At 42.7% G+C, this 576716-nt stretch overlaps 2 protein-coding genes and 1 long non-coding RNA gene across 10 annotated transcripts; 1 reads left to right on the top strand and 2 right to left on the bottom strand.

Moving 5' to 3' along the window:
• The first annotated feature begins 36341 nt into the window (after positions 1–36341).
• Positions 36342–49892, top strand: LOC137333318 (uncharacterized). Of its 2 annotated transcripts, none has more exons than XR_010965852.1 (4): positions 36342–36587; positions 36818–36891; positions 39858–39985; positions 48174–49892. It is a non-coding gene; the product is annotated as an uncharacterized lncRNA (long non-coding RNA). The 2 variants fall into 2 exon arrangements; XR_010965853.1 differs by lacking the exon at positions 48174–49892 and adding an exon at positions 46933–48141.
• A 48875-nt stretch (positions 49893–98767) lies between these two features.
• On the bottom strand, positions 98768–529125 carry LOC137333656 (uncharacterized). Of its 7 annotated transcripts, XR_010965955.1 has the most exons (15): positions 528758–529125; positions 390986–391036; positions 254344–254413; positions 228272–228341; positions 227091–227230; positions 213507–213631; positions 207719–207901; positions 173148–173294; positions 163667–163761; positions 134630–134657; positions 133496–133685; positions 129094–129221; positions 110686–110757; positions 103314–105370; positions 98768–98901 (listed from the first exon to the last, which is right to left on the bottom strand). XR_010965955.1 is itself a non-coding variant. In XM_067997916.1 (14 exons), the coding sequence occupies exons 6-13, from the start codon at positions 213609–213611 to the stop codon at positions 110695–110697; spliced, it is 939 nt and encodes a 312-aa protein (XP_067854017.1). In that variant the 5' UTR covers positions 213612–213631; positions 227091–227230; positions 228272–228341; positions 254344–254413; positions 390986–391036; positions 528758–529125; the 3' UTR covers positions 103036–105370; positions 110686–110694. The 7 variants fall into 7 exon arrangements, 6 of the variants coding, with proteins under 6 accessions (XP_067854017.1, XP_067854018.1, XP_067854021.1 ...); XM_067997916.1 differs by lacking the exon at positions 98768–98901 and having other exon boundaries at positions 103036–105370; XM_067997917.1 differs by lacking the exons at positions 98768–98901; positions 528758–529125 and adding an exon at positions 483192–483273 and having other exon boundaries at positions 103036–105370.
• Positions 529126–533936: 4811 nt separating this feature from the next.
• cbln1 (cerebellin 1 precursor) lies at positions 533937–538298 on the bottom strand. Its single transcript, XM_067997477.1, has 3 exons — positions 537738–538298; positions 536928–537047; positions 533937–535053 (listed from the first exon to the last, which is right to left on the bottom strand). The coding sequence occupies exons 1-3, from the start codon at positions 537987–537989 to the stop codon at positions 534856–534858; spliced, it is 570 nt and encodes a 189-aa protein (XP_067853578.1). The 5' UTR covers positions 537990–538298; the 3' UTR covers positions 533937–534855.
• Between the last annotated feature and the right edge of the window lie 38418 nt (positions 538299–576716).

Here is a 576716-nt window from a genome sequence, read left to right as displayed (position 1 = left end):
TCAAAAACCCGTGAGCACAACAGTCCACCTCAAAACCCGTGAGCACAACAGTCCACCTCAAAAACCCGTGAGCACAACAGTCCACCTCAAAAACCCGTGAGCACAACAGTCCACCTCAAAAACCCGTGAGCACAACAGTCCACCTCAAAACCCGTGAGCACAACAGTCCACCTCAAAAACCCGTGAGCACAACAGTCCACCTCAAAAACCCGTGAGCACAACAGTCCACCTCAAAACCCGTGAGCACAACAGTCCACCTCAAAAACCCGTGAGCACAACAGTCCACCTCAAAACCCGTGAGCACAACAGTCCACCTCAAAACCCGTGAGCACAACAGTCCACCTCAAAACCCGTGAGCACAACAGTCCACCTCAAAAACCGTGAGCACAACAGTCCACCTCAAAAACCGTGAGCACAACAGTCCACCTCAAAACCCGTGAGCATAACAGTCCACCTCAAAAACCGTGAGCACAACAGTCCACCTCAAAACCCGTGAGCACAACAGTCCACCTCAAAACCCGTGAGCACAACAGTCCACCTCAAAAACCCGTGAGCATAACAGTCCACCTCAAAAACCCGTGAGCACAACAGTCCACCTCAAAACCCGTGAGCACAACAGTCCACCTCAAAACCCGTGAGCACAACAGTCCACCTCAAAAACCCGTGAGCATAACAGTCCACCTCAAAACCCGTGAGCACAACAGTCCACCTCAAAAACCCGTGAGCACAACAGTCCACCTCAAAAACCGTGAGCACAACAGTCCACCTCAAAACCCGTGAGCACAACAGTCCACCTCAAAAACCTGTGAGCACAACAGTCCACCTCAAAAACCCATTAGCGCAACAGCCCAACGTGAGTCTGAGCGATCGGCACGTCAACAACTCACAACCCTGGGTAAACAACCCACCCCGGTACCACAGCTGGAAAACGGGTCTCCCTTGACCCCAAAACATGTGACCCAACTTTGCCCATTTATCAACCACAGAAACCCAAATACTCAAACAACAACGCAAATCAAATATTTACGCTTTGTCCCAACAACACCTCATGCTCCACATTGGGCACCAATATGTAAGTAAAAATATATATATTCCAATGTGCCTTTTACTTATATTGTTCTCGTCCTTGAATAAAGGCTGCGAGGCTGTTGGTGCCAAAGTATAATAGCTTTATTAAGAAGTTATAACAAGTAGCAGAGATGTTTAAAATACAATGGTACAATTAAGTATGCTGGTTAGATTGATACAACCTGGCTAATTGTTCATGAAACAGCAGACCCCAAAATGCATCTTTGGCAGCCTGATCTATGGGCCCCGAGAACATCCTGGCAAGTTACCGAGAAACATCTCACTTATATGTGTTTTAAAGACAAACAATTCTGCGGGCTCGATTTTCCCAGGAAAGTGCGGGTGCGTTGGGCGCGGGGGGACTCCGAAAATCGGGGAAATCCCGTTCTGGTTCGGAGCCCGGCTCCAACCCGCCGATGTCTGAGTTCCCCACGGACGCACCTGTGTACGTGCGGGCGTCCCGAATCCGGAAGTCGCGCCGACAATTAAAGCTGGCGGGATGATAGTTAAAGAGCCAAATGTAACTCATTGAGGTACTTAAGGCACTTTACCTGTGACAGATTACATGGTTAGAACGATTTTTAACTTACCTGGGCTTCTGATTCACACATGGGGAAACCAGGGGTGAAGGGTCGGATCAGGCAAAAAGAAACAAAATAAATTATATAAAAAACCATTGCACGATTTTAAAACACAAAATCAACCTACCTTTCCACCCTGCTCCGATGGTCCAATGCCTCCCTCTCCGATCTCCCTTTCTTCACCTCCCCCTATTTACCCCCCGATCTTCCCCTCTCCTCCCCCCCGATCTTCCCCTCTACCCCCACCCTGATCTTCTACCCTCCCCCCCGCCACCAATCTTCGGCTCCAGCACTGGATGACGTCTCGCCCTCTCTCTTTCTCTCCACCCACCCCTCGCGTTGCAGCTCCCGACGGCAGCCAGCCTGTCAATCAGGCTGGCTGCCAGGTGCAAAACCCAGAGAGCACGTTAATCACCATCAATTACGATGCGATCGCGTCGGAAACGGTAAGGTTTGTTTATTCGGGTTTGCCACGTGCACCTTCACCCCCCACCGCTGCCAACCCGCCACCATTTCAAAATTGAGCTCTGTATGTCCGAGCTTCCCATCAATCGTCTCCTCTGTCTCAAAAGGTAGGCTTTCAGTCCCACTCCCTTACTTCCAACATTAATTCTCACAGTCCTATAAACTCCCTTTTGCATTCCTTCAATGATGCCATTAAGATGGCTCAGATGCTAGTTAACCAAAAGGGCTTTCTCTCTCACAAGGTCGTGAGCAGCTCGTTTTGATACAAACAGCTGAGTTAATATGTATTTTACTTTCACATATGATTTATAATAATGTAGCTTAGGTTTATAATAATATAGAAAGCTTGTTTGGTGCTTTTCTTACACACTGCTACAGAATACGGGCAGAATTTTGACTTCGAGCCGGGAAGGGAGTGGGGGTGAAGATTTTCGGGTGCAAAGCCTGGAAGGTAAGTTGGCAGGTTGCGATCATGACGTTAATGAGGCCAATAAATTTTACTTCCAGGCTGGCTGGCTGTTGGCAGGGGGGCCTGCGGTACCAGGCCGCAGCCAAGGATTGGAGGGAGAGATCATGGGCCAGGAAGAAGATCAGGGGGCCAGGACATAGGGATCGGGGATCAGGTGAAGAGTCGGGTGTAGGTGGGGGTCCACCATCGGGGGAGAGAGGCGGCTGATCACGGGGGTTCCTGTCGGCCTGGTGAGCTTGTTGGGCCTGGATGAAGCACTTCCTCCGGGCCCACAAGCAGCGCAATAAAGGCACTCCCCTCATGGATCCGGCCCTACCCGCCTGTATTCACCTGACGTGAATCGGAAGCAATGGGAAACCCGAACAGGTAAAGTTAAATTCATTTTAATTTTCAAATACACAAAATAGTAAGTATCTCAAGTATCTCAATGAGGTACATTGCCCTTTTAAGTATCGAACTGCCAGCTTTAAGTGGGGGTGGGACTTCCTGGTATCTGCTGTGAACACGCGTACAAACTTGCCTGGGTTAAACCCAGAAGTGGGTGAGTTGGAGCCTGGATGCAGTCCCGCTCCGAAAAGCTGTTATTTGAACCTTCACCCGCTCTGAGTCCACCCATTCCTGAGATTAAAATTACCCCATGATGTCACATTCAAGCAATCATTAGTATACATTAATATATGTTAGGCCATCAATTTGAATTATTACAACTAACTTGTCATTGGTTATTTTACCTTTGTTCAGTGGTAATTTCAGTAGCTAGTTTTCAGAGTGTGGGTGGTAAGTAAAGGGATTTACTACAAAATAATAGTTAAAGATGCTTAATGCTCACAAGTCAGAAAATCACCCCAGTGTTAATACAGTTAATGATGATTAAATCTGAGTTAATTTTGCTTCAAACAAAAAGAGCTTGCAAAAGAGCTTGAAAACATCACACCTAGAAAAATAATTCATTACATCAATTAAACTATATTTCTACTGCTAGACCAGGAGGCTGATATAGCTGAAATCAATCAAAAGCTGCCTTTCATCTGCTCCATTATTAGAAAAAATATTTAAATGTATAATGCTATCTTACTTAATTGGTCCAAATTAAATTCAGATTGCATGAATACGCTAGAGTTCTTCAAATTTATTGTCCCATACTCAATTATGACTATATGATTAATATGCTCACTCAGGATTCTCAGTTTGTGGATTGAGCCCTGGACCACCTCCGATGTCTCATGGGAGGCCATGGGAATACTTGGTGTTCCCTTACAAAACTACAAGGACAATTGCTGATTGATCAATGCAAACAGGAACAGGGTGTTTGTGCTGTATTAAAGGCAAAGGAACAGAACAGAAGATAGAGATAAATATAAGAAAGGCAGCTGTTACAAGTACAAACTTGTGCAACAGGGAGAGACAACACCAAGGAATATTTAGCAACCTATGTTACGTTGTAGGGTGGTATTGGAGTACTTTTTTGAAAAACATTATTATATGTGACAAGCACGCTCTTGTGCTGTTGATGCCTGAATGCTCTTTTGATTTTAGGATTAAATTTGATCAAACCCAATAATTACCTACCAAAAGGTGAATTTTAAACAACATTAAACCAGTACTGCCGTTTCAATGTGACACACAGTCACTTTGCCTGGGGGGGGGGGGAGGGGCACGGAATTGCAGCACGATCCCAAAGGGAGGGGTACAATTTAGGGCAGAACCCAGATTTCCACTCCGTGCATCTGCCCCACTAGGGGCAGATGCACGGAGTGGAAATCTGGGAAGATCACTTCTTACATCGGAGGATAACTCGGAGAGGTGTGCCTACAACAACAACTTGCATTAATATAGTACCTTTAGAGTAGTAAACCTTCTTAAGGTGCTTCATAGGAGCGTTAAGAGACAAAATTTGACACTGAATCGCATAAAGAGACATTAGGACAGGTGACCAAAAGCTTGGTCAAAGAGGTAGGTTTTAAAGAGCGACTTAAAGGAGGAGATTGAGGTAGAGAGGTGCAGAGGTTTAGGGTGAGAATTCCAGAGCTTAGGGCCTAAGCAACTGAAGGCACAGCTAACAATGGTGGAGCAAAGGAAATTGAGGATAAGCAAGAAGCCAGAATTGGAGGAGTGCAGAAACCTCAGAGGTTTGTAGGGCTGGAGGAGGTTACAGAGATAGAGAGGGGTGAGGTCATGGATGGATTTGAGCACAAGGATGAGAATTTTAAAATCACGGCATTGTCGGACCGGGAGTCAATGCAGGTCAGCGAGCACAGTGGTGGGTGGGTGATTGGGACTTGGTGCGAGTTAGGTGAGTTCTGGGCTTCTCTGGAAATTTCATCCAGCTTATCCCTGCTACGTGCAGTGGGATCAGGCATAAATTCCATTCTGAGCCCAGTGAAAGGCCCTAACAGTCAAGAGGAGAATGGCAACTGGTTAGTTCAATGGGAATCAGTGGTTTTGCCCTTATAGGTGGTGGTGCAATTTTGGAAATTAATTTTGAATGGTTCTTTTTCGGCTTGATTTGGGCCTCTGGTGACCACTTTGGAATGGCGGGATGCCATTCCGACTTCCACCTCATCAGTGCGATGGGTACCTCTGTTGCACCACTACAGGTGGGGGACATCTGTTCCTAATATTTGAATCACTCTGTTCCTGGTATTTGGGATGGGGTCACTGGCAGGTCAAAGCAGTGATTGGAAGTCCCGCCCCAGCGCACTTTTATCCCCTCAATATGGTGTATGGAATTTTTAAGCCATTTTCTTTATTTTTGACCTGAAAAGGGCACAAATTTGCTGACATCAGCTGATTTCATCTAATTCTTTCACCTGCACTTAGAAAAAATCAGAAGGCATAAGTATGGCTCAGCAACCCGTAGTCTAATTTGGGTGCAAAGTCAGCAGATTGCACCTAGACAAGAGAATACTTCGACAAGGTTGCTTCCAGCACTCGGGCTTCTCACCAACTGCACTATAACTACAGCCCAGTGGGAAGTCAAGTTTAAAAAGTTCCACTGGACCATCTGGGACTATTCAAATTTTACTTCTGGCTCTTCCCCAACATTAAAATCTAAATGGCATACATTGTCCCTGAGTTTAGAGTAATACAGAAGCCGGCAACGTAGCTTGTGTCTGTGAGGTCTGTGTTACTCTATTCAGGTAATGGTTTGGTTCTGATTCTGAGTTTAATTTGCTTAGTTTTGTTTGGATTGAACCAAACTCAAATTTCAACTGGTTCACATATTCCCATGTTCTTATCCTACTACTTACTTTGAGTTGTAAGGAACATAAATAGTGACAGTAGTGTTGTAATGCAGAAAGCACCAAAGAGAAACTTCAAAATATCTAAAGCAAGGAAAGGAAAAACTTGCATTCATATAGCATCATTCATGTCCTCAGGACATCACAAAACACTTACAGCCAATGAATCACATCTAACCTTTTGTTGTTGCATTACTGAATGTCAGGTTAACTGAAAGAAGTCAACTTTAAAAGTTAATATTTTCATTTGATAATAAAAAAATGTTATCATCTTCCATTACATATACAGCAAGGAAGACTAAAGTCCAGAGGAAAGCTATCCTCTAGGTTGATTAACATGTATATATATGCTTCCTGCCACCTTCCTACCTTTGATTGGGATGCATCTCCAGCAAAGGTGGATTTCAGTCCACCCCGGAGATGCATTGTTGCATTTCCAGTTCCGGGGTCAGTTACATAAGGGAGGTTGGCTGCAGGCCTCCCCCAGGGAGTTGCACCAGTTTGGGGATGGAGATTTGCTTCCAAAGGCCTCGGAGCCTGTAGCAGTGGGAGATCCGATCAGGTAGTTTCCCGACCAGACGGTCAATGCCATTTGGCAGAACATCTCGTCGCCAGAACTGGTCAACAAGCACCATGATGTAGCCTGGATGGTGGTGAGAAGGGCCCTCCCAGTGCAGTCTTTCCAACATGCACGGAATCTCAGCACCACCAGCAGCTGCCCTCGAGGCTGCGGCGGGGATGACACCGTTGTCCACCTCCTGATGGACTGCCCCTTTGCGCAGAAGGTGTGGAGAGAGATGCATGGTATCTGTCCCAGTACATCCCAAACAGTTCGGTAACACAGGACGCTGTGCTCTACAGGCTGTTCCCCGGGACACACACCGAGACAGATATCAACTGCTGCTGGAAGACCATCAACTCGGTGAAGAAGCCCCTTAGTCCGTCCAAGGAAACATTGGCCTATGCGATTCACTGTTTTGTTTGTATATTTGTTAAATATCATCAACCACCCTACTAGGGGAACTGTTGATTTTTGGTATTTGGAGATGTACTTGAAACTGCTTGAGAAGGCTCCCTCATTTGTATTTTGGCTGTTAATATGCCTAAGTAAAGTGATTGTGGGAAGTTTCCATATAATTCATAGTAGGTAAAAGTCCACTGACAAAAAACTGAACGTAATTAAAAGATTTCACTCATGAAGACCATAACAATTAAACAGTGGGAAAACTGAAAATGTAGAGTAGTAAGGATTGCTTATCTGTGCATGGATTTGAGTCAAACAATTGATGAAGTGTAGGAGGAAACTTATCTTACATGGCCAGAGAGTGTTTAATTCCCTTACCCATGTAAAAAGGAAAATCTTTTAAAGCTTCCTTCACTGCCAATTCACCAAAAAGAGCACTAAGAAATATTCTAATATATAAGAACATAAAATAATGAAACAGTTATGTTCTATCCGTAAAACTGAAATGTTTTAGCAGTTGCAAAATGTACATATGTAAAATTACAGACAGCAGAGGGACCATTCAACAGAAATAATGTCCATCATTGTAAATCAAAACTCAATTAATAAGTCCTGAAATGAAACAATGCTGTACAACTTTCACCAGCATCAACTGTCATAATTTGTGTTCTTAAAATTAACAAGAAATGATATCCATCAGCAACTTATTATCTGGCTCAGTCCTGCAGTATTTAGAATGAGAAAAGTCATACATAGAAGGGTTAGGTTTTATCAGGATAAATAAAATACCTTTTGCAGCCTTTTTATTATAATGTGTTAGTAATCACAATCAAGTTATCATAATGACTAGATGGTTGGAACGCGAATTCCTCATACTACAATATTATTAATTTTTGGGAGACTGTATACTTCAGCACATTTTGGAAATCATCATAGTTTTATATTTGGTCACTGAGATTTTAAATTATTGCAAACAATCACCAGTAATTTATGATGTGGAGTAATTTCTATCATCTCAAATTGTTTTTTAATTGCATCTTAATTTTTTAGACCCGATTTCAAATGTAGTTGTGCAACACCCACTGAACCAGCAGAGGGCAATGGTACATCTAGAAAGATAGAAGTAGCTGAAAATTTGTCATGTTTTTGGTGGTAATATTACAAAACTATCCTTAAAAATAAGTGAAAAAAAGACGCAGAGGGAGTGTCAGGATTTAAAGGAGAGCCTGTCCTTAAAATATTGGCAGTTTGTGAACGATTCTTAAATAGATTTAATATTTTTAGTAATATACTAAAACTATTAAAAGATTTCAGTTTCACTTTGAGAATGTTGTTTTTGTTTTTGTCTCTCTTCCTTTGGTAAGTTTTGTCCCTGCCTCTCTTATCTTTCCTGATGACGTGCACCATTTCCAGAGGACAGGCGATCTGAGTCTGCTTTTTTGACAGAGCTGCTCCTGAGCTGGAACTCTGTGGATTGACTGAATCTCTAATTTCCACTTCCTACTTTTGCAGAAATACTTTATTTGCTTGAGGGTGCGGCTATACTTTACCTTCATATGAATGCAAAGTGGTTTTGGATGAACGTAAATATGAAAAGTAGCAGTATAGCTCAGGTCTCATTCCCTGGTCTGTCACCTCCCCCCCAAGTCATGAAAACCTCCCCCCAAGTCATTTGGAGGTCACACTGGCTGCAGTAGAACTGCAGACGGGTACAAAGCTGCATCCCAAAAATGTTATGGTGATCGTTGGATCTCCTGCTTGTGCACTGCGGCTGGCAGATGCTGGTCGCTGGAACATAACTGCGGCTTTAGATGGCCTGATTTACATGGAGACCATGTGAGCATATCTGTTTCTGATATTTTTACATGAAGAGAATATTGCTGCTTATATAGTCTACTGTTAATTCAAAGGTTTTTTTTGCTCAAAAAATTGAGTTTTGCTCAAAAAATAGTACGAATTAAGCAATTTTAATAAAAGGCTTTTTTTTGCTCAATTTCATTTTGAATTAACAAATAATTCAAATGAAGCAACTTCAAATTAAGAGGAGTTGACTGTATGCAAACATTCTGAACTGTATCTATGGGAGATGCTCCCCAAATGCAGGTACTGCCATTGATTGCCATTCAAATAATAGGCCCTCACCCTGACCCCACAAAATTTGGCAGTGTCAGCGGCAGAGGAATTCCCCCATGGAGTTTCTGCCCAATAACATTTCCTCCCAGTACATTTATAGTTAAATTCTTTCTTTTCTGCATCAATGTGTGTGCAATGTAGAGTACCAGACTAACAGGCAGATATGGGCTGGATGTATACTGTGTAACATTTTTATTATTCCATTGACTGAAGTGAAACAAAAATGCATGCAACAATCGGGTGTGCGATGTAATTAGAATGGAAATGAGATTGAAATATGTTATTGGTGCTCACAGTACAGTAAGAGAACTGGAGTTAGCACTGGAAATCTTAGGATATTACATGAATTTGAAACGTCAAACCAGAGCAGCATTGGCAGAAAAAATGGTTCCTAATGAAGATGTACTTGAATTTATTGTACCGCATGTGTTACAATTAAGACTAAATTATTTGGCATTGCTAATAAGAGACCTAGGACAATGCGATCTTAAAAGGAATCCCACTCACTCACCTGACGAAGGAGATAATCTCCGAAAGCTTGTGATTTTCAAATAAAACTGTTGGACTATAACCTGGTGTTGTAAGATTCTTTACATCTTAAAATTTGTCTAATTTACTAGAAGGTACTAGAAAGTCTGGCTGTACTTAAAGTAGATAAGTCACCCGATCCGGATGGGATGCATCCTAGGTTGCTGAGGAAAGTAAGGGGAGAAATTGCAGAGGTGCTGGCCATAAAGCTTCCAATCCTCCTTGGATTCGGAGGTGGTGCCAGAGGACTGGAGAATTGCAAATGTTACACCCTGGTTTAAAAAAGGGTATAAGGATAAACCCAGCAAATACAGGCCAGTCAGTTTAACCTCGGTGTTGGGCAGGCTTTTAGAAATGATAATCTGGGACAAAATTAATACACATTGGACAAGTATGGATTAATAAAGGAAAGCCAGCACAGATTTGTTAAAGGCAAATCGTGTTTAACTAACTTGGTTGAGTTTTTTGACGAGGTAACAGAGAGGGTTGATGAGAGCAATGTGGTTGATGTTGTGTATATGGACTTTCAAAAGGTGTTTGATAAAGTGCCACATAATAGGCTTGTCAGCAAAATTGAAGCCCATGGAATAAAAGGGGCAGTGGCAGCATGAATACGAAATTGGCTAAGTGACAGGAAACAGAGAGTAATGGTGAACGGTTGTTTTTCAGACTGGAGGAAGGTGTGTAGTGGGGTTTCCCAGGGGTCGGTACTAGGACCACTGCATTTCTTGATATATATTAATGACTTAGACTTGGTTGTACAGGGCACAATTTCAAAATTTGCAGATGACACAAAACCTGGAAGTGTAGAAAACCTGTGAGGAGGATAGTAATAGACTTTAAGTGGACATAGACAGGCTGGTGGAATGGGCGGACACATGGCAGATGAAATTTAATGCAGAGAAGTGCGAAGTGATACATTTTGGCAGGAAGAACGAGTAAAGGCAATATAAATTAAATGGTACAATTCTGAAGGGGGTGCAGGAACAGAGAGACCTGGGGGTAAATGTGAACAAATCTTTGAAGGTGGAAAGACAGGTTGAGAAAGCAGTTGAAAAAGCATAGGGGATCCGGGGCTTTATAAATAGAGGCATACAGTACAAAAGCAAGGAAGTTATGTTGAACCTTTATAAAACACTGGTTCGGCCACAACTGGAGTATTGCATCCAATTCTGGGCACTGCACTTTAGGGAGGATTGAAGGCCTTAGAAAGGGTGCAGAAAAGATTTACTAGAATGGTTCCAGGGATGAGGGAATTCAGTTACGTGAATAGAATGGAGAAACTGGGGTTTTTCTCCTTGGAGCAGAGAAGGTTGAGAGGGGATTTGATAGAATTGTTCAAAATCATGAAGGGTTTAGATAATGTAAATAAAGAGAAACTGTTCCCATTGGCGGAAGGCGCGAGAGCCAGAGGACACAGATTTAAGGTGATCGGCAAAAGAACCAAATGAGACATGAGGAAAATCTTTTTTATGCAGTGAGTAGTTATGATCTAGAATGCGCTGCCTGAAAGGGTGGTGGAAGCAGATTCAATCGTGGCTTTCAAAAAGGAATTAGATAAATACTTGAAAAAATTTGTAGGACTACGGGGAAAAAGCGGGGGAATGGGACTAACTGGTTTGCTCTTACAAAGACCCGGCATGGGCTCGATGGGCTGAATGGCAATATGATTCTATGATAATGCCCAATCTCAGAACAGCATCCCTTACTACATCTATATGACATTACAAGTTCACACAGCAATCCAACAATTTCTTTGAATAAGTTTGCCCCTTTAGTGCCCATTTGTGCTGAATTATGGGCTCTTTAGTGTTATAATATTATGTATGTGCACCCACTAACTGGATTGAGACTGGCCATTTCACATAAAACCTTGATCACTGACAGAGAAACAAGAATTTATACCATCAATCTGTTCTGGATATGAACTAAATGGGGATGGGGGGGGGGGTTTAACTGGGAGCAGGTTTCAGGTCAGGCAGGGGTGAGGTGAGCGTCAAAGCCTCCCAATGGCATCAATTTGCGGCCCAGGCTATTTTAACTGTTGAGCCTCATTTATATCTCACTGGCCAGCTGTCCGGGCTGAAAGAGCAGCTAGTTGGTAGTTGTTAAAATCACTCAGCCCAGAGGCCACCTGCCACCTGGTAGGTAAGTGGCAGGAAGGAGGTTTTGGCAGGGTCTCGCAGGAGGGAATGTGAGAGGGTGAGCTTTGGGGCAGCAGAGGCTGAGACATTCCTTGTAGAGCCCAGAGGATAAAAGGCTATCAGGGTCCTATTGACATAGTAGGACCTCAATTTATGTACATGTATGAAACTCCTGCTTGATTTAGGTGCGCGACTCATCCATCACCAAAACAGCGGCGTTAAAATCTCTGTGGAGTGGGATTGGAGAGGGTAATTGATCTGCTTGTGTTTCACTGCCCTCCCACCTGATTTCTGCCAAGCAGGGAGAGTTAAAATTGCCCCTAAGGTCTCAGAAGGAAGGGACATTGCATCAATATGCTGCTTCACCAAATCCCTGGCACAATACCGTTAGGATCTGTAGTCACTTTCTACAATGTGGAGCTAATTGGGGTTATCCAGGTATGAGCTCACATAAAGCCAGGAGGGAGGAATTTGTTAAAATGCAGCTTAAGAGAGACAAAGTTTGGAGCTGTAGTCTCTGTGCCAGGAATGAGAGTTCTAGATGCAGAGTCTTTTGCTTATAGATCCATTAGAGGAAGTGATACTCACAGACCACACATATGATGATGCGAAGGCTGTGGGAGACCTCACGGTACAGTTGCTGAGCTCAGTCGCAGAATGATTAGCTTCTGGGAACTTTACCCTTAATTTACATTAACTTATATCAGCTCATCATTACACAGATTTGGAATCAACGAGCGAAAGTTCCATAATAGGTCTCAGGACATAAAAAGCTGTCTTGACTCCTTATATGTACAGAAAAGGTAAACATATAGTCAGTAAATAGATACATTTATCTACCAGAAGGTCAGAACTACGCAAAGAACAAAAACAACTATCTTCAAGATGAAAATGGTACCAACCTGACAAGGGAGCTTGGCGATTTCGACTGATTTTTGGACATTTTCCCAAATGCTGTTGCCAGCAGATTCTGTAAAAGCTGTCTGTTTGTTACACAATGGAGTCTTTAACATAAAATGGATTCTTTGATACAACCTTTCCTACTTGTATTCCTAACCCCCTCCCCCTCTCTTTTTCTTCTTGCAGAATACACCTACAGGGGTATTATGCCTTTTCTTAGTAATATCCCCTGCACTTGTTCAAAGACAATAATTAATTTCTTGCTTAGGCTTATCATTGAAACAAATTTATTATGACTACAGTGCAACGTTTACCAGCTTATCATGTTGAAATGTCTCATTTCAACAAGTAATTACTTTGAAGTGCTGTGTCTGTTATGGAGGCAAATGCAATAGCCATTCTGCACCAATAACATCACACAAAAAGCAAGGAGCTGAATGATCAGTTCACATGTTTTTGGTGGTGTCGGTTGGAGGAGTTATGCTGCACAGGACACTGGGACAACTCCCTACACATCTTCAAATAGTGCCATAGGATCTTTAACATGACCTGAAACACTCGAATAGGCAGATGGTGTCTCCGTTTAACATCTCATCTGAAGGACAGCAGCTCCAACAATATAGAAATCCCTCAGTAGTGCACTGCAGCATCAGTCTAGATTATGAGTTCATGTCCTGCTGCAGGGCTTGAACCCATAGCCTTCTGTCCCAGAGGTATGAGTCCTATCAACTGAGTCAAGCTAACAAACTATAGGTTAAACTAAGCAATTAATATTACACTCTGTATGGAATCTGTCACATAAATTACAGACATTATAACTTGGCTCATGTACCATACTACCTGGGTGTGAGCATAACATTAAATTTAGGAAGACTCTTAATCTAAAATGAAACAGTAATTTGTGTATGCTGAAAACAAATGTCCTTAAACCAAGCCGCTGAATGATTACAGGAGTTAATATCTTGTCCCAGACCATTAGCACATTTGTTGAAACCTACAACTCATCTCAAACTGAGGTTTGACCAAGGAAGCTTGTAGCGGAATTCTGATGATTATGATCTAAGATATCATTACTGAGAGCTGCAGCTGTATTAACCAGGGAGATGTGCACGGAGACTCGCTCATTTAGCAGCATTATTTATCCTGACTGTCAATATTTCCTTTCATCATCTGTTTACACTTTGTTTCCATATGGCTCACCACCACCTTCTCAAGGGCAATTAGGGATGGGCAATAAATGCTGGCCTTGCCAGCTACGCCCACATCCCATGAACGAATATAAAAAAATGAAGGCACCTTCATTTGCAAAACCATTTCTGTACATTTCCAATTTATTCACCAATCTTTTAAATCTTTAATTATGCAGCAGCTCTGTCCTCTACCTACCACAGAACAAACAAAGTGCTTTTCTTCAGAAAACAGTAGCTCATCCACACCAAGAAATGGAAATAATAACCCCAAATTTCCTTCACCGTTGCGCTTTAAAACTGATGCAATCTGGGCAGGCAGGGATGTGGATGGTCCAGGAAGCTGTTATGCCGGATCCCCACCCCTTTTTTGCATCTGTCACAAATTATGCTTTATTTAATTGTGTTAATATAATTATTTTTGGTTAGTTTTGTTTTGTTTGAGAATTCACTGTTATTTTAATGGTGTCGCCCATTGAGGGGAGCATTTGAAGCATCCCAGTGAGGTTTAGCTTAACCCAATCTCACAGTTGCCACTGGTCTACTGATTTGCTGGATGCCTTCCAGAAACAGTGGGCACCACATGGAATTTTTGTCTTGATTTCACCTGATTTGATGCTTTCAATTTAATTTTGTTATTTTAATTACATTTTTTTGTAAAAATCAGTTTGACCCTGAACATTTTAGTGACGTCACCGTTAGGGGAGGCATTTGCATGAATCCCACTGGGGTCTGCCCAAGAATTCCACTAGCCTACCTAAAATAGGAGCCATAACGTGCAACCCTAATGAGGATGGTACATTTCCACTGGCTTACTTAAAATAGAACTCTTTTAAGTTATCGACCTGAAAGTTTAGACATATCACCCTGTGAAGAGAAGCACTTGATGTGCTCCAGTGTCGTTGGGCTTTGCCCAATTCCACAGTCCCTCTAGCCTATCTAAAACAGGACCCATGACATGTAACCTTTAGTGGTGTCTCCTCTTTAAGTGAAGCACTTTGTGTATATCATTTTAATTTAATTTTTACCATTTTAATTTAATCTTTTTATTCTCGTTACTTTTGTTAGTTTGTTTTATTTTAACATCAGTTTGGGCAGGTCACCCCTCCTCGAATTTCTCATGGTGCTCTCACTTTAAGGGGAGCCACTTGATATATTCCCACAAATTGGAGCTTTACCAAATCACACCACTCCATTGACCTACTGCAAAATAGTATGCACGAGACACAAGTTTCTGAAGTGTTCTATAATTTTGCTGAAGAAATAACACTCATTCATTTTGTACACATATTTCATGTTCCAAAGTGCATTATCTTAGATTGACAAATGCTAGCTAAAGACTCTAAAAGCACTTCAGTTGCAATGGAACAATTTATTCAGCAGTCAATACTAATTACTTTTACTTGAGAATCAAAAATAATTAATATTTTTAAAATCCCCTCAGTCCTCCCTTGATTACAAATTTGAATCACTAAGTTAGAAGAACCCTAAAGCACATAAGAAATAGTCATCATCACAGCCTAGCCCAACTAAGTAACTCCCCGATGATTGCCTCCAGAGCCTGGAAATTGCTGTCAGCATAAAGTGTTATGCTGGTGAGTCACATAGTGCACATTTCCTAACACAAACAGTGCTAGAGACCAAAAATGATGTGTGAGCATTGAAGCACTCAACACATGCAATACAGTAATTAAAGCACTTCACAGCTCATTCTATTTCTTTTCCTGTTTGTGTGTGATTGTGTTTTTGATTTGTCGTCCCCCTTTCCCATGTTATGCTCCCTTTAAATTCTATTTATCTGTAATATCTTCCAGTTTTAAGGAAGGGTCCATGCCTGAAATGTCTTGTCTATTCTCTCCCCAGATGCTGCCTGACCTGCTGATTGTTTGTTTTCTGCTTTTGTTTCAAATTTCCAGCATCTGCAGTATTTTACTTTATGTTCACAGTAATTAAAGACACAGATTGTGTATTTAAGGGGGACGTGGAAAGCTAGTGCAATGTGTTATCTTGTCCACATGGAAGAGGTGTTAAGGGAAAGCCTGCTGGGATAAAGTGGAGCCTTTTTGCCAAAAAGGATCTGAATAGTTAGAAGCAGAGTTTAGACAGGTTCCAATGGAAGAGTGCTGTTTGCAACCAATTTTCTGAGGTCAATTTATTAACATAGCCCCGATATAGATTTGAATGAGTACACTACTGGTGGGAGCAGAAAATTGCATGTAATTTAAAGGGATTGCAACAATTAAAGGGAAAGTGCAGAATAGAGTCTTTGGAAATGCTCAGAAGGCATCTAAACCCATGAGCAGTCTTTGCCAAGACTTGTAAACAATTTTACAACACCAAGTTGGGAAGTACTTCCACACTGCTTGAGGAAGGGGAAAGCCCCCGAAAGCTTGTGGGATTAAAAATAAAATCGTTGGACTATAACTTGGTGTTGTAAAATTGTTTACAATTGTTAACCCCAGTCCATCACCGGCATCTCCACATCTTTGCCAAGACTGAAAGGGGAGAGGATTAAGAAATAACCAACAAAAATCATGAGGAAGTAATCGTAAAATGCAGGCATGAGTCTGCAGGCAAGTGATGATGCAGCCCAGTACCTGACCCCCTAATGGCTGCTAAAGTTGAACAGGTGCTGCAGGAGGTGGCTGTGAGGAGGGTGATCCTCTTTGCCTCTCTGCAGCACCATCCCTATACCACAACAGACTGGGACTGTCATTTGCTGTGTCAGATCTATGTGCATGGGAGCTGCAAGTGTCCTTGCAAAAGATGGCACAACTCTGAGAGTTCTGGCAACTAGAGGCACTGGTGGTCGATCTTGCTCCTGCTCTTCCTCTATTTTGTGCTCCTATTCCTTCTCTTCCTATATGTCTGGCTGTCCAGGTGGTGGTATGGGCTGGACCCCCAATATCGCAAGTTATGCAGCATGCAGCACACAACTGCAAATCTGGAAACATGGACAGGGGTGTACTGCAGAGCACTTCCCGATTGGTCTAGGCAGCGGAAGCATTGCTTGAGCAATGCTGTTCAATGATATTTCTGGTGCCGGCATGGCTCTCGTTGTAGGCCAGGTTCCCGACAGGAGTCATAAGCTATGTCCGGAGGGGATATCCCTTGTCGCCAAGTAGCCAGCCTATGGCTTGGCAGACTCATTGGAATAAAGGCAGCACAAAGGACTATTGCATGATGAATGAATCATGACGGCTGCCCGGAAGCCGGACACAGACCTGCGTGATACACTGCCTCTGGTCTGGTGATGGGGAGGACGCAAGGGAATGTGGGTGCTGTCTATGGCACCTTGGACTATAGGGAAACCTGCAATGAGGCGAAGCCTTGTGATCTCTTGTCCTGCTTTGCTATGTCCATAAGGAAAGTGATGTACGTATTCCTCCTGGTGTGGAGAGCCTCGGTCACCTCCCTGATACAGCGGTGCACAGCAAACCTGGAGATGTTGCTGATGTTACCTGCTGCAGCCTGCAATGACCCTGTGGTGAAAAAAGTTAAGGGCCATGGTGACCTTGACAGCCACAGGCAGTGCTGTCTGTATGTTGGTTTGGGGCTCGATTTGTGGCTCCAGCAGGTGACAAGCTTCCTTAGTAAAATGCAGGCGCCTCACACATTGCTTCTCAGTGAAATTGAGGTATGAGAACTGGCCCCTGACGACCCGCTGTGGGTATAGCCCCCTGCGCAGTGCCCTCAACCTCCCTCTTCTTCCAGCTGCCCCTGCTCTCTCCTGTCTTCTTCTCTGCTCCCCCTCCTCCTCCAGCTCCAAACACAGACCTACCAGACCACCCATGACTGGAATAAATTGTTTCAAAAGCAGTCAAAAATTGTCCAGCACCAGCCCAAAATTGTTCGCAGAAGTTAGAATCACTTGAATGGAGAAAATAGCCAAAAACAGGCTTAGGTGTTAACTAACAGCCTAAGCGGACAAACCAGCAACTAACCTGTATGGAGTGGATGAGCCCTTTAAATAGCGGTCCTGCAGGGTCCTAGCTAACTGTTAGCACCATAAATTGCTGGGCGAGTTTATAAAGCAAGCACAGGACCCTTATTTTAATATTATAATGAAGCTTTTCAATATTTCTGGCATGCTTTGGATGCCTACAAGAACATAAGAAAGAAATAGGAGCAGGAGTAGGCCATACGGCCCCTCGAGCCCGCTCCGCCATTCAATCAGATCATGGCTGATCTTCAACCTCAACTCCACTTCCTGCCTGATCCCCATATCCCTTGATTCCCCTAGAGTCCAAAAATTTGTCTATCTCAGCCTTGAATATACTCAACGACTCAGCATCCACTGCCCTCTGGATTAGAGAATTCCAAAGATTCACAGCCCTCTGAATGAAGAAGTGCCTCCTCATCTCAGTCTTAAATGGCCAACCCCTTATCCTGCGACTATGCCCTCTACTTCTGGACTCTCCAGCCAGGGGAAATCAACCTCTCAGCATCTAACCTGTCAAGCTCCCTCAGAATCTTATATGTTTCAATGAGATCACCTCTCATTCTTCTAAACTCCAGAGAGTATAGGCCCATTCTACTCAATCTCTCCTCTTAGGACAACCCTCTCATCCCAGGAATTAATCTAGTGAACCTTTGTTGCACCACCTCTAAGGCAAGTACATCCTTCCTTTGATAAGGAGACCAAAACTGTATGCAATACTCCAGGTGAGGTCTCACCAAAGCCCATTAGCCCCTTGGTGCCCCGTTATTTCTGGTATGCTTTTTGTGTCTTCTGAAGACAGATACAAAATATTTTTTAAAGCATCTGCCATTTCCTTATACCCCATTATAATTTCTCCTGTCTCAGCTTCTAGGGGACCAACATTTACTTTTGCTACTCTCTTCCTTTTTACATACTTGTAGAAGCCCTTAGAATCCATTTTTATACTTAGGTTTACTTTCATATTCTATTTTCTCCCTCTTTAATTTGATTTGCCCAGTATATATGAAGATTAAAGTCCTCCATGATTACTGGATTACCTTTGTTACAAGCTCCTATTATTTCATGATTAATACTCTGTCCAATGGTATAGCTACTATTAGGGGACCTTTAAATTACTCCCACCAGTATTTTCTACCATTTGTTATTTCTTCTTTCCAGCCACACTGATTCTACTTCCTGATCTTCTGAGCCAAGATCCTTTCTCATCACTGTCCTTATGTCATCCTCTATTATTATGGCTGCACCCCCTACTTTTCCATTCTGCTTATCTTTTCTAAACGTCATGTACCCTGGAATATTTAGTTCCCAATCTTGGCCACTTTGCAACCATGGGCCCGCTATTAGGAGAGCGGCGGGTTCGCAGCGGGGGGTCGCTGGGCACGTGGGTAACACACCCAGTGAAATCGGGGTGCTCCGCACAGAATCGCAGGCTAATTGGAGCCACTTACCTGTGCTTCCGGGTTTCGCGCTGGAAAACTGCGCAGCGGTCGGACTACGCATGCGCAGCATAGGCTGTCAGCTGGACAAGCCCTATTTAAAGGGGCAGTCCTCCACTGACTGATGCTGCATGGAGCAGCCCAGGGGGAAGGCTGCTCCCAGGTTTAATGATGCCTCACTCCAGGTACAATTGGATGGGGTGAGGAGGAGGGGGAGGACAGAGATCGTCCCCCCAGCAGGCGAGAGGAAGCGGCCTGCCTCTGCCACCAAGAAGGCGTGGCTCGAGGTGGCAGAGGAGGTCACCTGCATCATCAACATATCGCGCACCTGCATACAGTGCAGGAGGCGCTTCAATCACCTAAGTAGGTCAGCCGAAGTGAATACACTTACTCATTCCCCTACACTCCGTCTGCCACATCACCGCCCCCATCCCACATTTCCTTCTGCACTGCCAACACTACTCTGTCACATCACCCCTCACACCCACTCAAACCTCATCCTCATCTTACCTGCACTTACTCACCTCGCCAGTACTCATCCCCCCACTACCACTCAACCCAATCCTCATACAATCTCATGGCTCTATCTCATACTCACCCTCTCATGCATCTCTTTCACGGTCAGCCTCACTCAACCTGCCACTACCTGTGCTGCAGCCACAGGGCATGCATCACATATGTGCGGTAGGCAGCATAAGGCAAACGTGTCATGAGCATGAAGGGGATGCACAAGGGTGTTTGAGGGTTTGTCATGGTTTTTAACCTATATTTAATTTCTGATCAACTCACATAACATATTATATTGTCACCACTACTGCCACGTCTTTGCAAGTCTTGTCTGGTTTGTGCAATAATGCCCTTTCCTGAGGATCACAATGAAGACCCAAAACTGATGCCACCCATCGTGTCACTGCAGAGTGGGTGTAGGTGTATTTGCAGGGCTCTTTTGTGCAGACGACTGAGAGACGTCGGCGATGTCCCCGGTGGCACCCTGGAAGGATGCGGAGGAGAAGTTGTTGAGGGCAGTGATGACTTTGACAGCGACAGGTAAGCAGATGGTGCTCGGGCCAGCCGGGAGCAGCTCAGTATGAAGGAGGCTGCAGATGTCTATGACTACATGTCGAGTGACTCTGAGCCTCCGTGTGCACTGCTGCTCAGAGAGGACAAGGAAGCTGAGCCTCTGTCTATAAACCCTCTGGCAAGGGTAGTGCCTTCTGCGACGCATCTCTCTCTGCGGTTGCCCTCCCTCCTGCTGTGCAGGTGGATGTGTCACAGCACTGTGTTGTGGAGCTCCACGTATCAGAGGTGTTCGGTGTGGCCGGCGAGGCTGGTGATGCTGTTCATCCTCCGAGGAGGTCATGACTGCAGCTACGGTGGCCCCCATCTGGAAGATGTACATTTGAGGGGGTCCGCAAGGTAGGTACATGTGTCTGGACACCGGGGTAAGTGTGCATGTTGGTGAATTTTATTGTTAAGTGGAGGGTGGTGGAGCCCAAACTTTGTCCATATTGACAGAGTGGCCTCCTGCAATGAGTGAGGGTCTCCCCCCACACCTGTCAAATGGACCTTTGTAGCTGCCACAGGCTGATGGCTGCAATACATCCATTTGAACTGGGAGTGTTTCGCCCAGTACGGGAAACAGTCCCAGTTGTTTGCAAAATCCCACCCCTCCTAAAATGTCATGTTAATCAGGTCTCCAAACGACCTGAAATACCTTAATGATTACTTTAAGTGGCACCCCGCTGGCTTTAATTGCTGGCGGGAGTCCCACACGCGGGGGCTGCATGTCAGCGCGTCACTGGGGAACCCAGAAAAGGGTGGGTTGGAGCCGGGCTCCGGACCCGCCCCGGGAATCTCCGATTTTCACAGACCCCCCGCCACGAACGCACCCGCTTGGGGGTGCAAAGATCGAGCCCCATGTCTCTGTAATGGCGGTTAGATCAAACTCCTTTATCACTATTTGTGCAACTAATTCATCTATCTTGTTACAAATGCTCCATGCATTCAGATAAAGGGCACGATTTTAAAAGGGCGGTGGGATGGCAGCGAGGGGGGGGGGTTAATGGGCTCACTGCAAACGTGAATAATAAAACCTTACCGTTCCCCACGCAATCGCAACTTTAATTGGTGGCCATTAATCTTGTTTCCGGGTTTGCCATCCAAAAGCTGCGCAGTGGCCAGACTGCGCACCTGCATGACAGACTAGATTTAAAGAGCCATTGCTCCAATGGATTTTGCTGGAGCAAGGAGTAAGAAGGCCCAATGGAGCAGCACAGGGACAAAGCTGCTCCAAGATTCAGCGATGTCTCATTCAGGTGCTGCTAGCCAGGGTGAGGAGGAGGAGGGAACTATTTTACCCGGCCGACAGGAGGAAGCGACCTGCCTCGGCCAACAAGAAGGCCTGGCTCGAGGTGGCAGAGGAGGTCACCAGTAGGAGCAACATATCCCGCACTTGGGTCCAGTGCAGGAAGCGTTTCAATGATCTAACTAGGTCAGCAAAAGTGAGTACACTTATTGATTCTCCTGCATTCCGTGTCGCACATCTTCCCCTTCCCCTCACATCATTCTGCACTGCCAAGACTACTCCATCACATCACTCCTCACACCCTCTTAATGCTCATCCTCAAGTTACCTTCACTTCCTGAGCACTTCCTCACCTCCTTATTTGTGACACCACCACTACCACACACCCCAATCCTGATCCAATGTGATGTCTCTGTCTGATGCTCACCCTCTGATGCACCTCTTTCATGGGCAACCTCACCCAAAGCAATGCATTCTTTGGCTGACCACTTCACCATCACTCACTCACACGTCTGTACTTTCTCCCCTTCTAGGAGAAGAGAGCGCAAAATGCACGTGAGAGGGAGAGGACTGGAGGGGGGCCACAACAAATAGTGGTCCTCACAGACATGGAGGAGGAGGCCCTGGAGATCAGCCGCACCCCCAAGTGCTTGTCCGTCAGGGATGCCGAGACTGGCACCCCACAAACATCTGGTGACACAACTTTAACATTCATCATACACAACATGAATTGATGTTAACAATGATTGGCATGTTGAACACCTCAGTATGCTCATTGCAATATGACACATCTGTGATGATGCTTAATATTGCCTTCTGTTCTTTTACAGGCCGTTCAAAGACCGCAGTGACGGGAGAGGGCGATTCCTCAGAGGAGCTCCCGGCCTCTGAGGGCGCACGGTCACATCTTAGTGAGCCATCCACCAGCACAAATACTCATACTTAGGGGTGGGTTCTAGTCGTCAGTTAGTTGGGTTGGCACCTGGTGAGTCACCACACACGTGAGCACGAGCAGACACCGAGGGCAGGGGCAGCTGTGGAGAGTCCGCGTCGGTGGGCGCACTCCTCTCCAGGCTCTGCTCAGCCGGACGCAGGTGCTGAACCCCGGGAGCCATCTTTTAAAAGGAGAATAATCAAGGGACAGCAGCACATTTGCGAGAAATTGGAACAGGTGCCTCGTGCACTCTCCACAATAGCGCAGAGGATGGAGAAGTCCAACTCTTGCATTAGTGGAATGGTGGCACAGATATGGGAGGGAATCTCTAATATAGTGTCACAGGGACGTGAGGGAATCTCTGAGATAGTGTCACAGGGACGTGAGGAACTTTCTGAGATAGTGTGGCACGTAACTGCGGAAATGTCTGAAATAGTGTCGCAGGTAAGTGCGGGAATGTCTGTGATGGAGAGAAGGCTAGCCTCCGTTGAGTTTCAAGCACGGCTCACAAATGAGTCCATTCAGGCCCCGACAATGGCCATTTGGACTCATGGTGAATAACATTCTGCCACCTTAAACAGGCAGACAGAAACTTTACAACTGGGCTTCCAAGGCATCATACATGTCCTTCAAACTGTTGTCCAACAGGGTGGTAGGAGTGATGTGGGCCTGGTCCAGGAGAGGGATGATGGAGAAAGGGAACATGGAAGTGGGCACGCCACTCAAAGTGCTCCCATGTCTCACCCGTTGCCCCCCTCTCAACCAGTACCCGCAGTGCTGCCTCCTCTCCAGGTGGCCGAATCTGCCCCTGCACAGGTGCAGGTGGAGCAGTCTTTGGAGGGGCCCTCATGGGCTCCAAAACCCAGAGGGCATAGGCCGAAAGCATCTAAGCAGTCCGTCAATGGAAATGAGCAACCTGCCACTACCTCTGCTGCAGCCACAGGGGATGCACCACGTAGAAGTAGTAGGAAGAGAAAGAATAAGGATTTGTGATCATGAAGGGTTTGCACAAGGGTGTCTGACAGAGTGTCATGTTTTTCATTTATATTTGGTTTTTGTTAAAGTCACATTAAATGTTATCATTCTCACCACTACTGTCACGTCTTGCCCATTCTTGACTGACTTTTGTGATAGCACCCTTTCATGTGCTTCATCGTGAACGATGACACTTAATGCCACCCAATGGGTGACTTTACAATGGTTGTATGTGTAGTTGCAGGACTGTTTTGTGCAGGGGGTGTGGGTGCTGCACTTTCCAGGTGGTGTGAGGACTGGACTATTCTCACTCTGTGATCTTATGAGAACCGTTCACATGTGAGTGACTGCCTGGCCTCACGAGCAGCCAAGTGAGCTGCTGCTCTGCTCATGGGTTCCTCCTCCTCCTCCTGCTGCTCCTCCTCAATGTTGATTGCAGTTGTGGATGCTGGATGAGGACATGGGGCCTCATCAAGCGGTACCCCTCTCTGTTGCGCAATGTTATGCAGGACACAACTCACTACTATAATGCGACCCACTCTTGCTGGTGCCTATTGAAGTGCTCCCCCAGAACGATCGAGGCACCGAGGTTATTTGGTGCGTGGAAGTGATCTGGGATGTTGGATTCCCTCAGAATGAACGAATCGTGGCAGTGGGAATCTGGCGCACACGTGAAGAAATTTTTTTGTGGTGGTCACAAACGAGCTGAGCATTGATGGAGTGATACCCCTTTCTGTTGATGAACAGTCTTGGCTCATGTGGAGGTGCTCGGATTGCTATATGCGTGCAATTGATTGCACCCTGTACACTTGGGAAGCCAGCCACAGAGTGGAATCCCACAGCCCTCTCTGTCTGGGTAAGGTCATTCATGGGGAAGTTGACGTATTGCAAAGCTCTGCAAAACAAACCTTCGGTGACCTGCCTTATGCACTTGTGTGCAGACAACTAAGAGATCCTGGCGATGTAACCGGTGGCACCCTGGAATAATCCAGAGGCAAAGAAGTTGAGGGCAGTGGTGACTTTAACAGCATCGGGTAATGAGATGCCGCTAGGCCCAGCTGGGAGCAGCTCGGCATGAAGGAGGCTGCAGATGTCTGCGACCACCTGGCAACTCACTCGCAGCCTCCGTATGCATTGCTCCTCAGAGAGGTCCAGGAAGCTGAGCCTGGGTCTGTAGATCCTTTGACGAGGGTAGGGCCTCCTGCAATGTTGGTCCCTCTGTTGTTCCCCTCTCTGCTATTGTGCAGGTGCCTGTGGTGCAGCACTGTGTTGTGGAGCTACAAATGGCGGAAGTGCACGCCGTGCTTGGCGAGGATGGTGATATTCCTCGTCTTCGGATGTACTGGTAAATGCAACCTTCGTGCCTCCCATCCTGATAGTTCAGTTTAAGGAGGTCCGAAAAGTTGGTAAATATGTGTAAACAGAACAACTCTGAGTGTGAACCAAGAATTTTCAGTCTTACCACATATCTCCCAGCCAAAAGTTTGTCTGAGAGAACTGAGTGCCTTGCTGCAACAACTGACCTTTTATCCCCATCTGTCAAACAGGGATTTAAATGGCCTAATGACTGCCGGCTGAAACCCGACGACTTCCCAATGCCGTCTTTCACACAACACGTGAAACACGTTGAGGCAGCATTGAAATCACTTGCCTTCATTGTAAATTACATTTATTCATTTTTTAACGACTTCAACTAGGTGATTTAGTACTTTAAATATCGATAAAGCCGGCGGGACTTCTGGGTTCGGAAATGGTGCGCGCACCCAGATAGCTCTGGGTTGTGCGCGTTCTTTGGCGTCTTGGAGACAGGATTTCTGCCTGCTCCTCGAAAAGCTGATTTTCATTGCTCCCCGCCCCCAACGCACCCGAACTTTTGTTTTAAAATTCAGCGCAAGGTCTTTAATTTTGACGTTTTACCATTTTTTCCTGCTTTGACCTTATTTGTTGATGCTCTATTATTGGTAAATTCTTTGTCCTTTCCTGCCACACTCTGCTTATCTTTACCCAAATCACTACACTGCTCTATTGGCTTGACTTTTCTCATTAAATTTCTAAATTTCCCCTCTCCTGACCACCACCCCCCCCCACCTCACTTTTTTAGTTTAAAGCCCTATCTACAGCCCTTGTTATTCGATTCACCAGGATGCTGGTCACAACCTGGTTTAACAGGAACACGTCCCAACGGAACAGCTCCCTCTTTCCCCAGTACTGGTGCCAGTGCCCCATGAATCGAAAGAGGTACTGCATCTTATAGAATGCCATTTGAAAATCCACTACATCCACTGGTTCCCCTTTATCTACCCTGCTAGTTACATCCTCAAAAAACTCTAATAGATTTGTCAAACATGATTTCCCTTTCACAAAACCATGTTGACTCTGCCTAATCATATTGTGATTTTCTAAGTGCCCTGTTACCACTTCCTTAATAATGGATTCCAGCATTTTCCTGATGTCTGATGTCAGGCTAACTGGCATGTACTCTCTCCCTACTTTCTTGAAAAGCAGGGTTACATTTGCTACCTTCCAATCTACTGGGACTGTTATAGAATCTAGGGAATTTTGGAAGATCACAACCAATGCATCCACTATCTCTGCAGCCACCTCTTTTAGAACCCTAGGATGTAGCCCATCAGGCCCAGCGGATTTGTTGGCTTTTAGTCGGATTAATTTCTCCAGTACTTTGTCCTTACTAATATTAATTACTTTAAGTTCCTCACTCTCATTAGACCCTTGGTTCCCCATTATTTCTGGTCTGCTTTTTGTGTCTTCTACCGTGAAAACAGATACAAAATATTTGTTTAATGTCTCTGCCACTTCCTAATTCCCCATTATAATTTCTCCCGTCTCAGCTTCTAAGGGACCCATGTTTACTTTCAATACTCTCTTCCTTTTTACATTCTTGTAGAAGCTCTTGCAATCAGTTTTGCTATTTTTTGCTAGTTTACTCTCATTCTATTTTCTCCCTCTTTATCAATTGGTCATCCTTTGCTGGTTTCTTAAACTCTCCCAATCTTCAGGCTTACTACTTTTCTTGGCAACATTGTGAGCCTCTTCTTTTAATCAAATACTATCCTTAATTTCTTTAGTTAGCCACGGATGGATCACTTTTCCCCTGGAGTTTTTATTTCTCAATGGAATGTATGTTCGTTGAGAATTATGAAATATTTCTTTAAATGTTTGCCATTGCTTATCTACTGTCATACCTTTTAATCTAATTTCCCTATCTACCTTAGCCCTCAGACCTACATAATTGGCTTTATTTAAGTTTAGGACTCTAATTTCTGATTTAAGTATGTCACTCTTGAACTCGATGTGAAATTCTATAATATTATGATCACTCTTCCCCAGAGGATCCCTTACTATGAGGTTACTAATTAACCCTGTCTCATTGCACAAGACAAATTCTAAAATTGCCTGTTCCCTGGTTGGTTCCACAATGTATTGTTCTAGGAAACTGTCTTGAATGCATTCCATGAACTCATCCTCCAAATTACCTTCGCCAATTTGATTTGTCCAGTCTATATGAAGATTAAAGCCCCCATGATTATTGCATTACCCTTGATTAATACACTGTCCAACAGTATAACTACTATTAGGGAGCGTATAGACTACTCTCACCAGTCTTTTCTGTCCCTTGTTATTTCTTATCTCCACCCATACTGACTCTACTTCCTGATCTTCCAAGCCAAGATCCTTCCTCACTACTGTCCTTATGTTATCCTTTATTATCAGGGCTACACCCCCTCCTTTTCCATTTTGTCTGTCTTTTTGAAATGCCAAGTACTCTAGAATATTTAGTTCCCAACCTTGATCAGAGCAGTCTGATCCAATATGATGGGCAGCCACCTCAGGTACAGAATGGGCATGTGTGTGCCACCTGCCATATTGGACCTTCAGACGCCCGTTTTATGCTTGTAAAACAGGTGCAGTGTGATCCAATTTCTAGACTCTAAAATCATCAGTTTTGCAAAAAAAAAATCTTGCTGTATTTGTTAATGTCACTGTCAGCTTTGGCTCAGTGGTACTGATCTCACCTCTGAGTCAGAAGGTTGTGGGTGCAAGCCCTACTCCAGATATTGGAGCATATAATCAAGGCTGACACTTCAGTGCAGTACTGAGGGAGCGCTGTACTATTGGATGTGCAGTCTTTTGGTGAGTTGTTAAACTGAGGCCCTCTCTGCCATCCCAGGTGGACGTAAAAAATCCCGGGGGAATATTCAAAGAAGAACAGGAGAGTTCTCCTGGTGTCCTGACTAACATTTATCCCTCAACCAACAGCTAAAACAAATGACCTGGTCATTTATTTCATTGCTGTTTGTTGGACCTTGCTGTGCACAAAATGGCTGTTGTGTTTCCTACATTGAAGTGACTACACTTCAAAGTTCTTCACTGGCTGTAAAACACTTTGGGACATCCTGAGGTCATGAAAGGCATTATATAAATGCAAGTTCTTTTTTTGATGCGTCTCTTGGGACAAATGGAAACAGATATCATGGCTTGCTTGATTGACCAATTGAAAAGTAACCTGACAAATCCAATTACACATGGTGGACTGGCTATTGCCTAGCACATCACCAACAGGGAATTGGAAAGAATCAGCATACAAGTTAAGGGCAGCTGGTGGCAAGGGTGTACTCATGTGTGACTCACTCTCTAAATTTGTCTGAAATTTAGCACATTAATCTACAAGAGGTTTACTGAGGCAAAAGTACTTCTGGCATTGATCATTGCAAAAGGCTGTAAAGCCGAAACATACAGTAAAGATGTCCACTACTGGGTCTTCTGTCTACTTCCAAGAATATCACTGCAAATCTCTCACCCATGCTGCTGTTATATTGCCCTCTGTCTTTCTTCAAAACTGTTTATCTGAGTTGATACCAGATAATTACTTCTAATTAATGTGCCAAGTTCCCTACTGCACTGTCACTGACATATTCAGAGGTGAAAAGTATTTGTGGAACAAAACTTTAAAACAAATTCAAAATTGCAAATTCAGTGCCAAGCAATCCCCCTCACATTTGCAGGTCACACCCACTAACTGGCTGTGGAATTTCACAGCTGCATTTTACCATCAGTAATTTCCCCCCTCCATCTCTCCAATTTTCTCCCCTCCTGAAGGTGCCATCTCATGCTGGGTCATGGCTCCTGCAAGTGCTGGTTGCTCTCCTGTACCTCGTTCGAGTGGCAGTTCTTCATGTGTGAGCCTCGAGCTTGCGAGCTTATTTGATCATGGACAGGATCACACCTGGTTCTGTCCAAATCCAATGTTCACATATTCTCATATTCCAGCAGGGATTACTGGAAAGTGATTAAGTGTAGGAATCCTGCCCAATTCTCTCCTCCCCAACCCAGGGCTGCTGTGACCAACTGTAGCTCCCCTGCTGCTATGCTGGCTGAGATCAGATAACTGACCACTGACAGGGGGTTTAAATCTTGGACCTTCCCAGTCTATATGGCTCAGTTCCACACTAAGTGCTTATCAATTTCAGTTTGCATCAGCATCTTGCAATGCTTAATTTGATTGTTTTGAACTTTACAGCAAGGCTGAAAAAGTAAAAGAAATCTTTGACAGTTTCATTTCAGGTAGTTGTGAAAATACTAAATAATTGTTACAGACATAGAAATAAAAGCATAGCTAATTTCAACATTTCCAAAATACTTTTGAATTCTACAAGGCTGAAAGCTGTGATGGTCTGATATTGAACGGTTCTAAAATCCATAGGGGCGTTCATCTCAATATCAAAGTGCAGGAAAACATCTAATTAATAGAACTATTTTGTCTAACTTTCTTCCTTCCCTGATTCTCTGAAGACAAAGTTCCAGGTATATTTAATTGAACGTGGATGTTTAAAAAAAATTAGGACAAACATTGCTGTTTTCATAGGATGAAAAATCAAGTCTAACTCAATAAATCTGCAGCATTTCCCCTGATCCCCCTGTCCTTTCCATGTTGTTAGTGATACACTGCTGGTAACTGATTATAACCAGCTCAGATGTCAGCAGGAAAATTCCACTGTGCAATAATATACCATCCACTGCAAATTGCGACCTCTTGCCACATGTTTGGCTGGTCCGTTGTGATTTATTTTTGGCACAAGCCACTTTTGCAGCTGCATTCAAAACTTCACAGGATAGAAAGATTTCAATTTGGTCCTGACTGCTAAATAATTCACGTTGTGGAATCAGGAGGAATAGATGGACAATTTTGCCAGTTGCAGACTCTGAACAAATTACTGGACAAAATCCATCAATTCAAAATGGATTTTGTCCAGTAATTTGTTCAGAGTCTGCAACTGGCACATACTTTTGTTTCCCACATTTATTTCTCTTCCCTGTTCTCCTTACTCTTTTTCCATTTCTACTGCCCCTTTTTACTCATTCTCCATGTCGTTTCTCCTATTTTCTCTCAAATTCTCACTCTCTTACCTTCTACCCTCCAGTACCTGCAGCTTTCTTTCTTGACTGTCCTCTGCTTACTAAAGACCCTTGAACTCTCTCATGGCTCACTTCTACCTTGTCGTGCCTAACTTTGTACTTACTCCCATTTGAGATTTTTACACATGCTGTTGTTGGAAGTTAATGTTGTGGCATGTGAGGGGTGAACACACCTTATTTTCACTCTGTCTTCCTTTTATCACTTGTCTTACTGTTCCTTGCTCATTTCTTACCAGAGTGTTTCTCTTTTCTGTTTGGTGCTCTTCTCTTACTGCATCTCTAGCATTTATTGCTGATCTACCCATTAACCTAGCTCTGGTTTTTGAGTCTGCCTGGAAAAATACCCCTGACTTCAGGTGGTACAAAGGCAGTGTGTGTGAGGGAAGACAGAGTGGGAGGTCTTTCGTTAAAACCTTGCCATCACAATTTCCTCTGATTGATAATGAGGACATGGAGGAGGAGAGGATGGAAGCCAGAAGAGCCGGCAACACCCAATCCGTAGGTATGCACGCCAGAGGGTCTACAGACAAGGAAGTTATATGTGGATTTTTTTTGACATGCAGTGTATAATAAAGCAGTGTTTTTGTTCGGATGGACTAAGTGAGCTATGCAAGCTGTTGGCACCAGACCTGCAGCCTCTTTCTACCAGGGAGTCTGCCATGTCAGTGGTTGTAAAGGTAACAACAGTTCTACATTTTGATGCTGCCAGATGTTTCCAGGCACCTCAGGTGACACAAGTCACATAAGTTGATCAGCACTGCATCACTCCATTAAACAGGGTCATGGCTGGCCATGGAACCAAATCAGAGACACCCAGCACTCAAATTTTATTGGGTGGCAGGATTTCCCCAAGTCCAGGGTATCATTGACGTCACCCACGTAGCATTAAAGGCCCCTTCTGAACTTGCCCTAAATTTCAACAACAAGGAGGGTTTTCATTCTGTGAATGTGCAGCTTGTGAGTGATGCCAGCCACATGGTTATGCATGTGGACGCATACTACTCTAGAAGCGACCATGAATCTTTTGTTCTCTGGCAATCAAAGATACCTGCATTGTTCAGCCAGAGCAATTCATTGGGATGGTTGCTTGGAGACCAGAGCTACCCGCTTCAACCATGGCTGATGACACCATTCTGTCATGAGGACAATGAATAACAATAGGTTCTCCGCATGGTTTGTTCTTAAATGAACCTACCATCAGTATCCTGAAATCCTGCTTCCATTACCTAGATAGGTTGAGGGGTGAACTCCACAAAGAATGTAACGGCATCAAGAATTATAGTGTCATGCTGTATGCTGCATAATTTTGTAGTTAGGAAGGGATTGGACCATCCATGCACAGAAGAGAAAAATAGTGGAGGCCATCATTTCCCTGCTTATGACGAAGGCACAGGACAACCTTTGAAGACTGGCTCCTCAGCTGAAGGCAGTTGTTTCTGCACCCCCTCCAAAGACAGACAACTGATTTCTCATTATTACCCACCAGCTCCTCCTGCTCACCAGTGTGCGGTGCTTCACCCTTTGATATACCCTCTGTCTCATTATTTGCACCTTCCTGAGTGGGTGTATCTGGGCTGGTATTTGAATTAATAAGATGCCATTATGGAGTCGGTAAATCAGGTGCAGAAATGAGCACTTTGGAACTGCCAGGCAGCTTGCCAGTTCCTTCTTTCACTAAATGTCCAGCATCTGTGAGGGACACAAGGATGGTGCACTCTCACTTATGATTTAGAAGAACTGACTGAGCAATGATAGGATGCCTTACAGTTAATCAGAGTATCTGAAGTCTCTAACCACACAGTACTGTAGGTGACCCATTCCATTACCATAAGAGATAAGAGCATGAGTAGGCCATTCGGCCCCTCGAGCCTGCTCTGCCATTTAATGAGATCATGGCTGATCTCATTTTTACCTCAACTCCACTTTCCCACCCTTTCCCCATATCCTTTGACTCCCTTGCTGATTAAAAATTTGTCTAACTCAGCCTTGAATGTATTCAATGACTCAGCCTCCACAGCTTTTTGGGGTAAAGAATTCCAAAGATTCACAACCCTCTGGGAGAAGAAATTCCTCCTCATTTCCATCTTAAATGGGTGACCCCTTATTCTGAGACTATGCCCCCGAGTTTTAGATTCCCCCATGAGGGATAAGATCCTCTCAGCATCTACCCTATCGAGTACCCTCAGAATCTTGTATGTTTCAATAAGATCTCCTCTCATTCTTCTACACTCCAATGAGTATAGACCCAACTTGTTCAATCTTTCCTCATAAGACAACCCTTCCATACCCGGAATCAACCTAGTGAACCTTCTCTGAACTGCCTCCAATGCAAGTATGTCCTTCCTTAAATAAGGGCACCAGAGCTGTATGCAGTACTCCAGGTGTGGTCTCACCAGCACCCTGCACAGTTGTAGCATGACTTCCCTGTTTTTATACTCCATCCCCCTAGAAATAAAGGCCAATATTTCGTTTGCCTTTCAGATTACCTGCTGCACCTGTATGTTGACTTTTTGTGTTTCACGTACGAGGACACCCAGATCCCACTATACCGCAGCATTTTGTAGTATTTCTCCATTCAAATAATATTTTGCTTTTTTATTTTTCCTCCCAAAGTGGATGACTTCATATTTTCTCACATTATATTCAATCTGCCAAATTTTTGCCCATTCGCTTAACCTGTCAATATCCCTTTGCAGACACTTTGGGCTCGATTTTCGCACCCGCGATCGGGTGCGTTCGTGGCGGGGGGGCTGCGAAAATCGGGGATTCCCGGGGCGGGTCGGGAGCCCGGCTCCAACCCGCCCCATTTCCGGGTTCCCCACTGACATGCGCACGCAGCCCCCGCATGTGGGACTCCCGCTGGCAATTAAAGCCAGCGGGGTGCCACTTGAGGTAATTGAACAGGTACTTCAGATTGTTTACAGACCTGATTGACCTGTTATTTTAGCAGGGATGGGATTTTGCAACTGACTGGGACTGTATCCCGTACTGGGGGAAACACTCCCTGTTCAAATAGACGTGTTGCAGCCATCAGCCTGTGGCAGCTACAAAGGTCCATTTGACAGGTGGGGGGGGACCCTCACGCATTGCAGGAGGCCACTCTGTCACTTTGGACAAAGTTTGGTATCCACCACCCTCCTCCTAACAATAAAATTCACTAACTTGCACACTTACCCCGGGGTCCAGACACATGTACCTACCTTGCGGACCCCCTCAGATGTACATCTTCCGGATGGGGGCCGCCGAAGCTGCAGTCATGACCTCCTCGGAGGACGAACAGCATCACCAGCCTCGCTGGCCACGCCGTCCACCTCTGACACGTGGAGCTCCACAACACAGTGCTGTGACACATCCACCTGCACAGCAGGAGGGAGGGCAACCGCAGAGAGAGATGCGTCGCAGAGGGCACCACCCTCGCCACAGGGTCCACAGACCGAGGCTCAGCTTCCTGGACTTCTCTGAGCAGCAGTGCACACGGAGGCTCGGAGTCACTCGACATGTAGTCGTGGACATCTGCAGCCTCCTTCATGCCAAGCTGCTCCTGGCTGGCCCGAGCACCATCTTCTTACCTGTCGCTGTCAAAGTCACCACTGCCCTCAACAACTTCTCCTCCGCATCCTTCCAGGGTGCCACCGGGGACATCGCCGACGTCTCTCAGTCGTCTGCACAAAAGAGCCCTGCAAATACACCTACACCCACTCTGCAGTGACACGATGGGTGGCATCAGTTGTGGGTCTTCATTGTGATCCTCAGGAAAGGGCATTATTGCACAAACCAGACAAGATTCACAAAGACGTGGCAGTAGTGGTGCCAATATAATATGTAATGTGAGTTGATCAGAAATTAAATATAAGTAAAAACCATGACAAACCCTCAAACACCCTTGTGCATCCCCTTCATGCTCACGACACGTTTGCCTTACACTTCCTACTGCACATATGTGATGCATGCCCTGTGGCTGCAGCACAGGTAGTGGCAGGTTGAGTGATGCTGACTGTGAAAGAGATTCATGAGAGGGTGAGTATGAGATTGTATGAGGATTGGGTTGAGTGGTAGTGGTGGGATGAGTACTGGCGAGGTGAGTAAGTGCAGGTAAGATGAGGATGAGGTTTGAGTGGGTGTGAGGAGTGATGTGACAGAGTAGTGATGGCTGTGCAGAAGGAGATGTGGGGTGGGGGCGGTGATGTGGCAGACGGAGTGTAGGGGAATGAGTAAGTGTACTCACTTTGGCTGACCTACTTAGGTCATTGCAGCGCCTCCTGCACTGTATGCAGGTGGGCGATATGTTGGTGCTGCAGGCCTTCTTGGTGGCAGAGGCAGGCCGCTTCCTCCCGCCCGTCAGGCGGAAGATCTCTGTCCTCCCCCTCCTCCTCACCCCATCCAATAAGAGCTGGAGTGAGGCATCATTAAACCTGGGAGCAGCCTTCCCCCTGGGCTGCTCCATGCTGTAATTTTTCCTATTTCTTGCAGCATTAGTCAGTGGAGGACTGCCCCTTTAAATAGAGCTCCTCCAACCGACAGACCTTACTGCGCATGTGCAGTCAGCCTGCTGCGCAGCTTAGCAGCGGGGAACCCAGAAGAACAGGTAAGTGGATCCAATCAGCCTGCGATCGCGCGCGGAGCAGACTGATTTCACCGGGCGCATTACCCACGCACCCAATCTACCCCCTCCGCGAACCCGCCGCCCTGGTAATATCAGACCCTTTGTGTCCTCATTGCAACTTGCTTTTCCACCTATCTTTGTATCATCAGCAAATTTGGCCACAAGTTCCTTCATCCAAGTCATTGATATATATTGTAAATAGTTGAGGCCCCAGCACTGAGCCCTGCGGCACCCCACTAGTTACAGATTGCCATTTTGAGAATGACCCTTCTATCCCGACTCTTTGTTTTCTGTTAGTTAGCCAATCCTCTATCCATGCCAGTATATTACCCCCAACACCATGAGCTCTTATCTTGTGCAGTAATCTTTTATGTGGCACCTTATCGAATGCCTTTTGGAAATCCAAATATACTGCATCCATTGGTTCCCCTTTATCCACCCTGTCCATTACTTCCTCAAAGAACTTTAATAAATTCATAAAACCACGTTGACTCTCCTTGATTGTGTTATGAGTCTCCAAATGTCCTGCTACTACTTCCTTAATAATGGATTCTAGCATTTTCCCAATGACAGATGTTAGGCTAACTGGTCTATAGTTACCTGCTTTCTGTCTCACTCCCTTCTTGAATAGGGGTGTTACATTTGCGGTTTTCCAATCCGCTGGGACTTTTCCAGAATCTAGTGAATTCTGGAAGATTACAACCAATGCATCCACTATCTCTGTAGCCACTTCCTTTAAGACCCTCGGATGCAATCCATCAGGTCCAGGGGACTTGTCAGCCTTTAGACCCATTAGTTTACCTGGTACTTTTTCTCTAGTGATAGTGATTGTTTTTAGTTCCTCCCTCCCCTTTGCCCCTTGATTTTCTACTGTTATTGATATGTTATTAGTGTCTTTTATTGTGAAGAGAGATACAAAATATCTCTGCCATTTCCTTGTTTTCCATTATTATTTCCCCAGTCTCATCCTCTAAGGGACCAATGTTTACTTTAGCTACCCTCTTCCTTTTTATATACTTGTAGAAGCTTACTAACCTAATCCTCCTCCAACTTTTCCATTTCCCACTGTCTCCCTCCTACACCTGCTGAGGAGATATAGGACTCCCTTCTCATGATTACTTAAGGGCCCAATGGCTCCCGTTCTCTACCGTGGTACGTCTTTGCTGCTGATTAAGGGCAACCTTTTCCTTTACGGACAATATTTTAAAAGGCTACTGATTAATTCAGAATTGAATTTCACCCAGTTCTATGTAGACATTTCATTATGATAATGCTTTCTGGTGTAGGCCATGCAGCAAACTCTTCACTTTACGCTCAAACGCTATCACCCTTGGTCTAAGAAATGGTATAAGGAACAGTGGAATGGTGACAGAGGAATTTGTGTTGGGGAGGAGGGTTGGTGAGGTATCTGATGCATACTAACTATCTGATTCATCTCTTCATTTACACTGTGTGGAGATGTGGTGAGTCTATTTCAGGATCTTCATGGGTACTCATGCCTTCACGTATCTTGGCCAACCTTGTGAGGTCAGTAAAATGTTTCTGACACTGCATTGCCTTTTGCGGGGTGGTGGAGGTGGTACTGACTCTATGAGCCACCTCCCTCCACATAATCTGCTCTTTTCTGGGGCTTCTTGTCTTGGGTACCAAAGAGTCTGTCTCTCTTTACCCTTGCCTCTGCCAACATTATCTCCACTGAAGCTTCTGAGAATCTTGGGGCTCTGACAACAGCAGACACATCCTTCCGCCATTTGAAGCCTCTTCTTGTGCTCTGACTCTCTCTCTCTCTCTCTCTCACACAATTTTCTGTGCTTCTCTGCCTGTAATCTACAGCAGCCTTTTAACATCTGCAGCTAAATTGCATATCTCTCCCTTCCAGTGGCAGATCGCCAGTATGGGGGAATCCTCCTTTAAATCTGCCCTACATATAAAATTAGGCCGCCCTCCCAGAAAAGTAGTGTTGGTTGCTGGAGGGGTCACATGGGTGGATTGAGGTCCCGCCCCATCATGTTTCTGGTTGGACCCGGGAAAGTCCATGCTTGATTTCTCTCTGTCCATCAAAATAAGAAAAAAGCCTGTGAAATGGGGGCCAGGATAGTAAATAACTGGAAATCTTGCAGTCTTGGATACTTGCAGTTTTTGCACTAGATCTTGACAATATTCCCTGATGTGAATTAAACCTGGAGGCTCTAATCAGAGAAGCACTGAACCCAAGCAAACGATTTACCCGAAACATTAATGTGACATCTATTCTACTTCTGCATAACTTAGCTCAGGTATTTTCTTCAAGTTCACTAATATTTATTTTAAAACTTGCGTGGTCAAAATAATATCCAAGATGGAGCTTGGTGATTTAACAATAAAACTACAAACACATATTGTAACGGCCAGTGTTACTGGCTTAGACTTTGGACTTGTGAATTCCGTGAGCTAATGTCTCATTATGGTTTATTTTACGTTAACATGGAATCCGACATTAATAATTTCTAGAATTTTCTTTTTGCAGATGTTTGGTGGAAAATATGAGCATAGTATGAATCGTGCAAAAAGAAATCCAGTAAGGTGCTCAAACTGCTGATGGTAAGCAGCTTATCTGCTGCGATATAGTGAAATTGTAAAACATGACTGTAGTGAAAGAAACATAAGGGGGTAATTTTAACCCCCAAGAACGTGTGGGTTGAGGGCGGGCGGGCAGTAAAAATTGTTGATTTTTGGAGCGGAACCACATTCCGGCGCCTACTTCCTGGTTTAACCCAGGCGCGTTTGGGTGCGTGCACACAACAGAAACTCGGAAGTACCCACTTAAAGCCGACGGGCCAATACTTAAAAGGGCAATGTACCTTATTGCGATAGGTGAAGCACTTAATTTTTTGCGTATTAGAAATGTCAAACAAATTTAACCTTACCTGTTTGGGTTTCCCATCACTTCTGATTCATGTCAGGTGAAAGCAGGCTGGAAGGGCCGGACCATGAGATGAGTGCCTTTATTGCACTGCTTGTGGGCCAGGAGGAGCAGGAGTGCTTCACCTGGCGTGATCGGTCGACCCCCCACCCCGTGCCTCCATGATGCTGCACCCCCCCCCCCCGCCGATGTTGGACCCCTACCGATGCTGGACCCTTCCCCGATGCTGGGGGAAGGTCCAAGGCCCACCCAATGTCGTCCACGTACCCCACCTCCGATTTCTTCCACGACCCATGATCTCTCTCTCCCTCCCTCCTCCCTCTCCGACTCACGGCTCCTTTCCCTCCCGACAAGCAGCCAGCCTGTCAATCTGGCTGCTTGGCGCGTGGGAAACCTGGAAGCACAAATGCTCTCAATTGAGTTGCGATCGCAGATTGTGACGCACTCATTTGGCTTCCGGGTTCCCCATGTGAATATTTACGGACGCGCTGGGTTCCCAGCTCCGAGCTAAAATCATGTCCAAGGTCATTGCTCCATTGAACTAGCCATGCACAAAGAACATAGGCCTTGAGGAAATCGTATAGCAGGGTGACTGGGAGGGTTTCTTACTATCATTAAAAACATTTGAAGAACATTTGACAGATACTGCCCTAATAAATATAGGCTATAGCACACTGGGGAGTTAATTACTGTAACCACAAGTGAAAATGGCTACACAGCCCATTGCTTACCAGACAACAGTTGCTGACATTAGGAAATTGTCATCTTGTCTTTCCCTAATCAGCATGAAGGATTCTGTTTATTTTATATATGCCACATATACTATAAAATATTCATTCATTAGAAGGATAACGAACAGCAATAAAATAAAACAGGGACCTTTTGTTCGCTTATTATATGTAATTTGATATCATTTTTGGATTAGTTCAGTGAGGTGTTGAGATAGTTTGGAACTCAGATAATTTTATCATGAGCAAATTGCATTCTACGTGGTCCAATTGTCTCTTTGTTGTTTGAACCAACAGATTTACAACAGCGTGCTCCTGCTCAGAGCAGCAATCTGTCCAAATTATGATTGCATGTGTCAGACTAGAAAAGTTGTGATTGGACATCTTCATGTTGTTCAAATGTTGGTTAACTTACACCCCCACCCCACTTTCTCCCCTGACACTACTGCTCACTCACGCAAATGTGAAGGCGGAGCTCTCCACACTGCAATGGCCATCACCAACACTGCTCTCTGATGTATGTTGCAGCATCAGGCAACCAATGGAATGGTTTCTTCCCAGTAAGACATCAGCTGTGAGGAGGGTTCCAACTTCATATGATTTCTTGTCCAATCAGCAGAAAAAATTGTATCTACCTCAGAGGAAGACAAAATGCGTTTGATAAAGTACCACATAATAGGCTTGTCAGCAAAGTTGAAGCCGATGGAATAAAAGGGGCAGTGGCAGCATGGATACGAAATTGGCTAAGTGACAGGAAATAGAGAGTAGTGGTGAACGGTTGTTTTTTGGACTGGAGGAAGGTATACAGTAGGGTTCCCTAGGGGTCGGTACTAGGACCACTGCATTTCTTGATATATACTAATGACTTGGACTTGGGTGTACAGGACACAATTTCAAAATTTGCAGATGCCACAAAACTTGGAAGTGTAGTGAACAGTGAGGAGGATAGTGATAGACTTCAAGAGGACATAGACAGGCTGGTGTAATGGGCGGACACATGGCAGATGAAATTTAACGCAGAGAAGTGCGAAGTGATACATTTTGGTAGGAAGAACGAGGAGAGACAATATAACCTAAAGGGTATAATTCTAAAGGGGTGCAGGAACCGAGAGACCTGGGGGTATATGTGCACAGATTGTTGAAGGTGTCAGGGCAGGTTGAGAAAGTGGTTAAAAAAGCAGACGGGATCCTGGGCTTTATAAATAGAGGCATAGAGTACAAAAGCAAGGAGGTTATGATGAACCTTTATAAAACACTGGTTCGGCCACAACTGGAGTGTTAGGGGTGATTTTAGGAGGCAATTGTGGGTGCGTTGGGGGCGGGGCTCTGAAAATTGCAGAAATCCCGTTCGGGTTCGGAAGCCAGCTCCAACCCGCCGACTTCCGAGTTTCCCAGGGGCCCACCTGTGTACTCGCGGGCGACCCGAAAATGGAAGTCCCGCCGGCAATTAAAGCCGGCGGGATGACAGTTAAAGAGCCAAATGTACCTCATTGAGATACTTAAGGCACTTTACCTGTGACAGAATAAGTCATTAGAACGATTTTTAGCTTACCTGAGCGGCTTGCCCACCGCCTCTGAATCACGCTTGGTGAAACCACACGTGAAGGGCTGGATGAGGGAACAAGAAACTAGATAAATTAAATAAAAAACCATGGAAGGAAGTGAAAACACTAAATAAACCTATCTTTGCACCCTGCTCCGATGTCCGATGTCTCCCACTCTGATGTCCCCCTCTTCACCGCCCCAATGTCTCCCCGATGTCCCCCGCTTCACCCCCCCGATGTCCCCCTCTCCCCCCCAATCTTCCCCTCTCCCCCCCTCCCCCCAGTCTTCTAGTCCATCGGTGGATCTTGCATTCTCCCCCCGTCTTCCGTTCCAGCACCAGATGACGTCTCTCTCTCTCTCTCTCTTTCTAGCCCCCCCCACCTCGCGTTGCAGCTCCTGACGACAGCCAGCCTGTTTATTAGGCTGGGCTGGCTGCCGGGCGCGAAACCTGGAGAGGATGTTAATCATCATTAATCACCATGCGATCGCGTCGGAAATGGTAAGTTTTGTTCATGCGGGTTTGCACTTTCACCACCATCCCCACCGCCCCGCTGCCAACCCACCGCCATTGTAAAATCGAGCCCATTGTGTCCAATTCTGGGCACCGCACTTTAGGAAGAATGTGAAGGCCTTAGAGGGTGCAGAAAAGATTTACTAGAATGGTTCCAGGGATGAGGGACTTCAGTTATGTGGATAGACTGGAGAAGCTGGGGTTGTTCTCCTTAGAGCAGAAAAGATTGAGTAGAGATTTGATAGAAGTATTCAAAATCATGAGGGGACTAGACAGAGTAGATAGAAAGAAACTGTTCCCATTGGCGAAAGGGTCAAGGACCAGTGGACACAGATTTAAGGTGATTGGCAAAAGAACCAAAAGCAACATGAGGAAAACTTTTTTTACACAGCAAGTAGTTATGATCTGGAATGCGTTGCCTGAAAGGGTGGTGAAAGCAGATTCAATCGTGGCTTTCAAAAAGGAATTGGATAAATACTTGAAGGGAAAAAATTTGCAGAGCTATGGGGAAAGAGCGGGGGACTGGGACTAGTGGGATTGCTCTTGCAGAGAGCCGGCTCGGGATTGATGGGCCGAATGGCCTCCTTCTGTGCTGTAATTATTCTATGAGTCTATGAAAACAAAATAACAAAGGAAGCAGCTACTTGTAACATTTTATTTGGAGATCTTTGGGGAAAATGTTAGAATATATTTTCTAACAACCTTTCTGAACAACTCTTTGCAGAAAACAAACTATTATCCACCAGAAACCACCAAATATATGCGAAGTATAAGCACAAAGAATTAAGATACAAGGTGAACTATCGGTGGGACCAATTAATTTGTAGAGGGAAATTTTAACCTTCTAATAAAAATATGAGAAACCAGAAATCATAAAATGTCACAGCAGTTTGATTGAAATATGATGAATATAATTTGAAAACATTTGATACAAACTCATTTGCCTAGACAGCAAGCGCATTTACCCAATGAATCATTTCAGTCTTCCACATCTTCTGATGATTAAAATAGAAGAGAATGCCATTGTTTGTAACACCATCTGGCAAGTGCTAGGTCTGAAAAGTCAAAAGTGGTGTTTTTGCCTTGGAATCTGTTAAATTCCTTATTTCGTGGCTCAGTTCTTCCCATAAATGTTTCCCACTTTTTCCCTCAGTTGATTTTTACTTTCATTAATCTTCCTTCAATTCAAAGGTTCAGTGAGCAAATTGCTCCAGAACAACAATGCCAATGCTACAGTTTACCTAGCCAACAAGAAGCATACTCACTGAGAGCTAAAACACACTAGCCCAGAAATGACTGCTGCCAATGTTGGTATATGAATGCTTAATGCTTTCATACAACATTCCTCTGTCCACTATATTAACACAGGTATTATTAACCTGTTTATTTTAATGCATTAATGACATTGTTAGACGAGTGGGCAAACAAATGCATTAAGCAGTCATCTGCTAATATCTGCACAGTAATTTCTAGGTTACTAAATTGGACAGCTATATCTCCCCAAGGTGAGATGTTTTAGTTAGACATCATGAACCACCTAACAATCTTAATAGTTGCAAATTAATTATGAAGTACATCACATGTATAACAAGCAGGCACATACCTCAGCCACACTAGCAACGTGAGTAATGTGAACAAAATGGGGGAAAAATTCGATAGGGGCCGTTTTTGGACGCGAGTGCGCTAGTACCCCATTCCCAATGGCCCCTGCACAGGTAGGATGCAAGTTTGGACCCACCAGAGCACTCACCTGCAATCAGCATTCCTTTCTGGGCCTTGCATGTGGAATCAATGCAATTTGCAGTTCCACCACCAGAGGGAGCGTAATATCTTAAAGGGAGGATGTTTCTTAGAAATCTCTTAAAGGTAGCTAGTACCTATTATTGACTGAAAATAACTGTCTACTGAGTCTGAATGGAGATCAGACATCGCACACGTAAAACACAGATGCAGGTCCCATCCCTATGTTTACACACTGATGAGTTATGTTAAAACATTGAATAAAGGTTGCGCACTACGAAATCCCACATCCTCCAATCTGCACGCCAGACCTCACCAATCTGCTGACCTGAGTTGGTACCAGGCCTGCGAGAGTGCATGCACCAAGGTTCTCTGCTGATGCACTAAAGACCTTGGGTGCAAGAGATGGGCAGAAGGAGGGACATCCTATATCTGCGGGGGTGGGGGGGGGGGGAAACAATAGGCCCTCCAGACGTATACTCAAAAGGCAGTGGGAGGCAGCGGGGGACGAATTCAATGCCAGGCGCACAGCACCATGAACACGGATGCAGTGCAGGAAGAAGTTCAATGATTTGACATGAGCGGTCAAGGTGAGTGAGGTTAACTGTCAGGTGGCGTCTCCTACCAACTGCACCATGCACTACACCCCCCATCCCCCACATACCAATAAACTTTCTCGCAGGCCTGGTACCAACTCAGATCGGCAGATTGGTGAGGTCTGGCATGCAGATTGGAGGATGTGGGATTTAGTTGGGTGCAACCTTTAGTCAATGTTTTAATATAACTCAACAGTTTGTAAACATAGGGACAGGACCTGCATCTGTGTTTTACACGTGCGATGTCTGATCTCCGTGCAGACCCATATCTTAATTTTTGCAAATAACAGGTACAGGCTACCTTTTAAGAGGTGCAGGCTGCCTGTCAGAGAGACAGCCTGCCTTTGAGATTTGGGCTCCCCCTGAAGGTGGAAAGTGCAAATGTCCTTGAATCGTCCTGCCTGCGACGAAAGCATCGGGTGCGGGTTAATCACGGACCACGATGCCCGAGCCCGGTTTCGGGGGTTATCGAATATAATCCCCATGTTTTCCGCTTTGCACATATCTTAGCATGAATCTAAGTGCAAGTTTTGAATGAGACTTTCAACCAAAGTTGTGAAATGGGATTACCATCAGAGCGTAGATGTACAAGTAGAATTAATATTAGGGTCTGGTTTTTCTGTCATAATTCTGTTATATTGCGGAGGAAGGTGAAATTTTCTTTTATCCTTTTCAAAATATATCCCTGGACATGGTGGAGGAAATCCTTTCAGATTGAAATGCAGTATCTTGGTTCCATTACAGTGAAGCACCAGGGAGCTCTTTGACCTCCATTATTATATTTGATGTAAGGAACTAATTTCAGGGGTATCAGTGGGGACTCAGATAGATTCCTTTTGTCTGGTTTCTCTTGGCAGTGTCCAGCAAACTGATTACTGTCCTCTGTTACAATGTTCAAATTTGGTTTCTAGCCATAAAGATGAAATGTGTTAGCACTTCTCACAAGTTGGTTATTAAGAGCAAACAATCCCATAAATACTGACAGCCGTGTCATCCATGGCTCAGTCGCTAGCACTCTCGCCTTTGAGCCCAGAAGGTTGTGGGTTCAAGTCCCACTCCAGAGAATTCATAGAATCATGCAGTACAGAAGGAGCCCGTTTGGCCCATCGTTTGGCCAGCTACTGATTGGTCCTGCTCTTTCCCCATAGCCCTGCAAAATTTTTCTTTTTAAGTAGAGATCAAATTCGCTTTTGAAAGTTATTATTGAATATGCTTCCATCACCCTTTCAGGCAATTTATTCCAGATCATAACAACTCGCTGAGTTAAAACAAATTCTCCTCATCTACTCCCCCCCCAACCCTGGCGTTTTTGCCAATTATTTTAAATCTGTGTTCTCTGGTTACTTTGGGACATCCCGAGGGTCCTGAAATATAGTGCCAGAATATGGCACTATATTTCACTATATTTCACATCATGGCCAGAATATGGGGCAGAAGAATCCAGTGATGCTGGGATTCTGGCCCATTTGCTTGCCTTTTTAAATTCTGGTGGGTGAGCTGTGATTGGATCTTCTGTGCGCACCCCCCGCCTTCCACCCCCCCCCTGCCCCCAATGTCAAGGGGGCGTGCTTGGGAGTTCCCAGACTTCTCCAGAAAGTCTACCATTTGAGGCTCTTGGAGTCCTTTTGAGGACACCAGATCTTCACTAGAATAAACTGAGTGATCCTATGGGGAATCAATTATCATACTAGGTACAACCCAGGAGGAGGCCATTCGGCCCATTGTGCCTGTGTCGGCTCTGACAGCTATCCAATTGGACCCATTCCCCTGCTCTTTTCCTTCAAGTATTTATCCAATTCCCTTTTGATAGTTGCTATGGAATCTGCTTCCACCATCCTTTCAGGCAGTGCATTCCAGACCATTACAATTCGCTGCATTAAACAAAATGTTTCCTCATGTCGCCTCTGGCTCTTTTTTGCTGATCACCTTCAATCTGTATCCTTTGGTTACCGACCCTTCTGCCATTGGAAACAGTGGGGGAAAAATTGGTTAAGGGTCCGTTCTGGGCGATTTTAGCACGATGCGCTAACACCCCGTGCCCGACGGACCCTGGACAGGCAAGACGCAAGTTTGGTCCCAAGGGGAGCACTTACCTGCAATCGGGGTTCCTTTCCAGGCCTTGCACGTGGAATGAATGCAATTTGCACTTTCCACCACCAGAGGGAGCTCCATCTCTTAAAGGGAAGATATTTCTTAGAAATCTCTTAAAGGTAGCTTGTACCTGTTATTTGCTGAAAATAACAGTCTACTGTCTGCATGGAGTCTGAACAGAGATCAGACATTGCACACGTAAAATACAGATGCAGATCCCATCCCTATGTTTAAACACTGATGAGTTATGTTCAAACATTGAATAAAGGTTGCGCACTACTAAATCCCACATCCTCCAATCTGCACACCAGACCTCACCAATGCCGATCTGAGTTGGTACCAGGCCTGTGAGAGCGCATGCACCAAGGTTCTCAGCTGATGCACCAGAGACGTTGGGTGCAAGAGGTGGACAGAAAGAGGGACATCCTATATCCGCAGTGTTGGCGGGGGGGGGGGGGGGGGCAAGAGGCCCTCCAGACATATACTCAAATGACAGTGGGAGGCAGCGGGGGACGAAGTCAATGCTGGGCACACAGCATCATGAACATGGATGCAGTCCAGGAAGTTGTTCAATGCTTTGACATGAGTGGGCAAGGTGAGTGAGGTCAACTGTCAAGTGGCGTCTCCTACCAACTGCACCACGCACTACACCCCCCATCACCCACATACCAATAAACTCTTTCCATCGGTACTCAACTCTTCCAATCAGATGCTTCCTCTCACCCTTACACATTACCACTGTTTCAAGCCACCCACCCACAACTCACAGGCCACACACACTGGCAGTTATTCAACCATGACAGGCACATCACCTAGACACACGTCCCGCTTTCTTGCAGGAGAAGGTGGCGCATATCAAGAGGCAGCAAGTGGCAGTGGCATTTAGCCCTCGAGCCTGTTCCGCCATTCAATGAGATCATGGCGGACCTGTAACCTAACTCCATATACCTGCCTTAGCCACATATCCCTTGGTTCACAGAAATCTATCAATCTCAGATTTAACATTCACAAGTGAGCTAGCATCAACTGCCGTTTGCAGAGGAGCGTTCCAAACGTCTCCCACCCTTTGCGTGTAGAAGCATTTCCTAACTTCACTCCGGCACATCCTGGCTCTAAATGTTAGGCTATGTCCCCGCGTCCTAGTATTGAAGTCTAGGAGACCTCCAAAAACAGTTACAAATATCTCGGCAGCCAGAAGCAATAATCCAGCCACTAACCTGTAAATCCTGCATGGTTCCTTTAAATAGCGCTGGTGGGGGGGTCCTCCAGGCACTCTAAGACACGTTCAGCTGGTCGGGGTTAAGACTGTGAGTTGAGTTGAGATGGTGTCTATCACTTTAAATCAGCATTGCACACTGATTGAAGCCATTTTCTCTCTACTTTACATGATTCCAGAGTTCATTATCTGCGTCTGCGCTAACTCATATACCAAAATGGCGTCTGGCGCACGTCACGCAGGAAACGTGCGTGTGCATCCAAGACGCCATCTTGGATGTCGGAGAGGCCGTGTAGCGCCGAAACAACGGGCGCTACAAGGCCCAATTTGGCGCCCAATGTCTTCAAGCTTAACAATGTTCATTTTAAGAAAGCTTATAGCAAAATCTGGACAACAGATGGAAGGATAGCAGACTGATGCACAATCCCACATGAATTGCATTGCCATTCCATGAATGTCAACCAACAATTTCAAAAGCTTGAAAATTCATTCAATTTGGCAAACGTTTTTCTCTAAGTTTCTGCCTTGATGTCCTTTTAAAATTTCATTTATGTGTCAGTTGTGATTTTTTTTTTCACAATCTCTTATTTTCCAAAGTGGAAGCTTTCTGTTTATTGGTTTCCTGAATCAGAAGTGAATTAAAGCAGCTGAGTGCTAAGATTCTCAAACGCCCCACAGCTGAATCACCAAAAAATAAATTTAACCCAGCTCCAGATTGTGACCATAAACTTCACAGAATTAGTCTGAATAAATGGAGTCCATCATTTATTTATTTTTCTAAATGGACCACAAGTGGAATTCCCAGTACTAAAGGTGCTTCCAGGCTTCACAATAATTCTGCAGCATCGTAAAGGTATTTCTGCTGTCAATATTAATGCTTAACGCTTTCGTATGACATTCCTCTGCTTGCTATTTTAATTGTAAACAATTTTACAACACCAAGTTATAGTCCAGCAATTTTATTTTAAATTCACAAGCTTTCGGAGATTTGCTATTTTAATACAGGGGTTAAACTGCTTTATGAAATGGGTTAATGTCTCTGTTAAAATAACAAAGGAATATCATATCATCACATTTTTGTTTGCTAAAGCTGCTAAACAATCATTTCTGGGCACTGCCAGCCCAACTCCCTCTGCTATCTCTCTGATCAGCTTTCCTACTTTAAGCCAAGTTTTCTTTCTTATAATAAAATGCAGTGAGGAAATGTTTGGCAAAGTACATACATATACAATGCACACCTTATAGGCAGTTTTTTATGACTTTTCCCTCCTAACTTTTATTTTGTTTAACAGCATTTTAATATGGCAAAGAGACTATCCTTACTCAAAGTTAATACAATGAAAACCACAGAGAGAAGGTGCCAAGACAGTTGCAGCAGGCTACTAAAAGAAAGACTTGAAAGATTTGCATTTATATAGTGCCTTTCACATCCTCAGGACGTCCCCAGGCACTTTACAGCCAATGAAGTACTTTTGAAATGTAGCCACCGTTATAATGCATCTGGCTCAGTGATGCTTAAATTTCTATGTTCAGAACAAGAAGAGGTCATGTGTGCTCGCCCCCATCTTTATTCTGATTTCATCTCCATGCAGTCATAAATGACTCCGAAGTTTCTGGATGACACTGGAGATAGTTCCAAATTCTTTGTTTTTTTCTCTGCTGGCAATAACCCAAAACTAAAATGGAAAATCTGTGTGTGGAGTGATGGCGACAGTTTCGTTGATAAACCACTTTGATGACTAGCTTGCATCTTGCTGTAAGTTCAATAATGCCAGCACTCAGAGATGAGAAGAAATTATAAACAAGTGGTAATACTGTACAGATGCTATCACCCAGAGGAAAATTGTACCCCTGGTATCAACAAAGTCATAAAAAAGAAGGTTGATGCATTGCACTTGTCATGTAACAATCTGCACAAGTCTGAAAGGCTCTCAGCCTCCCAGTGAAAAGTGCTGAGGCTAGAATTATTCACAGACAACTGGAGTTCTCTCAACTGGAGGATAACCATATTTTTTTAAATACTAGTTCTAAAGGGTATCTTCATAATGATTTCTTCCAGTCATATTGCCATTGAAATTTTTTAATATTTCTTTCTCTCATTTAATTTGTACCCTTTTTTTTTCTTCTCCTTGCCATGCAACACAACATTCTCAGAGTGTGGCCAAGCAACCATGTTTTATTCTAATAAAGTTAACAACTCTAAGCGCTACGTGCTAAGTGTGATATTGTAGTAGAGCCATTTGGCCTCCAGCATGTTTGTTATCCAGAGCAGACTTTGTTGCTAGGTTCAAATAAAAGTGCTGGACACAACTGAATGAAAACAAAGCAGTTCACAGAGCATGAGAAAGCATTCCGTGTAGCCCTGGCCATTTGCATTCTACAGATGAATCTGATACCCCATACTGAAAGCAAACTGACCAATACTCATTATTAGACCTGTTTCAGCAGTCTTCATAGTTAGCAATGCCATTTGAATTGAATAAATACTTTGGTTTTTCATACAGCTTATCCTAAGTCATTGCTTTTTTTGCAGAAACTACATGTTATTGAACCTGGTATCCAAACACCCTGAAATGTCAGGCTTCAAACCATTGCGTTCCTTTCATACCTGGTAAAGCTATACAGAGAGAGAGAGAAGAAAGGTGCCAGAGCATAGAGAGAAAGAAGATGATACTTCAAAATCCAACCCAATAACACATTCTTTCCCACAACACCGTTCTTGAGGCTGTGAATCAACTTCACCAGAGCAGACCCTCCAATGATTTTCCCTTCCCCTTACAACTAGTGATCCCCAAATCCATCACCACGGTAATGGACGGGATTGTTAGGAATAATAGAACCAGCTATGTGTTCAGACATATTATTGCCTCCAACAATAGATCCAATTAGATTTTAACCTCCCACTGCTGGCTAAAAATATCCCCCCTTTCTCTTTAGAAGAAAACACTGTTCCAAAAGTGGACAGACCATATATAAATCATACATCAGTGGATGTTTTAGAAGAACCTAAACAGCGGATAGGTATTTTCATTTTCAAGTTTGTGATTTTTGGGCTGAGGGAAGGGAGGAGAGCGAAGGTATCCAAAAATACATGGAGAAATGATTTTAGGATAAATTACCTCCCATAACATGGATGAATGCATTATTTGTTACATATCCTAAGAAACACAAAAATTCTCATTGAAATTGTTCCACTTACAGTTGGAGGAAAACTGGAAGGCACAAATGCCATTGTGCAGGCACATGTGTTTTTAAAATCACTCCACTGCAGCTTGCTTTCATGGTAAATACTGATAATTAACATTATAATTTGCAATTCCAGAAATGCAAAAAGCAAAGAAAGACTTGGGTTTATAATTTACAAAAGATCATTACCAGACTTCTCAAAGTGCTTCACATACAAAGAACATTTTTGAAGGACTGTGACTATTGATATGTTGGCAAACATGGTGGCCATTTTGTGCATAGTAGGATGTCACAAAAAGCCATGACATAAATGACCAGTTAATCTATTTTGATTCAGGGAGGAATGTTAGCCAAGATACTAGGAGAATTTGTTGCTTTTTTTTTAAATAGTGCTAGCAGATCTTTAACACCCACTTGAACCATCAGATCAGGCAGACAATCTCATCTGAAGGGTAGCACCTCTGAGAATGCAGCACTTCCTCAGTACTGCAGTGGGCTGTCAGCCCATATTATGTGTTCAGGTCCCTGGAGTGAGGCTTGAACTCATAGCCCTCTGACTCAGAGGTGAAAGTGCCACTACGGAACATTTAATATAATATTCTTGGAATAACGTGTATCATTTTAATCATCAACTTTTGACGTCTGCCTTAAAGTGTTACTGCAAGGATTAGAGGACTAAGAATAAAATGGACAGGTCACAGTTACCTCGGTTTTAGTTCCTGGGGTTTGCTTGAATTGAGGACTTTAAAGCAGTATCTGTGAGAAGTTTGAGCCTTCCCGCCATTGTAAAGCGAGGGGCTGCAATCAGGGAAAAAACCCCTCGGGCAGAATGTAAAATTCAAATTGCTGTAATGTACCTGTAATGAATCTGAAATGGACCAGAAATGAATCTGCAAGCAATAATCTGTGTTGAGTATGATGCAATGAGACACCCTAGAGTGTCATGAACTGTAATTATGTCCAATGTGTTCATTGTACTGCACTTAACGTAACCTGCAAATTGTATAATCTGTATTGTGTACGTTTGGAAAGTGATATGACAACTATATTGCATGTACTGCTGCAAATTTTATGAATAAAGTATATTTTTTGAAAAAAAAAAATCTGTGAGAAGTTTGTTTAATGCAGAAGGTGGTTAAAATTTTCAAGAACCTCCCTTTCCCCCATATAATCTCCAAACTTCAAGGTTGGACATCTTCAGGCTCTTCTCCTTTTGGATATAAGTAAATAAAATGCTAGGAATGAGAAAAGATAATTTATCTAACCTTTCTTGTCATTTGGGGGGGTTCATGTTCAAGACACACATACCCTTTTAATTTCTTTTCTGTCTCATCTGGGAACCTGTATCTCTCTATTCCCTATAGAATTATGAATTCGACCATTATATTTAGCAGTGGAACACTTCAAATGAGTCCGCATCCATTACGTTAGAGGTGTCTATTTCTTAAATTAACAGATGTAAATGTGAAATAATTATTTCATAAATGAATTTCATAAATTAGAGTGACAATTTTCTTAGCTAATAACCATGTCCCTAATTCTCTTCTCCTGGTTCAGGACAAAGACTTTCATAACAGTTCTGCCACGGGATCTTTAACATCCACCTTAACTACTGGAACAGGCAGACAGGGCCTCGGTTCAATGCCTTATCCATTAATTTCCTTCATGATTTTGAAACTTCAGATCATGTTCCCCAGCCTGAATTATTATTCCTTTCTCATTGAGAACAGAATTAATGACCTGAGTCTCTCTCCGCATCTCATTGTTGTAGTGCCGTTCTGGCTGCCCTTTTTTTGAAATCTTTTCTGTGCAGAAAACTCTTACTGATACAGGAATTAACTCGTCTTCAGACCAGGATTATTTGTGCAGTTTCCTGAGAGGTTTGTCCACAATACAGTGAGAGTTGAAAAGAGTAAAACTATATAAATAATGCAAGACTGAGATACAATTTGACAGATGGAGAAAGACTGAGTGACACAAGTCTTCAAGATAAAATGAGAGAGAAATACAGAGCAGAGAGGATTGGATACTAGAAGTAGATTGAAGAGAAAGCCACAAATCATAGAGATAACATTTTTGGGGGAAGAGAGACGTTTAGAAAGGATCATAAAAAGAGATCTTTGCTACTGGAGCATTTCAATAAAATTAATGAATAAGGGAGATAGGTAAATCATTAAAGAAAGGCACTCAGAAACTAAAAGGTGCTCCAATGGTTCAGTTAGTTAAGACAGTGAATAACTGAGCCATAAAGACCATGAAAGTTCCAGGCTTGATCCTCAGTTATTGTTGAGTTTGTTGATCTCAGCAGGAAAGACTTTGGTGATGCTACAACTGGCCTCAGTGCTCCAGGTTAGAGAAAATAAAATTAGGCAGATCCCCACATTTTGTTGCTCTCCAGTGATCTCATCTGCAACTGCATGTATATGAACACTGGGTAAAGACAGAATCAGCTGTGATATTCTCTGGAATAGCTTTTTGACCCTCACTCGCTGAAGCTGGTCTTTGCCAATTGCGCAAAACATGCTCAAAGTGAATTGACAGCCCGTTTTTCACCGTGCTTGATCGTCTTTCCCATGGAAGCAGGCTGCCAATTCACTTAGAGCCCGCTTTGCATTGCTGGTGAAGGCCGATTTCACCTCTGACTGGCTAGGTTCCACCACAAACAATGGTAATTTGAGCAAGGGACCAGAGGATTCCTCTCGAATCATACCTCAGCAAGGAATCAACATCTTGAGAGAAAAAGCGTGGGAATCCCCACCAGCGGCCCGGTATAAAGAAGCAGCGGAGAGAGAGAGAGCAGTCCAGAGAAAGCCCGGGAAACCCGCCCAGCGGCCCAGTATGAAGGCGCAGTGGAGAGAGAGACACAGTGCATCCCAGAGAAAGCGTGGGAATCCCAACCCCTCCTCCCCTGCCCCCCCACCTCCCTCCCCATAGTGCGGTATAAAGGAGTAGCGGGGAAGTGAGTCTGAAACAGACAGTTACAAATAAATATTTTGTTTTTTGGTTAAGTGTTGTTGGTGGTTAGTGTTAAGTTGGTGTAAGTATTTACTTTACTGGTTAAGTGTTGTTGGTGGTTAGTGTAAGTGGCTGCAGAGATAGTGGAGCGCCAAGGGTAAGTCAGTAAGTATTTAGTTCATTGGTTAGTGTTATTTATGGTTATTGGGGATAAAAGGAACAGGAGTGGAGGCCTGAGAGCAGAAGGAGCGGGCCCAGTGACTGAGAGCAGAGCGGGGACATAAAGGAGTGGGACCAGAGACCGAGAGCAGGACGGGGATGTAAAGGAGAGGGACCAGTGACCGAGAGCAGGACGGGGATATAAAGGAATGGGACCAGAGACCGAGAGCAGGACGGGGATGTAAAGGAGTGGGCCCAGTGACCGAGAGCAGGACGGGGATATAAAGGAGTGGGACCAGTGATCAAGAGCAGAGCGGGGATATAAAGGAGTGGGACCAGAGACCGAGAGCAGAGCGGGGATATAAAGGAATGGGACCAGAGACCGAGAGCAGGACGGGGATATAAAGGAGAGGGACCAGTGACCGAGAGCAGAGCGGGGATATAAAGGAGAGGGACCAGTGACCGAGAGCAGAGCGGGGATATAAAGGAGAGGGACAAGTGACCGAGAGCAGAGCGGGGATATAAAGGAGTGGGACCAGTGACCGAGAGCAGGACGGGGATATAAAGGAATGGGACCAGTGACCGAGACCAGAGCGGGGATATAAAGGAGTGGGCCCAGTGACCGAGAGCAGAGCGGGGATATAAAGGAGAGGGACCAGTGACCGAGAGCAGGACGGGGATATAAAGGAGTGGGACCAGTGACCGAGAGCAGAGCGGGGATATAAAGGAGAGGGACCAGTGACCGAGAGCAGGACGGGGATATAAAGGAGTGGGCCCAGTGATCGAGAGGAGGACGAGGATATAAAGGAGTGGGACCAGTGACCGAGAGGAGGACGGGGATATAAAGGAGTGGGACCAGTGACCGAGAGCAGAGCGGGGATATAAAGGAGAGGGACCAGTGACCGAGAGGAGGACGGGGATATAAAGGAGAGGGACCAGTGACCGAGAGCAGAGCGGGGATATAAAGGAGTGGGACCAGTGACCGAGAGGAGGACGGGGATATAAAGGAGAGGGACCAGTGACCGAGAGCAGAACGGGGATGTAAAGGAGTGGGCCCAGTGACCGAGAGCAGAGCGGGGATATAAAGGAGAGGGACCAGTGACCGAGAGCAGAACGGGGATATAAAGGAGAGGGACCAGTGACCGAGAGCAGAGCGGGGATATAAAGGAGAGGGCCCAGTGACCGAGAGGAGGACGGGGATATAAAGCTGAGACCGACTGAAACAGGGACAGAAATTTGAAAGAGTGACATCAGAGGACAGCAGTATGGTGACTGGTTGGTGAATAATACATTTTTCTGCTCTCTAAGCTCGGGGAGTGGTTTAAACTAGGAACCTATAACTTACTTATACTTTATTAAATTAATAACTTAAACTTGGTAAATTAATTAGTTTAAAGAAAATTAAAAATTAACCGATTGGAGTAATTACATAAAAATGTAATTAAATGAACAAATAAAACAAAGTTAGATAAGGATGGCAGTACAGGTGGTAGGCCGTAACTGCAGCCTGTGGGAGTTTGTGGAGAGCAGTGTGATCCCAGGCAAACACATCTGCAGTAAGTGTCTGCAATTCAAGGAACTTTGGCTCAGAGTTTTTGAGCTGAAGTCCGAGGTGCAGACATTGCGATGCATCGGGGGAGAGTTACCTGGACACTTTGACCCAGGAGGCAGTCATACCGCTTAGGTTTGATAGTGGTTTAGATTTGGTCAGTGGTCAGGAACAGGACGACGTAACTGTGAGTCAGGCAGGTAAGGAGACCCCAGATGCAGTGGTGGAGGAGCTCCAGCCTTTGACCTTATTCAACAGGTACGAGGTACTTGCAGCCTGTGTGGATGAGAACAAAAACTGCAGGGAGGATGAGCAAATTGACCATGGAACCGTGGTACAGGAGGTCATTCAAGTTGGGGAAGTGAAAAGGAATTTGGTAGTGTAAGGAGATAGTATAGTCAGGTGGGTAGGTATTGTTCTCTGAAGCCACGACCAGGAGTCCCGAAGGCTGTGTTGCCTGCCCGGTGCCAGGGTTAAGGACATCTCCTCGTGGATGGAGAAGAAACTGGAGAAGGAGGGGGAGGATCAAGTTGTCGTGGTCCATGTAGGAACCAAAGACATAGGTAGAACTAGGAATGAGATTCTGCTGAGGGAGTTTGAGAAGCTAGGGAGCAAATTAAAAAACTGAACCTCAAAGGGAATAATCTCTGGATTACTACCTGAGCCACATACAAATTAGCTTAGGGACAAACAGATTAGATGGTTAAATGCATGGCTGAAAGAGTGGTGTAGCAAGGAAGGGTTTCAATTCATGGGGCACTGGCGCCTGTACTGGGGAAAGAGGAAGATGTTCCATTGGGACAGGCTGCACATAAACCAGGCTGGGACCAGTGTCCTGGCGAATTGAATAACTAGGGTGGCAGACAGGGCTTTAAACTAATAAATGGGGGGGCGGCTTCAGGTAAGAGTAAATTTGTAAGTCTAAAGAGAAAAGTCAAGTTTGTACAGCAGAGTAGTGATTTGCGTAAAAACAAGCAGAGTGTGTCAGGAAGGGACAGAGAGTTTAACAAAGGTAATGGGGCATTAGTGACTAAGGTCACATTAGGGGAAAAATAGTAAAAAAAAATTAAAATTAAAGGCGCTATATCTGAATGCACGAAGTACTCGTAACAAGATAGGTGAATTAATGGCACAAATAGAGATAAATGGGTTTGATCTCGTCGTCATTACTGAGACATGGTTGCAGGGTGACCAAGGTTGGTAACTAAATATTCTAGGATACTTGACTTTTAGAAAAGACAGGCAAAATGGAAAAGGAGGTGGGGTGGACCTGATAATAAAGGATGAGATAAAGACAGTAGTGAGAAAGGATCTTAGCTCAGAAAATCAGGATGTAGAATCAGTATGGGTGAAGCTAACAAATAACAAGGGCAGAAAACACTGGTGGAAATAGTCTATAGGCCCCCTAACAGTAGTTATAGTGTTGGACAGAGTATAAATCAGGAAATTAGAGGAGCTTGTAACAAGGATAATGTAATAATCGTGGGGGTCTTTAAGCTTCATGTAGGCTGGGCAAACCAAATTGGCAAAAGTAGTTTGGAGGACGAGTTCATGGAATGCAGTCGAGACAGTTTTCTAGAACAATATGTCGAGGAACCAACTAGGGACCAGGCTATTTTAGATCTAGTATTGTGTAATGAGACAGGGTCAATTAGCAATCTTATAGTTAAGGATCCTCTGGGGAGGAGTGATCATAATATGATAGAATTTCATATTGAGTTTGAGAGTGATGTAGTTAAGTCCGAAACTAGGGTCTTAAATTTAAGCAAAGCCAATTACGTAGGTATGAGGGCCGAGTGGCTAAGGTACATTGGGAAATTAGATTAAAAGATATGCAATGGCGAACATTTAAAGAATTCATAATTCTCAACGAATATACATTCCCCTGAGGAATAAAAACTCCACAGGAAAAGTGATCCAACCGTGGCTAGCTAGAGAAGTTAAGGGTAGTATTAGATTAAAAGAAGAGGCTTACAATGTTGCCAAAAAGAGTAGTAAGCCTGAGGATTGGGAGGGTTTTACAAATCAGCAAAGGGTAACCAAGAAATTGATAAAGAAGGAGAAAATTGAATATGAGGGTAAACTAGCACGAAATATAAAAACAGATTGTAAGAGCTTCTACAAGTACGTAAAAAGGAAGAGATTAGCGAAAGTAAATGTGGGTCCCCTAGAGGCAGAGACAGGAGAAGTTATAATGAGGAATAAGAAAATGGCAGAGACGTTAAACAAATATTTTGTATCTGTTTTCACTGTAGAAGACACAAAAAACATACCGGAAGTAGTGGGGAACCAAGGGTCTAATGAGAGTGAGGAACATAAAGTAATTAATATTAGTAAAGAAAAAGTACTGGAGAAATTAATGAGACTAAAAGCCAACAAATCCCTTGGACCTGATGGCCTACATCTTAGGGTTTTAAAAGAGGTGGCTGCAGAGATAGTGGATGCATTGGTTTTGGTCTTTCAGAATTCCCTAGATTCTAGAACGGTCCCCGTGGATTGAAAGGTAGCAAATGTAACCCCGCTATTCAAGAAAGGAGGGAAAGAGAAAACAGGGAACTATTGGCCAGTTAGCCTGATATCAATAGTAGGGGAAATGCTAGAATCCATTACGGAGGACGTAGTAACAGGGCACTTAGAAAATCATAATACGATTAGGCAGAGTCAACACAGTTTTATGAAAGGGAAATCGTGTTTGACAAATATATTAGAGTTTTTTTTAGGGTGTAACTAGCAGGATAGATAAGGGGAACCAGTGGATGTAGTATATTTGGATTTTCAAAAGGCATTTGATAAGGTGCCACACAAGAGGTTGTTACACAAGATTAGGGATCATGGGATTGGGGGTAATATATTAGCATGGATTGAGGCTTGGTTAACGGACAGAAAGCAGAGAGTAGGAATAAACGGGTCATTTTTGGGTTGGCAGGTTGTAACTAGTGGGGTGCCGCAAGGATCAGTGTTTGGGCCTCAGCTGTTTACAATATATATCAATGACTCAGAGGAGGGGACCGAGTGTAATGTATCCAAGTTTGCTGATGATACAAAGCTAGGTGAGAAAGTAAGTTGTGAGGAGGATGCAAAGAGGCTGCAAAGGTATACAGACAGGTTAAGTGAGTGGGCGAAAAGATGACAGATGGAGTATAATGTGGGAAAATGTGACATTATCCACTTTGGTAGGAAGAGTAGAAAAGCAAAATATTTTTTAAAAGGTGAGCCACTAAGAAATGTTGCTATTCAGAGGGATTTGGGTGTCCTTGTACATGAATCACAGGAAGTTAACATGCAGGTTCAGCAACTAATTAGGAAGGCAAATGGTATGTCAGCCTTTATTGCAAGCGGGTTGGAATATAAGAGTCAGGAGGTCTTGCTGCAATTATATAGGGCTCTGGTGAGACCACACCTGCAGTTTTGTGTACAGTTTTGGTCTCCTTACTTAGGGAATTATATATTTGCTTGGGGGGGTGGGGGGTGGTGGGTGCAACGAAGGTTCACTAGAATGATTCCTGGGATGAGAGGGTTGTCCTATGAGGAGAGATTGAGTAGAATGGACCCAGGTTCTCTGGAGTTTAGAAGAATGAGAGGTGATCTCATTGAAACGTATAAAATTCTGAGAGGTCTTGACAGGGTAGATGCTGAGAGGCTGTTTCCACTGGCTGGAGAGTTTAGAACTAGGGGTCATAGTCTCAAGATAAGAGGTTGGCGATTTGGGACTGAGATGAGGGAAAATGTCTTCACTCAGAGGGTTGTGAATCTTTGGAATTCTGTACCTCAGAGGGCTGTTGAGTGTATTCAAGATTGAGATCGATAGATTTTTGGACACTAAGAGAATCAAGGGATATGGGCATAAGTTGGGAAAGTGCAGTTGAGGTAGACGATCAGCCATGATCTGTTGAATGGCGGAGTAGGCTTGAGGGGTCGTACGTCCTACTCCTGCTCCTATTTCTTATGTTCTAAGTGGAAAGAAGAGAATTGTTGATGAAAAGACAGGAAAAGACTAAAAAGTTAAAGGCTGAAAACAAGATTACAAATATGTCTTGAAAGAAAATAAATTGTGAATATTTTGAAAACAATTAATTTATGACCAAAAGAACTGCTGTCACTCACAAACTAAGATAGTTCACCCTATAAAACAGACTTCATTTGAATTTGTGGAATTAATGGAATACATACTTCACTAAATATATTCCACATATATAATGATTAGGTTAAGACATAGATAACAAGTCAGTTGGATCATTTAGTTGAAAAATTGTCCAATTCAGTACCTCATTTTAAGAACATTTTGAGATGAACATTAAGCTGAAGGAAGTATTGGTATTTAAATATATTTAAATATAATTTACAGTAGTGGTAATGTGAAAGTTGAAATGCTACTTTCTTGTTTTCTCCAAGCTCACAAAAGTTACAAGCTAATTAGTTTTGTTATCCTGTTTTAGTTTCTTCTCAGACTAATTAACAATGCAAGATTCAATGAAGGAAGAAAATGTTATAAATAATGTTTGTTATTATTTCACAACAGCTTCTTTGGAGAATATTATCTCTGTAATTATTGAAATTTTCTGTGTATTCTGACAGTATGCAGGTTTATGCTCTCTAGACTCCTTTATGTGCAAACTAAGAAATTAATGATGTTAGTCCTGGGAAAATGACAATAGACAGCTGGAGATAGGCACCACATTTTGTAATTAAGCAGTGATCAGCAACCTTTACATATTAATTAGTGAGCCATTGTAATGAAGCTGTACCACATTTACACATAGCTTGCAATGCTGAAGGGTCCCTACTTCTAATTGGTTATTTAGAAAGTTAATCATGTCCTTTATGTACAGATATCAAGCTGATACTCTTCGTCAGCCTTGTTGATTTTTCCTAATGACCTCTAATAATTTAAAAGATACATTCGATGAGCAAATCCCCAACAGTTTCCAGTTCCTGTCTACCTTTAATCAATATAATTTTTTTTCATAAACTAAGTATTAATACTTGCTAATAGGCACTGACATACTGTTACTGCCTGGCTTCTCATTTGCTCCAGTTCATACCTGATCACAGCAATTACTTGTCAGACACTTCACTTGCCTAATTACCAGTAGAAGCTTCTTCACAGATGAGATGTTTGAAGCAGCATTAATTAGTGCAACAATGTCTCTGTATTTATGGGAAACACATCAATGAGGTGTGACTTGTTTTGAGCTAAGACTTTAATGATTAATTCATGAATTATAGTTTTAAGAATGGCAAGACCTCAAAAATAATAAACCACCGCAGCTTTTTTACCGTTTCAAATTCCAGATAATTGTGCACTTCTGACTGCAATGCTGTGTGTAGTCAATGGCAACATCAAACATTTTATTGGGAACACATGAACACTTTGACATATTCGGGAATGTATTTACATCATTTGTACTCGCTACAACCTCTAGAGGGACTCGTCACCATTGCATTTATAATCTTTGTGGTTTTGAAAAAAATATGCCAAGGCTGTCATATATGTTCAAAAACTACTGCAATGACAGCAGTTAGCTTACAAATTCGTAATTCTGTAACCAAGCTCAAGCTATTTTTTTAATTCCTTAGAACGTTTTTAGATGTTCTCCCCTTTTTTCTCCCAAGTAGCCCAGCAAAAACATTCTGAAGTGCCTTTTCATTATTTTATAAAGGGATGAACATTTGGGTTACACTTCTGTTGCAGAAGGAAATAATTTGAATGTTTTCAAAGCTCCAATGCACCATATTGGCATCATTAGGCATCAGAGGGCGAGTATGGATAAAATGAACCAGCTTAAAAGAAAAACAGGAGATGGTTCAATCTTTGCATTAGGCAATGGAAGGAAGCATTAAAGAATTAAAAACATTGGGAAAAAAAGTGAATAGTTAAGGCAATAAGAGGCACGATAAGTAAGAAATGAGGAAAAGGGAAGACATTGAAAGGTTGCAGATCAGATCTGATCACGAAATGTTAATAAAACATGTTGAGGTCTGCTAGCCCTGAAAGAGAAAATAAGCAGGCCAACACCAAGAGTACAGATTCTCTGCCCAGACACTTACCGACCCCCATCACCAGCACCTTCCTCCTTGCAACCACCACCCCCCCTCCCCAACACCCCACCCCACGAAGAATATGGAATCTATAGTTAAGATCTGAAGTTACTAAAACCAATTTTCAGGCAAGGGGGCTGCAGAGTGCCCAGGATAAAGATTAGGTGCTGTTTGTGGAGCTAGTATTGAGCTTCATTGTAACAGCATGGAAAGCAAAAGAAGAGAGGCCAGAGTGGGATTGGGACAGAAAATTAAAATGGTGAACCGCAGGGAGGTTCAGGTCATACATATGGACAGAATGGAGGTGTTTGGCAAAGTGGTAACTTAATTTGCATTTGGTTTCCCCAACATAGAAGAGACAGTGCTAAAGCAGTGAGTTCAGTGTGTTAGATTAGAGAAAGTACACATAAATTATTACTTCACATGGAAGGAGTGTTTGGGGTCCTGGGCAGTGGTATGGGAAGAGGTGAATGAACAGATGTTGCATCTCCTGCACTTGCATGGGAAGGTGCAGGGGAAGGACAGCTGGAGGCAGGTGTGTTGTGGAGGGAATGGTTCTTTTAGAAAACAGAGAAGCCCAGAGAGAGGAGGGGAAGATGTGTTTTGAACTCTCCAGTACTGTGTTTCAAGATGAGATAATAATGCCTAGCTGTGCAGGTAGAAAACTGGCTGACTTTTGTACTGAAATATAGAGAATAGAGGTGAGCTATAGGGGAAACTGTATAGAGAATAGAGAAAATGTTTGTGCTTCTCAGACAAAATATCTGTTGAAAACATCTGAAACATCATCTTCAAATTCAGTATAGTTAGTGAATTTAAGCCAGTGCTCCATTGTGCAATTTGGCAAGTATGCCAAATTTTAAAAATATGAGATCAAATCTTTTCTGCAGATTAACCAGTTGAATAGCAGCAATAGCATCTTTCTAAAAAGGTTTTATTTCCCTGCTGTTTAACTTCCTTGGCAAACAGGTTATGTTGTTACGTGCGTAGAAGTTTGCCATTTGCTTCTCAATGCAGGTGCCACAGACTTGAGCACTAAGACTCAAGGCTGCCACAGTAATTGAGTTACCTTTGATTTTTGGCTGGGCTATGCACTGCAGTGTCTCCATACAGCAGAATATCCTACTTTGGAGGGAGTGGAAGAAGAGAAGAAAGAAAAAGTATTGTTGTCTTGTCCTTTTGCAAGGATAGTTCTTCTCAGGTATACTGGTATTGGTGGCAGTGATTTGGCAACCTGTAGCCTTGAATTTCAACTTTCCATACGGAGGAGATAATGGGGGCTAAATTGGATAACCCATGAAAACCAGCATGGGGAGTGCAGTACACAATTAACCCTCAGTCGGTCGTTATGATGCAGGCAGTATGTTACATTCGTACTGTTTTCTGTTTTAAATGATTGCTGGTGGTAGCAGCCAGCACTACCTGCGCTGTTGATTGGCTGCACGCATCAGCAGGGAGCCCCAATATCGTGAGTGGCTTGCGCTTCTTAAAGTTGCCTGCACCTCTTCAAGGGAAGATGAATTGTGGCGGCAAGAAGTGGTGGGAGTCATTTCAAAACTGAATCGGTGCTATGATACTTTGAAGAATGACTGCGCCTGGGAGAGAGTGTGTGCCAAGGTTCTCTGATGATGCATTGGAGGCCTTGGTGGAAGAGGTGGACAGAAGGAGGGACGTCAGGGAAGGCAGGGAGGCAGGGGGCCCTCCAGACATATGCTCAGAAGGCAGTGGGAGGAAGTAGTGGAGGAGGTCAATGCCAGGACCATAGCTCCAAGAATATGGATGCGGTGCATGATGAAGTTCGATGATTTAACACGAGTTGTCAAGGTGAGTGAGTTCAAGCTTCAAGTGGTATATCCTACCAACTGCACCACTACCCTCATCCACTGCTCAATTCACTACACCCACATCACCCACCTACCAACAATCTCTATCAATCAGTACTCAACCATTCAAATCATAAGCTTTACCTTATCCACACACACTTAGCAGTGTTACAAGTCTCACACCCACAACTCACAATTCACATACACTGGTAGCTATTCAACCTGGACAGCCACACCAACCAAACATCTTGCAGGACACTCACTGACACACTTCCCTCTTTCTTGACGTAGAAGTGGTGCATAACTGGAGGCAGCAAGCGGTAGTGGCTCCGTGGAACATGAACCTGCTGTCCTCTCTCAGGATGACGGCATTCCTGCTCCCACCCCTGCCACTCCGCCAGTGCCCTTGCTGTTGCCTGCCTAGTAGCCAGCCTACTCCCTGTGCAGTATTGAAACTTTACCAAGTATAAGAAACCTCCAAAAACATGTACAAATGCATCAGCAGCCAGTGTAAATAATCTAGCAACTAACCTGTAACTCCTGCATGATCCCATCAAATACCGCTGGTGTGGGGTCCTTCATGCCCTTTAAGCCATGTTCAGCTGTGCGAGGTTACGACAGTGAGTTGGATGGAGTGTGGAATTCCAAAATAGCAGTGGTCCCTTTAAAGCAGCGTTGCATACTGATTTGCGTCATAATCTCCCTACTCTGCATGCTGCCCGCGGACGTTAGGTGCGCGTGCGCGCAATCCCCTTTACCAAGATGGCGTCCTGTGCACTTCCCATCGGAATCTTGGACCCCATTTTCGAGGCTTAGTTGGCCGTGTAGCGCCTAAAAAACGGGCGCTAAGCCGCCCAATTTCACCCCCAATGTAGTCACATTGGGAAAGGTGAGGAAATCATAAAATCAAAGAAAAATGGCCATTATTTTACATCATCTGCAGCCCTTTTGCTTTCCTGTCGACTATTTTATGAGGATCTGTTGCCACTTTAATATCCTACAAAAAAAATTGGTTGACTTTTTAATCCTTTGTCCATTCAAGAATAATGTTTATGTTTTTACACAATCATGCAAGAAAATTCTTCCATTCAAACTACGCGGGAAGAAGTCTAATAAAAGCAAATGTAAAATGTGGTACCACGTAACAATGTGGTAAACAGATTAAGTAATGTACAGAAACTAAAGATTTACCACAATTTTAAAGCCAATTTCAAAGAATATACAAAACAATGAATGCCCATTGAATAGACATGCCGTAGCTTTATTGTCTAATATATTCCTGATTTAGTAAAATTGCTGTCATTTAATAGTGAAATGTACTGTTTTCACATGCTCAGTATGTGCTTTATTTAGATGTATTTCTGATTTTGTTTCTTTGGCGAGAATATAGTATAGAAAACAGGCCTGTTGGAGTGAGGTTTTTTTTTGTAAGAAGCTATTTGTATTTTGCACTGAGGGGAGGTTTGGGAAAGTGACATGGTCCAGGTCACCCTATTTAAAGTCACACCTTCTGACAGAAATTGAAATAATACCAATGTCCACAGTCCACACTGTGCTGCTCTGTCCTTATTAGAGGAGTAAGTGTGATGGGAAAGAAAAAAAACAGAGTGAACGAACAAGAATGTGACGAGATCTGATGCTGCGTGGTTTTGGTGGAACCCAAACTGGGTGTCAGCAAGCAGCTTATTGGTGAGTATACGTCACTTGATGGCACTATTGACCGCTTCTTCCATCACTCTGCTGATGATTGGGAAGATGCTGATAGGGCGGTAATGGACCAGGTTAGATTTATTTTGTTTTTTGTGGATAGGACAAACCTGGGCAATTTTCCAGGAAAATGCCAGTGTCATATCTGGAATACCTTGGCTGGGGAACTGGCTAGTCCTGGTTTGCAGTTCTTCAGCACTACAGCCAGAATTTTTATGATTCCAACTAATCCATCAGCTACAGCAAAACACTTTTCCAGAAAAAAAAAGGAATAATCAGAGAACAAGTCACCTCACACTGCTTTTATTTATTGGGAATATTTAAAATTAAAGATTACCAGAAGCCTGGGGAAAGGTCACTCAACTACCTCTCAACCACTGATGGAAAAACTAAGAGCGCAGTTATGCTACGATATACTAATCGGAGACTGTTACATGTTTCAATGTGCGCTGGTTGGATAAGTATCCCTCCTAGGTTGTTTTCACTGGTTGTTGAGATGACAACGAGAGGGCACAAATTTAAAATAATCTCAAAAAGAATTATTGGGTACATTAGAAAAGATTTCTTTATGGAGGGTGGTTAAAATGTGGAATTCTGTCACATACTATTGTTGAAGCAGAATCTTTTTAAATATTGTTAGATGGATGCCTGAAAAAGAAGAATATTAAAGGGTATCAGGAGCAAGCAGGAGATTGGAATTAGACTGGGCTCATGTGGAGAAAAATACCTGTGCAGATGATAGGCTGGATGACTTGTTTCTGTGCTTTAATATTCTATGATTTGCAGATGAATTTGTTGCACTCTGAGAGAAACCACTGGCTTCCTGGACATGGACATAATATTGACATAAGTGTTTGCTATACACAAGCAAAGCACAATGCAAGATAGAGTGGATGGCAGTCACAGTTTACAATAAAAATGTTGGACCCTTTGGAGAAAATATTTTTCCCGCAATACCCTTTGCTGACATGGCCCTTGCTGTCATGACAGCAGAGTGGTGGTATCACACCAGCCAATGAGAGAGAGTGGAAATAAAATACATTAAAAACACCTACAGAAGATGAACAATAGCATATATAGTAATACATTCTCTAAGTGTGGCATTTTAGATTTTAGGGTGATGGGGTTATGGCTTTAAAAGGTGGTTACTGATATCTTTCATTAACTTTAGAAATTCTACACAAGAGAAATATAATAAGGCCCATTACTTAACCAGACCAGGCATCAAATGAGTAGGTTTCCTTTCTTGTACAAATCTAGTGGCTCATTACAACACAGCCCAGAAAAATATGTCAATATCATATTAGCATATTGCGTTAAACACATTGCATTAAACCATGGGGGTCACAACTGAAAAGCTATAGTGGAACGCAGCTTGGAAAATGTATTAAAGTAAAACACTAAAAGAAGAACAATTAGAGACAGTGAGCAAGATTTTATTTTATTGTAGCTTTCAGCATTGGTGCTAGTGTTGTTTCATTCCACAGTGGAACATATAATTCTGTGATACGGGATGAATATTGAAATCCTAATTTAAATGTTCTTCTGATGTGCTTCCATTCTGCCACTGCTGTAATTGTGCTAGACTGCTGGCAAAAAATGGCCTCATATGGTGCCAACAATTAAAGGAACGACTCCCCTGAATGAGCAACATTCTGGAAAAAAAAATGGAAATTGCTCTAGTGCATTTTGGGATGCTGGCCCTGGTGATAATTTTTTTTTAAAAATGGCTATGGAACATAAAATCAGCACTGCTTCTAACATACTGTTATCACTGGGCCACAGCATGTGAAATGGTACAAAAACCAAAGAATATCATTTGTATATATACACCACACTATATTATAAGGAGTATGCCTGTAAATTCTGCATGGTGGTCACGGGGTAGGGGGTGGGGGCAAGACGAGCAGATAAAATAAATTGGAGATAAATACTTTAAGTGTAATACATTGTAATGCAGCAATGCTGCAAAATAAAATTTAATGCAGTCTTTTTTTGTCCTCATCTTTCAATTCCAAACACAGAGGTTACCGTTTATTTATTTGGAGCAATAATCAAATTTGAAATAGGAAGGCAATACAGCTTTGTAAATAATATCAGGAATAAATGTCAGAAAATAAATCTGCTCATATTGCTATACACAATGACAAGGACAAGTACAAACCTTGTCCTTTTGTGAAATCCTGTTGAAAGAACTATTGTTCCCATTTCTTTTGGATACTGCAGCCATTTTGAAGTTGGCTGTCATTATAATAAATCTGTATATCTTGTAGCTTCAAAATTTAGTGAAGATCAGGACGTGAAGGATACAGGCCTAAGTTTGCTTCCTTGAAGCTGAGTATAGTACAAGCATTTTCTGTTGCATAACATGAAAGTAAAGCTCAAGGAACAGCACCTCATCTTTCGATTAGGCACTTTACAACCTTTCGGATTCAGCATTGATTTCAATAACGTCAGATCATAACCACTGCTCCCATTTTTTCATGATGTGGAGATGCCGGTGATGGACTGGGGTTGACAATTGTAAACAGGTAGGAGGAAGCCTCCGAAAGCTTGTAGATTTCAAATAAAATCGTTGGACTATAACTTGGTGTTGTAAAATTGTTTACAATTGTCAACCCCAGTCCATCACCGGCATCTCCACATCATGGCTACCATCGACACCACAAACTGCCGGCTCACAGTGGAAAGGATACCCATTTTTTCAGACAGCAGGTGCAGGTATTGGTTCTGCTGTTGCCAATTACAGCTCCTCTCGACCCATTATTTGTTTCTTTACTTGTCCCATTACCACCTTCCTTGCCTTGCACCATCATTTGACTTATGTCATTTAATCACTTCTGCCCTGCACCCTCTCACAGACCTTCCCTTTTGTTCTTTCCCCCCTCCCCTTCACCCTCCCCCCCCCCCCCCCCCACCCATCCACTATCACCCCCTACCCTGGCCTGGCTCTGTACTTGCTCAAAAAATGTTATATCTTTAAATTCTTCCAGTTCTGACAAAAAGTCATCAACCTGAAACATTAATTCTCTTACTTTTTCCACAGATACTGCCTGACTTACTGAGTATTTGCAGCATTTTCTGTTTTTAGTTCAGATTTCCAGCATCCATAGTATTTTGCTTTTGATGAAAGTATGAACTGAATTGTGAATTTGAAAGGATTTTGCTGTTAAATATTATTGCTGTTACTCAGAATATTTTGTGACTGTATCTTTCATTATCGTGTTTTCACTCTGTATATATAAAATGAAAGAAAATATCTTAAAGCGATTCCCCCCCTCAAAAAAAATACATATATGAGTGCATCTAAACCCATAAAACAGCTGCACTAAGTAGAATACAACTAAACTAGTGGCCATGGTGGAATGGAGTGGGGCCAACATTAAAATATCTATCGTGTTGATCCAATGGACTAGATTACTGAGAAATGGGCTAGCTGTGTGACTATGTTATCTCATTAAGTACTGCCTGGTTATTTTGGTAATATTCTACTTTGGGCCCGAACAAAGTCTAATCGGTACAATTAACTTATGAGCTCATTTTGATTAGTGTAGTTTTAAGTGCAATTATGAAATCAAGTTGCAATGTGCTGAATACAACTTGTTTGTATCAAACGTTTAATAACTGCAGTAAAAATGTCTCAATATGTTTTATCTGCAACACTAGAAGCCGTAATAATAAGAATCATCCTGCAGCTATTCAAATGATTGAAAAGTGGAATAGTGCGGAAGGGACTTGATAGTCTTGAATTGTACATTTAGCACTCTTTTCTGAAGTTGAAGTGGAGTGCAGGACACAGCTGCAGGAATCACAGCAGTCTATTAATGCAAACACACAGGCCCTGAAATTATGCTTGGGATATTAGTATCCGAATGCTATTTTAGCAAAGTCATTAACCCATTTATTTTAAATGGGGTGATGAGGCAATATTAAATAGTGAAATTTGTGACATTATCATTACATGCCACTGCTGCCGAGGGAACCTCTCCACTATACTTGCTGTCTCATTTCACGTTAATCACATAAACTGATGCCATATATATTTATACATACATGACTGCTGGGGACAATTTCATTAAACTGTAAACCAATGAAAAAATACCTTTTATGGAAACATTCCAATGAAGCAAATGCACAAAATTATGCATCAAATCATTTAGCACAACATTTGACTGAGATTAGACTAAAAGTAATCCAGAGCCGATTTTCACGGCCTCCATCTGGAGGCAACAGGGCAGTAACGGGCCGAAAATAGCAGTGCACCAATTAGTGCCCCGTTCCTGCTCTCGGTATGGCTGCTGCCATTTTCGTTGGGGCCTTCATACGGGTGGCCCACGCACCTGCCTGTTTCAGCGGGAGCCTATCTTCAAAATGCTAATCGGGGCCCTATGATGTGCAGAGGAATCCAACGCAATTTTGAGGTACCAATGGGTGAAGCGTGCGTTGTGCAGCTTTTGCCAACTGATATGAAGCGTAGAGCGGCCTAACCAGCAGTCCTTAAGGGGCTTGCCACAAGCCCCTCAGAGAAAGACAAGTACAAATTTTCTTTCTTAGAGATTTTTGTGGGGCCAGAAGGAGCATGAATCTTCTGTTCCACTGCCGGCCCAGCCAGATACACCCCACCCCCCACCATCATTGCCTTTTGCACTTTAAACTTACTTATCTTTTAGCAGCCTGCAGTGGTGCCTTTAAGGACCGCTGGTTAGGTTGCTCAGTGCTTGGTACCACACTAGGCGGCGTGTGCACTGCACCACATCCCCGCCCATTAGTACTGAAAATTGTAAACGGGGTCCCACAACTGTGTCAAACCTCGATTTGCATAGTCAGTTAGGTTCCCATCTGCTTCAGGTGAGAGCGCAGGCCGCCCACCTGAAAATCGAGTTGGGTCAGCCTCGGGCGGCCAATGGGCGGGGGATTATTTTCCAATCTGCTGGCCACTCCATTTATACTGGAAAACAGGGCAGGCGGTCGTTGAAAATCAGCCCCACTATATCAAATTAGGAAAAATATATAATTTGTAATATTTTGCTGTCATATTGGCAATTATGATTTTGCGATATGTTAAACAGTGGTATTTACACAGGGAAAATTCTGAGTTTTTGAAGTGGAAGCTTTCACCTCAGCTTCTGCAACCATTTTCAAATATTCAAAACTGGAAGACCGAGCAATCTAAATCAACTTTTATGAGCTTCTTTAGATCGTGATGTCATCCTCCATTTGATCTTTGGCTTGGTGGTGAAATGTCATCTGTTCTTTGGTGCTTTTCCTAACATCACTGATCTTGTTCTGACCTCATATAAAGTTACTTTAGTCTTTCATATTGCATTCAGCTATCAAGTAATCTCCTCCTTCCTGCTTCATGGGATTCAGAAATTCATTTGAATTCTGAATATTGTGGAAATATTCTGCAATCAGACCTGTCTTTTGTTCAGAATATATTGTTTCAATGCATTGCATTTCCTGACCAGCTCTTCTTGGAGCTATTGTACCAGTTGGTAGCTTATACAGGTCAAGGGCCTCATTCCTAGCATGTACTTCACACTGATTACTGCTTTGGTCCATTGCTAGCAGTAGGTTACATTGCAGTGGCTTGGACTATTCGGTGTTAATGGCTTGATGGTAAATGTATCAACTTAATGTAGCAAAACTGCCTAACGTACCTTTACGTTTGATACTCTGAATATCTGCCCCCGGTCACTGATGCTTAGTGTAGTTCCACTCTCTGACCACCTGATGGCACAGTTCATTATTATAGGAAGAAGGTTCCAATTGTTTGTGCCCAGTATTCTGTAACCAGCTCTAACTTTTGATCTGGTGAGACAGATCGGGTTGCATGACATAGAGAGATAAAAGTTGCTGCCCCAGTCTCACGGTCTGAGTAACTGGTTAATATATTATAACCACAAATTCACTATTAATTGGATTTTGAAAAATAGTCTATCACTGGAACAGTAACTGGAAAAAATTATTCAATGAATGTATGTTCAGGAAGTTTGGAACTTAATTTTGGTAAATGCATAGAATATCAGGTGGCTTACTTACTACATATTAATTCTCTGTACTTGGCAGACATATATATGCATTGTGCTCACACTTTAAGGATCAAATACTCCTTATTGCCTTACGGAACAACATTTTTTTTTCTACGTGTAATTTATGTCTACATAATTTCAACTTGTGCTCTTTTTTGGATTTTTTTTCTGCTAGTTTTTTCCCTCCTCTCTCCTTAAAATTCCTTTTTTGAGACTAGTTTCACAGGTTCTGGTTGGCTCCCAGTGCCTCGTCCATGTTGCTTTTCTTCATGTATGAGCCTGGACAATGAGTGGCAGCTGGCTATTTTACCGTGAAGGCATCATGGCTGAGCCGAACCATGTCCTCACCCAATCTCCATACATGAGCACTTTCAGGAGGGATCACTGGATAGCTGAGGCAGACTGTAGCACAGACCAGGGATCAAAGCTGGGGTCTTCCTGGTCTGTGTGGCTCAGCTACTCACTGAGTAAACCCACTGAGCTATTGGAAGAGCTATCAGTTATACTGTTCTGAAATGAACATATTTAAGATGATACCACCTGTGATTCAGCGATACTTAGGTGTTGATTTATTTAAAATGAAGTTATGAATCATAGTACTTTCTCCTCAAATTTCCTAATCTTCCCAGGCCACAGACCACCACCAGCTAAAAGAGCAGGCATGTTACCTGCTCCCAGGCTGCCATCAATGGTGCTCTGGCCGGGCACATAACTGTGGCCTGGGGACAACTCTCCCTCTGATGGCCCCTTTAAGAGGAGGCCCTTGCCTCCTCCCTGTAGCACCCCAGAACATGTCAGATTAGGAACTCATCAGCACAGGCGATGGAACACGTAGACCATTGCCATTGTACCTCACGCTGGTGTTCCAATATATGAATGGCTTTTATGTAACATTTTGCTCAGATTAATGGTGCAACCAACAACAGTGAATAAAGATAGCTGGATAGGAGAGAATAAAACATTTGGATAGCTTGTCAACATTCTCATTGTGTTCTGAACAGCTGATGACACTATGGCTGTACCATGGACTGACACAGGAACTGTGTTAGTATACACAGTGAATCAACTGTGCACTTTTTTGTTTTCCGTGCATGAATGAAAGAATAAACAACTTTCAATATTTTTTATACTGTAACTAATCTATAAACTCAATATGATGGCTGATTAAATTGAAGTGTAACTATTGATGGTAGCTGTGGGAAAAATTACTATATTGCTGCTATAATACAAGAAACTCCTAATGATAGTAGAAGTTCCCAATTATGTTGTCAGCAACACTATCTTCTTACCTCATCAGCTAAAGCACAATCCTTTGAGATAAGTAACTATAAAAAAAGAGAAAACACAATAACTAAATCAAAAATATATAAGCTAAGATTTGTATTCGCTAAGATTTTGACAATATGGTGTGATGAAATTATTTCACAAAAGGTATTTTTTTCAGTTGAACATCTGCAAATGACCAATTCCAATTGTGGAAAAGCACATTTTGACTGATTGGCAAAAACTCTGTGAATATGTCATAGGCTGGTTGATCAGTCATTATCATTCAAAAACGCATTGCCGATGCAGAAAGATTGAGTCAAATCCATTTATGCAGGATGCAAACTGAATAAACAAAGGCAAACGGAAAATATAATTTGGTCCACAGCATGTTTTTTTTACTGCAGCCTGTGGAATGGCTACTTGTCAGTTTGTTTCTGTCCTTTGACATCATTTTCCAGTCACTAGCAGATCTATTGGTTGGTTTTACAAGTTTTCAATATTATACAACTAGTTGAACATGCTGCACTATTAACTTCACAGATTTAAGCTTCAGATTCTGACTGTGCTTTAATTAATGGTGACCATAGTCAGAGCACAGTGGAACAAGCAAACTTGATCCAAAAATCAAACATGTGTGACTGGGAGACATTTCTTCTAATTCTCTTCATTTAGCCTAGTGATCACAAATAGGGTCATAAACTACAGGGTGGCTCAAGCAGACATGAAACACCCTTCTCATCAATCAAACAAAAAATAAAGTGTGAGAATCAATATCTGGCACAAACCCATAGGCCTCCTCCACTCAATCAATTGCATATTTTTCACAGTTTTGTTCTCTCTTGTTTTTACCGTCACTGTCCTCTCCAGTGAGACTTAACAGCAGTGGCAATGAAGCAATCAATATCTTCCACTGAGCAAAGCATCTAAAGGACATTATGGCAGGCTGATAATTCAGAGACCAAATGATTTTGTCAAACTCTGTACCCTGAGCTCCCTTCAAGAAGAAAGACTCAACTGTAATAATCTGTACCTTCATGCTGATAAAATTATACACACACATTGAATATATTCTTCATTGGAAATAGTCCAAGATTTTTCCTAAGGCTATGTTGTATAAGGTTTATTAAGAACAGTGATGTGGGTATGAATGGGTGAGAAGATGATGCTGTTGTCATTGTGTCACCACAGAAACATGTATCAATCACCTGCCATTCTCCTTTAAACAGCTGAAGCGTTCCTGCTTCTTTTAGTTATTTAATATTTCAGACTGTACAATTTACTGTTCTGAATTTGAATCTTTAGCCTGAGTAACTCAAATTCACTTTTATTTCCTTTAATTTAACACAGCTAATTAAATAAAATATTTGAAAAATTTCCAATTTTTTTTATTAGTAGAGGTGAACTATGAATTTCCAAATGAAATATGGGAATTGAAGTATACTGTGTGTAAGTTGCTCCAAGTTGTTTTTTTGAGTATCCAAACATATTAAAGTATTTAAATCCCAGCAGAATACTAAAGATTCTGTAATATTAAATACACGTTTATTGGTTTGTATATATGCACTTAAGTAAATACTAGAAATATGTATTCAAAATAATTTTAATAACAATGTAGAAGAATGTTAATTTATTCTAAACTGCTGGCTGATCTCCTGTGGCATTATTCATGGATAGTCTGGAATTAGGAGCATGGTTGTGATGCTTGGATATCCAACCATTGTTCAGATACTTCTCTGGAAAATTGATCTAAATAGGTGCACTCTGGTGTCATTTACTGGTGTGTTCTGTAGTTTGAAGTTACTCTAGATTAGCAGCTACTTTGCTTCTACCCATAGGGAGATTGCAAAGAATCTTAAGGTCACAAAACCAACAGGAAATTACTGGCTTTCTTTCTCTTGTATGCTTTTTGGTGTTTCATACAAAGTGTGACATCTAAACTGTGATGAAGATATGGCCCTCTTTGACTCAGAATGTTTTATGTATATATACACACATATGTATATTTACATTAACTAACAATGTTTAAAAGATATGAGAATACCACGGTATGCTATTCATTTCATCAAACTATTTTAGGATTTGGTAAGATCAAAGTATGAAACTGTTAAAATTATGATTTATTTGTAAGCTGTTTACTGCTTTAACCTTTTTACGATAAAGGTACAGTTTTAAATATATACATAAAAAGATTTGGGCTGATATTCAGCTAAAAAGCTAAGGTGGAATAAAAAAAGGTCTGAACTGATTATCAGTTGACCACTGCTTGCTCTAGCTCTATTGTTAACTGTCAAAAGAAATGTCAGCCTCCACAGGATGAAACAGATGAGTTCTGGCATACCGTCTTAACTGACTTCTTTTGAAATACCATACAAAATGCCCTGGACTGTTGAAGGGAAGTGATCTATTCCAAGGTAACTGCTGAATGTCTTCATGCCCCTGCATTTCCTCAGAAAACCTTTGAAGGCAGAAAATATTGTATCCAATTAACTGAAATGTTACAGTCAGTGCACTCTAGGCTTGATAGGCTCATTAAGCATTAGAAAAACTGTGACATTTTCTCCTTCGCACAGGAAAAATAGACAGTGAATTTTTTTGTTGTTGCTTAAAACGCTGCCCTTTCTCCTTTTCTATGTAATTCTTAAATTCATTATAAAGTCTAAAGAAAATGAAAAAAATTGTAAGGAGGTCTGCTAAGAATACTGCATACAAACCTGAATTTGCCTTAATTGGCATTCTACAATTGCAGCTATCTAGGAATAGTCAGCTTTTGTAGACAGCTAGCACTAGACATGCTTTTTCTCCACCTAAAAGTAATGTTATTGTTACCCAAAGCGAGGCACATCAGTTAACTGATTGGCTGAGAATAAAGCTCGGGAAATATTTACAAGCAACTTTAAATGCCTGACAATAAAGACGGGGAGATTGTTCATTGCAAATCTGTCATGAATTAGATTAAATCGTTGCATTTCAACTAAATACGTATTAGCTGATCTCCATGGTATTGCTCATAGGTAGCTCACAGCTGGAGCATAGTTGTGAATATTAACTGCCCACCTTTAAGGTTATTACTCAGGTGAGTCAGAAAAGAGGCAGTTTTAATGACAGATGTCTTTTACCGTTCAATAAAGCATATATCACAATATATTAGAATTGGGATTTGTTTTTCTTTGGGGGGGAAGGAAAGTTATCACAAATATGGAATTAATGGTTATTTTCGTTTTACAGTAAAAGTACAGTTACTCATCATAACATGTCCAAATGAGGAGAAGCCTGTAAAAGCACTGAAATCAGCAGAAGTGTGGATAAAATATAGAACAGAAGTGTCCAGGAAAGATACAGTAAAAATTCTTGTAGAAAAATTGTTGACTAAAGCGACTTTTGGCAGATTGTTATAGCCGTATAATGTTATAATTAATTAAATGTTACGCAAATTTGAAGTCACGATTAACAAAAGATTGACTAATATACTGTATTTCAACCAACAACAACAACTTGCATGGTGGAGATTAGGAGACATGTCCTGTTTGTAAACAGAGGACCTTCCCCCTTACTCCAGGTGCCTTGTATCGAATGGATCAAATAATTGTTATACTCAGTACCCAAATCTTACAATAAAATTTTACAATACCTAACTAACCAACTGTCAGTTACTGGTGCAGACTTCATTAGATCAACATCACCACCAAACATTAAAGCACTCCTCAAAACAAGGCCCACAAACCCAACAAGTGCCTTTTTTAAAAAATGAGTCTTCCTCGGTAAGTTCAGTGGGTAAAGGCACACTTAGTAAAAGAATATGGTGTCACTCAGGCAGCCATTAGCAAGATCTGCAAAGAACAATGAGATTCTCATGTGAAATAGGTGAGAAGCGGAGATTTCAGAGGTGACGTGAAATGGTGGCGCACGTCTAAACTTGATGATGCAGTAGAACTTCTTGAGTGGTTCAAGACAATAAAAATCTCCCTGGAATTTCAGAACAAATTTTATTGGAGAAAGCCAACAAAATTACAGAGGAAATCTAGTTAAGAAATCTCTCAAGTCAACTTGGAATGGATCAGGAGATGGAAAAAATTCATACCATAATTCATAAGAAATTGGTTGGAGATATCAATGAAGTGACCCATGAAATGACAAATGAATTGCTTATATCAATTCTGCCAGCATTACTTCAGAAGTCCTGGCCTTGTGATGTGTTGAACTTGATGAAGCGGGAATTTACTGGAAACTTTTTTCAGTAAGGACTCACGCTTTTTGCAACCGGAAGTATGTTGGTGGGAAATGGAACAAGGTGCACATGATTCTACTGGGTGCCAATACAGACAGGTCGGAGAAGCTTCCTATTCTATCCATCAGTAAAAGTGAGTGCTTAGATGATTCAAGAATGTTCTACACTTCCCTGAAGGTGTGATTTATCATTTTAATTGGTGATCTGGAATGACTTCTACGAATTTTGAGGAGTACGTTTGATCTTTGAACAGAAAATTTCAAGCTCAGGGTAGAAATGTGTTAATCATAATGGATAACTGCCTTGCACATCCTGAAATTTCTGGCTTAACGAATGTGGAACTTGTCCATCTTCCAAAGAATACAACTTCTCAGCTTCAGCCGATGGGTGCTGCAGTTATTAAACTTTCCAAGATTGGTTATCAGAAGTTGCCGGAAGTAGAAAAAAATCTCGCTGTTTATGAAGCCGAGATGCAATTCTCTATTAAGTTTGCTGGATGTCATGAATTTTGTTGCTAGAAATTGGGATCTTGTTACAACAAGATGCAACATTGCAAATCTCTTTTGCGACGTCGGCACGGCTGGTAAAGAAGAGACGAATATGACGGAGCTCAAAGAAATTGAAGCCAACTCTGAGCTGCAGAGCTTTTGGGAACGCCTTCAGCAAGCAGGACTGATCCCTACTGATATTCTTCAGTCTGACGATATCGCAGTTGATGACTCTTTAATCACCTGAACCTCCATTGAAGCTTAGAGCCGACCTCAGCCGCAAATAAACAATGAAATTCGTGAGGATAGCAAGAATTTTGAAGATGATGACGTTGTTCCTGATCCTTTGACTCTGTCTCAAGATGCTCTTTGACATTTGATAGTATATGCAATGTTAATCTAGCGACTTATTTGGCTCAGAAATGTTGGCTAGTCTAGCAAACATTGAAGAAGCAATCGCTCATGATTCAATTTTGAAGATAAGACAGTCTAAAATAACTGATTTTATAAAAAAATTATTCTTATGCCTGTGAAATTAAGGTAAAATATTGGATTTTTTTTTTAACATGTTTTTCTTGTCTTTGAAATTGTAAATGCCTCCAAAACAATCTGGAAGCGTGTACAAATATTTAAAAGGATAGTCCACCTATTGTTATACCATGTATAATGTTATAATTTTGTCTGGTCCGAAAGACTCGACTGTACATCTATGCTGCAATAGAAACTTCCAAATAATCTGCACACTGTCAAAAATAGGAATTTATTAAATTTAACCAGTTGACCTATGGTTTAGCCCGCTTTTTGATCCATTAAAAACGTAGGCAAACTGAAACCCTTTGGGGGTTAAATTGGTTAACCCCCGAAAACGGCCATTGGGATCGAAATGAGCAATTAACCTGTGCTCGGTCGTTGATATGCAGGCAGCACGTAACATTCACGCTGCCTGGTGATTTCAGTGATTGCTGCGTGCAGCCACTACCTGCGTTGTTGATTGGCTGCACGCACCAGCAGGGGGTCCAGATATCGGGAGCAGCCAGCATCACTTAAAGGCAGCCTGCATCTCTTAAAGGGGAGGTGCACTGTGGCTGCAGGAAGTGGTGGAAATCAGTTGTGGGGTGAATCTGTGCTGCGATATAGTGAAGCATGGTGACGATAGGAACTCTGAAATTTTTACTGAGCAACAATTTGGCTGCTCAAAGTTTGCAGGACTCTTACATTTTCAAAATATAAGATACAGGTCTGAAATCGCACTACGTAAAACACAGATGCAGGTCCTGTCCTTATGTTTAAAAACTGTTGTTTAATGTTAAAACATTGAATAAAGGTTGCTCACGACTACATCCTATGTCCTCCAATCTGCATGCCAGACCTCACCATTCTGTCAATCTGAGTTTGTACCAGGCCTGTGAGAGTGCGGCACCAAGGTTCTCTGATGATGCACTAGAGGCCTTGGTTCAAGAGGTGGACAGAGGGAGAGGCATCCTATATCCACAGGGGTGGGTGGGGGGCAAGAAGCACTCCAGACATATGCTCCTGAGGCAGTGGGAGGCAGTAAGGGACGAGGTCAATGCCAGGAGCACAGTGCCAAGAACATGGATGCAGTGCAGGAAGAAGTTCAATGATCTGACACAAGTGGTCAAGGTGCGTGAGTTCAACTGTCAAGTGACATATCCTATCAACTGCACCACTAGCCGATCCACTGCTCCACGCACTACACCCCCCAAACAACAGACTCTTTCAATCAATGCTCAACTCTTCCAATTAGATGCTTCATTTCACCTTCACACATTACCACTGTTGCAAGCCACACACCCACAACTCACAGGTCACACACACTGGCAGCTATTCCACCATGACAGCCACATTACCCAAACATCTTGCAGGACACTCACTGACACACTTCCCGCTTTCTTGCAGGAGAAGGTGGTGCATAACAGAAGGCCGCAAATGGCAGTGGCTCCATGGAACATGAACCTGCTGTCCTCTCTCAGGATGACAGCATTCCTGTTCCACCCCTGCCACTTCACCAGTGCCCTTGCTGTTGCCTGTCGGCTAGCCAGCCCACTCCCTGAAGAGTATTGAAATTTTATTATAGGAACATAGGCAGATAGGAACAGGAATAGGCCATCCATCCCCTCGAGCCCGTTCCGCCATTCAATGAGATCATGACTGATCTGTGACCTAACTCCATATATCCGCCTTAGCCCATATCCCATAATACCTTTGGTTACCAAAAATCTATCAATCTCAGATTTAAAACTAACAATTGAGCTAGCATCAACAGCCATTTACGGAAGAGTGTTCCAAACTTCTACCACCCTTTGCGTGTAGAAGTGTTTCCTAACTTCGCTCCTGAAAGTCCTGGCTCTAATTTTTAGACTATGTCACCCAGTCCTAGTATTCAAGTATAGGACACCTCCAAAAACAGGTGCAAATGCATCAGCAGCCAGAAGCAATAATCCAGCAATGAACCTGTAACTTCTGCATGATCCCTTTAAATAGCGCCGGCGGGGGGTCCTCCATGCTGTTTAAGATCTGTTCAGCTGTGCGAGGTTAAGACAGCGCATTGGCTGGAGCGTGGAGTTCCAATATAGAAACGGTCCCTTTAAATCAGTGTTGCACATTGATCTACGTCATTTTCTCCCCACTTTATATGCTGCTGGTGTTCGTTGGTGTGCGTGCGCTAACACCTTTACCAAAATGATGTCCTGCGCACGTTGCACCGGAAGGGTGTGCACGCATCTCGGACGTCCTTCTCGGGGCTTTGGAGTCCACTTAGCGCCTACATAATGGGCGCTGTGCAGCCCAATTTAGCCCTCATCCTGTCTGACTCGTTTCTCCTGATACACTCCAGACTTTAGTGTTTTCTGTGATTGTAGATATCATACCATGTGCAAATTAGTTGCCTTTTTTACACAGTTAGTGCATCATAATATTTGGCACAGCATATCCAAGCTTGTCCCCAATACATGGTGAAGCAGACTTGAAAGTCAGGAGATAACTACCTGTACTTTCATTAAGCACATTGATAATTCAGTAACAGCTCCAAAATGGAAAGTTTCACTGAAAAATTGTGAAGGTTACTAAGCTAACTGAGTACAGAATATCCAATTCTTTATTCTTAGCTCTTATGAAAGTAAATTTCGATTTTTTTTTTAAAATAGTGAATCTCAATTTCGTAATTGTTTATACCTCTTTCCTGCAAAATGTAGATTAGACATTAGCACATGTGGGAATCAAAGTTTAGATTCACAATTCATTCAGCTCAACCAAAAAAGTTACGACTTTTGCACACTTAGGATTTTTTGGGTGCATCAGTCAAACACAAGTTTTCAATGTATTTACCTGATTTCCACTTAGTATCCCAGCTTCCACAGCAATGGCTTTTACTGATATATGTATTATATTATGGAGGAATCTTGATTATTTGCCATAACAGGGAGGACTTGCCCAACAGATAATGGAAATTGGTGGTTAATCAAAGATCTTTCCATGCATAGTCTGATCCAGTGAGTTCTTAGCTTCTGTTTGGTCTATTTAAATTACCTAATCAGGTTCCAAAAATGTGTTGATAAGATCCATGGTTTTCCATTTTAAAAACGAGATATATTCTTGAAAGAATTGCTTACAGTCCAGCTTCTGCTGGTCTCTCGACTCCTAGGAAAATTCTTGCAGATAATCAAGAGCATGGATTACTGAGGTTCCAACATACGTTAACTGGGGATGGCCCCTCTCAATTTTTCCATTTAAATCCTGCTGATAAGAACCAAAGAGAAAATCATCAACATTACATTGTCCAAAATATATATATTTTTTAATAGTTGTGCCCATTAAATCAGCTGAAGTCATGTCCTTATCAGGACAGGATTACAGCTGCACAAATTCTCTGCAATCAGCAGCAGTTTCACTATTATTTCTTTTAAATTTGTTTTTGATGTAGAATTCACTTGTGTGTGTTAGGTCACTTCTGCAACTGTTTACCAGTGAAGTCGTGCATTTCAACTGTAAGTAGTACCAAATGGAAAATACTTTAATAATTCTGTTGCTGAGACCATTGCAGAACACAGTATTTGAAACCATAGCTTAAATTTCCTGGAGCATGTGCCCATATTTGCCCCCCCATCATTATTTCCTGCAGCCAATAAATCTCACTGTTGTCAACAGAACCTTCTTCTCCTTCTCCTAGTTGCACGTGAGGCAACCCATTTCTTACACTACTTGACATCCAGCAGATCATGCTCTGGGTTTTTCCTTAACAATGGCCCTTTTTACGTGGACAGGTGCTTTGCCTGACTCTCAACTCCCTATCAGGAGGATGAGGTTGATGCAATGGGGGTGGGGTCACCACTCCTCTCCCATTGGACATGAATATTCTGCTGGATGTCAACCCAGTATTCAAAGGCTGGTGCTCTGGTCTCTTGCTCGTTGGAGCAGCCAGCAGAATAATTCAGTAATATTTTGAGTTCAAATAAACTTGATATCATAATTACTGTGATGACTGAACATTTATGACCATAGTTGAATAATAACAGCAGCTAAAAATTTGTTGTAAAACAATTTGCTTAAGAGAAAAAAGAAAAATAGAATTGGTACCTTTCTCTTCCTATAACTGTCCTCTTTCTCGTCCCCCACTCTAATTCTTTCTGTCTCCCTCTCATGTCTTTCCATATATTTTCCATGTTTTCTGTCTCTCCTGGTGTGGCTTTGTCACACGTTAATTGTTTCTGTTTATCTATGCCTCTTCTTATTCTTTCTGTATCCTGTTTCTGTCAGTCTGTCCTTCTATCTATCTTCTAATTTCTGTATATCCCCCAATGGGATAGATTGACACTGCCTTCGCCTGGTGTTAACGGAACGGCAACTACCTCAAAATAGGGTCAGTAGCCTTCCTGCAGGCGATGCAACCGGCTCCATTTTGAAAGGGACCTACCGCCAGGTGTACAAAGCGCTTGCCTGTTTCAGGTGATAGGTCCCTTTCAATATGGAAATTGGAGTCTTGTGAATACTGACTGAATCACAGCTGAATCAAGCACAGCTCTGATTTTACCAGATTCTACTGAACCAGATGGGCAGGTCTCATTGCTAACAGATAGTACAAAAAAGACCACTTGTACAACAATAAATCAAGATGGAGAGAGGGAATTCACTGACTTCATGCTGAAACAAGATATTTCACCTCTACCTTGAATGATGGGTGCTTAAATCGATTAGAATGTGTGTGGTAAGTTTTGCAACCCTTCCCCTCTTTTCTCACAATTATCTCATCTCTTCTCCTAAAATTATTCTTGCTTGTCCAAGACGTCTATTCTGAGTTCTTGAAAAATCCGTCTGCTTATTCTACCTTCTCTTTTGTTCGTTGTTGCAGTTTAATACATTACTTTCAGACATTGCTTTGGTAGATTTGACATTCTTTTCACAACAATTAGGAGCATATGTCCTTGGATCTCTCCGAAAATCCTCTCTCATCCTTCTTTCATTTTGTGTTCTTTTGAATCTTCCAACCTATCAGCTGTGCTACTATTCATGACTGTTACAAGGAACATATACAAATTGAAAATCAAAAGCAAAATACTGCAGATGCTGGAAATCTGAAATAAAAATGGAAAATGCTGGAAAAGCTCAGCAAGTGAGGCAGCATCTGTGGAGAAAGAAACAGAGTTAACGGGCCCGATATTACCAGGGCGGCGGGTTCGCGGCGGGGGGGCGATTGGGCGGGTGGGTAACGCGCCCGGTGAAATCAGTCTTCCCCGAACGCAATCGCAGGCGAATTGGATCCACTTACCTCTTGTTCCGGGTTCCCCGCTGCTAAGCTGCGCAGCGGGCGGACTGTGCATGCGCTGTAAGGTCTGTCAGCTGGAGGAGCTCTATTTAAAGGGGCAGTCCTCCACTGACTGATGTTGCAAGAAATAGGAACAATTACAGCATGGAGCAGCCCTGGGGGAAGGCTGCTCCCAGGTTTAATGATGCCTCACTCCAGGTATCATTGGATGGGGTGAGGAGAAGCGGGAGGACAGAGATCATCCCCCCGGCGGGCGGGAGGAAGCAGCCTATCTCTGCCACCACGAAGGCCTGGCTCGAGATGGCAGAGGAGGTCACCTGCACCACCAACATATCGCACACCTGCATACAGTGCAGGAGGCGCTGCAATGACCTAAGTAGGTCAGCCAAAGTGAGTACACTTACTCATTCCCCTACACTCCGTCTGCCACATCACCTCCCCCACCCCACATCTCCTTCTGCACAGCCAACACTACTCTGTCACATCACTCCTCACACCCACTCAAAGCTCATCCTCATCTTACCTGCACTTACTCACCTCGCCAGTACTCATCCCGCCACTACCACTCAACCCAATCCTCATACAATCTCATGGCTCTATCTCATACTCACCCTCTCATGCATCTCTTTCACAGTCAGTCTCACTCAACCTGTCACTACCTGTGCTGCAGCCACAGGGCATGCATCACATATGTGCAGTAGGCAGCATAAGGCAAACGTGTCATGAGCATGAAGGGGACGCACAATGGTGTTTGAGGGTTTGTCATGGTTTTTACTTATATTTAATTTCTGAGCAACTCACATCACGTATTATATTGGCACCACTACTGCCACGTCTTTGCGAATCTTGTCTGGTTTGTGCAATAATGCCCTTTCCTGAGGATCACAATGAAGACCCACACCTGATGCCACCCATTGTGTCACTGCAGAGTGGGTGTAGGTGTATTTGCAGGGCTCTTTTGTGCAGACGACTGAGAGACGTCGGCGATGTCCCCGGTGGCACCCTGGAAGGATGCGGAGGAGAAGTTGTTGAGGGCAGTGGTGACTTTGACAGCGACAGGTAAGAAGATGGTGCTCGGGCCAGCCGGGAGCAGCTCGGCATGAAGGAGGCTGCAGATGTCCACGACTACATGTCGAGTGACTCTGCGCCTCCGTGTGCACTGCTGCTCAGAGAGGTCCACGAAGCTGAGCCCTGTGGCGAGGGTAGTGCCCTCTCTGACGCATCTCTCTCTGCGGTTGCCCTCCCTCCTGCTGTGCAGGTGGATGTGTCACAGCACTGTGTTGTGGAGCTCCACGAGTCAGAGGTGTTCGGTGAGGCCGACGAGGCTGGTGATGCTGTTTGCCCTCCGAGGAGGTCATGACTGCAGCTACGGCGGCCCCCATCCGGAAGATGTACATCTGAGGGGGTCTGCAAGGTAGGTACATGTGTCTGGACCCCGGGTTAAGTGTGCAAGTTGGTGAATGTTGTTGTTAGGAGGAGGGTGGTGGAGGCCAAACTTTGTCCAAAGTGACAGAGTGGCCTTCTGCAATGAGTGAGGGTCTCCCCCCACCACCTGTCAAATGGACCTTTGCAGCTGCCACAGGCTGATAGCTGCAACACGTCCATTTCAACTGGGAGTGTTTCCCCCAGTACGGGAAACAGTCCCAGTTGTTTGTAAATTCCCAACCCTCCTAAAATATCTCGTTAATCAGGTCTGTAAATGACCTGAAATACCAAGATAAATAGCTTAAGTGGCACCCCGCTGGCTTTAATTGCCTGCGGGAGTCCCACATGCAGGCGCTGCGCGCACACGTCAGCGCGTCTGTGGGAAATCCGGAAGTGGGCGGGTTGGAGCCAGGCTCCCGACCCGCCCCGGGAATCCCCGATTTTCAGAGCCCCCACGCCAGAAACGCACCTGATTGCGGGTGCTAAAATCATGCCCAACATTTCAGGTCGATGACCTTTCTTCAGAACTGGAAGATATTAAAGGGTTTTTAAGCATGTACAGAGGTGGGGAAGGGGAGGACAGAACAAAAGGGATGGTCTATGATAGAGTGGAGGGCAGGTGTGATTAAGTGACAAAAGGGATGATGATGCAAGGCAAGGAGGGTGGTAATGGGACAGGTTAAGAAACAAAAGATGGGTCTAGAGTAGCTGTAAATGGCAGCAGCAGAACCATTACCAGCACCTGCAGTCCCACACACACCAAAAAAATTGGGAGCAGTGGTTATGGTCTGAAGTTATTGAAATCAGTGTTAAGTGCCGAATCAAAAGATAAGATGTTCCTCAAGCTTCCGTTGAGCAAGGGGAACAATTAAAGAGGCCGAGGACAGAGAGGTCAGAGTGGGAAGGGGAATTAAAATGGCAGGCGACCAGCAGGTCAGGGTCACGCTTACGGACAGAGCGGAGGTATTCAGCAAAGCGATCACCCAATCTGCATTTTGTCTCCCCAATGTAAAGGAGACCGCATTATGTGCAGCAGATACAGTATACTAAATTGAAAGAAATACAAGTAAACCGCTGTTTCATCTGGAAGGAGTGTTTGGAGCCCTGGATGGTGGGAAGGAAGGAGGTGAAGGGGCAGGTGTTGCATCTCCTGTGCTCGCACGGGAAGGTGCAGAGGGGAGGAGAGCGGGTGTTGGGGGTGATGGAAGAGTGGATTAGGGTGTCGCGGAGGGAGCGGTCCCTTTGGAATGCTGAGAGGGGAGGGGAAGGGAAGATGTGTTTGGTGGTGGGATCGCGCTGGAGGTGTCAGAAATGGCGGAGGATGATACATTGAATGTGAAGGCCAGTGGGGTGGAAGGTGAGGACAAGGGGGACCCTATCGTGGTTCTGGGAGGGAGGGGAAGGGGTGAGGGCAGAAGTATGGGAAATAGGACAGACATGGTCGAGGACCCTGTCAATTGCAGTGGAGGGGAATCCTCGGTTGAAGAAAAAGGAAGACATATCAGAAGCACTGGTGCAGAAAGTGGTATCGTCAGAACAGATGTGACAGAGACGGAGAAACTGGGAGAAGGGAATAGAGTCCTTACAGGAAGGGAGGTGGGAGGAAGTGTAATCAAGGTAGCTGTGGGAGTCAGTGGACTTATAATGGATATTGGTTGACAGCCTATCCCCAGAAATGGAGATAGAGAAGACGAGGAAGGGAAGGGAAGAGTCAGAGATGGACTATGTGAAGGCGAAGGAAGGGTGGAAATTGGAAGCAAAGTTGCTGAAATTTTCCAGTTCGGGGCGAGAGCTGGAAGTGGCACTGATACAGTCATCAATGTACCGGAAAGAGAGGTGAGGGAGGGGACCTGAGTAGGACTGGAACAAAGAATGTTCCACGTATCCCACAAAAAGGCAGGCATAGCTGGAACCCATATGGGTTCCCATAGTGACACCTTTTATTTGGAGGAAGTGAGTGGAGTCAAAGGAGAAGTTGTTCAACATAAGGACAAGTTCAGCCAGGCAGAGGAGGGTGGTGGTGGATGGGGACTGGTTGGGCCTCCATTCAAGGAAGAAGCAGAAGGCCTGCAGGCCGTCCTGGTGGGGAATGGAAGTGTAGAGGGACTGGACGTCCATGGTGAAAAGGAGACGATTAGGGCTGGGGAACTGGAAACTGTTAAAGTGGCGGAGGGCGTCGGAAAAGTTTTGGGTGTAGGTTGGAAGAGTCTGGACAAGGAGAGAAAAAAGAATTGAGATAGGAGGAAATAAGTTCCACGGGGCAGGAACAGATAGACTGTGCAAAGCCCCTTCTACCTCCTTCTCAAGATCCACAAACAGGACCGCTCTGGGAGACCCATCATTTCAGTCTGTTCTTGCCCCAGGAACTTATTTCCTCCTATCGTTTAGGCACTTTACAACCTTCTGGACTCAACATTGATTTCAATAACTTCAGACCGTAATCACTGCTCCCAAATTTTTTTTGGTAATGATTCTGCTGTTGCCATTTACAGCTCCTCTAGACCCATCTTTTGTTTCTTTACTTGTCCCATTACCACTCTCCTTGACTTGCACTATCATCCCTTTTGTCATTTAATCTCTCTTGCCCTCTACCCTATCACAGATATTCTCCTTTGTTCTTTCCTCCCCTCCCCTCCCCTCCCCTCCCTTTCCCTGGCTCTGTACTTGCTTAAAAACTGTTAACTTTTTAACATCTTCCAGTCCTGACAAGAGATCTTCGACCTGAAACGTTAACTCTGTTTCTTTCTCCACAGATGCTACCTCCCTTGCTGAGCTTTTCCAGCATTTTCTGTTTCTATATACAAATAGAAGATGCTGTTCAATTCAGACTAGTGATGGCCATTAATTCATATCTTTAGTAGTAATGGCCAAAAGATTGGATTTCAATGTGAGACGATTAAGCTTGCTCCTCAATGAATTCTTCAGCCAATTCTCTTTTTCATTTTTTGGGTGTAGTTAATTTTCTGAAGAATGTCAGTGCCAGGCATACAATACTTTCAGCACAGGTTAAATGGAGGGTGAAGCTCATTTCATGCTGCCCAACAATGTATCTCAACTGCAACCTGAGGAAAAAAAACCCTCCACACACATCATCAGTGTGAGAGCGGTGGGGCAGTTTTACTTCTTACACCATTGATCCTTGTGACCTCCCTAAATGATACTGCAAATTTAGTGCACCTTTTCTGATACGGACTCTTGACCAATAGAAATTAGGTTCCGACCGCTCAAACCGCTTTCACTACAGCTTTTACATTGACAGAGAGATAACACTTTCATCCAATCATTCCGGGCCCGGGGAAACCCAGATTATAAAGATAAAAGGCACTACTCTAATGAATGACACCATCTAATCTCCTCTCACCTGTCTTTCTAGTTTCCAAAGCTACAAAAATGTCTTGCTTAAGTCCTGTGCATTATGGACTCCAAGTGAATAATACATTTGTCAATCCAATACAAGGTGAAAGCAATGTAGGTGAAGCTATATTAGTTGAGGACAGGTGTCGAAGATGTGCAGAGGACTTTTCATGCAAAGAGTGGAGCAAATAATTAGTAGGTGTGTCAAATGAGCCTGTTCAGCAGCTCTAATGGCTGTCAAGTGTGGATCAACAGCTGCAGCTTCAGCCTCACCATCTCCTCTAGGTTGTCTCTTTGCTATTGTTCATTGCTTTACTCCTCCAGGTAATCCATATTGCTACCTTGTTGTATTGTGAAGTTGTGTAACATGCTAGAGTGTTGCAGGAAACTTTGGTTGAGCTGTATTGCAATATGCCCCATGATCTGTCTAGGCATCTGAATCTCTGCTTTAACATGCCTATGGCATATTCGGTGATGATTCTGGTAGATGCACAGGGTATGATTTTCAAAGAAAAGTGCGGGTGTGTTGGGAGCGGGCAAAGAAAATCGGGTTTTGAGGAGCGGGCATAAATCCGGCTCCAACAGGCGAAGAACGCACACGACCCAGAGCCATCTGGGTGAGCGCACTGTTCCCAAACCCAGAAGTGCTGCCAGCAATTAAAGCTGGCGGGATGATATTTAAAGCAGTTAAAATACTTGAAATGTACATAAATCTAATTAAGAATGAAGGCAAGGATTTAAACACTGCCTCAACGTGGTTCCCGTGCTGTGTGGAACACGCCATGGGAAAGTATTCGGGTTTCAGCCGGCAACTATTTGGACATTTAAATCCCTGTTTGACAGATGAGGATAAAAGGTGAGTTATTGCAGCAGGACACTCAGCTCTCTCAGACAAACTTGAGATCTTTGTGTTTAGACTGAAAATTCTTCGTTTCCACTCAGAATTGTTCTGTTTACACATATTTACCAACGTTTCGGACCCTGTCAAACTGACACCATCAGGATGGGGGACGCGATGGCTGCATTCATCAGTACATCCGAGGACGAGCAACATCACCATCCTCACCAGGCACGGCATGCACTTCAGCCACTTGTAGCTCCACAACACAGTGCTGTGCCACAGCACCTGTATTGGAGCAGACAGCGGAACAGAGGGATCGATGTTGCAGGAGGTACTACCCTCGTCAGAGGGTCTACAGACCGAGGTTCAGCTTCCTGGACCTCTCCGAGGAGCAGTGCCTACGGAGGCTGAGAATGAGTCGCCAGGTGGTCGCAGACGTCTACAGCCTCCTTCATGCCGAGCTGCTCCCAGCTGGGCCTGGTGGCATCTCATTACCCGTCACTGTTAAAGTGACCACTGCCCTCAACTTCTTGGCCTCCAGATTATTCTGGGGACATCGCCGGGGTCTCTCAGTCGTCTACCCACGAGTGCATAAGGCAGGTGACTGACGGTTTGTTTCGCAGGGCCTCGTACCACGTCAAGTTCCCCATGGATGACCTCAGCCAGACGGAGAGGGCAGTGGGATTCCACTCTGTGGCTGGCTTCCCACGTGTACAGGGTGCAATCAATTGCACACATATAGCAATCCGAGCACCTCCACATGAGCCAGGACTGTTCGTCAACAGAAAGGGGTATCACTCCATCAACGCTCAGCTCATTTGTGACCACCCCAAAAGATTTCTTCACAAGTGCGCCAGATTCCCTGGCAGCTGCCACAATTCGTTCATTCTGAGGTAATCCAATATCCCGGACATCTTCCACGCACCGAACACCCATAAGGGCTGGCTCCTCGGGGACAAGGGATACCCCCTGCACATGTGGCTGATGTCACCTCTGAGGAACCCCGTCAGCGAGAAACAGCATCGATACAACAACAGCCACATTGCCACCAGGTCTGTCACTGAACATGCTACAGGACTGCTCAAGATATAGTATTGGTGCCTTGATCGTTCTGGGGAAACGCTTCAATACACACCTGCGAGAGTAGTAGTGTTGTGTCCTGCACAGCATGGTGCAACAGAGAGGGGTACCGATTGATGAGGCCTTATGCCCTCATCCAGCATCCAAATCTGCAATCAACATTGAAGAGGAGCAGCAGCAGCAGCAGCAGGAGGAGGAGGAGGAGGAGGAGGAGGAGGAGGAGGAGGAGGAGGAGGAGGAGGAGAGGAGGACGAACCCATGGGCAGAGCAGCGGCTCACCTGGCTGCTCGTGAGGCTAGGGAGTCACTCATCTGTGAACGGTTCTCATAAGATCACAAAGTGAGAATAGCCCAGTCCTCACACCACCTGGTAAGAGCAGCGCCCCCCCGACCCCGCACAAAACACTCCTGCAATTACACATACACCCACTGTAACACACCCATTGGGTGGCATTAAGTGTCGCCGTTCACAATGAAGCACACAAAAGCCAGTCAAGAATGGGCAAGACATGACAGTAGTGGTGAGAATGATAACATTTAATGTGATTTTAACAAAAAACAAATATAAATGAAAATCATGACAGTCTGTCAGACACCCTTGTGCAAACCCTTTGTGATCACAAATCCTTAGCCTGTATCTTCCTACTACTTCTATGTGGTGCACCCCCTGTGCCTGCAGCAGAGGTAGTGGCAGGTTGTTCAAATCCATGCCCGGACTGCATCGATGCTTTCGGCCTACGTCCTCTGGGGTTTGGAGTCCACGAGGGCCCCTCCAAAGACTGTTCCACCTGCACCTGTGCAGGGGCAGACTCGGCCACCTGGAGAGGAGACAGCTTTGTGGGTAGTGATTGAGAGGGGGACAACGGGTGAGACGTGGGAGCGCTTTGAGTGGCGTCCCAACCTCCATGTCCCCTTTCTCCATCATCCCTCTGCTGGACCAGGCCCATATCACTCCTACCACCCCTCTGGAGAACAGTTTGGAGGACATGTATGATGCCTTGTAAACACAGTTATAAAGTTCCTGTCTGCCTGTTTAAGGTGGCAGAATGTTGTTCACCATGAGTCCGAATGGCCATTGTCAGGGCCTGAATGGACTCATTTGTGAGCCGTGCTTGAAGCTCAATGGAGGCTAGCCTTCTCTCTATCGCAGATATTCCCACACTTACCTGTGACACTATCTCAGACATTTCCGCAGTTATCTGTGACACTATCTCAGAGATTCCCTCAAGTATCTGTGCCACCATTCCATGAATGCAGAAGTTGGACTCCTCCATCACCTGCGTTATTGTGGAGGATGTGCTTGGCACCTGTTCCAGTACCTCACAAATGTGCTGCTGTCCCTCGATCATTCTCCTTTTAAAGGATGGTCCCCGAGGTTCAGCATCTGCATCCAGCTGAGCAGAGCCTGGAGAGGAGTGCGCCCACCGACGTGGACTCTCCACAGCTGTCCCTGCCACCAGTGTCTGCTCGTGCTCACTTGTGTGTGGTGACTCACCAGGTGCCAACCCAGCTGACTGGCTACTAGGACCCACTGAGGTGTGAGTATCTGCGCTGGTGGATGGCTCACTAAGATGTGACCGTGCGCCCTCAGAGGCCCCGAGCTCCTCTGAGGAATTGCCCTCTTCCATCACTGGTTGTTGAATGGCCTGTAAGAGAACAGAAGGCAATATTAAGCATCAACACAGATATGTCATGTTGCGATGAGAATACTGAGGTGTTCAACATGCCAATCATTGTTAACATCAATTCGTGTTGTGTGTGATGAATCTTAAAGTTGTGTCACCAGATGTTTGTGGGGTGCCAGTCTCAGCGTCCCCAACGGACAGGCACCCAAGGGTGCGGCTGATCTCCAGGGCCTCCTCCTCCGCCTCTGTGAGGACCACTATTTGTTGTGGCCCCCCTCCAGTCCTCGCCCTCTCACGTGCATTTTGCGCTCTCTTCTAGAAGGGGAGAAAGTACAGACGTGTGAGTGAGTGATGGTGAAGTGGTCAGCCGATGAATGCATTGCTTTGGGAAAGGCTGACCGTGAAAGAGGTGCATCAGAGGGTGAGCATCAGACAGAGATATCACAGTGGATCAGGATTGGGGTGAGTGGTAGTGGTGGGATCACAAATGAGGTGGTGAGGAAATGCTCAGGAAGTGAAGGTAAGTTGAGGCTGAGCTTTAAGTGTGTGTAAGGAGTGATGTGATGGAATAGTCTTGACAGTGCAGAATGACATGAGTTGTGGTGGGGGGGGGGTCTTGGGTGGGGTGATGTGTGACACGGAATGCAGGAGAATCAATAAGTGTACTCACTTTTGCTGACCTAGTTAGATCATTGAAGCGCTTCCTGCACTGGACCCAAGTGCGGGATATGTTGCTCCTACTGGTGACCTCCTCTGCCACCTCGAGCCAGGCCTTCTTGGTGGCAGAGGCAGGGTGTTTCCTCTTGTTGGCCGGGTAAAATAGTTCCCTCCTCCTCCTCCTCCTCACCCCGGCCGTCATCACCTCAAGTGAGGCATTGCTGAATCTTGGAGCAGCCTTGCCCCTGTACTGCTCCATTGGCTCTCCTTGTTCCTTGCTTCAGCAAAATCCATTGGAGCAATGGCCCTTTAAATCTAGACACTGCAGCTGACAGCCTGTCACGCGGGTGTGCAGTCCACCCACTGCGCAGCTTTCGGAAGGCAAACCCGGAAACAAGATTAATGGCCGCCAATTAAGTTGCAATCGCGTGGGGAACGGTAAGTTTTTATTATTTAGATTACCCGCGTGCACGTTAACCGCCCCCTCCCCCAGCTGCCATCCCGCCGCCCTTTTAAAATCATGCCCATGAACCTTATAATGCGTTTGATGCCATTTTTCTCAGGGTTTCTGCCAATCTTTAGCCGAAGTTATGATGATAGCTCTACAGAACCATTATAACTGCTGCCTGGGAAGTGAGCATTCATCTGCACTATCTGGTTTAGATGGTCACAGACCAGCTGCACTTTGATGGACTGATAGTACTTCTAGTTTATGAATGCAGTTATTCACCTGGGATTTCTGTGGGCGTTCTTCTGATCTCTCACCATAACTTTGGTGGGAGATTGGGGTACCCCACGATAATTCTACCTTATTGCGAACAGAAGCATGGAGGCTACAAGGGTGCATTAATGATGCCCTGGACTTGGGGAATCTTACAATTTGGAAAAACTGCATTGCCCTGAAATCTTGTTAACAGATGGCCATGAAGCAGCTAGCTGTATTAAACAATGCATCAGTCACCCATTTGATATATCTGTGCACTCAAGATTGACTGATGTTGCTGATTTTTCCTGTGGCAACCTGAATTAAGCATGAGGCATAAAAGTTCAGGGCTGAAATGACCTTGACAACCAGTGACAGTGCCATGGCTATCCTAAAGTTTGGCAACTAGTGCAGAAGTGACAAGTTCCAATTTTTAAAGTGACATGCATAAATACACAAGTGTCAGCATGCAACCCATAGTTCTTGGGAAGAGATGTCCATGCAACATTAGATGGGAGAATTCTAATGGGCTGAACATATGTAGGGATGTGAGACAAGGAATACCTCAAGGTATGGAGTGGGGATACAAAGTGCGCTCTGCTGCATAACGGGCATTTATTGTAAGGTTTGAAGGTACATTAAGATAGCGTGAAGGAAGCTAATTGTAAATGCCATACATGCTTAGCACACAGCAACCTGGTAAGGTTATTAAACTTCTTCTAGTGCTGTTTCCAGATGCATTGTATGGTGAAGGTGGCAGTGACACTAGTTGCCATCTGCTTCCATTCTTCCTGGACTGCTCTTCTTCAGGTCCTGTGGCCTTACTGTTAACAAGGGCTTACTTCCTTCAGGAGAGTTTTAATGGCCCTTACATCTGAGAAACAGAGGCCTGCATTCTTTACATGCATCATTTTTTAAAAATGTTTGCCACCTTGCAAATCTGCAATCACCATGCCTGCCCCTTTAAACACAAGCAAGCCTTTAAATCCTGCAACAACACCATATATCTCCCTCCATCAGCTCATAAGCCTTTTCCATAACCGAAGTTCACCCCACATTATGCTAATAAGGCTGACACCAGAAGTACATATAGGTTAGTGCACTACAAGCCGGGCAGGTGTTCTTCCTGACCAGCTGACATCTGGTTCAGCATATGCTCAACTGGAAAATCTACTCTAATGTTAGTTGGTCAGACTGAGCTAAATAGATTTGGTCAAAACTCCCCTGTGATTTCCAGGAATATATAGATTTAAGGGTTGGTACAACTTCATTATTTATGTGTATTCTCTTTTGTGCACTGGTTTTTGTCAATCTGATTAACATACTACTTCCAGAGTGATGGCACCACATTGAATACAAAGAGTTAGCTAATCAGATTCTAAGGCTTGGATTCTCCTCTCTAATTCTGCCCAAAATCAGGCGAGATAGTTAGACGGAGAAAGACAGCAAATGTGGGCACTTCTGCCTCACTGCCCCAGCCTGGATTTCCCTTCTCCTGCCTCCACCACGGCCGCCGCTGGCCATCCTGCCCATGGCATGCAAATGATGGCCGGGGAGTGGGCCGGGATCCCCAACAGATTTCCCCCCAGTCTCCTCCACTTACCACCACTTCCTGGGGCTGCCATTGGGAAGATGGCGTTAGGTCCTGGGATGTGGCAGAAATGGGCCTAGGTTTCCCCAACAGATGGAGAGAGCTTTGTAGAGGCCTCCATTCTGGCGACAACCTACCTTGTTTTGTAACCCTCAGTCTCTGCTCATGCCAACAAAACAGTTGATTGTCTCATCTTCAGGCCTCTTCTGCTCTTTTAACCATCCAGTAGCCTCTTGCGGTGCAGTGGTCCCTCTACAGCACCACTGGGACTTCATGGCCTGACAATGGTGGGCTCTCTCTTGGTGGCGGGAAACCTGGCGGGAGACTGCCGTGATATGGGACGTAACTCTCACCCATGATACGGGACGTTACCCTCACTCATGAAGTTGGTCTGCAGTATCAGATGGGTATGTGGAAGTCCCACCCCTCCGGATCACCACTGCTGGAAGGATAATCCTGGCCTAAATCTCCACCAGCAGGTGACACCATTCCGCTACAGACAGTGTGGTACAGGGTAAGAAATGGCAATACACTTTATCACGGAACATCAAAAGCTAGAGGCACAGCAATAATTGGATAATAAGCTGTGCCTTTCTCAAATGCAGAAGACAATGAGGATAGACAAAATAAATTATGCAGATCTGTTCCAGGTTATATTATTTGAATCTCACACATTATTAAAGTTACTAAAATTAGAAATGGATATTGGTCTCTTTAAACAATCTTGAACTGACCAAAAGCACATTTAATTAAATATCACATTCTTCTGTTGGAGGCTACTCGATTAATCCTATTCAATATCAAAGATGAATATGACTTGTCATTAACTATCATATGAGAATCAAGCACTTTCAGCTAGATCAGCCAAACTGGTTTGGCTAGCCACAGAACCTCTATTCTGGTTTATACAATATTATTACAGGTATTCAGAAATTAGGGTTTTTATATATTAGGTGCCAAATTACCCACAACTTGCATTTATTTAACAGAAAAAATGTCCCAAAGTGCTTTATAGAAAGGCATGTGGAAAACAGATGATTAGCCAGGGAAAAGGAGATTAGGAGTGCTGACCAAAAGCTTGGTTGAAGAGATGGGTTTTGAGGAAAATTTAAAAATAAAAAAGAAGTTGCATTTATATTGTGCCTTTTATGTCTTCAGGACATCCCAAAGTGCTCCACAGCCAATAAATTACTTTTGAAATATTGTTAACGTAGGCAAATGCAGCAGCTAATTTGCACACAGCAAGGTCCCACAAACAGCAGTGAGATAAATGACCAGATAATCTGTCTTTGTGGTATTGGTTGAAGGATAAATGTTGATGGGAGAACTGCACGTCCTTCAAATAGCGTCATGGGATTTTTTACATCCACCTGAGCAGGCAAATCGAGCTTCCGTTCAACATCTCATCCAAAAGATAGTACCTCCAGTAATGCAGCACTCCCTCAGAACTGAACTGAAGTGCCAGCCTAGATTATGTGCCATCCTGGCCCATTCTAATTTTCCATTATTTTCAATGGCATTCTTGAAATGTCAATTCTAAAAAGGTTAAATCACTGTCTCACTGTAAATCTTTTTAATGTGAAAGAAACCAATTGAAGACATTTATATTGATTTGAAGATAGAAAGTTACCAGGTTACTGGAGCCACACTTCAACAGCTTATGTCTAGAGTGAATAAAGTTCATAGCAGATGGAGTAATTTGTTTTCATAAGGTTCTAAAGGGCAGCAAAACTTAAGTTATAACTATGGTTGAGCTGAATGGATAGGAGCCATTATGGTTCATTTTCATTTGTGTCCAGATGAGTGATGTTGGTGATGTCATCTCAGCCAGGCTTTTTAAACTGGGCTTTCAACGCTGGGCCCTTATTTCGTGAAATGATGAAACAAACTTAGGATGAGATATTCCCGTTGTAATATTTCTTTGAAATATATCTCTTTCTAACTTTCAATCATTAGTTGCTGGACAAAATAATTGCACTGAGGCTTCTTAAACATTGCAGGCAGTGCTTGTGCTGAAAACTTTCTGTCCTTAGTCAAATCACCTCTGAAGAAGGGGTAGTGGTTTTGCAAGCTTTATTTAAAAGGCCTAATTTTGCCACCTGTGGTTTCTGCAACTACTAACGCTGCTGTGGTTGACAAAAAACAAAATCTTAATTCCTAATGATCTTTCATCATGTACCTATTTCAGTAAATTGGGCCTGGCTGATTTATAATTGTGGTGTTTTTTTCTTTAATTTAGAAACCAAGGTAACAGGCCAAGGCCTAGAGTGCAGGACCCTACCAGGATTGAAAAGAATGAAGGAAAAGATGGATTAAATCAGGAACTAGTGACAAGAAGATACCAAACTTGGGTATTAAAACCCTAAAAATTGTGGGAGGAAGGAAGACCAATGGAGGTAAGAAATTGAGATCCTGAGAAAGTATGAATTAGAGTAGGACACACGAGGGGCTGAATTTCCTTGGCTGTTCCACTGGATTCACATTGTAATATTGGCAGAAGTCTGTCAGAACAGCTCACAAAAAGGCCAGGATCCAGATATACCAGATCCCAAACTCAGTTTGGAAATTCCACTTGGCCCTGTAAGGCCTCTGCTTGGTGCCAAAAGTTTTTACCAAATGCCTTTCTGTAATTCAGGTTTTGGCACCTATATCAGTATCCTTATCGCAATGATTGTTTGCTCAGAACTCCCTGCAAGAAGTCGGCTACACAAGCTGTACAACAAATCCTCTGCTTGATGCAGGAGATGGGATATCTAGTCAACATCAAGAAATCCCAGTTATCTCTGTCTCAGGATTAGATATTTTTGGTCCACATGTCCCTTTAAAAAGACTCCCTTGCAACAGAATGTTTTGAGGTTTTGAGTGATAAGATATCTCCTTTTCATTAGTATTCCAAAACCACAGTTTCCTTTTATCTACACATCTGGGACTAATGTCCACAGGCACGTTTGTGGTACCAGACTCATGAATGCTTATGAGTTCCCTTCAACACAACTTCCTGTGCCAATGGTCCTCTCAATGGACAGCCTTGTCCTCTCTAGTAAAGACTGTTCAAACATCTGCCAGCTGCATGCCCATTTCTCCTGAAAATCTCTGTTCAAATCCCATCAGTCTGGTTTCCACCCTTTCACAGCATCAAAATGGGCATAGCAGAAGTTATGAATGACATCCATTATCCTTCCTTGTGCTCTTTGATATTTCTGCACCATTTAATATGGTCGATCATGCCATCCTCCTCCAATGCCAGTCCGTTGTTCTGCTCCATGGGATTTCCCTTGTATGATTCTGTTCCCACTGATCCAAACACAGTCAGTGCATCTCCAACAGGAGTTTCTTTTGCCTCACTTGCAGCATCACCTTGTGGTCCCTGAGGATCTATACTTGGCCCCTTCCTCTTTCTTACTTACATACTTCCTCCCAGTGACACCATCTGCAGGCACAGAGTCTGCTTTCACATGTATGCCGATAATACCAGTTTTCTTGACTGTCTCCATGTCAGCAAGTCCTGGATGAGTCACAGCTTCCTCAAACCCAACTTTGGGAGAACCAAAGGCATTGTGCTTTGGTCCTCACCACAAATTCTGCTCCCATAGCATCCTGTTTGACTCTATTGAGCTTTAAACCCCACAACCTATCCATCACTGACTACTTACTTTCACTCCACAACATTTCCTGTCCCCACCTCTACCTCAGGTCCCCGACTACTACATCCTTTTGCAACTGCCTAATTTGACTGCTCTAATTCTCTCTGCGTTGGCTTCCAATACTCCGTAAACACCAATTTGTCCAAACCTGTGCTACACATAACCTGTCTCACACTAAGCCCTGCTCACCCATCTCCCCTCTCCTCACTGACTTATGTTGGCTCCCACTCCTCCAATGCATTCAGTTCAAATTCTTTGTCCTCATTTATAAATTCCTCAATGACCACACTCCACTCTATTTCTGCAATTTCCTCCAGCCTTATATTCTCTCAAATATCCCATTCCTCTGATTCCAGCCTGGTGTGCATCCTCTCCTCCTTCTTCTAACCAATGGTGACAGAGCCATAAGTTGCTTGGTCCAACTCTCGGAACTCAGTGCCTACAATGCTGCCTCGACACTATTTTCACTTCCTTTAAAAGCTTGCCAAAACCCATCTCTTTAGGCTCAATTTTGAAATGATGGTGGGTTGGCAGTGGTGGTGGGGGGGGGGGGGGGGGGGGGTGGAGGGGAGAGTGGGGTGGAGGGGAGAGTGGGGTGAAGGTGCCCGTGGCAAACCCGAATAAAAAAAAAACTTACCTTTTCCGACGCGATCACGATGTAATTGATGGTGATTAAAGCTGTTTACGGGTTTCGCGCCCGGCAGCCAGCCTGATTGACAGGCTGGCTGCCGACAGGAGCTGCAACGCCAAGGAGGAGTGGGGTGAGAGAAAGAGAAAGAGAGAGACGTCATCAGAGAGTGGAGGGTGCTGAAGATCTGGGGGCGCGCGAGGGGAAGATCGGGGGGCGCGCGAGGGGAAGATCGGGGGGGGGGCGCGAGGGGAAGATCGGGGGGGAGAGGGGAAGATTGGGGGGGCAGGGGATGATCGGGGGGGATCAGAGAGGGACATCGGACAGGGAAACATCGGCGCAGGGTAGAAAGGTAGGTTTATTTCGTTTTTTAATTTTGTGCAACGGTTTTTTTTAAATTTAATTTAATTTATTTTGTTTATTTTTGCCTGATCCGGCCCCTCACTCCTGTTTCACCAGACATGAATCGGAAGCCGTGGGAAATCCGCACAGGTAAGTTTAAAATCGGTTTAACTAACTACAATGCCAGAAATAAAGTACCTTAAGTACCTGAATGAGGTACATTTGGTTCTTTAACTATCATCCCGCTGGCTTTAATTGCCGGCGGGACTTCCGGATTCGTAAAGCGGGCGCACACACAGGTGCGTCTGTGGCAACCCGTAATTTGATTTTAAAATTGAACCCTTTGACTTAGATTTTGGTCACCCCTCCTGATTCCTTCATTCCTGGTTTGGTGTCAGTTTTCATTAAGCCTTTTTGTGACATGCCTTGAAATAGTTATTTTGTGTTTAAGATGCTATATGAATGCAAGTTGTTGTTGCTATTAGTATTAAAATGTGTCCCCTTTTCCTAGTGTCACAGTTTAATTTAAAATTGTTTCTTTGATTAACCTTTTCTGTACTGTCTGCTAACTTATAAACCTTTATGAGGTCACCTCTCAGTCACTTCCTTTCAAAGCTGAAAAACCCAAGTTTCTACAATCTTTCCCAGTAACATAGTCCACTGATGTTGAGGATCAGTTGTGGCCCTTTTCTGAACTGGCTCCAAGATTTGAACTTTTCCCATGAGTCTTTCAAATTAGGTCTCATGCTGAATTTCCCAACTTTGGGCGAGGGTCTGCACAAAACACGCACCTCGCCATATACAATGGGCACATTTGGGCAACAGGGGCTTGGCCTGCTCAAGTAGGCTTCTTAAAGGTAGGTTAATGTTGCACAGTTGTTATGAAGAATGCTTTTTCTTTGTCTTTTCTATAAAATTTGCTCCATGCATTAATTAGTTTAGCTGGGTATTCCACCATTTTTGCATTTTTTTGTCTCTTTTCCTGGCACTACTTTCCTTCATTAATACTTGATTGCTGTTGCCGTTTATATAAAGTGGTGATGGGAATTCCTTTTGGGGTTTCTGATAGCACTGTAGGATTCGGGTGAGGAAGACGAGTTAATAAAGTGCCAACAAATGGAAGTGACAAACATCTGAGGTTTTTTGTCCGCGGTCAACCCCACCCTGGGATCCTTAGTTATAACTTTTCCCATGGAAAGAATGCATAAACTGGAGAGGTTGCAGAGCTTTCACCAGGTGGCAGAGTTCCCTCGAAGGCAAGTCATTGTAAGTGGCACCCATATGAACATTAAAAATTCTTTGAACTAACTTCATGGTCCAAATGAACAGAAAGGGTCAGCACTCTATTAATGTTCAGGTGGTATCTGATGACAGAAACATCATTATACACTCTATCAGTGGTTGTTATGCAAGAAGCACCACAATACCGTTATTGTGCATCAGTCCATATTATTTGGAAGGACAAGAAACACTGGGTAAATGGCTCTTAGGAGAACAGAACAATCCTCTGTTGACTCCACTGAGAAAACAGGTCTCATGTTGAGGGGAGTCGAGGAGAATTTTTTTCACCCAGAGGGTGGTGGGGGTCTGGAACCCACTGCCTGAAAGAGTGGTGGAGGCAGAATCACTCATCGCATTTAAAAAGTACTTGGATATGCACTTGAAGTGCCGTAACCTACAAGGCTACGGACCAAGAGCTGGAAAGTGGGATTAGGCTGGATAGCTCTTTTTCGGCCGGCACAGACACGATGGGCCGAATGGCCTCCTTCTGTGCCGTAAATTTCTATGATTCTATGAAAACCCTTAATAGCAGAGGACCACTTCAGTCTGGACACCTAAGCATCTGTTTGCTGTTCCTCTGCTGCCAGATTCACCTTCACAATGAAAAAATTGCGTGCAAAGAGTAATGGTTGTGTACAATGCTTCAAATGGTACCTCACAAGGGGTAGGCAGTTTCCAATTTAGGTTTGTGCCATGGTTAACGGAGCCCATAAAAAATGAGTAAAATTCAGGAGTACAATTACCTTCATCTTGCTCCTGATACCAGCAAATTTCTTCTTCATTTTCAGGCAGGTCTGATGAATCTGAATGGTTGTAAAGACTGTTGATAATCTCACTCCATGCAACTGGCACCTGTGCTTTTATTGGAAAGTGACCGTCAGCCCTAAATAGAACCATAGAAGTTTGTAACACAGAAGGAAACCAAGCTGCCCATTGTGTCTGTGTTGGATCGTGGCTAGAGCAATTCAAAACAAATTCCACTGCCATGCTCTCTCCCCAGAGCCCAGTATAGTCTTCTGCTTAAATAGAGGTTTACAAGAGCAAAGAGGTTATGCTAAATTTGTACAAGGAAATGGTTAGGCCACAGCTAAAATACTGTATGTAGTTTTGGGTGCCTTATTATAAAAAGGACATCAAAGCCATAGAGAGCACGAGTGCAGATTCACCAGGACAATGCCAGGGATGAAAAACTACAGTTATGAGGAGGGACTTGAGATACTGGGATACTGGTGAAGAGAGAGCCAAGAGGAGATTTCACACTTGTCCACTTTTCCCTAAAAAGATGCAATGGTTTTTGCTTCAACTATTCCTAGCGGAAAGAATTCTGTGCTGAAACAACTCTCTGCGTAAAGAAATGTCTCCTAGCCTCCATCCTCTCTCTTAGTGACAATTTTAAATTGATGACCTCTCATCACTGATTCGCCAACCAGAGGAAAAATTCCTTCCTATTCACCCTATCAAAATCCTTAATTTTAAAAACTTCTGTGAAATCTCCTCTACACTCGTGCTCTCTATGGCTTTGATGTCCTTTTTATAATAAGGCACCCAAAACTACATACAGTATTTTAGCTGTGGCCTAACCATTTCCTTGTACAAATTTAGCATAACCTCTTTGCTCTTGTAAACCTCGATTTCTCAAAACCCAAAATGCTATTGACCTTTTTATGACTGTATTTACCTAAGAACATATGAAAATGACAGGCAGGAAAAGACCAGCTGGTCCATCAAGCCTGCCCCACACTCATGATGCCTAGAACATCATGACAAGACACTTCCCACCCCCTCCGCAGCCACGTAATGTCCTGGGAAAGACAAAGAAACAGAAAAAAAAACCTAGGACAATAAGGGGGGGGACAAACTATGGAAAATTCCTCTTCAACTCCCTCAGGCGATCAAAACTAGTCCAGGAGATCACATTGACCATGCATACATTAACTGTTAATCCACTTACTTTTTATATGATGCAATCTCTGCCACAGATCTCTCTGAAGGCATGCAGAGAGTCAGCACACACCGCACAAGCTGGCAACACGTTGCAGAGGATCACTACTCTCTGGGAAAAGAAGAACTGCCTAACATCCACTCTATTCCTACTCTTGCATAATTTAAATGCATGTCCCCTGGCCCTCCCCAATCTGTCAAACTGAAATAATCTATCAAAAGGCACTCAAAACAGCCCTTTCATTATTTTATATATCTCCATCAGGTCGCCTCTAAGTCTACGCTGCTCCAAAGTAAATAGACCCATCTCTTGAAGCCTTTCTGAGTAACTAAAATTCTTTAAGCTAGGAATCAATCTTGTAGCTTTCCTTTGAACCTTTTCATAGATCACTATATCACCCACCACGTGAGGGCACCAAAACTCATGCAGTACTCCAGATGTAATCTAACCAATGACCTGTTTAATGACAGAATGGTGTCCTTTGATTTGTACTGAATGGTTCTATTAATACAACCCAATACCCTGCTTGCTTTGGCTATGCCTTCTCTGCATTGGTCATGAGCCTTCAGTGATCTGTGCACAATAACATCTAGATCCTTTTCTCTCTTAACCACTCCCTGTAAATAAGTATATTCTGTGTTGGTCCTACCTGTACTCGTACTTTCAAGGAATTACATATTTTGACCAAGTCGCTCTGTTCTTCCATAGGCTGCATTGTCTTTTCAATGAGTGTATACTCCCATTTCAATCTTTTCCTTCCCTAAATGTAATACCACACTCTTCTTCGCATTAAGTTGCATCTGCCACTTCTCTTTCCAGTCCGCTAGCCTGTCTATTTCTTCCTGAGGTCTTTTACAGTCCTCCTCGCACTTTGCCAAATCTTCTACTTGTGTATCGTCAGCAAATGTTGATGCTCTGATCTCTGTGCCTGTCCAAATTATGTATTGAGAAGAAAAGTGGACGTAGCAATGAATCCTGGGGGCCACCACTTCCAACTCTTCTCCAACCAAGTTTGACAAAAATGTATTTTTGTTTGTCTAGGTTTCGCTAGGTGGCTGTCCCTCTAAAATCAGTTACAGTTCATAAGAGCCCAGAAATTGTGCTCCTTTTGGGACATAATTCAGATATAGAGACAGGAGAGGCACCGGAAGTTGGAGCGAAAACTATCTCTAATGGGTTTCTGGACTATTTGATGCTCCATCAACAAATTCTGATTGGGGGTGGAGGGAAAGATCTTCATTTGCCTATGCCCCTCCATCCAGATTTCAGTTTGGGTGTGTGTCGGTGGGCATTCCCAGGTTCCCTCAGGAAATCCACCAGATAAACCTACATAAGGTGCAGTGGTACCTATGCATGTAGAAAGCAACATAGTTGCCATTCTGGACCTAAAGTGGACCTGAAGTCAAATGGCAATCAATCTGAGAGAGGGAGCAACTGCGCAGGTTTTTGAACTGCAAGATTGAGAGGGGAAACCAAGCTACTTTTGAACAATCTGTAATCAAAGGGCTCAATTGGCAGTGGGCTCCAATTTTACTTAGTTGAAGGTCTTCCTTATGAGCTGTGCCCATAGCTGTCTGGCAGCTGCCACTTACTGCATCATGAGGGAGACGCAGCTTTCTTAAGCATTGCTGAGGGTTCACGGTAAAGTAGCTACCACTGGATCTGCAGAAAGGGAGCTGTGGATGTCAGCTGGTAGGGGCAGAGGCCACCTAGTGTACCTGTTCAGCCCAGCATCTCCATGGTGCTCCCCCTGCTCTTCCTCTCTAAAGCAGAGGAATCGGGGTGGCCTAAGGTAGACTCCACTGATTCCTATGGTCCCAAATGGCTTTTAGCTGTGGAATTCCTCTGGCCTACCATAAGCAGGCTGCAACATCTCTTTCCCTGAGGTGTTGTTTTCTGCTGGTGGCCTGTGGGGATGGAGGAAAATTGTTCAGGCAGCTTTAAGAGGCGGAGTTTAGGTGTTAGGCCTCCTGACCCCACCCAAAATGTCTGCCAAATGATGTGCTCCTCAGTGAAATTTGCTTCCACTCTAATATTCAAATGATGAAAAATAAGTTTGAAAAACCTTTGATAACTATTGTTGTTTCTTTGTTTCCTTAATAATGGTGAAAATCTGCCAAATAACTCAGAAAAAAATAAACATTTTAAATTGGGATTATTTACATCTGCTTTGACAACTTTAAAAGCTTTCAATGTTCGTTTGTTTAAGAAAGTTATTCCCATTCAAACAGTTACAATTACGAGAAGCACAATAGCAATTTCAGGAAGAGTAATTGATATGGTTCTGATTTAAAATGAATAATCTATTTCATCCACATTCCAATGTGTATATATTACTTAACATGCACTTTGCTGGAAGCTCCTAAGGCATGGTTGTATGCCTGTTGCAGATGCTTTATGAACGATGCTCTATGTTACCTCTATGGTAATCTGGCTGATATTGGATGATGATCAGATGACAGCTTCAGGCAATTTTGCTATATATGAAAAAGTTTATGACTGGGATGATGTAATTGATATGGTCGCACTAAGATGTTGCATTCCCAACGTAGTTCCTGGGAGAAAAATAGCATTATATATATAAGCATGTAAAATATGACTAAAGGATGAATTGTGACTTGTGCAATGAAAATTATTTGACAAGACTGTCCCTCAAAATAGCAGCAAAGATTATTGGGTAGATGGTCATATTCCTGAGATGTATGTGATTAAAATATGCTTCAAGTTCAGATCTGGAATTTTCTTAATATGCGAACATTTTGTTGCGTTTTGATCAAAAGTTAAAACATTTTTATGATATATGTATATATTTGATTTTGTTTCTTTATACAACTGTAAATGTAAAAGAAAATTGCCTGATGCTGCAGCTGCTGCTTTGATATTTCTACTTATAAGACAACATTTCCTGTAAACTCTGTATTTGAATTTATGGTTGCTGTTGCTATTTTTCCCTTGTGATAGTGCCATTTTAAATAGTTAGACAGGTGTATGAAAAATCTCATTAAATGGGGGATTTTAGGAATCCCTTTCTGTATCCTATTTGTGTCGCCAATCCCATGAAATATGAGAATTCCCTTTTCGAAAGAAGCACTGCTTTTATTAATAATTTTTGAAAATGCAGGCAGCTACATCACATTCGATGAAGTAAACTACAGCAAAACGATTTTATAGCTCGTATAAAAATGGTGTGTAGTTCATTTTCCAGACTTTATACATGCACAGCTGGCCACATGACACACTGGGGAATGGAGTTATCCTCAGCAAGCACATTCTTTGTGGACTGTCTCCACACATTCCTTAATCCTGTTCAATCGGCCCAGTACATACATGCCTGTCAAGATGCAGTGCTGTACCGTGTTTTGGAGGATGAAACATGTGCAGTCTGCAAAATCTGCCCTTCGAACTGAGTCAATGTTAGTCAATGCCCGAAAATGCAGGTCCACCAGTATCTGTAATGGGAAAAAAACACAGACTAACATCTTGAATGAGAACTCTCAATTCTGATGAAAGGTCTGCACCTGAAATGTTAACCGGGAACAGAACATCCGCAGGCCACTGATCCTGGCTTGTGTTGGGATCCACTTGCCAGTGATCTGCAGCAGTGACTTCACCAAAAGTATGCAAGCTGAGAAGGTGGTCACCTAATTTAAATAATGCTAGTGCGTGCTTGCATCACCAGGGGTATATCTTGACTGTCCATCAGAGGTGCTGCAGTTACCTCTGAAACGATCCTGGCATCGTGCCCATTGGCTCTAAAATGTTTAAAATCTTTGGGGAAGGTCCAAACCATGTCCCAGGTCCAGACCCCCAGGTGAGCCCCACACCTGCAGGTATGCTGTTATGCCTGCTTTCACTTGGGTTACTAATCTGCAGATGTTCCACCAGATTGGGGAGAAGACGACTCCTGGCCTAGGAGTTCCCTCTCCTGGCCACACTCCCTCAAACGCAGGTGTCCTTATTTCGGGTGTGTAAACACTGCACCCCAAACAAGGTCATGTGGAAACTGCTGGGGAGGCCAAGAGGTAGCATATCCTGATCCCAGCCTAATTCCTGACCCTTCTTCCAGACGTAAGGTGGGGGTGTGCCAGAAGGGCTGTGGGTTTCCCCCCCCCCCACCACACCCCTTCTTTTACGTTTGCAGATGTTCTGGACCTGCTGTATATTACTAGCATCTTGCGTTTTCATTTCAAAATTTTAGCATTTGCAGTTTTAATAGCTATTCAATGCCACTCACTTATGCTGTCAAGTTAAGCACAAGAGAGGCAGAGAGTTGTAGAATTGTTTATTTGCTCAATATGCAGAAATTATCTATTTAACAACTTCAGTTTAAATGTTGCTTTACAAAATATTGTATTAATGAGGAAAATAAACAGGATTATTGATCAGGTCAAAATCAGGTGATTTTGCAAAGAAACAAAAAGAAGCAGTTCGGAAAAAAATCATTTTATCCTAAATTCTGCACCTTGGTTTGTGAAAATCATTTTGTTTTTTTGGTGTTTCTAAGGTTGTAATGAAATCTGGAGAACCATAAAATTGCTCCTCTATCAAATTTAGTAGCCCTATTAACATAGTAAACTGTATAATAAAATTACATACTTGATTCAAGTATGTAAATAATGAGGAAAAGATAGTTTATACATATCCAAATATATGAACCACTACAGGAAGCTGCCTCGATTGGCCACAGAGCACTCAAGGGATGCTGGTTATTTCATTATAGTTCCTGAATTTTCATAGTGATCCGTGCAGTTAGGCTGGTAATGGATTCAGATATTTTGCCTAAAAGCTCAGGTAAAATCATAAAGAATTTTTTTTCCCATGAATTCCCATCTCTTATTACACAAAAAAAGGTCTAATTAAAACCAAGATTCAACATTTCGGAGATAAATTAAAACATGGGTGAAGAGTTGGTATTTTTAGGAGAATTAAAATACCAGCTAGTAAGACACTATTAAAACTCAGAAGTGTAGGTAATTGTAATTGAGTAAAGGCTTGATTTCAGTAATAAACCATAATAAAAAATATATTTCTCTACTGCTTAGTGGCCAGCTAAAAGGCAAACAAGAAACCGCTCTCATTTTAATGCCCCTGCAGTGCACCACGGGAAGCCAATAATTCATTCTCTAATTAGTATCCCTTCTGTTGCTGTTGGCTAAAGGACAGACAAAGAGATATCCGTCTCATTACAAATTTGCCTCAGTAATCTTTAAATGTCTTTTCTCTCTGCAGGGTGAAAGCACTAAACAGGGACAGATAGAATGAGCAATTAAAGAAGGTCTGCTGGCATTGTGAATGTGGCTATACTTTTGCAGTCTAATGAGAAGGCCACAAATCAGAGGTCTGGTAGATGGAACAGCTGTAACTCTGCAGGAATTTCTTCAGTTTTTCTTCATATTCCATTTCTCAGACCCTACATCATCAAACAGAGAAAGAAGAAAAAAAAGAGTAAGTGCTCCCATTGCCACATGAAAACTGTGTTTTAATTAACAAACCATTACAGCTCACATTTCCTTTTCAGCATGAAAAACTTAATTAAAAGTGCCAAGGTCATATCTCTGCTTCTTTAATCATACACCTGAATGGCACCTACAGTTTAAATCTTCCTTTACAAAGAAGGTCACGGCATTATAAAGGAATTGTTAGAAAATCTATTGTGTAAACATTTCTCCTTGGCTCACTCCAGTGTAGAAAAAAGCAGAGGACATCTTGTCCAACAGTACTGTTCCTTCTTTGAAATCTTGGAAGAGACAACAAATGTCCGTTTAAAAAAAATTCAAGTTTCATTCAAAACTAGAAATCTATCCATCTATATTAAAAATCTTACATCTGCACTATTGTCTGTTGCCACGCTTTTGGCACAAGTTTTGTGTCAACAGTTTACCATTATAAATTCCACTGTCCACATTTAACATGAATTTTGCCTATGTGAGCGTGTCACACTGCAGGTGGTTGTGCAGCAGCTTTCTGAGCTGTCTGTGCCAGCTCGGCTGCCATCTTGATTTCCCCCCCGCCCCGATGTTTGGAAAGTGGAATTAGGCTGGTGGCTCATTTACGGCCGGCACAGGCACGATGGGCCAAATGGCCTCCTTCTATGCCGTAAATTTTCTACGATTCCCCCAAAAATGCCAGTACGCTTGAAATACACATAGAACTCAGTGCAAAATGATTGCAAATTCAGTGCCTCCATGTTATTCTCACCTTTCCTCATAACTCAGTCCTCAGATACTAGGGGTCAGCCTCATGGACCTTTCTCTGCGCTGCTACCAGGGCTTGATGTTTCCTTTGTGCATCGGTGAGCAGAAGTAAACACAGAGTTCAAGATGCGGCCTGACGGGAACATTATATAGCTTCAGTGTGATCCCAGCCTTATATTCTATTGATTTGGCCATACTGCTCAGCATTCTATTGCTTTGTTAATTGCTGCTCTGCAATGACTGAAAATGGTCATTGATGAGTCTCCTATCATTCCCAGATCTCTTTCAGCCACTTCCCTACCAAGTTTGATACCATTATTTAAGTACTTACGTTGCCTATTTCTTCTAATGTTCAAGGCCTTGCACATATCTGTATTCAATTCCATCTGCCATAGTTGTGCCTACTGCCTAGATTCTTCTTTGACTCCTTAGCTGCTTCATAAAACTCTATTGACCCTCCCCACAGTGTAGCAGCATCTGTGAACTTGACCAACTTATTTTGCATTTCTGAATCCAAATCGTTTAGGTAGATCAGAAATAGCATGGCCCGAGCATCAGTGCCTAGTACATTTCCCCAATTCAATATTACTTCCCTAACTAATACCTGTTGCTTTTCTTTTCTTTCAGCCAATTCCTTATGCACTTCTTGAGTTTTACTGAGGATACTCATTGCCTTAAGTTTGTATGGCAGCCTTTCATATGGAACTTTATTAAAAGCTTCCTAAAGGTCTAGGAAAGTCAGGCAAGATTTTCCTCTTGTTATTTGCTGGTTTTGAGCCAATACTGGAGCCGTTGATAGTTCAAAATTGCCAGAGCCCCACTCATTTTTGCACTCATCATATTTTCTGCTGTAAGGGACGGTAAACAATGGAAACACCTGTCCAAGTATAGGGGCATGTTCTAATGCAGCAGCAATGAGAAGGACATCACCCATCACGTCATTACTGCCTTGGCAATGCTGGAAGTTAGGAATACCTGCACACAACAGGCATTCAGCATTGATAAGCAAGATGAAATATCAGGAAAAATTTAAATGGCTAAATCAGGACATCAAATCAGTAGCAAGAATATGTGCAGATCCATATAACTTTATTATCGTTGGTAATGCAGCAACAATTCCTTTTCCTTGAGGGCCTATGGCACTTTAAGCGGCTGCAGTATCTAAGTTCTGCAGCAGCAATCATTTCTGCACCCCCTCCTCACCCATGCACAGTAATGCTACCAGTAGCCCACCAAAACAATTTAAAATGTGGCTGATTCCAGAAACTTTGCTTAGGTCTAAAGGGGTCATTTGGGTGAGCAGAGGTCCTGCTCTGCCGCACTTCCAGTAGCATTGCCACTGGGGCAGAAAATCTCGGCTACTGTGTCATACAATATCATGTCCTCTGTGTTGGCTACTGCTTATTAGGTTATATTCATATAGCTGCTCCTCAACTTTGTTCCTAATGATTTATCCCATTATTTTGTAAGACTGGGTCTGTAGTTATCCAGGTTTGTTTTATCACCTTGAAAATATGTACCACGCCAGTTTATTTCCAATGCAGTTGCACCAACCCTAAATATTGATTTGTCCGTGCATCAGAAAAGCAAAGGGTGAACTTTAACCCCCCACGATGGGTGGAAAAGAGGCATGAGGGGGGTTAAATTCTTAACAATGTGAAACCCGACTGCAACCCGCTGTGAACGTGCCTACTTCCGGTTTAACCAAGGCGGGCTGGAGGGCGGGCGAGTAACCTGCTTTCGAGAGGTGGGTCAGTAATTTATATGTTACTGACTCTGCATGCCTCAGATTTTAGCAGCCATTTAGATTTAACGGCTGTGGGCTGAGTTTCCCAGGGCTCGGGAAACCCAACACCTAAAGGGAGGCGAGAACTGCCGGATTCAGCAGTTAAGTGCTTTTCCAGCACTGCTAGTGGGCCAAGAGGAGCAGGGGTGCTTCCCCCCGGACCCCCCAAGCAAACATGTCACTACCGGTCTCCCACCCCGCCAAATGCCGACCTCCTCCCCGCGATCTCCAGGCTGAACCCCCCCCCACCCCCCGTGATCCGATACCAACCCGTGATCTCCCCCGCGATCCGCTTCCCCCCATTGATCTCATCCCCCCTGCAATCTCCTTCCCCCCACCACCGCAATCTCCTTTCTCCCCCACTGCGATCTCTTTTCACCTCCCCCACCGTGATCTCCTTTCATCTCCCCTCCCCCCCCAAGATCTCCACCGACCACCCCCCCCCACCCCGCCCGCAATCCTTCTCTCCCGCCCTTCTCTCCGGTCCCGGCTGTGGGCTTCTACTGCAGCCCTTCCCACCCAGCAGCCAGCCACCCTTTCAATCTGGCTGGCTGCCGGGTGGGAAACGTAGAAAAAAACTTCAAATGAGGTCCTGCTGTTAAATTCGGCAGGACCTCTGCGTTCCCCGGCCGCTAAAAGTCGCCCCACCTCCTCCCCGTAAATAGCGGGGCTGCTGCTTCAAGATGCATTTAGAATACTTAAGTGACTCTAGTGCGTGCATGTTGCAAGGGTCTCACGAGTGAGGGCTGAAGAGGTTAGTCTTTGTCCCCTAGAAGCCATCGTTCCAATCTGGCATCTCCTTCATATAATATAAGCATAGAGGATTCCCTTAAAATAAAGGAATTATGACTGCTGCCCAGGAAGCTGGCATTTACCCCCCAGAATTTTCTGTTCATGGTCACTGACCACGTGGACATTGAATGCAGTGATATTATCTGTAGAGGCCCTGATGGTTACATCGGTGCCATTAATGACGTCCTTGAATTAGAAAAAATTGCAATGCTCTCTTACTCTACTGCCTGTTTTCTATAGGGAACGTGAAGAAGGTTTTTGCCCCTGTGAAAATGCATCAGCAGCCTGCTTGATACATTAGTGCCCTGCAAATTGACTCATGTTGTAATGAAGTAGCTTGGAAGGAGCCTGAGATATTAAAGTTCAGTGATGAGGTCAATTCCACAGACAACGGCAGTAATGTTCCACCTGTTTGTACTGTCTGCAGGTCAGGTTCCAGCAGATGGCAAAAAGTAAGCTCCTGTCTCCATGGTGAAATGGAGTCTGCACAGGCATTTGCCCTTAAGTGTTCCCAGGTAGGTGTGCCTGGATCTGTACAAACAGCAGTGGGGTGACGGTCAGGAAAGAACATTCCATTCCTGAAGTAAGCAAACTTGACTCACATTCACCCTTTCATTCTCCTCTCCCATGTCCGGAATATGCAAAAAGAGAGGTCATAGAGACCATAGAGTCATAGAGTCATACAGCATGGATAGAGGCCCTTCGGCCCATCGTGTCCGCGCCGGCCATCAGCCAATATTCATTTTAAGAATTTAGTTTGCAACAATGAAAATTCCAGTAATGCAGCTTTAAGCACTCACTCCTGAGAGGCCAGAACATGCCTGCCTTTTATTGAACTTTTTCTACGGGTGAGTTGAGCACAGAACGCATTCCTGGAGAGAAAAGTAAGAACACTCATCTTCAGATAATTGCCCTTTATTTGAAAGAATGTGTGTCTTTAATGAAACTCTTAACACATATTGTGTGAGAGCACTTTAGGAAGACCTAATATTCTAGTCAGTATATTTTAATTTATCTGGCTCGCGTACATATGCTCCAAATCTCACTAGTGCAAAAATCTACCCTGTTCTTAGTACAAAGATGATAGCAGGCTTGCAAATGTTTACGATGTTTGATTGTGTTGCTCTCATTATATTAACAGGTAAAGAGTTTCTAAGCTATTATTGTAATTGTGTTGTCTCTTCCTTTCTCTTCACAATAGCAGCACACACAACCCTGAAGGCTCACTGGGGTAGATTTTATGTCTTTACTGCCTATGCGTTAAGCATCGCCTGGGCTGAGGGCAGAAAGGAAAATCTGGCAGGGAGGATCACATGTTGGTAATAGAATCGGCCTGATTTTCCTTCCATTGAAATTAACAGAAGGAAAATCCGGTGGGTTGTGGAAGGGGAGTGCGATCCTCCCTGCCAAATTTTCTTTCAGCACTCCGCCCAGGACATGTTCAACTCAGGTGGTAAAGATGAAAATCTAGCCCACAGTATATTACGAAACCTACTGTATAAAAGGTTAGGAATTTCCTCAGAGCTGTTCCTGTTCCTCCGCTGTCACTTCACCAGAAGTGTGGCGGAAAACCTGTTTACTCGTGTAAATGGATCAGTTCAGAGGAAATTCCTGGCCATAGCTTATAGGACTGGGTGACTGATGGATTTATTTTAAGATGATTGCTTCTTTTTCTTTGCCTATATTGTCTGTGAAGCCTTGAAATGCTTTGTGTGAATCAGTTGACATCTCACACCTCCAAAACCTATTTTCTAAAACATATATTGATGTAACAATGTGCTAGCAAGTGTAAATAAAGCAGATGGCCTTGAGTGCAAAAGAAATACACATTACCTATTGCAGACAGCATGTTCTTTCATTTTCTGGATTGGTATCACTATGATCAGCTCACTCCACAGTGTTCCACAAACAGAAAGCAGCCATTAATTATTTTGTTTCTATTCTTTTCCTTACCATTGCACCTTAAGCACATTTAAAAGAAGGTTCTTTCCTTTCAGCATTCTGCACCTCATTGGAAAGCCAAGTCTGACAATAAAACAAATAGAATTGAAATTTAACCGAGTCAGAGGTCTTTTGCAGCTTTTAAAATATACATAGTCAGTGTTACGCAGTATTGGGTAGATTAATTTCTCCCAACTTTTCAATGCTTAGTGTTAAATAAAGTCAAATACAAGTGAATCAAACTAGAGAAACTTTATTAAATTGGACCATTGCTTCATCAACAAAAAAAAATGAAAATGCAATCCGTAATCCTTTCTGGTAAATTGACCAGGCATGTGGCATTGCCAGAATCTACATATGGGGCCCATCCAAAGAGTTGCCAAAGCAACTGAGATTATGGGCTGGATTTTCTTGAGATTTTCTGTAAAATGGCAGGATGGGACTTCCAACGCCCATGTGATCCTGAGCACGTTTTCCTTGGAGGGCCCTCATTGAGTATGCAGGGTGGAATTTCAGTGAGAAGCCCGCAGCTGACTGGGTCTCTACCATTGGGAAAGAGGGAGATTAGGGCAGGCTGCAGTGGTTAAAAGACTGCAGCAGCTGAAATGGCCACTGGCACAGCAGGGCACTCAGAAGGGGAAGAGTGAAATAGAGAGAGCTAGAGCTGTACTTCAACATTCAAAAGTGATAGCAGAAAGAGAAGCACCATTCGGGGGTCTGCAATGACTAAGACCCCAAGATTCTCAGAAGCTGTGGGGGAGATAATGCTGACAGAGATAAGGGCCAGAAGACAATGGTTCTTTGGCACCCAAGGAGTTAATCCTCAAAAAAAGGATGTGCAAACAGTCTGGAGGGAGATGACACTGGTGGTCAGTGCCAACTCTACCTCTCACAAACAGGTATTCAGTCCCAGAAATATTTTAATGACCTCACCAGGCTGGTAAGTGAAGGCATGAGTGCCCATGAAGTCGCTGAGATACTACTGGAACCATGATTCACCTCCACACTGTCCAGTTCGGCATAGTGTTTAAGGTGAAATGAATGAGACCCCCACAATCCCTTTATGGATACACCTCATCACCTACTATCCCAGTGTCCCATATGACATTTCCTGCAATGTTTGACTGAGAAAGCAAGAGACTGCTGTATTACCTACACCAGATCACATATTCACAAGGGAATGTGGGAATGTCTGCAAACACTTGGGTGTAAACATATTTTGGTCAGGTACAGGTAAGAGCCCAGGTCAGATGCAGGTAAGAGTCCAGGTACAACTACTTCCATTCTGCCTCAACACTGTACCTTGACCCAAACCCCAGAAGAGCATTGTTAATTGGAACAGTGCAACATTATCCGGATCCTACACCAGCCATCTTTGTCCTCTTTCAATTAAACTGTCAATTTAAAGAAAAGTTGTGCCAAATTAAGAGGATTTTTGTGCATAAACATACACTCAATAGGAACTGGGCTGAGACTGTTCAAATTAATTAATGGCCCTTATTGTTGCCAGAGAATGGAGATCTTCATCCTATTAATCTGAGCTGGCTTCAAGCTTAGGTCTCAGAAGTGAGAGGACTGCCTTTAAACTCACCACACCCACCCAGTCCCTTGGGTGTCAGTGCCTTTAGTTTTTTATTGTTATGAACCTATATGTAAGTGAGCAATATGCACTCTGGGTAGTACTAACCTACACATGGACTTGAAAACCAAATACGCAGTATATCAGCACAAGTATCTGCCATAACATCAATAGGTCATTAACCTGGTGAATAGTTTAAACTAAATTCCCTGACCAAAACATTTCCAATAACTCCTTAAAAAATTTTGTAAATCTTATTTTAATAATTTTTAAGTACTGTCATGTTTTAATTCCTAATTTAAAAAACTTTAGTTATTAACCCTCCCTTCTTCCGGCCTAGTTAGATAGAATCAAACACTGTCCATTTAAATGCACAGTGGGTAAGAATTATGGAGGTTGATTTTGTCTTCAGATGGACATTGGGCGGGTGTAACGCCCGATGTCCTCAGTGAGAGGCCGGAGCCGTTTTGATGGCCGAGCATCATTTGCCTAACGTCAGTGAGCTGCGAGCACCAAACCAGCGCTCACAGCTAGCTCAACGGTCGCAGCTGAGGCGGAAGTTCAATGTTAAGGTGGGGGGCGTGTGGGTGGGCCGGCAGCAGGTCAGAAGGTTTTTCATGCTCCTCCTGGCACCACAACAATCTGTAAAAAAACAGAATAGTACCTGGTTTTGAAGTGGCCTGCAGCCCCGTCAAGGACTGCTGTTAGGGCGCTCTACATGTAGTACCAATGGGCGGAGCATGCACAGTATATGCTGTGCCCCTTGGTACTTCACCATTGCGCCAGCGTCCTATGTACATCATAGGACCCCAATTTACATATTACAAGTAGGCTTCCACCTGAAACAGGCAGGCACTTGAGCCACCAGTGTAAAATGCCCTAACAAAAATGGCAGTGCAAGGATCAGGAGTGGGAACAGAACAGTAAGTTCAGCCCTGCAATTATCAGAACACTACTGCCCCATTCTGGCCCAGTGGAGGCTGTGAAAATCAGCCCTGCATTGTCTAAATTAATTATCATATTAAAAATAAATCTGCAATGTAATTGAAATTGATTTTTTGACCTGCAAATTACTATTTGAAATACAGCTGCAACTTGATGTCAGTGATGGCTTCATGTGGCACCATTTACACAGGAAGTGATAACAAAATATCACTCAGTACTAGAATTCAGTTCTTTGCAAAACATTATAGCCTGGTCAGAATTGCAATAAAGATCAAGTCTAGTGAGGCAGTGCCACTCTTAAATAATATATATTTACACCTAGGTCTTTGCTAAAATAAAATATACACATTAAATAATATTAGATGATATGGATGGAATGTTAATTAAGATTAATTTCAACCCTAAAGTGTCTGGGGACTGCAAGGCTTTCGTCCATCAAAGGGTTCAAGTGGTCTCATAAGCAGTATATTACCATCCAAAACCTTTCATGCGATGACTATTTTGAGACTCGTAGTCTAGGTATGTTGGTACCTTGGTAACTGACTTCAGTGAAAATTGCAAATGGTGAGCGCCATTTGCCCGATGTAGGTGGCTCCCCGTGCTAAGTGTGGCCAGTATAAGTGGTGGGGACTGTATCTTTCTAACATAATCTAGCTACATGATGCATGTTCACTTCCTGTCACACATGATGGGCAGTGTAAGTACTTGTGTGCCAATTTTTGCACTGTTTAAACTTGCAACACCTCAATAATTATTTTCTATTTGCAGGACAAGATGGCACATAAGTGAAGGGAACAGACCAAGCTAAAGGAGAGCTCAGAAATGTTAAGCCTCAACTCCCTTTGAAGAGGCCACACTGACATCATTATAACATACTCTTGTTCTGTTTCTGTAGGCTTTGGAAGTACAGGCTGCCAGCACTGCAAATGAGCTGAAGCATGCCAGCAGCCTACATCATTGTTGTAAGCACCAGAACAGCTACATAAACAGAGGATATAGATAATAAACTTTAGGAGGTAGCACTGGCTATGACATTGTGCATGAGTGAGGAGGAGCAAGTTAGTGCAGTGGAGAGGCAGAATTCTGTTGGCCACAAGGCCTGTTGTCAGGTCTACTCCCTTGCAGATCAGTAATCGTACTGATCAAGTGCCCAGCAGTAGGGACATGGCTAGAGAAGACAGGAATAAGGCTGCTGTCTCTCAAAGTGATGCAACTTAAGTTTTTGGGTTTTTACTCTCTATATTGTTCTTGGGTTCAGCATCTCTGACCACTCCTGTAGGCGAGCCCTCATTCCCTATGGCCCAGAGCATGCCTTTACCTTGTGAACTTAGGATCAGTTGACACTGATTTTCTACTGGGGCTGCGCTGGCTCCCTGGTGTAACTCCAGAGGACGGGGGTGGGAAATGAGTTGGAAAGCTATCCCATTGGCTCCCATATGATGGGGAACATGGGAAAGGTTCTCCCTACTATGATTAAGGATATGTCACACTACACAGTTCAGTGTCATTTGATCTTTCCTTGATTGGATAAAACAAATATTGCACCATTAAGCTTTTTGAGCATATTCTGCAGTTCCACAAACCATGACAGCCTGATTCCAGTGGGATATATACAAAAAAATTCCTCCCCCTTCCCTTCCCACATAGTTGCAGATATTGGATTCGAAACCAGGTTGTTGTCCTTTCCAAGGATCATAGAATCATAGAATTGTTACAGCACAGAAGGAGGCCATTCGGCCCATCGAGCCTGTGTTGGCAATTAGAAACATAGAAAAATTTACGGCACAGAAGGAGGCCACTCAGCCCATCGAAAAAGAGCTAGTCGAAAAAGAGCTACCCAACCTAATCCCACTTTCCAGCACTTGGTCCGTAGCCTTGTAGGTTATGGCACTTCAAGTGCATATCCAAGTATCCAATTGTTTGACTATTGCAATGTAACACAATCTAAGTATGAGCGATATGATTTAAGTTCTAAATCTTAAACCTACTTGTGCCTTCAATTCTCCCTATCCATTCCATGCCTATGCCTGTAATACCCCTAAAAGTAACTGCCTCTGATTTGTAGCCAATTCTCCAAAAGTTTCTGACTTTCATTTTTCCCAATACATGTGCTTTTGATCCCCCTCCACCATGTGTTTGCTTCTCTCATCTAAACCAACTAGGCAAGACTGGTAATAGCATCCTGACACAATATGGAGGTTGGGATAACCCACCTTCTAACAATGAAAGGGAGAAGTGCCGAGTTCCAGTTGGATGGGCTGGGAATAAAGGCTGATATAGATGCTTGGAGCAAGCCAAGTAGGAAGAAAACACACACTTACTTGACTCATTGGTAGCACGCTCACCTGAGTCAGGTGGTCATGGGTTCAAGCTCAATTGACTTGAGCACAAATCTAGGTTGGCAATTTGTTGCAGTACTGAGGGAATACTGCACTACTGGAGATGCCGTCTTTTGGATGAGATGTTAAACTGAGGCCCATATACCCTTTCAGGTGGATGTAAAAGATCCTGCGGCACTATTTGAAGAGGAGCAGGGGACTTTTCCAACATTTATCCCTCAGCAAACCACTAAAATAGATTATCTAGTCATTTATCTCATTATATTTGTGGAACCTTTCTGTGCGTAATTTGACTATCGCATTTCCCCATATCACAATAGTGACTATTACTTCAAAAGTACTTCATTAGCTGTGAAGCGCTTTTGGACATCCTGAGGTTGTGAAAGGTGCTATATAAATGCAAGTTCTTTCTTTCATGATGTAGACTGGGTATGATGGGAATGAAGTGTGCAGGACAGCAGGAAAACAAATTACATCTGCTTTTGAACAATTGCTTTAAGCATTCCAAGTAGCTCCAAAAACTGTGTGGTCATATGAGACCACTAATATCAAACCCTGGTTCCATGATTCAGTTCCTATCAATTCTTTGTTTAGTTATAGATGAATGGCTCTTAGATTTTGCTGGTAAAGCATTTACAATCTATTAATTTTTATCTCCAGGTCAAGATTTCTTTTCACTCTTTGCAATCAAGAGGTTCATCCTGAAGCAGACCTGATTATAAGCCAAGAAAAACCAGCACTGTGATGCAGGCAGTCAGCAAGATCTACTGCAGCCAAATAAGCAATCAGTGGCAGGTTTCAAATTCACGATATAGCAAATTTACTGTATTAAAGACTTCCTGCTGAATAAAGTGAAGCCTGAATGATTGGCTAATCACAAGACGTGCCTTTGTCAGTGTCTAAATATTTCAAGTTGCTCATGATACATAAAAAGTAAAGAAACCAAAGAGGATTAATTGCATCTGTTGAGAATTGATTGAGGGAACCACAAAAAAAATGTAGAACAGCACAAAAATATGAATGTGGCACTGGACCAATAATACACTATGTTTAAGTGAAGACAATTCAAGCACAATAGAGTTATGGGGTTAAAGGTTCATTAGTCATGGTGAAAGGAGCTTGAAGAAATGCTCACAGCCAGCTTTGGTTTCATTAGCAACCATTCCATAAAGACTCATTAAGATCTTGTTTATCTGTCAGCTTTAGGATTTAGCTCTTAATCTTAAAACAGGTTTATCGAGCTGCTGTAGAAATGAATGTCTACACAGAAAAGAAACTGAGTAATCCAATTTTGAGATGCAACACTATAGATGATGTTGAAATTAAAATGTTTAGTCCACATTTGCAAACATACATTGATAAACTAGGCCTTTGGGTCATGCTATTTTATAGTACATAGTTTAATACTGAAAATTGCTTTTGTTACCATAAAATTTCAATAAAATTTTGTCGTTAATTTCCAGGCAAATAGCAAATATATAAACAATAATAAAACAGGCCATCAGGTAACATTTTGTTCCCCAAAAAAGCTTCCTATTTAAGAAAGAAGCATTAATCATGAATTTAGTGTCTGCTTTAGAATGAGTAATGATCAGTTACAAAAATAACTGTTCAGTATCTCCTGATGCATGTCCATCTGGTAGAAGTAGATGCATAACAGTGAGAAACTAAAGAGGTTGTTAATATTGTTTATGTCATACAACATCAAGTATGTGAAGCTGACAATGCAAAACACTGTAGGTCTAGCCTGATCATCTTGTTGCTTATTGTTGCAGAATGTACACTCCAGCTAGCCTATATGATAGGAGTCTAAGGGATAATTTCAAGTAGGAACTCTCATAGTTGTAAAGTACAGCAGCTTCTTTCAGTGGCACTTTTAATACAAGATCACAAAATAGGTATGGATAAGGAAAATATTTGGTCCATTTAGACAGAGCCAGCATTCCCCATAGAAAGACAGACTTGCATTTATATAGCGCTTTTCACGACTTCGGGACTTTCCAAAGCGCTTTAGTCACCGTTGTAATGTAGGAAACGCGGCATTCACTTGTGCACAGCAAGGTCCCACAAACAGCAATGCGACAATGACCACATAATCAGTTTTACTGATGTTGGTTGAGGAATAAATATTGACCAGGAACTCCCTGCTCTTCTTTGAAATAGTGCCATGGGATCCTTTACGTCCACCTGAGAGTTTAATGTCTCATCCGAAAGACGTCACCTCTGACAGTGCAGTACTGCACTGGACTGCTGGCCTAGACTGTGTGCTCAAGTCTTTGGAGTGGGACTTGAACCTACAACCTTCTGATTCAGAGGCGTGAGTGCGGCTGCTGAGCCACGGCTAACACTTCACAGCATCTAATCATTTTTTCAATGGTCCCAGAATTTTCATCTCCACTACCCGATCTAAAGTCCATTCCATTTGTTGATCAATCTTTTTGTGAAGAAGAATTTCCTAAGACTAGTCCTAAATTTGCCTTTCACTAATTTGAACCTGTGCTCCCTTGTCCAACATTTTTTGTGCCATTTACCATCACTATAATGTCATCTCTTCATCACCTCCTTTCAAAGCTGAAATTTTATTATAATATATTCATTTCATGGCTGGGACTGTCAAGGGATGGTTTTCTATGGCTCTCCAAGGTTTTCTTTTCCAACTGACTTTTGGCTAACATAAAGGACCAGCGACTGGTGCTGCCAGTCCCTTTCCCTGAGGCAAGCTATTTCCAGAGTCTAAACTTTCTGAACCTATTTTTTCAGTAAATGTGTAATTATACTTAGAGAACCCCGAGGCTAACAGGCAGAATATTAATACAACATCTGGACCTGAGCACACTACACATTGATAATGAAATTGCAATATGTCTGGTCCTTGTGTTGTGTAAATATTATCTCACACTAGAGCACGCATTACAATATACTGGTTATGCATTGAAAATAAAGCACTGAGAAATATCAATGCTTTTAAAGGAGATCTTTTAAAATTAATATATAGATTTTTTTTTAAAGTTCAGTTCCGATGTAGTTAGTTACTTTTCCTGGGGCACTCTGATTTGTGGCATTGCTACAGTAAGTTCTTTGTGGCCCAATGAAGGTGTGTTGTGGCCCCAATGATGGGGCTACTTTGTGGTAGAAAATGTGACCAACATCACACACTTTGAAATTAGGCTCTTCAAATATTAGTGTATGAATGCTTAATGTGCTCATACAAAATTCCTTTGCCTGCTATTTTGAAGAAAGCATTAACCAGTTTTAAATAAATGGGTTAAAATAGTAGACAAAGGAATTTCATATGAATGCTTTTAAGTGTTTGTACACCAATATTCAGGGCCTAATTCTGTGTCAATCTGCACTGCTGCAAAAACTGCACAAAGAAAGAAATGAGCAATGTTTAAGATGATCTATTGCTTCCATTAAATAACAATGCATGGGCCTGACCTTAATGAAGATGCAGGAGGTGTGCCAGTATGCAGTCACAACCACCAAATGATTTGGGCTTGGTGCTGCATGGACTAAAATCACTGATTCACTGAGAGTAGCTAATATATGCTGTATTAACTTTAATGAGATGCTCCAGAAAATCCAGCTTATTCCACAATTAACATTAAGCTCCAGATAAGGTTGCCCTATGCAACCCATGGTGGCATTGAGTGAAATTCTTTGCTGAAAGCATCTGAGCGTAAGGGAAATACAAATGTCCTTATGTGTTCTTAGACCTCAGCTGTCTGCTACTTTATTTATTCTTTTGAATAATTTATTCTGGTTTAATTCTGTGATGTATTGTAAACAGTGACAGAAACGGCATGGAACCAAAACCACAGTGTAGCTTTTTACTATTCAATGTGACATTTTATATAAACTAAGTGCTTAGTAGCACATAAACCAGCAAACCACTGTCCTAAATGTCCTTATGGTACCTGTTGTGCTATTATTCTGGGAAATAAGAATGTAGGATAAGTATGGAATGAGAAAAGACCACTCAAGCATTAGGAAACATAAAAAGTTGCATTTAATTCCCACCTTTGACCTCCCAAGGTGCTTTTCAGAGAGAGAAATAAAAAGGAACGGTGCTGAGCCATAGTGGGAGAGTTAGGAGAGGTAACCAAAAGCTTGGTTGAAAGGATGCATTTTAAGAAGTTATTTTAAAGGTAATAAAGAGAAGTGGAGAAGTGAAGGGTTTTACCAAGGGAGGTCCAGATATAGAAACGGGCTGCTGAATCCGTTGCCACCAATGGTCGAGCGAAGGGAGGATTGGAAGTGCACAGTAGGCCAGAGATGGAAGACCAAAGGATGCAGGAAGGAATGTAAGGCTGGAGAAGGTTGCAGAGTAGGATGGGGTAAGGCCATAGAGGGATTTGAACATGAGAATGGGTATTTTAAATTCAATTCATTGGGGACAGAGTGTGGGAGAAGATACAGGCAGCTGAATTTTTTGGACAAGTTGGAGGATGGAGATGGGAGGCTGGCAAGAAGTAATAGGGCAGATTTTCTGGTTATTGTGCTGGGCATATTGGAGTGATTTAGGAGCAGCACATAGAGGAATATCAGGCAGGAAGTTATAGAGGGATATTACTGTCATGTGACCCTGTCCTCCTCATTTTCCTCCATGGACTGTGCTCAGGTGATCCAATATGCCCAAGTTCAACAGAGCTCCCATCCCCATGCTAGTCATAGCAACTCTCAGCATGCTCCTACTGAGAAGGCTCCTTGAGACAGCCGTTGAAAGAGGCTTCGATAATGTTAATATTCTCATAGGGTCTGTTCACATATAGATTAGTAGGCGTGTGAGACGGAATCTCATTACAGGGGCAGGCATGGGATGGGGATTGATGACATCACGGTCTCTCTGGATACCAACATATCTGCACTCTTCCATCAAATTACTGCACACACGCCAAAAAGTATGTAGAGCGAGGCCACTACTCAGGCTGCTGCTTATAGAGGTGCAGCACCACTACCATCTCAACACACTTTGACAGGTCTCTTTAGGTCTCATCTGATGAAATAAAGTAAAATACGATTTTAAAAAGTTAAAAAAATTAAAATGCTCTTACTTTTGTTACCATGACTTCAGTTAGGAATACCATCCAATTTCTACCAGCTTAACTGTAAACTCTTTAATTCAGCAATTACATCAAAATTTGCATCGATGGACTAGAAAGTAGTATGACTGTAAAACTGGCAGAAGTATGCAAGATAAACTAAAACAGTAAGTCCATGGAGTAGGTTTAGCTACAGCTGAAATGTGAAGTTAACCATAAGAAAAAGAATCATATCTTTAAGCCTGTTTGGTATTAATCTGCTGTCCATACCTGGAAAGCTAATGCTCAGTCCAACTGACAGGTCCTACATTAACTAAATATTTACTTTGCATTAAATGAATGAAATCTTCTAGCTGCCAACAGTGACGAACTTGGTTGAACTCCACGCAGCATTTGATTTTTTTTGAATTAGTAATATCTGAAGATACTACAGCCTAGCAATTCTCCAGAGAGTTTGTCTGCATCATCTAAAATCTTTAATATCATGGACTAGGCATGTTGGTAGATGGTGAACTGGGTTTATAATGTTCAATTAATAGTGGAATACTATAGAACTGGGCTCTTTCTCTTCTTTCCTGCATTGTTATGATGATCTACCAATATCTGAAAGCTACCAGGTTAGGATTCACTGCAGTTATCTTCTTACACATACAGTTTGCCAATTATACTGTCATTCTGGACAATTATATTGATCCCTGTATAGAGTTAATGGCAACTGGCACACAGGGTGTTGACCTGGAACATGTTTCAAAGGATTAAACAATCTATGAAGCTTTTCAAGACTCAACTTGTGTATATTGGAACAAGCCAGCAAGTATGAACCTTAAGCACTTTGATCTTTTGCAGTGTGGTATTCAATGTTCTGTAGAATTGACACTGAAGACTACTGACCATGTATTGCTGGATACCTTTGATCAGAAGTATCTTCAGAGAACTTTAGGAAACGTGTGTGCTCTGTTTCCTAATATCAATATATCCAACAAGCCATCCGTGACACCAGTCAGCCATTTGACTGACAAGTAGAAGCTGAGATAGATTTTCTCTGCACGAGAAATGGATTTTATACAATTAGCAAAATGAAGTACAGGAAAGAGTGAAAGAGATGCTGAATTGATAATACAAGAAAACTAATGGTAGTTCTGTAAATCATCCTTGAGGAGACCTTTTAGAAGGCAAATAACCAAAGCTTTCATAGGGCAGCCACAATGCGGTGGAAGGGCTTACTGTTCAAAACATTAAATGATAAACTATTGCAATGCATGCAATCTAAAGAACATTTTGGGCATGATTTTGACTCTGAGCCAGGAACATAAGAACATAAGAAATAGGAGCAGGAGTAGGCCAATCGGCCCCTCGAGCCTGCTCCGCCATTCAATAAGATCATGGCTGATCTGGTCCTAACCTCAAATCTAAAATCATGTCCAATTTCCTACCCGCTCCCCGTAACCCCTAATTCCCTTTACTTCTAGGAAACTGTCTATTTCTGGGGCGGGGGGTCAAATTGCGGACGCGAAACCCGGAAGTACGGGTTTCCCGAACGTCCTTATGATTTTGATGTAAGGAAGTCTTTTTTTTGTCGGTTTGCCATCCAACTGACCAGCCTGATTGACAGGTTGATCTCAGTCAGACAGGAGACCAGCCAGGGAGAGGACATCTTCAGGTAAGTCTTTGTTTGTATGGATGGGGGGGGGAGGCATGGGTTGGCACAGGGGGGATTCAGTCATGGGGGGAGGGATCGGGGGTTCAGTCACCTGGGGGGAGGGAAGGGGGGGCAGGGTCGGGCATCATCGCAGGGGTCTGCGATCGTTGGGAGGGGGGGTGGAAATTGGGGGCGGGGTGGGTGTCGCTGCAGGTAGGCTTGTTGGGTCTGGGGGATGTAGTCCTGCTCCACCGGGCCCACGAGTTGTGCCAGAAAGCCACCCACCTGTTAGTCTCAGGCTTTCTCGCCTCCTTCCTTATCTAAGAAAGGATATATTTGCCATAGAGGAAGTGCAGCGAAGGTTCCTGGGATGGCAGGACTGTCGTATGAGGAGAGATTGGGTCGACTCGGCCTGTATTCACTCGAGTTTAGAAGAATGAGAGGGGATCTCATTGAAACATATAAAATTCTGAAAGGACTAGACAGACTGGATGCAGGGAGGATGTTTCTCCTGGCTAGGGGTCCAGAACGAGGGGTCACAGTCTCAGGATATGGGGTAGGACATTTAGGGTGGTGAGCCTGTGGAATTCTCTACCACAGAAGGCTGTGGAGGCCAAGTCACTGAAAATATTTAAGAAGGAGATAGATAGATAGATTTCTAGACACAAAAGGCATCAAGGGGTAAGGGGAGAAAGCGGGAATATTGTATTGAGATAGAGGATCAGTCATGATCATACTGAATGGCGGAGCAGGCTCGAAGGGCCAAATGGCCTACTCCTGCTCCTATTTTCTATGTTTTCTTTCACATGGCGTGAGAGAGAAGGCCCGGGAATCCCAGCCCCCCGGGTTTGAAATCGGAAACTCTGCAAAAATGGAGGCCCGCAGCCTTCTTGAAAGGTTTTAATCACCAACTCGCAACCCACCCTTTTTCCCTTTTAAAATCGTGCCATTTAACTGAAAAATAGACTTATGAAATAGTTGATAACTGAATTCAGAAAGTACAAATATGGTCCAGACACCTTTCCATTGTCCAGGAAAAAAAACTCAAAATGTTTCAGAAGGGAAATATATCTTGTGTACATAGGTACAAGTACATCCTTACAAGATCAACATACCCAACCAAATTTAAATAGCACAGTAATGAGTAGATTTGATACATTAACATGCTTTTCCTACATACAACAGTGACTACACTTCAAAAGTACTTAATTGGCTGTAAAGCGCTTTGGGATGTCCTGAGGTTATGAAAAGCGCTATTTAAATGCAAGTTTTTTCCTTTCCTTTTTATTCTACAACATTAATTTCTTAGAAACACTACTAATACTCATTTAATTTGTCCATTGACTTTCCCCAAGATCATTAATATGTATTAAGAATCTCCCTCCTCTCCTCCCCAACATTCAAAATCACAGTTCCTAACTTTTCGGTCTGGTCAGCATTAGGTGACTCAGATGTAATACGTTTCTCACTCCTTGAAATAGACTTGCACTTTAATACCCAATACATAACACTTTAAAATTATTTCCACTTCATAAACCAGCTTCTGTTTGTGATTCAGATTTGGTTGGCAGCAATCTTCCATGCTTGCTATAAAATCTCACACCAGATAATGGTTTGGCCTGTGCCTCTTCATGATGTGGTGGAACTGACATGATTTGTACAGCAGTGACTTTGGTCATGTGATTTAATGTGTCAACAAGGATCAAGTTCACAAATGTGTCCAGGAATGAATGCTAATCTACTGAGTGGGATCTATTGTGCTTCAGCATTATACTCTTAGTACTGTAAATTAATTTTCACTATTTTGTACAACTAGAAGTATTATCTTGTTGCTTTAAGTATCACGGTTGGTCCAAGCTCTGAAACCTCTAAGCCTGGAAATTGCTGTTTATGCTATTAGTATACAAACATTTAAAGTATTTGCATAATATCCCACCTTCTGCTATTTTAACAGAAGCATTACCAATTTATTTTTAATCATCCTTTGGATGAGGTGTTAAACCGAAGCACTGACTGTCTTTTAAGTGGACACCAAAGGACCCCTGGCACTATCCGAAGAAGAACAGGAAGTTCTCCTGGTATCCTCGCCAACATTCTTCTCTCACCCAACATCACCAAAACTAGGCTAACTGGCAATTAATTTCACTACGGTTTGTGGAATCTTGCTAAGTGTGAAATGACTGCCACGCTTTCCTACACAGAAATAGTGATTGCATTTCACAGCAACTATGCTTTGGGATGTCCCAGGTGAGGTGGAGCTAACAAGTCATCCTGGGCGGGAGCACAAAGTAGGGGGTATGGAGTCGGTGGCCCATTTTAAGTCCCGCTCGATATTGACCTCAATAGAAAAGATTGAGCGGGGCACACAACAGGAGGACGCTGCAATGCCACCTGTTTCATGCTTACCGCTCAAGACAGATCTTTACCCCATGATATAAATGCAAGATCTTTTTCTTTCTTACTAATTTCTAGGCTTCCGACTTTCCACAGTATAGGAGCACAGCATGAAGAATCTCCTTGGGCATAAGTTTGTCCTTTGTTATGACAAATATTTTTGTGGTAAAATATGTCTCCCTAGATTTGGTTTACAAAGCCATCTAAATGCTCACCAAAGATGTGGCCAATCTTGGAACTCAAATCTCTATTTTTTATGCTGAGAAACAATCTTACTCAATTATCAAGGGATTACCAAGAGAGAGAGAAAGTTATCACACAATTAGACACAAATTGTAGTTGGTGATACTATTAGTACTATTCATATAAATACAATACAATATGTAATTTGAGAACAGGTTAAGTAGCATGTTTTTACAAAGAATACCACATGAAAAATTAATGGTCTTCATCGTTCAAGTTTTTACGTTTCAACTTTTTGCTTATGGGAGGTTAGGGAGGAAATTGCGGGTCCCCTAGCAGAGATATTTGAATCATCCACCGCTACAGGTGAGGTGCCTGAAGATTGGAGGGTAGCAAATGTTGTGCCTTTGTTTAAGAAGGGCGGCAGGGAAAAGCCTGGGAACTACAGACCAGTGAGCCTGACATCTGTAGTGGGTAAGTTGTTAGAGGGTATTCTGAGGGACAGAATCTACAGGCATTTGGAGAGGCAGGGACTAATTAGGAACAGTCAGCATGGTTTTGTGAGAGGAAAATCATGTCTCACGAATTTGATTGAGTTTTTTGAAGAGGTAACCAAGAAGATAGACGTGGTCTACATGGACTTCAGCAAAGCATTTGACAAGGTACCGCATGGTAGGTTGTTACATAAGGTTAAATCTCATGGGATCCAAGGTGAGGTAGCCAATTGGATACAAAATTGGCTTGACGACAGAAGACAGAGGGTGGTTGTCGAGGGTTGTTTTTCAAACTGGATGCCTGTGTCCAGCGGTGTGCCTCAGGGATCGGTGCTGGGTCCGCTGTTATTTGTTATTTATATTAATGATTTGGATGAGAATTTAGGAGGCATGGTTAGTAAGTTTGCAGATGACACCAAGATTGGTGGCATTGTGGACAGTGAAGAAGGTTATCTAGGATTGCAACGGGATCTTGATAAATTGGGCCAGTGGGCCGATGAATGGCAGATGGAGTTTAATTTAGATAAATGTGAGGTGATGCATTTTGGTAGATCGAATCGGGCCAGGACCTACTCCGTTAATGGTAGGGCGTTGGGGAGAGTTATAGAACAAAGAGATCTAGGAGTACAGGTTCATAGCTCCTTGAAAGTGGAGTCACAGGTGGATAGGGTGGTGAAGAAGGCATTCAGCATGCTTGGTTTCATTGGTCAGAACATTGAATACAGGAGCTGGGATGTCTTGTTGAAGTTGTACAAGACATTAGTTAGGCCACACTTGGAATACTGTGTGCAGTTCTGGTCACCCTATTATAGAAAGGATATTGTTAAACTAGAAAGAGTGCAGAAAAGATTTACTAGGATGCTACCGGGACTTGATGGTTTGACTTACAGGGAGAGGTTAGACAGACTGGGACTTTATTCCCTGGAGAGTAGGAGGTTAAGGGGTGATCTTATAGAAGTCTATAAAATAATGAGGGGCATAGATAAGGTCGATAGTCAAAATCTTTTCCCAAAGGTAGGGGAGTCTATAACGAGGGGGCACAGATTTAAGGTGAGAGGGGAGAGATACAAAAGGATCCAGAGGGGCAATTTTTTCACTCAAAGGGTGGTGAGTGTCTGGAACGAGCTGCCAGAGGCAGTAGTAGAGGCGGGTACAATTTTGTCTTTTAAAAAGCATTTGGACAGTTACATGGGGAAGATGGGTATCGAGGGATATGGGCCAAGTGCAGGCAATTGGGACTAGCTTAGTGGTATAAACTGGGCGACATGGACATGTTGGGCCGAAGGGCCTGTTTCCATGTTGTAACTTCTATGATTCTATAATATTTTTGCAGAAAAATAAAAAGTCACTGGCAACTTTTTTTTCCAAAGGGACACCGTAAAAGAATGAACATTCCACAGTTTCTTACGTTTCTCTAATTCTATGTATAATACGTCATAAGAAGTTAAGATGCAATGTTAAAGTATTAGAGGGGAAATTCTGTAAGGCAAGACTGCTGGTGGGGAGCCTCGCTAGACGAGATCACAGGGCACATTTGGGTCATTTAACACCATAAGACTGATTCTGTGACCTGCCCTTTCATCTAGCAAGGCTCTGCACCAGGTACGAAGCCTCATAAAATTTACCCATAATTCTTATAGGCTACAAAGGACAGCCAGGAACCAGATACTATCCATGTCTTCAGAGTAGTTCCTTTTAAAATTTCAAAGACTGTTTTTCCATTATTTCCAGTTAACATGCATTGAAATCACTATTTGTTTTTCTATATCCCATTTGTAAAGTGATTTTATAACTGATGGAATGACTGGAGGCCATACCTGCTGTTCAGGGATTAATAGCCAAAATAAAGCAGTTGTATTCAAATAATTGGTTTCTTTAAGGTTTAATTGTCTGAAAATGGTTTGGGCCTCCCACTGAAGGGTTTGGGCAGGCGTAGCAGACTGCTCGCCTGTTTTGGACATATGTTTAAAATCGCTCCCTATACATTTTAAAATCTGAGGGTATTTTATACCTCTTAATAGTATGTAAATATTTAGGTGAAGCTAAAATAGCCCACTTGTCTGCTAATTCACCGGAAAGCATTTACAAGACTTCAGCAGAACAGGAAGAGCTGAAAAAAAGACAGGCCTGAAATACAAACTTTCAAAGGAGTGACGAGACTATGTGAATAGGAGTTCAGTCACGATTAGAACCACAGGACAGTTTATATACTTTATCTATGAGATGTGAGTGGTCACTTTAACCTTTTATATAGCTCCTTTCATGACTTCAAGACATCCCATAGCGCTTCACGGTTAATGAAGTGCTTCTGAATAGTAGTCACTGCTGTATTGTAGGGAAACACAGTTTGTGAACAGCAAGGTCCCACAAACAGCAATCAATGATTTCTCCGTGCTTTGTAATCAAAATATATTTGTTTAGGAATAATGCTTTTAGAATGACCAGTTGCATACCAAAGAGTAATGTTGTTAATTCTGTTAACTATATTGTTTTTTCTATTGAAAAAGTATTGAAATTGTTGGATGTGGAATTTGCCTATCAAAATTACCACGATTACTTACTGGCAAATGCCAAACACTAATCACAAAATAGCTAATGGATGCATCGGGATCAATGAAACACCACTACAATATAGAGCTAAATTACAGGTGACAAAGAGCATGACTTCTTAAAATTTCTATTTACTTTTTCCTCTTCTGAAGTTTTTTTCTTTGCCACAAATTACTTGCTTGCTGCTCCTAGACCCTACCAATGTCACTCTTGGCACAGTCACTAGGAGGTGCAGAAAGTAGTCCAGGGACACAAACTGTCTAATTTTCCCTCCCTGTGGAGAGGTTGCCTTGTAAGGAAACTTAGCAAGATTAGGGTTAGATGACACTATTTTTAAACCATTTACAGGTGAAATTAGCCTTGATGAAAAATATATTCAAGCAGTCTATTGTCACGAAAATTCCAGCAGAAGGTTAAAATGGTTCAAATGAGATTCTGGAAACACCCTCATGATGAAACATGCAGGCTTACAGCATTCGTAAAATTATGCTAGTGACAATCTGTACTGTACTACCGTCAAGTCTTTCTTCCTGTCATCTCAAACAAGAATAATTTTAAATGAGATGGCACTATAATTGTGCCAACAACAGTCCATTATACTTGATGGAATAATTGGTACCTAACAACACAACACTGCTGCTGTCACATAATACAATCACTCAGCTGTAGGCCGTTTAACTGACAAACTCATTTCTGCTCCACTTTTTTTCTTTTACCATACTATTAATACCAAACATCAATAAACATGGACTGCCAAGTTCATATACTTACGACTTTTAAAATTCCACTAACAAAACATAAATGCAATGTGTCAGTGCACAAAAGGGCAAAGAGAACCTGTTGCATTTTAAAGTAACTATCAAAAAGACCCAAGTTAACATTATAATAACTCTTGTCTGTTTTGAAATTGAAACACAAAAAGTGTAATAAGGTTTCTAATAACAAGGCTAATGCACAATATAAACCTGACCTTGGTTACCCTGTGGAAACATCTCACTTATGTTGTATGTGTCATCTGTCCTTACAATACGTGTATTGTGCAATAACTTATCATTACTGGATGCAGCCAAGGGAGAAAAATCTTGATCATTTTTTTCTAAGATTGGCAATGTCAATGCCATGTAACAAAAATATTGTTTTATTTTGTACTGTAATACTCACAGGGGAAATTTTTGTTTATTGGTTATATGTCACTATAAATCAAGAGAATTTCCTCTGTTTCGGATGTGATGTTTACCATCTAATGAAAGGATACCTGATTCTGGCATTCCGGGCTCATTGCAGCTACTGGTGACTCTTCTCCCACAGATGACAGATACTCTACAGTCTTGTCATCTTCCTGAACACTCCCGAGACTCCCTCCATTGGATTGCTGGATATTTCCTGCAAAATTGAGATGTGTGCATATGACAATCACTTTTCATGAAGACTGATCACTCACTCCACAAGGTCAAATCTCTTTTAAGTCCATGATTTTGGCAGGCAGATCAGTCACAAAGCAGACAACTGACCATCAGTGCAGAGTTTCATGGCTGTCTGGCCTGTCAAATTCTTTGGGAATAATTATACTCTGAACATTTTGAAATGTTGATTGATACATTAGTTTGCAATTGATCTGCATGATATCAATATTGCGTTTCTTGACATTTTCTATCATATCAACGACGATGTGCGAACTGTATGTGGTTAAAACAATTATAAATTGGCAGACATTCAATCAGAAAGCCAGATGATGGTTTTCTAGCAGTTAAAAAAATCAATCTTTTTCAATACTGTCATCTAGTTTTAAACCAAAAGTAGCTCTTTTTCTGCTCTTTCCAGTCAAAATGACATCTACCACTATATTATTAACATTACACCTTACAAATGGCTGGTGACTTCTGCCAGTGATCATAAAAAAATCTACAAAATGTATTATTATTGGGGTTATTGTTCTTTTTAATCTTATGGTTCAACAGATAATTTATTGTACCTTTAACTGATAAAAGGTGCGGCAAAAATATAACTTTAATATATTTTACACTATCTGAAAAATGGCAGATGCACTGGATTATTGTCTTAAATACGTATTGAGAGTTAAATTTAATTATTACATGCAGTCTATTTCTCAATAGTAGTAACCACATCACACATATTAAACACCTTGCGTGAATGTTATCTTGCATCGAGGGCAGAGAGCACACTGACAGTTAATGTCTTTACAGCTAGCCATTCTTAGTATACTAAGCCAAAAACTGAATTAACAACCCCCCATATAAAACTGAAGCAGCATATACCAGGCAGTGATTTCAAGGCTGTAATCTAATCTTGGTGTTCACATAGATTCATAAATCCCTCTCACCTTGTTTGTACAACTCATATTACCTCAACCCTTGATCAGATTATATTCTTGCAACTTATATTATGTTTTGCATTATTCCATATAAAAAATACACAGTAAGAAATAATACGCTATTATAATTGCAAAATATAGTATCATAAGGCACTGCTAAGTTTCTCATCTGTACAGCCCTGGAATTTACCATCAATCTGTATATACAGATCAAGCACAGGTGATAGGATTTAACATAACAGGGTCATAATACATAAAAAAGCAGGTTTAGAATTGACAAGCTGATCACAGATGTGAACAAGGTGTGCTACAGTTTCCACACAATGGAAGCTGTTCCACAACTGATGCATTTACTTGCTCAGTGTTTGATGTATCAGTAGTAACCCACATACACTGACATGTAGTAATGATCTGTAACAAAATACCCTAATCTGGATCATAAAGAAGTGTTGTGCTCCACTGGGGAATTCAGTATACCGTCAGTTGGAAAATATCCATTGAAGCCTAATATGGTAAGTGTTAAACTTAATCATTATGTTCTATTTCTTTTTAAGAAAGGAACAACAATTGCGGGATTTGCCTTGGGACAACGTATTACTACTTTTGTCAGAAGAGGGAGTGCTGCATTTTTCGAGAAGCCCTACTTTGGATGAGATGCTAAACTGAGGTCCTGTTGTCTGTTTTAATGGTTTCAGGTGGATGTTAAAGATCCAATGGCACAATTTGAAAAAGAGCAGGTAGTTTTCTAGCTGTACTGGCCAAACTTCTTCCCTCAGTCGATACTACTAAGGCCAGACTAATTGGTCATTTATTTATTGCAATGCTTTTGTTTGGAATCTTACTGACGCAGAATGGCTGCCACATTTTCCTACATAACAACAGTCACTGCATTCTAAAAAGTAATTCATTGTGTGCTGCACTTTGAGACTTTCAATGTGATAAAGCGTTATATCAATGCAGGTAATCTATTTTATTCATTTAATAAACATGAAAAGAGGCAGAATTGTTGTGCTTGTGTCAGCCGAAGCTACCTGGCTGGTAAATAAGTGTTAATCACCTGGACTTGCGGTCCCTGCTGCTTATAGCAGGCGCATTGGTGTTAACGCGATTTGCCCGTTATACGAGATGGCCATAAAACTAAAAAGGTAAGTAACCCAACATATTTAAACAAATCAGGAAATCTCACTTAGCAACTGCCGATCCTAATTATTAGCAGTTGCATCCTGAATCTCACCACTAACGTAATCGCACTTTAATGAGGTGTGAACAGCTGATTGAAACTGCTCGAGGACCTGACTTTGGCTGAAATCAGCAGAGCCTTTTAAATGGGTAAGTATTTATTGAACTGCCCGAAACAGTCAGCACGCTTAATACATTATAAGCGCTGCCTTTGTAATTGACTCCTATGGTTAGCACTATTTGCCTGATATTGGCAGCGGCCCGTGATAAGCATGGACAGAGTAAATGGTGGGCACTCTGCCTGAGTATCAACATGATACTTGCAATTTTGGTTTACTTTTTAGTTTAACACTGGCAGTAAACTAGTAAACATGAAATGTAATCATGCAGATTAAACAGATTAAACAGTTTACCGAAGGGAAATGAGCCACCTGGCCTTTAGTAACAAGTCAGTCATGCACCGGGAATTTCCTCCTGAGTTCTCCCGATCGGCTACCATGACTTCAGTGAAAGATCGGTGCAAACCGGGGGATTAAAGTGTAAACAGGGCTTCTGCTGATCGTCTCCTGAAGTTACAGAGGCCGATTCGGGAGAATCCCCCTCCAAGTAAATTCCCGACGATTATCTCTAGTGAAGGCCACAGGAATGAAATGACATGCAAACAATGTTTTTGGGAGTATGAGATTGATATTTATAGAAATCAAACAGGCAATTCTAGGATCCAAATGTCAACTCCCTACAACAAATCGGCATTATAATGCCTGGGCAAAGATTTTCAATGAGGGATTGAGAGGACGATGGGATGCATCTAAATAGTGTGAAATGGGTGTTAAGGGAGAAGGTGGAGATAATGAAGAGTTGTAAAGAATGGGTATAGATGGAGCTGTGCCATCACCCAAAGATTTTGTTGATTTGTAAAGAAAAGTGACCACTTTGATACATCTGAGTCTGGTGAGTCATTTGCCTAGTGGCTGTGCTCAAAGCAACCTATTCGGTTCAGAAATAAAGCATCTTGCTTCATATTAGTTGCAACAAGTGCATCACCCAAAAGGTATTAGAATTCTGTGGCAGTGGTTCATTGGTAATACTACAGCCATCTCCATAGTAGAGTCCCTGAATTTAGGGTTGAAACAAGAGCTGGGGGAAAAGCACGATACAACACCCAACATGTGTGTACTGCCACAATGTATTGGTGGTGCATATTTTGGGTTGAACATATAAGGGGGTGAAATTGGACTGCAATGCGTTTGTTTTCCAGGTGGAAAATACAAAAAAAATAAAAGTGCAAGTTGTTGGTGGTTTTAAAAGATCCATCTAGACTACCTTAATACAATGCTGCAACCCAGAACTCAGAATAGCACCACAATTGCACCAACATATCATTTACTTTCCCATATCTATGACTGAAAATTTCCAAATCAAGATCCGTTTCTATGCTTGGACTCGTTTCCACCAGGACCCGAGTTAAGACTGGTCAAACTCATTTCACTGAGGACTCTTAGAACTGATAGAAAAAGATGACTCATATCCCATATTTCCAAGTTGGATTCAAGTTCAGGTGCCAGAAGGGTAAGGGCAATGACCTAACCCATTGCATCCCCACCAATACAGGTCATCTTCTGGCAGTGAGTATTTTTGTGAGATTACAATACTACTGAACTGAAGGATGCAGAACTAACCAGCACAGGAATGCCATTACAACCTCTGCTGTCCATAGCAACACAGCTCAAGGGGCAAATCTCTCAGCAGTCCATCACTGTAATCTCTATCCTTCACACAGATCGAGTGGGAAAGAATACTGCAATTTCTAATGACTGTTCTCTGGTGTTCTTTCTTAGATAACAGTAGGGATGACTTTGCAGTTTTGAAAACTGCAAATGAATTTCAGTACTCAAGAGGGCAATGTTGTAAACAAAGATTTTTTTCAGCTTATGTACCTGCTGAAGGTTTGTATTTGTTACCAGCATAAGTCAGAACAACATGCATTTTAGGTAGATGCACATTCAATTGTGTGGACACATAGAGACGAAGAAAAGGAAAAAGTCTATTCTGTAGTACAGAGGCATTTTATCTTTAACCTGGAACGTTTCTAGAAACCTTCAGTTTGAACTGGCACTGCCTGAGCTGCGACAAGCTTTGAGCTGACCTTTTAGATCCTCTGGGCTTTCTTCCGCAGATTCGGTCAGAAAAACCGGGGTGAGGCTGGGGCAACATTTCTTGTTAGGGTTGTCTTGACTGTCAGAGTCTACAGCTTGGGTCTTGAAGCTCCTGGTTGGCTCATTTTCCTCACTCTCTTTGCAGATCAACCCTTTGTGGCCTTCCTGAGCTGTGGTAGTCTTAGTGAGAAAGATTGGGTGCAATTACTGTACAGTCAGGTCACCACTGTAACAGAACAATAGTATGATTCTAAAGAAAAAAGTGAAGGTAACTGGTCATTAAATTGATAAGTACAGTTGTGCCAATTGAGAGAAGAAATGCTCTGGTTGTTATGCGTAACAGCACTGTAAACGCATTTAAAAGGATTTCACTGCACATAGCAATTACAGCAATTCTTCCTTCTAGATGTTTAAAATTCCACTAGATTTCCTTTTACAGTTTGACATCCAATTAAAAACATAAAAATAAGTGGCACATTTTTCATCAGATTACCGTTTACTCAGATTCAATGTCATTTTTTGTTCTGCTTACTTTCATAAATTGCAAGTGCCCATGTGCACATATTGTATCTGGATTTCTCCTATCTGTTTTATGCATGTGTGTATCTGATGTGCACATAACATTTAATTACATGCAAAAGGCGGCAAGACAGCCCCCTTTTGTTTGCCCATTTTTGTCTCTCAATTGAGGGAAAATTTAAATACAAACCTGTGTTCATTCGATTCTAATTTCACACAGTAGCTGGAATTGATGCCTTTGTAACAAGTGTAATAAATATTGGATGTCATTATGAGTAAACAAGAGGTGAGGTTTCAATTTTTACTCTTGGAGACACAATTCAAAATTTCAGCAATTGAAATCACATTTCTGTTACTGCAACATTAGCATGTTAAATCTGAAAAATTAAATTAATAAGGAAGATGAAACAACCGATCTCTTCCTCCTCATGCGCACGGGTGCTTCAACATATTGATTCCCTATTTGTTCAGGGGATAGAAAGACTGAAAACCCAGCAAATATGTAATTTAAACTCAAATCCAACTTCGAAGAACCCTGACAGAGATGTCAGAGGGTAGGATTAGGTGAGAGAAAATAAAGACAGATAGAGATGAGTCTGTCATACCTCCTGGCTGGATCTCTTCATCTGCAGTCTGCAAGGGGAAAAAAAAAGAGTTTTGGGGAAATATTCTAGGTAACAACAGAGTGAAAAAAATCAAAAAGAGTTTCATTTACTAAAGTGTTACTGAACTCTTTGGCTATATTTAGTACAAAATATTACTTAGGATCATAAGTTAACTGTTTTAATATTGATGAAAGTAGCTGTGTAGAAGTATCCTTACAATTCGCTAATCTGTTTTGCAAGGCACTGGAATTCTACACAACAACAAGACTGCTTTGTCCTCAGGCACCAGGTCTAATGGATTAGCTGTCAACAAGTGTCTTTTGTTATGAATATAGTGAATATATGAATGTAAAATTGTTGATTTTACACCGCTCCAATCTTGTGAATCCCTGACATCTTTATATTAACCTGGCTCAAAATATTTATCTGCTGTATCTTTGCATAGAGAAAATGGGGGAGGGCAAGGGAGAGACTGAGCTGGTTTCTCAGTCTTTTTACCTCTAGGACATGGGTTACACACTGATGGAATAAAAAAGCATGAAGAAACACCAAAGGCAACCATTTGGAATGTACAGATAAACTCCAGGAACTGAAAATGCTGGAGTTCGACTGCTGGCTCTTAATTGGCCTTACGAAATACAGTTAAAAAGACAAATAAAGCCAGAGTTCTTTCTGCTGCTTATACAGTAATTAAACTCAGAGTTAACTCACCCAGTGTTTAACGTAACAGTGATTCGACATTGTGGCCTGGAAATTGGATCGCGCCCCAGAGGCAGCAAGATTGGCTGGCTCAGATGCAGCACTACATTACATGGCACAATGCTTCTGCACTTACAAAATGGTGTATCATCTGACTTACCATGAGCAATGTAAATGATTTTCAGAGTATGCCTTTATCCCCTCTTGCATCCCTATGAACAATGACTGATTATTGCAAAGTCATTCTACTGTGCCATGAAATGATTGGTAAGGTTTCACATGTAACTAAAATACTGACCAGAAAACTAGAAACTCAACAACTTGTTGGTCAGCTAGTATTATATTTAATCAGTGCAAGTACATACACATGATTAACGCAACAACAAATAGTATTTGCCCCCATAAATACAGAATGCTGAAATTAAGTTTGACATATCAACAGAAGACAAGGTGAAAGACAACAGCACTTTTTTTATTCGTTCATGGGATGTGGGCATCGCTGGCGAGGCCAGCATTTATTGCCCATCCCTAATTGCCCTTGAGAAGGTGGTGGTGAGCCGCCTTCTTGAACCGCTGCAGTCCGTGTGGTGAAGGTTCTCCCACAGTGCTGTTAGGAAGGGTGTTCCAGGATTTTGACCCAGCGACGATGAAGGAACGGCGATATATTTCCAAGTCAGGATGGTGTGTGACTTGGAGGGGAACGTGCAGATGATGTTGTTCCCATGTACCTGCTGCTCTTGTCCTTCTAGGTGGTAGAGGTCGCGGGTTTGGGAGGTGCTGTCGAAGAAGCCTTGGCGAGTTGCTGCAGTGCATCCTGTGGATGGTACACACTGCAGCCACTGTGTGCTGGTGGTGGAGGGAGTGAATGTTTAGGGTGGTGGATGCGTGCCAATCAAGCGGGCTGCTTTGTCCTGGATGGTGTCAAGCTTCTTGAGTGTTGTTGGAGCTGCACTCATCCAGGCAAGTGGAGAGTATTCCATCACACTCCTGACTTGTGCAGAAAGGAAGGAGGCTTCCAATGCCAACAGTTATTTTTGTCAGAAATTTGAAGCAGCAAAAGACACAAATCTATTATTAAGATAGTATAAACCAATGCCCAGTACTTAATTTCAAATATTACATGGAAATGACATGAATATGAAACATGTTTATTCTCACAAAATAAATAAAAAGACAAAGGGCCCGAATTTAGCAGGCCTGCGGGTTCCCAGCGGGTGGTCCTCCGGGAGCGTGGTCAACACGCTCGGCGAAATTAGTGGGTTGCCCACGCGATCGTAGCAGGCAACCCACTAATAGGAATCAATTACCTGCTCCTCCGGGGTCCACGGCGCTGGCCTGCGCGTCGGTCGGGCTGCGCATGCGCAGTACGATCCGTCAGCTGGAGGCTCTCTAGTTAAAGGGGCAGTCCTCCACTGACAGATGCTGCAACCAATGGGACAAATTGCAGCATGGAGCAGCCCAGGGGGAAGGCTGCTCCCAGTTTAATGATGCCTCACCCCAGGTATCATCAGATGGGGTGAGGAGGAGGGGGAGGACACAGATCTTCCCCCCGGCGGGCGGGAGGAAGCGGCCTGCCTCTGCCACCAAGAAGGCCTGGCTCGAGGCGGCAGAGGGGGTCACCTGCGCCACCAACATATCGCCCACCTGCATACAGTGCAGGAGGCGCTGCAATGACCGCAGTAGGTCAGCCGCAGTGAGAACACAAAGTCTTTCCCCTACACTCCGTCTGCCACAACACTGCCCCCACCCCAAATCTCCTTCGGCACCGCCAACACTATTCTGTCACATCACCCTTCATACCCACTCACACCCCATCCTCATCTTACCTCCACCTACTCACCTCGCCAGTACTCACCCTGCCACTTACACGCAACCCACTCCTCATACAATCTCATTGCTCCATCCCATACTCACCCTCTCGTGCATCTCCCTCACGGCCAGCCTCACTCAACCTGCCACCACCTGTGCTGCAGCCACAGGGCATGCATCACATATGTGCAGTAGGCAGCGTAAGGCAAACGTCTCGTCAGCATGAAGGGGGTGCACAAGGGTGTGTGAGGGTTTGTCATGGGTGTTACCCATATTGAATTTCAGAGCAACAAACAGCACACATTATATTGACACCACCACTGCCATGTCTCCGCGAATCCTGTCCGTTGTGTCCAATAATGCCCGCTCCTGGGTATCACTATGAGGACCCACCACTGATGCCACCCATCGTGTTACTGCAGAGTAGGTGCAGGTGTATTTGCAGGGCTCGTCCGCGCAGACGACTGAGAGACATCGGCGGTGTAGCCGGCTGCACCCTGGAAGGATGCGGAGGAGAAGGTGTGGAGGGCAGTGGTGACTTTGCCAGCGACAGGTAAGCAGTTGGTGCTGGGGCCAGCCAGGAGCAGCTCGGCATGAAAGAGGCTGCAGATCTCCACGACTACATGTCGAGCGAATCTGCGCCTCCCTGTGCACTGCTGCTCGGAGAGGTCCGGGGAGCTGCGCCTCGGTCTGTGGACCCTGTGGCGAGGGTAGTGCCCTCTGCGACGCGTCTCTCTCTGCGGTAGCTCTCCCTCCTGCTGTGCAGGTGGGCGTGCAACAACACCGTGTTGGGGGGATCCACGTCTCTGCGGCGGACGGCGTGGACTGCGAGGCTGCTGGTGCTGGTCATGCTCTTCGTCCTCCGAGGGTCTCCACACACCACCCAACTGGCAGGTGTTGGTCTGAGGGGTTGTGCAGGGTAGGTGTGTGGTTCCTCGGACTGGGGCTGCGGTTTCGTGTCGGTCTGTCCTCTGGCTTGGCGGGGGGTGGTGGAGGGCAGGGGTTGCCCTATGTGACGCGGTGGCCTCCTGCGTGGGTAAGGGCTCTCCCCCGTGGAGCGCACCTTGGCACCTGCCACAGGCTGCTGGCTGCAACACGCCTGGTTGGAGGGAGACTGTTTCCCCCAGTGTGGGAAACTCACTGCCTTGAACCGAAAATCCCACACTTCCTCTTTTGACAGCTGCTTCAGCTCATTAACTGACCACAACGAGCAAGGTAAGTACTCTCAAGTGGAACCCCGCTGGCTTTAATTGCCTGCGGGATTCCCACCAGCGGGGCTTGCGCGCGCAGCCCCGCACGTCAGCGCGGTACCCGGAAGTGGCCGGGATTTCGTCGCGATCCGGTCACGTGACCGGAGATCGGGATTTTCGGGGCCACCCCGCTGGGAACCCGCCGGAAACACGATCCTAAAATCGAGCCCAAAATATTTGCTAAACAGTCTTAAAATGCCTTGAAGTAAGAAATAATCATCTTCAAGATCGACTGGAGAAAAAGAAGTTGAAGAGGACAATAAGTTCAAGAGCCACATATCCAAGTTTGTTGACGACACAAAGATAGGCAGCATTGTAAGCAGTGTATATGGAAGCATAAAATTACTGAGAGATATTAAAAGATTAAGTGAATGGGCAAAACTGTGGCAAATGGATTTCAATGTACGCAAGTGTGAGGTCATCCACTTTGGACCTAAAAAGGATAGATCAGAGTACTTTCTAAATGGTGAAAAGCTCGAAACAGTGGAGGTCCAAAGAGACGTGGGGTCCATGTACATAGATCATTAAAATGTCATGGATAGGTACAGAAAATAAATCAATAAGTCCAATAGAATGCTGACCTTTATAGCTAGAGGACTAGAATACAAGGGGGCAGAAGTTATGCTACAGCTATACAAGCCCCTGTTTAGACTACACCTGGAGTACTGTGTTCAGTTCTGGGCACCGCACCTTAGGAAGGATATAATGGCCTTGGACGGAGTGCAGCATAGATTTACTAGAATGATACTTGGACTCCAAGGGTTAAATTATGAGGAGAGATTACACAAACTAGTGTTGTATTCCTTCAAATTTAGAAGATTAAGGAATGATTTGATCAAAGTTTTCAAGATATTCAAGGGAGCTGATAGGGTAGATAGAGAGAAACTATTTCCGCTGGTTGAGGAATCTAGGACTAGGGGACATAGAATAAAAATTAGAGCCAGGACTTTCAGGAGTGAATTTAGGAAACACTTCTACACGCAAAGGGTGGGAGAAGTTTAGAACTCTCTTCCGTAAATGGCAGTTGATGCTAGCTCAATTGTTAATTTTAAACCTGAGATTGATAGATTTTTGTTAACCAAAGGTATTATAGGATATGGGGCTTAGGCGGGTATATGGAGTTAGGTCACAGATCAGCCATGATCTCATCGAATGGCGGAACAGGCTCGAGGGGTTAAATGGCCTACTCCTGTTCCTATGTTCCTAAGAGTTTAGGAGACAATTCACCTGCATTTATTCAACTCAACAATGACCAAATTCTGTAATTAAAATAAAGGTTTCAATGTTTTCCTGTCTATTTAGTACACAAATAATAATGTTTTTAAATCAATCAGTAGGCATACGCATGGAAAAGACACCACTGGAAAAGCTACTAAGTGTGCAATTACACTGATTAAATTATCTGCATCCTTTAATTTTTTAATCTCCTCTTTTGAGTTCCCCTTCCTCATTACCCAGCTAGGTAAGGTGTTCCCAGATCACTACAAATGCTGCTCTTAAACCAGGCACTGGGTTCAGCAGAGGAGCCTGAGGTGCCTTAACTTTTGATATTCTTTATTTCCCACTGATCACATTCTGTGCTTCCCTTTATGATCGCTCAGCTAAGATTGGGAAATGTACAACTTTTGCAGCAAACACCCTATCATCCTGCCCGAGTAAGCTAATGTTCTGATTCTGCACTCCATCCCACTGTGGCACTTGCTCGGAACATTAATGTTGATCCTTTAAATTATCTTTAAATTTAGTTATTGGTTGTAAATGTTTCAGCACTGTCAGGATTTCACGAGAAACCGTTTCTGCTGCTGATAATGAATGCAGCTGGTTTCTTTCTAGATATCTTAAAAGGTAATTAGGCTTGTGCAGTGCTGCTGACTAGCTTAAAACATCAGACTTGCTGTATGTCTTCACACTAATGTAGAAATACAAGTCCTGTTTATGAACAAAGTGATGCCCATTGGTTCTATTTTGTATCATGTTCACTGGCTGTGTGGCAGAAATTAGTAGGCTTAGTTTAATAGCGAATTCACAGATGTATATGCCAATTGTGTAACTTGACAAATGTTGCTTATCCACAGCCTAAATAATACATACATATATCATTTGCAAGAAAACCTGAAGTCGATTAGATGGGTAGGCATAACCAAAAATGATAAAAGCCTCATAAGTTAGATCTCCACCATATCATATCAAACACAACAGTTAAGCCGTTAAGCTCTAATAAGATCAATTAATTTCATTTCCTCCTCCCAAACAAAGGATCAGGGATGTAATTAGTTCAGTGCAATTAAAACAAATAATTAAGACATTTACACCAGAACTTTCCACTTTGGGGGAAGCGTGAGACAGGCGAGTCAGGAAAATCGGGTGGGGCCTATAACAGGCTGCCAATCAATCTCATCCATTTGACTCCCCCGCTGAAATTGAAAGTTCTGCCCGGGATATAGCTGATAGAGACGTTCGTAAGGCCTCAGGAAAAAGTGGGGCATACAAACCTCATCCCACCCCGCTGGTTGAACAATGTCCATTTTAGCTATTTAAAAATGACAATTGTATTTATGTGGCAATTCTTTATTATGCAAAAAAATACTTTTAAAGTGTGTCTGCACATTATTGAGCACTATATGACAGAGTGAGACAAAACAAACTACTGCAATCTGATGAGTGTCACCGGAGGCAAGATAAAGAATTTGAGAGTTCTTCAAGTGAGTTGCAAGGTGACAAAATTTGCACTGATGAATGCTGACATACTGAATAAAATCGCTACATGTCTGCACGTAGGTCAAGAAACTACATTGTTTTGCTGAGCCACAGTGACAGCCAGGTGACAAAGATTAATAGCTTTGTATTGACTGTGCACCTTCCAGTTCCTTATCTTTGTCAAGTCAAGGCTTTGTCCAAGAGCTGAAAGTGTTATTAGACTTATAATTGCAGAGACATTTTAAGGGTTGCCCCTTTAGGGACTGCAAAATCCAATAAACCTTTCATAAAACCTCAAGCATTCAAGTCCAAAACCATTGTCACAGAGACAGGCATGCTCTCAGCTATAAGATGCAGAAACATTGAAGTTGCCGACACCGAATAATGAGTGACTTATTAAGTCAACTTTGAATGTGGATCAGCTGTTTTATTAAAAATGTGAACTAATGTTTTATGAGTGAGTGGCAGTCTTCCTTGCTGTGATGAAACACTTTGTGCGCTTCAGTTGGAAATGTTTGTTTTTCATTCTATATTTCTGTTGCAGTGTAAAAATAATTTTTAATGCTCATTATTTAGCATTTTGATTCAATCCTCAATTTTTCCCAAGATGTTTCCTTTATCTGACTAAATTCTTGCAAAAGGTAAAAATTGAAATTTACTGACTTGATGGCCATTGATGAATTGAGGAAAAACATGTATTCCAGAAGCAATTTATCCTGTAGTATTTTTGTTTGTGCACTTCTTTTTAACAAATATTCATAAAGTACTAGTTTTAAACAATAGGTCCAATCATTTTATGAAATTTAACTAAAATCCATTGAGATGTTGTGCAATGTCACCCAGGAAACCAAAATTAACATGAATAAGAGCTTTTTCAAAACACAGCACCTGTCACATCTTATCTTCCCTTTATACCTTCAAAGATATGAAAGTCATAAAACTGGGGTGAGATAGGGTCAGGAGTCACAGATTTATTTGATGGATGCTTTGTCACTGATCGGTTTATTTCCTTTCACAGAATTTCCTGAACAGTATTTGAATAAATATGAGCATTATGTTCTCAAAGTTCTTCTCTCATTTTGGAAGATGGAAGGTTGAATGCAGAACCTCATTATTGCCATCAGGATTTCATTTTATTTAACTGAGCCAGTAACCCCACTCTGACTCTGGATAAAATATGGGCGATGATGTATTAGTGCAATTAGATAATATAGTACCACAAAATTATACTAAAACTATATCTGACTTTAGTTTATGAGCATTACAGTTCAATACTAGGCTCTAACACCACAAGAATTATATTTAAAAATTGAAATTATATCCATTCTTCACCATTTTATCTAATATGGTTAAGTTAGAATCTTTAGGAACATAGGAATAGGAGTAGGCCATTCAGCCCCTCAAACTTACTGCACTATTAATTAGATTATGGCTGATCTGTACAGCAACAAAATTTACTTGCCTTAGCTCCATATCCCTCAATACCCTTAACTAACAAAAATCTATTGTTCTCAGTCTTGAAAGCTCCAATTGTCCCAGCATCCACAGCCTTTTGGGGAGAGAGTTCAAGATTACTTCTACCTTTTGTGTGAAAAAGTGCTTCCTGGTTTCCCTCCTAAATGGCCTAACACTAATTTTAAGATTATGTCTCCTCATTCTTGATTCCCCCACCAGAGGAAATAGTTTCGCTGTATCTACCCTATCGAATCCTTTTAATACGTAAACAAAGATGATTCATGGTTTCACATTTATAGGCACAATTGATACGTGTTCACTTCCTGTGGGCTCCCCATAGCAATGGTGGAACACCATTCACAATGGGCAAAATGAGCAATGTTCCAACATAGACCAGCAATGCAAGCTTGAGGCCATCAAGACTGAATTGAAAACAGAGTACACTGAAATTCTATCACTAACATTGAGTGTTAGTTTTTTCCCCTATGTTTAATACACTCTACCAGAAATAAAGCTGGAAAAATATGGCCATTCTTTCAGGGCAAAAAAAACCAAGTATATACAGTATGAACAGAGAAGGGTCGAAAGCTGTCAAATTAAGTGAAAAATGGCAAGCAACCAAATTGAATAAAAGAAAGAGTGCTCATAGTTCAACATGCTGTGTGGTTGATTTTCCAAAGCTCAAAGTAAAGCCAAATTATGGAAAGGGTAATTTCCTCAGCGTCAGCAGTATGTACAGGCATTAACCACAAAGAAACTGTTGTTCAGTATAATAGCGAAGTGCATTTATATTTTATTGACGTATAACCTGTGTATGTTCAGTAGAAAAGTTAGTTTACCTTACTCTGGCTGAGCATTTCTTATTCATGGAATATAGTTTATTTTTTAAATACATTAGGAATTACGGTAGATCTTCATCAGTGACAGTGCGTCCAGTTTGCAAAGTAGAAGTAGACAGTAAATGATGCTCAGCTCTTCTATAACTAAGACTGGGTTTGACTTTTAAAAGGATCATCAGAATTGATGCTTCTCAGTCTGCCAGGCGTTTCTATAGAATTTGTGGAATGAGACAGTTTGAAGAGTATGTCCACAGGGACATTTCTGCTTGGAGAAAGACCATTGAGGATTACAGCTCAAGACAGTACAGACCCATCTCAGTAAGGAAGGTGGGAAAAGCCCCACCATGATTTCTAATGTCTTGTATGCAGGTGTGTTGCACACCAAAAGTACCATTTAATTGTGGTCTGAGTCTTGAAATATATCATCAGAGGGAGAGACAACGGAGTTATCAGAAAATTCAACCCAATTATAATATATCCTTCCTGCAGCCATTGGGCTGGCTATGCTTTCTGATGATAGATCTCTGTGTTTTGGGACAAGGGGTAGTACTGTGAGACTACTGAACAAGAAGGTTCAATGGTAATGTCCTCATTCGAGTTTAGGGTCAATCGTCCCAACTCCTTCCCAACCCCCAGCTCTGCCCTGGTGCTAGACAGGTGCAGTATGTCTGTCCGGGACAAGTTATAGCCGATTTTGGTGTATTCAGCCATTATGACCCAGTCATATCTCAGAGCAAACTTAATTTAGTTATAGTAAGTAGCGTTTTTTAGTGAATCAAGGTCCTAGTGTAGTTAACATTCTCTAAATTAAGAGTAATTTAAAGGAGTAAACTCCTTAAAGGGAGTAACTAACAAGCTTAATCTAAGGTAAGTCATGGCAGCAGAGCTCGGACCCAAGATATGCTCCTCCTGCACTATGTGGGAAGTCATGGACATTACCAGTGTCCCTGGCGACCATGTGTGCAGGAAGTGTATCCAGCTGCAGCTACTGGCTAACCACATTTCTGAGCTGGAGCTGCGGTTGATTCACTGTGGAGGATCCGCGATGCTGAGATTAACTGGCTAGCACCTTCAGTGAGGTGGTCACAGCGCAGGTAAAGTTTACGCAGGCAGAAAGGAAATGGGTGACCACCTGGCAGAGTAGAAGGACTAGGCAGGTAGAGGAGTCCCCTGGGGCAATCTCCCTCTCAAACAGATATTCCGCTTTGGATATTGTTGGGGGAGATGGCTTATCAGGGGAATGCAGCAAGAGCCAAGACCGTGGCACCACGAGTGACTCAGCTGCACAGCAGGGGAGGAAAAAGAATGGGAGAGCAATAGTGATAGGGGATTCCATCGTAAGGGGAACAGATAGGCGTTACTGCGACCGCAGACGTGACTCCAGGATGGTGTGTTGCCTCCCTGGTGCTAGGGTCAAGGATGTCATGGAGCGGCTGCAAGACATTCTGAAGGGGGAGGGTATATCGGTACCAACGACATCGGTAAAAAAAAGGGATGAGGTTCTGCAAGCAGAATATAGGGAGTTAGGAAGTAAATTAAAAAGCAGGATCTCTAAGGTAGTAATCTCAGGATTGCTCCCAGTGCCACATGCTAGTGAGAGCAGAAATAGGAGAATAGACCAGATGAATGCGTGGCTTGAAAGATGGTGAAGGAGGGAGGGGTTTAAATTCCTGAGGCATTGGGACCGATTCTGGGAAAGGCGGGACCTGTACAAGCTGGACGGGTTGCACCCAAGCAGAACCAGGACCAATATCCTCGTGGGGGCATTTGCTAGTTCTGTTGGGGTGGGTTTAAAATAGTATGGCAGGAGGATGGGAACCAAAGGGCAGGTACAGATAGGACAAATTCAGACCAGGAAACGGGAAGTAGAAAAGCAGTTAGTGACGTAGTTAGTGACTCAGAAAGGCAAAAGAAGCAAAGGTTAAATAGTGTTCAGCGCAGGAATTTGACGGGGTTAAAGGGTATATACTTCAATGCGAGGAGTATTACAAACAAAGCAGATGAGCTAAGGGCACAGATAGACACATGGCAGCATTATATCATTGCTATAACAGAAACCTGGCTTAAAGAGGGAGATAATTGGCAGCTCAATATCCCTGGATATAGAGTTTTCAGGCAGGATAGAGGGAGTGATAAAAAAGGAGGCGGGGTAGCATTATTGGTTAAAGAATCAATTACAGTTGTGAGAAGGGATGATATGCTAAATGGATCATCAAGTGGAGGCCATATGGGTTGAGCTAAGAAATAAAAAAGGGGCAGTCACTACTAGGAGTGTACTATTGATCCCCGAATAGCGAAAGGGAGATAGAAGAACAAATATGTCGGTAAATTTCTGAGTGCAAAAATAAGAGGGCAATAATAGTAGGGGACTTCAACTATCTTAACATCAACTGGGATTCAAACAGTGTGAGGGACACAGGGGGCGCAAAATTCTTGATCAGTGTCCAGGAGAACTTTTTTAGCCAGTACGTGACAAGCCCAACAAGAGGGGATGCAATTCTAGATTTAGTCCTGGGAAATGAAGATGGGCAAGTGGGTGAAGTGACAGTGGGTGACCATATTGGGGATAGTGACCACAATTCAGTTAGTTTTAGCATTATTATGGAAAAGGACAGAGTTAAATCAGGAATAAACGTTTTAAATTGGGGGAAGGCAAATTTTACAGAACTCAGAGGTGATTTGGAAGAAGTAGACTGGACACAACTACTTAAGGAGAAATCAGTGGTAAGCCAGCGGGAGGCACTAAAAAGTGAAATTCTACAGGTACAATGCAAACATGTCCCCTCAAAGAGAAAGGGTGGCACTGCTAAATTTAGAGCCCCCGGTTGTCTAGAAGTATACAGGGCAAGATAAAGCAGTAAAAGAAAGCTTATGACTGTCACAGAAAACTAAATACTGCAGAAAGCCTAGAGGAGTATAGAAAGTACAGGGATGACGTAAAAAAGGAAATAAGGAAAACAAAGACAGGGCATGAAAAAATATTAGCAAGTAAGATTGAAGAAAACCCAAAAGATGTTTTATCAGTACTTTAAGAACAAGAGGATAGCTAAGGAAAAGGTGGGACCTATCAGGGATGATAAGGGTAACTTGCGTGTAGAAGCAGAGGATGTGGGTAGGGTTTTAAATGAATATTTTGTCTCCGTATTCACAAGGGAAAGAGATGATCCGGATATAGTAGTTAAAGAGGAGAGGTGTGAAATATTGGATAAGGTAAACATAACGAGAGAGGAAGTACTAGAGGGACTGGAATCCTTGAAAGTTGATAAGTCACCAGGGCCGGATTGTTTCCTAGGCTATTGAATGAAGCCAGGGAGGAAATAGCGGATGCTCTGAGGATCATTTTCCAATCCTCACTAGATACAGGGGAGGTACTGGAGGACTGGAAGACTGCAAACGTAGTACCATTGTTTAAAAAGGGTACAAGGGAAAGGTCGAACAATTATAGGCCAGTCAGTCTTACCTCGGTGGTGGGCAAACTATTAGAATCAATACTGAGAGATAGGATAAACTGTCACTTGGAAAGGCATGGTTTAATCAGGGATAGTCAGCATGGATTTGTTCAGGGAAGGTCATGCCTTACAAATCTGATTCAATTATTTGAGGAAGTGACAAGGAGGATTGATGAGGGTAGTGTAGTGGATGTTGTCTACATGGATTTTAGTAAGGCATTTGACAAGGTCCCACATGGCAGACTGGTCAGAAAGGTAAAAGCCCAAGGGATACAGGGAAATGTGGTGAATTGGATCCAAAATTGGCTCAGTAACAGGAAACAAAGGGTAAAAATCGATGGATGTCTTTGCGAATGGGAATCCGTTTCCAGTGGTGTGCCACAGGGCTCAGTGTTGGGTCTCTTGCTGTTTGTGGTATATATTAATGATTTGGAGTTGAATGTAGGGGGCATGATTGGCAAATTTGCAGACGACACAAAAATTGGCCATGTAGTTGATAGTGAAGAGGATAGCTGTAGACTCCAAGAAGATATCAATGGGTTGGTGGAGTGGGCGGAAAAGTGGCAAATGGAGTTCAACCCGGAGAAGTGTGAGGTAATGCACTTAGGGAGGGCAAACAGTAAAAGGGAATATGCAGTAAACGGGAATATATTGAGAGGGGTAGAGGAAGTGAGAGACCTTGGAGTGCATGTGCACAGGTCCCTGAAGGTGGCAGTACAGGTAGATAAGGTTGTGAAGAAGGCATACGGAATGCTCTCCGTTATTTGCCAAGGTATAGAATACAAAAGCAGGGATGTAATGATGGAACTGTATAAAACACTGGTAAGGCCACAGCTGGAGTATTGTGCGCAGTTCTGGTCACCACATTACAGGAAGGACATAATTGCTCTGGAGTGAGTGCAGAGAAGATTTACAAGAATGTTGCCAGGGCTTGAAAATTGCAGCTTCGAGGAGAGATTGGATAGGCTGGGGTTGTTTTACTTGGAGCAGAGGAGGCTGAGGGGAGACTTGATTGAGGTGTACAAAATTATGAGGGGCCTAGATAGAGTAGACAGGAAGTACCTGTATCCCGTAGTGGAGAGTTCAAGAACTAGAGGACATAGATTTAAGCTGATTGGCGAAAGGATTAGAGGGGACATGAGGAAAAGCTTTTTTACCCAGAGGGTGGTGGGTGTATGGAATTCGCTGCCCGAATTGGTGGTAGAGGCAGGGACCATCAACTCTTTTAAAAAAATACCTGGACCTGCAGCTAAAGTGCTGTAAGGTGCCAGTACGGACCGGGTGCTAGAAGGTGGGATTATAATGGGCACCTGGTTGTTCTTTGAGCTGGCGTGGACACGATGGGCCGAATGGTCCCCTTCTGTGCTGTATCTTTTCTATGGTTCTTTGGTTCTAGCAGGCCCACCTCTTAGCAGGGCCTTGTGCTCGCAAACAGAGGAGGAAAGTGGTACACAGATGCAGGCCTGGCTGCCAGCCTTTGTGGTTTCTGGCTGCTGCTGGAAAACTGAACTGAATTTGTGACAGGCAATGAGAAGAAAACTAAATTTGGGAAACGCAGAGGACACAGGTTTGTTGCTAAGTCATAGTCTGTGATATTTGGGTACGGTAGCATAGTGGTTATGTTACTGGACTAGTAATCCAGAGGCCTGGACTAAAATCCGGAGTCATGAGTTCAAATCCCGCCACGGCAGCTGGCGAATTTAAATTCAATTAATTAAATTTTAAAAATCTGGAATTAAAATACTAGTATCAGTAATGGTGGCCATGAAACTACCGGATTGTCGTAAAAACCCATCTGGTTCACTAATGTCCTTCAGGGAAGGAAACCTGCCATTCTTACCCGGTCTGGCCTATATGTGACTCCAGACCCACAGCAATGTGGTTGATTCTTAATTGCCCTCTGAAATGGCCTAGCAAGCCACTCAGTTGTGTTCAAGAAGGCGGCTCACCACCACCTTCTCAAGGGCAATTAGGGATGGGCAATAAATGCCAGCGACGCCCACATCCCATGAACGAATTAATTAAAATATCAATAACGACAAACTAAAAATAAATACCATTTTAGCACTGAAAAATTAAGAGAATTGTCCGGGAGCTGTTGAGTGATGAATGGCAGAAGCTGTATTTCTATTTTCTGCATTTAATTCTCGTGTGTACATCAGACCTGACTCAACATCTACCTATAACAATACTTTAGGATAAGATTTAGAAAAGGACTTCTGTTTCTTGGAGAGCTTGATGCTTTCTCCCTGATGACATAAGTTGCTATGGTCCCTAGCCTCAAATTGGTGGCTCCAAGTTAGTGTAACTATGATTCCCTACATCCATCGCTGCTCAAATATTGTCAGTACTGCAGAGAAAGCTACAGTATAAATACAGCATAAGATGACACTTAACAGTCACAGAGCAATCTTGGTGGTAGTGAAAAGTCAGCATGGTTGATGAGGATTTGATTTTGTTTGGACTTCAGGCTCACATTTGGCTACAAAGGTCCAAAATTTCGATATCTGTGAAGTTTGATTTAAATGGAATACTCGCTGCCATTTTTGAGTTGCATTTCAGGTCAAGTCTAACCCCAAATGGTCTGAACTGTACAAAATCTGAAAATTTCAAGCCACTTTGTGTTTAGGCTATTGCGTTAACCTTCAATTTCTGCCAATAATACCACCACATCAGAAGTGGCAGCAGTAGTGTTATATTGTCATTATTAATAAATTAAGAACATTTTAATAAATCGATATGCACATTCCTAATCCCAATGTGCAGGGATTTCTCAAGGACTTTCCAGTCTTTTATCAGAGATCTTTTTGCTCTCTGCCTTCCTTTAATGGTGAAGGGCATGGCTTCTAGTGTGAACTGAGCCCATTTACTGATGAGCGCTTAGTTAGATTTCTGATGAGCTAGAAATGTATTCAAATTAGATTGGGAATATTAATTTGTTCCTAATAATTTGCAAGTAGTTCATCAAATTCAAATTATTGTGGATTTAAGAGGAACAGCCTCTCAATTATCTTACATCTTATTGGTGAAATAAAAATTGAGCAATGTTTCACCAACTGTGGATAATTCACCTTTATGGGGTAGCAGAATTAACTTTAGTATATTTCCACTCAAAGAACTTGATCTTTGTTTAAAAGATGAATTGATTGTATGAATTAATGATCTGCATGAGTAACTGCTGCAAATTAGAATAATGTGTGTGCATTTGATATGGATTATAACTACAAAGGATAAAAAAAAGGATGAAAGGTCCGTAACCTCCTGCACCACAAATTGATCAAAGGGCTAGTACTTAATTATGTCAAAGAAAGATGGAATGTGGATAGACTTAGTTGGGGAAGCCCTGGGATGTGACAGCCAAATGTAGCAGCTCCCTCTCCTCACTATCCTGGCCTATCTCAGAAAAGAGTAGAGATTAAACCTGAGATTTCCATGGTCTTTATGGAGCACTGGGAGAGTAGGCCAGAAACCATGGGGGTGATTTTAAACCCCATTACGGGTGGGTTGGAGTTGAAAATAGTTGGTTTTTGGGTCATGACCGCAACCTGGTTTAATGTCGGCGTGTAAAAGTACAGGCTTCCCACTGGGAATGCAAAGTCTGAAAATTTTGCGGTTGCGACCCAAAAAAACAACTATTTTCAACTCCCACTCGCCCCCAACCCACCCGTTCTTGGGGTTTACAATCACCCCCCACGTTAATCTGTGCAGTACTGTCACATATTTCTCAACTGCTTGTTGCATTTGTGATGAGAAAGCAAATAATGTCTTGTGCTGTAAAGTTTAAAGTGATGATTGACCAATTAACATTTACAGATCGTTTTGTTTTCATTCATTTGAATATTGTTTGAGTGACTGATGGGGATTTGGTAATAGGAGAGCATCAGAATAGGCGAGTCTGGAGGTGACAAAGTCACGGAAGAGAGTTCAGCAACAGAAGGGCTGAGGCAGGGGCAGGCGATGTTACGGAGCTGGAAGTAGGCATTCTTTATCATGAAGAGAATATAGGGTCAGAAACTCAGGTTGAGGTTGAATAGGACGCCAAGATTGCAAATAGTGTGGCTCAACCTGAGATAGTGGCTGGTGAGAGGGGTGGAACTGGTGGCAAGAGTATGAAATTTGTGGCAGGGCCAAAGACAGTCTGACAACACAGAGTCAGTGGAGGGGTCAAGAGGGGTGATGGAGAGTTAGAACTGGGTGCCCTCAGTGAAGTGCTACCTTCGAAATAGCGGCCCTGAGAAACTGAGGTGGAAAGTAAGGAAATTCACCAGGGGTCCAAGCCCTGTCCCCCCCTCCCCTGCACGCAGCAAGCAGGGAAGGAGCCGCCTGAATTTTCCAACATTCTCCACCATATGTCTGCTGAGAAATTAGGGCTATGTTGTTCGCTAAAGAAAATTCAGGTTATTCATGATAAAGTGTGTAGCTGGATTGAGAAGTGACGAGGCAAAAGATAGCAGATGATGGGAAATGGACATTTTTTTTTGCTGGGGAGTAGTAACTAATGGAATTCTCCATGGGTATAGGTTGAGTCGTTTACGGTTTACACGATTCACATACGACTGAAAGGGCCAGAAATTGCAGCGCAGCGAGGCAACACTCACTGCAGCTCTTGTGAATTAAACTCACAAAATTACTTACTACAGGCTCCGTGACGTTGAATTGTTCGATTTTGAACTTTAAAAAAATTGTGCATTATCAACCCAGCCTCTGGGCAACATGAGTTGACGCGTGTGGAACAGTCTATGAGAATAGAAGACACACACACAAAATCTGTCAGGAAGAGAAGTCACTCCCACAGATACAGGCTACATTGCTCAAGCAGGCAAGCAAAATTCATTCGTTTAAAGTTAGTATTCTGGATGTCACTTTAAATAAAAATTTTTAATCATTTTATAAAAAGCCAAAGAAATAATTGAATTAAAGAGACGGAAGGGAAAAATAAATAATTTTTAAAAAATTTTTTAATGTCCAAAAACTATTAAAATAAGAAGTAAGAGGAGACTCCACATTTTTAAAATTTAATTTTTAGTTGTTTGCAGTCATTAAGATTAACCGAGCTTTTAAAACTTAGTTTAGACCTGGTATTTTTTTAGTGTACCTGTTTGGTGGCGTAATTAGTTACTTTCCAGGTGGGCAGATGAGCAAGTTTGCGATTTTTCAATGATTTCTCTGATTGCAGCATGCGATGGCCTTTTAATTCGAAGCTGTCAAATCGTCGACGAACCACTAGGAGCAAGTTCACGATTTCTGTGTTTTAGTACGCATGTACAAACGCGGGAACTTGCTCTTTCAATTCACCATTTAAAAACTGAGCGTGCTGTTGAGCTCCTCTGTTATTTCGGGAGCAATTTCTGGCCAAAAGACTTCTAAGTATTGTCATAAATTTGCCTATGATACCAAGATATGTGGCTGTGACCAGAATTGGAGAGACACATTTGAAGGGTCCTAGACAAATTAAACGAGTGGACAAACAAATGACAAATTAAATTTAATGTTGAAAAAAAGTAAGGCCACACATATTGGTTCAGGATTCATAAAGCAGATGAACACAATGGATAGTGTCTACTGACGAGGGTTGGAAAAGAAGATTTGGATGTAATTTATCAACCATTCACTGGAAATAAAGAGTAAATTCAAGACTGTTGTCAATAAATCCTGTGCTGCATCTTAAAGGGTTTTGATTACAAACTGAAACAAACTATTTTAGCCCTTTATAATGGATTGGTAAGCAGTGTATTAGTCATGTTCATGGTTTCATTCTCCCAAGAACCCACCAAGTGTTTGGTATTTGATTATCTGTTCTTATATTTCATCTTCCAACCTTCAGTCACATTCTTAAACATGTATTTAAGAGAAAAGAAAGAAAAGGAGGAACGTTTTTTCATTTAAAAAAAAAGGGAGACACTAATGTGGAACTACAGGCCTCAATGTAAGCTGCCGCTGATCTAATCTGTTTTTCTGCATCAAAGAACTCAAGTCATAGTTAGTAATGCACATGTATAAACATTATCAAAATTTCCCAAACTTTTTGTTGAGGCAGTTAACATTAGTAATACAGATGTGAATAATTTTATTTGTAAGTGGCTGTACTCATGTATAAGTATAAATGGGCATATGGGAGCTGAGGGTAGCATATCTCACTTGTGCTGGTTTTTTTGTAGCACTGCTCACTTCTCAAGTAATACATCTCTTTAGAGAGTTTTGTTAGCAGTTATTGATTTCAATTAACTGTTACTAGTTAGTAGATATGTTTTACAATTAATTTAAATCCCTTGGCACTCATTTAGAATAATGCAGAAGATTCACGGGCTAATATTTTCCATCAGAATCCCTGTGTTTATGTGCTTTGCATTTAAATGCACCTTCTACCAGCAGTTTTTGTGTGATTGGAATTTCTTTGTTAGTGCATTCTTCACTGAGAAGGATTTGTACTGCTGCTAAAATATACTACGGCAAAAAGAGGCAGATTTAAATTAACATGAGTCATACAAGTTAATTATTGCTGAACAAAGCAAACTTTTGCTGACATAAACATCAGGGCCTGGAATTTCCTCGGTGGATGCAACCCAGGGGTTAGACCTAAAAATGTACCCATTCCCACGGCCATTCTGCTGATGTCAAGCTATGCTCAAATTTCCTGCCAATCTCATTAGAATATGCTCAAACGTAAAAATGAGCAGAAAGAATCGGGGCTCAAGGAAAGTGCCAAACTCTCACCATATAGTCCTTCTTTAAGTATGAAAATTAAAGTTTCATCTCAATCAACCATTCACTCAAATTAGGCACAGCATGTTTAAAAACCTGCAATCAGGGAAGCTTTCCAATTTTTAATGTGACTTATACCGATGCCATAAAAATGCATTCAAAGAAACAGAAAATACAGTGCAGGTCTCAGTGAGGATCATTTTTTAAAAAAACTCTCAAAAAATTGCAACAAAATACCAGAAAAATGATTTTGTTTCTGCTGCACCTGAAAGTCCACTCATAATTTGAAGAGAGCCTCTGAGCAATTGGAATTTGTCGGAAACTCGAATATCAGGCTCTGTAACTTGGGGTCGAGGCCAGTTTTATGGGTAGAGTTGTATTTAGGTGGAGGGATCGATTGACGGCCGTAAGAGATCGAGGAGATTTGGGAGTATTGTACATGTGCCCAAAATTCCGTGATCTTTTAGATCGAGTAATTGATCTGCCTTAATAATACTCCCCTGTATAGGGGAGTGGAGAATTGTGCAGAAAAGTGTGTGTAGCAAGTCAATGCCACAGGTATGCCAAAGGGTATAAAAGCTTTGCCAGAACATTATTGTCAGCCCTTGTTCTTTTCTTCATCCCCACCACAATATAAATATATGAACTAAAAGTTAAAGAAAGGAAACTGTGAATGCTTTCGCATATGTTTACCACTTTGAGCGAGCAAACATATCTGTGCAACCTTGCTGGTGGCATTTCAAAGGTTCCATTACTTTGATTTTCCTAATATGCACAATACAATATCCAGCAGAGCAATCGGCTTTAAATTGACAGTAGGAAAGAAAAAAGAAAGAATTTGCATTTCTATAGCACCTTTCACAACCTCAGCACGTCACAAAGTGCTTTATAGCCAATGAAGTAATTTTGAAGTGTAGCCACTTTTGTAATGTAGGAAATGCGGCAGCCAATTTGCACACAACAAGGTCATAGAATCATAGAATTATAGAATCATTAGAGCAGAGAAGGAGGCCATTCGGCCTATTGAACTGTGCTGGCTCTTTGTAAGAGCAATCAAGTTAGTCCCATTCCCCCACTCTTTCCCCATAGCCCTGCAAATTTTTTCTCTTCAAATATTTATCCAAATCCTTTTTGAAAGCCATGATTGAATCTGTATCCACCACCCTATCAGGCAGCGTATTCCAGATCATAACTAATCGCTGCGTAAAAAAGTTTTTCCTCACATCGCCTTTGGTTCTTTTGCTAATCAACTTAAATCTGTGTCCTCTGGTTCTCAACCCTTCCGCCAATGGGAATGGTTTCTCTTTACTTACTTTATCTAAACTCTTCATGATTTAAAACACATCTCTCAAATCTCCTCTCAACCTTCTCTGCTATATGTCAAACAATCCCAGCTTCTCCAGGCTATCCATGTAACTGAAGTCTCTCAACCCTGGAACCATTCTACTAAATCTTTTCCGCACCCTCTCTAAGGCCTTCACATCCTTCCTAAAGTGCGGTGCCCAGAATTGGAGACAATACTCTAGCTGTGGCCAAACCAGTGTTTTATAAAAGTTCAACATGACTTCCTTGCTTTTGTACTCTATGCCTCTATTTATAAAGCCCAGGATCCCAGATGCTTTTTTAACCGCTTTTTCAACCTGTCCTGCTACCTTCAAAGATTTGTACGCATATACTTCCAGGTCTCTCTGTTCCTGCACCCCCTTTAGAATTATACCATTTAGTTTACATTGCCCTGCTCGTTCTTCCTGCCAAAATGGATCACTTCGTACTTCTCTGCATTAAATTTCATCTGCCATGTGTTCGCCCATTCCACCAGCCTGTCTATGTCCTCTTGAAATCTATCACTATCCTCCTCACTGTTTACTGCACTTGCAAGTTTTGTGTTATCTGGCAAATTTTGAAATTGTGCCTTGTACACCCAAGTCCAAGTCATTAATACATATAAAAAAAAGCAGAGGTCCTAGTACCGACCCCTGGGGAACATCACTGTATACCTTCCTCCAGTCCGATAAACAACCGTTCACCACTACTCTCTGTTTCCTGTCACTTAGCCAATTTCGTATCCATGCTGCCACTTCCCTTTTATTCCATGGGCTTCAATTTTGCTGACGAGCCTATTATGTGGCACTTTATCAAACTCCTTTTGAAATCAATCAAGTTAGTTAAACACGATTTGCCTTTAACAAATCCATGCTGGCTTTCTTTTATTAATCCATACTCGTCCAAGTGACTATTAATTTTGTCCTGGATTGTCATTTCTAAATGCTTCCCCACCACCGAGGTTAAAGTGACTTGCCTGTAGTTGCCGGGTTTATCCTTACACCCTTTTTTGAACAAGTCTGTAACATTTGCAATCCTCCAGTTCTCTGGAACCACCCCCCTATCTAAGGAGGATTGGAAGATTATGGCCAGCATTTCTGCAATTTCCACCCTTACTTCCCTCAGCAACCTATAATGCGTCCCATCCAGACAGGGTGACTTATCTATTTTAAGCATGGCCAGCCTTTCTAGTACCTCCTCTTGATCAATTTTCACCCCATCCAATATCTCAACTACCTCCCCTTTTACTGTGACTTTGGTAGCATCTTCTTCCTTGGTAAAGACAGATGCAAAGTCCTCAGTTACACAAACAAACTGCAATGTGATAATGGCCAGATAATATTTTTTTTGAAGTGAAGTTGGTTGAGTGATAAATATTGGCCAGGCCACCCCGGAGAACTCCCTTGCTCGTTTTCAAAATAGTGCCACGGGATCTTTTATGTCCATCAGAGATGGCAGACTGGGCCTCGGTTTAATGTCTCCTCCGAAAGGGCAGCATTCCCTCAATACTGTACTGGAGTGTCAAGTTTCTGGGGTGGGACTTGATCACATGACCTTCTGACTCAGAGTCAAGTGTGTTACCAACTGAGCCACAACTGACTATGAACTCTGTGTAGTGAACAACCATCCTTCTCCCCACCAAAAACCTAAATGGTAAACTTCAACTTCATCCACACACACAATAGCATGTGCTGCTGTGCTGTGAAGTCCGGTCTATAAAGCTGTGGCTTCAGTTTACAAATAACATTGTAAATTATACAATTTATCTTTAGGTCATAGTAGTGCTCCCACATAAATGCACTATCTCCCATTCTGTACTTTAGAAATACTTCTGATAATTCAAAATTGTTTTCTGTATTGTCTCTAATAATTTGAATTAAGCAAAATGGAAATTTAGTGCTAAATGGGAACCATCTGAGCATTCACATTATAAGATAGTTTGAATTAAGAGTAGGCTGTATCAGCAAAATGCATTTTAGTGTTAGATTTTAATTTTCAGGTTTATCAATTATCCTAATGTAAAACTCTGAATAATTACAATAGTCTGAGTTTGGAATACAATAATATGTTAGCAGCATTCATCTAAACAGATTGCATTCAGACCTTCTTGATTTTGTTTTGTTTTAGGTGTTTATTTTTCTTGCAAATTAAACTAGAAGATATACATTAAGACATGGTGGGGTTTGCAAAAGAGCAAACTTGTATAAGGTTAGTCTGAATCTTGTTAACTATAATATTCCAATTCTGTGTTTTGAGGTGTGTAACTTAGGGCTTCATTGGAATTAGTTTTGCCATTGAATGGAAAGGCTTTAAAGATTTTATCACAGTGTAATCTAGTGTAATCCATGTTGGTAAAAATTCTGCTAAATGACAGAGGCCTGTTTTGCCTGTTGCTGTGTTGTTAAGCATCAGAACAGTGCTTTTTGCTGGATAGCATAAATGGAGCAATGACATACTTTGAAATGATTGGAATTGTTGTGGTATCCACGTGATTGACAAATTGTCTCGATGGAAAAATAGCTCATTGGGAATAAACCATCTGAGGTTCATTAGAATAAAACAAGGGAAATACAATTCATCGATTAACAAAGTTTGGAAGGGGGATCTGGTGCAATGATTTGTTCACTTCAGGAAAATTCGTTTGCCATAAGTGTAAGATTCTCAAAATTCACAGATCCCCCAAAACTCGGAGAAAAACCCTAAAGAAATTCACCTTTTCCCTGAGTGTGGAAAAACTTTGACCATTGACTGAAATCCTAAGATGGAAGGATAGGTGAGAGGTCACCAGACGAATCCACAACACACACATGGAATGTGGGAGAATTACTGCTTCAGACATGTCTCTGTTTTAATGCAAAACCGACAGCAGGTGGTCGACACTCAGCACTAATTCGAAAGGCAGTTGGCCATTGAAAGAGGCAACTGCTCCAGACATGGTGGGGCCATGCCTTTGTTTTAAAGCAAAACCCATCAACACCTAGGACGTTGGATACAAAAGGAAGCCTTGTGTGACAAGCTCTAAAAATCAGAATTAACAATGACCCATCGGGAGAAGCAATTGCAACATGATGAGGGACCATCAAAAAGCCATCAAAGATTCTTAAGGACTTTGTAAGAACTGTTTAAACAGACATGAAGTGTTTTTTTTAAAAAAGTGACGAAGACCATTGTAAGAGAGGGATATAGAAGTGGAAACTCGAAACCTCGCTCTCGCTCTCTCTCTCTGGTTCTTGCTGGCGCGTGTGTGCTGTTTGTTCTGCCTGTCTCTGGAAGGAAGAGCAGCTTCCAGCGAACAACAAGGCAAGGGGTTCGACAGGGAAGGTCAGCAGCTCTAGAAGCAGGCCGACACACAAGAAGAAACCAGAGCAACAGCCCCAGTGACCGTCAGACACCTCGCGGCAACAAGGGCCTTACGAAACAACCAACCGAATATTGCCACCAACCAACCGAGTAATATTGGGCCACCGCGACCAAAGAAAACCAACTCGGGAGAAAACCGAAGATCCGCAAAGTTTCTACTCTACAATCAATTTCTGACTTACCTCTGGGTGAATTACTGTCAAGGATTCGTTTGGTGAGCATTATCTCTGGCCCTTTAGCGTCCAACTTAGCTAGTACAGTGGGATTGGGAGGGGTGAGGTATCTTTCTATAGTAATTTCTCTTGTGTGTACCGAAGTGTTCCCCATTTTATTAGAGTGTTAAGATTGTTGTGTTGTATTTTCTCTCTTGAATAAAGGTTAAAGTTTCTTGCACCAAAACCAGTTGTCTGCTGCACTTTGTCACAACCCCCAAAAAGTCCAAGGTCTAGAACCCAGGGAGTGGGAGCGATTCGAACCGCTCAGAAGTTAGAGGCGAAGCTGACACTCACCACCACCCCCTACAAATGCAAATACAGTCTTTGATACATGCGATCAATAAACAGCATAGTTGACTATTGAATTTCTTAGCCTCTAGTTCCAGCATCACATTCAGTTTTTGAAAGTTTATGTCAAAAAGTAAAGTGAGAAGCCATGGCAAATCCTATATGCTTTCCCAAAATGAACAAGAGTACTTGAACTGCCATGGAATAAAAGAGGAGACGAAGTGCCATAAATTGATCATAGCTTCTCATCCACACACCCCACATCCCTCTATGAATTGAATTCATCGATTCTCTGCCACCATATGTTGCCAGAAATGATCTCCCGCATATTTACAACTTGTAATACTGTCGCAGCAAATGTAGTAAATTAATGTGAATAATTGTGTTTATATCATTACTCTTGTAAGCAATTTGAAATGTTGATAAATTTGTCCAATTAAAAAAAGTATGTGATCAAAGGCCAGTGCAGTAGTGAAGGTTTTTAAAGCCCCATCAATCTGAGCCGCACTTTAGTGGAACACGAGTGCACCAATGTGATTCCCCACATGGTCAGTTCCTAATCTCAGCTGTGCCACTGTGGAAATAGGCAAGCAAAGGCGGCACTCTTCTTCAAAGGGAGGGTGAAAAATTGAAGAACGCCTTTCCCTGGGTGTCTCTTGTGGGTTACAGAGCTGCACTGCTAGATGCACAAGGACGCACTGCTTCGCCACTCTAGCAGACCCAGAGGAAAAAACAATGGAGAAAATTAATAAAGTTAAAAATAATGATGCCAACGTGCTCCTCAAATCTTATGTAAAATATGTGGAGCAAAGAAATCTAAAAATTCTTATATTAAATTTGCACTAAAATAGCAAATGAGTTATTGCAAAGATGATAATCATCTAGTATTAAGTGGTGAGGGGAGTTTATGTATAAACTGTCAACTGCATAGTTTATGTCTGGCAATTTAACCTAACCAAAAATTGATTTATGCAACTCTTACGAATTGACTCAACAAAATAATAAAACAGTTAAGGCTTGGGGATTAGTTTCTTTTCACTGTCTTAACTCATCTCAGCAAGATTGTATAGGGGTAGGATTACTAGTCTGAATCCTTAAAAATAGAATATTAATTTACAACATTTTGCTAAAGGTAACAATACAAATACAACATGTCCAGAATCCAAACCCCGTGCGCTCCTTCCCCAGCACCAGCAATAAAAATCAAAGTACAGGCGCAACCAAATGCTATATAATTTTATCCAATTACCATGTACCTACTAGACACAGCAGTGGGGGAAAAAATACAAGTGTGCAGAACTATCACAAAAATGATTCTGCTCACTTCTGAGGGGAGACTGGATATCTAGGAAATGCACTGACCAAATAGATAAAAATTGCAAAAGACTATGAGATTGGTACATAACTGCAAAATAAAAGCATCAAGAAAAACTGAAGTGAACTTCAGTCATTTGTTCAAAACATGAAGGCTTGGATTTTCAAACTGAATACTGCCCGCTTTGGGGGCGGGGGAGGTTGGAGGCCTCCTTCTGAATTCCCGCCCCTAAAATTGGCTGCACAATGTTTTTCTGCCTGTGCTTGCATATGCTGCCATATGTTCATGATAATAAGAAGGTGGGGCTTCATGCAGCAATCTATTTTACTTAGTAACCGCCCCAGCTTTGCCTTCTGGGACCATCGCCTGCATAGAAGAGGTGTTTAAGCTCTTTTGGTGGCAGGAGCCAAGTGGTGAACATGATGTCAGGGCCCTTCTTCCACTTTCATCAGTTGGGGTGCACTTCTGCTGCGTCCCTCTCCTCCTTATGAATATTAATTGAAGCAGAGCAATGTTCAGGAGGAGTCTACATTTCGTTCCATTTCTGGCCTGCCCCTTCAACCAAAATACAACTTTTGAGCAAGTAGAGCTAGGGAAAAGGGAGGAGAGGGGGGCAGGGGAAGGAGCAAAAGGGAGAGGTCTGTTCATCTCTAACATCTCTCAGTTCTGAGGAGAGGTTATTGACCCGAAATGTCAACTCTGATTCTCTCTCCACAGATGCTGCCTGACTTGCTTAGTGTTTTGCACCATTTTCTGTTTTATTTCAGATTTCCAGCAACTGCAGTAATTTGCTTTTGTTTCCGTAATAGCTAAAAAAAGCTTTTACCATTGCTACTGCAATTGTCCACTATCCTCTTCTCCAATGGCCTTTTGCCTGCTCGAACAGCAGTTTTTGTTTCCTTTAATTGTGCATGATACATGTCACCTCTGCACCCTAAACACCATGGCCCCAATTTAGATTGTTTTGAGTCTGCAAGTATATTTGATGCCTGGAGCATAAATGATCATGGCTGAATCTGGATTGCTTGAGTTTATATCAGTTCAAGATCTGACTGCCTGTTACAGCAAATAACAGCGACTCTCATTCATAGAGAAAAAAAAACTTGGGTCAGCTGGTAATTATATAGCAATTAAAAACAAATCCACATTAAAAAAATCCTTAAATGATTTATTGCCCACTGAGGTTTGCTAAAGCATAATGAACGCCAATGCGCTATTTTATGCCCATGCTTCATAACTGTGCACTGTTCCATGTAATGAAAACTGCATGTGAGCACTGTATGTTCCTCACTTAATAAATATATCAACGGTCATTCTTTGGAATCAGGGCTAATTTTTATGGAGTGCTACGAGTGATAATGACTGTTCCATGGGATGCAGAGGCCCATAGTTCTCAAATAAAATACTGTATGATACAATTTCTCAAATAAGCATGCATCAAGCTTTAAAATGATTAAATATGCACATTGCTAAAGCAAAATGATTATATATATATCTAAATACAGGTGCTGTCGTTACTTATGCCTTTCGAACATCAGATGACTTTCACAGTGCATGTGACAATATGTACTGGAAGCAAATTCTCAGTCTACAAACTTCATAATAATTGTGTTTTAGCATATAATTAGATTAATCATTTTGTTTACTCCAGCACCATCTGACAAAGTTGTCCATCTAGCTGTAATTTTATTTAATCAGATGTAGTTGTCTATAAATAAAGTGTGCAAATCAATATAATTACATCGGAAGCTATCCAGTCATCAAGTTCCACATGACACACTGCTCAGCTGCCCTTCACTTTAAAATCCCAACAGTGTAAACAAATAAATTAGGGCTTGCCATCTCCAAGTGCATGGTATAGTAACCCTGTCAGGGGGTTGTAATTGAAGAAAATTAAATAAAATTCAATGCAGTGTATTAATTAAACAAGGTTAGGCCTGGTGCATGAATTAATTTAATAATGCACAGCACATTTATTTTTGGACATATGATACTGTGAAGGCCTTTACCATGATGAACTGAAGTGTTCGATATTTATTTTTTAACAAGGGAAAAAAAAATTTCCCCTTCTTACTAAATTTGAAAAATCTATTAGGCAGCATTTATCCACTGTTAATACTAAGTACTGTATTTTTCAATAATGTACAAATTTCAGTCATCTAACATTTTGGAGGCCTTTCTTGATGAAGTCAAAGGTTTTGTGTGTTATGACAACAATGAACAAATAATTTTTTAAAATATTTTTCCAATCATTTCCCCTAATATCTCAGCGACTTTATCCAGTGAGTGACTGAGCCATATATACCAAGGTGGCCCAGGTTTGATTGCCGTTCTGTGCTGAGATAGAAGATCTCAGCTGGAGCAGTGGTAGGCTGTACTCCAACTGGGCTCTGCAGCACTGCATTAATGAGCAGAAAACCACCCTGGTTTCTTGCTACTCATCATTATGCTGTAATCCCTGTTGAAAGTGTTCATGTCTGGAACGGATCGGTCTTGGCTGAAGATTGCTGATACCCAGTGCTTGATTTTAACTCCCCCTGCCAAGTAGAAACCAGGCCCAGGGTGGAGGGGCAGTTAAAATGAAATAGGGGTTTACCCACTCGTTCCCCTTCCCCCTCCACCTACACCTCCACCTCCACCTCGACCTCGATCCGGCCAACTGTAATTTTAAATTGCAGGTGGCAAGGACACCTGTCCCAAGCTGGCGGGGTCCTCTTTAAATATGCAAGTTGGGCTCTGATGATATCACCAGGGCCTGATCTGACATTTTAACCTGAGGCATGAGGGGGGAGCAGTGATGGCTTCCTCACCAGGCAAAACTGTCAGAAGCAGCAGCCAAGGCCATAAGAAGCCCAGCAAAGTAAGTTTAAAACGTTTTTTTTTAGTTTCCTCGTGGGTCAAGAGGAGCAGGAGTGTCCTGCAGGCCCCACAAGGAAACTTTGGGCCTCCCCTACCTTGGCCTCCCCATCTCCTGACCAGGATTCCTCTCCCAGGGCACTTACCTCTTGCCGCCCAATTTTAATGGCTGGGCATCCACTTCCCAAGAAGTCGGCAAGCAGCATTCTAATGAGGCCCAGCCATTAAAATCAGCTGAGCCTGCCTGTTGCCGCTTTGCTGCATTCCCGCCCAGGAGTTAAAATCAATCTCAATGGCAAGCCTTTTAACTGAATAATGAGCACTGGGTTGACCTGTGGGTGACTGCTGCTCATAGAACTGTATTTCACCAAGGAGTCAATGCATTAGGGGAATGGAAACTTTTCTTTTTACAAGTAATCAGGCAAAATCTTGAGATGGTGATGAAAGTTGCATTATCTATCAGGTTTTTTTTGAATGAAAATTTGACAAAACTGTATAATTAAAAGAAATAAAAATAGAAACTGGTCTGATCAAGGATATACACCTGAAACATCATATCCTATATTTTACTTTTACTGATGCTGACTGACCTGCTGTACATTTCCAGCATTTTCTGGTTTTATTTCTGATTTCCAGCAAGTGCAGTTTTTCCTTTTTTTTAATGCATCAAAAATATTATTCTGTAAAATTTTACTGCTTTTAATTTAATTGTACCATATTCAGTAGATTGTCCCTCACTTTTCAACCTCTTGACTAATGCCTTTCACAAAGTCTTGGTACCTTCTGAATGTCGCCATGTCCACTTCATACTTGGATCCAATTGGTATGTGGCTCCCACACAAGTAGTACAGTCGATCCACTCTGTGTGGCACTATCTTTCAAAGAATTAGACAATTAGTGATCCCCCCTACAACAATTACGCTCCCATATACTAATTCACGACAGCATCTGTGACTAAATGCAGAGCTGCCACAAATTTATTCACTTCATTAAAAAAGTTTGTGTCAAGCTCTTATCAGTTCCTCAGCCAGAACTATTTTGACTGTCACCGGTCAGTAACTGGCTTTTCATTTCTTTGAATCCCATTACATCACAGCACACAATTTCCTCCATTTCCACTGCATCTAAACAGAGCTCAGAATAGTAGGCAGATTAAAACCTCCATTAATAGTGTGTTAATTGCAAGTCAACCACCAATGCTTTTATCTGAGTAATAGCAACTTCTGCATCAACGACAGGATAACTCGGAATGCACTCAGTCATACTTTCTAATGCATAAAAAATACAATATTAGCAGCAGAATCATTTGAAACTTTCTAATCACTCCCCTATTTTGTTGTGGAAGATGTGTTTTCACTGAAATCTCCAGTGGCTACCAGGTGTAGCAGACAAAGTGTTCCTTCCCTAGTCACATTTGCTAATGTAGTTCGGTGGAGCATTTTTCATTCCTTGAGATCAATTTGAAGGGATTCTTAATCTTATGATTACCAAAGCTTTAATGATATTTTAATCTTTTTGTTATTTCATAATTATGTTTATGCACCATACATTCAATACATTCCCAGTATAATTACATGTGTAAACAGGATTTCCGTCTCACTTCCAGCGAAGTTACAGCAGTGGAACAGGAGCAGCTCTGAGGAATTTCCCAGCCTGCATAGCTAAGTTTCCTCATTGTCTCAACTTATTATACTGAAGGTTGCACAGTTCACTTTTGTTGTTTCGCAGAATGTCTTCTTGAGTTGAAATACATAATCCACTTAGACATTTATTGCAAACAACTATCTTTGGGCAGTTGCATAAGATACTTTAAAAAAAAATCTATAGAAATGATTTTCACAATCATGTAAGTCAGTCTCAACACGTTATATGTTCAGCATGCATTTGGCTGCAAGTGTAAATTTCACTGCAGTGGAATTTGCTAGAGTGAGGCATTTCGCGACGAGTGCCGTGAATTAGATTTTTTCCTCACCCTTCAGGTCGTATTATTTTTCTGGCACAAATTGCTGGAAGTGTGAGCTAGTAACGGCTTGGCAAGGTCAACGGGACATCATGAACATCGAGTCCAATGGTCTATCTCCTTAACCAATGAAACTCCATACTTTAGGTATGGAGTAAAAGGTAAAGTGTTAAAAAAGGAAAAAGCAGGAACTAAGTGTCACAAAACATATTTGAAAGTTCTTTATCTGAATGCAACTAGCATTCGTAACAAAATGGACAAGTTAATGGCACAAATAACTACGTATGGGTATGATCTTGTGGCCATTACAGAAACATGGCTGCAGGGTGACAACGTATGGGAATTAAATATGCCAGGGTATTTAACAATCAGGAAGGACAGGCAGGAAGGAAGGGGAGGTGGGGTGGCTATGTTAATAAAGGAAGGAATCACTAATACTGAGAAATAATATTGGGACAAAGGAGCAGGATAATGAAACAGTTTGGGTAGAGATAAGGAATAATAAAGGGGAAAAAACACTATTGGGTATAGTATATAGGCCTCCTAGTAGTTGCAACTCTGCTGGAAGAAGTATTAATCAGGAAATAGTCGGGGCATGTAATAAGGGAACAGCTACAATTATGGGGGATTTTAACTATCATATTAACTGGACAAATCAAATTGGGCAGGGCAGCCTTGAGGAAGAGTTTATTGAGTGTATTAGGGATGGATTTCTTGAGCAGTACGTAACTGATCCTACAAGGGGGCAAGCAATCTTGGACCTGGTCCTGTGTAATGAGCCAGGATTAATTAATAATGTCCTAGTTAAGGATCCCCTTGGAATGAGTGACCATAACATGGTTACATTCCATATCCAATCAGAGGGTGAGAAGGTTGGTTCTCAAACAAGCGCACTGAGCTTGAATAAAGGAGACTATGATGGTATGAGAGCGGAATTGATTAAAGTGGACTGGGAAAATAGATTAAAGGGTAAGACGGTACATGAGCAGTCGTGTTCATTTAAGGAGTTATTTTACAACTTTCAAAAAGAATATATTCCACTGAGGAAAAAAGGGTGTAAAAGAAATGACAGCCATTCGTGGCTAAGTAAAGAAATTAAGGATAGTTTCCGACTTAAAACAAGGACATATAAGGTAGCCAAACTTAGTGGGAGAATAGAAGATTCGGAAGTCTTCAAAAGACAGCAAAAAGTAACGAAAGGATTGATTAAGAAAGGGAAGATAGATTATGAAAATAAATTAGCAAAAAATATAAAAACAGATAGCAAGAGTTTCTATAGTTATATAAAAAGAAAAACGGTGGCTAAGGCAAACGTAGGTCCCTTAGAGGATGAGACCGGGAAATGAATGGTGGGAAACATGGAGATGGCAAAAATGCTGAACAAATATTTTGTTTCAGTCTTTACGGTAGAGGACACTAAGAATATCCCAACACTGGACAAACAGGGGGCTCGAGGGGGGGAGGAGCTAAATACGATTAAAATCACTAAGGAATTGGTACTCAGTAAATTAATGGGACTCAAGGCGGATAAATCCCCTGGACCTGATGGCTTACATCCGAGGGTCTTGAGGGAAGTGGCAGTAGGGATTGTGGATGCTTTGGTAATAATTTTCCAAAATTCTCTGGACTCGGTAAAGGTCCCGGCAGATTGGAAAACTGCTAATGTAACACCCTTATTTAAAAAGGGTAGTAGGCAGAAGGCTGGAAATTATAGACCAGTTAGCCTAACATCTGTGGTGGGTAAAATTTTGGAGTCTATTATTAAGGAGACAGTAGCAGAACATTTGGATAAACATAATTTAATAGTACAAAGTAATCCAGAGATTACAACCTCAAAGGTTGTAATCTCTGGATTACTCCCAGTGCCACGGGCTAGTGAGTATAGAAATAGGAGGATAGAACAGATGAATGCGTGGCTAAAGAGTTGGTGCAGGAGGGAGGGTTTCAGTTTCCTGGATCACTGGGCCTGCTTCTGGGGCAGGTGGGACTTGTACAAGTCGGACGGGTTGCACCTGAACCAGAGCGGGACAAATATCCTTGCGGGGAGGTTTGCTAGCACTGTTGGGGGGGGTTTAAACTAACTTGGCAGGGGGATGGGATACAGTAGAGCTACAATAGGGGGTGATGTGCAGCCAAATATAGAGAAAAAAACAAGTCAGCTTGGAAGACAGGGCAAATATGTAAGGGCAAGGCTGGATGGCATCTATTTTAATGCAAGGAGTCTTGCGAATAAGGTGGATGAACTGAAGGTGTTGATAAACACATGGGAGTATGATATTGTTGCTGTCACAGAGACATGGTTGAGGGAGGGGCAAGACTGGCAGCTCAATATTCCGGGGTACAGAATCTTCAGGCGAGACAGAGGGGGAGGTATAAGAGGAGGGGGGGTCGCAATATTAATTAAAGAATCAATTACTGCCATAAGGAGGGATGATATATTAGCAGGTTCCTCTAATGAGGCCATATGGGTGGAGCTTAAAAACAAAAAGGGGGCAAGCACTTTGATGGGAGTGTACTATAGGCCCCCAAACAGTCAGGGGGAGATCGAGGAACAGATATGTAGGCAAATCTCAGAAAATTGTGCAAATAATAGGGTAATAATCGTGGGGGATTTCAACTTCCCCAATATTAACTGGGATACTCAGAGTGTAAAAGGCTTAGAGGGTACAAAATTCTTAACGTGCATCCAGGAGAGCTTTTTGAGCCAGCATGTAGAAAGTCCTACAAGAGAGGGGGCGGTACTGGACCTAATTCTAGGGAATGTGACCGGCCAAGTGGAAGAAGTGCTAGTAGGTGAGCACTTTGGTGACAGTGACCATAATTCGGTGAGATTTAAGGTGGTCATGGAAAAGGACAGGGAGGGGCCGGAAATAAAGGTTCGAAATTGGGGGAAGGCCGATTTTAATAGGATAAGGCAGGATCTGGCCAAAATGGACTGGGATCAGCTGCTTGTAGGAAAATCCGCATCGGAGCAATGGGAGTCTTTCAGAAGGGAGATTGAGACCATACAATGGCAACATGTTCCCGTAAAGGTCAAGGGTGGTTCCAAGAACTCCAGGGAACCTTGGATGTCAGAGGATATACGAGAATGGATTAGGAAAAAAAGGAGGGCTTTTGGCAGATACAAAAGGCTAAAGACGGAGGAAGCCCTAGAGGAGTACAAAAAGTGCAGGGGGATACTTAAAAAAGAAATTAGGAGATCAAGGAGCGGCCATGAAATAACACTGGCGAGCAAAATAAAGGAAAATCCTAAGATGTTTTATAAGTATATTAAGGGTAAGAGGATGACTAGGGAAAAAATAGGGCCCATTAGGGACAAAAATGGCAATCTGTGTGTGGAGCCGGCAGATGTAGGAGGGGTTCTAAATGAATTTTTTGCATCTGTTTTCACTATGGAGAAGGACGATGTAGACATAGAAATACGGCAGGGGGACTGTGATATACTCGAACATATTAACATCGAGCGGGAGGAGGTATTGGCGGTTTTAGCAGGCCTAAAAATGGATAAATCCCCAGGCCCGGACGAAATGTATCCCAGGCTACTGTGTGAGGCAAAGGAGGAGATTGCAGGGGCTCTAACACATATATTCAGAACCTCTCTGGCCACAGGGGATGTGCCAGAGGACTGGAGAACCGCTAATGTAGTACCATTATTCAAGAAGGGGAGTAGGGAAAAACCGGGGAACTATAGGCCAGTGAGCCTAACATCAGTGGTAGGAAAATTATTGGAAAAAATTCTGAAGGACAAAATTAGTCTCCACTTGGAGAAGCAAGGATTAATCAGGGATAGTCAACATGGCTTTGTCAAGGGAAGATCATGTCTGACTAATTTGATTGAATTTTTTGAGGGGGTGACTAGGCGTGTGGATGAGGGTAATGCAGTGGATGTGGTATACATGGATTTCAGTAAGGCCTTCGATAAAGTCCCGCACAGGAGACTGGTCAAGAAGGTATGAGCCCATGGAATCCAGGGTGCCTTGGCACTTTGGATACAAAACTGGCTTAGTGGCAGAAGGCAGAGGGTGATGATCGAAGGTTGTTTTTGTGACTGGAAGCCTGTGGCCAGTGGGGTACCACAGGGATCAGTGCTGGGTCCCTTGCTGTTTGTGGTCTACATTAACGACTTGGATATGAACGTAAAAGGTATGATCAGTAAGTTCGCTGATGATACAAAGATTGGTAGGGTAGTAAATAGCGAGGAGGATAGCCTCAGTCTGCAGGACGATATAGATGGGTTGGTCAGATGGGCGGAACAGTGGCAAATGGAATTTAACCCGGAAAAGTGCGAGGTGATGCACTTTGGAGGGACTAACAAGGCAAGGGAATACACAATGAATGGGAGGACCCTAGGCAAGACAGAGGGTCAGAGGGATCTTGGTGTGCAAGTTCACAGATCCCTGAAGGCGGCGGAACAGGTAGATAAGGTGGTAAAGAAGGCATATGGGATACTTGCCTTTATTAGCCGAGGCATAGAATATAAGAGCAAGGAGGTTATGATGGAGCTGTATAAAACACTGGTTAGGCCACAGCTGGAGTACTGTGTGCAGTTCTGGTCGCCACATTACAGGAAGGATGTGATCGCTTTGGAGAGGGTGCAGAGGAGATTCACCAGGATGTTACCAGGGCTGGAGTGCTTCAGCTATGAGGAGAGACTGGGAAGATTGGGTTTGTTTTCCTTGGAGCAGAGGAGGCTGAGGGGGGACATGATTGAGGTGTACAAAATTATGAGGGGCACAGATAGGATGGATACTAAGGAGCTTTTTCCCTTCGTTGAGGGTTCTATAACAAGGGGGCATAGATTCAAGGTAAAAGGCGGGAGGTTTAGAGGGGATTTGAGAAATAACTTTTTCACCCAGAGGGTGGTTGGAGTCTGGAACTCACTGCCTGAAAGGGTTGTGGAGGCAGGAACCCTCACAACATTCAAGAAGCATTTGGATGAGCACTTGAAATGCCATAGCATACAAGGCTACGGACCAAATGCTGGAATATGGGATTAGATTAGACAGGGCTTGATGGCCGGCGCGGACATGATGGGCCGAAGGGCCTCTATCCGTGCTGTATAACTCTATGACTCTATGACTCTAAAGTCAGCATGGCTTTACGAAGGGGAAGTCATGTCTGACAAATTTGCTTGAGTTCTTTGAGGACATAACGTGCAGGGTGGATAAAGGGGAACCAGTGGACGTAGTGTATTTCGACTTCCAGAAGGCATTCGACAAGGTGCCACATAAAAGATTATTGCTCAAGATAAAGAATCACTGGATTGGGGGTAATATTCTGGCATGTGTGGAGGATTGGTTATCTAACAGGAAGCAAAGAGTTGGGATAAATGGTTCATTCTCGGACTGGCAACCAGTAGCCAGTGGTGTTCTGCAGGGGTCGGTGCTGGGTCCCCAACTCTTTACAATCTATATTAACGATTTGGAGGAGGGGACCGAGTGTAACATATCAAAGTTTGCAGATGATACAAAGATGGGAGGGAAAGTAGAGAGTGAGGAGGACATAAAAAACCTACAAGGGGATATAGACAGGCTGGGTGAGTGGGCGGAGATTTGGCAGATGCAATACAATATTGGAAAATGTGAGGTTATGCACTTTGGCAGGAAAAATCAGAGAGCAAGTTATTATCTTAATGGCAAGAAACTGGAAAGTACTGCAGTACAAAGGGATCTGGGGGTCCTCGTGCAAGAAAATCAAAAAGTTAGTATACAGGTGCAGCAGGTGATCAAGAAGGCCAACGGAATGTTGGCTTTTATTGCTCGGGGGATAGAATATAAAAACAGGGACGTATTGCTGCAGTTATATAAGGTATTGGTGAGACCGCACCTGGAATACTGCATACAGTTTTGGTGTCCATACTTAAGAAAAGACATACTTGCTCTCGTGGCAGTACAAAGAAGGTTCACTCGGTTAATCCCGGGGATGAGGGGGCGGACATATGAGGAGAGGTTGAGTAGATTGGGACTCTACTCATTGGAGTTCAGAAGAATGAGAGGCGATCTTATTGAAACATATAAGATTGTGAAGGGGCTTGATCGGGTGGATGCGGTAAGGATGTTCCCAAGAATGGGTGAAACTAGAACTAGGGGGCATAATCTTAGAATAAGGGGCTGCTCTTTCAAAACTGAGATGAGGAGAAACTTCTTCACTCAGAGGGTGGTGGGTCTGTGGAATTTGCTGCCCCAGGAAGCTGTGGAAGCTACATCATTAAATAAATTTAAAACAGAAATAGACAGTTTCCTAGAAGTAAAGGGAATTTGTGGTTACGGGGAGCGGGCAGGAAATTGGACATGAATTGAGATTTGAGGTTAGGATCAGATCAGCCATGATCTTATTGAATGGCGGAGCAGGCTCGAGGGGCCGATTGGCCTACTCCTGCTCCTATTTCTTATGTTCTTATGTTCTTATGAAACTTAAGGATAGAGAAAGAAACAGAGGGAACGACAGAGAAAGAAAAAGGGTGAATTAGAGTCAGAAATAAAGAGAGGGATGATAGTGGATTGAGAGAGAGAGAGAAAAAAAAGAGACAAAAGAAAAAAATGTAAAATTTAATTTTAAAATTTAAAACACCTCTAGGATCAATTGATGACCTGCAGGAGTGAGACTCCACGGCTCCCTTTCATTGTTCCCTTTCTAGACCTCCAAGGTTGAGTGACGTGCTGAGTTTTTTTTACACACTAATGATGGCGGGTGCCGTGAACTCGCAATTATTTTTCCAGCAATTTCTGGGCTATTGACCATACATAAATTATATTCACAGTTTTACATAAAGACTTCACATCTATTAATTACTTTTGTACAAATATGCCAATTGATTAACAGCTGAGTGCTATATATTCTGAGCTCAGACCAGAATTTCACTGAAGCATTTATTCGCAACTGTGAACAGAGTAGTGCTTGTATTAAACACAATAAAGCACTGCTGCTCATCATCAAAAGTGTTTGTGATCTAATTCTTCCCCTCCCTTTTTCTGTTAATTCATCCAGCCCGATAACTCCTCCAGAATTCTCCGTCACTCCGACTCTGGCCTCTTATGCATCCCCTCTTCCCCCCATTCAACTGTCTGGACACCATGTTCCAGAATTCCAACCCTAAACCCCTCTGCCTTTCCACTTTTAAGACCCTCCTTGAACCCACCTCTTTGACCAAGCTTTAGATCAGCCCCTCCTAATATTTCCTTCCTTGACTCATCATCCATTATGCCTCTGTGAAGTGGCTTGGGAAGTTTTTCTCCATTAAAGTCACTATATAAATGCAGCTACTTCTTATTATTCTAATTTATGTGCTGTGGATACTCTAATAGGCCAGTTATACTACACAGTTTTTCTCAACATGAAGTGATTTAGACAAACTAATTCGGATGTAACATCATCTGAATCTAATGTAAGCTCTGTATCAGTTGCAGGTTAACTGCAGCTTTTATGAAGTGAAGTTCAGAAAGTTCTTAACTCCTTAAAATTAATTTTTAAATTGTATTTATTTTAGTTTGGATGTATTGGTTGTCTCCAGCCTCCTTAGTGTATAGTGACAGCTCTATGCAGTGCACATTGAGTTTTCGTTCCGCCTGTTGGCTTCTGACAGCATAAAAGGGATGGCCAATTCCCTGTTAATTTTAAAATTTAATCCAGAGTCTGATCCCAGTAAGTAGAGGCAGTGGACAGCAGGTCCAAAGCTGTTTCAATTTGTGAATCCACAATGTTTAATGAAAATGAAATCAGAAATCTTGTATTTTCATAAAAGGCAGAAAAAAAAAACAAAGAATAAAATATTGCCAAACCTCTGGTTTGCTTCAAACTGGTGCAATGCTTTTTGCGTGTGTACATTGTAAAGAAAAATAAAGGTTGATTTTCCAATATTACACACCTGTATGAAACTTAAATCAATTTAACAATGTTAACAATGTATAGTAGTCAAACACACTGTGAAAGAAGATCAAGAAAAATACAATTGATTTCTCATAGTTTATAGTTTGTATATTTCAGAACAGGTTCTTCCAAAAACGAAGGTTCTTTACCAATACATACACACACATACATATTATATATAACCAAAATCAATATAAATATATAGTTTGCATTTTGGAAAAATGACAATGCCTTCCGCAAGGTTTTAAACCACACAAATCTGTCAGGAATTGGAGGTGAATTTTGCAAAGAGTCAGCTGTTATGTCCTCAGTGCTAAATGTACTAAAACATTTTCAAAAGCCTTGAAAGAAAAGTCCTTTGAAATTTTAATGAATAAGTGCATTTAAATTGAACACTGCTGTTCCGCGTTGAGGGGAATGAAGCTGTTTGTTTACCTGCGCTATTTGTTTGAGCGCCTTACATTGCTCCATGGCCCTTTGCTCCTCTTGTAACCGATTCATTTGCTGGCTGAAAGCAGATGGCTGGTCTGATGCGGCCTCATTTCTCCACCTCCTGAGAACAGTGGAGCTGTGTTTGGTGGCCTGGAAAACATCAAAGCCCAATGAAAATGCACATCTGCTCCATTTGATGTAAAGTTTTAAAAAATGCTGATCTATATATATGGCAAGCACATAAGAAAACCCCAGCAGAGGGAGAGGATGATGCCTCCAGATAGGAACAAGAATTACCTTGAAGACAATGTGCAAAATAGTGTATAAAAGCCTCAACAATGCAGCCATTTTTTTCCAGAAATTGTCATTCTTCCAGCAACTGTCAGCAGGCAACAGGTTGGAAGAGAAATTCCCAGCATCCTTTTTGCATGTTTTCAGATGTTCAAGTGGCATAAAACAAGTTGGACACACCCAAAGAGAAAATTCCTATTCTTACTATATAGTAGCAGATCTCCCGTGGCATTGCTCATTGTGAGTTGGAGGATACACTGCCTTATAACAGTGGGGGCATTTATGCCATGCAGGGGAGAACATCAGAACCATTAATTTATGGAAGTCAAATTCTATTTGGATTAAATGGTTTTCTGGGATTTTTGCAAGTCCTTTGGAGATCGAATTCCATCACTCTGTTAACTATTCTGTGAAAACTATAAAGGAGTCACCATACACAGTACTCAGTCTCCTATGACATTGCACATGGTAAGTTGGAGAATATTGTTTGTCTCTTTGTGTTGCTGGTTCTCTCTCCACCTCTGGTACCCTCTCTCTTTTATTTACTTCTTCTCTCCTTAAATCTTGTTTTTGCTTCTATCGTTTTCTTCTTTCCTTTAAGGTGGAGGGTGTGGCAGGGAAAGGAGCCATGACTATTCCTGTTACATTTTGTGTTATTTTATGAGACTCTCACTATAGTACGTCCTTCATTATTAAAGAGGCAAATGACAAATGTTCCAAGGTCTGTGTAAGTCATCATCTTTGTTAACTTCAGCTTTAAATTTGATAAGCTGGGTCCTCAGTTTCAACTGCAGATTTGATCAGTTTGCATGGAGCTTTTGGATCTATGTTGCTAATGTAAAAATTAGAAACAGTTAAGGTCCCAACATTGATACCCTACTCTGTACTCGCCCCAGTTGACATAACTCCTCTAACAAGTACAATCGGTAACAAGGAGGCATACATATGGGATCAGTAATAGAAGCACAAAGAGGCAAATTAGAAGAAATATTTGCAAACAGTTATTGGAATAAGCAATGCAATAGCACAAGTGAATTGAGGCTAAATCAATTATATTTAAAAAGCAATTAGATAAATACTTGAAGATTAATACTAAAGGACGTGAAGAAAGAGTAGATAACTCTAACATGGAGCTAGTGCTGGCACAGACACGATGGGGCAAGTGGTCTACCTCTGTGCTGAAATTTCTACAGTTCTACTTCTAATTTTAAAAAAATCAATAATTTGTTACTGATAATACTTCCATGTTTTTAAAGCTACACACTGCACTCTGACAACTCATTAGTGCAGATGAACGTTTCCGCAAAGAAAACCCTAACTGCAATTTTATTTGCCAAAGTTTGTATAGAATTAATACATGATAACAATGGAAACAGATCATTATGCCTTCCATAGAGTAGGCCACTTCATATAGCATATGTGGGTTATCCATCGGAGATATGTGTTTCATTTGTGACTTGATTGTTATAAACCACTTACACATAACACAGAAAAACTAAAAGAAAATCTTTCAACTGGGTTGCAGTAAGTTGGGTGCATGATTAGTTTTAAATCCCTTTACCAAACTCTGTCTCCATTGTGATTCCATTTCTGAGAGTGTCATAGGAAAATAGCATCATAAAATTCAATTAAAATGTTGGCAGACAGCATGTTTTGCTACACTTGTAAGCCTTGTAATTTAATTTCCAATTCATTTCTGCTGATATGTGCATAAAGCTAGGCAAGTGACTATTTTTCTAAATTAACCTTTCCTTGTACTCACCTGAGGGATCTCACAATGTGTGATTTACAAGCGTTTACTGGCATTTGATTCTATTACTGAAGAAGAGAATATAGAACCAGTTATCTGAGACTGACCCTTCGATTTTCCTCAATGCCAGAGGTCTTTGATTTAGCTTTGTTAAGAAGGGAAAAGTTAAATGCCACATACTGACGACAGAAAACGCATTTCATATTACACTTTCATAATTAAAAGTCGTGGGAGTGATTTGAGGCCTCCCCGTCTGACAGAAACAGGGTGGTAACACCCCAAAAATAGTGGGGAATAACACCCTATTGCTGCTAACGGGGTGGCCATCCCTAGCTTACCCAGGGACTACTGCTGGGTGGCCAGAGCACCTGCCTGTGTCACATGGGAGGGCCTTTTAATATGCAAATCGGGGCCGCATGACATACCCTGATTATCATTTTAGGACAGTACTGGGTGGAGCTTGGGCTGCTAAATGTGAATGAAACAAAAATAGTAAAAGGTACAAATATGTAACCGCCAGAAAGCTTGCCAAACAAGTCAATCATTTTTTTTGGCAAGGCTACAATATCTGAATGAGCAAGTAGCACAAGATTAACCAATCAAGTCACTCATATAATGACTCCACCTTGTTTTCAGCTGTTATTTTCACTCCAGTCAGTATAGAAACTAGAAATAATATTTCTAACATAAAACATAGAAGTACCTGCCAAAAGTTTCCTCCACTTAGATCTACACTTGTGCCTGGGGCTTGAGTTGGAAATTTCCAGCTGTGTGTGTTTGAGAGAAAGCGAGAGAACGAGAGAGAGAGAAAGAGAGAGAGATAGAATGCTAGAGAGGCAGAGAGAGAGAGAGAGACAGGGGGAGAGGGAGAAAGAGAGATGAGAGAAAGAAAGGTGAGAGAAAGAGAGAGAGAGAAAGAAAGAAAGAAAGGGAGAGAGAAAGAGAGAAAGGGAGTGAGAGAGAGAGAGAGAGAGTGTGCGTGTGTGTTTTTTTGCTCCTTTCGAATTCTAATATTTAAAGTGTATAGTGATGAACCAGTAGAAAATTGTTGCTGTTTATGCAATTTTATTGATTTAACTTCTGTCCGCCCCTCACAAGCCAAAGGTGGGTCAGGAAGGAGACTCCCTAAGCCACTAGTTTCCATTCCTGGCTCTGGATGGGGACCTGTTGTATCAGTAGCAGCCAATGTCCAAAGAAAGATGAGGCGCAACAGCCTCAACAAGGGTGCATGTGGGCCTCACCAGCGGTGTCCAGGCCTGGCAAACGGCATGAATTCCCCAGTGAGGACAATTTATTTTCTGGATTAGCCCCCAAAGAGGTGGTAGGGTTAGGGGCAGGAGGGGCCTGGCACTCTCTCCATCACCTCCCCCCACACCGTGCAGGGAGCCATCCCAGTTTCCAGGCTATGAGCCAGGCGGGTGACATAAGTAGCACTTGCACCTGCCTTTCCCATGCAAATGAGGTGCCCTCCCACTTGCCCAGCAAACTCCAGCGGAAGTGGGGGGCAATGTTGGAGGGCATCTGCAGACGTGATCCTGGCACAACCTCAGTGGTCTGTATCTTTTAGTATCAGTAAGGTCAATAGAAAATTTAAAAACTGAGATTGATAGATTTTTGTTAGGTGAGGGTATTAAGGGATATGGAACCAAGGCAGGTAAATGCAGTTAAGATACAGAGCAACAATGATCTAGTTGATTGGCGGAACAGGGTTGAGGGGCTGAATGGCCTATTGCTGTTCCTAGGTGTGTGATATTTTTGTATTGTGCCAGTAATGCAATGGATTGCTTCAGTAATTTTCCTGCATTTCAGCAATGGGTGCAGCTCTGTGTTAAGGCTCCAACAGCACCATGGTAAACATCCAAAGTCATTCTTTGGATCCTGGACCACCTGCACACAGTGCCACAAGAGATCTACTAGTTTCTATTCAATATATAAAACTTGCCTTTTAAAGAAGCTAAAAATCAAAACCAAAAAAAGATAAACTACCTTTCAGATTTCTCAGGTCAAATACTAGTCCCGCTGATTCAATTCTCACGTGGTTTTGTTGATTTAATATTACAGTTTTTTATTCCAGCAGATCTTTAGAAGCAATAATGCCAGAAAAGGTTGATGCTCTGAATTTTCTTGAACCAAGTCACAGATTGAACAATATGGCACATTTGAGACCACTCTGACGCAAAATCATTTATCACCACTGTCAAAAAAAAAGCGTTTTTGTCATATGGTTCAAATAAGAAACTATCAGTGTGTTATTGGTATCCATTGATACACTTGTCAATTTTGGGGACATCTTCAAAATACAGTTGTCAGAGTAGAGTATACTGCAACAAGAGCATGGGAAAATTAGGCAGTCACAGATGATGGGCGTACGTTTATTAGAGAGTTCAGCTGAAGGTGAGTGCTAAAACAGACATTGACATGCTAAGCCAAAGACAAGTTTTTTTCTTAATTCTTGGGGCTGGGGCAGGATGCTCTCGCCAAAGTGAGACATATCAGTGCTGGGGAATGAACCATCAGAATTTTGCACTCAGATGTGCAAGGATAATGTTCTGCCAATGTACTTCCCATTTCTTTGGGAATGACACACTCTTCAGTTCATTATTGTCATTAAATTATGGGTTTAGTGTGTGGTAGAAGGTAGAAACTTTTTATTTAAATACCAGACAAAGACTTAGGTTTTATTTGTAATATTTCATGTTTGACCTTGTCCAGTTAACAGTGCAACACCTTAGCAAGGAAGTGATTCTGCAAAGTATTTGAAATCAGTTTCAACAGTTAGGGAGTTAGGTTATGAACTATGTTTTCATGCTTGTGATAATAAGCATTTACATTTTTGGCAATGATGTGATGCAAAACAAGTTGCTGTTAAGTAAGATTTGCATTAGTGCTGAGGGACTACCTTATCTCATGCAGTGGGATTATTAACACCCATGGAATCAGCAGGAACAACCAAAGAAGAGCTGAGTGTGAACACATATCAGTGCAAGTACTTTAGCGATGAAAACAGTCAAGATATTGATATCATCCAAATAACAAACAGGGGAAAAAGTCTGGCCTAATTCAAATCTTGAATGGTAAATACTGCCTCCACATTGCATTGCAAAGAAAATTGGTGGATTTAGACAAGATTTTAATAATCATTTAATATATGATGATTTGAGATCATCTTGGTTGCACTAAATAAATTAATATCTTCTAAATCCTTATTTTGTTATAAATGTAGAAAAGCCTTTGCTTGGAAATGATTTGATATGGACATTTATCATGGCTTTTAGCACCTAGGATCTGTTAAGAAATGAAGCAAAGTAGACCCCAAACTACTCATACAGTTTATTATATTCATATAATATTAATTTTCATTATGTTCACAAATATGCCCCTTCAGTTTACTTCCCTTCATAATTTTTTTTGAATTTATTCTTCCCTTGTAAAACTAATTCAACATTTTTACCATTCAGTTTATCACCCATTTTAGAATTATTTTCTGGTCTCTCTCAGCTCCTTTCATATTATGTATTGTTCCCTGGTTGGGTGGGTGAGCAGGTTGTCTGTTCTGAATCCCACTTTTTAAACTGATCATTGGGTGAAGGACCAATGCGTGTGTCAGCCTTTGATCTTCCCTCCATTTTGATAAGTGCATTGAAGTTCACCTAGAATGAATGGGTTTATCCAGACTGAGTGGATGTTTTACTGCTTCAGTGCCTTTTTAGTTTCTGAATGTTTCTTACAAATACACAACATGAAGCACTGACTGTAGAACTTGTTCAAATTAGTTTGTACTAAATTACAGTAAGTGGACAAACTATTTAGCTGCCAGACTGTACATAACAATTCAAGAGTGCATTGATCTTTAGTCTGTATTTCCATGGCACTATTTCGAAGAGGAGCAAGGGAAGTTTCCCTTGTTTCCTGGCCAATATTTATCCCTCAACTAACGTAACAAACAGAATTATCTGGTCACTATCACATTATTGTTTGTGGGACCTTGCTGTGCGCAAATTGGCTGCCACATTTCCCACATTACAACAGTGACTGCACTTCAAAAGTACTTCATTGGCTGCACTTTGGGACATCCTGAGGTCATGAAAAATGCTATATAAACCCAAGTTCTTTCTTTCTTTCTCAATATTGTTACACTGAAAAAGCAGCCAGCCTCCACTCAGTGTCTCTCCATGTAGCCAAGTTTTAGACCTTGTAGGAAATCATACATGCAAGGGTTTCATTTATTATCCTGTGGCACAGGGAGTTGATACATTAAAATGTTGTGCCATTATGTTCTGATGAAGAGCACAAGCCTGAAACATCAAAACTTGTCTTTTTTCTTTACATGTGGTGGGTATTTCCAGCAGTTTCTGTTTTTATTTCAAATTTTCAACACTTGCAGTGTTTTCTTTATTCATGTTTTTACACCAGACTGCTTAGCTATTCAAAATTTCCCTAATGTAACCCTATTGGTATATTATTTATAAACAGGGCTCATTTCTCCAATTTTTATATTTTGAGCTCAGCAAGAAATTAGAGTTAGCAAAGTTTGATTTTGCTTGTATAATGGCAAAAATATATTTCTACTGCATTTCACAATATATATAACCTTTTTTTTCTGTGAAGCAAATAATAGAGGAGCCATTCCACACTTGTGGTGCACTTCTTTCATAGTGCATTGCAATAGATGGGACAGAAGGCACATTGATATGGTATCCAGGTAACACCAAATGGTATTATTTTACACCTGTAGTAACCATCACGCTGCATAATACTCCATGGAGTATTGGAGGTCCAGATGTTAAAAAAATATAAATTTTGAAAACATATGAGGATCGTCCAATGCATCAGCTGCCCAATTGTTTTAAAATCAATGTATTCCTATTGGACGCTATTGATGTAGAAAATGGTCTCAACATTTGTTCTCTACCACCTGATGTCTATGTGTCCTTGAAATCTATCCAGAATACTGTTGTAAACTTGGTAGTATTTACCTGTTGGCACAAATGACACTTCACACATAGAACAGAGTCAGAATGCAGTGCCAGTGTGTCAGAACTCACATCAATGTAATTCAAAGTAGAATTCAGCTCCGAGAGTATTATGGGTACATGTTTTTGGTTTCACATATGTTCGGGTGAATGATACTGATCAAATGAGCTGTGACAATGTTTGTCTTCCTTAATTAATAAAAAGAACATTATTGGATGTCTAAGTGCTCTGCTCTGGTTATTGTTTGGAACCTTTTTAGTAGCACACAGTACAGCAGCAAAAAAGAAAAGCCCCCGCCCCCTGCATTAACTAGGTTATTAGAAAACGGTTAAAGAGGAAAGTGGTAAAACATAAAATTAGACTAAAATGATAATAAAAAAAGGAAATGGATAATGTACAGAACACTTAAATAATTTTTTTCTGAATTCCTCCCTTTAACATATATACAGTTCAACATACATTTGGAACCTTATTAAAAGGTACTTTTTATAATAATTTGCTTTACTTAGAAAACAAATGTGTTTTCTTTATGAGCTAAAATGCTGTGGAAAATTATTCCATAATGTAGAAGTAAGAAATATACAACTGTACCCCACTTCACCCGAATATTCTGCAGCAAGGGGAGCCTGTTCGCAATATTACAAACGTATATTTCTAAAACACAATTATATTTGTGAGCCAACTAATGCTATTATTTTAGATTTACTCTTTAAACTGAATACTTTTTTTTTAAATGAGAATCTTGGGTGAACAGTCAAGGTCCATTGAATAGGAGACTAAACAAGACAAATCAGTGGTCAGACGACACCAAGCTCGTGTTTTAAAAGTCTGGAGATGATAGGAGCATGAGAAGCTGAAGGGAGGTGAGGAGTTCAATAAAAAGGAAAAAACTAGAAATATTGGAAATCTGAAATAAAAGCAGAAAATGCTGCAAGACACACAGAAATTGTTGGAAATACACAGCTCGACAGTCAGCACCTGTAAAGAGAAAAGACAGGGACACTTTATGCATATATAAATCTAAGTTGTTGATAATAGGTACACGCTTGAAACAGTATAACCCGCCTTTTCTTTTTACAGATGCTGACTAACCTGCTGCGTATTTCCAGCAATTTCTGTTCTTATTTAAAATGAGCAGTTCCGGAGCTTTGTCAATCCGAGTGTAAGATCTCCCGGGATAGTGATTATTTCATTCAGTCAGTGATGTAGTGCTTTCCACTAGAGCATTACACTACCTTGTGCGTGATCACAAATCTCTGTGACGCTGCGCACTACTGGTTCCTATGAAAACAGGGCATTTAACTTTTGGTGCAACTGTGTGATAACACAGCTAAATAAATCAAAGAGAATCTTGAACACTGGAAACTCTATCATCAACTGGATCTTCTGACTTAAATTTGAGCATGTTTATACTACATGCCCATAGCACAATTTAAAATACATGCAACTCTCCAGGTTTAAAGCCTGGGGAGATAGTATTAAATCAATCTGATAATTGAAAAAAATGGTTTTCCTTTGCTTCAGAAAATGAGAGCAGCTTTGTAATTGAAGTTGATGCTGTACTTGGAGATGTTTTGTATGTGTTTCACCCCTTCTCTAATTATAATTTATTTTGTGTGTGTCTCATTATGTTTACGTGCCAAATCTGTTGTGTTAAGATTATTCTCCCCGGATTTTTTTTTACTCTTGCCCTCTTTAGCTTTCTTATGCATCATGCACAGTTTACCTGATGTGAGCTCAGGGAGGAAGGGTGCTGTGTTAATGTATCAATGTGTTCTGCCTCATATCCTAAGTATTAAGATTATTAAATAATTCAACATAATACATACACATGCATATGTTTTCTCACATTCAGAAAGATCCAGCTGATTATAGTTTGACCAACTTGACCCCTGAGAGAGGGAGAATCTGATGCTTTATCATTCCATCCACCATTCCCATTTTACAATGCAGTAAATCACAAAACCCCTCTCACTAATTTTTCATTGCTCTCTCCATATTTTACAGCAAAGCATTTTACAACCAGAATTATCTCTCTCTTCAGTGAGCTAAAAAGAAATCCAAAGAGTGGCAGTCCAAGAGCTATGATTGTTAATGGGTGGAAGAGAGCCACCTACGCATCACTGAATTACAATTTATAACATCCTGTGAGGAATTTATATATAATACACATAAATATTCTAAAAGTGTTTTCTGATAAGCTATACTTACCATCAAAGCTACCAGCAGAAAGAAAGAAAGAAAAAAAAAGGAATTTGTATTTATATACTAGCTTTTATAACCTCAGGCCATCCCAAGGCGCTTCACAGCGAACAAAAGACTTTTGAAATGTAATCACCGTTGTAATGTAAACAAAAGCAGCAGTCAATTTACGCGCAGTAACGTCCACAAACAGCAATGAGATAAATGACCTGATAATTTATTTTTTAGTGATGTTGGTTAAGGGATAAATGTTGGTCAGGTTACGTGGAGAACTCCCGTGCTATTCTTCAAATAGTTCCATGGGATATTTTACATCCACCTGAGAGGATAGATGAGGCCTTGGTTTAACAACTCACCCAAAAGATGGCACCTCTGACAATGCAGCACTCCCTCAGTCAGCTTAGAAAATGAGTTCAAGTCTCTGCAGTAGAGCTTAACCCACAACCTTCTGACTGCTGATGGGGATGAGAAAGGTGGTAGGGAGATGAGGGAGGATAAAGAGGGGAGGCAGAGGAGGAAGGGGAGAAAAGGATGGGAGAAGGGGACTAGAGGAAGGGGATGAGGAAGTGAACAAGAGGAGAGGGAGAGAAGGGAGAGGGAAAAAGAGGAGAATAGGGGGAGACGGGTGGGTGGAGGATGTTTGGATGATTAGTGGTGTGTAAGAAAAAGTTTTTGCAGGAACCGTTTTGACGCTCAGTGGGGGGAGGAGGATTGGTGGGCAAAATGCTGCTCAATGGGGAGGGGGGAGAACCACTGAGTGTTTCAGGGAAGGCAAAAGAGTTCATTGATGATGGGGAGTGATGCGAAGAACTATGACACCACTGGTTACCCTCAGGAAAAGCAACAAATAATCTTCCTTTCGGCCCAGCAAGCTCAATGCAGAGGGACTTGTGTGATCAAAGGGGCTGCTTAGAAAGTTGATGGGCAGGTGGGCAAGCAGGTGCAGTAGGACATCAGAGAAATGAAGGCTTATGCAAATCGGGAGCCTAATACCTGTCAGCCTCCTTTGTGAAAATGGACCACTGCTGACTGCAGTGCGTGCTGCGGTCAGTTTTCTCAAGCACACAGCAGCCAAACCAATGGTCCTTAAAGGAACGGCTGGAGGCTACCACCCAGAAGGTAAGTTCAAAGTTTTTTTTTTTACTTAGCCAGATTGTGAAGTCAGATGGTCGACCTCGCTCCCCTCTACGACCTCTAGGGCTGTGACTGGCGTCCGCAGCTCGTCAATTACATGCAAATGAGGCCAATGTGCCGTGTCCTGTTGCCGGCCTCTTTAGGCGCTGGCAGTGTGCATCACACACGGATCATGCCCCACGTCGGCCGTTTTTCAATTTCTAGATCACTATGTCTGTCTGTCTGTTTCTCCTCTTTGTGGAAACTCCCAGTCTCGGATTAGTGGAAGTGGGAAGGGACGAGTACTCTCTCATACTAATCCCAAGTGTTCCACTCATCTTCCTACTCTGATCACGAGTATTCGACACACACTCTCAACACTGATATTGAACGTTCCACCCACCCTCCCAAGAGGACCAGTAACATTCCATACTGAGTTGGGATGCCTCACCCACCTTTTCATACCAATCCTGTTGCAGTTCCAAGATTGATGAACTTGATTGAATTTTTTGAAGAGGTGACTAAAATAGTGGCCGGGGAATGTCCATGGATGTTGTTTATATGGACTTCCAGAAGGCATTCGATAAAGTCCCTCATAAGAGACTGTTAGCTAAAGTTGAAGCTCATGGAATTGAAGGCAAATTATTGGCCTGGTTAGGAAATTAGCTGAGAGAGAGAGACAGAGAGTAGGGATAATGGGCAGGTACTCAAATTAGCAGGATGTGATGAGTGGTGTTTTTCAGGGATCTGTGTTGGGTCCTCAACTATTTACTGTATTTATTAACAATTTAGATGACAGGATAGAGAGCCACATATCCAAGTTTGCCGATGACACAAAGATAGGCAGCATTGTAAGCAATGTAGAGGGAAGCAAAAATTACATAGAGATATTAATAGATTAAGTGAATGGGCAAAACTGTGGCAAATGGATTTCAATGTAAGCAAGTGTGAGGTCATCCTAAAAAGGATAGATCAGAGTACTTTCTAAATGGTGAAAAACTCAAAATAATGGAGGTCCAAAGAGACTTAGGGGTCCGTGTACATAGATGATTAAATGTCATGGACGAGAACAGAAAATAATCAAAAAGGCTAATGGAATGCTGGCCTTTATTTCTAGAGGACAAGAATACAAGGGGGTAGAAGTTATAGTACAGCTATACAAAGCTCTGGTTAGATCACACCTGGAGTACTGTGTTCAGTTCTGGACACCACACCTTAGGGAGGATATATTGGCGTTGGAAGGAGTGCAGTGTAGATTTACTAGAATGATACTTGGACTCCAAGGGTTAAATTACAAGGAGAGGTTACACCAACCAGGGCTGAATTCCTTGGAATTTAGAAGATTAAGGGGTGATTTGATCAAAGTTTTCAAGATATTAAGGGGAACTGATAGGGTAGATAGAGAGAAAGTATTTCCACTGGTTGGGGAGCCTAGGACTAGGGGACATAGCCTAAAAATTAGAGCCAGGACTTTCAGGAGTTAAGTTAGCAAACACTTTGACACACAAAGGGTGGTAGAAGTTTGGAATTTTCTTCCATAAATGGCAGTTGACGCTAGCTCAATTGTTAATTTTAGATCTGTGTTTGATTGATTTTTTTTAATCAAAGGTATTAAGGGATATGGGGCTAAGGCAGATATATGGAGTCAGGTCACAGAGATCAGCCAAGATCCTATTGAATGGCAGAACAGGCTTGAGGGGCCAAATGTCCTACTCCTATTCCTATGTTCTTTTGTTCCGATAAGACTTAAAGAACGAAATGGCCAGACGCCTGGTGTGAATCCAGAAGCTGTCGCTCCATTATACAACATTGTGCTGATGCAATTCAATGGCATGGTCAATCACTCTTCAGTAATTTGTAAATAAAATAAGGAACCCCAGTCACAGATTCCAAGCATTACACCTAGGGGCCAATTTTCAGATGGGGGAACAGGTACGTTGGGGGCAGGGGGGCTCATAAAATGGCAGAAACCCGGAGTGGGTTCGGAGCCCGGCTCCAACCCGCTGACTTCTGGGTTCCCCAATGATGCATTCGGGTGTGTGCGCACCTCCCGCATGTGGGAGTCCCACCAGCAATTAAAACCAGCAGATTGATAATTTACATAGTTTGAGAGATAGTTCAGGTACTTGAGAGACCTCATTGAGTGGAGATTTTGGCAGGGGTGCAATTTTGAAGGATCCTCAGCATGTTTCCCGTGCTGTGGGAAACACTCCCTGTTATAGCAGACGTGTTTCAGCCAGCAGCCAGTGGGAGATGCAAATTATTTTTTTGACAGTTGGGGGGAATACCTCATTTATTGCAGCAGGGCACTCTGTCACTTCAGGCAAAGTTTTGGCTGCAACACCTTTGTCTTTCCACTCAAAATTCTGAATTTATACCCAAAACTCTGCTGTGCAAACACATTTACCTACTTTGCGGACCCCCTCAAACTCACACCATCAGGATGGGGCGCCATGGCTGCATTCATGACTTCATCCGAGAACAAGCAACATCATCAGCCTCGCCAGATGCGCTGTCCACCTCCGCTACGTGGAGCTCCACAACACAGTGGATACCTGCACAACAACACGGAGGGCAACAACAGAGAGAGCGGTGTCGCAGGAGGCACTACCCTTGCAACAGGGTCTACAGGCCGAGGTTCAGCTTCCTGGGCCTCTCTGAGGAGCAGAGCATACGGAGTCGCCAGGTAGTCGCAGACATCTGCAGCCTCCTTCATGCCGAGCTGCTCCTGGCTGGGCCAAACAACATCACTTCACCTGTCAAAGTCACCACTGCCCTCAACTTCTTTGCCTCTGGATTGTTCCCGGGTGCCACCAGGGACATTGCCGGGATCTCTCAGATGTCTGCACACAAAGTGCATAAGGCAGGTCACCGACAGCTTGTTTTGCAGGGCCTCGCACTACGTCAACTTCCCCATGGATGACCTCAGCCAGACGGAGAGGGCAGTGGGATGCCAGGCTATGGCTGGCTTCCCACAGGTGCAGGGTGTAAGCGACTGCACCCATATAGCAATACAAGCACCTCTACATGAGCCAGGACTGTTCATCAACAGGAAGGGCTATCACTCCATCGACACTCAGCTCATCTGTGACCACCACAAGAGACTCCTTCACATGTGCGCCAGATACCCTGGCAGCTGCCACGATTCCTTCATCCTCTGGGAATCCAACATCCCACCCCTCTTCCACGCACCGAACACCCAAAAGAGCTGGCTCCTCGGGGACAAGGGATACCCCCTAAACACGTGGCTCATGACACCTCCACCGAGCAACAGCATCGATATAACGACAGCCACATTGCTACTAGGTCTATAATTGAGCATGCTATAGGGCTCCTCAAGATGTGCTTCGGGTGCCTTGATCGTTCTAGGGGAGCGCTTCAATACACACCAGACAGAATGGGACGCATTATAGTCGTCTGTTGTGCCCTGCACAACATGGCGCAACAGAGAGGGGTGCCGCTGGAGGAGGCCCCATCTACATCTGCCACCCACATTGAGGAGGAGAAGGAAGTGGAGGAGGATGAGGACGAGGCTGAGGAGGAGGCAGAGGAGGAGAAGCAACACATGGGCAGAACAGCGGCTCACCTGGCTGCTCGTGAGGCCTCGGAGTCAATGATATGTGAACGGTTCTCCTAACATCAGACAGTGTGAAGAGTCCAATCCTCACCACCTGGACAAAGCAGCAGCCATACCAGCCCCCTGTCCCTCTCCCCCTGCACAAAACAGTCCTGCAACTACACATACACCCGCTGTAGAGTGACCCAATGGGTGGCATCAAGTGTGGGTGTTCATGGTGAACCTCATGAAAGGGCCTCATTACAGAAGCCAGTCAAGAATGGCCAAGACGTGGCAGTAGTGGTGACAATAATAATATTTAATGTGCGATTAACAAAAAGCAAATATAAATTTAAAAATGACAAACCGTCAAACACCCTTGTGCATCCCCTTTGTGCTCACAAAACCTTTGCCTTACACTTACGACTACTCCTACGTGGTGCATCCCCTGTGGCTGCAGCAGAGGTAGTTGCAGGTTGCTCGTGTTCATGCCCTGACCGATTAGATGCTTTGGGCCTGCGCCCTCTGGGTTTTGGTGCCGTGAGGGCCCCTACAAAGACTGCTCCACCTGCACCTGTGCAGGGGCAGACTCGGCCGCCTGGAGAGGAGGCAGCATTGCAGGTACTGGTTGAGAGGTGGGCAACGGGTAAGACGTGGGAGCGCCTAGAGTGGCGTCCCCACTTCCATGTCCCCTTTCGTCATCTTCCCTCCCCTGGGCGAGGCCCATACCACTCCTACCACTCTGCTGGACGACAGTTTGGAGGACATGTGTGAAGCCTTGTAAGGCCAGTGCCAGAGTATCTGCCTGCCTGTTTAAGGTGGCAGAATGTTGTTCACCCTGAAGGGCCGTTGACAGGGCCTCAATGGACTCATTGGTGAGCCGTGCTTGAAGCTCCATGGAGGCTAGCCTTCCCTCCATCGCAGACATTCCCGCACTTACCCGCGACACTTTCTCAGAGATGCCCTCACATCCCTGTGACAGTACCTCAGAGATGCCCTCCCTTACTTGTGCCACCATTCCACTCATGCAGGAGTTGGACTCCTCCATCCTCTGCGTGATTGTGGAGAGTGCATGTGGCACCTGTTCCAGCACCTCGCAAATGTGCTGCTGCCCCTCAATCATTCTCCTTTTCATGGATGGCCCCCAGGGTTCAGCATCTGTGTCCAGCTGAGAGAGCCTGGAGAAGAGTGCTCCCATCGACGCGGACTCTCCACAACTGCCCCTGCCACAAGTGTCTGCTCGTGCTCACGTGTGCGTGGTGACTCACCATGTGCAAGCCCAACTAACTGAGGACAGGAACCCACGGAGGTGTGTGTATCTGCGCTGGTGGATGGCTCGGTCAGATGTAACAGTGCCCCCTTAGAGGCCAGTAGGTCCTCTGAGGAATCGCCCTCCGCCGTCACGGCAGTCTTTGAAGGCCCTATAAGAGAAAAGAAGGCAATATTAACCATGATGACAGATGTCGAGGTGCTGAAGATGGCAAGGCATGTTACCATCAATTGCTATTGTGTGTGCTGAATGGTGAAGTACTGTCACCAGCCGTTTGTCGGGTGCCAGTCTTGGCGGCCCTGACAAACAGGCATTCGAGGGTGCGGCTCAGTTCCAGCGCCTCCTGCTCCGCGTCTGTGAGGACGACTAGATGCTGTGGCCACCCTGCGGTCCTCGCCCTCTCCTGTGCATTCTGGGCTCTCTTCTCCTATAAGGCAAGAACGTACAGACACGTGAGTGAGTGATGGTGACGTGGCTAACCGCTGAATGCATTGGTTTGGGTGAGACTGACCGTAAAAGAGATGCATCAGAGGGTGAGTATGAGACAGAGCCATGACATTGTATGAGGATTGGGTTGAGTGGTAGTGGTGGGATGAGTACTGGGGAGGTGAGGAAGTATTCAGTAAGTGCAGGTAAGTTGAGGATGAGCTTTGAGTGAGTGTGAGGAGTGATGTGAGGAGTGAGTAGTGTTGGCAGTGCAGAACAAGTTGTGGGGTGGGAGTGGTGATGTGGAAGATGGAATGTAGGAGAATGAGTAAGTGTACTCACTTTGGCTGATCTAGTTAGGTCATTGAAGCGCTTCCTGCACTGTATCCAGGTTCTGGCGACGTTGCTGCTGCTGCTGACCTCCTCTGCCACCTCGAGCCAGGCCTTCTTGGTGGCAGAGGCAGGCCACTTCCTCCCGTCCGCCGGGTAGAATATATCCTTCCTCCTCCTCACCCCATCCAGTAGCACCTGGAGTGAGGCATCACTGAATCTAGGAGCAGCCTTTCCCCTGGCCTGCTCCATTGTGTAATGTTGGGTGTTTGCTCCAGGAGCAACAGTGGAGGACTGCCCCTTTAATTAGAGCTCCTCCAGCTGATAGCCTGTGATGCGGGTGCGCAGTCCGCCCGCTGCGCAGGTTTCCGACGGGAAACCTGGAAGCCACGTTAAGTGGCTCTAATTTGCCCACGATCGCGTTGGGAACAGACAGATTTTACTGGGCGGGCTACCTACGCGGGCAGTCGCCCCCTCCCCCCCCACTGCCATCCCTCCTCCCTGGTAATATCAGGGCTCTACAGTGTGACGCTGATCCCAAGATTTCCACCCCCTCACTTCTACACTGATCTGGAACCTTCATTGCAGTCTGTTACACTGATCCGGGTTCCCATCCGCCCTCTCACACTGATCCTCATTCACCCATAAGTTAATGTCAAGATTCAAAGAAGGCAATGGCCAGTCACAATGGCCCTGGTATTTATGGGATGGCGGGGAAGGGCGCTTGTCAGCGGCCGGGAAACCCGGAAATACCAGGAAGGCGGACGTCCTGCCGAATTTAACGGCAGGGCCTCAATAGCATTGTTTCCCGCCTGGCAGCCAGCCAGATTGAGAGGCTGGCCCATTGCTGGGCGAGAAAGCCTACTGTAGAAGGCAGCAGCCGGGGATCGTTGTGGGGGGGGGGGGGGAGAAGAGAATGAGTCACGGGGTGGGAGGGGGAAGAGAATGGGTGGCAGGGTGGGGGGGGGGGGTAAGAGAACGGATCGCGAGAGGAGGAAGAGATCATATCACGATGGGTCTGGACATCATGGGAGGGAGGGGGGTTTGGCAGAACACAGCAGGTTTACTTGGGGGGCCAGGGGGAATCACTCCTGTTCGTCCTGGCCCACAAGTAGTACTGGAAAAGTACCAACCTGCTGAATCCAGCAGTTCTCGCATCCCTTCAACTGCCGGGATTCCCGAGCCCCGGGAAACCCATACTGGAGGTGTTAAATACAAATGGCTGACAAAATCTGAGGCACGGAGCCTCATTAACATATTATAATGATGGACCCGCCTCACGATAGTGGGTTGCTCGGCTGACCCCCAACTCGCCCTGGTTAAATCAGAAGTAGGCTTTCGCAGCAGGTTGGGGTCTGGTTTGTCATTTTTATCAATTGAATTACCCCCTACCACTGTCTCGTCCATCCTGAGGGAGTTAAAATTACTCCAAGTGTTCAAACTTTCCCTTTGTTGCCGTGGAAAATTAATTTCCCCAGAATGAAGCTGGAGTCCACGTTATCAGTGAGGCAATAGCTAAGCACAGGAGTTTAAAATGTAATTGTATTAATGGGCACCACTTGGTTCACACACCCAATGGAAAATGGCCACTTTAACACTGACTACACTTTATTCACTCATTAGAATACTTAAATTGAGCAATTCTACTGAAAAGGCAGTAACAGAGATCCCACCACTTCTAATTACACCAGCTCGCAGACACCCAACATTTCTGATATTTTAATTCTAATTCCTAACTGGTGCAAGCAGTTACTTAAACGTACTGATCTAATGATGCAACACCATCTGTTAGATTTAGACTGCAGCTTCACTTTTCAATTCCTCACCCAGACCCCTACACCAAGTGTGCTGGGTGCTGCGAGGCACACTGAAGCAAGGTGTGACCTACGTAAAGACTCCATGGGGAAAGGCCACTGTGTAAGGCCATCCCACCTTGTACTTTACAGAATGTATTAAAAGATATGCACTATGTTTTAAATTGTAATAATGAGATCATATTGTATACGACCTGCACTGAACCGCATTGCTTGAAATTGTGTCTTTTTAATTGAACTGTGTGTGTCTTTAAATTTTATGAAATAAAGTATATTTTGATTTTTTTTTCATTAAGTAATGTGAAACTGAGACAAAGAGTTATTTGGATTGTACTTTTGTTAACTTGTACTTGTCAGTTGCTTCATTAGTTCAGAGGATGGAGATCAATTCAATTGTTTCAAAGAATTGACATCTTTCCTTTATTACAGATGCAATGACAAATATTCAAGAGAGACAGGGCAGCTTGTTACTGATTCATGAAGAGAAATCCACTTGCAATTAAAAAAGTACAGAAACAACCAAAGAACTGCCTAATGCTAATAATCTGTATGGACAATTCATATATGTATTATTGCAAGTAATAGTCAATTGCTGTCTATATCATTGGGAAATGACATCAAACTGTAACTAATAGAAAGCCTAAGGAGCGAGGAGATACTGTTTAATACTGACCTGTGTGGTTTCCACGTAACTATTGGCTTTGACACAGTGAACGTTCTATGCATAACGATTTGTACTCTAGCAAGAAATCAATGCATTCAGCAAAAGGGGGAAGGGAAATTGGCACGAGAAAAAATGTCTAATCTGTCAGCTAAAGTGGTTTTAATCAGCAAAAGTGAAATTTGTGCTTGTTTAGTCCATTTAGATATATTAACGCAAATTTTAGTTAACAGAAAAGTTGTAGAAATGCTTGCTTATCTTGACATAGTACTTAAATCATGAAATGTGCCATTATCAATGTATACTTGAAAAAGAGGGTCGTTAACAGCTAATTACTTGGAAAACAAGATGGCATGAAGTCATCACCATTCACTGTCTCAAATGGTGCCTGTTCTCGTCTGTGAATACCCAATATATATATCCGCAATAAAATAGGGGGTTGTCAACAAATTCTGTTGTGATACATACTTTTGCAACAATTTGTGTTGATCAAAGTTTTAATTTTTGCAACTAGTTATCAAATAAATCTACTTATATTATTGCACTGCATTTCGATCTTCAAGTACTATAACTAGTACTAGTCTGTATCCCAGGCTATTAAGAGAAGCAGGGGAGGAAATAGCGGAGGCTCTACCATCATTTTCCAATCCTCCCTGGCTACAGGCATGGTACCAGAGGATTGGAGGACTGCTAACGTTGTACCGTTGTTTAAAAAGGAAGAGAGAGACCGAATAATTATAGGCCAGTCAGTCTAACCTCTGTGGTGGGCAAATTATTGTAATCAATTCTGAGGGACAGCATAAATCGTCATTTAGAAAAGCACGGGTTAAGCAAGGACAGTCAGCATGGATTTATTAATGGAAGGTCGTATCTGACTAACTTAATTGAATTTTTTGAGGAGGTAACAAGGAGGGTCAATGAGGGTAACACGTTTGATGTAGTGTACATGGATTTTAGCAAGGCTTTTGACAAGGTCCCACATGGCAGATTGGTCAAAAAAGTAAAAGCCCATGGGATCCAAGGGAAAGTGGCAAGTTGGATCCAAAATTGGCTCAGTGGCAGGAAGCAAAGGGTAATGGTCGACGGGTGTTTTTGCGACTGGAAGGTTATTTCCAATGGGGCCCCGTAAGGCTCAGTACTAGGTCCCTTGCTTTTTGTGGTAGATATTAATGATTTGGACTTGAATGTGTGGGGCTTGATGAAGAAATTTGCAGAGGATACAAAAATTAGCTGTGTGGTTGATAGTGAGGAGGAAAGCTGTAGACTGCAGGAAGATATCAATGGACTGGTCAGGTGGGCAGAAAAGTAGCAAATGGAATTCAATTCAGAGAAGTGTGGGATAATGCATTTGGGGAGGGCAAACAAGGCAGGGGAGTACACAATAAATGGGAGGATACTGAGAGGTGTAGAGGAACAAAGGGACCTTGGACTGCATGTCCACAGATCCCTAAAGGTGGCAGGACAGGTAGATAAAGTAGGTTAAAAAGGCATACAGGATACTTTCCTTTATTAGCCAAGGCATAGAATATAAGAGCAGGGAGGTTATGCTGGAACTGTATAAAACATTGGTTAGGCCACAGCTTGAGTATTGCGTACAGTTCTGGTGACCACATTACAAGAAAGATGTGATTGCACTAGAGAGGGTACAGAGGAGATTTACGAGGATGTTGCCAGGGCTGGAGAATTTTAGCTATGAGAAAAGATTGGCTAGGCTGGGGTTGTTTTCTTTGGAACAAAGGAGGCTGAGGGGAGATTTAAGTGAGGTGTATAAAATTATGACGGGATTAGATAGAGTGGATAGGGAGGACCTATTTCCTTTAGTAGAGGGGTCAGTGACCAGGGGGCATAAATTTAAAGTAATTGGTAGAAGGATTAGATTGGAGCTGAGGAGAAATTTTTTCATCTAGAGGACGGTGGGGGTCTGGGACTCACTGCCTAAATGGGTTTTAGAGGCAGAAACCCTCAACTCATTTATAATGTACTTGGATCAGCACTTGCAGTGCCATAACCTACAGGGCTACGGACCAAGTGCTGGAAAGTGGGATTAAGCTGGATAGCTCTTTTTCGTCCGGCATGGACATGGTGGGCCGAATAGCCTCCTTCTGTGCAGTAACTTTCTATGATTCTATGACTAGTCAACTGTTCACAAAACAGTTCACAGCTTTGAAATATTTTACTTGAGTTCAAAACACAATGGAAAAATAATAGATTAGACTTCGTATCCCAATAAGGCACTTGTACAAGTGATAGTTAATAATTAGCCATCATATTTTCCCTCTATTAAAGTTAGTGGCTGCTGTTAAATTGATCAAAGATGCTTCCAAAAATAATTGGGTAAAGACGAAAGTTTACAAGAACATTGGTTACACTTCTCAATTGTAAATGTAGTGGATTAGTATAGTTTTTAGCAGGTCTACAGTTGTAACTTTTCCATATCACCCTCTGGACTAATTTTATAAACAGAGCATATTGAAAGTATGCCTGCAGTAAATCTTCAGCTAAAGATCAATTATTTTCACATTTACTGTGTCAGCTTTTAGCCCACTACATGTGGCCTGACCGAGATAATTAACTGATCTTTTTCTAATTTGCACATTGTACATTCAGTTTCTTCAGGCCTGTATTTAAAATGCAGCACCCAGTCTAATTTTTCTGTCTTTTTTAATGTATCATTGAACCAATAATTATGCCTTTTCGAAATTACTTCCCTAATTGTTTCCCCACCAGCCCGATTGTTTCCATACATCCAGCTTTAGTTAGGAACTTGGGGATAAGAATGCTGCAAAGTGTGAACCTATCCACAAAAAAAAAATCACTAAAGCCTTTCTGTGATCAGCCAATGGAAAGTGCAGTTGTAGCAGGGGAAGATAAGCATGACAAATGAGACTACTAAATTTAAATGGCAAGTAGCTCCAGGTCTAGGGGCAAGCTCAAGGTAGGCCGGAAAATGAAATACATTCAAATTTGTTCAATTCAGCCAAACTCAAACAGAATCTCTTATTGAACTTGGTTTGAGGATCTCCTTAAAACTAAAATGTAGTATTAGAACCCAAAGAAAACATTTTTTTACTGTACAATAGTCTTACTACCCTTGGATATATTGGGTAAAACAACTTTATGTTGAAGTCAAAGTGCCTTCACAGGATTGGTCCCATTGACCAAAGTGATTCAAAGCTGCACACATAACAGTGTCACCACCGGATATATCTATCCTATCGAGGTAATTAAAAACAGTGAAGACGAGTTGCTGAGGTAAATTTAACAATGTATCAACATGTATAAATACATTAGGGCTGCTATTAGAACAGTGGGGCCTCACCTGAAAGTGGGTAAGTCCACCTCAGGTGTAAGGAGTAAGCACTCAGTATTTTCCCATCATTTAAGTAATTGTACAACGCTCCCAGCACAGATTGGACCGTGGATTAGGAATGTGTATGCTGGGTGGGCAGGATATCTGGTGCATCAGCACAAAAGAATTTTCCACAGGCTGGCAGCTTCTTCCCGCAGGAGATGAATGGCTATGCATGCATGGTGGGTGAGGGGGAGGCCAGCTCATAGTGGCAATAGATTTGAAGCATCAGTTCATTGAGAACATGATACAGGAATGTTCGTGCTGGGGGTACTTCAAAGTCTAAGTGAAACGGTTCTCCACTAAATGTTGTTGGATTTGTCTTCCTGGCTGTGGCTCCAGTGGACCTAGCAACTCCTCAACCTTGGCGTCATTCTTTCCGTCTTCTCCCTGACCCTTCTCTTGCACCTTCTGCATGGTGACTTCTCTTTTGATAGTATACAGCGCACTATTTTAATTTTGGAGAAAATAGGACACCCCAGATGTATCTTTGTTTCAGCATGCTGAAGGTTAAGCACCTGAATGACTGGAATGGATTTAACTGACTTCTCAAATCAAGTAATAGCATGTGTGAGTCTTCCTGATTGTTCATTCTAAGTTTACACATGTTTGTTTCTACAACAATCAATAGTAACAATTGATGTTACAGACATGTCCTGTTCTGAAAAATGTGTCTTTTGGGAACCCGGATACATTTTGAACTCTGAATTCTAGAAATTAAACCTACTGGGCCATAATTTGCTCTGGCAGGGCATTTAACGACATCTGCCATTTGTTAGACTTGCCCTTGCACGTTTAGGTTTTTAAGTTTTTTGCGTGGCAAGTTGCTGAAAGTGTGAGCTGATAACGTCGCAGTGAGGGAAACAGGGCATCTGGGACCTGAGTGAACAGGGCAAGCAACTGTGTATCTCCTTAACCAATCAGATTAAAGGATTGTGAAATTAACAGCACAAGGACTGAGAAGGAAGTGTAAATTAGAGTGGGTGAATTCAATGTCAAAGCAGGTACAGAAAGAGAAATGAAGAGGGAAAAAAGAAAAATAAGAGGCAGGAAGGACAAGTTTTTTAAAAATTTAAATTTAAAATTTTACATTTTTAAAATCTCCAACAATTAAACCTGAAGGAATGAGACTGCACATGTAATAGTTAATTTTCAGTGCCAGAGAGGTTGACTGGCAGTAACACTTAGCATTAATGGGGTAATTAGACTGAAATAGACAAGACTTAACTTTCTGTGACAAGTTTAGTTCGAATCTATCGCGCAAATACAGGAACTTTACGCCGTTCAATGTATTTCAATAGTAAGTCAGACGGTGAGATGCCGTTTTTGCAAAGCTAACCACAGAGCGGCGCATCTCGGACAGCAACTTTTGGATACCCGCGTTTAACCGCGTATCTGGCCCGCACCTGAAGTTGCTGTAGTATTTGCGCATATATAACGGTGCATGCCATTAGCCTCGCCGTTATTCTGACAGAAAATTCGAGCACACTCTTGATTAATGTTTCTGAAGTTGTTTGAAAACGTATTTTGAACATGTGAAAAGAGGCATGTAAGATTCCTGTTTTATTTGGCAGAAAGGCTTTTCCTTTGGTAACTATTCATGCTGTGACCGATTTTTTCAAATTATATTTGTCATTGTAAAGTATTTCTGATAGCTGAAAGTGCTTCTCAACATGCTTTGATCATATCTGTATTTAGACATGGCTTTATCTATAAAGGATCTGATAGTTTTTTTGTGAGTTGGTATGGGAGTTGAAATGTATTTCAAACATTACTCTGAGTAAGGGATTTCCTATCAATTTGAGTTTCCTTGGTTTTACTTAGCTTTCTAGTTTCAAAGAGCAGCTTATCAATTTTCTGCCCCACAATAAGATACTAGGATATTGGGGATGGATGGAGGAAATGTCCAGTTTATTCATTCACCTAATTGCAGGCCATTATGGTGATTTTTATTGTAACCTGAAGGTCGACATAAAATTACAGCATTAAAATATATCATGTTAAAAAAGTTATCATAATCAAAATCAATTCTAAAATCAATTATAATTATCCATACAAACATTCCTGTATCATGCCCTCACTTAGATCTAAGACAGCTTCAAAAATATAGAGCATCACTCTTTATAGTCACAGGCATTGTTTTTAAGACCAGTTTCTTGATCATTATCAAAGCAAATAAAATATCAACAGCATTTATAGCAAAATAATTGTCAGGAATTAGTTAATAATTCCTGATAGATTGCCTGAGTAACAACAATCATACCAGTTAATTGTGAAAGTAAATAATTAATATGTTCAGAGTAAAGTAAAGGGTCAGGTGTCATGTTACAGACTATAGGTGAGAGTATGCTCTGATGATCTTCTTCATGACTAAAAGAACACGGATTATGTGACAGCGCTGGAAGCTGTATTTTACTTATTCTATCATCATTTTTAGGCCTGGATTTAACAATGTGACTGAGGGTTGGAGGTGGCAGACAGGTTTTGTAGCAGGCTGATGTATAAATACACTGCATCATACAATCTTCAATCATGGTTTTACACCTGCAAATCCCCATACAGAGGAATTTATTATCCTGGCTAGATTGTCAGGTGAGGCAGAGAGTGAAGGCCAATGGAAGAGAAAATTGTTTGCAAAATCCCTAGTGGCAAGTTATAGAGTAGCATAGACAGAGGCCCCAAAGCACATTCGTCACTTGGCCTCGTGGCCAGAGATTAGCAGACGCACTTATACAATGTTAGGCACACCTTCCCGATGGCCAGTAACATCCATGCTATAGCACAGTTAACGGGATTTGAATTACAACTTAATTTTTTTCACTGTAATACAGCTTCTGCTAAAATTACTACCATTATATATTCTACCCTGCTTTGGAGCACTAGTGATTGGGAATTAGCATGGGGTGGGGGGAGGGGAGAGAGCCATAGACAGTAATACCATCTTTGATGAATAATTAGGCCAAAGTTGGTATAACAACAGCACATATAGGTCCACTGCAGGAAATCCCATTCTGAGGCCCTGTCTGTAGATAAAATTCAAAACATGCATGACAGAATGAAAAAAACATCCATTACTTCCGGGGTGAAAGGATCACTTGCTACTCCCCAGAGTATTCCTGACTAGCAGAAAGTTCACCTGATGAGTATTAAAATTTCCCTCCAAGGAAAATGGTAATTCACCTGACACATGAAAGGTAGATTCTTACTGTGAAGTACAGTTTTGGTGCAAGTACAACAAATGTTTCAGGGACGACTTACTATATGCCCTGCTAATAGTTTGAGTGTTGCATTAATAGGGGAAGTAGCTTTAAGGTATGGACTTTTCTGACAGATCTGTCTGTTCATCAGTTTCTCTACATATACATAAGCTCATCAGTATTGATACAAGTTTAATTGAATCTTCTTTGGGGAAGATGGAGAATCCCAAATCCCTAGTTGGCATAAAGGCTGCTTATAGGCAGTCTCTCTTCTAGACAAATTGTTTGATTGGTTAAGCATATGTCGTTTATGACTGAATTGATCATCTTGCTTAACAAATGATGGTAGATGCCAAGTCCACCCAGTTGATTGAGAAAGATTTTTAAGCTATCCATTAGCTGGTTTCTGATTGCAAGTGACAAGCCATTATTTGTATTGCTAGCTACCTGGGGAAGACTCACCCACTGTAGGAGTGTTGCCTTTTTCTAAATATATGAAAATTGAATTAGAAAACCTCACAGGCAATCTTTGTGTCTTTGAATTCTATTTTGATGGATAGCTTTAATTAATTCTGGAGGTACATTTTTTCATCTTCTATTCCAGCCTGGATCAAAGGGGAGAGAGATATATATAACTCCATCTAGAATGCTTGCTTGCCAGTTCCCTTCTCGCTGTAGGGCTGGAGTACTTCCCTCATGTAAAGCTTTTCATCATGGACACTGAAGAGAGCTGCTAAAAATTTTAAAGCCTTTATTGTTTTGAAATTGTTTAGGCGAGAAATCAGCGCCAGGAATTTCCACAGGGGTTCTTCCGATCTCCGGCCATAACTTCAGCAAACACCCCAGAGAAACGGCTAAACCATAACTGTGTAGATTACAGTATTCATTCTGCAGATTAATCCATTTTCCTTCTGTGTTATTTTTGTCTGTTAATAGAACGTAATGAGTAATTTTCAGCCTGAGTGGCCTGGTCTGTCCAAGTGGGAAAGGTGGGAAGTCGTGTTCCACAAGGATCGGTACAGGGACCACTATTTACATAAACGATTTGGACTCGGGAATCGGAAGCACAATTACAAAATTTGTGGACGACACCAAATTGGGGGGTATAGTTAATACAGAGGAGGACTGCGACAAAGTACAGGAAGACGTTAATAAACTTGCAGAATGGGCGTGTAATTGGCAAATGAATTTCATTATAGATAAGTGTGAGGTATTACATTTTGGTAGGAAGAATAAAGGGGCCACAGACTGCTTGGATAATAAGAGTATAAATGGGGGTGAGGAGCAGAGGAATCTGGGTGTTAATAAAGCCATAAAAAGCAGACCAAGCACTGGGGCTCATTTCTAGAGGGATAAAATTGTAAAAGCAGAGAAGTTATGTTAAACTTGTAAAGAACCTTGGTTAGATGACACTTGGAGCACTGTGAACAGTTCTGGTTTCCATATTATAAAAAGGATATAAAGGCACTGGAGAAGATGCAAAAAAGATTTACTAGGATGATACCAGAACTGAGAGGTTCTACCTATCAGGAAAGATTGAGCAGGCTGGGGCTCTTTTCTCTAGAAAAGAGAAGACAGAGGGTTGGCCTGATAGAGGTTTTTAAGATTATGGAAGGGTTTGATAGGGTAAACATGGAGAAGATGTTTTTACTTGCAGGGGAGACCGGAACTAGGGGCCATAAATATAAGATCGTCACTAATAAATCCAATAGGGAATTCAGGAGAAATTCCTTTACTCAGAATGGAACTTGCTACCACAGGAGTAGTTGAGGCGACTAGCATAGATGCATTTAAGAGGAAGCTAGATAAACACACAAGGGAGAAAGGAATAGAAGAATATGTTAATCAGCTTAGATGAAGTAGGGAGGGAGGAGGCTTGTGTGAAGCATAAACACCGGCATGGACCTGTTAGGCTGAATGGCCTGTTCCTGTACTGTATATTCTATGTAATTCTATGTAAGTGTTTAATTTCCACGAATTTCAGAGAGGTCAGGAAGAACCAGGGCAACCCATGCTGCTTCCAGTGTACATATTAAATGGTAAAAAGTGTTCATTGTTTGCCCTGGACACAATGGGGGTTAAATTGGATAAGGGCCGAATCCGCATACCACCACGAACATGGATGCAGTGCAGGAAGACGTTCAATGCTTTGACAAGAGTGGTCAAGGTGAGCGAGGTCAACTCTCAAGTGGCATCTCCTACCAACTGCACCACTACTCCACGCACTACAGCCCCACTCACCCACAGACCAACAATCTCTTTCAATCAGTGCTCAACTCTCCCAATCAGATTCACCCTCTTACCCTCACACATTACCACGTGTTTCAAGCCACACACCCACAACTCACAGGTCACACACACTGGCAGCTATTCAACCATGACAAGCACATCATCCAAACTTCCTGCAGGACCCTCACCGACACAAGTCCTGCTTTTTCGCAGGAGAAGGTGGCACATAACAGGAGGCAGCAAGTGACAATGGCATTTAGCCCCTCAAGCCTGTTCTGCCATTCAATGAGATCATGGTTGATTTGTGACCTAACCCCATATACCCTCCCTTAGCCTCATTTCCCTTAATACCCTAGGTTAACAAAAATCTATCAATCTCAGATTTAAAATTAACAATTTTAGCACCAATTTCCATTTGAGGAAAAGTGTTCCAAACTTTTCCAACCCTTTGCATGTAGAAGCGTTTCCTAACTTCACTCCTGCAAGTCCTGGCTCTAAATCTTAGGCTATGTCCCCTAGTCCTAGTATTCAAGTATAGGAGACCTCCAAAATCAGGTACAAATGCATCAGCAGCCAGGAGCAATAATCCAGAAACTAACCTGTCAATCCTGCATGGTCCCTTTAAATAGCACTGTTTGGGGGGGGGTCCTCCAGGCACTACAAGACATGTTCAGATGGTCATGGTTAAGACAGTATGTTGGCTGGAACATTGAGTGCCAAAATGGTATCTATCCTATCTAATGCATATTCTCCTTATTTTACATGCGGCCGGCATTCATTATCTGCGCCTGCGCGAACCCCTTTACCAAGATGGTGTCCGGCGCACGTCACGCTAGAAGCGTGCATGCGCATTCCGGGCACCATTTTGGAACTTCAGGAGGCCACGCAGCACCTATACAATGGGTGCCATGCGGCCGAATTTCTAGCCTAATATGTCTTAGGCAATCATCATAATTTCACATTTCAGGTCAAGGGTAGATAGGATTTGCTTGCTGGCTGAAAAGGATTTTTGCAATTAGCACGAGTTAAAAAAAAGTTCTGGGAGAGAGTCCGAAAGATAACAGACGTATCACACCTTAAAAGCACTCATCCTCAGCCAGTGAAAATCATCTCCACTGGAGAAATCAGTACTCTGTCGAGAACTCTGCTTTGCTCTGACGAAGGATCGGACACACGAGAGAGAACTCATAGGTTGCAAAGCAATTGGATTAAAAATGCATTGAAATTACTTGAAGGTTAGAAGCACTAGAAACATTCCAAAATTCTCTTGGCAACACTTTCAGCTTTAGGAGCAATTGAGCTTTTTTGAAAATGGGGAGAATATTTATGCTTTCTGTAACACTTGGAGAGTAAATAACTGATTTTTCTTTCACCATCCTCCACCCTCCATAAACACCTGCCATGGGCCAGAACGGCCCCATTAAGTGCATGGAATGGAATGGAAATGAGGAAGAGAATGGGAAAGGGAAAGGAAGGAAGGCCCTATGTAAAGGACAGGGCCAGCCAACAAGGTAAAACAACATTTTTATTGATTGGCTCTCCTCTTACAATTGGCGCTAAGCATCTGCTGCTGAGGTGCTCCAGCTGCTTATGGGAAGAACTCCCAATTAAATTAAATTTGGTAGGTGAGCTGGCTCTGAGTACCACTGGTGCTTTGGGGGCACTTTATAAGGTGTTATACGCAAAGCACATCAAACGTCAATGTCCCATAATGCAGGGAGCTGACGCCCAATGCATGGCTTTTTACTGGCAGAAAGCATCACATTATCCGCTCATGCAGTGCATTTGCGCAACTGTTGTTAAAAAATTTTATTTTCTGCTAGTTGCACGTAGTTAAAAGCAAATCAGAGAACTGTGAACTAACCACAGGAAAAAAAGAAGTGAGAGGAAGATGACAGCTGTGCTTTTCTCAGGAGTGAAATCCAGGTTCCCATTTAGCGAGATGTGAACTCTGAAACAAGAACTTGTTTCATATGTGAGACAAATCATTGAGGTGAGTCTTGGGCAGCTAGCCGAGTTCAGCTGGTTTAGTATTCCAAAAGGACATTAGATTCAGCACATTAGCATGCAAATCCAATGTTCTTCTGGAATACTAAACACAACATTAAAAAAAACAATGAAAAGAGTCTGAAATGTTTCAATTCTTGGTTCTGAGAATACTTGCTATATATGAATTCGCGATGAGCCGCATTAAACTTTTATACAAAATTAGGATAGAGAGAATTAATGTACCATATGTATTTAGTTATGGTAGCAGCTGCAGCACTGATCCATTCAACCTGTCGTCTTTCCTTTGGTGCTGCTCCGCCATGAATAGTAACAGCGATATATTCTCAGAATCAGGTTGATGTTGTTGTCCTGCTAAACTGCGTCCACTTCAAATTCTGTTAGAATTTTACAGTAAGACATTTTTCCGCTCAATGGAAGCCAAATATAATTTTAGATTCCACGGGTTGGATTTCTTGATATTTTCCCACCTAATTTTGGGCCAATTTGGAGAAGGCAAGGGGAGCAAAATGGAGAATGTAATATCACATTACCACCCATAAGAATGGCTGTTATTATTTTCCACCAGAATGATGGTGATGGCTGGGAGCACCAGACCAAATATGGGCAACTGCATGAAAATTTTATTGAAATTGCTGGCCAATTTTCTAACTGTAGTGTCTCTGGTATATACAACGTTGAGAACACCAGTAAATAAGAGGCAGCGAAGGTTGCTAGATATCAGCCAACAGAAGGAAGTTAATTTGAAGGACTACTGAAGTGAAACTTTGAAGTTCTAAATCTCCTGCTCTAACCTTCCTGCTTTATATTCAACCCCGAGCTGAACTTCCAACTCTTTATCCTTTCCATGACAAAGACAGCCTACTTCCACCTCTGTAACATCACCCACCTCTGCCCGTTCCTCAGCGCATCTGCTACTGAAGCCATCTTCCATGCTTTTGTCACCTCCAGACTTGACTATTCCAATACTTGCCTGGCCAGCCTCCCGTCCTCCACCTGGCGTAAACTTCAGCTCTGTCACCCATATCCTATCCCACACCAAGTCCTGCTTGCCAATCAGCACTGGCCTCAATGAGTTACATCAGCACCCGGTTCGACAACACCTCAAATTTAAAATTCTCATCATGATGTGTAAATTCCTCCCGATTGTAAACTTCTCCAGTCCTACTACTCCCCTGAACTTTTTGTTGCTCCGACTCTGGCTTTTTGTACACTCCCCCCTTCCCCTCCTCCCCCTCCTCCTTCCTCCTCCTCCCCCTCTCCTCCCTCCTCCACTCCTCCCCCCTCCCCGCCCCCCTCCCCCTCCCCCCCTCCCTCCTCCCTCCCCTCCCTCCTCCCTCCTCCCTCCTCCCTCCTCCCCCCCCTCCCTCCTCCCTCCTCCTCCTCTCCCCTCCTCCTCCTCTCCCCTCCTCCTCCTCCTCCTCTCCCCTCCTCCTCCTCTCCCCTCCTCCTCCTCTCCCCTCCTCCTCCTCTCCTCTCCCCTCCCCTCCTCCTCCTCCTCCTCTCCCCTCCTCCTCCTCTCCCCCCTCCTCTCCCCCGTCCCCCCCATACCATAGGTGGCTGTGCCTTCAGTTGCATAGACCACATGCACTGGAATTCTCTGCCTGAACCCCTCCACTTCTCCACCTCAATCTCCCCCTTCAGAGGCTAGATCCAATTATTTTGATAATTATTAAATATTAAAGCTCTCAATCATTAACTACAACCAAATAATTGATACCACTTTAGTTTAAACTCCACTACTAGCAGTTAAAATCTGATAATTGGGAGATTGCTGCTGAAAATTAGAATCTGATTTCCTCATTAATTCCACTTGAGTACTCAAAGACCTTTTCAGCTTTCTGACAGACATCTTTTCTGTTGCATAACCTCTGCAAAAATAAAGTGCTGTCAATGTTATGAAGTAGAACTAGAGGAATGTACAGACCCATCGAACATCAGTAAATTCAGAGTATGTTTGAATGAACCAAGAATGAACTAGTAATTGTTCCAAGTTTCCTTTTACTGCAGTCATGAACACATTAAACAAATTCCATGGGTTCTGATTTAAATCTATGGGGAATTTACTAGTGCCTGTTGTAATATTCCTCATAAAGGAATGTGGTCATTAATAGGCATCAACCATATTACCTGCTACTTCCAGTCAGTTGTAAATGACATAATATCAGAATGTCACATCAGCAACAACACACACACACTTTAAGAAGCCGTGAGATTACATCAGTATCTGTCCTCACATACGGCTGAAAACTCACATTATTTGTGATATTAAAATAATCTCCACAGGAGATAACATTGACTGATTGTCATCTTATTATTCTGTGGGCATTGGGGACCATTTCATTACTTAGTGATGTGATAACTCATAACATTGAAATTAAAACCAAAACTTCACTGCAGTGATTTGCTCCTTCCTAGGATTCATTCTACAATATCTGACCCTAGACTCAAACTAGAATTTTAATATCTATGGCAATATAATACACTTTTACTAATATGAAAAACATCCAGAACCCCTCTCTCTTTCTCTGCCTTTTTTTTCCATTCACCCACCGAGTCATAATAATAAATTGTGAATATATAAACCTACCACTTAATTTATCAGCACACTGCTTTCCTTGCCTGGGACCTGCTGAATGTGGCAGTCATCTCTCAAGGGAAGGAATATTTTGTACATTCTCCCTGCCTTGAGAGCCAAAACCATGTTTAAAACAAATCCTCCTACCCTCTTCAAAGCACCCCTAAAGTTCAGTAATCAAACATGTAAACACTAACCAGAAAAAGTCCCCACCCTCACACCTCCAATCCAGTTCCTACTATCACCACAATACATAGTGCACCATTTACATGACAAATTGTTCACAATTTATTGTTCCAGTGGTCCACATAGAATACTAAATTACAGGCAAGCTGTATTTTTTTTAAAATGCCAAAAATCATATCAACTCGTTGTACTGGCAAAATATGGTAATGAGAACAAGGGTGCTGCAATTTGTCTCAGTTACTGCCCAATCTTAACATTTGTACATTGACGTCTTAGTATATGGTATAGCTTGAATCTTTTGTGGCTAACAGACAGCACAGAGCCTCGCAGGCAGTGGTGGGTATTAGAAAATCAGGCACACAATGGGTGATATGGGTGTACATAAGGCAGTGCTACCAATATGTGCGACCTGAATTTAACACGTTAATCTTACTGAAAAGAGTTTCCTGTTTTTGGGTGAGGCTCCACCTACCATGCAAGCCTCGCCCATAAAAGGGAGAGACAGGGAAATCCTGCTCAATAGGCCTCTTAAAGGCAGATAGAGGTTTTTGCTCCAAGTAAAGTTTATTTTTGTGCATTTAATTACCTCTTGCTACATTTTGCTCCATGCATTAGTTGGCATTTGTCTCTTTTGGTGTTTTCCCTGGCAATGCTTTTCATAAATATTCTTGAGCCGAGAATTTCTTTGGTGTTGTCCCCGCTCTGTATAAATGGGATTGCCACCCCATTACGGCGGCAGAGCAAGAGAAGCTCCAAGGAAATTCCAGGCCCTTGGTTGCTGCTGGAATTTATATCACACCATACAGCGAGGCGAGGATAGGCATATCTTTTGTGAAATGAGAAAGAAAAGTTTGTGAGGAGTCAAAAAATGCAATGACCAGAGGCAGTTGGCCAGAGCTGTCATTACCCTGAGACCTGTGTTTACAGAACCTTCATTTAGTTCACAATGTTGAGATTGTGTGCTAAGCTGTTCTTGCTATGGATGCAATGGAATGCTACATCTTTCCTAATTATTTATTCATCACTGGAATTATCAGTTTAATATCCCAAGCTTCCTTTAGTAGAATATTATGCTGGTTTCCCAGGTCTCTTAATTGAATCAAAGCTCCACATAGGAAAGATAGTATTTTAATCTTTCCATTCTCACTGGTTTCATAACAGTGAGAACATAAATATAAATAAGAAAAGGTCCATTTGGCCTTTTCTGGACCCTGTCCCTGTTCCAGATTCACCAGAACTCAAATCTCTGAACAAGCAGTGATGGCCATTTGGATTTTGAATTGATAGAGCCTAAAATTGAGGGGTAGCACGTGTATGATGAATAGGGTGGGGGGGGGGGGACAAAAGATGGAACTGTGGGCACCAAAGGCGACGGTGTGGGCACGATAGAACATACCGTTTCAGGAGATGCAGTGATTACAATGGAACCATGAGAGCCGCGGTAGAGAGAAGCACTGACGAGAAAAAGTGATGGAGGAGAACGGAATGGCCGACAGTGTCACAGGTGGCAAAAGGTTGACAGGTACAAGTAGGGACAGTAAGCCATGGTCAGAGTCATACAGGATGTTGTAAGTAACTTTGACCAAGGTGGGCTGTGGGTAGGACAGAAGCCGTATTGGAAGGGCTCAAGCAGTAGGCATGTAAGTTATACAGTGACAGGATAATGTCCATCTTTTATTTACATTTTTTTAAAACTTAGTAAACCAAAAAGTTTCTTCTGACTAAAAAGATCTGAAAATCCCATCAACTCTTTTCAGTTGGTAGGAAATGCAGTGGTGGTACAGGAGATCAATAGATTACAATCCTTGCAGGTATTTGAATGTAGATGTACGGAACTCTGCCATCCTCCACCATGTGCAGACAATGTAACTGAGCACTTCTCAATTGTACTACTGCAGAAATGGTGCAAAGGAGCAAAACTGTCACTGTTGATAGTGTGAAGAACTTCTACATTCCCAATTTATACATTGAGCACATAATTCAGCTGTAGTGCACACTGAGCCTTTTGCAATTCAATTTTGCAATCAATGCCTATACTGAGATTAGTGATTTTTGCCACGAGGAGTGTGCGTATCTCATTTTGTTGGAGCAAAATCCTGAAGTTCTTGAACAAAATTAGTTTATTTTCATGTTTTGTGAGCACACCCTTATGGGTGGCTAAGTCTGGACAAGTTAATCAGCAGCTGTAAATGATCAAAACCAATCTCCGTTCCTTTGTGTATCGATGATTCTCTTCTCTATGTGTAATTATGGTTCTCTTCATTCTACTCCCGTGTGTATCTGCAGTTCTCCATCACTGCGTGTCTAAACTTCTCTCTCCTTGTGTCTGAAATTCTATATCTCCCGGAATGCCTAAACCTTTCTCTATGAGCCTGAGCTTCTTTCTCTCTCTCCGTTTCTAAATGTCTCTCCCTCACTTCCATGTGTCTGAACATCTCTCTCCCCCTCTTTCTCTCTCATTCAAACAATAATGCAGTAATAATGGTGAAGTAATTCGAGCAGTAGCACAAATTTGCATTTTAGATTTGCAAACTTGCAAAAAATGTGCAAATTTTTGAGAAGATATCCACCCCGTTCGACTAACTGATCATCGGACACTACACATCACATAGAAAGTGAGACTGTTTGTTACTGTACTCACATCCCATCTAGCAGAGGACACCACCACAGCCCTGACTCCCTTGACACTTGGACTGCTAGGAACATTGTGTAGCTCTTTCCGGTACACTTGTGGTAATGGCACTTCTTTTATCTGGATGCGTGTCCCAAATGCATTTCCTTTTACTGATTTGCTGATATTAAGTTCATCTAGTGTGTAGAGGTCCTTTAAAATAAAAGAGTAATTTAAGTTCAATTTTACAGAAAATATAATAACTTCAGAAATAATAATTCTTCTATAATTAGAGTGCAATATGCTTCTTAAAGAGAAACTCAACCTTATTATAAAAAGGCAGTACCCATGTTACTTTTCTATTTAATAGTCACTTAAAAGGGATTGTTTTAGTCTTGTGCAATGATATGGGAAAAAATATTTACTGAGCCAGAATTCAGCATTACCAAGGTGTTTATTTTAAATTGCATTCATTAATAAGGTGCCCCTGTCTGTGAGGTGTATTATTCTGCACGTTACATAACACAATACCATATTGCAAATCCAAACATCACTGCAGCAATTTGTGTCCCCCGTGTATAAAGGATAAAGGAGAATTATGGCATTGTCAGAGAAATCATTTAAAGGGAGACAGACCTTTCTCACTGAACTCTTCTGATGACAGTAGGATGGACAAAGGATTCAAACAAGTCTTCAGACCAAAAAACATGGATGCACGATGGAGCTTAATGGTGCACTAAACTATTGAGAGAGATGTATAACTGAAGGGTGATCAAATTGTAGCAGCCAAACTCAAGAATGGGTTAATTTTCTGTAAACTAATTCTATTTTGTATCTTGTTGCATTGTCTAATTTTCTGAACTTTTTAAAAAAAGATTTAGACAACATATAGTTGTTTTATTCAGAAAAGGAGTTTCCTTGACATAATGTGCCTAAATATTCCATAATAAGAGTTATTATATTGCAGTACAGTCATGTGGCAGTTGCGAGCTCAGGTGGAAATGGACTGCTTGGTTTGTGCATTACAAAGAAGTAGAAAACAGTAGTCAAACTTTTCATTTTATAAAAACTAAATGCATTAACAAAAAAAAAAATCAAAAATGAAAGATCTTGCACGGATTCATTAGGATGGATATAAGAACACGCAGAAACACGTTAAAAGGGTGTTCAGAAGGGCAAAGAGAGACCTAGAAAATAGCATTGCTACAGATGTAAACACAACAACAAGAACTACTTTCAGTATTTCAACAGTAGGAGGTCAGTCAGAGAAGAGACGAGAACTACGAAAAATGCAAATGGACTTGAAACACAAGGATGAACACAAGATAATAAACATTGCGAATGACTACCACCGTTAAGTATTCATAAGAAAAGATATGAGCAACATGCCTCCCCATTAGGAGTTAACTCAGGCAAATGACTGATATAAATGAGATTTACATAAAATTACACAGAATCTACAGCACAGCAACAGTCCATTTTGCTCAACTGGTCTATGCTGGTGTTTCTACCCCACACAAGCTTCCTACCATTCTAGTCTTCCCACCCTGATCCTATATCCCTCTATTCCCTTCTCCCTCACGTATGCATCAAGCCTCTCTTTAAATGCATCAACTCGATCTGCTTCGACCACTCTGTGCGGAAGCGAGTTCCACAAGGTGCAAGTCCTAATTAAGCTAAAAGGTCTAGAAAAACAATAAATCCTCAAGGATAGATAATATTTATTCCGAAGTGCCAAATGGGACTAGGGAGGAGATTTGTAAGGCACTGACAATTAAGAGGCAATCACTGGGTAGGTACCAGTAGATTGGAAACAGGCCAATATGTTCATATTCAAAAAGGGCAGCAATCAGAAACTGGCAACTGCAGACCCATCTGTCCTGCATCAATTTCATGTAAAATAATGGAATTGATTATCAAGTGTAAACTTTATTATCTGCACAGTAGTAACTTAATAAACAATAGCTAACATTAATTCAGAAAGGAAGATTCTGCATGCCAATCTCCTTAACTTCTTTGAGGAAGGAACATCCCAAGTGGATTATGGTAAGCTTTATGACAGGTTGTATCTAGACTTCCAGAAGGCATTTGACAAAGTTTCATACAAAATACTATCAGTCCACCTCAAAGCCATGGGCTATTCAGGGTAAATCTTGGGTTTGGATAAGAAATTGGCTGAAAAGTAGAAAACAACTTGTAGTCTGTCAGAGTGGGGGTGATGCAGAGTGGGGTGCCCCAAGGATTCATGTTGGGACCACTACTATTTATAATGTACCTCAATGACATGGACCAGAAACCCAATGCAAACTGGTCATATTTGCAGATGATACTAAACCAGGAGAAGCAATGAAATCAGAAGAGGCATAAATTACAGAATAAGCTGGACAAAATGTGTAAGTAGCCAGAACAATGGCAGATGAAATATAATGCAGACAAATGTAAAGTTCTGCACACCAGAAAGAAAAATGGGCAATCCACGTAAAATCATAGAATCACACAGCACAGAAAGAGGCCAATCCACGTAAAATCATAGAATCACACAGCACAGAAAGAGGCCATTTGGCCCGTCATGCCCAATCCGGCTCTTTGAAAGCTGTCCAATTTAGTCACACATCTGAGCTTTTCCCCTGCAAATTAGTCCTCTTAAAGTACATGTCCAATTGCCTTTTGAAAGTTTCTATGGCACTGTTTCCACCATCCCTTCAGGTAGTTCATTCCAGATCTTTGAACAACCCTCTGTGTGAAAGAAAATTTCCTCAGCACTTGCGAATTATTTTAAATCTATGACCTCTGGTTAACGACCACTTGCCAGAGGAAAAAGTTTCTCCCTTCTTGCTCCATCAAAACCCCTCATAATTTTGAATACTTCTATTAGGTTTCCCCTTAACCTTCTCTGCTGTAAGGAGATCAATCCCAGTTTCTCTTATCTCTCCACATAACTGAAGTTCCTCATCCCTGGTATCATCCTGGTAAACCTCCTCTGTACCCTCTCCAAAGCCTTGACATTCTTCCTAAAATGTAGTGCCCATAATTGTACACAATACTCCAGCTGAGGCCTAACCAGTGATTTGTAAAGGTTTAGTATGACTTCCTTGTTTTTGTACTCAATGCCCCTACTTACAAAGCCAAATATCCCATACGCTTTCTTAACCGCCTTATCAACTTGCCCTGCCGCCTTCAAAGATTTGTGAATATGCACCCCAAGGTCCCTCTGCTTTTGTACCCCCCTCAAAATGGTACCATTTAGATTATACTGTCTCTACATGTTGTTCCTCCAAAGTGCATCACTTCACACTTATCCATGTTAAGTTGCATCTGCCCATTCCACCAGTCTGTCTACGTCCTCTTGAAGTCTGCTACTATCCTGCTCACTATTAACTACGTTGCCAAGTTTTGTATCACAAGTAAACTTTAAAATTGTACTCGCTATACCCAAGTCCAGGTCATTTATATATAAGAAAAGCAATGGTCCTAATACCGATCTCTGGGGGACCCCACTGCACGCTTACTCTCCAGTTAGGAAAAACATCCATTCACCACTACTCTCTGCCTCCTATCCTTTAGCCAATTATGTACCCAAGTTACCACCGTCCCTTTAATACCATGTGCTTCTATTTTCTGAATAAGTCTGTTATGTGGTACTTTATCAAATGCCTTTTGAAAGACCATATATACATCTACTGCACTACCTTCATCAGCTCTCTCTGTTACTTCACCAAAGAACTCAATCAGACATGATTTGCCTTTAACAAATCCATGCTGGCTGTCCCTTATTAACCCATGCTTCTCCAAATGAGAATTAATTTTGACCTTCACAATGGTCTCTAGTAGTTTTCCCACCATTGTCATTAGACTGATTGGTCTGTAGTTACCAGGTTTATCACTCTTCCCTTTCTTGAACAGGGGAGTAATGTTTCAATCCTCCAGTCCTCTGGCACCACTTCCATGTCCAAGGAGGATTGAAAAATTGTGGTCAGGGCTTTTGCTATCTCCACCCTAGCTTACCTCAGCAACCTAGGATTCATCCCATCTGGGCCGAGTGACTTGTTAACTTTGAGTGATGCCAACCTGTCTAGCACATCTTTTCTATTTTTATCCTATCCAATGTCTCTACTCCCCCCTCCTCTACTGCGACATTAACTTCATCCACTTCTTTTGTGAAGGCAGACGTACTCCGTGAATGGTTTTGATATAGCTAAGGATGAAGTTGAAAGAGACCTATGAGTCTTCGTAGACTCGATGCACAACATGCTCAACTGATGCAGAATAGCAATTAACAAAGCCAACAGAATTTTGAACTATATAGCCAAAATAGTAGATTAAAAGTCAGAGGATGTCATGATGAAACTGTAGAGTGCTCTGGTCAAATCACATCTTGAGTAATGAGTCCAGTTCTGGTCATCAAGACACAAAGGAAATATTCAAGCATTGGAGGCAGTGCAGAGAAGATCCACAATATTGATTCATAGTGTTAGAGGTCTGAGGTTTGAGGAATGGCTGGTGAGACTTGGGCTTTTCAGCCTCGAAAGGAGGAGTTTTAAAAGGTGATTTTATAGATATATATAAGATGGTAAATTATATGGGAAACAACAGAGCTGAGTTTCCCTTTTATGCCATTAATGAGGTACATTACAATAATTTGTCAAAAAAAGGACCAAATACAATGCAGACTACAGTAGCAAACCATTGCCTTAATATTTACGGAATGACCAAGTTTGCATTATCATCTCCCAAATTCAAAACTGGGGCATCATTTTATATATTTTTGTAACCTGTTAACAAATTCTCAATTAATAAATTATGTTAGTATTAATTTGATTACATGTTTGATTATTACTTTAATGGGAATTTTTTTTTGTATTTTGGGGAACACTTGTGCAACCTATGCTTTTGAGATCAGTGGGTGATATTCACATTTAACTATCCTTCAGCCTAGCTTATTAAAGTCTTGTGCTCAAGCTGGACTGAATGCTAACAAGCAATGTGATACTGCTTTAAAGAAGTATTCTCACATCACTTCCACTTCCCATTGGCTACACTATAACTACAATTTGTGCAATGTAAAGTTTAAAATAATCCCAGGCCATCAGCTAAATAATTCTATAGGCACCTTGCTAACATGACAAAATTAACTGGTATAACTCTGATTTGTATGACCAGAGTACAATGCAGAGATGGCAATATAACTTGGGTCTGTTTGTTTTGCACTGCCTTAATCAAGCAATCAGATCAAACTGTTACCCATAGCACTATTGCTGTGTTCTTAATTATTCCATAGAGCCTGATCTATAAAACTCACCAGTTATAAGCAAACTTATTAGAATACTATCTTGAGTCTCAATTACACATCGGCAATTCTGTGAAGAAGGTAATTTGAGCCATAGTTGCTTTCATCCAAAACAGTGTTTTATATTGGAAGGTCACAGATCAGACGTGGTATATGACTTCATCAATGACTTTGGCTCATTAATCAAAGCCCAATGTAACACAAACTCTATCCTGTTCATTAAAAAGCGTTTTTGTACTTCATCACAATGACTCATTATAATATGTAATGCAGGGATAACAGAGTGTGAAAGACTTGTTTAATGAGATTTCATAGCTGCTTACTATGGAACTCTTCACCAGCTTCAGCTCATGAAAATAGCCGTCAGCCAGTCAGTGGATTATAGGGATTTACCTGCCGAAGAGATGTGGGGAGAAGGTTTCACTGGGAAATCTGTCAGCTTTTGTACACTAATCTGCACAGACTCAGCCACCCTGTCAGCTGCGCTGTCAATCTTCCAGGGAGTACAACTGAAAAACTAATTGCACTCACCGAGTAGATGACATTTTGCTCCAGATCAAGGCTACTAGGCATGTTTTGTCGGTTATGTATGGGAGGTGGGCTATGCCAAGACACACAAGCTGTTGGTGGGTCCATCCTTTAATCAAACGTTCCTGCTAAAATAATAAAGGAAAAAGGGTAGTTAAATATAGAATGATAGATGGTCAAGGGGGAGAGTCAGACAATTATATTTCCTGATATTAGTTTTGATTTGCAAAGAAAAAAAATGGGAGACCTCTATTCTTTTAGAGAACCTATATTTCACCCATGACTGTCCATTATTTTCTACAACATGAGCTGATCTCCTGTGGTGTTGCCCTGGGTAGTCTCAGATCTGAAGCATTGTTGTGATGTTTAGCTGCTACACTGGCCTGTCTCCTTAAGCTCAATGCTCAATACTCTAAATGGTTTAAATAGGCACATCTTGAAGTCAAATACAAGCTAGTTGCTGTTGGAAATTTCCCAGGATTGGCAGTGGCTTGGCTCCTCTTCTTGGAGTGACCAGATTGTCTGAAGTTCAGAAAAAAAACAGCAGGAAATGACTGGCTTTTTAAAAAAAGATTGTTAATTTATACAAAATGTGACGGGCACGCTGGATGGAAGACGTACATAATTAATCCCTTGGCATCGCTGGCAGCCTCAAAGAGTAGGCCTGGACTCCCAAAAGCCATTTGTTAATCTCTTTGAGAAATTCAAACAACAGAGCCACCATGTACAATCTTTAAAAGTGAGAGAAACATTGACAAAGCTGTAAAAAAAAATATGCTGTGGAATCATAAGTTTTATGAATAGGTACATAGAGTACAAAAGCAAAGAGGTAATGCCAAGTCTATACAACTATTGTTCAGGCAGTAGTTAGAGAACTGTATCCAGTTTTCAGCACCCTACATTAGTAAGGATGTCAAGGCCATAGAAAGGATGCTGAAGAGATTCACTAAGATGATACCATGGATGAGAGGCTTTAGTTATGATAAAAGACTGGAGAAACTAGGGCCTTCTTCACTAGGATAGAGAACCTTAACAGGGGATCTGATAGAGGTATTAAAAATTATGAATGGTTTTGATCAGGTAAATAGGAAAAAGCTATTTACTTTGGTGAATGAATTGTTAATGAATCATAGAATCATACTACACAGAAGGAGGCCATTTGGCCCATCATGTCTGTGCGAGCTCTTTAAAAGAGCTATTCAATTAGTCCCACTCTCCTGCTCTTTGCCCATAGCCCTGCAATTTTTTCTTTTCAAATAAATATCCAATTCCCTTTTGAAAGGTACTACTGAACCTGCTTCCACCACCTTTTCAGGTCGTGCATTCCAGATCATAACAACTCACTGCGTAAAAAGACTTCTCCTCATTTCCCCCCTGGACTTTTTTCCAATTATTTTAAGTCTGTGTCCTCTGGTTACTGGCCCTCTTGACAGTTGAAACAGTTTTTAAATTACAGTAAGTTAAGAAATATCATACAAGGCTACGGACCAAATGCTGGAATATGGGATTAGAGTAGACAGGGCTGATGGCCGGCGCGGACACGATGGGCCGAAGGGCCTCTATCCGTGCTGTATAACTCTATGACTCTATGACTCTATCAGCATAAAGAATATTTTGTGTAATCTGAGGCTGAAGCTTGGAAACATCCTGGGGAGGTAGGAATGGAGTGAGGACCTGGCAGAATTGGGGTCTGGAGTCTGGGAGTATTTCGGGAAATGGCAGCACTTGGGGCGGCTGGGACTTGGATTCTCTTTTCTGTGCTGGCTGTTTGGAGGGAAGGGAAAGTAAAGGTAAGGAAGAAAATGAAAAATGAATGAACCGGCTGGAAATGGTGCAGCCTGACTTACTTTCTTTCGGCAGCAAAGATTTTAGAAATAAATTAAATTGTGCTGCTTTATTTATTACAGCAGAGGAGAATGAGATTTTGGCAGCCTCCTAACCAACATAGACTGCAACCACAGGGTAAGAACTAAGGTTTTTCATGCTCTGAACTTCCAAGATATCAGTAGGAAAGCCCAGGTTAATGCTGTAAGCTCCAGAAATGGAGCAGAGCCCAAGCCCCAACCCCAAAGAAGCAGGTCTGTGTGGAGGACATTTGTGGTTATTTTAAAAATAAAACAGTTACATTTATGGACAAGTTTAGTGATCTTTTTAAGAATTGTTTAATGTTTTTAGTATGAAATAGATTCAATTTTTAGGCATATATTCATCAGCGACTTGAAAACCAACATGGCCTCCTAAAGATGTTGGGAAAATATTTTGAGTGATTTAATTGGTTGGTTTTGTGGTGGTTTCTTATTGCTAGCCTTTTCATGCTTGTTAATTGTTGAGTGTTAGCTTTTTTTTTGCAGCTGGCTTACTTTTCATTGCTAGTTTTCTACTTATTTATTTATATTTGAGGTAATCTGCATTGTTCAGATAACAGTTGTTTTTTTATGATACTGGAGACAGGATTTTTTGACCAGCAAATTTGATGGGTATTTTGCATGCCCTTTGAACTTTTATAATATACATTATGCAGAATAATCAGTGCTAAAGGGGATGACGTAGAGACATTCATTGGCTTCTCATTGATTTGAGCTCACATATGTACTTGCAACATCACCACACCTATTGGTGGAAACTCAATTTGCAATTCACTTGTTCACATATTAATTAATCGAAGTAAGTTTTACAACACAGCAATATAGAAAGGCAGAAATTAATTGTTTTAACTCACATTGGAATATTAAGTTTATTTTCAGTGAAAACAACTTAATCTTTCTACTTTATCTTTCTGTGTAATCAAGTAAAAATACTGTGAAATGATACACCTCCGTATATGAATGTGAATTGGTTTCAAGCATAATGGAACTATGAAAAGACAGTGGGTTAGAAATTGGGCCGTGCAGCACCCATTGTTTCATTGCTGCACTGCCTCCTGAAGTGCCAAGATGCCGTCTTGGCTGCGCATGCACGTTTCCAGCGTGACGTGTGCCGGATGCCATCTTGGTATAGGTATTAGTGCATGTGCAAATACCGAATGCCGGCAGCATGTAAAGTAGGGAGAAAATGCGTACAGTGTGCATTTTGGATGTTAACACTCAACTCAACGCACAGTCTTAACCACGTACACCGGAACTATTTAAAGCACTATTTAAAGGGACCATGCAGGTGTTGTAGGATTATTGCTGCTGGTGGAATAGGAAGTGTTTTTTGAAGCTCCCTATACTTACTGAGAGTTGCTAGAGTACATTTGAGAGTGGTTGGGCAGGTATTGCCTTATAGTTCGGACAGTCACAATTGTGGTTGAACAACATTCCTGGCAACCATGGATGGTCTGCTAGGGTTCGCGCTGAGCATTGAGCACGACTGGGAGCACGCAGAGAGGCCACGCAAAGCAGGCAGAGCACTGAGCAGGAGGCCTATCCAATGACGGCCCTCCGGGACCAATTCTCTTACCTCAACACGAGCGAGGAGCATTGCGTCCGATGGCTGAGGCTCACCAAGGAGGCCGTGACAGAGATCTTTCAACTGGTGCAACCACAACTGCAGCCTCAGAGCAGGGCAAGGACAGCATTGCTTGTGGCTGTGAACATAACAGTAATGCTGAACTTCTACGGCTCAGGATCATTTCAAGCCTCTGCTGGCAACATGTGCAACATCTCGCAGTATACAGGCGCACTGTACGAGATGAGGGACAGGTTCCTCACCTTCCCTCTTGGCAGAGACAAGCAGTGCGAGTGAGCAAGGGGGTTCGCTCGCATTGCTGCCTTCCCCAAGGTGTAGGGTGCTCTTGACTGCATGCACATTGCCCTGTGTGCTCCACATATCAACACGGTCATCTTCGTCAACCGAAAGGGCTTCCACTCCCTGAACGTGCAGCTGGTGTGCGACCACACGCATTGAATCATGGCGGTCGATGCCCACTACCCTGGAAGCAGTCACGACGCCTTCGTCATGCGGCAGTCCAACGTGCCAGCTATCTTTCACAAGGCTCACCAAGTCAGAGGCTGGCTACTGGGCAACAAGGGCTATTCCCTCACGCCGTGGGTCATGACTCCAGTCAGGAACCCACGCACACATGCAGAGCAGGCCCACAATGAGAGCCATGCTGCCACATGCAATGTCGTGGAGCACACCATAGGCCTCCTGAAGCATCGCTTCTGCTGCCTGGACTGTTCTGCAGGAGCCCTCCAGTACTCCGCTGAGCGGGGTGGAAAGATTCGTGGTCGTATGCTGCACGCTGCACAACCTCACCATAAAGAGGAACCAGCCCTTGCCACCAATGATCGGAGAAAACCCTGAGCCAGAGGTGGAGGAGGAGGAGGAGGAAGAGGCTGAAGAGGTGAAGTGGGAGGAGCCGGAGGAGGAAGTGGAGGAAGACGCAAGGGTGCAACATGGAACACACACCTTGTCTGCAAGGGCTCTGCGTGCTCACCTGGATCCGTGCCCACCATCAATAATGTCAAATATATCCCCGAACTCACCAACAGTCCTACACTCCCCACCAATCCGCTCCCATGACCATCAAATCGCCCTCCATCCAATTACACATTGCTTTCCCCCTCAGCTCATTGCACAACTAAAAATCACCATAGAAGTCACATTCATCAATTATCAAATAAAATTATGGAAACAGAACAGATCTGTGCATTCCCTTAGTGCCTGTTGTTCGTGCGCCTTTACCTATCCTAGTGCTCAAATGAGGTGCAGCATGAAGTGGCTGGAGCATGGGTGGTGGGAGGCTGTTGGCCTTCAATAGAGGAGCATGCAGATGGCCTTGGAGGATGACCTCGAACAGCTCTGGGCCAGGAGGCCCCGGCTTCAGACTGCACCATCGCAGCATGGGCCGCAGCAGTCTGGCCTGGCTGGCCGTTTGGCAACAACAAGGGCACTGACAGAGTGGCAGGGGTGGGAGCAGGAATGCTGTCGTCCTGAGAGATGACAGCAGGTCCAATTGCCATGGCACCACTGCCACTCTCCTGGGGCGATGCCTTAGCAATTCTGGTGATCAGCTGGAGAACGGATTGCTGGAGTGCTGTGATGCCCTGGAAGCCCCGTCCCACAGTGGTCCCAAGAGCCACAATAGCAGCAGTCTGAGCTTCCATTGCTGCAGTCTGAGCTAGAACCGTAACTTACAGACCTTTGATGAAATCGGTTTGTGCTGCAATGGAAGCTGTGACATCAGTCATCAGACACTGCGTCATGGTGGGTTCCACAGGTGTGCTGATGGAGGTGACCACCCGTTCCATGTTGGAAAGGATGGGCTCCAAGCTCTGCGCAAAGCCTTGTGTCAAGTTGGAACTGGACTCCACCATGCCCCTCCACCATGGACTCCAAATGCAGAGGCTTTCTAGCAGACTTTCCAGTGATCAAAGCAATTGGTGGTGTATGCCCATCAGCCGTCTTCTGTAGTCTGGCCCATCGAAGTCCTCATCTGACTCCTCTGCAGCAGAACTAATGAGCGACCTCGCCCTCCGGCGAACTGGCATCTGAGTTATCCGTTCCCCCCGCCCCGACTCCTGTGCACTTGTGCTTGGTGTCTCACCACATGCAGATCCCTCTTCTAACCTAGCTCTAAATGACACGCAGTGTCAGTCTCTGAGCTGGTGGGTGCGAGTGTCAGATCCAGTGACGGTGTGCTTTTGGTGTCCCCCTCCTCCTCCTCCATCAGTGCCGCCACATGTTCTTGGGTATCTGCAATGACAAAGGGAAACAGGTTGAGTTGTGGAGCGGGGAGAGGAGCAAGTAAGACATGCTTATGCAGAGATCCCCTTCATCAGGACCTCCAGTGAGGCATGTCGTCATAGCTGCAGCAAAGCCCCATCCAATGATCCGAAGCACAGTTTTCTCCAAGGGGGTGAGGACATGTAGGCATGCCTGTCCTCCCTCAGGTCTCTCCTGCTGCTGGCTGTTATGTGTCAGCTTCTCCTGCAAGACAGAGGGCAGTATATCAGTGAGTATCCTGCAAGGTGTCTGGGTGATGTGCCTGTCATGGTAAAATAGCTGCCAGTGTGTGTGACCTGTGAGTGGTGGATGTGTGGCCTGTCAGTGCAGTACTGTGTGTGGGTGAGATGCAGTATGCCAAGTGCAGCATTGCGTATGGATGGGCAGCGTTTGTTGGTGGGCAGTTGACGGGGGTGCGATGCATGGACCACTGGCGCAGTTGGTAGAATGTGCCACTTGACACTTGCATTCACTCACCTTGACCACTCGTGTTAAATCATTGAACTTCTTTCGGCATTGCACCCACATGCGTGAGGCTATGCTCCTGGCATTCACTTCCTGGGCCATACCCTCCCAATGCCTGCGGAGCTGAAGTCTGAAGGGTCTCCTGCCAACCTGCGGACACATGTTGGCCCTCCTTTCGTCCATCCCCTCCACCAGGGCCTCCAGTGCATCATCGGAGAAATATGGGGCCCGCTCTCGTGTCTGTCCTGCCATCCTTCCAGCCATCTTTCCTTCCTCCCAGTGGACTGTGCATGTCCCATTGAAAATGTGCACCTGCACCTTTAAGAGGTGCAGACTGCCGATAGCATGTGCTGAGCACGCCCTATTTCGGGCTTCCTCATTCTCCGTGCCGCCTCTCAGCAGCGTGGGTAGCACCGGCTGCACGGAGCTATCATGCTAATTAGAAGGCAGCATAAATTCTGCCTGTGTCGGGGCCATCGGACGTGGGTTAATAGCGGATCGCGCTGCTTACGCCCGCTATTAGGCCTTATCCAATTTTTTCCCCCAGTAGCTCCAATATTAACGCTCTAATGCTGACTCTAGAACTTCTTGCACCTGTGCAGAAGCAAAAAATAGATTTGTGCCAGCTTTTGTGGAAAACATATCATTTTTCTTCACAAAGTTGGCATTCGGAACTAACTCTGCAAAGAATTAGGAGAGGTATATCTGTTTGCATCAGGCAGGAATCAGTAGAGTTATTGTACAAAATACAGATCAACAGTTGATGACACATGCAGTGAATTATGCCACAGATGACTAGCTTCCAACAAAAAAGAAAAACATTTTCCATGAGGAATTTATGTCCTTGAAGGAATAAGAGACCAAAAGCAATCTATAAAAGCTGAAGTTTAAAATAATGACATTCAGGGGAATAGCTCCTATATACACCAGGAACAGGTACTACACAATCCTCTTTGATGCATCCTTTAATCCATGAATTGATGTGATCTAGCTGTACTTACAGACAATTTTTGCATGGCATTAATACTGGTATTCACACTGCTCAAAAGTAATGGCTGAGTTGCATTTTTACTCAAAGGTTCAATCTGGGTAAAAATGCAACTTTTTTTGTACTGATGTAAAATCAGGATCAGTGCCTTTTTTGGTGAACTTTTTCTGCATTCTCAAAAAATAAATTAACTATTTAAGGAAAAGAATACATTCCGATAACTAAATGTCTTGTGTCTAGCCCACATCCTCAGAGTATCACACCTCAAAGATCCTGATTTAAGCTTTTTTTTTAAAAAAGGGGTACAATACATTATGGAGGGGCAGAGAAAAACAATACAAGGATTTTTGAAAAATCATTGACAGCAAGAGTGGCCATTCACAGTGTTAGAGGATGGTTTTTATTGATAAGATGTTCCATCTATGCCTCAAAATCAATAAGGGTTTTTCAAATGTGAGGTCAAGCGTTCATAGTTTTATCAAGCATACAGTACATGCAATAGTACTTTGGCATACACTTAAAAGATAGTACTTACAACCACACCTGATGGATGGGAACTCAAACAAATTACAGTATTCAAGTTGATCAAACCCTATGAATCCAAATCTCATTACACTCTGCCATTCAAAATGTCCATATATGGCAAGCTACACAGACCTGATTATGTCTTGTTCACATGTATAGCTTTACATCTTTAAACTGCAGAGTAGTGACTAATGGATAATTTTATAAAACTGCGACTGATTGACATAGGTGAAGATATAAACATTTTGCTTTCCACTTTCTCAGCAATATAACTCTATTTCTGGAAAATCCAATTCAATCTATGCCTTATCAATATCTTCAGTTAATAAGCTGATATCCTTACTAACGAGGTCTGTCAGTTTGGCTACCAAGATCAGTATAACTCCTTTATTTCATTATCTTACAAATTTATCTCTTGTTACATATAATTGCTATTCTACCCACACCAAACTACTAAGTATGAGTCTGTCTTTCATTCTGTACCATTCAGCACCAGCTTGATTTCCCCTCCCCATTCTACAGAAACCTTAATTAAAAAAATTACCCAGATGTTTTTCTTTTGCAGGACTAACTGTTATCCTTGCACCCATTATCAGAGATTACAATCTCCCTGAAACTTAGAAGCCAGTAGGCAATGGTACGTTTCCAATTAAATTCTCTCATTAAGCAGGTCATTGCTACATATTAAAACCAGCTGGTGTTGTAGAGTCAGTCTCAGTTCAAAAGTTCAGTGGTCACTACTTTCGAATTGAATCATACTTCCCTAAATAACAAACAAAGGCTAAAGGCTAACATTACTACAATATAAAGAAAAATCAATAGCAGCAATCACATTAGCACACTTCAAGTCAGTCTGATTAACCTTTTCCTTACACAAAAAGACTGTGCCATGGCTTCCTATTGATGAGCCACACCTTCAGCACACAGAAAAGGAGACTTAGAGAGAGGGAGAGGAAATAGTGGGAAAAGAGAATAAAAAAGATGTTGAGACAACAATAAGAGAAAATGTGTAAGAGGTCTACAGAGAGAGAAAAAGAGAGAGAGAAATAGGCCAGAAAAGGGAGTTGAAGACAAGCAGAAAGACAGAGAATCAGGAAGTGCAAGACAAGCAAAAAACAATTGAAGTAAGAATCATAAATTACAGGTCTCCAAGTACAGGTATAGAATCATAGAATCATAGAAGTTTACAACATGGAAACAGGCCCTTCGGCCCAACATGTCCATGTCGCCCAGTTTATACCACTAAGCTAGTCCCAATTGCCTGCACTTGGCCCATATCCCTCGATACCCATCTTACCCATGTAACTGTCCAAATGCTTTTTAAAAGACAAAATTGTACCCGCCTCTACTACTGCCTCTGGCAGCTCGTTCCAGACACTCACCACCCTTTGAGTGAAAAAAATTGCCCCTCTGGATCCTTTTGTATCTCTCCCCTCTCACCTTAAATCTATGCCCCCTCGTTATAGACTCCCCTACCTTTGGGAAAAGATTTTGACTATCGACCTTATCTATGCCCCTCATTATTTTATAGACTTCTATAAGATCACCCCTAAACCTCCTACTCTCCAGGGAAAAAAGTCTCAGTCTATCCAACCTCTCCCTATAAGTCAAACCATCAAGTCCCGGTAGCATCCTAGTAAATCTTTTCTGCACTCTTTCTAGTTTAATAATATCCTTTCTATAACAGGTACATTCAGTCCATGTGCATGTGCTGATGCTAGATATTCTACTGGAGCCATCTACTCTAACTTCATTTTCTGCCCTTTTCCCAGTACACATTTATATTCTTCCTTTTGAAATACTTACTCAATTCCATTTTAGATGATATTATAATCCCTGCCCCAACATCTCCAAACTTCCAATTGCTCTTTATCTTATTATACCCTGGGAGTAAAAATTTTCAATTCTCAGCAAAGAACAAATATTGATTAGGGCAAAAACTGTTAAGACAGCAGGGGCTGCACATCCCAGCTTCTCAATAATCAATGGTGGGGATGTGTTGCAAAATTAATGCGCACTATTTCCATTCCATAGTGGCTCATATTTACTACTTCACAGTAGCATACTTAGGGAAATCTTTCCACCAATTTTCCCAATGACTGTGGTTTGCTATTTGTTCTATAAGTGGCCAGTGGTTTATATTCTATTGCTCCCATTGGTATCACATAATTAAAAACTACTGCACACTGACAGCAAACCGCACAAACTGTGAAAACTATTTTCCTCACATATGGCAACTCTTTAACCATCACAATTTATTATAAACTGTGTAATAAAAATCATGACACATTTTGTTGCAGTCCAATGGAATAGCACAGCCTTCTGTTTTTTGTGTTGTAACCCACTTTCAGCCATTTCTGCAGCCTTCAAATCAATATTTTACAGCTGTTGACCTCAACTGCTGTCAATATTAGTATAATATGTATCGTATTTCCTATTTATGATTTTGGGCAGTCAATCTGCTTTATATCATGAGCAAGTGTTGCGATACAGAGCAGTTATTAAGATACCATGAAGCATTGGTACTTACACAGTAAAATGCAACTTACAGAATATAGGATAAAAATGTTATGATTGACAAACCCAGGTGCATGGCTCTGCCCCACATTGCAGAACAGGTCGAAAAATAAGAGAGAAGACGAGGTGAACGAAGAAGTGATTTATTTCAGTGGGTTTTAAATGGCTCAAGATTGGTGAAGGAGGAAATGTTTATACAGAGTAAATATTATTGGAGTAATGCATTAACTTCTATTGAGCTGACCAATTTATTTCTACAAGCAGGGAAGATTGTTTCTTTCAGATATATAGATATTGGCCCGCAACTTGCTCCAAAAATAACTGCGAGCCAAACGGGGTCACCGATATTTAAGGGCAAATGGAAGAGCAACTTTTGGCAAACACGCATGCGCAGTCAAACGCACAAATCTGGAAGTTTCTCTACCCGATTCCCTGCTTGTCCGAAAGCTGCACGGGAAGGACAGTTCGCTGGTAAAATGAATGGACCAGCTGGAAACAAACTAATCTACACAGAAAAAGGTAACGCTGTTTTCTTTTAGGTCTAAATTAACTTTTAACAGTCTGGTAAGTCTGAACGACTGCCAAACAACCTCTCAGGCACTGAAAATTAACTTTTAAAAATGTGGAGTCTCCTTCCTTCTGATTTTAATAGTTATTGGACATTTAAAAAAATATATTTTCTTTACTTTTTCTTTCTGTCTCTTTTATCTCTGTCTTTTAATGCTATATTTCTTACCCTTTATTTTGCTTTCTCGAACTGATTTTACATTGAATTAACTGTTTTAGCTTTCACTTCCTGGCTCTGACTCTGCGCGGCTTGTCAAGGATGCTTCACCCTGATTGGTTGAGGGGACAGAGTGGTCCTTTCCCCGCTCACACAGCTCGCAGATGCCCGAGGGCGGACGCTGCACTTTTTGCAGCTCACCGTTAGAGGAAGGTCCTGCACTAAAGCCCTTGTATCATCCGTGGGCAAGTTTAAATCTAATGAGCAGCAGGCGCCGTTTGTTCGCCGCACAGTGCAAATTCCAGGCCATTGCGTTTACTGCAATACAGCTTCTGCATGTGACTTTCACTGACACCACAAAATTGAAGTAAAAATAAAAAATGAATAACCTATCATGTGATTTAATTTTACAGCTTATAAATCTTCCATCTGTGATATAAATGTAACTATACATTTATCCAAATGATTAAATATGCTATAGCACATACTGAAAATAACATACATCATGCTGTTCACCATTTAGTTAACGTACTTTTTAAATGTCTCTCTCAATATGATTTTGCGTTGTTAGGGTAAACCTCAATGCTTTATTATTTACTAGTTGGGTGTGATAGTAACAGAGTGATTTCACGTAGAGTCAAACAGTCTAAACACAAGTTAAATACATTAGATCATTAAATGTATACAGTTTGCATTGCATGCAAACAAAAAGAAAATAAATTAAATCAATGAGAACCATGGAACAAGTCAGGTTAAAAATTAATGTATATTATCTATATCTGTTTTTTAAAAAAATTAGATAAGGAATATCATCTTTTTCTTGGCATATCTGGATGTTAACGTTAAAACTACCTAAAACATTCAATCGTTTCAACAAAACATTCTATGAGAATTAATACAATCTTTAAAGGATTATAGTGGCGCTCCTTTTCTAAAAAAGACTAAAATCTTCATTTTTTCAATTTATGGTTGCAATGAACATAACAAAAAGCAAAGGTAAATGTCCATGCTGGTACAGGGAACCTCAAGCTAATTAAACTATGGATACTATTAGCTTTCACTTCATATTTTGAGCCATTTTAGGTTCTTCATTCCAACATAAAGCCACACATACCACACTACAATCTTATAAAATGGTTGCACTGTCAATTCCTTGAGAGCATGCATGAAGCGTCTTTTAAAAAAGATTACAATCTTAGACTCTAGGAATTAGCACTCACTTTGTCAGTTAATAGGAATTACAGGACTTAAAGAGACTATTGCAATCCATCTGGTCCATACCAAGCTTTGAGAAACACCGTACACTATTGTTATTTTTGTTAGCAATAATATTTCACAGGACTCCTGACATACTATGGAGAAGGATATGACACAGGTGGTTTATGGCTCCTTTACTAATCAACAATCCATTTATACCATTCCATTTACACCACTTTTCTTTCTCTATATCCACTTAAAGGTTATTATAGAAAGGCTTACCAATTATTTATCTCCTAAAATGAATTTTTCAATGCAACATTGTTCTGCAAATTTAATTTCATCTTATGAAATGATCTTACTGCAAATACATGTATATTTGAAATGTGTTGATATCATAAAAGAAGCCACATGCTCAATCTGATAATGTTCTGATCACTTTCAACAACAATGGGTTAAATCAGCTTCAACAAATGCCCTTTGTCATGGTAACAGAGAGGTAGGACTCAGATTCACACCTGCAATTCCCTGCACACTGATTTCTTGATCGCAATCAGAGCTACTTCATAAGGTGCCAAATGGAGAGGAGAAAAATGTAAAGGTTTGCTGACTCGGGACACTTGTGTATGTATCCTGGTTACAGTGCAGAATCGGAGGGGACTGGGAACAGATACTGCTGCCCACTTGAAAATTGTAAACAATTTTACAACACCAAGTTATAGTCCAGCAATTTTATTTTAAATTCACAAGCTTTCGGAGGCTACCTCCTTCCTCAGGTGAACGATGTGGAAATCCACATCGTTCACCTGAGGAAGGAGGTAGCCTCCGAAAGCTTGTGAATTTAAAATAAAATTGCTGGACTATAACTTGGTGTTGTAAAATTGTTTACAATTGTCAACCCCAGTCCATCACCGGCATCTCCACACTTGAAAATAAGTGACATTTTATCCTAAAGCGTAATGGGCCAGAAACCCCTCCTGAAATAACAGAGGAGCTCAACAGCACTCTCAGTTTTTAGTGGTGAATTGAAGGAGCAAGTTCCCGTGTTTGCACATGCGCAGTAAAACGCGGAAATGGTGATCTTGGTCCTAGTGGTTCGCCGGTGATATGACAGCTTTGAATTAAAGAGACATCGCACGCTGCAATCAGGGAAATCATTGAAAAAGCGCCAACTTGCTTATCTGCCCAGCTGGAAAGTAGCTAATTACACCATCAAACTTAAAAATACCAGGTCTAAACTAAGTTTTAAAAGTGCGGTTAGTCTTAATGACTGCCAAACAACTAAAAATTAACTTTTAAAAATGTGGAGTCCCATTTTACTCCTTATTTTAATAGTTTTTGGTCATTAAGAAAAAAAATGTTAGAATTAAATCATTAAAAATGTGAATGTCTCTTTAATTCAATCTTTGGCTTTTTATAAAAAAAACATTTTTTTATTTACAATGACATCCAGAATACTAACTTTAAATGAATGAAGTCTGCTTGCCTGCTTGAGCAATGAAGCCTGAATCTGTTGGCGTGACTTCTCTTCCTGCCAGATTTTGTGGGCGTGTCGTCTCGTCACAGATGTTTCCAGCTGTGCGGCAACTCGCTGTGCAGAGGCTGGGTTGATAGCACACATTTTGTTTAAAGTTCAAATTCAAGCAATTCGATGCCACAGAGCCCGCAGTAAGTATTTTTGTTAATTAAATTCGCAGGAGCGGCAACGAACGTTGCCTCGCCGCTCTGCAGGATTTCAAGCCCAATGTTTAACAGCAGTCACAAGAGAGAGCAGTCTACTTGACAATTGTTGAAACTCCCCGCACACCTATGTGGGGAATTTGAAGCGTCACATCACTGCTCTTTTTTCCCCAACGGCAGATTGATTTTTTTTCTTAAAAAGGTGCAATTCCATCAAAACCTGAAGCATTCAAAACGGGATAAAATACAGGCATTTTCAAGTTAGCCCCAATTAACCTCTAAATTTAATTCATTGCTCAACCCTACTGGCTACAAGTTTCAGAAAAACATTATGGGATTGATTATGCTGTCCCAGCCCCATTCATTAGGTGCTGACCGCAAGATCAGCTCATTTACATATTTTCCAGGTAATGCGGCACATTGTGCATGACACACTGGCAGTGCCACAGAGATTGGGGTAGAATGCCTGGCACCAACAGATGACCTGCTGGCTGCCCAATCATTGCTGCCACTTTTTTCCTGCCTGCAGCCGTCAAGGATTTAAGTCCCTTTGAAAAATTTGGCCAATGAAGGCCAAAAATCAAATAGGGGAAATGAGTATGGATGACCCTATATCAGTGAAGGGGCTGCCCTAGATCAACATTTTCTTTTGTCCCACCTGATGGGTGCAGCACTGTTCACTCTAGTGCAGCATAGAAGGCTCCATAATTTAAATATTCCCTAAGCCCATATTGAGCCTTGCTATGCACTGGTCAGCACCTCAGACCTGTTGCAGGCCTTGGGCTTTCGGGCCTGTTATTAATAGGGAGCTGAAGCACATTGGCATTATCAGCATCTGTATTCCTTTTAAATTCTTGCACAGCATATGTCGTGACATTGAATAAAGAGAAGACATTTATATTATCCTACGCTGGGTTAGGCAGCACAGACAGATTTTTATTGTACGATTTCTCTCTCACTTACAAGCTTAGCCTTCACTGCGTGGATGTCTATTGAAAAAAGGCCTCCAAATTCAGGTGCTAATCCAGTCTGCCTAAAAAGAAAAAAAAACCTGTATTTATATAATGTCTTTCACAACCTCCGGAGGTCCCAAAGCACTTTGCAGCCAATTAAGTACTTTTGAAGTATAGTCACTGTAAGAAACGCATGACATGATTTTGCACACAGCAAGGTCCCACAAACAGCAATGTAATAATGACCAGATCATCTGTTTTCAGTGGTGATGGTTGAGGATAAATATTGGCCAGGAGACCAGGGAAGCATAGTGCCAGGGGACCTTTTATGTCCATCCGAGAGGGCAGATGGGGGCTCGATTTAACATCTCATCTGAAAGATGGCACCTCAAACAATGCAGCATTCCCTCAGTACTGTACTGTGGTGTCAGCCTAGATTTTGTGCTCAGGTGTCTGGAATGGGGCTCGAACCTACAACCTTCTGACTCAGAGATTCAAGTGTTACCAGCTGAGCCACAACTGACATGTTCATACCAGAGGGGTCTATATTGGAGAAAGTAAAGATTGTCAACATTGTGGGTAGGTAACTGGGGTTCAAGTAGATTATACAGGCAATGTATTACCACTAAACTTATTGCCACTGACATCTCTTTAAATGAGTTCAGAAAATTCACCATGTCCTAAACAATTAAAGTGCAGTGCAACATATTTACATATTACTTTAAAAAAAAACCTTTCCCTGTTTTGATTGGAAGAGGAGTAGGGTATGTGCTTGTACTATATTGCCAGTTGTGTGTGCATCTGCTACACTCTGCTGCTCATGCATAACATTAAACACGGAAAATATGTCTCAAGCAGTCAGTCACAAGACCAGCACTGATAGTTCTGGCTTTACAACGAAATGTGAACTGAATGGATGCAAAATTTATATACCGCTAAGATCTGTTCAGCTCTTTACTATTGTATTTATTAAACACTGCACCAGAATTTTGGCACTATATTTAAAAAAAAAAGCACATTTAGACTAATACACTTTCACTATTAGCATTGAGAAGAGATGCATCTTCTGTTCTAGCCAGGTTCCCCACCTTCAGAAATCACATTTCACTCAGTGCCACATCCAGCCATACAAAGTCCGACACGCCCATTAGCTCCAAGACCTTGCCCACCACTCAGTCCCCTCCACTCATGCATTCCTGCAGGCAGCCTCCGTTATCCTTATTCCCACTCCCTCTGTTCCACCATCAATGGCTGCTGTTTCAGCCCGTTTGCCCCATTGCCCCTGGATTCCAGAACTCCCTCCCTAAAACTAGTTCCTTCCCTGTTTTCAAAAACCTTCTCTTATATTGCATCTTCACTTCTCCGAGCTTTATCCTTTTCCCCTTATGTTTGCTTTTCTCTGCTCTGTAAGGTACTTTGAGATGTTGTCACAGATGTGAGGAAGGCTGAAGAACTATAAATTATTATAATAATGGCTCACCAAAAAACATGGGCATTAAGCATCTGCAGAACATACATCAGTCAGAGTGAGTGTTTAGCTTTCACTTAAGGCTGAGACAATTATAAGAAGTCAGGACACGCTTCCTGGAGGCCTTTACAAGATGCCTCTCACAAAGTCCACAGCAAACAGAGGGAGGGACCAACTACTGCAAGGAGGAAACTAGGAGTTCACCACCTGGGCATTTTTAGTGTGGTTCAAATCACTTCAATAGAGCAATTTCAAGTATGCTACATAACTATCACGCCCATTCAACCTGGCCCGTAGAGTATCAGGAATTCAAATGATCTGTATTTACTAGGAGCCAGTAAAGTCACTCCCAGTAGATCACCAGAGCTGGAACAGTCACATGTCCACCAGAAGCCTATGTGTTCGTCTTCCCAGGTACCAGGTGGATAACTCCACCTCATTAGATTACAAGGAGTTGAAGCACTTAGCTTTGCAGATCAATCATAAGAACATAACATAAGAAATAGGAGCCTAAGTAGACCATACGGCCCCTCAAGCCTGCTTCGCCATTCAATAAGATCATGGCTGATCTTCTACCTCAACTCCACTTTCCTGCCTGATCCCCATATCCCTTGATTCCCTTAGAATCCAAAAAAATTCAGTGGCTCTATTTACATGAGCTCACTTTATTTAAAGGAGTATGTACCTGTAAAATTGCCTGAAGATTCACAGGTATGGGCACATTTAATTTTTGGAAGCAGAATCTTGAACCTCCAGAGCAAAATTATTTTATTTTCATGTTTTTTTTAATCAAGTGCTCATGGGTGGCTCCACTCACACAATAACATTCAATTGTGGTCTTAAATCACCAAAACCAATCTCTCTTTCTGTCTCTGTTTTGCTCCAAGTCAGAAGGGTGTGTGTTCAAGTTCCATTCCAAGACTTGAGCACGTAATCTCGGCTGACTCCAGTGCAGTACTAAGGGAGTGCTACATGATCGAATTTGTCATCTTTTGACTGAGACGTTAAACCAAAGTCTCATGGCATTTTTCGTACAAGAGTAGGGAGTTCTCACAGTGGCATGGCCAACATTCATCCCTCAACCAAAACCATCGAACTAGATTATCTAGTCATTCATCTCACTGCCATTTGTGGGACCTTGATCTGTGCAAATTGACTCATTTTTGCCTACAAGACAACACTGACCACACTTCAAAAGTAATTCATTGGCTGTAAAGCACTTTGGGACATCCTGAAAATGTGAAAGGCCTTATATAAATGCCAATTCTTTCTTTCTTCTCTTCTCTCTAACCTTGCTTTTTTCCTCTCTCTTTACCTGTATGTATCTGTAGTTGTGTGTCTAATACTATGGCCAAAAGTCCTTCTATATCTCTCTACCTCTCCCTCCATGTCTTTGATTCTCTCTCCAAATGTGTCTGTGCTTCTTTCTCACCCCATTGCTCTATGTGTCTGAACTTTTTCGCTTTGTGTCTGACTTTTTCTCTCTCTCTTTGTGTCTGAACATTTTTATTTCCAAGTTTATGAACAATTCATACTACCTCTCAGTGTGCTTTGTTATCTTTGTGAGTCTGAACTCTCTCTCTCTCTCTTTTCCTCTTTCTCTCTCCATGTGTATCTGAATTTCTGTGTCTCATGTAGTTATGAGTAGAGATGAGATTCTGGGACTATTTCTCAGTGCAGCAGAGAATGCTAAGAGATTTGATAGAGTTTTTTAAAAAATCATGAACGGTTTTGATAGGGTGAATAGGGAAAGACCATGTCCTCTGATCAGGGGATTCAGTGATGAGAGGTCATCAGTTTAAAATTGTAACCAAGATAGTGTGGAGTCAAGTTAGGAGAAATTTCTTTTCACAGAGTTGTTGGAGCATGAAATTTGCCATGGGGAGTTGAGGCAGAGACCACTGCATCTTTTAAGGGAAAATGGATACACATTTGAAGCAAAGGAAAATACAGGTCTGTGGGGACGAGCAGGACAGTGGGATTAGTTTTGGATTGTTCTAGCAATAAGTGGGCACAGACACGATGGGCTGAATGGTTTCCTTCTGTGCTGTACATTTTCACTGCTACGTCTCTCTCTCTGTGCAGAATTTTTCTATCACTCTCGCCATGTGTCTGACATTTTGTCTCTCCATGTATGTGTCTCTCGTGTGCCTGAACTTTCTCTCTCTATCTGAACTTCTCTCTCTTGTTCCTCATATGCTTGCACACTTTCCTCTTTTTCCCCACCTCCACTCTGTTCCCCCTTACTGTCTCCTCTCTCTCACTATTTCCCTCTCTTCACCCCTCCCCTCATTGTTGCTTTGCCTCCCTCACCATTTCCTCTTCCTAGCCCTCACCCCTCATTGTTTTCCTCACTTTTTTCCCTTTCCTGAAAGCAGTCACAGAGGATGTCATTTGTTACTTTGGACAGGGCAGTCTCAGTCATGTGAGCAGGGTGGAAATCGGACTGAAGTGATTCTAACAGGGCGTTTCGAGAGAAATAGGCACAATGCTCAGTTGCAACAACATATCTAAGGACCTTAGAGAAGAAACTGAGTTTAGAGATAGCCCTACCCCCCAGAAAATCTTCCCTGCAGCTCTTCACCTCTGTACTTCTCTCTCCACCTTTAAAAATCAACCAAACTTACAGACACCTCACCTAACTCTCTCGCCATTGCTCAGTGTCTGTTCCTTTGTCTTTTTTATCTTTTGCTATTCTTGCCCTGCCTGTGAAGTGCCTTGGGATGTTTTCCATGTAAAAGACACTGTATAAAAGCAAGTTGTTGTTAGTTTATGTAGGACAGTGCTGGAGGGAATTTTTTTGAATTCATTCTTCAGGACATGGGCGTCGCTAGCAAGGCCAGCATTTATTGCCCATCTCTAATTGCCCTTGAGAAGGTGGTGGTGAGCAGTCCATGTGGTGAAGGTACTCGCAATAGTGCTGTTTGGTAGGGTGTTCCATGATTTTGACCCAGCAATGATGAAGGAAGGGCGATATATGTCCAAGTCAGGATGGTGTGTGAGACTTGGAGGGGAATTTGGAGGTGATGGTGTTTCCATGCACCTGCTGCCCTTGTCCTTCTAGGTGGTGGAGGTCATGGGTTTAGGAGGTGCTGTTGAAGAAGCCTTGACGAGTTGCTGCAGGCCATCCTGTAGATAGTACACACTGCAGCCATGGTGCACCAGTGGTGGAGAGAGTGGATGCTTACGGTGTCACATAAAAACACCAGACATTAATGGTAAATTTTCCAATTCAGTTCTTCCAATATAATTATCAGTGCCATCCAGGACTTTTCAGCTCATTCTTTTTGTATGACATTAATTTTTTGCCTTTTACTATGTAATTTTCAGTATTTTAGTCACTAAAGCATTTATTATGAACCACTGTAGCTAACCATTTTATTACCCTAAAATACCACATTTTAATAACCACACTAAAATAGTAGATGAATTTATGAGAGCTTTTCAAAGTGAGTTATAAATTATAACATTACCATCTCATCAGCAACTAAAATATTTCAATAAAAAAAAACCTTACTTTCTCTTAGGGCTATGTGGTATTGCAGAATAGATTTTTGTGCAGTAGATGCAGGGAGAAAAATGCTTCAAAACAAAGCATCATGACATAATCCCGCCCCCATTACCATCACCATTCACAGTCAATGGAGGTAAACAAAGCTCAATAATATAAAAACATTCCGTTTAAAACTATGCACTGCTAGCCTGTACAGGCTGAACTCTGAACCCTCCTGCAGATAGGGCAAAATGGTGGCCAACTGCATTCACCCATTTATGTTTACCTCTGCAGTGTTTTGTTCCTTTGGCCCCTTGGAAATGCAACTTAAGTTGAGTCTCAAGTGTCAGCCTTGGCGCTGTGGGCACACTCTCATCCCCATGCCACAAGGTCCACATGGGTTCAAGCCTCACCCGAGACACTTCAGTGCAGTATTGAGGGAAAGCTGCAATGTCAGAGGTGGAGTATTTTGGATGAAGCATTAAACCCCGCCTGCCCTCTGGGATGGACATAATAGCACTTTTTGAAGCAGAGCAGGGGAGTTTTCCCCTAGTGTCCTGGCCAACATTTATCCCTCAACTAACATCACTAAACCAGATTATTTGGTTATTTATCTCTTGCTGTTTGTGGGACCTTACTATGGGTAATTTGGCAGCTATGTTTCCCCACATTACAACAGTGACTACACTTCAGAAGTACTTAATTAGCTGTGAAGTGCTTTGGGATGTCCAGAGATTGTGAAAGCCCACAATATAAATGCAAGTTCTTTCCATCATTTTTTGAGAACATACATGGGCAAAATAATAGTTATCCAGTCACTCATTTATAAAAGATCAGTAGTTACTACAGTCAGCAAGTCATCTTTCTGCAGCATAAGTGTTTCTTACAAACAACAATGAATTTCCCCCGCCCTGCAATTTTTTATGTGCTTGATCCCATGAACATCTAAAGGAAGAAAAGAGGCAAAGGCAGGAAAAAAGTGCCATTGCAGCAAAGGTACATTTCACAGCTGATGCAAGTCCAAACAGCAGAATATATTGAATAATCACACAGCTGTCAATATGACAAAGCACAGGTTAACTCTGGATATAACACTTCCCTGAGTGAATTGACCTCCAATTGGCTCAGGAAGCTAAAATCCCAGAATGGTACAGTAGTGTGAAATGTATTTGATAGGCTATTGCTCAGACTGATACTTATTTATATGATATTAATAATTGCTTCTCAAAGCTGGTACTGTGTAAAACCAAATGGGTTGGCAGATATTACTGCACTGAATCTACCTTTTACTTCAGGTTCGCCAAGAGAAAATTAAAAGATGATGGGACTGCAACCAGTAATATTTGGACTACCCTGAGTAACTGCTAGCAGTTAGCAACAAAAATAACCTTCCAATCTGTGTTTGACATATACAACAATGCAAGCAGTTTACTTGCTCTTTGTGCTTAATTGATGACTGCGAAGAAGGATGCTTTCCAAACACTACACTTTAAATTACGGGTAATCATTGCTGATGTTGAACAACAGGTTTTGCCAGATTGACTTCAGTACTCAATGAGGAATCAGCTTTAGTTAAAAAGCAGTAAGAATAGATTGTCACTAATAAACTATGTCTCAGACAATGAATTCACAGCTAAGTACAGTGTACCCTGGCAAAATTACATTTCAGGCGTAATCAGACAAATAATTTCAGGGAGGATCAAACAACCAGACACAGAACAACTCGGAAAGTGAACAGTATTTATAGTTCCTATGTACCCGAAGCATAGAATTATAGAATCTTACAGCACAGAAGGAGGCCGTTTGGCTCATTATGTCTGTGCTGGCTCTCTATTTTCCTGCCCTTTCCCCAAACCATTTGAAGTATTTTTATCTTCTTCTCTTATAAAAGCAATTAAGGATTCTGCTAGAGAATGTTGTAGGAATCAGTGAAAGAGACATTGGCCCCAGTTTTAACTCCCTCCGCCTGGTGGAAACCGGGCCGGGAGGGCAGTTAAAATGAGGGCAGCGACTTACCCACACTGATCCTACTGCTTTCCCTACGTAGCCAATGTTCACCTATTCTTTTGAGCAGGCACGCAGGACACCCGCGCAAGCCCGCTGGATCGTCTTTAAATATGCAGATTGGATCCGATGATGTCATTTGGTCCCGATGACATCAAATTTGGTTGGAGGCCTGAGCAGGGGAGCCGTGATAGCTTCCCTGTCAGGCCAGACCTGCCAGGAGGTGGACTGTGGGCCAGAAGAGGCCGAGACAGATATGCTTTTAAATTTTATATTAGATTTCCTTGTGGGCTAGGAGGAGCAGCCACACAAGGAAGCCTTGGGCCTCCCTTGCCCCAGCTCCTCATACTCCCCCTGATTGCATCGAGAGCTCCCCCCCCTCCCCACCACCTCACCACTTACCTGACTGCCAGGGTTGGGACTGTTCCTGCCACCACATTCCCACTGCCGCCCAGGTAATGGATCTGGTTGGGTTTGGGAGGGAGTCTGAGAAAATGTATGGAAATGAGGCCGGGCCATTAAAATCAGTTCCGTCCAGCTGCGCCACCCGTTTCAGGACTTGCGCGTACCATTCCCGCCCCACCCCTCATTGAAATTGGAGCCGCCAAGCCTGATAAGTACATACAGAGAAGTAAACGTTACTATAAACTAAACAGTTTGGGGTTTTAAATCTGCGAGCCTCCTGACGCACTCCCGCCATAAATCTGGTGGGAGTGCAGAAGGTCCATGAATTAGGCAGGAAACCGAATACTCTGGCTAGGAATTTATCTCCTGAATTTTTTATACCTTGCTGCTCCAATACAAGAGCTCTTTTGATAAGGATGCCTCCTTGGGGGTCAGGAGGTCACACATGGATCTCCTGATCTCAATGGTATCACTTCCAGTTTTGAGTAACCTGGCAGGGAGCCAAGAATCATAGGCATCTGACATTGGACGTACACCAATACCAGTACAGTATATACAGTGAAACCTGTAAATTAGGGACACCTAAGGGACTTATTATCAGCTGTCCTTTTTTTGCAGGTGTCTTTATTTTCAAAATGGTCATTATATCTACAGTAAACCAGATGAGCCAAATATCCGGGGATTGGCTGTATCTCCTGCACCGTTCCTTCTTTTTTTTCCCCTCACCTGGGATGGTGCCTAATTCTGGAGCCCCTCCAGCAGGATGTGATTTCAGTTCATTTTCTGTTTGTTGGGTTTCCCAGTTGATTGCCATTCCGAGGTCCTTTTCCATTGAGGGAGCGATGCCGTGATCCTGGGATCTGCTACGGTGGCAGCCTGCACAGGACGAGGTGGCTGCTGTAGGGCCAGAGTGTCTGGGGGATCCCAGCCAAATTGGTGGGGTTGGGGGAATTAATGTCCTGCAGACCCTTGTCTAGGGTCCCCGCCCTCCATGTGCTGCAGCTGCTAATGTTTGAAGTGCTGGGGGTGGGTAGGTTGCTGTTAACAGCTCATCAGTACCTGACGTACTGGAGGAGTGAGATGTGGTGTTGCTCTGTGCAGTTCCCGGCTTTTGTCAAATGGGGAGTTCTTTACCCAACATTCCTGGTGGCTGGGAAGCCGTTCTATTCCTGGATAGAGCCATGCAGGCATTCAATCCCAGAGATAGAGCAGTTTCTCTGCCGCTATGGATGCTGGGTAAAGAGCTCGCCATTCCACAAAAGCCATTTTTTTCACCCACTGCCACCTCCTGCTTACCTGCGTGTCCCCTGTTTTAAGTAGTAAACGGACTTGGTGCCTTGAAGACTCTCCGTAGTTCGCAATTTGCAAGTGTCCGTGGTTTCAAGGTGCAGGTTGTATATATTACATTGTGAGTTATTTGGGACTGTCAACAAGTGTCCGTTTTTTGGGAGTGTCTGTTTGTACTGGTTTCACTATATATCCTTTATATATTTAACATGGATTTGTCTGCAATTAATTCTGGAGCCCGCACCCTCACAATATCCCTCATTGTCAAAGAGTTCTGCATATTTCCTTCAGGACACAGAAATCTGTATTTCCCCTGCCATCGTCCAATTCCAATAAAGGAGATCTACTCATGGAGGCGGATGGGATGGCTGAGGTAGTAACTGAGTACTCTGCATCTGTCTTTATCAAGGAAGAAGATGCTGGCACAGTCTCAGTAAAGGAAGATATAGTTGAGATACTGGATGGGCTAAAAAGTGATAAACAAGAAGTACTTGAAAGGCTAGCTGTACTTAAATTAGATAAGTCACCCGGTCCAGATGGGATGCATCCTAGGTTGCTGAGGGAAGTAAGGGTGGAAATTGCGAAGGTACTGGCCATAATCTTCCAAACATCCATAGATACGGGGGTGGTGCCAGAGGACTGAAGAATTGCAAATGTTACACCCTTGTTCAAAAAAAGGTGTAAGGATAAACCCAGCAACTACAGGCCAGTCAGTTTAACCTCAGTGGTGGGGAAACTTTTAGAGACAATCCAGGACAGAATTAACAGTCACTTGAATGAGGGTGGATTGATTAGGGAAAGCCAGCACGGATTTGTTAAAGGCAAATCGCGTATAACTAACCTGATAGAGTTTTTTGATGAGGTAACAGAGAGGGTAGATAAGGGCAATGCAGTTGATGTGGTGTGTATGGACTTTCAAAAGGCGTTTGATAAAGTGCCGCATGGTTGGCTTATCACCAAGACTGCGGCCCGTAGAATAAAGGGGACAGTAGCAACATGGATACAGAATTGGCTAAGGGACAGGAAACAGAGAGTAGTGGTGAACAGTTGTTTTTCGCACTGGAGGGACGTTAACAGTGGTGGTCCCCAGGGGTTGGTGCTGGGACCACTGCTTTTCTTGATATATATTAATGACTTGGACTTGGGAGAACAGGGCACAATTCCAAAATTTGCAGATGACACAAAACTTGGAAGGATAGTAAACAATGAGGAGGATAGTGATGGACTTCTAGAGGATATAGACAGGCCGGTGGCATGGGCGGACACGTGGCAGATGAAATTTAACGCAGAAAAATGCGAAGTGATACATTTCGGTAGGAAGAATGAAGAGAGGCAATATAAACTAGAGGGCACAACTCTAAAAGGGGTAGAGGAACAGAGAGATCTGGGAGTATATGTGCACAAATCATTGAAGGTGGCACGGCAGGTTGAGAAAGTGGTTAAAAAAGCATACAGGATCCTGGGCTTTATAAATAGAGGCATAGGCCCAGATATTAGATGGAAGCAGGATAGCAGTGGGGGGGGGGGGGGGCGGTGAATGGACACGCGGGTAACCCAACCAATAAAAAATGTCCGTTTCCCACGCAATCGCGATTCAATTGGTGCCACTTAACGTGGCTTTCGGGTTTGCCGCCCGAAAGCTGCGCAGTGGGCGGACTGCGCACCCGCATCAAAGGCTGTCAGGTGGAGGAGCTCTATTTAAAGGGGCATTGCTCCAATGGCTGCTCCTGGAGCAAACACCCACACACCACAGTGGAGCAGCACAGGGGAAAGGCTGCTCCAAGATTCAACCATGCCTCACTCCAGATGCTACTGGATGGGGTGAGGAGGAGGAGGGATCTGTTTTACCCGGCAGCCAGGAGGAAGTGGCCTGCCTCTGCCACCAAGGCAGCCTGGCTCGAGGTGGCAGAGGAAGTCACCAGCGGCAACAACATCTCCCACACCTGGATCCAGTGCAGGAAGCGCTTCAATGACCTAACTAGGTCAGCCAAAGTGAGTACACTTACTCATTCTCCTACATTCTGTCTTCCACAACTCATTCTGCACTGCCAACACTACTCTATCACATCACTCCTCACACCCACTTAAGGCTCATCCTCAACTTACCACTTTAATCAATTCCGCTCTCATACCATCATAGTCTCCTTTATTCAAGCTCAGTACGGGAGACTATGATGGTATGAGAGCGGAATTGATTAAAGTGGACTGGGAAAATAGATTAAAGGGTAAGACGGTACATGAGCAGTGGTGTTCATTTAGGGAGTTATTTTACAACTTTCAAAATAAATATATTCCACTGAGGAAAAAAGGGTGTAAAAGGAATGACAGCCACCCGTGGCTAAGTAAAGAAATCAAGGATAGTATCCGACTAAAAACAAGGACATATAAGGTAGCCAAACTTAGTGGGAGGATAGAAGATTGGGAATTCTTCAAAAGACAGCAAAAAGTAACTAAAGGATTGATTAAGAAAGGGAAGTTAGATTATGAAAAGAAATTAGCAAAAAATATAAAAACAGATAGCAAGAGTTTCTATAGTTATATAAAAAGAAAAAGGGTGGCTAAGGCAAACATAGGTCCCTTAGAGGATGAGACCGGGAAATTAATGGTGGGAAACATGGAGATGGCAAAAATGCTGAACAAATATTTTGTTTCAGTCTTTACAGTAGAGGACACTAAGAATATCCCAACACTGGACAAACAGGGGACTCTCGGGGGGGAGGAGCTAAATACGATTAAAATCACTCAAGAGATGGTACTCAGTAAAATAATGGGACTCAAGGCGGATAAATCCCCTGGACCTGATGGCTTCCATCCTAGGGTCTTGAGGGAAGTGGCAGTAGGGATTGTGGATGCTTTGGTGATAGTTTTCCAAAATTCCCTGGACTCAGGAGAGGTCCCGGCAGATTGGAAAACTGCTAATGTAACACCGTTATTTAAAAAGGGTAGTAGGCAGAAGGCTGGAAATTATAGGCCAGTTAGCTTAACATCTGTGGTGGGTAAAATTTTGGAGTCTATTATTAAGGAGACAGTAACGGAACATTTAGATAAGCATAATTTAATAGGACAAAGTCAGCATGGCTTTATGAAGGGGAAGTCATGTCTGACAAATTTGCTTGAGTTCTTCGAGGATATAACGTATAGGGTGGATAAAGGGGAACCAGTGGACGTAGTGTATTTAGACTTCCAGAAGGCATTCGACAAGGTGCCACATAAAAGATTATTACTTAAGATAAAAAATCACGGGATTGGGGGTAATATTCTGGCATGGGTGGAGGATTGGTTATCAAACAGGAAGCAGAGAGTTGGGATAAATGGTTCATTTTCGGACTGGCAACCAGTAACCAGTGGTGTTCCACAGGGGTCGGTGCTGGGTCCCCAACTCTTTACAATCTATATTAACGATTTGGAGGAGGGGACCGAGTGCAACATATCAAAATTTGCAGATGATACAAAGATGGGAGGGAAAGTAGAGAGTGAGGAGGACATAAAAAACCTGCAAGGGGATATAGACAGGCTGGGTGAGTGGGCGGAGATTTGGCAGATGCAATATAATATTGGAAAATGTGAGGTTATGCACTTTGGCAGGAAAAATCAGAGAGCGAGTTATTTTCTTAATGGCGAGAGACTGGAAAGTACTGCAGTACAAAGGGATCTGGGGGTCCTAGTGCAAGAAAATCAAAAAGTTGGTATGCAGGTGCAGCAGGTGATCAAGAAAGCCAACGGAATGTTGGCTTTTATTGCTAGGGGGATAGAATATAAAAACAAGGAGGTATTGCTGCAGTTATATAAGGTATTGGTGAGACCGCACCTGGAATACTGCATACAGTTTTGGTCTCCATACTTAAGAAAAGACATACTTGCTCTCGAGGCAGTACAAAGAAGGTTCACTCGGTTAATCCCGGGGATGAGGGGGCGGACATATGAGGAGAGGTTGAGTAGATTGGGACTCTACTCATTGGAGTTCAGAAGAATGAGAGGCGATCTTATTGAAACATATAAGATTGTGAAGGGTCTTGATCGGGTGGATGCGGTAAGGATGTTCCCAAAGATGGGTGAAACTAGAACTAGGGGGCATAATCTTAGAATAAGGGGCTGCTCTTTCAAAACTGAGATGAGGAGAAACTTCTTCACTCAGAGGGTGGTAGGTCTGTGGAATTTGCTGCCCCAGGAAGCTGTGGAAGCTACATCATTAGATAAATTTAAAACAGAAATAGACAGTTTCCTAGAAGTAAAGGGAATTAGGGGTTATGGGGAGCGGGCAGGAAATTGGACATGAAGCTGAGTTCGGATCGGTCAATGCCCTGTGGGTGGCGGAGAGGGCCCAGGGGCTATGTGGCCGGGTCCTGCTCCGACTTCTTGTGTTCTTTAGATTTGTGGTTGGGATCAGATCAGCCATGATCTTATTGAATGGCGGAGCAGGCTCGAGGGGCCGATTGGCCTACTCCTGCTCCAATTTCTTATGTTCTTATGTTCTTAACACTTCCTCACCTTCCCATTAGTCACCTCACCACTACCACTCAACCGAATCCTCGTCCAATGTCATGACTCTGTCTTCTACTCACCCACTGATGCATCTCTTTCACGATCAGCCTCACCCAAACTAATGCATTCATCGGTTGGCCACTTCACGATCACTCACTCACACGTCTGTTCTTTCTCCCCTTCGAAGAGGAGAGCGCAAAATGCACAGGAGAGGGCAAGGTCCGGAGGGGGGCCGCAACAAATTGTCGTCCACACAGACGTGGAACAGGAGGTGCTGGAGCTCTGCCTAACCCTCGAGTGCCTGTCCGTCGGGGACGCTGAGACCGGCAACCCACAAATGTCTGGTGACACAACTTTAACATTAACCACAGACATTATGAATTGATGTTGACATGCTTTGCCATCTTCAGCACCTCAGTATGCTCATCGCAACATGACAAATCTGTGATGAAGCTTAATATTGCCTTCTGTTCTCTTACAGGGCCTTCAGCGACTGCTGTGACGGCAGGGGGTGATCCCTCAGAGGACCTGCCGGCCTCTGAGGGTGTACAGTCACATCTTAGCGATCCATCCACCAGCGCAGATACTCAAACCTCAGTGGGTCCTAGTCCTCAGTTAGTTGGGTTGGCTCCTGGTGAGTTACCACACATACATGATCATGAACAGACACTGGTGGCAGGGGCTGCTGCGGAGAGTCCACGTCGGTGGGAGCACTCCTCTCCAGGCTCTGCTCAGCTAGATGAAGATGCAGAATCCTGGGGGCCATCCTTTAAAAGCAGCACATTTGCGAGGTACTGGAACAGGTGCCACACGCACTCTCCACAATAGCGCAGAGGTTGGAGGAGTCCAATTCCTGGATGAGTGCAATGATGGCACAGGTACGGGAGGGAATCTCTGAGATACTGTCACAGGTAAGTGCAGGAATGTCTACATTGGAGAGAAGTTTAGCCTCCATTGAGCTTCAAGCACAGCTCAAAAATATGAGGCCATTCAGGCCCTGACAACAGCCGTTTGGACTCGGGCTGAACAACATTCTGCCGCTTAAACAGGCAGACAGATACACTAGCACTGGCCTTACAAGGCATCATAGATGTCCTTCCAAACTGTTGTCCAGCAGAGTGGTAGCAGTGATGTGGCCCTGGTCCAGGAGAAGAATGATGGCGAAAGGGGACATGGAAGTGGGGACGCCACTCAAACGCTCCCACTTCTCACTCGTTGCCACCCTCTCAACCAGTACCCGCAATGCTGCCTCCTCTCCAGGTCGCCCCTGCACAGGTGCAGGTGGAGCAGTCTTTGGAGGGGCCCTCACGGGCTCCAAAACCCAAAGGGCATAGGCCCAAAGCATCTAAGCAGTCAGGGCATGAACATGAGCAACCTGCCATGACCTCTGCTGCAACCACAGGGAATGCACCACGTAGAATTAGTTAGAAGAGAAAGGCAAAGGTTTTGTAAGCACGAAGGGTGTTTGACAGACTGTCATACTTTTCATTTATATTTAGTTTTTGTTGAAGTGACATTAAATTTTATGATTGTCACCACTGCTGCCACGTCTTGCCCATTCTTGACTGGTTTTGTGATAGGGCCCTTTCATGAGGTTCACCATGAACGGCGACACTTGATGCCACTCATTGGGTCACTTTACAGTGGGTGTATGTGTGGTTGCAGGACTGTTTTGTGCAGGGAGGGGTGGGCGGCCTGTTGTTGGTGCTGCTCCTTCCAAGTGGTATGACAACTGGACTGTTCACACTTTCTTATGTTGGGAGAACCGTTCACATATCAGTGACTCCCTGGCCTCACGAGCAGCCAGGTGAGCTGCTGCTCTGCCCATGGTTCCTCCTCCTCCTCTTCTCCACCATGTGGGTGGCAGATGTGGATGGGGACTCCTCAAGCGGCACCCCTCTCCGTTGTTGCCCTCTGTGCTCTTGTGCAGGTGCCTATGATGCAGCACTGTGTTGTGGAGCTGTAAATGGTGGAAGTGCACGCTGTGCCTGGCGAGGCTGGTGATGTTGCTCGTCCTTGGATGTACTGGTGAATGCAGCCATAGCGCTCCCCCATCCTGATGGTGTGAGTTTGAGGGGGTGCGAAAAGTTGTTAAATATGTGTGAACAGAAGAATTAAGGGTGGAAAGTAAGAATTTTCAGTGAAAACACAAAGATCTTGCAGCCAAAAGTTTGTCTGAAAGAACAGAGCGCCCTGCAGCAAGAACTCACCTTTTCTCCCCATCTGTGAAACAAGCATTTGAATGTCCCACTGGCTGCTGGCAGAAACACGTTTGGCAGAACATGGAGTGTTTCCCACAGCACGGGATACACACTGAGGATGATTCAAAATCCGATCACTGCCTTAACGTGGACAAAATTAAATACTTTAAGTATCTAAATAAGTGTCTTAACTATCGTACCGCCGGCTTTAATTGCCGGTGGGACTTCCGCATTCGGGAGGCGTGCGCACACCCAGACGCGTCAATGGGGAACCCGGAAGTCTGCGGGTTGGAGCCGAGTTCCGAACCCGTTCGGGATTTCCGGAGCCCCCCGCCCCCAAAGCACCCACAATTTCCCTGGAAAATTGAGCCCATAGAGTTCAAAAGTATGGAAGTCATGATCAAACTTTTGGACACAACTGGAGTATTGTGTCCAATTCTGGGCATCGCACTTCAGGAAAGATGTGGAGGCCTTAGAAAGGATGCAGAAGATATTTACTAGAATGATTCCAGGGATGAGGGACTTTAGTTACATGGATAGACTGGAGAAGCTGGGGTTGTTCTCCTTGGAACAGATGGTTGTGAGGAGATTTGATAGAGGTATTCAAAATCATGAAGGGTCTAGATAGTAGATAGCGAGAAACTTTTCCCATTGGCGGAAGGGTCAAGCACCAGAGGACATAGATTTAAAGGTGATTGGCAAAAGAACCAAAGATGACATGAGGAAAAACTTTTTTACACAGTGAGTGGTTGGGATCTGGAATGCACTGCCCGAGGGGGTGCTGGAGGCAGTTTCAATCACGGCCTTCAAAAGGGAACTGGATAAGTACTTGAAAGGAAAAATTTGCAGTGCTACAGGGAAAGGGCGTAGCTGGATTGCTCTTGCATAGAGCTGGTGCAGACTTGATGGGCCAAATGGCCTCCCTCCGTGCTGTAACTTTTCTATGATTCTAATTAGTGAATGTAACTTTTCAATAAAACCTGATCCATGTCCAGGTTGACATTGGTGGTATAAAGTTCAATTCTTTAGTCCTTTTGTTGAAGATATTTTCCAGTTGCATTCTTAGTTACAGATTGCAAATCTCAAAGACTGCACGACCCAATTATTCTTTGAGCCACAGGTACAATATCAGATGTAAAACCAGTTGCTATTGTGTCCAACCTGGATCAGAACATGAACAAACTATTTTCCTTTTATGCACATAAAGTCACATTTAAATGCGTCAACAGTTTTTTTTTCCAGTGTAAAACTTAAAGACGTACTTCGTATCAGTACAGATGGTTTAAATGTATAAATTACAGTTTCATTTCCAAGAATCTACAATTTTACTTATTTTGTTGAAGGGGATCCTTGAAGATCATCTCTAAGGAAAAGCTATTCTATTTAATACAGAGTGAAATATTATATAGCAAACTACAAAGTTCATTAACTTTGTGCATCTCATTTTTCTACCAATCAGACACATCACATTTGAGCAATGTAATGGTATCCCTGAGGCAGATAGCGCATCAAGAAAGCCATTTTGTTTGCTGGAGCTGAATGTTTGTCTTCAGCTTCATATAAATTTTAGCTGTTTAGTGTGCTAGAGGGTCCGTCATGGCTTTTACTGCCATACTTAATCAACTCTGCAGATACAGAAACAGATTGGGAACATGGGTGTCCCAATTGGAATCCTTCTGTTCCTTTGTTTTGAAGAGAAGGGGTATGAATATATGTAAGAGGTTAGATTGGAGGCACTTAGGATATACATCATAGAAGATGTTTGTTCTCTACATGCAGATACCCACTCATCAGGGTTTACAGGCCAAGAAGGTCTTAGATTTCTCTGCAGATCAGTGCCTTAAAAGGCTGTGCTTCCCCCGAGACTATTGAGGAGATATGCCGACTGTTGGCTGAAGACCTGCTTCCCACCTCCACCAGGAGAATGGCATTGTCTGTACCAGTCAAACTCACTACCGCCTTGAATTTATTTGCAACTGGACCTTTACCACATTAGTCAGGTAGCAGCTTACCGTTGTATAAAACTGGTGACTGATTTTCTCTTCAGGCAGCCTGCACACTTCATTTCCTTCACAATGGAACTAGAGAAACAAAAAGAGCGAGCTATCCAATTCTACAGACTGGCAGAATTCCCACAGGTGTAAGAAGCAATTGGCGGAATGCATGTGGCACTCAAAGAATTCCTTCAATTTTATAAACAGGAAAGGCATTCATATATTAATGTACAGCTAATGTGTGTGGTGACAATGACCTTATGTTCATATTCGCTACCCAAGAAGCCATCATTGTGTTTGCATCATGTGACAATCTACCATATCAGCCCTGATAACACAAAGCCATGTATCAGGATGATTGATTGGTGATCAGGGTTTATGACTCCAGTAAGGCTTCCACAGATAGAGGGAAAACCAGGTGATGAGGCCCAAGTCACTGCAAGAAGTGTGATGGAACAGACTATAGAAATTCCTAAGTCTCCTTTAGGGGCTGGATAAATCTGGTGGGGTCCTAAGGGAGCATCCAGAACCATTTTAGCACGTTGCAAACTACATAATCTTGCAATGAAGAAAGATTTGCTGCTTCCAGAAGCTGAAGAGGATAATGATGAAGATGGTGGGTGAGTGGGGGGGTGGGGGGGGGTGGGGTGGAGTGGGGTGGAGATGGGGGAGGACCTCCATTCTCACAGTTTGAGAAGGGTGCACAGGAAAAAGAGGACTTCCAGCAGCCAGAGAAAGGAGGGCACAACTGAAAACAGTGCTTTCAACAAATGCAAGTTTTTACTTCAGATTAAGTCACTTCTCACCTGCCTCTTCACCCCGCACCCTCACAATGTCCCTCGTTGTCAAAGAGTTCTCCATATCTCCTTCATGACACAGAAATCTGTATTTCCCCTGCCATCATCTAACTCCAAAAAATTGCAAGCATACACAGAAATGAAGTCAGAGCTCTTTGCTGTAATGTTGCATGTACTTCTGGACACCGTGTCTACTCTTTGTACCAGCTAACTTACTTGCTGTAGATTCTAGTTGGCTACATCTATGAGATGCTCCCTGAGTGAGTCAAGGTTTAATGATGGGTGGTTGAAATGGTTCTTTTGGACCTTAGATGTGTGAGTTGATTCACTTCAATCTAGCAGCTGTCTGAGATAGACCAGCTTCTGGTAGCTTTCTCTTGCAGTGTTAAGGGGTGCCAAGCTTATGTCCCTCCTGTGCAAGCATTAAAAGGAAACCTTAAAGAAGCAGGCTCATTGCCATTCCCTGGAAAGACAGCGACACCTATGACCACTCTTTGCAGTCCACTGGTGCAGGGCACAAGCTCAGAGGTGCTACTGGTTGGCATCATTACAAATTGAATAGTCTTAATCAGGCCTTGGAAGCCCTGTGCAAGTGTGGCATTTAGTCTCACTCTCAAGGTATCTATTGAAGTACTGGTAGCTGCAACTGCAGAAGCCACCATCACCGTTGCTCCTTCTCCTGGTGCCTTGGTCCTGCAGAAACTTCCTGTACTGTCAACCTCTCCCGACTGCTCTGCAAGTCACAAGACACTCCCTGCAATGGGTTGCAGATGTGGGTAGTGGACTCATGCCACTTCTTTATCATCTCAACCATATGCATGGGAACTATCTCCATGCCTCCAAATGAGATTGATGGTCCTGAATCATTGTTCTTTTGAAACCTGGTCTCTAGGCTCCTCAGCAGAGAGAATTTGTTTCTCTACCCTCTGTTGAGAAACGGCACTCTCCCCCCTTCCTCTTCCAGGTTCTCATGCTCACTATTCCTCCATTCTTCACCCATGAAAACCCTTCTGACTCATTAACTACATCTTCCCGAATGGGTATATTTGGGCTGGTGCTGGAGTTGGTGTGATGCCATGATGAAGTTGGTGAGAACGTGCAAGGACTTGGGATCTGGAAGTGCCCGGGTGGTCATCAGATTGGCTGGCCTCTTTCTCTCCTATGATGTGAAAAACAGAAGAGCTTGTTTAGCTGTGCACACAGTGATATTTGCCCTTGAAGGAACAGCAGCTGACTGTAAAGCGTTGCAATATTTTGAGGAAGTATAAGAAGCTGACATTCCATATGATGAATCTTGCTTGGTAGAATTTCCTTCCCTGCTTCTGGGTGCAAACCCATTCAAAATGGTGTTCCTGCACATCGGAACATCAGGGCCTTGATAATGACCTGAATCTGCAAATATGGGGAAGGGTTCACCTCCCATCTGGTGGAGCTCATTGCCAGTACCCTCTACCCAACTTGTGCCCAGCCGGGGGTGAGGAGGGAGGAGGAAAATCGACTTCCACATCTTTAAATATTCTGTGCCTAAATACTAACTTGTCATCGCAGTAACTTTGGGATATTAATTTACATAGACTATCTCTTATCAGACTTTATTCAATTCAGTATTATTCTAGCTGGAAACCTTACTTGTGTAGTGGGGTTCCAGGAGAGGAGTCATAGTGGGACAACAGACCAAACACTGCTCCGTCCTACAATCAGAGCCAGCCATTGCTCTGATGGCCACCCCATTCTACAATTAGCTGGCCAATTCAGCCTATCTCCTATAGCATGGGAGGACACCAAGGATAACAAATGCATATTTCCTGCTGGTTGTTCACCCCTACGCAAAGGGAAATCAAAATCATGGGTACAGTGAGGATTCTGGGGAGCTAGAATGCTCCCTCCCCCAGCACCCAAACTGGAGAGGTTACTTGGCCCATTAAGCCCACTCTGTCCATCGACCATGTACAATCCAGTCTTTCATGGACTTTCCCCACTCATTTAATCTTCTGCGGGAAAATTCACAGAAATACTCCCTGATCCCCAAAGGCAATTAAGTAAAACGCCAAAATATTTATCCATCCCCAACTCCAAAGCTCCAATATTCATCTCCAGCCTGCTGACCTTTACAGACAACCCAATAATCAAAAATAATGAGATATATCTTGATCCTACATTTAAATTTAATTTTTCTGCCATCCTTTGTCTAATCTTTTTATAGCTCTGTGCCAATTAATTGATTACAAATTTGAAACCAACATAAAGTTGAATAATTAATCAGCTTGCCAGTGAGTCAGCAAGTGCTGTTGAAACATTTGAACATTCAAACCGTTCACAGAAGGCTGATGGCACTGTCCTGATAAAAAAGCAAAAACTGAAATGTTGCTCATCTTTAGATTAATAGGTGAGCAATTGACATATATATTGGCTGAAAAATGTCATGTGAGCAAGCTGTGTTTTCACTCAGTATGATATTAACATGTTACTCTCCCCTCCTCTATCAGTGCAGGATCCTTTATATATGAATGATGTCGTTGTTTGGTGGTGCAAGAGATCACAAAGTAAGACCATCAAAGCTATCAAAACAGTTAATAGAGACTAAGCGAAAATGTCATTATTACCAAACGGGTTACATGCAGATAAATGTGTTGAGATTAGTGAGTGTTCAGCAAAATCTGGAATCTAAGAACCAGGTTTGGAGGATGAATCTTGACGTATACTAGCAGGAACATAGCCCCTTTAAGCCTCCAAAACATGGTCACAGATGCAGCCAAAAACAATCAGGAATGGCATGCACACCAATCATTGGGTGTTCCACCAGCAGGTTTCATACACATACCACCCTTCCTAGAGACCAGAAAGACTAAACCATGGATTTCACAGACACCTTCCTCCCACGTCCATGCTTTTCAGTTGCTGTACATAAGAGTATTCAGGTAACATTCAAAAATGATCAAATCATCTGGGAAGATTGAGGAAGATCCAACCCATCCCGCGCAAGTGAGAATTCGTGTTGAGACCTACTGTTGTATACAGCAAGCCACACACAATAGATGGCGCGCACACACTCCAATAAAGAGAAGAGGAGCATTTTTCCCCAGAGTGTGCCACTATAAATTCCTCTCTCTCAGCTGCTCCTCTGGTATTTTAAATTTATGGTAGTGGGATCTCTGCCGACAGTTTCAGAATGCAGACATTGCACGTGGGTCGTTTGGTAGAACTGGGATAAGCAGGTGGGAAGAACAACATTAATTCAGCTCATTTTTTAACACCAGGTTTCTCAAGTGACAGAAAAATTAATTCGAGCTGTATGAATATTACGGCCTAGAAATTCGATTGCGTCAGAAAACAAGCAGGCAGGGGGTGGGGTGAGCTGCAAGTGCTTCTTCACGTGGTCGCAGGGACTATTGGTGCTGCCAAGTCCTTATAATAAGTCAGGCATGCAGCCAGTATTACCATTCATTGGTTGCATAGCTGTTTTGGTGGGGGGGTAAGGGGGGGCGGGAAATCAGGCTTCACTGACGTCACTTAAAGACAGCCAGCACTTCTTAAAGGGGAGGTGCACTCTGGCTGCAGACAGCAGGGAACACTTCTGAAGAAAGAAATGAGTGCAAGACCTGCAGATCGAGCCCGCAGGTTTTCTGATGCCGATTTGGAGGCGCTGGTCCAGGTGGTGGACGGGGGGAGGGAGATCCCGTTCCCTCCGAGGGGCAGAAATCCCTTCAGGCACCACCTTCACTGCCAGTGGTTAGAGGTTGCAGGAAGTTAGCTCCTAGGACTTGGGCGCAATGTAGGAAAAAGTTCAACAACCTCACTAGCATTGTCAAGATAAGAATCCTACCTCTCAGCTCTTTTACTCTGTTCACACCTCCACCACCTACAGCTTCACTACTCATGATATTCCCCTCCCCTGCTTCCCTCCACACTCTTACAATCACTGCATCACACTTCACTCCACCTCCATCTCCTGCTACTGACACATTCTGCACTTCCTACTCTCACCACTATTACAACCCTCACTTCCGCACACCTCACATCTTACACACAACTGACAACCTATTCTACCATGACTGGCACATTCTTTAAGCACCTCAGAAGGATGTCACTAACACACTCCTTTCTTGCAGGAGTAGGTCACATGGGACATGCAGCAGAAGGGCGTGGCTGGCGGAAGTCAAGCCCGCATGTACATCTTCTCCCCTTCATACTAATCGCTAACCCTTGTCCCTCTCTTTCATTTCAGGTGCTGAAAATATCGACTCCCTTGAGGAAGAGAAGGCCAGCCATCCTAACAATGCAACATCACTCAATCAGACCAAGAGACTGGTGCCACATGTACTTCAAAGTTTAGGCAAGAGGAGGAGTCTTCACCGGCCATCAGTGTGCAGGAGCTAGGGTAGGGGGATAGGAGGTCACAGGTGCCAGCTTGCCGGAGGACGAGATCACATACTAGCTCTGCTACAGAGGACTCAGAAGCAGATGTTAAGGGCCCAAGCTACCGAAGAAGGCTGATGAGCATTCACCAAGAAATGCTAGGTGCACTGGGCCGTCTGCCAGCGAGCTTGCACGCAACGGCTCAAAGCATGGAAGCCCATTACCTGACGGCCTGGTCGGAATAAAGGCGGCTCAGAGGACTGGTGCAAGGTGAATGAATCATGACTGCTGTGCAGGAAGCTAGGTACAGACCTGCATGATGCGCTGCCTGTGGACGCAAACCAGCTGTACACTGAGGGAGGGAATCCCTTTCTATTCAAAAAAAATGCCAGGATGGCGATGGGGAGTATGCAAGGCAATGTGGGTTCAGTCTATGGCTCCTGAGTGAGTTTATCAGATGGCAAGTCAGGTGCTGGAGCAGACCAAATTCAAAAAAAAAGTCCCACAACAGGCACAGGACCATTGTATTATAAGGATCATTTTTAATAATTCCAGCATGCACCCTGGACATCTACCGAGGAGCCAATCCAATATGGCAGGAGGTGTATTGCTGCAGCGGACTGAGCAAGTACACACTGCCCACCATATTGCGCCTGTAAACTGGCTGCAACATGATCAAATTTCTAGGTCTGCATACATTAATAAAATGATAAGTCAAGTATCCAGGTACATAAAACCATTACAAAAATAAAACTGATTCCTAGTTACATATGCATTTAGTAACCGGCACAGCAATGCACTACTATCACACTGAATTAAACCCAGCTTGTTCATACGTTATTTGTCAGCTGGCATATATGTCAATTGCTCAGTTATTAAACTAAAGATCGAGTTACATTTCAGCTTTTGCTTTGTTATGAGGACAGTGCCATCAGTCTTCTGTGATCAGTCTGAGTGTTCAAATGTTTCGACAGCACTTGCTGACTCAATGGCAAGCTGATTAATTATTTAAATTTAAGTTGGTTTCAAATTTGTAATCAATTCATTGCCACAGAGCGAAGACATAGTGAAAAACCGGTAAAGAAATTAAAAATAAATCCAGGGTCAAGGTGTTCCCTTATTATTCTTGGTTATTGCATTTGGCGCAGCTAAATGAATTAATGTTTATTACGATGTGGAGATGCCGGTGATGGACTGGGGTTGACAATTGTAAACAATTTTACAACACCAAGTTATAGTCCAGCAATTTTATTTTAAATTCACAAGCTTTCGGAGATTTTCTCCTTCCTCAGGCAAATGTTTGCCTGAGGAAGGAGAAAATCTCCGAAAGCTTGTGAATTTAAAATAAAATTGCTGGACTATAACTTAATGTTTATTACGGTATATTCTGGCGATGTCCTGAATGAAGCAAGGACGCAGGCAATCTGACCACTGGGCCATGTGGAAAAGCACAAACAGTGGAGGAAATGAAAAGCACCAGGAGCAGCAGATGATGCAGGTGGGTAGCTTTCTCCACTCCCCAGGCAGGGGAGGAAAACTTAAACATTAGCTACTGAACCATGTGCATATTAACACCAATAGCTCCTCGCCATCTGTTCAGTAAGGCGACCCTATGGACTGCACAGACTAAAATGACGTCAATTCAAACATGACTAATCAATCTCTGGTTGACATACATTTAACAAAGAAAAAATGAAACACTGACATCTCCAGATTCCACTGAATTGTTTTCGTTATTATGAAATTCATCTGGTAAAACAAATCATCCCACAATACAACTGCCATCACCCAACAGCAGAAATTTTTTTTTAAAAAGAGAAAAAGCAATAAATGTAGGGAGTCTCCAAAAGTAGCATGAGCTTCATTTTAAGATTTGTTTGTGTGTCCGTGGAACTGTAAAGCCTGATTAGAGTATGCTACCGAATATTTGGTGTCTTACTTTAACCATATATGATCATAAACCTCACTGTAGACTGGGATTCTAACAGCTGCTGCTGACTCTCCTGTTATGATTTCATGATGAAGGAAATAAATATAGACAGGACAAATAATTTTGTCACACTTAGTCATGAGCACCAATAGATACTGAATGTTTTTGCGGAAGAAACAATGAAGGACAGTCAAACAAAGAAAACACGTATAATTTGCATTAAACAGTGTCTGGAGTATGTCAACACTGTCTAATACAATTTTTTGTATCACAATTAATACCAGAGCCAGGATATCTGCAGCTTCTAAATTAACCTTCACATGAACAAAACCATGGATCTGATCTACAGCTGGATGCAAGGCCCACTGCTGCAACTGGATAAATACCTATACTTTAGAGATAGAATAATGCATTATGCTTTACATTCCTGTCATTATAAAGCAATGCATTATCTAACTTACAATGAGCAGCCCCACTGGAGATTTGCATTTATATATAATGTAATGGCATTGGCAGGTCCTCACACACAGCAGGAAAACTGTGGGTACATTGCACACGATTTTCCTCCCATTATCATCAATGGACAGGAAACTGGGGGAAAGCAGCCATGCTAAGTCCCCTGCTGAGTGCCAGGTCTGGCCAGTGGTGCGAGGCCTCAGAGTTCCACCTGCCGTGTCCTGTGCACGTCCATCACACACCAGAATCACATTTTGTAATGGATGCAAAACAATATTTAAAATAGAGAAACAAAGCCAGTTATTGACTTGGAGCCTGAAACTTACAACAACTTTGCAATCTGCAATGTTGCCTGACCAAACAACAAAGGCCTTAGCCTTTGCTTACTTAGCAACGAGACTTTGTGGCTGTAATGGGGCACAGCTCCATTTTAGTGGCAGAATAATACATTGTGCATCACACGGTGTAACACTCTTGTCCTTGAAAAACAACATATGATCTGACTTGCCGTGAAGACTGGTATGTGGTTAGAAAGACAAAAAGAGCCAAAGTTAAGAGACAGATGGCAAGATGGGCCGACAACAGTGACAGGAAATGTCGAAGAAGACAACAGCAGAGGGAATAAGGGATTACAAAAATGGTTTAAGGAAAAGTGCGAGATAGACACAAAATAATGATGCCATCTTATTAGCAATGATTACAAGACTAATGTTAAATGTACACCAACATTTCTTTCTAGTCACTGCAATAATTGCCTGAGTTATTAGTTGGTTTATAGCGTACCATGTTGCTGCACTGAACAGTTGTACACGTCACACAGGATTTCAATCAAATCTGTACGTACATTGTCAGCGTTTCCCAAGTTATTTAAGGCAAAATCTAAGGTTCTTGTGATGGATTCCCTTAAAGTTAAATGAAAACTCTTCGTATAGAATTGTCTGTTACGTCCACGCTTTCTTAGTTATCGCCCAGAGGAGCTGCTTTCTGTGAAAACATTTGTTTTGGCCTCCTGCTGAATGCTTGCCGTTTTCAAGCTACTTACTGAGTTGCCAGATTAATATGCAGACTAACATGAACTGACATTGTCTGCACTGTGCATAACACCTGACTGTACATACAATTATTGTATTGAATTTTTTTACTGCAAAATAGCATGATTTAGAGATACAGTACTTAGAATCACAAGATACCCAGTACAATGATAAATACCTTGAAGCTCAGCTCACAATGGAGGACTGTGGAATCCAAGAAAGGGCACTGAAATATGTTTATATTGTATCTGGGGGAAAAAAAAGAGGGTTTCAGGACTTTCTTTGGAATAATATATGATCTTTATTCCCCAGCCATTGTAATATTTATCATAAGCACAATTTCTTGCCCAAGAGAAATTTCATGCAGACACAAAACCAAGTCCCTGAATGATCAAAAAAGCAGCTGGTAACATCAGGTGGTAGTTGAAAAAAAATTTCAACAGTATCAGAAAGAACTGAAAAGTAAAAAGAAAGCTGCAAATGCTAAAAATCTGAAATACGACCAGAAAATGCCAGAAACGGATATCAGGTGGATTTTGCATCTGAAGGAGAAAAATAAACAAACATTTCAGGTGCAACTCTTCATCAGAACTCAGCTCTGAAAAGGATCACACCAACGATGTGAAGTTATATTTTTTTACTGAAACAAACCTGCTGTGTATTTCCAGCATTTTCTGGTTTCACTTCAGAAAGGGATGAAAGTTTACAAGTCAGCTTCAAAGAAGATCTTATCCAGGAATAATCAAAATGATAAACCTTTGTCTTGGCTCAAATTTTAATTTTTTTGCCAGTATTCCATTAAATAATGTTCACCTCTGTGTTCTTTGTCATATTAGCAAAAAGAAAAGTTTGCGTCAGGATACAAGAATGTTATCTGTAGAACACTGTGGGGGGTGGGGGTGGGGGGTGGGAGTGGGGGTGGGGGTGGGGGGTGAAATTCAACTTTGGCGGCAGCGTAAAACGGACAGTAGCGAACCGGCCGCCCGTTACACACCCCGTCCGTTACACAACCCATCCGCTACACACCCCGCCCCGTTACACACCCCATCCAGCTCTTCAACCTGCCCCGCTCTACACCCCACCCGTGACACACCCGGCCCGCACTGCACCCCGCCCCACACCCCGCTCTACACCCCACCCGTGACACACCCGGCCCGCACTGCACCCCGCCCCACACCCCGCTCTACACCCCACCCGTGACACACCCGGCCCGCACTGCACCCCGCCCCACGCCCTGCTCTACACCCCACCCGTGACACACCCTGCCCACACTGCACCCCGCCTATTAAACACGCTGCCCACTCTACACCCTGCCCCGTTACACACTCCGCCCGACTTTGCTTTCCATCGATGGAGAGGATAATTGGGCCGGGTGTGTAATCGGTGGCCAACCCACTACCGCCTGCTTTGCAACCCAGTCGAGATTGGATTTTACCTCTTATGGTGGGGAGGGGGGTTTGTTGGGGGGTGGGTGGGAGGTAGGAATTCTCAGGTTGGACATCAGATGGCCACTATTTCGGCCATAAGGCCTCACTGCCCATCCAACGCGGCAGTCAGGAGACCAAAACCATTTCCAGGCTTGGGCCTCATTAACATTTTCTCGGCGAGCTCCAGGTGCCAAATGATCTATTAAGTATCCATCTGAAATTTAACACCGGTAATAATAGCAGACTGCTGTGCTAGTACCTTTAAGAACTGCAAAGAATAAGGGCATGGTGATACTATTAAATAGCCAGTAAATAGATTTATTTCTGAAGGTACTGAGGAGACTCTTGTAACATAAATATTAACAATTCTCAATCCTTCAGCAGTTTGATTTTGCCGAGTTGTATCATACTGTGTTGAAGGATGGAGTGGACATGTGTGAGTTGAGTTGTCAGTCACTGGATTGGCCTTCTGAATGTGCAATGTCATAATTCTGTGCTTGGGACTGGTTCAGCTTTCTTTGGGGTGTGAAAATAAGCAGCATCTACACAGGTGGCATATCAGAGTCAGTCAGCTTTGAGCTGTCAGCCCATCAGAGCACGGCAGGCATGAAAACACTTACCTGCCTCTTCTTTTTTATTTACACGCTTTACTCAACAATATTGAAGTGCTTCATATTTTTCTTTTTATGCTAAGCCATTACGTATGGCATATGGAAGATACAGAACAGGGCTCAGAAAATCGTGAAAAGGAAATTAAATCACAAAGTAGTATCACAGCACAATTCCTGAGACCCAAGAATGAGTTATGCAAATCTGATTCACTTGGTAATTTATTGTTCCTTGAACCATAAATCACATCATACCTTTTGCTTCTGTTACAGTTTGACAGAATTTCCAGATTTTTGGATGTTTTTTTCCTGACAATTTTTTTCCTGAACGTGCTGACTTATATTGGGGGTAAGGCTCCATGGGTGTCAGGAGCCCTCCCAAAGGATCTCAGCCAAGTGACCATTCTTCACACATGAACCAAGACAGTGAGGGGTTGATTTTAAGACCCAGCTCATAAGGGGCCAGCGGCGGGGTGACCCAGCCGATTTTAATGGCCAGGCCTCATTAGCATGTCATTAGCCAACTTCTCACCCAAAATGGCCTGGAAGTCGAAGGAAAGTGACTGCCCAGCCAATAAAATCAGGCAACAGGAGGCCACCACCAGGAATCAGGCGAATGGTCCCCGGAGGTAAGTCTTTAGGAGGGGGAGTTTGGCGGCGGCGGCGGGGCGGGGGGGGGGGCAACAGGGATCACAGTTGGGGAAAGCAGAGGGAAGCTCCAAGGTTTCTTTGTGGGTCCCGAAGGAGCACTCCTGTGTCTCCTCCTGGCCCACAAGAAAACTATTTTTTTAATAAACTTACCTTTCCGGGTCTCTTCTAGCCCTGGATCCACTTCCCAATAGCTTTGCCTGGTGGGGAAGGCGCCACTACTCCCTCACCCAGGCCTTAGGTTGCTATTGCAGTCAGGCCTCAGTTACATCATTGGAGCCCGATCTACATATTTAAAGAAGGGTCCCATTGGCTTCGAGAGGGTGTCATTACCAACTGCAATTTAAAAGGAGTAAGGACCCCAGGGGATTTTGTCCTCTAGAAGCCCAGTGCTGAGGCCAATTTGACATCCCTAACACTGCATGAATTGAGGTTAGCTAAATAAACACAGAGCAGAAATCAAACCTACAGTGTTCCACATTTGTATGGCTCAGCTACTCACTGTCTTATAACCACATGAGTCACAGGGAGAGCCACTGAAGTTATTTTGTAAAGATTGAAACAATTTGATGCACTTGTTCTGTGAGGATTTAGCCAGGCAGGACTGCTGCATGCTTTCTGATACAGATCTGTTGTCCTGTAATGTGGACACAGGTCACAGGGCAGCTCAGTATGACGGCATTTGGAGAGTTAGAAAATAATGGACAAAGACTTTTTGAAATAATATAAGAACAGTAATCATCAAGAAATGGACATCGTAGTAAGTATTAAATAACAGTAACTGATAGAAAACGCTAGAATGAAGGAGGATAGTTTGAATGGCTGCAGTCGCTGGGTAGACATACACATGTATCACATTTCGCCTCACACAATTTTAGCAATGAAAGTGCCTGATTCAGAAATAATCTACTGCAAATAAACTACTGATATTCAATCCAGCAGCAACACCTTGTCACTGTAAATTGGTACCCTCTCTCCAGCTGGGTGCTGTTAATATGAATCAGTAATGCACTTGCTGTGCAAGAGTGAATATAGTATGCTTCCAATAATCCAAATGACTCCTGGGACAAATTACAAGACCAAGCCAACGAGGGATCCTGTAAATGTCTGCAATCCTTCCCTTGCCAATTAGTGCTGAATTATGTACTGTTTTTATGCTGTAGACTTGCATCTCGTAGGAGCTGAGATGGTACAAAATTATTTCATATGGAACCATTTGCAGCTGTTAGAGGGGAGGGATTCATCTATCAGTCTGAGCTGACTTCAAACTCAGATGCCTCTCTCCCTCCCCCCACCACCCCCAAAGTTAATTAAAGAGCAATGTTGGAATTTGAAGTTTCAAAAACACTGCTGTTTGATTTTTAATATTACATTTCTTCCATGATTTTGTCAAATCCAACAAAAAAAATGCAATATGTGGTTTGTTTTTTAAAATTGAAAAAAAAAAAATGCACACAGGGACATTGCTTGGATTATTTAACAACACAGAAATTATCTTATCTTTGTGGACAAATAAAAGGCAGCACATAGCCATTTCAGCATTTGGTGATAGTTTAGCAGACGGAGCGAAAGCAGTTTGGAGAGTATAAGACCATAAGAGATAGGAGCAGGAGTAGGCCATTCGGCCCCTCGAGCCTGCTCCGCCATTTAATGAGACCATGGCTGATCTGATTTTTACCTTAACTCCACTTTCCCACCCTTTCCCCATATCCTTTGACTCCCTTGCTGATCAAAAATTTGTCTAACTCAGCCTTGAATGTATTCAATGACTCAACCTCCACAGCTTTTTGGGGTAAAGAATTCCAAAGATTCACAACCCTCTGGGAGAAGAAATTCCTCCTCATTTCCGTCTTAAATGGGCAACCACTTATTCTGAGACTATGCCCCCTAGTTTTAGATTCCCCCATGAGGGGTAACATAGGGGTACCTAGCGCATGGAAACAAAAGACGTAATGCACACAGCTCTTTCTCTGTTTCTGAATATATGAATGCCACTAGGAATAATTTTGAAGATCCAGCCAAAGTTTAGTGATAGTTTAATTTTATGAGAACCTTCGAGTGCCTCTATATCCTATTTATAATATGGAGACCAAAACTGTGCACAGTACTCCAAGTGTGATCTAACCAAGGTTCTGTACAAGTTTAACACAACCTTTCTGCTTGTCAATTCTATCCCTCTAGAAATGAACCCCAATGCTTGGTTTGCTTTTTATGGCCGCATTAACCAGCATTGCTACTTTTAGTGATTTGTATATCTGTACCCCAAGATCCCTCTATCCCATTTAGATTATTATCCAAGCAATATCCCTTATTCTTCCTGCCAAAATGTAATACCTCGCACTTATCTATATTGAAATTCAATTGCCAATTACAGGCCCATTCTGCAAGTTTATTAACGTCTTCCTGTATTTTGTCACAGTCCACCTCAGTATTAACTATAATCCCCAATTTTGTGTCGTCCGCAAATTTTGAAATTGTACTTCCAATTCCCAAGTACAAATCATTTACGTAAATGGTGAACAACAGTAGCCCCAGCACCAGTCTTGTGGAACACTATTTTTGATCTTTTGCCTGCCTGAGTAATTATCTTCAACCCTTTCTCTATTTTTTGTTTTGTAGCCAGCTTGCTACTTGTCCACTGACTCCACATGCTCTGATCTTAGTCATGAGTCTACTATGTGGTACCTTATCAAAGGAAAATCCAAATATATTACATCTACTGAATTACCCTTGTCTACCCTTTCTGTTAATTCTTCAAAGAATTCAATAAGGTTGTTCAAGTATGACCTTTCCTTTTGAAATCGGTGCTGACGATTCTTTATATTATTTTTGGTTTGTTGATGTTTTTCTATTACATCTTTGAGTAAGGATTCCATTATCTTTCCTAACACCAACATTAAGCTAATTTGTTTATAGTTCCCTGGACTGGTTCTATTTCCCTTTTTAAATATAGGAATCACATTAGCTCTCTCATCTGGCACTATTCCCTTTTTTAATGATTTTTTATATATATGTAATGTGCCTCTGCTATCTCTTCCCTAACTTCTTTCTCATGCACGCATGCAATCCATCCGGACCAGGGGTTTTATCATCTCTAAGTTTGGTTAGTTTATCAATTACCTCCCCCACTTCTATCTTAAATGTCTTTATATCTTTTTTGATCTCTTCTTCTAATGTCGTGCCCACTATGTTAATCCCACTGGTAAATATTGAAGCATTATTTGATATTTCTGCTATTTCAATGTCATTACCTGTGACTTTATCATGTGTATCCCTTAGTGGCCCTATCCCTGTCCTGATTTTTCTTCTATTATTTATGTGCCTGTAGAATACTTTACTTTTTCTTTTTATATTCCTTGATGATTTAATGTTATAGTTGCTCTGTGCCTTCCTAATTGTTTTTGTGACTTCTTTCCCAACCTTTTCATATTCCCCTTTGTTGTCTTTGTACTTTGTGTATGCCTTTTTCTTCAGTTTAAATTTTGCCCTTATTTCTTTATTCATCCGTGGTGTATAATTACTGGCTAGTTTATTCTTGCTTTTTGGTGGGATATATTTTTCCTGGACACTATTGATCACCATTTTAAACGTTTCCCACTGCTGTTCTGTTCCTTTGTTTATCAGTAAATTTTTCCAGTTTATTTTCCTTAGTTCCATTCTTATCCCCTGAAAATCAGCTTGTCTCCAATTTATTACTTTGGTCTTTGTCTTACTTATGTCCTTCTCAATCTTTATCTTAAACCTTGTTATGTTGTGATCGCTATTGCCAAGGTGTTCCCCTACGCTTACTTCTCTTATCCATTCTGATTCATTTCCCATTACTAGATCCAGCAGTGCCTCCTCTCTTGTTGGGCTTTTTACATACTGGATAAGAAAGGAATGCTGCACACATTGTAAAAACTCCATTCCCTGTACCCCTTTATCTACCTCTTTGTGCCTGTTTATTTGGGGATAGTTAAAATCTCCCATGATTATCTTCCTATGTCCTTTACTCATTTCACATATTTTCTTACATATTTCTTCCTCCATCTCCTTTCCATTATTAGGTGGTCTGTAGTATACCCCTATTGGCGTGATTGATCCCTTCTTATCTTTTATTTCAATCCATATGGATTCTGTTTCTCTCCTTCTGTTAGTTATGTCCCTATTTTCTACTGCCATGTTGTTATCTCTAATTAGTACAGCTACTCCACCACCCTTTCTGACTATGTTATATCCTGCAATATTTAATTGTCAGTCCTGTTCTTTATGTAGCCATGTTTCAGTTAAGAACATAAGAACATAAGAAATAGGAGCAGGAGTAGGCCAATCGGCCCCTCGAGCCTGCTCCGCCATTCAATAAGATCATGGCTGATCTGATCCTAACCTCAAATCTCAATTCATGTCCAATTTCCTGCCCGCTCCCCGTAACCCCTAATTCCCTTTACTTCCAGGAAACTGTCGATTTCTGTTTTAAATTTATTCAATGATGTAGCTTCCACAGCTTCCTGGGGCAGCAAATTCCACAGACCCACCACCCTCTGAGTGAAGAAGTTTCTCCTCATCTCAGTTTTGAAAGAGCAGCCCCTTATTCTAAGATTATGCCCCCTAGTTCTAGTTTCACCCATCCTTGGGAACATCCTTACCGCATCCACCCAATCAAGCCCCTTCACAATCTTATATGTTTCAATAAGATCGCCTCTCATTCTTCTGAACTCCAATGAGTAGAGTCCCAATCTACTCAACCTCTCCTCATATGTCCGCCCCCTCATCCCCGGGATTAACCAAGTGAACCTTCTCTGTACTGCCTCGAGAGCAAGTATGTCTTTTCTTAAGTACGGAGACCAAAACTGTATGCAGTATTCCAGGTGCGGTCTCACCAATACCTTATACAACTGCAGCAATACCTCCCTGTTTTTATATTCTATCCCCCGAGCAATAAAAGCCAACATTCCGTTGGCCTTCTTGATCACCTGCTGCACCTGCATACTAACTTTTTGATTTTCTTGCACTAGGACCCCCAGATCCCTTTGTACTGCAGTACTTTCCAGTTTCTCGCCATTAAGATAATAACTTGCTCTCTGATTTTTCCTGCCAAAGTGCATAACCTCACATTTTCCAATATTGTATTGCATCTGCCAAATCTCCGCCCACTCACCCAGCCTGTCTATATCCCCCCAGCCTGTCTATAATAGTTATTCCTATTACATTTGGTTCCTCACTACGGATTCAGTTCCCCCGTTTTATTTTGGATGCTGTGTACATTGCTGTACAGGCAGTTTAATTCATCTTTAATAATTGTTCCTTTTACTTTATTTTTAATTGTCCTCTAATATTTCTGTTTTATAACTGTATTTGTTCCTTGGCCGTTTATGTCATCTTTATTCCTTACTCTGGTCTGACCTCACACTCATCTCCTGTTCCTTTTATCTTCAAGCTTTTGTTACTGCTACCAGATCCCTCCCCCATCTTGCCAGCACTGCAGAGAATTAGGAAGCTGGTGCCAAATGAAGCATGCTGGATACTCTGCAAAACCACCACTGTTCTGTGACAATCTGTAATTTTGTTAATGGCTGCAAAAGCTTGCAAATCCAGTTGCAATAATTAGACTATCGAATGTAACACTATAAATAGTCAGAAGTCAACCTAAAAGATACAATTTACCCACAGCATAATGCTGTACTCAATCATAATTTGTGTTATTGTTGCATTTTTTCTTTAAATTTCTAACAATAAAACATTTTGCAATCTCTCATTGCTGGGATCATGTATTTTTTTAAAACAGACTGACTGAATGGTCCATTATTAGCTTCAGTTCTGGAACCTTCCCACCATTCACTGTCAACAGAGGAAAATCTTGTGAGTTTAACCCCATTTCTAGCTGTTTTAGATTGTCCAGAAGCTCCTATTGAAACTTAAGTTCGGTTAACTTAAGATATAGTTTGAGAAAGCTTGCGAGAAATAGTTGCCAATATCTTTCATAATTATTTGTGACAGGTTCACACTAGCATGGGCTAAGTGCCTAGACTTAAATTATCTGAAATCTGGTACAAAAATCTACATCTCACCTGACATCAACTAAGTAAGCACATAATGGGGATCAAACCTGGTCCCTTCCTTGTATGTACAGTTCAGCTGCTCACTGAGCCACTGAAGTTATTTTCTAAAATATAAGACAATATAATGGACTTGTTCAGTGAGGACTTGTTCTCATAGAAGTCTGGAGATATTTTCTTCTATCAGAAGTGTACAGATTGTTCATATTGTACTTAAATGTTTAGCTCAGTATATAACAGGCGACCTTTATAACAACGCACCGTATCTAAGTAAGTTTCACCAATGGTTCCTTCCTTCTATTCTGATTGTGCTTTTTGATAGTTTCCATAAGGTCTGAAATGACTCATTGGTAAACCCCGACTGCCCATCTACCAGATTGTGTGTAAATAGTCTTGAATGACCTGTTAACCTGCAGGATGACAAACAGGTGGCTGCTTAAATAAATAGAAGTAAATGGAATTGAAACCGGTGAGATTTCTTTTTAGCTGTACGTGATTAAAAAAGTTGTATCATTTAAGATTCAGTAGTAAGGAGGTGGTCCTGGATATCAAGGCATAGTGAGAAATGGGTATTATACGAATGCATATTAATGAAAATTAGAAACATTGGAAAATATGCAACATGACATGGTGGTGCACCCCATATTCCTAAAGTTCAGGGAATAAGACATTGAGATTCACTGAAAAAGAAAGTCAGAAATAGGAGTGAAAGATGGAAGTGAACAAAGCTGACCTACAAAGGCCTTACTGTGGTCTGTCTCTAATCCACCTTGGAGTTTCTTTTATCATTTTCCTGTTCCATAAATTACTCCTCAGAGAGTGAAATATTTTCAAAAGTTTTTGGTGGTGAAAGGTAAATAAATTACTCACAAATTTAATGGGCTCTGACTTTGTGATTATATTTCATGATGTTCTGATTGCTCAATTCTTCCTCGTTTATGAATAACATAATGGAAACTTGATGGCCTCATCCTTATTCATTAATAATAATGATACCACCTAACTACAAGAGGAAAAAAGTCACATTAAGATCAAAAGAACATTATTCAGAATACATTTGAAGCAATAATGATCCATGTTAATGAGTTGAATGGATAATTATAGTGAAGTAACAATTGCAGATGTTTTTTTAAAATCAAGGCCCAAAGTTGTGTTTGAATAACTCATAATTGCTTCATAATTTTGCATTAAAAAATTCCATCACACTTGTTTCATTTGGAATCTATTTAAATAATCTTGAGCAGGTAGGAACTGGTAATGCAGAGAAACTACCATTGTGACAATCTTTTGCTCCGCACCAAACAAATTAAAGGGTTACTTCATCCTTGCTGGACAGATCTCAAGTTTTTTTTGTTAACCATATGGCACTTCTATTTAATTCAGTAGTGTACGGCTAAGTATTTCTATTTAACATAATCCTTTCCCCAGGGTGAGAAGATATAACCACAGAAATGAATTTATTTACAATTGCCATCTTGGAGATAATTCTCACGGTCCACAGTACTTTGCAGAAACACATTCCCAATAACTGCCTTTCAGTCTGCATTGCTACACATTTTATTCTGAGCTTCTACCTGAATCACACTGGCTTTGGTCCCTTTTTAAATTCTCAACATTGAACTTGTGTAATAGTTTAAATATTCCTTTTGTCTCCCACCAAGTTTTTCACAGAGGCAAAGAACCTCTGGAATGATAAACAACCAGACACCAGCTCTAGGAAATGCTATAATTTCCTTCAACGCACTGTGCATTGCTTAAAAATTTTACCTAATCTGGGTTCAATCCCTCCATTTTAACATCATATCATAAAGAAAGGAAAGAACTTGCTTTTTTTTAATTCATTCATGGGATGTGGGCGTCGCTGGCAAGGCCAGTATTTATTACCCATCCCTAATTGCCCTTGAGAAGGTGGTGGTGAGCCGCCTTCTTGAACCGCTGCAGTCAGTGTGGTGAAGGTTCTCCCACAGTGCTGTTAGGTAGGGAGTTCCAGGATTTTGACCTGATGATGAAGGAACGGCGATATATTTCCAAGTCAGGATGGTGTGTGACTTGGAGGGGAATGTACAGGTGGTGGCGTTCTCATGCGCCTGCTGCTCTTGTCCATCTAGGTGGTAGAGGTCGCAGGTTTGGGAGGAGCTGTCGAAGAAGCCATGGCATATTGCTGCAGTGCATCTTGTAGATGGTACCTGTAGCACCTTTCACCACCTCAGGACGTCCCAAAGTGCTTTACAGCCAACGAAGTACTTTTTAAGTGTAGTCACTGTTGTAATGTAGAGAAAAGCGGCAGCCAATTTGCGCACAGCAAGCTCCCACAAACAGCAATGTGATAATGACCACATAATCTGTTTTAGTGATGTTGGTTGAGGGATAAATATTGGCCAGGACATCAGGAGAACTCCCCTGCTCTTCTTCAGAAAAATACCATGGGATCTTTTACGTCCACCTGAAAGGGCAGACAGGGCTTCGCTTTAACATCTCATCTGAAAGACGGCACCTCCGACAGTGCAGCACTCCTTCAGTACTGTACTAGAGTGTCAGCCTACATTATGTCCTGAAGCCTCAGGAGTGGGACTTGAAGTCTCAGGAGTGGGACTTAAACCCACAACCTTCTGACTCAGGCAAGAGTGATACCATTGAGCCACAGCTGACATCATGTTAGATCACAGCATGTGAGTTGCTTGTACCAGAGATGGGATAGCCTCACACTATTTACTGCTGCAGAGGTATAAAGTACCGTTACATGTATAGATTTTCATTTAAAAGTCTCTTAGAAATTGAGAACAATAACAATGGCTTCTGGTCTTTCAAACTCAAGTGAAAGTATGGCAGTAAAACCTTAAATATGTATTAATCCCATGTAGGAGGTACTTTATTTACGCCCAAGTATAGATATCTATCAAAGTATTAATAGATTGGAAGAATATTTCAGTCTTAGTTATCTTGGCCAACATTTATCATTCAAGCAATACCGTCAAAAATACATTAACTTGCCATTCATCTCGTTGCTGTTTGTGGGACCTTGCTGCACATAAATTGGTTGTGATATTTGCCTATAAAACAAGTAACTACACTTCAAAAGTGATTAAGTGGCTGTAAAGCACTTAGAGGCACCCTGAGGACATGAAAGGCGCTATATAAAGGCAAGTTCTTTCTTCCTTTCTAGTTTCAGTAATGAACCATGATTGGAATATGTATTTTGCTCATATAAAATAGCATAACTTGATGTTCCCCCCATGTTACATAGTTGCATGGAGATAATAGTCATTATCTTTTGATTATTATATAATAAAATAATGGAAACCATGCTCATTCTGAAACAAATTTTTAAAATTCTTTGATCTCCCATGGATTCAGATTTATAAGCATTTGATATTCATCAAATGCCAATGAGTAACATGTCAAAATGCATTTTATTAAACAGAGCAGTAGAAAATAATTGTTCGACAAACATGCTGAGTGGCAAATGCTGTGCAGAGTTAAAATGTATTATTAGATTAAATATCACAGTTTGTAATTTAAAAACACAATTATAACTTACTTATTCATACATTTCTTCAGTTTCCCCTCCCCCAAGAAAATTAGATTTAGAGATTTAACTATTTTTTGGATGTCATGTCTGAAGGTCAGAAAAACTAATTAAAACTATTATGTACTTCGAGGAAATAACAGTTTAAGAACCCGAAACTTACATTTTCACATCATTTTAATAAGTACTTGGCCTTGAAAGAGCAAAAATGGCCTTGAGATTATGTTGTGAGATAATAGCTATGAACACTTAATGCATCCACCTGAATTCCTCCCTCTTCTATCTTAGTGGAACAGTGAACCCATTTATTTTGCGGTTTATTTTAACAACTAATTCTTGACAGATCTCACTGTACTGTCTTTTTCTTCATCCTTTCTTCTTCTCATGTGGCCACTGGCTCCTATATAATGTTTAATTACCCTGCAGACCATTCATCTCCTGCTGAATTGTGTGCGAGGATTGCTACCTTCCTTATTCGATCCAAATGACCACACTATAGCTACAGATATTTGTACCAACTGACTTTGATAAGACCAGATCAGGATACTTATAGACCACAATACATAGAATGTACAGCACAGAAACAGGCCATTCGGCCCAACAGGTCCTTGCCTGTGTTTATGCTCCACACGAGCCTCCTCCCACCCTTGTTCATCTAACCCCCCTCAACATATCCTTCTATTCCTTTCTCCCTCATGTGTTTATCTAGCTTCCCCTTAATTCCATCTATGCCAGTCGCCTCAACTATTCCTTGTGGTAACGAGTTCCACATTCTAACCACTCTCTGGGTAAAGAAGTTTGTCCTGAATTCCCTGTCGGATTTATTAGTGACGGTCTTATATTTATGGCCCCTAGTTCTGGTCTTCCCCGCAAGTGAAAACATCTTCTCCATGTCCACCCTATCAAACCCTTTCATAATCTTAAAGACCTCTATCAGGTCACCCCTCTGTCTTCTCTTTTCTCGAGAAAAGAGCCCCAGCCTGCTCAATCTTTCCTGCTAGCTATAACCTCTCAGTTCTGGTATCATCCGAGTAAATCTTTATTGCACCTTCTCCAGTGACTCTATATCTTTTTTATAATATGGAGACCAGAACTGTTCACAGTGCACTAAATGTGATCTAACTAAGGTTCTTTACAAGTTTAACATAACTTCCCTGCTTTTCAATTCTATCCCTCTGGAAATAAACCCGAGTGTTTTGTTTGCTTTTTTTTAAAATGACCTTATTAACCTGCATTACCCTGGTCTATCCTTTCTGTTACTTCTTCAAAGAATTCAATAAGGTTGGTCAAGCATGACCTTCCCTTTTGAAATCCGTGCCGACTATTCTTTATTATATTTTTGGTTTGCAGATATTTTTCTATTACATCTTTGAATAAGGATTCCATTATCTTCATTACCATCAATGTTAAGCTAGTTGGTCTACAGTTCCCTGGACTGGTTCTATCTCACTTTTTAAATATAGGGATCACATTAGCTGTCTGCCAGTCCTCTGGCACTATTCCCTTTTCTAGTGAACTTTTATATATATGTAATAGTGTCTATGCGTTGATGTAATGCATCCAGGCCAGGGGTTTTATCCTCTCTAAGTTTGAGTAGTTCATCAATTATCTCCCCCCTTTCTATCTTAAAAGTCTTCATATCTTTTTTGATCTCTTCTTCTAATGTCATGCCTACCATGTTAATCTCCCTGGTAAATACTGAGGCAAAGTAATTATTTAATATTTCTGCCATTTTGCTGTCATTACCTGTGAGTTTATCGTGTGTATCCCTTAGTGATCCTATCCCTATCTTGATTTTTCTTTTGTTATTTATGTGTCTGTAGAATACTTTACTATTTCTTCTTATATTCCTTGATAATTTAATTTCATAGTTTCAATATGCACCTTCAGTAACCAAGATGGAACACAACTGATAACAAAAGCAGGATCAATATGAAAAATGGTACTGCATGTGCTTAATCACCATTCATGTATTTCCAAGCTGATTGACTGATCTATCCCTACCCAAAAATCTGCAATCAATAACAACAATGTCAAAATGCATCTGCTGTTATTATGAAGGATATGATGACTTTTGACATGCATACACATGGAAAAGTGAACCTAGATAACAATGTTTGACATCTGAATCAATACCTTAATATTGAACCTTTTCATTAAGTTTCAGTGACCTTCCTTTTGAACTGTAATCTTTCTTGCTGTGTGCATTAGGCATCAGAAATAATTAACTGTCTTTATTTTTGACTACTCATTTTTAAAATTCAAATTTGTGCTCGTTTATTATAATTTTTTATATTGGAATAAAGTTAGATAAGTGATTAAGATTCTTGTTGAATCAGATGGAGTGCACAGAATTCTGACCTTAAGACATTTATCGATTCGGTGTCAAAATACATTTACAGAGGGAAGCCTGTGAAATTCTACATTGGCGCTCTTAACTCACTGCACCGCCAAGCAGAACAATGCAGGTTCAAACTTATACCTGAAACCAAGGGATGTATTTCATTGGTAGCACACATTATTTGAATGCATGAAGTCCTGAGTTTGATCCCCAGTACCTCCAGGTAGTTCTTATGTTCTATACTGTTTAGCTTTAACTACTTTACGTAGGCAGTGATGAATGTATGGAATGGACTGAAAAAGAATCAGCAAATTTGAGGCAGAGCTGGATAAATACTTGATGAAAAATTTAGTACAGAGCTATGAAATGTAGTGTGGGATATGGTAGCCTCTAGACACCGAGACTGGCCAGATGGACCACAGTCCTGTATATTCCAAGGCTCCCTGATATGGTGAAGGCCAGGATCAGTCAGACCGTCCAGGGATGAAAGGAAAACTGAAAAACTGAAGGGAACTTCAATATTGCCTGCTCTCAAAAAGCTTTTGCTGGATGGTTGCAGAGTGGCATTGGCAAGAGCACTGAGGAACAGGTTAACTGTCCATGCTCTCAGGGAATGATGTATGCAATGAAATGGGGGGGGCAGGGGGATGCAGAGGAAGCAGAAGACCAGAACCAAATGGCCAGAAACAAACAACCAAGAAATAAAAGGCAAGATATAATTTTTTAAAATATATAGTAACTAGTTAGTAACAACCTAATTTCACTGCTAGTTTTAGTGGATAGAAAGTTTCATGTGTACTATTATCCTGATGTGTGGCAGCAGACAAATTTTATACACATACATTTTTCATATATTATGTACATACATATATTTATATATAGATATAAAAAATGTTCTTGTCAACTTTTTCCTTTAGAAATTCTTATGTCCACGTTTATAATAAGAACATAAGAACATAAGAAATAGGAGCAGGAGTAGGCCAATCGGCCCCTCGAGCCTGCTCCGCCATTCAATAAGATCATGGCTGATCTGATCCTAACCTCAAATCTAAATTCATGTCCAATTTCCTGCCCGCTCCCCGTAACCCCTAATTCCCTTTACTTCCAGGAAACTGTCTATTTCCGTTTTAAATTTATTCAATGATGTAGCTTCCACAGCTTCCTGGGGCAGCAAATTCCACAGACCCACCACCCTCTGAGTGAAGAAGTTTCTCCTCATCTCAGTTTTGAAAGAGCAGCCCCTTATTCTAAGATTATGCCCCCTAGTTCTAGTTTCACCCATCCTTGGGAACATCCTTACCGCATCCACCCAATCAAGCCCCTTCACAATCTTATATGTTTCAATAAGATCGCCTCTCATTCTTCTGAAATACATAATGTAAACTTGTCACGCTGTAATTACGCTCTCCCTCTTGTGGAGGCACTGCACTGCCACTAAACAGGACCACCAGCAGGATGGTATAATCACAGCATGACAAGCATATACAGGCAGTTTCCCTTATAAATGTGGACACAAGAATTTATGATGGAGATGTAAAAATTGGGATAGAATGTATGACTTTAAAATGGGGACAGAATTACGTGTGCATGCCCTGGTCCCATAATTCACCACCCTCTAACCTGAAGATTGCAATTGGTCTCCACTCCCTGGGGGTAGATTTTGACTTTGTGCGATAATGTAAATTGGCACTAGCAATTCGGCAGCCCATTTTACATCTCTCCCATTGACTTCAATGGAAATAAAAATCGGGAGATGTAATACTCGCTATCACCCGTTTCACTCTATCGCACAAAGTCAAGATCTACTCCTCCACATGCATAGAATCATAGAATGGTTACAGCACAGAAGAAAGCCATTCAGCCCATCGAGCCCATGCCAGCTCTTTGTAAGAGCAATTCAATTAGTCCCATTCCCCTGCTCTTTCCTCATTGCCCTGCAAATTTTTTCCCTTCAATTATTTTGCCAATTCCTTTTTGAAAGCCATGATTGAATCTGCTTCCATCACCCTTTCAGGCAGCACATTCCAGATCATAACTACTCGCTGCGTAAAATGTTTTTTCCTCATGTCACCTTTGGTTCTTTTGCCAATCACCATAAATCTGTGTCCTCTGGTTCTCAACCCTTCCGCCAATGGGAACAGTTTCTCTTTATTTACTTTATCTAATGATTCATGATTTTGAACACTTCTATCAATTTTCCTCTTAACCTTCTCTGTTCTAAGGAGAACAACCCTAGCTTCTCCAGTCTATCCATATAACTGAAGTCCCTCATCCCTGGAACCATTCTAGTAAATCTTTTCTGCACCTTCTCTAAGGCCTTCACATCCTCCCTAATGTGCAGTGCCCAGTATTGGACACATTACTCAAGTTGTGGCAAACCAGTGTTTATTTTTTCTTAAAAGGTTTAACATAACTTCCTTACATTTGTACTCTGTGCCTTTATTTAAAAAGCCCTTGATCGCATATGCTTTTTTAACCGCTTTCTCACCTTTTCCTGCCACCTTCAAAGATTTGTACACACATACCCTCAGGTCTCTCTGTTCCTGCATCCCCTTTAGAATTGTACCATTTAGTTTATATTGCCTCTCCTCATTCTTCCTGCCAAAATGTATTACTTCACACTTCTCTGCATTAAATTTCATCTGCCATGTGTCGACCCATTCCACCAGCCTGTCTACGTCCTCTTGAAGTCTATTAATATTACTCTCACTGTTTACTACACTTCCAAGTTTTGTGTCATCTGCAAATTTGGAAATTGTGCCCTGTACAACCAAGTCCAAGTCATTAATATATATCAAAAAAAGCAGTGGTCCTAGTACCAACCCCTGGGGAACGTCACTGTATACCTACCTCCAGTCTGGAAAACAACCGTTCACCACTATTCTCTTTCTTGTCACTTAGCTAATTTAGTATCCATGCTGCCACTGCCCCTTTTATTCCATGGGCTTCAATTTTGCTGACAAGCCTATCATGTGGCACTTTATCAAACACCTTTTGAAAGTCCATATATACATCAACCACATTGCCCTCATAAACCCTCTCTGTTACCTCATCAAAAAACTCAATCAAGTTAGTGATACCTATGCAATACCATAGAAAATCAACTGGAAATAATATAAAATTGAAATATTATTAAAAATATTAAAGGCAGAATGTACAAGTTTAAAATTAGGATTGAATTATCCCACCCTCTAACCCCTCTTCACCTGAAGGCTACACTTAGGTATCCGTCTTGGCTCAGTGGTAGTTCTCTCACTTGTGAATCAGATGATTGGAGGTTCAAATCTCACTTCAGAGACTTGAGCAATGTATTGCAGTACTGAGGGAGTGCTGCATTGTTGCCGGTGCCGTCTTTCGGATGAGCTATTAATCCAAAGCCCTCTCAGGTGGACATAAAAGATCCTCAGGCACTATTCGAAGAAGAGCAGAGGAGTTCACCCAGTGTCCTGACCAACATTCATCCCTCTAGCAACACCACTTAAACCAAATTATCTAGCTTTTTAGCTCATTGCTGTTTGTGAGACCTTGCTGTGTGCAAATTGGCTGCTGTGTTTCTCTACATTACAATCGTGACTACACTTGAAAAGTACTTAATTGGCTTTGAAGTGCTTTGAGACATCTTGAAGACATGAAAGGGGCTATATAAATGCAGGTTCTTTCTTTACACTTGGTCTTGACTCCCCATGTGCAACACCAGGGAAGATGAACTAGTTTATAATGAAACTGCATATGTAAACTTGCCACACTATAATCACACCCATCCACCAATTGGAGCACTGTCGTACCTCAGTTTTGCATCTCCCAGTTCTGCAGAAATCATCTATGCTCCAACCAACTAATTCTTTGTACCCCAAATCTGCATATCTTAATACAACTTCTTACTATTATGTTTTTGTCACACATTTTGGGTCAACTTTTTTCATTATAAATTTCTATGTCTACATTTATAATGGTTTTAGCCTATGTAACTCAGCACTCTAATTGCACAATGTGGCCACCAGGTTTCTACAAGTCACCCAAAATACTAGAGGAAAATACTTTCATCCATCATTTTTTTTAAAAATTGAAATTTCTAATGTACAAAGTAAAAGTTTAAATATTAAAAATATTTCACACCAATATGCTGGCGCGAACTCGATGGGCCGAATGGCCTCCTTCCGTGCTGTAACCTTTCTCTGATTCTGTAACCTTTCTAATGTGGTTAAATTTATCCATTGAATTATCTTTGTGTCTTTAAATGTTTTTAGTACAGTTTTACTTGAAGGCCTCAGCCTCTTCCAAAAGTTTGGGCTTGGACTTGATATTTTCATCCACAGCTGTGACTCTGAGCTGAATTGTGCAGTCTAAGCATGTTTGATGTACCTAATTTTCTAAGATGCATCAGTATTGTTCAGTCAGCTGTCTTGATGGAATCTTTTTTAGCTTCTAGTATTTTCTACTTAAAGATTTCAAAATTGTTGGCAGAAAAGCTAGAGGATAAATTTCAAATTCTTTTCAGGTAAAATTTATATTAAGTGCTTCACACATCTGCACAATCCTTTACAAGAAACACACATTAACTCACTTCAGCTCTTATGGTGGGACAAGTTAAGCTCATAATGACTGGGAGAGGACCCAAATCAGGGGAGCGCCAGCCTCCATATAAGCCCTCACCCACATGGAGAGGAAGCCTTGGAGATAATTGGGGCAAGAAGCTTGAGGAGTGTAGTCAATGGTGAGGCTGGTGGCCCCGCTCAGCAGAGTGTCTATCTATTACTCTTGCCTTTTTTCTTTCATTGAGAAATCACATACAGCCAGCGTGGCAACCTGCTGCTGCATAGCACTGCCAATCATCTGCTACTACCTGATCTTTCTATGCCATGCTGACCCTTGTCCCGCTCCCATTTGTCTAGGTCCATCCCATGTCTCAAACTCTGAAGAACATGCCTACGAGGAGCACAACCCTCCTGAAGAAACATCGGCATTTGCTCCATCCAATTGTCCTAGCATTCATAGCCTTTTGGGGGAAAAGAGTTCCAAATTTCTACTACCCTTTGTGTGAAAAAGTACTTTTGCTCCTGAATGGCCTAGCTCTAATTTTAAGATTATGTCCCCTTGTTCTTGATTCCCCCACCAGAGGAAATAGTTTTCTGTATCTACCCTATCAAACCCCTTTAACATTTTAAACGCCTCGATTAGATCACCCCTCAATTTCCTCAAGTCAAGGGAAGACAGGCCAAATTTATGCAACCTGTTCTCATAATTTAACCCTCAATGATAGACACCAGGATTTCACCAACGAGCTCCACCTCCATTTCAATCTATAATTCTGGCAAACCACAGCTCCACCTTCCACAGTTCTGTCAAACCCCAAGTTCCCCGTCGGCAGTGATGCCACATCAATGAACCATCCCCACACCCCCTGCCCCAAAACCAGGTGCCCCCATACCCCAACAGCCCCACTGCCACATTAGTAAGCTCCAGGATCTACATCCTAGTTCTGGAAAACTCCAGGACTATCCTCAAGTTTCACCAAAGTGGAGCTTCTTCGACAGCACCTCCCAAAGCTACGACCTCTACCACCTAGAAGGACAAGAGCAGCAGGTACATGGGAACAACACCACCTGCACGTTCCCCTCCAAGTCACACACCATCCTGACTTGGAAATATCGCCATTCCTTCATCGTCGCTGGGTCAAAATCCTGGAACTCCCTTCCTAACAGCACAGTGGGAGAACCGTCACCACACGGACTGCAGCGGTTCAAGAAGGCAGCTCACCACCACCTTCTCAAGGGCAATTAGGGATGGGCAATAAATGCTGGCCTCGCCAGCGATGCCCACATCCCATGAACGAATAAAAAAAAACCCCATTCCCCTCCCCACTACTGTGCAACATTAGACATCTACTGCCAATTGGTACATCTTGCATACCATCTTGCCGAGTGGTCTCAGCTTTAAAATGATAAGGAAAAACAGTTAAGTCCATATCAGTAAAGGAACATATATAAAATGTATAAAGGCCACTCGTGTACAGTTTTCTCAGATTAATGGATTTAGTGGAATTCAATCCCCAAAGCACTAATAAAAATTCTAGAATTCCATTCAATAAAAATTAATTTGATTTATTCAATGTTCCTGTCATCTATGCTCTGTCACATTGTAATTACAACCTATGGCCCCTTGATGGCTCCATGAAGCAAATTTGTGAACTCGTTCCAGTAGCTCTGCCACCATTTTGTTCTTTGGTAAATTTCCAGAAGGTAGATATTACATTTTATATTAAAATTATTATTAAACCTTATGTGCATACGTAGACACACATTTTTATATTCTAATTTCTTTACATAAATAATTTAAAAGTTGGCTGGTTTCAATGGTCATCTTTCCATTCCATTCTTTTCTTTCTTTGCCCAACTTCGGGCCACCTCAGATGCCTCATCATGCCATTGGCAACCCCCCTGATGAGCTCTGCATTGCATCTCTCTTGGTTTCTCAGCCCACGACTGCTGCTTCCTCATTGGCCCTCGTCTTTGCCGATAAACTGGCAAACTGGTTGAAAAGTGCTTATAGAACTAGATCCAATGCAGGGCTCTCTCCCGTGCCTGCCTGAATTTGGTCACTGAGTTTTGCCCCAAATAAAAACTCTCTCTCAGCCCGTCCCTTGCATTTGCAACCATGAGCCATCTATTGTTAGGGTCCACACCAATAACACATTTTGCTGTTATTTAAGATCTCTAGTTTATTCCATTAAGTTTTAATCTCCACATCATTACAATGGGACCCTCTGTCATTCGCTGTTTTAATGAGCATTGTCTTCCAGAATATCGAGATAAGACTTTTTAAATCTTGACTCCCAAAGTGCAATGTCACGAGAGATTGACTAGTTATTTAATAAATATCTCCAAATGTTATTTTCACAGCTTCCTGGTATTTGTGCAAGCAATCCTGATTTGAAATTGGGAGCATTAGGGCAAATATATTTTTGATTATATTGCATAAATCAGTATTCAATCACTGAGCTTCATCATGGTTTGCTCCAGACCCATTGGATTCATGATAGTAGTAAACATGCCTGTTACAAAATTTAACAATAAATACACATGACACAAAATCTTAAAGGAGAACAGGAGTGTAGGAAAGAACTTTCCCACATAAACATCCTTTATTGCTATCTTAGTACCTTTAATAAAAACAGTTACAAACACCCTTCTAAAAATTAATTTGAAAAAAAATATTCACTGGGGCCCTGGCACCACTAATTAATTGGGTGGCATAACGTTGATGATGCCTATTACAGTGAGTGAGTGCAAAGCTTTCCATCCTCACGCCTGAACAGCTGATTGTCAATGTGACTTTATTGCATTAGGCAGGAAATCTTCAAGCTCATTTCCTATAAATAGAAGTCATCATCATGGTGCCAGCAAATAAATGGCAGTAACAGGGACCTGAATTTATTATGAGAAAAATGTTCTCAGACAAATATTTGTGACTAGTTTTGTTAAAGCCACCAAGGCTAAAACATGGGAACTTTTTACTACAGCTATACTGCTATCCCCACCCCAATGTAAAGCTCTGGCGATCTCCCAGGCACTTTATAAACTTTGTATTGAGACTTGTTAATGTTATGAGAAAGAAGTTACTATTTCCTGTGTTCTTCTAACATTAATAAGAATGGTGGAGGAGAATAGCTATGTGAGCAGAGCACAAATCCTGGCCCACAGGATCACTCTGGTCTTGCAGGCTGCATTTTTCAATACACAGCTATTTATCTTGGAATGGTTGCATGGTATAACTACAGCCATGTTTGGGATAAGAATCAATGTAGGTAATTATTAAAACAACATCAGGAAATGTGCAATTATCCCAATTTATAAAGGCAGTATCTTTGTATTGCAAATAGATTTGACATAGTAAGAAAGAAGAACATGTACTTCTATAGCACCTTTCACATCCACAGGATATCCACAGGCTCATGGTTGTAACCAAGAAGATAGATGAGGGCTGTGTAGTAGACGTGGTCTACATGGACTTCAGAAAAGCCTTTGACAAGGTACCACATGGTAGGTTGTTACATAAGGTTAAATCTCACGGGATCCAAGGTGAGGTAGCCAATTGGATACAAAATTGGCTTGACGACAGAAGACAGAGGGTGGTTGTAGAGGGTTGTTTTTCAGACTGGAGGCCTGTGACCAGCGGTGTGCCTCAGGGATTGGTGCTGGGTCCGCTGTTATTTGTTATTTATATTAATGATTTGGATGAGAATTTAGGAGGCATGGTTAGTAAGTTTGCAGATGACACCAAGATTGGTGGCATTGTGGACAGTGAAGAAGATTACCTAGGATTGCAACGGGATCTTGATAAATTGGGCCAGTGGGCCGATGAATGGCAGATGGAGTTTGATTTAGATAAATGTGAGGTGATGCATTTTGGTAGATCGAATCAGACCAGGACCTACTCCGTTAATGGTAGGGCGTTGGGGAGAGTTATAGAACAAAGAGATCTAGGAGTACAGGTTCATAGCTCCTTGAAAATGGAGTCACAGGTGGATAGGGTGGTGAAGAAGGCATTCGGCATGCTTGGTTTCATTGGTCAGAACATTGAATACAGGAGTTGGGATGTCTTGTTGAAGTTGTACAAGACATTAGTAAGGCCACACTTGGAATACTGTGTACAGTTCTGGTCACCCTATTATAGAAAGGATATTATTAAACTAGAAAGAGTGCAGAAAAGATTTACTAAGATGCTACCGGGACTTGATGGTTTGACTTATAGGGAGAGGTTAGATAGACTGGGACTTTTTTCCCTGGAGAGTAGGAGGTTAAGGGGTGATCTTATAGAAGTCTATAAAATAATGAGGGGCATAGATAAGGTAGATAGTCAAAATCTTTTCCCAAAGGTAGGGGAGTCTATAACAAGGGGACATAGATTTAAGGTGAGAGGGGAGAGATACAAAAGGGTCCAGAGGGGCAATTTTTTCACTCAAAGGGTGGTGAGTGTCTGGAACGAGCTGCCAGAGGCAGTAGTAGAGGCGGGTACAATTTTGTCTTTTAAAAAGCATTTGGACAGTTACATGGGTAAGAAGGGTATAGAGGGATATGGGCCAAGTGCAGGCAATTGGGACTAGCTTAGTGGTATAAACTGGGCGACATGGACATGTTGGGCCGAAGGGCCTGTTTCCATGTTGTAAACTTCTATGATTCTATGATCTCAAACCATTTAACTACCAATGAACTACTTTTGAAGTATACAGAAATGTAGCAGACAACTTCCACACTGCAAAGTCCCACAAGCAGCCTTGGGATAAATGACCAGATGATCTCGTTTTAATGATGTTAGTTGAGGGATAAACATTGGCCAGTATACTGGGACAATTCCCCTACTCTTCTTCAACTAGCGCTATGCGATCTTTCGTATCCGTAGAGGCAGACAGGGCCTCCGTTTAACATCTTATCCAAAAAACGGCACGTCGCACAATGCAGCACTCTCTCAATACTGCACTGAAATGTCAACCTAGATTATGTGCTCAAATCTTGAGTGGGGCTTGAATCCATGACCTTCTGACTCTTTTTTTAAAAATCATTCTTCAATATGTAGGCTTTGCTGGCAAGGTGGTGATGGTGTTCCCAACATGTGCTGCCCTTGTCCTTCTAGGTGATGGAGCCTGTGCCATGGGAACATCTGGGGCATTTAACATTCGGGATTTGTTGCTGAAGAAGCCTTAACGACTTGCCACAGTGCATTCTGTAGACAGTACACACTGCAGCCAAGGTACGCCAGTGGTGGAGGCAGTGCATGTTTTAAGCTAATAGATGGGGTGCCGACTGTTTTGTCCTGGATGGTGTTGAGTTTCTTGAGTGTTGTTGCAGCTGCACCCAACCAGGGAAGTGGAGGGCATTCCATCACACTCCTAACATGTGCCTTGTAGGTGGTAGAGAGACTTTGGGGAGTCAGGAGGTGAGTCACTCACCGCAGAATACCTCTCACCTGTGGTAGTGCCACACGACATGATAGCCAAACATTTAGTCCAATTATGGTAAAGAATATGAAGAAGTATTAGAGTATTATGTGTCACACAATCTCAGGGTCATTTTCTTTTTTAAAAAGAGGTATCAGCTTTGGTTGTCTTGACCAAAGCTTTCACCATTAGTGATAGTAGGCTGTTTGAGGCCAAGGGCTGTGTGTGCACATGAGTGTATGTATGTTGACTGCTGTCAGATTGTTGAGGATGATAGCACTGAAACTAAATCTGCAGCAGGAACTTAGAGGTGATTTGTAGGGCTCCTTATCTATTTGTCGGATGCGAACTGACTGAAATAAGGACTCATCTCTCAGTATGAGAAAATATCTTCAGTTTGGCTGCTCTGACAAGCACTTTGTTCGGATAAAATATATATTTTTTTGAGTTACATGAGTTTAGCTTCAATTTAGTTCTATTGGTTTCGGGTTTCTTTTTGTAGAAATGCATCATTTTCGTTTGCTAGTGTTGACATAGCTTTCCTTTACCTCAGAACTCACAAATATTGCTGGTGTTTAATTTCATTGGAACAAAATAAATTAAATCTAACAAATCTACATTATTATACAAGTTAAACTACATGGCAAATTGAATTCTAAAGAAAAATATAAGCTGATTTTATTTAAGGATTCTTCTCTCTTCAACCCTCCAGATGTTGGAAGCTGTTTATTCCTTTTCGTTCTTTTACCATTTAACTGCTGAGCTCCTTTGTATGCTTGGGCTTCTAGTTTTGGTTCTGCAACACAGTTGGTTGCAATTTTTAAAATTATGCGACTAAAAATATCAAAAATAAAGTAGCTCTAAATGTATATCTTCAGAGAGTTACGTAGCTTCTCACTGGTGCAGTGCCACGCAGCAGATTGAGAGAATGAGGAATCAGTAATCTTAATTTCTTTTTCAGTGGCTACATCAATTCAGCAGAATAAAAGATGCAAGATGCAGAACAAGTTTGATTACACTGGGCTAAATATGGCAGGTGAGTGCCTAGTGAAGAGTGGACAGGGAACGTTTCAATATTCAATGATATTTAACATGCGGCTCACGATAGAAATTAACAGGAACTACTTTTTACATCAGTCCTATTATGATCAAAAAGCAAAAACAGGTGTTGGAAATCTGAAAACATTATGATGTTGATTCAGATTTCCAGAAGTTTATATACTTACTTCATATTTTTTAAAGTTAAAAAGGGGCAAAAGTGATATTGTACTTATCAAGCCTGCTTTCTGCACTCTTCAAAAATTAATAATCTCACTTGTTGCACAGTGTACAAAAATATACTTTGTACTACAGGGTTTGAATTGTTTGCACATAAGTTTTCTATTACTCTCAAGGCAGTGAAAGAGGTCACAGTTAAAAAGACAGTGATTTAAATAAGCCTACCACCTTCATCTTCCTCTTGTATAACTGACGGGAAGCCTATATTGAGGGCACCTAAGAGAGGTGGGCCTTAGGCCCTGTGCCTCCTCTGATCAGAGAAGGGCAGGCTGCAAACACACAGCATCAAATTTTTTTTCCAGACTTTTTACATGGGCACGGGAGGCCTACTGACTGCTGTTTTTGGACAGCAGCAAGGCGACCCTGACCATGGCAGCGATTTCCACAGCTACAAGCGTTAGGTCCTCCCAGAGAGCCTGTGCCATGCAAACGTCTGGGGCATTTAAATGACCTGTACCTGGAAATTCAGATGGGTTCAGGTCTGGTCAGACGCAACACATTTTGGGCGTGCTCCAACCATCTAGTGCCCAGGCACAGGGACCACAGGGAAACCAACTCTTGCAGACTTTTAGATAGTTTAAGCCATTAAATAACATTTATATTAATGGAAAACCAAAATACTGCAGATGCTGGAAATCTGAAATAAAAACAGAAAATGCTGAAAATACTCAGCAGGTCAGGCAGCATCTGTGGAGAAAGAAACAGAGTTAATGTTTCAGGTCGATGACCATTCGTCAGAACTGGTAGAAGTAAGGATTTAACAGTTTTTAAGCAAGGGAAAGGGGAGGGGAGGAAAGAACAAAAGGGAAGGTCTGTGATAGGATAGAGGGCAAGAGTGATTAAATGACAAAAGGGATGATGGTTCAAGGCAAGAAGGGTGGTAACGGGACAAGTAAAGAAACAAAAGATGGGTCTAGAGGAGCTGTAAATGGCAACAACAGAACTATTACCAGCACCTGCTGTCCGAAAAAATGGGAGCAGTGGTTATGATCTGAAGTTATTGAAATCAATGTTGAGTTTGGAAGGTTGTAAAATACCTAATCGAAAGATGAGGTGGTGTTCCTTGAGCTTCATTGGAATGGTGTAGGAGGCCGAGGATAGGGAGGTCAGATTAGGAGTGGGACAGAGAATCAAAATGGCAAGCGACCAGAAACTCAGGGTCTCGCTTGCGGACTGAGCGGAGGTGTTCAGCAAAGCGATCACCCAATCTGCGTTTGGTCTCCCCAGTGTCGAGGAGACCGCATCGTGAGCGGCGGATACAGTATACTAAATCGAAAGAAGTACAGGTAAATCGCTGTTTCACCTGGATGGAGTGTTTGGGACCCTAGATGGTGGGAAGGGAGGAGGTGAAAGGGCAGGTGTTGCATCTCTTGCACTTGCACGGGTCGGTGCCGTGGGAAGGGGAAAGGATGTCACAGAGGGAGCGGTCCCTTTGGAATGCTGGAAGGGGAGGGGAAGGGAAGTTGTGTTTGGTGGTGGTATCGCGCTGGAGGTGGCAGAGGATGATCCGTTGAATGTGGAGGCTGGTGGGTGGAAAGTAACGACAAGGGAGATCCTATCACGGTGCTGGGAGGGAGGGGGATGGGTGAGGGCAGAATTGTGGGAAATGGTTCGGACACGGTCGAGGGTCCTGTCAACCACAATGGGAGGGAATCCTTGTTTGAGGAAAAAGGAAGACATACTAGAAGCACATTAATATTAATGATATTGTTTGTTTTTTTTGTGTTGTTGAGGGGGACTGATGTTTGTGCTGAGGCTAGAGGGGGATGTTTACAGGATGCCTTGATGGCTGTGGACATTGTGACCAGTCTGGGGGAAAAAAATACTTCTTTATGCATTCGCACCAGACAAGTGCCAGGCGACCATCTCCAACAAGAGAGAATCTAACCACCTCCCCTTGACATTCAATGGCATTACCATCGCCGAATCCCCCACCATCAACATCCTGGGGGTCACCATTGACCAGAAAGTAAACTGGACCAGCCATATAAATACTGTGGCTACAAGAGCAGGTCAGAGGCTGGGTATTCTGCGGCAAGTGACTCATCTCCTGACTCCCCAAAGCCTTTCCACCATCTACAAGGCACAAGTCAGAAGTGTGATGGAATACTCTCCACTTGCCTGGATGAGTGCAGCTCCAACAACACTCAAGAAGCTCAACACCATCCAGGACAAAGAACCCACTTGATTGGCACCCCATCCACCGCCTTAAACATTCACTCCCTTGACCACCCGCGCACCATGGCTTCAGTGTGTACCATCTACAAGGTGCACTGCAGCAACTCGCCAAGGCTTCTTCAACAGCACCTCCCAAACCCGCGACTTCTACCACCTAGAAGGACAAGAGCAGCAGGTACATGGGAACAACATCACCTGCACATTCCCCTCCAAGTCACACACCATCCTGACTTGGAAATATATAGCCGTTCCTTCATCATCTCTGGGTCAAAATCCTGGAATCGATACCTAACAGCACTGTAGGAGAACCTTCACCACACGGACTGCAGCGGTTCAAGAAGGCGGCTTACCACCACCTTCTCAAGGGCAATTAGGGATGGGCAATAAATGCTGGCCTTGCCAGCGACACCCACATCCCATGAATGAATTTTTAAAAATGGGTGGAGTGGGGAAAGTTACCATTGTTGCCAAACCTACTTCTTGTCAGCAAATTTCAAGATTGTGTTTCTTATACCCAAGCAATCATATCCACTATCAGCAGCAGGTTGATAGGGGGTATGCCTGGATGCCCTCTTGCCAATGTCAATAATTCAGCCCATTCTAAGACTTCCAGGGCAGGGGGAATATGGAGGAAGCGGGGCAGGGGATAGCAGGAGACCCGGTCCTAATTCAGAGTTTGTGTCCAACTTTTGTGTTCTTTCTTTCTCATTCTATTTATTCACTTACTCACTGGAACCAAAGCAGTCACAGAAATGCTCAGTCATTATGCAAAAAGGAACATGTGACCCCTACGTTTTTATTCAGGCAGCATCATAACCCTTGTTCCTTTATCATGTTCCACATATGCCACACAAAGCGGTTTGGGGGCTAGGAAAATATTGCATCTTAACAAGCGACGTCACTCATTCAAACCACAGAAGGAACCAACTTAGGAGTATCTATGCTGCATGATTTTGCCAGTGACTTTGTGAAGATGCACTGGGTGATGAACAGAGCAGGTGGCAGTGGCACAAGAGGAAAAGAAGCCAACAGTCCAGAGGCTAAGCACATAAGAGGACATGGGTGCAGATCTCAGAGTCCCTGTTTTTAAAAGAAGATGCTTTATAAGCGTGGAGGATTGCTGCAGTTATTGAAGATTGTGCCTAGGAGTTTTTAGTACATGGCAGCCTGTATGGAGGATTCCACAACCTGCACAACACCAGGGGTTTGAGTGCAAGCAATAGAAGCTCTGCGGTTGGCAACTCTAGGAATCCCTGTTTTCAGAGCCTCTAATGTCAGCCATAGTATCTCTTAGCAATACAGGCCCTGAACTCTACTGCATTCTCTTCCTTGAAGAAGCTAGGACATATCGTTGAGACAACCACTGATGGGGGCAGCTGGGCCATGTTAGGTCTCTGTTCACAAGTGATCAAGGGTCACCACCATCTCAAGAACTTTTGGCGCAAACACAACTGTCCCCCCGGCCACTGCAGAAGCTTCTGCGGAAGCACATAGATGCACTAGATTAGGAAGTAGAGAACATCAGTGAGGCACCATGGGGTAACTCCAGGTGGAAAACAGCAGCAAGACATGCCAATCACATGTAGGGAAATAAAATTTGCCTGTGGTTTATTTTTTAAAAATCTGATACGGGAGTCAAGAACAACTAGACTATGGACCTTATCATCAGAGGCAGAAAGAATGATATTAAGTAAACAGAAAACAATGGCATTCATGAGATAGCTACCTAGTATCAAGCTACTATCTCTTCGGTAGGCCTAAATTGGCAGTAGCTGGGTCTGGAAAATTGGTCTACAAATCTTTGATGACATTCCTACAATCACATTACATTAAGAGAATGGAATGTTGATACAATCAAAACCATACAAAGCATTGACCAAGACAGCAATGGCAAAGAAGCTGTCTGGTATTCCTGCAGGGATATTCGGAAGTGTGTCTATATGTGTGTGTGTGCGTGTATGTGTGTACGTGATGTCCCTATGAACAAAGCAGTAGAAATTTGAAAAATGACTATGAAGATTGCCGACTGTCCGATCATGCTAGCTTCAGCTGAGTTCGGAGTCATTAGCAAAAATAGTGAAAGCAATCATCATCCTCACTGGCACCAGCAATGCATTATTCTTGGGAGCATAATACTGTAAATTTGCTTTTATGCTACACATAGATCATCAAGCATTTACTTACTAAATGCAAATCCCCATAAACAGCATGTCAGACCACTGTATAAATCCTAAGTGACCCCTACAAATAGTCAGAAATTCTCTTTCTACAATAGTAACACAACAGTATCAATAATAAATATATAACAATATAAATATAACAACAATATCTGTCTATTTGGTTTTTGACAGAAAAGGTAGGCAATTACATTGAGGCTGTTCTTCCCACCACTTCTGAACAGCATGAAAATGGCACTGAAATTTTCTTAATAAAACTACTTCAGCGCATAGTGATCCATATACATGTTCCAGTAATGCACGATTTTACTAAGCACACAAAATACTTCACCACAAAATACACTGTGCACTACATTGACTGTTGGAATATCGGTGCACATGGGGGTTCACAGTTGTCTAGAATTTAGTCCATATTATTAAAACCAGAACTAGGTCACCGTGATGTTTCATGCTTGAATCAGGAAATAAACTGCAATTTTTTTTAGAATAGCTAATTTGCGAAACTTTCTACCACAGCCTATTAAATCACTTAGCATTTCATTCTAAACAGAACCAGAAAACACTGAACTAACATAAAAGTGATTAAACTTCCCAACTGCGCTGTTGTTTCCAGGTGCAGTTTGGTAGTGAATTGACCAAAATAGTAGATTCAGCATTAAGGAGCTTGATGGATATGCTAAACTTGGATGCAACATTTGCAGCTAAGGTTGTACTTGGCTCATGTATGGACTTGTACTTATAAAATATTTTCTCTTTTATTTTCAGTTTTCCTATATTGAGAAATCTAAAAGCTATGGTTGGAATTCTCCGCTACTGACAATGAAATGTAAGGGAAATTCCGCCTTTTATTTCATAAAATTACATCGAATGTACAGCACAGGAACAGGTCATTCAGCCCAATAGGTCCATGCTGGTCTTTATGCTCCACAAGAGCCTCCTTCATCTAACCTTATCAATATACCCTTCTATTCCTTTCTCCCTTATGTTTTTATCCAGCTTCCCCTTAAATACATCTGTGCTAGTCGCCTCAACTACTCCTTGTGGTAGCAAGTTCCACATTTTAACCTCTGTCTGGGTAGAGAAGTTTCTCCTGAATTCCCTATTGGATTTATTAGTGACGATCTTATATTTATGGCCCCTAGTTCAGGTCCCCCCTCAAGTGAAAACATCTTCTCTACATCAAACCCTTTCATAATCATAAAGACCTCAATCAGGTCACCCCTCAGACTTCTCTTTTCTAGAGAGAAGAGCCCAGCCTGTTCAATCTTTCCTGATACACATAACCTCTCAGTTCTGATATCATCCTCATAAATCTTTTTTGCACCCTCTCTAGTGCCACTATATCCTTTTCATAATATGGGGACCAGAACTGTTCACAGTGCTCAAGTGTGCTCTAACCAAGATTCTATACAAGTTTAACATAACTTCCCTGCTTTTCATTTCTATCCTTCTAGAAATTAACCCCAGTGCTGTGTTTGCTTTTGTTCTGGCCTTATTAACCTGCACCGCTACTTTGAGTGATTTGTGTATCTGTACCCCCAGATCCATCTGCTTCGCAACCCCCTTTAGACTCTTACTTTCCAAGGAGTACGTGGCCTCCTTATTTTTCCTACCAAAACGTACCATTCTCACACTTATCTATATTGAAATTCATTTGCCAAGTACACACCCATTCTGCAAGTTTATTAATGTCTTCCTGTATTTTGTCTCAGTTCTCCTCAGTATGAACTATACCCCCCAATTTGGTGTCGTCTGCAAATTTTGAAATTGTACTGCCGATTCCCGAGTCCAAATCGTTTATGTACATGGTGAACAACAGTGGTCCCAGCACCGATCCTTCTGGAACACCACTTCCCACCTTTTGCCCGTGCTCTCGGTTTTCTGTTTTGTAGCCAGCTTGTTATCCATTCCGCTACTTTCATAGTTCATAGTAGATACAACACAGGAAGAGGCCAGTCGGCCCATCATGCCTGTGGCAGCTCTTTGAAAAAGCTATCCAATTAGTCCCAATCCCCTGCTCTTTCCCCATAGCCCTGTAAATTTTTACCCTTCGAGTATTTATCCAATTCCCTTTTGAAAGTTACTATTAAATCTGCTTTCACCACCCTTTCAGGCAGTGCATTCAAATCATTACAACTCACTGCGTAAAAAAATGCATCCTCATGTCGCCTCTGGCTCTTTTGCTGATCCCCTTAAATCTGAGTCCTCTGGTTAGTGACCCTTCTGATACTGGAAACAGTTTCTCCTTATTTACTCTATCAAAACTGGTCATGATTTTGAATACCTCTATCAAATCTCCCCTTAACCTTCAATGTTCAAAGGAGAACAACCCCAGCTTCTCCAATCTCTCCACATAACTGAAGTTCCCCCATCCCTGGCACCATTCTAGTAAATCTCTTCTGCACTCCCTCAAAGGCCTTGACATCCTTCCTAAAGTGGTGCCCAGAATTGGACACAATACTCCAGCTGAGGCCTAACCAGTGTTTTATAAAGGTTTAGCACATCTTCCTTGCTTTTGTATTCTACGCCTCTATTAATAAAGCCCAGGATCCCATAGTCTTTATAACAGCCTTTTCAACTTGTCCTGCCACTTTCAAAGATTTGTGTATATGCATTCCCATGTCTTTCAGTTCCTGCACCCCTTTAAAATTGTACCATTTAGTTTATATTGCCTCTCCTCACTCTTCCTACCACAATGTATCACTTCGCACTTCTCTGCGTTAAATTTCTTCTGCCACGTGTCTGCCCATTTCACCAGTCTATCCATATCCTCCTGAAGTCTGTTACTATCATCCATATTGTTTACTACATTTTTGAGTTCTGTGCCATCTGCAAGCTTTGAAATTATACCCTCTATCCCCAAGCCCAGGTCATTAATATATACCAAAAAGAGCAGTGGTCCTAATACTGACCCCTGGGGATTAGCACTGTAAAATTCCCTCCAGTCTGAAAAACAACCGTGCACCACTATTCTCTGCTTTCTGTCCCTTAACCAATTTTGTATCCACATTGCCACTGTCCCTTTAATCCCATGGGCTTTAACTTTGCTAACAAGGCTTTTTTAAAAATTCATTCATGGGATGTGGGCGTCGCTGGCAAGACCAGCATTTATTGCACATCCCTAATTGCCCTTGAGAAGGTGGTGGTGAGCCGCCTTCTTGAACCACTGCAGTCCATGTGGTGAAGGTTCTCCAACAGTGCTGATAGGTAGGGAGTTCCAGGGTTTTGACCCAGCAATGATGAAGGAACGGCGATATATTTCCAAGTCGAGATGGTGTGTGACTTGCAGGGGAACGTGCAGGTGGTGTTGTTCCCATATGTCTGCTGCTCTTGTCCTTCTTGGTAGAGGTCGCGGGTTTGGGAGGTGCTGTCGAAGAAGCCTTGGCGAGTTGCTGCAGACTATCATGTCGTACTTTATCAAATGCCTTTTGAAGGTCCATACACACATCAACTGCATTACCCTCATCAACACTCTGCTACTTCACCAAAGAACTCAATCAAGTCAGTCAAACAGGATTTTCCTTTAACAAATCCGTGCTGACTTTCATTTATCAGCCCATACTTTTCCAATTGCCAATTAATTTTGTCCCTGATTATTGTCTCTAAAAATTTCCCCACCAGTGGTGCTAGGCTGTCCGGCCTGTAATTGCCAGGTTTATCCCTCTCCCCTTTTCTGAACGGGGTGTAACATTTGCAAAGCTCCAGTCCTCCGACACCGTCCCCATATCTAAGGAGGATTGAAAGATTGTGGCCAGTGCCTCCACAATTTCTACCTTTACTTCCTTCCAGTAACCTTGGATGCATACCATCTGGATCGGGTGTGTTTTCTACTGAGTACTGCCAATATTTTAAGTAACTTCTCTTTACCTATTTTTAGCCTATCGAACATCACTACTACCTCCTCCTTTACTGCCACAATGGCAGCATCCTCTTCTCCAATGAAGACAGAAACAAAGTATTCGTTTAGTACCTCAACCATGACCTTTCTTGTCCCTAATTGGTCCCACCCTTCCTTTGACTACTCTTTTAATATTTATATGTTTATAAAATACTTTTGGGCTCCCTTTTACATTAGCCGCTAATCTATTCTCATACACTCTCTTTGCCCTTCTTATTCCCTTTTTTAGATCTCCTCTGTACTTTCGGTATTCAGCCTGGTTCTCTACTGTATTATGAATCTTACACTTATCATAAGCCTCCTTTTTCTGTTTCATTTTAATCTCTATCTTTTTAGTCATCTAGGGAGCTCTAGCTTTCGACGCCCTTCCTTTCCCCCTCGTAGGAACGTGTCTACTCTATACCCGAACCAACTCTTCCTTGAAAGCCTCCCATTGTTCAATTACTGTTTTGCCTACAAATTTTTGATTCCAATCCACCTGGGCAAGATCCCTTTTTAACTCCCAAAGGTAGGGGAGTCTATAACGAGGGGACATAGATTTAAGGTGAGCGGGGAGAGATACAATAGGGTCCAGAGGGGCAATTTTTTCACTCAAAGGGTGGTGAGTGTCTGGAACGAGCTGCCAGAGGCAGTAGTAGAGGCGGGTACAATTTTGTCTTTTAAAAAGCATTTGGACAGTTACATGGGTAAGATGGGTATAGAGGGATATGGGCCAAGTGCAGGCAATTGGGACTAGCTTAGTGGTATAAACTGGGCGACATGGACATGTTGGGCCGAAGGGCCTGTTTCCATGTTGTAAACTTCTATGACTCACTGAAATTAGCTGTCCTCCAGTTAAGTATTTTCACATTTAATCGTTCCTTGTCCCTTTCCGTAACTATTCTAAACCTAATGATATTATGATCACTGTTCCCCAAATGCACCTCCAATGAAACATGCTCCACCTGCCCCACTTCATTCCCCAGAATGAGATCCAGCACTGCTTCCTTCCTGGTTGTGCTGGGAACACATTGTTCCAGAAAGTTCTCTTGTACACATTTTCGGAATTCCTCCCCCTCTTTGCCCTTTTACACTGTTACTGTCCCAGTCTATGTTGGGATAATTGAAGTCCCCCATTATCACTACTCTATAGTTCTTGCATCCTTCTGTAATTTGCCTGCAAATCTGCTCCTCACTCTCTTTCCCACTATTTGATGGCCTATAGTATACACCCAGCACCACAATAGCTCCTCTACTATTTCTTAATTCTAACCAAATAGTTTCTGTCATTGGCCCCTCAACTATGTCATGCCTTTCCAGTGCTTTGGTAGTTTCTTTGATCAACACTTCCACCCCACCTCCTTTCTTTCATAAGAACAGAAGAAATAGGAGCAAGAGTAGGCAATACGGCCCCTCAAGCCTACTCTGCAATTCAATAAGATCATGACTGATCTTTGACATGAACTTCAGTTTCCCACCCGATCCCCGTTGGAGTCCAAAAATCTATCAATCTCAGCCTTGAATATACTCCTTCCCTATCTTTCCTGTATGCCTTGCAGCCAGGAATATTAAGTACCCAATCCTCCCCTTCTTTGAGCCAGGTCTTTGTTATTGTCACTCTATCATAGTCCCATTTGGCAACTTGAGTCTTCAGCTCACCAATCTTATTTACCAAGCTATGTGCACTTACGCATATGCACTCCAAAATCATCTTAGTCTGCCACGTATTTGCCCTGTTTGATCCCTCCTATTTCTGAACTATTCTTTACTCGAGTGCTACTTGTCCCTCCCAGTCCTCTGTGCACCTTGTTTCTCCTCCCTTGTGTTTCATCTTGGTGCCCAACCCCCTGCCAAATTAGGTTAGATCCCCCCGCAGCACTAGTTAACCTCCCCCTGAGGACATTGGTCCCAGCTCTATTGAGGTGCAACCCGGCCATCTTGAACAGGTCCCTCCTGCCCCAGAACTGGTCCCAATGCCCCAGGAATCTGAAGCCCTCCCATTTCTCCAGCCACGCACTTACCTGTCTTATCTCACTATTCCTACGCTCATAAGCGTGTGGCACCAGGAGTAATCCAGATATTACTACCTTTGAGGTCCTGCTTTTTAACTTCCTCCCCAGCACCTGAAACTCTGAGTGCAGGACCTCGATACTTTTCCTTCCTATGCCATTGGTTCCCACGTGGACCACGACTGTTGGCTGTTTCCCTTCCCCCCTCAAAATGTTCTGCACCCTCTCGGTGATGTCCTTTACCTTGACACCAGGGAGGCAACACAGCATGCAGGACTCACGTTGGCAGTTGCAGAAACACCTGTCAATCCCCGACTATCGAAACCCCTGGAACAACTGCATTTCTTTTGCCCCCCTGTGCAACCGAGCAGTTCAGAATTCAGCAAGGAGGACAAAGAGATTGATTAAGAGAGGAAAAATGGAGTATGAGAGTAAACTAGCAGGGAACATAAAAACTGACTGTAAAAGCTTCTATAAATATGTCAAGAGAAAAAGATTAGTGAAAACAAATGTAGGTCCCTTACAGTCAGAAATGGGAGAAATTATAATGGGAAACAAAGAAATGGCAGAACAACAAGTGGGGTACCGCAGGGAACAGTACTTGGGCCCCAGCTATTCACAATATATATCAATGATTTGGATGAGGGAAATAAATGTAATATTTCCAAGTTTGCAGACGACACAAAGCTGGGGTGGAATGTGAGTTGTGAGGAGGATGCAAAGAGGCTCCAATGTGATTTAGACAAGTTGGGTGAGTGGGCAAGAACATGGCAGATGCAGTATAACGTGGATAAATGTGAGGTTATAGACTTTGGTTGTAAAAACAGAAAGGCAGATTATTATCTGAATGGTGATAGATTGGGAAAAGGAGGTGCAACAAGACCTGGGTGTCCTTGTACACCAGTCGCTGAAAGCAAGCATTCAGGTGCAGCAAGCAGTTAGGAAGGCGAATGGAATGTTGGCCTTCATTGCAAGAGGATTTGTGTACAGGAGCAGGGATGTCTTACTGCAGTTATACGTGGCCTTGGTGAGACCACATCTGGAGTATTGTGTGCAGTTTTGGTCTCCTTATCTGAAGAAGGATGTCCTTGCCATGGAGGGAGCGCAACGAAGGTTTACCAGACTGATTCCTGGGATGGCAGGACTGACGTATGAGGAGAGATTGGGTCGACTAGGCCTATATTCACTAGAGTTTAGAAGAATGAAAGGTGATCTCATCAAAACATATAAAATTCTAACAGGACTAGACAGACTAGATGCAGGGAGGATGTTCCCGATGGCTGGGGAGTCCAGAACCAGGGGTCAGTCTCAGGATACGCGGTATGCCATTTAGAACCGAGATGAGGAGAAATTTCTTCACCCAGAGGGTGGTGAACCTATGGAATTCTCTACCACAGAAGGCAGTGGAGGCCAAATCATTAGATGTATTCAAGAAGGAGATAGATATATTTCTTAATGCTAAAGGGATCAAGGGATATGGGGAAAAAGCGGGAACAGGATACTGAGTTAGACAATCAGCCATAATCATTTTGAATGGCGGAGCAGGCCCGAAGGGCCGAATGGCCTACTCTTGCTCCTATTTTCTATGTTTCTATGTAACCGAGTCTCCCACTGTCCCGTGGATTTGCTCTTGACTGCACTCCCCTGAGGTGTCATCACCCTCACCGGTATTCAACACGGAATACCGGTTTGTGAGTGCCACACTCCCAGGGAACTCCTACCCTGCCTGCCTGTTCCTCCTAGTCTGTCTGGTGGCGACCCACTCCCTCTCCACTTGAACTCTCTGTAGCTGCGGGGTGACCACCTCCTGAAACGTTCTATCCACGAAACTCTCAGCTTCCCATATGCACTGTGGGGACTCCAGCCACCCCTCAAGCTCAGAAACTCTGAGCTCGAGCACCAACAATTGGTGGCACATCCTGCTCATTGGTTATCCAGGATACACAAAGTGTTCTGGAGTTCCCACATAGCACAGGATGTGCCTGCGACGGGCTCCAGCTGTCCTGCCATGTTAGCTAACAGTTATTTAAAACTGTTTGTTTAGATTATAGGCAATTTACTGTTTATCTAACACCTAAACACTAACCACTAAAAAAACACAAACCAACCACTAAGAACAATAACCATTAAAAACACTAACCAATGCTAACTAAATACTTCCTGACTTACCCTTGGCACTGCTCCTTGTCTTGTTACATCACTTTTTGACTTTTCTTGACTCCCTTTATCCTCCGCTCAGCCGCTTCTCCCGAGCTTTATCCTCCGCTCAGCCGCTTCTCCCGAGCTTTATCCTCCGCTCAGCCGCTTCTCCCGAGCTTTATCCTCCGCTCAGCCGCTTCTCCCGAGCTTTATCCTCCGCTCAGCCGCTTCTCCCGAGCTTTATCCTTCGCTCAGCCGCTTCTCCCGAGCTTTATCTTCCGCTCAGCCGTTTCTCCCAAGCTTTATGCTCCGCTCAGCCTCTTCTCCCGAGATGTATGCTCTACTCAGCCGCTTCTCCCAAGCTTTGTGCTCTGACCATGGTCATGAGTCTACCATGCGGCATCTTATCGAAGGCTTGTTGAAAATCAAAATATATTACATCTACTCTTTATCCTTCCTACCAAAATGTACCACCTCACACTTATCTTTATTTAAATTCATTTCCCAATTACACGCCCATTCTGCAAGTTTATTAATGTCTTCCTGTATTTTGTTGCAATCCTCCTCAGCATTAACGATACCCACCACCCCCACCCCCCGATTTTGTGTCATCCTCAAATTTTGGAATTGTACTCCTGATTTCTGAGTCCAAATCATTTATGTCAATGGTGAACAACAGTGGTCCCAGCAATGATCCTTGTGGAACATCACTTCCTACCTTTTGCCCATACTCTCTGGTTTCTGTTTGGTAGTCGGCTTGCTATCCATTCTGCCACTTGCCCCCTGACTCCACATGTTCTGATCTTAGTCATGAGTCTACTATGTGGTACTTTATCAAAGGCCTTTTGAAAATCCAAATATATTACATTTACTACATTACCCTTGTCTAGCTTTTCTGTTACTTCTTCAAAGAACTCAATAAGGTTGGTCAAGTATGGCTTACCCTTTTGAAATCCATGTTGTCTATTATTTATTATAATTCTGGTTTGTAGATGTTTTTCTATTACATCTTTGAGTAGGAATTCCATTACCTTTCCTACCACCGATGTTAAGCCAATAGATCTATAGTTCCCTGGACTTATTCTGCCTCCCTTTCAAAATATAGGAATCACATTGGCTGTCTGTCAGTCCTCTGGCACTATTCCCTTTTCTAATGAATTTTTATAGATATGTAATAGTGCCTTTGCTATCTCTTCCCTAACTTCTTTTAATATGTGCGGATGTAATCCATCCGGACCAGGGGTTTTATCCTCTCTAAGTTTGATTAATTTATCAATCATCTCCCCCCCCCTTTCTATCTTAAATGTCTTTATATATTTTTGGATCTCACCTTCTAATATCACGTCCAATGTTAGTCTCCCCAGTAAACACTGAGGCAAAGTAATTATTTAATATTGCTGCCATTTCGCTGTCATTACCCGTGACTTTATCACGTGTATCCCTTAGTGACCCTATCCCTATCCTGATTTTTATTTTGTTATTTATGTGTCTGTAGAATACTTTACTTTTTTTATATTCCTTGATCACTTGATTTCATAGTTTCTCTTTGCCTTCCTAATTGTTTTTCTGACTTCTTTCCTAACCTTCTCATATTCCCTTTTGTCATCCTCTCCTTTTTGTCTATGTACTTAGTGTATGCCTTTTTCTATAGTTTCAATTTTGCCCTTAATTCTTTATTCATCCATGGTGTGTCATTACTGACTTGTTTATTCTTGCTTTTTAGTGGGTTATATTTCTCCTGGACTCTACTGATCACCGTTTTAAATGTTTCTTTATCAGTACATTTTTCCAGTTTATTTTCTCTAGTTCCATTCTTATCCCCTTAAAATTAGCTTTCTTCCAATTTATTACATTGGTCTTTGTCTTACTTATGTCCTTCTCAATCTTTATCTTAAACCTCATTATATTGTGATCGCTATTGCCTAAATGTTCCCCTATGCTTACTTCTCTTATCTGTTCTGGTTCATTTCCCATTCCTAGGTCCAGCAGTGCTTCCTCATTTGTTGGGCTTTTTACATACTCGGTAAGAAAGGAGTGCTGCACACATTGTAAAAACTCCATTCCCTGTACCCCTTCGTCTACCTCTTCTTGCCAGTTAATTTGGACATAGAATAATAATTATGGGAGATTTTAACCATGTCCTTTACTCATTTCACATATTTGCTTACATATTTGTTAACGTTCATCCGCAAAGATGGAAAAATTTAAAATATTGATTCGAGTGACACAAGAGAAAGGTGAAAAGACAAATGTAGAGTTGATTTTAATATTCTTATCTGACTGTAATGTAGCACTCTCCCACAGATAATAACTACATTATCCTATTGGAAGCTGGGAATACTGCTGCCTGCAGAAATCTTCACTCAGTACTCAGAAGAAATGAAGATAAACAAATCGAGTTATCTCACTCAGTATTAAGTACTTCAATATTCAAAAATCAGTCAAGTTCACTCAGGAACAAAAAGACCCCTCCCTCATATAGGTTAAGTTCTGAGACGATTCATTGATGTCAAAGTTCTGATGCCAGTATGAGCTATCTCAAGCTTTCAACTTTACTTAAAAATAGAAATCTAACAATAAAGTGTTATGTGAAAGATGGAATGTTTCTATTTATATGAACTAAATGAATGAATGTGTTTTCCATATGATGCACAAATATATGTACAGGAAGTGCAATTGTAAGAACATTAGGGGTTGTCCATGGTATTTTGACAAGGAGTATAACTTTCTCTTAGTGAAAACAAACCAGGAACAACAATCATTGAAATTGTTCGTGGTGAAATACTTAAGTTGTTGAATAGAATGCCTTAAATAGCTTTGCAAGATGAGTAAGTTTAGAGTAGAAAAGAGTACAATTTACACTTTAGAAAAATCTCTGCAGCAAATCATGAATAATAATTACTGAAAATGTGATCCTCTCCAGTACATAATGTACAAATAATAGCAAATTTATAACACGTAACTTCTGTTACAGTAAATTGGAAATACTAGAACCTTGCAGTTTATTTCAGAGTAGATACTTTGTCAACAACAACAACAACTTGCATTTATATAAAGCGCCTTTAACGTAGTAAAAGGTTTGGTTTAGAACCATTTGGAAATGCTGAAAACTCATACATTTGTATGACAAAATGCACCTTCAGATATTTAAAATGCATCTTCAGATATGTCCAACCTCCTTGAATGTCTTTTTAATATTCCCATGTAATTCTTATATCAATTTAAGTTAATATTGCCAACAAAGGAAGATGGGAGTGGTTGTTGGAGACCAATCATCTCAGCCCCAGGACATTGCTGCAGGAGTTCCTCATGGCAGTGTCCTAGGCCCAACCATAGTCAGCTGCTTCATCAATGACCTTCCCTCCATCATAAGGTCAGTGACGATTGCACAGTGCTCAGTTCCATTCGCAATCCCTCAGATAATGCAGTCCGTGCCCACATGCAGCAAGACCTGGACAACATCCAGGCTTAGGCTCATAAGTGGCAAGTAACATTCGTGCCAGACAAGTGCCAGGCAATGACCATCTCCAACAAGAGAGAGTCTTACCCCTCACCTTGCCATTCAACAGCATTACCATCACTGAATCCCCCACCATCAACATCCTGGGGGTCACCATTGACCAGAAACTTAACTGGACCAGCCATATAAATACTGTGGCTACAAGAGCAGGTCAGGGGCTGGGTATTCTGCGGCAAGTGTCTCACCTCCTGACTCCCCAAAGCCTTTCCATCATGTACAAGTCACAAGTCAGGAGTACGTTGGAATACTCTTCACTTGCCTGGATGAGTGCAGCTCCAACAACACTCAAGAAGCTCGACACCATCCAGGACAAAGAACTCACTTGATTGGCACCCCATCTACCACCCTAAACATTCACTCCCTTCACCACCAGCACACCGTGGCTGCAGTGTGTACCATCCACAGGATGCACTGCAGCAACTCGCCAAGGCTTCTTCGACAGCACCTCCCAAACCCGCAACCTCTCCAACCCACGACCACTCCCACCTAGAAGGACAAGGGCAGCAGGCACAAAGGAACAACACCACCTACACACCATCCCGACTTGGAAATATATCGCCGTTCCTTCATCGTCGCTGGGTCAAAATCCTGAAACTCCCTATCTATCAGTACTGTAGGAGAACCTTCACCACACAGACTGTGGCAGTTCAAGAAGGCAGCTCACCACCACCTTCTCAAGGGCAATTAGGAATGGGCAATAAAAGCTGGCCTTGCCAGCGATGCCCACATCCCATGAACGAATAAAAAAAAAGTTAGCCCAATCTGCCCATTTTTCACATTCAACATCATAGGGAGATAGGAACAGGAGTAGGCTATTCAGCCTCTTCAGCTTGTTCCACCATTTAATCATATAATAGCTGATCTGTAACTCAACTCCACCTACCCACCTGTGCTCCATACTCATACCCAACAAAAATCTATCAGTCTTGAAAATTTCAATTGACCCAGCATCCACCGTCTTTTGTGGGAGAGCATTCCATATTTCTACTACCCTTTGTGTGAGAAAAACTGCTTCCTGATTTCACCCTGAAAGGCCTAGCTCTAATTTTAATTTCAAGATTAAGCCCCCTTATTCTGGATTCCCCCACCACAGGAAAGAGTTACTTTTTATCTACCCTATCAAATCCTCTTATCATTTTAAAGACCTTGATTAATCACCTCCCAACCGTCTAATCTCTCGGAACTGCAAACCATGTTTAAGCAACTTGTCCTCATAATTTAACCCTTTAAGCCCTGGTATCATTCTGGTGAATCTGCACTGTACCACCTCTAAGGCCAATATATCTTTCCTGAAGCTCGCTGCCCAAAACTGAACACAGTACCGACGGGGTCTGATCAAGGCTCTATACAACTGAAGCATCACCTTTATTAGTTTTTGTACCTCTGCACTAGCTTCTAGTGATTTGTGTACATGGACACCTAAATTCCTTTACTGCTCCAAGTCTCTCACCATTAAGAAAATAATTTGCCTTTCTCAGACCCTCATACTTCCCCACATTGAATTCCATCTGCCATAGTTTTGCCCTTTTACTCAGTCTGTCTATGTCCCTTTGTAACTTCTTGCTCCCATCTACACAACTTACTGTGCCTCCTAACTTAGTGTCATCTGCAAATTTGGATGTTCAATTCTATATTCCTTCATCCAAGTCATTGGTATATATGGTGAAAAACCTAGGCCCCAGTATAGATCCCTGGGGAACATCACTTGTCACATCCTGGCAATCAGAGAATGTTCCTTTTATTTCTATTCTGTCTCCTACCTTCTAACCAATTACCAACCCATGTCACAAGGTTACCTCCAATTCCATGGTCTTCATTTTTGTTAATCATCTTTTGTATGGAACCTTATCAAATACCTTCCGGAATATAGACAACATCCATAGATACTCCCTCATCCACGATGCTAGTGACCTCCTCAAAAAATTCAACTAAATTAATCAGATATGACCTATGCTTCAGAAATCCATGCTGACTCTCTTTGGTTAACTCATATTTGTCCAAAGGCTCAGTCACTTTGTCTCTGATGATAGATTCCAGGAATGGGTCTGCACTTATCTAGCTTCTCCCTCCCTCCATTCTTGTGTAATGGAGTGACATTTGCAATTTTCTAATGCAATTCCTGAATGTAGAGATCTTTGGAAAACTATGACTTAAGCTTCTGTAATTTCTTCACCTACTTCTTCTAATACTCTGGGGTGGAGTATTAGGTCCTGGAGATTTGTTTATCTTGTCCCATTATTTTCTCCAATACCTTTGTTTGTAAACATATATCAAATCAACTTAGTTCCTTCCCTTGACTTATTTTTAGGTTGCTTTCTACTATTGGAGTTTGGTCCTCTTCCTTCACTGTGAAAATGGATGCAATGTACGAATTTAACACGTCTGCCATTTCCTCATTGTCCATTATAATATCACCTGCATCTTTCCTTATTGGGCCCACATTCTCTTTTACTAGTCTCCTTCTCTTAATATATTTATAAAATGATTAGCTTCAATGTCCCTTGCAATTTTTTTTCATATTTCCTTTTTACACCTCTTTTTAGTTTCTTTGTATCAGCTCACACTGGATTCCACTTTCCCTGCAGCTGTGTAAGCCTTTTCCTTTAGCTTAATACCATCTCTTACCTCATTTGTTGACCATTGTTTCTTAACTACACAAGTTGAGCCTTTGCCTTTTAAGGGTATGTACTGGTTTTGTATCGTACCAAATATTTATTTGAATACTCCCCACTGTTTGTTTATAGGTTTACCCACTAACAGTTCAGCCCAGTTTACTGTGGTCATCACTGCCTTCCTTAAAAATGATGCACCACCCACAATTTCAGGTAAATTCATCGTGCAAGCATTTCCTAACTATTAGAGATTTTTTAAAATACTAATAAGGCTCATTGCCATTGGTTATTGCTATATTATCCTTGAGCTATTGACTGCCTTGCATCACTTACACCAATTACAAAATCCTCAATGCATCCACCGACATACATTCTGTTAGTGTTAATGCATCCCGATACTTTCAGGCTTCGTTCCTGTGATGGACCATGGTATAGAAGCCTGTTTGGTGTGTTAACAAAAATCATTTTGTTTGAGGTTGGTTACGATTCGGTACACATCTCTGACTTTCCTTACATCTTTGCATTGATTTCTTCATTTTTTAAATTATGTGCACAACCGTATTTTATGTGCTCGAGGGCAAAAGCTTTTGCATTCCATAATGTGGAATAAAGGAGATGAAATCTTCTGAGGGAGACAATGAATTGTGTGACTGCTCACAGCTAAAACTTTGGAAGGTTATTCAAATAAAAGAAAGACTTGCATTTATATAGCGCCTTTCATGACTTTCGGACGTTCCAAAGCACAGCCAATGAAGTACTTTTGAAGCACAGTCACTGTTGTAATGTACGAAATGCAGCAGCCAATTTGCACACTAGGTCCCACAAACAGCAATGTGATAATGACCAGATAATCTGTCTTAGTCATGATGGTTGAGGGATAAATATCGGCCAGGGCACTGGGGAGAACTCCCCTACTCTTCTTCGAAATAGTGCCATGGGATCTTTTACATCCACCTGAGAAGGCAGATGGGGCCTCGGTTTAATGTCTCATCTGAAGGACGGCACCTCCTTCAGTACTGCACTGGAGTGTCAGCCTAAATTTTGTGCTCAAGTCTCTGGAGTGATCAATTTCCTGGCCCTTTTCCATTTCCCTCATTAATGCCGCTAGCTCATCTATATTTTTAAAGCACATATTTTTCTAGAGCGAGGAACAGTGGCTCAGTTGGAGCTGGTCATTGTCATAAGTGGCTGGAGGGCAGAGTAAAGAAAACCAATTGCTTTATCTGGGTTGGTAGAAAGTCAATATGCCTGTATTGATGAGCTACTTCCTCTAAAGTTCTAGGACACAATGGCCTGTTTCCTTCTATTTGTAATCCAGAAACCCTGCGAGCAGCATATAGAATCTCTGATGTTCTAGTGGTGAATATGTCTTTTTCTGGTGGTGTAGTTGGGGGTGGTCTAATCACTGGTAGTGTTTGCATGTGTTTTCCTTAAATTTGGGTTAATTAGACTGAGAAAGGATTTAATCCAATAAATGGCAGGATAGATTTGTGTCGGGTTCTGACGGAAGGTCATTGACCTGAAAAGTTAACCCTCCCTTCCTCTCTCCACAGATGCTACCTAATCTGCTGAGTATTTCCAGCATTTTCTGCTTTTATTTCAGATTTCCAGCATCTGCAATATTTTGCTTTTTGTTTCATTGTTTAATTCACAGCCACTTCTCTTCCAGGAATGCCCACCTTGAAGAAGTTCTGCTCGTCTCTTCAACGTGATTTTTGTTTGCCTGTTTTTCCCTATTCACCTTCGTTGTTATCTACCTTGGACATGTGTTTGCCAAAACTCACTTTCACAGCCACAGCTCTTTTCTCAGCAGTTGTCTCCAGCTTTGCCTCATTCCACATGGATTCTGGCTCAAATTCCACCCTTCCTGTTTCGGATCCACCCATGGTCATAGCTGTCCATGATATTCAGCGTAACTCTAACCACTGCTCTCACTGCTTCATGAGATCCATCCTCTCCTTCATGCACTGCCACATGAATGCTCTCTACCTTTCTCTTCAGCAGTATCGACGCACTTTATTTCAGAGCTGTCCTGGTTTTCTGCTACATTTTATCCTTTGCTTTAACAAAAAAAGTTTTTTCTTCCTTTTGGGTGGTAAGGACCGCAAGCTTCAATGACTCTTGGATGCCAACACCTCTCCTGATCCCTCTTCACCTTCATTATTTCATGACCCCATCCCTCTTTCCAATCTCACCCCTCATCGTATTTTGGGTTCTGGCAAAAAGTCATCAAATGAAACATGAATCCTTCTCTCTACAGATGCTTCCTGACCTACAGAGTGTTTCCAGCATTTTCTGTTTTTATTTCAGATTTCCAGCATCTGCAGTATTTTGCTTTTAGATTTATATTTGGGTCCATTTTTCCCAGCATGGCAGTTGAACATATTCATGTTTCAAAACATTGTAGAGAGAACCTCATGCCAGTGCGATCATAACTTTGCCTCAGCCTTGTGACTCCCCAAATGTTAATAACCCCGAGCATGTCTTTTCTCTTTACAAATGCTGACTGAATGACAGTATATTTCTAGCATTTTCTGTTTCTAACAACCACTAGCATCAATTTCTGAAGAAACCTAAATTCCCATTCTTAACATTATTGTCTAGAGTCCTTCAATTTGGAGCTTTATCTGCTCTATGTCTTTCTTATGTACGTATACACAATACCTGTTTGAGATGACTTTTGTATAATTTTGTTAGGAATTTACACCTCTTTCCAGCATTTGAAAACCTGTTAATAAGCTATTAAGCCATTTGATTATGCTCCTGTGAAGCATCTTGGGGCGTTTTACCACGTTAAAGGCGCTATATAAATGCAAGTTTTTATTGTTGTTGTTGTTGTAGGTGGCTACTGATGAAAGTAGTTACTTGGTTTGAATTCTCTGCTGTCCTCCCCTCCCTTTTGTGTGTGTGTTGTTTTTTGGACTTGGGCTTTACTGACATGTTCTCATCAGTTCAATGAAAAGAGCTTCTCCACACTGACCAAGCCTGTCCTGGTGTAGGGTTACACCCAAAATGCTAAACTATCTTTATCTTTCAGATATTGATTAACTTGCAGAATTTTTACTTTTACATTTGAAAATTTCCCAACTGTCTATTAGTGCCCATGTTTGCATTGTACAATACAGCATTTTCATTTCTGACAGGCTTGAATGATTCTCTAACAAAAAAAAAATCATGTTTTCATCAACAAGCAATGGAGAAGATTTTGATTAATATAAGTTCTCATTAGATATTATTCTACTCTTCACAGGTTTTGTGGATCATTGTAACAATACAAATTGTGCACATAAATTGGGGCCATTGCTTGGAAACTGCCGTGGCTTCCTTTGAAGATTGCTATATTATGTTTTACGAACAGAAAATAGGTTGCCATCGTGTAGATTTTACAACATAGTGGCACTGTACATGCCAAGGCTGTATTGCAGCTATGTCCTTCAGGCAAAGAAGAGAATAGAATCACATGGTGGAATACAGAGATGTGGTGAGAATGTACGTTCAACAAAAAAAACTTCCCAGAGAAAATAAGTGAAATATGAGCATGCAACATCTGCTCTAGTAGTCTACTGTTCTTAAATAATGCAGTACAGAGAAAGCAGCCATTTCAGAGATAATATTTTATATATATATATATATATATATATATATATATATATATCTTGACATGCCATGTGCTTGGAAGACATATATATATATATATATATCTTCCAAGCACATGGCATGTCAAGACCAAATGTAGTCTTCAGGTGAAGTGAGGTTAGTGGGTAGGAGATAATTGGACCAGGCCACACAATGTAATTCAGTTCTCATTCTAAAATCATACATGCTGTGTTTATTTTTATATTTCAATTATAAATTATAATTTCCTATGACCACATTTATAATTCCAGTTTCCAGTTTTTAAAAAATCTCTACCTATAACCAAATATCACACTCGAGGGAAGCCATTCGACCCATCGAGCTCATCCTTCCATAGATATCCACAATCTCCCTCCCCCATTCCCAATCACAGCATTCAACTATGTCTTGAATGATTTCAGAGTTTTAGTCGCCACTACCATACCCAGAAGACCAGTCCAGGGATTTGTATGAAGAAGTGCTTCCTGACATCAGTGCTGAACTTGCCTTTTATTTCTTAACTAAGACAGTCCAAGAATAATTACATTTCCAGAATTACAAGGGATGAGGAGAATGGTTCAATGGTGTCACATTTAAGGTGATGCCTAATAAAAACTAAGACAAGGCTGAAGATATGCCATTACAGTAATTTAAAACTGTTCTTATTGAAAGAAAAGTGGATTTAGTTTTTATCCTTTCTAAAAAGGAGGAGACTTAGGCACCGAGTCCTTAAAAACGGTTAGATTATTTATAACATTTTAAAACATAAGTTACTTACTACATAACATTATCAACAACTTGTAACATTCTCTGACATGGTATGAAGGTTAATATCATTGCACAACATATAATACATGATCATCAATCTGTTGATTCCACTGATTCTGCAAGCAGGCATCCTCCTCCATGCAAGTTAAAGATGTCATTACACACAGATCTTTGGAGTCTGCAGATGACCAGCCTGATGGGATTTTGGGATTGCCTCTCCCTACTCGCCAAGTCTAAAACCATTTACTTAGCTTGTTTCTTCTACCTCCCTGCTCCCACCATCCACTTTGGGGGTGATTTTAAAAAGGTCCGTCATAAAGGAGAATTAGTGGAACATGGCAATACATTACATTGGAATCTGAATCTGCAAATTCTGCAGTCTGCGCTTTCTCTTCACACCAGAGATTATTTGGGGAAAAAAACACAGAAATTGGCATAAATTGTGCAAAAACAAAATAACTTCTGGGGTAAAAGCAATGAACATTTAAATTTTGTGTTCATCTTAAACTAGCAATTGAAATTTAGAGCAAATAACCTTTAGAAAACATAGGATAAAAAAAGCTTGCATATTTTGTAAGTCCCCAATGAGATTGATCATTTTTTGTTGCAGTTTTAAAGCAATGGCTTGCTGAGCTGGTTTATAATAATGTAAATTAGCCAACACTATCACCAGGCAAATAGCATCATTATTCCTCTTCAAGCACTGGGCAGCTACATTCTAATAATTGGTGAAATATGGGATCATTTGTGGTCACTAGCAGCTGAGAAAAATGCTACTGCTTATAGGTCAACCCAGAGATTCACCTACAGTTCTATAAGTCTCATTCTTCATTCATAGCCTATGTGGGGCAGACTATGAATAATTGTCTTATTTGTGCATAACAAATTCAGGCTTTCTCCATTTATTTCATTACTACACTGGGCTCATTTAATCTATGCTGTGTTTATTAGGGGTTAGACATTTAAAAATTTATGCTCATAAAAGGATGCTGTGGGGTCCATTAAGACTACCACAAAATAGCAGCAAATATTCCAAGTTTGCAGATGACATAAAACTTGGAAGTGTAGTATACAGTGAGGAGAATCGTAGCAGACTTCAGGAGGATATACAGAAACTGGTGAAATGGGCAGACACATGGCAGATGAAATTTAATGCAGCAAAGTGTGAAGTGATACATTTTGGAAGGAATAATGAGGAGAGGCAATATAAACTAGGTGGTACAATTCTAAAGGGGGTACAGGAACAGAGAGACCTGGGGATTCACATACACAAGTCTTTGAACTTGGCAGGATAAGTCGATAAGGCTGTTAAAAAATCATGAGATTCTGGGCTTTATAAATAGAGGTACGGGGGGGTGATTTTAAACCCCAAGAATGGGTGGGTTGGGGGCGGGTGGGAGTTGAAAATAGTTGTTTTTTTCGGTCGCAACCGCAAAATTTTCAGACTTTGCATTCCCAGTGGGAAGCCTGTACTTTTACGTGCCGACATTAAACCCGGAAATAAAGCTGGGTTGTGGTCGCAACCCAAAAAACAATTATTTTCAACTCCCATCCGCCCCCAACCCACCCATTCTTGGGTTTAAAATCACCCTCAAAGTACAAAAGCAAAGAAATTATGCCAGACCTTTATAAATCACTGGTTAGGCTTCAGCTGGATTATTGTGTCCAGTTCTGGGCACCACACTATAGGAAGTATGTGAAAGACTTGGAGAGGGTGCAGAGGAGATTTACCAGAATGGTACCAGGCATGAGGGGCTTCAGTCATGTGCAGAGAATGGAGAAGCTGGGATTGTTCTCTTTAGAACAGAAAAGGTTATGGGGAGATTTAATAGAGGGGTTCAAAATTATGAAGCGTTTTGATAGAATAGATAGGAACAAATTATTTCCACTGGCAGGTGGATCGATAACCAGAAGACACAGATTTAAGATAATTGGCAAAAGAACCAAGAGGTGAGGAGAACTTTTTTTTATGCAGTTATGATCTGGAATGCACTGCTGGAAAGGGTGGTGGAAGCAGATTCAATAGTACCAAAGAGGAATTGGATATATGCTTAAAAAACTGTATGGTTGTATAATAACATACTTTTAAAATACTCCTGCTCATCATTATAATGGGCTCGATTTTAGCGTCGGGTTTCCTGCGGGTTTCCAGCGGGGGGGGCCCCGAAAATCCCGATATCCAGTCACGTGACCGGATCGCGCCGAGATCCCGGCCACTTCCGGGTGCCGCGCTGACGTGCGGGGCTGCGTGCGCAGGCCCCGCCGGTGGGAATCCTGCAGGCAATTAAAGCCAGCGGGGTTCCACTTGAGTGTACTTACCTTGCTTGTTGAGGTCATTAAATGAGCTGAAGCAACTGTCAAAACAGGAAGTGTGGGATTTTAGGTTCAAGGCAGTGTGTTTCACACACTGGGGGAAACAGTCTCCCTTCAACCGGTCGTGTTCCAGCCAGCAGCCTGTGGCAGCTGCCAAGGTGCACTCCACAGCGGGTGGGAGAGCCCTCACCCACGCAGGAGGCCACCGCGTCACGTAGGGCAACCCCTGCCCTCCACCACCCCCCGCCAAGCCAGAGGACAGACCGACGTGAAACCGCAGCCCCAGTGCGAGGAACCACCTACCTACCCTGCACAACCCCTCAGACCAACACCTGCCAGATGGGTGGTGCGTTGACATCCTCGGAGGACGAACAGCATGACCAGCCCCAGCAGCCTCGCAGTCCACGCCGTCCACCTCTGACACGTGGAGCTCCACAACAGAGTGCTGTGACACATCCACCTGTACAGCAGGAGGGAGGGCTGCCGCAGAGAGAGACGCGTCGCAGAGGGCACTACCCTCCGCACAGGGTCCACAGACCGAGGCGCAGCTCCCCAGACCTCTCTGAGCAGCAGTGCACACGGAGGCGCAGATTCACTCGACATGTAGTCGTGGAGATCTGCAGGCTCTTTCATGCCGAGCTGCTCCTGGCTGGCCCCAGCACCATCTGCTTACCTGTCGCTGCCAAAGTCACCACTGCCCTCCACAACTTCTCCTCCGCATCCTTCCAGGGTGCAGCCGGGTAAACCGCCGATGTCTCTCAGTCGTCTGCGCGGAAGAGCCCTGCAAATACACCTGCACCTACTCTGCAGTAACACAATGGGTGGCATCAGTGGTGGGTCCTCATAGTGATACCCAGGAGCGGGCATTATTGGACACAACAGACAGGATTCGCGGAGACATGGCAGTGGTGGTGCCAATATAATGTGTGATGTTTGTTGCTCTGAAATTCAATATAGGTAACACCCATGGCAAACCCTCAGACACCCTTGTGCATCCCCTTCATTTGTAAACAATTTTACAACACCAAGTTGGTGTTGTAAAATTGTTTACAATTGTCAACCCCAGTCCATCACCGGCATCTCCACATCATCCCCTTCATGATCACGACACGTTTGCCGTACGCTGCCTACTGCACATATGCGATGCATGCCCTGTGGCTGCAGCACAGGTGGTGGCAGGTTGAGTGAGGCTGGCCGTGAGAGAGATGCACGAGAGGGTGAGTATGGGATAGAGCCATGAGATTGTATGAGGATTGGGTTGCGTGTTAGTGGCGGGTGAGTACTGGCGAGGTGAGTAGGTGCAGGTAAGATGAGGATGGGGTTTGAGTGGGTATGAGGGGTGATGTGACAGAGTAGTGTTGGCGGTGCCGAAGGAGATGTGGGGTGGGGGCAGTGTTGTGGCAGACGGAGTGTAGGGGAAAGATTACGTGTTCTCATTGTGGCTGAACTACTGAGGTCATTGGAGCGCCTCCTGCACTGTATGCAGGTGGGCGATATGTTGGTGGTGCAGGTGACCCCCTCTGCCACCTCGAGCCAGGCTTTCCTGGTGGCAGAGGCAGGCCGCTTCCTCCCGCCCGCCGGGTGGAAGATCTCTGTCCTCCCCCTCCTCCTCACCCCATCTGATGATACCTGGGGTGAGGCATCATTAAACTGGGAGCAGCCTTCCCCCTGGGCTGCTCCATGCTGTAATTTGTTCTATTGGTTGCAGCATCTGTCAGTGGAGGACTGCCCCTTTAAGTAGAGAGCCTCCAGCTGACAGATCGTACTGCGCATGCGCAGCGCGCCCGACGCGCAGACCAGCAGCGCGGACCCCGGAGGAGCAGGTAAGTGATTCCAATTAGTGGATTGCCTGCTACGATCGCGCGGGCAACCCACTAATTTCACCGGGCGCGGAGGCCACGCACCCGAAACCCAACCCGCCGGAAACCCGCAGGCCTGCTAAAATCAGGCCCAATGTGTTAGTAACTCGTGAGCATACAGCCACTTTCCTTTCCTTGCCACTTGATTAAAAGGGAAGTATTAAACAAAGTTTAGTTAACTTATTTACAAATATGTGGAGGGCCTCTAATTCATGATGGGGAATGATTAGTGGGGTCTCACCAATAAGAATGAATGTAGGGTTTCTTTTGCACAAGTAAAAGGTATTTTGTACCTATATCATGTGATGATATCTCTGAAATATTTTTTGTATCTCATGGATGTGATATCACATTTGCACCAGATAGCACTGAGGGAACAAAAACAGTTCACTGCATACCTCTCAACTGTCCTGTTATAATCACTTTGTCCAACATTAATCAGCACTGCTGAGAACAGTGGTGTGAATGACCCAGCTGATTTGCTGGTTCTGTAGAAAACCATATTCCCAACACAAGCACCCACTCCAATTTCACCCTTTCAACACAATGAGGCAGAAATCGATCATGAAAAAACGGAGAGCTCAATAGCGCTCTCCGTTGTTAGTGGCAGTGAAGCACGGAAATCCGGAACTTGTTCCTACTGGTTCACCAGCGATATGACAGATTCGAATTAAAGGTATATCGCACGCTGCAATCAGAGAAATCATTGAAAAAGTGCAAGCTTGCTTATTTGCCCAGCTAGAAAGTAACTAGTATCACCACAAAACAGGTACGCTTAAAAATACAGTTCTAAACTAAGCTTTAACAGCATGGTAAGTTTTAATGATTGCCAAGCAACTAAAAATTAACTTTTAAAAATGTGTCTTCTCATTACTCCTTATTTTAATAGTTTTTGGTCATTTTAAAAAAAAATACTTTTCCCTTCTGTCTCTTTTATTTAATTCAATTATTTCTTATCCTCTCTTTTTTGCTGTTTATAACTGTTTGTACATTGATTTAAAATGTACAAACCTTTCACTTCCTGGTTTAACAATTCAAGCCTGCAGAGACAGTGAACGCAGCATGTCAAAAATGCTGCGATCTGATTGGTCGAAGGGAGAGCTCGATCCTCTCGCTTCTCCCAGGGTCCTAGCTTCCTTTGAACGGACGCTGGGTTCTTCTCTGCTTCCTATTCGAGAAAGTGGCCAATGAAAAGACCACGGTAAGTTAGTGGGTTAGTATAAATCTAGAGTGGCGAGCAATGTTGGTTCACCGCTCCGAGCAATTTCTGCCGCATTGCAGATGGAGAGATATGGCCCATTGTGATATCACTGGGATTAGTCTACAATCCAGTTGGCAATCGAGTTTCCATTTAACTTTTTAATTACATAAAAATGAGTGGTTATAAACGGAATACATGAAGAGGAGGCATGGGATGTGATCTATATTCCACTTGCGTTACTGATCATAACTCATTCACAATTATCAGGTCAGATTACTCATCAGTTACAAATCACAGCCCACAGTTTCTCATTATGTAAGCTCAAGACAATCCACCAAAAGAAAAATATTGTGGTATCCTAGAGTCTAAATAAATTCTGGAATGCAGTCAAGAGTTATTAATCATTAATTGTGGACTCCAACATGCATTTACAAATTTAATTACACTGGACTTACTAATAACTAGCAGCAAATTATATAGTCGCCCATATATTTAGTTACATGTAACTTCATAATCAAAAAATTCATTTGTAAGGTCTATAACTTGAATTTCATGGCCTTGGTCGATACTATTACACCCACTTCATCTGAATTAACTTTATTAAAATGGCTGACAGATAATATACCCAGGCTTACCAACTGCCCTTCATTTTGTCAAGGTGTCATGCAGGCGATCATCTTCCTACCTAGGGATCGTGATCTCTCATCTGTGTGATCAATGCTGGTGATTAACAGCATTTCTTTTGTTTTCTCCTGCATTGTGGTTTTGGTAGAGGGCTTTCACTACTACTGTCAATGATGAGGTACCTCAAACTTTATAGCAGTCTTTTGTTGACCAGCAAGAGAAGCAACAGAAAACATTTAGGTCTTGAAATGACACCATGTGATATTAACGTATAAACACATCCTTTTGAAATTCTCCCCGTGCTATCTTAGTGGAAGCATTAATCCACTTAACATGTATTTTTTTTCTCCTTTGCAGTTTTCCAATCTTTACCATAATTTTTTTCTCAGCCTTTATCCCCTTTACATTTGATCTTTTCTATGCCTCTCTCAGTCTCACCTGTACTATTCCTTCAGTCAGGTTTTCCCTATCTCTACTAACATGCAAGACTTCAAATGTTAACACGAGGTCTTAAAGAACAGCTTTCTTTAAAAGTTCATAAATAAAGAAAATGCAAATGTAAACCATAGGCCTCGAGTATTGGTTTATTCTAGGGACAAGGGAATATCCAGGAAATAGAAACTATATCATAATTTGTCTCCATATAAAAGTTAAAAAGGACAGGGAACAGTTAAAGATAAAAGTACTTAACTGAAAAAAGTAAATTTAACAAGATAAATAAAAAGGAGTGGCCCAGATAAATCAGAAAGAAAAATTGGCAGATAAGACAGTAGACAAACAATGGAAATCATTCAAACATTAGAAGCTTAGGGTACAAACGAGACACATTTCCACAAGAAAGGGGTGCAGGAAATAATAATATAAATTATTAGTTAGGCCACAATTCAAATATTGGAGTAAAAATTCTGCTTCTACATTCCTGGTGCATGCTGGAAGTACATATTGCAAAACTGTACACCGCTAGCCTGTGATTTTTGGTCCATTAATTTTCATAGATGGTAAAATCACAAGCTGGAAGTGTGTGATTTCATGATCGTGTGTGTGCTGGGAGTACAAAAGTAGCATTTTTACCTCACTGTGTCCAGTTTTGGGTGTCCTGCTTTTAAGAAAGATGTTATTCATGGAGAGAATGCAGAAGAGATTCACTTAACTTGCTACCAGGGATGAAAGGTTTTAGTAGGAGGTGAGACTAGAGAAACTGGAACCCTCTCTTTTCATTAGAACATAAGTGATTAAAAGTGGATCTGATAGAAGGTGCTCAAAATTATAAAGGATTTTGATAAGGTAAATAGTAAAAAAAATAGCATTTCCACTGGTTGGTGAGTTAATAGCAAGAGGGTATAAAGTTAAGATCATCACTAAAAGAATGAAAGGAGACATTAGGAGAATTTTCTTTAAACACAAAGGGTTGTTAGGACATGAAATACCCCATTAGAAACAGTGGTGGAAGTAGAATCCTCTGGCTCGTGGTATCTATTTATATTTCAGTACAAGTAATTACTCAGCCTCAACATTAGGTGAGAGATTTTGCTCTGTGTAAAGTAGAAGAAAATTATTTTTCTAAACTAGAGTGTTTTAGAATGACAGTTTAGTAAAAGAATTCTTTAATGACCTTGCACATGGCAAATATATTCCCAGGTGATGCCATTTTAGGAGTCTATATCAAAGTTAGCAGTTAGCTGCTTTAGTATTGCAATTCAAGCAGATAATGAGCCATATAACATGTCTAGATGTCAAAAAATGTGTTAATCCAGTAGTGAAGTTTGCAATTTTTGGAGAATAGCAAAAGTGAAAACGTGCATTTTACAGAGAGGCATCCAAAAGTATTAGTTATCTCAGCGATGGAAGAATGCAGCAGACATTTTGTGGGAGACAATAGCTCTAGTGTGCAAAGAAGGGGAGAAGCATGGCTTCATGTGATAAACAGGGTAAACCCCGTCTCCAGGAGCTCTGGTGTAGAATGCACAATTTAAAGAGCACAATGTAAATCATGAATATTACTGTAAATGAGCAATACAGGACATATATGGGAATGAAGGAAGCAGCTGTAGATAAAGATACAGGGGCCAATAATGTGATCTCAGTTCAGAGATGAAAATCTACCCCAATGTCTTGCCATGTAAAACTTTGTTGCAAGCGGTGTCTTCCTTCTAGAATCCTGAAGTATATTCTCCTTCTGCTCCTCTAGGTGCCTAAGAGGAGAAACTTTCTGAGCCCGATGACTGGCTGTAACCAAACACTTCACAGAACCCTGCCACTGCAAGAGCAGATGGTGCAAACATCAGCATATGTATATGCACTCCTTAGGTAGAGGGGGGGGGGCAGTTAATGAGTTGCAAAGGGGGGAACTTGAAGAAGCACAGAGCACAAGTGAGGAACAATACGTGCAGCTGGAATTGCAGGAGCTACAATCTGCTGGTCGATGGCCAGCTTTAAGGCTCTTTCAGCTGTTGAGCCCAATGATTCATCCCTCACAGGGCTTACTTACAAATATAATTTAGAAGCTGAGCAGCAGCATTTCATACAATTGTTTGAGAATGTGTCAAGCAGTATGTATAGTTTGGGGACATCTATGACGAAGTCAATAAGTATCTATGTCATGCTGCACAACTGCTTGACTGAGCTTCAGGCCATTATATAAAATATACCACTCCAGGGCACTCAGTAACAAAGCCCCTGTTGGCCCAAGTCCTAAACGTATGCATATCTTCCATCACAAATGCTTTGACGGGGGTTCTCAAAACCTTGGGCTCCAAACTACAGCAGTGTGTCTCGGGGAACCAGATGACACAGGACTTCAACAACCTCACTGTTGCCCAGAGGTCTTCCCCTACATAGATCTCTGGTTACACTGAGGGAACACCCTGCAACAGGGGAATAGCAGATACACATGATGGTGATGCCACTCAGGGTGACGCACATCCATAAAATCCCCCCCCCCACCTCATCAAATGATTAAAGATGAGTCCGGCAGTGACCGCACAATAATTGTTGTGCCTCTAGTTGCAGGGCCATCTACTGGTCTAGTACTAGTGGATATTGAACCACCTCTACCTCTAGAAGTAGACACTGACACACAGCAGCTACCCATCGCACTTCCTTCTCCTACTAGGGAAACACTAAAAGGTGCACTCAGTAAGGGAGTAAAAGATGCACACCATACATTCTTACAAAGGGGAATCACCAGGTCAGAAAGTACTGAATACACCACACACAGTTGGGGTAAATAATGTGATTTAACTGTTATGGCAATGTGTTAAGACTTCATTTGGGATAGGGCACAATAAGATAGTTGAGGAGAAATGTTTTTAGTATGATTATGGACAATGGCATTGATAGTTTAGTTGGTTAGAACATGGGACATATGTGCATATGACCGTTATGCATTGGATGCTTCAGATACTTAAATGAATTCATAGAATCATAGGATCGTAATGGCACAGAAGGCGGCCATTCGGCCCATCGAGCTTGTGCCAGCTCTTTGTAAGAGTAATCCAGTTAGTCCCATTCTCCCGCTTTTTCCCCATAGCCCTGCAAATTTTTTCTCTTCAATTAATCTTCTATATGAGCCAGCCTTAAGACTCTTGCTGAGTGACTGGGTTATTTGTGTAGATGGGTCTTCTGACACTTGGTTGGGGTGAACTTCTGCCACTGCCTTTTTTTTTCCTACCGACATCATGGTAAGGCCCCTTTGCAAGATGAAGCTGTGTTGCTTCATGTTTCCATTGGGAAATAGACAAATTGACTGGCCAAGCAAATAGGCATCTCTGACCTGCAGGTTGGGAAAGTTGGCAGATAGCTCCTGCTGTTACTTGGAAGTACACAACAGAGGGTGCAAAATTCAGGGCAGTGGTTACCTCGACCTAGTCGCTCCTGACCTACAACTGGTTTCCAGGTCTGGCTACAGAAGTATGCACAGTTGCGTAACCGCCTCCCTTGGGTGTTTGTTGTCTCCACACAGTTTTTTTTTGGACATGGTCAGATAAGATTGCATGACCCAAAAACATGGGCAATTTCATAAAGGTGGATCCTAAATGATCCGCCATGGTGTCGAAGCAGCTGTCTGCTAACTATCCTTTGATTCTCTTCCTCAACCCCCACAACAACCTTCAAAAAAAAGAGGATGACCAGAGGGATACCTGTAGCAACTTTATTGGAAGCACACAATGAAATATCCCTGGAGAAACAGGCACCAATAACAGATTAGTTTAAGAAGTGCTCAGTAAATTCATTTCTTAAAATACAGAAAAAATCAGCTGAACAGGTTAGCAGCTCAAGAACAAAGAAGCACAGAAATATGCAGAAACAAACACAGCAGCTATTAGCAACAAGTCAGCTTGTTTTCAGATAAGGGACCCAACATATAGGAAGGCACTTGCCATTGCAGCACCTGTTTAATAGGGGTGGTAAGTGTCTGGAGCTGTACAGGCACTCCAAATGCATTTGAGCACAGCCTCCGATTTGAATAAAAATAGGGCACACAGCACAACGAGAGGTTTTCAGGACCAAAGGCACTTCATGATTGCATTTGGGGCACTGAGCGCTTTGTAGGCCTCAGCGCTCCTTAACGTGGGGCATTAGTGCCCAATGTGCAGTAGTGGTGTGGATACTGAAGATTGCATTATTAGCCCCAGATGCTAAAAACCAGGCTGACCTAAAGAAATGTTAGCAAGTGTGTAGGGAGCAAGATAGAAGTGAAAATAGCAATGTTAGGCAAATTGCATTATGGATGCCGTGAAGAGAGAGAAAATATTTTGCAGAGAGAAAATACCATGCTCCAAATCACCAGGTCTCATTCCCCACTGTTGTTATGTATAAAGCCAGAGAGTGGAGGGCACAGCATGTAACAGATGGTGGAACATCAGACATTAAGGAATCCATTCCAAATAAGTAATTAATGATTTATTTGTTCAGGAGAGAAGGCTTAAGAAACCATTGGCATCAGGGAGATTGGAGAACAGGGTGGAATTAGTGGTAGGTATCATATTACTTATATATTCCATGATTTGCCAATGTTACATTAGCATGGGCATTCACACTAATTATGCATAAAGGCCTAATAGTAGATATAATGACAATAAATTAACCAAATGATTATGTATGCTTATGTACTCAATGTACAATGTGCTCTCTTTACAGAACAAGGAGAAATGGACCACCAGCTGCATCCAAAAGCATTAGGCAACCATCACTATCCCTACTTGAAGCAGCCACAGGCACAGAAACACTTACTATGCAAAAAGTAGACATTAATGATGATGAGGAAACATAGGGTGAGGCACTGAGCACTAGAAAGAAGTGGTAGCAGTGATGGCAGTTGCTGAGGGGTCACTTGTTAAAGGGTGGAGGCACAGCATCTTCAATGCTCCTACTGAGCCGTATACATTAGTGGACCTACTTTCCATTGGAGATTGCTAAGGCACAGGTCTATGTTATTTGACTCGACAGCAATGACATTGGAAAGTAGCATTCTCTATACTACAGTCGATGATTGAGCAGGTGGCAACACCAGTGTTGTCTGCAGCAGTGATCACATTAATGCAATGCCTAGGCAGGAGGATCATCTCTCATGTGAAATGCAGTCATGATTGGCATTCATGGAGAAATTCTAAAACTTCATAGTTAACCAATGTCCTGTGCTCCCACTAACCAGTCACCATCATGAGGATATGAGTAGAGGACCAATTGGTTGACAATCATGTCAGCAGCAATCAAGTGACAGGAGGCATTGCCTCTGAAAGCACTCAGCTCACAGCAACAGCCTCTGGTAGTGCATCACAGATGATGACTGTCCCAGCAGGTCTCATGGACCAGATTGAACATTTCAGTCCCTGAAGACCTTGATTGCTCAAGTACTGCTTGTCCTCCATGCCCAGATAGGTAACACTGCCCGAGAAGGTACTTGTTCTGTATTATACACTTCATATGTCTTCTGTGCACCCGGCCTTCTTTCACTCCTTCTCCACTGTGACATACTCCTTCATGGCTTCTACATAGGTGTAGGAAAGCTCCTCTGTACTATTCACTCTGTTATTGTTGTGATGGTACTTCATAATGTTTCCCTTCATTAAGCTCACTAACACCATGGCTGAGCTGAAGTAAAATGGTCCCCTTTTAATGCAACTCTGCAGCTGCAGAATGCTGTACAACTTAATCATCAACGACTGTTAACAAGATAAATTGGCATTTCTTTTCCCTTCTCGCTAACATTTTTCAGAGTTGTGCTCAATTTGACAATGTGTCTATTTTTGCATTTGGATATTTCACCACTCTTTACTCATATCAGCTTTTTCTTTAAAATTTGCAAACACAGGAATGTTGAACCCATTGTCCTTTGACCCCTGGAATCTGGAAGTGCTTGATGCTGGTGGTAGTTACCCAGCACTGACATCGCTCTCTTTGATGAGCACAAAATAAATTCATTGATAAACCTGTGTATCGTTTTCCACTATAGACACCCAAAGGGTACAATAAATGCTCCCATTACCTTCTTATACTGTAGAAACTGTAGAATTTGTACAAAAGGAGCAATGTATTATTTTCATAATTTAACAAATGGCGATACAGTTGAACAGATTGGCCAATGAAACATATAAACAGTTAACTGAAATATTCAGATGAACTATTTTGTAAAATAAAACCCATAGTGAATATTGGTAAAAGGTAATGGCCTGTAAATTGCTCTGAGCGACGAACCAGCAGTGCTCGCCGCTCATTAGATTTAAATTCACCCACTAAGTTACCGTGTTCTTTTTGGCGGCAACTTCCTTGAACTCTGAGTTCAAATAACATCAGCGTTCTTTCCTGGGCTGTGTGAGTGGTGAAAGGATCTCTAAGGCCCTTCAACTAATCAGCTTGAAGCAAGCCACCCTGTGAGAACCAGGAAGTGCAGTTCATAGACAAACCGTGCCTTGGAAAATTGTTAAAGGAAAAACAAAAATAAATGAACAAATAAATAAATAATGGAACAAGACAGACCTAATGAAATTTTTAAGAGAAGTATCAAATAGATTAAGACTTTGGAAGATATTTAGGGAGAAAGACTGATAAAATTACATTGAGTTACATCGAAACCACAGCACAGAAACAGGCCATTTGGCCCAACTGGTCTATGCCAGCATTTATGCTCCACATGAGCCTCCTCCCTTCCTACTTCATCTAACCCTATCAGGATACCTTTCTATTCCTTTTTCCCTCATATGCTTATCTAGCTTCCCCTTAAATGCATCTATGTTATTTGCCTCAACTACTCCTTGTGGTAGCGCATTCCTCATTCTTACCACTCTTTGGGTCAAGAAGTTTCTCCTGAGTTCCCTATTGGATTTATTAGTGACTATTTTATAGTTATGGCCTTTGGTCATAACTATAAAATGGAAGCATTTTCTCCACGTCTACCCTACCAAACCCTTTCATCATCTTAAACACCTCTATCAGGTCACCCCTCAGCCTTCTCTTTTCTAGAGAAAAGAGTCCCAGCCTGTTCAGCCTTTCCTGATAAGGATATCCTCTCAGTTCTGGTATCATCCTTGTAAGTCTTTCTTGCACCCTCTCCAATGCCTCTATATCTTTTTTATAATATGGAGACCAGAACTGTGCACAATATTCCAAGTGTGGTCTAACCAAGGTTCTATACAAGTTTAATATAACTTCTCTGCTTTTCAATTCTATCCCCCTAGAAATTAATCCTAGTGCCGATTTTCCTTTTTTATGGCCTTATTAACCTGAGTCACTACTTTCAATAATTTTTGTATCTGTACCCCTAGATCCCTTTGCTCCTCTATCCCATTTAGACTCTTATTATCCAAGCAGTATGTGGCCTCCTTATTCTTCCTACCAAAATGTGTCGCCTCATACTTATCTACATTGAAATTCATTTGCCAATTACATGCCCATTCTGCAAGTTTATTAATGTCTTCCTGCATTTTGACGCATTCTTCCTTTGTATTAACTATACACCCCAAACCGGTGTCATCCACAAATTTTGAAATTGTACTTCTGATCCCCAAATCTAAATTGATAATGTAAATTGTGAACAACAGAGGTCCCAGCACTTCCCACATTTTGCCAGTCTGAGTAGCTACCCTTAACCCCTACTCTCTGTTTTCTGTTTTGTAGTCAACTTGCTATCCATTCTGCTACTTGTCCCGACTCCACGTGCTCTGACCTTAGTCATGAGTCTATAATGCGGTACCTTATCGAAGGCCTTTTGAAAATCCAAATATATTACATCTACTGCATTATCCTTGTCTACCCTTTCTGTTACTTCTTCAAAGAATTCAATAAGGTTGGTCAAGCATGACTTTCCCTACTGAAATCCGTGCTAATTATTTTTTATTATATTTTCATTCTGTAGATGTCTTTCTATTACATCTTTGAGTAAAGATTCCATTATCTTTCTTACCCCCGACATTAAGCTAACTGGTCTATAGTTCCCTAGACTTGTTCTAGCTCCTTTTTAAATATAGGAACAACATTAGCCGTCTGCCAGTCCTCTAGCACTATGCCGTTCTGTAATGAATTTTGATATATATGTAATAGTGCCTCTGCCAACTCCTCCCTAAATGCTTTTAATATTCACAGATGCAATCCATCCAGTCCAGGGGTCTTATCCTCCCTAAGTTTGATTAGTTTTTCAATTATATCCCCTTTTCTATCTTGAATGTTTTAATATCTTTTTAGACCTCTTCTTCTAATGTCCTGCCTACCTTGTCAGTCTCCCTGGTAAATACAGAGGCAAAGTAACTATTCAATATTTCTGCCCTTTCGCTGTCCTTACTTGTGGATTTGTCTTGTGCATCCCTTACTGGCTCTATCCCATTCTGATTTTTCTTTTGTTATTTATGCGTCTGTAGAATACTTTACTATTTCTTTTTATATTCCTGGATAATTTAATTTCATAGTTCCTCTTTGCTTTCCTAATCGTTTTTTGACGTCTTTCCTAACCTCTTCGTATTCCCTTTTGTCATCCTGTCCTTTATTGTCAATGTAGTTAAGAGTATGCCTTATTCTTCAATTTCAATTTTACCCTTATCTCTTTATTCATCCATGGTGTCTCGTTTTTGGTTAGTTTGTTCTTGCTTTTTCGAGGAATAAACTTCTCCTGAACTCTATTGATCACCATTTCAAATATTACCCACTGTTGTTCTGTTTCTTTCAAATTTTTTTCCACTTTACCTGCCTTAGTTCCAGTCTCATCACCTCAAAATTAACTTTTTCCCCCAATCTATTACTTTGGTCTTTGTCTTACTTATATCTTTCTCAGTTATTACTTTAAACCTTATTATGTTATGATCACTATTGTCTGGATGTTCCCCTATGCTTACTTCTCTTATCTGTTCTGGTTCATTTCCCATTACTTGATCCAGCTGTGATTCCTCTCTTGTTGGGCTTCTCACATACTGGGTAAGAAAGCAGTCATGTACACACTGTAAAAACTCCATTCCCTTTTCCCCTTTCCCTACCTCTTCTTCCCAGTTTATTTGGGGGTAGTTGAAATCTCCCATGATTATTATTCCATTTTTAACTCATTTCACAGATTTGTCTACATACTACATCCTCCAGTTCCCTTCCACTAGTAGGTGGTCTGTAAAATATACCTATTAACATGATCGATCCCTTCTTGTCCTTTGTTTCAATCCATATGGATTCTGTTTCTATCTTAATGTTACTTATGTCCTTTTTTTTTTCCTATTGCCATTATGTTGTCTCTAATTAATACAGCAACCCCCCACCCCCAACCCTTCTTCCTTCCCTATCCTTTCTAAATATGTTATATCCTGCAATATTTAACTGCCAGTCCTATTCCTTATGTAACCATGTTTCAGTTATCCCTACCACACCTGGCTCCTCACTAATGAATTATTGCCTCCAGTTCCCCCGTTTTATTTCGGATGCTGGGCACATTGCTTTATAGGCAATTTAATATTGGGCTCAATTTTAAAATTAAATTGCGGGTGCATTGGGGGCGGGGGGGGGCTGTGAAAATTGCAGAAATGCAGAGCGGGTTCGGAAGCCGGCTCCAACCTACCAACTTCCGAGTTTCCCACAGAAGCACCCGTGTGCGCGCGGGAGTCCCTAATCCAGAAGTCCCACCGGAAATTAAAGCCGGCGGGATGATAGTTAAAGAACCAAATAGTACCTTATTGGAAGTACTTAAGGCACTTTACTTGTGACATATTAGATAATTAGAACAATTTTTAAACTTACCTGGACGGCTTTCCCACAGCTTCTGATTCACTCCTGGTGAAACCTACCTTTCCACCCTGCTCCGATGTCTCCCTCTCCGATCTCCCCTTCTTCCCCCCCAACCCGATCTCCCCCTCTTCACCCCCCCCCCCGACGTCCCCCTCTTTCTTCTCCTCTCCCCCTCGATATTCCCTTTGAAATTCCCCGATCTCCCCCTCTTCACCCCCCCACCGATGTCCCGTTCTTCCTTCCTTTCTTCCCCTCTCCCCCCCCACCCCGATCTTCCATTCCAGCGCCAGATGACGTCTCGCTCTCTCTCTTTCTCTTCCCACCCCCCTGCCCGCTCTTGTCGTTGCAGCTCCTGTCGGCAGCCAGCATGCTGGGCGCGAAACCCGGAAAGAACTTTAATCACCATCAATTACATTGCGATTGTGTCGGAAAAGGTAAGTTTTTTTTAATCCGCGTTTGCCACGCACACCTTCACCCTCCTCCCCCCACCCCCCCCATTGCCAACCCGCCCATTATGTGAACTGAGAAGAGAAATTAAGTCAAAGATTATTAGGAATACACAGACTAAGAGGACAAGTAATTGTCCTACATTTAGAGAATTACGAAGAGGAGAAAAGGTAAATTATTCCCACACAAAGGCATCTTGTTTACCAGTATACAAAATGAACAATATCACAGGATAAGTCATTACAGTGAAGCAATGTGGTAAGGGTCCTGTGTTAGCATGGTTCTAAGAAAGAAATAGAGGAGAATGACTGTCAGGCAGTAGCATCGGTGCAAAAAAACACAGATATCTGGGCTACTTCGATTCCAGAGTTTTCCAAAGCTCCCTGCCATCAGCATTTACTTGGAAAATGATTTCTCCACTGATGACATGATAGGCTAAAGCTGAGGAAATTTGACTTCAATTTAAGGAAGAAGAAATGGAGTTTAGTCAAAACCAAAGGGTTTTGGAGAAGGAGTGAACTTTGTAAATGGGGATCAACTACATTTAAAATATTCAGTGCTCCAAGGAAATCTGTGACAGCAAGGGAACTAAATTAATACCTAGAAGTTGTTTGTGACCATGGGAAAAAAGAGGGAATTGAGGAATTATCCAAGGAGATAAGGAGTGTAACATGAAAAAGAAATTAAAATCAAGGTGATTTTAAATAACGTATATTAGAATATATTCAGACTAATGATTGAATTTGATATGATGAAAAATAGGAGCATTAGACTGGACATTGTGTCATCAGTAGAAGCAAGTGTCAATAAAATATCTAAGATTAATAAAAAAGATTTTGACAGAAGTAATTTTAAGGCCTTGATGGTTGAAAATGATATATTGTTAAATATTTCTAGAGTGGAAATATTAAACTAATATGAAAAGCTTTTAAAGATATCTAGGAGAGCAGGCAAATTAAACATATGCCATACAATATAAAACCCTAAGTTTAAATGGTTAGATAGGGAGGTTAAAAATAACACCGAGGAAAAGAGAATGTTTAAGCTTTTAAAAAAAAAACATAAATGCAGGCAGGCTGGAATATAGAGACTAAGAGGACAAGTAATTGCCCTACATTTAGACGACAAAGTAAAAACAGGTTAAAAGATTATCAGGGAATAAAACAAAAAAATTGCAAGTGACATAATGAGGAAGAAAACAGGTCCTTCAGCAAATTTATAGGTTGTGGCGACCATTAACAGCAATTTTTTTTGTCAATAGTTTTCAACACACTAAAATGGCAGTATTTCTATTCCAGTAGCTCCATTTAAGGGGGGGAGGCATGGGGGTGAACAGAGATAATTATGTGTAAATAAATATGCTTCAGGCAATAGTGCCAGATGGAATACATCCAAGAGTGCTTAAAGATAGGCAGAAGTAGGGGGTTCAGCTGTGGATAGTTTTGCACTTCATTGGAAATGGGTGATGATAGGAGACTGGAAAATAGCTAAAGTCATTCAATCTTTAAAATGGACAAGAAGCACGACCCTGGCCATTATTAGTTTGATACTTAAAGTGGCAAAATATTGCAGCCGAATTTAAAAGGAAGGAATTCAAGCCCATTTAATAAGAATAAATGTAATCCATTGTCAATTTGTGAAAGATTACCAAGGGCACATTTTCATCTACAGTTACACAGCTCCCCCCGTTGTGGGAAAACTTCCTAAATTTATTTATCAACGTTTTTAATGTTTGAAAAAAGCAGACACTCCCACCTGGGATTTCATAAGATTAAAATTTAATCACCAGGACAGTGCTGAGTTCAGTGCAAGGTACCATACATTTTATGGGTGATAGTTTCCCACATTCTGGCAAAAATCATTCAAGGGGGTAGTTAAAATAAGGACAGTCACTTACCCCTCTGATCACACTGCCTTTCCATTGTGCCCCGATGTTAACCTTCTTTTGAGCAGGCGAGCAGGCACCCGCTTCTTTAAATATGCAGATCGGGTCCAATGATGTCATTGGGACCCGATCTGCAATTTTAGTTGGAGGCCTAAGCAGGGGAGCAGTGACAGCTTCCCCATTAGGCCAGACCTGCTGGGAGTTGGATCGTGGGCCAGATAAGTTTTAAAATTTTATTTTCGGTTTCTTTGTGGGTCAGGAGGCTCGAGCCTCCCTTGCCCTGGGCTCCCACTTAAGTGACTGCCGGGACCATTCCCACAGTTCACTGGCTGCATCCTCCTGCCGCCAAATTCCCGCACCCACCCGCCAGCCAGGCATCAGATCTGGCAGAGTTCAGGCAGGTTAGCGAGAAATTTCATGGTAATGAGGCTAGGCCATTAATATCAGCCGGGCCTTCACGTCCCTGGACTCCCCGCATTCACAGCCTGATTTGGAGCTCACAGCGACTGTACCCACCCACCCGCCCCGCCCCCTTTAAAATCGGGGCCTATGTCACTTGTGGGGCATTGCAGGCAGTTAGCGGCTAACCAAAACATCATGGGTGCACCGCTTGCAATTTTCCATCCCTTGACATTAATAAATAGAAGATTGAGCCCAGAGCTCCATTTTTTTCAATAAACTTCCTATTGCACGATGACACAAGGGGCCTGATTTTAGCAGGCCTGCGGGTTTCCGGCGGGTTGGGTTTCGGGTGCGTGGCCTCCGCGCCCGGTGAAATTAGTGGGTTGCCCGCGCGATCGTAGCAGGCAACACACTAATAGGAATCAATTACCTGCTCCACCGGGGTCCGCGTTGCTGGTCTGCGCGTCGGGCGGGCTGCGCATGCACAGTACGATCTGTCAGCTGGAGGCTCTCTAGTTAAAGGAGCAGTCCTCCACTGACAGATGCTGCAACCAATGGAACAAATTACAGCATGGAGCAGCCCAGGGGGAAGGCTGCTCCCAGTTTAATGATGCCTCACCCCAGGTATCATCAGATGGGGTGAGGAGGAGGGGAGGACAGAGATCTTCCACCCGGCGGGCGGGAGGAAGCGGCCTGCCTCTGCCACCAAGAAGGCCTGGCTCGAGGTGGCAGAGGGGTCGCCTGCAATAACAACATATCGCCCACCTGCATACAGTGCAGGAGGCGCTCCAATGACCGCAGTAGGTCAGCCACAGTGAGAACACTTACTCTTTCCCCTACACTGCGTCTGCCACAACACTGCCCCCACCCCACATCTCCTTCGGCACCGCCAACACTACTCTGTCACATCACCCCTCATACCCACTCAAACCCCATCCTCGTCTTACCTGCACCTACTCACCTCGCCAGTACTCACCCCGCCACTAACACGCAACCCAATCCTCATACAATCTCATGGCTCTATCCCATACTCACCCTCTCGTGCATCTCCCTAACGGCCAGCCTCACTCAACCTGCCTCAACCTGCCACAGGGCATGCATCACATATGTGCAGTAGGCAGCGTACGGCAAACGTGTCGTGAGCATGAAGGGGATGCACAAGGGTGTCTGAGGGTTTGTCATGGGTGTTACCTATATTGAATTTCAGAGCAACAAACATCACACATTAGATTGGCACCACCACTGCCATGTCTCCGAGAATCCTGTCCGGTTTGTGCAATAATGCCCGCTCCTGGGTATCACTATGAGGACCCACCACTGATGCCACCCATTGTGTTACTGCAGAGTAGGTGCAGGTGTATTTGCAGGGCTTGTCCGCGCAGACGACTGAGAGACATCGGCGGTGTACCCGGCTGCACCCTGGAAGGATGCGGTGGAGAAGTTGTGGAGGGCAGTGGTGACTTTGGCAGCGACAGGTAAGCAGATGGTGCTGGGGCCAGCCAGGAGCAGCTCGGTATGAAAGAGCCTGCAGATCTCCACGACTACATGTCGAGTGAATCTGCGCCTCCGTGTGCACTGCTGCTCGGAGAGGTCCGGGGAGCTGCGCCTCGGTCTGCGGACCCTGTCGCGAGGGTAGTGCCCTCTGCGACGCATCTCTCTCTGCCGTAGCCCTCCCTCCTGCTGTACAGGTGGATGTGTCACAGCACTCTGTTGTGGAGCTCCACGTGTCAGAGGTGGACGGCGTGGATGGCGAGGCTGGTGATGTTGTTCGCCCTCCGAGGGGGTCATGACTGCAGCTACGGCGGCCCCCATCCGCAATATGTACATCTGAGGGGGTCCGCAAGGTAGGCACATGTCTCCGGACCGGGTGAGTGTGCAGGTTGGTCACTTTGACCATCCGGAGGAGGGTGGTGGAGGCCAAACTTTGTCCCAAGTGACAGAGCGGCCTCCTGCAATGGGTGAGGGTCTCCCCCCCCCCACCTGGCAAATGGACCTTTGCAGCTGCCACAGGCTGATGGCTGCAACACGTCCAGTTCAACTGGGACTGTTTCCCCCAGTGTGTGAAACAGTCCCATGTTTCCCCAAAATCACACAAAGTCCCTTAATCAGGTCAGTTAATGACCTGAACAATCAAAATAAATAACCTCAAGTGGCATCCCGCTGGCTTTAATTGCCTGTGGGCTTCCCACCAGCGGGGGCCACGCACGCACCCCCGCACGTCAGCGGGGAACCCGGAAGTGGGCGGGATCGTGGCGCGATCCGGTCACGTGACTGGATATCGGGATTTTCGGGGCCCCCCCGCTGGAAACCCACAGGAAACCAGACGGTAAAATCGAGCCCAAGGTGTTAGAAGGTTTTGCCCTATAACTCAAGTCTGGTGACTGACTGACATTCACCTTAATCTCAGACTGAATGCTGTAGTACAACTTAGTTCTCAAAAGGCACTGATAAGGTTCTCAAAAACAACTTGTGACTAAAATGATCATTAGATTAAACAAGGTGTTGTAAATTGGTTAGTGATTTGTCTGGATAATAGGAAACAAATAGGAGTTAGTAATGGTAACAGTTCTAATTGGGCAACTGTACAATACTCAATGAGCAGTCCTGAGATTTATAAACAAGTATGAGATTGAAGCTATGACAAGTCGGAAGATCTAAGAAAAGGGGTACATTTCAAGGAGGGTCAATTTCAAAAAGATCTACAAGGATTCAGCAGCTGAATGGTGGATGGTATTTAATAGTGAGATAATAATACTCATGGTATCATAGTAGGTACATCACAGGAGGAGGCCATTTGGTTCATCGTGCCAATGGCGGCTCTTTGAAAGAGCTATCAAATTAGTCCCATTTCCCTGCTCTTTCCCCATAGCCTTGTAAATTTTTTCCCGTCAAATATTTATCCAATTCCCTTTTGAAAGTTACTATTGAATCTGATTCCACCACCCTTTCAGGCAGTGCATTGCACATCATTACAACTAGCTGCGTCAAATAATATTTCCTCATGTCGCCTCCGGCTCTTTTGACGATCACCTTAAATTTGTGACCTCTGGTTACCGACCCTTCTACAAATGGAAACAGTTTCTCCTTATTTACTCTATCAAAACCATTCATAATTTTGAACACCTCTATCAAATCTCCCCTTAACCTTCTTTGTTGTAAGGAGAACAACCCCAACTTCTCCAGTCTCTCCACATAACTGAAGTCCCTCATCCCTGGCACCATTATAGTAAATCTCTTCTGCACCCTCTCTAAGGCCTTGACATCCTTCCTAAAGTGTAGAGCCCAGAATTGAACACAATACTCCAGCTGAGGCCTAACCAGTGTTTTATAAAGGTTTAGCATAACTTCTTTGCTTTATATACCCCTATTAATAAAGCCCAGGATCCCATATGCTTTTTTAGCAGTCTTCTCAGCTTGTCCTGACACCTTCAAAGATGTGTGTACATACACCCCCAGATCTTTCTGTTCCTGCACCTTTAAAATTGTACCACTTGGTTTATTTTGCCTCTCCTTGTTTTTCCTATCAAAATGTATCACGTCCCACTTCGCTGCATTAAATTTCATCTGCCATGTGTCTGCCCATTTCACCAGTCCTCCTGAAGTCTGTTACTATCCTCCACATTGTTTACTACATTTCTGAGTTTCGTGTCATCTGCAAACTTTGAAGTTAGACTCTCTATACCCAACTCCAGGTCATTAATATATATCAAAAAGAGCAGCGGTCCTAATGCTGATCCCTGGGGAACACCACTGTATACTTCCCTCCACTCTGAAAAACAAGCATTCACCACTACCCTCTGCTTTCTGTCCCTTTGACAATTTTGTATCCTCGGTGTCACTGTTCCTTTAATCCCTTGGGTTTTAATTTTCCTAACAAGACTAATATGTGGTACTTCATCAAATGTCTTTTGAAATTCCATATACACAACATCAACCACACTAGCATTATCAACTCTATTACTTTGTCAAAGAAGTCAATCAAGTTAGTCAAACATGATTTTCCTTTAACAAATCCATGCTGACTTCCATTTATCTGCCCATACTTTTCCAAGTGCCAATTAATTTTGTCCCAGATTACTGTCCCTAGAAGTTTCTCCACCACTGACTTAGGCTGACTGGCCTGTAATTGCCAGGTTTATCCTTCTCCCCTTTTTTGAACAGGGGTGTAACATTTGCAATCCTCCAGTCCTCTGGCACCGTCCCCATATCTAAGGAGGATTGGAAGACTGTGGCCAGAGCCTCCACAATTTCCACCCTTACTTCTCTCAGCAACCTAGGATGCATCCCATCTGGACCGGGTGACTTTTCTACTTTGAGTACTATCAATCTTTTAAGTACCTCCTCTTTATCTATTTTTATCCTATCCAATATCGCTACTATCTCCTCCTTTACTGCTACAATGGCAGCGTCCTTTTCTCTAATGAAGGCAGATGCGAAGTATTCATTTAGTACCTCAACCATGCCCTCTGCCTCTACAAGAAGATCTCCTTTTATGTCCTTAATTGGTCCAACCCTTCCTTTGAATACTCTTTTACTATTTATGTTTATAGAAGACTTTTGGGCTCCCTTTTATGTTCGCCGCTAATCTATTCTCATACTCTCTCTTTGCCCCTTTTATTCCACTTTTTAGATCTCCTCTGTACTTTCTGTATTCAGCCTGGTTCTCTACTATATTTTAAACCATACATTTGTCATAAGCCTCTTTTTCTGTTTCATTTTAATCTCTATATCCTTAGTCATCCAGGGAGCTCTAGCTGTGGATGCCCTTCCTTTCCCCCTCGTAGGCATGTGTCTACTCTATACCCAAACCAACTCCTCCTTGAAGGCCTCCCATTATTCATTTACTGTTTTGCCTGGCAATTTTTGATTCCAATCCACCTGGGCAAGATCCCTTTTTAACTCACTGAAATTAGCCATCCTCCAGTTAAGTATTTTCACATTCAACTGTTCCTTGTCCTTTTCCATAACTATTCTAAACCTAATGATATTATGATCACTGTTCCCCAAATGCACCCCCACTGAAACGTGCTCCACCTACCCAACTTAATTCCCCAGAACTAGATCGAACACTGATTCCTTCCTCGATGGCCTGGCAACACACTGCTCTAGAAAGTTCTCTTGCACACATTTCAGGAATTCCTCCCTCTCCTTACCCTTTACACTGTTACTGTCCCACTCTATAGTGAGATATTTGAAGACCCCCATTATCACTGCTCTATAGTTCTTGCATCTTTCTGTAATTTGCCTGCAAACTTGCTCCTCTACTGCCTTCCAATTATTTGATGGCCTATAGTATACACCCAGTAGTGTAATAGTTCCTCTATTGTTCCTTAATTCTAACCAAATAGATTCTGTCTTTTGCCCCTCAACTACATCATCCCTTTCCAGTGCTATAATAGTTTCTTTGATCAATACTACCACCCCTCTTCTTTCTTTCCTTCTTTCCTGAATATCTTGTAGCCAGGAATATTAAGTACCCAATCCTCCCCTTCTTTGAGCCAGGTCTTTGTTATTACCGCTATCTCATAGTCCCATTTGGTGCCTTGAGCCTGCAGCTCATCGACCCTATTTACCATGCTACATGCATTTATGCACATGCACTCCAAACTCATCTTAGACTGCCTCGCATTTGCCCCCTGTCTGATCCCTCTTATTTCTGAACTATTCTTTATTCTAGTGCCACTTGTTCCTCCCAGTCCTCTGTGCACCCTTGTTTCTCCTCTCGAATGTTTCATCCTGGTGCCCAACCCCCTGCTAAATTAGTTTAAAAGTAGATAATAATTATAGCAGCTATAATTTGAATGTGGATCAGGAAAAAGATCTGGGAGTAGTTTATTACCAAGCACTGAAAGCATCTTCACATTACATGGCTGTAGTTTCAAGAGCAAATAAAAGTTTGGGGTATATAAATAGATCCACACAACATAAGATCAAGAAACTAATATTGATAGTCTCCAAAGCACACTGGTCCGATAATAAAAAGTATGGTGTCTGATTTTGTTTGCGATACTTACAAACAGATAGACTGTAAAGTAGGGGAACAAAGATGGTTTCAGGCTGTGGGTCATTGAATTATGAAGAGACTGAAAAACTAAAATTTCTCTCACTGGAAAACAGATACAGAGATGACAATATTAACTGTATGGCAGCATTTAAAAGGAAAAAGCACCTATTCCTGATATTGCAGTGAGTGTAACGATATGGGATTGGTGGAAGGTGAGAGTGAAATTATAAATGGACTCCCTCCTGAAGAGGATCGAAGTGATGAAGTGCACTGTATTTTTATTTTTGAAGTTTTATGTGGTTAAAACAATATCTGATATTTAGTAGTATGAATTACATATCTGTATGTGCTCCTGCATTGCTTTAGGGATTGTAACTGCATTGATGGCTGTGCTGTTCAGAGTAGAAATTGGTGTGCATTGCACCAGTTTCTCGGGCGTAAAATGGGTGCAAAGCATACCAATTCAGCAGTGAGACGGCCTGCACGCAATTGTGAGGCTCATTTTTTCAGCATCCCAGGCCCAAAATCAGCCATTAGGCCCCTTGAATATGTTAATGATGGGCCTAACGCCTGTTGAAGGACCCCTTTTCAAAAATTAAGTCAATGATAAGTGGGGCATGCTATGAGATTTTTTACTTTCACTTGAATGGACAGATGGGACCTTGGTTTAATGTCTCATTTGACTGACAATGGCCTATAATTTCAACGCAGCACACTCTGGTGTTCCAGTTTGTCACTTACCGCTGCAATCAGAGGGAGAAATACAAATACAAGCGTAAATTAATGATTACAAATGGTGTGTTAGAAATCAATGAACTAAATGAAAAATTCTCCAGTAGACAGCTCAGCTATATATTTTTCCCACTGGCCTTGGCCAGTAGTATTAGTCTAAATAAATCCTTTTGTTAAATTGATTGTCATAGGAACATTAGCACAAGTTCCTGGCTCTCATTAACAATAGACCTGTGTCTGCAATTGTGATAACTAAAAAGGATCAATATTTAATCCTGAAAAGGAAAAAAAATTGCAAACAATAAACACTTTCTTTGTTGCAACTCATGTCTTGAAACTCAACGCTTTCCAACAACATATTGCACAAGGCAGATTATTCTGTTTATTTATTGTTGTTAACTAATAAGAAAAGTGTAAACTGAAAGTTCACTTGTTGAAATATGGGTATGGATTTTTATCCCTTTGCACAAGGGGCAATAACTGAAGCACAAGTACGGAACAGTAACTTTTTAAGAATTCTTAGACAATTTCATATTTGCAAAAAGCTGTACAGAGAGAGAATTTTGCTTTTGCTACACCTCCAAATCGCTGCACCTGAACACCACACAGATTATAATCACATTCAAGAGGTCGGTAATATTTATCAGTAACACTGATATCGCTCAACCAATTTGAATATTTAAATATCAGATTTTCGGTGATGCATTCTTTCCCCTAATTTTACTGTATCTATAATTCAATGTAATCATAGACCTTATTTTAGAAAGTTTCACTGAGTTAAAGAACATCTACTTGGTGTTCTGTTATTTTGAAGCTATTGCCAATCTTACACAGGTTTAAAGCACTTTGAAAACTCCTATCAGCAAACAATGGTTTCAAACAGTTGTGCAGCACACCTGTTCACTCTTCGATTGGAGGTGCCCCACATGTAAATACCTAAGTGTCTGAAAGGTACCAGAAAAGTGTCGCACTTGAGGAGTCACTGAAATACAAAAGATGTTACTGGTCTTCAGGTAATTTTCTATATAGTCATAATTTAATCCACAGGGCACAGGATGACTCATTTGTATATAATTATTGGCTTTCTTTTATTTTTCACTAATAATAGTACAGTTATGATTATGACTAAAGTGATCAGCGGAATATTATTTTATGTTAGTTAGTTGGAAGGCAACATTAGTTTTTAAAGACATTTGGTTTCCCATTTGGCCTATGATCAAACCATAGAAACACTTCATTTGAAGGGCCATTATACATAATTATGCTAATAGTTGATGACTGTATACTATGTCTATTAAAGACATTAATTTGTTAGTACGATCCTTTAATATTGATTTCAAATCAAATATTACTCCAGCTGATTAGGCTGTCCTCTGCTTCACAAGATATGTATGAGTTACATTTCAATGATTCAATGATACAAATGAGAAAGAGGACATACAGGCCATTAAAACAGATGGCAAATTCACATTCAAGGATGTGGTAGCTAAATTCAGGTTATAAACACCAACAACTATATGTTTATTTGCTTAGATCTGCTTAATTGTGATGTTAACTGTTAACCAAAGGCATAAGATTAAAATCAAAAGACTTTTCTCAAGACAGTTATCCTCATTTAAACTTTATATTCATAGTATTGAAATATATCTTTGGTTCATTGAGAACTGGGCGGTATGCTAGATATTAGAGCTGTTCTTTCATCTCAGTCCGGATTGAAATCCAGCCCAGACAGTAAGAAAGAATATGTTCTCTCTCCAAGGGTGATAAAGGTTCTGGGTGAAATGATTCTTAAGACAGCTCCAAATGAAGAACAGAATACAACACAAGTCTATCCGTAATGTGACAGCAATTGTCAAATTGGACCATCTCAGTAAAAAAAGCTGAATGTAAGGTGAGAAAGAGCAGAAAATGGAAATGTCACAGGTGATGAGGATGATTTCCTTTTAAAGCCAAGTTGGGATACAATGGGGTCGATTTTGCAATGTTGGCGGGTTGGCAGCGGAGTGGGGGGGGGGGGGGGGGTGGTGAAGGTGCCGTGGCAAAACAGCTTGAAAAATATCTACAGTTTCCGATGCAATCACATGTTAATTGCTGATGATTAACGTCCTCTCCTGGTATTGTGCCCGGCAGCCAGCTTGATTGACAGGAGCTGCAACGCTGGGGGGGGGGGGGGCAAGGAAGAGAGAGAGCGAGACGTCATCCGGCGCTGGACTGGAAGGCCGGGGCAGGGGGGGGGTGTGGAAGATCCGGGGGGAGAATGGAAGATCGGGAGGGGGAGATGGGAAGATCGGGAGGACATCAGGGAGGTGAAGAGTAGGACATCAGGGGGGTGAAGTGTGGGACATCAGAAAGGAAGACACTGGACATCGGAGCAGGGTGCAAAGGTAGGTTCATTTTGTGTTTTCACTTCCGCCTATGGTTTTTTGATTTAATTTATTTAGTTTCTTGTTCCCTGATCCGGCCCTTCATGCCTGGTTTCACCAGGTGTGAATCAGAAGCGGTGGGCAAGCTACCCAGGTAAGTTAAAAATCATTCTAATCACTTACTCTGTCACGGGTAAAGTGCCTTAAGTACCTCAATGAGGTACATTTGGCTCTTTAACTGTCATCCCGCCAACTTTAATTGCCGGCGGGACTTCCATTTTAGGATCGCCGCGCGGACACAGGTGGGCCCCTGGGAAACTCTGAAGTCGGCGGGTTGGAGCCGGCTTCTGAACCCGAACGGGATTTCCACGATTTTCGGAGCCCCCCCACCCCCAACACACCCGCAATTGCCCCCTAAAATTGAGCCCAATGTTGTTGGGGAAGCTCTGAAATACATCTGTTCTTTGCTAAGCTGATATGGGAGTGCTTAATGGTGCATAGGATGCGACGAGAGAAAAAAGTGTTTCCTTTCCTAATAACTATCAGCCTCAACCTGAAGGAACAAATAGCAACAAAAATGAATACAAATTAATGCTAAAAATCCACAAATAAAAGCTGGCATAAAGTTCCTCTCTTTCTCCTGATAAGAATACAAATTATATCGCAAATCATTACAATGAAAGCACCTTGGAATCAGTAGGGCCTGCAAGTTTCTCTGCTCTGACTGATGAAATATGATATAAAATTGACACAACATTGGCAATTCAAGGGAATAAAGGTCACAACTATATCTACGGGCAGAGGTGGGTGAATATGTTTGTATTACAGAAACCCTGGCCTTTTAAATGCCACAAGCTGATGAATCTGGTGCAGAAACATACCTTTCAGTTTGATGAGATGTCAGTTTTGCTCAGAGCTGATCAAATGAGATGAATGAAACCAAAACAAAATAAAAAAAAAATCATTTCTGTCAGCGATGTTTTAGACATTACAGAAAGCGGAATACTGGGTCAGAACTGTGGGTCAGGGAGATTTCTTTTAAGCAAACAGCAATCACTGCAGAATGATGCCCACTGGTCGACTTGACTACAGGCAATACCAATAGGCTTTTTTTTTCCTTAGAAAGGGCATACAATACTGACCAAATAAGAAAGGAAGACAAAAGCAAACATGGGTTAGTCTCATATTTTGCTGCTTGTTCAGGATGTACTAATAACCACAAGCCTAAATTAAATTTTATTTAACTACAGGCAGCTTGCTCTTTATCAATTTAAATGTAAATCACTGCTTCAGTGTTAATCAGCACTGCTCTTGCTAAAGCTAGAATTACAGGTTTATTTCTGTACTGTGGGTAAACTGCATCTAGGTCTGTTCCATATAGAGCATCACACGAGAACAGACATGGGGTATTTGCAAATACCTATTATTAAAAAGAACTACTGGCCAACATGAAACCATGAAGGGGTTTAATTTATTCTGAAAGTTAGTGGTAGCGCATGTGGTAAATGGATGTTAAGGAGAAATAAATTTATGAGTTTGGGTTAAAGTACATTAATATCAACGCATACTCCAAAAATGACTCCCAAGTATAAAATCGTATAGCACACAATAATAGATATTCACTGTTAACACTGTTTTTCCACATTAACTGTTTCTACATTTCAAGTAAAGGGAAATGTGCATATTTCCCATAGGCTTGCAGTGTGTTAATCACTCATTTTAACTGAAAGCAGCTGAGGATGAAGGCAGAGTTTCCCAGACTTTACACCGACAGCCCACTGAACCTTAAGCCTGATCTTAACTCAGGGTGCGAGTGTAACCTGGGGGGCTGGTGCAAGCATGAAGCTGGATGGCTGCACTGCTGCGAGGCTGGGCCATTTTAACTCCCAAGCATCATGTTAATTTTTCAAATCGGGCTCCCGCCCGAAACCGGCAGGAATGATGCGATTGCTGGCGAGCGGAAGTGGGAAATCGCGCGGCAACAGGCCTCCACCAGGGACCCAAGGAGACGTTCCGTGGCAAGCTGAGCGATTGTGGGGGGGGGGGGGGGGGAAAGAAGAAACTCCATCTGCCAACAGTTTTGCCCACTTACTTATTCTGTCTATGTCCCTTTGCAACTTCCTGCTCCCATCTACACAACTTTTCGTGCCTCCTAACTTGGTGTCATCTGCAAACTTGAATATACAAGTCTCTATTCGTTTATTCAAATCAGTGATATATATGGTGTAAAACTGAGGTCCCAGTACAGATCCCCAGGGAACACCACTTGTCACATCCCACCAATCAGTGTACATTCTCTTTATCCCTACACTTTGTCTCCTATCTCCCAACCAATTACTAAGACAAATCACAAAGTTACCTCCAATTCCAAATTTTATTTTTCCAATAATCTCTTGTGCAGAACCTTACCAAATTCTTTCTGGAAGTCCATAAAGAGAACATCTACAGACCCTCCCATACTATCATGTTAGCATCCTCACAAAATTCAATTAGATTATCAGACATCGCCTGCCCTTCCCAAATTCACACTGACTCTCTGATCAGCTCATACTTGTCCAAGCGCCCAGCCACTCTGTCCCTGATGATAGATTCCAGTAACTTCCCCACAACTCATGTTGAAGTGACAGATCTGTATTTTTCTGGTTTCTCCCCTCCCTCACTTCTTAGATAATAATCTTGTTAAAAGTTAAACTGATTGGGAACAGTTGTGATATATAGGTCATATGTTGAAACAAAGTATTTGTATTTTGTTGCCCATAACCACATTTCTCAGAAAGCTCTCAAAGTGCTTGATATTAAATCTTTATGAAGTGCAATTCTTTTTATGTTAAACTTGGCTACCATTTTGTACAGAGCAAAGTCCTTTAAACAGAAATGAGGTTATGACCATTCTGATTTGGCAATGATGGTTAAGGATGGATTGTTGGCCAGGATTTTTTTTAAAAAAAAACTCCTTGCCCTTCTTCGAATTTTAAATTTGCATCTGAACAACCGGAATGGGGACATGGAGCTTTGGTTCAATGATTCATATGAAGATTGGTACTTCTGGCAATGCAGTGCTACACTGAAATGTCAGCCTAGATTAAGTGCTCAAGTCCTGAAGTGGGATTTGAACCCACAACCTTCTGAATCAGATGTGGGAGTGCTACCAAATGAACCAAGCTGAAACTTGGAGGGCCAATATTGTGGTACTGGCACTCTGCAGGCACTACTTCTTCCTGTGCACAAATGGCTGACTTCACCACAAAAAGCAAAGTCAGCCCATTTGCAAAATTTCTTGACCCTGTGTGAACATCTCTCATAAGGTACCAGCAGCCAGCGAAGAGCTGTTGGCTGCCTGCTGTGCACCCAGCATTGGAAGAGGGCGTGGGGGGCAAGGGGTATGGAGCATAATTTTTTAAAACTGGAATGGAGGCACCCTCTGTCCTCCATTTGGAACAGACATTGGGAAGCTGGATTGTTGCTCAGGTGCTCCAGTCATGTTATGGAGCAGTTACCTCATTTAAATCAAACTTGTGGGGCCTGATGACTCTAGTGTATACCTTGTGTCCATAACTCCAGCTCCCTTTACATTTGCCATCAGAATTGGGGCATGCTGGGTGCCTTAAGCACATTGCAGGCATCAGAACTTGATTTTCCAGGGATTAAGTGCCCACTGTTGCATTAGCTGCCTCAACACATATTCATTTATATGTTATATATATTTGGGGTGGGTGTAACGGTGTCATAAATGTGGTTTTTTTTAAGAATAAACAGCTAAAAGTATTAGATTCGTCACATAATGATTAACAAATATCCGTACTGGAAAAGACCATTAAAATGTATGCATCGGTACAGTAAGTTTTCTATATTCATATACAGATGCATAATATAACACATTTAATAGTGTTTAAAGTTATATCATTGCACTGTTCATGGCTGATGTATTTGATCAGCGACATTCATTTCCTGCAAGCACCTTCGCTATGTAATATAATGCAACTTTTTTTTCTGAAATTGATTACAGATATATCTGTGTGAAACAGGGCAGTCGCAGTGGTTTGTGTGACCCTGAATTTTAACAGGTATGTGTTCTTAGGTAATTGAGGTGGTCATAGATTCCTAAATTGTTAGTTCCAATGTGGCCACAAACTTATGACTTCATCAATCATTGGAAACAAAGATGGGCACTGCAATTCTGCCTGTCTCATCTTCCTTATGACTAGGAAACGTAGGTTGTTCCTCTCTTAAAGGGCAAACATTTATTTTGTAAAACATTGTACTGTATACCATCTGTAAAAACTTGTACAACCATAAATCAGCAAACAGGTTGTTTTTTTTTCATAAAATAATTATTAGAACAGTACCAGAAATCTACCATCTAATCAATAAGATAAAAGAGTATAAGCTGTTTACTTCACATTCCCTCAACACCAGCTATAATCCAACACTATAGAGTCACCTTTCCTGCCAAACAGTTATATAACAATATAAAATATAAATACATAAGATGTGTTCTGAATGTCAGCATAAAAGAATACAGCAAAATGAGTTGAATAAATTACTGAGTGGGAAGGCTGCTTCAGGATAAAGGCTTACTATCAAGGGGAAACATGAATGATTGCTGAGGGGTCAGGAGACAGGAAGTGCACCACTGTGTACTGTAAATTAAACTAATTTATAAAAAGAGCTGGCAAACATAAACAAAAAGGGATGCTTACTCATCAAATGCCCAGATTTTGGGAGCTTACTGCTTCTTTCTAGGTTAAAACATATCATTGGATGCACTAAGGCAGAATAATGTGAACAGTTTTTCACATTTTAAAACCAACCTTTTCTTGTCTTCTAGCACAAAATGTTACATATTTTAGAAAAGTTTCAGTAAAACACCTGTCAAATAATAATAGGGTGAGGCATATTCTGATAATATCAACCGCAAAATTTATGTTTTGGAGTATGGACAGTATGGAGATGAACAAAGATTACATATGGAAATGTATAGACATTATTACACAGAAACAGGCCATTCAGCCCAACCAGTCCGTGTCAGCATTTATCCTCCATGCAAGCAAGTATTCCTAATTACATTTACCCACTCTGTTTCCATATCTCTTCATCCCCTATTCAATCTAATCTTGAATGTTGACATAGTTTCTGCCTCAACCACTAATCCTGGAAGTGAATTCCACAGCCTCACAACTCTCTATGTAAAGAAGTTTCTCCTACCCTTTGTTCTAAATCTCTTACATTTAATCTTGTATGTATGACCCCTCGTTCTTGATCCCTCAACTACTGGAAACAGTCTGCTTCTATCTATTGTGTCCCATCTTTCATAATTTTGAATATATCTATCATATCACCCATAATCTGCATTACTCTAAAGAAAATAAGACTCCATTTTTTCACATCTTTCTTTGTATTTGTATTTCCTCATAGCATGCAGCATCCTAGTAAATCTGTATTGTACCCTCACTAAAGCCTCAATATTTTACCTATAGTGTGGAGCCCAATACTGCACAGTAATCTAATTGAGGTCTTAAGGTTTTATATAGGTTCATCATTACCTCTTGGTCTTTATATTTTATATCGCTTGTGAAAAAACCTGGAATTCCATTTGCTTTTTTATGGCTTTATCAACCAGAGGTGCTGCCTTTAATGTCCTGTGGACCTGTATCCTCAATTCTCTCTACCCTTCTACAGCACCAAGCTTACTTCCATATATAGGAACCACAGAATTCCACAGGATCAGCCTTTATTCATTCCATCCTTTCTCATATTCTTAAATCAAAGAATTGCGAGTATAAGATTCAGTAACAGTACGGTTAAATTCCATCTCTAGGTGCCATTATTGCCATACCCATTTTATGAGGCTGAAAATCTATATTCATTTTATACTCGTATAGAACACACTGAAGGAAACAATGGCCAGGTGTTAACTGAGACTTTGTGCTGTCCCAGGAATAAATCTCAGAAAGACCTCAGGTTTGTGGCCCCATGTAATTGCACAGCCCTAATGCCTCCCCTGGTAATAGGGGAGAGAATACAGTGCAGCCTGCATAGCGGCTTCTAGGCCATGGTGACTGCTGTGACTTGGGACTTTCAGGGTTTGATAACTGCAATTAGACCAGCCATCATGCTAATCAGGATCTAGGGCCCATTGGAATGGCGAAGGCTGCACCTCACTTGTCTGATACTGCCTTCACTTAGGACAGCAGCATGCCAGGCCTTTGATCTTCCCCTCAAAGCACCACATCAATGTGGTCCATCGTAGGCGGGGACACCAGACTGCCCAGAAGTAAGCTCCAGAGATGCACTCAGCATCACTGCCCTACCATGAGACAAGGACCACCTCAGTCACATCACCCTTTTGTACAGCATAAGGAGCCAACCACCACCCGCACTCCAGGCTCTTAGGTGACGCCTAGAGGAACCACAAAAATTGAGGGCAACAATTTTTATTTTAGTGTTTTGGGACCCAGCAGAGGTCAGCAAGAAGCAGAGTGATAAACAAGCAAGACTTGATGCAGAACTGGATACGGGGCACAGAGTTCTGTAGGGAGGAGCCTTGAAGGCTAGTAAGGAGGGCGTTGAAGAAATGAAGTACAAGATAATAAAAACATAAAAGGGTTAATGATGTCAAATAGGCAGTCTGAGAAGGCAGGAGGTGGCCATGGAATTGTGAGTTGTGGTGAAGAAGTAGAGTAGGTATCATCAGCATACATGTGAAAACTGATCCCATGTCTGCAGATAACAGCTCTCAGGGGAAGAATGAAACCCATTAAGAGAAGGGGGCCAAGAGTGGAATCTTATATTACTCCAGAGGTGACCATGGAGGAGGAGAAATCTGATGTAGGAGCTGAAGATGTGTGATGGTTCCCTTGGGACAAGGAGGAGTGGAACCAGGCATCCCCTGACGTAGACCACAGAGGATAGTAGGTGGCAGTGAACAGAGTGGGCTACCATGTCAAGCACAACAGAGAGCTCAAGGAGGACCAGGAGGGATAATGGCCACAGTAACAGAGGATGTAATCAGTGACTTAGACTAAGGCAGTCTTAGTGTGTGGGCCAGGGGTGGTGTTAGGACCTAGCAACCCATGCGATTGCACAGACCAGTCAATGGTAATAGCTGCTCCCTGGTCATTTTGTCGACTACTTTTATATTACATGTTGCAAACATGCGTTTTCACGATCATACATGTGCAGATTTGACACCAGATTAAGTCGGTAGCATTTTAAGCCATTGTCTAGTAAAATGCACGGGGCCCCCGCAAGGCAAACACTGCTCCTGGTGTGGGCAACATAGAAACCAGATTGTAAGAATTTAAACAGGGAATTTTGAGAGAACGTGGTACTGGGTGGCATTATATCTTTCATGATGATATGTAATACTTGATGAAAATTGCAATCTGTATCATGCTACTTTCAGAGCCCAGTCAGATCCTTATGTATACAAAGGAAATGTAGAGCTCACTCTCAGTAATGTACAAATTTTAAATAATCATGAATATTTGAGTGAATATCAAGATCTTGTTTTGTGTACATTAAATATGAACCTATATAATCACTGCAGGATTTAATATAAACACTGCAGCAAGTTTAGTTAGCAGACATACTTGATATTTTCTCCAGGCAGAGAAAACAAAGTCCAGAGCAAATCTATACTTCTCAGTCTAACCAAAAACTGTTCATCTAAACTCAAAGGTCTTTCATAATAAGGAATTCAATATTTTGTTGAGCTATTACAGCCTTCAAACAGACAAAATTGTTACTAATATAATTTATCCAGATTTGCAGGCAAACAAATCTGCATTGTACATTAACGAGCTTGCTGTAGTTTTTTTTGCAGACTTTATGGTGGATATTAAAGTCTTGCTTTACATCGGCTATAAAGAGCCTGAAGAAATGCAAAGGCATTCATTTAAAATGAATGGAAGTAAGAATCCAACATCAAACCAAAATGCATATAGTGTATTGAGAGCATCTCTTAGCTACCAGCTATTTTCATCATATCTCATTTATTCAGCAGAATACCTCCTTTCACAAGTACAGCAAGTCTCCATGGTCGGAATCTGTATTAACTGGATCTTACCTGGACTGGTGGTCTTAAATTACATATTCAGAATATACAGTTTGACCATGGACAATGTTTTTACTATTACAAATCAAATCTGCTATAATTAATTCCTGCTCAAGACCAGCACTTCCATGCACAAAACGAGCTCTACGCGCTGCAATGTAAAATATCATGCTTATGATCAGCTCTTTAAAGGGCATCAACATAGTTTTGAAGACATTCTGGGAAGAGTACTTTCCTGGCACAGCTAGCACCAAAAAACTTGTGCTTCAGAGATGCCAGCTTCTCTAATGGTTCACTCTGTAGTAGCAGCTAATTCTGTCAAAGTTGTGAACTGTTATGGTGCAACTAAACACAGTGAGGGTGAATTTCCTCAGGGCTTCTCCAGTTCTACCGCAGCCATGTCAGCAGAAACCCCTTTTACACACATAAACAGGATTTCTACCAACTTCTGCCAAGGTTACGGCAGCAGAGCAGGAGAAGCCTCACGGACATTCGTGATGTAATTTTCTCCAATTTTCTTTCTTCCTCTGCTGAAAGCAGTGACTCATGCCTTACGGTATAGTCCCCGAGTAGCCATCTTTACTCCGCAAATCAATTAGATTCTCAAGCATTGAATCGGGTGTCATATGTTTATTAAGCATACAGTATATGCAATGGTACTTAAACATACCACTTAAAGGGTAGTACTTACAATCACACTTAACAATGGTTAGTTGTGGATTCAAACGTGTTACAGTTCTGACCTCAGTATCTTAGACCTTTATGAATCCAAATATTCATTACAAACTGCCAGTTTTTATACATTTCTCTCACCTCCACATGACAATCCATACAATTCTACATTACATAATTACATAAAAGTTAAAATACAACTCCATATAAAGAGAATTTAATGGACTTATCCCTTATCAATAACCTTGTTTTTCCTTATTTAATGAGCTCTTATTCCATTGAGCTAACAAGTATAACTCCCTTACTTTTTAAAAATCTTAGACAGTTCCACTCTTGTTCCATATAATTGCTATTCTACCAAGTGAAACCTTTAATTTTAAGTCTGTCTTTGTTTCTGTATCATTTGTACCAATTAAAAAGAATGATGTATGCTCAGATGATTTCCTTTGCAGATCTAGCTGTTTTCCCACACTGTTGCAAAATGATAATGGCAATTCTTTAATCAAACCTCTAATTGCTTCTTCCTGAAACTGACCATCATTGTAGGGTCAGCCCTGGCCCAATCGCCCAGTGGGACTTCAAATTGACTTACACTTCCCTACTTAACAGGCAAAAGCTAAAGGTTAACATTACTACGATGTAAAGAGAAATCAATAGTAGTATAACATTAGAAGACTTCAGGTCAGTCTGATTGATCCTTTCTTTATCAAGGATCCAACTGCACTGCTCCTAATGCCACCTATATAGTGCTGATATTTTCAGAGGTTGTGTTTGGGAAGAAGTTGGAGGAAATGTTGTGGAAATGTTGGCCATGTGCACCAGCCTCCATTTACATGCAACTGGCTGTATTTTGGGCAACTGGGTATGCAGACTGGCGGGTTATCAGGAATAGGATCGTGATGCAACTTTTGTTTGGGGCTGTATTGCGGCAGTGGGCTATACTTCCCCATTTTACTGGTTTTATCGCCTCAACACCACCCAAAACAGGCAGTAAAAAGAAAGAAAATCCAACTCTTAAGAGTTTAAAACACAAAATATGAAGTTACTTGTTACTGTAATTTAAATTGATATTAACATTTAAACGGCACAAAGGACTTGACCTCGGATTTTAAATAAAAAAGGTCTCGTCATCTCTGGGAGCCCAACAAAATCAAGCGGGATGAAAGTCTCCACTTTTTCCAATGTAGCAGAGATATGCCCACTTGAAGCTCATCTTATTGCTGCCACATTAGATAAATTCAGCTCTCTGGGTACCTGCAATAATTTTTACAGCCTGGAATCCTGTGTCTGGAGTCCTGAGAATGATAGAAGAACAAACGAGTGGGGAGCCATTAGCAGTAAAAAAAAATACATCATTGTCCACATAGCCAGATGGAGTCTGGTAAATTTTTGGCTATTATTTTGAGAGATGATTTCATAGCAGAGAGAGCTACTGACAGCTTTATTGGAGGAGTTTTGTTATTAGCTCATAATCAGAATTTCCTTGCTTATCCTGACACAAATCATCAGCTACTCAAAGGTCAGTTTTCATTAGACATGTCAGGAAAAATGTACCATCTTTCTCATGGCATTTCTTGTCTCACATGTTACTTTCTTCTAACTTGAAAACCTAACACCATATTGCATTATTCAGTTTGATTGTCTCTCTAAAGTAACATCCACTTGATGCACTTTTTTATTAAACTTTATTTCCAGTGTTTGGACAGGGTTCTAGTGAAAAGAAGTTTTTCCAAACTGTATTTTTAGTGTATGACAGAAGCAATAATAAGACTGTACTAATGACTCTTTGTGGGACTAGACAGATGCAGATTTAAAATAAAACAGAGGCAGCTGCAGGAAAAGCAGCATTTTGTGTCACAGTAACCATCAACAAACTGGACTGTTCTTCTCGTTCGGATTTATTCTTTTAAACGGAAACAAAGACAACGGGGGTCATTTTAACATTTATCGTCGTCAATGGAAAGGAAAATCTGGCAAGGTCTAAAACGGGCTGCCAATTCATTATCAAATGTTTCTCACCCAGTGATAAAATCATCCCCATCTTCATAGCTTCTGCCAGAGCTACCCTGGGCAGCCTGTGGGGTCCCTTCTGGTATGATTTTTCTTATATTTAATTCAACTTTGCAAAAATGTTTCATATGGAGGAAAAAGCACACTGATCTGAATTTTGTCCGTCAGGCAGCAATAGTTTAAACTCAATTTTTGCTCCTCTCCCCTCCCACCCCCCTATGGTAACCATCATGTGAATATAATCCTAACTGCAAGACCCCAATCCTTGCACGGTAATTAGATCAGCAGCCGACACACATTGTGGAGAGTGCAAAGTCAGCCCCAGTGATAAATGGGGGATAAGTTTCAACCATTAACATTTCTTTCTCGCTGCCCCCTCCATGCCATTTGAACATGATTAAGCACAAGATTCCAAACATTTCAAACAGAAGAAAGATTTGCTAATAAAAAAGCAGATGAAGTAGGCCTCTAGTTCCATTTATCACCAATGGTGATAAGACAGTCACATGTTGATTCAATTGTTCTGCAGTGGCTCTGTATCAGTACTGGAGGGAGAGTTGTTACCTGGTGTTGCTACTACTGTCAGATAAAAACTCAATAGCATCCTCCTTTATTGCTTAGAATTAAATCACACAACATATATAATCATTCAAGGGCCCACTGAAGATCTTATTAGAAATGTTTATGTTGCAGTTTTTTTTAAATCAAGTTTCACTGTAGTTAATGGTAGTGACCTTAATAATGCCATTCTCCATCAATGTAAGTCCAATTAGATGTTAATGTTATACACACCCCTACCAATCTCCAAACAGTCATGAATGTATTAGAAAAACAACAATTTTGGGTGATTGCACAAGGAAAAACACTTTTGAAAAATTGCTACCTTTGTATTTACATTTGTCATTCCACCGATATTAAAAATTGTAACTTGTTAAGCCAAGGAGTAGTTATTCTCCAGTTTCAGTTTCAAAAGCTAAACCCATCTGATAGTGGATTAAAAGTGCACATTATTCTGCAGATGCAATAACTTTATTAACCAGTAGATAGATTTTAAGACTGTATGGTAAATTGCACAGGCCATACAAAACTGTTGACCTGAATTCCCATGTGGCAGCACTAATTCATAAAATCTAGCATTTTAATTAGGGACATTCTTCATTAGTGAATGCACATTATTAATTTTCAGTCATAGTCCCAGATGTCTGTTGGTGGTCTGCCTCATTAACTGGCTTAACTATGACTAGTCACAGTTCAAGGCTCCTTCAACAACCTGTCCTATGCCATGAGTCTGAGTTCTATTGACAATACTGACCGATAACCTATCATTGCAAATGAAAGTATATAAGGATGAATTTTAAGAAACTAAATTGTTTGACTAAATCATTATCAACACAATGGCCTTGCCGTTTAAGTGCTTTGTGCTGGGCTCCTAACCAAATATTTGTGATTTTAAGGCCCAAGGCTGCTTGCTTCAGTCAAGTAAGTTTCATCAATTCTCGACCATCCATTAAGAAGCTGGAGCTGGAATGGGGGGAAAAGAAAGAATGCACTTATTTTCCCAATACCAGGTTTGCATTTTGCAGCTGGGACAGACCTCCCCTTATCTTTCAGCTGTTGTGTCCAAATTTCTGATGTAAATAAAACCAAAACACTACCAGGAGGAGTTTAAAAAGTTTTAAGAGGGAATAGAAAATACCTGCCTTGGTTAAAAATTCAAATTAAGCCCTTCCTCAATGCCTATCCAGAGGGAAATCCTTAACACATGGCAATTTTCTACAAGGAGCAGCCCTAAATCTACAGTGTAGAAATAAGTCTGAATGATCTATAATTTTTTTTAAAACACATTTTGTACATAAATATATCAACTTGACCCTGAAAAGTAGAAAGAGTAGGGTGGAGTTTAGACCCAAACAATTTTATCTGACTAAGAACATAATTCAACTTGCACTGCTTTATGCAATTACAAACAAATACTGCCTCCCAGTCTAATGGTGGAAAATACCACAAATCCCAATTTAGACTTTTACTTGCCACTTTCCAGGGCTTTCCAATACTATGGTATTGATGTGACCCCTGATCCTGGTTGGGCTTCCTCAGAAGACCCTTCCAAGGATTTATTTAAGGAGCGTGAGACAAGATGTATGCCACCCGATTTGGCTTCTTTTCTTGTCAATCAAGGCGGAGCAGGTGTTAAGAAGGTCATTACTGAAAAAATAAGGTAACTCCTATTGTGAATCAATGGCATGCAGTGTATTTTCTCTTAAAAACCATTCTGCCAAGGCCACAGGAAGCTGGCTTTAGCTCAAAAGTGATACTGGGAGAAGCTAAACAGGAAATCAAGATGGACTGAGGGTTGGGACTCTGTGGTAGCATAATTCTTTAATTTAATAGTTAACCCTTCCTCTTCTACAAATCTGCTTGTACCACATTAAGGAAGCCCTTAAAACCAGAGCCTGGACAAGGGATATTTGGGTTAGTGCTTGACATAAATGTAGCTTTGCTGGATGAGTGAAATGCTCAGATTTAATGATGGTGCATTATGTAACTCAAATACAGTCAGCTATGGAAGGGGCTTGATTCCTTGTGAGTAAATACATAAATTGCTGTATTTGTCTCTGCTACTCCAATCTATTACACAAACCTTGTTCTAACTCAGCCCCATTCTATAACTTTATACCATCTGGAAAGTCACCGCATTAAAGTTCACACCAGGTTTTACTTTAGTGGCTTTTTCTCCTATTGGCATATTGAGACACATGGCTGTTAGTTCTATATCAGTGTTTGTATTTCTGCTGTTCTTAAAATATATTGTTGTTAGGGCTCCCAATAATCCACTATCGAATGAAAGGGGGAAAACAACTAGATTTACTGTGGTTGAGAACAGCTTTACATACAGCGGTATTCAGCATCTCACTGCCAGCTTACAAGCTTCACTTTACAGACTGGCTTCCCCAGTCTAGATCTAACCACTTGCTTAATTGTAACATTGATAAAGTACATACCGGTACTAAGGGAACACTTATAAATTCACAAACTTAAACACAGTTATATCATTACAGTCTTAACTTCATTCCAGTGCTCAATACATCATGCCTCAGCCAATATAATGTATAATGTGTACACATAGTACCTTCTGAGCACGCACTGGCAGCGAGAAAACTTGCATCCTGCCAGCGCATATTGGAAAATTGCAGGCATGTTGCTTGTGATTTTCTGCCTATTGCTGGAAAATCACAAGCAGTGTGCCCGTGATTTTCCAACAATTGTTGGTGGCATGTGTAGATTCTCTTGTGTACTCTGAGGCTAATATATATATATAAAAAATATAATTTGTGAATAAAAATCTTTATAGAATATTCAACACAATTTATTCAATATAATTTGTATGAATATTTTGTATATAGATATTATGAAAATATTTATAGAATTTCATACTTGTGTGAGTGTCAGGTTATTTACTGGGAGTTGTGTTTATGTTGTTGAGTATCTGATAGTGGTAGGTCATGAGGGAAGAAGTTGGGCAGTGTTTTTAAAATTAAAGATTTGCTTTCAAAAAGAGGATGGGTTGAGTTGAAGTTTGTTATGTCAATGTGAAGTTGGTTGTGTGATGTTATCAGAGGTAGAAGTAGGCAGTCTTTGTGATGGAAAAGATATGGAATTGGAAGGTCAACTCAGGGTCAAATAGAACATTGAGATGGTGAGCAGTCTGGTTCAGCCTGAGACAGGGGAGGGGGAAGGAGTCAGCGGCAAAGGTGTGGAGTTTGTGGGAGGAGCTAAAGACAATGAGGAAAAAATTCATTAAGGCCTATTACTGGGCGTAGGTAGCGTGATCCGCTATTAACCTGCGCCCAATGGCCCCTGAGCAGGCAGGACGAGAACTTTGTCCTGCCTCAGTACTCACCTGCAAGCTGCGTTCAAATCCAAGCCTTGCACGTTGGTTCAATGCAATTTGCACTTTCCACCAGCAGGGGGCGCCCCAATCTCTTAAAGGGAGGATGTCTCTTAAAATATCTTAAAGGTAACCCTTACCCTAACCTGTTATTTACTAAAAATAACAATCTGCTGTCTGCACGGAGTCTGAACGGAGATCAGACATCACATATCACACACGTAAAACACAGTTGCAGGTCCCGTCCCTATATTTACACACTGATTATTCAGTGTTTTAGCTTAACTCAAGATTGTGCACTACTAAATCCCACATCCTCCAATCTGCCGATCTGAGTTTGTACCAGGTCTGCGAGAATATGTGCACGAAGGTTCTCTGCTGATGCACTAGAGACCTTGGTGCAAGAAGTGGACATGAGGAGGGACATTCTAGATCCCTGGGGGCAGAGAAGGGGGGGGGGTGCAAGAGGCACTCCAGACATATGCCCAAAAGGCAGTGGGAGGCAATGGGGGACAAAGTCAATGACAGGTGCACAGCATGAAGAACATGGATGCAGTGGAGGAAGAAGTTCAATGCTTTGACTCGAATGGTCAAGGTGACTGAGGTCAACTGTCAAGTGGTGTTTCCTACCAACTGCACCACGAGCCTCATCCACTGCTCCACACACTACACCCCCCATCACCTACATAACAACAAACTCTTTCCATCAGTACTCAACTCTTCCAATCAGATGCTTTCTCTCACCCTCACACATTACCACTGTTGCAAGCCGCCCATCCACAACTCACAGGCCACACACAATGGCAGCTATTCAATCATGACAGGCACATCACCCAAACACACGCCCCGCTTTCTTGCAGGAGAAGGTAGCGCATATCAGGAGGTAGCAAGTGGCAGTGACATTTAGCCCCTCAAGCCTGTTCTGCCATTCAATGAGATCATGGCAGACCTGTGACTAACTCCATATACCCGCCTTAGCCCCATATCCCTTAATACCCTTGGTTCACAGAAATCTATCAATCTCAGATTTAGAATTCTCAATTGAGCTAGCATCAACTGCCATTTGCAGAAGAGCGTTCTAAACTTCTCCCACCCTTTGCGTGTAGAAGCAGTTCCTAAATTCACTACTGCTCGCCCTGGCTCTAAATGTTAGACTATGTCCCCTAGTCCTAGTATTTAAGTCTAGGAGACCTCCAAAAACAGTTACAAATGTCTCAGCAGCCAGAAGCAATAATCCAGCCACTAATTTGTAAATCCTGCATGATCCCTTTAAATAGTGCTGGTGGGGGTCCTCCAGGCACTCTAAGACATATTCAGATGGTTGGGGTTAAGACTGTGCATTGAGTTGAGTGGTAAATGCCAAAATGGTGTCTATCACTTTAAATCAGCATTGCACACTGATTGTATCCATTTTCTCCTTACTTTACATGCAGTCGGCGTTTGGTATTTGCGCATGCGCTAACTCCTGTATTAACATGGTGTCCGGCGCACATCACGCTACGTGCACAGCCAAGACGGCGCCTTGGATATTCGAGAGGCCGCGTAGTGCTGAAACAACGGGTGCTACACGGTCCAATTTAGCGTCCACAGGCTTCAGCGTTCCCACATTTAGTTGAAGGAAGTTATGTCTCATCCAAAACTGGATGTTGGACAGTGAAGGAGTCGAGAAAGATGGTGGCGAGATAGAGCATACACTTGGAAGCTGAACTCATGTCTGTGGATGGTGTCTCCACTGGGCAGCATATAGATAAGGAAGCGAATGGGGCTAAGGATGGTGAGGGACTCCGGAGGTCACAGTGTGGGGTAGGAAGAGTAGCCTTTGCTAGAGCTCCTTTGGCTATGATCGGATACATAAAAATGGAACAGAGCATGGGCAGTCCCATGGAGCTTGGACATTGGTCGAGAGGTATTGGAGGAGGATGGTCTGGTCAGCTATTCTGAGGGCTGCAGAGCAGCTGAGGATGGAGAATATAGTTCATGACTTGGTTATGGCCATTTTGGTTCTTGCTGTGGAAGAACAGAAACCAGATTGAAGGGAGTTGTGAGGGAGGTGGGCACGGATCTGGGAGATGACAACCTGTTAGAGACCTTGGAGAGGAAAAGGAAATTGAAGAAGGAGTGGTAGTTAACAAAGTCATTGAGATCAAGGGTGGATGTTTTGTGGAGCGGGAACCATTTCCAATATTAGTTAACACGGGGCCAACAAGGGAGTTTAATTTGAATGTGGTTGAGGGAGCAGGACATAGGTCTCATGGATGAGATGAGTTTGGAGATGGTGCAGAGGTAAAAACTAGAGACATAATAACTAAACAGAATGACTGTTTACATTGGCTTGAAATGATGGTGTACAAATGTGAGCATACCAATGCTTAATGCTTTTGTACACAATTCCTTTGCCTGTATTTTACTGGAGAGGTTAACAATAATAATAATTATGCAACTTAATTCTCCACAGTAATGATTATTGGAATCTACAATTGTTTATAAAAACATTGCTTAAGAATACTACTGCACCCTTAATGAAATTGTGCAATAAACATATTTTCACTCAATTAATTTGCCTGAATATGATGTGTACTGATTATCGTAAAGTCAGGTCATCAACAATAGATTAAATACCACTAATATCCTATTGTTGGTGTCAGAAGGAATTCCTACTCATTTGTGATCACCATTGTCAGGTATCAGCGACTAAAAGATAACTCAAAAGTAGTTTTTTTAAAAATCCAGATTAAATAGTATTACTAAAAACTACCAACCAGCAGGGAGTCCGTTCAAGGCTATAATCTAAACATGGGCTTCAGATGACATTTATAAACTGCTTGAGCTTCAGCCCCACGGTTTATGCATCATCTGAATGCCTTGATTAGATTACAACCTTCTGACTCCAGCTATCCACCATCCTCCATGTTACAGAATGTAAGTAATGGTAAATTGATTGTTTTTTGCAGCAGCTTATTATTTGGATCAAACCATTCCTCTCCCCCCCCCCCCACCCTTCAATATTGTGGAGATGATGAATGAGGCAGGAGTTACCAGTAGAATATATTATTTCTTTCTCAACGTGCTCAGGCTGTAATTAATGTTTATTTATTAAAAAAGAGAATGTGATTACTGTATCTGGTAAAGCTGGCTTTTTGTGATTCTAATTTTGGACCACTGTCCTTTCAGTGTAGCAAATAGGTTCCGAAGGCATCCTGAAGAGCAGTGCACACCAACTGGACCATATTAATCAGTTCAATAATGCCACCAGCTGATGCCTTTGTTAGCAATGGCTTAAAGGGGCTTTCATCCAATTTTGCCCTCAAACAGGCCTTGTGTACCAGTCAAGCATGATGGATGAAGAGTGCCAGTGTGACCCTGATTCAGAGCCACTGTTCATCTGACAGGAAGGCTGACATATGCTGGTTTGTACTTTTTTTTCTGTTGTGACATTTCTAGAAGCCTGTGATATAACAGATTAGCTCCAATGGGCCGAGACAGCTAGTGCAATCAAAGTTTGTTGCTTTGATGGAACTCTGACATTTGGTCTATAGATCAATGACATTGCAAGCAAAACAAAAGGCTAAAAATGCATTGCGATATTTTGCCAAAGTAAGATAGATACTTCTATTCTCATCTGAAATCTAAGGACAGCAGATGGCTGAATCCATTGCACTGCAGCCACATGCAGCCCTAACTTTCAAATGCTGTCTTTTTCAAGTAATGGGCTTTCTGGATAAAAGACATGGCATTCAAAATGTATCAAAATGCTTCCGGAAAAGAAAAACACGTACTTCTGGATAGCAGGCTGAAGTTACTGTGAATATAAAATATAATGGCATTTATAAAACAATGTTGGTGATGTGAAGGTATTGGAACTCTTATTCAGTGCTCCAATTACTGGTGGTATAGTGATAAAAAGAAAAAACCTCAAATGCTACAAATGGAAATAAAAACAGGAAATATACTACAGGTCTGTCATCATTTGCAAAGAGAAAAGATGGGTTAACATTTTAAGTGTAAATCCATAATTATCACTAGTATTACTGGTATAGTACCTTCTTTACCTTTTCTGAATAGCTCCAAGGTTTTAACTTTGATTTATTACCTTCACCATACCTTCTGTTTTACAATGCTTTTCTCTCATTTTGCAAGGTATTTTAATCCAGAATTCAACTAAAATTTGCATGAGCACAATGAAAGTATCTTAAAAATTCCCTAATGTAAAAGTGTGCTGTGTGACATTGTATAAGCATTGTAAAAGAGAAGTGTGTGACTGAAAAGGAGACAGGATAATGTGAAGAACATTCCATGATAGAGAAAATAAAACTTCATCAGTGGCAATTCTATGGTCATGTACTGTGAATAAATAATAGATTTTTACGTAAAAGGAGTATGCCATAGACAGAGCTAAGCGATTCTACAACCAAAGGGTCAGGTCAAAGCTCTGCAGCCAGCCATGAATGGTGGCGGAAAATTAAGCAACTAATGGGAAGAGGAGGCTCCATGAACATCGTCCATCCTCAACGTTGGCGGAGCCCAGTACGCAAGTGCAAAAGACAAGGCTGACGTGCTTGCAATCATTTTCAGCCAGAGGTGCTGAGTGGATGATCCTTCTTGGCTTCTTTCTGAGGTCTCCACCATCACAGATAACAGTCTTCAGCCAATTCAATTCACTCCACATGACATGAAGAAATGGCTGAGTGCACTGGGCACAGCAAAGACTACAGGTCCCAACAAAATCCTGGCAGGAGTGCGGAAAACCTGTGCTCCAAAACTAACTGCGCCCCTAACTAAGCTGTTCCAGTACAGCTACAAAACTCTCATCTACTATCAGGAAAAACCGAACAGGCTGTTGCTCTTTTCTCTAGAAAAAAAAAGACTGAGAGGTGACCTGATAGAGGTGTTTAAATTATGAAGGGATTCAATAGGGTAGACATAGAGAAGATGTTTCCACTTATGAGAGAGTCCAAATCTAGGGGCCATAAATATAAGAAAGTTACTAATAAATCCAATAAAGAATTCAGGAGAAACTCCTTTACTCAGAGTGGCGAGAATGTGGAACTCGCTACCACAAGGAGTAGTTGAGGCAAATAGCATAGGTGCATTTAAGGGGAAGAGCAAGAAAGGAATAGAAGTATGTGTTGGTAGAGTGAGATGAAGCAAGTTGGGAGGAGGCGCCTGTGCAGCATAAACACAGGCATTGATGTGTTGGGCCGAATGACCTGTTTCTGTGCTGTAAATTTCAATGTAATTCTATGTAATTTACCCAACAATGTGGAATATTACCCAGGTATGTCCTGTGCACAAAAGACAGGACAAATTCAACATGGCTAATTACGGCCCTATCAGCCTACTTCCAATCATCAGCAAAGTGATGGACAGAGTCATCAACAGTGCTATCAAGCAGCACTTACTCGCCAATAACCTGCTCACCAATGCTCAATTTGTAGTCCGCAAAGACCAGTCAGCTCAAGACCCCATTACAGCCTTGTTCCATACATGGACACGACCTGAATTCCATAGGTAAGGTGAGAGTAACTGCCCTTGACATCAAGGCAACAGATCAAGCGCGGTACAAGTAAAACTGTTGTCAATGGGGACCGGGGGAAACTCTTCAGTGCCTATAGTCATACCTGGCACAAAGAAAGATGATTGTGGTTGTTGGTGGCCAATCTTCTTATCCCCAGGACTGCAGGAGGTTCTCAGGGCAGCATCCTAGGTCAAACTATTTTCAGTTGCTTTTCATCAATGACTTTCACTCCATCATAAGGTCAGAAGTGGGGATGTTCACTGATAATTGCACTGTGTTCAGCTCCATTCACAATTCCTCAGATAGTGAAGCAATCCATGCCCACATGTAGGAAGACCTGGACAACACCCAGGGTTGGCTGATAAGTGCCGGGCAATAACTATCTCCAAGAGAGAGCCCAGCTACCTCTCCTCCTTTTCAATTGCATTACCAACACCAAGTCTTCCACCATCAACATCCTGGGGATCACCATTGACCAGAAACTCAACTGGGAAAGCCACATAAACACTGTGGCTAATGGAGTGGGACAGAGGCTGGGTATTCTGTAGTGAGTGACTCACCTCCTGACTCCCCAAAGCCTTTCCACCACCTACAAGACACAAGGCATGAGTGTGATGGAATACTCTCCACTTGCCTGCATGGATGTGGGTGCACCAACACTCAAGAAGCTTGACAACATCTAGAACAAAGCAGTCCACTTGATCGGCACTTCAACAGCCAGCCTAAACTGCCACACCCTCTACGACCACTGTACCATGGCTGCAGTGCATACTATCTACAGAATGCACTGCAACAACTCGCCAAGGCTTCTTCACAGCACCTCCCAAACCCACAAACTTCCACCACTTAGAAGGACAAGGGAAGCAGGTGCATGGGAACACCATCATCTCCAAGTTTTCCTCCAAGTCACACACCATTGTGACATGGACATATATCTCCATTCCTTCACCATCACCAGGTCAAAATTCTGGATCTTCTCACCCAACAGCATTGTGGGAGCACCTTCACCATATGGACTGCAGCAGTTCAAGAATATCCACCACCATCCTCTCAAGACAACCAGGGATGGGCAATAAATGCCAGCCTTGCCAGCGACACCCAAATCTTAATTTTAAAAAGACCAATTCCTAGGTCAGGCGTAGTGCAGTTAGATGCAAAAACAAAAGTCCCTCTTCTCTGCTCCAGCAATGTTCTAGAACCAGAAAAGCACACCCTACTGCACCAGGGGGATTAACCAATTCCCCTACCAACCATCTTCATGGCCTCACTGAGTAGAATTCCAGATTGAGTGCACTAATTTATGCCATATTGTGGACAATATTGTGTTGTAGAATCATAGAAAGGTTACAGCACAGGAGGCCGTTCAGCCCATCAAGTCCACGCCAGCGGTTGTGGGCCGCGTTCTCCAAGAACTGGGTTGAGACTACACATTCTCGTCTCATAGATCCTTGTACTGATGAAGAGGAGAGATATCATTCCATCATTCTAGACTAGATTCAAAGCCAGGCCCAGAAGTGAAAGGGTGACACACTGACTGCACCACCTGGTCCTCTATTGACCTTTATTTATAGAATCATAGAATCTTACAGCACAGAAGGAGGCCATTCAGCCCATCATGCCTGTGCTGGCTCTTTGAAAGAGTTATCCAAATAGTCCCACAACCCTACTCTTTTCCCATAGCACGAAACCAGCTTCTATAACTGAAGACCTAGAAGTAAAATTTCTTATTGGTGTGATTCCAAAAGGATTATTAGTTAATGTTATTGGTTCAATAACCATGGACCCCATGGGAATACTCTAATATAGGCGTCACAGTGCTGGATAGAGATACTTGTGAAGCATATCCCATGAACATCTCTCTCCAAGTTATATCAAATTCAAAACCAAAAAATGGAAAATTTAAATTTTCTCATAAATGTGACCAAAACTATTTGGGCACAATAGTGAACTGTAAATCTTGCAGTTATTGAATGTTTTATAATCTATTTAAAATGTTAATGATATATGGCTATAAAAAGTACTATTTGACCTTTAATAAGTAATCATGTGATATTTCTGTAATCATGTAAACTAGTGTCATAGGTTAATGAATGATTGGGGGTAGGAAGTAAGAATACTGTATGTCAAATGGGAAAAAAAGCAAGTGTTTCAGAAGAGCTCCTGAAAGCAATAAAGTACAATTACATTGAGGTAGCCAGGACCTCACACTTGCAGTCTGTAATTTCCATACAAATGCGGGTTGGTGCCGGCAGTAAAATTGTCTTCACATATTAAGAACAGGTAATAACTGAACAATGATAGGCAGCCTTTTACTTAGGAAGCTGAATAGACTACAATAAGGTCTTCAAACAAAAATACAATCCTTAACATTAAAGGACCTACTTTATAAAAGCAGAGTACACAAATGTAACCATAGCAACTGCAGGAGAGTGTGACACCATCACCTTGAACTATCTGAACGTAAAACAGCATTTATCACATTATAGGAATTTCAAATCAATCTAAAAAAGTCTGTGTGTGGGGCTCAACCTTGGCTTTTTCATCCTTCTTAACCAGACCTATAAGAAGCCCCACAACAATGTTTCTGTTCATCTGTAAGTGAGAAAAAATGTAGGAGATTGTGAGAGGCTGAGAGCATGTGCACATGATCAGCATGAGAAAGCACGCAAATGTGGGGAAGGGGATTGATTTACATTTCCCCCCCATTTGGTCTATATTGCTGTTTTTGCACTGCCAACTTGAGCTGCCTTCAGTTGGTGGATGGGGTGGGCTGACTGTGTGGACTTTCTCCAAGACCACATTCAATGCTGCTTCTTGACTAGATGATGTGATACGTTCCTATGGAACATAAGTTGTACTTATCAGTATTTAAGAAAACAGGTTTTTTTAAATGAACTCTATACTTTAATAACTAAACTCAAGTCAGCTGTGATAGGCTGCAAAAGTAAATCTCCCTTGTCGGGGAAAAAACAGTTTGTGCCCCGTTCCAGTCTCTGACAGGTTCTGGGGCCAGGGGCGGAAGCTTCCTTTTGAAATAGGTGGAAGCTTCATGAATGTACTTGAATGCGGCCAAAATTACCAAAGGACATCACCGTGATTTTGCATCGACCGTGCTCACATTCTCACCTAAAAACTAAAAGTAGTAGTTGATGTCAGGCAGTTTCTTCAACAGAAAGCATTTAAAAGAGCCCAGCAGCTGAGCCAAGGTACTTTTTCAAATTGTTTATTTGGGTGTAGCAAATGATCTGGTCATAATTAGACGCACCCTGTATATGAAGGAGAGTTCCTTGAGGAATTTCAGTGGACCCATTGCTGCAAGTAGCCTCGTCCTTTGCACTCACTATGGGAATCCAATATATTTGGCTTCCTTGGAGGAAAAGGAGGAGGTGGATGAGTGGGATAAAAGGGATGCTGCTCAAGGGACAGATCATGGGAGGAGGACTGCTCACACTCACTTCTTACCCACTCACTTCTTACCAACTGAGTGTGTCAGCTGTGCCAAACATTACTGTACCTAACTCAAGAGCAGTACATTAAGAGGCTATGCTTCTCCAAAGGTAGAAGTGTTGCCAGCTTTAAAATAACCTACAGCCACTTTCTTGGGCAAGCACAACACTGCCTGTTGCAGTAATGATGTGGAGATGCCGGTGATGGACTGGGGTTGACAATTGTAAACAATTTTACAACACCAAGTTATAGTCCAGCAATTTTATTTTAAATTCACAAGCTTTCGGAGGCTACCTCCTTCGTCAGGTGAACGATGTGAAAATGAAATCCTCGAGATGAAATCGCATTTATAATTCACAGAACAATGCTTGGTGAGTACAGACAGTTTTTTCAACTGCCCGTTGCCAAGGCAATCAGTGTGCAGACAGACAGGTGTTACCTGCCAGGTCTCACAGAATATACAATGTTGCAGTAATGTCATGGGTACAGTAGCATATTGGTTATGTTACTGGACTAGTATTCCAGAGGCCTGGACTAATAATCCGGAGTCATGAGTTCAAATCTCTGCCATGGCAGCTGGGGAATTTATGTTCAATTAAATAAAATCTGAAATTAAAAAAAATAGTATCAGTAATGGGGGCCATGAAACTGCTGGATTGTTGTAAAAACCCATCAGGTTCACTAACGTCCTTTAGGGAAGGAAACCTGCTGTCCTTACCCAGTCTGGCCTATATGTCACTCCAGACCGACAGCAATGTGGTTGATTCTTAATCGCCCTCTGAAATGGCCTACCAAGCCATTCAGTTGTACAATCTCACTACAAAATGTCATATTAAGCATAAAAACCAGATGGACCACCCGGCATCAGACCACCAGGCACCGGACATGACTAAGGCAAACCAAGCCCAGTCGACCCTGCAAAGTCCTCCTCACTAACATCTGGGGACTTGTGCCAAAATCGGGAGAGCTGTCCCACAGACTAGTCAAGCAACAGCCTGACATAGCCATACTCACAGAATCATACCTTTCAGCCAACGTCCCAGAATCTTCCATCACCATCCCTGGGTATGTCTTATCCCACTGACAGGACAGACCCACCAGAGGTGGCGGTACAGTGATATACAGTCAGGAGAGTGTGGCCCTGGGAGTCCTCAACATTGACTCTGGACCCCATGAAATCTCATGGCATCAGGTCAAATATGGGCAAGGAAACCTCCTGCTGATTACCACCTAACGTCCTCCCTCAGCTGATGTATCAGTCCTCCTCCATGCTGAGCACCACTTGGAGGAAACACTGAGGGTAGTAAGGGCACAGAATGTACTCTGGGTGGGGGACTTCAATGTCCATCACTAAGAGTGGCTCAGTAGCACCACTACTGACCGAGCTGGCCGAGTCCTGAAGGACATACCTGCCAGACTGGGCAGGTGGTGAGCGAACCAACACAGGCGAAAAACCTACTTGAACTCATCCTCACCAATCTACCTGTCACAGATGCATCTGTCCATGACAGTATTGGTAGGAGTGACCACCGCACAGTCCTTATGGAGATGAAGCCCCGTTTGCACACTGAGGACACCATCCAACGTGTTGTGTGGCACCATCACCGTGCTAAATGGGATAGATTCAGAACAGATCTAGCAGCTCAAAACTGGGCATCCATGAGGTGCTGTGGGCCATCAGCAGCATCAGCAGAATTGTATTCCAGCACAATCTGTAACCTCATGGCCCGGCATACTCCTCACTCTACCATTACCAACAAGTCAGGGGAACAACCCTGGTTCAATGAGGAGTGTAGAAGAGCATGCCAGGAGCAGCACCAGGCATACCTAAAAATGAGATGCCAACCTGGTGAAGCTACAACACAGGACTACATGCATGCTAAACAGCACAAGCAACATGCTATAGACAGAGCTAAGTGATTCCTCAACCAACGGATCAGATCAAAGCTCTGCAGTCCTGCCACATCCAGTCGTGAATGGTGGTGGACAATTAAATAACTAACGGGAGGAGGAGGATCGGTGAACATCCCCATCCTCAATGATGGCAGAGTCCAGCACATGAGTGCAAAAGATGAGGTTGAAGCGTTTGCAACCATCTTCAGCCAGAAATGCCGAGTGGATGATCCATCTCGGCCTCCTCCCGATATCCCCACCATCACAGAAGCCAGACTTCAGCCATTTCAATTCACTCCATGTGATATCAAGAGACGGCTGAGTGCATTGGATACAACAAAGGCTATGGGCCCCGACAACATCCCGGCTGTAGTGCTGAAGGCTTGTGCTCTAGAACTAGCCACGCCTCTAGCCAAACTGTTCCAGCACAGCTACAACACTGGCATCTACCCGACAATGTGGAAAATTGCCCAGGTATGTCTTGTCCACAAAAAACAGGACAAATCCAATCCAGCCCATTACCGCCCCACCAGTCTACTCTAAATCATCAACAAAGTGATGGAAGGTGTCGTCGACAGTGCTATCAAGCGACACTTACTCACCATGCGCAGTTTGGGTTCTGCTCGGACCACTCAGCCCCAGACCTCATTACAGCCTTGGTCCAAACATGGACAAAAGAGCTGAATTCCAGAGGTGAGGTGAAAGTGACTGCCCTTGACATCAAGGCAGCATTTGACCGAGTGTGGCACCAAGGAGCCCTAGTAAAATTGAAGTCAATGGGAATCAGAGGGAAAAACTCTCCAGTGGCTGGAGTCATACCTGGCACAAAGGAAGATGGTAGTGGTTGTTGGAGGCCAATCATCTCAGTCCCAGGACATTGCTGCAGGAGTTCCTCTGAGCAGTGTCCTAGGTCCAACCATCTTCAGCTGCTTCATCAATGACCTTCCCTCCATCGCAAGGTCAGAAATGGGGATGTTCGCTGATGATTGCACAGTGTTCGGTTCCATTTGCAAACCCTCAGATAACGAAGCTGTCCTTGCCCGCATGCAGCAAGACCTGGACAACATCCAGGCTTAGGCTGATAAGTGGCAAGTAATATTCGTGCCAGACAAGTGCCAGGCAATGACCATCTCCAACAAGAGTCTAACCACCTCCCCTTAACATTGAACGACATTACCATCACTGAATCTCCCACCCTCAAAATCCTGGGGATCACCATTGACCAGAAACTTAACTGGACCAGCTACATAAATACTGTGGCTACAAAAGCAGGTCAGAGGCTGGGTATTCTGCAGTGAGTGACTCATCTCCTGACTCCCCAAAGCCTTTCCACCATCTACAAGGCACAAGTCAGGAGTGTGATGGAATACTCTCCACTTGCCTGGATGAGTGCAGCTCCAACAACACTCAAGAAGCATGACACCATCCAGGACAAAGCAGCCTGCTTGGTTGGCACCCCATCCATCACCCTAAACATTCACTCCCTTCACCACCGACGCAGTGTGTACAATCTACAAAATGCACTGCAGCAACTCACCAAGGCTTCTTCGACAGCACCTCCCAACCCTGCGATCTCTACCACCTAGAAGGACAAGGGCAGCAGGCACTTGGGAACACCACCACCTGCACGTTCTCCTCCAAGTCACACACCATCCCGACTTGGAAATATATCGCCGTTCCTTCATCGTCGCTGGGTCAAAATCCTGGAACTCCCTGCCTAACATTACTGTGGGAGAACCTTCACCACACGGACTGCAGCGCTTCGTGAAGGCAGCTTATCACCACCTTCTCAAGGGCAATTAGGGATCAGCAATAAATGCTGGCCTTACCAGCGACGCCCACATCCCATGAATGAATTTTAAAAAAAGTTAGTCAGTACAGCCCTGAACATTTTTGTCTTCAGCTCCTTTCCACAGGGGATATCAGTAACATCAACCATTCTGCAGTCCATACAAGTATCAAGCAGGTGACTGATGCATTGTTCGCAAAAGAAAGCAACAAGGACTATGTGTGGAATTGCCATAGGGAGGAGGGCCTTCAGAATTATAAGGGAGAAGACGTAAACAACCTGGAGGATGTTGAGAAGGCTGCTGGGGAACAACAGTTGCCAGCAAACGAACAGTCTGACAAAGTCTGACTAATGAGTCCTTCAATTGATGATTCTCTTGCTTCCCGGCATTAACAGTCTTGCCATGTGTGGAAACTGAGAACCCTCTGAAAGCTGATGAACAGCTTCAAAAAAGCCGACAACTTAAATAAGAACTAACAAATCAAAAAACAACACTGAATATAGGCCTATGATCAGTGTCACTGGTCTGTGATACCTGAATACGTTTTATTCCATGGGATTTCAAGATATTAATCAGTATTTTGGGATCATATTCCACAATTTGGTTCTTTTTTCTGGGAAAACTGAAACCTAAAGGCCTTGTCTATGAAGTGAAAACATATAGGCCCAGAATTTGCTGTCACAATAACATTGAGGCTAATGGCGCTCACCGTTATTTATGTGCAAATCACGCAGCAACTTCAGGCGAGGGCAGATGCGTGGTTAAACGCGTAAAATCCGAAAGTTGCTGTCCGAGATGCGCCGCACTGCCGTTAGCTTTGTGAAAACAGCATCTCACTGTCTGTCGCACCATTGAAATGCATTGACGCCGTGAAGTTTCTGTATTTGCACGGTAGATACAAACTAAATTCGCCAGAGAAAGTTAGGGCTTGTCCATTTGAATCTATGCACCCTTTTAAGGACATGAAACTCGTGCATGTGTGAAACTCAGCAAACGTGCACAACCCTGTGCCTCTGTGTGCACAAGAAAATTTTAGTAACAACTTCATCTGGTTTTCAGGTGACTGAAAATTGAACAAAGTTTTAATGTTTGGAGGTGCATCTAGCAACAGAAAAGGGAAATATTGAGAAGATAAAAGCATGTTATTGGAAAAGAACTTCTAGATGTTTAGAATAATTTCAACTTTGAGGTATGAAAGAATCATAAATAACTCAGCTTCTGCAACTCTAAATGAAATGTGGCATATGAAAGACACAATGTTCACATTTGTAGAAAATGTGAGAAAGAATTGATCAGTATGTAACTGAATTATGCATCTGCAGTATCACATTAATGTGAGGAACTCATAGAAACAATAACAACAGAATAAATTTGTGAAGTCCCACGTAATTCTCTGAGGAAGGCTGCTGAGGGAGCAGGGTCTGATGTTAGATATTGCAATACCAATTTATAGGGCAACTGAAACGATAAAAGTGCAAGAGCTGTGCAGTGAGGGAAACGGGTGCTTTCAGGCAGCATTGAAGAGAGTAGAAAAAAAATCAAAATGAAAAATCTGATACGAGATCCATCAAAGCTAAAAGGAGGGAGAAAACAGCAAGTTGCCCAGCCTTTGGGAAAGCATGCAATGCCGCAAAAATAACTACGATGCAAAATGTTTAAAATTGCAGAACAGGCAAAACTAAGAGCAAGCTACAAAGAAAAATCATGCAAGAACTTTTATGTGGATGTAGTAACTGCAAGTCATGCAAATGAGGAAGAATGGGGACAATTTTCGTTATAGAGTGTAAAACCCACCAGGACATTGGCAGAGCAGGATTAGCACCCACCCACCAGAACCAGAGCTAAACTGACTGAGTTTTCAGCTCAGACTGATTAGCATTTTATAGGAGGCTACAATCACAAAAAGCACCCAGAATAGATAGCTCTCCTATTAGAGGGAGGGAAGTCCAGTGTGCTGCTGGTTTTAAAGACCTGCAGTAGCATAAAGAGGCAATGCATGTTTCCTAATCAAAGGTGAGGCCACCTTAGTCAGCAAGACAGGGCCTTGGAGATATTATTGGACCAAGTTCAATGCAAGAGGAGCATCCTGTTCCCCTTCGATTGGCACAGTGTTCTAATGGAGAGTTGGAGAAGAGGCTTTGCAAGACAAGAGGTTGCCAACCATATTAATGTCAGCAGCACCTTCCTGCAGAGCAGAATTAAATTCAGTGACCTCATGAAGTGTGCTAAGGTAGGAAATCCCACTCATGACCTATACCCTCACCTATCCCAATCTGTCAATTCCCTGGAAGCTGTCCATGGTTTTCTATTAAATAGAAGGAAGATTTCACTGTACTTCCTCTCTGCTTTTTGTGGAATTCTGAAAAGCTGCTCCCCTTGAAAACTTGCCCCATCTATTGCAAAATGTTGCTATCATCAAACGTACTACCGTCAGCAGGCTGATACATGGCGAAGTTGGAAGGCCTTTTGCCATGATAATCATTTACATCTATCTACTCTTCTTGCAAGAGAAGACTGCCAAGATTAATGAAGGGAGGAGAGAAAAGCTGCACAGGAGTAGCCCCCCGCCTCCAAACTCTCACCCTTTATGAATTTTGGGCAGAGACAATATGAGGAGATTGGTAGTTTGGAGGCCTGATCCCAGATATGGCCTCTACCTCCTTTTTTCATGCACAACCTGTCTAACTAATGTCAGGTGGCTGCCAAAATTACTTTGTCCAGAATTTAATGTACCATGCAGTCCCAAAGTGATCAGCATTTCCTTAGTTCATGTGGAGGCAAGTCTGTTGTATTCCAAACTATTGCCTAATGCTTTTTAATATCATGTCTAAAATTCCACCTTCATTATACAGAAAGCAATTAACTAATAAGCTAGGATTACACCAGAGCCACCGAAAGTGCACTCATAACAAATAAAGTTTGAAGAACGAAAATCACAAACGATGACAGAAGCAGTAAAAATATTCTGACCCGTCATTTTCTGATCGAAGAAGAATTATTTTGTGCACACAGAAATTCTGCTTTCTCTGACAGCGACAGTTCTAAAATCCTTTCAGACATGATGATGTCTTCCGTTTCCGAAGCAACTGAGGTGATACTGTTTGGCACAGCAATATTTAAACAATTATAATATGTATTAGGAGGATCGAAAGGCAAATTTAAACTTTTACAGCTTTATTCCTGAATTTAAAACTTTAATTACTCAAAGTTCTCAAAACTGTACAAGTCTTAAACAAAGCAAGACCCCAATTAAGTTAATTTAGCTACTGCTCAAATTATTCATGATCCCCAGAAGTAGTGCCAACAGAACTTAATTATTAACCTACAATTCACGATTTAATAATGCTTTACATTCTGGGTCAGCGACATACTACACTAATGAGAATTTGTGTTTGGGTAAACCACTTTTCTAGCAATCCCTGGCAAATCACAAATTTATACAAATTCTGAATGCTCTTTTGTATTTTTTTTAACATCAAAAACAAGTTGTCTTTGCATAGGTAACCAATGCAAGTACTCATTTCAGTATTCTTGTCCCACTTTGATATTGAATAAACCACTGGAGATTTTTTTTTAAACTATTTTTAAAAAAGGGAGAAAATATAACTTTTTCATAATAACCAGCTGTAAAACCTCTACTGTAATATTGAACATCAAGTAAACCTAACAGTTCCAGGAAAATACAATGTAACAGCATGCTCCGAGTACATTGTTGTATATAATGTGGGTCGCCGAGCGAGTCCTTGACATCTCTCCTCAGCAAGCCTTAATAGATGCATTCTTAATTCTATTTGTCAGATGACTCCTTTCCTTTTCCATTATTGGACGAAGGAACAGGACTCTATTTCCTTCCTCAAAGAAAAGGACGTAAAAGATGTCAGATATAGACAAAATTATAACAGGGCAAACTTCATCACAGAACCAGATAGAATTAGATTTATCATAGAATCATAGAAAGGTTACAGCACGGAAGGAGGCCATTCGGCCCATCGAGTCCGCGCCGGCTCTATGCAAGAGCAATCCAGCTAGTCCCGCTCCCCCGCCCTATCCTGTGGCCCTGCAATTTTTTTCCTTTCAAGTACTTACCCAGTTCCCTTTTGAAGGCCATGATTGAATCTGCCTCCACCACCACCTCGGGCAGTGCATTCCAGATCCTAACCACTCCCTGTGTAAAAATGTTTTTCCTCATGTCACCCTTGGTTTTTTTTGCCATTCACCTTAAATCTATGTCCTCTGGTTCATGACCCTTCCACCAATGAGAACAGGAGCTATCTACTCTGTCTGGACCCTTCATGATTTTGAATACCTCTATCAAATCACCTCGCAACTCTGTTCCAAGGAGAAGAACCCCAGCTTCTCCGGTCTATCCACGTAACTAAAGTCCCTCATCCCTAAAATCATTCTCGTAAATCTCTCCTGCACCCTGCTTTAAGAGCTTGTTTCTAAAAGCTGGTAGTATTGAGTTGTTACCAAACAAGATCTATCACAATTGAAAGAGGCACCACAGTGAGAAGCGATGGTGAATGAAAGGAGAGATATTGTCACTTTCCTCACCTTGCCTGATTTGCTATGAATGTTTGCTAGCAAAGTAGGCAAAGTCTAGCATCACAGTCTACGTCTTACTAATCCTGCCTTACATTGCTTGTCAGTCAAAACTTTGTAGCACAATCGGTATGACAAGGAAAAGACAAAGGCAAAGCTCTTCCAGACGTGGCAGACAGGACATCTCTGATGACAAAGTTTTGAAACTTGTGCAGAGAGGACTTGCATTATCCAAAACTTTCCATTGCTTAGAAAGGAGGTTTTATTTTTTTTTGAGGCCAATTAATTTCTTGGTTAGGGCCTTCCAGATAACACGCAGGGATGAAAGGCTGATGACAGAATGCAACTTTGCCTAACTCACCAGGTTTGAAGTGGCTGGAGGTTTTTAACACTGATGTTACTGAAAGCTGCAGAGGTCCTATTATAGATAAGTGGAGTCGTCTCATCATAGAACATACACGCCACCCAACGACATGTTAAGATGACTCTCAGCATTTCAACCCACGAGTCAGCTTGTCAGTGTTTCACTGGGATTGGAGGTTGTCTCCCAGCTCAGCTGGGAGGCAAACTAAAGGCTTTCAGAACGAGATTGGTTGCAGGGCCGAACGAAGGAGCATTAGAACCATCACATCAGTTGGAGAGTGGGACTATAGGCTGTCAGAACCAATCAGACCATACTTTCTCCCACTGTTGGCTGCACAGGAATCCGAGGCAGAAAGAATTTAAATGGTTGGTTTTGTTGAGGCACAATTGCAGGTTTGTTTATTGGTGACTGTCCCAAAACAAAGAGTGCTAAAATACAGCTTTTCATTTTTTTCCCCATTTTTTGCAAAAGAAACATTCTGGGATGTGCCTGGCTGTTGCCTCATGCAACATTTTCCTCAAGACTAGTTACCTGCATTTGAAGATATTTGTTGGTATGAATGCATTAATTATTTTTATTTGAGTATTCCAGTGGTTGAGAGAGGGAAGCACCAGTATGAACTGAAGGTAAGGAGGACAGACAAGCAAAAATTTGAACTCGGGGGTGAAGAAGAGCTCCAGCTTCTTCTGGAAGAGGGAGGAGAAGAATGCCAGCTTTTGTGGGGGGAGGGGATGGAGAAAGGGAAATGGGTGCCATCATAAACCAAGGGAATGGGAGAAGAGCTTTAGTTTGAATTGAGGGGAGAGTGGGAGGTGTACCAGCTTGAATTGGAGAAAGAGGAGGGAGAAGAGTGACACAATGAAGTACGTGGAGGAGAGGGGAAGAAGAGTGTTAGTTTGAATGAGGGGGAAGAGGAAGAAGAATGTCAACATTAATTGGGAGATGAGGAGTGACACTCTGAGCTGGAGAAAATGGGGAGAAGAGCGCTTGTATCATTGTGACAACTGGAAAACAATTTATCAGATTTAGCAACAGATAGTACTAATAAATATACATAACAGCCGCAAGTTTCCCGCAGGAAATGAGGGAAAATCTCTGCAACTTTCGATCCTGCGACACAAGTGATGAGATGTTAGGTACACTTGCAGCTTGCATTATGACAAACCAATGCCCCATTGCACTCAGTCCTAGACCTATACTCAGGCCGTTATTGAAACCATCAGCTTTATATTTGAAGTATTAATCCGCTTTTGCTAATTATCCAGATTGACATGTATATTCTCACTTCATTTTACCAAGCTTTTCATTCAACTGTACACATCATTGTCCTTTTCTCGTCAAACTGCTCAAATGGAAGTGTTCAGAGCTTTCACCAATAAATGGCCAATGCTATCATAACCTCTGCAAACAGCAACAGCAGTCATTTCAAAAAAACAACAGACTTATTGTTATGATATCATAAGTGTTTGTGAGGGAAGCATCATCATAGTGGACTAAACCTTATTATGGGCCCTGCACTGTTATGATCACTTACTTGACTGGTACTAACAGGAACTTACTGCAGCTACAGTTAATGTTCCATGAGATGAAATCACTTACTAGTTTATTTTATGTGAAGCTCTTTGAGGTGTTTGTGAGAGATCTGATGAAGTGATGTATAAATGCAAGCCTTTGTACTTTACATATTATTTAAAAAGTTGTCTGAAATTGTGTTTAAAGGCTGTACCAACAGTTATGGGATACTTATGACCATATACACCATTCAAGTGTCACTCCAGTGATTTATCTAGCATTATAAAGAGCGTTTTCTCTGTTATTACCTGTTAAAATATGGAATATATTACTACTGGAAGAGAGAGAGTATAATTGTTTAAAACATCGGTCCTATTATTCTCTGATTTGAACTCTTTTTGGAAGCTTTTCTTGTCTGTCTGTTACCATCCATTCCCATGGTTGTTGTGCACTGTCCCCCAGGCCCTGTGACTCATTCCTTGGCCCTTCATGCTACACTTCCTTACCTCAGCTCCAGGAAGGCATTTGCTTAGACCTCACATGCCACCTGTTTACTTTCCTCCCCAAACCCAGACACCTGGAGGTGGATGATGGGCGATGGGCTTTGGCAGGTGAAATCGGATTGCTGTTTGCAGAAGAGGTATCTGCGTCCAATGTAAAGTCAACAGTAAGACAAAGTGGCTGAAGTTGTATTTCAAGGAATAACATTAGATCTAGGAATTAATGAAGGTTTCAAATCCTGCAGCATCAACTAGTTTATTCATTAAAAGTTTGATACTCTAACAGTAAAGCGCTGATTTTACATTAATGGTGGAAATGCCGTTGGCTGCACATACCAATAGTGGGACAGCTGGCCTCCCTGGATAATGCAAGGACAGCTCATTATGCTCATTTTAATATGCTCTCGGTGTCATTTCCTGGAGTGCAGGAAACACACTGATTAATATGGGGCAGGGAATTCAGCAAGGCTACTGCTTGCAATTAAAGGAGACCAGCATTTGGAGGGAAATTGAAAGCATAGCAGTGAATGGTGACTAGGAATCAACAGAAACCTGGGAACAACTTTCCCCTTTGATAATGATTCATTGGAGATCCTGCTGCAGGAGGTGCAGATATCTGAAATGGAAGGACACCCTCCTATCAGGGATGGTGTACAAATTGCCTGGATAGTTCTTATGATCTGGAATGCACTGCCTGAAAGGGTGAGGGAAGCAGATTCAATAATAACTTTCAAAATAGAATTGGATAAATGCTCGAAGGGGGAAAATTTGCATGGTTATGGGGAAAGGCAGGGGAGTGGGACTAATTGGATAACTCTTTCAAAGAGCCGGCACAAGCACAATGGGCCAAATGGCCTCCTTCTGTGCTGTATCATTCTATGAGAAAGCATGAAGATAGGTTTCCATGTCGGTAGGACATGGAAGCAAATATAAAAGACATTTTCTGATGTTAGGGAAAGTGCCAAATAAAGACCACTCAGATTTTGGAAAATATTAGTCTTGCACCACATTATGCATGGTACAAGCAGTTTACATCCGGACACCATAGACCATCTCAGAATGAAGGCATTATGGCGGCTTCCAGGATACCTGGCATTGGCTAACATGATGAAGTTCCTGTGGTCTAAAGACCAGCTGAACATTAATAGAACAAGTACCTGGACCTGCACCTAAAGTGCTGTAAGCTGCAGGGCTACGGACCGAATACTGAAAGGTGCGATTAGAATGGGAACCTGGTTGTTCTTCGAGCCGGCGCGGACACGATGGGCCGAATGGCCCCCTTCTGTGCTATATCTTTTCTATGGTTCTAGAACGGAAGCCCTTTCAGTTAGTGGGGTTGGTGCCACTCAATAAAAGTTCTGTGTCCTATGGAGCTAACAGGGAAAGTTAATAATGTGTTCCTCCTTGCAAACAAGCCTCAGTCACTTGCTTGGTGCATCTGTGGACAGCTGACCATTTGGCGTATGGCACTGGTGATGGCTTGGAAGGGTACTGTAGCATAAAAGTTTATTGCATTAGTGCCCTTCTCACCAACAGGAAGAGCTGTTCTCATGATGGAAGTTGTACGTAGGTTGGCATAGCTCTGTGATAGCCTCCTTGTGAAACCAAAGCACCAAAGGCAGGTGATATACGACATATCCAGGAATGACTGTCTGGGTCTGTAAATCTAGTCCTGAGGCAAAATGATGGGTGTGTAAACACCTGGTGCGTCGTCTTACCGATCTGTCTTGACCCCTTAGGAACTCCTCTTCCTTCTCCAAATCTAGGAGCACGTGTGGAACCCCAAAGAAATTCCCATCCGCCCCATTTTGTTTGAAAAGAAACTATAAATATAAGTCAAGTGACGCAAAAAAATCAGCCCTTAACCGCAACTAAAATAATGCAGCTAGGTCACAAACCTAACGAAAATTCAAACTAACTCCAACAAGTTTAAAAAACCTTCAAGAAGCCAACTCCTAAACTACTGAAATAGTCGTGTGCCATTTTATATGGATGAACAGTGCCGTGGAAGAGGAAGTCTCTTCAAAATCATGAGATTGGCGTAGTTTTGGTATGAAGCTCATAATAAGCAGCACAGCCTCGAAGAAAAATTATGGTGCTGCATTTCCATGAGCCACAATCCCAACACATATACCAGGATCAGCTGGTGCCCTCCAGTGCCAACTCCAACAGATTATGTGGGGTTGGGGGAGAATATCTCATTTGCAAGGGGCCAGTATGTGCCTGGGACACATCTCTGGTGCTGTTGGAAAATCTGGCCTGTCAGGCCTGGAGCGGGTATAAAGGCACCCCCCACCACCCCCCACCACCCCCCACTCCAGGGAACAGAGAAACTCTCCACCAGATGACCATATACAGGAGACGCAGGTACAGAATTTTTGTTAAAATGAATTCTTACCATTTTTGAGGATTCAGACCACAATTCTGACCTGCAACTCTCCCGGTGGGGTCCACTTCCACCCTTCAGGAGATTGGTACGCCTTTTCTCACTTCAAGTACGCCTGATCCTCGGGGCCCCATTAAAGCAAGCTTTTTTTAAAACTTACCTTCAGGGGCCTCACTGGCTTCCTGACAAGTTCACCTGGTTTTGGGGGGGGGGGCGGGGAGGGAAAGAGGGGGTCGTGGCGTGCATCCAGCTCAGACGCGAGTTAAATTTCCATCAGGGTCCCATGTACATCATAGGACCCTGAATTGCATTTGTTAATGAGGCTCCTACTGAAGTCCAGAGGACACCTCACCTGCCACCAGAACCAGCTGTGTTAAAATCGTAAATCAGAACAGAGTGGGAAATGGAGTCGTTTCATTTTAACTGCTCCCCAGCTCTTTTACTGCTGATCGAGGAGAGTTGAAATTGCCCTGCATATTACTGCAATAAGCCTTGTTTACAAGATGGAAAAAAATACAAACGATATAAATTCCATCTACCAAACTCTGTTTAAAGCATTTCACTAAAGCAATAGTCAATGAAGCTATAGATAGCTGGGAGCTCTTCCCTTCACAAACTTGATGCAGAATTGTAACTCTTCAACACTACAGCTGCACAAATATTTTCAGGTAAGCGACTAAGAGATTTGTAAGTTGTCCCGCTCAACACAGAGACTACTGTAATACAATGTAGAAGATGCACAGCAGTCACCAGTGGCTCACACAAAATAAACTGCCAGTAACAGAGATGTATTCTGGTTCTACATTGTATTTAAAATGTATGATTTAATTTAATTCTCATCATCAAGGAGTAACATGTTATGGCTACTGAAGTGGTACAAAAAAACAACACTAGAAATAATCCCTCTCTGCAAAACTCCAATGTGACTGTTACTCTCACTGTGACTAAAAAAAGGACTCAATTGTGCTAATTTTAGAACATTTGCGAATGAAATGCAAAGATCACAAGTGGTACAACACAAAAACTGGAAAATAAAACATCTGGCAAGGGTTATCAGCAATTGAATGGAGAGTATTCCAAATATAAAAAGGAAGGAATCACTAGGCTTTAGTTCCTTATTAAACTGAATGAACAGTGGGGAACATAGTGTTATGACTCAACTACTGGGGTTCAGCTTCCCATTAACTACATCTCAAAAACTTTTGGTGTAGAGAATGTTAAAACTATTAAACTGGCAAATTGCAAGCAGCCAGCAAAGGCATAGAAAACTGAAAATCTGACTAGTTAGTGAATGGTTGCTCAACTAATTACGAAGCGCTTTTTGCTGACAGATTTAATAGAATTCTAAATAAATAAACTGGCTATTATTCACTAACAAGATAAATACCAATTACATGATAAACTATGCATAATTGCACATTTATGCTCATTAATAGGTTGAAAAAGACAGCTATTAATGCTGTTTTTAAGATGTTACATCAGACGCTCATCAAAGCAAATCTAATTAGTTAAAATGAACTAATTGACCTGTCACATATGTTGTGAATCCTCCCTTACCAGTGGAATACAAAGATTGAATGGCCATTTCTTGGTAAATGACCTCAGATCAGAGAATAGAATTGGTTTTATTCAGAGAATCGCAGCTTGGTGTGAACAGTGAACAAGAGCAGTATGTTTACCGATGCAACACATATATTGTTCAATGTGGCGAACTGAACAAGAAATACAGCAATTTATTTATTCAAACACTTAACAGTTATCTCAAAATCATAGCTCTTCTTTGGTTCCTTTTGTTTTTTTCCAAGTTATTTAATAGCATAGGAACAATAGTCTTCATCAATCATTAACAGAATTGCTTTGTGGCAGTGTCCTATTTGGTTTAACATCCAATCATATTTCTCCACTGGTATCTAATAATTACAGAGACAATTGCTCTCTGTTCAATAGTGCCTGCATTAGGGATGAGTGGCTCCCTGGTCAAAGCAAATCAAACTGACATTCAGTGCGGTACAGATGCCTAAAGGGCTCAAATCTCTATTTCCGTGATTTTTTTTTGTCAGGATTCAAGCAACCTGAAACTGAGCAAAACCAATCTGGTGTAAAATCATAGTGTGGGTGCCCACGGACTCATGTATTTCCCAGATTCTGACAAAAGGAAAAATCTCCAGGAACCCACAAATACATACATGCAAAACAAGGCGCACATGCCTGGATTTTACACCTAACCCGCTTGCTTTGAATCAGATCTAATTTTCAGCATGCAGCTAATCTGTACCAAGCAGAAGGGATAGATGAACTTAGTTTGACAGATGTCAGACATCCATGAGAAAATAGTTTTATCCTTAAAGCCAAATAGCTTTATAAAGTAAATTGAGAAATTGAAGCCATTCACTGCAATAGTGTCCACAGACATTCATCCCCATTTAGGTCTCCCACTGCTACCTACCACCTCCATGTTATCATAGTAGGTACAGCACAGGAGGAGGCCATTTGGCCCACCATGCCTGTGACAGCTCTTTGAAAGAGCAGATTTATCAGTCAGCAAATTTTCCCTCCCTCCCTGCTGGGATGCATTCAACCTCCAGATGCTGGCTTCCCCCAAACAGCGGAGATAAAAATTCATTATGTTGGGAATAAAAGGGGCAAATCTGCCTTCTACCACTTTGGCATACATTGCGTATAAGCACCAATGTGTTGCATCACCCCAACACTTCTGATTTAAACCAGGTTTTTTTTTAAACCATTTTCAAAATAATTTGTTTTCTTGCCATTTTCAGTGCACCATTGAATGGTATCCTCAGAAAGATATCACACTCCAACATGGCATGGCTGTATAACAAACCTTCTGTGAAGGTATGAAATATTTAATACAAAACACCACAGTTGAATTTTACGCATACTAACCATTTTACTCAATATCATATGCCGTTATAGATTTCCTATCACAAAATTTATATATAAAAGGAAATTTATAAATTTGTGGTGTTGAATATTCTGAAATAGAATGCACCATACTCTTTAAATGAACAAAAAGTAATCTTAGTATTGTTTTTTGTGAAGAATTATCACTGCAGTTGTGAAAGGATTAATCTATGACTCAGTAGCCAGAATTATAGCACGGTTACCCTATCTGTAGTGATACAACAACACTGATTTTGCCAGTGCTATTTTTAATTATCAGAGCAGTGATCAAGTCCCATCCTGTCAGTCCTGCCCTATTTTACATTTTCCTCTTGTATGAGTACACCTAAAATTTCCTACATGGCACAAAACAAATGTGCGATTTGTGCCACTGGTTCGGAATGTTTAAACTATGGAATTGATAATGGACCGGAAATTGCTTGTAAAATAACGATGAGCTTAACAGCGCTCACCGTTATTGATGTTCCGGCGACTGCACACGTTCAGGCAAACGCGGAAATCTGGAACTTGCTCTTCCTGATTCACCAGTGATCATTACTTGTTTTTGGCACTAACTTTCTTTCCAGACAACATCTACCTGCAAAACATCCTGTCAAGGTCTGTCCTCACAATCCTCTCTTTAAAACCTTATTGATCGCCCTCCCCCGTACAACATTCTTTCTTAAGAAGCACAGGAGTGCTGTCTCTGAAATCTTCATCAGGCCTGCCAACTAAACCGACTGCCTCCTCTGCCAAGAGTATATTCTCAGCAGACACCTCATGCTGTGCCCACATGAATAGAATAATCCTCACCACAAATTAATTCTTTAATGTCCCTGGTCATTGTGGAGACCTCTTCGATGCCTGGCTCATTAACATTTTAAGCTCCCCTCCGTTTCAGTGCTGTAACTGGTGGCTTTTTAAATCTGTGCCAATTCACTTTGTATTTTTTATTTAAAAAAGACTTAAACATAGTTCATTCCTAAATGCATTCTGCAGAATAATGGTCAAAAAATTCCAAAATATAACACGTAAATTGTACTCTATTAGAATCAGTAGAACAAGAATATCAACACTAAAGGGTACAGTTATGCTGCCATTTTTGCATCAATGCAGAAAGATTTTGGCTGCAGATAAATGCAAAAATGGCAGTCTAACTCTGGATTCAGCTCTGAGAGTCTGGAACATACTCAGAGACCATATCACACTACTTGGGTTTCACAGTTGACTATTATTTCAGTGCAGCGTGAAGTTCAGTTCAAGAAGTGTTCAGGTGATCCTCCTGGGCACTTCATAAACTTACTGCGGAGTCTTTTTTTTTAAATGTTCTGGGAAAGCAGAAGTTCCCACCCAAAGTCTCAAAATATTAAAAATTTACGAGCAAGGGAGTGGACTATGCAAGAGCTGAGCTGTCTCCTGGTACCCAGTGTTCAAATTACAGCCCTCAATATCATGGGTCTTATTGACTACACTTGGCACACTGCAGCTACAACCAGAAGTACAATATAACTACAGCCTAAAAATCTAAATAATGCCTCAGGCAAAAGGAGTCATATAGTCAGTAGTAATAAACATGATTAAGAATTTTCTTTTCATCTTGATCTCTTCATTTTTGTATTTCAGAAACAAGCCAACGTCAAATGGTGAATGACCAAACAGTTCTGTTAGTTTGGCCTACGCAAGACTGTACCTTTTTAGGTTAATTTATTGTAGAGCTTTATCAGAGCAGACATTTTTTTTTGAAGCACACCTTTCATCTTAGCTGCTACTTATTCATTATGTGGAGATGCCGGTGATGGACTGGGGTTGACAATTGTAAACAATTTTACAACACCAAGTTATAGTCCAGCAATTTTATTTTAAATTCACAAGCTTTCGGAGACTTCCTCCTTCCTCAGGTAAATGCTGGACTAATAAAATTGCTGGACTATAACTTGGTGTTGTAAAATTACTTATTCATTAAGTCAGTCACACTTCATGATGAATCTCTTACACATGGTCAGCACCCAAGATGGATGAAAAAAAAATTTCACACAATTTGAATCGTGTTGAATCTAATTGAAAATTCATGTCCTACTTAGCATCATTCAACGCCCTTGCAAAAGTTTTCTCACTTTGTCCATAGAAATAAAAAAAACACATCCAGTGGATTGGTGATTCAATAGTTTTATTGGTCTTAGACAAATTGTTGTAGAGTGCAATCGCACAGCCAGCAGAAGTTATACTGCCAATGCATTTTGTGCAGATCACAATGAGGGTAATCACAAAGGAACTCTGTGCCTTTGTATTTAGATACATGTATACATCTCTGCTCCCCATTTTTAATGATGTGGAGATGCCGGTGATGGACTGGGGTTGACAATTGTAAACAATTTTACAACACCAAGTTATAGTCCAGCAATTTTATTTTAAATTCACAAGCTTTCGGAGGCTACCTCCTTCCTCAGGTGAACGATGTGGAAATGAAATCCTCGAAATGAAGTCGCATTTATAATTCACAGAACAATGCTTGGTGATAACAGACAGTTTTTTCAACTGCCCGTTGCCAAGGCAATCAGTGTGCAGACAGACAGGTGTTACCTGCCAGGTCTCAGAATATACAAATCACCAAAAAAAAACAACAAACAAAAAAAAAGAGACAGAGAGGTAGAAACATAGAAAAGACAGCAACTGACCCGTTATATTAAAAACAGATAACATTTGTTCGCTGGTGGGGTAACGTGTATCGTGACATGAACCCAAGATCCCGGTTGAGGCCGTCCTCATGGGTGCGGAACTTGGCTATCAATTTCTGCTCGACGATTTTGCGTTGTCGTGTGTCTCGAAGGCCGCCTTGGAGTACGCTTACCCGAAGGTCGGTGGCTGAATGTCCTTGACTGCTGAAGTGTTCCCCGACTGGGAGGGAACCCTCCTGTTTGGCGATTGTTGCGCGGTGTCCGTTCATCCGTTGTCGCAGTGTCTACCACCCCAGACCATGCAGACGCTGCAACAACGGATGAACGGACACCGCGCAACAATCGCCAAACAGGAGGGTTCCCTCCCAGTCGGGGAACACTTCAGCAGTCAAGGACATTCAGCCACCGACCTTCGGGTAAGCGTACTCCAAGGCGGCCTTCGAGACACACGACAACGCAAAATCGTCGAGCAGAAATTGATAGCCAAGTTCCGCACCCATGAGGACGGCCTCAACCGGGATCTTGGGTTCATGTCACGATACACGTTACCCCACCAGCGAACAAATGTTATCTGTTTTTAATATAACGGGTCAGTTGCTGTCTTTTCTATGTTTCTACCTCTCTGTCTCTGTTTTTTTTTGTTTGTTGTTTTTTTTTGGTGATTTGTATATTCTGAGACCTGGCAGGTAACACCTGTCTGTCTGCACACTGATTGCCTTGGCAACGGGCAGTTGAAAAAACTGTCTGTAATCACCAAGCATTGTTCTGTGAATTATAAATGCGACTTCATTTCGAGGATTTCATTTCCACATCGTTCACCTGAGGAAGGAGGTAGCCTCCGAAAGCTTGTGAATTTAAAATAAAATTGCTGGACTATAACTTGGTGTTGTAAAATTGTTTACAATCCCCATTTTTAAATGTAAGGAGTCGTACAACACCAGGTTATAGTCCAACAGCTTTATTTGAAATCACAAGCTTTCGGAGCTTTCCTCCTTCGTCAGGTGAGGAAAGCTCCGAAAGCTTGTGATTTCAAATAAAGCTGTTGGACTATAACCTGGTGTTGTACGACTCCTTACATTTGTCCACCCCAGTCCATCACCGGCATGTCCACATCATGGCCCCATTTTTAATGCTCGGAAAGAGGATGGGACTGCTTACTTTTTCCTAACACTAAAAACATTGAAAAGTTTATTAAGTGAACAGGAGCCCCAACAAATTACCTGAGCACTTTTAAAATATAGCTTTATACAAGGCTAGAATAATACTACACCCAGCTCACCTCTTGCTGATCACTGCCTATCGCCCCTCCTCAACTGATAAATCACTACTCCTCCATCTTGAACATCATTTGGAGGAAGCTAAGTCACAGAATGCACTCTGGGCTATCTACATGGCCTCACTCCAGCCAATCTCCATCACCTTCTCCTGCCTTATATTTCCGCACATGAATGTCTACCATCAAAATTGGTTCAGTACTACCACCGCTGACCAAGTTGAATAAGTCCTTAAGGACACAATTACCAGGCTGGGCTTGAATCTGATGGTAAGGAAACCAATACCTACTCAACCTCAATCTCGCTAGCTCTCCATGTCCCTGAATGTTGAATTCAAAATTCTTGCCCTCCTTTTCAAATCTCTTCATGGCCTCACCCAACCCAATCTACATGATCTCCTCTTGCCTTATGTTTCCATATATACTCTCATTGGTGACTGTTCATTCAGCCACCAAGCTCCTGCCCTCTAGAATTCGCTACCCTGTTCCCTCATACTTCTCTAATTTCCAATACCTCCTCAAAACCATTGTATTCAATGTCAATGAAATCAATGGAACAAAAATCAGACAGGTTCTATAAAGGGCAATGGACCCACTTCATCAAGTAGTGCCCAGATGGCAAAGTTCAAAATTACCCTCTTGACTGCAGTGTGGAACAGTGCAGAATTAATGCCTGGAGAATACATACACATAGATTAGATTCAGCAGCCCAATATGCAGCCTCGCCTAGATTTACACCCAGCTCTCACTAGATAGCAAACTGATAACTTCATTTGAATTGTTAGTATAACCAACCCTTACATGATAGCATGTTGTTGGGCTAAAGGAAGAGAGGAAACATGAAAGGAATGTAATGTAAAACATTTCACCACAGCAACTCCTAGTGGCCAAAGCAGGAACACTGATCAGACCAATGGAAATGGTGAAGGTGGCCCATACTGCCCAACTCAGACACTATGGGAGTTAAATTGGATAATGCCCGAAAACCGGCAAGGGAATCGCAGTACGCAAATAACCTGCGCCCATTCATAGCAATGCAGGCAGCATGTTAAATTTGTGCTGCCTGCTGTTCTAAATGATTGCTGCATGCAGCCAGTGTTACCTGGGCCGTTGATTGTCGGCACGCATCAGCAGGGGGCCCGATATCATGAATGGCTTGAGCTTCTTGAAGGCCGTCTGCATCTCTTAAAGGGGAGGTGGATTGTGGCTGCAAGAAGTATTGGGAGTCTTTCGTGAAGTGATTTAGTGCTCTTAACACTTTGAAGAATGGCTGAGCCTGCAAGAAAGCATGCACCAATGTTCTCTGATAATGCACTGGAGGCCTTGGTGCAAGAGGTGGAGAGAAGGAAGGGCATCCTATATCTGCAGAGGGGCAGGAGGCCCTTCAGATATATGCTGAAGAGGCAGTGGGAGGAAGTAGTGGAGGAGGTCAATGCCGGGAACATAGCTCCAAGAATACGGGTGCAGTGCAGGAAGAAGCTCAATGATTTAACAGAAGTTGTCATGGTGAATGAGTTCAGTCTTCATGTGGCATATCCTACCAACTGCACCACTAGCCTCATCCATTGCTCGATTCACTACACTCCCATCACCCACCTAACAATCTCGATCAATCAGGACGCAACATTTCAATTCATATAGTTTACCTCACCCTCACACACTTAGCATTGTTGCAAGCCTCACATCCACAACTCACAGCTCACAGCTCACACACACTAGCAGCTATTCAACCATGACAGTCACATCACCCAAACATCTTGCAGGACACTCACTAACACACTTCCCTCTTTCTTGCAGGAGAAGGTGGCGCATAACCGGAGGCAGCAACAAAGAGCTGGAGGAGGACATACACGCATACAGGTTTTAACCCTCATGGAGGAGACAGTGTTAGCCATGATGGGAAGGGGGATCGCTGAGGCCATGGCTACCGGCGGTGCTGGAGGCATTGATGATGAGGGCCTTTTCTCTTCCGACTTCTCCCTCATCCCACAATCTTTTCTGACTCGCAAGCTGCAGATGGTGTAAGCACGCACTTCTTACTTACTCCTCTCCCCTTGTGTCACTTGGTCATTTCAGATACCCAAGAACTGGAACCTTCCCAGGTGGAGGAGGAAGAGGAAGAAGACAGTGATGATGAAGAGACACTGTCACTCGATCTTACACTCGCAGCCACCAGCTCAGAGACTGACACTGCACGTAGTTTAGAGGCTAGGGTAGAGGAGGGATCTGCATGAGGTGAGACACTGGGCACAAGTGCGCAGGAGACAGAGCAGGGGGAAGGATACTGCAGGTGCCAGCTTGCCAGAGGGAGAGGTCGCACACTAGTTCAGCTGCAGAGGATTCAGATGAGGACTTTGATGGGCCAGGCTACAGAATGCGGCTGAAGGGCGTACACAACCAAATACTTGGTGCACTGGAAAGCCTGCACACAATGTCAAGGAGCTTGGAGCTCCACCTAGGCACAGGGCTTTGCGCACAGCGTGGAGCCCATCCTTTCCAACATGGAATTGGTAGTCAGCTCCATCACATGTGGAGCCCACCATGATGCAGTGTCTGATTACCAATGTTACATCTTCCATTGTAGCACAAACAGCTTCCATTGCAGCACAAACAGCTTCCATCAAAGGTCTGACAGCTGCATTGGATTTTTAGACTGCTGCCTTGGAAGCTCAGACTGCTGCCATCGTGGCTCAGGGTACCAGTTGAAAAGGGGCTTCCAGGGCATCACTGCAGTCCAGCAGTTTGTTCTCCAACAGATCACCAGGATTGCTGTGGCACCGCCCCTGGAGAGTGGCAGTGGCTCCATGGAAGAGGAACCTGCTGTCCTCTCTTACGATGGCAGCATTCCTGCTCCCACCCCTGCCACTCCGCCAGTGTCCTTGCTGTTACCAGTGCCCTTGCTGTCATCCAGCCAGGCCAGACTGCTGCAGCCCAGGCCAAGGTGGTGCAATCTGAAGCCGGGCCCTCTCGGCCCAGAGCTGCTTGAGGTCATCCTCCAAGTCCATCTGCATTCTCCCCAATTGAAGGTCAGCAACCTTCCAGCAACTGGGGAAGCACCTTGTAGGAGCACTTGGAAAGGTAAAGGCACACAAAAGACAGGCAGTGAGGGAATGCACATGGGTTAATAGTCTCATTTTATTTGCATTATTTCATGTGTTAATTTATAAATGTGGATTTGAATTTGCATTTGGTGGTGGGGTTTTTTTTGCGGTGAGCTGAGGGAGGTGCCAATGTGTAATCATAAATTTGATGGTCATATAAGAGAGGAGAAGTAAGGAGTGTGGGACTGTTGGTGAATGGGGAGGTGTAGCTCGTTAATAGTCTGATCACGCAGAGCCCTGACAGAAAGGGCCTATCTACATTGCAGCCACCCATTTTCTTGCACTTCCTCCTCCTTCAACTCATGCTCCTCAGGTTCTCGCCTGATGGGCGGTAGCAAGGACTGTTCCCTCATGATGGCTAGGTTGTGCAGCATACAGCATACAACGATAAATCTTGATACCCACTCAGCTGAGTACTGCAGAGCTCCTCCTGGGCGGTCCAGGCATCGGTAGCATCGCTTGGGAACACCTATGGTGTGCTCTATGATGTTCCTTGTGGCAGCATGGCTGTCATTGTAGGCCTTCTGTGCAAGTGTGCATGGATTCCTGACCAGAGCTATGAGCCATTTCATGAGGAGATAACCGTAGTCGTCCAGTAGCCAGCCTTTGACTTGCCATGTTAGTTCAAATTCAGAAGGAACAGAAGATTGTCGCAGAATGAAGGAATCATGACTGCTGCTAGGATAGCGGGCATTCACCTGCTTGATGCAGTGCCTGTGGTCGCACACCAGCTGCACACTGAGGGAGTGGAATCCCTTTCTGTTTATGAATATGTCCGAGTTCAGATGAGGAGCACGCAAGGCAATGTACATGCAGTCAATGGCACCCTGCACCATGGGGAAGCCTGCAATGCAAGCAAAACCTTCTGCTCACTCCTCCTACTTGCCTCTGACAAGATGGAATGAGATGAATGTTTTTCTCATTGTATAGAGAGCCTCAGTGACCTCCCTTATATTGCAGTGCATTGCAACTTGCAAGATGCTGCTTAGATCTCCAGCAGCAGCAGCCTGAAAGGAGCCAGAGGCATGAAAATTAAGAGCCATGGTCACCTTGACAGCCACAGGCAATGTTGTCCTTGCCCTGCTCTGAGGCTGTAGTTGTGGCTGCAGCAGTTGACAAATTTCAGCCACGATCTCTTTTGTGAACCGATGACGCACCGACCGTCACTGAAGTTGAGGTAAGAGAATTGCTCCCTGAAGACCCTCTGCAGATATGGCCTCCTGCTGAGTGGCCTGCTCCTGCTCCTGCTCCTCCTCCTCCTCCTCCCTCTTCTAGCAGCTTGTCCTGCTCTGCGTGGCCTCTCTTCATTCTCCCGGTCATGTTCGATTCCCAGAGGAAGCCCTACCAGGCCACCCATGTCTGGAAGCAACTTTTCTCAGCACAGTATTTTATATGACACTAAAAGCACTGCAAGACCAGCCAGACCACTCATTTAAACCTCAGCCAAGTATAGAAAATTTCCAAAGATGCGTACAATTGCACCAGCAGCCAGAAGAAATAATCCAGCAACTAACTCATAAGTACTTCATGATCACTTTAAATAGTGCTGGTGGGGGGATCCTTTGTGCCGTTTAAGGTCATGTTTAGCTGTGCAAGGTTGGCTGGAGTGTTGGGTTCCAAAGTAGCAGCGGTGCTTTTAAATCAGCGTTGCACACTGATCTGCATCATAATCTCCCTACTCTGCATGCTGCTGGCAGTCGTTCGGCATGCGCGTAAGCCCCTTTGCTAAGATGGCGTCCTGCACACTTCCCATTTGTGAGGCTTAGTTGGTTGCGTAGCACCTAAAAACCGGGTGCAACACGGCCCTATTTCACCCCATACCCAAGAGCATTTAACATAAGTAGAGGGACCAGAAGAACTTGCAAAAAAGAAAGTTGACCTAATCACAACAACACCAACTTGCATTTATAGAGGGTCTTTAACGTAGTAAAATGTCCCAAGCCGCTTCACAGGAGTGATTATCAAATAAAATTTGACTCCGAGCCACATAAGGAGATATTAGGACTGGTGTCCAAAAGCTTGGTCAAAGAGGTAGGTTTTAAGGAGTGTCTTAAGGAAAGAGAGAGAGGTAGAGCTGTGGAGAGGTTATGGAGGGAATTCCAGCGCTTATGGCCTAGACAGCTGAAGGCACGGCTGCGAATGGTGCAGCGATTAAAATCGAGGATGCGCAAGAGGCAAGAATTGGAGGATTGCAGAGATCTTGGAGAGTTGTAGGGCTGGAGGAGATTACAGAGATAGGGAGGGGCGAGGCCATGGAGGGATTTGAAAACAAGGATGAGAATTTTAAAACCGAGGCGTAATAATTACTCAATAATAGATCACACTGTATTAGTTAACACCTTCGCTGCTAAATCACAATTAACTTTTCTAACACGTGACACAACACATTATGAGCACTCAAAATCAAATTTGGATGAAATGTGGAAAATGTTTGTAAAAATTAGGAAAGATGCATGGTATCAATGGCTGTTAAACATCTCCTTCTTATCCATTATAATAAATACTGTAAAACCTGCAGAAACTCTTAAAATGATCCCTTCTTGAATAAATTTATGTGTTTCTAGTTATTAAGAATCATAGCAAACAGATTTTTGTTTTGAATTATGGCAATTTTCTGTATTAGGATAAAAATACAAAGAACGCAGGCTTGACAGTTTATGCAAAACCGATTCTATCTGCATAATGCAGATGCCATTAGTCTTTTGAATTCAGAACATCAGAGAACTCTGGCTCCCACAGGTGCTTTTAGAACATCCTGTAATGTATTCTCTCTTGTCATGCTTGACTATGTACCTACTATACATTTCCAAAAGGACATGTACATGGGGAGCAATTATTTCACTTGCACACAAACAGCACTGGAGTTGTTTTGACATAGCATTGATTTAACAAGTGGAGGATATCACAGCTTTCACCTATGATTTTCTACCAATTCAGCAATCCAAAGCCTATCTACAGCTTTGCTAATGGGCGACTAATTAGAGCTCTAGTGTATAGAAGAACTGAAAACAAATTTCATTGAAATTCCTGGTCAAGATTATGGTGATCAAGCCAGCAATGAAAGCCTGCAGGTAATGTTTTGATCTGTTAATTTGTTTTAAATTACTGTTTACCCTAATTTTGGACCATCTTTTATCCACGTTGAAAGGGGTAAAGGGTGATGCTTTGTAAATCACCCAGCCCTTGAGGATGATTCTTTCTTCTCAAGTCTTAGTGAATAATGAAACTGACATCCGTTTGAATCTGAAAACAGGCCGGTAACTTATTGCACATTTTCCTTTTCATCATCTGCCGAATCGAAATGTACATCAGATTAGAGGGAGCCTTTTAGGCAGAACTCTGCACTACATTCAATCCCTAAAAGGGTCTTCAAATGCTACATTCTGCATTTCAATTATTATGGCTGTAAACAAGGGAATAGATAATGAACTTCTATGTTCCAGCTGTCCTCCTTAGAAATTCATCTTAATCTCTTCTCCTGTGTACTCCAGCTAGTGACTGCTTTGACCTATATTTATTGCAACTGGAAGTTACCAACGGCTTTCACTCATTATTATGTTGCTTGACACAATCTAACTGTATCTATGCATTCAGAAAGGCATGCATTAGGAAACATTCATGTTTTGCTAGTCTAATTCTAAGCCTACGAAGATAAACAAGGGGTGTATACTCAACTTTTTTTTTAAAACTCGGTGATCGGCCCTTTGCAAAACTTTTTGTATTGCTCAAAGCAGGCTGGTAAAGTGAAATAATGGCAGAATGGAGGTTGTGTACTTATTTGAAAATGGGAAATTTCAGTGGAGGCTACTGTACATACCCTACAGCAAGACCTTAGGCCGTCTGTACCATCGGTCTGTTAATGTCCTTAAATCCTACAGTGCACATTTGTTGTTATTTCATTGTATCGACTGCAGAAAGCTCAACTAAAGAGCAACACTTCTGGCAGTGCAATGCTGTCTGGTAAATGTAAACCAAATATCTAACAGTTTGCACTAGTGTAGATTAATACTGAGATGTGTAGAATAATGACATGACCTCATAAGTAAGTCAAACCGAGAGGACTTTATACAGTACTGCATCACTTGAAAAAAGTAGTTCTGTACATTCAGATGATTGCCTCCTTGTCAGACATGACTTACCTTTTACAAATTTATACTGGCTTTCCTTAATTAGCCCATACCTTTCTTAGTGAATATTAATTTCATGCCATATTATGACCTCTAGAAGCACACTCATTACTGATGTTAGGCTGACTATCAGGTTATCAGGTTTTACCCTTTCTCAAGAAGAGTTATATGGGCAACCCTCCATCCTCTGACAGCTTTCATATCCAAGGATGTTTGAAAGAGTGTGGTCAGAGCCTCAGCATACTTAATACATGCCTTAAAGGCCTGGCACCTTTTCTACTTTGAGTTCGACCAATTTTTTTTCCCCCTGTACAACTTTCTTGTCTTATAGTTATCCTAATTGCTCCATTTCTTGCTCTTGTACCTTTTAATTCTCTATCACTAGGCAAGCAATTCATTTGGTATGTCTGATAGTCCTTCAACGTCCATAAGATTTCCTTTTCCATCTCTAAATCGGCCCTACCCTATCTTTAACTCTTCCCTTACGTTTTGTGGTTATGAAATAATGTATTATTTGCCTTTATGTCAGTCTTTCCTCAAAACAACAGCAACAAAAACTTCCATTTGCAAAGCACCATCACATTCCACTAAAAACAAGGACATATAAGGTCGCCAAACTTAGTGGGACGATAGAAGATTGGGAAGTCTTCAAAAGACAGCAAAAAGTAACTAAAGGATTGATTAAGAAAGGGAAGATAGATTATGAAAATAAATTAGCAAAAAATATAAAAACAGATAGCAAGAGTTTCTATAGTTATATAAAAAGAAAAAGGGTGGCTAAGGCAAACATAGGTCCCTTAGAGGATGAGACCGGGAAATTAATGGTGGGAAACATGGAAATGGCAAAAATGCTGAACAAATATTTTGTTTCAGTCTTTACGGTAGAGGACACTAAGAATATCCCAACACTGGACAAACAGGGGCCTTTAGGGGGGGAGGAGCTAAATACGATTAAAATCACTAAGGAATTGGTACTCAGTAAAATAATGGGACTCAAGGCGGATAAATCCCCTGGACCTGATGGCTTACATCCGAGGGTCTTGAGGGAAGCGGCAGTAGGGATTGTGGATGCTTTGGTAATAATTTTCCAAAATTCTCTGGACTCGGCAAAGATCCCGGCAGATTGGAAAACTGCTAATGTAACACCCTTATTTAAAAAGGGTAGTAGGCAGAAGGCTGGAAATTATAGACCAGTTAGCCTAACATCTGTGGTGGGTAAAATTTTGGAATCTATTATCAAGGAGACAGTAGCGGAACATTTGGATAAACACAATTTAATAGGACAAAGTCAGCATGGCTTTACGAAGGGGAAGTCATGTCTGACAAATTTGCTTGAGTTCTTTGAGGACATAACGTGCAGGGTGGATAAAGGGGAACCAGTGGACGTAGTGTATTTAGACTTCCAGAAGGCATTCGACAAGGTGCCACATAAAAGATTATTGCTCAAGATACAGAATCACTGGATTGGGGGTAATATTCTGGCATGGGTGGAGGATTGGTTATCTAACAGGAAGCAGAGAGTTGGGATAAACGGTTCATTCTCGGACTGGCAACCAGTAGCCAGTGGTGTTCCGCAGGGGTCGGTGCTGAGTCCCCAACTCTTTACAATCTATATTAACGATTTGGAGGAGGGGACCAAGTGTAACATATCAAAGTTTGCAGATGATACAAAGATGGGAGGGAAAGTGGAGAGTGAGGAGGACATAAAAAACCTACAGGGGGATATAGACAGGCTTGGTGAGTGGGCGGAGATTTGGCAGATGCAATACAATATTGGAAAATGTGAGGTTATGCACTTTGGCAGGAAAAATCAGAGAGCAAGTTATTATCTTAAAGGTGAGAAACTGGAAAGTACTGCAGTACAAAGGGATCTGGGGGTCCTAGTGCAAGAAAATCAAAAAGTTAGTATGCAGGTGCAGCAGGTGATCAAGGCGGCCAACAGAATGTTGGCTTTTATTGCTCGGGGGATAGAATATAAAAACAGGGAGGTATTGCTGCAGTTATATAAGGTATTGGTGAGACCGCACCTGGAATACTGCATACAGTTTTGGTCTCCATACTTAAGAAAAGACATACTTGCTCTCGAGGCAGTACAAAGAAGGTTCACTTGGTTAATCCGGGGGATGAGGGGGCGGACATATGAGGAGAGGTTGAGTAGATTGGGACTCTACTTATTGGAGTTCAGAAGAATGAGAGGCGATCTGATTGAAACATATAAGATTGTGAAGGGGCTTGATCGGGTGGATGCGGTAAGGATGTTCCCAAGGATGGGTGAAACTAGAACTTGGGGGCATAATCTTAGAATAATGGGCTGCTCTTTCAAAACTGAGATGAGGAGAAACTTCTTCACTCACAGGGTAGTAGGTCTGTGGAATTTGCTGCCCCAGGAAGCTGTGGAAGCTACATCATTAAATAAATTTAAAACGGAAATCGACAGTTTCCTGGAAGTAAAGGGAATTAGGGGTTACGGGGAGCGGGCAGGAAATTGGACATGAATTTAGATTTGAGGTTAAGATCAGATCAGCCATGATCTTATTGAATGGTGGAGCAGGCTCGAGGGGCCGATTGGCCTACTCCTGCTCCTATTTCTTATGTTCTTATGTTCTTATGGTAAACAGACGCCAACCTAGGAAGAGAGATTAGGAGGGGTGACCAAATGTTTGGTCAAAGACATGTTTTGAGGAGGTTTTTAAAGGAGAGAAAGGTGGAGAGGCAAAGAATAGGGAGAGAATACCAGACAGTGGGACCAGGCAGCTGAAGCTTTGTCACCAATGGTGGGTGGAGGGGAAGGTGGAGATGTAAAAGAGACCAGAGTCAAAGGAGCAGAAAGTATGGGGAAGGGGAGAGTATAGGCCTGGAGGAGATTTATGTGATAAGATGGGGCAAGGCCATGGATGGATTTAAAGACGATGACGGGAATTTTAAATGAGGTTCAGAGAGACACTCTCTCACTCTGCAACTATTCCAGTTATAGGGGCATTCTTCCCCTTCAACCCCCTCTATCAGTTCACGTAGACATCCTCCCCCCAACCCATCCCAATTCGGAGGCACTCTATTCACCCAAATTCACAAGGATGCTGCTGCAATATTTGTTGATACATAACACGACCTGCCTTTTCCCACTCTCCAAGTGTGTGACTACCATTTTGAAAATTGCTTTAATGGGCATTAAGAATTAAATTCACAGCCATGTTACCCCATAATAAACACACAAGATCTTTAGTCGAAATTCATGAACAATGCTGCACAGTTAAGATGCTCGGTTGACGCTAATGGAATAAAGACAACAACAGTACATTTTAATTCTATGCTGTGACCTTACTTCATTTTTAAAGAACATTAATAAACTTTTTGTCTTGACATCAAGTCAGAGAGCTGAAATGTCAACCTAATCATGTAACAGTGTTGAAATTTATTTTACTTTGGGTAGAAATGGTTCTGAGATTTGAATTCTTGTCATGTTAAGGGGTTTTCAAAGTGTTAGGTAGAGAACTGTCCAGGGGAAAAGTAGATCGGGTCAATGTATTATTTAATGGAAGTTACTCTATATTTTGGGAGATGTTATGGACCACTAACACAGTTAGCTAATACTAACTCCATGACTGCTAAGAAAATGTGAAGCAACCAAAAATAAAGAAAATTATAAGTACTACAATTTATCCTAGTTATTGTATTATTACATGCTAATAAAGATTAACATCTCAACCCTGTTCAGCTTTGCAATTAGTAAAAGGCCAACCATATTTTCAAACAAGGTCCCAACACCAAACAATATTGACTTCAGAGACTGGCTTCAGTACTAGGACCACTGCTCTTTTTGACATATATTATGACCTGGATTTGGGTATAGAGGGTATAATTTCAAAGTTTGCAGATGACACGAAACTCAGAAGTGTAGTAAACAATGTGGAGGATAGTAACAGACTTCTGGAGGACATAGATAGACAGATGAAATGGGCAGACACATGGCAGATGAAATTTAATGCAGAGAAGTGTGAAGTGATACATTTTGGTCGGAACAATGAGGAGATGCAATATAAAGTAAATGGTACAATTTTAAAGAGGGTGCAGGAACAGAGAGACCTGGGGGTGCACATACACAAATCTTTGAAGGTGGCAGGACAAGTTGAGAAGGCTGTTAAAAAGTATATGGGATCCTGGGGCTTTATTAATAGAGGCATAGAATACAAAAGCAAGGAAGTTATGCTAAACCTTGATAAAACACTGGTTAGGCCTCAACTAGAGTATTGTGTTCAATTCTGGGCACCACTTTAGGAAGGATGTGAAGGCCATAGAGAGGGTGCAGAAGAGATTTACTAGAATGGTCCCAGGGATGAGGGACTTCAGTTATGTAGAGAGACTGGAGAAGTTGGGGTTGTTCTCCCTTGTGCAGAGAAGGTTAGGAGGATATTTGATAGAGGTGTTCAAAATCATGGAAGGGTTTTGATAGAGGAAATAAGGAGAAACTGTTTCCAGTGGCAGAAGGGTCGATAACCAGAGGACACAGATTTAAGGTAATCGGCAAAAGAGCCAGAGGCGACATGAGGAAACATTTTTTATGCAGCGAGTTGTAATAATTTTGAATGCACTGCGTGAAAGGGTGGTGGAAACAGATTCAATAGTAACTTTCAAGATAAATGCTTGAAGGGAAAAATTTACAGGGCTATGGGGACAGAGCAGTGGAATGGGAATAATTGGATAGCTCTTTCAAAGAGAAGGCACAGGCACAATGGGCTGAATGGCCTCCTCCTGTGATGTGTCTACTATGGTATTATGACACGACAGTCCTAATCCAAACTACCAATATTTAGCCAGATTGTGCTTCAGACAATATAAATTATTTTCTGGTCCCTGCCAGGCTGGCTCTCCTTCCTTGTCCTCTGCAGAGGCATGGCTTCCCCCCGTCATGATTCACTCTTAGTTCCTCATATTAACAGCACATTCCCAGTCCCTGTTTAGCAGTGAGACCTGCATCTCTCAAAACTGTTTGCGGTTCTGGAAGTTTCCCTCCGAACTGCTGTAGAAAGTTAGATAAATTGCATCAGTAACCACTGCCTTTCTATTCTTGCAACAGCTTCTTCTCAGTCCTATACATGCAGCTCAGTTCCACAAAGTCTTTCAGTCCCATGTAGAGTACTAGCTAAGCCCAATCCATTCAGAGAAAAAAATACTTTGCTTCAGTTTTCTCTCCGAAGTGCCAGATGCTCAGTGAAAAGACTGATTTGTCAGATTCTGAACACATCACGAATCTCATTGGTGCCACTTCACTCACCACAGGAAATCGTTCCAGTGGAAATCATGGAAGAAAATGAAACATCTTTATAAATAAATATTAAAATACAGAGGCACTTACCTTATAGACAGAACACGGAATGGGAAAATGGAACAATTTTGACTGGAAATCTTTGTAACTCATTTATTAGATAAAAATGGCATTACCTAAGGATTTTTAGAAGGCCCTAAATGAAGACAGGATGTGAGAGTTCATGGTTAGCACTGTTATTCCTGACATGTACAAACTGAAAAGTGTTATTACTAGCACCAATATTAAAGCCCACAAGTAATAGTAGCTCCAAACAAGTATGGCAATCATCAAATTAAACATCAATATAAATTATTTTGTAAACAAAATTATTTCATTTAAGACAGTCAAGGTAAAAGATAACTGGTAACACTGCAAAGGTATGATCATTTCAGTGATCTCTATGGTAAAAGAAAGCAGTACTGGAATATGGAGGATTTTTTACTTGGCATCCAGAGACAGCTCTAAGTGCTGTCAAGCTTGCCGCTGACTTACGTCAGAACAGGTTCTGCTTCTAGGAACGTCTTGCTGATAAATAAGTGTGAGGTTTCCTTTCGCTTTAACCAAAATGTGGGAATGAATAAAATTAGTGTTAAGTGTGACTGAGTTCTGTACACACAGAACGACAGTTTCTAACATAAAGCCATGTCTAATTAAGCAGTATCCAGCTTGCCTGCTTCTTCAAACCTTGGACTGTCACAAGATGGAAGCATTGAGGCTACTGCCAGGGTATCTTGCAGTCACCTGCAATACTCTGTTGTAGTAGTTCAAAATTACCTAAATATTGATGAGATGGAATCTTATGCAATTAATATATAGCATTGGGTTGTTATTTGGTGTCATGCTGACTACACAAGTGCCAATGAAGCCCTGCATTTTTAGGAATCCAGATATTTAGCAGAAACGCTGCACCTTCTCAATTTGTTCCCTCCTTTCTATGAGGAAAGCAACTCATGTGTTGCCTCTGTCAAACATGACTCCACCGACCTGCTTGATGCACTGTGCTTATAGTTATGGGAGGCAACTGATGGCAGCAAGAAAACTGCTGTTGCAAGTGCACCAAAGGAATGCTGAATGCGAGAAAAAAAGCAGCAAATCAGCAGAAGAAATAAATGCAGTAACGCCAATGCACAAAGCTCTGTTTGTCAAGTCAAAATGCAATTCTCACAAATATGGCAACCTAGCCTTAAGCAGTGGAGCAAACAGTTTGCAGCACTTGTTTTATATGGGTACTCAGTGAATCATTCATTTAAATATTTTAGTAGGGCATAATAAGGCCAGCACATGCACATGGTGATGGCTCAAAACTTCCCAAACTTTATCTCCCACAGAATTGGGAGTTCGGTGCTGAGTGGGCTAAAGCTTACCCACCTGATTCGGTGGGCCTAAAGCACTGTTGGTAAGGGGCTAATCCCCAAGTGAAACCTCGGGGAGTTGGCCCTAGGGATATGGCCCACTACTCCAAAATGTTGGACACCCCTGCCCTAAGGGAACTTGTACATGGTTCTTGGATTCCTCATGAATTGAGTATCCAACTATAGTCCTTTCATTGGATGCTGGCATGGCATTCAACAAAGCCACGTGGAGTTACCTCTACTTTAGGGTTTCAGCCCTCGTTTCATCAGATGAATAAGAACTCTATGCAACTCTTCTAGCTTCAGTTATATTGAATGAGGTCGCCTCTCCTTTATTTGAACTGGCTAGAAAGACACGGCAAGAATGCGTACTTTTCTTTTTATTGTTTATAGTGACTTTGGAACCCTGGCAATTCCCAGGAGGATAAACTCCCATGGCATTCAATTAAGTGGTTAAAATGTACAAGCTATGTATTTTGCAGACAACACACTATTGCTGTTACAGAATTGTCAGCCTTTCCCCACCCCACCCACCCCCCTCCCATCAAAGAGCTTGAATTCAGGATAATAGCCTGATTCCAGGGTACAAGGTTAATTGGGAAGTTGGTAACCCTGCCATTGACGGTCAGATGCCTGTATAGTGAGGTTGGGGGATATAATGATTGCTGGTCTCATCCCAAGCTTGTATCACTTAATGGATATTAATATTTCTAAACAACTATCAGATATTAGGAAGGACAATGAAAAATAGAAAATTATTTCCCCTCTTCATCTTGCACAGCAATGAATCTCAAAAATGAACATCAGCTCAGATTGAACTATATCTTTAATATAATTCCCATGGCAGTCCAAGCACACTGGTTTAAGAAGATAAAAGAGATGTTTGAGTTTTCTATGGAAGGGAAACACCTTAGACTAAGTGTAAGCTAGCAGCAGAGGGACAAAACCTGTGGGGATTGGGCTTAACAGTATAATTTGTTTTATTCATTCTCGGGATGTGAGCATCGCTGGCAAGGCCAACATTTATTGCCCATCCCTAGTTACCCTGAGAAGGTGGTGCTGGTGGGCCTTCTTCTTGAACCGCTGCAGTCCATATATCCCCCGTAGCAGTTTGATGCAATGGATTGGCTTGCTAGATCACTTCAGAAGGCAGTTAAGAGTCAACCTCATTGGTGTGGAACTGGAGTCATATGTAGGTCAGACCAGGTAAGGATGGCAGCTTTCCTTGCCTAAAGGACATGAGTAAACCAGTTGGGTGAAGTAATTCCACTCCTAGAGTCAGTGAACCCTAAGGAACGATGATAACTGGGCCAATCTGGGCAGAACAAAGCACTTTTTTGCCTTCATTGTACTGTTTATTGAGTTGCGTGTAAGTGCTGCATATTAATCTATGTTTATACCATTGGCTTTTTTTCTTTGTGGTTCAATCTGAAATTAAACACGTTTCTGCTTGACCTTTATGCGAGTACATACTCAACTGAACTGTAATACAACATCTTTTTCAGGATATTTCCTGTTCCAAATACTGCAGCAGCTTTTTTTTTGAAAAGATAAAGCATCCGCTGAAATGTATGTTAAGGTTAAAGAAATATTTAGGAGAAAATATAACAATTCTGTTAGAAAACATTCTTGTCTCTTCTACAGATCATAAAGAAAACGGAGATATAAGTCTTAAAAAAAAGACATATTACCAGCGCTCTGTTTTACTAGGGTACATTTTCACCAGTAATTTATTTTTCTGTACTATATATAAAAGTGAGGAACTGTGAGAATGAAGTCTTTTCACTCTGTGCTGAATTTTTTTTTCATTTTGCATAGGGTGCCAACAGGTATGTTACAATCACATGACATCAAGAATAAAGCAGGCTCTGTATGAACCTTAACCTTCTCATTTCTGTGTCTGATTGCTAACAGTGACAGGCAGGCATGCGGAAGAATTCTGTCTCCCACCTGCTCTTATCATCAGACCTGTATTAGAGATCAAGTGTCCTATCTCTTCACAGATGTTTTGCAAATTTTGCGCAATACGGATTTTAAAAAGTACTCTGTTAGTCAAACGATTCAATTGCTATAGTTCCTAAAAGGTACAGCAGCAAACCTTGCAATATCCTTGATAGAAATAAAAACAGAAAATGCTGGAAACACTCAGCAGGTCAGGCAGCATCTGCGGAGAGAGAAACAAAGTTAACGGCCCTGGTTTTAACTGCCCCCACCTGGCGGAAACCGGATAGGAAGGCAGTTAAAATAACAGGTGTCAGTTACCCCCAAGGGATCCCACGTCCTTCCTGGAGTGTCCCAATATTAACATGCTCTTTTGAGCAGGCGAGAAGGACACCCGCAGGAAGGGAAGTGGGGCCCTGTTTTAAATATGCAGATTGGGTCCAGTGACGTCATCAGGAAATTGTTGCAATTTTTAATGCCCCCCCACACCCGTTTTTCACAGTTAAAGTTCTGCCCGTTTACTCTGTTTGTCTCTCCACAGATGCTGCCTGACCTGCTGAGTGTTTCCAGCATTTTTATTTCAGATTTCCAGCATCCGCAGTATTTTGGGTTTTTTTTCCTCCATAGGAATGTTAGCCTCTTGTAGAGTTAAATCACACACTGTAAAAATCAGTGATCAGGATATACATCAGTGTGGTTTAGCAAGTTATTTGAAAGAATTTTAAATCACAGCTAGATGTGTACAGTTAACGTCCTGCAGTGTTGTCAGGGTTTCATCAAATACAAAAAAGATTTCACACCACATGCTTTATAACAGCAGAGCAACAACATTTCATTAATGCCATTTACTTACCACTGGATGAGCTCTTCAATCGTCCAATTAAAAGACTTCTTCCTTGAAATCCTAACAACAAAGCACATTTAAAACAGTTTGCTTCAGAGGAAATTCTGAAATACCAAGCACACCTATAATTAGGAAGCAGCTGCTACTAGTTTAATCATTTGTATCTAATTGCCTGATCAAGAGTGATCTATAACTTGACAGCTTTACCCCAGGACAGGTTTATTAGGAAATCTTATGCGATGCATGTTTCAGCCTCTTGATTTCTACATGGAACTGTTTATAGGTGAAAAGAAAAAAACTGCAAATGTTGTAATTCTGAAATTTTAAAAAAAGAAAATGCTGTAAATACACAGCAGGTGAGGCTGCATCTGAAAAGAGAAAAGACAGGTTGAGTGCAAGTGCAGACTTAGTATTCTGTTCTGTATCAACCAACTTTAAGTTTGTGTAGCATTTATAAATCAATGCAAGAATCTAGTGCTGATACCAAACCAGATGTGGGAGACAGCCATTGCTGAAATACAAATCATTACCTTGTGCAAAACTAAAGATTATAAGAAACCTGTAATGATTAGTTTTAGGTTAATAAACAGACCTATTGACAGCTTTCAGTAGACCATAAATTTGTATGACATCAGATGTCTTGACTGGATTTAAGCTCAGGCATCTAGGAGGTGAAAGCACAGCATCGTCACCCACATGCAACAGCTTCTTTAAAGAGGCACTGGGGTAGATTTTCTATGGTGACTGCAGATACGGTCAGGAACACTGTGCTGCAGGCTCTGCACCCTCTAAGGTAATGCACAACCGACCCAAACCAATTTTCCAGGGTTGGCCCTAATTAGTGCAACTCCAACAACACTCAAGAAGCTCGACACCATCCAGGACAAAGCAGTCCGCTTGACTGGCACCCCATCCACCACCCTAAACATTCACTCCTTTCACCACCAGCGCACATTGGCTGCAGTGTGTACCATCCACAGGATGCACTGCAGCAACTCGCCAAGGCTTCTTCGACAGCACCTCCCAAACCCGCGACCTCTACCACCTAGAAGGATAAGAGCAGCAGGTACATGGGAACAACACCACCTGCACGTTCCCCTCCAAGTCACACACCACCCCGACTTGGAAATATATCGCCGTTCCTTCATCGTCGCTGGGTCAAAATCCTGGAACTCCCTTCCTAACAGCACTGTGAGAGAACCTTCACCGCACAGACTGCAGCGGTTCAAGAAGGCGGCTCACCACCACCTTCTCAAGGGCAATTAGGGATGGGCAATAAATGCCGGCCTCGCCAGCAACGCCCACATCCCATGAACGAATAAAAAAAAAATTGTCAGCTCCCAGCATGCAATCCGCCAGTCGCTAGGAGGTTGCATGTTCGGTGTGAGGTATCGGACACTGGTACATCTATTTTGAAGGGAAGGGACTTTTAGGAAGAACCTGTTTACAGATCTAGCAGTTGCCCAACAAGCAGATGCAATCTCCATCGTCCAGAGGTGGGAATGCCAAATTAGGAAGACATTTTTGGACCTAAAAGAAATCAGCCTAGGTAGTATTACTCATTAGTATGTAATAGCAAGTAGATGGGTAAAGTATTCATATCACAAAAAAAGTGTCTCCTCACACCCTGTTACACTTTGATCGCTGCATCATGCAAAGCAATTGGAGTGCCCAACAGCCCTTTGAATGCTCATCACGCAGGCGCATATTGTAGCACGACACAAACTCCAGCTGAATTTATCACTGAAACATTACACAGACATCTTGAACAGACATCATACAATACATCTTTCTGACTAAATCTAGCTGCACGATTCTTGTTCTTGTGCTCACACAGGATGGTGTCACTTTATGGGATAGATTTTCCTGGTCGTGCACTTGGGCATACTGAATCGGCTAGGCGTAGAAAATCTCAAAAAATCAGGCAAGAAGGAGTGCCGCCCAGAAGGGAGTCTGACCAATTTTTGTCCATTTAAATTGATGAACAGAACATCAGGTGGGCTCCTACCTTATATGCTGTTCATACTAAGTCCCTAAAACTTTTATTTTGTGCACCGTCTTGTTCTGCAAATTATTTACTATTCATAACGGTAAAGTAACCAACAATAACAACATGCATTTATATAGCAACTTTAAAGTAGTAAAACATCCTAACGCGCTTCACAGGAGCATCATCAAACAAATTTTGACACAAGCCACATAAGGGCAGGTGACCAAAAGTTTGGTCAAAGAGGTAGGTTTTAAGGAGCGTCTTAATGGAAGAGGGGGTTTTAGGGCAGTGGTGAGGTTTAGGGAAGGAATTCCAGATCTTAGGGCCTGGGCAGCTGAAATTGGGGATGTGCAAGAGGCCAGAAGTGGAGAAGTGCAAACATCTCGGAGGGCCGTAGGAGGTTATAGAGGTAGGGAGGGGTGAGGCCATGGAGGGATTCGAAAACAAGGATGAGAATTTTAAAATCGAGGTGTTGCCGGACCGGGAGGCAATGTAGGTCAGTGAGTAAAGGGGTGAACGGGAGAACAGGACTTGGTGCAAGTTAGGATATGGGTAACAGAGTTTTGGATGAGCTCAAGTTTACGGAGGATGCAAGGTGGGAGGCTGACGAGGAGAGCATTGGAATAGTCGAGTCTCGAGGTAATAACGGCATGGACGAGGGTTTCAACAGTAGATGACAATTTCAAAAGGGAAAATTTATCCTCATATTGCAATAGGAAGTTGAAACTTTCTAGAGATGGGTGTGAGGAAGGAAATTGGCAGAATAAGGAACTGTCGCTAACTTCAGGAAAGGTAGGGAAAAATGGGGGCAAAAAAAAATTTAAAAGTCTACAATAAAGCCGATATCCAAATCAGATCAGTGAATTAGATTAACCTCCCTTCTAATAATGCCAAACTGAGGAATTATTAAAGTAACAACATTGAAATTAATAAATTGATGCAATATTATCAAGGATCTTAGTCATTCTAATACAGAAGTTGAACCAGTACTGTTGGTCAGAAATGCATTGCCTCATGCTGATGAGAATAGTGAGGTTGTCCATTCTATAGACTATATCAAGCTGCAACTCGTTGGGGTAGGTCTTGACTTTGTGTGATAATGGAAAATGGGTGATAACAAGTCTGCAGCCCATCTTACATCTCTCCTGATTTTTATTTCCAAGTTTTTATTTCTCAAAATCAAGATCTACCCAATTGGATTTTATGGTGAATCAACCGAAGAAATTGCTGATAACAGCAAATATTTAAAAATATTCTGTTCCATTGTAAGAAAACTGATTTGCCATGGGTTGAGCCTATTAATACCACTAACTCTTATTCTACAATTAGAGCTAAAGCATTTTAATTTATAGCACTTGATTTATCCATGCTGCATAATTGTGAAAACTGATCACCGAAGATAAAGATGACCTTCATTTTCAGTTTCTTTGTTGCTATCAAACCTGGCTGCCAGGCCACCTCTCCTTCCATAACAAACCTGCCACTAAAATCTGTTATCAATCCACACGACTGGACACCGATGAAGTATCCATTTTTCTTCTATGTCCGATTTAAAAGGATTTATTTCAGTGTTAGTCCTGGAAAGAACACTTTGCGACAAGAATCTAAATGAGAAACAGATCTTAAATCCAGACAATTAACTTTATACCATGCCATTCTCCAGAATCTCCATTATTAGAATTTAGATTCAATATTTCAATCCCTTGACAAAAATAAATCTTTACTAAAGCATTCTTCACAATCTGAAAGCAAAACATTTGACAGTGATTTTTACAGTCTTCTGTAACTGTCCTTAGAAATGATGGTTTTAATAATGTGGTGGTATAGTAACTCATTTCATACTCAACTGGCTGGGGACTGAGCTAGACTTTGGAGATATTGGGATTGAGAAGCCACAGGGATCAATGCTTGGACACTTTGTTTATTTTAATTAACTCCCATTCTGTAGTAGGTTCTCAGATGTTCATATGCATCCCAATGACCTCTTCATCTACGACTCTCTTTCAGTTGCTGGTATAGCATTTCTAGTGTTCTTAGTAATAAGATGTTCTGGACTGCAAGCTGGTGTCTACAAATCAGCTGTCCTTAGTGTTCTTTGGTTTTCATGTTCAGTTAAAGAAACATTTTCTTTTAATTGTCCTGTTGGATTAAATATTGTGCCTCTAACTTGCATATGTCCCTTTAAATGTCTGATGGTGATTATAGACCCGCTTTTGTACAAAGAGCGGTGTGTCAAAGTAAATGATCATATTTAATCTATTTGGCATATATTATCAAATCTAGTTTTATTTCTGAAAAATCTAGTCTTCATATTCAGCTCTTCAATTGTTCTGGGTTTTTTTTTATTGGCAAGATGCTATTTGCTCCAAAACCTCCAAATTTTACAATGCATTAGAACTGTAGAGCTTCCAGAATTACAGATAAAGCCATAGATAAAGAATTAGACTATCATTGCATTTTGTCCAGGAAAGTTCCTGAGACTTGAGGATGGCTGGGCACTCTTATTTCTAATAGAAGGAGCTCAATCTCAAAATCAGAATAAAAAAATTGGCCCAAACAAATTGGCACATTCAGATCCTGCCCCCCAGCAGATAATCACAGAATACTTTTGGTGACAACCATAGGGAAGATTGCAGCCTAGACTGTCACATTGTACCAGAGGAGGAGGATTGAGTGGGTACACAAGGAACCCACGTGAGAAAAGTAGAGCAAAACGAGGAACGAGCAATGAATTTAAAGTGCTTTAAAAGACAACAATAAAGCATTGTATGATAAATAATACTCCACAGAGGCACAATTTGTCTTTAAATTTGAATGTTGTCAAAATAAAATACTACTTGCTTTGCAGATTCTGGAGCACTTTTGAAAAGTCATTTAACAGAGAAAACAATTTTCCCCCCAAAACTGTATGTCTAGCTGTTAAATTCTGCAATAAATCTCACACTTTCATGATGCTGTAATTGGGTTATCAAAGTATTGGGCATGCAAGGCATCAGATTAACAATCTAAAGATTACTGAGGCATTTCTGCATCTTGTTCATGAAAAGACAATAATCAACAAAAGATTTATGTGTTTTTATATTTTCCCATCTTTTTTTTATCATATCTGTCATGATCATTTTACAAAGTAGTATTTTAGAGTTTGTCACATTATAGAAACCATTCTGTGTTACAAGAGAACAAATCTGGTAGTTGGAGTAAGCAGTTGAACATGCAAAGATTTTTTATATTGTCAGTGATATAATCGGAAGAATCGGAGGTCAGTAGATTTTTGTAGGAAGAAACTATTTCAGATTATAGTTAATGTGATTTCAGAGTTTTGGATGAGCTCAAGTTTACGGAGGGTAGTGGGTGGGAGGCTGGCCAGGAGAGAATTGGAATAGTCGAATCTGGAGGTAACAAAGGCATGGATGAGGCAGGGGCGGAGATAGGCGATGTTAGGGAGGTGGAAGTAGGCAGTGGTGGTGATGGAGAGGATATGGAGTCAGAAGCTCATCTCAGGGTCAAATCCCAACCAGCTGTGCATTCTACATTAACGAGACAAAATTGCTCACTGTTGCACCTGTTCTGGTCCCTGGCTCCTGGCAGCCCAAAGACAACCAGGAGGTTTCTTGGATTGAAGGTAAATTGATTTAATGATTTTAAATAAATATAAAAATAATTTATTTTTAAGGAGTTTTAGGAGTGATGAGAGTGAGTCAATATCACTGTACAAAATCTTCGCACCAAGTTCTGATGAGAGTCAGATTGAAACATTAACATAGCCCTGAGATTCCTCACCACTTGGGGGCAGATAATTTGCATCATCTGAGCTCATAGGGGAGGAATGTGAAGTGTGACAGTTATGCTGGGATCCACCCCTCTTGTTGATTTTCACTTAAATCTCCAGAATGTGGCAGAGGTAGGACAACATTTTCCATCCATAATCCCACCGGTCCCAGCTCAGTTGCCCCCAATGTCATGTATGCCTGCATAAAGCAGGTGTACTGACATGCCAGGACGTGATCCGGGGGGGGGGGGGGGGCAAAATAATCTAAAAGGCTGCCTTCCTTGCAGTGATCGATCGCACAGCTATCAACAACACAGTGACTGATTGCCATTGGGGAAACTGCAGTTTGAAATGCTGGCATTTGACCTATCTTTGGTCGATCTTCAGCTGGTCCTTCTACATCATGGAAAGGCGCTGCATCAAAGTCCTTGTCCCCCACCACCACCACCACCACAAGGCAGGCTCCCCACTAGTGCCAAAAACGCCTACGGCCATTATGCTACTTGTCCTGACCCTGTGATTTCGGACATGGTCCGGGGAACATCCAGGCAGAAGTTCCTTCCCGTCCCACGTCCACTCAAGGAAGCCAGAAATGGAATTGCTAGACTTTTAGCGGTTTTCCTTTTAGATGCTGATCAACTTGCCAAGCAGTTCAAACATTTTATGTTTTGAAAACATAAATACGAGCTAGAAATTATTGTTGCCGATAATAATGGACAAATGCTTAACACATTTTTAGGACATGCCTGTCTGCTATTTTAGTGGAGAAATTATGCCATTTAAAATTAACAATTTAATGCCTCTGTTAAAATAGCTAGAGGAATGTCAGAAATGCATTAAACTTTCATCTGTTATTATTGACAACAGCAATTTCTAGCCTATATTGTTGTTCTTTTGACCATATAAAAAAGGTTTTAACAGAAATAGAAGTCATAACAAACTGCAGTGCACGAAAATATGATTTGCAGGAACAGACACAAGGAGCTGAATTTTGTGTTCTTGGGTAGACTGACTGTGCCTCCAGTCTGGAGTTTGCAATTTATAATACTCTTATTGATTATTAATAATCACTCCTCACATTTCCCCATGGACACTGACTGCCCTAATATAGACGGTGTGGACTATGTCCCTGGTTACTGCATGGAAACAAACGGGCCTCCACTACAAGCACAAACAAACTGAACATAGCTTTTTAAGTTACAGAACATAACCAGTCACTACAACTAATCCACAACAAGCTAAAAGGTTTGCATCACACATCACAGTAGCACATCATAGTAAAATAAAAATTATGAGAATCTCTGTATAATTTTTTTTAAAATTAAGTACAACTCAGCATCATTCTAACCCTGCTTTCCTGTTTCATTTTCAAATGAATTTTGCAAATGTAGTGACAGCAATTCTCAAATAAAGCAAATTAATGAATTCATACCTAGGAACAAATTTACAATTTCATACAACCTCGAAGAAAATGAATCTTCACCTAACACAACAGCCAAGCATTCCTTTGAGAAAAGCTGTATTTTAGTACCCGTTTGCAAGAGTCATAGAATGATACAGCACAGAAGGAAGCCATTTGGCCCATTGTGACTGTGCCAGCTCTTTGAAAGAGCTATCAAATTAGTCCCACTCCCCTGCTCTTTCCCCAGGGCCCTGCAATGTTTTCCTTCAAGTATTTATCTAATTCCCTTTTAAAAGTTTCTGTTGCCCTTTCAGGCAGTGCATTCCAGATCATAATTCGCTGCGTTAAAAAATTTCTCGTCTCACCTCTGGTTCTTTTGCAAATTTCCTTAAATCTATGTCCTCTGGTTATTGACCCTCCTGCCATTGGAAACAGTTTCTCCCTATTTACTCTATCAAAACCCCTTATCATTTTGAATACCTCTTTTACACCTCCCCTTAACCTTCTCTGCTGTAAGGAGTACAATCCCAACTTCCCTAGTCTCTGCACATAACTATAGTCCCTCATTCCTCACACCATTCTAGTAAATCTCCTCTGCACCTTATCTAAGGCAGTGACTTCTGTCCTAAAGTGTGGTGCCCAAAATTGAACACATTACTCCAGCTGAAGCCTAACCAATGATTTATAAAGGTGTAGCATAACTTCCTTGCTTTTAATCTCTATCCCTCTATTAACAAAGCCAAGGATCCTGTAGCTTTTTTTTAACTGCCTAATCAACTTCTCCTGTCACCTTCAATGATTTGTGCACATAAGCCCCCAGGTCTCTGTTCCTGTACCCCCTTTATAATTTTACCATTTTGTTTATATTGCCTCTCCTCACTCTTCCTCCCAAAATGCATCACTTCACACTTCTCTGTGTTAAATTTCATCTGCCTTGACTTTGCCCATTTCACCAGTCTGTCTATATCTTCCTGAAGTCTGTTCCTCACTGTTACTACATTTACAAGTTCAGTGTCATCTGCAAACTTTGAATTTATGCCCTGTATACCACTATCTACAAGGCACAAGTCAAGAGTGTGATGGGATACTCTCCACTTGCCTGGATGAGTGCAGCTCCAACAACACTCAAGAAGCTCGACACCATCCAGGACAAAGCAGCCCACTTGATTGGCACCCCATCCACCACCCTAAACATTCATTCCCTTCACCACCGGCACACTGTGGCTGCAGTGTGTACCATCCACAGGATGCACTGCAGCAACTCGCCAAGGCTTCTTCGACAGCACCTCCCAAACCCGCGACCTCTACCACCTAGAAGGACAAGAGCAGCAGGCACACGGGAACAACATCACCTGCACGTTCCCCTCCAAGTCACACACCATCCCAACTTGGAAATATATCGCCGTTCCTTCATCATCGCTGGGTCAAAATCCTGGAACTCCCTTCCTAACAGCACTGTGGTAGAACCTTCACCACACGGACTGCAGCAGTTCATAGAATCATAGAAAATCGGATCTAGAGTAGGCCATTCGGCCCTTCAGGCCTGCACCGCCATTCAAAACAATCATGGCTGATCATCTAACTCAGTACCCTGTTCCCACTTTTTCCCCATATCCCTTGATCCCTTTAGCATTAAGAAATATATCTATTTCCTTCTTGAATATACTTAATGACTCGGCCTCCACTACCTTCTGTGGTAGAGAATTCCACAGGTTCACCACCCACTGAGTGAAGAAATTTCTCCTCATCTCTGTTCTAAATGACATACCCCGTATCCTGAGACTGTGACCCCTGGTTCTGGATTCCCCATCCATCGGGAACATCCTCCCTGCATCTAGTCTGTCTAGTCCTGTTAGAATTTTATATTCTTCTAAAATCTAGTGAATATAGGCCTAGTCGACCCAATCTTTCCTCATACGTCAGTCCTGCCATCCCAGGAATCAGTCTGGTTCAAGAAGGTGGCTCACCACCACCTTCTCAAGGGCAATTAGGGGTGGGCAATAAATGCTGGCCTCGCCAGTGACGCCCACATCCCATGAACGAATAAAAGAGTCCAGGTCGTCAATATATATCAAAACAGCAGTAGTCCTAATACCGACCCCTGGGAGACGACACTGCATACTTCCCTCCTGTCTGAAAAACAACTGTTCACCACGACTCACTGCTTTCTGCCCCTTAGCCAATTTCGTATCCATGCTGCCACTGCCCTTTTAATCTCATGGACTTCAATTTTTCTAACAAGTCTATTATGTGGTACTTTATCAAACGCCTTTTGAAAGTCCATATACACATCATCATCCACATTACTCTTATCAACCCTCTCCGTTACTTCATCAAAGAATTCAATCAAGCGTGTCAGACACGATTTGCTTTTAACAAATCTGTGCTGGCTGTCCTAGTCCACTCACTTTCTCACCACATACAAAAGTCCTATACATCTCCACTTAGTTTTCAACAGCCACTCTCTAATTATTGCCCTCTCTTTCTGCAAGGCAAAAAGTACGTAATGCATGGAGTAGGAGCAAGGCCAGGAACGGAGTGTCCATTATCATTGCCCTCACCCAAGTGGAGCATGATGCCCTGGAGATTAGTGGCCTGGGCAAAGTCATGAGCATAAGTTGGCCCTAGATTTCAAAGAAATTGTGCAGTTCACTACCGATATCCCGCAACTGATTTCCTCACCAAACATCTGTCCAACTCCCACTTAAAATTACTGATGTTATCACCCCTTTGGTGCATTCACTACTCTCTGTGAAAATGATCCTGGGACATCTATGGGTGATGTTGTTTGAATTACTGTAATACTTACATTTACACAACACAACTGTTTCTGACTTTGTAGTTGCACATATTTCAATGCCCCTGCCCCTGGAGAAGACAGCTATAATTTGAAAATCCATCCATCTGTGCTTTCTGTTGCTGCTCATTTGTATTGGGAAAACATAGAAGGCAATCTGCCATGGAAAGCAAAGCAACTATCGACAAGCTTACACCATGCAATATAGTGGCTAGTGGCCAGGCTAAGAACTGCATCGTCACTTATAGGGGCCTGAGATACATCATAAAGATGGAAGATGAGAACAACGGTCACAGGATTACCAGCAGGACTCTGCTAATGGCACAATCTAATTTTTAAGTCTGTTCTCAACTCCTGACAGAGATCAAAAACAGTTTGCTTTGACAATCTGAACCTTTGCACATATTGCAATTTGTCAGATCAAGAATAAATAATTGGAGACAATACATCCACACAGCAGGTTAGCTTCTGTTCGCACATCATCTTTTTCTTCCTGACTCTCAATCACTTCCAAAACAGATAATTACTGCAGTTTCTTTATTGTGGTGTAGATCCTGGTTTACGTATCATTCCTACAAAGGTCTGGTTCAGTCATGGGGAATAGGGCTGATAATTTCCACATAGCATGCAATGTGATGGCTATACCCCCTAATTAATGAATTTGTTGGGTGCAAAGATAGCTAAAATGTTAACAGGTATGCAAAACCAAATCATTGCTTACACAAATGGCAAAATATATCTGCGCATGCACAAGCTATTTTGCATTTCTTGCTAAATGAAAAAAAGAGCCCTCAAAATATCAAAAGAAATACAATGATACCAAAGTATATCAGTGACTCCTAATTTTTTTTTTAGAACCTTCTTCTTTAGCATATACAGAGACCAGATCAGCTGGAACAGGCCATCTCATTGCTTGGGGGAGCAAATATTGTAGAGATCAATGCGCTTCTATACCGACTTCCAGATGCCTCCCATCATTATCTCTGTGCAGCAGTTCCATGACCCTTAATGAGCATATATCCCAATGGGCAAACAGGTGGCCAAGGATACAGCTCGAGCTCCAACTCAAAGAGGGAAAGTAAGCTGGGCAACCCAAACATCAAACATCCAAACACTTAATGACAGAGTTTATCAGCTGCCAAATACTTCATAACACAAAATTAGAAAACACGAAATTAGAAAACCAGTAACTTCTAGTCAGAAGTGTCAAATTCATTTCCTAACCATTGAGGGAAAAAAAAATCACACAGCTGAAAACATTGCCCCATTATAGAGTTCAGCTGTACTTGTTAAGTAAATATTTTAAAATGGCTAAGAATTTTGTATGTATTTCCATAAATTATGTAAATTATCATAATTCTGTCATAAGACCCAAGTTATTCCCATTACAAGGGATTTCAACTGTTCCTACTTGTTAATGCATTTCCAATTTTAATATTCAAAAACATCTGGTACTAACTCTAAAAAGATGGCAATAAAAAATTATATGGATTTTGTGGACAAACTTGATTCCACGTAAAATAAATCCAGTCTCAGTTAAATTTGCATGATTATATAAATATGCACCATAAGTATTCACCAAAAGCTGTTTAGTGATATCCACAAAACTGGTTTTACTCTCAATTATTTTAAGGTATTGTGCAGCAATAGGAATCCACAGCAGGTCACGTGATCAGCCCACTAACCATAAAGTATAAAAGGTAACAGCTATTTCTTACCACATCCTGACCATAGTATCATAGTATGTTACAGCACAGAAGATCATTTGGCCCATCGTGCCTGTGCCGGCTCTTTGACAGAGCTATTCCATTAGTCCCACTCCCCTGTTCTTTCCACATAGCCCTGTAAATGTTTTCCCTTCAAGTACTTATTCAATTCCTTTTTGAAAGTTATTATTCAATCTGCTTCCACCACCCATTCACGCAGTGCAATCCAGATCATAACAACTCTGCTTAAAAAAAGGTTTCCTCATGTCACCTCTGGTTCTTTTGCCAATCGCCTTCAATCCATGTCCTCTGGTTACCGATACTTCTGCCACTGGAAACCGTTTCTCCTTATAAACTCTATCAAAACTGTTTATGATTTTGAACACCTCTATCAAATATTCTCCTAACCTTCTCTGTTCTAAGGAGAACAATGCCAGCTTCTCCAGTCTCTCCACATATCTGAAGTCCCTCATCCCTGGTTCCATTCTAGTAAATCTCTTCTGCACCACCTCCAAGGCCTTGACATCCTTCCTAAAGTGTGGTGCCCAGAATTGAACACAATACTCCAGCTGAGGCCTAACCTGGGCTTTATAAAGGTTTAGCAGAACTTCCGTGCTTTTGTACTCTTATGCCTCCATTAATAAAGTCCAGGATCCCATATCCTTTTTTAACTACCTTCTCAACTTGTCCTGCCACCTTCAAAGATTTGTGTATGTGCAGCCCCAGGTCTCTCTGTTCCTGCACCCACTTTACAATTATATCATTTCGTTTATTTTGCCTCTCCTCATTCTTCCATTCAAAATATATCACTTCACACTTCTCTGCATTAAATTTCATCTGCCATGTGTCTGCATGTTTCACCATCTGTCGATGTCCTCCAGAAGTCTGTTACTATCCTTTACATTGTTTACTACATTCCTGAGTTTCGTGTCATCTGCAAACTTTGAAATTATACCCTGTTTACCAAAGTCCAGGTAATTAATATATATCAAAAAAGAGCAGTGGGGAACACCACTGTCTACTTCCCTCCAGTCTGAAATTTCATCACTACTCTCTATTACTTCATTAAAGAACTCAATCAAGTCAGTCAAACACTATTTTTATTTATGACTTTCATTGATTAGCCCATACTTTTCCGAGCGCCAATTAGTTTTATCCTGGATTATAATCTCAAAGTTTCCTCACCACCGACGATAGGCTGATTGGCCTGTAATTACCCAGTTTATCCCTCTCTCCTTTTATGAACAGTGGTGTAACATTTCCAATCCTCCAGTCCTGGCACCACCCCCATATCTAAGGAGGATTGGAAGATTGTGGCCAGAGTCTCCGCAATTTCTACTCTTACTTCCCTCAGCAACCTAGGATGCATCCCATCTGGACCGTGTGACTTTTTTTTAAGCTTTGAATACTGCCAACCTTTTAAGTAACTCATATTTATCTATTTTTATCCTATCCAATATGGCTACTACATCCTCCTCTACTGTTACATTGGCAGCATCCTCTTCTCTAGTGAAGACTGATACAAAGTATTCATTTAGCACCTCGCCCATATCCTCTGCCTCCACAGAAGATCACCTTTTGTGTCCCGAATCGGCCACACCCTTCCTTTGACTACCCTTTTACTATCGCACTGAGGACACCATCCAATGTGTTGTGTGGCACTATCACCGTACTAAATGGGATAGATTCAGAACAGATCGAGCACCTCAAAACTGGGCATCCATGAGGCACTGTGGGCCATCAGCAGCAGCAGAATTGTATTCCAGCACAATCTGTAACCTCATGGCCCGGCATATTCCTCACTCTACCATTACCAACAAGCCAAGGGATCAACCCTGGTTCAATGAAGAGTGTAGAAGAGCATGCCAGGAGCAGCACCAGACGTACCTAAAAATGAGGTGCCAACTTGGTGAAGCTACAACACAGGACTACATGCATGCTAAACAGCGGAAGCAACATGCTATAGACAGAGCTAAGCGGTTCCACAACCAACGGATCAGATCAAAGCTCTGCGGTCCTGCCACATCCAGTCGTGAATGGTGGTGGACAATTAAATAACTAACGGGAGGAGGAGGCTCTGTAAACATCCCCATTCTCAATGATAGCGGAGTCCAGCACGTGAGTGCAAAAGACAAGGCTGAAGCGTTTGCAACCATCTTCAGCCAGAAGTGCCGAGTGGATGATCCATCTCGGCCTCCTCCCGATGTCCCCACCATTACAGAAGCCAGTCTTCAGCCAATTCGATTCACTCCACGTGATATCAAGAAATGGCTGAGTGCACTGGATACAGCAAAGGCTATGGGCCCCGACAACATCCCGGCTGTAGTGCTGAAGACTTGTGCTCCAGAACTAGCTGCGCCTCTAGCCAAGCTGTTCCAAATTCCAAATATAGCTACAACACTGGCACCTACCCGACAGTGTGGAAAATTGCCCAGGTATGTCCTGTCCAAAAAAAGCAGGACAAATCCAAACCGGCCAATTACCGCCCCATCAGTCTACTCTCAATCATCAGCAAAGTGATGGAAGGTGTCGTCGACAGTGCTATCAAGCTCCAAAAACCTGCACACCAACGCTCAGTTGGGTTCCGCCAGGAGCATTCGGCTCCAGACCTCATTACAGCCTTGGTCCAAACATGGACAAAAGAGCTGAATTCCAGAGGTGAGGTAAGAGTGACTGCCCTTGACATCAAGACAGCATTTAACAGAGTGTGGCACCAAGAAGCCCTACTAAAATTGAAGTCAATGGGAATCAGGGGGAAAACTCTCCAGTGGCTGGAGTCATACCTAGCACAAAGGAAGATGGTAGTGGTTGTTGGAGGCCAATCATCTCAGCCCCAGGGCATTGCTGCAGGAGTTCCTCAGGGCAGTGTCCGAGGCCCAACCATCTTCAGCTGCTTCATCAATGAACTTCCCTCTATCATAGGGTCAGAAATGGGGATGTTCGCTGATGATTGCACAGTGTTCAGTTCCATTCGCAACCCCTCAAATAATGAAGCAGTCCAAGCCCGCATGCAGCAAGACTGGGCTCATATGTGGCAAGTAACATTCGCGCCAGACAAGTGACAGGCAATGACCATCTCCAACAAGAGAGAGTCTAACCACCTCCCCTTGACATTCAACAGCATTACCATCGCCAAATCCCCCACCATCAACATCCTGGGGGTCACCATTGACCAGAAACTTAACTGGACCAGTCATATAAATAATGTGGCTACAACAGCAGGTCAGAGGCTGGGTTCTGCGACAAGTGACTCACTTCCTGACTCCCCAAAGCCTTTCCACCATCTACAAGGCACAAGTCAGGAGTGTGATGGAATACTCTCCACTTGCCTGGATGAGTGCAGCTCCAACAACATTCAAGAAGCTCGACACCATCCAGGGCAAAGCAGCCCGCTTGATTGGCACCCCGTCCACCACCCTAAACATTCACTCCCTTCACCACCGGCACACTGTGGCTGCAGTGTGCACCATCCACAGGATGCACTGCAGCAACTCGCCAAGGCTTCTTCGACAGCACCTCCCAAACCCACGACCTCTACCACCTAGAAGGATAAGAGCAGCAGGTACATGGGAACAACACCACCTGCACGTTCCCCTCCAAGTCTCACACCATCCCGACTTGGAAATATATCGCCGTTCCTTCATTGTCGCTGGGTCAAAATCCTGGAACTCCCTTCCTAACAGCACTGTGCGAGAACAGTCACCACACGGACTGCAACGGTTCAAGGTGGCGGCTCACCACCACCTTCTCAAGGGCAATTAGGGATGGGCAATAAATGTCGGCCTCGCCAGCGACACCAGCATCCCATGAACGAATAAAAAAAATTTTATAAAAGACCTTTGGGTTCCCTTTTATGTTAGCCGCTAATCTAGTCTCATACTCTCTCTTTGCTCCTCTTATTCCCTTTTTTAGATCTCTTCTGTACTTTCTGTATTTAGCTTAGTTCTCTACTGTTTTATGAACCTTACATTTGTTACAAGGCTCCTTTTTCTGTTTCATTTTAATCTCTATATCTTGAGTCATCCAGGGAGCTCTAACTTTGGATGTCCTTCCTTGCCCCCTCATGGGAATATGTCTACTCTGTATCTGAACCATCTCCTCCTTGAAGACCTCCCATTGTTCAATTACTGTTTTGCCTACAAATTTTTGATTCCAATCCACCATGGCAAGATCCCTTTTTCGCTCACTGAAATTAGCCCTTCTCCAGTTAAGTATTTTTACGCTTGATTGTTCCTTGTCCTTTTCCATAACTATTCTAAACCTGATGATATTATGATCACTGTTCCCCAAATGCTCCTCCACTGAAACATGCTCCACCTGCCCCACTTCATTCCCCAGAACTAGATCCTGCACTGCTTCCTTCCTCATTGGTCTGGAAACACACTGATCAAGAAAATTCTCTTGTATACATTTCAGGAATTCCTCCCCCTCTTTGCCCTTTACATTGTTACTAACTGGATACAAGGGAAAGAAGAAAACAGGATCCAACATCCAAAAGCAAGTGTATGAAACATACCAGCAGGGTGAAAGTAAAAGGGGTACTATGTTGGGATAATTGAAGTCCCCCATTATCACTGCTCTGTAGTTCTTGTATCTTTCTGTAATTTGCCTGCAAATTTGCTCCTCTATCTCCTTCCCACTATTTGGTGGTCTATAATAAATACCAAGCAGCATAATAGCTCCTCTATTGTTCCTTAATTCTAACCAAATAGATTCTGTCTTTGACCCCTCAGCTACATCAACCCTTTCCAGTGCTACAATAGTTTCCTTGATCAAAACTGCCACCCCTACCCCTCCTTTCTTTCCTTCCCACCCTATCTTTCATGAATACCTTGTTGCCAGGAATATTAAGTACCCAATCCTCCCTTTCTTTGAGCCACCATACCAATGTCCCATGTGGTGAATTGTGCTTACAGCTCACCAACCTTATTTACCACACTACATACATTTATGCACATGCATTCCAAACTCACCTTAGGCTGCTTCTCATCTGCCCCCTGTTTGATCCCTCCTATTTCTGAACTGTTCTTTACTTTAGTGCTATTTGTCTCTCCAAGTCCTCTATGCAGCTTGTTTCTCCTCTCTAATGTGGTACCCACCCCCCTACCAAATTAGTTTAAACTCTCCCCCACAGCACTAGTTAACCTCCCACAAGTACATTGGTCCCAACTCTGTTGAGGTGCAACCCGACCAAAAGCTGAAGTGTGTCTAAAGACATAGGGGAGGCAGGAAACACAGGGATTACCTGAAAAATCTATCATTTGGCTTATGTACAAAACTGGATACAAGGGAAAGAAGAAAACAGGATCCAACCTCCAAAAGGAAGTGTATGAAACATACCAGTAAAGTGAAAGTAAATGTGTATACGAAGGATACTCTGTGGTGTCTTTTGGGTCCAATTTATATAAAGTCCTGAGTGAGTTATGGTCAGTGCCACTTATGGGATATAAATGATACCTCATGAATCTTTGTAATGTATTATGTTCGTACCATACATTAAAAGTTAATTAAGTAAAGATGAAAAAAAAGAGATGGTTTTAATGTGCATTGCAATCCTTTGTGGTTTGGTTTCTTTGCAGCTGGAGGCAATATGAGTACTAATTATACTATTGTTGTGTGATGTGGGTTAAGAACATTTATGGTTTGAAACATTATTTTCAAATGAATTTTTAAAGAAAAACAACGTTCCACTAATTCAAATGTGCAGCGATGTCATCTGCGAAATATGAAAAATATTTCCTGAAATGATGTGAGCACATATGGCATGATAATACTTTAGGGTACAAAGTGCCATGAATTATTAAGCACATTTATACTTTAAACAAAAGACACCCCCCACCCCCCACACCCCCCCCCCCACTCCAAAACCACTATTACTGATCTAGATAAAAGCATCCTTGTAAGAGATACCTAGCGTGTACAAAATTACAAATACAATTCACAAGGCACACACAAAAACAAGTGCAGATCAAGAAAAGGCTGCTCAGCCCATCAAGCTCACTTGCTCCAACAGACCACACACATTTAAATTGCCACAGACCAGCTCTAATATATCAAGCAGTTTAATATGTTTGCATAAAATTCCTTTGTGGGCTATTAAATTGCAATCTATTTTATACAATTTTAAACTGGTTAGCGACTGTGTTGCAAAAGAGCCCAAAGGAAAGTTATGTAAAAGCGTTAGTCAATGAACATCAGTAGTAATTAAAGCTTTATTCTCCTGATGGAGTTAAATAACTATAAGTATGTCAATTTGAGTAGAAATGGATTTGAATTAACCATTATCTATCGGATAAGAGAAAAGAATTGCAACATATCCCTACAAAAGAGAGTAAAAGATAGGGAATAAAAGGTAAATAGTCAAAGAGGAAATACCAAATTTCTCTAGGGATCAAAATGGAGCTACAAAGTCTTCCCATCCCAAAAACATACACAAGAAAGAAGAAGACATAGATATCAGCCATCTCCTCTACAGCTCCTCCATTGGTTCAACTCTGTGCCTAAATCCTCTTGCCTTGCTATTCTCTCCTTGCCTTTAAAAACTTCCTCGAAAGCCATCGTTATCTTGTTTGCTGTTTGTGTGATCTTGCTGTGTTTGCACTTCAGAAGTAATTATTTATACATATAGGTAGATGCCCCAAAATGCTACCTGCACTTCATTGTTTTTACCATATGTAATTAGTTTTATTTCCATCACAAGAAAATGAACCTTTTGACAGGGTCAAATTAAAACAATGGTCATGGCTAGAATTCTCTGGCACATAAAGACCAATTTCTTCAGCAACCCTAACTGAATTCTTTTGCATGAGTATCTGGATTCTGTGGTGTATGTTCAGGGTTTGGGGTTAGCTCAATGTAGTATATCTTTTGTGAATGCCATGATTGGCATTCCAAGATACCATATCCAGAGGACGGCAGTGCAACTTGATATGTTCCTATGTTCCTAACATGCCTGGCAGGAGGTTGTGGGTGGGGTCAATGCTGCCTCAGTTTTTGCATGACCTGGGAACAGATGCAGATGAAGATGGTACATCTTCAAGAAGCTTCCAAGATAAGACTACCCCAAATTACCATTTATCAGGTAGGTGACCCAAGTATGCATGCCATAAAATGTTGCTTGGCTTGGTTTCACTTTTACTGCTGGCTCATGCCAACAGAGTCTTACACAGCTCTTTCATTGCTCATCATGCATTCTCACACTCCAGCAGGGCGCACATTCAAGCTACAACTTACAAATTATACCATACTACATTCACATCTTCAATAGGCTTCACAAATAAAATCTTTGTAATACAAACATGGTCACTTTCTGACACACAGGATGGGGTATAGGATAGCAAAATGGTTGGAATCTGTGATGAATAGTGAGTTTCATTACATTTAAGTCATATAAAGTCTATATATTTTTAATATTTATGAGGGGTGGCTGGTCACTTTAAATTGGACTTACTTCAATTACTAGTCTGGCTGAATATCAAACATCATCAAGAAGCTCAAACTAGCTGTGATGAGATGAAATCTTGGTATGTTAATGTATTAATTGCAACCTTGTCAATTTGTTTTCTTCTGTGAATGATCATTTAAAACAGAAGGGGTCTAGAAGAACTTAATATGATAATACATTTTAATTACAAAACCATCTGCATTGATCAAAGAACTTCCTGATAACCTTCTGCTCAGCTACTTCAGGAAACCATTCCTGCTCTATAGCTGTACTTATATCTGTCAAACACCATCTGGTCTTGAGATCAAAGTGTTAAGGGTTAATTTTATGAGGCTCCATTGGTGACATGAACCTCGCTGACAAGGAGTGAATCAGGAACATAGGAACGGGAATAGGCCATTTAGCCCCTCGAGTCTGTTCCTCCATTCAATGAGATCATGGCTGATCTGTGACTTAACTCCATATACCTGCCTTAGTGCCATATCCCTTAATACCTTTGGTTAACAAAAATCTATCAATCTCAGATTTAAAATTAATTGAGCTAGCATCAATTGCTGCATGTGGAAGAGAGTTCCAAACTTCTACCACCCTTTGCGTGTAGAAGTGTTTCCTAAATTCACTCCTGAAAGTCCTGGATCTAATTTTTAGGCTGTATCCCCCAGTCCTAGATGCCCCAACCAGCGGACATAGTTTCTCTCTATCTACCGTAGGAGTTCCCCTTAATATCTTGAAAAAAAGCATTTTAAAAATTAATACATAATTTGCAACAAATATATATTCCTTTGAGGCACAAAAACACAATAGGAAAAGTGGTCCAACTGTGGCCAACAAGAGAAAGTAAAGATAATATTAAATCAAAGGAAGAGGCATATAAAGTTGCCAGAAAAAGCAATAAGCCTGAGGATTGGGAGCATTTTAGAATTCAGCAAAGGAGGACCAAGAAATTGATAAAGAAAGGGAAAATAGAATATGAGCATAAACTAGCAAGAAACATAAAAACAGACTGTAAAAGCTTCTATAGATATGTAAAAAGGAAAAGACTGGCAAAGGCAAATGTGGGTCCCTTACAGACAGAGACGGGAGAATTTATAATGGGGAATAAGGAAATGGCAGAGAAATTAAACAAATACTTTGGGCTCGATATTACCATGGCGGCGGATTCTCAGCGGGGGGTCGACTGGGCGCGTGGGAAACGCGCCCGGTGAAATCAGTCTGCTCCGCACGGAATCGCAGGCTAATTGGAGCCACTTACCTGTGCTTCTGGGTTTCCCGCTGGAAAGCTGTGCAGCGGGCGGACTGCGCATGCGCAGCAATGTCTGTCAGCTGGAGGAGCCCTATTTAAAGGGGCAGTCCTCCACTGACTGATGCTGCAGAAAATAGGAAAAATTACAGCATGGAGCAGCCCAGGGGGAAGGCTGCTCCCAGGTTTAATGATGCCTCACTCCAGGTATCATTGGATGGGGTGAGGAGAAGCGAGAGGATAGAGCTCTTCCCCCCCGGCGGGCGGGAGGAAGCAGCCTATCTCTGCCACCACGAAGGCCTGGCTCGAGGTGGCAGAGGAGGTCACCAGCACCACCAACATATCGTGCACCTGCATACAGTGCAGGAGACCCTGCAATGACCTAAGTAGGTCAGCCGAAGTGAGTACACTTACTCATTCCCCCACACTCCGTCTGCCACATCACTGCCCCCCACCCCCACATCTCCTTCTGCACTGCCAACACTACTCTGTCACATCACCCCTCACACCCACTCAAAGCTCATCCTCATCTTACCTACACTTACTCACCTTGCCAGTACTCATCCCGCCACTACCACTCAACCCAATCCTCATACAATCTCATGGTTCTCTCTCATACTCACCCTCTCATGCATCTCTTTCACGGTCAGCCTCACTCAACCTGCCACTACCTGTGCTGCAGCCACAGAGCATGCATCACATATGTGCAGTAGGAAGCGTAAGGCAAACGTGTCGTGAGCATGAAGGGGATGCACAAGGGTGTTTGAGGGTTTGTCATGGTGTTTACCTATATTTAATTTCTGATCAACTCACATAACATATTATATTGTCACCACTTCTGCCACATCTTTGCGAATCTTGTCTGGTTTGTGCAATGATGCTCTTTCGTGAGAATCACAATGAAGTCCCAAAACTGCTGCCACCCATTGTGCCACTGCAGAGTGGGTGTAGGTGTAATTGCAGGGCTTTTCTGTGCAGACGACTGAGAGACGTCGGCGATGTCCCCGGTGGCACCCTGGAAGGATGCGGAGGAGAAGTTGTTGAGGGCAGTGGTGACTTTGACAGCGACAGGTAAGAAGATGGTGCTCGGGCCAGACGGGAGCAGCTCGGCATGAAGGAGGCTGCAGATGTCCACGACTACATGTCGAGTGACTCTGATCCTCCGTGTGCACTGCTGCTCAGAGAGGTCCAGGAAGCTGAGCCTTGGTCCGTGGACCCTGTGGCGAGGGTGGTGCCCTCTGCGATGCATTTCTCTCTGCCTTTGTCCTCCCTCCTGCTGTGCAGGTGGATGTGTCACAGCACTGTGTTGTGGAGCTCCACGTGTCAGAGGTGGACGGCGTGGCCGGCGAGGCTGGTGATGCTGTTCGCCCTCCAAGGAGGTCATGACTGCAGCTTCGGCGGCCCCCATCCGGAAGATGACCATCTGAGGGGGTCCGCAAGGTAGGTAAATGTGTCTGGACACCGGGGTTGAGGTTCCAAGTTGGTGAATTTTGTTGTTAGGAGGAGGGTGGTGGAGGCCAAACTTTGTCCAAAGTGACAGAATGGCCTCCTGCAATGAGTGAGGGTCTCCCCCACCCCCTGCCCCCAGCTGTCAAATGGACCTTTGCAGCTGCCACAGGCTGGTGGCTGCAACACGTCCATTTCAACTGGGAGTGTTTCCCCCAGTACGGGAAACAGTCTCAGTTCATTGCAAAATCCCACCCCTCCTAAAATATCAGGTCAATCTGGTCTGCAAACGACCTGAAGTACCTGTTTAAGTACTTTAAGTGGCACCCCGCCGGCTTTAATTGCCGGCGGGAGTCCCACATGCGGGGGCTGCGTGCGCATGTCAGCGCGTCACTGGGGAACCCGGAAGTGGGTGGGTTGGAGCCGGGAATCCCCGATTTGCGCAGCCCCCCCGCGCCACGAACGCACCCGATCCTTTGTGTCTGTCTGCATTGAAGAAAACACAAAAAACCTCCCAGAAATACTAGAGAACCAATGGTCTGGCGAGAATAAGGAACTGAAAGAAATTAGTATTAGTAAAAAAATAGTATTGGATAAATTAGTGGGTCTGAAAGTCGATAAATCCCAAGGACCTGATGATCTACATCCCAGGGTTTTGAAAGAGGTGGCTTTTGAGATAATGGATGCATTGGTTGTCATCTTCCAAAATTCTATAGATTCTGGAATGGTTCCTGCAGATTGGAGGGTAGCAAATGTAACTCCACTATTCAAGAAAGGAGGGAGAGAGAAAACAGGGAACTACAGGCCTGTTAGCCTGACATCAGTCGTAGGGAAAATGCCAGAATCTATTATTAAGGATAACAGGACACTAAGAAAATCATAATAGGATTTGGCAGAGTCAACATGGATTTATGAAAGGGAAATCTCATTTGGCAAATCTATTGGAGTTCTTTGAGGATGTAACTAGCAGAACAGATAAGGGGGAACCAGTGGATGTGGTGTATTTGGATTTTCAGAAGGCTTTCAATAAGGTCCCACCACAGGAGGATGGTGAACAAAGTTAGAGCACATGGAATAGGGAGTAATATACTGGCATGGATTGAGAATCGGTTAACAGACAAAAAACAGAGAGTAGGAATAAAAGGGTCTTTTTCAGGTTGGCAGATAATGACTAATGGGGTGCCGCAGGGATCGGTGCTTGGGCCCCAGCTATTCACAATCTATATCAATGATTTGGATGAGAGGACCAAATGTAATATTTCCAAGCTTGCTGATGACACAAAACTAGATGGGAATGTGAGTTGTGAGGAGGATGCAAAGAGGCTTCAAGAGGATATAGACAGGTTAAGTGAGTGGGCAGATGGAACATAATGTGGAAAAATATGAAGTTATTCACTTTGGTACGAAAAACACAAATGCAGAGTATTTTTTAAATGGTGAAAGATTGGGAAATGTTGATGTTCAAAGGGACCTGGGTGTCCTTGTACATGAGTCACTGAAAGCTAACATGCAGGTGCAGCAAGCAATTAGGAAGGCAAACGGCGTGTTGGCCTTTATTACAAGAGGATTTGAGTACAGGAGTAAAGATGTCTTACTGCAATTATATAGGACGGGGTGTACAATTTTGGTCTTCTTACCTAAGAAAGGATATACTTGCCCTCGAGGGAGTGCAACAAAGGTTTACCAGACTGATTCCTGGGATGGCAGGATTGTCGTATGAGGAGAGATTGAGTAGACTAGGCCTGTATTCTCTAGAGTTTAGAAGAATGAGAGGTGATCTCATTGAAACATACAAAATTCTTACAGGGCTCGACAGGGTAGATGCAGGGAGGATGTTTCCCCTGGCTGGGGAGTCTAGAACCAGGGGTCACAGTCTCAGAATAAGGGGTAGGCCATTTAGGACTGAGATGAGGAGAAATTTCTTCACTCAGAGGGTGGTGAATCTTTGAAATTCTCTACCCCAGAGGGCTGTGGAGGCTCAGTCACTGGGTACATTCAAAACAGAGATTGATAGATTTCTAGATATTAAAGGCATCAAGGGATACGGGGATAGTGCAGGAAAACGGCGTTGAGGTAGAAGATCAGCCATGATCTGGTTGAATGGCGGAGCAGGCTCATGGGGCCAGATGGCCTACTCCTGCTCCTATTTCTTATGTTCTTATGTTAACTTCAATCAAATTGCAAAGTCTTACTTTTGCTTATTTATATTGTTTTATCTGCATTCTTATTGGTGAATGCATTTTTTGTTGTTTAGTCCTGACCTTTTGAATTGGAAGATTTACTTCCAACTCTGTCTCTTGTAATCGCTTTGCTTCCAGCTGCAATTTACTTGCAGCAACCAAAGTAGCCAGGATGAAAACTCCTTTGAGGATTCCTATGATTTGAAGGAGGAAAAGCAGTTCCTGAAAGGACTATAAATTTCACGAGGCATGTTCGCAGCTATCCTTAACCCAGCATTTACTGCCAAAACAGTCTTTCTTGGGGATGTCAGAGGCCACCAATCTTTGGTACCTTTGCTTTATAAAAAGGGGACTCCCACATAGTTATGCTATCACTTGGATCCAGTTATATGAACTTGAGCCAGATTTTCTAGTCCTCTGGCACCTGTTCCACTCCTGCTCCAACAGCCTTAGCGACTGGAAATTTTGCCCTCATAAACCATGAAAGTGAAGTTCAAGTTTTTTATGGGAATCACCTAATGCAGAGATTATAGTTTATGCTTTGATGGTGACTGGACAACTTGATAAGGCTGTTAAAAAAAGCATACTGGATCCTGGGCTTTATAATTAGAGGAATAAAGTACAAAAGCAAGAAAACTTATGCTAAACCTTTATAAATCACTGGCTAGGCCTAGGCTGGAGTATTGGGGTCAATTCTGAGCACCAAACTTTGAGAAGGATGTCAAAGCCTTGGAGACGGTGCATAAGAGATTTACCAGAATGATACCAGGGATGAGGGATTTAATTTATGTGGAGAAACTGGTGAAGCTGGGATTGTTTTCTTTGGAGCAGAGAAAGTTACTACAAAGAATTACATAGAATGTACAACACAGAAATAGGCCATTCAGCCCAACTGGTCCATGCTGATGTTAATGCTCCACACGAGCCTCCTCCCACTCCTCTTCATCTAACCCTATTAGCATAACCCTCTATTCTTTTCTCCCTCATGTTTATCTAACTTCCCTTTAAATGCATCAACTACTCCTTGTGGTAGCAAGTTGTGCATCCTAAGCACTCATTGGGCAAAGACGTTTCTCCTGAATTCCCTATTAGGTTTATTAGTGACTATCTTATATTTATGGCCCATAGTTTTGGTCTCCCCCACAAGTGTTAACATCTTCTCTACATCTACCCTATCAAACCCGTTCATAATCTTGATGACCTCTATCAGTTCACCCCTCAACCCTCTCTTTTCTAGAGAAAAGAGCCCCAACATGTTTAATCTTTCCTGATAGAAGAACCTTGTTAATGCTCCACACGAGCCTCGTAAATCTTTTTTGCACCTCCCACAGTGCCTCGATATACTTTTTATAATATGGAGATCAGAACTGTGCACAATACTCTAAGTGTGGTCTAGCCAAGGTTCTATACAAGTTTAACATAACTTCTCTGCTTTTCAATTCTAAACCCCAGTGCTTTGTTTGCTTCTTTTATGGCCTTATTAACCTGCGTCGCTACTTTTAGTGATTTATGTATCTGCACCCCTACATCCCTTTGCTCCTCTACCCCATCTAGACTCTGAGGGCTCGATAATAGGAGAGAGGCGGGTTAGCAGCGGGGGCTCGACTGGGCACATGGGTAACGTGCCCAGTGAATTCGGGGTGCTCAGCACGGGATTGCAGCCTAATTGAAGGCACTTATCTTGGCTTCCGGGTTTCAAGCTGGAAAGCTGCGCAACAGGCGGACTGCACACCCGCATCATAGGCTGTCAGCTGGAGGAGCCCTATTTAAAGGGGCAGTCCTGCACTAACTGATGCTGCAGAAAATAGGCAAAATTACAGCATGGAGCAGCCCAGGGGGAAGGCTGCTCCCAGATTTAATGATGCCTCACTCCAGGTCCTACTGGATGGGGTGAGGGGGAGGACAGAGATCTTCTCCCCTGCGGATGGGAGGAAGTGGCCTGGCTCGAGGTGGCAGAGGAGGTCACCAGCACCACCAACATATCGCGCACCAGCATACAGTGCAGGAGGCGCTTCAATGACCCAAGTAGGTCAGCCGAAGTGAGTACACTTACTCATTCCCCTACACTCCGTCTGCCACATCACTGCCCCCACCCCACATCTCCTTCTGCACTGCCAACACTACTCTATCACATCACTCCTCACACCCACTCAAAGCTCATCCTCATCTTACCTGCCCTTACTCACCTCGCCAGTACTCATCCCACCACTACCATTCAACCCAATCCTCATACAATCTCATGGCTCTATCTCATACTCACCCTCTCCTGCATCTCTTTCACAGTCAGCCTCACTCAACCTGCCACTACCTGTGCTGCAGCCACAGGGCATGCATCACATATGTGCAGTAGGCAGCGTAAGGCAAACGTGTCGTGAGCATGAAGGGGATGCACAAGGGTGTTTGAGGGTTTGTCATGATTTCTGATCAACTTACATTCCATATTATATTGTCACCACTACTGCCATGTCTTTGCAAATCTTGTCTGGTTTATGCAATAATGCCCTTTCCTGAGGGTCACCATTAAGACCCACAACTGATGCCACCCATTATGTCACTGCAGTGGGGTATAGGTGTATTTGCAGGGCTCTTTTGTGCAGACGACTGAGACGTCGGCGATGTCCCCGGTGGCACCCTGGAAGGATGCAGAGGAGAAGTTGTGAGGGCAGTGGTGACTTTAACAGCGACAGGTAAGAAGATGGTGCTCGGGCCAGCCGGGAGCAGCTCGGCATAAAGGAGGCTGCAGATGTCCACGACTACATGTCAAGTGACTCTGAGCCTCCGTGTGCACTGCTGCTCAGAGAGGTCCAGGAAGCTGAGCCTCGGTCTGTAGACCCTGTGGCGAGGGTAGTGCCTTCTGCGACACATCTCTCTCTGCGGTTGCCCTCCCTCCTGCTGTGCAGAAGGATGTGTCACAGCACTGTGTTGTGGAGCTCCACGTGTCAGAGGTGGACGGCGTGGCCGGCGAGGCTGGCGATGCTCTTCGTCCTCCATGGAGGCCATGACTGCAGGCCCCCATCCGGAAGATGTACTTTTGAGGGGGTCCGCAAGGTAGGTAAATGTGTCTGCACACCGGGGTTGAGGTTGCAAGTTTGTGAATTTTATTGTTAGGAGGAGGGTGGTGGAGGCCAAACTTTGTCCAAAGTGACAGACAGAGTGGCCTCCTGCAATGAGTGAGGGTCTCAACCCCAACCTGTCAAATGGACCTTTGCAGCTGCCACATGCTGGTGGCTGCAACATGTCCATTTTGACTGGGAGTGTTTCCCCCAGTAGGGGAAACACTCTCAGTTGAGATGAAAATCCCACCCCTCCTAAAATATCCTACAAATCAGGTCTGCTAACGACCTGAACTATCAAATTAATTGGTTTAAGTGGGATCCCGCCGGTTTTAATTGCCGGTGGGAGTCCCGCATGCGGGGGCGGCACGGGCTTCTAAGCGCATCATTGGGGAACCCGGAAGTGGGCGGGTTGGAGCCGGGCTCCAGACCCGCCCCGGGAATCCCCAATTTTCGGAGCCCCCCCCCGCTGCGAAGGTCCAAAAATCAAGCCCTTATTTTCCAAGGAGAATGTGGCCTCCTTATTCTTCCTACCAAAGTGCACCACCTCACACTTATCTATATTGAAATTTATTTGCCAATTACATAGTATCATAGTAGGTACAGCACAGGAGGAGGCCATTCGGCCCATCACACCTGTGCCGGCTCTTTTAAAGAGCTATCAAATTAGTCCCATTCCCCTGCTCTTTCCCCATAGCCCTATAAATTTTTCCCTTCAAGTATTTATCTAATTCCCTTTCAAAAGTTACTATTGAATCTGCTTTCAGGCACCATCCTTTCAGGCAGCGCAAACAAGATCATTACAACTCACAGCGTGAAAAAATGTTACCTCATGTCGCCTCTGGCTCTTTTGCCAATCGCTTTAAATCTGGATCCTCTGGTTACTGACCCTTCTGCCACTGGAAACAGTTTCTCCTTATTTACTCTGTCAAAACTGTTCCTGATCTTGAGCACCTATATCAAATCTCCCCTTAACCTTCTCTGTTCTAAGGAGAACCACCCCAGCTTCTCCAGTCTCTCCACATAACTGAAGTTCCTCATCCCTGGTACCATTCTAGTAAATCTCTTCTGCCCCCTCTTCTGGTCCTAATACTGACCCCCGGGGAACATCATTGTATATTTCCCTCCAATCTGTAAAACAACTGTTCACCATTACACTCTGCTTTCTGTCCCCTAGCCAATTTTGCATCCACACTGCCATTGTCCCCTTAATCCCATAGGCTTTAATCTTGCTAAAAAGTCAATTATGTGGTACTTTATCAAATGTCTTTTGAAAGTCCATATGTACCATCAACCACGCTACCCTCATCAGCCCTCTGCAAGTTTATTAATATCTTCTTGTATTTTGTCGCAGCCTTCCTCAGTATTAACTACACCCCCCCCCCTCCCAACATGTAGGTCATCAAGGATAGGGGAGATTGGAGAACAGGACTTGATGCAGGATAGGATATGGACAGTGGAGTTTTGGATGTGCTGAAGTTTACAGAGGGTGGAGGACGGAAGGGTGACCAGGAGAGAATGGAGTAACTGTCTGGGAGATTTAAGAGGTCTTCAAAATGATGAAGGGTTTTGATAGAGTAAATAAGGAGAAACTGTTCTACTGGCAGCAGGGTCGGTTAGCAGAGGATACATATTTAAGTTAATTGGCAAAAGAACCAGAGGGGAGATTCTGAGAAATTTTTTTGAGCAGTGAAATGTTATGATCTGTAATGTACTGCTTGAAAGGGTAGTGGAAGCAGTTTGAATTGTAACTTTCAAAAGAGAATTGGATATATACTTGAAAAAGAAAAAATTGCAGGGTTATGGGCAAAGAGCAGAGGTATGGGATTAATTGGATAGTGTTGAGACATGGATGAGGGGGAAGGAAAACAGTGAGAGACTGATAGGGTTGAATAGCCACCCCATTAAAGGGAAGTGAGACAGATGGTCGATACAAATTATAGGGAGTTCCTCGGAGCAAAGAAGTCGAAACATGTCAATTGACTGGTATTGTGTAGATGCAAATTGGGTATCACTCAAGACCGGGAAAAACATACATAAGAAGAAAATAGTCCCGTTGACTGTTAAATTAGTTCTGACCTTGTTACTTGCAAAGACAATTAGAACAATCAAGTAAAAGGGGAAGGAAACAAGGACACAGTAATCTATGTAAGATCAGGTTTGATGGGAGAAATATCACACATAATTTAAGTAAACAAAGACACAGCAATCTTTGTAAGGAAATAGCCATTTCAAAGTCAGTTGTTTTTAAATAGTGTTTGAGTGATGAACAGAGATGTTCATTCTATGTACATTAAATAGGTTTCAGTAGGCATGTCCAAGTACAAGGAAAGGTGACATGAAAAGACCATGGTTTGCTGTTATTTTGTAGTACAATGCTGAAGGTGATGTTTCTACTGTACCCAGAGACAGACTGGAATTAAAGAACGCATATCTCCGTTTGATTGTACTCTGCTTGTTCAACTGATCTTCACGCCAAACTTAATAAAGGAGTTTAAGCCAAAAGACGAACTCACTCTTTGACAAACAATTATTTTCGGTATTTAAGAAGATTCTTGTACATGTGTTCTTTAACGGATAGCCAGAGCCAGCACAGACATGATGAGCTGAATGGCCTCTTTCTGTGTTCACTCTCTGCATTGACCTTTTATTTTTTTAATATTTCCATAGTCTCAATGAAATGAGAATAATATAGTGAAAAGTAGAGCATAACAACGCAAATGAACATTTAGAGAAATGTAATAACGAAGGAACAATATCACAGGATTGACAGGGCACCGCAATTGTTTGGCAGTTCTAAAAAAAAGATGAGGCCAGTTTTTGGTGTGCTTAGGCAAGTAATGACCAAGAAATCCAATGGAAATCAGTTCCTCCAGATTCCTACTGGTTTTGGGCACTACACTGTCTTCAGGTTGAACCCAGGCTGGACTCCCTATTCAAAAAGGTGGGGGGGGGGGGGGTGGGGTGGGGGGACAAGGAACTCTATTTCCAGGCTTGAGGCTATGCTGGATGCCATGTGCCCAGCACACCCATGGAATCCTGGCAGGAAAGGGACCTCAACTCAACCTACAGGCAGAAAGGCCTTTTAAAAGGCCTGCAGATATTACACGTAAATGTTTCAGGCATTTTAAAAGGCCCTTATAATTTTTTTCTCTGCTGCACTTAGGCTTTCATGAGTCTGTGCACCGTTATCATTGGTGTATTTGTTGGTCTCCGCTCCCTCTATTGGCACCAAAGGGTTTGCCAATTGGGTCCTCGGTGGGAGAGGAGCTTCGTCCTGGATGGCATTGAGCTTCTTGAGTATTGTTGCAACTGCACCCATCCAGGCAAGTGGAGAGTGTTCCATCACACTCCTGACTGGTGCCTTGTAAGTGGTGGAGAGGCGTTGGGGTGTCAGGAGGTGAGTCACTTGCCGCAGAATACCCAGCCTCTGACCTGCTTTAGCAGTCACGACATTTATGTGGCTGGTCCAGTTGAGTTTGTGGTCAATCGCAACCCCAGGATGTTGACGGTGGAAGATATGGCGATGGTGATGCAATTGAATATCAAGGGGAGGTGGTTGGACTCTCTCTTGTTGGAGATTATCATTGCCTGGCACTTGTGTAGCACAAATGCCACTCATCAGCTCAAGCCTGGATATTGTCCAGGTCTTGTTGCATGGACTGCTTCATTATCTGAGGAATTGCGAATGGAGCTGAACACTATGCAATTATTAAGATTTAGGTGGGTATTAAAGCATTATTAATCAAATTAGTGTTGACTTACACCTGATGACAAAAATCAGCCCCTAATTGTCTAGTGTATATTGCATCTTTAACATCATCATTCCATTCAGTCTCAATTGTTTATATGTCATTATTAACTAATGAGACAAAGACTAACATTTCCAAACTGAACATAATTAAAGATAAGGTCACACCAATCACTAAGCTAAATCTTATTTAGCATAATTCATACGTGATTTCAGCAGTGGGATCATAAGTCTTGAAGTGAAAGTACATAGTCATATAATTCACAAGGTTTTCTGGCAATCAGAAACAAATTTCTCCCAACGTTATGTAACAAATCACTATACCCAAAAACAAAATAATAAGCCTTCTCAACCTTACAAACAAGATGTTCTTCGAGGTCATTCACAGCTGAATCTAGGCACACCTGACTTCCAATATCAGAACAAATTGGCTCTTGGCTAGGTGCAATGCTTTGACCTTTAACCATATTGCCGGAACTAGATTTCTTAATTAATAATGGGCCGGAAATTGATTTAAAAAGAACGGTGAGCTCAACAGGACACTGTTGTCAGTGGCCAAACGAAAGAGCAAGTTCCGGCGTCCGCACATGCGCAAACCCAGAAATCGGGAACTTGCTCTTCCTGGTTCGCCAGCGATCTGACAGGTTCGCATTAAAGGGATATCGTCGGCTGCAATCAACAGAATCAATGGACCAGCTCCAACTTGCTCTTCTGCCCAGCTGCAAACTAACTAATATCGCCATAAAACAGGTATGCTTAAATATACCAGGACTAAACTAAGTTTTAACAGCACAGTAAGTCTTAATGACTGCCAAACAACTAAAAATGTGGAGTCTCATTACTTCTTATTTTAATAGTTTTTGGTCATAAAAAAAGTTTTAATTTAAAAAAAATGTAAAAAAACTTTCTCATTCTGTCTCTTTTATTTAATTCAATTATTTCTTACCTTTTTTTCGCTGTCTATAACTGTTTTTACAAATGATTTTATTGTTGTTTTTCACTCCTTGGTTTTTACGTTGCAGTTTGTACTCCAAGGTTTTGACTCTTCACGACTTTTCACGGATGCTGTAATCTGATTGGTCGAGGGGAGAGACCAATCCTCTCGCTTCTTCCATGGATCCTAGCTTCACTGGAATTAACGCTGGGCTCTTCTCAGCTTCCTATTAGAGGAAGTGCCCGCTGTACAGACAGTGGTAAGTTAGCGGGTGAGTATAAATCTACGGAGTGGGGAGTGCCGTTCGTTCACCGCTCGGAGCAATTTACCGGCCATTATATCTGTGATGTTAAATTCAGCATTTTGTCTCAACAATAAACTGGCAGGGCTGAACACTGGCTGTTTAATTTGGGATGTTAATTAGTAAACAAGGGAAATATTGTTGTGTACAATCTCATGCATTTCATGATGAAATGCTTCCCTTGCAATACCCAAGTCCTCAAGTGTTGCACCATTCAATTCACACAGTAGCAGACTTAGCTAAGACAGCAATTTGGGGGCCCTGTGTTCCCACATAGAAAAGGATGCATTAAATCAGGTTTGTGACTTTGATTAATGGCTCAGTGGGCCAAACCTCTGTCCTCACAAATTTAAGAGTCTCCCTAGCTCCATGTTCTCGACACTATAGTGAGCTGTGTCTTGATGGCTTCTATAAGCTGCCAATTGCATTTTAAAAGCTAGCTTGAGCGAACTAGCTAAAAATGGTGGGCCTGTGTTCAAAAGTTAGCAGTTGTGTCTTTATTATTTTTCATAAACCAAGGAGTATAGAAAATAGACTGTTTCCACTTTGAAAATAGTATTCTGTTCATTCATGTAGTTTACATAAAATAAACCAGTTTGATGTTTACAGGGTTTCATTTATATTACAGCTGTAGCATCAGTACAAAACGGTTTTGCTTTGTACCGATGTTTCAGTTTTTGAGCAAAAACAGCCTGTTAGTCTGAATGAAGGAATCAAAGACATCGCTGTACTATTGTGCTACTGCCAACACAGCTCAAACCTATGTTCTGAAATTGGTAGACAGGAAATGCAAAGAGCTTCACAATATTGTAAATGACTGGACAAAATAAGTTGACCAAGGCTGCACTGAAGCCTCTTTAAAATTTTACCATTAAAAAACATTCCAGCCAAACTCATCAACACAACAAAAGCTTGTATTTATATAGCACCTTTAACATAGTAAAATGTCCTAAGACGCTTCACAGGAGCGTAATCAGACAAAAATTGATGCTGAGCCAAAGAAGACAACATTAGAACAAGCTTTGTCAAAGAGGTATATTTCAAAGAGCGTCTTAAGGGGAGAGAGAGAGGTGGAGATATTTAGGGAGGGAATTTCAGAGGTTAGGGCCTAGACATCTGAAGGCATGGTCACATGATCCAGAACATCACTAATTAAACCAAGAGTTCAGCAAAGATCAATGAGGAATTCAAATGTTGGTTCAGAACATCCAAGGCAAGATTGTCTCTCATCACCCTGATTTTTTTTAAAAATTGTCCCTGAACATATGCAGAAAGAACTGGCAGAATACCGTTAAGTGGGATGCACATTAATGGGAAGCAGTTAATAAAGTTGAGATTTGCTAATGACTTTTTTTCTCATAAGAATGCCAGTACATATTGACAAAAATGCTCCAGCCAGCAAAATGTTTGGCATTGAAATAACTGCCGACAAGACTAAATACTTCTTTGCCTCTATTCTGCTGTAGCTCATGAAGATCAAACGAAAAGAAAGAACATTTTACGCACTTACGTTCCATTATCACTGCTGACAACTGAAACTCACAAGCTATAGAAAGAACTGCACAGGCTTTAAACACTGCTGGAAAACTAAAGATGTGAAAGGACTGAAAACTCCACATACTAAAGTCATGCTGAAGTACTTGCATTCCTCAGTCTCATTTCTGTAAGTAGCAGTGGGCTGCTGCTCAACACTGATTAAAGATGACTCAAAGCTGTTTGGCACAACAAATACTAAAAGCTGACACACATCTCCTGGGAAGAGCATATGATTTTTGCCAGTATAGCCACAAGGCTGAATCTACAGGAAGGTCTCGTCAACAGCTCAAAAACAATAATGGCTGGGTCATATTCTTGAGCAATTGATGCTTGTGTTAAAAGGTACAGTTGTGGGCACACAATGCCAAGGCAACAAGCAGCTTTTTGAGGGCAGTAGTTTTATGCTTGGCTGCACAGCATCTAGGAGCAAAACAGAGATGGTGTCATCACACTTGAAGTCTACAGTCAATAAAGATAAATAGCCAAGAGTGAGAACAAGCATATCATTATATCTAGTAATAAATAACTGAGTGAATTCAGAGTACAACATTAAACTAAATACAAACTCACCACATCCTAATATTAGATTACACCCTTCAAATTTAGTCTCTGGCTAAAACTCATGCTGAACAATGTTCACGCAAGGTAACAGAATCCATTACTGAAGATTACCTCATTCAGTAGAGTATGACACTACTGTGCACTATATAATTAAACAAACAAGCAACATTTATATCTTACAGGTGGTCCAAGAAGTTTCCATATCTAAAAAAGCACAAATTTCTTTAAAAATCATACTTCTACTTCAAACAAAGAATCAGAGAATCATACAGCAGTGAAGGAGGCCAATTTGGCCCATCGTGCCTGTGTCAGCTCTCTGAAAGAGCTACCAATTAGTCCCACTCCCCTGCTCTTTTCCCCCATAGCCCTACAAATGTTTTCTTTGTAAGTACATATCCAATTCCCTTTTGAAAGTTACGATTGAATACATGTGGAATAATCTGTGTCTTGGCTAGCTACAGGATATAATTGTTTCTCAGCGTTTCATTGTTTCAATAGTGTACTGAGTTCGATGGATATTTGGGCACTAAGGGAATCAAATGATATGGGAATAGGGCGGGAGAGTGGAGTTGAGGTCGAAGATCAGCTATGATCTTATTGAATGGCGGAGCAGGCTCAAGAAGCCGTATGGCCTATTCCTGCTCCTATTTCTTATGTACCAGTTTGCATCGGAGCTGTTTCTTCAACCAGTTAAAAAACACATTGGGGGCAATTTTGATGTGGAGCGTACACCAGGCAGGCAGTGGGAGGAGCAATCCCAATACCCACCTAATGTAGGTTGCCAGAAGCCCAAACCATTTTCACGGTAGGGCCTCATTTAAGTGAAAGTGGCGAGCTGCCACCGCTAAATGAGCACTTATTGGCAACTTGTTAATTAGGTGGGGTGGGGGAGAGGGGTGCGGGGAAATCTGGCAGCCCATTCATGGAACTGGTTTGGCCACTTACCACTCGGGATCAGTAGGCAGGGCCGGGTGCCACGCATTTTAGTTCAAAAATAGCATAGTCTGATGATAGCACGTGGTAATGAAGCTCCCGCCTGCTTCCGAGGAGGGGTGGGGGTGAAAGAGATCTGACCACTTATTTTGAGGCCTCCTCAAAAATGGCAGTGGGCAGCCCCCACGCAGGATGATGGTGGTAGAGAGACCAAAACTTCCCCTAGTGAGGTCAGGTCAATTGTAGAATTGTAGAAAAAAAAAATTGGCCTTGGTCTTCCATGGGGCCATTAACGCCAGCTTTGTACCCAAGCCAGACTTCAGACCGCCAGTCCTCTCTAGGGCTGACCTCCGCCGTAATTTAAGGGGTCAGCTCATTTAAATAGCCAATGGTAGTTCAGTAGCACAAATCCCATGTCAAACGGGAGTACTGGTCCGTAGAGGGGGGCTTGAAAATCAGAGTTAAGCCTTTAGAAAGGTAAGATGGGTTGAAGATTACAGAAGCAGGGTAGCAGGAAGGTGTTTGACTTAATGAGCCGATTGTCAGGTATACTAGATGGCTCATATGCTTTGAAAGTGGCACAAAATCACTTATCATCTGCTGGAGAATCTGGCAAGTGTAACCAAAGGGAGACAGGCATTGCGAAGAGGCAGAGGAGCACACAATTTTAATGAGGCTGATTTAAAAACCCTCCTGGATGAGATGCAGCAAAGGAGAGAAAAAAGCCTGCTGGGTGGCCATGTCAGGAAGCTGCCAAAAGGTATCTTGCATGCCATATTTAGGGAGGTGGTAGTGGCACTGATATTCCCACCAGCCACTGTCATTTTCTTCCTCTAACAGCTTTACAACCCCGTCCTCCAATTTAACAGGGTGATACCAGCTGGCCGATGCCACCAGGGAAACGTCCTTCAATTGCCCTTCAAATATCCTTCACCTAATTCATTTGGTTTTGTTGCAGGAGAGACTTGTGCACAACGTTCTTGAGAGGCAGGGGACCAGAGGGGACATTTGAGACCCATGAACAGCCGGCCATGGAAACACACTGCTCTAACTGTGGGAAATAGCGAGATTAGTCGGACAATGCAGGTGGTTGGTTAGTGGGTGCAAACCCAGACAGTCATCATGGCATCCCTGTGGAGCAATACGCATTCGCAAGCTTCCACACTCTTCTCTGTCTCCTTAATATCATGATGTGGAGATGCCGGTGATGGACTGGGGTGGACAAATGTAAGGAGTCGTACAACACCAGGTTATAGTCTAACAGCTTTATTTGAAATCACAAGCTTTTGGAGCTTTCCTCCTTCGTCAGGTGACAAAGGAGGAAAGCTCCGAAAGCTTGTGATTTCAAATAAAGCTGTTGGACTATAACCTGGTGTTGTACAACTCCTTAATATCAAGGGAGTTTAGCTCAAACATTCTTAGCTTATCCTTCCGTTCCTGCAGATCCATAACAGCAAAGCGGAGGGACGGAAGACGATGACGAGGGAAGCTGATGAGGCAGAGGAGCTTTCCTCCATCTCGACGATAAGAAGAGGATGTTGAGGACAAGTCTGCATAGGAGTCCGAGGAGCAAGATCCGGCCCCATTTTCCTTTGCTACAAACTCCACAATCCCACCACCTGCGTTATTTGTTTTTTCACTGCACCACCTCGGATGCTTTCAGCAGAGGGTGGGAACTAGTGAAAACATGGCACCTCGTAATTTACAGAGCACATGGAATCAGAGGAATGGGGAGTAGGTGAGGATGCACCACCTTTCAAGCGGAGACAGAGAAGATCGCTGCTGAAGGCTTCAGAGTCATGGGCCCCAGATCTCTAAAAAGACTGTTTGAAGAACATCACACTTACACACAGGATCTACAGAGAATGTGAGATAACTGGCAAGTGTGATAATGAAGCCCACAACACTCATTAGCGGGAACATCAGGGATGCTTTTTCTTCATTGCAGGAAGCTTCTTTGGAATCTGCAGCAGACCCCCACCCAAGAAGCAGCCAGGGGCCAGTCGATGTCTTCACCTCTATGGAAGCACAGACTGCTGCCCTGGTATCAGTAGGGAACCCATTAGACAGCATCCTGTGTACCAACTTCCAGACCCAGGCAGCCAGGATGCAGTTTGCTCACGGCTCTGTTATTCCTTTCTTTAATGGATAGATTCAGACTTAATCCATCTCTCCTAGAAAAAGATGAGTGAAACAATTGAAACATTTTCAATCCCTCGACTAGGCAGGGACAAGGCGGCAGTGCAATAAAAATAGCAGAGCAGCATTTACTGCTCCATTCCCACCAACTGGCTTGCCACCATTTTGGTTGGGGCTATGAAATGGGTGGCCCAGGTACCTGCCAGAAACAAGTGAGTGCCTCATTAGCCCATGCAAATCAGGATCCTATGATGTCAATAGCACCCTGGTGCAATTTTTAAGTACCAATGGGTGGAGCATGAAAAACGGTCCAGGCTTCAGGCCACTTCCATTAGGCTCCGCAAGCCTCCTACCCATTGGAAGCAGACACAGAAAAATCCACCCCGTAGCTTCATTCATCTCTCTGTATATTTCTCTGTTTTGCTAAGAAGTAAAACCGTAGCACATCAAATGGAAATGTGTTTAAACTAGGAGAACAAATCACTCATTCCAATTTGAATAAATCCTTATTTGATACATCTGAAATGTGGATAAGCAGCCAAGCTATTTTAAATCTTGAGAACAGGTACTAAATTCATTGACGAATTGTGCACTGAGGCAGAAATGGATCTCAGAGAGCCGAGATGATTTTATTGACACATTTATGTTCATCACTCTAACTTGAACTATACTTTTAGCAGTTTCTGCAAAATTTGTTTTACCAGTGTATTTATTTATTGAAGAAAAAACTTCCGGCGTAGGGTCTATAATAAGTACACGAAAACATGTTAGCAGTGTTTGACTGGGAGGGGAATCTTAATACATCCACTCCTCACCCAAATGAGGTCAATTTTGGAGAAAGGCCTACACTAACACAAGGAAGGCAAAAATTAAATGTTTTCATCTTAAGATCCTACATTATTGGAGCTTCAGCATAGCTAGAGGGCTCCACTTCCTGTAGGGTAATTATATGCAATAAAAAGGATTGAATAAATATAGTTAAGATCCTGTGGCCTTGTACAAGAAACAGCAAATTTTGATGGTGTATTATTAAACTAGGAAAGTTTTTTTTCTCTCTACAGGAAGTTATGCGAGGTGAACACACCTCGGGTGCAAATTTACAGCTCAGTTGGCAGCGGGCACTTTAAACGGAAATGCTATCTGCCTCTGGCACACTCCAGGCCGCTCTCTGAACTGCACACTACACTTACAACTAACTGGTCAACCCTAAACAAAGAGTTTCCGGCAGCTGCAGCAATTTTATAGACATGCATGACTTTGCATCTTTATATATACATAAATATTTATGAATGGAAAATGCTTAACAGTAATAATGTGCTCAAAATACAAACAGTTGCCAACCTATTCTGTACGTCTTATATCCAGTGGTCTGTGTGCTCTCTTTAAAACTGATGTATCGGCATAATTCCACAAATATATGTGCATACTATATCCAAGATAGGAATTTGATCAAAGAGCGTCAATTCTTGTAAATCCAGCTAGTGTCTTGCTGTTGAGAGACAGGATATAATGCATTTAATTTTCTTGAATTTAAAATCTTTACATTTTCACATGCAAAAAGAATTATAATTCAGTACTGCCAATAAGACCACCTCAAATGGTGAATAATTGGTTCTGGTTAACACTGGAGACAGTAGCTTCTAAATAAGTTCAAACATTTACATCAAAAGCTGTGTCATAGGGACCAAAGACTTGGGTCCCAGAAATTCAGAATCTCCCGATCTGCCACCATTGTGCAGGGCTTTTGCCCACCCAATTGGCCTAAAATTGGTCCCATCAGAAATCCTAGGTCAGCTATATTTCAATATTATTGGATGGGACAAAAGATGTGAACCATGCCAGCAATTGGCCCAGAAAGCCTGAAAAACATGTTACATCATTGAGTTAACAGCATAGAAACAGGCCATTCAGCTCAACTGATCTATGCCGGCGTTTATGCTTCACACAAGCCTCCTCCCACCCCTGTTCGTCTAACCCTATCAGCACACCCTTCAACTCCTTTCTCCCTCATGTGCATATCTAGCTTCTCCTTAAATAAATCTGTTATTCGCCTCAACTACTCCTTGTGATAGTGAGTTCCAAGTTCTTACCACTCTTTGGGTAAAGAAGGTTCTCCTGAATACCCTATTGGATTTATTAGTGACTATCTTATATTTATGACCCCTTGTTTTGGGCTCCCCCATAAGTGGAAACATTTTCTCTCCGTCTACCCTTTCCAACCCTATTATCTTGAAGACCGCTATCAGGTCACCCCTCAGCCTTCTCTTTTCTAGAGAAAAGAGCACCAGCCTGTTCAGCCTTTCCTGATAAGTATAACCTCTCATTTCTGGTATCATCCTTGTGAATCTTTTTTGCACCCTCTCCAATGCCTCTATATCCTTTTTATAATATGCAGATCAGAACTAAGTGTGGTCTAATCAAGGTGCTATACAAGTTTAACATAACTTCTCTGCTTTTCAATTCTATCCCTCTAGAAATGAACCCCAGTGCTTGGCTTGCTTTTTTTAATGGCCTTATTAACCTGCATCGCTACTTTTAGTGATGTGGATCTGAACCCTTAGATCCCTTTGCTCCTCTACCCCATTTAGACTCTTATTATCCAAGGAGTATGTGGCCTCTTTATTCTTCCTAAATGCACCACCTCACACTTATCTATATTGAAATTGGTTAATTACACACCTATTCTACAAGTGTATTAATGTCATCTTATATTTTGTCACATTTGTCCTTTGTATTAACTACACCTCCCAATCTGGTGTCATCCACAAATTAACGGTGCTCATTTTTTACAGCAGATGAATGGTGCAGTCACAAAGTAACTTTCTTTCTTAACAATATAGAAGTAATTAAACTGATGTGACTGGGGTGAAATAGTTGGTTCAAATTAAAAACAGAAGTTATTCAAACAGATGTTCCTTGAAGTTAAAATGTGTATTCTTGAGGATTTTGTTTCTAACATTGTCAACAAATTATTTAGGGATTTCAGTTGTTAAATGAAAAAAAAAGGAATGCCTAATGTCAAAGAGATCATGCAACACTAGAATTTCAGCTGATAGGAAATAAAAATTGTCATTCTAAAGAAAACCCTTTATTGTGAATCTAACCAACTGTAAAGTGTGGTTATGTTTTACTTTAGACTATATTAGGGTAGCTACAAATCAAATCTAGAAACACAGCAGTTCAGAGAAGGTTCACTCGACTGATTCCTGGGATGAGGAGGTTATCTTATGAGGAAAGGTTGGTCAAGTAGGGCCTGTATACACTGGAGTTTAGAAGAATGAGAGGTGATCTTATTGAAACATATAAGATCCTGAGGGGATTAGAAGGGGTAGATGCTGAGGGAATGTTTCCCCTTGTGGGAGTGACTAGAACTAGGGGCCACAGTTTAAAAATAAGGGGTCTCCCATTTAAGATGGAGATGAGGAGAAATTTTTCCTCTGAGGGTCGTGAGTCTGTGGAACTCCCTTCCCCAGAGAGCAGTGGAGGCAGGGTCAATTAATATTTTTAAGACTAAGTTGGATAGATTCCTGATTAACAAGGGAGTCAAAAGTTATAGTAGGTAGACGTGAAAGTAGGGCTGAGGTCACAATCAGATCAGCCATGCCCTTATCAAATGGCAGAGCAGGCTCCAGGGGCCAAATGGCCTACTCCTGCTCTTAATTTGTATGTTCGTACGTCAACCATGCCTGGCTCAGATATTATATATTGCAATGGGTTTAGCCAGAGCTTTGAATAATCTTACACATTTTACTTCTGTTGTATTGATCAATGCAGTTAGAAATACATTTAATTAGGAAAGAAGAATAAGAGAAACTATGAGGCCATTGGGCAAAAAAAAACAAAATGCATAAGCAAAATTTAAATTAACTGGTTTTATTTAGATGCAGTCTGGAGGGTGTTCCAATGTTGACATTGTAACCCACAACAACAAAGCTCAAATTAGTGTTTTTTTAAAAATCAATATAATCTGAACTATGAGAGGTCTAATCATCTTGAAACAAATGCCAGCCTGCATCATTAAAACATACACAGGTGTGGCTTAGGGTGGTTTCATTTAATTTTTGGTAAGGTTTTTCTTTTGCCAGTAGCAGTTCTCATGACAGACAGTAGCAGATTGTAAGCTTGCAGAATTAAGGTATGTGGCTTAAACTGAAGTGCTATTGAGCTTAGAACTTGATGAGCTGAGTTATTCTGCTGCATGTTACATGGCAGTAGACTATCAAGCTTTTATTATACACAGAATAAACCTATTATCGGTTGGGTTTTAAGAGAGTTTGATGGCATGTCTAAGATGTAGTAAATAACTGAACAAAGTGTAGAGCTGAATAGACTAAGCAAATAAATACAGTGACCATTGAAGAATGAAACTCTGAACATTGTCAGAAGATGAGAGTTGTAAGTTAATTCTCGTATAAGATGAAGAAAAGTATAAGTATATAGGAATATACATTACACTTTACCATTTTTATACATTGAAGCCCAAATAAGCAAGACCAGCAAGGAATCAATGACAATTTACTGACCATTTGGTACAGTTTACAGATTTTGATTAAATTTAATATGCAATACTTACAAACCAGTGAATTTTCTTTCAATTCACTGTACAAATATTGTAGAAATACAACTGATTTAACATCCTTCAACTGATGACACACTTTATGGGCCCAAGATTCCATGGGACGTCATTCCAGCAGTTACTCCAACATTGTGCCCGCTGGTGCCCTCCAACACTTAACCCTACAGACTTTGCAGGGTCAATGGGAGGGCATCTAATAAGCAGGTGGGCACATCTCCAGAGACCACCTGCCCATTGCTTCTGGAAGCTTGGCTATATGTTGCCTACCATTTCCTGTGTATCCTAGGCTGCAAAAAAAGTAACAGAAATTTAAACGTCTGTAAAAATCCCTTAATACCATGCAATAAAAGCAGAATTTGAATTACTGATTATCCTGAGGACCATTGAAGTGTGCACTACGTGTGGGCAGCACACTAGAATAGTACTGCACTTCACATCACTTCTCTGTGCCCCAGATTCCTTTCGGGGCTGATTTGCATGTCGTGGTCATTACATGGGCAGGTGCTAAGGCTTCCTACTGGATGCAGTCATGAGGGTACAAGAAAATTAAGTGCCACTGCAGGCCTTTGGCTGCTCAAAGGGGAGCATTCTGAAGCCATGGGAAAGGCTGTGGAGGGGAAATGGAAGCCTCAGTCTGGGTGAGCAGTGTAGAAGCCTACAGCTTGCAGAAAAATACCTTTAAGCGCATCTGAGAAATGATCTTTCCTGAGGATAATTGTTGAATTAGTAGTGCAAAGGAGCAAGAGTTTGTGGCAGCCGTAAAAGAAATAGTTTGCAATCCAACAGCATGCCAGTAAAGAGATCACACAAGGGCACCCTGTTTTAATGACAGAGCCTTTAAGCAGCAATTGCGAGAAGTAGAGCAGATGAAGGATGACGTGATTCCCTGCCATGGAAAGAAGGTCATGATGGTGTTGGCATGCAGGGCATGGAAGAGGTGACTGAGGCCATCAATAGTAACAGCACTGTGCCAAAGACATGGGTGTAATGCTGCAAGAAATTCATCAGGAAAGAGAAAGTAAGTATGAACCTTTACAAAGATTTTAAAATATTTTTGAGCCATGTGAAATACTTAGTATTTCCTATCACTTAATGTAATGATCTTGTTAAAACAGCATCACGTAAGGGTGGTGCACAATAAGGATTGACTCAGTAGTTAGAAGTCATAGTCATCCTTTAAGTATCTACAAGGATCTAATCCATTGAGGATCAATAAAGCAGCACCACTTTCAAAGTAACCAACTATTTCTGAATGCAAAAGGAAAAAGCATTATTAACGTTGCAGTCATGATGCTGCCGTAAATCATGGCATCTTACATATCTCTGCAGGAGGCAGCGTTTAACAGAAGGCAGGCCACAGCTACTGAAGGAGGACCTGCTACAGTTCAGTCTTAAGTTCTCTCCTGATTGTTCAGACTGCAGCAATACAGGCCCACAGTCACAAAAGAGATATCTCAAAGGAGGAGGGAAAGTATCTCCATCATGCACCCTAACAATCTGGTCATGGGGTCTGATGACCCTCAGACCTACAGGCAGCATTGCAGAGAGGCCAGGAAAAGGGGAAGATTAGAACAAACCATGATTGTTGATGCTGTCTCTCCAGGTAGCTCCATTTCCACAGTTAGTAGTGTCACCTCCATGACTCCACTGGGGTCTGAAAGCATCAAGGACTAGGCTGCCCTCACAGCAACAGAGATGCTGCAGCCTGAAGCCAGCAGCGTCTGGTGTGTACGCTCACAAATATTGAGAGCCAGCTTGGGCCCCAGAGCCGGACAGTGAGACACAGCCATAGTCATCCTGCCCTCTTCCTGCCTCAGGGAAACTACTCACATGAAGTACCAGATTATTTAGCTGTGCACAAAAAACACTGACTATTAGGAAAAGGAAAGCACTGTGGTGGAAAGAGCTAGAATAATGACAGGAATTCTGTGAAATACATGTTTTGGATTCAACTGATGCCTTGTGCATAATATTTTGTTCTAAATATCAGGGAGGTCAGGTTTCTGTAGTATATATAATGTTGGTAATAAGAAACGTAAGAAATTGGAACAGGAGTAGGCCATACGGCCCCTCCAGCCTGCTCCGCCATTCAATAAGATCATGGCTGATCTTCGACCTCAACTCCACTTTCCCGCCCGATCTCCATATCCCTAGATTCCCTTAGAGTCCAAAAATCTATTGATCTCAGCCTTAAATATACTCAATGACTCAGCATCCACAGCTCTCTGGGTTAGAGAATTGTAAAGATTCACAACCCTCAGGACAAATTTCTCCTCATGTCAGTCTTAAATGGCCGACCCATTATCCTGAGATTATGATCCCTAGTTCTAGACTCTCCAACCAGGGGAAACAGCCTCTCAGAATCTTATACATTTCAATGAGATCACCTCTCATTCTTCTAAACTCCAGAGAATATAGGCCCATTCTACTAAATCTCTCCTCATAAGACAACCCTCTCATCCCAGGAATTACTCTCTACACAGTACTCCAGGTGTGATCTCACCATAGCCCTATACAATTGCAGCAAGACTTCTTTACTCTTGTACTCCAACCCCTTGCAATAAAGGCCAACATAGCAGTTGCTTTCCTAATTGCTTGCTGTACCTGCACGTTAACTTTCTGTGTTTCGTAGACAAGGACGCCCAAATATCTCTCAACACCAACATTTAATAGTTTCTCAACATTGAAAAACAGAATATTTTTTATATTCTTCCTACCAATATGAATAATTTCACATTTCCCCACATTATACTCCATCTGCCACCTTTTTGCCCACTCACTTAACCTGTCTATATCAGTTTTCAGACTTTTTGCGTCCTCCTTACAGCTTACTTTCCCACCTAGCTTTGTATTGTCAGCAAACTTGGATACATTACACTCTAAAGGATCTATGGCTAGAGAAGAGCTTGACTTCTCATGGATGTTTTTGTTATATATGGTATTTAAGATGAGAGGAATGCAAAGGGTGTGTAACAATGGCTGAAATGGTCAGGTTTCTACAGATGGTTCTACCTGTAAGAGCTTTGCTGCCTTCTGCCCGGTCTGCCTCCACATCCAGCAAGTCATCCTGCTCCTCCTCTACCTTCGCCAGATGATTCTCCCGTCAAACACACAGGACATGATGATCCTGAGCAGTTGTGCGGGATTATACTGCAGGACTTCCCCAAATGAACCAGACTCGGCAGCCTGCGTATCTGTATGGTGATGGGGTGTTCCACAGTGACTTTGGTGGAAGCATGAGCATTGTTGTACTTTACTCCACTGCAGTGGATAGTGAACACAGGGGGTAATCATGAGCCACAGCAACAGTGGGTGGCCAAGGTCCTCTAGTAGCCAGCCCTTGGATCTTTGCCCTGCCTCAAACAATGATGGAATGCTAGATTGGCAAAGAATAAAGGCTTCATGTGAGCTGCCAAGGAACTTGGCATTCACCTGCATTATTTTGTACAAGCGATCACACTATGTAGAAATTCATGTAAGGGGACCTCTTACTGCCATCAATTATACCCTACAGTTTCTGGGTAAACCAGCAAAATGGCAAAAAACAAGAGTATGTGCTTGCTGCGCCCATGGAAAAAGTAGTACAGACATTTGCCCTGGCAAAAAGGGCATTAGTGGCCTATGCACCGCCAACTGGCTGATGCAGGCAATGTGAGCTGTGGCCCCCTGAAATCCTTCAGTGGCAAAAAGTTCAGTGTCATTTTCACCGGAACTGAGAGCTGTGGATGCTGCGGACCATGATCTCAGGTCCTCTTCCAGCAGGTGACAAGAGCTCTTCTACTAATTCCCAGCCGAATCAGAGGGCCTTTCAGCATTGCTCTTCCAAGAGGAATGTTTGCCTTGGTCTATAAATCCATTCAGCTGGGTACATACACGTCAATACCCTCCTTCTCTGGTGTCCTTTCACTGCCCTTGCATCCAGCAGTGCTTCCTGCTTCTCTTCCTCCTCCATGTAAAGGGGGATCCCAAAGGGCACCCCCATCTGCACCTTTCACTTCTGTCCTCCCAGCAGTCACAAGCAATTGCCTCTTTAAACAACAAAACAAAGCTCCTTTATCAGTTTATTTCCTTAACTTTAGCTAATCTGCTGACCTGGACCTTATGGCACCCTAATAGCTCCTTAACTTTTCATGGGGGCAGTTTGCCCATGACCCGCAACTGTCGCTGCGCCTGCCCAGATTCACACAACATTAGAAACGTGACAAAAACTCCTGATTTGCATTGCTGTGCTGAGGTGCTGCACTGCAGGTCCGTCAGCATTCATGGCAGGAAGTTCAAGGTTGGAGTAGAGTCTCAGCGTTGCAGGTCTCTTCACATATTTCTGTCACTGTGCTTCTTCTACAAGTGCTTCTGGGGTGACTGAACCAAGAGAAATTGGACCTATTTGCTCCTTGTAATGGGCCCTGATAAAACATTGGGTGTTACCTGGCATAACATCCCTATTATAAAACAACATATATGCTCCAAATCACTGTGATCAACATTACTTTGAGGCTTATCCATCATATATGCAAAGTATTCATCACACATCAAATCCTGATTGGGTAGTTCTTGGTTACTGGGAAATTTGAACCACTTACTCCATTGTCTCACCACATCTCTCACAAAATGTCTACAGAAACCTCCAAATCATTGTGCGCAATGTTACGGGAGGTCCATCAGTGCAATATAAACAAAACATAGGTACCACTCAATGAAACTCATTTCAAGTTGGGATTCAGGTCACAAAGTGTTCAAGATTCACTCCTGTAATTCCTTAGTATCATCTGAACCCTTTAAATGGATAAGTACTTTTCAATTCACCAAGAGGTGCCTATTATCTTCTATGTAGTACATAAATGGATTCGCAAACTAAACAGACTGCACAGGCCTGACAGTAATAACTGTTTCATTTTTAGGGTTTCGCACATGTTTCTCTCATGCTATGCACCAAAGACCACTCCCGTAAGCAAGCCATCACCCCCTTCAAACTGGAGTGCAACTTTACACACACAAAATCTGATTGCCCAAGGGTCAGTAATTAGCTTACTGAATTGTCACGAGCCTGATCTTGTCCTCTTAAGAGCCAATTTCGTGTTCCCATACTCCCCTACGGAGCAGCACTCACAGCCCATGATTTTCTGTCTGTTAAAATCAATCGACAGCAAATCACAGTCTGCGTGCTTGCAATTTCTCAGTATGTTTTCCCTGCGAGCACAGCTCTCCAGTGGGTGCATGGGATCAACACTTTCATCTTTGGATAGCAGAAGAATACAATAGTTCATAGAGAATTCATGTGTGTATGAGAATGCAGTTAAAGCTTTTGCACTGAATGAAGGCACCAATGCTAGGGATCCATTTATGCTGCCTTGCTAGCAATTCAAATGCCGACAAAAATCCATCAATGTCATCTCCACCATTAAATTTTAGAATCAGATTAGATTTACTGAGTCATTCGTGTACCAGGTCATGGGCTCAATTGACTGTACTTTTACTCACCTGGTCTGCAGTAGTTGCAAAATGACCAGCCATCACAAGTTCAGGCTGTCGTTGATTCTCCTTTTCTTATACCTCGTGTTTGTGTAGAGCATCTATGTCCAGTCACAGTTCCCTCCTTTTCCTCTGCCTTGAACTTGTGCTGGTACTCTACCTCAAGTTTGCACTTCTCCTTTGCAACCTCCATTTAAGCATTGCTAACAATGTACTTGGTCCTCCCTTTGCAACTCCTCCTGGAATGCTCTCATTTCTCTTTGCTGCTTCTCCAATTCTATGCTTGCTTCAGATTTCATTCTTGAAACTAATAATGTTTCTTAAGTTGTGCTTCTTTCAGAATCTGCTGTATCCTATCACTACCTGAGATGTACCTCTGGTACCCATCGAAGTTGGAAACTTGTATACAGGAAATGAAAAGGTTGAACAAAGTTTATCAAATTAAAGTTAAAACAGAAAATGCTGGAGAAGCTCAGCAAGTCAGGCAGCATCTGTGGAGAAAGAAACAGAGTTAACGTTTCAGGTCGAAGACCTTTCATCAGAACTGGAAGACGTTAAGAGATGTTAATTATCAAATTGAAGTGATGGTTTCCTGAACTCCACTCAGATGCTACATCCAAACCTATTTGCATGTGTTACCAAGCCCTCTACCTTAAATTTGTTGTTTTCAGGACAAAATAAGCAAATTGTTAAATGGTTTCCACTTGTTACGCAATCAAAATGTATTTACACATTAAAAATGCCTTGCCTCCCAAGTGAGTATGAAAGGTTAAGGATATCAGCTGGTGACATGGACATTCAGCTCAATGTCCATTACAGTAAATATTTAGAGTGACCAGCCACTCATAACATTGATGTAACTACCAACAAAATGACAGCAGGCATATTGGAAGTGTGCCCACTGACAATAATTTTGAACAAAACTATCGAATTCAGTTGCTCTCATTTCTTTTCAGACAAGATCTCACCAAAAAACTTGCAGTTTCTCATACTCCTCTAGCTAAGAATACTTGTAGTGGGAAGTCTGCAAAAAAGTCTCTCTCTCTCCACTTCTGTTTCTCTATCTTCCATCACAGTTTTGCTTTTTGTATTCCTCCAGTCCTGTTTTTCCACTATCCACCACTTCCATTTTCAATTCTTCTCTTCAGTTTTTGTATTTCTCTCTCCTCCTTCACTGTTTTGTTCTTTGTTAGTCATGATGTGGAGATGCCGGTGATGGACTGGGGTTGACAATTGTAAACAATTTTACAACACCAAGTTATAGTCCAGCAATTTTATTTTAAATTCACAAGCTTTCGGAGGCTACCTCCTTCCTCAGGTGAACACATCGTTCCACATCGTTCACCTGAGGAAGGAGGTAGCCTCCGAAAGCTTGTGAATTTAAAATAAAATTGCTGGACTATAACTTGGTGTTGTAAAATTGTTTACAATTGTTCTTTGTTCTCCTTGTATTTTTCCCTCGTTTTCTTCCTGGTTTTACTTTCTCTCACTCCCCTCCTGCATTTCTTTGTCTCTCTCTCCTTCCACTTGTGTTGCTCTCTGCTTTTCTCCATTTCTGTTTTGCACTCTCCTTCACTTTCATTGCTTTTTTTAAGCTTTTGTTTCTTAGTTCTTTCACTTATGTCTCTATTCCACTTTTGTTTCTTGCTTCCCTCCATGACATCTTTCTTCCCTTGTTTTGATCACATTCCTCCTTCATCTTTCTCTTACCTCTGTCGCTTTCACCTCTTTAACCATTTTACCTCTCTCTTCCACCCCTTTCATTCAATTCTTTGTCTTTCTCTCCTCCCTCATTTTCACCTTGCTCTACCCCTCCTTTGCTTTCACCCCTGTTACTTTTCAATGCTCCTGGAGCTGTCACATGAGGGGGCAATTGGGGATAGCATAGGAAAGAAAAGGGAATCAATTAACTGGGGAGTGGGACTTTAAATACAGCCAGGCAGCATGCTTTTAAATAGAGCGGGGAAGCTTGACTTTAAATTGAGCCGGTGAATGGGCTGCTGAAGTAAAGCGGTCAAGGTGGTTTTGTGCTAAATGATGGTCGGGACTTCCCCAGCTGTTCAGGGCAGTGGTTGAACTGGTATAAACATATCAAATTTATGATTTGAAACATGACAGATCTCCCAACCATGATAATGGTGGTTCTAATTAAAGTCAGATAATGTATCTGATAAACAAAGAATATTAAAAGTCTGCTCCAGCAATCAGACCAGGGAACTTTTTCTTTAACAAAAAGAGGAATATGTTTTTGTGTCAAGGAAGAGAAAAGGCCATCAGGACCATATGTGCATTACCCCATCTTTGGCAGATTTCACCCCATATACCTACCTTCCCTTCCCCCAAGATTACTGGCTAGTAAAATTACATATTTTTACAGCTGAAGAAAAAATAGGGTGGGCTAACTCCCTGGCATGACTCAATCTGAAAGATTAGCTCAAAGTCGGACATGTTGGAGCTCAGAACAATTGATTTGTTCTGCTACAGTGTGAATTTTTGTCGTCATGTGTTAGTATTTACACTAAAGTATGGAGAGAAAATCATTGATGTGATGATAGCATCACACTGTGGATGGTGTCATTACACACACACGCGCATGCACGCATTTTGAAATCTAGTAAAAGTATTTTACATTACACCTCACTAGGCATCAATGTCCTATTAATGATTTGGTGTCACTTTATATTGTTAAATAATGTTATCCCAAAATAATTTATTCTGCAAGCATCATTCATTTTAACTGTATTACTTTGACACTATTGTAAGGTTCCTGGATTTAAATTTTATTTTGCATTTTTATCATCCATTCTATAAACAGATTGACAGCATCAGCCACACACATAAAATTTTGATTTAAGGACACATTTCCCAAAGATTACAATACATAAAAATATTGAGTATTGGTGAACATGCTGATATTGTCATGTAAAAGTTGCTTTATTTCATTCCATTTTTCCAGTACCATGTGTACAGTAATTTTATACTTTTGCTGAAAATGGTATAAAAAGTATAGTTAAAATGAGTTTGCCACTTTATTGTAAATCAATAATTGTAAACATAATTTCACTAGTAACAACAACAGGAATAAAACAGAAAATAAATGTTCCCAATGCTACAGTTCACATTTGCCCAGAATTTGCTGGAGCAGGGCATCTCATGGTGTGCCCCCCGATAATTAAGACATTTTCCCTCACCCTTCAGCTCGAAAAATGTTTGCGTCACAAATTGCTGGAAATGCGAGCTGCTAACGGCGGGGCGAGGGAAACGGGGCATCTGGGACTTTGGTAAAAGACGAGGCCAACAGTCTATCTCCTTAACCAAAGAGATTTAAGGATTGAGAAAGAAATAGAGGAACGACAGAGAACGAAATAGGGTCAATTAAGAGTCAAATCAGGTGTAGAAAGAGAAATAAAGAGAGGGAAGGAAAGATTGGATTAAGAAAGATAAAAAAAGAGACAAAGGAAAAGCAAGAAAAAAAATGTTTAAAGTAAAAAATTTTATTTAAAAAAATCTCCAAGAACAATTTACTACGTGCAGGAATGAGACTCCACAGTTTCAGGCACAAAACATCCAGCAATCTGTGGCGATTCACAACTCACAGGGGATCTCTTCCTCGCAAAAAATTGCTGGACAATTTATATGTGATCTCATCAGTGGAATAAAAGATATCAAGCAGGCTCACAAAGAGTGTATGCTCATACAAGTGCAAATAAAACAATGAAAGATTAAAGAGAAACGCTTACTAACAAGTACCCTTTTAAAAAAACATTTTTTTGATATTTCGATTCAAGCATTGAAATGCTGGTGACTATCAAAGGAGTTTGTGTGAAGTTGTTACTGAGTAACGTGAAGAAGTTAGATTAACCTCTGTAGAAATACGGTTATTAACCCAAGGTGCTTCCCTATTATTTAAACGTGTGGATTAATTCAGCTTCCTCAATATCCGCTCAATAACTTCTCCAAGCATTTTCTCTTCCCCAATGAGGTCATCAGTGCTTCCTATATAAATAATAGCAATGGGCACAAAACCAACAGAAAAAAAAAGTTTTTTAAAAATTGTTGCTTGTAACCAGTTTATTTTCATTACTTGTAGCCACGAGAACAAAAAATGTCTCTGCTGTACAGAAGACCAGAATTACAATAAAAAAAAACAGAAAATGCTGGAGAAAGGAAGTCATGCTACAACCGTGCAGGGTGCTGGTGAGACCACACCTGGAGTACTGCGTACAGTTCTGGTGCCCTTATTTAAGGAAGGACATACTTGCATTGGAGGCAGTTCAGAGAAGGTTCACTAGGTTGATTCCAGGTATGGAAGGGTTGTCTTATGAGGAAAGATTGAACAGGTTGGGTCTATACTCATTAGAGTTTAAAAGAATGAGAGGAGTTCTTATTGAAACATACAAGATTCGGAGGGGACTCGATAGGGTAGATGCTGAGAGGATGTTACCCCTCATGGGTGAATCTAAAACTAGGGGGCATAGTCTCAGAATAAGGGCTCGCTTGTTTAAGATGGAAATGAGGAGGAATTTCTTTTCCCAGAGGGTCGTGAATCTTTGGAATTCTTTACCCCAAAAAGCTGTGGACGCTGAGTCATTGAATACACTCAAGGCTGAATTAGACAAATTTTTGATCAGCAAGGGAGTCAAAGGATATGGGGAAAGGGCGTGAAAGTGGAGTTGAGGTAAAAATCAGATCAGCCATGATCTCATTAAATGGCGAAGCAGGCTCAAGGGGCCGAATGGCCTACTCCTGCTCCTATCTCTTATGGTCTTATGGTCTAGAAGCTCAGCAAGTCAGGCAGCATCTGCGAAGAAAGAAACAGAGTTAACGTTTCAGGTCGAAGACCTTTCATCAGAACTGGAAGATGTTAAAGAGTTAACGGTTTTTAAGCAAGTATAGAGCCAGGGAAAGGGAGGGGAGGGGAGGAGGAAGTGGAGGGGGGGAGGGGAGGAAAGAACAAAAGGGAAGGGCTCTGATAGGGTGGAGGATCAGAGTGATTAAATGACAAAAGGGATGATGGTGCAAGGCAAAGAGGGTGGTAATGGGACAAATTAAGAAACAAAAGATGGGTCTAGAGGAGCTGTAAATGGCAACAACAGAACCATTACCCATGTCCCACAGAAAAGTGCCAGCGGACCTTTTCTCCCATCTCCAGACTTCTCATTCCCCCTGGACCCCTCCCCCTGGCCTCTTACCCCCCAGTTGATCTTTTCATTGCAAATTGCTGGTATAACATCGGCCGTCTCAATTTCTCTATTCCACTCACTCACCTCTAACCTACTGTAAGATTATAAGATCCTATGAAATCTGTATCAAACATGTGGTTCGTGCAATTCACCTTTTTTATCAATCAAATATATATCTGATGATTGTTAACCAATGTATTGCTGTAATCACATATGTACCTTGATACATTGTACCACGTATATTTGGGACATGTACCTTTTGCTATCCTTATATGAACACATTTCTCTCTAATACTAAATATGCAATTATATAGTAATCAACCACATGACCTAGAATCCATCAAGCTTTGCAAAAACCCTTCAAAATCCTTTATTAAAACTAATATAAGTATGAAAGTTGCCAGCACAGCACATACACTGTAACCACCCCTACGCAGATGTGCTCACGAGATAAGTGTCCGCATGAGACAATGGAGTCTTAAGAGTTCCAAGCCTGGGACTCAGACAGGACCATCAGATAATAGACCTAGAAGTTGCCAAAGGTGGCATTGAGGGGAACACTACAGGATGAAATGAGGGACCAGCCCCATGTTAATGGTGGTAACTGGTAATTAATTGGTCAATCCAAGGGGTATGGAATGAGAGGGGTAGTGAGGAGGGGCTACTCCATCACTCTCTGTCCAAAGAAAGAGATAAGGAGTAGGCTGACTCATTTTCCACTGTCCTGAAAGATATTCGACACCCAATTGGCCACCACACCTTTTGGCAAGATCTCCATAGGGTCACACACCTGTGTCCATATTAGCCCTTGACACCACCCCAAAAAGTGGCATAAAAGTAGCACCCCTCTTGTAGAGGCCTAGCAGGAGTACCATAACTAAAAGTGGCTCTAGGCAGAGCAACACTGAGGACGAGGAGTCCAAGAGGTCATCCAAGGCGTGGGATGAAAAGGAAGCCTTGTGTAGCAAGTGCTCAACAATCGGAATGAATTCGTAGAACAACGGTCCATCGAGAGAAGCAACTGCAACATGATGAGAGACCATCAAAAATTCTTAAGGACTTTGTAAGAACTGTTTAAACAGACATGAAGTGCCTCATTAAACGACGAAGACAATTGTAAGAGAGGGGTATATAAGTGGAAGCTCGAAACCCCTCTCTCTCTTCGTTTTGCTCTCTTGCTCTTGCTCTTTTTTTTTCACCCGAGCTCTCCAGGGAGGAGAGCAGCTTCCAGCGAAGCCAACGAGCCCTACATGAGAGAACTGGTCAGCCAGACCTCCAAGTGCAAATGATTGGTGAGCCTTGACCATATGTGAGAGAGAGAGAGAGAGAGAGAGAGATGGGTGTCTCCAGGGTCCCCACCAACCTCTTAGTTTAGCGGGATAAAGTACTGTAGTGGGTGTGTGTAACTCAATGTACTGTGTAGGACCGTTTTTATCGTTATTTTCTTTGTGTTGACGGTACAATAAAACCAACATTCCAATTCAATTCAAACACCGAGTTTGTGTGTTCTCTGTGCTATTTGGCTATGTGATCCATCACCGAGTATAAGTCCCGTTTTCCTGAACCCCCAATCCGTGAGGTATAAGTGTTCCTTGGCTAAACCGGGGACCAGATATCTGCACCGATCAATAGGGTGAGAACAACCCCAAAACACCCTACATTTCCCAGGCCATCATTGACCTCATCGCCTCTGGAGATCTTCCCGCCCCCCCCCCCCCCAATGGCCTCCAAACTCAGTCCCCCAACTCCGCTTCTACCTCCTTCTCAAGATCCACAAATAGGACTGCCCCGGGAGACCCATCATTTCAGTCTGTTCTTGCCCCCAGAACTTATTTCCTCCTATCTCGACTATTCTTTTCTCCCCTTGTCCAGTCTCTTCCGACGCCCTCCGCCACTTTAACAGTTTCAGTTCCCTGGCCCTAACCATCTCCTTTTCACCATGGACGTCCTGTCCCTATCCACATCCAGCCCCCACCAGGACGGCCTACGGGCCCGCCGCTTCTTCCTTGAATGGAGGCCCAACCAGTCTCCATCCACCACCACCCTCTTCTGCCAGCTGAAATTGTTCTTATGTTGAACAACTTCTCCTTTGACTCCACTCACTTCCTCCAAATAAAAGGTGTTGCTATGGAAACCCGTTTGGGTCCCAGCTATGCCTGCCTTTTTGTGGGATGTGTGCAACATGTCTTGGTCCAGTCCTACTCAGGTCCCCTCCCTCACCTCTTTTTCCGGTACATTGATGACTGTATCAGTGCCATTTCCTGCTCTCACCCTGAACTGGAAAATGTCATCAACTTTGCCTCTAATTTCCACCCTTTCCTCGCCTTTACATGGTCCATCTCTGACTCTTCCCTTCCCTTCCTCGACTTCTCTATCTCCATTTCTGGGGATAGGCTGTCAACCAATATCCATTATAAGTCCACTGACTCCCACAGCTACCTTGATTACACTTCCTCCCACCCCGCTTCCTGTAAGGACTCTATTCCCTTCTCCCAGTTTCTCCATCTCATCTGTTCTGACGATGCCACCTTCCACACCAGTGCTTCCAATATGTCTTCCGTTTTCCTCAACCGTGCATGCCAAAGGGGCTGCTCCCTCCACTCTTCCATCACCCCCAACACCCGCTCTCCTCCCCACAGCACCTTCCCATGCAAACGCAGGAGATGCAACACCTGCCCTATCACCTCCTCCCTTCCCACCATCCAGGGCCCCAAACACTCCTTCCAGGTGAAACAGTGGTTTACTTGTACTTCTTTCAATTTTATATACTGTATTCGCTGCTCACAATGCGGTCTCCTCTACATTGGGGAGACCAAACGCAGATTGGGTGATCGCTTTGCTGAACACCTCCGCTCAGTCTGCACCTGCCGGTCGCTTGCCATTTTAATTCCCCTTCCCACCCCTACTCTGACCTCGGCCTCTTACACTGTTCCAATAAAGCTCAACGGAAGCTTGAGGAACAGCACCTCATCTTTCGTTTAAGTACTTTACAACATTTCGAACTCAACATTGATTTCAATAACTTCAGATCATAACCACTGCTCCCATTCACTCATTCACCTGATGAAGGGGATAATCTCCGAAAGCTTGTGATTTTAAAATAAAATTGTTGGACTATAACCTGGTGTTGTAAGATTGTTCCCATTTTTTCAGACAGCAGGTGCTGGTAATGGTTCTGCTGTTGCCATTTACAGCTCCTCTTCTTTACTTGTCCCATTACCACCCTTCTTGCCTTGCACCATCATCCCTTTTGTTATTTAATCACTCTTACCCTCTACCCTATCACAGACCTTCCTTTCTGTTCTTTCCTCCTCTCCTTCCGTGCCCCCCCTCTTCCCCTGACATCTTCCAGTTCTGACCAAAGGACTTCGATCTGAAACATTAACTCTGTTTCTTTCTCCACAGATGCTGCCTGACTTGCTGAGCTTCTCCGGCATTTTCTGTTTTTATTTCAGATTTCCAGCATCCGCAGTATTTTGCTTTTGAGACCAGAATTAGGAGACGAAGGAGGTGCTGACAGCAGGCTGGAGGAATCCATGGTACCAGGCTGGCATACTAATCATGCTTGCACAGATTTTCAAGATGGTGGCCAATTGTATCAGGAGAGAGGTGAGAAGGAGTACAAGTGACTTGATCATTTAAAAACAAAAATCCCCAAATCACTTTTGTATATTAAAAAAATCATAAATGAAAGAAAGCAACAAATTTAGTTGTTGCATTTGCAAACATTTCTGGGTTACTCATAATTTTATTCAATGAGCAATAAAGCTATTATATCTCCTCAAAGTACATTGCCTCCTTCCTTTTTACATGGAGCCAGTTTTCAATATAACCTTCTTAAAGATCTACTGAAACTAAAAGTAATAAAAATGCTTCAACAAAAACAGTCTATAAGGCATTGATGCCGTAGAAACAAAAACAGCTGATTATTTAGAGGAAAGCCTTACTGTTCACAGCCTGTTTAGAAAATAAATAGCTATGAAGAGTTGCATTTATTTTGTTTCACACATTTGTTACGATGTAAACGAATACTGAAAAACTGAGTACTATTGACAGCATTGGCTAGAAGGAGTTCCAGCCTGGCCAGATGAAGGGTTGAATTTACATACAATCATTAACTCAGTGAGTGTCAATCAAGTTTCCTCACAATTCTTTTCAAGCCACTGCCCGATTGTATCAGCAGCACGTACATACCCTTTAAATAACAATTGGCCAAGTTGGACAGAACAAAAAAAATGGACAAGAGACTTAATCATGGGCTCCTCCGGGTGAGAACGAGGTGATAGTACTCCAAAAATCACACAGCTGATCATATCACCCGGTTCCATCGCCACCATTTTGTTTGGGGCCTTCACAGGGGTGGCCCCTGTGCCTGCTTGTTTCGGGCAGGTGCCTACTTGTAGTATGCAAATTGGGGTCCTATGATGCGTAGGATATAGGAACCCAAAGCAATTTTGAGGTACCAAAAGCGAAGCATGTGCCGTTAACACTCCACCTATTGGTATTAAGCATAGAGCGGCCAAACCAGCAACCGTTAGAAAAACAAGAAACGTAAGCTTTTAAAAAAGATATTAGTGGGGGCCAAGGAGCAGGAATGATCCTCCCAGCGCAATAAAAATCCTCCCATCAGCTGCCGGGCTCTTCATGCTACCGTCCTGCGATTGTCTCCCTCTCCCAACTCATTACTTGCTGATTTCCCCCGCCACACTGGGCAAGCTGGGTGCTAATTCAGCATTCGATGCTCACTGTGCAAATTGAAGTGCAACCCAACTATTAAAATAGTTGGGGCTTTTGGTGGATGCATGAGCAGCGCGATCGCACCTCCTGCCACCCACCCAATATCCACCTAGGGTTGCCAACCCTCCAGGGTTATCTCCAGAAATTGAAGGACACTGCTGTGAGCAACTCTGGAGAAAAATCATAGGGGCATTAAAGAAGCGTTTTCTTCATTTTCTTCAAACATTTTCATTTATTAGTCATAAAAAATATTGGAGATGGGGAACAAATGCAGTTTCACCAACAGTCAAGTTTAATCCAATTGGGTAACAAAGAGTCGGTTCGCTTTCTAATTGGCGTGGGGAGGCAATGCACCTGGAGGATGGACCATTGGCAGGGCAGTTTGAGATGGGAGGTCATGTGATAAAACCTCCAGGAGTACACCCAGAGTTGGCAGGCCTATATCGGCCTAAAGTCAAAATCAGCCTCTTTCTCTTTAAACATACTGGAAAGAATAGAAAAGGGAGTTTTGCCATTTCAATGCTTGCAGGAGCACATATAGGAAAATTCCACAGCTTCAGCCCGTGGATTTCCATCTGTTAAAATTAATGCATACATTCGGAGGACTGCTGTGCCTTGCACCATAAGTGCCACAAAACAAAATCTCCCCTACAGTTGCATAACCTTTGATTGCAAGCTCAAATGAAATGTTGTCTTACATAGAATATTAAAGTGACCTCCTATAACATGTAAATCCAAGCTCTTTCGTTTTCGTTCTTACATGAATTTAGTGTTTCTAATTACCTTATTTTGTTAACATCGTCATAATGGGATTTTTCCTTCCTTTGGCAAACAGTTGTGCAATAGACATTGTTTGCAACAATGGAAATTCAGTTCAACCTTGGATTAGCATTAACCTTTCAAGATTTTATTCATGGAAGTTACACAAAGGCATCATTCAGCACTATGAAATGTGTTCTTTGCACTTCCAAAACCGCCCTAAAGTGAAGCATTATAAAGAGACATTTTCAGAAGACCTTGAAGCTCAGTAACACACAGTAGCAGCTTGGCTGAACAACATTAATAGTGCATGGCTCTTTATTATCCTGGACACATCAGGAGCAGGGCAAAAGGTTGAATTGCTTAAGAAGAAGCATAGCTTTAATACCCAACTTTCCTGCAATGTCATTTATAATAAATATCTATTGCTCGAACATTATTTCACAAAGAAATTGTTCCTTGCTGTCAAACAATGCTATTATAATGACATATATCACTGCAGTTGCTAAGTCTATCATGTCCTAATGGTCACGCTAAAACTATCATTTAAAGTGTATCAATGACAAAGACACAAAAATGGTTGTGACACATGGCGATCCTCTTTCATTCACACACATTATCTTATCAGATATAAAATCTACCAAAAGTGTCCACCGCCTTTGAATATTTCTTACTATCCGTCCTATCAACTGAAGTAGCAAGCAACATCTGCAAAAAGATTCCAGAATTTACCATTATAATTTTATATACGTAATAATATGGCAAAGAAAACATGCTTATGGATACACAAATCTGTTTCTAAAATGCCAAAAGAATATAACTAACATAAATCAAGCAGATACCTGGAGAATTGTGATTTTGCTATTTTTCAATTAAATGCATGAAATACATTTGTATGGTTTAGCCATCCATGAGAACCTATGCAAGTTTAATATTTTATTCAGGCCAAAATATTGAACTATATGCTTGTTAAGTACTTCAGTTCTAAGATTGCTCGGATTATAGATTTTTGAGATCGATAACCAGGACCATTATTAAATGTTGATGTATTTGTACTAATTGTTCTCATATTTACTTATACTGAATTTATCCATTATTTCCAAATGTTCACGAGATACAATTCTATAAACACTCCAGGAGGCCAAAAGCTGCACATCTTTTTCAAATTATTAATTGTGACAAGGCTGACATTTCCAGTTAAGTCAGGCAACATGAATAAAAAAATGTGAGTTCCAATATTAGAGATTTAACTTTAATACAAGCACAATTTGCAATTTTATAAATATCCATTTGACAAATATTTTTCACGTCAAACATATGGTTCTTTTTCAAAAAGAAACCAAGTTGAAGATTCACCAAAATGCATAAGCCTAAAAATTCACACTGTTTTATCTGATCGGGACAATAGGTCTTCATTTACTTATAGCCTCATGATAGAAATTCTTGTGGCCTCCCACAATAAACTGTGCCTTATCTGCTGTCTGGTCCCTAAAGACGCACACATTTCTCTATCCTCTAAGTGAGCAGAATGATTGAGATATAACATCATTGGAAGTGATGCCTAAATGTGCTGCAAAAAGGTTACAGTGGCTGCTTTCACAACAGAGCTTGAGCTAAATTATTTATCACTTTAATCACTTACTGGGTATACTGATTTAATTGTACTATGCAGGGGATTTTTTTCATTATATATATATAATATATATATAATATATATAAATAAAAAAAGGTGCTTGCCAAGTGGCCAAAAATAATAAAATAGCAGTCGCAACTGTTCTATCAATATACAGGTGAAGGATGAGATATCAGAAATGTTTTGTTCTTAAGTGTTTCACTGCATTTAGTGTCAGAAAACAAAGAAATGCTTCAATACAGAATTATTTTATCAAATATTTTCAGTGTAACATATTGGAGTAAAACAATGCTGACTTTACAGAAAAATATATTTGAATAGCAGTTTACTAGGCTGTTATACTGGAACAACTGAAATATGTGAAAACATTGCCATAATTTCTGTTCTTTAAAGAAATACATTTTACAGAACAGAATCTGTGAAAAGACTCTTTCCGAACAGCATCTGCAGTTTCATTTACACTTTTGACATTCCTAGTTGCTGCATATTAATAGGGCGAGCACAAATTTAGGACCAAAATTGAGAAATAATCAGGTCAAGGAGAAACTACAGCCTCAAGAACGGGGTGTGCAGGGGATTACAATCAGGGCAGCATGGTACACACCTTGTCCACACCACACTTTCCCTCCACTCCATTTTATCAGGTGCATTTCAGCCAGTGTGCAAGGCCCTCACCCCAGACAGGTGAGGGCCTCATTAAAATGTAAAAGTCACTGTCCGATGGCATCATTGAGATTGCGACTCAGTTTTAACTCAGGACATCATGGGTTTCACACAGTCCCACCCATGCCCATGGAAGCTGTTGCGAACTGGATCCCTGGTCTCGGTCTCCTGTCACGCCTGTCCGACTCCCACCCTTACATCATTGACGCCGGGTTCAGGCAGGAGTTGGGTCTGGTCTATATTACTGAGACCCAGGAGTTAAAATGGCCCAAGCCTCACACCAGCCAGTCGTGGCAAACCTACCGCTACAGGTTGCATTTGGGGCTTACATTTTTGTTTTCAAGAATTATTTCCAACAGGGAAAATGCCAGAAATTCCTATATATAAAAAGTAACAAGTTTGGAGCATTAAATATAGCACCGGCCCACAGATTATTTTACAGCAAGTTATTTTTGAATTGTTTCAAAAGGTGCAATTCTCTTGGGCAAGTTTTGTTATAAAGTGTACTTGGTTCAGCTGGTTAAGGCAGTAAGTAGCTGATCTCAGCCAGGAAGGTGGTAAAATTGCCCAGGTGTGTCCTGTCCACAATAAGCAGGACAAATCCAATCCGGCCAATTACCGCCCCATCAGTCTACTCTCAATCATCAGCAAAGTGATTGAAGGTGTCGTCGACAGTGCTATCAAGTGGTACTTACTCACCAATAACCTGCTTACCGATGCTCAGTTTGGGTTCCGCCAGGACCACTCTGCTCCAGACCTCATTACAGCCTTGGTCCAAACATGGACAAAAGAGCTGAATTCCAGAGGTGAGGTGAGAGTGACTGCCCTTGACATCAAGGCAGCACTTGACCGAGTGTGGCACCAAGGAGCCCTCGTAAAACTGAAGTCAATGGGAATCAGGGGGAAAACTCTCCAGTGGCTGGAGTCATACCTAGCACAAAGGAAGATAGTAGTGGTTGTTGGAGGCCAATCATCTCAGCCCCAGGGCATTGCTGCAGGAGTTCCTCAGGGCAGTGTCCTAGGCCCAACCATCTTCAGCTGCTTCATTAATGACCTTCCCTCCATCATAAGGTCAGAAATGGGGATGTTCGCTGATGATTGCACGGTGTTCAGTTCCATTCACAACCCCTCAAATAAAGAAGCAGTCCGAGCCCGCATGCAGCAAGACCTGGACAACATCCAGGCTTGGGCTGATAAGTAGCAAGTAACATTCGCACCAGACAAGTGCCAGGCAATGGCCATCTCCAACAAGAGAGTGTCTAACCACCTCCCCTTGACATTCAACAGCATTACCATCTCCGAATTCCCCACCATCAACATCCTGGGGGTCACCATTGACCAGAAACTTAACTGGACCAGCCATATAAATACTCTGGCTACGAGAGCAGGTCAGAGGCTGGGTATTCTGCGGCGAGTGATTCACCTCCTGACTCCCCAAAGCCTTGCCACCATCTACAAGGCACAAGTCAGGAGTGTGATGGAATACTCTCCACTTGCCTGGATGAGAGCAGCTCCAATAACACTCAAGAAGCTCGATACCATCCAGGACAAAGCAGCCCACTTGATTGGCACCCCGTCCACCACCCTAAACATTCACTCCCTTCACCACCGGCGCACAGTGACTGCAGTGTGTACCATCCACAGGATGCACTGCAGCAACTCGCCAAGGCTTCTTCGACAGCACCTCCCAAACCCGCGACCTATACCACCTAGAAGGACAAGAGCAGCAGGTACATGGGAACACCACCACCTGCACGTTCCCCTCCAAGTCACACACCATCCCGACTTGGAAATATATCGCCGTTCCTTCATCGTCGCTGGGTCAAAATCCTGGAACTCCCTTCCTAACAGCACTGTGGGAGAACCTTCACCACACGGACTGCAGTGATTCAAGAAGGCGACTCACCACGACCTTCTCAAGGGAAATTAGGGATGGGCAATAAATGCTGGCCTCGCCCGCGACACCCACATCCCAAGAACGAATAAAAAAAGAGCTTCAATTGACCCTAGTTAATGAACCATGGGTTAGGAGAGAGGAAAAGTGGTAACTGCTACCACTCCTGGTTGCTATCTGGTGGATCCTGCTGTATGTGCACCTATGTGGATGATCAAATTTAGCTTAGCTATGATGAGTCTTGCACTTGAGTGGCCTGCCAATATTCATTGTCTGCACTCACAAAGTACTGGAGGATGGCCATTCCTGTGGAACTGTATCCCTGCAAAGGGTCAACATCTTCAAGAAAGAGGAGGAAAGGGGGAAAAGCATGGGGTAATAATTCTGGATGCCTTCTAAAATTTGCCACAGCTATACCATTTCTTAAAGGGACAAACCACAAGTATTGTAGCCATATTGTCCTGCACTTTCATGCTCAGTTCTTCAAATACCATCGATTGCCATCTTATATGGGGTTATTGCAATATTGTAACTCATGACAAATCAATAATCAGCACAATGTTCAAACAAGTGTAAAATTACACTTCCTCTATTATGTAGTGTATGAATGTTGGCAGCTAGCTAACCCTTGATGTCTGTACTCAGTGGGGACGTGCCATATCTGTGGAGGTCGGTATGTCGAGTGATATACAGGCCTCCGAATGGGTGAATGAGAGACCCACCAGTATGGTCCAGGCTAGGGAAGCAGACTGGACCTTCAAAGAAAGGAACAATTTTTTTAAAATACAAAAAGATTGTTGCTAATTGGATTCCTAACTCAGGGGCCAAAGAGGACAGGGCGCCAGGAGCCAAGGGCCAGGCATGGTGGGGGGAGGGGCCAGGGAGCAGTCTGAGTTACCATCCTCTCTCTATGGCAAGTGCACACCAGAGCTTCCAGCAGTATGGGGTGGGCGCAGCGGGGCTGAATACAAGCACCAGTGACGCACTCTCATCATGGTGCTTGCACCTGCCTGCCCCATGCTAAGTAAATGCTCTTCCACTGACCCCGCAAACTCCGGCAGAGTCAACACTGGAAAGCACCACTGGATGTGATCCCGGTTTGACCACCTGGACTATTATGTCCCAAGGAATTTTAGAGCCTCTCTAGCGGAGAGGGGGAGCTTGACAGTATGCCTTGCGTGCCACCTAACAAGCTCTTTCTCGCTCTTGCTGTTCCTCCGCTGTCAAGTTGGACGGCTACTGGAGCATTGATAGCAATCCCCAATAGTGTGTAAATACTGGCTTTATATTCATATAGACAGCAGTTCACCATTAACCCGAGGAGACGCCAAATCACAGACTGCAGCCTCTGCAGCAACATTGGTTCTGTATGAGGGCTAGCAAAGCCTTTGTGATGAGTTAACTTTGTTGGACTATATGGTGCCTTGAGTTAACAAGGTTATTGTTGCCAGAAGATCACCTTAATTACTTTTATGGATGTTCAGAGTACTGTAGCTCAGAATAAAATTAGTCATCAGAAATGTATGATGCAAGAAATGGGCTCCTGGTGCAATATTCACCAGCAGTCCCAATGTTAATGGTCCATAACACTGCTGGCATTGGGCTTAATTCCTAGACTAATATCCAATTTCTAATATGCAGAGCAGTGATCAGTGCTATGTGATGAAAAGAAAATGCAAGTATTGAAAATCAATCTGCATTAATTGCATATTCCATATATGGATGTGCCTGGAAAGTGCACCTGGAATAGAGGTGTGTGTACAGGTGCGTTCACATTACAAGAATGTAGCTGACAGCAAACGGACAGTTCTCCCACCATCGGCTACATTTATAAATATAAACGGTCCAACTTACCTTGTTACTTTGGAAGTAAATGCAGATGTTTTTATGGGTTTGTGAGCTAGTTTTGTGCATCTTGATGCCAATAACATCTGGACATCAGGAACATTAAAGTTGTCAAATAAAAATGGTCCAATGGAAATCTGGACTATTAATACATTCCACACAAAGAAAGACTTAGAGACTTGCATTAATATATTACTTTTCACACCTCAGATTGTCCCAAAGTGTTTCACAGCCAATGAAATACTTTTGTAGTGTAGACTCTGCTTCATAGGTAAACATGACAGCCAATTTGCACTCAGCAAGGCCCTACAAACAGCAGTGAGACTCATGGCATGTAGCTTTTCTCTAGTTTAAACCGTTCTCCAGTTCTGCAGTTTAATTAACTTTTTCAGCCCCTTAACAATACCTTGTAGTTAAAACCCTATTAACTGTGAGGAATGCTGCTCTGCATTGGTTGGGCATGTTTAGTGTCGAGTCTGCTAAGACTTCTAGGGAGCTAAATTGGACAAGGCCAATAATCGGGCACGGGTAGCGTGATCCGTGACCAACCTGCTCCCGGTGCTTCCTGCACAGGCAGGACAAGGTACTCACCCTGCCTCAGTACTTACCTGACAGCAGCGTTAAAAACCAGGCCTGACACGAGGATTCAAGGAAATGAGCACTTTCCACCAGCAGGGAGAGCCCAAATCTCTTAACAGGAGGGTGTCTCTTAATATCTCTTAAAAGGTAGTCGGTGCCTGTTATTTGCTGAAAATAACAGTCTGCGATCTGCATGGAATCTGAACAGAGATCACACATCGCACACGTAAAACACAGATGCAGGTCGTGTCCCTATGTTTACAAACTGATTATTCAATGTTTTAACATAACTTAAGGTTGCATACTACTAAATCCCACAAGAGGCGGACAGAGGGAGGGTCATCCTATATCCGCGAAGGGTGGGGGGGGGGGGGGGGGGGGGCAAGAGGCCCTTCAGACATATGCTCAAAAGGCAGTGGGAGGCAGCGGGGGACACAATCAATGCCAGGTGCATAGCACCATGCACATGGATGCAGGGCGGGAAGATGTTCAATGCTTTGACATGAGCGGTCAAGGTGAGTGAGGTTACCGTCAAGTGGCATCTCCTACCAACTGTACCACTAGCCGCATCCACTGCTCCAAGCACTACACCCCCCCCCCGCCACAATCACCCATCTACCGACAAACTCTTTCAATCAGTCCTCAACTCTTCCAATCAGATGCTTCCTCTCACCTTCACACATTACCACTGTTGCAAGCCGCACACCCACAACTCAGGCCACACAGACTGGCAGCTATTCAACCATGACAGGCACATCACCCAGATACACGACCCACTTTCTTGCAGGAGAAAGTGGCGCATAACAGGAGGCAGCAAGTGGCAGTGGCATTTAGCCCCTCGAGCCTGTTCCGCCATTCAATGAGATCATGGTTGACCTGTGACCCAACTCCATATACCCGCCTTAGCCCCATATTCCTTAATACCCTTGGTTCACAGAAATCTATCAATCTCAGATTTAAAATTCACAATTCAAGCATCAACTGCCGTTTACAGTTGAGCTTCCAAACTTCTACCACCCTTTGCATGTAGAAGTGTTTCCTAACTTCACTCCTGCACATCCTGGCTCTAAATGTTAGGCTAAGTCCCCTCGTGCTAGTATTCAAGTACAGGAGACCTCCAAAAACAGTTACAAATGCATCAGCAGCCTGACGCAATAATCCAGCAACTAACCTGTAAATCCTGCATGGTCCTTTTAAATAGCACCGGTGGGGGATCCTCTAGGCACTCTAAGACATGTTCAGATGGTCGCAGTTAAGACTTTGAGTGGACCGTTAGACACCATTTTGGGACTTATCACTTTAAATCAGTGTTACACACTGATTGTATCCATTTTCTCCTTACTTTACATACTGCCGGCGTTCGCTGTCTGCGCATGCACTAATACCTATACCAAGATGGTGTCTGATGCACGTCACGCTAGAAACATGTGTGCGCAGCCAAGACGCCATCTTGGCACTTTGAGGGGCCGCGTAACACCAAAACAATGGGCGCTAGACGGCCCAATTTCTGGCACTAGATCTCTTAACTTTATCCTTAGCTACTTCAACACCAGTCATGGAGTGTGGATGTCATCTATTTTTTCTTCCTATGTGCAGTATTTTATATTTGTCTGTATTAAATTTCTTCTGCCATTGTTCTGCCTACTTACATATCTTGTCCAACGCATTCTGTAATTTTGAAAAAATTATTTACAGTTTAAAAAGGATGAATCTTGCAAAATTTCAAGATTGGCGCGAAGATGGTTTTTGGCTGCTATAAACCTGCTAAGGAAGATCAAGTGCATGTGGATTTCCACAGTCAGTACATTCGAGTATTTATTTCAGATGTTTTATTCAAGTGCAATCAGGGAATGTTGTTACAGTAATTATCTTCAGTAACCAGGATAAATGAATAGAAAAACTTGCATTTATATCACGTCTTTCACATCCTCTAGACATCCTAAAGTACTTCACAGCCAATTAAGTACTTTTGAAGTATAGTCACTGCTGTTTTATAGGCATACATGACAGCCAATTTGCGCACAAGGTCCCACAAACAATGAGATGCATGACTAGTTAATCTGTTTTTTGGTGGTGTTGGTTGAGGGATTAATGCTGGCCAAGACACCAAAAGACTATCAGCTCTTCTCTAAATAGCACCATGGGATCTTTTACATCCACCTGCAAAAGCAGAAGCAATTTTGGTTTAAGGTCTCATCCAAAAAATGGCAATTCTGAAAATTAGTACTCTCTCAGTACTGCACTGATGTGTCAGCCTAGATTATATGTTCAGGTCCTAGAGTGAGAGATGAACCCATGATCTTGTGACTCAGAACAAGAGTGCTACCACTGAGACAAGCTAAATCGTTTATCTGTGGTTTGCTCGCATGGAATGAAATGAATGTTAACACATATTTAGCCTTTATAATGGAGTAGTTATTTTGGCATTAAAAATTACTTTTGCTATATCACCATTACATCATATTTTGTGCTATTAATTGATCACAGAATGCATGAATATGCAAACAGTAAAATATCAATTATTTAGGAAAGAAAAATGCTCAGTTCCAAATTTGTTGCAATTATACTGCTTCATATGAAAGTATTATCATTTATAATACTTTTAACATTAATTATTAAGTATGATACTCTCAAAGGTTTAGGATTTAAAAGCACTGTATGGTTTTTGAAAGTAGTTAATTTAATTAAATGGCCAATAACAAGTATGTCAATAAGACTGTATTTTATCAAAATCATTTAATGAATTCCTTAGCAAAAGGCAAGATTCCTCCATGTTTATAAATTAGAGAAGCCAATAGATAAATGTGTGACATATTTGTCAGCAAATGAATTTAGAACAAAAAGACACCTTGCATTACTGACTCTCACCTTTTTAAAAACTTTGCTGTGGTTCTTTGTTTCCTATCATTGACATGGATGGATGTAGAGGTGATGAAAAGTGAACCTTTAAAAATAGACTGAAGGAAGCTTGTCCTCAGGAGCTAGCATGAATTGGAGACTGCTGATGTTAGAACCTGTAGTTTACTTTAGATGACTCAATGTGTAACACTATGATTAGAGTTAGGACTTTAACAGGCAGGCCATTTTACAACAAGGGAGAGAGACGTTATGTTCCATTTTATGCTATAAGTTCAATAGCCTTGGGATAGTTCAAATCCAACCAAATGAACCTCCAAAACAATGCCCAGTTCATCGATTCTTCTGTGTTTTTCATTTGACATGCTTTTGCCTAGTTTTCAGTCTCTAGCCATCGAGAATTAGACACACCCAGTACACTCTATAAAACCTGGTTCAGTGGCCTATTCAGATAAAAGTCAATCGCAGCCCTTTAAATTGACAAGTTATTCCAACCCTCTGGAGAATGAAGTTGAATTTTGTGGTTCCTGTTACAATCCGGTTTCCCTACCTAATATCTAATTATTAATAAGCATTCTGTACAAACAACTCATTTACATGGTATATATCTGAGTGGGTAGACCAGTTCACATTATTACAAAGAGATAGTTGAAAGAATACAAACCTTTATGGAGAAATAGGCAGTAGAATACAGATGATCATATTCTATATTTGTGCGCTTCAGTAAACATTGAAGTGTTTGTATTTTTTCCATGTATACTTGTATTGACTTTCCCTATGGTGAAATGCAGCTACGAAAGAAAATGATAGCTTCTCTCTTTTCTTCCAAACTTATTGGATGCCCTAATAGTTCTCTATCCCCTTTCACAAATGACCTGAGAGGATGCCAGTGAGAAAGAAGTTGATGTCGTCTTGTCTCAGACAATACATATATTTGTATAATGAAACATATTTTATATTCAGCATTCATCTTTCCCCTCAAAGTGCCCAGACATGCATTGGGCATGCAAGTTTTTTTGATAAGCTGAAAGGTTCGTACCTTCATCCTGTCACAGAAATTAGCCAACAATGCAAATTTTGCTTTTCACAGGTTAACTTGTCGAGTTGATATTCTTTAGCAGTTGTACATAATTTTGGGTCACATACTCGGTCTTCAATTCTGCATGAGGGATATCAAATTAGCCTCTTTTTCTCTCGTTCACCCACTGGTGTACGTGATTATTCAGCTTGACTCAAGTCTTACTTGTATCACAGTGAACTATAGAGTTCTCCAGTACCTACATGAATGAGTTGGTTTCTTCCTCCTGGAATTGTGTGAATGCAGTAACCTAAAGCAGGCCGGTGTTACTCCACCAAGATTCTTGTTAACACTATAAAAACCATGGTGTGGACAAACAACTCAAAGCATTACAACATTAATAGTAGAAGGATGCAGTATATTCAGGATTCAATGGGCCAACATCTCCCTCTCACCAATTGAACTGCCAAGTTCTCAATTTCCAGTGTTAGGCTCTAGTTTGCTTATCGCATGCCCAGTTAAAAAATCTTCACCCAGCAGCTGTCATTACTGTCAGAAGCAAAGCTAAAGATCCTCTCACAACCTGATTATGTCTCGAACTTTTTAAATTGCATTTGGGTACCAAATTCAGCATCCAGAATTGAATGAGATAGGAATACCTGCTCAAACCATCAGTGCTATCCCTATCATATACATCAGTAGCATGACAAGTCTCTAGCCCTACGACTTCTGAAGTTAGAAACTTTTATGGGAGTAATTTCAAAAGAAGTTGCTTCCTCTTGCCTACTGTATTTCTACATTTTAAATGGATGATGCGTTGTGGGTAATTTTAACCTAACCCGCCCAGCAGTAAACTGATGGATTGGATCAGCTGCCCGTTTTACATCCTACCCAATTTTAATCTCTGTTGACTTCAATGGAAGCCAATCTGATCTAGTCAGTTTCCTGCCAGGCAAGTTAGGTTAAAATTACCCCCTTTCTCCTTTTTGACAAAAAAATTCAAAATGTTCAACCCTTCAAAACACATATCCTGCTTGGGCCTGAGCTGAGGTTTAAACGTTCATAGCCTACCCTTCATCAAAACTTCTTACATCCACTTTCACAGCAGAACACTCCTCAGTCCTTATTTTCACCTGGTTCTACAGCTTTGCATTCATCACCTCTGGTCTCAAGTTCTCCAACATCCTGCTTGTTGGCATCCCAACCTCTTCAAACTCCAATTTGTCCAAATCTTTGCCATCCACATCTGTCCCACACTAAATTGCTAACCTACACCAGCTTCCTCTTCTCCAGCACATCAAATTTAAACTCTCTATTTACAAGTCCATTGATGGCCCCCCACTACCCCATCACTGCAACCTTCTTCAGCCAAACAACCCCTCCGATGTACTCTGGCCTTGGATCTGGCCTTCTGTGAATCCTCCTACTCCACTCCTGCTGCTCCACCATTGGTAGCAAAGGCTTTAGCTTCCTTGGCTTTCCTAAATCCCACTGCCTCTCTACTTCTATCTGCGTTTGAAGACTAGCTGAAAACCCATCTCTTTGACCAAGCTTTCGGTCTCCTCCCTTAAGTACACCACAAAGGCTCAGAATGCATTTCTCTATGAAACGCTTTCAGATATTCTTCTATGTTAGAGGTGCTCTATAATTGTAAGTTGCTGCTGTTGCATCTGCCACACCTGAAAACGTACATCACAATTGTATCTGAATGGCTTAAATAGTTTTTTCCAGAAAATATCAACAAATCACAACTGAACATTTTGTGGCAAGCAGAAACATACAAACATACAATATGTAACAAATAGAAGTGAAAACTATTAATTGCAAAATTCAAAAACTACCAATTCAAAACTAACGAGCAGCTGTCAATAGTAAGGAGAAGGGGAACCAGTGAAATTGCTCCAAATAATTTTTTAAAATCTGGTTTTGTTAGTCACCTTGGGACAGTCATAAGGTTTCTAATACAAGACATGAAAAAAAATTCACAACAGTATCATTAAAACTACCTATATAGCTAACATACTGTGTTTGAATGTCTTCATGACCATTTCTATTTGGAGGCCTGTCGTATTAGAAGCCTGGGCCTTCAGTTTTGCTAATTCCTAACTTCCTAAATGAAGAGGATCAAGCCAAGTAACAGGTTGCAGAATGCACCACTGTTGATATGCATTTCACCGACAGAACACAATTCCCCGACTGCATTTAAGGCTGCTTCTTTCTCTCCTCAGTCTGTAATGGACAGGGTGGACTAGGCTTATAAATCGAAATTTGTGATTTGCTCTGAATAGCCACTCTTGCTGTCAATTGCAAAAATAAATCAGGTAATCCCCACTGCCAAGGCAGCAACAAAGCCAACATAGATGCAGCAAGCTCCAAAAATGCAGTGAAGATGGTTGCTGCTGAGAAAAAGTCTACTGTAAGATAACACAAAAAATAAAAGAAGTGAGTTTTGAACAGTATAACCAACTGGTAGTGAGCTGTACAAGCAGGTGTAGAATACAGTTTTTAGCAGAATGTAGGTTTAACATTAAAGGAATTGACTTCAAGTAGAATTGAACACTACAAGTAGATTCCACTGTAGTCTATAAATATATTAAAGATCTTAAATCTGCACCCACTTTGTCAACTTTTTCCATGATTAATGTCTATATCCACATTATTAATGGGACCCGCTTCTGTAAATGGATCACATAATAATTATAGCCTCCCACCACTGGTGGTGATGTAGCACCTCAGTTTTGCATTGTCCCAGCTCCTCAGCCCACACTGCAGAGGAAGTCCTATGCTCCAACCAATTCTACTTTTCCACTTCCCAAATTGCCATCAGTTTTGCTATCTAACTATAAATAATATCAAATCAAAGCAAGAACAGTATGAATTTAAAATGGGGACAGAACTGCATTTGCACACCCTGTTCCAATTAACCCTTGCCCTCTAACCCTGCTTTCCTTGAAGACTTCATTCGGTCTCGACTCCTCCTGTGCAATGCTGTGCGAGATTGACTAATATATAAAAAGATATATTTCAGTTTTGACTCTGCCATGTTTGAGACATTATGCTTTAAAGGTGTCAAAAATATATTTACAAAAAAAAACCCAAAAATATAGGAAGTTATTTCCTGCTGGTTTCTTCATATCAGCCAGGAATGTCCAGCCAATTTGTAAACTTACCTCAGTAAGATCAATTAACCTCTCATCGACCTCATGATGTATCTATTTGCAATAATTGAAAATTGTGGCATTAAGATGGCAGGCTTGGTTAAATATAGCTGCACCTTAGCAGAATAATGCATTGTACACTGACATAAAGTAACACTCCTGTCATTATAAAATAACAGCATACCAAGAGCAATGCCATGGGAGATCTGCTAATACATTTCCAAAATGCACCATGTTTTGTATATACATAGTCATACATATTTTATACACGCATACACACTAAAAATATGAACAGTTTACTTTTTGTTACCAAAAAAGGTAAGCACAAAAAAATGAAAAAAAGAGTCTGAGTAATAAAATAAGGTTGGATTTTGGGATAAAATTATCCTGTGAAGAAAAATCACATTCCAAGGAATAAAAATACCAATAACCTTTAAATATATACACATACCATAAGGTGCATCAGTTGCCAGGCAACTCAGGACATTTTGCAATGTCTGAGCCAGTTATACAGAACCCCTATTCAGATGTGTAAACACATTGATATAAACCGCATGCTGAGTTTATCAATAATACTATAGACAGTAGCCTTGCATCTATACAGCTTGCCAAATGACCTCTGTATTCAGCAAACCAAGCTAATGCATTATACTGACAATACAGCAAAGCACATAAGACAAGTGAGACTCCCTGTGAGTTATTTATGCATGGTTTCTGTCATTCTTCATTTCAGTACAAATTTTTTTCTTACGGTCCATGAATGCTCCGTTTAAAAGTAAGTTAGATTATAATGAAACTTGAGATTGTTGAGATTACTGTACATTGTATTGCTAAAATCTACGCCTGTCTCAGTTTGTACCAACAATTATACTCGTTAATTGTTGTCCACAGCCTTTGGCATCATTTATTTTTCCCTGAAGCATTCATAAAGGAAGTAAATGGCTTTTAAACCTTGATGCCATGACCCTTTGCAGTCCTTGTCGACAGAAGTTACTATGGCAGTAACCATAAATTAGCTGACTCTGGAAAGACTGTACAGGTGCCACAGAGAATTTAATTTTTAGTGTCTCACCAGGAAGTATTATGCCTTGAGATACTGTAGCAAGGAGTTTTACTACTTCAGCCCACACAGGGCCACTTAATTTCAGCAAAGCAATTAGCTACAGCCTGATAAAGGATGTCAAAAGTAGTAATCCTCAAGAAAATCTCTTGTTATTTTCATACGATAATGAAATAAGAAGCCTGTGGCAAACTTCATTGTGATGGGTTCTAACATTGATTAAAAGGCTGGGAAAACACAGGCAGCAAGAAATGAGGGAACAATTAAACTCCCCATCATTGAAATTATGCCTTTTCCTTCAAAACAAAGCTCTTGCTCACTCTAGATACGAAGTGATTAAGGACAAGCAAGAATTTAATTTTACTGATTAAATGGCTGTTGACTAATAAGGGTGGAACAGATATTTCGGCTGCCCTTGAAGTGAACCAGCTAAAAGCAAAGCTTTGTCAAATTATTCAACTCACATCATATTCAAAGCAAAAATAGTCAACATTGTTGACATGAGTCACAAATTCTCTACATGACAGTGACTTCGATCCTACTGTGGTTATAACCATACTCTTTACAAAGATGACAGTCAAAATTGCATCAATAATTTAGGCATACTGGTACTACCCATAAAGACCTGAAGTAGCACAGCAGTGCACATGAATGTCAGCTCTTAGACCTGTAATGTTTCATTATTTTCAATAATGCTCAGTAGGTGTTCATAAAACTAAGCTAACCCATTTCTATTCGTCTCAATATTAATAAACACAGCTCTATTTCTCTCAATAGATTTAAACTCTATCCAACTAACTTTTCCCACATCTGCATTTATAATAGCCTCATCTTGGCAATTATAAATTTGTAACTTTTTTTTTTTTACTCGTCCTGTCCTGAAGTTGTTGGCTCTCTGCTGAGGTATGGCTCCACAGGCACTGATCCTGGTCAGCCCTCCAGCACCTTGCCCAAGGGGCCATTCTTCACGGGTTAAGCCTAGACATTATTAACAGGCTGTTGGATTATGGAACCATCACAACCAAACCTAATATTATCCTCACTTGGTGTTCACATACATACACTTTCCAGAAGGAGTCACCAGGTAAGATTATGAGGCAGACACCTTGGCTGATTTCCCCTCTCTCGCCCAGGGATTCCAAAACCAATTGCAGCACCCTTATGGCCGCCTTAGCTGAGATCAGTTGAGCTAATTCAGCAAAGATTGGGGATTGAACCATGGACCTTCTAGTCTGTATGGCTCAGTTACACACCGTCTTTACATTGGATGAGTTATTAAAAACAAGACGACAAAGACTTTATTAAGAAGCTGTGCTGTGACAGACCTGCAAACATTTCATGCCAGTTTGGTTGCTGGTTTAATGCTGGTAAAGGTTTAAGAGTAGGTATGAAGCCAGTCTACATTTAAATGGGAAATTCTTTCCTAAAACAAATTCAACATTTTTTAATTTCCCATTTTTTTGTTTCATTTAAATTTCTATGATTTTTTATTTTCCAGATTATAGCTTTCCTTTTTTGATTTTTTTTGTTCCAAAAATTTAATATAGTTTCTAGAGTTGTCTTGTGGTTTTGATAATTTCCAAAATTTTTTCTCCCAGTTCTAACTCTAGTATCATAAATCCAGGTGGAATTCCTCAATTTCAAAACATATAGATATAATGTTTTTAAACCAAAAGTGAAAATTTCATGGGAAATTTTAAGAAAAAATAGTTGTGTGTGTATTTATATGTACATTTGTTTATATGAGCTTACTTCTCTTTTAATACCACAGAAAATCTTTTGATGTTTTACAATAATACTGTTGAACATTATCTGTTTGAATGATTTTATCTCCAAAGGATTTACCTATAATCCAGCCTTTTGTTTCACCCATGAATCATTGAGCTAATATAGACTATTAGCTTAATCACTGAATGTAAAACACCAAATATTTGAACATTTTTTCAATACATCAGTAATTGTACAGAAATTTACAAAATGTTGCAAGTTTTGCACCCGCGCTAGTTTCTATTCCATATTTTCTAACCATGCAGAAACATAAATGCTGCCACAGTAAGATGAACTGCTGCCAACCAGCAGTGGTGTGTCTCTGTCAAAGTATAGTTGAAACATTGGACATGTCAGTTGAGCAATTACAACATGTCAATTAAACTCACTCTGCCAACATCAAATTAAGATGCATGTTATCTAAACTTCAAAAAAAACATACAACTCACATCATTTACCCCAATATTTATACTACTGTTTTTATAACTAATGTTGAAAAATGGGAATGCAATACTATCAGTATTGAAAGTGTACTAGAAAGTCTTCTGGGGTGTTGCTCAAGGACAATTTTTTTTGTTGCATCTCTCTTCCTATAACTCACCCTCACTCTCTATTTTTCTCCCCAGACCCTAATCTTTCCATCCTTTCACTCTCTCTGTATGCTTCACACAGTTCCTCTTACTATTGTGCCTGAATCTGTGCCCAACTCTACGTCTCACTCTCCATCCCCCTTTCTGTAAATCTTTGTTTCCCTCCAATTAGGGCTGATTTTAACCCCACACACCCGAGAAGGGGGCTTGCAGGAGATTAAAATATCAGTAGCGTGTCACTCATCTTGTCCGTGCCTCACTCACGCCATGAGCCACTTTAACAGGCACATTTGGGGTAGTAGGCAAGCTCCTCAATGAAATGTAAAAGTCGAGTCTAATGATGTCACTCAGACCCCCACAAGACTTTACAGCGCAGTTGCTTGTTTGGCAGCTGGTGCCGGCCTTGCCAAGGAAAGCTGGCGCCATGCAAGAGCAGGCCCAGAAGAGGGCCAAGAAACTAAGTTAATTAATTTATTTATTTTAAAAGGTTTCCTTATGGGCCAGGAGGAGCAGGAAACCTTGGGCCTCTCCAGCCCTGGGCTTCCCCCGTCCCCTGACCATAATTACATCTCGAGTCTGGGCCCATTGGGAGAAGTGGAGCTAGACGGGAGCAAAACTGAAAGGCTTTCATCACATATGCAGGGCCTGAAAGAAGCTTCAAAATTTAGCCACAAGTTGCACATGTACAAACTAGTACTAGTGAGCACTGACAGCTCACGCAGCCAAAATAGGCTCTGGAGGGCACAAACCTTGCACACAGACATAGTTTGAGGAATATCAAATGGACAGCCCAGGGAGTGTCTGGAAGCTGTAAGAAGGGTGTAGAACTAAAGCCCCAGGCCCCTGAGAGGGCAAGGCCTCTGGGTACAAAACTTATTGCAGCGGCATCCATCCTTTTGAAGCAATGGGTTGAATCTATGGGTCACCATTGAGTGGGGCACATATACTTCAATCACTTTTGAGTCAAATGTAAGGAATCTTACAACACCAGGTTATAGTCCAACAGTTTTATTTGAAAATCACAAGCTTTCGTAGCTTACCTCCTTCGCCAGGTGAGTGAGTGAAGGGTTCTAAAATCGCATAGCATATATTAGGCTGGGAGACAATCACAGCATCAAAGGTGTCGTTGGTGTTCAGACAGGTTAGCCACAGAAAACATTACATCCCAGTATACTGAATACACAATGGATCAGATTACACAGACAGAGAGAGAGAGCGCGCGAGAGAGAGAGAGAGCGCCGAGAGAGAGAGAGAGAGAGAGAGAGAGAGAGAGAGCGTCCGAGAGAGAGAGAGAGAGAGAGAGAGCGCGAGAGAGAGAGCGCCGAGAGAGAGAGAGAGAGAGAGAGAGAGCGCGCGAGAGAGAGAGCGCCGAGAGAGAGAGAGAGCGCCGAGAGAGAGCGAGAGAGAGCGCCAGAGAGAGAGAGAGCGAGAGAGAGAGAGAGAGCGAGAGCGCCGAGAGAGAGAGAGAGAGAGAGCGCCGAGAGAGAGAGAGAGAGAGAGAGAGCGCCGAGAGAGAGCGCCGAGAGAGCGCCGAGAGAGAGAGAGAGAGAGCGCCGAGAGAGAGAGAGAGAGAGCGCAGAGAGAGAGAGAGAGAGAGAGAGAGCCGAGAGAGAGAGAGAGAGCCGAGAGAGAGAGAGAGAGAGGGAGAGAGAGCGCCGAGAGAGAGAGAGAGAGAGAGAGAGAGAGAGAGCGGGCGAGAGAGAGAGCGCCGAGAGAGAGAGAGAGCGCCGAGAGAGAGAGAGCGAGAGAGAGCGCCAGAGAGAGAGAGAGAGCGAGAGAGAGAGCGAGAGAGAGAGCGCCGAGAGAGAGAGAGAGAGAGAGCGCCGAGAGAGAGAGAGAGAGAGAGAGAGCGCCGAGAGAGAGCGCCGAGAGAGAGAGAGAGCGCCGAGAGAGCGCCGAGGAGAGAGAGAGAGAGAGGCGCAGAGAGAGAGAGAGAGAGAGAGAGAGCCGAGAGAGAGAGAGAGAGAGAGGGAGAGAGAGCGCCGAGAGAGAGGAGAGAGAGAGAGGGAGAGAGAGAGCGCCGAGAGAGAGAGAGAGAGAGAGAGAGAGCGCCGAGAGAGAGAGAGAGAGAGAGAGAGCGCCGAGAGAGAGAGAGAGAGAGAGAGAGGAGAGCGCCCGAGAGAGAGAGAGAGAGAGAGAGAGAGCGCCGAGAGAGAGAGAGAGAGCGCCGAGAGAGAGAGAGGAGAGAGAGAGAGAGAGAGAGAGAGAGAGGAGCGGCCGAGAGAGAGAGAGAGCGCCGAGAGAGAGAGAGCGCCGAGAGAGAGAGAGCGCCGAGAGAGAGAGAGAGAGAGAGAGAGAGCGCGCGCCGAGAGAGAGAGAGAGAGAGGAGAGAGAGAGAGCGCGCCGAGAGAGAGAGAGAGAGAGAGAGAGAGAGCGCGCCGAGAGAGAGCGAGAGAGAGAGCGCGCCGAGAGAGCGAGAGAGAGAGAGAGAGAGAGAGCGCGCGCGCCGAGAGAGAGAGAGAGAGAGAGAGAGAGAGCGCGCGCCGAGAGAGAGAGAGAGAGAGAGCGCCGAGAGAGAGCGCCGAGAGAGAGAGAGAGAGAGCCGAGAGAGAGCGCCGAGAGAGAGAGAGAGAGAGAGAGAGAGAGAGCGCCGAGAGAGAGAGAGAGAGAGAGCGCCGAGAGAGAGAGAGAGAGAGAGCGAGCGCCGAGAGAGAGAGAGAGAGAGAGCGAGCGCCGAGAGAGAGAGAGAGCGCCGAGAGAGAGAGAGCGCCGAGAGAGAGAGAGAGAGAGAGAGAGCGCCGAGAGAGAGAGAGAGAGAGAGAGAGAGCGCCGAGAGAGAGAGAGAGAGAGAGCGGCGAGAGAGCGCCGAGAGAGAGAGAGAGAGAGAGAGCTGCGCGCCGAGAGAGAGAGAGAGAGAGAGAGAGCTGCGCGCGCCGAGAGAGAGAGAGAGAGAGCGCCGAGAGAGAGCGCCGAGAGAGAGAGAGAGAGAGAGAGAGAGAGCGCCGAGAGAGAGAGAGAGAGAGAGAGCGCCGAGAGAGAGAGAGAGAGAGCGAGCGCCGAGAGAGAGAGAGAGAGAGCGCCGAGAGAGAGAGAGCGCCGAGAGAGAGAGAGAGAGAGAGCGCCGAGAGAGAGCGAGAGAGAGAGAGCGCCGAGAGAGAGAGAGAGAGAGAGAGCGCGAGAGAGCGCCGAGAGAGAGCGCGAGAGAGCGCCGAGAGAGAGAGAGAGAGAGAGAGAGAGCGCCGAGAGAGAGAGAGAGAGAGAGAGAGCGCGCGCCGAGAGAGAGAGAGAGAGCGCCGAGAGAGAGCGCCGAGAGAGAGAGAGAGAGAGAGAGAGCGCCGAGAGAGAGAGAGAGAGAGCGCCGAGAGAAAGAGAGAGAGAGCGAGCGCCGAGAAGAGAGAGAGAGAGAGCGCCGAGAGAGAGAGAGCGCCGAGAGAGAGAGAGCGCCGAGAGAGAGAGAGAGCGCCGAGAGAGAGAGAGAGAGAGAGAGAGCGCCGAGAGAGAGAGAGAGAGAGACGCGCGCCGAGAGAGAGAGAGAGAGAGCGCGCCCGAGAGAGAGAGAGAGAGAGCGAGCGCGCCGAGAGAGAGAGAGCCGAGAGAGAGAGAGAGAGAGAGAGAGAGAGAGCGCCGAGAGGAGAGAGAGCCGAGAGGAGAGAGAGAGAGAGGGAGAGAGAGCGCCGAGAGAGGGAGAGAGAGCGCCGAGAGAGAGAGAGAGAGAGAGAGAGGGAGAGAGAGCGCCCGAGAGAGAGAGAGCGCCGAGGAGAGAGAGAGAGCGCGCCGAGAGAGAGAGGGAGAGAGCGCCCGAGAGAGAGAGAGAGAGAGAGCGCCGAGAGAGAGAGAGAGAGAGAGCGCCGAGAGAGAGAGAGAGAGAGAGAGCGCCGAGAGAGAGAGAGAGAGAGAGAGAGAGAGAGCGCGCCGAGAGAGAGAGAGAGCGCGAGCCGAGAGAGAGAGCGCGCCGAGGAGAGAGAGAGAGAGCGCGCCGAAGAGAGAGAGAGAGCGCGCCGAGAGAGAGAGAGAGCGCGCCGAGAGAGAGAGAGAGAGAGAGGAGAGAGAGAGCGCGCGCCGACGAGAGAGAGAGAGAGAGAGCGTGCCGAGAGAGAGAGCGCGCCGAGAGAGAGAGAGAGAGAGAGAGCCGAGAGAGAGAGAGAGAGAGCCGAGAGAGAGAGAGAGAGAGAGAGAGCCGAGAGAGAGAGAGCCGAGAGAGAGAGAGCCGAGAGAGAGAGAGAGCCGAGAGAGAGAGAGAGAGAGCCGAGAGAGAGAGAGCCGAGAGAGAGCGCCGAGAGAGAGAGAGAGAGAGAGAATGTCCAGTTGTATTAAAAACAGATAACTTTTTTTTTTTAAACACGCAAGTTATCTGTTTTTAATACAACTGGACATTCTCTCTCTCCCTTCGGGTCTCTCTGGTCTCTTTCTCTCTCTGTCTGTGTAATCTGACCTATTGTGTATTCAGTATACTGGGATGTAATGTTTTCCGTGGTTAACCTGTCTGAACACCAACGACACCTTTGATTGCTGTGATTGTCTCCCAGCCTAATATATGCGATGCGATTTTAGAACCCTTCACTCACTCACCTGACGAAGGAGGTAAGCTCCGAAAGCTTGTGATTTTCAAATAAAACTGTTGGACGATAACCTGGTGTTGTAAGATTCCTTACATTTGTCCACCCCAGTCCATCACCGGCATCTCCACATCATGACTTTTGAGTCAGGAAGAATTATGATTAAACACAATGTTCAACTCCCCAATCTATTTGGAGTCATTGAACCATACAATTTCCACCTCCTTCACGTTTGACTCTCTCACTGTCCCCGGGGCCTCTGTCACACCTCCTTTTCCATCTCCTTGCTTGTTTACTTCTTTTCTCTTATCTTTTATTTAATTCTTCTATTCTCACCTCTTCTTTGTCTCTGCAACTGCAGGCAGAGAAAGGCAGCAGTCCTGGCATTTTTAAGGCCAGTTTTGGGTTGCTTCATAGAAGTCCTGTCAAGCCCAAACAGCATTCCTCCACTCTGCACCAACCCAGAGCCATATGCGAGTTAGATAAACACTATGCTCACCTCCACAAACAAGAAACACCTGTAACTTTTATGAGAGCCCAGGCACCCTTACCCAATGTCCACGTGCACTTTCCAATGGAGTTACTGGAACAAGTGATCATTTTTTCCCTTCTCCATCTTGCCGTATTGACTTCCACTCCAGTTTTTTGTGATTTTTGCTACAAAATTTATACTTTTTGGGATAGGAAGCAGGGGAGAATCCGCTCATTTTTTTCATTCTGTATCCATTTCTTTCTACTGATTCTTTTCCTGAAAGATATTTCTGTACTAGTATTGTACATTGATTGCAGGATAGCCCTTCTACTGCTGAAAATGTACTAGCAGTACGACTCAGCACAGTAAGGCTAAGTTGCTAACTTTGTGCATATCTTTGTAACTCCTGGCAAAGATGCAGCTGAAAGCAAATGAGATTTAATAAGATGCAAACATTAAAAGGGTTCTATCAGTAACCATATATTTACAGATTAAATAGAATGCACAGTTGTACACAGCCCAATTCTCTAAGCAGCAAGCTATCCATTCTTCCTTCTCAAAGAACTATGACATGCAATTGCCTCAGAATGAAAGAATCATGCATCGCTCTGGGAAGCATATGCTGATTTGGATTATTTTCTGGTAGAGGTTGTATCCATTTGCATATTGATGAAATAACCGCCCTTCCTATTAAGCTGTACCATAAATTGTTGATTACACAGGTAACTATTGAAGTGCCAAAGTCAGTGAAATTCTGCATTTTGGAAAAACCAGCAACTTAGAAAAGCTTTAGCTGCAACTGATGTTGGTTGTAGCTGCAGTGCTTGTAGATAGCCCTGTTTCATCAAAAACTTCGGTTATTTCCTTAATGGAGCAGCGCATTAAATCAATGGTGATTCATGATGCCCTTCGAGTGTCTGGGAAGTCTTTGTGGCATAGTAGCGGAGAGTGGTGATGGCCTTCATGGTGAGTAACTGTATAGTGCAAATGATTGACTGTCCGTACAGGTCTTTATGGACCAGGTGACACTAGGGCCGTGATTTTAGCTCGGAGCCTGGAACCCAGCGCGTCCGTAAATATTCATATGGGGAACCCAGAAGTCAAATGAGTGCGTCACAATCTAAGATCATAACTTAATTGAAGGTAAGTATTTGTGCTTCTGGGTTTCCCACATGCCAGGCATACAGATTGACAGTCTGGTTGCCTGTCGGAAGGGAAAGGAACCGTGAATTGGAGAGGGAGGAGGAGTGAGAGAGAGATTGTGGACCTTTGAAGATCGGGGAGTCCACCATCGGGGGGGGGGGGGGGGGAGGGGTCAGCCAATCACAGGGGTCAGGTGAGCTTGTTGGGCCTCGATAAGGCACTCTTGCTCTTCCTGGTCCACAAGCAGCGCAATAAAAGGCACTCACCTCATGGTCCAGCCCTTCCTGCCTGCTTTCACCTGACATGAATCAGAAGCAGTGGGAAACCTGAACAGGTGAGGCTAAATTTGTTTGACATTTATAATATACAAAAAGTTAAGTGCCTAAACTATCAGTGAGGTACATTGTCCCTTTAAGCATTGGCCCGCCAGCTTTAAGTGGGGACGGGACTTCCGGGTTTCTGTTGCGCGTGCGCATCCAAACGCACCTGGGTTAAAGAGGGCGCGTTGGAACTGGGATGCAGTCCCGCTCCAAAAATCAACTAATTTTACTGGCCCACCCGCCCCAACCCACCCATTCTTGGGGATTAAAATTACCCAAGTATCAGTCACAAGACTCCTTGCTGACCCTAAGCCTGAATCACATCATACTCCACTTCTCTTATCATGTCCAGATAACTGGCTTTATTGTATTAGACCTGCCACCTATGATAGTTTGTTGAGAGTTATGTGCTCCTGTCTCCTCTACTTTCCTTAAGCATGATCTCCTCCTGCACTAAAAGAAAGCAGGCAAGGGCCTATGTACCTATGCTGTGGGTTGAAAACTGCTCTGTACTGTTCACTTGCCAGCACTATTTGTTCAGTTTGTCATCCTGCAGCCAAGGCTGCTGGTCTTAGGTAAACGAGTTGAGTCCCGATGGGGAGAGTTTGTGCACTCTGAATCAGCCAAATGGAAATTCTACTTGCATAGATTTCTCAGTAGTTGGTTTGAAGAGTCTTCACATGGTAAGGATTCTTGGCTGACCAAAGAAAATGTTCTATCAAGATACTCTAAAATCTTATCCTTCAGTCAGCTGATTAAGACCAGGTCTGACAATTTTCATTGACTTTCCCCTTCCTCTACCCCTGCTTTCTTGCTGTCGTAATTCTGCACAAGTCACTCATGATTAAAAAAGTCATTGATTTTCCCAAACCCAATTTTATACCGGAACAATCCTCAAAGCAGCACTAAACACAGATGAATAGACCGTTAGGACTTTCTACTGGTATTGCACATGTTTATGAATGTATACCTTACAATTAAAATGACTTAACTTGAGGCCTTGCAGTGTCCTGTAAAAAGCATGCGCCAATGTCCAACTAAAGATGTTTCAGATTAAAATGTTGCATGTAGCATGCACAACTGTGCAATGCCACTGGAAAGCAGGAACTGCTGGAGATGTGTAAATGCAGGAGTAAGTCTTCTCCAGATCATGTGGAGCTGTCCAATTCTCATACTTTCCAGCACTTTACTGTAGGGATCCTGGGTTTATATGTAGACATTCAATTTATCTCAGCATAAATTGTGATGTTGCATTATTCCCAATTAAATTGCGAATTGGAAAAATGCAGATTAAGTTCACGGTGGTAGCCTTAATACTGGATTTTTTTTTAAAAGTGTTACAGGGCTGGAAATGCAAGGTTCGGTCAATTTACTATTAGATAGTTAAATCAGAAAACACTGGCACAAAGAAGCAGGGCCATTTGGATGATTTGATAAAAAATATGAAAATGTGTGGTTCTTAACAAGGTATTACACCAAAGCTAGAGTAGAATCATAAACAAGTAAACAGTGAACTGAGAGAGTCAGAGGGAGGAATGGTAGCGAAGGGCGTTAACAGCATAAAATGTGTGGGGTGGGGGGGTTGGGCTTTTGTGCAGACTTTTTGATAGTCTCATTGGTTGTATTGAGTTCAAGCTCATGTCTCAAAAGAAAATCTCAGTCAACAAAAGTAATAAAATATTGTTTGAAGAATCACAATGCTCAAATGTTAAGCACTTGAATAGGAGCTTTGTGGGTCAAATTCCTCCTCTAGATATTTTTACCACAAAAGTTGGCATGGTTACAAAACAGAAAGTTCCATTTTGTACTCCTGCTGACTTCCTCATTCAAAATTACCAATGGGAAGAATTGCACCCTCAGAGTCAAAATCCCAGTTGCATTGAGACTTTCACTCAGGGGCCTGGGGGGAAAACAAATTGAATATTGACCAGGTGGGATCCCTTCCTCCATCACTTACATCCACCTTGTAGCTCAGCGGACAGTATAGAGAGGGACTACAGAGATTTCTACAACTGAGGAAGACAGTGTGGGTGGAGAAATGGGGTGAACAGGAAGAAATGGGGATGAAACAAAACAAGAATTATAAAAATGAACCGAAGAAAGGAATTACAAAGTGACAAGCAGCCTTTTGTGCTGATTATGGTGTCTGGATGCATTCAATTATTTTACCAGTCACCAATATTCTACTTGTTCTTTTTAAAGCAGAAACTTCCTTTCAATAACGTGTTGGTACTGTTGTAGATAAGTGTATGTTCTATCAGTCAAAGTCAACCAATTCTTTTTGCTTTCTTAGTGTTTTTAAATCTCGAGAATCGCTCGTCATAAGATACAAGCAACAATACAAATCTTGAGATCTATATTCCGAACTGATGACCAATCGAGAGGTGTGTGCTGGATAAATGGAACAGCTGCACAAGTTGTGATACATGAATGTGGAATTTGACACTAAAAACAAAATCGGTAACAATGGGTGGTAAAAGAAAAAAAACTGCAGGATACCCTGGTGTACAATATATTATCACATTAGTCATGCAAGGTACAACAAAGCACTTCTCTGAGCTTTATGCTTCTGCACGTAGAACAAGATCTCATTAATCTTCTGTTTATCTAATGGATCTTATTTCACATGCTGATAGCTGTTGTTTAGATCTGGACTGCTTAGTAAACAAGTACCATAAAGGCAAAAAATCGTTGTCATCAAGCAAACAGCATGCTGTGAACTTATTAATACTCCGGTGCACCACATAAAATGAGATCCCTTTCTTTTATTTACAGCCAAATTATCAGCTCAGGTCTAGGAAGGTAAAAATAGCCATAGTATTTGAATACAATTAAACGCCTCCACAGAGATGTAGATAAACTTTCACTCTCACGACAGGATTACCTTCTTTTTTTTTTTAAGTACAAGAAATACCTGCTTATGCATTCTTCTGAACACAAGTGGAAGATCATCCCATCTTTTCCTTCAGTGGACATTATCATTACTCCCAAATATATACACTCCTTTGCTATTAATAGCTCCATTGGTGTTCGGAGGATGAAGATCACAATGAAAAATAAAGTCTGTCCTCAGTTGGAGCCATGTGTATCTTGCTCATGTATCCTTTAGGTCTTACCAATTTTACCTGCTATCTTAAAAAGTGTTACCATTGTACTGTTAGTTTTTAAAAAATAAATCAGTGTTACAATTAATTTCAATATCCTTTTCGTCCATTTCTGTATTTCCCTTATTGAAGAAACATTATTGGGTGAGTTGCTGGGGGAGGGTAGTGAGCCTGTGATGGAACTAAAGCAGCACATAAGTTGCAACTTAAGCTTCCCAAGTTCATGGAATTAACTTTCCAAGGTTCCACCAGCAGCGTTGAGTCTCACAGGTGTTAATTGTATCCATGTGATTTATATCAATTAATGTTAATTGTATTCAGGTGGTGCGTATCAATTGAGAACTCTCGTATCTATTTATAAAGAGAGCTGATCTAGGTTGTGGTGTGGGTGTAAATGTGGAGCTGTGAATAAAGGCTTGGAAGCAACTGAAGACTAGGATCTAGTATTCTATCCGTCACCACCTGGCTATCCAATTTATAACAGGAAGCAGCTACGTGCGTCCAAACTCCCAACCAATGTTTGTGGTGTGAGAACGAGGCCGTGTGCAGGCCTCCGTATCATTGAATAATGATTTGCATGCAATCCCTTGTCAGAATTCCCAGTTACAAGCAAGGTCATGGCAAGCTGCTCACCTGGTTGAAGGGAGCACATCAGGGATCCTGGGGCCTGGCTTGCTGAAGCTACCTTTTTACATGTCTCATTGGTTGTTAGTGTTTTAGGTTTTGTTTTCAATTTTTTTTTGGTAATATGCATTTTACTCCACACATTAATTGTTTTGCTGGGCAGTCTGCCATTTTTGCACTTTGCGTTTTTTTTCTCCTGCCAGTGTTTTGCTTCTAAATTGTGCCTGTCACTTAGTGACAATGGGCATTCCGTATTGATTTTCAAACATGCTGGACGCTTCAGTGAGGAAGAGAAATTCATGAAGGGCCACCATATGCAGGCGCAATGACATCGGAGGTGTTCTATCCATGCCAGCCACTATATCAGCACCCGTGTACCTCGACATTCCAGAGGACACCCATCCTCACTGCCTCTGCTTCATAAGTCAGGATGTCACACAGTTGTACCATCTCCTGCAGGATAATCTGGACAACATTAGGAATAGGATCAGCTCTTCCCATAGCAATGAAGGTTAATATGTCATGAAGTTTTCAAGAGCCTTGGGACATGTACCACATCAGGCAATAACCGATGCTGTGCTTCCAAAGTGCTGCAGAAGGCACTCATGTGGACATCATCCCTATGGCCTACATGCAAAGAAAGAACTTGCACTCAATTAATTTTCTGGTGGTATCTGGGCACAGAAATATTATGCAAGTCAGTGGCCATTATCCAGGAAACAGCCATGCTGGCATCAGAAATTCCACGGTGGCTAGATTTTTGGAAGCAGAAACACGAGGTGAGGAGAAGCAATTGTTTTTACGAGACCGGATTAGCCTTTGCATCCCTTGTTGCTGATCCCATTGCATTATACCCCAACAACAGACAAGGGCCTTGGGCTGGAAGCCTGAGCATCTGTTTGATGTTCCACATCTGCCACCTCCCCCTGCAGTGTGCAATCTAGCTTTGGCACAATAAAAAAAGTGTGTGTAAAACAGTGCAATGGTTGTGTACAATGCTTGAAATGGGGTACCTCCCAGAAGGGTCAAGAGTGAGGAGCATACTTGCCTTTCACCTTCCTCCCGATAGCCTCTTGCAACAAGACTTCCAACTCTTCCGCATAAAAGGGAGAAGTGCCAACATATCTTCACTGTGATCAATTTCTCCACTTTTCTGTCCCCGCCCCAACTTCAATGGCTAGATACAGCCTTTCACAGCTGCTGCTGGGGATTTTCCATTCCCAACCAAGCGTGTTAAGACCAAACTCTTTGGGTTAGCTTTTCCTGTGCCTGTACCCTATGGAATTGAGGGGAGGGACTCCTATCATAAAACTGGCCAGGCCCAATCATCTGTGCTGCAGATGAGTCTGCACATTAGGATAGCTCAATTCCATTTTTTCCTTCATTGTCAGAAAGTCAGGGCTAATATCTTATAGCAGAATTTCTCTCTTCCTTCTCCCCCAACATTATTTATAAATGTGATGGAAAATTCCAACCTCTGTCTCCACTGGTTTCACCTTTGCCAAATCAGTAGGCTCAGTCACTCTTCCAAACTTGTGATTTTGATGAGGTCACCAGCCCAGCTTACTGCTTTAAAAAAATCAAATAGGTTCAAAGAAATAGAAGGGAAAAAAGGGATATTAAGGCTGAGTCTAATCAAGGGCACAGCAGCCCTAATCCCAGCTGACTTACCAAAAGAGTCTTGTCTCCTGATAGGGGAAGTTTGATTTTTTAGAACCCTGGAGAGCTGTTAGGAAAAGTCCCAAACCACTCAATTCACTTCAGCTACAGCAGGAAAGTCCAAACTTTGTCTTGTGGGCCACATTGGTGCTTATCAAGAAGTCGTTGCGCCATACTTAGTGTATATCCATGTTCCCATTAATTTACATATATCTCAAGTTGCTGATGCTAACAGATCTTGGTGCTCTGGTTTAGGATTCATCCACTGATGAAGAAACAATGTTAAGAATCTTCTTAAGACAAATCAGTGAAATAGGACCGAGTTGTTTGGAGTCTGTGAGGATGTCTAGGGTTCAGCGACCTCGTATGGCTCATAGCCCACGTTTTGAATACTGCTGAGTTACAGGTTGCCTTAGTGAATTGGTTCATACAATCACTATCACCAATCAGCATCTTCATGGTCTTGGAAGCCAATGGAGAGATATCAGCAACTTAAATATTCAGTATCAGAGGAGTAAAAAGCAGTAATGATTTTAAGGCACTGACACCTCTGGCCATTCATGCCCATGAAGGATACCAAAGATACTGATTGTGTGTAGCTATTCACAGATTAAAAGCCCGTGTCCAAGGTCAGCTGAGTAAGTTTGAGGCCTAAATGGCGGTTCTCTAGGGAGATTTTTTAAAAGTTTTACTTGACTGGAGGTTTTAAAATTATTTTCTCTCTCCATGACCACAAGAATAAGCCAGGTGCTGGATACTCCGTGGTGAGTGGCTCACCTCCTGACCCCTCAAAGCCTCTCCACCATCTATAAGGCTCAAGTCAGGAGTGTGGTGAAATACTCACCACTCACCTGGATGCATGCAGCTGCGACAACTCAAGAAGCTCATCACCATCCAGGACAAAGCAGTTCACTTGTTTGGTGCAAGATCTACAAGATGCATCGCAGTAACAGACTAAGGTTACTTTGACAGCATCTCCCTCCCCTGCACCCTCTACCACCAAAAGCCGCAATGTTTTTGGAACATAATCATCTTCAAGTAGCACTGGTAATTTTCCCAATTGTTTCCAATGCCAATAGCAGCAGACTCAAGCCACCTGAACAGTCATCATGTAGACAGAAGGATCTCAGTCCCAAGAACAGATCAACATCATATCCTTGGGATGTGGGCGATAATGGCCATCCCTAGTTGTCGAAGGAGGTGGTGGTAGGCCTTCTTCTTGCATAGTGTTTATTTGCACAATTGAGTGGCTGGCTAGGCCATGTCAGAGGGCATTAAGAGTTATGATGTGGAGATGCCGGTGATGGACTGGGGTTGACAAATGTAAGGAATCTTACAACACCAGGTTATGGTCCAACTGTTTTATTTGAAAATCACAAGCTTTCGGAGGCTTTCTCCTTTGTCAGGGGAGTGTGGGATTCCATGGAAGGTTACCGCGGTAACCTTCCATGGAATCCCACACTCACCTGACGAAGGAGAAAGCCTCCGAAAGCTTGTGATTTTCAAATAAAACAGTTGGACCATGAAAGCTGCTGTTGTAAGATTCCTTACATTAAGAGTCAAACAGTGTCTGTATTTAAATCCGATCTATGGAATGAACTGAAGCAGAGTCCGTACTTGATTTTTTTTTCCCTCTTCAAATACTACTCACGATTTGGAACTTTTCAGTATACTGCAAGATTTGTTGAAATGCTTAAGAATACTAATACTACTGCAGTTCGTCACTTTTCCATATCCTATACTACTATAGCTAGGTGTGAAATACAGTAGGCAACAAACATACTAAAAATTCAGTTCCATTAGATATAAGTTACTGTTGTTGTGGTTGAAGCTATAAATGTGTTTCTACGATCAGTGTAAAGTCATAAAAGATATGTAGGGATAATAACACTCTGACAAGAAGTATCGTATGAGAGATTGTAGACGAAAGAGTAGATTATTTAAAAGGTTGGGCCAGACTGAATTGGGATGGAAGATTTTCTTGGCTGTAGGACATTAGTGAACCAATTGGATTTTCATGACAGAACAGCAGCTTTCATAGTCATTTTTTCTGGTGCTAACCCACAAATAACCAGCTTTATTGAATACATTTTCACTACTTGCTGCGGTGGGATTTGAACTTCCAAAGCGCTGGGTTGCTAAGCCAGTATCATTATCATTGTATATAACACACATACATTACAACTATGAAGGAAGACAGTAATTGTATGAGAAAAATGGCCCAGCTATCTTTTAGCTGCTCCTGTATGCATTTCATCAGATTGGCTTTGCAGCATAAACATACAGCTGCCGTATAGATTCAATCACCGTTCAAAGGAATCTAGTCAATGTGGGTCTGCCTGAACAAATTACTAGCAATCAGATGGATCACTATTTACATCATAATGAAGGCTAAGCTGTTTTAGATTGGATAGTCAGGGACTATTTGACTGTATGCTACTGAATCATACAAGAATCTCTGTTTAATATTCACTTTCAAAGTCAATACAGGAATCCTAGCCATTATATAAAGACTGTTGAGGACACAGTCTTATATTTCAAACTGTGAGAATATTTATTGTGCAAAGAAAAACATTCCACTATTCCAAATCAACATTTTAGTGATAGCCATGCAACAAATAGTTTATTAATAAATCATTTGCAAGCCAGAATCAGATATAGATTGCTCCACTGAAGAGCAAGTCACCCTGTGGAGTTTTATTACACAATTACAGCTTGCCCCTGATGTAAGGGATTTCACAATACCAGGACAAACAATTACAATAGGTCAGACCTGTTTATCAGAACAATTATGGTTAACATGTTTTTTTAAAATCTGATTTGGTCCTGTGGAATAAACTGAAACAGAGTCCATAAAAGAATTTTTTCCCCCTCTTCAAATACTATTCACAATTTGGAACTTTTCAGTATACTGCAAGATTTGTTGAAATGATTATGAATACTATTACTACTGCAGTTCGTCACTTTTCCATATCCTATACTTCAGAAAATAGCTGGGTGTGGTATACAGTAGACAACAAACATCTCTAATGGAACTGAATTTTCAGTATAAGTTACTGTTGTTGAAGCTATAAATGTGTTTCTACGATCAGTGTAAAATCATAAAAGATATGCAGGGATAATAACACTCCAACAAGAAGTATCGTACGAGAGATTGTAGATGAAAGAGTAGATTATTTAAAAGGTTTTGGATGATGCTTTCATTGATGTAAACTAAACCACCCATAGGTAAAAATAGATTACATTAAACCCAGTTTTATTTATATGATTCTCTATTATCTTGCAGAGTGCATCCCAGATAATAGTCTCACAAAACTATTATTTCAAATAAATGATGAATCTCTACATAATATTCTCCCTTGTTAGATCTTCCAAAGGGTTTCTGTTATCCATTCTAGATTTTATTTGCTTTTGGATTAAATGCAAGACTTACTATCATTTTGTCAATAGTTCAGACTGGGCCAATTCACGTATAATAAAATAAGGACCATTATTGTTTTTAACCTGTTCTTTGAGGGAAAAAAAAACACTTTTCATGGATTTTGAAAGATAGTAAGATTTTGGTCATGTAACTTTTCTTATAAGCTTCCTTTGCAAATCCATAGCTTAATGCTCACTAACGGTTACAGACATCAATCACATGTGAGCAAATATCAGCTCTCCTCAGGGTTGCATTATGGGATGTATATTTTAACCCTCTTGAGTTCTGTGTATAATAAGTTTGGATCAAGGAGATAGAAGTGAGGCTCAAATCTCCTGAGTATTACATATCCATGCATGCATGCATTTTGAAGGCTGCAATCTCCCGTGTTATGTGTATTTAACTATACCGTATAATAAGGACACTGGAATAACAGAAGTGGGAAGATGAAGTGGGCAACCACAAAGTAGGGGCAAATATATAATGATCAAACCCCTCAGAGGTAGGAAGGATTTGCATTTTATCGATTGCTCCACCTTAGCTAGACGGCTTCTGAAATTAGATGTCATTATTACACAGAAGTTTCCCCTTCACAATCTTTTCTCAGGGTGTATTTTGTGAGTTTTGCCAGTGACATGATTAATAGAGGGTTATATTTTGCATTGCAATAAAAAGCGATCAATTTTGAGGCCGCACTAATGTACAGCGCAGGCCTCATTAAAGTTCCAAATTGTTGGATTTTGCGGCACTCTCTCTATTTCCTCAGTGCGCTGCTCACCCAGTTAAAGTAGGCACAACAGAGTTTCTGGGAGTAGGCATCTTAAAAGATGGTCATTACTTTCAAATTTTGGTTGGCAAGCAAATTTTAACTACATTTTGAAAATGAAAAACTTAGAAAGTAATGCTCACCGTTTAAGGTGATTACTCCCAGAAACTAGGCCTTTTATTAAAAAAAGACATTTAGGAGATTGCTTTATCTGCAATTTTATTGCTGCATTAATTTTTGTTATTGCTTGTTAGCATTAACTTCTCCCCTCCCCACTGAGATTTTTATTTCCAAATTCATTTCTCATTTGCTCCCAGCTGTTAGTTTGCTTGCAGCAACCAAAGTGGCCATGATGAGAATTTCTTTGGAGGTTTGAATAGAACTCCCGGATTTGGAGGGGGAGCAGTTCCTGAAGGCACAAGAAAAGCAAATGCACCTCCCAAACCCGTGATCACTACCACCAAGAAGGACAAGAGCAGCAGGTACATGGGAACAACACCACCTGCACGTTCCCGTCCAAGTCACACACCATCCCGACTTGGAAATATACCGCCGTTCCTTCCTCGTCGCTGGGTCAAAATCCTGGAACTCCCTTCCTAACAGCACTGTGGGAGAACAGTCACCACACGGACTGTAGCGGTTCAAGGCGGCGGCTCACCACCACCTTCTCAAGGGCAATTAGGGATGGGCAATAAATGCCGGCCTCGCCAGCGAGGCCCACATCCCATGAACGAATAAAAAAAAACTACCTCACATGTTATGTAGGCTGTCAAATATTTAAAATGTATTTTAAAACTTTATAAACGCTGAAACAGTATTTTCTTACATTTAACTGTATGCATAATTTTCAATTTCTGCTGTTGGTCAGATTTTATACATCCCCATTAAGCGCAGTTTATTTCCTTAACTTTTGACCAAAATGAGCAAATGAAAGCAAGATGACACCATGAGACAAATAGCATGAAGGGAGGAGGGCGGCACTTCTACTTGTAGGAATTTTCTCTGAGGCTCTGAAAGGGGGAGATGAGGATTTTAATAATGGGCCGAAGGTGCAAATAGGCATATATGGTGTACTGAAATACATATGCTCTTTAGTGAGACTAAAGAAATATTTCAAGACTTTTTAGATTCACTAGTTACAATATTGTCCTTTTCAAAACATATGTTTTGCTATTTATTGTTGAAAAAAAATGTATCACTCAACTCTGGTTCCCAAATCAAAGCTAACATTTTCTACCTACTTCCAAGTTGTAGAGAGAATCAAGCCCTGGAGACGATATCTAGATGGCTCACAAACCAAAATGCTGCAGATACTGGAAATCTGAAACAAAAACAGCAAGTGCACAGAACACACAGATCAGGCAACCTCTGTAAACAACCTCTGTAAACCTCTGTAAACAAGGTCAACATTTCAGTATAACCCTTCTTTACCGATGTTGCCTGCCTGACCTGCTGAGTGTTTCCAACATTTTCTGTTTTCATGTCTGGATGCCTAGCTGAATGGTTTTAATCCCATCTAAGGAGGAAAATGGTTTTGTTTTTAAAAAAAGAGAAAATGACATTTCTCAAGTGCAAATAAAGTGCAGCTAGGAGAAATATCAGAGCCATCGAATTTAAAGCAAAGATAATCCTCAATTTTGATTACGTATTGAATATAACATTTTTTATCCAGTTATGTTCTCTACACTTAACAGTTGATCATACATGCTCTGGAAAAGGTACAAAGAGAAATTAAGTTGATTCCACAGCTCAGCTACAAGTTATTCTCCTTAGATCAAAGCAGAATTTGGGCAGGAGGGCATGTGACACTTTAGTGAGAAGAATTGACAAACTAGATATTGATAAGTTCTTTTGCATTGGAGGTAAAGTGTAAAAAAAAGGAAATGATAGGCACAAGAATTCTGATGAAGAATTTTGGAAGAAATACTTCTAAGAGGATGTTAAATAACCATATATGCAATAGTTGTCAGCTGACATTGTTAATGCGACAATGATAGACTCCATTAAAAATAATTTGACATCATCATGTTGTATAAGTCATTTACAGATAGCTAAGGCAATAGACACAATTAGGTCAAGAAACTTACTGGAGTGATTTCTAAAAAGGAAAACATAATCGGAACATATGGTAACTAATAGATTGAAGCCGAGGGATTGAATTGAAATATGTCTGCAACATTGACCCAATGACTTTCATCATACAAATATACTGGGTGAACCAGGTGACATTTACTTATTCCATTATTTGTTTGTGTCCTCATTTAACATCTACATACACTGATTTTGAATAGGATTGCTGGATATGATATATCCTTAACAAAGTGCCCTAAACTATTTTGTATAGTTGTGAAGTTGTGCGATTAGCAAGGGTTTACTCTATATAATACAGGGAGATCAGAAAATACAATGATGTATTTTAAAATATTGACATTATAATTGCTTTAATGATTAATGTATAGGAAGTATCAGGATAATGCTGTTAACTTTTGTACTCCTCCAGCACATTTCAATTAGAGAACTGTACACTGCACCAAAGATTTCTGTGTAATAAACACAACCGCCTCATTAAATGAGCTAAGTTGGTGAAAATAAGCAGATCTGAAGTTACCCCCTGCAATGATTAATGGCCTTTGTTTTAACATTATTTAATTTGCCCTCTTAAATGCTTTTGAATTGATTAGCTCAAATTACAAAGACATACAGCACTTATTGAATTAAGATGACATTTTCCCTAAGGAAATTGTATTCCTTTCATCCGGAGATTCACTATAGTCACATACACAGGACTTAAAATTAGCAGATATATTTTTATTGAACAAGGAAAATGTTCAAGAAAAAAACCTTTAACTGAAAATGGTTAAAATGTTTTCATCCTAGTTATTTTTCAATAATGATTATATTTGGTGTGATAGACTATTTAGCAACTATGGGATTTAACCTACAGTAAAATAGGCTATTATACCAAATATAATCAGGTTTATATGTAAATTGTGAAATATTACACTCTTTGTTCCATAAAATGGAAAATAAATGGAATATTCTACAAAGGGTGTAATATTTAATAAGTTATTAGCTGCGATGTTATCCTCGCACAGTACATATTATAATTCACAATTCAGTCAGTCAGTCAACAGTATGGTTTATCTGATAGTAAAGCTTTTATTCTGTTTTCAGTAATAACAGCACATAGAAAATGGCCACTTAAATGCATATTACACATGAAAGTCAGCATAAATGTGATTTATATATAGATACTACATAGATTACTGTACATTACAAGCTAAAGTCTATTACCTATAAATTACAAATGTCTAGTGTTGTATTAGTATAGTGGTATGTTTGTGCTGTGGTGACAGTTTTATAAGTGTCTTAGCAATGTACCAAGCATATACTGAATACTGTTATAAATGACATATGACAATGGGCTCCACTTTTAGTTGCTGCAGTCAGAACATTTCCATATTTTTCAGTTACCAATGCACTCAAACTCGCCCAAGGCAAGGAGCTCTAAATGCAACTAATGCACTTAAAGCAACATCATCTGTGGTATTTTCATAGCATTTAAAATTTGCAAATAGAACCAATGTGCGGGTGTCGTCAAGGATTGGGACCTATTTCCACTGCACAATATATTAGAAAACCTCACTACACATTGCATTAGTGAGTAAGTTTAAAGTATATAAATGTGCAAACAACACTACTTTTTCCATTGATAGGGTTTTTGTTAGGACAGGAGCCTCCTACTGCCTCTGAACATGCACCCAGCAAGCATTGGCTTCACAGGAATATCGTTCTTACATATGTTTATATAGAAGTTACAAAGTGGAAACAGGCCATTTAACCCATCCAGTCCATGATGGTGTTTATCCTCCACTCAAGCAGTCATCCTATTCCAATATGCCCGCCTTTTCTCATGTCCCTTTATCCCCCTATTCTTAAATATTGATGCAGTCTCTGCTACAATCATTAACTCCAGCAGTGCATTCCAGAGCTTCACAACCCTCAGTTTAAAAAATTTCTCCCGTTCTCTGTCCTAATCTTTCATTTAATCTTATTTAATCACTCTAATCCCTTCAAATCAATGGAAATGGAGTCCGTTTCTATCTATACTGTCCCATCCCTTTATAGTTTTAAAAATCTCTATCAAATCATCACTTAATCTCCTCTGTTCTGAGGAAAACAGCCCCAATTTTGCATGTCTTTCTTCATATTTGTAACTCTTCATACCAGGCAGCATCAGCGTGAATCTGTGCTATACCATCCCTATCCCCTCAACATCCTTCCTATAGTGTGCACCCAAATCTGAACACAGTACTCCAACTGTGAACTTACCACGGTCTATAAATTCACCATTACATCTTTACTTTTATACTGCCATAGTACCTAATATTCAATTGGTTTATGTTTTCATGGTCTTATCTACTTGGTGGTTCTTTTACTGTGTGGTGAACCTGATCCCCAAATCCCTCTGCTCTTCCACATCACCCAGCCTTTCCCCAAAGTATAATTATCACTTTTTGTTTTAAAACCTAAATGTACTACCTTACATTTACTGACAATGAACTCTAGATACCACTGTTTCTACTCTTTCCACCATCCTATCAATATCTTTGCAGCTTCCTTTGGTCCACGGAATTCTGTACTGTGCCTATTTTAGTATTATCTGCAAATTTGGACACCACTTCCTCTAGCACTACATCCAAATCATTGATGGATGCAACAAACAAACACAGTCGCAGAATTGAAACTGTGGGACATCACTACCCAATTCCAACCACTCTGAAACTACCTTCAACGCCTACTCTCTGTTTTCTCCCTTCTATCCAGTTTTTTAAATCCGAGTTGCTAATTCTCATTGCCTTACCTTGACATTACTGTGTCAGAGCAGAGATCGGTCTGGTTTCAAATCATAGACAACTCTAGATTCTTAATGCAATAATTCTTAATGCAAGCTTGTGTCTGACCTGAATGGTGATCACTATTAATTGATTACTGAATAGCTGGGAGTAACCAATACTGGTGGAGTAAACGAACATACGAAAAATGATGGACAGGAAAAGACCAACTAGTCCATCCCCACCCCACCTAGAGCCATGTAATCGGGATCAAGATTGCTATCTCCTATGGCTGGCTCATAGCTAGGTAAATAGTTACTTTCTTCTCCAATGTCTTTAATTACCTTGGAGAGAACTCTACATGGCCAGAGACAAGGTGTGGGAGGCGGAAGCTTTGTCATCTTAATGTTCACAAGTTGCCACCAGTCACGTTGGCTTCCCGATCAAGCTACAATTAATCAGTTAGGGATAGGGGATTAACAGGTAAAAAATTTCAAGCTCTATATTGTAGCATAGCGGGCTCCCCAAACCATATTACTGAATTCTAGGAAAACATGGAGGGCTGACTCTGGAATTCTGGGAAAAACAGCCCCCACAAGTAAAGGAAGAAAAGGTACAAAAACGTCTACAGGCGGCTGGTCCAGAATCCCCGAGGCCATTAAACTATCCCAGAACCAGCTTGAGAAGCTGATGGATGAGACTCATTGTTTGGGAGTTGGTCATGCAACCAGCAGAAATAGCTCTTAGGAAAACATCAAGGCTGGATTTACAGCCGTGGCTAAGGTGCTATGGAAATTTAAAGGATATTAATGCTGTAATATCAAAGCTTTATTTTAATAGAATTTTTATTGTGTTAACTTGTATGTTGATTAAGTTGGTAATAGTTACAATCTCTGTGTCTTTGATAACTCTGGCTCATTTCATTTGGGTTGTACTGTATTATATGTTGATTGGCTCAGAGTATAACAATTAAATTACTCTGCAATGGGGATGCAAGACTGTTAGCTGAAAGCTAAATTGGCATCTTATAAACCTTAGACATATATAGTAGATATCCAATCCAGTGCATATTTATATGAAGGATTAGAAAGGACAAAAATTAGTCAGACGTAATTAAACCAAATATTGGAAGTTCCGTGTGTATATTCTGTATTCACGGGATGTATTCTAGCATATATATTAGTTATCTTATGATGACCAGAAAGATGTAATTGTTAAAAGACATGATTATTGGCCTGCGACAAGAAGACAGAGCTATTTGTTTGGGATTTCCAACCCACCATGAGATGTGAATCTGTTGCATTGGACATTCAGGTCTGGTGTTGATGTTTGACAATTCTGAGCCCACCTGAGAGAGGCAATAACCGGAGCCTTTTTCCAGCACTAGATCCCTTTCCACTGTACCATCACACGATTAGAAGCAAATTGAGGACTTTTATGTCTTTTTCACATAAGCGTATTTCAGCAACGATGCAAGTTGTTTAAGGTAGTGTAAAAAACCAGAAAAGGCTACTGGACTTTTATTGTTTCGGAACAGATCTATAATCTAATCGAGTGAAATCTACAGTTTTCTCTGCTTCTGTTTAAACTTACTACTTACTTAATCAATTTGAATTATAGTTAATTATAGATTGTAACATGATATATCAAGTGTTATTTCACTATCTTTTTTTAAAAATTTGTTCATGGGTTGTGGACGTCGCTGGCTAGGCCAGCATTTACTGCCCATTCCTAATTGCCCTCGAGAAGGTGGTGGTGAGCCGCCTTCTTGAACCGCTGCAGTCCGTGTGGTGAAGGTTCTCCCACAGTGCTGTTAGGAAGGGAGTTCCAGGATTTCGACCCAGCGGCGATGAAGGAACGGCGATATATTTCTAAGTCAGGATGGTGTGTGACTTGGAGGGCAACGTGAAGGTGTGTTGTTCCCATGTGCCTGCTGCCCTTGTCCTTCTAGCTGGTAGAGGTCATGGGTTTGGGAGGTGCTGTCGAAGAAGTCTTGGTGAGTTGCTGCAGTGTATCCTGTGGATAGTACACACTGCAGCCATAGTGCGCCAGTGGTGAAGAGAGAGAGTGAATGTTTAGGATGGTGGATTACCTCCATAACTTCCTGACCTATCAGACAGAGGTCAGGAAGTTTTGGAGGTAAACCACATTATTTCCAGTATGGACCATATCAGTAACAGAATACGGTGAACTAAGCTTCGATGTTATTCTTTTAGTCTTTGGGGAAACAATCAATTCATTAGCCTGACTCAACAATCGATAAATACCTCACATCCATTGTGTTTGTCCAGGGTGCTCTGGTGGGCCCTCCCTTCTAGCTGCAAACACGATGATAAAAACAGAGAAACAGGCAGTCAAGTCATGTTTCTGAAACAGAATGCCAGAAGGACAAGCTTTCACTGGGCTCTGGAGGGTAGTTAGGAGTTATTTCTAAGTCAAGCAAGATGACCCACTGATTGGTGGGTTGGGGTGGGGGGGGGTGGCGGAGTGTAATGTATTCATTATGAATTATTGCATGAAGACACATTGTGCTGATTTAATTAAGCAAGTCTGAAAGCTATTGCTCCGTGTGTTCACTTGCTGCAAAATAAAGGAGGAGGAGTTTAACAATTTATATTGGGCCTTGTCTTATCAAGTGTTTACTCAGTCTACTTTTGAAAAGGTGGGGAGATGGACGTGGAGACATTTATGACAGACATGAATATCCAGTTCATATCACAAGGGGGCACTATTGTTATACCCCTGGGCAGCAAGAGTCAACTCTGGCAAGTAAGGGGCAAGACTCCACTAACAAGAGTGACTGACAGCACTGAACCCAAGAAGGTGTGGATGGCAAACCCAAATTTGTGACAAGTGGTGGCAGCTACCTGGGATACTGAGTTACCCTGTGATGAAGGCAATTTTAAAAATGGTTAAAATTTAAAAATGAATGGAACAGAAATAGTAATATCAAAAACATGTTCAAATCAAAAAGAAGTTGAACTTCAGTTAGCAAGGCTGGCAGCCAAACAAGAGAGAGATTTATCTTAAATTTTAAATTTTTCCCTTCTTGATCCCCTAAACTTTAACCTTTAGTGACCTGAACTGCAGAAGACCACATTTACACTGCTGTCCGTGATCTGCAGTATGTGTCTGAAACCACCAGGTGTCAGGTTTCGACAGTCAAGTCTAGAGAGCCATTTGATCACCACTGACCAAGTTTACACACAGTCAGCACTGCTGTAAAGTGGGACTGGGTTGCCAACCCTCCAGGATTGTCCTGGAGACTCCAGAAATTAAATATTAATCTCCTGGACACTTCTGCGAGCAACTCAGGAGAAAAATCATAGAGGCATTAAAGAGAAGTGGTTTTTATTCATTTTCTTTGAACAGTTTCGTTTATTAATTATAAAAAATATTGAAGATGGATAAAAGCCTGATTGACTGGGTGGGGCAGTCAGTGGTGAGGAGGTCATGTGATGAAACCTCCAGGAACACGTCCAACCAGAGTTGGCATCTCCAACCATGGAAGTAACTTGGCAGCAATGCTAAAGATGTTGTCTGAATGCACCCAAAGATTGCCCAAATTTATTTTGCTTATGTCCATTACAGCTAGCAGAGCAAGGTTACTTTAATCCCATCAGTTTGGGCTGGATAAGAAATCAAGCTCCCAGAAGTGAAAGTATTCTAACCCACAACGAAAAACAGTTGCCATCTTTTGCTGATTGAGATACTGTACTCTTGCCAGCCCATAATTCCGCCTCCCATTCATTTTAATGGACAGGATAATCATGGGCTGATAAGCGCAGGAGACCAAGAAATCAGAATTAATCAACATTTTAAAGACCACAATGAAGCATTCTGCTTTCAAAAAAGGATAAATCATCAGATCCAAGTACTCAATGTAATTACTGGGGACCTACATCAATAAATTTTGGAATTATTATACTATTTAGAAATTACAGTGCAAAATTTCTAAACGATATTTCAAGCAGAAACACCTTCAAAGATTCTCAGATTCAAAGCACTAGCCCATAGTGCTCGGCACTCCTGAATGAATACAATTATTGTATAATAGATGTCCCACCTTTATGCAAAAAGTAGTTCTTATAAGTTTCAAATACAAGTGATCAATTTTATATTGCAAAATTATTTTTGGGTAACAACCCATTTGTAATGGTATTAAATGTCTTGAAATGTAGAATTAACTGTCTTACTAGTCGCAGCACAATTAAAACATTACCATGTGTGACAGAAAGTAATCCCTGCGGAATAATAATTTTATGGTGCCATCTGTGATATTCTACAGTTGCACTAGTACTCATTATAAATCATTTAACTCAGAATAGACAAAAAGATTTCGAAGCACATTTGGCCAAACTTGCTGATTCAGAATCTTAGAAAAACATGAATTTAATTCAAGACAGATTTTTTTTTTTAAAATCAATAAAAATATCAACAGCTAAGAGAAAATAAAATTGGGTCCTTTACATAAAATCAGTAGAAGATATTAAAGATATCTCAGCATTCTTGCTACACCTTACCAAAAAACATCGGGATATTTAGTGAATAAAACTCCATGTAGCACAAAAAGTACTGGAAGCTGAAGGAATTATGAATAATGCATGATGCTACAGAATATCTCCTACTACCTGTCAGTGGTCCTTCTGTGAACAGTCATCTATCAGCCAAGACTGAAAGAAAGACATTAGCCCATCCTTTTTTATTTGCAGAACATCCACCATGCAAACATCCATTTAAACCGTAAACATATTAAACTTTATTCTAGCTCATTCGTGCATGACTGTTGAAGTGGCCATTAACATGCTGTCCGCAACATCGAAAGCAATTTTTAGGTTTGGTGCATGAAACACATCTAATGTAGTCAGCATTTTACAGCAGTAACTTTGTTTTTATTTTATGGACACAACTGCTCACAGGATTTACATTCGACACTTGTCACAATCAAAAATGATAATTAACTTGATACAATCAACGGCCAGGAACAACACCACGTACTTCTGAATTCGTTTGGAGACACAATGGGGTCATGTGCTAGATGACAATAGATTTTCAACTTGCTGCCTGGTTGTAAAACTGCCATCGCGGATCGGCCACCATTATAGAAACCACCCTATTTTCATTTCCATTGAAAATCGATAGAAACAGCAATAAGATGCTTCCTATAACAGCCGGCAGAACCACATCGCCAGTTTAACAGCCAGGCAATAAGTTGAAAATCTACCCCACTGTCTTCATAAAAAAGTACCACTGAGTAGTATACAGGTTGCAAATTTAAACTCTTCCTCCAAGGGAACAAAAAACTTGCATACAGGCCGCGCCCTCAACTTAAAACTTTTTTGTAAATGTTCTCTTAACAAACATCCTATATGCAAGTTAATATGATTATTACAATTTGGGCTTCTTGCTAATACTCTTAACTCACAATCAACACAAAAGTCCTATGAACTAAGAATCAATTTTATGTGTGAAGTATATGGGATAGCCTGCCACAGGGTGAATAATTTACCCTTGTATCATAGAATCCTAGAATCTTACAGCACAGAAAGAGGCCATTTGGCCTTTCATGCCAGTGCCAGCTCTTTGAAAGAACGATCCAATTAGTCTCACTCCCCCACTCTTTCCCCATAGCCCTGCAGAAGGGTTAAACACTAGAAATAGTATGGAATGCCACCATATAGTTCTGATCTCTCTAAAAGAAAGAGAAGAGTACCACACTGACAGACCTTATGCTTCTGGTTAAAACTACATATCCAAATTTATTGTTAGACTTTTTTTTTTAAGAACAGAAGCACAATAAGTCAATAGATAAATAAACTATAAAGATCTCAATTTTCCAACAATACTTTAAAACACTTGAGACAAAATAATAACATCCTTTGATAATTTTATGTAGATCTCCTTAATCTCCAGAGTTCCACCTCACCACAGTGATTTAAATATGTGACTGTACCCAATGAGCTCGGCAAAGTAAAAGCAATGACGAGAGCGCTGTCAATCAAGCCCGATGCCAAAGATATGGGGGCTGCCTCTCAGATACTTGATTCCAAAAACAGATACCCACCGCCCCAGGACAAAGTAAATCTGCTACAACAGGCAAAAGACATACTGACAGCCATTACAGATAACAGCTATACATCTTTCCCAAAGTGGCAAACTTGCAACTGAGGAATTAATCAAACCAATTTTAAGTTGACGAGAGATCGTTTACACGAAACATAAACAAAGGTAGAACATTCTTTCTGAACATCAAAGTCCGCCCCAGACAGGCAGATGTGAATTACATTAGACTCAGGCCCTCATGCCAAGACTAAACAATTCTTAAGCAACACAGCAGCAACCATAGCTTCCATTTAAAAAAGAATCAATTATCAGGCCTAACTAAACATTCATACAAGAACCATATGGATCTCGTCCCATCACAACAGCTGTGTGTCACTTATGTCACAGTGGCACAGCAACTCAATGAATTCCAATGCAATTTCCATCAATTATTTGTGAACGAATTGGGAGGAGGTTTTTTGTGGCGGCACTGCTTTTTCTAAAGATGTGCTTAAGGGCCCTCAAGAATAAAGAAAACATGAGACAAGCCATAATAATTCATGACATGAACTGTTCCCAAGTTGTAAATCTTTCACATTTTCTATATTTCCCCTTCCCCAAGAGTTTTATGTTAGTTTGCATATTGGTGGAGTCGTTCTAACATATTGCTTACACTTAGGGATCGATTTTAACTCCCCATGCCTGGAGGACACCAAGTAGAAGGGGTGGGGGGGCTGCAGTTAAAAATGGAGCAGGGCGCTTTTGAAGCAGCTAACAAGCTACTTGGTACGTATAAATTTCGTAAAGTCAGAATGTAGCTGTGGAGTACAGAATAGTGGTAGAAAGTGGCTCAATAATCACAGTACAAAGACAGTTTCACTGCAGAGGATCTGCAAGTGCCGGTGAACATTTGTTATAGGGAGAAGGAAGCACATTTTTGGTAAGAGGACAGCCGCCCTAACACGCAAAGAAGGCACCAAGCATGGAAATGCATCCAAAGAAAAGTGCACAATTTGGAGAATAACAGATCAAGGAGAACCCAGTGAATGACCAGCTGCACCTGAAAACCCCAACCATATACCCGAGCACCAAATGTGGCCAACCATTCCTTGAAGCAGGTATCAGCACAGGTACTGGTAAGGAGAAAGCATAAGGCTAGGCACCAAGCACTGGTGAGCAAGGGGCAGCAAAACAGGGTGGAGGTCCAGCATACAATGTTTCCCAATTGAGTTGTACAGGGATTCAGACCTTAGTGTGTCTGCTTTCAAAGAGAGGATGTTGTAATAGCAGATTCATATTCAGCAGTCACTTGCCTCCTTGCACACAATGTTGACAGATGGTCTGAATAGTGTGGAGGATACAAATACCCAGCCTTCCACACAAATTACATCATGGAGCAACAATTATCTACTTTACAGACCGCCATTCAGCATGTGGCAACATCAGCAGTATTTGCAGTGGAGACCTCACTTACACAGGCTACAAGCACAGAAAGAACACCTCTCAAGAATGCCCAAAATGCTGCTATAGAGACTTTAGGTCAAATCTCCAATATACAGTATTGGCTGGCTTCACTTGCTTGGAGAATACTTAGAGCTGAGGCACACAGCGCATTGCGAACAGAGTGGATTGCGAACCAAGTGGGAACTTGAGAATTTGGTGTCGAGGGGGAAGGACAGTGAACAGAGAGAATAAGCTCTGAGAGACCTGGAATAAAAGGGTAGGTTAATCGGGGTAAGTAAACGGTAAGTAAATTAATAATAAAGTATCTAAAGGGAGTTTAGAAAAAAAGTTTCTAAATATAATGGACGGGCAGCTGAGACCCATTGCCTGCAATTCCTGCTCAATGTGGGGACTTCAGAATGCATCATGTGTCCTGGAGGGCCACATGTGCAGGAAATGCCTCCAGTTGCTCGAGCTTAAGCTGAGGGTTTCTGAGCTTGATGGGTGGCTGGAGTCACTGCAGAGCATAAGGGAGGCTGAAGATTTCCTGGATCGTACATTTCAAAAGATGGTCACCCCATAGCCACAGAGTTCAGGATAGCAAATGGGTGGCCATCCAAAAGGGTAGAAAGAGGCAGGCAGTGCAGGAATCTTCTGGGTGTGTGGCACCCTCAAACTGGAATTCAGCACTTAATATCAGTGAGGGTGATGACACCTCAAAGTGTGGTAACATGGGGCAAAGGACTGCACAGCGGGGCACTGTGAAGTGTAGGGATGCAGTAGTCATAGGGGATTCGATAGTCAGGGGAGCGGACGGGTGTTTCTGTGACCATCGACACGAGTCCCGGATGGTGTGTTGCCTCCCTGGTGCCAGGATAAAGGACATCACAGAGAGGGTGCAGAACATTCTGCTGAGGGAAGGGGGAATACCCAGAAGTCGTGATCCACGAGGGTATCAATTACATAGGAAGAAAAAGGGATGAGGTCCTGCGGTCAGAGTCTCAGGAGCTCGGGAGGAATTTGAAAAGCAGAACCTCAAAAAGGTAGTAATCCCTGGATTACTCCCGGCGCCATGCGCTGGTGAGGACAGAAATAGAAAGATAAAGCAGGTTAATGCGTGGCTAGAGACATGGTGCAGGAGGGAGAGCTTCAAATTCTTGGCGTATTGGGACCAGTTCTGGGGCAGGAGGGACCAGTTCTAGATGAACGGGTTGCACCTCAACAGAGCTGGGACTAATGTCCTCGCCGGGAGGGTCACTAGTGCTGTGGGGGAGGGTTTAAACTAATTTGGCCGGGGGGTGGGCACCAGGATGTAGCATTAGAAAGGAGAAACAAAGTGCACAAAGGATTGGGAGAGGCAGATAGCACTAGAGTAAGAAATAGTACTAGGTTGGATCGGATTAAGAGAGAATACGAGAAGGTCTAAGATAGGTTTAGAGTGCATATGTGTATATACACGAAGCATGGTAAATAAGGTTGGTGAGCTGCAGGCACAAGTAGCCACATGGGAATACAATGTAGTGGCGATAACGGAGACCTGGCTCAAAAAAGAGCAGAATACCAGGATACAAGGTGTTCAGGAAAGATAGGGAAGGAAAAAAAGTGGGGAGGGGGCAGGATTGATTAAGGAGAATATTGCAGAGCTGGAGAGAGAGGATGTCCTTGAGAGGTCAAGGACAGAATCTATTTGGTTAGAGTTAAGAAACAATAGAGGTGCCATTACACTACTGGGTGTATTCTATAGACCACCAATTAGAGGAGCAAATTTACAGGGAAATTACAGAGAGATGCATGATCTGTAGAGTAGTGATAATGGGGGACTTCAATTATCCTTTGCATCTTCAACTATAGACTGGGATAGTAATCGTGTAAAGGTCAAAGAGGGGGAGGAATTTCTGAAGTGTGCTCAGGAAAACTTTCTTGATCAATATGTTTCTGGCCCAATGAGGAAGGAGGCATTGCTGGACCTGGTTCTGGGGAATGAGATGGGTCTCAAATGGAGCAAGTGTCAGTGGGGGAAACATTTAGGGAACAGTGATCTTAGTATCATAAGGTTTAGATTAGTTATGGAAAAGAACAAGGAATAATCAAGAGTAAAAATACTTAATTGGAGGAGGACCAATTTCAGTGAGTTGAGAACCAATCTGGCCGGGATAAATTGGAATCAAAGATTGGCAGGCAAAAAGTAAAAGTAATTGAACAATGGACGGCCTTTAAAGAGATGGTTCGGGTACAGTTTAGGTATATTCCCACGAAGGGGAAAGGTAGGGCAACCAAAGCAACAGCTCCCTGGATGAGGAGAGAGACTAAGATGAAGCAGAAAAAGGGGGCATATGACAGATGTCAGGTTAATCATGGGCCCGATATTAGCACCCGCTATTGGGTGCGTTCCTAGTGGGGGGGCTCCGAAAATCGGGGAATCCCGGAGCAGGTCGGGAGCCCGGCTCCAACCCGTCCACTTCCGGGTTCCCCTCAGACGCGCTGACGTGCGCGCGCAGCCCCCGCATGTCCCACATGTGGGACTCCCACAGGCAATTAAAGCCAGCGGGGTGCCACTTAACAGTATTTATTCTGCTATTTCAGGTCGTTAACAGACCTGATTAAGGAGATATTTCAGGAGCGGTGGGATTTTACAAACAACTGGGACTGTTTCCAGTACTGGGGGAAACACTCCAAGTTGAAATGGACGTGTTGCAGCCACCAGCCTGTGGCAGCTGCATAGGTCCATTTGACAGGTGGGGGTGGGGTTGGGGGGAGACCCTCACTCATTGCAGGAGGCCACTCTGTCACTTTGGACAAAGTTTGGCCTCCACCACCCTCCTCCGAACAATCAAAGTCACCAACTTGCACACTTACCCCAAACACATGTATCTACCTTGCAGACCCCCTCAGATGTACATCTTCCGGATGGGGGCCGCCGTAGCTGCAGTCATGACCTCCTCGGAGGACGAACAGCATCACCAACCTCGCCGGCCACCTCTGACACGTGGAGCCCCACAACACAGTGCTGTGACACATCCACCTGCACAGCAGGAGGGAGGGCAAAGGCAGAGAGAGATGCGTCGCAGAGGGCACTACATTTGCCACAGGCTCCACAGACCGAGGCTCAGCTTCCTGGACCTCTCTGAGCAGCAGTGCACACGGAGGCTCAGAGTCACTCGACATGTAGTCGTGGACATCTGCAGCCTCCTTCATGCCGAGCTGCTCCCGGCTGGCCCGAGCACCATCTTCTTACCTGTCGTTGTCAAAGTCACCACTGCCCTCAACAACTTCTCCTCCGCATCCTTCCAGGGTGCCACCGAGGACATCGCCGACGTCTCTCAGCCGTCTGCACAAAAGAGCCCTGCAAATACACCTACACCCACTCTGCAGTGACACAGTGGGTGGCATCAGTTGTGGGTCTTCATTGTGATCCTCAGGAAAGGGCATTATTGCACAAACCAGACAAGATTCGCAAAGACGTGGCAGTAGTGGTGACAATATAATATGTGATGTGAGTTGGTCAGAAATTAAATATAGGTAAAAACCATGACAAACCCTCAAACACCCTTGTGCATCCCCTTCATGCTCACGACAAGTTTGCCTTACGCTTCCTACTGCACATATGTGATGCATGCCCTGTGGCCGCAGCACAGGTAGTGGCAGGTTGAGTGAGGCTGACTGTGAAAGAGATGCATGAGAGGGTGAGTATGAGATAGAGCCATGAGATTGTATGAGGATTGGGTTGAGTACTGGCGAGGTGAGTAAGTGCAGGTAAGATGAGGATGAGGTTTGAGTGGGTATGGGGGGTGATGTGACAGAGCAGAGTTGGCAGTGCAGAAGGAGATGTGGGGTGGGGGCGGTGATGTGGTAGACGGAGTGTAGGGGAATGAGTAAGTGTACTCACTTCAGCTGACCTACTTAGGTCATTGCAGCGTCTCCTGCACTGTATGCAGGTTCATGATATGTCGGTGGTGCAGGTGACCTCCTCTGCCACCTCGAGCCAGGCCTTCTTGGTGGCGGAGGCAGGCCGCTTCCTCCCTCCCGCCGGGGTGGGGGTGGGGGGGGGGGGGGAAGAGATCTCAGTCCTCCCCCTCCTCCTCACCCCATCCAATGATACCTGGAGTGAGGCATCATTAAACCTGGGAGCAGCCTTCCCCCTGGGCTGCTCCATGCTGTAATTTTTCCTATTTCTTGCAGCATCAGTCAGTGGAGGACTGCCCCTTTAAATAGAGCTCCTCCAGCTGACAGACCTTACTGCGCATGCACAGTCCGCCCGCTGCGCAGCTCAGCAGCGGGAAACTCGGAAGACCAGGTAAGTGGATCCAATTAGGCTGTGATTGCGCGCAGGGCAGACTGATTTCACCGGGCGCATTACCCACGCGCCCAATCGCCCCCCCCGCCGCAAACCCAACGCCCTCCTAATATAGAGCCCCATAAGTGAGAACCAGGCTGAATATAGAAAGTACAGAGGAGAAGTGAAAAAGGAAATAAGAGGGGCAATGAGAGCGTATGAAAATAGACTGCCAGCTAACATAAAAGGGAATCCAAAAGTCTTCTTTAGGCATATAAACAGTAAACAGGTGGTAAGAGGGGTGGGGCCAATTAGGGACCAAAAAGGAGATACACGCATGGAGGCAGAGGGCATAGCTGAGGTACTAAATGAGTACTTTGCATCTGTCTTTACCATGGAAGAGGATGCTGTCAAAGTCACAGTGAAAGGGGAGGTAGTTCAGATACTAATTGATAAAGGTGGTACTAGAAAGGCTGGCTGTGCTTAAAGTAGATAAGTCACCCGGTCCGGATGGGATGCATCCTAGGTTGCTGGGGGAAGTGGGGGTGGAAATTGCAGAGACGCTGGCCATAATCTTCCAATCCTCCTTAGATACAGAGAACTGGAGAATTGCAAATGTTACACCCTTGTTCAAAAAAGGGTGTAAGGATAAAACCAGCAACTATACGCCAGTCAGTTTAACCTCGGTAGTGGCTTTTAGAAACAATAATCCGGGACAAGTGTGGATTAATAAAGGAAAGCCAGCACGGATTTATTAAAGGCAAATCGTGTTTAACTAACTTGATTGAGTTTTTTGAGGAGGTAACAGAGAGGGTTTTTATTTTAAATTCGTTCACGGGATGTGGGCGTCGCTGGCGAGGCCAGCATTTATTGCCCATCCCTAATTGCCCTCGAGAAGGTGGTGGTGAGCCGCCTTCTTGAACCGCTGCAGTCCGTGTGGTGACGGTTCTCCCACAGTGCTGTTAGGAAGGGAGTTCCAGGATTTTGACCCAGCGACAATGAAGGAACGGCGATATATTTCGAAGTCGGGATGGTGTGTGACTTGGAGGGGAACGTGCAGGTGGTGATGTTCCCATGCGCTTGCTGCTCTTGTCCTTCTAGGTGGTAGAGGTCGCGGGTTTGGGAGGTGCTGTCGAAGAAGCCTTGGCGAGTTGCTGCAGTGCATCCTGTGGATGGTGCACACTGCAGCCACAGTGCGCCGGTGGTGAAGGGAGTGAATGTTTAGGGTGGTGGATGGGGTGCCAATCAAGCGGGCTGCTTTATCTTGGATGGTGTCGAGCTTCTTGAGTGTTGTTGGAGCTGCACTCATCCAGGCAAGTGGAGAGTATTCCATCACACTCCTGACTTGTTCCTTGTAGATGGTGGAAAGGCTTTGGGGAGTCAGGAGGTGAGTCACTCGCCGCAGAATACCCAGCCGCTGACCTGTTCTCGTAGCCACTGTATTTATATGGCTGGTCCAGTTAAGTTTCTGGTCAATGGTGACCCCCAGGATTTTGATGGTGGGGGATTCGGCGATGGTAATGCCTTTGAATGTCAAGGGGAGGTGGTTAGACTCTCTCTTGTTGGAGATGGTCATTGCCTGGCACTTATCTGGCGCGAATGTTACTTGCCACTTATGAGCCCAAGCCTGGATGTTGTCCAGGTCTTGCTGCATGCAGGCTCGGACTGCTTCATTATCTGAGGGGTTGCGAATGGAACTGAACACTGTGCAGTCATCAGCGAACATCCCCATTTCTGACCTTATGATGGAGGGAAGGTCATTGATGAAGCAGCTGAAGATGGTTGGGCCAAGGACACTGCCCTGAGGAACTCCTGCAGCAATGCCCTGGGGCTGAGATGATTGGCCTCCAACAACCACTACCATCTTCCTTTGTGCTAGGTATGACTCCAGCCACTGGAGAGTTTTCCCCCTAATTCCCATTGACTTCAATTTTACTAGGGCTCCTTGGTGCCATACTCGGTCAAATGCTGCCTTGATGTCAAGGGCAGTCACTCTCACCTCACCTCTGGAATTCAGCTCTTTTGTCCATGTTTGGACCAAGGCTGTAATGAGGTCTGGAGCCGAGTGGCCTGGCGGAACCCAAACTGAGCATCGGTGAGCAGGTTATTGGTGAGTAAGTGCCGCTTGATAGCACTGTCGACGACACCTTCCATCACTTTGCTGATGATTGAGAGTAGACTGATGGGGCGGTAATTGGCCGGATTGGATTTGTCCTGCTTTTTGTGGACAGGACATACCTGGGCAATTTTCCACATTGTCGGGTGGATGCCAGTGTTGTAGCTGTACTGGAACAGCTTGGCTAGAGGCGCAGCTAGTTCTGGAGCACAAGTCTTCAGCACTACAGCTGGGATGTTGTCGGGGCCCATAGCCTTTGCTGTATCCAGTGCACTCAGCCGTTTCTTGATATCACGTGGAGTGAATCAAATTGGCCGAAGACTGGCTTCCGTGATGGTGGGGCTATCGGGAGGAGGCTGAGATGGATCATCCACTCGGCACTTCTGGCTGAAGATGGTTGCAAACGCTTCAGCCTTGTCTTTTGCACTCACGTGCTGGACTCCGCCATCATTGAGAATGGGGATGTTTGCAGAGCCTCCTCCTCCCGTTAGTTGTTTAATTGTCCACCACCATTCACGACTGGATGTGGCAGGACTGCCACATCCAGTCGTGATGAGGGCAATGCGTTTGACGTATATATGGACTTTCAAAAGGCGTTTGATAAAGTGCCACATAATAGGCTTGTCAGCAAAATTGAAGCCCATGGAATAAAAGGGGCAGTGGCAGCATGGATACGAAATTGGCTCTAATTGACAGGAAACAGACAGTAGTGGTGAACGATTGTTTTCTGGACTGGAGGAAGGTATACAGTGGTGTTCCCCAGGGGTCAGTACTAGGACCACTCCTTTTTTTGATATATATTAATGACTTGGACTTGGGTGTGCAGGGCACAATTTCAAAATTTGCAGATGGCAAAATTTGCAAGGGTAGTAAAGAGTGAGGAGGATAGTAATAGACTTCAAGAGAACAAAGACAGGCTGGTGGAATGGGCAGACACACGGCAGATGAAATTTAACGCAGAGAAGAGCGAAGTGACACATTTTGGCAGGAAGAGCAAGGAGAGGCAATATAAACTAAATGGTACAATTCTAAAGGGGTTGCAGGAACAGAGACACCTGGGGGTAAATGTGCACAAATCGTTGAAGGTAGCAGGACAGGTTGAGAAAGTAATTCAAAAAGCATACAGGATCCTGGGCTTTATAAATAGAGGCATAGAGTAGAAAAGCAAGGAAGTTATATTGAACCTTTATAAAACATTGGTTTGGCCACAACTCGAGTATTATGTCCAATTCTGAGCACTGCACTTTAGGAAGGATGTGAAGGCCTCAGAGAGGGTGCAGAAAAGATTTACTGAAATGGTTCCAGGGATGAGGGACTTCAGTTACTTGGATGGACTGGAGAAGCTGGAGTTGTTCTCATTCGAACAGAGAAGGTTGAGAGGAGATTTGATAGAAGTGTTCAAAATCATGAAGGGTTTAGATAAACTAAATAAAGAGAAACTGTTGCCATTGGCTGAAGGGTCGAGAACCAGAGGTGACAGATTTAAGGGTGATTGACTCTTTTATCAAAGGCGACATGAGGAATAACATTTTTACACAGCAAGTAGTTATGATCTGGAATGCGTTACCTGAAAAGGTTGGTGGAAGCAGATTCAATCGTGGCTTTCAAAAAGGAATTGGATAAATACTTGATGGTGAAAAATTTGCAGAGCTACAGGGAAAGAGCAGGGGAATGGAGCTAACTGGACTGCTCTTACAAAGAGCCGGCACGGGCTTGATGGCCCAAATGGCCTCCTTCTGTGCTGTAATGATTCTATGATTCTATTTTATAAACATTAAGGTAGGGGTTCCAAAATTTCAACACAGAAAAATGCATATATCATTGGGGATCATGAGGAACTGTCCTCCACCAGTGGCATCACGGAAAAGGACAGCTACTTGGCACTCATGTTAACAGGAGCATTAACCATCACTAGTGCCTGCATCACTGCCTCACAAAGCACTGAGCCCACATTCACTACAGAATCCAACACTCCTGCCACTGATGCAAGGACTTTGCCACTCTACAATGGTCTATGCAGCCAACCACCAGTATTACCCTTTCAGCTCGGGGAGCACTTAGTGGTAGGGCTTATTTAGAACCAGCACAGAAAAGTTCATAACGCACAAGTATCATCAGCAAAGCACATAAAACATGAACACCAATAGCACTACATAACTTAATAAAATTAATTCTGGTAGAATGTCTTGCAATCTGTTATTTTTTCCATTGTGCAGAAAATAAAGCATTAGTTGGCCAAAAGCCAAAAGAAAGAGAATATATGCAGTACGCATCAAAAAGTAAACAGGACTGCTAAAATAACACTTCTGTGATTGTAAATATATTCAAAAGCAAATAAGTGTCCAGTTGTACACCTTGCTGCAGGAATTGGGTGATCATACCCTCACCCAGCTGTCTTCCTGCTTGCGGTGGCAGGTCTGCTTCTCATACTTACTGAGCTGTTTACAGTGGGATGTGACTTCAGTTACTTGCTTAACAGAGTAGTATATGGCAAAGCAATTAACTAGTTGAATGGGAATGGTTGAATAGTTCCCACTGACACCATGGGATTGATATTAGCAGAGCAGCGGGTTCTCAGTGCGGGGGTGGGGGGGGGGGGGAGGGGGTCGACGCGCCCGGTGAAATCAGTGTGCTCCGCACGCAATTACAGGATAATTGGAGCCACTTACCTTTGCTTCCGGGTTTCCCGCTGGTAAGCTGCGCGGCGGGCGGACTGCGCATGCGCAGTAAGGTGTATCAGCTGGAGGAGCTCTATTTAAAGGGGCAGTCCACCATTCCTCCTTCTGCAGCAAACAATGCTACACCATGGAGCACACCAGAGGGAAGGCTGTCCAAGATTTTCAGACTCCTCACTCCAGCTGCTGCTGGATGGGGTAAGAAGGAGGAGGGAAATATTTTTTCCGTCTGATGGGAGGAAGTGCCCTCCCTCCACCACGAAGAAAGCATGGCTGGAGGTGGCCGAGGAGGTCAGCAGCTGCGGCAATGTGGCACGAACCTGGGTCCAGTGCAGGAAGAGATTTAATGATCTAACCAGGTTCGGCAAAGTGAGTATACTTACGCATTCTCCCACACTCCGTCTTCCACATCACCTCCACCACCACACAACCCCTTCTGTACTGCCACCAAAACGCTCTTGCATCACTCCTCACATCCACTCAACTATCATCCTCACCTTGCCTGCACGTACTCACCGCCCCGTCCCCATTCGAACACTACCACTCAACCCAATCCTCATACAATATCATGGCTATGTTGCACACGCACCCTCCCATGCATCTCCCTCACGCTCAACCCCACCCACACCAATGCATGCAGCGGCTCACCATGCAACCATCACTCAATCACGCCTCTGTGTTTTGCCTTGATAGGAGAGGAGATGCCAGAACGCCCGGGAGAGGGCACGGACCGGAGGGGGCCCGCCACACCAGGTGGTCCTAACGGACCCGGAGCATCAGGCGTTGGAAATCAGCCGCACGCTGGAGTGCCTGTCCGTGGAGGATGCCGAGGCTGGGATTGCACAAACGGCTGGTGGCAGAAAGCTAACACTCAGCACTCATGATAGCGAATGATCTTAGCATCACTTGGCATCTGCAGCACCTCAACATCCGTCCACATGCCTAATATTGCTTTCTGTTCGCTTGCAGGGCCATCTGCGAGCGCCGTGACCGTGGAGGGCGATTCCTCAGAGGACCTGCCGGTCTCTGGGGGTCCATCGTCACATCTGAGCCATGCATCCACCAGCGCAGATACAGATACCTCGGTGGGTCCCCGTCCTCACTTAGTTGGGCTTGCACATGGTGAGTCACCACACACGTGAGCACGAGCAGACCCTGGTGGCAGGGGAGCACTCTTCTCCAGGCTCTGCTCAGCTGGACCCAGATGCTGAACCCTGGGGGCCAGCTATGAAAAGGAGAGTCATCGAGGGACAGCAGCACATTGCCAAGGTGCTGGAACAGGTGCCACGCGCAGAGGATGGAGGAGTCCAACTCCTGCATGAGGGGAATGGTGGCACAGGTACAGGAGGGTATCTCCGAGATAGTGTCGCAGGTAGGTGCGGGAAGGTCTGCGGTGGAGGAAAGGCTAGCCTCCCTCGAGTATCAAGCACGGCTCAACAATGAGTTCATTCAGGCCCTGACAACGGCCGTTCGGATTCAGGGTGAGCAACATTCCGCCGCCTTGAACAGGCTGACAAATACTTTACAGGTGGCTTTCCAAGGCCTCACACAAGTCCTCCAAACTGCCGTCCAGCAGGGTGGAAGGAGTGATGTGGGCCTGGGCCACGAGAGGGACATGGAAGTGGGGACGCCACTCAAAGCGCTCCCACGTCTCACCCGTTGCCCCCCTCTCAACCAGTACCCGCAATGCTGCCCCCTCTCCAGGTGGCCGAGTCTGCCCCTGCACAGGGCAGGTGGAGCAGTCTTCGGAGGGGCCCTCATGGGCACCCAAACCCAGAGGGCGTCGGCCCAAAGCATCTCATCGGTCAGGGCATGGACAAGAGCAACCTGCCACTACCTCTGCTGAAGCCACAGGAGTAGCACCACGTAGGGGTTCCTGGAAACGCACGGCGAAAGTTTTGTGAGCACAAAGGGAATGCACAAGGGTGTCTGACAATTTGTCATGTTTTTCATTTCTTTTGTTTTGTTTCACATGCACAATAAATATTATCACCACCACTGCCACGTCTTGCCCATTCTTGACTGGTTTGTGGAATAGGTCCCTTTCATAGGGTTCACCATGAACACGCACATTTGATGCCACCCATTGTGTCACTGCAGAGTGGGTGTAGGTGTATTTGCAGGGCTCTTTTGTGCAAACGACTAAGAGATGCCAGCAATGTCCCCGGTGGCACCCTGGAAGGATGCGGAGGAGAAGTTGTTGAGGGCAGTGGTGACTTTGACAGTGACAGATAAGAAGATGGTGCTCGGGCCAGCCGGCAGCAGCTCGGCATGAAGGAGGCTGCAGATGTCCACGACTACATGTCGAGTGACTCTGAGCCTCCGTGTGCACAGCTGCTCAGAGAGGTCCACGAAGCTGAGCCTTGGTCTGTAGACCCTGTGCCGAGAATAGTGCCCTCTGCGACGCATCTCTCTCTGCGGTTGCCCTCCCTCCTGCTGTGCAGGTGGATGTGTCACAGCACTTGTTGTGGGGCTCCACGTGTCAGAGGTGGACGGCGAGGCCGGTGATGCTGTTCACCCTCCAAGGAGGTCATGACTGCAGCTACGGCGGCCCCCATCTGGAAGTTTGAGGGGTTCCGCAAGGTAGGTACATGTGTCTGGACACCGGGGTAAGTGTGCAAGTTGGTGAATTTTATTGTTTAGAGGAGGGTGGTGGAGGCCAAACTTTGTCCAAAGTTACAAAGTGGCCTCCTGCAATGAGTGAGGGTCTCCCCCCCCCACACCTGTCAAATGGACCTTTGCAGTTGCCACAGGCTGGTGGCTGCAACACGTCGATTTGAACTGGGAGTGTTTCCCCCAGTACGGGAAACAGTCTCAGTTAATTGCAAAATCTGACCTGTTATTTTAGGAGGGATCGATCAGGTCTGTAAACAACCTGAAGTACCTGTTCAAGTACTTTAAGTGGCACCCCGCCGGCTTTAATTGCCAGCGGGAGTCCCACATGCGGGGGCTGCACGCGCATGCAAGCGCGTCATTGGGGAACCCGGAAATGGGGCGGGTTAGAGCCGGGCTCCGGACCCGCCCCGGGAATCCCGGATTTTCGTAGCCACCCCCCCCCCCCCACCAACGCACCCGATTGCGGGTGCGAAAATAGAGCCCCATGACTTTTCTGCAGGTTTTGTAAGTAGTTCATAGAAAACTTGCTTTCCTTATTTCCCTTGCCACTGCCTCAGTAGACCGTTCTAGATCAGTATCCTGCATGGATGAGGCAAACATTGCTGTTACACTATTTGGCTTAATTGTGCAGGAGGTCTCATATCGTATTTTTCAGAATTTTTGTAGCAAACAGTGTGGAGTACCTCCTGATTGGTCCTGGCAACCAAAGCACATATTCAGCGCCTCAAGTGTTTTTTTTAATTCATTGATCGTGTGATCTCATGCTTATCATTGCATCTGTGTTCTACAAAAAAAAAATCAAGAATTGTTTGGTAGAGTAATCAGCCATAGCTTAATGGCATATTGGGATCTCTCAACTGCCACCCATATAATGCAATCTCTCTTGGAATTCTCTGGACAGAGCAGATTGAGGTTGCATGAAAAATTCATGTGTTGAGCCCTAATAGTTTCCATATGCAGCGACAGGTAATGCAGCTGCAATTATAGATGATGACACTAAGACTTGGTACAATGACATATCAATGAGAAATATTTTCTAACCAAACTGAAAAGTTAACAGACACTGCTGTTCCCTTTATGCCAAATAGTTGGTTCTTTGCTGGTAAACTCTGCTAAAAAGATAATACTTCATCCTCCATATTGTTCCCGTGCATGTATTCTCCTCCTATTCATAGCCTGGTTGCCCAGCACTATTCTAAACTAGATGTGGTAGGATTTTGCTCTGATCCATTGGTTGTTGGACTACCTAGCTGTTTCTATAGCCTGCATTTTTGGTATTCAGCATGCAGATAGCCTTGTGTAATAACTTCGCTGTAGTGATACCTCATTCTAAGGTATGCCTGGTGCTGTGCCTGGCACATCCTTCTACATTCCCCATTGAAACAGGTTGGTCTATTGGCTTGATGGTAATCAAGGTGTGAGGAATGTGACAGCCCATGATGTTACAGAGGGTGTCCACACTGTGAAGACAAGACTTTGGCACTCCCACCAATGCTGCCATGTCTGCTACTGGTAGGTTGACGAGGAGAGGTCAAGTCGGTTATTTCCTCATGTTGATTCTCTCACACCTGACACAGGCCCAGTCTGGCAGCTCTATTCTTCAGAACTCGGTCAGCTCACTGAGTGGCGTTACTACCAAGACACTCTTGGTGGTGGACAATGAAATCCCCCAACCAGAATACATTCTATGCACTTACTTCCCTCAGAGCTTCCTTTAAGTAACATTCAACCTGGAGGACTACTGGTAATCAGCAGGAGGTTTCCTTAATCTTGTTATACCAGAAGTCGTGAGACTTCATAGAGTTGGGTGTCCATGTTGAAAACTCTCAGGGCCAAGTTCACCCTCTAGTGCATCTATTTTACCAGGATATGACATAACCAGGAATGGTGAAGGAGAAGTCTGGGATACTGGCTGCTAAATATTATTCTGCAAGTACGAATATATCAAGCTGTTGCTTGACTAGTCGATGGGATAGTTCTCCCAACTTGGACACCAGTCCCCAAATGCTAGTGAGGAGGACTTTGCAAGATTGAATAGGCTGAGATTGCTCAAGCCTTGTCCTGTTACAATACCCGAGCCATTGCCAATAGGTTTGTCCAATTTTGTGTTAATTTTGCACTTGGTAGCAATTGTTCACAAAGGAGTGGTTCTCTCGGCAACTTCAGAGGGTATTAAGAATAAACCATGTAGTGTAGGACTGGAGCCACACCAGAGAATGACAAGCTCCTTTCCCTGAAGGACATTAGTGAACCAGTGACTGCTGTTTAACCCTTATTGATTGTAACATACAGCACACATCTATTAGATAGATTCTTATTTCACAGGAAAAAATATCACCGGTTGACTTATTTTACTCAGCTCTGCATTTAATAATTAAGGATACGAGTCCATGACTTGATTTCCTGCACACAATGAGTTCCAATCTCAGCTATGAATTGGTGTGGAATTTCAACAAAAAAAGTCCCATGTTGCAAATGGAAAAATCAAAAGGCTACCCCAGGCTACTCTCAAAATGACAGACAATTGGATACAAAACAGTATTAATAGAGGCCTGCTGGAAGGCCATAGGGCCCAGCTAGATAGAATGAATACACAGAAGAGGAACAAAAGCGAGAAAGCAAAGAAATACTTGTGTCAATCTAAGTTACTCTATCCAGTATTCAAAATATCATCCCTGAACAAAGTTCATTCAACATTTGACTATGGTGCCTAGTCTTATAATATTTTCTGACACAAAGAAAATTAACCCAGCAATGTCTTTAATACATTAATCACTGATTCAATTAATATTTCTAAAAGTTGGAAAACTGGAGCTATGATGCCTTAAACAATGGCTCAGGAGACACAACAGAAGTCACTGATTATTGTCCAATATCCACCCTCTCCATGACCTCAAGTCCTAAGGGAATTTACAATTGGCCCATGGGGAAATTATTTCAAAACTAAAGGACTGTTCAATGATTTCACAGTGTCAGTCTGACTTGCTGCAGAACCACACAAATGGAATTGCACTGGTGTATGTCACAAGTTAAATTAACCAATGCCTCGATAAACATATTTTACTCGGAGTTATTATTCCGAACTTGGCCAAAACCACTTAACCATATATTGTTTTCTAATAAATTGCTTAGTTATAATCATCTACTAAAATATTATTCATCGATATCTTGCGTACTTTATGGAACAATGCCAAATAATTGTTAGACCAAAACTCCTTCCTATGAAGGTTAGGAGATCCTCAGGGATTCATTATTGGTCAGATGCTCTTCCAGCAATAAATGATTTACTACAGTGTCCTTGTACATTTAAATCACAAATGTATGTAGCCAACATTGTGCTCCATTTCTTTTCCCAGGTTGCAGAATAGCCGTCTCAAGTTTTACTGCACAATGTGCCACATATTGTGGTATATATTAATGATTTGGACTTAAATGTGGGGGCATGATTAAGAAGTTTGCAGATGATACAAAAATTGGCCGTGTAGTTGATAGCGAGGAGGAAATCTGTAGACTGCAGGAAGATATCAATGGGCTGGTCTGGTGGGCAGAAAAGTGGCAAATGGAATTCAATTTGGGGAAGTGTGAGGTAATGCATACAAGGCAAGGGAATACACAATAAATGGGAGAATACGGAGAGGTGTAGAGAAAGTGAGGGACCTTGGAGTGCATGTCCACAGATCCCCGAAGGGAGCAGGACAGGTAGATAAAGCGGTTAAGAAGGCATACGGGACACTTTCCTTTATCAGCCGAGGCATAGAATATAAGAGCAGGGAGGTTATGTTAGAACTGTATAAAACACTAGTTAGGCCACAGCTTGAGTACTGCGTACAGTTCTGGTCACCACATTACAGGAAGGATGTAGAGAGGGTACAGAGGAAATTTACGAGGATGTTGTCAGGACTGGAGAATTTTAGCTATGAGGAAAGATTGGATAGGCTGGGGTTATTTTCCTTGGAACAGAGGAGGCTGAGGGGTGATTTAATTGAGGTGTACAAAATTATGAAGGGTCAAGATAAAGTGGATAGGAAGGACATATTTCCCTTAGCAGAGAGGTCAATAACCAGGGGGCATAGATTTAAAATAATTGGTAGAAAGATGAAAGAGGAGCTGAAGAAAAATTTTTTCACCCACAGGCTGGTGGGGGTCTGGAACTCACTGCCTGAAAGAGTGGTAGAGGCAGAAACCCTCATCGCATTTAAAAAGTACTTGGATATGCACTTGAAATGCCGTAACCTGCAAGGCTAAGGACCAAGTGCTGGAAAGTGGGATTAGGCCGGATGGCTCATTTTCGACCAACGCGGACACGCTGGGCTGAAAGGCCTCCTTCTGTGCCGTAAATTTTCTATGATATTGGTTATTTGGAAAATCACCTGTGAAAAGGACAGGTGGGATTCAAATTAGGTTCATAAAGTGTAAAGATAACTATGTACCGATCTGGAACTTTTTTTTGATTATTGTATTACTTCCAGTTAGACTATTTGGAAATACTCAAAAAATCCAAATCAATTTTCCCCTAAGATTCATAATGATTCATTGATAAACAACGGGAAGTCATTATTTATCTCCTTTCTTATATAAATGCAATTTCTCTTTAGAACTATATCCCATTCTTGGAAGTTGAGAAAATTTTAGAATTTTACTTCCATATCTGCTGAGCGCATTTGAAAAGGAAGAGAATTGCTTAAAGAATGAAGTTTTGAAATTGATGGACAGAAAATCAGGTTCAGAAAACTATAACTTTTTTCAGTTTAACTCCTAAATATTTGCACAATTATTCTGAAGGCACCTAACCAACAGACAAGTTAAATTACAGTAGCTCCTGGGGAGTCATTTACCTTGGGTTATAATTAAACCCACACCAGCTGCCAACTCCTGCCAGCATGCTGTATTGGTATATTGAAATCAATGTCTATCTCGATCGCAAGCAATAATTAATTGTACATAGATTGATAAAAAGTCCAAAATATTCAGCAAATAAGTTTAATTATAAACACAATCACCAATTCATTGCTGTGATTGTTTAAAAATATTGCTGTAGGATCATTAAGGTTTTGAAAAGGAAGAAATGATTAACTTTAATTGATTGTTTGGTCCGGTTTGAAAAACTTCTGAATTGATTTGTGTAATCATTTTGCTCAAATAAATTTGAATAAATGAGCCATAACAGCAGAAGACATAGGGATCAAATTGGCAGTAGGTTCAGAGAAAAGGTTAAAGCACGGATTAGTTTAGCCATGGGCATGTTAATTGAGACAGCCTTTAAAATTTATTTTATGATTATATTCAAAGTTAAGTGAGTCCAGGCTTCGTTCAATAGAAAGAGAGATCATTTTTTTAAAAGTTTCCTGCTGAATGAAACCTCCAATCTGATGTGTTTCTTGTAAATATAACAAAAGATAAAATTGAAGTCAGTATATTTTATGTCAGCAGCATAGAACTCAATGAATATTCCAAGTACAGACTCCCCCTGATCAGTATCCAGGATTGGAGAGGATGCCATTGCAGAGAATTCCCCATGGAGCCACTCAATGACATTGGCCAAGCAACTCCTGGTAGAAGGGGCAGTGTCCATCAATGGAAAACGTCCACTGGTAGGAAAAAGATTAAGCGCTGTTCAGTGTAAATGCAAAAATTAATTTACTGCCCATGTCACTGAATCTACAAATTTCTGAAAGCACAGAGCTGACCACCCAGAAAGACATGTCGCTATTTGCAGGTCACTACAAATGATGGCAGGGTGCCCAGCAACAACACTGGAAATCCAACCTATGGATTTGACTGCAGTCTACGGTGTTTCACAAATCTTCTCTGGCACTGGAGAGAGACCCATTTCTGGTTTTGTTTTAAATTGCACATTTCACAAAGATAATCTTCAGAAAGAATGGTTTACTTGTGACAGTTTCTATGCCAATCTTTCTTACCATTGTTTCAGAGTTGGGAATTTTTGGTAAAATAAGCATAACATGCTCCCTTGTTTGTGTTGTAAGTCGCAATAGTATGAGTTATAGAAAAGTATTTTTGTAATCATATGCATATGCAAATTAGGATTAGCAGATTTCAATGGCCTGTAAATTGCTCTGAGTGGCGAAACAACAGTGCTCGCCGCTCATTAGATTTAATTACACCCATTAAAGTTACCGCGTTCTTTTTGGCTGCAACTTCCTCGAAATGAGAGTTCAAAAAAAAAACAGCAGCGTTCTTTCCCGGGCTGTGAGAGCAAGGAAAGGATCGCTATGCCCCCTCAACCAATCAGCTTGAAGCAAGCCACGCTGTGAGAACCAGGAAGTGAAACTCATTGACAAACCGCACAGATTAAAAACAATTACTGAGATTTTATTAATTGCAGATTTACATTATATTAGCATTGGTGCTCGTGCTAAAGACAGTGTCGCTGCACCAAGAACATCTTATTCAGTGACATGTAAAATGATAAGCCCTAGATGATTATGTAAATCTTAATTATTTTTCTGATATCATTTAGCATTCTGCAATTGGGACAGCATTCCCCTGCTGATCATAAACTAACAATCCAGAAGGCACACTTGGTGGCACATCATTTTGTCTTCCAACATTATAAAGTGGTAGGACATGGGTTCTGGTTCGCCGTTGTCTAAAACATGACTTCCTCATTTCAATCACACTATCAGGGACATTCTTCAGCACCTCCTAGTGGCTGGTTCAACAGCAGCACTGACAGAGTGCTGAGAGAACATTGCCTAACTTTTGGCCAAGCATAGGTGCATGCTATATTGTGTTAGGAGGACTTTTTTTTAAAAAAGTGATGGGGAGAATGAATATCAAGACTGAATCCATTATTTTCCTACCAAAAAGTTATAATTAAGCACGATTGTACCTCCGCAAAAACAGATTAGTATCAGATTTTTGCATGTAGTTTGTGACTACTGGCATTGCTGTTATAAATTGATAGCCAGGTGGTGAAGGATAGAATACCAGAGTCCAGTCTTCAGTTGCTTTCACACCTTTATTCACAAAGCTCCACATTCCACCCACACCACACCCTAGATCAGCTCATTCATAAATGGATACGAGAGTTCTCAATTGATACATACCACCTGAGTTCAATTAACACTAATTAATGTAAATGTAAATCACATGGATACAATTAACAATTGTTCCTCCAGAGCAGGGGGAATGCACCTTGGGCTCCTAAGCTCTGGCATTGTGACCCGAGGTGCACTTATACTTATTTTGTGGGCCTGGAGATTTGGAAAGGGCCATTTTTAGCACTGAAACTTTATACACCAGTCAGAACACCATGTTCTGTTGGTGTCAGTGGCTTTAGATGTATACAAATTTTATAAAATGTGCAGCGCAGAAACAGGCCATTCAGCCCGACTGGTCCATGCTGGTGTTTATGCTCCACACGAATCTCCTCCCACCCTCTTCACCTAACCTTATCAGCATAATCTTCTATTCCTTTCTCCCTCGTGTTTATCTAGCTTCTCCTTAAAGGCATCTATGATATTAACATCGCAAAAGGCAGTGTTAGTTAAATAGCCTTAAACCTAAAACAAACAATTTTGAATAACTATTAGCTAACATGACAGGATAGCTGGGGCCTGCACATCCTGTGCCATGTGGGGTCTCCAGAACACTTAGTGTCTTCTGGAAAACCACATACACAGGAAATGCCACCAACTGCTCGAGCTCAGAGTTTGAGGGGTGGCTAGCGTCACCACAGTGCATACAGGAAGCTGAAAGTTTTGTGGATAGCATATTTCAGAAGGTGGTCACCCCACAGCTACAGAGAGTTCAGGAGGAGAGGGAGTGACCACCAGACAGACTAGGAGGGACAGGCAGGCAGTGCAGGAATCCCCTGGGAGTGTGGCACTCACAAACTGGTATTCAGTATTGAATACCTGTGAAGGTGATGATACATCGGGAGTGCAGTCAGAAGCAAATCCACAGCACCGTGGGAGTCTCAGCTGCTCAGGGGGGCTCAAGAAATTGTAGAAATGCATTTGTTATAGGGGATTTGATAGACAGACGTTTCTGCAACCGCAAACGTGAGTCCCGAATGGTGTGTTGCCTTCCTGGTGCCAGGGTAAAGGGTATCACTAAATGGGTGCAGGACATTCTGCGAGGGGAAGAGGAACAGTCAGAAGTCATGCTCCATGTTGGAACCAATGACATAGGTAGGAAAAAGATTGAAGTCCTTCAGACAGAGTTCAGGGGCTAGGAAAACGATTAAAGAATAGGACCTCAAAAGGTGGTAATCTCTGGATTACTCCCAGTGCCACATGCTAGTGGGTACAGAAATAGGAAGATGGTGCAGGTGAATACGTAGCTGGAGTAGTGGTGCAGGAGGGAGGGCTTCTGATTCCTGGGGCAACGGGACCAGTTCTGGAGCAGGAAGGACCTGTACAAGCTGGAGGGGTTGCACGTGAGCAGGGCTGGGGCAAATGTCCTTGCTGGGAGGTTAACTAGTGCTATGGGGGAGGGTTTAAACTAATTTGGCAGGGGGAGGGGAAAAAGGACGTCGCAGCAGAGAGGAGAGACAAGGTGCATAGAAAACTAGGAGGGACAAATAGCAACAGAGTAAAGAATGGTGTAGAAAGAGCAGGAATTAGATGGAGGAAAAAAGCAAAGCAGACTAGCATGGTGTTGAAATGCATGTCTGTTAATACGAGGAGTGTTACAAATAAGGTTGATGAGCTGCAGGCACAACTTGCCACATGGAATTATAAAATCATAGAAATTTATGGCACAGTAGGCCACTCGGCCCATCGTGTCTATGCCAGCCGAAACGGAGCTATCCAGCTTAATCCCACTTTCCAGCTCTTGATCCGTAGCCTTGTAGGTTACAGCATTTCAAGTGCATATCCAAGTACTTTTTAAATGCGATATATTTCCAAGTCAGGATGGTATATGACTTGGAGGGGACCTTGGAGGTGGTGTTCCCATGTGCCTTTTGCACTTGTCCTTCTAGGTGGTAGAGATTGCGGGTTTGGGAGGTGTTGTCGAAGAAGCCTTGGCGAGTTGCTGCAGTGCATCTTGTAGATGGTACACACTGCAGCCCCGATGCGCCGGTGGTGGAGGGTGTGAATGTTTAAGATGGTGAATGGGATGCCAATCAAGCGGGCTGCTTTGTCGAGCTTCTTGAGTGTTGTTGGAGCTATACTCGTCCAGGCAAGTGGAGAGATTTCCATTACACTCCTGACTTGTGCCTTGTAGATGGTAGAAAGGCTTTGGGGAGTCAGGTGGTGAGTCACTCGCCACAGAATACCCAGCCTCTGACCTGCTCTTGTAGCCATAGTATTTATGTGGCTGGTCCAGTTAAGTTTCTGGTCCTAATCATCAGTGAACATCCCCACTTCTGACCTTATGATGGAGGGAAGGTCATTGATGAAGCAGCTGAAGATGGTTGGGCCAAGGACACTGCCCTGAGCAACTCCTGCAGTGATGTCCTGGGCTGAGATGATTGGTGTCCAACACTACCTGAAAGGTTGGTGGAAGCAGATTCCATAGGAACTTTCAAAAAGCAATTGGATATGTACTTGAAGAGGACTAATTTGCAGGGTTATGGGGAAAAAGCTAGAGTGTGGGACTAAATTGGACAGCTCTTTCAAAGACGGGTCGAATGGTCTCCTTCTGTGCTGTAAGATTCTACGATTCTATTCGCCTCAACTACTCCTTGTGGTACGAGTTCTACATTCTAACCACTCTCTGGTAAAGAAGTTCAGAAGTGGAGATGTTCGCTGATGACTGCACAGTGTTCAGTTCCATTCGCAGCCCCTCAGATAATGAAGCAGTCCGTGCCCACATGCAGCAAGACCTGGACAACATCCAGGCTTGGGCTGATAAGTGGCAAGTAACATTTGTGCCAGACAAGTGCCAGGAATGACCATCTCCAACAAGAGAGAGAGTCTAACCACCTCCCCTTGACATTCAACGGCATTACCATCGCTGAATCCCCCACCATCAACATCCTGGGGGTCACCATTGACCAGAAACTTAACTGGACCAGCCGCATAAATACTGTGGCTACAACAGCAGGTCAGAGACTGGTTATTCTGTGGTGAGTGACTCACCTCCTGATTCCCCAAAGCCTTTCCACCATCTATAAAGGCACAAGTCAGTAGTGTGATGGAATACTCTCCACTTGCCTGGATGAGTGCAGCTGCAACAACACTCAAGAAGCTAGACACCATCCAGGACAAAGCAGCCCGCTTGATTGGCACCTCATCCACCACCTTAAACATTCACTACCAGCGTACCATGGCTGCAGTGTGAGCCATCTACAAGATGCACTGCAATAACTCACCAAGGCTTCATTGACAGCACCTTCCAAACCCTTGACCTCTACCACCTAGAAGGACAAGGGCAGCAGGAGCACGAGAACACCACCACCTGCACTTTCCCCTCCAAGTCACACACCATCCTGACTTGGAAATATATCGCCATTCCTTCATCATCGCTGGGTCAAAATCCTGGAACCCCTACCTAACAGCACTGTGGGAGAACCTTCACCAATTGGACTGCAGCAGTTCAAAAAGGCAGCTCACCCTCACCTTCTCAAGGGCAATTAGGGATGGGCAATAAATGCTGGCCTTGCATCTCAGGAATGAATATATAACAAAAAAGTTTCTCCTGAATTCCCTACTGGATTTATTAATGTCTATCTTATATTTATGGCCCTTAGTTTTAGTCTTCCCCCACAAGTGGAAACATCGTCTCCACGTTTACCCTATCAAACCCTTAGATAATCTTAAAGGCCTCTATCAGGTCACCCTTCAGCCTTCTCTTTTCCAGAGAAAAGAGCCCCAGCCTGTTCAAACTTTCCTGATAGGTATAACCTCTCAGTGGTATCATCCTTGTAAATCCTTTTTAAGCACCTTCTCCAGTACATCTGTATCCCTTTTATAATGTGGAGACCAGAACTGCGCACAGTATTCTAAGTGTGGTCTAACCAAGGTGCTATGCAAATTTAACAACTTCACTGTTTTTGAATTCTATCCCTCTAGAAATGAACCCCAATGCTTAGTTTGCTTTTTTTAAAAATGGCCTTATTAACCTTGGTAGCCACTTTTTGTGATTTGTACATCTATACCCCTAGATCCCTTTGCTCCTCTAACCCATTTAGACTCTTAGTTTCCAAAGGAGTATGTGGCCTCATTCTTCCTACCAAATAGATAGGAACATGGAAGTAAACTTGATGTATGGCCCCTGCAGCTTTGTGGAATGTATCTAGACGAAGGCTCGGATACTCCTACCTACAGAACAAGCTTCAGACTCACACTATAATAAGTTGTTTACTAATCAGTTTGATGTCTGTATCAACTCATAGCTAGATTCTTCTTGTTTTATTACATTCATATGCTATTATCATATCAGGCTCACAAAAATCCAGCTCAACCATATAGAATGTGAACAATTTGCCTGTTACAATTCCCTCTGGAAAAGCAATGGGCCGGATTTTGCTCTGAGTGGCGAATGAACGGCACCCACCACTCGTTAGACAGGGACTTCCCATAGACTTTTCATGGGCTTTTGCAAGTTCCTCCTATCAGGCCCTCAATCCAGCACGGTGCCCTCTCCCGGTTATCTAGGACCTGTGTGAACAGGGCAAGCTACTGTATAGACCCTTAACCAATCAGATTGAAGCATATTAATAAGCCACGCAGACACAGAACCAGGCAGTGCAAGTTTGAATATTGAATTCAATGTCAAATCAGTTACAGAAAACGAAATAAAGAGAGAGTAAGAAATGTAGAATTAAAAAAGAGACAAAGAAAAAGTTTTTTTAAAAATTCTTTTTTAAAATGTCCAACAACAATTAAAATGTGAAGGAATGAGACTCCACACTTGTAAAAGGAAATTTTCAGTGCCAGAGGAGTTGTTTAGCCGTCATTAAGACTTACCATGCCATTAAAATGTTCTTTGGGAACTGGACCGACCGATCCTTTGTCCCCTTCACTGTCAGGTCGGATTACCTGAAGGTGCTGAGGATCTGGTTCGGGGGGGCCGGGGCGTGCACCAAAAACTGGGAGGAATGTATTGCCAAGGTCAAGCAGAAACTGGGACTGTGGGATCAACGATCCCTCTCGATCGTGGGCAAGAACCTGGTCATCAGGTGCGAGGTGCTCTCAGTGTTGCTGTACGTGGCGCAGGTCTGGCCCATACCTCGCTCCTGCACCGCGACAGTCACCTGAGCCATCTTCCACTTTATCTGGAGATCAAAAATGGACCGTGTCTGAAGGGACACGATGTACAAATCTCCAGAGAAAGGGGGGAAAAGGCGTGCCCAACGTGGCCCTCATCCTGATGGCCACCTTCGTGTGCAGCTGCATCAAGCTGTGCATAGACCCTTGGTACGCAAACACAAAGTGTCACTACGTGCTGAGGTTCTATCTGTCCCCGGTGTTGTGAAGGATGGGCCTGGCCACGCTGCCACGGAACGCTCCGTCCAGTTGGACCGTTCCGCCCCATCTGTCCCTTGTGGAAAAGTTTGTGCAGAAAAACACCTTTGACCACAAGGAGATCAGCAAGTGGTCCGCACGTAACGTCCTCGAGACCCTGCGGGAAAAGGAGATGGTGGATCCTGTCGGTTGGTTCCCCGAGCAGACTGTCGATGTCATTTGGCAGAACGCCTCATCGCCAGAGCTTTCAAACAAGCACTAAGACCTAGCTTGGCTGGTGGTGAGAAGGGCCCTTCCAGTCAGATCCTTCATGCACTCCCGGACTCTCAGTGCCACCACGCGCTGTCCCAGAGGAGGCTGCGGTGGAGACGAGACCGTCACCCATCTCCTTCTGGAATGTGCCTTTACAAAGAAGGTCTGGAGAGAGATGCAGTGGAATCTGTCCAGGTTCGTCCCGAGCAGTTCTGTAACACAGGTTTCTGTGCTCTACAGGCTGTTCCCGGGGACGCACACCGAGACAGACATCAACTGCTGCTGGAAGACCATCAACTCGGTGAAAGACGCCCTTTGGTCTGCCCGAAACCTGCTGGTCTTCCAGTGCACGGAGCTGTCCTCGACCGAGTGTTGCAGACTGGCACATTCCAAGGTCCAGGACTATGTGCTCAGGGACGCACTGAAGCTAGGTGCAGCCACCGCAAAGGCCCTGTGGGGAAAGGCAACCATTTAGAGCCTTTCCGCCATTGTATACCGAGGGGCTGCAATCAGTGAAAACCCCCCCGGGCAGAATGTAAAATTCAAATTGCTGTAATGTACCTGTAATGAATCTGTAATGTACCTGTAATGAATCTGTAATCAATAATCTGTATTGAGTATAATGCAATGAGACACCCCAGAGTGTCATGAACTGTAATTCATGTGTTCATTGAACTGTACTTGATTTAACCTGCAAATTGTATAATCTGTATTGTGTATGTTTGGAATGTGATATGACAACTGTATTGTATGTTTTGCTACAAATTTTTATGAATAAAGTATATTTTTTGAAAAAATTTTTTTAAAAGTTTGCTTAGACTTAAAAAATTTGTTGTACCTTACTCTGGTTACTTTGTTTCCATCAGGGCAGTAGAGGAACTACGCTTGCACTGCAATTGCACTGTTGCATTCATTTCAACAGTGAGTCAGCCGGCGATATGCAGTTCTCAGCAGCTTACGGAGGAGCAGGGCATGTGTTACAGCAACTTCCAGATTTCCACATCTAACTGCACATGTGCGGTTGCCAGAAGTTGCTATACCATTTGCACTGAAATAACGGTGAGCACTGTTAGGCTCACCATTATTTTTAGAGCAAAATCTGGCCCAATGTGTTGAGGGTAAAAAGGGATTTGACACACACTTTTGCAAGTGGGTCAAGATTTACCACATTCTCTGTGCCAACCTTGAGGCCATATTGCACAGAATGTTGTGTACATCCATGAATCAGAGTCCCTACATTCACATATGTTTATTGCCATAGACCCTTGTATGAAAGTGGGCAGCGTAACACCACATTCAGGCTGTTTTGTTAACCTAAAAGAGAAATATATACACAAAATGAGCTCACTTTTAAATAATGTTTGGTGCTATTTTCCAGATTTAAGTGCAAAATTAACAAAAAGAATCACAGTGATTAATAAAGTTCATACAACTGGCACACATTGAGTGTCAAATTTGCATATTATATACTGACTTATTTCTTGGTAATTAGAATACATGAAAAATGTAGATCATCACCACAAAATCAAGTATGCCTGATTGTGCCTCAGTTCAAGGTACAGATAAAATCCATAAGACCACATAATTTACCTCTCCAACAAGCAAGTAGAATTCCCCGCCATCAAGCACCAATGTCAACAGAAGATAGCAATTAAGTGCTCCAGTATCACTCTTGCAACTTATATTTTACAAAGTCTTGATGATACTACTACATACTACGATGGGTATGGTAGCATAGTGGTCATGTTACTGGACTAGTAATCCAAGGGCCTAAATGAATAATCCAGAGTCACGAGTTCAAATCCTGCCACGGCAGCTGTGGAATTTAAAATCAATTAAATAAAAATGTGGAATTTTAAAAAAAACTAGCATCATTCATGGTAGCTATGAAACTCCGGATTGTGGTAAAAACCCATCTGGTTCACTAATGACCTTTAGGGATTGAAACCTGCCGATATGTGACTCCAGACTCACAGCAATGTGGTTGATTCTTAATCGCCCTCTTGAAATGGCCTAGCAAGCCAATCAGTTGTACAATCTCGCTACAAAATGTCATAATAAGAATAAAACTGGATGGACCACCAGGCACCGGACACGACAAAGGCAAACCAAGCCCCGTCAACCCTGCAAAGTCCTCCTCACTAACATCTGGGGACTTGCGCCAAAATTGGGAGAGCTGTCCCACAGACTAATCAAGCAACAGCCTGACATAGCCATACTCGCAGAATCATACCTTTCAGCCAATGTCCCTGGGTATGTCCTATCCCACCGGCAGAAACAGCACCAGGATTACCTAAAAAAAAGGTGCCAACTGGTGAAGCTACAACACGGGACTACATGCATGCTAAATAGCAGAAGCAACATGCTATAGACAGAGCTAAGCAATTTCACAACCAACGGATCAGATGAAAGCTCTGCAGTCCTGCCACATCCAGTTGTGAATGGTGGTGGACAATTAAACAACTAACGGGAGGAGGAGGCTCTGTAAACATTCCCATTCTCAATGATGGCAGAGTCCAGCACGCAAGTGCGAAAGACAAGGCTGAAGCGTTTGCAACCATCTTCAGCCAGAAGTGCCGAGTGGATGATCCATCTTGGCCTCCTCCCAATATCCCCACCATCACAGAAGCCAGTCTTCAGCCAATTCGACTCACTCCACATGATATCAAGAAACGGCTGAGTGCACTGGATACAGCAAAGGCTATGGGCCCCGTCAACATCCCAGCTGTACTGCTGAAGACTTGTGCTCCAGAACTAGCTGCGCCTCTAGCCAAGCAGTTCCAGTACAGCTACAACACTGGCATCTACCCGCCAATGTGGAAAATTGCCCAGGTATGTCCTGTCCACAATAAGCAGGACAAATCCAATTACCGCCCCATCAGTCTACTCTCAATCATCAGCAAAGTGATGGATGGTGTCGTCGACAGTGCTATCAAGTGGCACTTACTCACCAATAACCTGCTCACCGATGCTCAGTTTGGGTTCCGTCAGGACCACTCGGCTCCAGACCTCATTACAGCCTTGGTCCAAACGTGGACAAAAGAGCTGAATTCCAGAGGTGAGGCGAGAGTGACTGCCCTTGACATCAAGGCAGCATTTGATCGAGTGTGGCACCAAGGAGCCCTAGTAAAATTGAAGTCAATGGGAATTAGGGGGAAAACTCTCCAGTGGCTGGAGTCATACCTAGCACAAAGGAAGATGGTGGTGGTTGTTGGAGGCCAATCATCTCAGCCCCAGGACATTGCTGCAGGAGTTCCTCAGGGCAGTGTCCTTGGCCCAACCATCTTCAGCTGCTTCATCAATGACCTTCCCTCCATCATAAGGTCAGAAATGGGGATGTTCGCTGATGATTGCACAGTGTTCAGTTCCATTCGCAACCCCTCAAATAATGAAGCAGTACGTGCCCGCATGCAGCAAGACCTTGACAACATCCAGGCTTGGGCTGATAAGTGGCAAGTAACATTCGCGCCAGACAAGTGCCAGGCAATGACCATCTCCAACAAGAGAAAGTCTAACCACCTCTCCTTGACATTCAACGCCATTACCATTGCCGAATCCCCCACCATCAACATCCTGGGGGTCACCATTGACCAGAAACTTAACTGGACCAGCCACATAAATACTGTGTCCACAAGGGCAGGTCAGAGGCTGGGTATTCTGTGGCGAGTGACTCACTTCCTGACTCCCCAAAGCCTTGCCACCATCTACAAGGCACAAGTCAGGAGTGTGATGGAATACTCTCCACTTGCCTGGATGAGTGCAGCTCCATCAGCACTCAAGAAGCTCGATACCATCCAGGACAAAGCAGCCCACTTGATTGGCACCCCATCCACCACCCTAAACATTCACTCCCTTCACCACTGGCGCACCATGGCTGCAGTGTGTACCATCCACAGGATGCACTGCAGCAACTCGCCAAGGCTTCTTCGACAGCACCTCCCACACCCACGACCTCTACCACCTGGAAGGACAAGGGCAGCAGACACATGGGAACAACACCACCTGCACATTCCCCTCCAAGTCACACACCATCCCGACTTGGAAATATATCGCCGTTCCTTCATTGTTGCTGGATCAAAATCCTGGAACTCCCTACCTAACAGCACTGTGGGAGAACCTTCACAGGAAGGCAGCTCACCACCACCTTCTCAAGGGCAATTTGGGATGGGCAATAAACGCTGGCCTTGCCAGCGACGCCCACATCCCCTGAACGAATAAGAAAAATCCTTGTAATCACTCGTGGACACCATTACTTTCTGCAACATTGCAATCAGACACAAAAATATTTCATTGCAGTGTGCTAATGCCACATCTAAAACTAGAGAATTAACTTCAAAATTATTTTTTAAAAACAGCACCAAGGTGGAGAGAGCTGTAGCTCACATGCACAACATTGCAGAGTGTTCATCCTCAGACCACCCAGTGCTCAAACACACTTCCCATTGGAGCACATGGCTGGAAATGGTTTCCGAAATAGGGTGGGACAAGACCATGGAGTGATCTGAAAATGAAGATCTTGGAGCCGGACAAGGGGAAAAGAGGGGAAGACGGTGGTTGCGTGAGACTGTGTGTGAAAATTGTCACAGACCAGAGTTCTGGATTTGCCAAACAGTGACAGGGGTGAAATAGAATGGTACATGAGCAATGGTCTGGAAGAGGCAGTCTCAGCAATGGACCGAAAGCAGGGTTGAAAGCTCAGTTCCAGGATAACTCGACCACTGAGGTTGTATGCAACAGAGTTTAGCCTGAAGAGAGAGTCAGGTACATTGATGAGTCAAATCCAGAGGCGTGTCGGAGCTGGCAACGGTTGAACAGGATGGCTTTGATTTTGCCAACATTGAGTTGTAGGAAGATTTGACTAATACAAAACTTAATGTTGGGTAAGCAGTTAGGTAGTACAGCAACAAGTCTGGAGTAAAAGGTGGTAACAGAGACGTAGAGTTTGGTGTTTCACTATATATGGGGGCTAGAAGCTAATAATACACAAACAAGTAAAATTATTGGCTTCACACTGAATAAAACTAGATCACAATACTCACTCCCACTTCTTCTACACAAAAGTTACTCTCTGCAGCTCTCTCTATGCTCACCACTCACAGATCACACAATGCTTCCATATAAAACATGTCAGCACAAGGTTTTCAATAAAGCTCTTGAACATTGAAGTCAGGTGTCATAGATTTATTAAGCATACAGTACATGCAATAAAACTTAAACATATGCTTAAAAAGGTAATACTTACAACCACACCTAATAATGGTTGGTTGTGGATTCAAACGTGTTACAGTTCTGAGCTCAGTATCTTAGGCCTTTACGAATCCAAATATTCATTACAAACTGCCAGTTTTTATACATTTCTCACTCCCTCTATGTGACAATCTACACAATTATGTATTACATAATTATATAAAAGTTAAAATATAACTCCATATAAGAATTTAATTGACTTATCCCTTTTCAATAACTTTAGTTTTCCTTACTTAATGAGCTCTTTTTCCCATTGGGCACAGCTACACTTATCAATAGTTCCACTCTTGTTCCATATAATTGCTGTTCTGCCAATTGAAACCTTTAATTATAAGTCTGTCTTTGTTTCTGTATCATTCGTACCAATTAAAAAGAATGATGTATGCCCAGACGTTTTACTTTACAGAACTGTTTTCCCACACTGTTGTCAAATAATTAAAGTTGTCTGAAACTTATGAATCAGTATTCAATGGCACGTCTTTAATTAAGTCTCTTCACTTCATCCTGAAACTGACCATTGCTGCAAGGTCAGTCCTGGCCCAACAGCCCAGTGGTACTTTAAATTGACTTACGCTTCCCTGCTTAACAAAGGCTAAAGGCTAATATTTCTACAATATAAAAGAGAAATTAATAGCAATATAGCATTAGCAGACTTTCAAGACAGTCTGATTCACCCTTTTCTTCCACATTCCCAACAAAATTTAAAACAAAATTCTGTTAAAAAAGCTTTAAACTAATGAATTTAAAAATGGTATATATTTAATAGCACAGGATGAAAGCAGGATTACTTCACTAGTGAGTTTGACCAATGCAACCATTTTCAAAGTAACTCCTTCTGAGTTACACGACCAGCCAAAACCTTTATATTTCACAGGTGTGCCTGGGGAAAGAAAACATTGATACTTAGCTTAGGGGCCCTAAGTTACCAGGACAGGCTTAGAGAGCAGGGGAGTTTACTTTAGAAAAAGCATAGATTTTATGGTGACATGATTGAGATCTTTGAAATATTGAAAGGATCATAATTGGCACAAGCAGATAGACTATTCAAGCTACCTATGATTTTTTTTCCCCTAAATTTGCCTAAGATTTTTTCCTCTTTTTCTTCTCTCTCAGGAGATTGTGTGGCTGTGTTTGGAGGTGAGGGGTGGGGGGGAAAGGGGGAAAAGAAAGGAAATTGAGCAAATTATGTGTGTGTTATACCATGTCAGGGTGGGACGGACTCGATGAACCAACTGGTCTTTTCTTGTCCTCCTTTTTTAATGTAGTGGAGATGCCGGTGATGGACTGGGGTTGACAATTGTAAACAATTTTACAACACCAAGTTATAGTCCAGCAATTTTATTTTAAATTCACAAGCTTTCGGAGGCTACCTCCTTCCTCAGGTGAACGATGTGGAAATGAAGTCCTCGAAATGAAGTCGCATTTATAATTCACAGAACAATGCTGGTGATAACAGACAGTTTTTTCAACTGCCCGTTGCCAAGGCAATCAGTGTGCAGACAGACAGGTGTTACCTGCCAGGTCTCAGAATATACAAATCACCAAAAAAAACAAACAAAAAAAAACAGAGATAGAGAGGTAGAAACATAGAAAAGACAGCAACTGACCCGTTATATTAAAAACAGATAACATTTGTTCGCTGGTGGGGTAACGTGTAGCGTGACATGAACCCAAGATCCCGGTTGAGGCCGTCCTCATGGGTGCGGAACTTGGCTATCAATTTCTGCTCTACGATTTTGCGTTGTCGTGTGTCTCGAAGGCCGCCTTGGAGTACGCTTACCCGAAGGTCGGTGGCTGAATGTCCTTGACTGCTGAAGTGTTCCCCGACTGGGAGGGAACCCTCCTGTTTGGCGATTGTTGCGCGGTGTCCGTTCATCCGTTGTCGCAGTGTCTGCATGGTCTCGCCAATGTACCATGCTCCGGGGCATCCTTTCCTGCAACGTATGAGGTAGACAACGTTGGCCGAGTCACAGGAGTATGAACCATGCACCTGGTGGGTGGTGTCCTCTCGTGTGATGGTGGTATCTGTGTCGATGATCTGGCATGTCTTGCAGAGGTTACCGCGGCAGGGTTGTGTGGTGTCGTGGACGCTGTTCTCTTGAAAGCTGGGTAATTTGCTGCGAACGATGGTCTGTTTGAGGTTGGGTGGCTGTTTAAAGGCGAGTAGTGGAGGTGTGGGGATGGCCATAGCGAGGTGTTCGTCGTCATTGATGACATGTTGAAGGCTGCGGAGAACATGGCGTAGTTTCTCCGCTCCGGGGAAGCCTTCAACATGTCATCAATGACGACGAACACCTCGCTATGGCCATCCCCACACCTCCACTACTCGCCTTTAAACAGCCACCCAACCTCAAACAGACCATCGTTCGCAGCAAATTACCCAGCTTTCAAGAGAACAGCGTCCACGACACCACACAACCCTGCCGCGGTAACCTCTGCAAGACATGCCAGATCATCGACACAGATACCACCATCACACGAGAGGACACCACCCACCAGGTGCATGGTTCATACTCCTGTGACTCGGCCAACGTTGTCTACCTCATACGTTGCAGGAAAGGATGCCCCGGAGCATGGTACATTGGCGAGACCATGCAGACACTGCGACAACGGATGAACGGACACCGCGCAACAATCGCCAAACAGGAGGGTTCCCTCCCAGTCGGGGAACACTTCAGCAGTCAAGGACATTCAGCCACCGACCTTCGGGTAAGCGTACTCCAAGGCGGCCTTCGAGACACACGACAACGCAAAATCGTAGAGCAGAAATTGATAGCCAAGTTCCGCACCCATGAGGACGGCCTCAACCGGGATCTTGGGTTCATGTCACGCTACACGTTACCCCACCAGCGAACAAATGTTATCTGTTTTTAATATAATGGGTCAGTTGCTGTCTTTTCTATGTTTCTACCTCTCTATCTCTGTTTTTTTTTGTTTGTTTTTTTTGGTGATTTGTATATTCTGAGACCTGGCAGGTAACACCTGTCTGTCTGCACACTGATTGCCTTGGCAACGGGCAGTTGAAAAAACTGTCTGTTATCACCAGCATTGTTCTGTGAATTATAAATGCGACTTCATTTCGAGGACTTCATTTCCACATCGTTCACCTGAGGAAGGAGGTAGCCTCCGAAAGCGTGTGAATTTAAAATAAAATTGCTGGACTATAACTTGGTGTTGTAAAATTGTTTACAATTTTTTAATGTATGCATTGACTCATTAGTTCCATTTCTGAGCATCTTTCAATTTGTATTTATTTCCCATTCCTTCCCTCCCTATCTTGTCATGAGGTACTCACTCATACTGGAGTAATGTTCCACATATGTAAACCACCCTTAGGGTAGACAATTCTGATTAAATGTATTCTTGGAGGTTTTATCACATGACTCAAACTGCCCCGTCCCCACACTCCAACCATAGGTCGCCCAACATTTCCATCCGTGTGGCACACCGCCTTCCCATGCCAATTGGAAAGCAAAAAGACTCATTGCCCAATTGGAAGATTGGAAGGCCATTTTTTTGCATCTCCAATATTTTGAGTGTTTAAAGTGTTCAAAGAAAATGGGAAAAAAACACTTTTTTAATGCCCCTATGATTTTCTCCAGGGTTACTTGCAGCAGTGTCCTGGAGATTAATCTTCAATTCCTGGAGACTACCGGCCAATCCTGGAGAGTTAGCAACCCTAGCCCCACTATGATTCATGTGTGGGCCCAAACACGCTATGAAGCAAATTACAACCAAGTCCAATCGTGTCAGCATACATGTCCTTTCCAATACAATTCACAGATTGGTTCTCTTCTCCCTCGCCCAAGAACACTGTAGCCTTTGGTAGCGCCCATCCCTGCTATCGACCCAGCTAAGATCAGCAAATTCACCGGAGGTCGCCGTGGTTCAGTTGCGCATTTATCCACTAAACCAACAAGGAAGCGAATTTAAGTCCCCCGCTTTTTAGAATCAGAATTAGTTATAAGCATAGGAAATATTTGTTCACTATCATTGAAATGGCAAGATAAATTCCGCTGCCCTTTCCTCTGTTTTCCTTTCTAAATTCAACATGAAATCACCACACGCCCAACGCGTTACTATGGTACGTCACCACATTCCACTTTTTGTAAAATGTTTAATTTATTGAGGGTGAAAAGTCCAGACGCTTTTAAAATATTTTAAATATTTTGAGGATAAAGCCTCATAAAATAATGAACCATTTGCACAGTGAACGATCAGACAGCAGGAGTCTATCCTCGAATCCCACCAATAGCATTTCACGTGCTTTACTGGTGCACGTTCTTGTGACCGACTCGGCTTTTAGAGCTATTTTAAATCCTTCTTTATTGCAGTTCAATATTTATATGTCTTTCTTGCAAAGTTAATTTAGACTTGCGTTCGTCGTGAGATACACAAACATCGCTGAAAAATAAAACAAAATATATAAAGCTCTGGGTGGGCTTTAGATATATAAAATGTGTTGGTTCTGTTCTCATAAAATTATCGTGGACTCAGTCGTGTGTTTCATTCACACAGATATTGATAGAAGTCGGGTAGGAATTCCCTGTATGTACAGTACCCTCACAGCACACGCCATTGTGAAAACTGCTACAAGCAGGCGGCATAACTCGAGATCGCAATTTAACCTTAATCAAGCAAAAGAAACAAACAGAAGACGAGGCGCTATCGCAAACAGCAGCTTTGGAAAAGTGGCAAAACTAAAATCAGTAAAACTGGCTCACGCCAAGCACAGCTTTGGAAAAGTGGCTCAATAATGATAGCAGCAGCAGGGCAGGTCGAGATACAAATGGACACTCCTATCCAGATAAAATAGACTTGACTCCAAAACAGACTCATCGGAACTGGGTTTACAGTATAAGCGTGAGTGAAAGCTAAGGAAAAGATATTACATATCCCAATAACTTTGACGGTGCAAACTTACTCACCGCTCCTGGGCGCGACCAGAATCATTAATTTGCAGCCACCAGAGGAATTTCACTCCTGCTACTGTTTTGTTTTGTTGTTGCCCGACCATGTGACCGGAGATCGTTCCCGACTCAATCCAGAGTTACTCTCGATGCCTGGGAATAATTCAGTCTAAATCAAAGCCCATCAGTTTCTAGCTGAGGGCCTGTAATGGAAACTTATTTTAGCTGCGCCCCACTTGGCGCTTGCGCGTGTCGCCGCTGGTTGTCACGGACGCTGCGGTCGCCATGGACTTTGTGTCAATCTCCTAATCAATTTCAAAATTCTGACGGAAGGTCATAAGACCTGAAACTTTAACTCTCTTTCTCTCTCCACAGATGCTGCCTGACCGGCTGAGCATTTCCTGTTTTTATTTCAAAGTGCTAGCGTCATGTTACAAAGGACTTGTACAAAAATAGCTGGTAACGTTGTATATTCAAAACTATTATTAGTCACTTCTTTGTGATGATGTTTGGTAAATTGGTTGATAAATCCCATTGCACAATTATTGGTTTCCTGTTGCAGGCGGGTTTTTTTTTTAAAAAACTCCTTGTAACGTTTAAGAGTGAACCTCAATCATCTCCGTCAGAATCCCAGTGCGCGACCTGCATTAACCCTTGAGGTACTGCGTGTATCGGGACTCTGATCAACGCGAATCTGTTATCTCCAAGCTATATAGAAATACATGAAACATAAATACGGAAACAGGCCATTCGTCCCCACCAGTTTAGGTGGACGTTTACCCTGCACGCCAGCAAATAGTCCCATCCTTGAGGCCTTTCGCGACTGGTGGACACCCCAGGGTATAAAGTGTCTTACAGAAACTGATAATATTATGATTTAGTTGGGCGGGTTCTCTTTGCTTTTGTTGGGAGTTTTTATTTTTGCTTATGTTGAGCTTCTTTTAGTTTGATTGGACCATACGTATCCTTCTTCCATTAGTGGTGCCCTAAACGGGGCACTTGTGCTGATTCTTGTTTGGTGACAGTGGGGTAACCCAGTATCACCCTGGACAGGCCTATTTTGATGGACCAATAAATCTCATTTTGAATGTTGTTGACATAGTTTCTGCCTTAACCACTAGCCCCGGAAGTGTAAAGCCTCACGTATCTGTAGAAAAGTTGCCTCACGTATCTGTAGAAAATACGTATCACGTATCTAAAGCCTCACGTATCTGTAGAAAAGTTGCTCCTGCTGTCGCTTCTCTCTCTCTCTCCCCGCCGAAAGAACATTTAGCGGCCAGCGTTGCTCCAAATTAACATATAAGCGAGGTTAACTTGTATTTATTGATTTGAAGTGAAAAGAATTATAATTTAAACTTGTTGTTAAAATGCTGTAAATTGCGACCAGGCTTGGCGTTTTATGTGACCTATATATAAAAAGTTGCATTCCCCCCACTAGCAAGCACCTGCACGGTTGGGATTATTTCATAGAGGCGCCGAATTCACACTGCCCCAAGATAAACCTTTGCAGCCGTGAAAAAAAAAATTACTGTGGAAATTGTGGATTTGAGAACTGATCACGACCCGTACTAATCGTATTATTTCAACATTACCAACAGCTGGATTCGGGGAACGCATTAAGTCGCATTTTGTCAGATATAGAAAAGTTTGTTTTAAAATGAACAGTGTTAGTTGGAAAATGTTCAAGAAAGTCAAAAGTCACATTTGGTTCCATAAAAAAGTTGAGAATGAGGTGCTTTCGATTACCGCTCCTCAGCTTCTGAAAGGCTTGGTCGTTGTTTCTGATTTTGATTATCCAAATTATCTTACGGACTTCACCCAAGACCCATTGTTCCTGTCATCTGTGTTTATCTTCTGTAATCCAGAGCTAACATTAGTTGCTCCCTTCCCCTCACTGCACAGCACCATGTTATCAGACTGAATGAAACATTTAGAATTTTAAGATACAGACCAGGCATGATCTAATTGAATTGCGGGAACTGGCTCGGGGTGCTGAATGGCCTACTTCTGTCCCTAGATAAGGTTGCTCCTAATTAGGTGACAATTGCTTGCCACATTATGAAAAATAGTATATTAGTAAATTGATGCTCTCGATTTAATGTGTGTTCTGTGTGTACATAAACACAAACAACAAGGGCCATTTAAATTACACAATGCAGTTAACTCGGGTTGAAAATCGTTAATTTGCAGAACCATGTATTTGCTAGTGATTCGCTAAAATAATTGTGTTAGATCCCTAAAATATCTCAAATGCGCGCTCTTCATCGGTAAATGGTTTCTGTGCAGGAAAACGAGTATAAGGCAGTAATTACTGACGTGATTCAAATGCCTGGTAGGTTAAAGTAATTGGCCGTTATTATAGTTTTACTTGGTATAGATAAACATTCCAAAATAACTTGTCCAAGAATATAGTGCCAAACTCTCGTTTACTATTCAATGATACAGAATAATTGCGTTTGACTTTTTAATGTTCATGGTGTCACTATTCCCAGTACTCCGGTCACTCTGAATTGGAAATGTGGTTAAATAAGTTAAAATGGCGCAACTATTTACTCTAACTCAGTTCCTCAAACTTTTATTCAATAGTCCCAGAGAACTTCCGTACGATGTATGAGTTTGGGACTCTAGCCTGCTGACATTAGCCAGTATGTTTTTTTGTTACATTCAGGGCGTAGTCAATTGATTTATATCGTGGCGTTGTAATTACATGTTTCTATTTATTTTCTCAATATAAGATAAAGCTTTTTTTTGCCACATACTTCTGGTAAACGCGGTATTTAGGCGATGGAAGGGGCAGGGTTTCTTAAATGAGTTTGAAATATCTCAGTTTAAGGACAAAATTTACGTTGCATTTTTTGATCCAAATGAACGCAACGTTTATCATTGTATAAGTCAATACAAACGGTAAATTCAACAGCCAAGCATGTCAGCGTGGGTCGTTATCTCCTCAGAAATGAACACAAGGCTGTGATATGTGTTGGCATGCGGTCCTCGTTAAATAGTGCAGCAACAAATAAAAAGCAGCGCATATTTAGTGCACGAGTCTAGAGCCAGCCCTGGTACCAGTTTGATTATTTTATTTAATTTTCTATCTAGAAAAAAGGCAGAGACACTCAGAGCTGTTACTAAAAAGTGTGGTTCTGTTTTCAAACGGGGAATGAATCGATACTTTAGGAGTACTGAAGCTAGCCAAATGTTTTTTTTAAAGCTCAAATGGATGCCTTTCAGATCAATGTTAAAATTCTAAAACTCGACACAGCTGTCTGTACATTAGAGTCACAACTTACTGTTTCTATGATGTCCCTGCAATAAGCGACCAGGGCGGAGAGTTTGCGATAGGGTTGTGCTGTCAAAATCCTAGGCTCCTTCCGGAGAAACTGCGCAGGGAGAACTGTATTTCCCTGCTAGTGGTTCAAAACTTTAACTACTATGAAATCTCTCCAGCAACATTTCAAACCAGTGCTGATCGGCGAGGAAAGATCAAGCCCTTCGTATACTTACTTATATAGGATCCGGTTCTAATAATAGAAGACAGGATAATCGGAAGCTGCCTTTCGCAGTCTGGCTGAAGCTCGGGTTAAAATGTTAGACGGGTCCAATTATAGGTGCTGTATATCATATTTATATTGCGTGTCATCCTCTGGAGAATGTCACTGAGTTCTAATGAACACAGATATCATGGCATCGGCCTGTTAAATGGCTGAGGAGGATCTTATACATTAGCACCGTAATCACAGCGAAAATGCACTGGCCCCCTTAAACACCTGAGGAAGATCTTGTAAAATTGGTACGCTTAGTACAGCGGGAATGTGCAAGGTAGAGATAACACAATCCGGTCTGCTTGCTATACTACACTAGTTGGTTTGCACAGCCGACAAAAAAAACTTGAGGAAAGGGGAAAGGTCATCCAAAAATATAAACACAACGGAATATTGGTGCTTGAATAATGTCTTGTAAAGGTAATTCATCAAAGCATATCCTGTTAATCTAAAATAAATCAACTTTGCTTATTATATAAAAGGGGTGATTAGGCAGAGATCGGGCCATTTTCTACTAATACAGCTGCAAATAGAGCATCTTTGCTTATTATGTAAGTATTAATTTTCCCCACAGGAGCTAATTAAGCTGTTCGCTGCAGAAGTGAGTACAGAGTTATTTAGATTAACCGCAGTCAAGGCCGGTGCTCCTAGTCCTCTCTGATTGTTTTCCTCGAGTATTAAAACGTGACTGAGATTTTACGTCTAGAATGCTTGTGAATAAAGTAAATACACCCTGTGGCCATTTTGCATTGTGCAAGATTGTTCTATTATATATATATTCTGGAATATTTTTTGCAGAACAGTAATTTAGAACCTGTGCTGATGATCTCAGGCCAGCTGAACAAATAAAATGGCAACTTAAAAATGAACATCCCGCTTAACATTTCAGAAAATAAACAAATGTAAATTATTGCTGAATTAAATCACACGCTTAAATTTCTGCTCTTTTACATGAAATCAAAATGGAATTAAATAATCTCCCAGGAAGCAGTTTCACATATCTACACTACTGAGTGCTGGAAAACTGTCACTTGTCCAAGGCTTTGTGCTCTTGAATCAAGTTGATAAATATAAGAGTCCTGGCAGTGAATGAAACACAAGTGACCTGACGCGAGTGAGTACAGTGGCCTGCGGAGTCCTCAAACATCTCACGATTCAAGTGTTCCGGGACCACTTGGACTTAAATCAAATTAAAGCTAGCTTAAGCCACACATTCCACGAGATTCGATGAAATTTAAACATTAACGTTTGTATTCACCAGAACAGCCGGTCACTTTTTCTAAAAAAAAATCTTATTGCTTTGAGATAGTCCAATCAATACACTGAGACGAGCTGTGTTTGTCACCGATTATGCAGCCATATCATAAGCATATAAATTACTGAATACTGGAGCACAAATATCGACATTGATGCAACTTTGCCACGAAACATCAACTAAAGCGTTTGTAAGACCAATTTCACTTAGCAAATATCTGCCTTGCTCCGTCCGTCAAACTGTTATTGTAAACGTATTTTTCCAATGGCTAACTGTTGACCTGATATTTTAAAAATAACCTGTAGGGTTAACCATACCCCTTTTGTGCCTATTTTCTGTGTGAACTCACAGTTATAATAACAAAATATGCATCTCCAACCATGATTTCTGGTTAACAAAAATAAAAGTTACATTTAAAATTTATTGAAATAAAGCAAAATTCAATTTTATAAATATTCACACATATATTACAGTGATAAACTTTTCATAATATTTCTGCCGTTCAATATGGCCACATTATACTGGAACAAAAACGATAGATATGCATCAGAACGCTTAGCGGCCTCCACAGAATAAACCCAGAATACACTGAAATACTGAAATACAACTAACCGTCCTCGTCTGGCTAGGTCAAAATTACCATAATTCCGTTTTTTTTAGGTCTATGCTTGGTTATATAGGCTGTTAACCTTCTGTCACGGAATTGACAATACTGTATCTATAGGGTATAGAAATACAAAGGCAAATAAATAAACATAATATATGCTGCATTTGGGGCTGCAACCATCTCTAAGATTCCGCATAGCAGACATATACAGGCATAGATAAGCATGTTCTCTGCTTTCTTACATTTTTAAAGAGACAGTATCGCTTTGGCAACCAGTCCTAACAGAACTGTCCCTGACAAACCTTTTGGGCAGTATTCCCGATTTGGCAGCCTATCTAGATCGTATTTCTAAACCATTCAAAATTAAAATCTACAGAGTAGTGTTTTTTTAAAACATAATTAGTCTTCTGTTTAAAAATAACCCAGACAATTTAACATTTATGCTGCAGTGTAATTTTTCAAAGGCCCATAAAAAGATGGCGGTCTGTCTATTTCTAAGTTCTTATACTAAATCTGTGTGATATGCCGTGAATGATTTTCAAGGTTGGAGTTACACTTAATTAATGTCTATAAATGCAGGCTACCAAATGGGATACTGTCCCTTTAATATAAGTTTTCTGTCCAGCTCTGGGACGCACTTGCGCTGTTGGGGAAACAAAAAGTTATCAACCCTCTTGTGACAGTATAGGGTTCAGGAAAGCAACGTTGTTTTCACTTAGAGCGGAAACACCAAGAATCCGGAGAAAGTTGAGTATTTCCACCCTCCCATTAGGTTCCCTCGTTCCAGTTTAAGGTAGGCTCGGTCTCCTTTTTCCATCTGAGTCAACACTCCATTGCTGGCAGCCTCTCTTGTCACATCCTGATCTCCTGCAAAGGCCGAGATCAATGGCCAGCCATTCAGCATCAGACTCACCTACAGAGGACAAAATAATACATCATTTGCTGTCATCCGCATTTATATTGATTACAGTATTAGTAAACTGATTTTTAAAGTGAAGCTAATGCAAAGGTTATCCGAAAATTACTAATAAAAAAATCTCATTCTTAAGGCATGCTAGATATTTTACTCATGTAACAAGTTTATTGCCAATAATGACAACAATATGAAAAGGCCAGTGCTGGAAATCAAATAAAAACAGAAAATGCAGGAACTCCATATCTGAAAGAGAAGAATATCTTAACTATTCAGATGTGACCCTTCCTCAGATCTGAACCTTAACTTCTTGGAGATATTGATAGACCACCTGTATACTTCCATAATTTTCTGCTTTTATTTCAGTTTTCCTGAATTGGCAAGTTTTCTTTTTATCATTCCTCATAATAAACTTGCTATATGAATAAAATAGCCAGCGGTGCATTTCAATTACAATATTCTTTTAAAGGGGGACTTGTTCAGGCTCCAATGAAATCCTCCTAGGTTTCACAGTATCTGCTTGATAGGAACGTTGAGATAAATGGAAGTCATGGACTGGTTTCCATGTTTTATTTTACCCAAATTTTTCAAATGCAGCGCATTCAGTCAACAGTGACGAGTGTCGTTAGTTACAATTCATTAGCGGAACTCCACATTTTAAGGCAAACTAATAATGAAAAAAATAGACCTCAACATTGAGCGAATAAATACATTTCTCTACAACTTAAAAACATATAAAGGTTATATTAATCAGATATAATGCACACATTCACCCTTATGTAATATTATCCTGGGGTGTTCGATACCTATTTACTTGAAAACTAGTGTCAATTGCACATCATGGTATTAATTCAAAAGTAGGTTCAGCTTAGTTTATCCATAAAATAACAAACATTTTTACATACATCGTTTAGCTATTTGTGCATTGTTTTTGAATGAAAAAGAAAACATTGTTTTCTTCCAATACTTCACCCACTTCAGTCCTGAGTTGTACTCCATGTAAAGATGTGATTCTATATCCGATATTGAACTAACATTATCCTGTAGTGGGCGATGGAACCGTGTACCAGAAAGCTAAATTACTTTACAATTCAATTCCAATAATTAGATATCAAGTAAAATTTGGACCCAGTGGAATTTGTACAGGGCAATTTTCTTATTAACCCTTTAACTTTTATAGCATCGACATTTGTGTTTAACTGTGGTAGTGTCAGTGTTTGTGTTGCCAATATCATGCAGCGAAATGCTGCAAATCAGTGAAGAAATAAGGAATAGTAAAGGTGAATAGGAGGCGGAGCCCTGGCTGGAGCTGCTGAGGATAACATTCCCTCCCCCCCAGAAACATAGACATTAGATATGTTAATTAATATTTGTTTTCTAGTCCCTCAGAATTGAGAACTTCCCCCCCCCCCCACCACCACCACCACCAATAAATTAATAAATAATCACTCCGGCATACTCTGAGCATACGCCGTCGTTTATATCGCTGTAAATTGTATACGGCCTTTAATTAACCTTTCACTTATGAGCATTTTGTTGGGTCTTTTACAAGCAATGTAAAACCGGTCCATCACCAGGGCCACAATGTTCGAAAAACATTGAATGCTACAATTTCTACAAAGACAGCTGGAGATTCCCCACACCTTCTATGGGGATCATAAGCCTTCTGTTATTTTCGCTCACTTTGTTTAGTTTGGTTGTTACTTCAGTTACAGAAAGGAACTGGGCGCCTAAGGGACCTATTCATGATATATGGAAAAAACCGCTGGATAATTTTAATGCACCGTGTTCTTCAGAGCAACAGACTGGAATTGCGAAGAGATAACGTTACAAGCAACACCTTCATTACAAACGGTGCCTGAATATCTACTAACCTGGATCGTTTGCCGGTTATATACTTTTACCACATGAAAGTTAAAACTGTAAATTCCTTTCCTTGGTGCTATAAAGGTACTTCTCTCCGAATCAAAATTAGAGCCAACATTCACTAGTATCTGAAATCAAACATAACCAATGTCAGCAAACTGAGACGATTTAGCCGGCCGTCTGAAAACAGATCGCAAGACCAACGGGAACATGGGGAAAATGGAGCATATTACTAGTTTGTGAGTTGTGAGAATCATAATCAACGGCAACTTCGGTCCTCATTTACATCGATTAGTTAATTCCACATGTTCAATTTTTATCTACAAAGACGTTTTAGTCGCAATTTCTACTTCTTTAAAATTCGTTGCATTCCCATTTTCCCCTCTGCAACTACACGTATCCAGTGCATCTTCCCCCATCCCGCTTCATCTTCCACTATTTCGCCTTCTTTGCTTCACCGTTTCTTAAACTATCTTCTTTTTCAGACTAGTCATTTCTTTCCCGTTTTCCTTCCCACTGCCCCTTGGGTTTTAACGTGTATTTTCATTGAAAATTTGTTCCGTAACTTTTCTCCAACTCTGACTTCTCAGCCCCCACTTTATTTCTCTGACCAGGGCGCTATATTCCACCTGGTGTAGATGAAGCTGATCCTCCCTCAAACCGGATGCGCACAAGCACCTAAATTAGTAACCGACTTTGGGGTATCACAGCTCGTATTAGACATTATTAAGCATGCTATTTTTTTTTCATAAATAAAATGATCAAAAGTTGGTTAGCGGTCCTCTTAAAAAGCAGCTTCCGTCCCACTCACCACCTACATTGTCAAAATATATGATCATGGTCCTGTTGCTCATCTCTGAGGGCTCGTGGTTGGTGCTCCTGATGACTGAGAAAGCCACCTTGGCGCTGCCAGATCGCACAGAAATCCCGAGCGCAGTCCCCGTAGGATCCGAGGTGGGATTCGAGTCACAAACCACCAGGCACTTCCCCTCCAGAACTATGGGCTCCGTCTCATTCTGACCGCACACGAGTCCCGCAAACCAAATCATACCGAACAGCAACTCTAACATGACGAGCGACCGTCGAGTTCCACAATGTCAATGTGCTGCTTGCTCCTTATCTCCTGATCGAATCCAGTTTTCTCTCTTTCTCCTCGGGAGTTTTTTTTTAAAAAATCCCTTTCTTTTTGTTTTGAAAAAAAGAGAGAGCTCACCACCTTCCCGCGTTGTGCTTGTGTCTCTCACTCGCTTTCTTAGTTTATAGCAAGAATTAAATGACCCCTGAAGTGTAAGAAGGGGCCCTGACAAGACGCACAAATGAATACATAGCGCTGCGCCTAGTCCCTGTGTAAATTATTGATAGCACAGAGATCAGTGGCAACAAAACGGAGCCCCGCCACCCGCGCCCTCCTGTCAATCAACGCGCCCTCCACCAATCAGCACCGCACTCGCACACCCACGTGACTGCCGGCTAGGTTATATAGGTGGAAGCCGGCAGTTCCGTTTTATACATTCACTGAGTGGAGCGTCTGTTCTCGTCAATGAGTGTTTACAACCACAACTCAAGCTTCCCCCCTTCCCTTTGCAAAGGTTTTTTTTCCACCAGTAGGTACACCCGCACGGCTTAATTTCACTCTGCGCGCAACAGTATCTGTTCTCACACTTTTTATATGAAGGAGGCAAACCTGCAACACTATAACAAAGGGACCGTTGCTTTGCATTTTTGTATTGTTCGAATTTAAATCTCCTTGTAGGTAAAAGTGTGAAATGTTTTCATGTTTGACTTTCTTTCCCATCGTTGACAGGTTTAACATGTATGAATACGGCATCACTGTCCGACTAGGACAACTTTAGCAAAAGCAAAATACTACAAATGCTGGAAATCTGAAATAAAAATAGAAAATGCTGGAGAAGCTCAGCAAGCTGTGGAGAAAGAAAGAGTTAACGTTTCAAGTCCAAGACCTTTCGTCAGATGTTGAAAGAGTTGAAGTTTTTGAGCAAGTACGGAGCCGGGGAAAGGGGTGGGAGGAAAGAACAAAAGGGAAGGTCTCTGATAGGGTGGAGAGCACGAGTGATAAAAGGGATGATGGTGCAAATGTAAAGAATCTTACAACACCAACAATTTGGACTCAAACAGGAGAAAGCCTCCGAAAGCTTATGATTTTCAAATAAAATTGTTGGACTATAACCTGGTGTTGTAAGATTCTTTACATTTGTCAACCCCAGTCCATCACCGGCATCTCCACATCATGATGGTGCAAGGCAAGGAAAGTGGTAATGAGACAGGTTAAGAAACAAAAGATTGATCAGGAGTAGCTGTAAATGGCAGCAGCAGAACCATTACCAGCACTAGCTGACTGAAGAAATGAAAGCAGTGATTATGATCTGAAGTTATTGAAATCAGTGTTGAGTCCGGAAGGTTGTAAAATGCCTGAACGAAAGATAAGGTGCTGTTCCTCGAGCTTACGTTGAGCTTCATTGGAACAGTGTAAGAGGCTGAGGACAGAGAGGTCAGAGTAGGAGTGGGAAGGGGAATTAAAATGGCAAGTGACCGGCCGGTCAGGGTCACGCTTGCGTACAGAGCGGAGGTGTTCAACAAAGCGATCATCCTGTCTGCGTTTGGTCTCCCCAATGTAAAGGAGACCGCATTGTGTGCAGCGGATACAGTATACTGAATTGAAAGAAGTGCAGGTAAACCACTGTTTCAACTGGAAGGAGTGTTTGGGGCCCTGGATAGTGGGAAGGGAGGAGGTGAAGGGGCATGTGTTGCATCTCCTGTGTTCACACGGGAAGGTGCCGTGGTGAGGGGAGCTGGTGCTGGGGTTGATGGAAGAGTTGGCTAGGGTGTCGCGGAGGGAGCAGTCCCTTTGGCATGTTGAAAGGGGAAGGGAGGGGAAGATGTGTTTGGTGGTGGGATCGTGCTGGAGGTGGTGGAAATGGCTGAGGATGATACATTGAATGTGGAGGCTGGTGGGATGGAAGGTGAGGACAAGGGGGACCCTATCATGGTTCTGGGAGGGAAGGGAGGGGGTGAGGGCAGAAGTGCGGGAAATAGGACAGACACGGTCGAGGGCCCTATGAACTACAGCAGAGGGGAATCCTCAGTTGAGGAAAAAGGAAGACATATCGGAAGCATTGGTGCAGAAGGTGGTATCGTCAGAACAGATGCGACGGAGACGGAGAAACTGGGAGAAGGGAATAGAATCCTTACAGGAAGTGGGGTGGGAGGAAGTGTCATCAAGATAGCCTTTTCACCATGGACGTCCTGTCCCTCTACACCTCCATCCCCCACAAGAACGGCCTGCGGGCCCTCCGCTTCTTCCTTGAACGGAGGCCCAACCAATCCCCATCCACTACCACCCTTCTCCGCCTGGCTGAACTTGTTCTTACGTTGAACAACGTCTCCTTTGACTCCATTCACTTCCTCCAAATAAACGATGTCGCTATGGGAACCCATATGGGTTCCAACTATGCCCGCCTTTTTGTGGGATACGTGGAACATCCTTTGTTCCAGTCCTACTGAGGTCCCCTCCCTCTCCTCTTTTTCCGGTACGTTGATGACTGTATTGGTGCTGTTTCCTGCTGTCGCCCCGAACTGGAAAATGTAATCAACTTTGTTTCCAATTTCCAATATTCCCTCACCTTCACATGGTCCATCTCCACGATAGCATCACCCTTGTCCTCACCTTCCACCCCACTGGCCTCCACATTCAACGTATCATCCCCCACCATTTCCACCACCTCTGGCGCAATCCCACCACCAAACACATCTTCCCCTCCCTTTCCTTTTCAGCATTCCAAAGGGACCGCTCCCTCCACGACACCCTAGTCCACTCTTCCATCACCCCCAACACACACTCTCCTCCCCACGGCACCTTCCCGTGAGAGCACAGGAGATGCAACACCTGCCCTTTCACCTCCTTCCTTCCCACCATCCAGGGCCCCAAACACTCCTTCCAGGTGAAACAGCGGTTTACTTGTACTTCTTTTAATTTAATATACTGTATCTGCTGCACACAATGCGGTCTCCTCTACACTGGGGAGACCAAACGCAAACTGGGTGATCGTTTGGTGAGCACCTCCGCTCTGTCCGCAAGCATGACCCTGACCTGCCGGGCGCTTGCCATTTTAATTCCCCTTCCCATTCCTACTCTGACCTCTCAGTCCTCGGCCTCTTACACTGTTCCAATGAAGCTCAACGTAAGCTCGAGGAACAGCACCTCACCTTTCATTTAGGCACTTTACAACCTTCTGGACTCATTGATTTTAATAATTTCAGATCATAACCACTGCTTCCATTTTTTCGGCCAGCTAGTGCTGGTAATGGTTCTGCTGCTGCCATTTACAACTGCTACTGATCAATCTTTTGTTTCTTAACCTGTCCCATTACCACTTTCCTTGCCTTGCACCATCATCCCTTTTGTTGTTTAATCATTCATGCCCTCCACCTTATAAAAGACCTTCTCTTTTGTTTTTCCCCCCCCCCCCTCCCACCCTGCCCCCCTTCCGCAGGCTCTGTACTTGCTCAAAAACTTTAACTCTTAACATCTTCCAGTTCTGACGAAAGTTCTTCGACCTGAAACATTAACTCTGTTTCTTCCTCCACAGATGTTGCCTGACTTGCTGAGCTTCTCCGCATTTTCTGTTTTTACTTTAGGACAACTTTAATCTGTTAGAACGACACAAACAGGATGTAAACAGTTTACACTTCAAAATTCTTTTGGCTTCTCATTTTACTCCAATAAAAACTGTGAACTTGCATTCATACTGTCAGAACAGTCAACATTGTAGCTGCTTTCTTAGCAATAACGCATGAAATGGAATTTAGATAGAAAATTGAATTTTTGCACTTTTCATGCGGGTTAATCTCAACTCGTGCTCTCTCTCCTCTAAGTTCACTGCTCTCCTAGCCTTCCTTAATCTCTCCATTCATATAAACTCCCTTACTCATATTCACGGCCACCCCCTCGACCTTGCCATCTTACGTGACCTCTCTACTCCCATCATGTCAATCACGGAAAAGGCCATCTCTTATCACATCCTTGTATCCCTGTCCACCCACATCCCTCTTCCCTCTCCCAACCCCATTTCCTTCTGTGTTCGCCCTGGAAAAAAACTCTTCCCCCCAAGTCACTTACAACAGCACTTTCAAATTCCCAACTGTCTAGCCTTTGGCCCTCCATTCACTACAACATTTCTGCAGCTACCAATCTGCTCAATCACACCCTCACCTCCGCCTTTGATGACTTTGACCCCATTAAAGCCATTACTCTCTCTCACCCTGGTCATTCTCCCTCGTACAGCCTTTATCTTCGCTCCCTTAAGTTCAAAGGACGCAGACTTGAACGTTTATGGCGGACAACTGGTTTAGCTTTTCATCATCAGATCTGGCTGGACCACATAAAGCACTATTGGGTCCTGGTCTCCTCTGCCAATACTCCTGGAATTCAATATTATCCCCGGCTTCTCTTCACTACAAACCGCTTTCCTAAACCCCTCTCCCCTGCCCGCTCCACCCTTACCTCCAACAATAAGTGCAAGGAACTCATGGACTTCTTTGTCACTAAGATTGAGAGCATCCATTCAGCTGCCTCTGTCACTTCCCTCCCTTCCCCTCGTCCACCAAGCCAAACTACGACTACAGTACTCCCTGCCCTAGCCCTGAACTCACATCTTTCTCGAGTTTCTCTCCTATCTCCCCTCGTACCCTTTCCGAGCTTATCATGACCATGAGTCCCACCTCCTGCCGCCTCGACCCTATTCCCATCAAACTGCTGACCACTCAACTTCCCTTCCTGGCCCCCATGTTAGCTGATATTGTTAACGGTTCCCTCTCCTCAGGTACTGTCCCCCTCCCCTTCAAATCTGCCAACATCACCCTCCTCCTCAAAAAACTCGCCCTTGACCCCTCTGCTTTGCAAACTACTGCCCCATCTCCAAGCACCCTTTCCTCTCCAAAGTCCTTGAAATTGTTGTCGCCTCCCAAATCCGTGCCCATCTTTCCCACAACTCCATGTTTGAATCCCTCCAATCAGGTTTCCGCTCCTGCCACAGAGCTAAAACGGCCCTTAAAGTCACAAATGACATCCTACGTGATTGTGACTGTGGTAAACTATCCCTCCTCATCTTTCTCGACTTGTCTGCAGCCTTTGACACAGTTGACCACACCATCCTCCTCCAACGCCTCTCCTCCGTAGTCCAGCTGGGACTGCGCTCACCTTGTTCCATTCTTATCTATCCAGTCATAGCCAGAGAATCACCAGCAATGGATTCTCTTCCCGCTCCCACACTGTTATCTCTGGAGTCCCCCAAGGATTTATCCCTGGCCTCCTCCTATTTCTCATCTACATGCTGCCCCTCGGCGACATCATCCGAAATCACGACGTCAGGTTCCACATGTACGCTGACGACACCCAGCTCTACATCACCACTACCTCCCTCAACCCCTCCACTGTCTGATTTGTCACACTGCTTGTCCGACATAGCAAATATTTCCTCCAATTAAATATTGGGAAGACTGAAGCCATTATCTTTGGTCCCCACCACAAATTCTGTTCCTTAGCCACCGACTCAATCGCTCCTTGTACCAGGACATGCACACTTCAGGTGCATGTCCTGGTACTTTTTAAATGAGTTGAGAGTTTCTGCCTCTACCTTTCAGGCAGTGAGTTCCAGACCCCACTACCCTCTGGGTGAAAAGATTTTTTTCTCAGCTCCCCTCTAATCCTTCTACCAATCATTTTAAATCTATGCCCCCTGGTTATTGACCTCTTTGCTGAGGGAAATAGGCCCTTCCTATCCACTCGATCTAGGCCCCTCATAATTTTGTACACCTCAATTAAATCACCCCTCAGCCTCCTCTGTTCCAAAGAGAACAACTCCAGCCTATCCAATCTTTCCTCATAGCTAAAATTCTCCAGTCCCGGCAACATCCTTGTGAATCTCCTCTGTACCCTCTCCAGTGCAATTGCATCCTTCCTGTAATGTGATGACCAGAACTTTACGCAGTACTCAAGCTGTGGCCGAACTAGTTTTATACAGTTAAAGAATTAAAATGTCTAATAAATTAAAAACTGCTTATTTAATAATCAGTATATCAGAAATAGGCACGAGGTAGATTTGGAAAGCGTGTATTAGAGTCAATTACAGCACAATAATAAAAGTAAAATTATCCAAGTACAATAAATGCATACACTTAACCAGTATCAAGTATCAAATACACACCTCAGTGAACCCTGCAACACTTATTAAAAAGCAAAAAAGTGTTGGTGATGTCGATTTTGGCCTGGTCTAATAGGTAATCATATGAGTTACCTTCTGTAAACTTTTTGTTATTGAGAGTGGCTGGAATATATAATCCACTGAATCTGATCATTATTGTTTTTCCTATCATAAAGTTTCCTATTGCTCATAAACCGAGAGGGCAGAGAGAAGACACATTGTGCCAAGGCGAGGCACAATGGCATAAAGAAATTGATGCTTAAAATGTCACATATAATGTAATTATGCATGCACCACAAATAAGTTAAGAACTATTAATTTAATAATCAATTTACAACAAAGAATAGAATTAATTAGCAATTTTCCAATTTGGCTTTTCTTCTTGTCAAGATAAATTGTGTAAATCAATCATTGCCATGTCAAATGCTCCAAAAATATATTATATTAGAATTATATCATTAATGAGTATTTTATAGTAATGTGAAGAAACTACAATATAATTGAAGATTAAAATGTTTGCACAATTGATGCCATTTGCATCCATTTCAGAGGATGAAAGGAAGCTTGAGTACTGTGTACAGATATGGTCACCACATTACAGGAAGGATGTAATGGCACTCGAGAGGGTACAGAGGAGATTTACGAGGATGTTGCCAGGACTGGAGAATTTTCGCTATGAGGAAAGATTGGATAGGTTGAGGTTGTTCTCTTTGGAACAGAAGAGGTTATGTGAATTTCATTAGCTTTTATGAGGCAGAGATGATTATATTGTAAAGCAACATATTTAAACAAAAATGCAACATTTACTATTTTGTTCCCACTGTCACAAATAAATTTAATATTTTATGCATTATTTTCAACAATTATCCACAGAAAAGCTTCATACCTCACTTTCTGTGGAAAGTTCCACAGACAGGAAAAGTATAATTCCCTGGAACTCTGTTCTTTAAGTGCAGAAGTTCAAATGCAGTTAGAACCATTTGCAATTATAAAACCAGAGTTGTTGAAGCACACTTGGGTTAGAGAGATTTTCACTTGGCTCTTGGTACAAGAGTCTGACTTCTCCAACTCTCTCTATGCTCCTGGCAATCAGATATTCTTTCTTCGGCCTAATCCTGTGGGACTACCTGGCAATATTTCACCATGCTTTTGTCCTGTAGGATTTCCACTCAGATCAGGAGTGTTCTGTACCTTGTTACTCTTTCCTTCACGCTATTCATTTTACGGACTCTGCCATCACAGTCATTCCACTTGTTCTCTTCTTGGCACAGGAGCACGATTCCCCTCTTTCATTTCAGGAAATCTGGTCTCAAAGTCCTTCCTTGCTGATCATTTCAAGACTGGGTTTAAAGCCAGTTTTCTTAATCTTAGACAGCAGCTATTCCTCTTCATTTCCTAATTTGACTGTTCATAACAAATGTCCTCTGCCCATGAGGAGAATAGCTGCTACTGAACCAATCTACCCTCGCCATAATTTATTTTAGGACATGGATGTTCAGCTGTATTTTTTGGTATCTATTGTTAATATTTCTCATCATCTGCAATCTTTTGTTCTTTTCCTGTTTGTTGGCATTATTTTACTAGCCCATCTCTGAGTTTATGTTAAATTCTTCCCAAGAATCTTTGCATCCTCATTTAGTTGGAGGGACATAAATCAGCTTACAAAACTTAATGTTTCACATCATAATATGGTTTACTTGACAAGAGACCATGTTTATTTGCCTCTAGTAGCCCAAAGCATATTTATCATCAATACAGTTAATAGGTCAGAATATTATTTTTATTGTTTCATCTGTGACTCCATGTGAACAGTTAAACGGAACACAATTAGCAGTCAGATACATAGAGGACATCTGCTGGCTGTTTAGAGAATATAGATTTAATCATATAAGTGAGGAATATTTTCTGAGTGAATGGAATCATTTTTTTTTTAAAAATCTATGAAGAAACAGTAGATATTTTTCACATTACCAAAAATAGCCACTTTGGTTTTTTTGATCACAGAATCATAGAAAATTTACAGGATAGAAGGAGGCCACTCGGCCCATCGTGTCCATGCCGGCTGAGAAATGAGCCATCCAGCCTAATCCCACTTTCCCGCATTTGGTCCGTAGCCCTGCAGGTCACGGCTCTTCACAACCAGGTATTTTTTTAAAATGAGTTGAGGTTTTCTGCCTCTACCACCCTCTCAGGCAGTGAGTTCCAGACCCCCACCACCCTCTGGGTGAAAAAATTTCTCCTCATTTCCACTCCAATCCTTCTTCCAATCACTTTAAATCTATGCCCCCTGGTTATTGACCCCTCCGCTAAGGGAAATAGGTCCTTCCTATCCACTCTATCTAGGCCCCTCATAATTTTGTACACCTCAATCAAATCACCCCCCAGCCTCCCCTGTTCCAAGGAAAACAACCCCAGCCTATCTAATCTGAAATCATAGCTAAAATTCTCCAGTCCTGGCAACATCCTCGTAAATCTCCCCTGCACCCTGTCTAGTACAATTACATCCTTCCTGTAATGTGGTGACCAGAACTGTGCGCAGTACTCAAGCTGTGGCCTAACTATTGTTTTATACAGTTCCAGCACATCGACCCTGCTTTTATATTCTATGCCTCAGCTAATAAAGGAAAGCATTCCATATGCCTTCTTAACCACCTTACCTACTTGTCCTGCTACCTTCAGGGATCTGTGGACATGCACTCCCAGGTCCCTCACTTCCTCTACACCTCCCAGTATCCTCCCATTTATTGTGTATTCCCTTGCCTTGTTTGCTCTCCTCAAATGCATTACCTCACACATCTCCATAAGAACATAAGAACACAAGAACATAAGAAATAGGAGCAGGAGTAGGCCAATCGGCCCCTCGAGCCTGCTCCGCCATTCAATAAGATCATGGCTGATCTGATCCTAACCTCAAATCTAAATTCATGTCCAATTTCCTGCCCGCTCCCCGTAACCCCTAATTCCCTTTACTTCTAGGAAACTGTCTATTTCTGTTTTAAATTTATTTAATGATGTATTTCCTGGGGCAGCAAATTCCACAGACCTACCACCCTCTGTTCTAATGAAAACAGTCCCAATTGTTCAACTCTTTGTATTTCTCTTTTCTCATACCAGGCAGCATCTTAGTGAATCCGCTGTGTACTCTCTCTTTTGCCTAAAAATCCTTCCTATTGTGTTGAGCCCAAAACTGAACACGTCACGCTAAGTGTGGTTTTACTAATATTTTACATAGATTTACCACTACATCTCAACTTTAATATTCTGTACCTCTTGCCATAAAACCCAGTATTCTATTAACTATTATTTATGGCCCTATCCACATGAGGTGCTGCTTTTAATGCCTTGTGAACTCCAGCCCCCAAATCCCTCTGCTCTTCTGTATCACCTAGCCCTCTCCCATTCAGAGTTTAATTATTACTTTTGTTCTTGTTACCAAAATGTACCACCTCACATTTACTGACATTGAATTCCATCTGCCACTTTTTTGCCCATTCTACTATATTATCAATATCGCCTTGCAGCTTCCTTTAGCCCTCAGAATGCTTTCGATTTTAGTATCGTCTACAAATTTGGACACCACTCCCTCTAACCCCATAGCCAAATCATCGATGTACACAGAAAACAGAAGCGGTGCAAGATCAGAACCCTATGGGTCACCACTACCCATTTCCAAGCACTCTGAGTAACTGCCCATAACTCCTACTTCTCTGTTTCCTCCCTTCTAATCCATTTTTAATCCAACTTGCTACCTTTCCCCAAATTCCACACCACTTAATCTTCAATAATCTCCTGTGTGGTACCTTGTCAAAGGCTTTCTGAACGTCCATGAACACCACATCCACGGCACCTCTGGCATCTGTCACCTCTTCATAGAGAGTTAGATTTTTCTTAAATTGATGTCCTTTTTTGTGCTATAAATTTGTAAAACATCAGAGATGAACATTTTCAGGTTTGAATTACACTTAGTACAAGGTAAAGTTTAAAATAAAGCAGCAACTTCAAGATCTACATTTGCATTGTTTTGAAAATTGGGTGGATTAATAAAAATGCTTTTGGAAAACATTGCTGGTTTATAGCACCACAGGTTTGCTTTATCAGGGAACTTGTCAGTTGAGTCCAGAATTAGTGTTGCTTTTAAAAGAAGGCATCAATATGAAGCCCTGTTTGTTTGAAAAATATAAACTTACCTTCAGACTAAAGTCAGGCAAAAAATATTTCTCACTAGACCACACCTCAGTCAAATGGTATCTTTCATCCATTGGTATTCTTTTGTGATGATGACTTTCCCCAATATCGATTTTGCATTCATATGAGTTATTTTACATACATGTTTCTCTAGGTTTCTGAGTGTTGATTATGTATTCCCTGGATACACTCAGTGATATTCTTCCCATACTGACTTAATACTTGTATCAGATGTGTTGTATGTACATGTTTGGAATTCTTCAGACTGTTTGAAAGAGAAGTTGTATTAAATCTCTGCATCAACACGAAAGACTTATCAGTCATTTCATTTAACCACTTTGTTTGGTTTCCAATTGGCCTCAGGACTCAGTGTGACATTTCTCAAATGTCTTGAGGGTGAATCTCCTTTACCGTGCAAGAATGGCGCAGTAAATATTAATAGCAAGTAAATTCGAGTGGAAGCTGTTTCCGCTTGTGTGCCTTTAAAATGCTTCCTCCTCAAGTTTTTTTTTATTCGTTCACGGGATGTGGGCGTCGCTGGCAAGGCCGGCATTTATTGCCCATCCCTAATTGCCCTCGAGAAGGTGGTGGTGAGCCGCCTTCTTGAACCGCTGCAGTCCGTGTGGTGACGGTTCTCCCACAGTGCTGTTAGGAAGGGAGTTCCAGGATTTTGACCCAGCGACAATGAAGGAACGGCGATATATTTCCAAGTCGGGATGGTGTGTGACTTGGAGGGGAACGTGCAGGTGGTGTTGTTCCCATGCGCCTGCTGCTCTTGTCCTTCTAGGTGGTAGAGGTCACGGGTTTGGGAGGTGCTGTCGAAGAAGCCTTGGTGAGTTGCTGCAGTGCATCCTGTGGATGGTGCACACTGCAGCCACAGTGCGCCGGTGGTGAAGGGAGTGAATGTTTAGGGTGGTGGATGGGGTGCCAATCAAGCGGGCTGCTTTATCTTGGATGGTGTCGAGCTTCTTGAGTGTTGTTGGAGCTGCACTCATCCAGGCAAGTGGAGAGTATTCCATCACACTCCTGACTTGTGCCTTGTAGATGGTGGCAAGGCTTTGGGGAGTCAGGAGGTGAGTCACTCGCCACAGAATACCCAGCCTCTGACCTGCTCTTGTAGCCACAGTATTTATATGGCTGGTCCAGTTAAGTTTCTGGTCAATGGTGACCCCCAGGATGTTGATGGTGGGGGATTCGGTGATGGTAATGCCGTTGAATGTCAAGGGGAGGTGGTTAGACTCTCTCTTGTTGGAGATGGTCATTGCCTGGCACTTATCTGGCGCGAATGTTACTTGCCACTTATCAGCCCAAGCCTGGATGTTGTCCAGGTCTTGCTGCATGCTTTGAGCCTTCCTGTGGTCTGTCTGCTGAGTTGTCACTGGGCTCATTTGCATATGTCAAAGTGAGAGCCAGTGGCATAGCAGCTCTGAGCTTACTGGATTTGCACTACTCATACACTCGGGGTAAGTTAGATTGAGTTATATGAGGCGCAGAAACTGCCAGAATCAGCAGACACAGGCAGAATTGAGGAGTTCCTGACACTCAGAGGAATCTGGAGATCTTTGAATACAGATTTCTGTAGCTGGGAAATGCTTGCCATTCCACCAACACCTGCTTCTCACAGGGTCTGACCACCGGCAGGTTTTCAGGCCTCCCACCCCTATCTACAATCAGATTCTTATGAGCAGGTGTGGCATTCCCTATGGGCATACTCTTGTACATCATTATTATGGCAGGGGAGCAGCACCACAGGATGGAACTAAAGAGACTCAGGTGGCATTTATCGCAAGAGGCATCACAGCACAAGTCATCACTGAAGTCTTCTCCTCTGCGGAAAAAAAATCTATCAGAACCTTACCTCTTTGTCCCCCACTTTCAAATAAAGGGACATTCTGTAAAACCACGACCCATCCTACCACATCAGCCCTCTTTGCCCTTAAATGACTGTGCCAATAATCGTCACCTGAGTGAAGACATCAGCACCACAGAAGTGCACCCTTTCCCTGATACTCTAACCTCCATCAATAACAAAGCATCATGTCATTGCACATTCTGTTTTATTACAGTGAATTCTAAAGTGAACATAATCAACCTGCTCTGTCTTAACACCGGGCTTCCCCTGGGTGCCTTTGATTGCCTTTTATAACCTATTCTTCTGCTTCTTCACCTGAGCCAGAATCACAGGAAGTGGTTGGCTGCTCACAGGCAGAAATTTGAATGATGTCACAGGACTGCCGGTAGGCGATTGGTTGGTGAATGTTACCGTCTTTTTTTGCTCTCTAATTTAGGGCAGTGGGTTAAACTAAGAGTGGGAAACTATAACCAGCCATTACTTCATTAAATTAATAACTTAAACTAGATAAACTAATTAGTTAATAAAACTAAAAACATTGAGTGAATAAAAATGCTAAGTAAGTAAATATATAAAACAAGGTTTGATAGAGATGGCAATGTAGGTGGTGCATTGTAACTGCAGCATGTGGGAGCTTGTGGAGATCAGCGTGATCCTGAGCAACCACATTTGCAGTAAGAGTCTGCTGTAAAAAGTCGGATAGCCAGGTGGTGAAGGGTAAAATACTGGAGCTTGGTCTTCAGTTGCTTCCAAGCCTTTATTCACAGAGCTCACCCTTACACATTATGCACCCCCTAGATAAGCTTCCTCCTATAAATAGATACAAGAGAGTCCCCGATTGATACCCACCACCTGAATACATTTAACACTAATTGATATAAACCGCATGGTTACAATTAACACCTGCTTCTCGAGGAACTTCGGCTCAGGGTGTTGAGCTGGAGTCTGAGGTCCAGACATTGCAATGCATCAGGCAGGGGGAAAGTTACCTGGACACTTTGATCCAACAGGCAGTCACACCCCTTAGGATAGGTAGTGGTTTAGATTTGGTCAGTGGTCAGGGACAGGAGGACGTGACTGCGAGTCAGGGCAGGTATGGGAACCTAGGATGCAGTGATGGAGGAGTTTCAGCCTTTGACCTGATCCAACAGGTACAAGGTACTTGCTACCTCTGTGGATGAGAACAAAGACCGCAGGGAGGATGGGCAAATTGACCATGGCACAGTGGTACAGAACACCATTCAAGTGGGGGAAGCAAAAAGGAATGTGGTAGTGTTAGGGGATAGTATAGTCAGGGTGATAGATACTGTTCTCTGCAGCTGCTACCGGGAATCCCGAAGGCTGTGTTGCCTGACCGGTGCCAGGCTTAAGGACATTTCCTCGTGGCTGGAAAAGAACTTGGAGCATGAGGGGGAGGATCCAGTTGTCGTGGTCCACATAGGAACCAACAACATAGGAAGAACTAGGAATGAGGTTCTGCTGAGGGAGTTTGAGGAGCTGGGGTCCAAATTAAAAAGAAGAATCTCAAAGGTAATAATCTCTGGATTACTACCTGAGCCACGCACAAATTGGCATAGGGACAAACAGATTAGATGGTTAAATGCATAGCTGAAAGAGTGGGGTGGGAAGCAGGGGTTTCAATTCATGGGGCACTGGTACCAGTACTGGGGAAGGAGAGAGCTGTTCCATTGGGACAGGATCCACTTAAACTGGGCTGGACCAGTGTCGTGACAAATCGAATAACTAGGGCAGTAGATAGGGTTTTAAACTAGTAAATTATCAGTCTAAAAAGAAAAGTCAATGATGTACAGCAGAGTAGCTATTTGGGTAAAAACAAGCAGAGTGTGTCAGGAAGGGACAGAGAGTTTAACAAAGGCATTAGTGACTAAGGTCACATCAGGGGGAAAACAGTGAAAAGTTAAAATTAAAGGCGCTGTATCTGAATGCAAGATGCATTCGTAACAAGATAGCTGAATTAACGGCACAAAGAGAGGGTTTGATCTAATACCCATCATTAAGATGAGGTTGCAGGGTGATCAAGGTTGGGAACTAAATATTCCAGGGTACTTGACTTTTAGAAAAGAAAGGCAAAATGGAAAAGGGGGGGGGGTGCCCTGATAATAAAGGATGAGATAAAAGGCAGTAGTGAGAAAGGATCTTAGCTCAGAAAATCAGGATGTAGAATCAGTATGGATGGAGCTAAGAAATAACAAGGGGCCTGATCCAACAGAAATCAGCAGAGAATAACCAAGAAATTGATAAAGAGGGAATAGTTTACAGGCCCCCTAATAGTAGTTATAGTGTTGGACAGAGTATAAATCAGTAAATTAGAGGAGCATGTAACAAGGGTAATGCAATGATCATGGGGGACTTTAATCTTCATATAGACTGGGCAAACCAAACTGGCAAAAGTAGATGAAGGATGAGTTCATGGAATGCATCTGAGACAGTTTTCTAGAACAATATGTCAAGGAACCAACTAGGGACCAGGCTATTTTAGATCTAGTATTATGTAATGAGACAGGGTTAATTAGTAATCTTATAATAAAGTATCCTCTGGGGAAGAGTGATCATAATATGATAGAATTTCATATTGAGTTTGAGAGTGATATAGTGAAGTCCAAAAGTAGGGTCTTAAATTTAAACAAGGCCAATTATGTAGGTATGGGTGGCGAGTTGGCTAAGGTAGCTTGGGAAATTAGATTAAGAGATATGGTGGTAGATAAGCCATGGCGAACATTTAAAGAAATAATTCATAATTCCCAGCGAATATATATCCCCAGGAAAAGTGATCCAACCGTGGCTAACTAGAGAAGTTAAGGATAGTATTAGATTAAAAGAGGCTTATAATGTTGCCAAAAAGAGTAGTGCGCCTGAGGATTGGGAGGGTTTCAGAAATCAGCAGAGAATAACCAAGAAATTGATAAAGAGGGAGAAAATTGAATATGAGAGTAAACTAGTACGAAATATAAAAACAGATTGTAAGAGCTTCTACAAGTGTATAAAAAGGAAGAGATGAGTGAAACTAAACACGGGTCTCTCAGAGGCAGAGACAGGAAAAATTATAATGGGGAATAAGGAAATAGCAGAGACGTTAAAAAAATATTTTATATCTGCCTCCACAGCAGAAGACACAAAAAACATACTGGAAATAGTGGGGAACCAAGGGTCTAATAAGAGGGAGGAACTTAAAGTAATTAAGATTAGTAAAGAAAAAGTACTGGAGAAATTAATGGGACTAAATGCCGCCAAATCCCCTGGACCTGGTGGCCTATATCCTTTGGGTTTTAAAAGAGATGGCTGCAAAAATAGTGGATGCATTGGCTTTGATCTTCCAGAATTCCCTATATTCTAGGGAATCTAGAATCCCTAGTGGTACCCGTGGATTGGAAGGTAGAAAATGTAACCCCGCTAATTAAGAAAAGGAGGGAGAGAGAAAATGGGGAACTATAAACCAGTTAGCCTGACATCGGTAATAGGGAAAATGCTAGAATCTATTATTAAGGGACGTCGTGTTTGATAAGTCTATTAGAGTTTTTTGAGGGTGTAACTAGTAAGGTAGATAAAGGGGAACCAGTGTATATGGGGGTAATATATTAGCATGGATTGAGGATTGGTTAACGGACAGAAAACAGAGAGTAGGAATAAATGGGTCATTTTCGGGTTGGCAGGTTGTAACTAGTCGGGTGCCACAGGGATCGGTGCTTGGGCCTCAGCTATTTACAATCTATATTAATGACTTAGATGAAGGGACCGAGTGTAATGTATCCATGTTTGCTGACGATACAAAGCTAGGTGAGAAAGTAAGCTGTGAGGGGGATGCAAAGGGATATAGATAGGTTAAATGAGTGGGCAAGAAGGTGGCAGATGGAGTATAATGTGGGGAAATGTGAGGTTATTCACTTTGGTAGGAAAAGTAGAAAAACAGAGTATTTTTTATATGTTGAGAAACTATTAAATATTGGTGTTCAGAGGGATTTGGGTGTCCTTATACAAGAAACACAGAAAGTTAACATGTAGGCACAGCAAGCACTTCCTAAGGCAAATGGTATGTTGGCCTTTATTGCAAGGGAGTTGGAGTAGAAGAGTAAGGAAGTCTTGGTGGGGCTTTGGTGAGACTACACCTGGAGACTACACCTGGAGTACTGTGTGCAGTTTTGGTCTCCTTACCTAGGGAGGGATTACTTGCCTTGGAGGCGGTGCAACAAAGATTGATTCCTGATTTGAGGGGGTTTCCTATGAGGAGAGATTGAGTAGAATGGGCCTATACTCTCTGGAGTTTAGAAGAATGAGAGGTGATCTCATTGAAACATAAGATTATGAGGGGACTTGACAGGGTAGATGCTGAGAGGATGTTTTCCCTGACTGGAAAGTCGAGAACTAGGGGGCATAGTCTCAAGATAAGGGGTCAGACATTTAGGACTGAGAAGAGGAGGAATTTTTTCACTCGGAGGGTCATGAATATTTGGAATTCTCCATCCTAGCTGGCTGTGGATGCTCAGTCATTGAGTATATTCAAGAATGAGATGGATAGATTTTTGGACTCTAGGGGAATCAAGGGATATGGGGAATCGGGCGGAATAGTGGAGTTGAGGTTGAAGATCAATGAATGGCAGAGCAGGCTCGAGGGGCTGTATGGCCTACTTCTGCTCCTATTTTTTATGTTTCTTTTGTTTCATGCTGTTCAGAAACCTCATGGGACTGAGATGGTCCTTGTCTTGTGGCACCTTGAACCTTGGCAGCTTGGTGTTGCTTCCAACATTCCACTGGTGAAATGCAATGAGGAGGGTGACTGGAGGCTTGGCATGTGCTGCTGTCCTGAGAGATGGCAGTATCATGCAGCGGCGACTCCTGGATGACTTGGTCCTCATCATCATCATCCTCTTCCTGTGCTGCCAGTTGCTGTAGTGGAACTACAAGAAAGGAGGGCACGAGCTAAGAATGGATGAGCATCACCCCCTTAGGATTAAGCAGATAGATAAGGGGATGGAAGATTGTGGCTGTGTGCTGCTAAACAGGGATGCCAGGGTGACAGTGTAGGTACTCTGTCGCTAACCTTGCTCTGGCAAAATGCCAATCTCACCATCACCCACAGCAAGAGCTAAGTGAATGCCCACTAGCTTCATGGCCTTCTCCTTGAAGGAGATGAGGGGTTTAAAGGTGGGGATGCCCCCTCTGGGGGCCTGCCTTTGATGGGCATTGTATGCCAATTTATTCTGCAGGAAGATAGAATGTATAAGGGTAGGGCTAACAGTTGAGGAATGTATGTCAAGTGGGAGAGCTGAAGCAAAAGATGTGGGGATGTGAGGCTGTTAATGTGGAGGAAGGGTTATAGGTTTGTACATGCAAGTATGTTGTGAGGGGAGCTGGATAGCTATAGTGCAAGATGCCAAGTTAGAGCCCCCCTTAAGCAGAGAGGTGTGTGAAGGGTTAGTCATGCAAGTGTTGCTTTAAGAGAGTGAAGATTGTGCTGATGTTCAGGATTGGCAAGGAAGAAGAGGCAGAGGTGTCCAATGTGTTACCTTGCCTGCTCTGTTGAGGATGTGGAGCTTTTAAGGTCTTTTTAGCCCTTATACATAAATATTAATAAGTATGGCTCTCATTTCGATATTTTGGTTTAGTTCCCCAATACTGGTGATATTTTGCAGCTATTATGTTTTTCTTGAGTTTCACACTTCCACTTTTACTATCCTGCTAATTAAACACTACACACCAGAGCTGTTAACAGCACCTAGCCACTATGTTAACAAACAAGTTCCTAATGTGCAAGTCTGCTAGGATACAAGTTATATATTGTCTAAAAAAACTAAAGGCTCATTTGACACCAGTAACCCCTTTTAATGGAAATAATTTCCAATACTACATTAACAATAGAAACATAGAAACATAGAAAATAGGAACAAGAGTAGACCATTCGGCCCTTCGGGCCTGCGCCGCCATTAAAAATGATTGTGGCTGATCGTCTAACTCAGTTCCCTGTTCCTGCTTTTTCCCAATATCCCTTGATCCCTTTAGCATTAAGAAATATATCTATCTCCTTCTTGAATACATCTAATGATTTGGCCTCCACTGCCTTCTGTGGTAGAGAATTCCACAGGTTCACCACCCTCTGAGTGAAGAAATTTCTCCTCATCTCTGTTCTAAATGGCATACCCCGTATTCTGAGACTGTGACCCCTGGTTCTGGACTCCCCAGCCATCAGGAACATCCTCCCTGCATCTAGTCTGTCTAGTCCTGTTAGAATTTTATATGTTTCGATGAGATCACCTCTCATTCCTCTAAACTCTAGTGAATATAGGCCTAGTCGACCCAATCTCTCCTCATACATCAGTCCTGCCATCCCAGGAATCAGTCTGGTAAACCTTCGTTGCACTCCCTCCATAGCAAGGACATCCTTCCTCAGATAAGGAGACCAAAACTGCACACAATACTCCAGAGGTGGTCTCACCAAGGCCCTGTACAACTGCAGTAAGACATCCCTGTTCATGTGCTCAAATCCTCTTGCAATGAACGCCGACATACCATTTGCCTTCCTAACTGCTTGCTGCACCTGAATGCTCGCTTTCAGCAACTGGTGTACAAGGACGCCCAGGTCTCGTTGCACCTCCCCTTTTCCCAATCTATCACCATTCAGATAATAATCTGCCTTTCTGTTTTTACAACCAAAGTGGATAACCTCACATTTATCCGTGTTATACTGCATCTGCCATGTTCTTGCCCACTCACCCAACTTGTCTAAATCACATTGGAGCCTCTTTGCATCCGCCTCACAGCTCACATTGCACCCCAACTTTGAGTCGTCTGCAAACTTGGAAATGTTACATTCCATTCCCTCATCCAAATCATTGATATATATTGTGAATAGCTGGGGACCAAGCACTGATCCCTGCGGTACCCCACCAAACAGTTCTGGTCTGTTAAGACTTTAAAACAAAATGAGAATAATAAATACTTTCTTGCATTTCAGTTTTAGATAAGAATTTGCTTTAAACAAATTAGGGCCGATTTTCCTCTCCTTTGCATCCGGAGAATGCTCAATTCCCAGGTACAAAGCAGAGGAAAGCCCCACTATCAACAACCATTATCGCTGCCCATTCTAAGGCACCAGCACACACTTCACTCTCTTAAAGCAATACTTTTATAACTAACCCTGCACACTGCTCTCTGCTTAAGGAGGGCTCTAACTTGGCATCTTGCACTATGGCTACCCAGTTCCCCTCACAACGTAGTTTAATTTCCACCCTCGATTTCAGGGGCAGGTCTATTCTGGGTGACTATTAGGCTTAGGCTAACGACATGAACCTAGGTGGGGTCATGTCATCTGAGGGGGAATGCACATTGAGTGTGTGTTGCCTGACTAACAACCAGGTAAGGTTGAGGGGGGGGGGGGGGGGGGTCAAGGAAATTTGGCCCTACTGTGTCACTCTGTATCAGTTAATATTGTGTTATGGTTATTACAACAATTTACAGTAAATTAATGTTTTCATAATTAGAACTTACTATATGTAAACTGAAATAAGAAAACTAAAGTGTTCAGTCTTGGGTTCTTTTCATGGCAGAAATAGTACAACCAAGAAACGGATGGAGCAGCTCAATTGTTCCTTTTAAAAGAGATCTTATCTGTAAATTGTCTTCAGCAAGTGGTAGCCAATAACCGAATAGATTGGGGGATTTAAGGTTTGCCAGCTAATGAGCTATGAATTACAAATAGCTAGCAGATAATGTAGGGTAGATTGAGGAAATCTTAGGCCTGCACTTTTTCAATATTATTATATTCTCATAACTAGTACTCCAATTTTAAAGACATATTTTGTAGATTTATAATATTTGTAGGTTGTGTTCTCCCTTTCTCCACCTCAGCAATTCTGAGGCCTTCCAGTAGCCACTGCAAAGAAAATTAAGCTCTAGCCGTAGAAATTCGGGAGTGCCCAGGGTAGATATCCTGTGCCGGGATGGTAAGGTCCGGAGCCCCCCTGATATTGGGACTCATTTTTGATTGTTATGGAACTAGAGCCAAAGAATGGAGAGGACTGGGGAGAAATTGGGCCGCTGCAGCAAGTAGATCAGGTCAGGGATTGGGGGGGGCGGGGTGGTGAGAGAACGCGGGACTGAGAGTTGGGCCAGGGGGGCCTGCTGTGGGAGGAGGGAGGGAGATCTGAGCTCACAGCCAGTGGGTGGGAGATCAGGAGTTGGGGATCTCGGGGTAAGGAGCCAGGTGATTGGGGCGGGGTGGGGGGGAGAGGTCCTTTTATGTGGGGTCGGGAGGAGCACTCCTGCTTCTCCAGGCTCCACATTCAGTTAAGTTATTTACTTTCTTTGTTGCAGGCAAAAGCGTTGGCTGCCTCAGGGCAAACCAATGTTGGAGCGAGGACCTCAAGCAGGTGTTAGGCTCCTCATTTGCATATGCAAAGGGACTAACGCCTGCTTCAGAAATGGGTATAGACGCTCTTGTTGGTCCTTAACCAATACGGTGGCAGCGCACTTTTGGCCAGAAAATCGCGCGCATTTCCTGCCCGCCATTTTGGGCCTCAGTAGGCCGCGTAAAGCCTGAAAAAGGGATGCTACATGGCCCAATTTCTAGGTCCTAAAGTCTCAATGTATTTTGGTTTGCCATACATACTGTAGAGCACCGACACTGGTTGCATTTCTTTTGTGGGCAGAGAATTACAAAATGTCTTGTTCTGAAAAATTTCCTGGCTGCAAACAGGATTTTCTGCTGTTGTTTCACGGAGATCAAGAACTCACACTGTGGAAATCACAGATAAAACTATGTCCTACAAGGCACTGTGCATCATACATCATGCCAGCAAGCTGTTCCCTTGCGTTGTCTTAGCTGGCAGGTTTTGCACTCTTTCAAATGGTGTTGTGTTTTTTTAAAAATGACCTACATTAAATTTTTTGAGGATTAGTATGGTAATGCAGGTAAATACTGGAGAAGGAATTGTTACATTCTAATGACTCACACCATCGCAATTTTAGCCTTATATTGGAAATGGATAACAGTAGTTGTCAAAGTATTATATGTTCTGAGTTGATTATGAGAGGCAGATGAAGAAATGATCAATCCCGACAAATAACTGTAGCACCGAGTTCAGTGGAGAATTGGATCTTTGTTAAAACTAGCTGCTAATCATTGAAGAGCAACTGCAGCAGCTTCAGTGACAGCAGTAATTAAAATTACAGTTAAAGGAAGAGAGCCAAACACAGTCAGAGCTGGCACGAGAATTTGCAAATGAGGAAAGACAGAGGTGGGAGTGACTTGGAGACAGGTTTTATATTTTGTAACATATTATAGATGCTTACATCAATTGCATTACTTTCATTTACATTTATATTCAAAAACAATCAGCAATGATTAATGTAAACAATAGCAAGTTCTGTAAGAACTGTACCATTATTGAAGTTTGCAGAGACGTTCTCAATAAAATTCCTGAATGTAAATGTATATTTAATAGAACCTTCTGGTAACAATAAGTACTGTGCAGAGATATTCATCATTAGTTTAATATTTTCTTAAGTTTTATATATTTGTAATCAGTTGAGGGCAAGGCACGTAAGGCTGGACTGAGGGAAGCCTACCACCCACCACCCACCCCTCCCAAGGCCTTCCCAGGAATTTCTGGTCCATAGTTTTTACTTTCAAAGTTTTATCAGAAAAAGTCACTCATAAAAACATTCCATAAGTTGTAGGCAGTGATGCATGATGGAAGTTGTAGCCTGCTATCCTGTTGAGTTTCTCCAGCTGATAGTGCCATGTTTGGAAACTTGAAGCTTAGGCTTCTCAAGTAGGCATATGCCTCCAATGGAAAACATTGTTGTAGGAATTTCAAACACAGACAATACTCTTGTATAGATATGTTGTTCTTGCGCATCCCCGATTTTAATCACTCCACCATTGGCAGGCATACCTTCAGTTGCCTAGGCCCTAAGCTCTGGAATTCCCTCCCTAAACCTTTCTGCCTCTCCACCTCTCTCTCCTCCTTTAAGACACTCCTTAAAACCTACCTCTTTGACCAAGCTTTTGATCACCTGTCCCAGTATCTCATTATGTGGCTCGGTGTCCAATTTTGTTTGATAATTGCTCCTATGAAGTGCCTTAGGATGTTTTACTACATTACAGGCACTATATAAATGCAAGTTGTTGTTTTAATCATTTTCTTCTAAATTGTACATGTTTAGTTTTTGTTATGTTACAAATGTTAATTCCAGTACTAAATGTTCAAATTAGTGGTGAAACCAAGATGGCGGCCATGAGGACTTTCAAAAAAATATTTGAATCAATTTGAATTGTTTCCCATCTCCTTTAATTGGTAGATTTTGCTGATGGCTCATGCTTGACTTATTGTTTTGTTTTAATATGTCCTTAGTAGTTCTTCATTGCAAAAGTAGCTACTCACTTTCCTCAGTTTATTCATTGTGTTCCCCACCTATGATTTGTTGCTTTGTGAATGGTAAAATTTCAGCTAATCAGCTGCAAGAAATTTGTGATGCCAAATTGTTATAGAGGCAGTATTTTTAGATGGAGGGGTGAATATAATAGATACATAACAGATTTATGAAATTCAGATTTTCACCAATTTGGAAATTACTTTCGTATTAAGCTGTTGTGTGCATTATATTTTCTTTAAGCACAGGTTCCAGAATGATTTACACCACAGGCCATCTGATTGGACTTCACCATTCAGCTAAAAAAAAATTGCTTCATTTATGCCTTTGAATCAGAGAGCCTTTGGGCTGGATTTTCTTCTGGGGCGGGTTTGTGACTTCTGCCCACCACCCTGACCTCACTGCAGCACTAACCCATTTTCTTGGGTCAGAGCTGCTTAAGCTTGTAGGGTGGGCTCCCAACCAAGAGAGAGCATAAGAACATAGGAACAGGAGTAGGCCATTCAGCCCTTCGTGCCTGCTCCGCCATTTGATAAGATCATGGCTGATCTGTGATCTAACTCCATGGGCTCGATGTTACCAGGGCTGCGGGTTTGTGGCGGGGGGGCTATTAGCCGTGTGGGTAACGCGCCCGGCGAAATCAGTCTGCCCCCCGCGCGATCGCAGCCTAATTGGATCCACTTACCTGGTCTTCCGGGTTCCCCGCTGCTGAGCTGCGCGTCGGGCGGACTGCGCATGCGCAGTAAGCTCTGTCAGCTGGAGGAGCTCTATTTAAAGGGGCAGTCCTCCACTGACTGATGCTGCAACAAATAGCAAAAATTACAGCATGGAGCAGCCCAGGGGGAAGGCTGCTCCCAGGTTAATGATGCCTCACTCCAGGTATCATTGGATGGGGTGAGGAGGAGGGGGAGGACAGAGATCTTCCCCCCGGCGGGCGGGAGGAAGCGGCCTGCCTCTGCCACCAGGAAGGCCTGGCTCGAGGTGGCAGAGGAGGTCACCTGCACCACCAACATATCACGCACCTGCATACAGTGCAGGAGGCGCTGCAATGACCTAAGTAGGTCAGCCAAAGTGAGTACACTTACTCATTCTCCTACACTCAGTCTGCCACATCACCGCCCCCACCCCACATCTCCTTCTGCACTGCCAACACTACTCTGTCACATCACCCCCCATACCCACTCAAACCTAATCCTCATCTTACCTGCACTTACTCACCTCGCCAGTACTCATCCCGCCACTACCACTCAACCCAATCCTCATACAATCTCATGGCTCTATCTCATACTCACCCTCTCATGCATCTCTTTCACAGTCAGCTTCACTCAACCTGTCACTACCTGTGCTGCGGCCACAGGGCATGCATCACATATGTGCAGTAGGAAGTGTAAGGCAAACTTGTCGTGAGCATGAAGGGGATGCACAAGGGTTTTTGAGGGTTTGTCATGGTTTTTACTTATATTGAATTTCTGACCAACTCACATTACATATTATATTGGCACCACTACTGCCACGCCTTTGCGAATTTTGTCTGGTTTGTGCAATAATGCCCTTTCCTGAGGATCACAATGAAGACCCACAACTGATGCCACCCATTGTGTCACTGCAGAGTGGGTGTAGGTGTATTTGCAGGGCTCTTTTGTGCAGACGACTGAGAGGCGTCGGCGATGTCCCCGGTGGCACCCTGGAAGGATGCGGAGGAGAAGTTGTTGAGGGCAGTGGTGACTTTGACAGCGACAGGTAAGAAGATGGTGCTCGGGCCAACTGGGAGCAGCTCGGCATGAAGGAGGCTGCAGATGGCCACGACTACATGTCGAGTGACTCTGAGCCTCCGGGTGCACTGCTGCTCAGAGAGGTCCAGGAAGCTGAGCCTCAGTCTGTGGACCCTGTGTCGAGGGTAGTGCCCTCTGCGACGCATCTCTCTCTGCGGTTGCCCTCCCTCCTGCTGTGCAGGTGGATGTGTCACAGCACTCTGTTGTGGAGCTCCACGTGTCAGAGGTGGACGGCGTGGCCGGCGAGGCTGGTAAGGCTAGTGATGCTGTTTGCCCTCCGAGGAGGTAATGACTGCAACTACGGCGGCTCCCATCCGGAAGATGTACATCTGAGGGGGTCCGCAAGGTAGGTACATGTCTCTGGACCCCGGGGTAAGTGTGCAAGTTGGTGAATTTGATTGCCAGGAGGAGGGTGGTGGAGGCCAAACTTTGTCCCAAGTGACAGAGTGGCCTCCTGCAATGAGTGAGGGTCTCCCCCCACCACCTGTCAAATGGACCTTTGCACCTGCCACAGGCTGATAACTGCAACACGTCCATTTCAACTTGGAGTGTTTCCCCCAGTATGGGGGAACTATGACCCCTCCTGACATATTCCCTTAATCAGGTCTGTTAATGACCTGAAATACCTAAGTAAATACTGTCAAGTGGCACCCCGCTGGCTTTAATTGCCTGCGGGAGTCCCACATGCGGGGGCTGCACTCGCACGTCAGCGCGTCTGTGGGGAACCCGGAAGTGGGCGGGTTGGAGCTGGGTTCCGGACCCGCTCCGGGATTCCCCGATTTTCGGAGCCCCCCCCGCCAGGAATGCACCCGATAGCGGGTGCTAAAATAGAGCCCCATATACCTGCCTTTGGCCCATATCCCTTAATACCTTTGGTTGCCAAAAAGCTATCTCTCTCAGATTTAAAATTTAGCAATTGAGCTAGTATCAATTGCCGTTTGCGGAAGAGAGTTCCAAACTTCTACCACCCTTTGTGTGTAGAAATGTTTTCTAATCTCACTCCTGAAAGGTCTGGCTCTAATTTTTAGACTGTGCCCCCTACTCCTAGAATCCCCAACCAGCGGAAATAGTTTCTCTCTATCCACCCTATCTGTTCCCCTTAATATCTTATAAACTTCGATCAGATCACCCCTTAACCTTCTAAACTCTAGAGCATACAACCCCAATTTGTGTAATCTCTCCTTGTAACTTAACCCTTGAAGTCCGGGTACCATTCAAGTAAACCTACGCTGCACTCCCTCCAAGGCCAATATGTCCTTCCGAAGGTGCGGTGCCCAGAACTGCTCACCGTACTCCAGGTGCGGTCTCACCAGGGTTTTGTATAGCTGCAGCATAACTTCTGTCCCCTTGTACTCTAGTCCTCTAGATATAAAGGTCAGCATTCCATCAGCCTTATTGATTATTTTCTGCACCTGTTCATGACACTTCAATAATTTATGTACCTGAACCCCTAAGTCCCTTTGGACATCCACTGTTTTTAACTTTTCACCTTTAGAAAGTACCCTGTTCTATCCTTTTTTGACCTCATATTTGCCAACATTGAATTCCATTTGCCATAGTTTTGCCCATTCACCTAATCTATCCATATCCCTTTGTAATTTTATGTTTTCATCTACACTGCTTACAATGCCACCAATCTTTGTGTCATTGGCAAACTTAGATATGAGACTTCCAAGCCTTCATCTAAGTCGTTAATAAATATCGTGAATAATTGAGGCCCCAAGACAGATCCCTGCGGGACTCCACTAGTCACGTCCTGCCAGTGTGAGTACCTACCCATTATCTCTACTCTCTGTCGCCTTTCGCTCAGCCATCTTCCTAACCAAGTCTGTACTTTTCCCTCAATTCCATGGGCTTCTATCTTAGCTAACAGTCTCTTATGTGGGACCTTATCAAATGCCTTCTGGAAGTCCATATATATAACATCCATTGACTTTCCCCTGTCCACAACTTTAGTCACCTCTTCAAAAAAGCAAGGGCAAAAGATGCAGCAATGCTGCAGCCGGATACCCGTTGCAGCACCAGAAGAGGAGAGGGCCGATGTTAAAGGGGCAGAAAATTCCCAAAGATTTAATTTAATTTAGGTCTCCGACTGAGCCAAGGCCTAAACAAGGTAATTTTTGGGGGTGTGAGAAGAGGTAGAGGGGCTTCAATGGGCTTCCACCTCTGCCTCAGAATCTATTTCCCACCCCTTTCCTGGCCATTCCTGGGGTTGGTGGCAGTCGTGGCGGAAGGCAGGAAAATCAAGCAGAACTCTAAGCCTTGCCTCCCTGCCGACATTTACATGTGACAGGTCGGTAAACAGGTGGTTAGCTGCCTTTTCTGTTGGGGCAAAGGAAAGAAAATTGAGGGCTTGCTGGAAGGAGCAAGGAAGTGGCAATAGGTCCCCCCGCCTGATTTCCTATGATCTTCCACCACTATACTGCACAATTCAGGAGGTATAGTGGAGGAAAATTGAGCCCTTTATCTCCAAACAAAGTTGGAACAAGAAGCTGATAGCGTATAGAAGTGAAGGAAGGTGAAAAACAGATTCCTTATATGCATGTTTTGTTATTTAATAAAGATAAGAATTCAGACCACCCAATATGTTTCAGTGTGATGTCCTCTATTGTTATGTTGAAGTGCTGACAAGAGTTGTTAAGATGACTCGATAAGTCATTCTGTATAAAGTCTGAAAATGCATATTTCTGTTTTCCAAACTCTTTATATTTTAGAACAATAGGAGACATTGCAGGATGTCGGTGCTGTAGAACGGACCACTTTTCCACTTTATGGTATGCAATAGTACATTTACAGATCCTGTGTTCTCAGCGGAGAGCCGCACTTGAATGGAATACAGGTCAAAAATAAGACTACAACACTGTAGTACTGACTTTCTGACCTGCACTCCCTTCAACGGCAGCTTCCTGCCAGCAAATCAGGATCAGTGAATTTACCCTTCAATGTCAGCATGAAGCATTCTCCGATAAGAAAGAACATGTGACATTTACAAAAGTTTCATAGCAGTTCCAGTGTTGGATTAGCTTTCCTGAAGGGATTCTCATGGAAAGGGCTTGCAGAAGCTTCCTGAATTTTTGTCCCTCCATTGTGACACATTGCCCCCATCTCTTTAATTTTGACTTGCATGCAATTTTCATCATCCACCACTCATGTCATCTCTACACCTGTTTATGTTTGTACCTGGAGCTGTGAATAATCATGCAAATGAGCTTAGACAGGCATTTTAAGTGCTATTTGCACTTGACCTTTAGGGTACCAGTTCTAAAACAGTTAGGCTGAGAATTTCCTCTGAGCTGCTCCCGCTCCGCTGCCATGACGTCGCCGAAAACCTCACACATAAACAAGTTTCTGGCGAAGTTACAGCAGCGAGGTGGGTGCAGCTACGAGGAAATTTCCAAACTTAGAATCAATATAGACCTGATGATCGGCCCCCTTTTGTCTTAACCAAGCTGTCTAAAAGCCCAGGAAGAACTCACGAGCTGGAGCATAGGGACAGAACTAAATGTGCTTGATGTGAGGAGGGGGTTCAACAAGTCGTAATGAAATTGTTCACAAGCATTAATTTGTCCATTTTCATCACTCAGCTATTGCACTGCTATGTTCTCGTATTGTTTAAATACTGGTACTCAAGTGTATCCTCTTTTCCAACAAAATGAACACATATATGCATTTGCTACATGGACATTTCTACAGTTGATTCCATTTAACAGCAAGTTCCCCACCCATCCTACAGACTTCCTTCCCCCTCCCACTTCATTTTGGTCACTGAATGTCCTGAAATGAACAATTTTCTTTGGCTGCAGTGCACCTCAATCATCCACTCCAATGAGTTTTATGCCTCTCAACTTGTTCCTGAACTGTCTAAATTTGTACTCTGCAATCACTCCGATCAAAAATATTTTGTTTAAAAATAATTTGTATAAATAGTTTTGAACCAATATTAGTGGAATTATGAATTTTATATAAGAGCAAATTATTGGACGATGCGCCTTGCTCTCGAGAGGTCAACTGTAACTAAATGATCCAAACCATTCCAATTTTAGAATTGTACAATGTAAAGTAACACTTGATAATTTATAGCATAGTGATCAAATATATCCTTTTAGAAGCTAGTGATATTTTTGGGCAGTAAATAGTAGGCTTTCTACATTTTCATGGCCACAGGTGCCTACATGAGTACATCCTCTTCCTATTTCTTCCTGGTTGAGTACATCAACAATTCCTGCCGCAGCCCGTCCAAGTTCCCCTTAAGGATGAGCAGCGCCATGCCGATCCACCTGAAGTTCCCCAAGGCACAACTGGGCCTAAAAGTATTTCACCCCACCACCAGTCTTCAGCACCCAGTGGATTCATTGTACCACTAGAGAAAGTAATCTTTAGCAAAATTAAAGCCCATGGGATTAAAGGGACAGTGGCAGCATGGATACAAAATTGGCTAGGGGACAGAGAGCAGAGGGTAGTGGTGAACGGTTGTTTTTCAGACTGGAGGGAGGTCTACAGTGGTGTTCCCCAGGGGTCAGTATTAGGACCACTGCTCTTTTTGATATATATTAATGACCTGGACTTTGGTATAGAGGGTAAAATTTCAAAGTTTGCAGATGACACGGAACTCGGAAATATGAAAGATAGTAACAGACTTCAGGAGGACATGGATAGACTGGTGAAATGGGCAGACACAAGGCAGATCAAATTTAATGCAGAGAAGTGTGAAGTGATGCATTTTGGTAGGAAGAATAAGGAGAGGCAATATAAACTAAATGGTACAATTTTAAAGGGGGTGCAGGAACAGAGAGACCTGGGGGTGCACAGACACAGATCTTTGAAGGTGGCAGGACAAGTTGAGAAGGCTGTTAAAAAAGCATATGGGATCCTGGACTTTATTAATAGAGGCATAGAGTACAAAAGCAAGGAAGTTATGCTAAACTTTTATAAGACACTGGTTAGGCCTCAGATGGAGTATTGTGTTCAATTCTGGGTATCACACTTTAGGAAGGATGTCAAGGCCTCAGAGAGGGTGCAGAAGAGATTTACTAGAATGGTACCAGGAATGAGGGACTTCAGTTATGTGAAGAGACTGGAGAAGCCGGAGTTGTTCTCCTTAGAGCAGAGAAGGTTAGGAGATTTGATAGAGGTGTTCAAAATCATGAACGGTTTTGATAGAGTAAATAAGGAGAAACTGGGCGCTAAATTGGACCGTGTCGTGCCCGTTGTTTCGGCACTACCCGGCCTCTCCGACATCCAAGATGGCGTCTTGGATGCGCATGCACGTTTCCTGCGTGATGTGTGCCAGACGCCATCTTGGTATAGGAGTTAGTGCAGGCGCAGATAAGAAACGCTGGAATCATGTAAAGTAGGGAGAAAATGGCTTCAATCAGTGTGCAACGCTGATTTAAAGTGATAGACACCATTTTGGGACTTAACGCTCAATTCAACACACAGTCTTAACCCCGACCATCTGAACGTGTCTTAGAGTGTCTGGAATGCCCCCACCAGTGCTATTTAAAGGGACCATGCAGGATTTACAGGTTAGTGGTTGGATTATTGCTTCTGGCTGCTGAGACATTTTTAACCGTTTTTGGAGGTCTCCTAGACTTGAATACTAGACGCAGGGACATAGCCTAACATTTAGAACCAGGATGTGCAGGAGTGAAGATAGGAAATGCTTCTACACGCAAAGGGTGAGAGACATTTGGAACGCTCTTCTACAGACGGCAGTTGATGCTAGCTCACTTGTGAATGTTAAACCTGAGATTGATAGATTTCTTTGAACCAAAGGTATTAAGGCATATGGGGCGAAGGCAGGTATATGGAGTTAGGTCACAGGTCCACCATGATGGAACAGGCTCGAGGGACTAAATGCCACTGCCATTTGCTGCCTCCTGATATGCGCCACCTTCTCCTGCAAGAAAGCGAGGCGTGTGCCTGGGTGATGTGCCTGTCATGGTTGAATAGCTGCCAGTGTGTGTGGCCTGTGAGTTGCGGGTGGGTGGCTTGAAACAGTGGTAATGTGTAATGGTGGGAGGAAGCATCTGATGGGAAGAGTTGAGTACCGATGGAAAGAGTTTGTTGGTATGTGGGTGATGGGGGGTGTAGTCCGTGGAGCAGTGGATGCGGCTGGTGGTGTAGTTGGTAGGAGACGCCACTTGACAGTTGACCTCACTCACCTTGCCCACTCATGTCAAAGCATTGAACAACTTCCTGGACTGCATCCATGTTCATGATGCTGTGTGCCCAGCATTGACTTCGTCCCCCGCTGCCTCCCACTGTCATTTGAGTATATGTCTGGAGGGCCTCTTGCCCCCCCCCCCCCCCCCGCCAACACTGCGGATATAGGATGTCCCTCTTTCTGTCCACCTCTTGCACCCAACGTCTCTGGTGCATCAGCTGAGAACCTTGGTGCATGCACTCTCGCAGGCCTGGTACCAACTCAGATCGGCATTGGTGAGGTCTGGTGTGCAGATTGGAGGATGTGGGATTTAGTAGTGCGCAACCTTTATTCAATGTTTGAACATAACTCATCAGTGTTTAAACATAGGGATGGGATCTGCATCTGTATTTTACGTGTGCAATGTCTGATCTCTGTTCAGACTCCATGCAGACAGTAGACTGTTATTTTCAGCAAATAACAGGTACAAGCTACCTTTAAGAGATTTCTAAGAAATATCTTCCCTTTAAGAGATGGAGCTCCCTCTGGTGGTGGAAAGTGCAAATTGCATTCATTCCACGTGCAAGGCCTGGAAAGGAACCCCGATTGCAGGTAAGTGCTCCCCTTGGGACCAAACTTGCGTCTTGCCTGTCCAGGGTCCGTCGGGCACGGGGTGTTAGCGCATCGTGCTAAAATCGCCCAGAACGGACCCTTAACCAATTTTTCCCCCACTGTTTCCAATGGCAGAAGGGTCGGTAACCAGAGGATACAGATTGAAGGTGATCAGCAAAAAAGAACCAGAGGCGACATGAGGAAACATTTTGTTTAACGCAGCGAATTGTAATGGTCTGGAATGCACTGCCTGAAAGGATGGTGGAAGCAGATTCCATAGCAACTATCAAAAGGGAATTGGATAAATACTTGAAGGAAAAGAGCAGGGGAATGGGTCCAATTGGATAGCTGTCAGAGCTGACACAGGCACAATGGGCCGAATGGCCTCCTCCTGGGTTGTACCTAGTATGATAATTGATTCCCCATAGGATCACTCAGTTTATTCTAGTGAAGATCTGGTGTCCTCAAAAGGACTCCAAGAGCCTCAAATGGTAGACTTTCTGGAGAAGTCTGGGAACTCCCAAGCACGCCCCCTTGACATTGGGGGCAGGGGGGGGTGGAAGGCGGGGGGTGCGCACAGAAGATCCAATCACAGCTCACCCACCAGAATTTAAAAAGGCAAGCAAATGGGCCAGAATCCCAGCATCACTGGATTCTTCTGCCCCATATTCTGGCCATGATGTGAAATATAGTGAAATATAGTGCCATATTCTGGCACTATATTTCAGGACCCTTGGGATGTCCCAAAGTAACCAGAGAACACAGATTTAAAATAATTGGCAAAAACGCCAGGGTTGGGGGGGAGTAGATGAGGAGAATTTGTTTTAACTCAGCGAGTTGTTATGATCTGGAATAAATTGCCTGAAAGGGTGATGGAAGCATATTCAATAATAACTTTCAAAAGCGAATTTGATCTCTACTTAAAAAGAAAAATTTTGCAGGGCTATGGGGAAAGAGCAGGACCAATCAGTAGCTGGCCAAACGATGGGCCGAATGGGCTCCTTCTGTACTGCATGATTCTATGAATTCTCTGGAGTGGGACTTGAACCCACAACCTTCTGGGCTCAAAGGCGAGAGTGCTAGCGACTGAGCCATGGATGACACGGCTGTCAGTATTTATGGGATTGTTTGCTCTTAATAACCAACTTGTGAGAAGTGCTAACACATTTCATCTTTATGGCTAGAAACCAAATTTGAACATTGTAACAGAGGACAGTAATCAGTTTGCTGGACACTGCCAAGAGAAACCAGACAAAAGGAATCTATCTGAGTCCCCACTGATACCCCTGAAATTAGTTCCTTACATCAAATATAATAATGGAGGTCAAAGAGCTCCCTGGTGCTTCACTGTAATGGAACCAAGATACTGCATTTCAATCTGAAAGGATTTCCTCCACCATGTCCAGGGATATATTTTGAAAAGGATAAAAGAAAATTTCACCTTCCTCCGCAATATAACAGAATTATGACAGAAAAACCAGACCCTAATATTAATTCTACTTGTACATCTACGCTCTGATGGTAATCCCATTTCACAACTTTGGTTGAAAGTCTCATTCAAAACTTGCACTTAGATTCATGCTAAGATATGTGCAAAGCGGAAAACATGGGGATTATATTCGATAACCCCCGAAACCGGGCTCGGGCATCGTGGTCCGTGATTAACCCGCACCCGATACTTTCGTCGCAGGCAGGACGATTCAAGGACATTTGCACTTTCCACCTTCAGGGGGAGCCCAAATCTCAAAGGCAGGCTGTCTCTCTGACAGGCAGCCTGCACCTCTTAAAAGGTAGCCTGTACCTGTTATTTGCAAAAATTAAGATATGGGTCTGCACGGAGATCAGACATCGCACGTGTAAAACACAGATGCAGGTCCTGTCCCTATGTTTACAAACTGTTGTGTTATGTTAAAACATTGACTAAAGGTTGCACCCAACTAAATCCCACATCCTCCAATCTGCACGCCAGACCTCACCAATCTGCCGATCTGAGTTGGTACCAGACCTGCGAGAGTGCATGCACTAAGGTTCTCTGCTGATGCATTAGAGGCCTTGGTGCAAGAGGTGGACAGACGGAGGGACATCCTATATCCGCGGTGCGGGGGGTTGGGGGGTGTGTGGTGGTCACAAGAGGCCCTCCAGAAATATGCTCAAAAAGCCAATGGGAGGCAGTAGGGGATGTAGTCAATGCTAGGCGCATAGCACCATGAACATGGATACAGTGCAGGAAGAAGTTCAATGCTTTGACACAAACATAAGAAATAGGAGCAGGAGTAGGCCATATGGTCCCTCGAGCCTGCTCCGCCATTCAATCAGATCATGGCTGATCTTCAACCTCAACTCCACTTTCCCACCTGATCCCTATATCCCTTGATTCCCCTAGAGACCAAGGGCTCGATTTTACCAGCGGGTTCCGGGTGCGTTCCCGGCGGAGGGGGGGGGGCGTCGAAAATCGCGATATCCAGGTGCGTCACCGGATCGCGCCTCGATCCCGGCCACTTCCAGGTTCCACGCTGACATGCGGGGCTGCGTGCGCAGGCCCCGCTGGTGGGAATCCCGCAGGCAATTAAAGCCAGCGGGATGCCACTTGAGTGTATTTACCTTGCTTGTTGAGGTCATTAAATGACCTGATTCAGCTGTCTTAATAGGAAGTGTGGGATTTTACCTTCAACCGAGACTGTTTCACACACTGGGGGAAACAGTCTCACTCCAACCGGACGTGTTGCAGCCAGCAGCCTGCGGCAGCTGCCAAGGTGCACTCCACAGGGGGGGGGGGGGGAGACCCCTCACCCACGCAGGAGGCCACTCCGTCACATAGGGCAACTCCTGCCCTCCACCACCCCCCTCCAAGCCAGAGGGAACCCCGACGTGGAACCGCAGCCCCAGTGCGAGGAAACACCTACCTACCCTGCACAACCCCTCAGACCAACACCTGCCAGATGGGGGCCGCTTCGACATCCTTGGAGGACGAACAGCATCACCAGCCCCAGCAGCCTCGCAGTCCACGCCGTCCGCCTCATCGACGTGGAGCCCCCCAACACGTTGCTGCGGCACACCCACCAGCACAGCAGGAGGGAGGGCAACCGCAGAGAGATCTGCGTCGCAGGAGGCACTACCCTCCGCACAGGGTGTACAGAGCGAGGCTCAGCTTCGTGGACCTCTCTGAGCAGCAGTGCATACGGAGGCTCAGAGTCACTCGCCAGGTAGTCGCTGACATCCGCAGCCTCCTTAATGACGAGCTGCTCCCGGATGGACCAAGCAGCATCTTCTTACCCGTCGCCGTCAAAGTCACCACTGCCCTCAACTTCTTCGCCTCCGGATCCTTCCAGGGTGCCACGGGGGACATCACCGGGGTCTCTCAGTCGTCTGCACACAAGTGCATAAGGCAGGTCACCGATGGGCTGTTCCGCAGGGCCTCGACCTACATCAACTTCGCCATGGATGAGCGCAGCCAGATGGAGAGGGCGGTGGGATTCCATGATGTGGCTGGCTTCCCACGGGTGCAGGGTGTAATCGATTGCACCCACATAGCAATACGGGCACTTCCACATGAGCCAGGGCTGTTCATCAACAGGAAGGGTATCACTCCATGAACGCCCAGCGCATTTGTGACCACCGCCAGAGATTCCTACACGTGTGCGCCAGATACCCTGGCAGCTGCCACGATACCTTCATCCTCAGGGAGTCCACCGTCCCGCCCCTCTTCCACGCACCCAACACTGGCAACAGCTGGCTCCTCGGCGACAAGGGATATCCCCTGCACACGTGGCTTATGACACCTCTGAGGAACCCCATTACCGAGCCGCATCGTTGATATAATGACAGCCACATTGCTACCAGGTCTACAATTGAGCAGGCCATAGGGCTGCTCAAGATCCGCTTCAGGTGCCTTGATCATTCCGGGGGAGCGCACCAATACACGCCACTCCGAGTGGGACGAATTATAGTTGTCTGCTGTGCCCTGCACAACATGGCACTACAGAGAGGGGTGCCGCTGGAGGAGGCCCCATGCACACCCGCCACCCACATTGAGGACGACAATGAGGAGGAGGAGGAGGAGTACGAGCGAGAGGAGGAGGAACGACCCATGGCCCGAACACCGGCTCACCTGCGTGCTCGATAGGCCAGGGAGGCACTCATATGCCAACGGTTCTCCTAATATCACGCTGTGTGAGGCGTTCACATGTCATAACGTGCGCAGACGAGGGTCCATACAGGCTCCCTCCACAGAAGAGTGGTGCCTGTACACCTGCACCCACTGTATTATGCCCAATGGATGGGACGGGGTGGTCGTCGTGATGATGAGGCGCACGGAAGGGACATATTGCACAAGCCGCAGAATTATGGACAAGAGTTGGCAGCATTGGTGAGAAAAAGTGACTTTATTTCGTGTTGCCATTCAAAGACTGGAAATAAAAAGATAACAAATAGACAAACACCCTGGTGCAATCCCTGTGTGCTCACGGAACTTTGGGTTCTCGTTTCCTGGTACCCCTACGTGGTGCTACCCCTGTGGCTCCAGCAGAGGTGGTGGCAGGTTGCTCCCGTTCATGCCCTGACCTGGTAGATGCTTTGGGTCGACGCCCCCTGTGTTTCGGTGCCCATGAGGGCACCTCCACAGCCTTCCAGGCTGCAACCGGGACATCCCTGGTGTCTCTCAGTCGTCTGCGCAGATGAGCCCTGCAAATACATCTACACCCACTCTGCAGTGACACACTGGGTGGCATCAGTGGTGGGTCCTCATAGGGATACCCAGGAGCGGGCATTATTGCACAAACCGGACAGGATTCGCGAAGATATGGCACTAGTGGAGCCAATATAATGTGTGATGTGAGTTGTTATTTAATTCAATAGAAGTACGAACCATGACAGACCCTCAAACACCCTTGTGCATCCCCTTCATGCTCACGGCACGTTTGCCTTACGCTGCCTACTGCACATATGTGATGCATGCCCTGTGGCTGCAGCACAGGTGGTGGCAGGTTGAGTGAGGCTGGCCGTGAGAGAGATGCACGAGAGGGTGAGTATGGGATAGAGCCATGACATTGTATGAGGATTGGGTTACGTGGTAGTGGCGGGGTGAGTACTCGCGAGGTGAGTAGGTGCAGGTAAGATGAGGATGATGTTTGAGTGGGTATGAGGGGTGATGTGACAGAGTAGTGTTGGCAGTGCCGAAGGAGATGTGGGGTGGGGGCAGTGATGTGGCAGGCGGAGTGTAGGGGAAAGAGTACGTGTTCTCACTGTGGCTGACCTACTGAGTTCATTGGTGCGCCACCTGCACTGTATGCAGGTGGGCGATATGTTGGTGGCGCAGGTCACCCCCTCTGCCACCTCGGGCCAGGCCTTCTTGGTGGCAGAGGCAGGCCGCTTCCTCCCGGCCGCTGGGGGGAAGATCTCTGTCCTCCCCCTCCTCCTCACCCCATCTAATGATACCTGGGGTGAGGCATCATTAAACTGGGCTGCTCTATGCTGTAATTTTTACTTTTTGTGGCAGCATCTGTCAGTGGAGGACTGCCCCTTTAAATAAAGCGCCTCCAGCTGACAGATCTTACTGCGCATGCGCAGCCCGCCCGACGCGCAGATCTGCAGCGCGGAACCCGGAGGAGCAGGTAAGTGAAACCAATTAGTAGGTTGCCTGCTACGATCGCGCGGGAAACCCACTAATTTCAACGAGCGCGTTTGGTACATGCCCGCAGGCCTACCCGCCGGGAACCCGCACCCCTGGTAAAATCGGGCCCCAAAAATCTATCCATTTTAGCCTTAAATATAGTCAATGACTCAGCATCCCCAGCCCTCTGGGGTAGAGAATTTCAAAGATTCACAACCCACTGCGTGAAGAAATTCCTCCTCATCTCAGTCCTAAATGGCCGACCCCTTATCCTGCGACTAATCCCCCTAGTTCTAGACTCTCCAGCCAGCGGAAATTATCTCTCAAAATTTATCCTGTCAAGCCCCCTTAGAATCTTATTTGTTTCAATGAGATCATTCTTCTAAACTCCAGAGAGTATAGGCCCATTCTACTCAATCTCTCTTCAGAGGACAACCATCTCATCCCAGGAATAAATCTAGTGAACCTTCATTGCACCACCTCCAAGGCAAGTATATCCTTCCTTAGATAAGGAGACCAAAACTGTACGCAGTACTCCAGGTGAGGTCTTACCAAAGCCCTGTACAACTGTAGTAAGACTTCCTTACTCTTGTACTCCAACCCCCTTGCAATAAAGGCCAACATGCCATTTGTTTTCCTAATTGCCTGCTGTACCTGCATACTAACTTTTTATGTTTCTTGTACGATGACACCCAAGTCTCTCTTAACACCAACATTTAATAGATTCTCACCATTTAAAAAATATTCTGTTTTTCTATTTTTCCTACCAAATCATAGAATCATAGAAAGGTTACAGCACGGAAGGAGGCCATTTGGCCCATCGAGTCCGCGCCAGCTCTATGCAAGAGCAATCCAGCTGGTCCCACTACCCCGCCCTTTCCCCGTAGCCCTGCAAAAAAATTTTTCCTTTCAAGTACTTATCCAGTTCTCTTTTGAAGGCCATGATTGAATCTGCCTCCATCACCCCCTCAGGCAGTGCATTCCGGATCCTAACCACTCGCTGTGTAAAAAAGTTTTTCTTCATGTCACCTTTGACAAAAGAACCAATCACCCTAAATCTACGACCTCTGGTTCTTGACCCTTCCGCCAATGGGAACAGTTCCTCTCTATCTACTCTGTCTAGACGCTACATGATTTTGAATAACCTCACATTTCCCCACATTATACTCCATCTGCCACCTTCTTGCCCACTCACTTAACCTGTCTATATCCCTTTGCAGATTCTTTGCATCCTCCTCACAGCTTACTTTCCTACCTAGCTTTGTATTGTCAGCAACCTTGGATACATTACACCCAGTCCCTTCATCTAAGTCGTTAATATAGATTGTAAATAGCTGAGGCCCAAGCACCGATCCTTGCGGCACCCCATGACTTACAGCCTGCCAACCTGAGAATGACCCGTTTATCCCTACTCTCTGTTTTCTGTCCTTTAACCAATCCTCTATCCATGCTAATATTACCCCCAACCCCATGAGCCCTTACCTTGTGTAACAACCTTTTATGTGGCACCTTATCGAATGCCTTTTGAAAATCCAAATATACTACATCCACTGGTTCCCCTTTATCTACCCTGCTGGTTGCATCCTCAAAAAACTCAAATAGATTTGTCAAACACGATTTCCCTTTCATAAAACCATGTTGACTCTGCCTAATGATTTTCTAAGTGCCCTGTAGCCACTTCCTTAATAACGGATTCCAGCATTTTCCTGACGACCGATGTCAGGCTAACTGGCCTGTAGTTCCCTGTTTTCTCTCCCCCTCTCTTCTTGAATAGCGGGGTAAAATTTGCTACCTTCCAGCCCACTGGGGCACAAGTGGTCAAGATGAGTGAGGTCAACTATCAAGTGGCATCTCCTACCAACTGCACCACTAGCCACATCCACTTCTCCACACGCTACACTCCCCATCACCCACTTACCAACAAACTCTTTCTATCAGTACTCAACTCTTCCACTCAGATGCTTTCTCACACATTACCACTGTTGCAAGCCGCACACCCACAACTCACAGGCCACAC

The sequence above is a fragment of the Heptranchias perlo genome, chromosome 16 (assembly GCF_035084215.1).
Source record: "Heptranchias perlo isolate sHepPer1 chromosome 16, sHepPer1.hap1, whole genome shotgun sequence".
NCBI classification, from domain to species: Eukaryota; Metazoa; Chordata; class Chondrichthyes; order Hexanchiformes; family Hexanchidae; genus Heptranchias; species Heptranchias perlo.
Note: the sequence above shows the minus strand (reverse complement) of the source record. Positions and strands in the feature narration are given on the sequence as shown.

Bases quoted from the DNA above. Each gene is read 5' to 3' on its own strand.
- LOC137333656 (XM_067997916.1), bottom strand. From the start codon at position 213,611: ATGGACCCACCAACAGCTTGTGTGTCTTGGCATAGCCCACCTCCCATA. The intron at 134,658-163,666 runs GTACCAAGACTT...TTCCCCTTGCAG, and splicing joins GACATGGCGACATTCAGAAG to ACTGCAGATGAAGAGATCCA. The intron at 110,758-129,093 runs GTATCCTTTCAT...TTTTATTGTCAG, and splicing joins GCCCGGAATGCCAGAATCAG to ACTTGGCTTTCCAATGAGGT.
- cbln1 (XM_067997477.1), bottom strand. From the start codon at position 537,989: ATGTTAGAGTTGCTGTTCGGTATGATTTGGTTTGCGGGACTCGTGTGC. The intron at 537,048-537,737 runs GTAGGTGGTGAG...GTTTGATTTCAG, and splicing joins TGATCATATATTTTGACAAT to ATACTAGTGAATGTTGGCTC. The intron at 535,054-536,927 runs GTTAGTAGATAT...TGTCCTCTGTAG, and splicing joins ATAACCGGCAAACGATCCAG to GTGAGTCTGATGCTGAATGG.